The sequence below is a fragment of the Polypterus senegalus genome, chromosome 3 (genome assembly GCF_016835505.1).
Source record: "Polypterus senegalus isolate Bchr_013 chromosome 3, ASM1683550v1, whole genome shotgun sequence".
NCBI classification, from domain to species: Eukaryota; Metazoa; Chordata; class Cladistia; order Polypteriformes; family Polypteridae; genus Polypterus; species Polypterus senegalus.
In genome coordinates this window covers 153,636,215-154,212,930 of record NC_053156.1, presented here as the reverse complement: position 1 = coordinate 154,212,930, position 576,716 = coordinate 153,636,215, and the positions used below count along the sequence as shown (strand labels likewise).

Here is a 576,716-nt window from a genome sequence, read left to right as displayed (position 1 = left end):
ACCTGTTGCACATCTTTCCCAACTCTGCCCCTCTGTCTCGCCAATCGGTGCAGTTCCTTTTCTCCTTCCTTAGTGTGCAGCCTCTCATACTGCTCATCATATGCCTTTTCTTTAGCCTTCGCCACTTCTCTCCTCACCTTGCGCCTTATCTCCTTGTACTCTGGTCTACTTTCTGCATCTCTCTGAATATCCCACTTCTTCATCATCCTCTTCCTCTGTATACACTACTGTACTTTCCCATTCCACCACCAGGTTTCCTTTTCCTTCTTCCTCTGTCCAGATGTAATGCCAAGCACCCTTCTTGATGTCACTCTTACTACTTTTGCTGCAGTTGCCCAGCTGTCTAGCAACTCTTCACTGCCACCCAGTGCCTGTCTTACCTTCTCTCTAAACTCAATCTTGCAGTCTACCTTTTTCAACTTCCACTATTTAATTCTTTGTTTTTCCCTCCCTCTCCTAATCTTCTCCTTGATCTCCAGCATCATCCTACAGACCACCATTCTATGCTACCTAACTACACTTTCCCCTGCAACCACCTTGCAGTCTTAAATCTCCTTCAGATTGACTTTTCTGCATAGGATATAATCTACCTCTGTGCATTTTCCTCCACTCTTGTATGTCACCATATGTTCCTCTCTCTTCTTAAAATACGTATTCACCACAGCCATAACCATCCCTTTTGCAAAATCCACTATCCACTAACCTTCTTCATTCCTCTGCTTGATACCATACCTACCCATCACCTCCTCATCTCTTCTGTTCTGTTCACCAACATGTCCATTGAAATTCGCTCCAATCACCACTTTCTGTCCCTTGGGTACACTGTCCATCACCTCATCCAACTCATTCCAGAAATCTTCTTTCTCATCCATCAAACACTCAATTTGCGGGGCCAATGCACTAACAACATTCATCATCACACCTTCAGTTTCCAGCTTCATAATCATTAATGTCTGACACTCTTTTCACCTCCAAAATACTCTTGACATACTGTTCCTTTAGAATAATCCCTACCCCATTTCTCCTCCCATCCACACCATGATAGAACAATTTGAATCCATCTCTGATCCACCTGGCCTTACTCCTCTTCCATTTAGTCTCTTGTACGCACAATATATCAACCTTCTTTCTCTCCATCATATTGGCTAACTCTCTTCCCTTACCTGTCATACTGCCAACATTAAAAGTTCTCGCCCTCAGTTCCACTCTCTTTACCTTCCTCATGTCCTTCTGCCTCTGGACACATCTCCACCCTCTGCTTCTTCTTCTTTGACCAACAGTAGCCCGATTTCCGCCAGCACCCTGTTGGCTAACAGTACTGGTGTTGTCAACCCGGACCTCAACCGATCTGGTATGGAAATTTGTATCGTTGTCCGCATATTGATCTGGCAAATTTTTGCACCAGATGCCCTTCCTGACGTAATCCTCAACATTTATCCGGGCTTGGGACCAGCATGAAGAAACACACTGGTTTGTGCATCCCCTGTGGCTGGGTTAACAGAAGCACTAAACATTCCATTAAAATACATACTTGCATGTAAGAGGTTACTTTACAATAGCGACATGTGAGCAGTGTGGCTGAAGCTGACACCTTCCTGAGTGGTCTAATCATGTATGAGAATGAGATGTGTGAAAGTTAGCTTGGCAGCAAGGTGCACCGCAGGGGATTTTTTTGTTTGTTTGTATTTTTGTTGAGCCATCCGGGAGCTGGTTGGGAACCTCTGCCTAGACAAGGGGCTAATGTGGAACAGTAAAGGTTGGCAAAGGAGAGCTAGAGACTAACAATTAGTACTTTTGGCCGTGAGGGATCAATAGGAAACTACTCCCATGTTGCAGCCAAATATAGGTGTGCTGGCTTTTAAAGTAAACAGTGGTGTACAGTACTTCCCAAAGGGTTGGGAATAACCCAAACCCATTGGTCAGCCAATTGACCATGACCCAGGAAGTAGTCAAGGGCTATGCTTTAAAAGTCATGTCAAGTCAATTTTATTTATAGAGCACATTTAAAACAACACAGTTGACAAAAGTGCTTTACAGGTTCCATAAATACACCAATAAATAAATACATCTAAATAAATGAATAACAGTACTTTCATATAAGTTTAAAAGCCTAAGGTTTTCAGACTGAATTTAAAACTGACTAGAGATGTTGCTGACCTAATATTAATGAGTAGACCATTCCAAAGCTTAGGAGCAGCTACTGCAAAGGCACAGTAACCCTCTGAGCTTAAGTCTAGATCTTGGTAGGACCAATAACTCTGGTCAGAGGACCTCAATGACCATGGAGAAAAAGAGTGTAAGAGATCAGTAAGATAAATGGGGATTAAACCATTTAGAGACTTAACAATAAAACTTAACTCAATCATGTAATGAAAAGGATGCCAGTGAGGAGAAGCTAAAATTTGTGTGATGTGATTATGTTTCCGTGTGTTGGTTAGAAGCCTGCATTCTAGACTAATTGACAAACAAGGGACAACTGATTAACTCCAGTAGATAATGAGTTGCAAAGGTGAGAAAGGCATGAATTAATTTTTGAAAAATCATCTGCAGAAATAAAAGGCTTGACTGTAGTTAATACCCTGAGCTGAGGCTTGGAGTTAATTTTTTGGTTGAATTTGAGAGCATTATCAAAAATCATGCCAAGATTTTTTGCTAAGCGTTTACAGCAGGTTGTCAGAGGACCAAAGTTATTTGCAGGATCACAGTTAAAATCAGTAGGTCCAAACACACAATTTTTGTTTCTTTGTCATTTACATTAAGAAAATTTAGTGACATCCATAATACAAGATCCAGGCGTTTAATGACCACTTGGGCACAGTCATCAGCAGTGTGTCTGTCTGTGGAGGGAATGTCATCCTTGTTGAGATAAATTCAGTAGACAGATTGGGAGATTGACTCGAGAGTGCCACCCATTATTTACAAATGCCATATTGAATGACTCACTCACATGGCCTCAACAATCTGGGCCTGAACACTATGAAATTGCTGTGGGTTTTAGGAGATACCATCTCCCTACACATCTCTTGCTATAAATAGTGCCTTCCACTATGCATACTTTTTCTCTGCCTGCTTAGAAAGTTTAATCTGTTCCAATCAGTCCAGATTTATAGAACAGTAACTGAAACACCCTCACTTCCTACATTATAGTCTGTTTGGACATGCATTTGTTCACTTAAGACAAAAACTGTAATGTACTGTTCACACAGCAGAAAAAATTATTGACCTGAAATGCTTTGCTATTCAGGATCTATATACTGTAAGTAAGAGAATATAATTGGAAACCATACATACCGCGGGCAACTCACCAGGGTAACCATCTTCTTCAGTTATTACCATCAGGAAAACATTATTAGACACTCAAACCATAAATCACTCACCATATCAATAGTCTGTTATTACTGCAGGTACTCTGGTCAGTCATGATGTTTGATTTATCGTTGTCTCTTATCTCCAACCATCTCCATCCAGCCTAAATTATACAGTATTTACTCTTAAAACTTACAAAATTTACAGATTATGAGGATAGGTCTATACATGGTCATTTTGCTGTATGTATTAATTTGGTAATGTGCATACATTTGTCAAATTATGCTATTATCTTTACTGTAACATTAATGCTTATATTGTATATTGCTATTTCTACTGTATGACTGCAATGTCAAGACAGACTGCCTGCAAATAATTTGCCTACCAATACAATTTCATTCAAAAAACGTTAATTGTAGCTTATGAATCATGAAAAAAGAAGTCAATCTCCTATTCTTTCAGTCCATGCTTCCTAATATATTATGTGGCTGGAATAGCAGAAACTAAACTAATAAAACATAATACAACATAATATTCTTAAACCCAATTAATCCACTTCATAGTGGCAGCATTGTGGTCAGGCAAGAGAAAGCCCATCATAAGGACGTAACCTAAGGTAACCAAAACAAAATAAAAGAAACTATTGTTGGGCGTATTAACGCCTATATATATATATATATATAAAAAAAAAAAATCCACTACCTATAGCTCACTCTGTGCTTTTGGGTTGGGGTGGGACGCTGTGTGATGATTAAGTGGTCGGCAGTGCTCCAACAGTCATCCTCGATTTAAACTCCCTCCCCGCCACCACTAACAATCATCCATGATTCTCCAAGGAGCACCAAAACACCTGCTCTGACAAATGGTGAGGACTCTCCCAGGGTGGTTCTTCTATTTATATATCTTAACATCCACTGAATATGATCATTTAAATCTGTCCTACCCTAAGCAACTCCCTTTAGCATGTTGTCTATCCTTAAAACAACAAAGAACCATTCTGTATGACTTCAATTACAAATTAGTTTACTGTTTCAAATTTAGCTTGAGGGAGGTTATTTCAGCTTGTATCTTTAATTTTTGTATGCAACTTTTTTCTCTTTTACACATCCAATAACTTCCTGTCAGAAAACAGATTCTCAGTAGTAGTCAGTACAGGTGGCATGGAAATTTGAGTCAATCTCTGTCACACGTCATACACACCTCTATGACAAAATAATTAATAATAATGTCTCTTTAATGAAGTAAGCAAAAATGAAAAATGCTCCAAATATCAAAACAGTTAACCCAATCCCTGAATGCAACCAAATGCTGCACGATGCATTATCTAACTTGTTTAAAAAATAACAAAGTGCTTATTTTGCCACAGTTACAATTAGCACACAAACTAAACAAAGCAAGGTTTTAAGTCATTTAAATATCAGTAAATCGGTAATTTCAAAGATTTAAATATATTAATATAAGTAAGACTAGCCATCCCCCTTGGTTTCACCTGCGTATTAATGAAACAGGACAGTGAGGAGGGCCCCACCCAGCTCTCTGCTCCTGACGTCACTCTTTCCCCTCGGCCCACAGTCTCTGTCTCAGATTAGCGTGAATATATCGCTCCTGCAAGTGAACTATGATTCTTAGAACAATGAGAGAAGTTGCAAAATCAACCGGAATGTTGAAGCAAATTATAGAAAAAAAAGATCTAAATTTCATTCGCTAACTAAGCGGAGTTAAGCTTACGCCCCAAGGCAGACGCATGAGTGAGGAGGGCCCTGCAGCCGAATGAGTTTCTCTTGGATTTGCACTAATAAATCTGTACCGCAAGCAAACTATGATACTTAGCGCGATGGGAAAGTCACAAAATCAACTGAATGTTCAAGCAAACTATAGAAAAAGTAGCTCTCTTGTGAAAAGCGTACAGACATACAAATGGGTCTAAAAAACTATAAGAAATTTTGTGCTTGGACCACGAAATTTTTAGAACTATTTCTTAGCGAGCACCTATGGGCCAAGGGTAACTTACATTCCAAATTTCAAGTCTCAAGTCCTCATGGTTCAGGAGATTTTGTGATACATGAGTCAGTGGTATTTGGCTTTTATCTATACTAATAAAAGGCAAAGCCCTCACTGACTCACTCACTCACTGACTCATCACTAATTCTCCAACTTCCCGTGTGGGTGAAAGGCTGACATTTGGAAGGGTCATTCCTTACAGCTTCCTTACAAAAGTTGGGCAGGTTTCATTTCGAAATTCTACGCGTAATGGTCATAACTGGAACGTATTTTTCTCCATATACTGTAATGGAGTTCAGTTTGATAGCTGTGGGGGGCGGAGTTGCGTGTCGGGTCATCACGACTCCTACGTAAGTACGTAGAGAACAAGGAAGACCTCCAAAGACCGCTGAATAAAAAATGCCATTTCACAATTGAGAAGGCAAAAAAAGATTATGAACCGAGTAATGCATACAAGCATATTCATAAGTGCAGCTACTGCGGAAACAAAGCATGGCGTGAACCGTAAGTTTGCATTAAGTTTATAGACACACTCCCGCTGCCGTTTGTCATGCCTACGACGAACGACTGTATTCGCGAGATACAAGTTTACTGAGAAGACACGAGGTATAAACGAGACTTTGGATCACTTTGTAACGGAGTTAAAATTGCTGTAGAAAGAAACTGAACAAAACGTTAATGTTTTACTTTTAATAACTTATAGACTACATTTTATTTTTTTTCCCTTACACTCAGTGAGTGAGGCCAATGCATATTCATAAGTGCAGCTACTGCGGAAACAAAGCACGGCGTGAACTGTAACTTTACATTAAGTTCATAGACGCATTCCCGCTGCCGTTTGTCATGCCTACCACGAATGACGGTATTCGGGAGATACAAGTTTACTCAGAAGACACGAGGTATAAACAAGACTTTGGATCACTTTGTAACGGAGTTAAAATTGCTGTAGCAAGAAACTGAATGAAACGTTAATGTTTTACTTTTAATAACTTATAGACTACATTTTATTTTTTTATATATATTTGTGTATGTATGTATGTATGTATGTATGTATGTGTGTGTGTGTGTGTGTACATATATATATATATATATATATAATCTAGATAGGGGTGTGTGTGTGTATATATATATATACACATACATACATATATATACACATACATATACTTGTGTGTATGTTCGTATGTGTCTGTATGTGTGTGTATAGCTTTGGTCACTGAGTGCAAGGGAAAATAATAAAATATATTAAATTATATTATATTATATATTATTATAATTATAATATATTATATTATATTATTATTATATTATTATACTAGTAGAATACCAAGGCCATGCATGGAGAAGTAGTGTGTTAAAGAAGTTATGAAAAGAAAAGCAAACATTTTAAAAATAACGTAAGATGATTGTTAATGTAATTGTTTTGTCATTGATATGAGTGTTGCTGGTATATATATATATATATATATATATATATATATATATATATACACACACACACAGACACATATATAAACATATATATACATATATATAAATATATATATACACATCTACACACATATATATACATACTGTATATACAACATATACATATCTACATATATACTGTATATACACATATATATACAAATCTACATATATATCTACATATATATATATATTAGCGGTGGGACTCGATTAAAAAAATTAATCCAATTAATTAGAGGCTGTGTAAGAATTAATCTTGATTAATCGTATGTAATCGACATGTAAATTTGCCCCAAATCGCAAATGTTTTTTTTTTTTATTTAAAACGGTTTTAGTGGGCTTACAGAATCAAATAATAGACATGGACATGAATATTGTAAACTGAAGCTGTTTTAATTTCTGAAAAAAAGCCTTTAAACTGCATTTGAATTCAAAACAGAAACAAAAATATCATCCCTGGTTAAAATTGGGCAGACTTAAAAATAAAGTGGTAGTTTAAGTACTTTAAGTACATTTGCAGAATAGTATTGTCTTTAAATAATAATAACCAAAATTTCACCATAAAGTGCAGTTTTTCTTCTTAAAAAAATAAGTCAGAAACATAAAAGGTAATTTGACCAGCTTACTCTTTAAACTCTGAGTAACATTAGCCAAAATTATTTTGTACATTAGGCTAAAACAGTGTGATCATTGAACATTTTGTAATTAGATGTATTTAGAATTACTAACGGTCACGGAAGTCCAATGATCCCCAGTAAGAGCCACAAAGTCCGCTTTCTGTAATGCATCTAATTTTGCTTGCTTTTCAGTGTGCACAAAACCATGCTTTTATCAAGGCTTCGCCGGTAGTCGAAATGATCAGTCGTAGGAACGCGCTTTATTCCGACTCTAACATTTTTGTAGCTGTGATGTGTGCATCAGTGTAATGGATGTACCAGGAAATCATGCATTGACAAAAGTTCCCGCTTGCTTGGAATTGAAAGTGTGATTAAATGCGTATTTTTAACGCTATGGAGTACATGCATCGAAGCTTCTCAGCTGTGCTTGTGCTAAGAAAGGGAAAATTTTAAAAATAACGTAACATGATTCTGCTAACCTAATATTTTTCATACGCCCCAAACCAAGGAGATGCGAAGGTAAAATGAATCGGTAGCGCTGACATAGTCAGTACATCCCTCTCGAATCAACCTCAATGTCGGCGTTAGAGGCTTAAGACTCTACAATTAGCCACAGCGTGTGGCTTGTCTATGCTAAAGTATGTATTGTAGATCGGGTATATATATACATTTATATATATACCCGTATCGCAGTGGAGAAGTAGAAGTTATGAAAAGAAAAGGGAACATTTTAAAAATAACGTAACATGATTGTCAATATACAGTAATTGTTTTGTGAGTGTTATTGAATGTTGCTGTCATCAAGGATTTGATTATCATTATTTCTTTCAATCAGGCTCGTATTTGTAGGATGTGTTCAAGTTACATTCCTGTTTGTCAATCGCTGTAAAGATAAGAGGTTTCATTCATCGATTAGTTCCTTACTGCATCAATAAACAGCTCGTCTTCCTTTTATCTGTGATGTGACAAACTGCATGCACGGGTTTTTTTACACTGTCTTCCTTTAGCAGGACATTCACTTTTTCCACCGTGTGCTTTGTTTCCGCAGTAGCTGCACTTATGAATATGATTCTATGTATAAGACGCTTCATATTTTTTTGCTGCCTTCTCAATTGTGTAATTCGGTTTTGTTCAGCACTCTTTGGAACTGTTGCTTTTGTCTGCGCATTGCGCCAGTTCACGGAGCCGCTTGGTGTTCTTGCATCGAAGGTTCCCAGCTGTACTGGTGCCATCTCGTAATGTCAGCTAAGACCCGGCACTTAAAAGTTTCTCTCGCAGTTTCAATGAGTTTGTGCCAAACACCACCCTGGCCATCTCATCTTCCTCTGCATAAGCACAGTCCTTCACACGTGAATATTTACCGCAGTGTTTGTATTGGATTGCCGCTGATGGACGGCCTTATATGGGCAGGCACTAAATTACAAACGCTAGTGGTAACCTATGAACTTAATTTAATATAAACTTACGGTTCACGCCGTGCTTTGTTTCCGCAGTAGCTGTACTTATGAATATGCTTGCATGCATCATTTGCTTCATAATGTTTTTCTGCCTTCTCAATTGTGAAATGGCGTTTTGTGCTGATCGCTGTTTGGAGTTCTTCCTTGTGCTCTACGTACTTACGTAGGAGGCGTGATGATGTCACACTAAACTCCGCCCCGCGCCATCTCCAACTCAAGACTCCATTACATTATATGGGGAAAAATAGCTTCCAGTTATGACCCTTATGCGTAGAATTTCGAAATGAAACCTGCCCAACTTTTGTAAGTAAGCTGTAAGGAATAAGCCTGCCAAATTTCAGCCTTCTACCTACACGGGAAGTTGGAGAATTAGTGATGAGTCAGTGAGTGAGTGAGTGAGTGAGTAAGTTAATGAGTGAGTGAGGGCTTTGCCTTTTATTAGTATAGATATTAAATTATATTATTAGTTATTAAACAGTAAAACATTAACGTTTTAAGAAGTACAGGTACATTGAAATTACATTTTCTATGTGAACGTTCAAATTTGTGCCTCTGGTAATGTGCCTTACCGGCATTTAAAGAAAATTAGTTTTGTGTCCTCTGCAGTGTTAAGAGAGAAAGGCTTTGGGTTGGGATAAAAGGAAAAAAGGTGTAAAGAAAGGAAAGTTGCCTTTTTCTTTTATATAGTACTAGTAGAATACCAAGGCTTGCAGAGCGAGAAGTAGTGTGTTAAAGAAGGTACGAAAAAGAAAAGGAAAAATTTGAAAAACAACGTAACTTGATTGTTAATGTAATTGTTTTGTCATTGATATGAGTGTTGTTCTAATATCTATCTATCTATATATCTCTATCTATCTATATATATATATGTTGTTTTCATATCTATCTATATATATATATCTATCTATCTATCTATCTATCTATCTATATATATATCTCTATCTCTATATATATATATATATATATATATATATATATATACCCGCTTGGCAGCAGAGAAGTAGTGTGTTAAAGAAGGAAAGAGAAAGAAAAGGAAACATTTTGAAAATAACGTAACATGATTGTCAATGTAATTGTTTTGTCACTGTTATGAGTGTCGCTGTGATATATATATATATATATAGCAAAATACCCGCACTTCGCAGTGATGTCATGTGTTAAAGAAGTTATGAAAAAGAAAAGGAAACATTTTAAAAATAATGTAACATGATTGTCAAAGTAATTGTTTTGTGTATTTGGCGCAGCGCCACAAAGTTTTTTCGCCTAGCTGCATCAGAAAATGTACCACAACGTCTGACATGCCTCCTTTTTAGTGTTTTCTCACAGCTTGGATTGCTGCTGTCATATATATATACACACACACACACACAAACACACACACACACACACATACATACATATATATACACATACATATCTTCATATCTACATATCTATATACATATCTACATATACACATATATATATATATACATATATATATATATATATATATATATATATATATATATACATACCTATCTAGGTGTATAGCTTTGGTCACTGAATGCAAGGGAAAAATAATAAAATATAGTCTATAAGTTATTAAACAGTAAAACATTAACGTTTTAAGAAGTACAGGTACATTGAGCACTACTGGAGTGGTTTCAGGTAAACTACATTTTAAAGACTGTGTAACACAACAGGTAAGTAACTAACAGCAGCTAAAATGTATATGGATCATCTCTCGTAGTTGATCCCTTTTGAAAGGCGCTACACGACGGCTGTGGTATAGAAATTACATTTTCTATGTGAACGTTCAAATTTGTGCCTCTGGTAATGTGCCTTACCGGCATTTAAAGAAAATTAGTTTTGTGTCCTCTGCAGTGTTAAGAGAGAAAGGCTTTGGTTTGGGATAAAAGGAAAAAAGGTGTAAAGAAAGGAAAGTTGCCTTTTTCTTTTATATAGTATAGAGAGATGTGTTCGCTGACGTTATGATCGCCTTGTGTAGACTGGTGAGACGTCCCCGCTATTAATCGGCTGTGATGGCACTGTCAGTCCTCCACTGTGTGCGTGTTTTCATAATCCGAGGTGAGGACCTCATAATCGTATACGTGCAAAAGAAAGTGTGAATCGCCTTAATATTATTTTGCCGTGGTGTAGAAAAGGGGTCCCGTGTTTGCACTTGTCTGGGCTATAGCGCAGGGGAGGATGAAAAATTAAAAGTGCTCACTTTGACTTAAAGCAGAAGCGCAGTCAGTGTCTCAAAGGCCGGCACAGCTATGCGCGCGCGCTGGCTGCTCGACTTTTGCTGGGCAGGAGACCACAGGTTTTGCAGACACGCTCATGATATCAAAAGTCTCAGTGCTCTTTGGAGGTAATTCATATATTATATATATAGCAAAATCCCGCTACCGCAGAGGAGAAGTAGTGTGTTAAAGAAGTAATGAAAAAGAAAAGGAAACATTTTAATAATAACGTAACATGATTGACATTGTCATGAGTGTTGCTGTCATATATATGCCTGCCTAAATAAGTCACCCTCGCTTTGCTCTTACTTTATTTACCGTTCATTTAATCATGGCTAGTGGCGGAAAAATTATAAAATGGAAGGAGGATGGCTTTACCAAAACAATTATTAAATGCATTATTTTTTAACGCGTTATGGAGCACAAGCATCGAAGCTTCTCAGCTTTGCTTGTGCTAAGAAAAGGAAAGATTTTAAAAATAACGTAACACGATTGTCAATGTACCCTTTTGTAAGTAGTGCCTGGAGGATTCAGTGTGGAGAAACTCTAGAGACAGCGTGTGTATTAACTTGTGGATTTTTCTGTGAGTATTTGGTGGCAGTGTGACGAAGTTGCTTCGGAAGACGGCATTAGCCGCGGAGCTCAGCTCAGAGCGAAAATGAGGTAAATGGGAGGGGAGATGATGACGTGACTCCCCAACCCGCCTTAATAGTCAATTCCCCACAAACACAGTCTCTCGGAATTTGCATAAGCACACCCCTTCACCTACAATTTTAACTTAGTTACAAAGTGATCAAAACTCTCGTTTATATCCCAAGGCCCCTCTCATTAAACTTGTATCCCGTGATTACCTGTGGGCATGTGAAACGCCAGCGGTAGCCTGTCTATGAACTTAATTTAAAGTTTAGGTTTACACCTTGCTTTCTTTCCGAGGTAGCAGCACTCATGAATATGGTAGTATATGTCACTCGCTCGCTTCTTATTGTTTCGCTGCCTTCTCAATTATATAATGCATGTTTTCTTAAGCGCTTTTTGGAGGTCTTCCTGGTTTTCTACGTACTGCGTTGACAGTCAGTTCACGTGATTACGTGGGAGGCGTGATGATGTCACACGAAACTCCGCCCCCCCACGTCTTTCCAGCTCAACTCCATTACAGTTAATGGAGAAAAATACCTTCCAGTTATGACCATTAGGCGTAGAATTTCGAAATGAAACCTGCCCAACCTTTGTAAGTAAGCTGTAAGGAATGAGCCTGCCAAATTTCAGCGTTCTACCTACATGGGAAGTTGGAGAATTAGTGATGAGTGAGTGAGTGAGTGAGTGAGGGCTTTGCCTTTTATTAGTATAGATTACACCATAGAATGCACAGTGTAATAGTAAACTAATGTAAAAACATTGAATAACACTGACACAAAACACCCAGGCTCCCTGCTCAGCTACACGAGCAGGCTTGCTTGCGCTCTCTGTCTCTCTCTCTCTCTGTGTAGCGCGCACACACACACACACACCACCCACCCCCTATCCTCCCCACCTCCCTTCCCTGTCAGCTGCCTGCACTCTCTTTCTCTCTCTCTCTCTCTCTCTCTCTCTGCTCTCTAATCTCTCTGTAGCACACCCCCATGTGCAGCATTTTTTTAAAAATGAGTTTTAAGCAAAGTGGAAAAAAAGGAACATTAGAACAAATCCGAAGTGCATGTAAAAACCAACCACAAGCAACCAAAAAAGTAAGATTGCAGGAGTTCATGCTAATAGCCTTAAAACCCGATCGCTGTAAACACTTTTTTTAAAATGAGTTTTAAGCACAGCGGAAAAAAGGAACATTTGAAAAAAGAGAAAAGTAACATTGCAATAATTCATGCTACGAACTGAAAAATTAACTTTTGAAAAATCCGGAATACAAAAACCACCAAAAAAACTAACCTTGCATGAGTCGAGCTCTGGCATGAAGTGTTTTCCTTCAGGCGTTTTCTCTCTTGTGATTTCTTGGGTTTCTGGTGCTTTTAGCTGTTTAGCTGGTGGGAGTGAAAGCCTCATGCAGCCATTCCAAAAACAAAGTTCTTGTGACCCAACCCTTCATGTTTGCCCTCCACATTACTGGCAGTCTGGCTTTGTTTACATTGTGCTGCTTGAAAGCACGAGGGTTCTCAGATTGGTAAATGAGTAAACTGGTAAACAGTTTTTTCACCTCTTGTAATTTCTTTCTTTACTTCGATTTCAATTTTCTTCAAAACTTTCTTCTCACCACTCTTCACTTGCTTAGAAGCCATAGTAAACTGCAAAAGCACACGAAATACTGTAGAGCACAAAGATAGTGCAGGTAACGCATGCACGACTGACTGAGAACAATGAACGGAGCTCTTGCAGGCACGCGGCTCGCTCGCTTGCTTTCTCGCGTTCTCTCTCTCTCTCTCTCTCTCTCTCTCTTTCTCTCTCAGCCTGCCTGTGGTGGGGGATGGTGCGCTAGACGCATACAGCCTGCAAATAGGCAGGCAAACACGTGTAGCAATCTCCTCCTCCCCCTCCCCAGCAGGCACATGGAATTGGGGGGATGGTTTGCCTGCCTATCTGCAGGCAGTAAGTGCAAGCCAACACATGCAGCAATCTCCTCCTCCCCCTCCCCAGCATGCACGTGGCTCGCTCTCTCTCTCTCTCTCTCTCTCTCTCTCTCTCTCTCAGCTCAGCTCAGCTCAGGCAGGCAAGGGAAATTGGCTTGTTTGTATACCGAGTGTGTGGTTGTGAACCGAGGCAAAAGTTTGGTGAGCTTTTTGGTCATGAACCGAGTTGTACGTGAACCGAGACGTTCGTGAACCAAGGTATATATATATAGTATATATCTATATATGTATATATATATGTCTATATATATATATGTATGTGTTTATATGTATATATATATATATATACTGTATGTATATGTATGTTTATGTGTATATGTATATATATATATATATATATATATATATATATATATATATATATATATATACACAATACAGGCCAAAAGTTTGGACACACCTCCTCATTCAATGTGTTTTCTTTATTTTCATGACCATTTATATTGGTAGATTCTCACTGAAGGCATCAAAACTCTAAATAAACACATGTGGAGTTATGTACTTAACAAAAAAAGGTGAAATAACTGAAAACATGTTTTATATTCTAGTTTCTTCAAAATAGCCACCCTTTACTCTGATTACTACTTTGCACACTCTTGGCATTCTCTCGATGAGTTTCAAAACCTGAAATGGTTTTATTCTCCCCAGGTCCTTTGACAGCTCCTCCTGGTGGCACCCATGGCACCCAGCAGGGTTGTGTGTCTGAACTCCATTTCCCATAGTGCCCTGCACTCCAGGAAAGCTGCCATCTAGCATTTTGGGGGAAGCAGTGTCGGCAAGTAGCTGCCTTCCACCATCCTTCTGTTCCAGAGGTGTCCCGGATGGGCTGAGCTGCTGGCCGTCCATCACAGTGCAAATGTCAAATCCCACTTGTGACCTAGACTAAATATGAAATTCCTAAAAGTAAGACTATTGCATTGTTCAGATGTCTGCATAGGATTCCTAAAAATACATCTGTGTTCTCCCACCACCCAAAGGCCTGCAAGTTCATTTCACAAACCTAAATTGTCCTGTCTGAATGTACCCTGAAATCAACTGTCATCTTCTTGATGATTTTTTTTCTTGTGTGTTGACTCCACCAGAATAGGTTCCAGCCCCTTCAAACCTTTGTTAGAAAAGTCTGGTAGGAAAAATTAATCAATGGGTGAATGAACATTCATGTTGATGTAGGATGAAGTGAGCAAGGAGATTAATTTAGTTAATGAATGCCAGATGTACCGTATAACTGATTTGTGAATAAAAGTAAATGAGTTCTCAGGTATTTTCTAGCATAAAGACTACAACCTTTTAATGTTTATAGGACAACATACTTTTCATGTCACTAATGCAGTAAATGAATCAGACCCTTTTAATGAGACATTTGCTGAAAGCAAAAAAATAGAACAAATTAAGAATAGTTTGTAATTCATTGAAATTGATGTATGTTATTGATCATTGGTCCATTTCTTATTAATTTCAATTTGAGGAACATTTCAGTGCTAAATTAATTTAGAATATATTTCAAATGTAAGAGACTCTATGGCTCCTCTCAGCAGAAGGGCTTTTCAATCAATTAAATGCATCAGCCTGCCTTTGTTTCAAGTTGGATCCAAATTACATGTGAGAAAGCTGAATGTTTGTTTCTTGTCTTGCATATTCTAGCAGCGCTCCTGTTTACAAAAAATTGTAAATTTAATTTCATATAACTTGCCCTTTTATAACTGTCAGCAAATATTATGCAAATATTTGATAAATGGGTTAAAATCTTCAGACTGTTTTTTTTTTTTTTGTGAGAAATGCCAGTAAATTTTAAAGGTTGATGATATCAGCACTACCAGCCCAGCAACTCCAATTTCATTACAAATTGAAGCAATTTAATTAATAATGAGTGGGCTTTTTCCCTGTTGCAAAAATTAATCAGCGCTGTGTTAAAATGGAAAATCCATTGACATTAAGTTTATTAATTGGGCTTTAGTTAGAATAACAACATTGCAAAATACTGCAAATATAAAAAGTTATAAACTCTGCTTAAAGCCAAATTAAATAGTTTGCGATTATTCTTTAACCTTTTATAAGTTACCTTGGAAGTTGGAGATACAGGTGTTTTGGTGGTGCAGTGGTCAGCTCTACCGCCACACAGCTCTAATAATCTGCACAACCTGGTTTAAATCTAAGTAGAGTTTCAATGTTCTTCCAGTGTTTGTGTGAGATTTTTTTATAGAGCTCCATTTTCTAACTACTTCCAAAACACATACCTGTTTGGTTAATTGGTGTCTTGGGAATTGTTCTGAATGTATGTGGATCTTTATTTGGACTTTTTTTGGAAAATGAACATTTAAATGGCAAAATTAAGTGTTCTACCTATTAGTAAAGCATTAGTTCAAAAAAAAAAACAGCAACAAATATAACGACTTAATTCTTAAATTTAATCAAGGTTTCCACTTTAACTATTTCACTCTGTAGTTTATAAAATGTTGTAGCGAACCCCCCATAATGTTCAGAAGGAAAACACAGCACAACAAAGAAGTGATTGCAAGAAGAATACACAAATGTAAAATAACAAAGGAGGAAAATGAACAAGAACTATTTACGATTATCTATAAACCTCTCATTGTTGTGTCCATGAGAGCTTCCCTAAAAGAAATTTTGATTCCCTACATAGAATTCTCAGTTTTTTTTTCACTTTGCTCATTCTTCACGCTTATATACCACACTTACTATACCTTCTTGTCATTGCCCTGAACCATCCAGAAACCTACTCCTCCACTTCCAGCTCCTGTATTCAGGGTACCATCCCTTTTCTTTATTCTCACATCAATCATTTCCCTGACGCCAGTCCTCCGCACAGCTTTCCACCCTTCCCTCTAGACTACAATATTATCACAACTCTTTGTTTAAATTCACTTGTCCTTTACAGTATGTCCATGCCAACTGAAAAATATTAACCATTTATGTATATAAATATCAAGAAACTAAAGTCCTAGGTACATAGTATAAAATAGGGCAAACATCAGTAATCCAATTGACAGAATAAAACATTTTTTCTTCCATGTAAAAAGAAGTTTGATGTTGGGGTCAGAAATTTGCTGTAAATTCAAGTTCAGATTCTGATTCTATGATGTTAAAAATATCAATTTAGCATGGTGTATGTATGTATAGCTATGTGATTTTTTATAGAAACCCTGTGTTCAAACAAGTTACATTGTGTTTGTTTTGTTACAGCCTCCAGGCCTGTTGTTTTTGGTCCTATCTGGTCCAATATTTATTTTCATATCTATACTAATAAAAGGCAAAGCCCTCACTGACTGACTAACTGACTGACTCACTGACTCATCACTAATTCTCCAACTTCCCGTGTAGGTAGAAGGCTGAAATTTGGCAGGCTCATTCCTTACAGCTTCCTTACAAACGTTGGACAGGTTTCATTTCGAAATTCTACGCGTAATGGTCATAACTGGAAGCTATTTTTCTGCATATACTGTAATGGAGTTGAGCTCGAAAGCCGTGGGGGGCGGAGTTTCGCGTGACATCATCACGCCTCTCACGTAATCACGCAGTACATAGAAAACCAGGAAGAGCTCCAAAAACCGCTGATGAAAACATACATTATATAATTAAGAAGGCAGCGAAACAATTAGAAGCAAGCGAGTGACATATAAAACCATATTTAGTGGCTCACGTGAACTGACGCAGTGCGCAGACAAAAAGCAACAGTTCCAAAGAGTGCTGAACAAAAACTGAATTACACTGCTATGCTCAGATAGACAAACCACACGCCATGGCGCAATAATAGAAGCTTCACCTCTAGCGCCGGCGACCGAGGTTCAATTCCCGATAGGGGATGCACTGAGTATGTACGTGCGCTTCACGATTCATTTTAGCCTCGCATCCCCTTGGTTTGAGACGTATGAAAAAATATGCGGTTAACGCAGAAAGACAGATCACCAATTGAATGCTTTATGAATAATGGATACTTTATTTGCTATCAATGATTGTTTTGGTAAAGCCATACTCAGTGTATTCATTAGATGAACAGTAAAAAAGTAAGAGCGAGGGGAGGGTAACTTATTGAGGCACGCAGGCAAAACCACAATAGCACGCGGGCTCGATGTACTGTAGTGCGCGTCAACTCGATCTGAATTGCACGATCACATTTGAAAAAATATATCTTTTCAAGTTCTATTTAGTCCATATGTGTCAAACTCAAGGCCCGCAGGCCACATCCGGCCCGGCGTGTAATTATATCCGGCTCGTGAGATATCATTTTATATACTGTATTATTGTTATTAATGGCCCGGGGATATGAAGCACTGGTAACACAATAAACTACAGATCCCATAATGCAGCGCTTCAGCTGCCTTGCCGAACACTAACCGCGTTAATCAATTCTAGCTTATGATGCTGCAAGTTATTGCGAAGCTATCCCACACGATGCCAAAGAGAAAAGGTGATTCTGAACATACACACTGAAGTAAGCAAAGTATGATACTGCACGGCCCGCACAGTTTATTCACTCCATTCCCGCAGAAATGCTTCAGCTCCGTCTACTTGTGGCTCGAACCTTGTGCATGTTTGGTAGCACATATCTGTGTGAGAAGCTCTTCTCAGTCATGAAGACTAACAAAACAGCACACAGGAGTCGCCTCACTGATGAGCACCTGCAGTCCATCCTGAGAATCTCCACAACACAGAACCTCACAGCAAACAGAAACGAACCTGTGGCCAAAAAAAGATGCCAGGCGTCCAGCTCTGAAATGACTTATGAGCAAAGACAACTGAATGATTTGATTTGTTATTGCTGAAAAGAACAAATTTTATTTATATTTCCAGGGTTTGTTATGCACCATGTTCATATTTGAATTTGTATAATTCTGAAAGGATATATTTTTATGGAAAGCAAAATCTTTTGGGATATTTAAAATTTAAGTTTATTTTTTATATAAAATCACATAAGAGTAAAGAAATTTGAATGTTTGTTCTTTTAACGTTTACTTTATTTCTAACTTGTATAATTTAGACAGGATATATTTTTATGGAGAGCAAAATATTATAAGTTATTTAAGGTTTGAGTTGATTTATTCCAGAATAATATTCTGTCAACTAAATAAAAATTCCTTCTATTTAAAATTTAAATAGAACTTGAACAGATATGATAGTTCATAATATTCTGGCACCCCCAGCAATAGTTGCTCGCACCCCAAAGACTGTATATGTATATATATATATATATATATATATATATATATATGTATATGTATATATATATATATATATGTTTATATGTGTGTGTATATATATATATATATATATATATATATATATATATATATATATATATATATATGATAGCAACACTCATCAATCACAACATTGACAAAACAATTACATTAACAATCATGTTACGTTATTTTCAAAATGTTTCCTTTTCTTTTTCATTGCTTCTTTAACACACTACTTCTCCGCTGCAAAGCGCGGGTATTTTGCTAGTCTTTCATAAAATGGTTTGACCTATGTCCATTGATAAGTGACATAGAAATTGTTCAATTTATAAGCAGGATTTTGAAGTCTGCTCAGTTTAGTCATAGGACCAGGCCTATTAATTAGCAGAATTTTTTCACAAATAGTCTTTACGATACTCAAAAATTTGCACGTAAACATACAGAGTGGCACACCCAAGTGCAACCACGTGTGCATGCATGCTCAGTAACCACACACTCAAAGAAATTTATAAGTAAAGATAGATGACAGCTTGTTTGACCTACCAGAGAACATGATGGATAATGACACCTACTGTAGATCGGTGAAAGCAGACATTTTCCAAAGCATTAAGCCACCCCTGTAGCAGTCTCCCTGTCTGTGCAGCTTATTTACTTCATTTGACCTATTGTGTTTAGTTTCAGATTAAATATGCTTTAATTGTTAATTTTACTCTACATGTATTTGTGTACATAATCAATGATAAGTTAATATATTTAATTGTCCAAGTACATTGACACCTTTGTGAAGAAGGCAATGTCTTTACAACCTCATATGTCTCAGAGATTTCAGGCTACCCTCACAATTGCTAAAAAAACTTCTGCACATCCATCATCGAGAGTGTCCTGACAGGAAGTATTACTGTCTGGTCTGGAAACAGCACGTAGCAGCAAGGCTGTACAGAGACCTGTACAGTCAACTGAATGCATCATTGGGTTCTCTAACGTCCAGGACATCTATACCAAGCGATGTTGGACCAGAGAAAAGTAAATGATCAGAGATACCATCCATCCCAACAATGGTCTCTTATCTGTGCTGTACTCAGAAAAATGGCATTGCTGCCAGAAGACGAGATCAGTGAGATTGAGGAGGAACTTCTGTCCAGAGTCAATACATATCTTGAATAAGGAAATGTATCTAGAACTACATGTTTTCCTATTGTTGATTCTCTTATGTTGAATAATTTAAATTATTATTTATTTGTTTGCTTATTACATGTTTTGAAATAATTGTGTAATGTATACTCTACTATTGTATTAATTTAACACAGGGATTGCTTTGATATTTATAAAATTCTGTGTTATTATTTATTGTCCTTTTATATTCTTCTTTAATGCACAATATTGGAGTTTAGCAGTTAATCATTTCACCACATATTGTACTGTGTGTTATAATTTGTGGCCACCAGGAAGTGCTCCATTTCCCCAAACACCCAACACAAGCAGGCTCTGGACACAAGTTACAAGCATAAAGAGTCTTTTATTGTGGGAAACTCTTTCCACATGCGTTTCCCACCACCACAGAGGCAAGTACAGTAAAGCACTGTATAGCACAACTTTTTTCTTCCTTCTCAATGGTCAGTGCCTCCTCCACTCCTCTTTTCAAGTGTTGTCTATCTTTCTCCTGACTCTGGCTTGTTCATGTGAGGCAGGCAGCTCCCTTTACCTAATACTTATGGAGTAGAGACTCCCAAACTCTGCAGCTCCTCCTGGTGACCCTCACAGGACCCAATAAAGTTGCCAGTCTAACCATGACAAACTTGTTTTATTCCGAGTGACCAAAAATTGGATTAAGCAGGTTTGAGAACATATTTTTTGAAGCATTTCTGTCCAACATCCCTTCCACGTTTCCAGGTTGTGATTATACTTATTTCATCCTAAGTAATATTTGGACCATGGCAGACCATACAACGACTTCTGTTTTTCCATTTTCTTTACCATTTCTTCTATCTTTGGCTTTTTACTTCTACTTCTTAACAACCGAAAAAACATCTCTCTTCCTTATTTATCATTTGTATTCGCTGCATGGAGTTGAGCTGTTTATCTGAGCAAGCTGATCAAATTACATCATCATAATCAATCTAAAGAAAAGCTTTGTCCAGTTGAAATATAATATATTGGCTGTCTTAAGTGATAAAAAATTTAAATTTTATGTGTTTCAGGTTTGGAAACAATCCATTATAAAAGATTGAAAAGTAGATATCATACATAATATTCTGATTTAGCTTTGACAAAGTAACATATTATTTATATCATCTAAATAAATTCATGCAGTGTTTTGAGGTAATCTCTAAGGCCTAGAGAAAAGACAGCAGAATTTTCTTAACGCTTCTCTGACTAATACAGAGTGTGAAAATGCTTTAACTGTCTTATGAAATTATTTGTAACCTACAGGTATTAATCACACTTGTGTGAGCAAAGAAATACATTGAAGGTATCTGACTACATGCTTCAGATCATACTGGTAGGGAGCACTTTACTTTTAGTGTCTATAATTTTTCTAAATTCATTATTCTTTGCCAGTTTAAAGCTATAAAGATTTACGTTTTCCATGAATGATGAAACTCATTTTAATTAAATTTCCCTTTGTGAAGTCTTCATTTATAAGCAAAAGTAAGTAGACATAAATACCCCATATCCCTGGCACAGATTTAGCAGGCTTGATAGGGAATGGACACTATATATAAATAATTCTGTTTCACAGCATAAGCTGCAGACTTTAAAAATTCAGACGTATTTTTGTTTAATGTTGTTTAGATGCCTTGCTTGATTGTGGTAGGGAGCTGCTTAAATATAAATGCAGCCCATGGTTTGGGAAAATTATTGTACCATGTTCCCGTGCCGAACAAGGATTAAAAGTCAGGCTGGGAATCTCATACTCACCCTGGCCACACTGTAAATATCTAAAAATAAGCCATGCCTGGTAAAAGACAGTTTTGCCCTAGCCTAGAAAATCAGAGTGCACCAGAGTTTACTGCTCTCTACAGTCTTGTCAATTATACGGTCAGTGTCAAGTCAAACAAGAATCTCCCTCTCAACTGACATGAGCATAAAGGCTACTAGGTGCTCCTGACAGAGGTTCTCAACCTGCCCTTCTTAAGCTTCAACAGGCAAGGTCAGCAAAGCCAATGACATGGTAGCAATCAGCAATCAGTCTCAATTTTGGCATGCATCACCCCTCATGCAACAGGTTGTAATGAGACATAGCAGCATATGGTATAGTTTTTGCAAAGTGAACAATTTCTGCTCACCAACTCCAGGGTCTCATCAAAGTACTCACATAATAAAAGTTTTTATAATTGCACACATGGGTAGGTATGTTAAACCCCATGTTGTCAGACGGATAGCCCTGTTTAAATTATAGTAATAAAAATAATAATAATTTTAGTAATAATAATTTTATTTATATAGTTCATTTCACACTGAAGCCCAGAGTGCTTTCCAGATTACAAATAATTACAAGTTAATAAAATCAGACATCCGTATAATCTCATACAAGACAACCCGTATGATATGAATAAAATCATTAAAGTACAAATTTTAAAGGAATGAACCCAAAATAAATCAGATAAAGTGCATATATATTGCAGCACTGTGCAGATTCATAAAACAGATAAAAGTGATGTGTTAATATAAAAGCTGTAAAACAGTATTATATATAGGCCATCTTCTAAAACTGAGTTTTAGGGAAGCATTGAAAGGCATTGGTGACAATATTATCCTTGGCACCAGGTGGATTTCTTGCTCTCTGTCCCTTCCTCTGGTTAAATGACATGTATTGTCCCTGGCAGTGCATCTTGCTCACTCTTTTTTAGCAAATAACTGGGCCCTGCTTTCCAAGCCTGCAGTCTACTTGTTGCCCAAGCCAAGCTTTACAATAACATACATTGTATGCAGTATATACTGTACATAATTGACAAAATAAAGAAAAATGTGAGTAAATGAGGGTCTCAAATTATATTACAAATGGCTGCTTTTATATCGATGAGAGTTTTAAGATAATTAGGTTATTAACATCATGTCATGTTTAATGCCATGTTTAAAAATACTAGAGATACCCACTTGCATATTGCATTGGCTATAATGAGCTGAAGGAAAATGTTTTGCAACTTTCAGAGAGAAATGGTTCATGGGGTTGTTGGGGCATGTTTGAAATTCCTAAGCACTGGAATCCTTACATAAGAGAGGAGGTTGGGCCTCCAACAATAAGTACATGGTTGTCATTTCAAAAATATATAAATTAATTAAACATATTATAAGACAACAGACTAGGTCATAAAAACATTTTCACATTACAAGTAGAAGCCCATTAATAAATGAGGAATATGAGTTTTGCAAAATAACAGACAAGCAACACTTGCCAAATGACATCTAACATTTTAGCAGTAACAAAAATAATTGCATAATTCATTTTACTTTGTCACAAATGGACAATAGCAATCGAAGACCTCCCTCCAGGAAAATAGTGCAGCTTCAGTGACAAGAGGAACACAAATGCTGGATACTGCAGAACCTGAAAACAAAATGCTGGTCTGGTAAATCCTAGTGTATGTTGATTCATGGCAATATACACCAAAAACCCTATGAATCCATTCTGTCAACTCTTTATTATTAGAATCAGGTTTCAAGACACTATGGGGGTGAGAAGGCAAAGAAACTGTAAAAAACCCTAACTACAGAGGATATTGCTTAGTATCTCATGGCTTTGCAGGAGGAGAATTAGGAAGTACTGATAGGGTATATAGGCATAGGTTTGCATCCCACTCCAGGGGACCCCAACACAATAAAGTATTAACCTACTTGGCGTTGACCCCAGGCATTACTTGAGCTCAGAATTCTATGTAAATACGATTAGCCAAAGTCAGACTTGGGATGATGTTTAATGATCCGCTTTACAGTTTTAAACCCAAATCACTCTTGGGACAGTAAAATTCTGCCATCTAGTGCTTTACTTTAAAACATACAATGAACATAAATAAAATAAGTAGAAATAAAGTACAATAAAATGAAATACAGCCAGCAGTGAGTTAAAGAAAAGAAAGAAAATGACTAAGAGTAGGGCAACCATCAGTTTCAGTGAAGGTCACTCACTGAAAGCAAGACAATAGAAATGAGTCTTCAATCTAGATTTAAACAGTTAAATTGAAGGTGACTCCTGTCACACACGTGCGCATGGGAGGCAGCTAAAGGGCTTGAGTGACGGCAGTTCTGAGACAGGCCGGGCTGTGGCAGAGTGCACTGACTCTTTTTCTCACTTCCCTGTAGACCATCCCTGGGAGACTCCACCTGGCTCTCGTGACATCACTTCCGGGACCGAACCAATGGAGACAGAACTAACCGGCGCCGGCCCCCCTGATGTCACGTCCGGGCCTGATCCAATGAGTGACGAACACGTGCCCGATTCCCATGACCTCACTTCCTGTCTTCCCCTTTAAAAGCCTGCCCTTTTTCTCCTTTCCCTCAGTCTTGTTTTGGACTCATTTGTATGCACATCAGTGCTGTTTATTGTGATAAAAAACGACTTTGCAGCCAGGATACCAGAATATACGGGTGGCTGCCCCAAACCTTTCTTTGAGTATGTCTCAGCTTTGTGACATTGGCGTAGTCAGCAGGATGGAGAAGTCCTGGAAGAGAAGGGGACAGGACCTGCAACACGTCCAGGTGGGATCGTACCGGGGCCGAGTTTTCAGGCGGGGAGGGTAGCCCGTGTTTCTGAGTGGCCCGGTACAGGCTCTGCTCCCGGCATGCTCAACTAGGCAATCTAGACAGGCCAGGGAGTGTTCGGGAGGGGCTCACAGACTTGGGCTGCTTCGGAAGAGGGAGGCGAAGAGGGCTGTTTGTGCTCTCTCGGAGGAGAGTGCCTGCCTCCCTGTGAAACCGGAGCCCCGATTTCCACCTAGGGGTGCCCCAGACTGGCAGGTGAGTAACCTGAAAAACTGGAGGTTTGACCCAGAGCGCCAACCCCACAGCAAGCCTGGTCCCTATGGGTAAAGTAGGGCAGTGGCTGCGGCCACAGACACTTAAGCCCTTTCAAGTCATAGAGCAGGTGGCTTGCTACCTGCTTCTGGACACACTACCCCGTGGCTTCACCCAGCCGGTCTGGGGTAGAGAATTTAAAAACATGGCAGAACTCATAGAGCTCGTAGAGAAACAAAGGACGGTCTCGCAATCTGAGGGAGCTGAACCGTCCTTTAGCCAAACTCAACCGGGGTATGTCCCAACACCTAGCCCCCCCCAGTGCAACCCAGAGCTTGTGCCGGCGTCCCCGGGGCCGCGGGCACTCAAACCGCTTGGGAATGAGGCGGAATACAGGTGGAGGGGGAGGAGGGGTTGGTGTGCTCTGATAAACCCGTTGGCGGTTCCACACACAGGCACGGTGGTCGTCAACGGGTACAAAACGTCTGCTCTGTTAGACACCGGCAGCAACACTACCATTGTTGCTCGCCGTTTTGTGCTACCGCAACAGTGGTTAAAGTATAAGGTCGGTATAACCTGTGTCCACGGGAAACCCGCTGGTACAAGGCCACGTGTGTCATCAGTTACGGGGGATCGGTTCGGAAATTAACTGTGCCAATCCTTCCTGATCCTCTACACCCGGTGATACTGGGGCGGAAGTGGCCTGAAATTAAAAGCGGTGAGACACATACCACTCCCGGGAATACTTTGGGCCTTGTTATAGACGGGCATGAGCCGTCTCAGGCTGCTTCCACGCTGTGTAATCAGCCGGCAGAGAGAGACGAAGTGGCTTCCCTGAGTGAAGTGGTTACCCTCGGGCCGTCGCGTGCTGGTACGTCATCCACTGAAGCCGCGACGGAACGAGAGGAGGCCACACCCCTTGAGGTCGACGCTGACCCTCTCTCTGTATTGCGGTTTCAATTTAAAGAGACGCCGGCTTCTTTCAGAAGGGAGCAATGGAATGACGACTCCCTGAAATTTGCAAAAAATGCAGTGGTCCTTGTAAATGGCCAGCGCACTGATCAGTCTATACCACAGGGCCCTCACTTTGTATTAGACAACGACCTTCTTTATCGTGTAGCAATGCATGATGGGCAGGAGAGAAAGCTGCTGCTAGTTCCGCGTACCTTCCGGCGGCAGGTCTGCGAGCTAGCACACGCCCACCTCCTAGGTGGCCACTTGGGCACCAAAAACTCTGGAGCGGATCAAGCTCCGCTTCTACTGGCCGGGAGTCAATGAGGAGGTTCGCTTTGCGCTTCCTGCCTGGAGTGTCAACTGCGACAAATTCCCAGGAGGGACCGTGCTCCTCTTGTCCCTATTCCCCTGATTGATGTTCCCTTCCAAAGAATCGGGGTCGATTTGGTTGGACCCCTAGAGCCCTCAGCCCGAGGACACAAGTACATTTTAGTCCTCGTGGATTACGCTACACGATACCCGAAGCTGTTCCGTTGCGCCAGCTACATCCAAAGCTATCGCACGGAATTACTAGGGTCTTTTCGCGTGGGTGTTCCCAAGGAAGTCTTGACAGACCAGGGGACACCTTCACCTCGAGACGTTCAAGGAGACTGCCAAGTTGCTGAAAATAAAGCATTTAAAGACCGCGTGTATCATCCTCAAACCGACGGGTTAGTAGAGAGGTTTAATCAGACTCTCAAACAAATGCTACGTAAGGTGGTCAGCGAGGATGGAAGGAACTGGGATCAGCTCCTCCCCCTCGTCCTTTTTGCTTATCGGAAGTCCCACAAGCCTCCACGGGTTCTCCCCTTTTGAATTACTGTATGGGCGACAACCTCGGGCATATTAGACATTCTAAAGAAGGGTGGGAAGAAGAGGCTCTTCCCTCTACAAACATATTAGAGTATATCGCGCAGTTACGCGATAGATTGGGAAAGATTCGCCTCTCCTTAAAAGTCACATGGAAGAAGCACAAGCAGCACAGGCCCGTTATTACAACCGCGGCACGTCTCTTCGGGAGTTCCACCCGGGAGATTGGGTCATGGTCCTAGTGCCTCCCTCCCACTCTAAGCTGCTTGCCCATTGGCAAGGCCCCTACGAAGTTAAGGAGAGGAAGGGGCTGGTCGACTATTTGGTGAGTCAACCCAATCGCCGGCCAAAGGAGCGGGTTTATCATGTGAACTTGCTGAAACCGTGGAAGGACAGGGACCCCGATCCCTCCTCCGCCAGCCCCGCCACTCTTCGCCACACACACGCCTTAACTTCGGTACGGACTTAAGTCCCAGACAACGGCAGGAGCTGGAAACAGTTATCCGGGCCGTCCGGGAGGTAGTCAGTGAACGCCCGGAAGGACCTCTCTGGTTGAGCACAACATTGTGACAGAGCCCGGGTTGTTGTCGAGAACGCCGTATCGCCTTCCCGAGGCAAAAGGGCTGAAGTGGAGCTTGAGATCAAGAGCATGCTGGAGCTAGGTGTGATTGAGGAAAGTTATAGTCCCTGGTCCAGCCCAATTGTGCTCGCCGGTAAGCCTGACGGAGTTGGAGGTTTTGCAATGACTTCCGTCGGCTTAATCAAGTCTCCCAATTTGATGCTTATCCAATGCCTCGTGGGGACGACCTCCTCGAGAGGCTTGGACAGGCTCGGTACTGACCACACTTGACATGACAAAAGGGTACTGGCAGGTTCCTTTAACGGACACCGCAAGGAAAAACGCGCTTTAGTACCCCTAGCGGACACTGGCAGTATCGTGTCCTTCCATTTGGGTTACACGGGCTCCAGCAACCTTCCAGCGTCTGGTGGACAAAGTGCTCGCCTCATAACTCATACAGTGCTGCCTACCTGGATGACGTGGTCATCTATTCCAGCACGTGGACAGAACACCTACAGCAGGTCCGGCGGTATTACGAACACTTGGTGAGGCGGGCTCGGATTAATCCCAAGAAATGCTTCTTTGGGTTAAGTGAAGCCAAATATTTAGGCTACCTGGTGGGTCGGGTACCGTGAGGCCACAGTGCTCCCAAAGTTGATGCCATTTTGAAATGGCCCGTCCATGAACCAAGCGGCAGGTCCAAGCCTTTCGGATTAGCGGGTACTACCCCGGTTTGTACCCGGTTCTCAGAGAGAGGGCGCCTTGACTGATTTAACAAAGAAGAGGGCCCGAACATTGTGGTATGGACTGAGAACACAGGCACTGCATTTAGTGACTTGAAACAGGCCCTTACGTCCGCACCTATTTTGATGGCACCTAACTTCTCTTTGCCTTTTATCCTCCAGACGGACGCTTCGGACACAGGCCTGGGCCGTGCTGAGCCAAAGTGTCGATGGTGTGGAACACCCCATCATGTTCCTAAGCCGGAAACTGTTGGACCGGGAAACCAGGTATGCAGCGGTGGAAAGGGAGGCTTTGGCGATTAAATGGGCGATTACTCAGCTGAGGTACTACCTGTTGGGCCGGAGTTCACTCTTGTCACGGACCATGCGCCTCTACAGTGGATGGCCCTGCACAAGGAGTCGAATCCCCGGGTCACCCGGTGGTTTCTTGACCTGCAGCCGTGCAAGTTTTCACTCGTTCATTGTCGGGGTGCTCTCCATGCCAACGCTGATGCTCTTTCTCGGGTTCACGACCTCTCGGTTAGGGTCGCCCGACCTGACGGGTCCGGGCCAAGGGGGGGGGCCTTGTCACACACGTGCGCATGGGAGGCAGCTAAAGGGCTTGAGTGACGGCAGTTCTGAGACAGGCCGGGCTGTGGCAGAGTGCACTGACTCTTTTTCTCACTTCCCTGTAGACCATCCCTGGGAGACTCCACCTGGCTCTCGTGACATCACTTCCGGGACCGAACCAATGGAGACAGAACTAACCGGCGCCGGCCCCTGATGTCACGTCCGGGCCTGATCCAATGAGTGACGAACACGTGCCCGATTCCCATGACCTCACTTCCTGTCTTCCCCTTTAAAAGCCTGCCCTTTTTCCCCTTTCCCTCAGTCTTGTTTTGGACTCATTTGTATGCACAAATGCTGTTTATTGTGATAAAAAACAACTTTGCAGCCAGGATACCAAAATATACGGGTGGCTGCCCCAAACCTTTCTTTGAGTATGTCTCAGCTTTGTAACACTCCTTAATGTAATGAGGTAAAGAGTTCCACAGACAAGGTGCACCAAGCTATCAAAAATCATAAATATTTCTATAGTATGTGCTCTACCACTTTATGGTAGGGTGGGAGCATGCACTGATACAGCGTGTTGCCACATCCACCACATGACAATTCTATGGTAATTCTTCAGTATACCTGAGTGGGGTGGAACCTTCAGGCAACACAATGGCAAAAACAGCAATAAGGCTGGTTTTAGAACAAACTGAAACTGAACCATTGCTCAAATTGAGAGATAGTGATAACAATGTGACTTGGTCATCAGACATTGACACAGACAGTGAAACTGATATCTGTTCTGTAAATTCCAACCTGCCAAGTTTCAGTGATGTTCATGTTTGGTATTGGCTTCATACTACTGCTGACAATATATTGCATATCCTCATTTTTCAATCGAAAGATGTTATGATGTTGATCATGATTACCTGGGCTGTTTACGATTTGGTGAAAATATTCAGATGCAGAAATTAATTGTTGAAATGATCCGTTATGCTGAGCGGTGTCAGAAAAGTTACAGTAAACCATTTGCTTTTCATAGTCTCTGGCAGTCTGTCCCTGCAAACGACATGTAGATGTTTTTCACTCTCCTGATACTGCAGGGCATAGTGGGTAAACCAGTCCAGAGATGGTACTGGTCCACAAACCAGATAATGGGTATTAGCAATGGGTATGAGTGAGTGTTGCTTTTCACTCATTATGAAATATCTGTATTTCATTAATGATGACTACAATGAAGCCAATCAACTCAGCATCAAAACTGCACAAACTGTGGGATGTGTATCAGATGGTCATCAAAAATATCAAGAAGAATCTAGATGAGATATTAGGACAGCTTAGTTATGGGCTAAACAAACAGGCTTTGATGGAATGAATGGTCTCCTTCCATTTGTCAAATTTATGTTTCTTATATGCAGAAGGTGTATATTCCTGATCATGACATAAGAATTGACAACAGTCTCATAGGTTACAAGAGAAGGCTATCATAGATACAGTACATCACATCCAACTGGGCATAATTTGGCATCAATTTCTACATACTGTTCAAAGCAAGCTCTAGGTACATTTAGAACTCAATACGTTTTTACCAGTTACCAGTAGAGTGTCTAAGAGGGATGGCAGGTACAGACAATAGAGCCTCACTTTATTGTCTGTGCTGTCGCTGGTGGACCTTTGACCAAAGTTATTGAATAACAATTTACATTTTTTATGTTTCACTTTAACTGCTTGAGATTGTACTTCAAAGGAAAACCACCGTGATATGTCTGGTGACTCCAGTGATGTGACCATGTAAATATGTAGTGTAGTGTAGTAGTTGCATGACAAAAGGATTGTAATCAAGAAACATGTATGTCCTCTAAGCACTATGTACAATGCAGCAACTGTAAAAGTTTGTATCAGGGGAGATGTAGACGTCACTATGCTTTACGCTGTGGTAGACTAAATAACACAATAGGCAGTGTCAATCTTGCAGATCAGGCACTGACGGTCTACCCTGTCAAAAATATTACAAAAAAATCATTTCACATCTGCTCAAAGAGTGCCTAAGTGTGTTGATGACTGTTTTAAAGCATATCACATGAAGCACATATACTAAATCTGCATCAGTACAGCAGTGGACACCTTTCCTAATGTGATTATGTTAACATTTTGCTATTTCCAACTTTCCATTATACATAATACCATTTTCTATTGATGAACACTTTTGGCTTGTTGCATTCAGTTGAATTTCCTCTGTTAAAAATGTCCATTCTTAGATGGCTATACTAATACCATGATGGAGTACACCTGGTTTCCAACAGTTTCCCCAAATCATTCGGAACTGTCTAACTTAGAACTGAAGGTTTTGGGAACCTCAAACTTATCCTTGCAGCACTGGACCTAAGGAAGAAGCAAGTTTTGGACATTACTTTATTGCAGCGCCTGCTCACACACTCACAAAAAGCTTTGAGATGAGGAGATGTCTGTGGCAATACACGTTTTTAAATAAGGAAATAAATTGTGAAGCTTGAACTTCATGGCTTTGCATGTGAGAGTATGATTGGTTCCAATTGCCTTATTGACTTCCTACAGATTGTAATTGAGATGTGTGCACAAGGGGGATACAAATGGAGCCTGTGCAAAAGAAGGGAAAAGAAAAAGAAGACAAAAGAGAGATAGAGGTTAAAGGAAAAAGATGATGGAGATGGCAGGATTACAAGATGCCAGTGTGAGGTAGAGAAGAGGCAGAGAACTTTGTAGAGAGCCCTTAGTAAGAGCGTATGGGTAATACTCAAAGGGGCCGAAAGAGGGTTGCTCCAGCTGAGCATCCTCAAGGTAGCAGGGGTGACTTGTTGATCAAGATGGCCAAGTACTGGCAGTGGCTGTGGGAGTCGGAGGAGAGAGACTATCACGGTAATCTGCTGGGAGCCTGTGATGGCAACAGGGACCTGAGCCTGGTGTTTTAAAGTTGGCTGTACCTGTTGGAAGGACATCTCCTCTGGCTGCAGGATTCTATGTAGGGTAAGCAGAGAAAGAAGGAGCACCAATGATTGTGCATTTTTATAGAACTGTTTCCTGCCATGTGTTTTCAACCTCATTTTAAGACATTATTTATTGGATTTTGACTTTCACTTTGCACATCATTTTTTACAGATTATTCCTTTAATTTTAGACTTGAACTTCATTGACACTTTGCACTTTTTGTCTGTTTGTTTTAAATTAAAGCAGTGTAACTCTTTGCACCAGCTCCTGCTAACTGTGTGTGTGTTCTCATTTGCCAGGTTCAAGTGGTTCTCAGAAGCTGCCAAGCCATGTACAGCCAACCTGGACTGTCACAAGCCTATCTAGATTTAACAAAAAATCATGCATGTCTTTGTGGATATATGAGGACAACTACAGTACTCACAGAAAAATCCATGCAAAATATGTAAACTCCCCAATGATATTTGTGAAAGGCAGCAGTGCTAATCACTGTACCTGATGCCAGTATCCTCAAGCATATTCTAGTGTAAATTCTAGCTCTTGACAAAGTAGTGAAGGTGCCAGTGTGGTGTTATGCCAGTGCTGACAACAGTTCTGGAAACCTGAGTCCTGTAGAGTTAACACCTTCTCTCCAATTCTGCTTGTTTTTTCTTTTGATACTTAGATATATTTTTCTTTATCCCAATTTTAGTTGACAAGCCTGAATTTTCTAATATGCATAAATAAATGTGGAAGTGTGTGTGTGCTCTATGATTTATTTCCCTCCATTTACTTTTGGGATAGGCTATTGCTTGGCATGACCCCATAATAGAAAAATGCTTCATTAGAAAGTAAATGATTGAAAGAAAACAAATTCACCAGCCCACACAGGAAAACAAAAACGGCTTGAAAATTAAACTTCAAAACCTAGCTCTGCCACCAGAGTTTTTTCAAGGTAAGTGACTGAATAATTTTGCACTTAGACTGTTTTCCCATTTCAAACTGCAGCAATGCAGCATAGCCACACTGGCATTGTGCTAGAAGTCAAAAGAACTTTCTGACATTTTCAATTTGTTAAGTACAGTCCTGCCAAGCCTTATAGCAGTTACTCAAAAAAATGTCAATTTGGGTTTTTCAGTCTTTTTTTAGTAACACTGTTTTTTAATGTGATTGCCTAAAGTCAACTCAGTTTAAACAGCTGTCACACTATCCATTGTAGGGCACAGTTATGACACTATAAAATTCGGAGAAGCAATACTAATGTGGCAATCTATATACGATACTGAATGTGGGAGTCCTGCCTGATCAACAATGGGCTGACAAACATTCTCAGAGGTCTTTGAAATGTGTAATGTTTGTGATATTAACTTAAATGTTGCTGCCTCAGAGTTTAATATTCAGTTTTAATATTCACATATTTTACCTGTTCTGTAGTCATGCAGCAGTATTTACTTACTCCACATAATAAACATACATACTATCTAACATTCTTTATCTTTCACGTAATTTTCTAAATTGCTAGTTTTTATGAAATTCTCTCCTTTTCCAATGACTGTAAGACTTACCACAGCTCTCTCACAGCTCCAGGAGACTCAGTTTGAATTCTGGTCCATCCTGGTTTGCACCTTTTTCTTGTGTCTAAATTGGATTTCTCCAGGTACTCCAGCTAATTATCAAATATTTATGGCTCTCAAGAGGCCTGGTCAGAATGAGTGTGGGCACATCAGTGAAAGTGCCCTGTGGTGGTTTGGCACTTTTTCATGACCAGATTACTGCTTTTTCATTATAGGAGGGGCAGTATTAGCTCCTTGGAGAATTACATCATCGAATCCTGAGTGAGTTTGGCAAAGATGATCTTAAGTGAGATCTTTTATTTGCAACTTGTCAGCCCAGAGGTGTTTTACAGGAATCAGACTCTGAGTCAGCCAGCCCTAGCATATATATTGTTTGTCTGCCATCTAACATGCTTGGTATAAAAATATACCTCTAAGGCAACACATCGGGTGTTTCTGGATTACTGGAGGACCTCCTTCCAAGTGGCAAAAATGTAAGCATAGTGACTCTCTTACTAAACCTGTTTGATGGATGCACAGGGTAGTTAGTAATGGTGTGGAACAGTTATTCACATGGATTCTTTCTGTAGAATGGTCAAAACTCAAGCCAGATGAGGCCTGGTTTTACTTTTCCTCTGCCTTTGGCTCTGCCCCATGTCATCTGTAAGACATCATTATTTGACCAGCAGACCTTAACAAAGACAAGAAGAAATTCCAGAAGTTTTCATGTAAATTACAACACAGTGATGACAAGGGTGCTACAGCGTCACTTTGACATTTCATTGTTCTTTTTGGCTTGACAACCTGCAAATTAAACAAGGTCTTCAGATGAAATCACAATTTTGTCATATATTTTGACCTTTGTTTACACAAGATACATTGTTTAGTTGCAAGATGTAAGAGCCAACCTTAGAAAGTTAATGCTAATATGAAATTCACATAAGCACCTGCTTAGTTTCAATAGAATACCAGTTTCTCATAGTTACTGTGGAACGGCCCCCGGACACAGACAGGTGGGCAATGGTTTTGCACCCAACACACTTATTTATTTACAAAATATTGACAATTATTTTAGTGCACAACCCAGTGCCTCCAGCACCGATCCCCCAAAGTCAAAGAGAGAAAACAAAGAGAGAAAGTGAGACTGTCAAAAAAAAAGAGAAACTCATTTAGCCGCTAATACACAAGTGATGCGAGCACATCAGCTAAACAAAACCTCAGAGGAGAAAGAAACTCGCATAGCCGCTGATAGACAACAGAGGCGAGCACATCTGCAAGACAAAACCGCAGAGGAAAGAGATCCTCGCTTAGCCATTAATGCACAACCGATGTGACTGATTGATTGAAGTGCCAGAATCCATGGTTTCTTGGAGCCCAGGCTTTTTACAGCATGAACTTTGGGACATCAACCAGGTCATCCCCTTTATTTTTCCAAGGATGAAGACAAAATAATGAAAATATGAACGAAAAAGGAGCATCTTGGTGCTTCGCCCCTGGTCTTTAAAAAAATCAGGTAGGGTTTGGACTCTCTGAGCTCCATCTTGCAGTTAGCTCAGGCCAAAAGTGATCTCCTTCTGAGATGGCAAAAATTTATGGGGATAGGACCAGAAGCGGGGTGGCTAGGTGCCCTCATTGGGCGGTTTCTTGGTGTTGCAAAGGAGAAAAGAGAAGACTGAGCCCGTGACAATATAAGTATGTGAAAAAATTCTATAACACATACCAAGGTCCTTATAGTTAAGGGAAACTAAAACCAAAACTGAAACTATTATTAAAAAAACATTTTCATAAACTGAAATAAAATAACTAACAAAACCAAAATGAAAAACTAAAATTAAATGAAACTATTAAAGTAGCTGGAAAGATTAACTGAAATAAAATAATAATTTACTAAAATATTTTTAGCTTTCAGTTTTGAATGAATATTCTTGCCATTAGTCTTTAACCCTTGTATGTTTTAACTCTAAAACAGAAAGTCATCTACCACAAGCCGTCCGCACATCCAGAGACCAGCGGCTGGTGATGGAGCAAGATGAATGCGGGTGCGTAAAGCGTGTAAAACAGAAAGCGATTTACGTGCCACCTTTTTTTGCGTTTGTTGTATTTCATGATGTATTTCACACAGCTGAAATCAGAATGTGCTGGTCAACAAAATGTTTACCATCTGGACAGAAAAATCACGAGTGAGTAACGTTTCAGTTTATTTCTCAGGTGACTGCTTTTTGTTAACAGCAATTCACCTGCCACTTCACACAGGAGAAATCATTTTACTTTCTCATATACGAAGTATAGAGAAAGTATAGTAATCATGAAAACATTCAACCTCGATATTTTGATAAATCTTGACGTTATAGACATTCCAGAGTCCAAAAATACAGTCTTTTGGAATTGTGTGTGCGCGTGTGTGTGTCTGTGTGTGTGTAAACACGATAACTCAAAAACGCAACTAGATAGATGGATGAAATTCAGCATGCGGTTGTTACACCACAATTGTAGATCTGTGTTAACTTTTGGGCCAAATCCATCACCCAGTAGTGGTACTTTACCTGAACACATGCTCGATTTTTTTTTATTCATGCAGCCAAGTCCGATTTATTCAACTTTACTTTTATAATAATTGTTCAATATATTATTAATTTGATTTGATTTGTTGTGGATGGTTCCTTAACGTTCATAATATAAAAATATAATCATTGTCTTGCAGTTTACTCCTCAAATATCCGTCCTCATATCTGAGTACACAAGAAAGTCTAGGGGAGACCACTCCCGGTTTTTGAAAATAAAGCGGCACCGATTGAGAGACTGACTAGGTCATCATACAAGATCAGCATATTGTTACTGACCAATCATTTTGCTTTAAAAACATCGTTTAACAATGAAGCGATACAAACAAAGGTAGGTAGGCAAAGAGAGTCTGCCAAGATATGAAAAACTAAACATACTAATGGGTTTTTGCATTTATTCTATACTTATTAATTTATCTTTTTTACTTCATATTCACAACTAAAAATACCTGATATTGTGAAAGTAATCCATTAGCAGATTTATATTTTAAAATATGTCTCCCTTTTTTCAATATTTTTCTCTCTGTCTCAAAATAAATAGTTGAAATATCATATTCTTTTTGTTCTTAACATCAGCCTTATCATACATATTGCATACCAGGGACTTTTCCTGCCTTACATCCAAACCTGCTGGGGTAGGCCCCAGGTTTCAAGCGATCCTGCTCTGAATAAACAGGCTTAGATAATGTATATATTGTTCTTAATCACAGATGCTGTCTCTGTTGTTTTATGCCTGTCCGTACTCCTATCACCTGCTCTTGCTCTGCACATTATGGATTTACTGTCCTTTATGTTGGGCTATTTAAGTCTCACTGCCCCTAATCTTGACACTACATGCTTGTTTCCCTCAATACAGCTAGGTGGGGTCTGCACAATGATTCATGTCTAAGAGCCCTGTTCTTCTTAAGCACCCGTGATTTTCATGAGAAAATATTTTAAAAATTATAAAATTGTGTACAATTGTTCATATTCAGTATCTAGTTTTCATTATGCTTGTTTTTATCAGACAAAAACAAAACCAGATAGTAAACCATGTAGTGTAGTAAGCTACCACAAACATTAAACTTGTATCCAAATCTGTTAAGTCTACAGTTCTGTCTGATTGTGACACAAACCTAAACTCCATAGGAACTCCATGCCATAATTACTAAAACTAAAACTGAAACAAATAGATATAAAAATAAAATAGAAATTTCTTTCTGAAATAAAAACTAAACTAAAACTAAAAATACGCGATAAAGGAAAACTGAAACTAAACTGAATTTCCAAGTAAGGTCAGAAAAAATATAGAAATAAAAACTAATATAAAAAGGCAAATCTATAATAACCTTGACACATACACATATATTGTAATGACACTGAATCCTGCCAAACCCTGGGGATGGCCTTAGCACTGAATCAGCAGCAGTATGAGCTGGCATTCCATTATTCAAATGAGCAGATTCAGTGCCAGCCACTGGGCAGCCTATATAAAGAGAGAACCTGCCACAGTTACACCATCGTCATTCTACAGTAGTGTGGCTGAAGCAAGTTGGCTAAAAGAGCAATAAATAATATAATAATGATAAAACTGAATTTGTCTTTCTGTTAGAAAATCACACAAAAAACACCACACCTATTTCTACAAAACCTGGCAATTATTTTCAATATCAATAGTAAAATTTTAGATTTTCTATGTGTAACTATCTAGGAAAATTCAAAAACTACAAGCTATCAAGCTATCATTTTTTCTAATCCTTTGAGCCTTTTAACCTCAGTATCTCCAGAATGCAGCATCATAGCAATGTGATTTTATTTCAAATTAATTAGAAATAATTGCATAGCAAAATAATGCCAATTTCAGATGCTTATATAGACCACAATAATTATTGATGATTTTTAAATATTTAAGTGTGTTAAAAAACTGAGATTTTTATGTTTGCTTTTCAATGACTCTTTAGCAGTTGATCATATCTTTTCTGAATTTTTGTTTTAGGATGAACCCTAAAACAAAAGAGGCCTTATTCATTTTTTGTTTAGGACAAATTCCCCATTAGTTCCAGCTTGAGCTGGAGTAACATAAGTCCTTTGAGACAGTGGGAGTGAGAGGGGTGGACACTTTATGGGGATCTGCCATTAGCATTGCTCAGAGAGGAGGAAGGTGTGGGTGTGTGTGTGCTGTTTCACCCTTTCTTGTCTCTCAGCTATCGAGTTGTATGTTATGACTTCTACACACTCTGTAACATTTCAGTATCATTGTGTAACTATTGAATGAATTACTGTTACTGTTCTACATGTTGTTCTTGGCTGCACAATTACTTCTGTTTTCTTAATATCTTACACTTAATTTCACAGTAAAATTTTGTAGAGGCATAAGGAGCTCAGAAGGACTATATGCTAAATAGTACCAAAAAAACAAAACACATGTCCTTCTGCCACAATGAGGAGGTTATAAGTGTCATATCTGATTTTTATTTAATTTATGTAGTGTATATTTTATTGCTTTCTGGGCAAAGCCAGGTAGAATAGCTTGTAAATCCATATAAATACAATTAAAGTAAAGTAAAGCATAATGTAACATGTAAAATGAAGAAAAAATACACATTCAGTTTTACAACATTTACATGTATTTATACAGTAAGGTAATATAGCACAGGACCTATGTTATGCTTGTAGATAGAGGAAGTATCTGGAATTTTTTCTTTCACAGAAAGTTAAAATATCTCTTGACTCATCAAAGATTACTACAAAACTGCAGCAGGTTTGCAACAACATGACTCTGACTTTCTTCAGGCCCCCCTTTTCCTCAGCCACCCCTGCAATTATGAACTGCACATTACAGAACTAAGTTGGCTAAATAAAGTTAAATGCAAGTGTAATATTCATATTGAAATAAAACATCTTATTTTCTTATTTAATCAATTAAAAATAAGTTTCCAGTATTGTGGAAAAACCTTTGACACTGAACCTCCTTCAGATAAATCCATGACACCTTTCACAAATGATTCACACAAATACTGTGGATGTAATCTTGAAAAGGTCCTGTGCACAAGAATTGCTCGGGTGGAATATAATACAAGTGCTTGTAGATGGATTGAGGGGTACATGGACTCCTGTCATTTTTATAGTTTTAGAAATAGTACTTTCACACACTTTGAAAGCAATACCTATACAACATTTCTGATGTGTGCTGTATCATAATGTCAGCTGAAAAAAACTTTAAACTTTTTTGTGAGAATAAAAGAACGATAAAAACTGTGCTTGGTTATTGTGTACACAATCTAAGGCTTCTGTAATACAGTATAAAAGGCTTTCTGTAAGCCACATTAATATCTACATTTAAAAGATATTCCTGTTTTAATTAATATTATATAATTATACTGTATGTTAAAATATCACAAAGTATAACAGTAATGTAAAAGATATATATGTATATAATATATTGCCTTATAACATCTGTTTTGTATTAGCTTTACTTAATGTTGGTTTAAATCTCAGCACAATGTTCAGGTAAAAAATATTTTGCATTATGTGAAACATCATCTTCCTTTCTAGTTTAGGCAGACATTTTAAGAGCAAGGAAATCTCATGGACATCTGGAATAAAGAGATATTTATAATAAATCTTCTCTACATGACACAAATCATACTTCATGTTTTTGCTTTTGATTTTCTTTTTATAAGAACATTACAACAATTGTAACAAGAACAGGCCGTTCAGTCCAACAAGCTCATTCATCCTAGTCACATACATTGTTGAAAATAACATCAATTTGTGATTTAAAGTTCTCTGAAGTCCTACACTCCACCACACTACTTTGCAATTTATTCTATGTGTCTATGGTTCATTGTGTGGAGAAAACAAAGAACATTCCTTAACATTTATTACAAACTAACATAGCGCAAACAGTTTTAATAGTACAGTGCTGTGTCCATCCGTTTCGATCATGCTAATATTTATGAACCTCAGCTCACCAGATATGCCAACCCTTAACATTCCTCTTTCTTTCTGCTTCTTATTGTCAATCTTTGTCAGTCATTTCAATTCCTGTTCTGCCTCACGGTTTACAATCATACACTGGCTACTTGTCTTTCTTCATTGTACATCCCCCCCTCTTGTGGATGCTGGGTGACATTACACTCAGTAAAGGCACAGATGCTGGCTGGCCAGACATCTTTTCGCTTTATACAGTATATACTGTATAGAGATTTGCATTTGAACAGATTTCCAACTCTGTCCCCATTTTTGTGTTACAGAGTGTATTTTAAAGCTGGGATCGACTATACTAATTTTAGAAGATTTATGTTTGACTTTTAGCTTTTGGTTAAGGTTATTGGTAAAGAAAACTGGAAAAGTGTATTTTTAGATTATATAGTTTAATTAGTACTTTATTCAGTTACAACATATTTTTCAAAATAAATCTTTCTGCAAAAGATCTAAGGCACAAAATGTATATTTTTATTTGTGGTTTTAGACATGACATACTGCACCTCCCTGTACCTGCCAGAGTTTTTAAAATCTCTGACTGCCATAAGCTTAAAGGGAATTTGGCTAAAAATATACAGACTTTCTCAAGGTCATCCACTAACTGGACAACATCAATTTGATAATTACTCCATAATTTATTCTCATACAGTAAAGAAAGAAATGTGAACTTGTTTACTTTTATATTGCAAGTAGCCTAAATACGTTTTGAAAATGTTAGTGTGGCCAGAAATAAAGAAAAGAAGTCTAGAATTATGACATGAAATAATAAAACAGATCTGAAATATGATCACTGAAACCAGGAAACCCTGCCATTGCCATGTCTGTCTGACCATAATACTGTCTACATGAAGCACTTTGGTGCCCAATTGCACTGAAATGTGGCACACTAAGAGGAAATTTGTCAGGAAAGTTTCATTGAGACACATTGAATAAAATGTTCTGTAAATATTTTTGAGATTTCAGAAACTGGTGTGACATCAATTACTAACTAATGCATTTTTAAAAGTAGCTTAAATAGCATTTCAATCAGTATATTTTCCTTTGTTACACATCAGACAGCAAAACAAATCCCTAATATACTGAATACTAATACTGAAATTCCAGAAGAATCCTGTGGGCATGAACTTGCCATTACATCAGAATGTAAGTTGAACACAGATTCTTTCATCGGGGATTTCTTTCACGTATGTTATATTTAAGAAATATTACTTATAATTAACCATAGACCCTCTACAACAAACAAATAACATCACCAGAGTTGGTGTCTATGAAAGCCATTTTAACCAAGCCTGTTTGGGCTTTTTTTTTTTTTTTTACTAATTGATCTTCTTCTTTCTCTTCATCTTTTACCACTTCTGTGTGGAGTCTATGTGCTTGATCAACCTTCTCCATACAGCTCAATCCCGCACCTCCAGAGTCAGAACCTTTTCCTTCAGATTTTCTTTTACTTTACCCATCCACCTCGACTTTGGCATCCTGTGATTTCTCTTCCCCTGTACTTTTATTTCCATCTTTCTTTTGCCCACATATTCACTGCCTCTCCTCATTACATGTCCATACCACTTTCCTATACTTTCTTGCTGCAGTACTTTAAACCATTTTGCTTTTTCATATTTGTATGCCGTCTACTCTTTGCAAGCCTCAAATTGTCCCCTGCAGCCTTTTTAGATGAATTCTAGAAATAAGGAAGATATATGAATAGAGATTTTCACACTCTCATAAAGAAAGGAACTTCATAAGTTCAGTTATGGTCAGCCATAAGTCACTTGAAAATACTGGTAATGGCAGATAAATACTGATGGAAAATGAACAGCTTAACAGAAAGAATAGAAATAAACTCATATTTTAAGAGTTTCCTCAAAAGGAAGTTGTTATTCTAGACCAGCAATGGAATCACATTGTTATTCATTATACTATACATATAAAAGTGAGAATAATAACACCAATGCTACTTACTTATAATAATGTAAACAAAAAGGGAGAGCTCTTGTAGCCTTGGCAAACCAAAAATCACACCAACAAAGTGTAAGTATATAAAATAGTCTTTTATTACAGAAAATATTAACATGAAATGTTGAACAAAGAAGAAAATTCAAAGTACAAATTTAACAGGAAACAACAAAGTTTCTAGCTTTCCTAACTCTTCCTTAGCAGATCTGACTTTCTGTCTATGAGTTGGGGTGGTTTATCCACTAAAACATGATAAAGCACCCCAATTCTGGTCTATCTATTCATGCCAGTCAGGCCCTTGCCCTTATTTACTTCAATACTCCAAGCTTAGACCTCTGGTCAGAAGGAACCTTTAACCTCCATCCTGGGTTCACTTCATGCAAAACCCCAAAATGACATCTGGATTGGGGTGGCTCTATAATGTCATGGAAACACCCTTAATGAGTGCCAACAGGTAGCCTCTCACTACAGTACCTTAAACCTTTCATAGACTTTACATAATTGGGTATCATAAGCAGCTTCATAGCTACCTTACTTCATAGTTTACTTCTGATATCAGGACTTATGCTACCAGCTGAAGATCTGATGGAAACAACTGATCCCGGGTTAGTTGACAACACCCTTGAAACAGCAACATAGTCCCGCTCTCAAGAAGGTTAGAAGGTGTTTTACCCAGATGCCAACCCTTCATGATTTACTATCTCTAATTGTAGAGGTTTAGGAAAGTGTCCAGCATTCTCTGGCATAAAATTTGCATTTGCACAGAAAACATGTCTCCTTCTAATGCTGGTACCTGCATGTTGAGCTTGTAGAATGTACAGAACGCTTAGAGTGGTGCCCTCCTTCCAGTTTTGGCATGGTGACATGTACTTTTACTGCCAGAATATATTTCTCTTTTTTCTGGTCCCTTTGCTCTTCCTTCATTTTTTCTTCTGCAGTCTTCCTGTCTGTCCATGGCACCCAACACAGAATCAGTTAAGTATCATTTAGTGAGGTTAACAGTTATTTAGGGTTAACAACTTCTCCTTACCAGATTCATTCAATAATGCCAAACGTATGCCTTGTGACATACAATGAAATAATTCAATTTTTCTGTGTCATCAAAGTGTCTCATTTTCATGAAATAATTTGACAAGATTGATTATTAAAGCAGACTGTTATGCATGATAGTTTACAGTTACAAAATGTTTTTTTTAGGCCAGAATCTTGTCATTCATTCATTTCAAAAACTGAAGTGCAAACCACCCCGTCTTTTTTTTCTTCTTAATCTTCCAATGACTCTGTGACCTACATGAATTATTCATGACCATTATATGGAGATACATCTTCAATTCTTTATTCTTTATGCAAAGATGTTGTTTGTCTTGGCACAAATGTACACACTCATTATAAAGTCCAGAAAATGAATGTGCAAGCAGAAAGTAAAGAGCCTGCAGCATCATGTAAACGTCTCAACAATGAAAGGAAGCCAGATGTGACTCTTTATAAAAAAGCTGGCACGGTAATGAAACACTAACTAGTACACACTTTTATTAAAAATTGGCAGGAAAGTTTTTGCTGCAGCAATAAAAAAAAAAAAACACAAATCTCTGCTTGAGGCCGTGCCATACAATGTGACACAATACTTAATCAGAGGCTAATTTCCTGCTTTGAACTCTGGCTGTTTCTCTTTTTCTTCAGTCTCTGGACTTGGAATTAATCTCTGGTGAGTAATTTAGAAAATTGGCATTATTGTTGGGACCTAACAATGGAGCCTATTTATTTAATATTGACTTTTTTAAAGGAAAAACTTGGCCTCTGATTAAGAGATTGGTTGCAATGAAATACTGCAGGTGTCACAGTCTGCCAGTACAGAGACCTTCACCACTGTCATAATGAGTGTACTGTGATGAAATAATGAAATACAATGCATTGCTATCTGTACTTGTCCTTAAATTTGGACAATGAATGCAATACTTTAATAGATATGACTTCTTTAGAACATTTAACCTGTTTATATATTTGTAGAGTAGGTTTGACAATGTCCTGATGGTTGACTGGAGGTCAGTGATGGATTTTAAAAGTGCAATTCCTCAGCAACTGTACTGTGCTGCCAACAGCTATAAAGATTAACACTGGATGACAAGAAAATGTACCATAAAGCACAATGTTACTTACATCTGACCATTTTATCACTGCTGCAATAAATGTAAAAAAAGAATTAGCCTTAGGTACCACTTTCTGATGTAAAATAATCTCAGTTTAGGTTGTTTAACGTTAAAGACGTTTCTGGACCTGAATAAAGTAACCTGGTCCAAGCACAAATACCTGGATCAAACAAAAATCTGCACATGCAATAAAGAATTATCTCTATTTTTCTCTAACAAGCATGTTTTATGTGTCTGGAAGCACTAGGACTTCTGCCAACTCATTTGTTTAAAAAGTGCATTGCTATGTTTCAACCAGGATTTATCCAATGGCTGGAGTTTAAGTTCATGTTTTATGGCTCTTTTGTTAATTCTTGCTTCTTTTATTTGTTTTTGATAATGCTCATTATTCTTTATTTTTGATTGGTCCATGTACTGAATATAAGTTGCCATTGTTATGTTCCATGTGTTTTGTGAGTGGTCACCCAAGAGGTGGGACCACCTGCCACTCACCGTTAGGAACTGCCCTCCACCCTGATATGACAGAGGGTCTCCCACAGTTCCTGATGGTTCATTTCAGATGCACTAGGGAGTGATGAGTTTACTGGTGTTTTTTGCTGTGTTTATTGTGATTTTCTGGATTTTTGATCTCCTGCTTTATTTCTTGACTTTTCCTTGGATTACTGTATTGGGATTGTGTTCACCTTGGATTGCCTTTACTCCTTCATTCCTTTTACACTCTTTGGAGCTTCGCAGTATTCTGTGAGAATAAAACCTTAATAAAAAAAATGGTGCCCTTATATCTAGCTGGGGTTTGTTGGGAAATCCCCCCAGTGGACATTTTTGAAAGTGTCGTGGGACTCCTAGTCATAACATGTATAGTACTGTACATCAAACAAGCAACAAATATTTGGCCATTCTATTTTAATAGGACAACTTTTGCTAGCTTCGAGGCTTTAGGAATCTCCCAAGTGTACATTAATTTTTGAAAAATACAGTACATAATAAGTGTTTCTACATTTCCATGTAATGCCTCTCCCTACACAATTTTCAAATATCTGAGTTTCTCCTTAATAGCCCCTGTAATTGCTGTGAGGTTATATACTTCTTCACATTTTAAAAATTCTAACTGGGGCAGACGTCTGGCCAATGAAATTTAATGTAAATAGATTTAAAGGGGAGGTTTAACATTTAATGGGAAGAGTTTGGAGTCATCTGAATATATAATATGGTATCTGAAACTTGAAAATTAACCTTATAAGAAGGAATTTGGAGGTTTTTTGTTACTGCCCATGTTTTGACAGTGTACATAAGCCAATTGAATGTTAAATTATATTGCATGGTATGTGGAATAAAAGACAAGGGAGGTTATGCTTAAATTATATTACACTCTAGTGTGATCTCACCAGGAGTAGTATGTGCAGTTTTATTCTCGATATTATAAAAAAGACATCAGTGGGTCAAAAAGTCCAGAGAAGAGTGACTGTGCTGATACGGGGACTGCGTGGCATGAGCTATCAGGAAAGATTGAAGACTTGAATCTTTTCATCTTTTTAAAAAAACAGAATTAAGAGGTCACTTGATAGAAGTGTATAAGATAATGAAAGGAATTAGTACAGTGCATCTAAGTTGTTAACAAAAACACATGGACACAGATGGAAACTTGTTAACATTAAATTTTGCATAAGCTTTAGAAAGGTTTCTTTCACACAGAGAATATTGGGTACGTGTAATAACTTACCAGTTAGTGTGGTAGTCAGTAATACTTTCAAGAAACTTTAAAAGTCAAACTTCATGGTATTTTATAAGAATTAGGTGAATAGAGATTAACAGGGTATGTTGGGCTAAATAGTGTTGTCATATGTTTCTAGTTCTTTATGGTCATAAGCTTTGGGTAGTTATCGAAGGATTGAAACTTCAAGCGTGTTACTGACTAAACTTGCTGATCTTACTCTATGCTTGGAGCTGAATAATATGGGAGGACATCAGAGGAAAACTGCTACTTCTCCAGATCAGAAGGAGCCATTTGATTTGGTTTATAGTTAGGAGATGTACAAAGCATGACCTACTGGAACCCTAGGGAGAGGGATTATATTACTCAGATGATCTGGAAGCATCTGAAATTTTCTCAGGAAAGATTAAAAAAAATTCTAAGGAAAGGATGCCTGGCCTGTACAGCCCAACATGTTGCAACCAAAACTCTCACTAGGACACATGTACATACTGTACATGCAGTCTAAATTAATAGCATTTTTGTTTGTTGACCTGGAATCTGGGTTTGCTGGTGACCTTGGTCGTATAAAAAGATCTGGAAAATTCATCATGTGGCCAGCTTTGACAAACATTCCCAGTGCTCTATTAAACACATTAAATGCATTAATCAGTCCTCCGCATCCTGTGGCTCTCCACCAGCTCTCCACTCTGCTATGTGCCTTTCTGACATGAAGTTTGTACCCAGTTGCGTTTTTTATGTCACTGCAAGATGATTTGGATCGTGTTCCACAAATTGAGCTAGTGAATAGACTAAATTTTTTATAATAATGATTTTTAATTATTCCCTTCTCATTATATTTTTTATTTGGTAAACACTTTCATTCACAGCAACTTAAAAATTCTGCTACGAAGTAAAAAAAATAATAGACATTAAAGTTTTGAAACATATCACAAGAAGCATAGGTTATAGTTTAAAAAAACAGCTTGTGGAAGGTAAATTATGGACCCCCAGGGAGAATGTGGATAAAAACAAACTGTGTGGAATGATTTACTAATTGAGCCTACTTTTTGATTTGGAAATGAATTATGAACAGCATTGATGCTACTCTTGCCTTGTAGGGTATCATTCTGAGCAGACAGCAGCCACAAAGGTCTCTAATGGCTAATGGGTTTGCTGACAATGCTATACCAAAATCGAAGACGTTATTCACTTTATAGCTGATCAATTGCAAGATGCCAATAGACTGCCTGGCAATCACTGGGTGTACACAAAGTGTATGGTGGCACTTTAGGACCTTCTTTTTTTCTCTACACTTTAGCCTCTAAAGGGTCAACTTGGCCCTGTGCATTAGATCTTTATCGTGTTCAAAAGTCCAAAGGCTCTCCCTTTAAAGTTGCCCCCTGTGCTTCTTTGATAAACCTGCAGCAATCATTTTGCGGCCTGTTCTGACAAAGAAACTCAATTATATTTAATGAGAAAGAAAACCAGCATTTGTAAGCAACAATAAATGCTTAACAGTTGTAATATAAAACAACTGCAAATCAGAGCTCTCAGGTTCAAGAATAGAATGGAACAGGATCAGGAGCAAAACAATACTTTTAAAGAAGATAGACAAGTGTTTAAAATATATCATTAGTAAACTCCTGTTAGCAAAAAATCAGAGGAGTGTCAATAATGATACAAACTAAAAATTAAAAATAACAAAAATGCTGACCATGAAAGTGATGTGCAAAACACATGCAAAACACATGGCAGCTCTGGAGTAATACAAAGCCAAAATCAGAGAGCTGTTCAGTAAGATATTTTTTAGATTGAAAGTGTTCATTCTGACATCCCTAATACTTATTGAAAATGTGACCAGGAAAAGTTACAAAAAAATAAACAAAGACTTCTAACCATAACAATAATGCTGACCTAACAGCTTCATATGCTGTTAGTAGTAGGATCTTGGGATCAGGGTAGCATTGTGAGAGATAATGGACTTGAGTTGTTCAGTAAAAGACAGTAACCACTACTGGAGAGCAGCATGATCACTGCGGACCACAAAAGAGAGGCCACACAGGTAAGTGCTTGAAATGACAAACAGATTCCACCAGGGTGAGGAGCTCCCTCTGAGTAACGCAATAATTCCTCTCAGCTCTTCTGAGAGCACGGCTATAGTAAGCCACCACACACTCTCCTTCTGGGTGCCGCTGTGACAACACAACCCCTAAGCTACAACACTGGCATCGGTGTCAAGGAGGAACGGCAGGTCAATATTGGGTGGAGCCAAGATTGGTGCACCGCAAAGGGTTTCTTTCAATTTACAGACGGCGGCTTGTTGGCCCCCAACACTGGAATGCTTCATCTGGGCTCAATAAACGGTGCAAGGGTGCAGCAATAGTGGCAAATTCAGGTACAAATCGCCTATAGTAAAAGGCTAGTCCAAGAAATTCCCGAATCTGCCTTCGATCCTGTTGCTCTGGCCACTCTTGTAAAACAGACACTTTATCTTTCTCTGTGGTGACCCAGAAATGACACTTCTCTCCGGAGAAGGTGGCACTTATCAGGATGATAAGGTTGGCCACACGAAGCTTCTGCAGAACTTACCTCAAGGACTCCAGAGCCTCCTGGAATGTCTTGCCATGAACCAGTAAATCATCCAAGCAGACAAGGCATTGAGTACCAGACATACCTTCCAATACCTTATCCATTAACAGTTCAAATGTAGCTGGAGCATTGCAAAGACCAAACGGCATAACTCGGAACTGCCAAAGTCCCTTTCCTGTGGAGAATGCAGTCTTAAGTCAAGCTTCAGGTGTTAGCGGCACCTGCCAGTAGCCACTGCACAGGTCTAGTGATGAAAACCAGGTTGATCCTGCCACCAAATCCAGGGTCTCATCAATGCGAGGCACTGGGTAGGAGTCCATTGTTTTTTACACTAATAAACAATATGCAGTTAGTTTCAGTGTATTTATAAAGCCGCGTCAGGAATGTGGATCTAAGAAAGAAAGGATAACCACACAGGAACAGTAGCATTGCTTTGATGCTGGGTGCCGCCAGTCTGCAAAACCTAGTGGAGAACTTGCATACGACAGGGTATGAGGTACCGTGGAAATGTGTGTGGCTTTACGCCAAGTTTAGGTTTTATACATCGCTATTTGAACGTGGAAACGTTCTTACGCAACATTTCTGTGTGTACGCACCATTTATACATGAGGCCAGACACCCCACTTCTGATCACCAATGTGACGTCCCGTCGAATAAACACACTCAAAAGCCGCTTGTCCGGGGCGACTGGCTTTTTATTGAATATGCCGCGATATAAACGGTGCCCTACCGATGCCCGTTGTCTGGGTCACAGGGACACCTTCAAAATAACAAAGACAATTTACCTTCATACTATCTACCTCTTTAACCATTTGATCTCTTTTACCACTGATTTTGTCTTCCTTTCGCTCCATCACTCCAACTACCACTTCCAGCCACCACCTCCCATTTTCTTCACGCACTGTTAATTAACCCAGATCCCTGTCACTCAACTCTCTCTCTCTCTAGCGAGGTGCCCCAAGCCCTTATAAACAGTGTTCCCCCAAGACTCCACCCCAACACTGCTTCCACACCCTACAGCCCATGCAATGGCAAGACACGTCACAATATCTTTGATTGTCTGTACAACAAATAGTTTTGAGCAGGCGTCAGCCACAGCACCAACTGTGGTCATCGCTGCTCTTGCCAAAAGAATGGAGATAAACGGCATCAACTCAGAGAGGGAGGGGCAAGTTCGTTGTACCACGTGAATGTCACTGACAGAATAAAACTGAACAATAAAAAAAAAGTGTTAACTTTTACAAGTAGCCAAAATTTACACCCGGTGTTACAGACTCAAATCAAATGTATGTTTTTATTATATTATAGTAATAATAATAATAGCAGAAGCTCAATACTCAAAGAGCTGAGACTCGATCTTTGTACCTATGTGTTAGAAAGCAGCAGTTCTTACCTCTGAGCCATTCAAGAACATATATCAACCTCCTGTCAATTGACATTTGAGCTTGGGTTTTTAACTCATTGACAGCAGCATGTAAATCAAATGCTTTTTTTTCTTTGGTTATATTATTGAATAAAAGTGCACCTGTTTATTTGATATTTGGATTAAACTCTTCACACATTATACACTTCACGTCATTATTAGTATAACATGGAAAAAGTTTTTGCTTTAGGTATGTGTTTTGTAGAATTTCTTGCCTCACATTTCCTTTCATCCTACACTTACCCAGATCTTTGTAGATATGGAGCACACATGAAATGCATGTATTCCAAATAATGATATACTGTATTATTTATCCAATACAACTCCAGATCTCACATGCAGATCAGGAGCCTTGGCTTGAGCTGAGAGAGTTGAGCTCCATCAAGGTGGGGAATGGGACAGCAGGCTGTTTGCTGCTTGTGCTGATCGACACATTTAAAAAACAAAAGATGCTGATGGAGAGATGTGAAGGGTTTTTTTGTAGGCTTCAGTAATTCTAGTGTTAATCCCTGCAGCACTCATGGAACCCAACCAGAATGCCCCGTGGGATTACAGTTGCCAACATACCCTGGGGTATCTGTAGAGGTACCGTAAATCAGGGATGCTGCCATCTAGCAGTTTGGGGGAGTAAATAACCCAGATAAGTGCACACTCTTTCCCTCCATTGTATTGGCATCCTGGCTGATTAAAATAACATTTATCAAGTCCTCCTGGGATGCCAGCACATATCTATGTATATAGTTTTTTTTCTTCACTTATTGCTAGTTTTGAGTTTTTGTTCCATCTTCGACTTTTATTGTTTGTGAGGAAGCACAGTGGTTAGCAAAATGTCCAGTTCAGAGAGTTCATAAAACACTAAAGGAATTTCATCTGCTCCAGAGCTTTTATAGTTTCTTAAATAAAAAAACTTGCAGGACATCTTCCCAAATGTAGCCATTGCTTTTAGGCTTTATCAACATTGCCTGTCACAAAAGCAAGTGATGAGGGATCTTTATCCAAGCTCAGGTTAGTAAAGAATAGGTATGAATCCACAATGAGACAGGAAACACTGAATTATTTGAATTTGCTATCAGTTGAGAGTAATCTGGTTCTTAAACTCAGTTTTAGTGATCTGATCCAGGACTTTGCTCCAAAGAAATTCAAAAAAGTACGATTTTGAAAGGCTAGCATTAGTATGTTTTAACATACCGCATGGTCTATGCAGTATTTGATAATCCTACTTTTGTAGGCATTTGCAGTAGGGTTATGTAGTTGACTTTTCAAACCTTAGTTTGCATTGGTTACTTGTCATCTGTGCAGCAACAGCTAATTAAAGCTAAAAGCTTTGATACCACATACTCTGTCTCATAATTTTAGAGCCCATATTTTTTTCTGACTCTGTAGCAGTCAATTACTTTACGCTGTGTGTCTCTGAAACGTTGAAGTTGATGTGTACTCATAGTATTTTGTGTAGGTAGGGCATCAAAAATGCCATGGGGCCCCCACCCTCCTTAATCTGGCCCTGCCTGGAACTTAAATATAAAAATAAGAATTAATATTATTTAAAATGCTAAAACACCTAAATTATAATTTTTGTTAATATGATAATATATAGTAACATAATTGGCTTTGTTCTATTTTCAGACTGTCATGTACATTAGAAATGTATAAAAAACTAGTGTAGTGTAAAAGAAAGAAACATGATTCTCAGCTACACCTCAATTTGATTATATAAATAGTAAAACAAATACTGAATCGCCTCCATGAGACATATGAAACTACCAAATTTCATTACCCCTATTATTTAAGATTTAATATGTTTAAAGTGACCCTGATCCTCCCCCGTAAGGATTTATTACCAAGTTAATGTGCACAAGGGTTTTTTCCATTGACAGAATTGATGTTTGTACTAAACCAATTCTTATGGGCATCCTTAATAGTAAAATTCTGCTGATTCTTCTGCAGAGCCCTGAAAAATCAATTTTGAACTGAAGTGATGTACACAACAAAGTAAGATGTTATGTATAGATGAGAAAATATCTACAACCGCTGTCCTCCGGCAATCTGTAATGAACTGATGTTTCTTTCCAAGTACCAGTTGATATAGTTTTAAAGACTTTTTTGGACTTGTTTTAAAATTTTGCTGTTTCTTTCAAACTCTCACAAAATTATTTTAATACCATTATCATTGCATGACTGTAATCAGTGTCTGGTTTCATCATATTAACCTTTATTTCTTATGTCTTCAGATTAGGAAGTGGATTGTAACTCAGTGGCTAGGAAACACAAGTATACCTAGAGATCATGGATTTTGCTCAATTAACATTTACTAATTTAGAAAACATTATTAATATGTCTCATAGTATAATAACATTTGTCACAGACAAATGTTCTAGCAAACAGACAGCAGGGAAGAAGTCTGAAAAGCAAGGCCATTAAAAGTGACATTATTCCAATTCTTAAAGATAAAATTTGATTATTTTCAAATTCCAAAATGCAATGACTTTATGTACGATTATTGTGCATGTATTACATTATGTATGCATATACGTCCATGGAAAGTAGTTGCTGAACTGGTAAGGATTTGCGAGGGCATAACGCTGGCATAACACAGAGGAAATGACTGCCTAGGTATGACCTCTTAAAGGCAACCTAAATGATTGTCAGGTAAATTAGAGCTGCTAGGAAGTGGTATGTCTTGAATACTTTATTAGTGCTTCGATGTTAATTCCATAGCTATTAGGTTGAGAAAGACATCATGAGGGGAACAGGTAGGTCCCTGCTGCATATTAGAAATGGTAGGCAACATTGGAGCTTTTGAGGGTATCTAAGTCTTTTAATGACAAAAAATATTTCAGTGATACTTGTGGCTTTCAAAGGGCATTCAGGTGGGAGAGGACCATGACTTTAAAAGGTAGTGTAAAAGGTTGTTTGCTATCAGTGACACATTGTGGTTGAAGTCAGGTAGTTAGGTGGAGAAAATGGTTGAGTGATCTGAGGTACAGGGAGAGCAGGGGGTGGAAGTAAGAGTGTACTTGGTGCTGCACTGTGTTTTGAAAGCATAAAGGGAATGAGAACATGGGGAGGTTTAGGTCTGACTTCTATTTATTTGTCTGATTTGTGTTTTCTTTATACTGTGCATTTAGAAAGTATTCAGACCCCTTCTTTTGTTTAACATTTTGTTATTTTGTAGCCTTATTCTAAAAGTATTTACATTAATTCATTCCCTACATCAAGCTACACTTAATACTCTAGAATAACAAAGTGAAAGCAGGATTTTAGAAGTATTTGCAAATTTATTAAAGATAAAATTCTCACACTGACACAGATATTTACACCCTTTACTCAATGCGTAGTTGAGACACCTTTGGCAGCTTTCACTGCCTGGAGTCTTCTTGGGTATGACGTGACAACATTCACATACCTCAATGGCAGACAGTCCCCAAATTTTATTCTGCAGATCCTCTCAAGCTCTGTCAGGTTGGATTGAATGTATCAGAAAACAATTATTTTCAAGTCTTTCCAAAGATGTTCAATTGGTTTCAATTCTGGGCTCTGGCTGGATCACTCAAGGACATTCATAGAGATGTCCCCAAGCCATTCCTGTGTTGTCTTTGCTTTGTGCTTTGGGTCATTATTCTGTTCAAAGCTGAACTGATTCTAAGGTAGAGAGTGCCCTGGAACAGGTTTTCACTTGGGATACCTCTGGACTTTGTTCCACTCAGCTTCCCTTGACCCTGTCTAGTCCGCCATTTATTACAGCTGAAGAACTACTGCATAGCATGATGTCATTACAACCATGTTTTACCTTTAGAATGGTATTGTGCAGGTGGCGAGCTGTGCCTGGTTTCCTCCAGACATGACACTTACAATTGAGGCCAAAAAGTTCAGATTTGATGTTTCACTGTCTGAGATTCTTTTAGATGCCCTTTTGCAGTCTCTAACCTGGCTTTCTAACCTTTCTTTTACTGAGGAAAGACTTTTCTCTGATCACTCTGGCATAAAGCCCAGATAGGTAGAGTGTTGCAGTGATGACTATTCTTTTGGAAGTTTCACCCATCTCCACACAGGTTCTCAAGAGCTCAGTCAGAGTAACCATCTTGTTCTTGATCATCTCTCTTATCAAGTCCATTCTCTCAAAGATTCCTCAGTTTGGCTGGGCTGCAAGCTCTGGTTTTTCCAAACTTCTTCAGTTTCAGGATTTTGGAGGCCACTATGCACTTAGTTTTTTTGTAGCCTTTTCCAGATCTGTACCTCTACATAATCTTATCTGTTAGCTTTGCAGGCAATTGTTCTGACTGCATGGCTTGCTTTTTGCCCAGTGGTGGGACTTGATATAGACAGATGTGTGCCTTTCTTAGTGAGGCTGAATTAAATCATTTGGCCCAAGTGATCTTCAAACAAGATGCACAACAACACCAACATTTATTTGTAAAGCATGTTTTAATAAAAATGATGCAGCTCAAAGTGCTTTACAAGATGAAGAAAGAAAAAAGAAAATTTTTTTAAAAATTAAGCAATACTAATTAACAAAGAATAATGTAATGCCCGATAGCCAAGGAAGACAGAATAAAAAAAAAACTCCAGAGGGATGGAGAAAAAATTTAAATCTGCAGGAGTTCTGAGGCCACAAGACAGCCCAGCCCTTTACTAGGCATACTACCTAACATAAATGATCTAAATCAGTCCTCATGGTTTTCATGCTTCACATGGAATAATTAGACGATGATGGTCATGTGGACATCTGACCTTCAATCCATCAATGTAGAGGCTGCACAGTGCTTTGATCAGGTGGTGGTGGCGCAGATCACCTCCACAGAAAACCAAAAAAAAAACAACAGAGAAAGTAGGGGTTAGTACAGATTTTGGAGCCATGAAAAAAATGATAATTAAATGCATATACAGAATATCTGGGTTACACTAAAATGAAGCTATAAAAAAACCATGTTAAAGTAATGGGTTTATAGCAGTTTTTTAAAGTGCTCCACCATATTAGCCTGGAGAATTTCTATAAGTAAGCTATTCCAGATTTTAGGTGCATAACAGCAGAAGACTGCCTAAGAGCAAAGAAACCCTGGAGAGGTGGAGATATGCTCTAGAGAGGAACGGAATGAAGGTCAGTAGGAACAAGACATATTACATGTGTGTGAATGAGAGGGAGGTCAGAGGAATGGTGAGGATGCAGGGAGTAGAGTTGGAGAAGGTAGATGAGTTTAAATACTTGGGATCAGCAGTACAGAATAATGGGGATTGTGGAAGAGAGGTGAAAAAGAGAGTGCAGGCAGGGTGGAATGGGTGGAGAAGAGTGACAGACGGGTATCAGCAAGACTGAAAGGGAAGGTCTACAGGACGGTAGTGAGACCAGCTATGTTATATGGGTTGGAGACTGTGGCACTGACCAGAAAGCAGGAGACAGAGCTGAAGGTAGCAGAGTTAAAAATGCTAAGATATGCATTGGGTGTGACGAGGATGGACAGGATTAGAAACAAGTACATTAGAGGGTCGGCTCAAGTTGGACAGTTGGGAGACAAAGTCAGAGAGGAGAAATTGCGTTGGTTTGAACATGTGCAGAGGAGAGATGCTGAGTATATTGGGAAAAGGGTTTTAAGGATAGAGCTGCCAGGCAATAGGAAACGAGGAAGGCCTAAGCGAAGGTTTATAGATGTGGTAAGAGGGGACCTGCAGGTGATGGGCGTAACAGAACAGGATACAGAGGACAGAAAGATATGGAAGAAGGTGATCCACTGTGGCAACCTCTAACAGGAGTAGCCAAAAGAAGAAGCAGAACAGCAGAAGGCTGCCTCACCACTTCTTTTAAATTTAACTCTTGGAATTATAAGCAGACACTCATTTGAAGATCTAAGGTTACGATATGGAGTGTAAGGTGATAGGCATTCCAAGATATAGGATGGAACAAGATTATTTAAAGCTTTGTAAACCATAAGTAGTATTTTAAAGTTAAATGTAGAAACGTTTCAACAATAATCAATAGAATGGAATGCCCCTGAGCCAAATCTGAAATGTCTCATTAAAGGATCTTAAAGCTTATGTAAAAATGAGATTTAAGGTTTTTATTTTTAATAATTTTGCAAAAAAAATTCTGTGTTATAATTCTGGGTTATTGAGTGGTGCTTGATATGTGAAAAAAAGTCATTTAAACAACTTTAGGATAAGGCTGCAACTTAACAAAATGTAAATAAAGTAAAGCTGTCTGAATACTTTCAGAATTCACTGTAGCTATTACTGTGTTCCCTGTTATGATTAATAATAAACATTATTTTGAAATACATGAAGTTTTTGCCACTTTTTTGTTCAAGGTAAGCAAAAGGAGGCACAGAATGTGGTAGGGCTTACCAAGGCCTTATACGAAAGAGAAGAGAAGGCAGTGCCATTGACACATGCTGTTATTCCAATGCAGAAAGGTAAGTACTGTTTTCATTTCTCAACAAAGAAAGTACATTTTAGCTACTAGTTGTATTGTCTTCTTCAAATAAAATCTCTAATAGGAACAGAGTATTCCAAAAATTCAATGTGCTTTACCAATATTGCACTTTTGTAGCTAATTAGTTCCTATATGTGGATTTATATATGAAAAATGATCAGAAAGATGTAAAGAATTCAAATTCTGGGACTTTTTACCTGGTCAGTCGTGGCAACAAGTGTTTTCTGCTGTATGACATCATGGATAGTAGCCACGTAGTTGAGTCAGGGCAAGCAAAAAAAAAAAAATTAAATGAAAGATAAAATGATGCTTTGAAAATAGTTGTTCTTGCGCTTGGATGAATCTTTACAGAACATTTTTTTCTATTCAATTCAATTCAGATGTACATTTAATAATTATTGAACTACAGTTAACATTTGTTACAACAAAAAGGGTAAGTAATATACAATGGTAGACTAAGAATTATATCAAGCACCTTATATACAATTTTAGGGGGAAAAGAAAAGATATACAGTGGTGTGAAAAACTATTTGCCCCCTTCCTGATTTCTTATTCTTTTGCATGTTTGTCACACAAAATGTTTCTGATCATCAAACACATTTAACCATTAGTCAAATATAACACAAGTAAACACAAAATGCAGTTTTTAAATGATGGTTTTTATTATTTAGGGAGAAAAAAATCCAAACCTACATGGCCCTGTGTGAAAAAGTAATTGCCTCCTTGTTAAAAAATAACCTAAATGTGGTGTATCACAAACTGAGTTCAATTTCCGTAGCCACCCCCAGGCCTGATTACTGCCACAAAATTACCCCAAGAGCGCAGAGACGACTCATCCGAGAGGTCACAAAAGACCCCAGGACAACGTCTAAAGAACTGCAGGCCTCACTTGCCTCAATTAAGGTCAGTGTTCACGACTCCACCATAAGAAAGAGACTGGGCAAAAACGGCGTGCATGGCAGATTTCCAAGACGCAAACCACTGTTAAGCAAAAGAACATTAGGACTCGTCTCAATTTTGCTAAGAAACATCTCAATGATTGCCAAGACTTTTGGGAAAATACCTTGTGGACTGATGAGACAAAAGTTGAACTTTTTGGAAGGCAAATGTCCCGTTACATCTGGCGTAAAAGGAACACAGCATTTCAGAAAAAGAACATCATACCAACAGTAAAATATGGTGGTGGTAGTGTAATGGTCTGGGGTTGTTTTGCTGCTTCAGGACCTGGAAGGCTTGCTGTGATAGATGGAACCATGAATTCTACTGTCTACCAAAAATCCTGAAGGAGAATGTCCGGCCATCTGTTCGTCAACTCAAGCTGAAGCGATCTTGGGTGCTGCAACAGGACAATGACCCAAAACACACCAGCAAATCCACCTCTGAATGGCTGAAGAAAAACAAAATGAAGACTTTGGAGTGGCCTAGTCAAAGTCCTGACCTGAATCCAATTGAGTGCTATGGCATGACCTTAAAAAGGCGGTTCATGCTAGAAAACCCTCAAATAAAGCTGAATTACAACAATTCTGCCAAGATGAGTGGGCCAAAATTCCTCCAGAGCGCTGTAAAAGACTCATTGCAAGTTATCGCAAACGCTTGATTGCAGTTATTGCTGCTAAGGGTGGTCCAACCAGTTATTAGGTTCAGGGGGCAATTACTTTTTCACACAGGGCTCTGTAGGTTTGGATTTTTTTTCTCCCTAAATAATAAAAAACATCATTTAAAAACTGCATTTTGTGTTTACTTGTGTTATATTTGACTAATGGTTAAATGTGTTTGATGATCAGAAACATTCATTTTGTGTGACAAACATGCAAAAGAATAAGAAATCAGGAAGGGGGCAAATAGTTTTTCACACCACTGTAACTGCTCCGATTGAAAGCATTTTCCTTTATTGGCTAAAATCATTTTAATCGGCTCAGAATGTAGTGTATACTTGTTGTGGTTTACATAATTTCATTTCAATACAAAATACCTAAATAATACAGTGTGCAATTTATAAAAGTTGTTGAATGCATTTTTTGCTATTGATATTATTTAAGTGAATGAATTATAAATTGCTTTAAATAAAGAAAAGTCATAGAACACACCCCAACTGAAGTAAAATTAACTTCAGATAATGAATAACTGAATATTCCACACTGTATATTGACTTTGATACTGGGCTCCATCACATAGCAAGTTACATAGAAAGTAATGAAGTCTCAGACTGTGGGAAAAGATTCAATAAAAGGTACATGCAGTAAATAATCTGCAGAATAATATATCAAAGAGGGGCTGAGAATTATTATTAATCCATTCATTAAAATACGTATCTTTTATGCAATGGATTTTTGTCTTTCTTAACTAATTTATCAAATAAAGCATTATATCAATTTCCAATGTAACATTTTTAAAAAATCAAGTACCTTTGGCTTCTGTCATTATTCAGAATATATATATATATATATATTTTTTTTGTGATCAAATTTTTATTTATATATTTTCGACCAATAAAAATAAACACTCAAAAAGATATCAAATGTTATTTGGCTACTTTTATAATTCAGACAATTTCATTCAGCTTTTGGCATAAGCAGAGGACACAGAAATTAAAGGTATGCCAGATTGCCTTTCACAAGCCATTAAAGATGAGAACTTACTGCTGACAAATAAATCTTCTTTGATGTGACAGCTGTAACATGTAGCATGAAAAGGCAAATTGCTTAGACAATAGGTCTTTTACATCCTCATATACATATTGCCACAGTAGCCACTTCTGCATGCTACCATGGCCAGAAGCAATATGGACAAAAAGAAAAAATTCACATAGTATATATGGAAAAACATATTCTTAATATTAAGAACAACGATACAAGGGAAACAATGAATAAAATAGTAAATAAAGACAAAATATTAGCAATGCCAATTGTCATTATATGACTCTAAACATACATTTACATACTTATTCATTATTATCTCTGTGATATGACTTGGCCACCTATCCACTCCAAAAAAAACACCAGTTTTATTTCCTCACCTCTCCCACTCTTAAAGGATGAAGCCAAGAACTTTGCCCTCTTACTGGTTGCCTAGTTTATCAGTCAGCAGGGTCTACTTAATTAGTTTCACTGAAAATGACAATATTCAATAGGCGTTTTCTTGCTGTCCTGATCTGTTTAGTCTCTTTGGATAAAATCAATCAATCAAATAAACGATAATAATAACCCAAAGACTAACATTATAAGTAATGTATTATTTTATAAGTATATTATGTCACATTTTTCTCAGGGGTTTCTCAAGTTTTCATCTTTTTTAGCTTGCTGACACATTCCTTCTATAGCTCCTATACAGAGAAATTCATTGCCAGGGACAGAAGGATCAATAAGATTGCACAAGGCATTATAAAGATCATAGAAGATGAGAACCCATTTCCCTACAAAAAGCAGTGTAGATAAATAGGGGTGGTGTGTGTGTGTAAAAATTACTGAATGTCCAAAGGCTTACTAGAGACTGGTAGGACATCAACTTTATTCTTCACAGCCTGCTAGGAAAAATAATAGTATAAGCCAAAGAGGGATAACTCTCAGCATTTTGACAGCAATATTTTTAAAATGCAAATGACAATGAAATCAACCAAAACAGCAACTGACAAAAAATAGGGACCTGCTTAATTCATGCTTTTGGGCTGAGTCACATATTATAAATTTATGTTCTGGGAAGACATTTGTAGATGAGGGTTAACAGCTTTGTGTTTCCATCATGCTAAATGTCTAACACATATGAGGGCATACCCAAAGATAACAGAAATCTGTACCTGGCACAATCTATACTCAGTTGCGAATTTCTCTGCTAGGTGTAGCATACTTACAGTATTCTATGGCAGTCTGGCAAGTGGCGTTACTCTGTATTGTTTCTTTCGGCATTCTGTATCGGTTTTTGCTTATTAAACATGTTCTGCTATTTTTGTGATGGGTGATTATAAAGAACAGTAAGTCTGCAATAATTTTTTTTTTCTCTTAGGCAAAACAGCTGCTGAAACTGTAGTGATGCTTGAAACCGCTTTTAAAGAGGAAGCTTTAAGTAAAACACAGGTCTACAAGTGGTTTATGCATTTCAAACAAGGGGAAATGTCACTTGAAGACCAATCAATATTTGGCCGACCTTCCACAATTAGGAATGACGAAAACCTTGAAAAAGTTTGCAATGCAATTTATAAAGATCATTGTCAAACTATTGAAGAGATTTCTGAATTGACTTGTGTGTCTTGGAGTTCTTGCCACCTTCCCTCCTCGCCTGATCTTGCTCCATGCGACTTTTACTTGTAAAATGCATATCAAGAAAGAACTCAAGGGAAAACATTTTTGTACCATGGAGAAAGTCAAAGAAAAATCACTGCAGGCATTGGACAATGTTTCTCTTCAGCAAATCCAAAAATGTTTCCACCAGCGAGAAAACCACTGGGACAAATGCATTCATTCACATGGAGAGTGCTTTGAAGTAAGTAAAAATTATTGTAAAAAAATTTTTCAATTCCAGTTATTTTTGGGAACCCTCTCTTATGTCATGTGTAAGGGTTTGAGTTGACTTTTAGAGGTTTCAGGGGTACACTGGGGAAGGATTTGGATGCAGTACAGCTAGTGACATATTTTCCTCTGCCAAGACATGACAACAAGGACCATTAAGAACGATAAGCCCCATTAAGCCCCACCACTACCTCCATCCCTCCAAGTCTTTCTGCTTAAAAAGATGTATTAACAGAAAGCCTAATTTCATTGTGGCACCAAGAGCTGTTGGATGAGACTGAAGAAGACATTTATAACTGGCTTCCTGGACTTTCCAACTTCTTTCCTATATAAATTGCTATTAAACATGTATTCCAGGGGACTGTTTTTATATTGGATTGTATTTTTTCACGCAAGGTATTTTTTACTTGGGCAGCAAATTGAACGAATTACTATGAACAAATGAAATGGTAGTATGAGTTCAGTGTACTCAGTGTCATTATATAACTCTAACAGTATGTTTTCACAGGTTTTCATAGGGAGGTTTTCCCAGTTCACTTTTATGTCTACTTGTGATTGTCACAGTGATTTCTAAAGTTGATTGCCTGGTTGAGTTGATAGGCAACATGTTAACTTGATCTAAATAAATGCATTTTTTAAAAAAAAGGAAATCAATTTTTCAAATGGAGCTTAAATAACTGCCCACTTATGAATAGTAACAACATAAACAAGCAAGTCCAGAAAGCTTGTCCTAATAATTGTAATAATTTTATAATCTTTGCTTCTAATATAACTCACTGTCTCCCATTCATAGGGTCTACTTTCTGTGGGTTGGCATTCACTTCATAATAAATGTCAGCACAGGTTTTAGTTTAGGTTCTTTGGTTTTCTCAGTCATACTTTGATCTTTGGTTAATTTCTGACACTAAACCAAACTTGTTTGTGTAACTTCTTCTTTTTCTTCTTCCTATTCATCCTTTCCCACTTCTGTGTGGGATCGGTGTTTTATAGGTTTTGGCATGATTTTAATGGCGAGATGCCTTTCCTGATGCCAATTTTCTGGGCCTGGGACTGGCTCCAAAATAGAGGATTGGATCTTAATTTAATCAAGACTAGAAGGGAAAATTTAACTTGACCACTCTTTTAGATTTTGTAGACAACAACACGTGTTTACTATGCTAAGCTGAAGCTTATTTAGTTTGTTAATTTACTTTTAACTCCCTCAAAGCCATGCAAGTAACTGGCCAGACATCAATGAGTCTAAAGGCTCTGGGCTACCACTACTTCTTAAAAGCAGGTTCAGTAAATGGATAAATTAACTCAATTTCTGTTTCACAGTGGCTCTGATTTCTTATCAATAATTTTTATGCAATTACTTGTTAGCAAATTACTTTCATCAAAGTTACAAATGAAGTTATTGGTAAGGGCATGACCTTGCCTTTTAAATAAATAAGCTGCCTTGTCATGAACATACGGTACAAGACTAGAAATAGTAAGGCAGAAAATGATAGATTACCAACAGAGTTGAAAGCTGAGAAAGAAAGAAATGAAACAGAAAAACATTTAAGGAATTGGGAGCGTTGTTCCTTCTAACTGGTTTTGCACCTGACTCCTATATAATTGCATATGTGTTTAATTGAGTTTTGTGGGTTGTGTGTCTTTTGTTCCTCCCTATTATTTAAAGAAAACAAATATGACTGCAGAAAATAACGCTGCTGGTGTTTATGTGGTGAGATTTGGACTATGAGGCTACATACAGAATTATTGATCCGGAGCTCAGTCACGCATTAATTGTAGTTAAAGCTAGAACAATGCACAGCATGTACACGTTAAATGTATTTGGGAACACACAGGTACACATTGCTTGATTGTTAATCAACTTAATTAACTGCTATATTTATTTTATTACTAGGCAATTAAATGTTAAGTGTTAGTTTCTGCTTTGTGCTCAGTGCTGCCTGGGTATTCCTGAGGTTCCATGATCCTGAACAGGAATAAGGTGGCTTCATAATAAAGGACAATCAGATAAATAAACAGCTGAACTGAACAATACAGTTTAACTGCTAGTCCTATTTTCATGTAATTACCATTAAACAGGCAGTCTTTTGTTATAGGTATGGAGTGTTTAGAGTAATCTGTTTACACTAACGCAATGCCAATAATGATGTGCCACCTCCTCTTGGTGCATGGCAGCATAATAAATGGGTAGTACCAGAGGGCATCCTTCTTTTAAGATTGACTCTTCAGCAAAATTTTGCCAATTTGAAAGTAAACATTAAACATAGCCATGTTAAAAACTGTCATGTCAAAAATCTCAGACTTTGCAAAGCCTCTTTGTAAAGTAGAAAATGTGTATTTCTGTAACAAAAGAAAATATTTTTGCTATCCAGAATTTTTACATAATCTATTTTCACATTGAGCTTTTTTCAACATGTGAGGTTATTAATGTAGCAAACACAAAAGTGCTAGACTTTTTATTGACTGCATCTAATTTTTAATATTTCATACGTGGATGTGTGTATGTCAAAACCAACAATTTCTCGAATTTTGCACTAAACTTTAAATCTCCTTACACTGAGTGAGGTAATACACAGACATACATTTCCCCACCACTCCACGTGAAATAGCATTAAAGTAAGCTGCAATCATTCAAATCAGCACTTACTTAAAGATCTTTGCACCAAGTGTGAATGAGCTTGCGCATGTGAATCAACGGCAGTATCAACACAAAGGTGGTCATAGGTGGAAACTTTACTGTAGCAGACCATATATTACCCTGAAGATAAGTGGGGATAGATATGTGATTTGCAGTGGTATATTAAACATGTACATTGAGCTTTGCATTCTACGAGCTCCCAGAAATGTTCTTGTTACATTTTACAAGCCTGGGAAGGGTCAAGAAGGCAGGCAGAGTCTACCAGGGCATTGGATAAATATAGCCTCATAGAAGATAATGGTGAAATCATGGACAGGGACATGGCATGGCCCAGTGAAAGACGACTGACATAATGGAGGCATCCATCCATTCTCTAAACCTGCTTTACCGTGAGCAGGGTTACAGAGAACCTGGAGCCTATTGCAGCAAGCATAGCGCACAAGGCAGGAACAATCCCTAAAGCATTCGTTGTTAAATAAATGTGCCCAATTTCGGGCTTTTCTCACATTTGTGTGTGTGTTGGTCTTTATATCTTGGTATTTATTGCAATATTATTCATGTTGTTGCAAAGTGGCAACAATTATGTGCAGCTTAGCGCAATATCCCACCGTATTATGTGTTCTTGCTTCTTCTGCTTTGATTATTACTAATACTATTATTATTAACTTTGTGTTGAAGCCTCAGTGTTAGTATCAGAAAACTACAAAACGTCATGATGACCTCAAATTCAAAGCTCGAGGTATTGTGAAGTCACAATGTCTTCCTTTCTCAGACTTAAATTCCTACTCTTAGCTGGGACTGGGACTGTAATGCTTCATAAACACTTCTTATGTCCTATTCTGAAGAAGGACTAATTCTTATCCTAATGTTGCAATTAGTTCAAGTCCTACGAGTATTTCTGTGGAACTTGATAATTGTGGGCCCTAGAGTCCACCATACTAGTTTTCTTCATAATTTTCAACATTACTAGCATGTCTTCTCTTAACCTACATTTTCTTAAACCAAAAAGATTCAGCTCTTTTAACCTTAGTTCAAACCTCATATTCGTGGAATTAGCCTAGTAAATCTGGCACGTTTTTTCTTGTGCCACTTCATCTTTTTTGTAATTGGAGGTCAAAACAACATACAGTAGCCTAGGTAATACCCCACCAGTGTGTTATAAAGCTTTGGTATACCCGGCATAATAAATGAGTATGCTGGAGAATTAGGAGGAAAGATGTAAGTAGCAGGAAAGCACACTGTGTGATACTTACATTGTCCACACTGGCTTAATGACGTTTTTCTGGGTTTTCACAAACAAGCACTGAATTTTTCTTTTCAAGAATAGCTGTTTAAAAAATATTTGGAAATTCTAAAAAACTAAAATTGTCTGGTTCTACAGACATTTGAGTGTTTTTTGTACATTAGTTCTGGAAATTTTATTTATTATTTTTATTTTTCATATTTTTTAATGGGCTAGCGATCTTACATTGTTCTAGGCATAACTAAATAAAGAAATGATTACATAGTTTACATGTGATATCATGAAGAGTGTTCATGTTACACATTGTGTCTGGTCACATGCTATAAACTTGTTCAATAATGCCATATTATAAAAGTAGACCTGGAAGCAAGGTAAGATCATCAGTTGTTCTGATCGTGTCTTAACTGTTTTGTCTGTTTCTTTTGACTGTATTTTTTTGCATTATTTTTGCCATTTTCATACAGTGCAGCAGTCCATGGCAGCTGGTGGAAAACTTGCCTTTATTTATATAGAGTTTTATTGTGACCCATTCTAGAATTCTATGTTAATGATGTCATTATTTTGCCATTTTGGATTTTGTTTGATATGATGACACACATCCCATACGTGTGATATCAAGGTGGCCACATTATTTAAGACTGATTCACATGACTAGTACTTTTTTATGTTTTCTTTAGTATAGACCTCTCACCCAATCCTTAAGGTGACTATTGGAATGTTGTTAAGATTGTGCTCCATTTTTCAATTTTCCTTGTTAATTGAATACATGTCTATATAGGAAATTATGGTTATCAACAGAACAGCATTAAGACCACACCACCAAAACAAAGATGCAACCTTCCAAAAGTGGATTAAAAGATATGAATACAGAAAATGCTACATATCAAAATATTAATCAAATATTACATTAATCAAAACTGCAAATGTATTGATTACATATGCAACATATGTATGTACAGTATGTACAGTAAAAGCAGTATAAACAGCACAGACTCTTACTGTAACAGGCTAGTTTAATATAATTTAGATAAAAACAAAGTCACTGTCATTAATGGATAAATAATATATATATATATATATACAGGTATATATATATATATAATCTATACTAATAAAAGGCAAAGCCCTCACTCACTCACTCACTCACTCACTCACTCACTGACTCATCACTAATTCTCCAACTTCCCGTGTAGGTAGAAGGCTGAAATTTGGCAGGCTCATTCCTTACAGCTTACTTACAAAAGTTGGGCAGGTTTCATTTCGAAATTCTACGCCTAATGGTCATAACTGGAAGGTATTTTTCTCCATTAACTGTAATGGAGTTGAGCTGGAATGACATGGGGGGGCGGAGTTTCGTGTGACATCATCACGCCTCCCGTAATCACGTGAACTGATTGTCAACGCAGTGCGTAGAAAACCAGGAAGACCTCCAAAAAGCGCTTAAGAAAACATGCATTATATAATTGAGAAGGCAGCGAAAAACAATAAGAAGCGAGCGAGTGACATATACTACCATATTCATGAGTGTTGCTGCCTCGAAAGAAAGCAAGGTGTAAACCTAAACTTTAAATTAAGTTCATAGACAGGCTACCACTGGCGTTTCACATGCCCACAGGTAATGCGGGATACAAGTTTAATGAGAGGACGCAGGATATAAACGAGAGTTTTGATCACTTTGTAACTAAGTTAAAATTGTAGGTGAAGGGGTGTGCTTATGCAAATTCCGAGAGACTGTGTTTGTGGGGGATTGACAGTTAAGGCGGGTTGGGGAGTCACGTCATCATCTCCCCTCCCATTTACCTAATTTCGCTCTGAGCTGAGCTCTGCGGCTAACGCCGTCTTCCGAAGCAACTTCGTCACACTGCCACCAAATACTCACAGAAAAATCCACAAGTTAATACACACGCTGTCTCTATAGAGTTTCTCCACACTGAATCCTCCAGGCACTACTTACAAAAGGTCACATTGACAATCGTGTTACGTTATTTTTAAAATCTTTCCTTTTCTTAGCACAAGCACAGCTGAGAAGCTTCGATGCATGTGCTCCATAACGCGTTAAAAATAATGCATTTAATCACACTTTGCATTACAAGCAAAGGGAGCTTTTGTCAATGCATGATTTCCTGGTACACGATTACATTGATCAGCATCCCGATTCATTTTACCCTCGCACCACCTTAGTTTGAGAAGAAGTCTGAAAAAATATGAGGTTAACACAGAAAAACATCACCAATTCAAGCTTTATGAATAATCGATTCGCCATCAATAATTGTTTTGGTAAAGCCATCCTCCTTCCATTTTATAATTTTTCCGCCAATAGCCATGATTAAATGAACGGTAAATAAAGTAAGAGCAAAGCGAGGGTGACTTATTTAGGCAGGCATATATATGACAGCAACACTCATGACAATGTCAATCATGTTACGTTATTATTAAAATGTTTCCTTTTCTTTTCATTACTTCTTTAACACACTACTTCTCCTGCGAGGGGGATTTTGCTATATATATAATATATGAATGACCTCCAAAGAGCTGAGACTTTTGATATCATGAACGTGTCTGCAAAACTGTGGTCTCCTGCCCAGCAAAAGTCGAGCAGCCAGCGCAGCGCATAGCTGTGCCGGCCTTTGAGACGCTGACTGCGCTTCTGCCTTAAGTCAAAGTGAGCACTTTTAATTTTTTTCATCCTCCCCCTGCGCTATAGCCCAGACAAGTGCAAACACGGGACCCTTTTCTACACCACGGAAAAATAATATTAAGGCGATTCACACTTTCTTTTGCGTATACGATTATGAGGTCCTCACCTCGGATTATGAAACACGCACACGAGTGGAGGACTGACAGTGCCATCACAGCTGATTAATGGCAGGGACGTCTCACCAGTCTACACAAGACCCACGTCGACTGTCCCCAAAAGGCGATCATAACGTCAGCGAACACATCTCTCTATACTATATAAAAGAAAAAGGCAACTTTCCTTTCTTTACACCTTTTTCCTTTTATCCCAAACCAAAGCCTTTCTCTCTTAACACTGCAGAGGACACAAAACTAATTTTCTTTAAATGCCAGTAAGGCACATTACCAGAGGCACAAATTTGAACGTTCACATAGAAAATGTAATTTCTATACCACAGCCGTCGTGTAGCGCCTTTCAAAAGGGATCTACTACCGAGAGATGATCCATATACATTTTAGCTGCTGTTAGTTACTTACCTGTTGTGTTACACAGTCTTTAAAATGTAGTTTACCTGAAACCACTCCAGTAGTGCTCAATGTACCTGTACTTCTTAAAACGTTAATGTTTTACTGTTTAATAACTTATAGACTATATTTTATTATTTTTCCCTTGCACTCAGTGACCAAAGCTATACACACACATATAGACACATACAAACATACACACAAGTATATGTATGTGTATATATATGTATGTATGTGTATATATATATATATATGTATATATATATATAAACACACACACACCCCTATCTACATTATATGTATATATATATATATATATACACACACACACACACACACACACACACACACACATACATACATACATACACACATATATATATTTGTGTGTGTGTATGTATGTATGTATGTGTATATATGATGTAGATAGGTATGTATATATATATATATGTGTATATGTAGATATGTATATAGATATGTAGATATGAAGATATGTATGTGTATATATATGTATGCATGTGTGTGTGTGTGTGTGTGTGTGTGTGTATATATATGACAGCAGCAATCCAAGCTGTGAGAAAACACTAAAAAGGAGGCGTGTCAGACGTTGTGGTACATTTTCTGATGCAGCTAGACGAAAAACTTTGTGACGCTGCCAAATACACAAAACAATTACTTTGACAATCATGTTACATTATTTTTAAAATGTTTCCTTTTCTTTTCATAACTTCTTTAACACATGACATCGCTGGGAAGCGCAGGTATTTTGCTATATATATATATATATCACAGCGACACTCATAACAGTGACAAAACAATTACATTGACAATCATGTTACGTTATTTTCAAAATGTTTCCTTTTCTTTCTCTTTCCTTCTTTAACACACTACTTCTCCTGCCAAGCGGGTATATATATATATATATATATATATATATATATATATATATATATATATATATATATATATATATATATATATATATATATATATATATATATATAAATAACATATATATATATATAGATATATATAAGATAGATAGATAGATATGAGAACAACATATATAGATAGATAGATAGATAGATAGATAGATAGATAGATAGATAGATAGATAGATAGATAGATAGATAGATAGATAGATAGATAGATAGATAGATATGAGAACAACACTCATATCAATGACAAAACAATTACATTAACAATCAAGTTACGTTGTTTTTCAAATTTTTCCTTTTCTTTTTCGTACCTTCTTTAACACACTACTTCTCCGCTGCGAAGCGCGGGTATTCTGCTAGTATATATATATTAGTGACTGGGAGCCCGATTGAATCGGCTACAAATTCTACGTTTGTGAAATCCATACTTTCTCTGCAAAGAATTATTTGTTTTTTTAAGTCCTTGAAATGATTTTGTTATCATGGCACTGATTTGTGCTTAAAATAGACCTTTTCGGCTGATGTAATGAAGAGCTTCCGGTTTAAACGGGGCTGCGAGACGTGAACTCAGCTCTTCGGCACACCTCATTTGATTTTTTCCGGCAAACGAATTTTTAAAACAAACCGTCTTTTACGATTCTAATCGGAGTCGGAGTAATAATTATGTTGGCGTGGTCATTTTAGATCTGAGATCAGCTAAAATTTAAACAATGACCATTGTTAATACCCAGCCGTCATTACTCAGTTTGCCAATAGATGTCAGAAGGACAGATGCCAAAACTGAACTGTCCAAAGACAGATATCGACGTACCAAGCAAATGGCGATACGTTCTAAATTATTTACGGTTCCAGAGCTGCCAAAGGGTTTAAGTCAGTCAACGATGTTAGTCTTGGAAAGTACGCCCCACCAAACCAAAGTTCCAAAAACCAACCGAACTTACTGTTGTCTGCTCGAACCAACACAAACTTACTATACTCGGCCATCCAGTGGCATCACTGAAGCATTCGAACATTCTTAGCCAATCAGGCAATACTGCGTCCGCGTTTGCCACGTTATGTTCTAACTACAGAGGCAGAGTCCCATTGCACGGTTCTAACTTGTATTGAGTCAAGATATTGACGCGAACACCATACATGCGGATTGTATCAAATTATATATAAGAATATATATATATATTGTGGAAAGCATACCCCCAGACACAGACAGACCGACACCAGGATGTCCAAAACACACTCCTTTATTGAGTTTTTAAGCACCACAATGTCCACCAGCACCAACTCTCTTTTCCTTTGTCTTCTTTCTTTCTTTCTTTCTTTCTTTCTTTCTTTCTCTCTCTCTCTCTCTCTCTCTCTCTCTCTCGCTCTCTTTCACTCTCTTTTGACCTCCTCTCTCCTCCTCACAAGCTTCGTCTCCTTCCGCCCAACTCTGGCTCGTCTACTGGAGGGAGGCTTCCCCTTTTATCATGATCCGGATGAGCCCCAGGTGCTCCCCTTGACGTCACTTCCTGGTGTGGCAGAAGTGTCAGAAAAGCACCCGGAAGCCCTCCGGGTGACCTTGGAATTACTTCCGGCAACACTTTCTGGTGTGGCGGAAGTGCTGCCATCCAGGCTGCTCTAACTGTCCGGGCGCCCCCTGGCGGTGGCCACGTCCTCTCATAAAGAGCATCCCAGCTCCGTTCCTGTGGCCCCCAAATAGCCCCAGGCGGCTGCCCTCTCATGGCCAAGGAGTAACATTGTCTAAGTCGGGGACTATCCAGGCATTCCTGGTCATCTGTGACTATATATATATATATATATATAATAGTGTCACAGGAGGCTGGGGTCCTTATCCAGCCGGGATGCCTGGAAGAACCGGGAGGTGGCATTTATATCCTCCGGGCCATGAGGGGGCAACCACGCTGGATCAGGAGAGGACCACGGGAGAGGAGCAAGGAGAGTCCAACCCGTTGGGACCCGTGGCCATCGCCAGGGGGCACCCCAAGCCTCATGGAGCCCAGGAAACATTTACTTCAGCCACACCCAGGAAGATGGAGGAAGATCCTTTCAGGGATTTCCGGAGTGCTTCCGGGTGCAGGGAACAACGTCATCAGGCACCAGGAGCACATCCGGGTGGAAATAAAAGGGGCCGCCTCCCTACAAACAGGGAGCTAGAGTTGGGAGTGAGAGCAGGATGAAGCTCCCATGAGGAAAGGAAAGGTGGCCACAGACATTGAAATAAAATCCTAGAATAGGGGTGATTGGTGCTGGGAGCATTGTGTGCTGTGTGGGACTTGATTTGTGGATTAATAAACGTGTGCTTTTTATATAAAGATGTGGTCTCCGTCTGGTGGTGTCTGGGCATGTCTCACAATATATATGTTATCGTTTGTTCATGTCTGCCATTACAGGTATATATATATATATCAGACATTTATTTATATAGCACATTTTCATACAAACAGTAGCTCAAAGTGCTTTACATAATAAAGAATAGAAAAATAAAAGACACAATAAGAAAAACAAAATAAATCAACATTTATTAACATCGAATAAGAGTAAGGTCCAATGGCCAGTGGGGACAGAAAAAACTAAAAAAAACTCCAGACGGCTGGAGAAAAAAATAAAATCTGTAGGGATTCCAGACCATGAGACCGCCCAGTCCCTCTGGGCATTCTACCTAACATAAATGAAACAGTCCTCTTTGGATTTAGGGTTCTCACGGAAGGACTTGATGATGATGGTCACGTAGACTTCTGCCTTTTAATCCATCCATCATTGTTGGAGCATCATGAAGCTTTTAGTAGGTGGAGGTGGTGCAGGCCACCACCACAAATAAACCGGAAAAAGAAACAGAATAAGGGAGTAGGGGTCAGTACGGATTTTAGAGCCACCATAAGTAATTATTATGAGGAAATTGAACATACAGAGTATCAGTATTAAGTTAAATTGAAGTTATAAAAAGGCCATGTTAAAGTAATGTGTTTTCAGCAGTGTTTTAAACTGCTCTACTGTATTAGCCTGGCGAATTCCTATTGGCAGGCTATTCCAGATTTTAGGTGCATAGCAGCAGAAGGCCGCCTCACAACTTCTTTTAAGTTTTGTTCTTGGAATTCTAAGGAGACACTCATTTGAGGATCTAAGGTTACGATTTGGAATATAAGGTGTCAGACAGTCCGATATATATGATGGGGCAAGATTATTTAAGGCTTTATAAACCATAAGCCAAATTTTAAAGTCAATCCTGAATGACACAGGTAACCAGTGTAGCGACATCAAAACTGGAGTAATGTGTTCAGATTTTCTTTTCCTAGTTAGGATTCTAGCAGCTGCATTCTGCACTAGTTGCAAACGATTTATGTCTTTCTTGGGTAGTCCTGAGTGGAGTGCGTTGCAGTAATCTAGTCGACTGAAAACAAACGCGTGAACTAATTTCTCAGCATTTTCAGAGATATAAGAGGTCTAACTTTACTTATGTTTCTTAAGTGAAAAAATGCTGTCCTGGTGATCTGATTAATATGCGATATATATATATATACAGTATATGTATATATATATATATATATATATATATATATATATATATATATATATATATACAGTATACAGTATATAGATTTTTTATTTTAAATATTACTTATTTACTAACTTCACCTTCTTTCTCTCAAGCAGCTTCTTGATAACTACACTGTTGTTGTTTTGCTCTTTAATATTTGGAAGAAAAGGTACTTGTTATGGTCTGGAGTAGTTCTAAAATTGGTCTCCTTTCAAAGAGTTTTTTTTTTCATGATCTGCTGCTAATTATAATTTGCCTTATTTACATTCTCCTTTGTTAATTACCCATTAGTATAATTATGTATTAGACACATAATAATAATATAGCATTACTTCCCATCTGTAATTTAATTAACACTGTTACACAGTATTGAGTTATCATAACACATTTAGTTAATCTTCCCATACTTACTCATACTGAAGTTGTTCACTGCCCTCTAGTGAAAAAGCTGCAAATTAAAGCTAGTGTTTGATCTGCAACAAAATACTTTGTCGATTGATTATGTTAAACTGAACCAGAAATAAAAACGCCCACAGAATAACCAATGCAACAGCAGCTGACAAGTACTGAAAATGTGTATGGGGCTATATACAGTAGCACAGGTGCATCAAGGGCAGCCAGGAACTCCAGACAGTCTGGCAGTTCATTGCAGGGCCCACTCAGATATAAAGCCACACAGGGTCAATCTAAAATTGTCAGTCAACCTAACATGCATGTCTTTGTGGTGTCTTTAGAATTCACAAAGCTGAATGAACATTTTCCAAAGATTTGAACGATGTGCTCCATATATATATAGTAATGTGGCCTAGTTTGCAATCAACAATGTAGCACAGGGAACTGAAAAGTGTCAATGGAGACTTTTTAAAAAGAGAGAGTGTACCATTACACTCTGATGTGGTAAAAGATGCACCATTATGGGGTAGGAGATCCTTTTCTGACAACTAGTGTACCAGAAATGGAGTCAATAAGGCATTGAAGAAAGAGTGCTCTAAGAAATTGAAAAAAAGTTCCCTAGAAACCTAGAGGGCAGGCAATACACAAAATGCTGGGATGCAAGATGGTATTCTAAAACCATGGTTCCTCTTTAGAAAGTAAGGCAAGAATGACTAGTAGAAAACCGAAATACCTTCATGCCATTAGGTGAAAACACACAGTTTCTGATTAAGATGAGAGAAATCATGTTACTTCTTTAGAGTATGGATTTCTGGATACAGTAAGTGACAAAAGTCACAGTAAAAGGGAGTAGGGGTCAGTATTTTAGTTCCAATGGAAGTAAGATAGTCACCTCATCATAGTTTAAATTTGCAATTTGACAGCTTAGTAGGAAAGCAAGTTTCTTGTTTTGTCTTGTTTTTGTACTTTCAGTAAATAACAAACACACAATTCTGAGAAACAGAGAACAGAGTGCACTTCAGTAACAGCATATACATTGATCAGCTACATAATACATCAATCTGCCACAAACTGTGTAGGTCCCCCCTCGTGCTGCCAAAGCAGCTCTGAGTTTTCAAGACATAAATTCCAGGAGACCTCTGAAGGTGTTCTTTGGTATCTGGCACCAAGGCATTAGCGTTTGATCCTTTAAGTCCTGTAAGTTGTTAGATGGAGCCTCCATGGAGTTGTTTTTCCACCACATCCCACAAATACTCAATCACATTGAGATTTGTGGAATTTGGAGGCTAAGTCAACACCTTAAACTCTTTGTTATCTTCCTCAAACCATTCCTGAACAATTTATGCAATGTAACAGGGTGCATTATCCTGTTGAAAGATTCCACTGCCATCAGGGAAACCGTGGCCATGAGAGGTGTATGTGGTCTGCAACAATCTTTAAGTAGGTAGTTATGTCAAATTAACATCCAAATAAATGCCAGCATTGCCTCCACCAGCTTGCCATAACGCATCTTGGTGCCATTTCTTTTTCCAGGTAAACCATTGTCGGGCAAATTTTCTAGGGGCGCCACAAAAACTTTTGTAAAATATTTAAAATTGCTAGGGTTTTTGAACTTTTGGTTGATTAAAAGATAATGTTTAAAAAATATATTTTATGTTGGAAAAACAGATAACGGAACACTTACGGAAATGAAGTCTAAGAAATGCGAGAGACTTCAAATTATCGACAAAGAAATGTGCATCTGTCTTTCGAAAATTGATACTCGCATCAATCTCATATGTGCTGAAAAACAATCTCAACGTTCACATTAATTAAATTTAAGATTTATCCTTTGATTCCTTTATTAATAAAATGTCTTTCAAACTTGTAAAATTAACTGTTTTTATTGGCGATTGCCCATAGATTGTGTCGTCACGACTTTATTTATGGGCAGTCCCTCAGGTGCGCTGCGAAAGAAAATTTTTGGACAGTGCGCCAAAACTCGAAAAAGGTTGCCTTTCACTGAGATAAACAATGCACACACACCTTGTCATCCACATGATCAAAAAGAAAACATGATTCATCAGACCAGGACACACTTTTCAATTGCTAAATGGTCCAGTCTGATGCTCACGTGACCATTGTAGGCGTCAGAGAAGGGTCAGCATGGGCACTCTAGGTCTATGGCTATGCAGCCTCACATACAGTAAGATGCAATGCACTATGGGTTCTGACATCTTCGTTTCATGGCCAGCATTATGTTTTTCAGAAAATTGTACTACAGTAGCTCTTCTGTGGGATCAGAATAGACTGACTAGCCTCTTCTCAACATGTGCATCAATAAGTCTTGGGCACTCTGAGATTTATGACTATAATGTACACCAAGGCTTTCACTCTTTAAAGTTCTGATATGTAAAGTCATGATTTTTACATAAGTTTATTTTTAATTGTCACATTAATTGCAGTCAGGACTTGAAAATTCACTTCTTTTAAAGATAAAGGGTAATTGCTTTAAAATGAATATGTAATATACCTGTAGGAGGCACCACTGAGCCCCAAACCCAAGACACAGTAATGTTCAGCTCATCTTCAAGTTAAAATAAACACTATTTATTCAAGCAGTCACTGTTCTCCACAATCACATGTCCCAAGATCAGCCAGAATACACAAATTAAACAAACCTGCTCTCTCTACCTTCTGCTGAGAGTTTTTTGCCCGCTGCCTTCCAAGTCTGACTCATTAATGTAAGGCAGCAAGCAAAGGGCCATAAATAAAGTAGGGATGTCCTCCCCCAACAGCACCAACAAATGGTACATAAGGACCCCAACAGGGCTGCATTTCTGGACTTCATATCCCAAGCACCCCTTTAGGTATCCGAACTGGGTTCTCATGCGAGGACCACTGCCACCGGGCGTATGGAGGATGGAATTGCTCCCGATTCTCAGCTATCACTGGTCCATCCATTATTTGATATCAGTCACATACAAAGCTATTTTCTCATCCCACCAGCCAATCCATTTGTCCTTCTGCTCTGGCCTCCTGTCTGGATATGAAACCATTCACTTTCCTGGCTGGGATGCCTGATCTTCACTTACAGTAATTACTGAAGGTATGTAAAATATTTTTCTATTTGTAAAAAAAAAATGATTTTGACAGTAAGCACTTTTCCAAATGAGCCTCTGTCAAGCCAAACTAAGAATGTATACAATTAACAAGTTGTTCTCTCCTTCCCTCCTCCTAGTGAGTTTTTCCCACTGCCTTTGACTTTGACTCCCTGTAGGTATGTGGTGGGCTTCTTTTAAATCAGACCTGGGAATGCTTGTAGTGTTGCAGCAGCAGTTTTCCAGAGTACCTCTGGGTCATATGGAAACCAGGGAAGTCTTTCTCCAGGCAGCTACCTCTTTCAGCACCCACGGGGCCCAACAGGACTGCTCTTCTACATTCCAAACCTCATGTAACCCTGCTGGAATCCTAACTGGGAACAGCCTGCAGGGACACTGTCCCCTAAAGTGTGGGAGAATGAACTGCCTTCTGGCATCCATGTTTGCCCAGTTTCTTCATTATCTTCTCACCCTGACTAGGATAAGGATTGCCACCTATCCTGACCAAGCTGTCCATCCATTATGGCCTCCTGGCCCGGTAAGGAATCATTCTCCATCCCAGGTGGGAAATATGTCCAAATGCATTGGCATCTAACTCTAACAATCTTTAATGTTTACCATCCCTGCTTTTTCTGCCATTTAAGAATCCATAGTTAATAAACAGCTTGGCATTTGAATTCATTCATGGTTTACTAGGCTGCAGAAATAAAACTGACTTCTAAACGTGGAGCAATAACAAACACAATTAGTTTGAATTTTGTGTCTTTTATTTTATTTCATCTTACAAAGCCTTTCATTAGATTACTGCTAGTATACATATTGAAAAAGACAAAGAAACAAGTTTTAAAATTGGACTGGTATTAAGATTGCACAAAGTGCCTGATGATTATTGCAAGTAAGCCATAACCAGGATATGAAATTAAGGCACCAAACCGTAGCATGTGTCAAAAAATGCCAGAAACAAAGCAAGATTGAACAACCAGGATCAGTGGCAAAACAAACTGAGAAGTGGTCAAAACCAAAGTAAAAAAACTTGCGCTAGAACTTACTTGAATTAGAAATTAACTCACTAAAGAGGATAAAAGTATTTTTGTATTCACTGAGGGTTAACCCAGGATGCAAATTCCACCCTGTTTATAGAAACTTCCTGCGATTTCATAAATACGACAAAACCCCAAACAATTCAAAGATGTATGTATATGTTTGTATATTACAGGTGACCAGACATCCTCTTTTCCCCTGGTCATTTCTTTTTCTTGAGGCTTAAAGTCCCCTAAAATTATGAAGAATTTTGCTTTGCTTGTTTCTCAAACTGTGTTAACACCATAAGCCCACATATTTTAGTTTGTTCCATGACATTAATTTTGTACTTACACACATCATAAATTCATACTGTTCATACTGCAGTGCAGTATGGTAAGCCTTTTTGCTATTTAATCACCTATTTTTGGTATTAAAATTAAATTGTCTGGTATTGTACATCTTAAAATTTTAAGAAAATGATATGGTATCAGAATTTTAACATTTCATATAAGCTTTTTAAAATCGGATATCATCATTTTAAATTTAGATAATGACATTTTGAATTTTGATGTCAACATTTTGAAATTTGATTTTGAGCACAATATTTACAACATCAAAGACACATTTTTAACAAGGTGTGGCAAAGGATAATTTATTTTTTCTACAAATAGCACCTTTAATTTTTTTTTTTTTGTACAACTCCTACCAGGAAAAATATTTATTTTGAAATCTTTTTGAGTGTTTTCAGACTCAGGAATTCAATGGTGTACCTCTTTAGTTCTCTAAAAGGTTTATAATTATTTACTGCCTTTTTGATTTGGCCTCAGGTGTTGCTATTTTGCATGGTCATTACCTTACCAACAATTCCCATGATGCTCCAGGTGTGTGCGATGTGTGACGTCATCTTTGTGACGGTTTAAGGGTCACCATGTGCATTCTTAGATTATCCAAGACAATCAATTTTTAGGATTCTTATTTTTGTCACTCCTGGCAGTAGAATCTAGCTCTGTACTTTTCACTTTGATTTTTGGTTAGCAATTTGGCCTTGTATACCCTTTTTTGACCCCGTGCCCATTTTTTGACTATGTCCGTTTCTCCTTGTCATTGCTCATAAAATGTTTTTCCTGACTACTTTTTTAATCAGTACAATTTTATTCTTCTTTTAAAAGTCGGTGGCAATAATTTCTGTATGCAGTGAATTTGTAGTTTAAGTTAATGTCAAACTTTTAGCATAATATCACGTGTCAGGATATTAATATCAAGAATTTAAAACTTGATAAAAACAGGTTTAAAATTTCATACCTACTTTTAAATGTTTTATATCAAGTATGTGGTCCAATACCAGGGTTTTGATATATGTCGCTGCAAGATTGCATAGGAAATGGAGTCCATAAACGAAACCCTGCTTTGAGGTCCACCAGAGGGAGCTGTCGGAGGAGGACTGCCCTGGTATTTGCACAACCCGGAAGTGCTCCATATCACTGGGATGAGAGACCAGAAGCAATTTCCAGGTCAGGCTTAAAGGACTGAGGCAGAGCTGGGAGGCAGTTGGCAACACTCATTGGAGGAGAGAAGGAGAGAGAGAAGTGAAGGAGAGAGAGTTTAAAAGTCTGTATATTTGCTGTATTGGGCTAAGTGAATTAAAAGTCCTTTATTTTAGACACCTTCAAAAAAATGTTTAGAGTTTAAATTAAACCTGTGCTGTGTCTGGCCAAATGTGTTGTAGTACAGAGGAAAACTGCTGTGACATAATATCTAATAATGCAACATTTTAAATGCCTATGATATTATTTAATTATTTCTATTCAAATACTGCATATCCTTAAATCCACTTGGGTCTCAGGCTGTCAGGTGGCTTTGGAAGATGTGGGCAAGGAGGAAGCAGAAGAAGCTGATGTTCATCAGACGTACAGTAAAGTAATCTACTCTACTTATGACAAGGGCAGCATTTTGCAAGTTCCCTTTTCTGCTGATGCTTTAGGTATAGATGTTGTCTTTGGTAGTTTGGCATTCGCCTGTTGTGCTAGGTGTTTGATTTTGGCAGCACTTAGTTTATTTATTTTCCTAATGTCGAATTAAGTAGACACTTATGTGAATTTAACATTAATATTATCTTTCTAAGATTGTCTTTTACATGTATTAAAAGCTGGGACATTTTTTAGGTAAAGTTAAACAAAGGGCATGTGTGAACATCACGCTGGTCTTAACAGCAACTGTCTCGCCTGTTAACCACTAACTCGTCTCCAAAAGTTGTCAAGCTGGGGCCTTCCCCTTGCAAGGAAGTTAAAGCTTCTGAACAGTTGCCTGAAGGATTGGTCTTGCAAAAACCACAAGCAGACACCAGCAGAAGTGAAGGCAGAAGAGAGAGAGAGAGGTCAAAAGTTGAGTGTGACCCAAACCCTTGAGAGAGGTGGGGAGATGGACAGCGACAAGGAAGAAGTAATTACTTTACTGAAAGGGGTGGTCATCTGAGAAGATAAGCTGAAATCACCTATTATGATGGACTGATGCTACTGGAAATTAGGCTGTATAATGTTATTTGTCACATTAATTTACCTGCGCTTTGGCATTATATATGACATGTTAATGGTTATATAAAGTGGGAACACCTGCTTTGCTGTCTTGCTTATTGCTCTAGCCTGATGGCGAGTGGGGTTTGCAGATAGACATCCGCTATAAGCTGTAGGGTCACTTGATCATGGCTGATTTGGTGCAAGCTCAAAGTTCCAGAAGTAGGATGTACTACTGTGGTGCGGTCAAGTGATACCATGCCACAGAGAAGGAATCCAGAAGCAGGAAGAAGTGGATCACAGTAGCAGGACTAGTAGGACTGACTGATGATGAGGCATCAAGCCCGAGAGGTTAGCTGACAGATGCAAGTGGCCCTGTAGACTGTATTCAGGAGGAACAGGAAAGAGCAATAGTCATGTACAATAGTTGGTAATTGGCATTGCGGTGGGGCATCCATAAAAAGAACCCTGTTGTACAGAAAGGGGTTTATGTTTTAGGGGTCAAGGACACCATACACATTCCACTAAAAACATAAGTTTAACTATACAAATAGAAATATTAGCATATTAGGTACATATGTATATACATATAATAATGTTATTACATACTATGTAATAATATTAATGTTCAATAACATTAGCTAATCAGTACAGGTTGTGCAGAATAAATGTTTTAAGTGCTGATGCATGGTATAAACTTGTAGTGAAATGTTTCATTGGACTGAGTCCTTTTGATGAAGCAATGTTTACAAGAACTGCAATCCCTGTATGCGGTGGGCTAGCACCCTGCCCGGGGTTTGTTTCCTGCCTTGCACCTAGTGTTGGCTGGGATTGGCTCCAGCAGACCCCTGTGACCCTGTAGTTAGGATATAGTGGGTTGGATAATGTATGTATGGATGGATGTAATCCCTGTAACAACTATGCATATCCAGTAGCCTATGATCAATGTGGAGGGCAGCTGTACAAATGATTACAGCAGTACAGCAGAATTTTAAACAAATGGTTAAAGTGACCATTCATCTTGCATGGAAAAATAATATAAAGTTCTGAGCGGTATATATTGCTCAGGTGTCCATGGACCATCAGAAGGTTCGGGGCCAATGGGAGAAGCCACCCATAAAAGTGTACAGCATGGAGGGTGGGGGCGGATATGGAGAATATGCCTGCAAACACTTCAAAAATGTGTTCCAGGACCATTAGAATAAATAGACTGACTGAATGGCTACAGACCAGAAATGCTTTCAGAAGATAGTGAACTATCCAGATATTCTGGACCATCTACAGTTTGTATATTGTCACAACCAATCTACAGAGGATGCCATTTTCTTTGCACTCAATAACATCCTGGCACATCTGAATCATAAAAAATACTTGACAGAATCATGTTTATTGACTACAGTTCAGCATTTAAAACTGTTGTAACATTAAAGCTGATCATCATTATTCTTAATTTAGGTCCTGTTACCATAACCATTGCCAAAATCCATTGGCCTGGGTGCACAGCCATTGGTGAAGCTCAGGAAGGATCCTGGCTCATGAATTTGGGGAAAGTGAGTACAGATGGTGTTGCCTTTAATCCCAAATAAGTGGTGCAAGGCAGAGCTGGTAACATGAATGTGCAGGTACTTTTTGAAGCAGATAAGTGCATAAAAGCAATGGGCTGGAAGCCAAAGTTGCACTGGCAGTGGTGGCACACAAGTGCCAGTAACAACTGCAGGCTGTAAAGATTTAGAAACTTGCATTCCCAGTACAAAGAAAAAAAATGGTGTTTCATTAGACAGCTCCCCAGCAATATGACAGCCTGTACTGTGAAACCAGGTAATAAAGAGAAAGTTCTAACCATGGTCCAAAAAGTGTCATTTGCCCTCAACAAGACAAAAGCAATCATTAATGCTGTTGTCATATTACATGCTGCTGACCCAGTTGTAAAAGCACTTGAATATACACCTAATTGTGGCATTGCAAATCATAGCAGCAGTGCAGTCAAAGTACTGAAACTTTAATTAAAGGGCTATATTTCTGTTTTATACTTAAATGCCATAATGAAGGAGAAAGAGCTGTTTAACTGTTTAAAAAGTTTATTAAGAAGATTTAATTCATAAAATAAAAATGTTTTGAATAGAAAAAGTAAGAGGAATGTGTCACATGCTGATTACTCTTCTTTTAGAAAACCAAAATATGTTCCCCCTTTGTAAAATAGTTGAAAACTAGAAAGCATTTTTAAAAAATATTTACAAAGATAGAATAGGCACACCAAAGTGCAGAAGTGAGTAGTACAGTCATATATCCAGTTTAGAAAGATGTATGTTTTGAGCCCTATAACTTTGTTATTGTGGGTCTCTCCATTGTTCATTTACTGAAGAAATTACTTTGATGTTATAATAATTATGTATTGTATTCCTAAAACATAATACCCTAGCATGCACTTAGGCATTTCATCAGTCCTTCAAAACATTTTACTCATAGGAACATGGTTGGAAATTAACTCATCTGTGAACAGAAATTGTAGGAGAAAACCTAGTGTATCCTTTCATCCCACTTAATACATAATCAAGTGACAATGATTCAGAGCAGGAGGCATTCATGCTATAGAAGGGTCTTTTAATCCAGCTAACATTCAGACCTGACAGCAAACTGTTAAAAGTGTCAAAATGAGTTTTCTATTCAGTATGTTGTTGATAAAGATTTCAGGCATTTCCTTTGACCTACATTGTCTCTGTTAGATGCTGTAACCAATCGTGGAGACTGGGCAGCTTAAAGGCTTATTTATATTAATGAAAATGAAAGATGCATACATATGTCACCTGTTCTGAAGACTGTTACCCCAAAACTAATTGTACACTGAAATTCAATTCAATTCATCTGTGCTTACTTAATAAATGCCACAAAGAAATCGTTTTCACCTTTGCTTACAATTGAATTGTCATTTAAACATTGGTGCTCTCATTAAACTCACATTGAAAGCACTGCATAAAGCCTGATATCATCAAACACATAATACATATTAGAGATATGTGTACTGTGCGTGTGTGCACAGGACACCATACCTTGCACAAAAATCTGAGAGCGTCTTTAATAATAATCATTAGTTAATTGAAACAAATGACCTGCAAACAACTAAAAGGACTGCATTAAGTTTGAATATATACATCAGTCGATGACATCTTTCCAAAAGGAAAAGTAAATAGAGAACTAAAAAAACACATGGGTTGAAATACTGAGTATTAAAATCCAAAGCAAAATTGAAGGTTAGAAAACTAAAAAAAGGTCATAGCCAAAATCTTGACAGCTTTTAGACACAAACTAGGCTGACCCGCCTTTTAAGGCGACCGACTTTTAAGTTGACCACTTCTTAAGGCAATTCAATATGTAGATCAATTTGATATTTTATACAAACTCATTCATTTGGTTATATTGCATTTGAGCAGTATTACTTTAATACTCGTAGTTTCTGTTATTTTTGTGATGAAATTTAAACTTTTTTTTCTATATTGAGGTCGCCCTTTTGAACCCCCCTGATATTTACTACGCGGTGAGGCATTTGTACTCCATCAACATTAATTATTTCCAGAAACATAATTTTGTCTATTTTTCCAGCGCATCACGCACAAAAGCAAGGGAATGATGGGAGCACCGCTACGCTTTCCACTCACGGGACGGAAGGACAATCCCGACCACTTTTATATATAGTAAGAAAGAAGAAGAAGATATCGCACAGTCTGGAGTAGAAAATCATCTTTTACCTGGAAAAACGAAACTACAAACCTCATCGTGCATTGCAAAATGGACGGGACGTGTGTGAAACTCCGCGCCTACGTACCACTCACGGGACAGAAGGACAATCCCGACCGCTTTTGTATAGAAGGATGTTAATTTTAGGAAGCAAATCCAAATATAATACACATGGTGCTACATGTTGGCATCTTAAATATTACCTGTGCCATTACAGTACATCTAACAACACTGGAAATCAAATAATCTTGTCAGTAACCACAAACTACATGGCTGTGCCCAGGTAAGAACCAATTACAAAATGTTTTAAACATGCTATGTCCATGTGACAGTAAAGATCCTATAAACCTACAGCATAATAAAATATAGCATTCCAAAATGATTAAACAGCATAATGCCATGTTTTACAACATATTCTTAATGGACATGCTCAGGTACTATCAGCACCCAGTTACAAAAAAACCTCAAAACTGATCACAGGTGGCCAACAACATTGTAACTGTAAACATCTACCTTATTAAATGGACAAGTGCCTGTGTTTGTCCAGTTGCTATTTCTCTGTCATTCCAACAGATGATTTGTTGTAATAAAATGCATAGCATGTGTCATTCCAACAGATGATACATCACAAACATTAACACTGCTTTTAAGAATCAAATACCAAATGGTGTATAACAGAGACATATACATTGCATGGTGCAAAATAAACGTTAATGCTGAGGTCTACATTGATTTAAACCCATCTTATATGAATAGCTCAGGAAGTTATATTTATTTAAGTAGATAAGCACATTTAGTTTAAAGAGTGTTAAATGCATAGCAGAGATATCTTACCAGGTATACCTACTTGACAGTCCCTTTCCCCTATCATATGTCAGATTTTGGGGCTGCAATTTGTAAAATGATTGAGTGCAACAGAGCAAAATGTGGACCAAGCAAAATCAAAAATACAACTCAACATGGTTATGATTAGCATTACTGGGATGTGGCAAACAAAATGCACAAAACATCATGACCTACTTTTAAACTTTAAATACTCTGCCTAAAGACCTGACCTGGAATGGTTATATGTGTGGGTTTGGCCTGTACTCTGAATATGTAGCTGTTGTGTAACATGCCCAAAGAATTTATAAGACCTTTTCTTGAACAGAACCACCAAAGATGTTTTCAGTACTATTAACTGCCAAGACAACGCCACGTGGCTTCTGAATCATTTTGTTCCCACTACTGGCCCATCAGCTCAGAATCCTGACAGCACATCCCCCAAAAGCTACAGATAGCCTAATACAGCTCGAGCAAATGTAAAAATAAATAATTTATTGGCATACAACATGTATTTTTGAATATATTTTCACTGGAAATGTTGGCATATGTTTCCAAAACATATTCCAGAAATACATTTCTGTGGAAAAAAAAATGCTTCAGTATTTATTAGTGAAAAGCAAAACAACATATTTTAATTAGCTGGGCACATACAATAATACATGTAGTAGAAACTATACTTTTATGGTGACAATTTATATAGTTTTTGTCTTTGTTTTTTTTTTTTGTGTGTGTGAGATTTAAGCAGTTTTGCACTGCATTATTCTACCTGGAACAAGAACAACCCCGAAGGTATGCTATGACATTGGCGGCTTTCCAAAGTTGCTGTATGACTCAACAAAAAACCTCTTCAGTATTTAATTATAAAAAGGAAAATGGCACTTTTCATTCAGCTAGAAGGATAACATGTTATATTAAGCCAAAATTATATTTTTCTATATACAGTAGCTTATAAAATTACAACATTACTTACAGTACATATGTCACAGATTATGTAGGTAAATGGCAGGCAGCATGATGAGCTGACTAGAATTGTTCACATCACCAGTCCACTATTATTTTTAAAGCCTAAGCGGCTCACATATCAGAAAGAGGTGCACTGTAATAGCTTTTGTTTTGCTTCATGTGTATTTTCTCACTGCCTCTGTACTTATCAATGTCTCTCTCCCTAACCATTTTTGTGTCCTTTCACAATGGGCTGGCAGTTCCCGTCTCATTTTTTTCACAGTACAGTATGGGGAAGACTTTTCTCACATTTCTTGTGAAAAGCTCATGAGTCACATCACCAGTCTTCACCTGGCAATCAAGTGTGATATTTCTCCAAATAGGGAATAGTGTATATTATACTGTACACTGTAAATACATATATAGTAGTTGAACGAGAGTAAGGGTCAGCTCCAAAAGAAATGTTGGGACACCAGCTGGGTCATCCCATTTCAAATTGAAAATGAAACAAACACGTGATGGCATTAAACAAATGAAATACAGTCTATAGCCTTTTCTCTTAGTCTGCAAATGCTGCTTGGTTAAGTGGGTCTGGCACTGGGGAGCTCTGTCCTCCAGTATGGTTTAAACCAAAGTGTGATGCCTCCTTCTAGGAATGCACAACTTTATGGGATTTGACTTGGAAAGGGCAGAGTCAGTTGCCCTCACTGGGTGTCTTCTCAGAGCTGAAGGCAGAAGGAGGTGATAATGTTAGTGACAGCACCCCGTTTTGTCCTGGAGTGGTATTACATTCATCTGATGAGCCCAGAGGGTGATCCTCTGCCATTCATGCATGACTATATATTTATGAGGGACATTCAAAAAGTTTCTGCACTTTTTTTAACTCTATTTATTAAGAGTTTCGAAAACAAATTGCACAACTTTTCTAGTCACCTTCATTTGCGATGCAATTTTCCTAGCGTCGTACCAACTTTTTAATGCTCAATTACTACTCCTCCTGCCGTCACTGTTTCCAAAGAAAATATAAAAGTGTGGAAACTTTTTGAACGTCCCTTGTATGAAATAATAATACAATAATATATAATAATAATGATAATAAAAACAGAGTATACAAACTAGGTAAGTTGTTAATATAATAGAATTATCACAAAGATTATATAGTATAGGACAGGAAAGCAGAAGAAAAGGCAGACTTAGGAAACAGAATCCAGGGCAAAATCTATACAAAACAATAACTGCTGTCAGGAATTTGATGAAATTATTTACTTTATTTCTTCTTATGTATTTATTTTATTGCTTCATTTTTCAATATCACCAGGCACCGCTTTGATACTAAGTGACATGGCTACATATATACGTATTGGGTGTCATGGTAGCCATATTTATAATTTAGAGCCACTGTTCCTCCTTGGAAGTTTTTTTTTTTTTCATTTTGTTTTCAATCTTAGCTTTGCCCCAGTTTAGAAGTTTGTCTTTTCTCTTGTTTTTGGTAACATTTCTTATTCTGATAACAGCTCCTGCTTGTTATGACTATTCTCTTTCTCTTAAAATTTAAATTTTCTCTGCCTCGCTTGTTAAATTTTTCTCTTGTCCAGTTATTCCATTTTATAGAATGTTCATTTTAAGCATGGCACATGGTCCAACCCATACATTCTAATACTGGTGTCACTGATAATCCTAAAGGGAATAGAGTATTCACTGTTTTATACACAGTAATTCACAAAATCTTTACTCAGCTACAAAACTTCTTGCAGCTGCCATATGACTGCTGAAATTAAACACGGAAAGCATTTTGCATAAATGTGTGGACAGCCTGCTGAAAATGTATCTTTAGGAGTGTCAACCTAACAATCATGAAGCTCATCCTTGAGATGAGGAAACAAAAAAAGTCTAGGGAGAAATGTCTGAAAAGTATGCTTGATGTGGCAGTACTGTTATTTTGTATTTTGTTGGCTTCTGCTGAGGGGTGCATGAAGGGGAACTGCCATGCAAAGTGCCAGGTGAACACATCCATGTACTGTAGTTAACAACAACAACAATTTATTTATATAGCACATTTTCATACAAATAGTAGCTCAAAGTGCTTTACATAATAAAGAATAGAAAAATAAAAGACACAATAAGAAAACAAAATAAATCAACATTAATTAACATCGAATATGAGTAAGGCCAGGGGGGACAGAAAAAACAAAAAAACAAACAAAAACTCCAGACTCCAGACGGTTGGAGAAAAAAATAAAATCTGTAGTTAAGTGTTTGGCCACCGTGCTCCAGCTGTAAAATCTTGAGTATTCCAGTTGCCAGTTTACCAAGAAGCTGTAAAATCTAAATCTGGCTGGTCAAAAGTGAAAATTTTTGGTTTCTCCCATGTGCTATAAATTACAGGTTTAATACATTCATGTTTTTTCAATACACCTGAGAGTAGCAATGTGTTGCATGTAAATTAGACATGGCAGTAAAAAAATTACACTCTGTTATGCACATTTGACAACACTGCTATTATGACTACTAGAATTATTACTAGTTTTGCTTCTTTCTTTCAACCTCATTAAATATTTTGCACAAGTGTAAACAGCCAAATGTTCAGCAATGTTCAGATAGAGTTTTTTACCTGTACTTTTTTACCTGTAATAACCATGTGCCAAGTTTACAGGCATTGTTAATTTTAGAATGAATTTCCTCTGCCACTTATGGGTTTTTCTGTAGTGAATGTTTAACATAGATAGATAGATAGACAGATAGACAGATAGACAGATAGATAGATAGATAGATAGATAGATAGATAGATAGATAGATAGATAGATAGATAGATAGATAGATAGATAGATAGATAGATAGATAGACGGGCAGGGGGCATTCTCCATAGAGATGGAAAGGATGGAAATACACTGTCAGACTTTCTGGTGGCACACTGTAGAGCTATTGCTTGACAAAGCACCATTTGATTCTGGGAAGGGTTTTCTCTGCATATAAAGTTGGTTCAATATACTTTAAAATGTTTTCCTAATATATAGGAACAAAACTAAAATGTTTATTGTATGGTATGCTACTTACAGATTAAGAAAATCTGGATTTAGACTATGTGGTTCCATGCAGCAAGAGTCCTTTCAAAATCATGAAATATTGGTATTTCACAAATCTGTTACCATCTATTTATGGAGCCTGTTACAAATCTAAATAAATAAAGATTCTTTCTAGAACATTCATGTGGATGGGTATTTTGAGAACTAAAAAAGGGTTCCCCTATGGCATCACTATGAAAAAACCACTCTGGCACCTTTATATTTAATAGTGAATAATCATTCATCTTATTTCATCTCTCCGTTCACTTGCTTGCCTGCCTGACTGCCTGTCCGACTGCCTGCCCAAATTCCTGTCTTGCTGTTTTTTCCTCAAGGAGTGCCCCTAACCAAGCTAGGGTTTGAATATACAATCCAAGGTCTGATAAATAAACTATACCTTATGAGAAGGATTTAGGAATTGCAGTGGACTCAGAAAGTGTTCAGAAGCCATTAAGAAGACTAACAGAATGTTAGGTTATATAGCACGATGTGTGCAGTGCAAGTCCAGGGTGGTTATGCTGAAGCTGTATTAAGCACTGGTGAGATCTCATCTGGAGTACTGTGTGGAGTTTTGGTTTCCAGAATACAAAAATGACATAGCAGTGCTAGAAAAGATCCAGAGAAGAACGACTAGACTGATTCAGGGATGAAAAGATTAAAAGAACTGAGCCTTTTCAGTTTAACCAAAAGGGACTAAGAAGTGACATGATAGAAGTGTTTACAATTATGAAGGGAATTAGTACAGTGGAACAAGACTGTCATTTTAAAATTAGTTTATCAGTTCACAGTTGGAAACTTGTTAAGGGTAAATTTCACACATACATTAGGACGTTTTTCTTTACACAGAGAACCATAGATAAGCTACCGAGTAGTGAGGTAGACAGTAAGACTTTATAGATTTTCAGACTTGACTTGAGGTTATTTTGGAGAAAATAAGTGGATAGGACCGGCAAAGTTTGTTGGGCTAAATGGTCTGTCTTTGTCTAAACAGTTATAATGTTCTAATGTTCTCATAAACATTCCCCTTTAGCCTCTTATTATTATCATCACTGTTATTGTTATATTATAATTGATAAAGATATATCAAAAATAAATGTGCATCTTATTTCATGTACTGTATATGATAAAACTAAAGGTTTGACTGATGGTTTTTATTTGGTGTTATGACTAACTATACTAGCGATCAGTGTTTTTGCTTTATTAAACTCTTGTTTGTCACATGGAACATTCTGCTTGTCGGCATTAGTTATACTTTTTAAGACATTAGACATTAGAAGTTGCTGATGAATCCTTCTCATTGTTGCCAGTCCTTAGCAGCAAAAAGTAAAAGTGTAACAGAAGTGTCACAGAACGTCATTAAACTTTCTAGACAGTTTCTGTACTGTTAACACAAATGACCAGATGATGTCACTGGAAAGGAGAGTGTCAAATGCTTTGAAGACTCATAGTTTTCAACACAGTTGCTTCAAAAGTTTTGGTGTTTCACAAGGCTTTATTCTGTTCATCACTAGCTGTCACAACAGGGAAGGTGAAAACAGAAATTCAAAAAGGGTGGCCCAGCTATCTGGAGCAACAGCAGACAATTCCAGTACCTCCCTCAGCAGATTTAAATAAGGGTGCCACAGGCAGAAAAGGAATGTTCTATATGATTTTATAATCTTCTATTCATCCTTCCATCCATTATCTAATCTAGTTAAAGCAACTCTGGGCACAAGCACTGCACGCAAGTCAGGACTCAAACCTGAATGGATAGGTTGAACTTCCAATACAATCAATTTCATCCGAAGTACACATTTGATGATCTCTTTACTTTATTCTTTGCATATCGATGAGATAACAACTTTCACATTTTGACATTTTTCACAAATATGTTTACTTATAGAGCATTAGGCATCGTTTTCATTTGTGCTTTGCCTTTCGGAGCCACCGTATGAAACCACTATTTAAGCCCTGAAGAGAGCGAGACCGTTAGAGGCAAACTCCGGCTAAAGGGGCGCACTAACAGCGACGCAATCAATTTGGATAAAAGCAAAATGCATAATGTTATGAATCTGTATTTCTGCTATATACCTACTACGAGTTGACTGTTACAGACGTTATTTGTCACACAGAAATGTTTAAGCCTATTGGCCAGTGAAATACTCGTTATTATCTTTCACCTGATTACCGAATACAAGTGAATAGGGAAGCATCACGCTCTAGCCAGTAAAGAAACGGGCGCTAACGAAACAGCTACTACGGTGGCCGAGAAGTATCAACCGAACACGTGATTGAGAGAACTGCATGTGTGAAGCACAGCTTGTCTACAGAGGCAGGTTGATGCCGTTTTCAGCAGGTTTTAAAGCATTACTTCCACTGAACTTTTAAGTGAACTTTTTACGAAACGGTCATGGAACAGGATGTCGCGCGAATCATAGCGGAATTAACTGCAAAAGAAAAAGAAGTCGCGGATCTGAAGGCAAAGCTTGAAAGTCTTCAGAAGGTATTTCTAATTGATTTCTGTACAAATGTCTTCTGTACACCTAAATCGTACAGGACAGTGGTGTATCATATTAGCTTTTTAAATGAGGCGAGGCTTAAGTTAACTGCATTTTCACTCAGAGCCAGCTACTTATTCGCATATTTTTTGCGAACCAGAAACGTATTCTTTGATATAAGAGGATAGTGTGTTTTGAAAGGTAAACATTAATATCCTAATAAAATCGATCAGTAATTCAGAAAACTGGCATTCCACATTTTGACTTTATTTGATGTTAATGAACGTTGTAAATACTAAATTTTACAGCATTGTGAAACAGAGATTCCAAGTGCTACGCTCCTTCTCGCCCAGTCAGGTCTGCCAGTGAACAGCGCATGGTGTTGCCGTCCATGCGTGGTATCAACTCTCAATTGGTCCCAGTTGGTGGAACAGGCTACCCACCCTCCATCCGTACTGTTGACATCCACAATGTATTTAAAACATAAAAAGTAATTGAAAACCCTTCTGTTCTGTGAATATCTAATTGATTGAAGAAAAAAAATGCTCTGTAATTTTTAATATTGTTGAAGTGTAATTGCCTTTTCGATTATAAGATGTGATTGTAAATTATTAGTTATTACCTCTTTTCACTTGTAGCCATAAACGTTTGTTACTTGTCCAATTACACTTGCTGAACAAACAGACCCTAGCCTAATGCTACTCAAATATGTTTACCTCTGTTGTAAGTCGCTTTTAATATGCATTTTAAACTTCTTAGGGCCAACATGAGCATGCCAGTCAGATTCACTGGCACCCATGGAACATTCCCGCATAAACGGCACTGGACTAAGTGTGTTATTTAATTGGCACTGTAAACACTTTGGGTCACTTAATCCAATGCAGATACGCTTATCTAAATTTACAGGCAAATGTGGCATAATATGTAATGGGCACTAACAGTTTTGTGACATGAATTAGATATGAGAGTGTGCCACTTTGGCCAATAAATTTGACTAGTGCACCCTCATTGAGCTGGAAAAAAATGCAGTGCAATTTAATAAATGACTCTCTCTTGTCAAAAATCTATAAACCCTGAAGTGACCCAACATGATTTAACCCTTTACAGTGCCCATTAACTAAATTAAGCCCTGATTAAATGAAAGTGTAAGCCATGTTCATGATCAGCTAAGACAGAGTAATTAAAGAAGTTATGCTAAATCTAAAACGGTACTTGTGTACTAAACAGACGGCAGTGAAACCTCCCTGACGGAGCCCAACACTAGAATGGGTGGGGGGAAACCTTATGCAACCTCCCTTCTTCAGTTTGGTGCCACGACCTTGTGCCTTTGTCATGCCGTCCGTTCGTTTAGTACACAAGTACCACTAAAACTTATAAAATGGGTAATCAGAAATGCCTTTGGTTTTATTTTTGTGTAAACAGTGGAGGTTTTGCTCCATATATCGGTTAGTGTTTTACAGGAAAGCCTGGTATCCAGTTGATAAAAATATGAAGTGAACAACTTGTTGAAACTGATGTAGGTCAGCTGGAACTAATGTTGCTTTATCTTAACAGGATTCACACACCACAGCCTCTTTGCATCCCATGAAGGATATTTCATCAACACTAGATCATCTTCGTAAAAAGGCTTCACTTAACAATGACGAGATTATGAGATATAGTAGACAGCTTCTTCTCCCAGAGTTTGGAGTCAAAGGTATCAAGACTGTCAGATAAGTCTGTGTTCACCTTTTTCTTTTGTTTTCTTCATAGTTCCTATACATAATATTAAATGATCCATTATATTTTATAGATATAAGCCTGTTCAGTACATGCTTATGTACTGTAGGATACTGTTAGTTTTTCTGATATTTTATTAAGCTATTTTTTAAAATGTTATGGAATCCAGTTTAATTTAATGACTATGTAGAATGTTCCATTTTCCCACAAACGTATGTTGGCACAGTAGTGGATTGAGTAGCACTGCTGCCTCACAAAATAAATGTCATTGAATCCTATTGCTGGACATTGTCTGTGTAGTGTGTGCACAGTGTCTCCTTATTTGTGTGTGTCTTCTTCTGGGTTTGCTAGTTTTATTTGTGCCTCATTTTAGGTTAAATTATACTTCTAAATTGGTCTTTTGTGCGTATAAGTATTAGTGTGGGGGTGAGTGGGCTCTGCAGTGGACTGGTAGTCTTTCCAGTGCTGTTTTCTGCCTTATTCCCAGTTTTGTAATTTGTGCTGGATTTATGCTGGTTCTTTACAACATGAATTGGATTAAATAGGTTTGTTATATTGATGTAGTTCTGCAAAAATATAAACAAAGTTCCTGTATGTAGCTGTGTTATTTTTTTGTTATTTAAACCATAATTGAGATTAAAAATGAAAAGAGTATTTTGCTCATTTCTTTTAACTTGGGAGACTACTTTTAAATCTTTGTTCATCTGTCATTGTTACCTGGTAATAACTAGAAAAGTCTCATTAACTGTACTGAAAATATTACTTTGTCCAAGTTAAACAAGTCTTCATACATAGGTCTGAATTCCACTACAGTAAAATAAGTTAAATTTAATATTTTAAAAGTATTATTGGTATAAGTATGGCATTGTATGTAGCTTTTGAAAACAAGAATTAAGGCACATCACATGGCATGAAGAACAACTGTAGTGTGTTATTCTAAGTATTTGAAAGCAAAAGTAAAATTATTGAAGATCAATTAAATGCAGTAAACTGCTTTTGATTAATAATTTGATTAAAAAGAAAAAAAAGAAAACCATTGCCCTTTAAGACTAATGTTGAAAAACACAGCATCAACTAAGGAATGCCCTCAAAAGAATAATTTTAATATTTTATGAAACATGTTGCAAGGCATTTTTCCCCTGCTCTTGTCTGACTTTCATTTCTTCTTCATTTTTTAGTAGACAATCAGCCAGACAGCTAACAAAAGACATCAGAGCTTTATTTCAATACCAGTAAGACAGCTCCGATGCAGGTGGTTTCATTGTAACAGTGGCTCATAGATGTGAAACACCACTAGAAATGACTTTCAGGACCTGTTTGATTGTCAATCTCTTATATGTAGATGTAGCAAATTCTGATTAACATATATCTTTAAACTGGATCTCACAGTGACTGCTTCTTGGAAGAAACTGACAGAAGTCACCATCATGTTCTACTTACTGTTTACACTTATGTCAGCCGCAAAACAATTCTCTCATATATTCATTTATAATCTGCATTCCTTAAAAGTGTTACTGTGAGTGTAACACACTAACATGAATGTAGTAGTCAGGTGGAGGATGAACTGGTGTCATTTGGTTGCAGCAATTTCAAGTTTATCTGAGAAGAATTGATATCGTGTCCAATAGTACTCACTCTCTTACCTCATCAAAAAATGTGGGGTTTTTGTTTAGAATTTTGCACAGCTCCAAAGGCAGACTAGTAGCAGTCTGGAGAACACTTAAACCTTAACAAGTGTTTCTTGTGTTTTAAATCTAAAAGCTATGCAGATAAGCAGTCAAAGCCTGTAACTCTGTTTACATGGTGTAAATGACACTACCTGGATTTGTTCACCTGGCACTTTGGATCATCTCAAGTTGATGATGTGAAAAGTACTATTAGAAACTTAGTAATATTACACATATTTTTTGTGACTTTCAGAGCTAATTCATCTTAAATACTTGAATAGTTGTACTGCATACATCTAAAGTATGATTTAGTGTTATCGTGCCAGTAGTGACTCTCTTACTGTAAATAATAAATAACCTCCCATGTCTAGCAGTGGTTGTTAGGTGTCTATTTTAAACATCATTTTTCCATTCATCTATTCAAACATATCCATTTATGTAATTCAGGGATATAGAGGGCCAGAGTAATCATTGGAGTTGTCAAGCACATGTAAAGAATCAGTCTTGGATAGGATGCCAGTACACTACAGGGCACATATAATTCCTGTAGTCACTCACATCAGACCAATTTTCAACTACCAATTAATGTAATATGTACATCTTTGGCACATTGGATTAAAGCTTGAGTACCCAGGAAATGCCCATGCAGACACATGGTGAACATGCAAAGAAACCAGAATGTAAATATGGGGTTCTGGTGCTGTACCATCATGTGACCCCAGTTCATACTGTATATACCATGTATGTGGCTTATAGTGAGAAATAAAAACACCATTCCAACTAGGTAATTGATTTGAAAAAGACAAGAATATCAATAGCCGCAGCCATGTAATTTCATGGGTTATGCTTACTTTTTCATATGACTGTATCGACCGACTTCAACCCAGCAATACCTCAAATTAACTGATGAATCTTGAGGATGTGGTTCAAAGGTCTAAATCAGGCATGTCAAACACGCAGCCTGTGGGCCGCATGCGGCCCTCAACAGAAATCTGTGCGGCCCGCATGACAGATCCTAGTTAGCACTAAACTTGTACAAAATTATTACTATCGTTTGTGATTGAATCATTCTGCATCTTCGGCGTTACTTATTGATTTTTCTTTCTTCTGCCTTCTGACAAAAGTGCATTTTCCCATGGCATTACGGTACTGGAAATGTCATCAGCTGTGGTGTCAGCTCCTCGATATCCTAGGCATGACACTGCCCCCCCTTGACCAAAGTTAATTTAGCTGCGATGTCACAACTGAAGTGCTAGGCTGCAGCAGCCTGACGGGCTACACTACTGGCTTGGCTGCTGAGACTGGCCACTCGGCAGAACTGACCATCACGAGTAGAAATAGCTTGCATATTTTCATGTAATGGAGCGGGAGATCGTCAGGCGGATCGGTGCGGCGTACGCAGTGATGCAGGCTCTGCATCTGTCTTTCGTGGTGAAAACTGACCTGAGCCATTAGGCAAAGCTCTCAATTTACCGGTCGATCTACGTTCCTACCCACACCTATGGTCATGAGCTGTGGGAAGTGACCGAAAGAACGAGATTGCGAATACAAGCAGCTGAAATGAGTTTCCTCCGCAGAGTGTCTGGGCTTTCCCATTGTAAAGGACACGTGATGCTTCAGCAGGGCTTGAATCACAGCGTTTGGGTGACTTTTATTTTGACAAGTTATTGGGTGTCTTTAGTTTGCATAATTAATCCTGCAATTTTGCCGGGAATAGGAAAGGAAAATGGCGACATATGGGGTTACCAATCAAGCACCTCGCTGAAAAGTGAACAAGGTATTAATTTATCTGTGTTATATGTAAAACAAAGGTTACGAATGTTTATGTTAAGTTATTTACATGCTTTTTATTTTGTACTTTGTCTTTTATAGCTCTTGCGGTGTGTTTATGAAACAAGGTCACGGAAACGATAATAAAATTCATAAACCATCAGTCTGAGAGTTGACCATCACTCAGCCAGGGTCGCTACACCCTTAAAGATAGGGTGAGAAGCTCAGTCATCCGAGAGGAACTGCTCCTCCGCATCGAGAGGATTCAGATGAGGTGGCTCAGGCATCGGATCAGGATGCCTCCTGGACGCCTCCCTGGTGAGGGGAAGACCCAGGACACGCTGGAGGGTCTCTCGGCTGCCCTGGGAACACCTCGGGATTCCCCCAGGAGAGCTAGTAGAAGTGGCTGGGGAGAGGGAAGTCTGAGCATCTCTGCTCAAGCTGTTGCCCTCGCAACCCAATCTCGGATAAACGGAAGAGGATGGATGTTTTTTTGCTCTAGTTTTATTTAATTTTGTGCTACTATTGTAACAAACAGTTAGTGCAGACTACAGCTGAAGATCTTAAGTGGATGTGAGAAGTTGGTGAGTTGCTTATTAACAAAATTTTGTGATTTTGAGTTGTAAAATTAGTGTAGGTCAGGGGGCTTTTTGCATATCAGCATATTTTACAATATAAACTTTGACGTAAACTTAGTAAAGTAAAGTTAATTTTTGGAGGATTTGCTTTCCAACTTGAATTATTGAGTAATGAATTCAGTGAGTATTTTCGTGATTTCAGTTCACATGAACAGGACTTTGCGCTGTTTACATCACCATACTTTTACAACGTTGAGAATGCGCCTGAGAATATCCAAATGGAATTGATTGAACTGCAGTCAGATTCTATTCTGAAGGCAAAATATAATGAAGTTGGTGTGCCAGGCTTGTATGCTTACCTGCCACCCTCGTATGTGCAGATCTGTAAGTTGGCATCGAGAGTACTGTCTATAGGCGCTTTTCCACTGCATAGTACGGCACGACACGGTTCAGTTCAGCTCACTTTTGGGGGGTTTTCCACTGGGAACAGTACCTGGTACCTGGTCCTTTTTTTAGTACCACCTCAGCCGAGGTTCCAAGCGCCAACCGTTACCAAAGCGTGACGTAAACTCTGCTGGTCACTGGTTGGCCGGAGAAAATCGTCATTACTGCGTCACTGAATTTGCGACACGAGACACAACAGACCCGCTAGATTTTTAGCACAGCCAGCGAAGGTTCGAACGCACCATTTTGTTTTAACCAAAAATGGCTGTTTCGTGGTCTATTGAGGAAGTACAGACGTTCCTCTCGTTGGTAGCCGAGGAGCGGATCCAGCGAGAGCTGGATGGGGCGACGCGGAATGAAAAAGTTTTTCAGGAGGTTGCTAAGCTCTTGGGCGCACACGGCTCCTTTGTTATGTTTGTTTGTGGCGCGTTTACGATGATGTCACGGCAGTAGAGCCGGCGCCACTATAACGACACGCGTGAATAATCCCGCCCACTCTAAAGCGGTACTAAACTGCAGTCGAAACGCCAAACCGAGCCGAACTGAGCCGAACCAAGGTGAGCTGTACTGAACCGTGCTGTGCCGTACTATGCAGTGGAAAAGCGCCATATGTTCAGAAGCACTTTCCTTTGTGATAATTGTTTTCGTTAATGAAAGCTACCAAAGTCCCACATCGCTCAAGACTTACTGTCGAGCACCTTTCATCCCTCATAAAAGTTGCAGTTGCACAAGATTTCAAGCCTGATATTGACGAACTGGGTACTAATAAGAGATGCCAAGTGTCGGGACAAAAGAAATACATCTCAGACTGTAAGGCTCCTATATAAGGATCTAGCTAAGAGGCTAAAACTCTAATTGTACACTATTGTACGGAGATTGTATGGAAATAAATTGCTTTTCTTTAAACTTTAAGTGATAATTTTTTTAAAGTTTTCAGTGTTGGAAAGAAATCTACAGTAACTTTGTATAACAGTATTTGTTACAGTGCGGCCTGCTGACGCACATATAGCAGTCAAAGCGGCCCACCAATGGTAGTGAGTTTGACATGCCTGGTCTAAATGGTCTATACAAAAATAAAAATTGCAAGTATAAGATAGAAAATAAAAGTTGCAGTATAAGAAAAACATCATCTAGGGAACTTTTTTGATCCTTTCATCCTTTAAATCAGAAGGGTTTGAACGAGAGGGCAGAGAGTTTCTTAAGAAACTAATAAACTATAACCAGATACAAGCGTAAATGCGTGTCTGTGTGATCCATCATCTCCGTGATGATGAACCAAGTAATGCCAGTTGCTGATACTATGTGAATTGACTGAGTTCAGCCTGGGAACAGTATAATCCAGCAACATTTTGTTCTCAGTTCATGTCAGTTTATAGATTAACTGAGACCCATAAAATTGGGAAAATGAAATCATCAGTTATTTAGGCCTTTATAGTACAGTGCTGCCATATATTATTGTTTAATAAACAGGCCTGTGAGTGAGATTAATCTATGTAAGTGTTACTGAGAGGGCTTCAGCTCCTAGCAGTCAGCAAGGGTACACTAAGGCCAATGGGAGATTGGTGAGCACTTTAAAACGAGTGGGTGTTCAGTGGAAAATATTCTGAACAGGAATACATGATGATGGAATGGTTTTTGCTTTAGACTGCATATTTGTGTATATTGTGATTAATCTAATTAAGGTATACACATCCTAACTGATGAAATGCATAATGCATTGTATGTTCCATAGTACCAGAGTATGATTTCAGTGGTTAGTCAACTAGACTCTGATTACTATTGAAATCTAACATACTACTGTCATGTATATATAGTACAATGACATTTCTTAATTTCTCTCTCAGATTAGTGACAGTAGTATAATTCCAACAGTGGACAAAAGAAACAGTGAATGAAATATACATTGAATGCAACAATAATGCATGTGGAAACCTGTTTTAATGGCATAGACAGCTTTAAGCACAAATAATACTTGGGACAGTATTCTGCTGCCATCTAGTGGATGAAATGACATCATTCTGCCAAAAATATAATATATTATTTTGTCATTTCTGCCTTTCTGTGGTAACTCATCAATATTCATGAATGTAGTGGCACCTTTAATCAAAAAACATAATGGCATGTGAACGAAAATCTATAAAGCAAGTTTTAAAATAAATAGAAATTGGTCCATTAGTTGAATCAAGAGGTAGTAATGACAATGTGAATTGGTCATCAAATATTGAAACAGTTAGTGAAACTGATGCATGTGACACTGTAAAACCAAACTTTCAGGGGAAATGTGTAAGTCATAAAGTTTTGTGCTGTGGGAGCCTACAATGACACACTTCGGTGTATCGGTCACTGACATTCTACCCTGTCATCTGCAATCAACAGACATAATGTGAGTAAAAATAATATAAGAAAAGTACACAGAGAAACACATTTCTACTATACCAGTTGCAACATCAGGCTGTGCCTTGATGACTGTTTCAAAACATGTCACACGAAGGATGTGTACTAAATCAGTACAGCAGTGAACAGTAGACATACCTTTCTTACAATAATTATGTTGACATTTTTATATTAACACGCTTCTGTTACACATGGCAACTTAATTCTGTTTATCTTTCTGAGTCAGTGTCTGTTATTTGATAGACTTGAGGGAGGTATATATCAATAACAATCTGTTCTGCCTTCACCCCATCTGTACTGCTTTGTGGTCCTGAGCTGGGCAGGTGGGTTACCAGCGTATATTAGAGGACAAACCTCTTTTCTGTAAATTGCTTTGTCAGTGTTGATGATTAGGCCTATGAAAGTGGTGTTGTCAGCAAATTTAATGATGGAGTTGAGTCTGACCACACATTAATAGGTGAACAAGAAGTATTGTAGGGTACCCAGTATGATACCTATGTTGTGGATCAATGTGGAAGAAGTATGGCTGCCATTCTCCACATGGTCTGGTCTGGTCTGGTCTGCTACTTAGTAAGTTGGGAGTCTTTGAAGAAAGCCCATGTAAAAATATATACATTTATTCAGATTACTCACAGTAGAGAAATAAACCACTGTAGCACTGTTGGTTTGTGTATAAGAATGTTAGTTGCTCCTTTGCATTCTACCACCTCATGATCCCAACCAGTAGTAATAACATCATGTATATATCAATACTATATAACATGTATAACTGTTGGGATGTTACCAATCTGTTCTTCATGTCAGGAAAGTGGTGATTTTACAAATCACAAGTTTGAAGGATTTTAATGCATATATTTCACTGATTTAACAAATTTTACAAAGTTTAAAATTAATATAGATTCACTGTAGTGCTAATTGAATTCATGGCCAGCTTTTTGCCATTGTGTAGTTTTCCAAATTAAGGTTATATATGGTGCAACTCCACATCTACTTGAGCCTTTACTTTGTGCTACAGATCTTCTTACCTGAGGTGTATTTTATGACACAGATTAACTCTGCTTATCAAATTAACCATGCTGGGTTTCCAGATGAATTGCTTACGTCATACAATAGGATCTAAATGAGCTATTTCGGCACATTCTTTTACCCTCCTCATTATTCTTCTTTTGTTTTGTCTTTGCAGGCCAGGTAAATCTGTTGAAGACATCTGTCCTTATTGTTGGTTGTGGGGGTCTAGGTTGCCCAGTGGCACAATACCTCGCCTCAGCAGGCATTGGTAAGAAATTCTACATTAATCATTTTATATGCCATGGTTGATATAGATATAGATATGCAGATAGGCAAATTTTGAAATGTAGAAATAAAAGCATGATAGCCATTGTCACTAAAGTCATTAATGTTATATATGGCAGTCTTTTTTTTTTTTGCAATTACAGGCCGTTTGGGACTCCTTGACTATGACACAGTGGAACTCAGTAACCTGCATCGACAGGTCCTACATGGGGAAAATAGGATAGGCTGGCCAAAGGCTTTTTCTGCTGCAGAATCTCTCAAAAGGTACAGGTATATGTAATGTATCAGAAATTAGTGTGTAATCCTAAAGCTATACATGTTTAATGCAAAGTTGACTCCATTACTCACTCATCAAGAGACACACTATTTGCTATTTACTTAAAAAGCTGAAATTTGGTTGAGTGGTACACCTTGGTCAGTAGGTATCTACAAAGAAAAGATACTCCCCTCACCCCAACAGAAAAACTAAATATCCCACAATCTCAAAAATAGTAAATAATAAAATGTAATTTTATTAACTTAACTTGTTCTATGCCAAGAGTGTGCTTTATGCAAATGAAGGACACAGCAAAAGTGAATAGCACCAATAACCAACAGTGTGGACAGATGACTAAATACAAGGTGGGAACCTGGACAGTTGGGATCACATTGTAAATGGAAGAATGGAAATAGAAAGTTCTGCGAAGCTTGAGGAAGTTACAAAGCTCAATGGTCTAATCTTGGATATTTGTTCCCCAGTCATGGTGCTGAAAACTGACCCCACTCTCATCCCTGATCTTCGATTGCAGTTCTGCAAACTCCAAGAGAGAAACATCAGTCTTAGATAGTGGCACTTGAATTTCTAATGGGAAAATCCTCCTTAATCTTCACGTTACTACATCAGTGTAATACATAGGGATACCAGCACCTCTGTATATCCACGTCATGCACTACTTTGCATGTACATTTACATTTGCAGGCTTTAAAGGGGGGCTACTTGTAACTGACAAAACACATGAAATTTCCAATAGAAATATTGTTAATAAAAACCTCATTACAGCGTAGCCCCTTTTATCTGTAAAATTCATTACAACAAAGTCATTTTCCATGAGAAAATCTACAAAGTGCACATATTTCTTCTTGCTTTGGCCCAAAAATTTTAATTGTGGAGCTCCACTGAACAGCCAATTGAACTGGAATTTATGTCACTTAGTTTACTGAATATTTTGTTACATATTTTGTGGACAATGAAGGACAAAAGATTAATGAAGAAAACGCTTCTGTTTTTTTTAAATGTTTTCATTAATATCAATTTATACATTGTCCCATAGTTCACAACCCTTTTATTATAGCTTGCTTTATTTTTATTTTACATTTTCTGTAAATTTAATTTGAAAATCTATACTAATAAAAGGCAAAGCCCTCACTGATTCACTCACTGACTCATCACTAATTCTCCAACTTCCCGTGTAGGTAGAAGGCTGAAATTTGGCAGGCTTATTCCTTACAGCTTACTTACAAAAGTTAAACAGGTTTCATTTTGAAATTCTACACGTAACTGTCATAACGGTCGACAACGTCCGCCATGTTGAACTTTCTTTTTTATGGCCCCATCTTCACGAAATTTGGTAGGTGGCTTCCCTGCGCTAACCGAAACCGATGTACGTACTTATTTCGACGGTATGACGTCACTGTCGGCCGCCATATTGAACTTTCCAACGTCAGTAATTCTCCAACTTCCCATGTAGGTAGAAGGCTGAAATTTGGCAGGCTCATTCCTTACAGCTTACTTACAAAAGTTAAGCAGGTTTCATTTAAAAATTCTAAGCGTAACGGTCATAACGGTTGACAACGTTTGCCATGTTGAACTTTCTTATTTATGGCCCCATCTTCACGAAATTTGGTAGGTGGCTTCCCTGCGCTAACCAAAACTGATGTATGTACTTATTTCAGTGGTAAGATGCCACTGTTGGCCGCCATATTGAAGTTTCCAATGTCACTAATTCTCCAACATCACGTGTAGGTAGAAGGCTGAAATTTGGTACTTATTTCGGTGGTATGATGCCACTGTCAGCCGCCATATTGAACTTTTCAACGGTCTTTGTTACTTATGGGCCCATCTTCAAGAAATTTGGTTTGCGGGTTCCTAACGCTAACTGAATCCTACTTACGTACATATATACGTCCATAGCCTGCAGCTTGGTCACCGTGTGAGGCGGCATTGGGTCCCCAATCCCAACACCTCCCACGTTGTTGGCTGCCTACCTATATAAGGCCATCTGTCGCTCCAGTCTCTACATTCCCTTCCTTCCTACGCCACGGGATTCACGTCTCCCTGCTGATAACTACAGCCTTTTAATTTAATCCACGGCTTCTCCGCTGTTTTATTGTTCATTTATTATGATTATAGTTATTGTGTAGGTATTTTAGACTTACTTTACATTGTTCAGGTACCCATTTCCTTTATCATTCCAACCGTACCCCCATTAACATGCCTATCGAGGTGATCACCATCGATCAAAGAACTGTCACTTACCGAGTTGTTTCAATGCCCGGAGATGGCACCTACCTTTTCCATTCTCTTTGTTACATATTGCACGGCCATATCAGGCTCACTCTTGAATGACTGGGACAGGTTCAAGGTGTGGACTGATGATGGTACAGGAGATAATTATACTACACAGGAGCAATATAAGAGTGAAATACTTAAGCCCTTCACCTATGGTTCCTCATGTGAGTTGATGGCTGCCGCTGAATTGCTCGGTTGTCGCTTTCAAGTGTACCGAAATGGCCAAATATTTTACACCTTTCGACAACCGCCAATGCCTCTTAAACATCTTAGATTCACAGGTGACGATTTCAGTAGTGGACACTTTGATGTTTATGAATGTTTAAACTCTTAATAGCTGGATGTGAAGTTATCGATGAAACCGGTTGTATACTTACAACGCTTGACAGATGCCGAATGTCTCTTCAACACAAGTCCTACAAATACTGTCGTAATTGAAACAAACCATGAAACTCAAACCGACAGCAGCAATCCAAGCTGTGAGATTTGAAACAAGATTACTGTTCACATGGCCAACTGTACGTTGCATGCTCAAGAGTAAGCTCAGCGCACAGCTTGGTCATATTACAACTGGAGGGCCAAACTCAGAATGTGGTATACAAAGAGATACTTAACAAATAATTATTGGTATATTTTCCCTCAGTTTAAAAAGGTTTAATTTTCTTCTTAATAAAAATTTTAAGGCAGTACTGCGCCGCTGTGAAGTGCGGGTATTTTGCTAGTGTATAATAATATTCATAGTAGTTTACATAAAACAGTGGCATATATTACAGAATTATTATTTAAGAGCCCATATTGTCTCAATCTTGTTTACATAAAAGTTTTCTAAAGAAAGCTGAATTTAAGCTTTTGTTTAATTCAAGCTAAATAAAGAAAAGCATCATATGCTATGTTTCAATTTTGGCATTTGGAATAAAAGATGTCTTTTATCTTAAGTACATGGTGATATGCTGCCCAACAAATTATGGTTGTGCTGTTTCTTTTTTGTGATGTAAGAGACATTATTACAAAAAAATAGGCTTTAGCACATTGTTTACAACATACCCAATGGTCTGGATTTTAATTCTCACCAAGGTTCTATTTATGTTAGGTTTGCAAGTTATCAAATTTTGGTCCAGGTGCTGACTGTGTAGAGAACCATACATCTTCTCCCTGGATCCTTTTGGGTTGCCAAAAACTTGCAGGTTGGGTTAGGTGAAAATTATAAATTGTTCATATACACAAGATTTTAGTTGTGGTTGTGCACGATACCTTGTGATGTTATTGTACTAGTACTAACTTCTTCACTGGAACTTATATTGCTGGGTGAGCTTTGTTACTCTACTACAAATTAGATATATGTTATTATAGTGCAAAGTTTTGCCATAACCTCTATTGAATTTAACTGTCAAAATCATTTAATGATAATGGTTTCAATACAACCTAAACATTGAAGATTTTATTAGTATAAGTGGAAAACCGAGTTTTTTGTAGTTTTGCTACCTCAAACTCTAATATATAATACTGTCTCCTGAATAAGCGTGATAGTATCAAGAATAGATGGAAGAAAATCAATGAGTAGTATTTGGGGAAGGAGTCCCAGATGGAGGGCTAGTACTAAGTATAAACAAGGAGGAAGTAAAGGAAAAGAACGAAAAATGGAAATACCACAGGACTAGATGAAGTACCAGCTCAAGTGTGAAAGACTTCAGGAGAAAGGGGAGTAGATGTGTTGTGGAATCAAATGCAGAAGATCTATGCAAAGGAGAGAATAACAGAGGAGTGCAGGAACATAACCCATACAGTACAGTGAATGATGGAACAATTGAAAGGAGGTTTCAGGATACCTGTGTAATCAAAAACTTAAGACAGAGATTAAAGGTAAAGTTTTTAAGACCATTGGAAGGCCAGCAGTGATGTATGGAGCTGAGTAAAGGGGGTTCAGGAGAAGAGGTTAAATGTGGAAGAAATAAGAATGTTGAGATAGATTTGTGGAGTTATAAAATAGAAAATGAGACTAGCAGAGGTACAGCAAAAGAAGGAGAGATATCTAAGAACGTCCTGGAAAGCAGATTAAAGTAGTATAGAAATGTGATAAGGAGCGACAGTGAATTTGTGAGCAGAAGATTGATGGAAGTAAGTAGGAAGAGAAAGTGAGGGAGGCCAAAGCAGAGATGGTAGGATTAAATAAAAGAAGATTTTGACTGAGGAGGTGGTGCAGGACCAAGCTATATGAAGAAAGGTTGATTAAACACATCAAATGCACACAGAAGTGGGAAAAGATGAAGAGGAGAAAGAAGAAGACGGTCTTTGTGTGCAGCTCAATGTAATATCCTACAAATAAGTATTTTAATCTGCAAAATTAATTTTTATAAAATTGCAAAATTCACTGACTTAGTTGGTACCTGACACAAAATCCCAAATACACTACTTTGTCTAATGTGTGAATCTCAGTTTACATTTTTAAAGTTAATATTTTGAAGGATGCTTTAGTAAAAAGTCTTACTTAAAACATTCATGTATTCGTTTACTAATTATTTTAACTCAGTCCACCAGTTCACTTAGAAAATTGTATAGTATGTGCATTAAAAAAGGTAATACAACAAAGTTTATGATGAACGGGCATCCCATGCAGTGCTTCATTCTCCTGTGAGCCAGCTTTTGTCAGGAGAAGCTACAATTCCCATTTATTTATGGAAGAAACAAGCTTCACTCTTTGTTTTGGTGACAGAAAGCTAAACATTTTTTATTAGAAATAGGATGCTTTGAACATACAAATCCTGTTTTGTGAATTTCACAATATGTTTTTATAACCCAGCCTAAGGTGGTTCACAATGTGTCCTGCACATAGAACCCTTAGACCAGGAGTCTCCAACCTTTTTTTTCTTTTGAGAGCTACTTTTACAAAATGATATGGCATAGAGCTACTCATGTTTTCTAATGTTTATTCTCGTAGCTTATTTCAACCCAGACAAACTGAATAAGCTTGTTTTGCCTGAACATTTACAAAATGTTGGTGTCCACAACTCACATTTTGCATTAAAACATCACAAAAAAATATTTAGTTCACCTGCTAGTGGATTTTGTATGTCTGTATGCATTTTCTAGTGTATCTCACACTATTGAATTAAAACATGAATCCTGTCAAAACAGAAAAATGCAATTACAAATACACAGATATTACTTATTCATTTGTCATTTTGTTACATGTCACTGTTTCACTTCACAAGAGTTTTCACATGTCCAGTTGCATGTGTGATGTGTTTTTTAGTTAGTTAGATGACTGGCACTACATGAAGTCAACAAGAGAGATTTATGGTGGAGTGTAGCCATTAACTCACCAGCTTTGGGGCGAGTTCCTTTACTTGCTTAGCTAGCAAAAGAGAGAACAATTGAATTCAACTTTGTTTGATAAAGTGCTACTTAGGTCTTGATGAGTTTGAGTCCGGATATTCTCTTAAGTGTATGACACATTGAAAACATAGATTGTGGATTGTGATATGATTTTTTGGAAAGATCGCCCACCCCTAATTAGACTACTCAAGTCTTCAATTTTATGTAGGATTCATTAACCCTTTGGCAAGCTACTTGGAAAGGGGTTGCGAGCTACCGGTAGCGAGCGAGTGATGTGTTGGAGACCCATGCCTTAGACTAAACAGCAATATTGTACTTTGATAAATTGAACTACTAAAGATATTCCATATCAATAAAAAGTGGATTGGCATAAAGCTTACAGTATGTGTCTTTGAGAAGGACAGTTAAATGATCTGATCAATTAAACCTGATAACATCAATGCTTGTCCAAGCAACTAGATCAAAGAGTTTTGAAAGAGTCACAAAATGCAACCAGACTTGTTTCTTAGACTTTGGGTAGGCTTCCTTTCTCGAATTTGATTTTCTTGACCTCAAGTGTTAACAAAGATAGTATGATAAAAATGGATGAATAAGGATAGAATAATAAAATAATAAAGTGTTGTCATTAAATATCAACCAAGAAAATGCATACCGTTATTCATATACTTCAGTCACTTACACGTTCAAATTTGATGTCTGAGTAAAATACACATTTTTGTCAGAGGAAACCCATTTTAGATCAAGGTATAATAGCAAAGAAGCATAACCTTTAATTTTAGTTTTTTTTTTTTTTAGAGTTGGTTTAGTAGATAGTTTGTGTTCTTAAGAGATAAAGGCTATTAATTTTGTTGAATCAGTAAGTTATTCATATTCATTTGCAATTGGTTTACTGTATTTTCCCACTTATTTCCCACATATGAATATACTCTGTGTAACCCACCCATTTTGTCTCTTTCATTAAAAATTGAATTGTAAAACCCACACATTTTGTGTCTTTCAATTAAAAAAACTGTAAAACCTGCATGTTTAAACTTTTATTAAAAGGAATATAAATACTGAGGATATAACAATAAAAGAACTGAGTGCAATATTTTTAAGTGAGTAAATTCACTGACAATCAATCCGTAAATACATGTGGAGAACATGTAGACTTTATGTAGAACCTAGCTCTATGAGGCAGGAATGACAGCTAGATGACCGCTGTCATGCAGTGCTAACACGCTGCCTATACTAGAAAGTTTCTAAACTTCAATCTGATTAAACTTGGGTGAATTGGTATTGCTAAAGTAGTCATAGTGTGTTGTTTGTTTGTGTGTGTGAGTGTTCTCCCTGTGATTGAGTGGCACCCTTGTCAGGTTGTTGTTCTTGTCTTGTACCCTATGATTGCTGGGTTAGGCTCCAGCTGACCCATGACCCTTTCCTACATAAGCAGGTTAGGAAGATGGATAAACTGATTATTATCATAACCTTTTTGGGCTGGCACACACATTTAATGCTGTCTCTTAGTGAAGGAGAATAGAGTTTGCGCAGCAGGTGTACCCTGCATGAAGTTTGCATGCCAGTTTTCTCCCATAGTTTAAACACACAGGTTAGATAGATTGGTGTTGCTAAACAAGCCTGTGTATGTGTGTGTGTTTGCCCTGCGATGAACTAACAACCTGCCTGGGCATTGTTTGTGCTTGTGGCCAATGCTTGCTGGATGAATGAATGCCTATGACGTCTGTTCAGTCCTTATCACTTCTCTCTCATTAAAGCACATATGGAATCCTCCATATAGTGAACAAATATGTTTGTGTGACTTTTTTCAGTTATTATTGTCTAAATTTCTGCAGAACTAAGACAACAATCTACATATTGTAACATATTGGGACTGGGCGGTCTCACGGTCTGGAATCCCTACAGATTTTATTTTTTTCTCCAGCTGCCTGGAGTTTTTTTTTTTTCTGTCCCCCCTGGCCATTGGACCTTACTCTTATTTGATGTTAATTAATGTTGATTTATTTTGTTTTCTTATTGTGTCTTTTATTTTTCTATTCTTTATTATGTAAAGCACTTTGAGCTACTGTTTGTATGAAAATGTGCCATATAAATAAATGTTGTTGATATTGGCATAGACATTCAATAATATCAATAAAGGCACTTGTCAGTGACTTAACGAGGTGAATCCACAACCCTGAGTCCAAGCACCTCCATCCTGTTCTGCAGGCTGCAACAAGGACAGTAACACAATGAGGCTGAAATGAAGCTGTGGAGGAAGACAAACTTGGCAAAGTGGGGTGCACAGCCAGTCTTTTAAGATGGCTTAATCTAACAGCAGTGGTTTTCTTTTTTGCTTTTTTTTCCTTCTTACATCAAAATGCACAACTTGTTTGTAATTACAAGACATGGGTCATTACTCAGTAACATTTTTGGCTTGAAACATAGACATATTCTAAAAGTTTTAAGGTTTTTATTTATAATGGGAACCCAATATCCATAAACTCCATTATAAAACACAAGTGAGTTAGTTGTTTTTTTACAATTTATAAAATACTCTTCACTTCTGAACGCAGTTTCATGTGGCAAACTAATGTATATTGTGATTGTGAAGAAATAACTCTGACTTGAAAAATGCTGAATTATCTAAGAGATTAAGAAAAAGTCAAATTAAAGAGGTTGATTTAAAAGTAGAACCACATACCACACTTGTTGATTGGTACAAGAGCGAATGGAAGGCAGTCTCCAGTTTATTGCAGTTAAAGTCAGTCCAAGCCTATGTGCAGTACACAAACATAAGCAGTAACGAAGCCTAAGCACTTACTTTAAATGAGACACCTTGAAAACAACAGATCAAAGGCAATTGAAATTAATTTGAAAAAATGAATTAATCTGAAGTTGATAAGTTTGATTTCATAAAGATAGCTTTAAAGTTGGAAGCAATATAAGAAGAGAAGTTAAATACTTAAAAAAATAATAATAATAATTAAAGCATCTGTAGTTTGTGACACTTGATATTTGAATATAAATTGTTTATTAAATAGACAGTGATATTAATTGGGCAATGTCTCCTCCATACTATGATACAAAGTAAAATCTCACAACAGCAAATGTCACAAATCTGACAAAGCAAAAAAATATCCAGTGTGATCTTGGTATTCACCAATTCATGAAGCACCATTGTTATAATGCTTCAATTTTTATTTAATATTGATTTTAAGTAGAATTTATTTTTCAGTTACTGATCAGTAAATGTTAGTTATATGCACGTGGTAAGATAAATCAGTCCATGATGATTATTTCATTATCGTAAATCTTATGCTGAAATCCCTCTCCAAGCCTATATATCCTCACAAGCCATAAACCAACCATTTGTTGTTACATTAAGGGAAAAAAAACTCTGTCTGCCACAAATTAAATTCCAGCTCTGACTAACAATCTGAGTTGATGAATTAACATTCGGGTCACTTACTCCTTGACAATAACATGAGTACTGATATTTCAAAATGTAATAGGTCAAGTACTGCATGAACTTGTTTAAAAATGGTAGTGTGAAGCCATAATGTAAAGACTGGTCTTATAATCCCTACCATGTCCACAATGAACTTTAGAATTTCCTGTTAGATTTTATCTGTAACTTGAAACCATAATGATTAAATGTCAAACTGCTCAGTCTGCTTCTTGAATGTGTGAATTTCGTCAGCAGATCATTTGTTAAAGGGCACACACGTCAATAATTTTTATTTATATGAAGTGTTTTTTGGTAAGTTCTTGCTCATCACAACCTGTAATTTCAGAAATTATCATATATTAAATACATTAAATTTCTGGGTTTTATAGTGCAGCTAGAAAGTAACACCATTTTAAAAGTTTGATATCTTTTATGATCTGTGCACATATGGCAGTCTAATCTTCATTTTAATCATGACTATATTTTGTGGTGGTCAAAGTTAGCTGTTTTCTGGGACAGTAAAAATTAGCACACCTCTGGTATAATCCTCTTCTAAACCAATTACAATTTACATTTTGTGTCCCAATCCAGGTGCAGAGTAAAAACAGATCATTAAAATGTCTCTTGAATGATATATCAATTCAAAGATAAGCCACTGACCTAGTTTGATATCCAGATGAGGGCTAAAACTGAATACCAATATAAAAGTAGCTTCTGGGGCCCATGGCAGTAAGATTGCTGACACCCATTTGCCTAATTAGGGTTTCAAGGCAGTGTGTAAGGGAGGACTTCTTCCCAGTAAATGGATTATCTATAAATGGAGAAAATTCAGCATTGATAGCAGTTTTTAAGGCATCCTGCTTCACTATCTCAGTCTGGGAATTCATTCTGTGGTGTCAAGGCCAAGTGCTACATGCCAGTCGTGAACCGGAGTCCTTAAAGTTGCAAAGAACCTTTTCCATTTCATTGAGCATGAGAGGGATAGAGACTCCTATTACTTTGTGGATAGAGCAGCGTTTAAGTTAACAGTTGTTTGTCTCTGTGTTTTCAACTGCCTATCTCCAAGCAACAACAACAACAACATTTATTTATATAGCACATTTTCATACAAACAGTAGCTCAAAATGCTTTACATATTAAAGAATAGAAAAATGAAAGACACAATTATAAAACAAAATAAATTAACATTAACATCGAATAAGAGTAAGGTTCAATGGCCAGGGGGGACAGAAAAAACAAAAACTCCAGACGGCTGGAGAAAAAATAAAATCTGTAGGGATTCCAGACCATGAGACCGCCCAGTCCCCTCTGTTGTCCCTCTGTAGGCATTCTACCTAACATAAATGAAACAGTCCTCTTTGGATTTAGGATTCTCACGGAAGGGCTTGATGATGATGATGGTCACGTAGACCTCTGCCTTTTAATCCGTCCATCATTGTTAGAGCATCATGAAGCTTTGAGTAGGTGGTGGTGGCGCTGGCCACCACCACAAAGAAACCGGAAAAAGAAACAGAAAAGAGAGTAGGGGTCAGTACCGATTTTAGAGCCACCATGAATAGTTATTTATATATCATATAATATATATATTATAATATATATATTTATTTATATATAGCCTCCCAGCCCTTAGTGCCTAGATCTCTACACTGACAGAATTCACCAAATGATCATAATGGAAGATTCTTCATAATTTTCTCGAAGAACTGTAGGTTAACATTAAAAGGTCTTAAGCAATATTTTGTCATAATCACTGCCAAGGTGCATGAGCCATTTGTCAGAAATTTAGAAATTCCATCAAAACAGTAGGTGGGAAGGAAAGAAACTTAGGCTCCAAGAAAAGAGCATGAATTATGTGAAGTTAGTAGAAATATCATCTGTGTGGATTAAAGGTTCTGGGGCAGTGTGTTCTAGACAGACAAATTTTATTTTGCTGGAAAGTATAGAGGATGAAATATTACATGATTTGTGACTATTTTTCATTTTAAGGGCCTGAGCACCTTGTTGCTATTAAAACAGGTTCTACCATATAATTGTGAATACTTCAGCAGAATTTGTGGGCATTTTTTGAGAATCTAAAACTAGCCTAAAAATTATTCCTGCAGCATGACAGTTAGGGTTGTGTGGTACACTGATAGAGATTTTTTTGTGTATAATTTTAACCATGGTTGATTAAGAAGCCGCCTCTGTTAATTATCGTCCTGCAAATCATTTGCCAGTACAACTGTGAAGATGAAAGCCCACACAGGCTTTAACTTGCCGTAGCTAAATATGACTGTTCACATGCAAATATATAATTGAACAGCCCTACATGTCATAAAACTGAAAGTGTGTTTGTTTCAGGGATTAAATTTATATATAAATGCATGGTACAATAATAATTTTGGTCAGTAGAATTGAATGGTAGTAGGGAACAGGCACTTTTGTTTGATTAATGTTAAAAATTGTATTTTGCGTTGTTACAGTAGCAACGTAACCTGTGAGAGAAGGGCAAGGTGACTATACAGGTGGGAGGGTGGAGCCATGCATGCTGGAAGAGCTTAGAAGGAGATGCAATGAACAGTGCAGCAGGCCATATGGTCTAACTCATACCCAAAAAAGGAAGGAAGGAGTCCAGTGCACCGTGAAGGCCTGTGAGGACAGTTATCTCTTATTAAGAGGAAGAGCTCTCTTAACTCTCCCAAGAGTTACCCAGAGTCCTTTCTTAAAGGGCCAATAAAGCATCCTTTCAAAAACTATTAAAATGCTGCTTGTGTCTGTGTGTCAGTTCTTCATCTGCTGTAACTCAGGTTTTTATATCATGTTTTGTATGCTGTATGATATGATGACACAACATTGCATTTTTTCTTGTTAAAACTTATATCTATCGATTTTTAAAGGAGTTAAAACTTGTGCAGTTATCAGTTTACATAGTTTCTGCAGAATGTTCATGTATGAATTTTACAAATGTTAAATGCTTATGCAAGTAAAAATTATGCAGACGTGTAAAAATTAGGAAAATAAAGTAATATATAATCAGTGAGTTATTCAGTGCTACCAGCAGAAAATAAATCTGTGTTATGATTTAATCCAGGTACATTCCACAATCTATAATTATAATAACGTAGGCCTGCATTAACCATCGAGCAAATTTAGCACTTGCTTATGACACCAAGGGAAATTTTTGGGCATTACAGAGGTTTTTCAAAAATAGTAGAAAAGTTTAAGCACAAATAAATAAATTTATAAGTAAGCAATAAGATGCGTTATTTTTACATGTTTTGATCCATGGAAAGCAATGGAATGGAAGAAATTTTGTTTAGTATAAATAAGGGTATTTGTTCACTAGTACAGTATATCTTTTAAAAATTTGTCCACCAACATTGATTTCTGTAGAAAGAGGATTTTAAAAATTGAAATGTTTGCACTCAAGTTCATATAATCTCTGTAGTGTGAAAGCTTTCTTTAGTAACCTGTATTGTATGGCTTGTTTTGATAACCTCGGCCGAGGTAGTATTTAGTAAATGTATAGTAAATGTACATTTTACATGTTTTGGCTTTATATATTTTTTCTCTATATGTTTACAAAGATGTTTTGAAAGGCACTGTTAAAGTTTAGTTAGGGTTGCTTGTTTTTGGCCAATGGGAAACCAGAGAAAGTGGGAAGAATAGTTCTTTGCAATTATTTTATATTGTCAATACAGTACACATTTTCCAATATTCTGTATGTTAAAAGGTGTGTAATATGTTTTTTTCTAGTTCAGTTCTTCTTATTTTGAACAATATTTTGGAATTCAATTGACTAGCAATAGGATAGTAGAGCAACTCACTGTTAACCTGCAAAACTAGGCCAACAGAAACACCTACACTGGATTAAATCTGAAAAGTATATGCCTATAGATTATACCGTAATATATATAGCAACCATGATAATTTTTATTTATATGTATCATGATGCAAATTTTTGGCCATTCTATACACCCCAAAGAACAAAGATTTTAACCTTTTGAGGTGATCCTTAACTTATATACATTTACTAATGCTGTCTTTAGTGAATCCTTGTAATGTCTATTAATATTTGCCAGGAAGTGATTTTGTCAAATGGACCACAAATAGAAGAAATATTAAAGGGTGGAAAAGGCAGAATCAAATATGTGACATAAACCTTATTCAAATGCTCAGGTATGGAGAGTTAAAGCAGTTCCATGTAAAAAAGGGGTTGGAGATTCCCCCCTGTCAATGCAAGTGACTAGTGGAAGGCTATAAATGATTACATAAAGTTTTTTTTTTTCTGTAAAACGAGGCAAGAATTGGTATTTAAGCAAAAGACACTTATGCAGAATTTTATTTTTTAAGTAATAATTGCAAAATGGTATTTATGAAGACAGAGTTACCTTAATAAATTGACAGAACTGAAGTTGGGATTAAATTTCTGTATGGTCACCTATGGTTAAGGAGACCATTTGTAGTGTACTTTTATGTTTACGACATTTGATGCAATAGTTAAACCATTAAAATGTATTGTTTATATTTTCTTTTCTAATTTGTAAATAGGCTGAACTCAACAGTAGAATGTATACCATATCATGTGCAGCTTACACCTGAAAATGCCATGCAGCTTATTCAGCAGTATCCTTTTTTCAATTCATCTGGTTGTCTGAGAATGTGCTCATGTGATATCAGAATTTTGTATGTTTGTTTAGAATTTTCTTTTGCGGTGCCATACTGCCAAGCTTTTCCCATTCTACTTCCCCTTCTATTTTTCAATACAAAGTTATTTTTATAGATATACTGTATCTGCTTCACACCGAGATGGTTATCCATTGTCTTTATATAGACATAACAACATGTTTTAAGTACACCACAAGGAAGCTGGTCCGTACTGATTTAAATCCAATAATATATTTTTTTCAGAACTCTGAATACCTTTATCAATTTCCTCATGCAGATACTTTATTGGGACTGAAAGTTTTCACCTATAATCCATTGTCCTTTGCCTGGAACCTCTCTAGGACAAATTTGAGGCATGAAACATTACCCAGATCAAAATGTTAGATAGTACAAGAGCAAAGGAAGGGGCACAACTAATCAGTTAAAAAAAATCTCACTCTGCTGTATTATAATTCTGGTATTCATAGATACTTTAATAATCCCAAGGGGAAATTCACATGAAGAGACCTAATGTTTTTCCATTTCCACTAGCCTTTATATTTGACAATGACATTGTGGGACCATGAGTTCATCTCATTTATGCTTGTATCCCAGTCACTGTGAATCGGATGTATTTGTAACCATGCACTGTTCAATGCATTTCAAACTGGCATATTCTCCACTCTGAGCAGTTAGTTGATGACAATGAACAATCTGTTTTCTTTTCTTTGTGTGTGTGTGCATGTGTGTAAGTGGTATGCATGACATATTGATATAGCCAAGATATTGTTGGCTGTGAAAATCAGAGGATGGTCTATAATACATTGAAACCAGAGTGCATGGTGTCAGGCAGAGCCACTGAACACTTTAGTCTTACCCATTCTCTTACTGAATTAAGCACATTCACACCTTTGTGTCCCTATATGTTCTTTAAATAATATTTTCCACATATAAATTGTTGCTGATCAAGTAGGAAATTACTTGCAAGGAATAATTGTTGATAATATACACTTAATGTATAATTACTGTATTTTTGTCTTACATAATGAGATTGAAATGATTAAGAACTAAATTAAAGTTCGATTATGTCTGTATTTTGTTCAGCATAATAAACAAAATATGTCTGTGTTATGAGTTGGTAAGCAGTATATGAACATTAGCAAAGTGTATTAATATATTATTAATACTGTATTTGTAGTTGGCTTTTAAATTAGCCATGTTAAAACTGAGTTTTTTTTCTTAATGACCATCCTTCCATGTATGACATTGTGGCTGACTGCTCAGACAATGTCCCAACCCGATACCTTGTAAATGATGCTTGTGTCCTTTCTGGTAAACCTTTGGTTTCTGCCAGTGCTCTGAGGTTAGAGGGCCAGGTAAAAAAAATTGAAATATTAATTTGCTATAAAACTGCATCAAATTAATGTTCCAGTGAGAAACATTTTAGAAAATGTTATGATTTGAAACTATTGTTCATATCATTAAAGTTTAATTTGCTTTCTTTCTGTATATTTTGCCTAAACTTTACACAATTTATTTAATATTCTGAGGTTTACTTAATCTTCCTGCGTAAGTTTTAATAACCAGCAGATGGCAATAACATTAACTAATTGCTTTAACTTTTCTTCTTCGGTAAAGGCTGGTATTAATCATTATACAGTTGTTTGGCTAATGGTAGCAAACCACAGAAATTGACTTATGCTATTGGTGAGTTAAACAATTTGAACTGAATCTGCCTTAATTTATTGTACTGTAGTTGAATATTTGCTTGACTATTTATCATTTTCATTTAGAACAGTATTGTACTTTAAAAAAATGTATTAGTTAATGTTTTAGATTACTTTATGTGATTTACTGCTTACTATATATTTGTATGTAGCTTACTGTATACAACTACAAAGGGGGTCCATGTTATAGATGTCTATATGCAAAACCACCTCCACCAGAAACTGTCACTAGTTGCTCCGATGGAGGAGTTCTTGGTGTTGGTAAGTGTTTTTTTTTTTTTTATTAAATTATAGCCGTAAATATATTTTTTTACACAATATATATTTTCTTTTTAAAGACACTTTAATATGGCGAGGAGGTATTTCTAAACCAATAACGATTTGTTATTGATTTTCTGAAACTTTGATACACAGTGTTTGTTCTTTCTTTACAGACATTATGAACTAAATGTTGTTAACTGAGCTCAAAATATTTAAGGCTATGCACAAGTACAGCTTAATGAAAAATTTTGTCTGTCCTAAGTATAACTGTCATATTAAGACCAAAATGTGTCTAGTTATAATACTGTACTTGAAGATTTGCCTTGCATTGCTAAATGGTACCTTATACCTATTTTCTTCTTTTTTTTATTATTGAGGCCTAAATCCTAAGTACATTAGTTTAAATACAATAGGCCACATGTATAACTCTACTGTACACCAGTTTTGTGTTATTTATTTATTTATTTATATATTTTTAAGAACTTAATAGAATATATTAGTGTATGAAACTTTGTAATAGCAAGTTTTGTATCTATTTTCCTCCTTTTTTTAAAGACAGGCTGCAAACATACTCAAAATAATTAGTTAATTATATTATTGCATGGATAATTATCATATTGCACCATGTGTTATCAAATTACTTTAGAAAATATACAATTACTGTGGGAAACAACATTTTATCATTCTGTTAGTTCACATGTTAAATGGGCCTATACAGTATATATGTTTTGAGAAATATAACCTGCATGCTTTGTTAAATAAAATTATTACAAAAGTATTTGTTAATGGTATACATGTGTTATGTTACAGGCCACCTGTAATTCTGCTTTCTGCTCCAGAAAAAAAAAACATTTACTAATTAAAGTTATTGGCAGCTGCCGTAAGATATAATAAATGGTCCTTTTTATTTAGTGTACTTTACCATTTTTATGTTTAGAATGAATGCTGTTTATATACCTTTAACTTAACTGTCCATAATAAATAGTATACAAAGAGAAATATCAAAAGTGAAGCAATTTATTGTGTAAAAAAGTAAAGCTACGTGACAAAAAACTGCTTTATGAAACTTGTATTTGTTTGCTACACCTGACCTTCAGTGCTTCAATTGACAACTGCTTTGTGATTGCATGTAAATAATCAAATAATAATAAAAATGTACCTGCTGCAAAGTTATGTCAGAACTGTTTCGACACAAAACTGTAGTGATATGCATGTTACCGGTAATTCACATCATTCAAATACATGCACCGATGTTAAATAATTCACTATAAATTGTTGGACTGTTTTCGGAATCAAAATGTAGGAACAATAATTTGCAAACTGGATTTGAATTGTGTGCATAGTATATTGGAATTTTATATGAAAGATACAGTATGGTTCTAGTATCATAGTGTCATTATTGCCATTTGTGCTCATTACAATGAAATTGTCACTTACATGTGATAACCAACACATAGCAGGTTTTATATGCAACATCAGGTTTGCTTTAGAGAATCTGGAATATCTAAATCTTGCATGAGTGAGCTTTTATGCATGACTGCATACTGTGATAAACTTTTTGTTTAGGCTCAGCATCTGTATTTTGTATGAATTTGCTGTCACTATAGGATCTGTATATTGGCAACTCTGTAATTATGAATTGGTTTAGAAGGAGGTGGACTCATTTAGAACTTTAGGACAATGCACAAGTGCAAATTTTAACATCTAACAATTCAGCATTAACTAATTTTATATAAATAAAGTTCCAGGAATTATGGGATGCTTTCAAGCCCTGGAAATCCTCAAGATCGCTTCAGGAAAAGATTGTATCCTTACGGTAGTACATTTTATGGTTTTTGAAAGTCATAATTATATTAGATTTGTTCCTGGTTTTCTGTTATGCTGACTAGATAGCTGTTCTTCAAAATAAATGGCTTGGTGGTTTTAACATATTAAATCCTTTATTTATATGTTCAGAATATCTTTTTAAATCTAAATTGTCCCTAGTGTGTGCTTGGTGTGTGTGTGCGCGCCTTGTGGTGGGCTGGTGCCCTGCCCAGGGTTTGTTTCCTGCCTTGCACCCTGTGTTAGCTGGGATTGGCTCCAGCAGACCCCGTGACCCTGTAGTTAGGATATAGCGGGTTGGATAATGGATGGATGGATGGAATATCTTTTTTCATTCTCTCGGGTATATAATATTATGGGTGATTTTTTCTTTACAGTGATTAAGTATTCAATTATATCTATACAATTTTTGAATTTTTTGTGGCAGTAACATTGTACAGCGCAAATCAGTGTGTTCTTGCAAACAGTAACTCTGCTAATATGACATCTAAAAACTTCATAATAATGTATATAAATAAATCATTTTATGTTTTAGGAGCCTAGTATTTTATCATTTTTGTTGCATTATAAAAAACAATTAATTATCGGATGCAGTATTTTCATTTTTTAGTGTTTCCAAGTGGCACTTTTAAAATGACAACTTTTAGCCACAAGAGGGGGCACTATTTTTACATGGGAAGCAGACTGTAGAAGTCAGCCTTAAGCCCTGACTCAGTAGTGGAATGCAATAGAAATGTCATGCTTATTCTGGTGAACTGTTTTACTCAGTGACTTGCATTTAATCATTGTACAGAAACAGTGTGTTGTTTGAGTTAACTTAATGAGAAATGATTTAGGGAGTTTTGTTTTCTTTTTGTTTTTTTAAGTAATTGATTACTGTGCCTGCTTATAAATCGTAGAACTGTTTTATTGGCTTATGTTGTTTCCTGTCACATGACAATATGTGGATTCTAGTTACTTAACTGACAACCATTCAGTATTTTTAAATATTGCTTTGACCTAGATAAAATTAAATATATTCTTTAGAGGTTCCGAGTTATGTTTGATGCTAAACAGTAAATTTTAAAATGTGAGATTTCTTAATGTGTGGTACCCCACAATGCTAAATTGGGCTTTGTTGGTTTGAAAATTAATGAATGGATGGATTGATATTGTAACCTGTAGTATACATTTCTTACCCACTTTTCAGGAATATTAGTCATACCAATTTATCAGTATCTTAACAGACCTCTGTGGAAAATGTTATTAGGGTAAAAAAAGTGTGTTTCAGCACAACTAAATTTTACACCAACATGTTAATGTACTGAGAAAAAGTGATGAATGATTTTGAATCATTTTGAAGAGCAGCTACTTACTTTTTACAGTTTACAGTTTTTAAAGTGTTGTACCATCTGTTCAGGGCACCCCACTATCATAAACCCAATGCTTTAGGAGAAGCATTATGTTGATTACTGCTAATAGTAGTTACATGACATGATATTGAATTATAGTAGACCTGTTTACCAAAGCCAATGCTATAGAAGACTATTGCGTGATAGTTGTAGGTCAGGGATTCTTAACCATTTTTCCTTGGCATACTTCTAGGAATTGAAATTTTTTTTAATGTAAGAACAGTGGTGTGGTTAGATATGAAATAAAAAATTACATTAAATGCAAAAATGATAATACAATTCTTTATTAACTATACAGTTCTATATTAAGGAGAAAGATAACTCACAATTGGAGAACAACAGAGGTGGAGAACCTTTTGCTCTAGGCCATAGGTTCCCAGGTTCAGTCCTGGGGTACCAGTGTAGTTGCAGATTTTAATGCTAACTAGTTTTACAAATTAACTGTTCAATCTTACTTCTACATGATCTCATTTTTTGTTCAGTCTTTTCCTTCTTATTTTATTATTTTGCATGTATAAAAATACAGAAATGTGTATTTTTTGCCATAGCTTTAGATGCTTAACTTTCTTTTACCATATTCTTTTAATTCACCTTTCCAGTGAGGTTTACTGCCTTAGTTTTATAGCAATACTGACAATTAGAGGTGAGCAGTACTGACAAAGGTGTAAATTACACTGAATGCTAAAGGTGAGTAGCTATTTTAGTATAAAATTCACTTGTGAGGGAATTAGTAAGAAAGTGCTTAACCTATAGTTAAGGTGGTCGACAAGCAAAAATTGTGGAACACTTAATTAAGCCTTTTATTATTAATTACCACACAAATGAATATAACACTGAAGTAGCGGCTAGGCTTTAACATTCAGTGTCGTTTGAGCCTTTGTCTGCACCAATCATTACTAATTGTTTCTGGATACAATTAAGGGAGTAAACTCCACATGAAAAGGTGAATTTTAAACAGTATAGTAAAAGAAGGTTAACATTTAGAGATACAGCGAAAAATACAAATTTCAGAATTTTCTTTAAATGTAAATACACTTGCAAATATTTCTGAATGCAAAATAAGAATGAAAAACACTAAACAACTAGAACATTTAGAAGTAAGACTGGACCATTTATTTGTGAAATTTGTTGGAATGAAAACCAGCAGCCACAGTGGTACCTCAGGAGTGACCTTGGGGAAAATTTGCTCAAGGCTATAACTGCATTGATATAGGCCTACTTTAATCCAGCATTCGGAGAGCATTTAGTTTCATTTTTAATTAAAAACTATATGAGGTCATTTAAGATAATCTATAAAAATTGGAATTTTTTAATGAACTTCAACCTCCCAAGTTCCTCCTAGCAACCTCCAGTTTGAAAACTATTGACCCATGATAATAAATAGTATTTAAACCCTGTGAAGTTTTTGCACCAGTACGCATTAGCATCTCAGGATAATCTGATCCCTTAAACCTAAATCATTATTTCTTTGAGAAAAATATAAGAGACAATTTACATTTACCAAGTGATGCTTTGGAAAGACTAAAAAATGTTAAGTGAGTGTGCATAAATGCCAAAAAGATTCTACTGTGGCTTGCACCAGTTTATCTAATTGCTTTGTGTTACATCCTCCTTACTTTGTATTTTTCTGGCTGCAGGTCATAAGATATTTTATTATCTGTTTGAGGTAGTGAGCAAGCCACAAGCAATGTACACCATGAAAACGATTCAAGATAAAACTCTTATATGTACAAGCATCACCAGAAGCCCTAATTGTAAAATGTATTTTTTATCTTGAATAAAGCAAACATTACACTTTTAGACACTATTCTCCAGTGTCTAAAGAAGAGCACATTAAGTTATTTTATGGCTCTAAACTGACCCTTTGTGTGTGAGTGTAGTGTTAGCATGGGTTTGCCTTACAACAGGCCCTTTTAAATCCAAAATTGTTTTATGACTTGTACCAGATGCTTTCCAGGAAGGCCCCGAATTCCTAGAAACCCTGTAATGTAAAAAAAGACTGTCACTTACACATCTGTACATTTTTCTCACCACTTTCACTTTTCTTTCAGTTCTGCTTGCAGCTTTGGACTTTGGTCAGTACTGAACATGAAGATAACTGTACCGTCACTTTAAGAGAGAGCTTAGTTATTCCATCAGTTCATATTATATAGTTACTTGCATGGGAAACCTCCCCACATTATAAATAGCAAGATACTTAATGAAGGTGAAATTTTAAAAGTTTGTAATCTTACAGAGCTGCCTTGTGCTATAATGAAACCAGATACTGTAATGGAACAAATGTTGTTTGTGTAACCAGGTGTCTATATTTAAACTTATCTTGAGTAAAATATACAAATTAATTTCTCAGGACACATGCTATTCTTTTATTATTTAATACTGGCCCTTACTAAATCTGCTCTGTTATGCTCAGAAAAATTGTTTTAGGATTTATTAAGCTGGAAAGGAATGTTTACTGCATATGTATCAATCCTGACGTTCATTTTTAACTAAAGCATCATTCTACCTTGAACCTAAAGTGTTTTATTAGTCAGTGTGGCAATACTTGTTATAAAATTAGCTAAACATTAAATGCTTTATTTTATAAGTCGTTCTGTGACTTTTCCTTAACTGTAGCATTTTTCAGCCTCATACCACCAACAGATGCTACTGTTTGATGCTCTAGAAGGCCGATTCCGCACAATCCGACTGAGACCAAAGCAAAATGGATGTGTAGTATGCGGAGAAGAACCAACAGTCCAAAGTCTTGTTAATTATGAACAATTCTGTGGCTCAACAGCTACTGACAAGGTCAGCAGGCAATGTTTTATGGTAATGGCTAAAACTATGTATACATTGATGTGTAATGTTTATATTTTCCTGCTTGGCAGTCAGTACTCCAACCATACTTAGCCGAGCAACAGAACTCTTTCAAAGGGAGGGTGCCTGGAATGTAATGATATTTTTGTTTACTTTTTTATTTTCAAATAAATGCATCTAGTCAGTACCACTCTGTTTAGTCAGGAGATCCCATAGAGAGAATGTCCCTGAAGGCCACCTTCTTCAGTCTGGCAGCATCCCACACCTCTGGGGTCCACCATCAGGTCCTAGAGTTGCTGCCTTGAGATTGCCAGAATGCTTTAAGATGACAGCTTTTAGCAGCTGCTTCTTCAACTAAGATTTGGAACAGGTTCCATTCAGTCTTTATGTTTCCAGTCTCCCTCTGCACATGGGAGAAGTTCTTTCAGAGGTAGGAGATGGGAACTAATCATGAACAAAAAACCATAGCCACGCTTCCTCACAAAACCCTAACAGCTTGTGTAGGCTTCATTGGCCTACGCTTCTCACTTCAAATTCAGTTCACTTTTAAGTGATGACAAGTCGACAGCTCCTCCCCTTCCTTCACCCGAGTGTCCAAAACATAAGTCTATCAGCAAACTTCAGCCAAAGGTCTTCTTTTCCCAGGTACACTTATAAGAATTTTTGTTCAAATGTGGTGTTTGTTATGGACAATCCTTGACTAACACAAAAATACAATATCATCTCATCATTATGGTTCTGTTCCAGCAAGCATTTCCTCACAGTCACACCTCTCCAGGTGACATGAGCATTGAAGTTATTCAGTAAGACTACCTGAGACAGTGGGCAGCACCCCTTTGAACACCTCACCCACATTTTCTAAGAAGGCTAAATACTCTGAACAGCTGTTTGTTGCACAGGCACAAGCAAAACTCAGAGGTTTTCCTTCTGCAACTTGTAGGCAACCCTCACATCCAGCAGAAAAAATTTAATTGCACCATTCTTAGTTGGAGGCTTGTCTGTATCCCCACACGCATTTGAGGTCTTTCACACATTGGAATTCTGGAGTAGTAGACTGACCACCCCCAATTAAGAAGTTTGGTTCCAGGACACATATGTGGAGGTGATAGCAACTATATAGAGCTGGTACTTTTCCACCTCCCACAGCAGGTCAGGCTCCGTAATGTACTAAGTCAGTCTCCATTGCCAGAATCTAGTCCCTCTAGTGTTTCCTGTCTTTGCCCGCCACTAATCTGGCATCACACCCGACCCTCACTCTTCATCTTGCAGGTGAGCCCACAAGAAAAGAAAGCTTCACATCGCTGAATAAATCTCAGAAGGTATATTGTAATCTATGGAGACAAATACAATGATAACACAATTATTGATTTTTTTGGCGTCTATATTGACTCGGTAAAAAACTAAAAAAACATAAACTATAATCCACACATGCTATACTTTTTGCGGGGAAGGGTACAGACGTTAAAAGTAATGATTAGAAAACTGACTGAGCCGGGAGGAGGAATGTTGTGGGCTTGGAATCGAGAAGACCCATTGTGCAGGTAGATCTCTGTCATTGTACTGGTTTGTACAGAATAAGCAATATAATCACATTTTCAGTAGGGTTAACTTTCAGAGCTATGCACATGAGTAGCAGGGTCTTTAAGATGAGACTCTGAGGTAAATGTGAATGGACTAGCAGCAGTATTTTGTTTCAGTTGTAGTTTGCTAATGCATCCTGCAGTTGATGAGAGAGCTGCAGTAATCCAACAGTGAGGTAATGAAGGCATGGAAAAATACTTAGGCTTCCAAGGTGGAAGCATGCCAGTACAGTACTTAAGAAAAATGTCACAGAGCATGAGCTACAGTGTCCCTAAGTGAGTAACTTAGACACAGGCTTTAAAGTAAAAAATGTCTTAAGAAAAATAATCACAGAATTATTTCTTTGAATACCACCCCATACACACACACACAAAAATTGTTAAATAATTAAACAGTACAGCAATCTGAAATTAGAAGGCAGCTCATCTACATGTCTCCAGTTATTATAAAGTGATAAATATTGCATGGAAGCCAATTTACCATTGGTCCTTGCCTTGAACTCTATGCTTCCAGAATAAGCTTGACTTTTCTATAACCCTAAACTGAGTGAGAGGATTTGAATAGGTAGGGAGGGGTGGATGAAAATCTACAACTCCAGATTTTGTCATCAAGATAAGCAACCCCAAACCTAACCATACTGCGTTCCAGTAAGAGAACTTTTGTTCTTTGCCTCCCAGCTCCAAGCTTCATAAACCCTAGAAGAAAGTGTTCTAAACAGACAGAAGAGTAGAGAAAATTTTGTTGTACTGGAAAAATGTCAAAATTCTGCAAAGCCTTGTAGCATCTCCTAAAGAGAGTGCAACACATATTTATATAGTTTTAAGATTCAAGGGTTTCTTTTGAGCAGTGTGCTTATTGTACAGGCCTACAACACTGTGCATTGATCAACTCCACAACTGCCAGTTTGGGTTGGGGAGTCTGTAGTGACCTGTGACAAGATCAAGTATGTGCTGTTTGAGGTAGGAGTGGTCTGTCACACAAAAAAGTGCCTTGCTTAATGTGCAGCTCTTTTTTAGTGTTGTTTCTCTTTTTTAATAAAAGGCACCATTACAGCAAGACATACATGTCTATTTTTGTGTATTGAGTAAATCTGTGAGAGTTGAGAAGAGTATGATTCATACAACGGTAACATCTCTCTATGTATTACTTTGCATCCAGCAACAGTATGTAGAGAAACATGGAGTGAAATGAATTTTCCCAAAATATGTATGAAAAACACAGTAATAAGCATACTGCTTATTCAATAATTTAATAATTACTGAAAAGCACACACATTGTTTTTTTGGTTATGACTAATTTTGAGTTGATTTGCCAAATATTTGAACATTAGAATACAGTAATTGTGATGAGAACAGGCCATTAGCCCAACAAGCTTTCCTATACAGCTTCTGTGAGAGGACCCAGAATTGTCAATATAAATGCAGTTAATATTACTTGTAAAGCATTTATCACTTAATGTTTCTGATTTGCTGTGGAATTATTTGTCTTTTATATTGCATGACTACTTGGCCTGCTGGTAGTGTTGTGCCAGGAGGAAAGCAGGCACCATACAGCTTCTGTGAGAGGACCCAGAATTGTCCATATAAATGCAGATCCTAAATTGTTAAGGAAAATGTGCTAGATGATAATATGAGGGATAAAGTATTGTTGGTTGATGGAGACTTGTTGCGTCTGCAGCCAGCACAGTTTTGCAATAGCTTCTGCTAATGCCTCACACAGCTAGAAGAATGGTGTAAAGAAAGTTGTAAACTTGAGTATATCCCTATTTAAACAACAGCAACACTGTGTTACAGACTGATTAATCTAGTACATTTCTGTCTAAGCTAGATAAAATATGCAACATATAGTTAGTTGCATGAATTAACTTGTTTGTGTATTGTTTTACACTTTTATTCTACTGTCTCTTTGTGGCCACAATCATGATAACAACGCAGCTTTAGGGTATGATGTAGCTGTATATTGTGGTTTTGGACTTTATTGATTTTGCTCAGATTTGTTTTTTACGCCTGTGAAAGTTTATCATTATATCTTGTCTCAAATGAAAATAGCTCTGCCGTACAAAAAAAAAAAAAATCCTGAACCTCCTTAAAATTGAATGTTATCCTATTTACTCTCTTTATATATGATATATTGAAATTGAGCTTAAAGACCATTTAAAACAACACTTCAAGTGGACATTCCACATAACTTTACAGATAGGATTCAGGTTGTCAAATAGAGATGAACAAAATTTAATAATTTTTGAAAAGCATTCACATTGTTGTTTTGGTTATGCCTAATTTTGAGTTGATTTGCCAAATATATGAACATTAGAATACAGTAATTGTGATGAGAACAGGCCATCAGCCGAACAAGTATTCCTATAATATTCACCTAGATTCTCCTAAATAACATCAGTTTTAGATTTGATGGTCCCTAACGTGCCTCTCTACACAGCACTACATGGTACTGCATGTATCCATGGTTCTCTGCATGCTGAAATACTATGTAAAATTTATGAAAAATTTGGCCTTAATAAGTTTCCGACCTAGTCCGTGTTCTTGTTGAAAATTTTATTTTAAAGTAACAGCTGGGATCCACTGTAATAACACCCTTTATAATTGTAAATAATTCAATCATGTCACTTCTTAATCTCTGTTCCCTCAAAATGAAATTCACTCTCTCCACATCAACACCTTGAGCATGAGAAAGGTGCTGTATAAATGTATTATTATTATCATTATAGCTCATACATCTCAGTTCTGGAATCAGCCTAATTGCTCACCTGTGAACTTTCTCCAATGTTGCTGTGTCTTTTTGTGTAATGTGGAGAGCAAAACCGTACACCGTGCTCCAGGTGGGACCTCACTAGGGTGTTACGTAACTTTAGCATAACATTCCATGACTATGCTGCTATTATATATAACCTAACAACCTAATGGTGTACCCACTGTGACTCCTAGATCCTTCTCATGTGTTGTACTTGGAAGTTTCAGACCTCCCATGTTCAAATCTAACATTTCTACTCCCTAATTATATTAGTTTACATTTACTTACGCTACATCACATCTTCCACCAATCTGCCCAAGCCTGTATGCTGCCCAGGTGCCTCTTCAGCAGTTTGGCTGATTCTACATTATTTGTCTTTCCACCTAGTTTGGTATCATTCCAAATTTCAACTTGCTTGTTTATATTCTTACCTAGATCACTTATGTTCTCTACTTTTAGCACCACATAATTCTAAAAAAAGTTTCTCTCACCATAACCCTTTGCTTCCTGTGTTTGAACCAATTTTGTACCCACCTACACACTGTACCTTGAACTTCCTCAGTTTTCAGGTTGATCACTAACTTGTCATGTAGCATCAATGTTGTTCTGAAAATTCAGATAATAGCACATGCCCCTCTCTTATTTTAGGCTTTTGTTGCTTCCTCATAAAATTTTACTGTTAGTAAAATATGACTTTCCCTGTCTGAAACCATACTGACTAATACCACTTTGCTGTTTTAATATTTTCCTTAATAATCGCTTCCATTAATTTACCTGTGATTCATGTTAAGCATACTGGCCTATACTGTATTTACTTGGATCATTCTGATCCTCATTTTTATGCAACTTTTTTTAGAAGTGCTACAGGAAGATTTACTGTCCTATTCAAAGCAATGGGCTGCCAATTTTTTATTGCACAGTTTTTACACTGAATGTTTTAAGGCCTTCAAACAAAATTTAATATTAGATGAATGATGCTTGAGCGAACGATTCAAACACTTGATTTTAACCTTTGCAATATATTGAATGAATATAGTTATGCAATTCAGTGCCCACTATTTTAAAAAGAAACCACTTCCCTTACACTTAATTATTGGTTGCAAACCCTTTAGCTGCAATAACTGTAACTAGCACTACATCACCATGGAGGAATTTTGGCCCACTTTTGCAGAACTGCTTTAATTCAGAAGCATTAGTAGGTGTTTTATCTTGTTGGTCACCTAACATAAAAAGGTACCTACTAACCATTCTTAATGAAGGATAAGAAAAAATGTCAAAATCAGCTATATTGCTGTTACCCTTAACAACAGCATTTATTTTTGTAGCACTTTTTCAGACATAAAAGTAACACAAAGAGTTTTACCATGATAATCGCTAAACACAGTTACAAAAAGAAACTGTCTCACTGTCAAGATTGTACCTTTGCATGTTTAACCCTAGAGATCTCTAATGAAATGTTGGTTGTTGACTGGGGCTTTCTTCACTCTAAACATTCAGTCCATTTTTACCACCAATAGAGGGCTTCACAAGAGCATCCTCAAGTGCCAGTAAGAGACTGCAGCTAGACAATGAATGGACAATCTAGCTTCTCCACTCACTGATAATAATCAGACAATTGCTCTTTAAGTTCTACTTTTTACTATGTTTATTTGCATCAAAACCTTTAACAGCAGATATACAGTGATACAAATAATCATACATCCTGGTTGTGTGTAACTATTCATTCAGTCCATGTGTTAGAAATAAGATGATGTTGACTATTCCATTCCCAGGTGACTCTTTTCTTGTAGATATTCAGAGACTTGCAGTTTTATGAAGCAGCTCCATTTTTACCCTTTTTGTCTTCTTACATCATCATTAGCTTCAACCTATTTGTCAAAAAAACACATTCTGGCAACATGCTGATTGTGTGAACATGTTTTCTCACAGCACAAGAAAATGTTTTGGACATTATTATCAAAACCCCAGGTTAATTCTCTAAGATTCAAAGTTTAGTTAGTCAAAAGTTAAAAATAAATGCCTAGTTCATATTCCGGCTGCAAGCATTGCTCTCCTGTTCAGCTTTATGAGACTTCAGAATAGGCCTATTACCTGAACAGTTTAAAGTATCTCCTGCCAGTAGGTTTTAAAGTGTAAACTGTGTGTTTTAAGACATTCTCAGAGCATCTCTATTGAGTTTAGATGTGGACTTTGACTAGGCCAGTCCAAAACTTATTTTTTGTTTTTATCCATTTTAATGTGGCTTTGCTTTAGTTTTTGATCATTGTCAAGGATGGATGGATAGATATTCTCCTTAAGAATTTATTGATATATGATTCCTTAATTTTTTTCTGTCTTACTGCTCTCCAATGATGTCCTATTTTGCCCCAGTGCCCATGATATAAGAAAGACATTAGGATCACTGTGACATTGTGATGCCATGAGCATTAACCTTGCTGAGATAAGAGAATTCTTTTTAGCTTTCTGGTAGATTTTATATGGTGCACATGTAGTAATTTTAGCAGGTCAGCTACTTCTAGGAAAATTCATTACTGTACTTGTTGTTTTCAGTTTAGAGTTTATGGCTCTCACTGTGGTTTAATTGCCTTCATGAGCCTGAGTTTTTTAGCCCGTTTTAATACTAATAGGCATCAAAAAAAAAAAATTTCTGGTCCTTTCAGGAATTTCCCTTTGATACTGGCATTGTGTTCATGTTGAAAGTTTGTGTTGGCAATTTGCACTATGATGGTAAGGGTCAATATAATTTGGTTTTTATTGAGCAGTTTGGCTGGGAGGTTATTGATATCTGAAAAACGTTAATTTAGAGTGTTCAGTATTTTAGTGTCTAATATTTTAGTTTACCTATTCCATTCCCAATAAACCTTTTGCCTTTAGATTATTAGCAATGAGATCATATACATCTTAGTTCATGTATATCATAGTGAGTTCATATATATTTTGAACACATTTATTCAAAAATAATACCACACTGGACAAATTCCTAATGACAAGAAGTTAGCAAATTTTACCCTGTCTTATAAAAAGGGTGATCAAGCTGATCTATACTGTAGGCCAGCACTTATTAATCATGGAGAGCGTCAACATATTGGATGATGCTTAGCATATGCAAGTAAGAATTTCACTGTACTATGTGAAAGTAACTACCCTATTATTTATCTCTTTATTGGTTTGATTTAACTTGAGGGCAGTTCCTTTTTGAAAAAGTGGCAGATAGTGTTTGATAACTTTGTTCATTAAATACATAATTTAAAAATGTGCTATTTTTTCACACATGCTATTTGCTTATTGCATAGTATAATTACATATACTATTAGGTAACAGAGGAAATCAAGAATGGGGCAAATACTTTTACCATTGTAAGTATTGTATTTGAAGATAAAGTTGGCATGGTCCGGATATGAATTCATATCTTTCCCTGGACATGCTCTTTGTGCTGTTCATATAATATTTTCTCAGTGTGTCTTTGTGGGTTTTTCTCTGGGTACCCTGGCCTCCTTTCATATTTCAATAAATTCCAAGACAGATAGATAGATTGGTGACTCTAATTCGATCTTTTAAGTCAGTGTGCCCTGTGTTAGACCAGTGATCTGCCCATGGTTGCATCTTCTCTTGCACCAAATGCTGACAAAATAGGCTTCACTCTGGCCATCCTCAACTGGATTTAGCAAGTTTGGGAAATGGAAGAATGGATAGTTTTGTTAAACAGATGAAAGGATTGGAAAATGCTGGCTTTACATTATTATTATTACTTACCAACATTTCCTGCCTTAATTGTGAAGCCTATGCTACCAATCTGCCACAATTGCAAGCAGTCAACAGTGAAGCAATGATTATGCAAGATGCACTTTCACCCTGTACTTCAACATTACCTTTTGTTGACTTACAAGGAAACCACTAAATTAAAAATGCAAATTGATTCAAGCACTACATGTCATGCTACATCGTGCAAAGTGTTTAACTATTCAGCCAGGGTTGTGGATTATGTTTAACATAACAATCTCTTTGTTGTTGCCCATTTTATGCAGTTTGGCACATTATATCATGAAATGCTAATGGTCATCCAAATCTGGCTAAGGGATGCATACAGTCGGTGAAGCTGTTATCTAGAAAAAGTAGTGACTGCTGGTGAAAATGAAAACAATGTTCGTGACAGCACTCCCTCTAGTTGTTGGGTGATACCTCTTACCTCCATAGAGCCAGGAAGGAGATCCCCAGGTGCACATGTGTCACAGTCTTCATAGAATGTAAAATAAAGGAAATTGTTCAATTATCACGAGGTTACGGACACCATGAACCCATAAAATAAATGACTTATTATAAATAATATTTATGCAAAGGTTATATCTAGGAATCAAAACTAGGCAGATGTTTCTTTGTAGTTAATGTTTACTTCCATTTGAGTCCACCAGATCCTTGTACAGTCATGGCCAAAAGTTTTGAGAATGAGAGCAACTTCTCCCAAACATCCAAGAATAGTTTTGTGGTGAACAATGGCTTTTCCAGCATGACGGAGCACTGTGCCATAAGGCAAAAGTGATAACTAAGTGGCTCGGGGAACAGAACATTGACTTTTTGGGTCCATGGCCAGGAAGCTCACCAGACCTTAATTCCATTGAGAACTTGTGGTCAATCCTCAAGAGGCGGGTGGACAAACAAAAATCTACAAATTCTGACAAACTTCAGGCATTGTTTATGCAAGAATGGGCTGCCATCAGTCAGGATTTGGCCCAGAAGTTGATTGACAGCCGGCCAGGGCCAACACTGCAAATGTTGACTCTTTGCATAAACTTAATGTCAATAAAAGCCTTTGATACTTATGAAATGCTTGTAATTATACTTCAGTATATCATAAAAGCATCTGACAAAAAGATCTAAAACACTGAAGCAGTAAACTTTGTGAAAACCAATACTTATGTCATTCTCAAAACCTTTGGCCACGACTATAGTGTGCATAACACTTAAACCAATCTATAGTGTCTCCATGATTGTGTGAATCTTTATTGCCAGGAGTCTGATCAGATACTAGGCACTAATGTACAGCAGCATCATTACTGTTATTAAGTTAGAGATGCTGGATATTTCATGGCATCTTAAAACATCAACATGACATAAGGCTCACATGACTACCGAAACAAACAGACTATTATGAGTACATCAAGTGTGTATTCCCAAGTATAACTAACCCTAAGGCTCTCTTTTGGACATGACAGGATTCTTTTCTACATAACCATCTAAACCAACTGTAAATGCTGCACTGGACATTTTACCATACACAACATAGCTCCTACCTACCCTTAAGAAGTTAAATTTGAACAGCTGAAAATTTATCCTGGTACTATTTCCAGTGAGACTTTTTTTTATTCTCATTTGTCATATATTTATGCTGCAAAGTGGTTTTACAGCAATGCATTATCCTAAATAAGATGTATACACACACACACACACATTTAATTTTAATGACCTTAGAGTTAGAAGGTTCTGTTAGTCATGGTTTTAGAATATTGAGCTTTAAAAATTGTGACCTTGCATTAATTAGACTTCCACAATCCCTTTTCTGTTAAATTTGTTCCCATACTTTTAAAATTTATTTTCAATACAAAAATATTTTGTCCCAAGTAATTTTTGTTGAGAATATGACCCCACAACAATAAGATTCTAACATCTATATATATAATTCACTAAGGCAAGACAACCATGGAAAGCACGCCGGAAGGGGCGTGGATTCACTAAGCTGCCGACAAGTGAGACACCTATGGCGCACGCAGGAAGGAGCCATGCCCACCAACTCCAAGACCATTGGATACGACGACAACTCACAGAGCCACGCCCACCAACTCGGATGCCACGACACAGAAAAACCAGCGTCTTTTATATTCGTCTGTCGTAGAGGTCACATGCAGCTCTGACCCACGTTGACTGTTAATAGAGGCATGTTTCTCGCGGAGGTGAATCGCCATAAGCGGCGTGTAAAACTGTTTGCGAGGGGTATCCCATGGGATGCTTAAAACGTTCCTTTACAACTGAGGTTAAAACACAATGAATTGAGCAGTCTTTAAAAAACGAGTTTTCGGTTACAACGCACGACCGCATGCACTATAGCAAACTGTTTTACACGCTACATACAGCAATTCGCATCCGTGACAAACATGCGTCTTCTTAGATACTCCTGCACTTTGTACACACCCCCCTCCCACCTGGTCGGGTGTCTTGGTGGATTATATATAGAAAGGCAGCCAAAACCGCACAGAGCAATGAAAAGTCTACGTGAGTCACAGGTGCATCTGGACTGTACAAAGACGACAACGACTCGAGTGACGAGTTGGAGGGTGGGCACATGAGCAGGCAGTGTATACTAAACGAGAAATCAGCAGACTAGTATGACGGAGGGAGCGGAGTGGATGTCCTTCTCCTCTCCTCCCGCTCCACCCTGAGCGCCGCACGGACGATTGTGTGTTTGTTCATTCCGTGCATTGGTTAAAACCCAATGAAGGAAGCAGTCTTTAAAAACCAATAAGCCCTGTGCCTCTGTTTCATTATCATCTCACCTGCTTCACCAATGCAGGCCCCGCAACAGGCGATCCGGCGGCGTCATTCCCATGACCCGTCGGGCAGCCAACCCGGTAACCAAAGTCTTTGGGTTCAGGGGCAGTATGGTTACAAAGCTGAAACTTTTAAAGGAATTGACGGAAGGTCACCACCAGGTGTGGGGCCTTTCGCTTCATTTGACTCAACACAGGAAACCTCACCCGGCCCAGACACGGACAGGATTGACAGATTGATAGCTCTTTCTCGATTCTGTGGGTGGTGGTGCATGGCAGTTCTTAGTTGGTGGAGCAATTTGGCTGGTTATTTCCGAAAACGAATGAGACTCCCGCCTGCTAAATAGTTACACGACCCAACAGCGGTCGGCATCCAAATTCTTAGAGGGACAAGTGGCTTTCAGCCACGTGAGATTGAGCATTAACAGGTCTGTGATGCACTTGTATGTCCGGTACTGCACGCGCGCTACACTGAATGGATCAACGTGTGTCTACCCGGCGTGGGTAAGCCGTTGAACCCCATTCGTGATGGAGACCGTGGCTTCCAATTGTTCCCCACGAATGAGAAATTCCCAGTACGCGCAGGTCATACGCTCGCACTGATTACGTCCCTGCCCTTTGTAAAACCCCCCATGGTCGGGTGACTTGGTGGATTATATATAAAAAAAAAAGCAGCCAGAACCGCAAAGAACAATGAAAAATCAACGTGGAAACCGACTGTGGCGGTGTTTGGAAAATTAACAGTCAACGTGACTCACAGGTGCGTGTGGACTGTAAACAGACGAAAGCGACTCAGGTAGTGAGTTGGGGGCGGGCACATAAGCGGGCAGCGGTTTTCAGTCACGGACAGTTGTATGTTGGTTCGTAGCGTGCATTGTTACAATGTTACTTTTCTTGGTGGTTTATTAAATTACGGGTTTTTCAAATGTTTCCTCTGTGCTTAAAAATCATTTAAAAAGCGGCCTGATTATGCGGCGTATGCTACGCCGTGGGTTGGCTAGTATAACATATTTGACTATTTTTGTAAGTGAACAGCAAAACTTTAATCAGGATGTAGACTGTGTTGTTACAATCTTAGACTCTGGTAAAATCTGCTAATTCTGTTAATCCAGTAGTATTCTTCTGTATGTCAGTTGATTCTGTCAGCACTACTTTAAAGGACAAGGAAAACTCAGTGTTGGGACTACCAAAAGCTGACTTCAGTGATAATTATTCAGGATAAAGTGTGCAACCATGTCAAATACAATATTTGCAGTTGACAATAATAAAGATAGCCCAGGAAGTGCACAAAGAAATTCAATTTAATAAACACCCTGATAAGGGAATAAACTACACAAGCTAAAGCATTAAAACTGTGGCATGTCCACTCCTATATTACACAGTATATATAAATTAAAGTCAAATGTAATGTGGATGAACATGTTTGTTTATATAGCACAAAAAGAATAACATTGTACAATGCAGTTATGAAATTTTTACAGAAAAATAAGAAAATATGGAGTGGAGATTGAAGTAGAGTCCCAAGTTTCAAATGTTTCACACATGCTGCCCTTGTGCTTCCATCTGTTGTGACACAATACAAAAATTTGTATCTCTCACAATTAAAAAAAAAAAACACACACACACAAACAAATCAACACTCAAGGCTAAAAGCAAAATTTCTGATCATATCAGACATAAAAAACCTGTGCATTAGTCAATTGAAAGTACAACTCTTGGCCTTGTAATGTATAGAATAAATACATCCTACTTATGACATTCTGAAATTGGATTTTAGCAATACTTCAGGTGTTGTACTAATGCTTACTTAAAATTTCAAGTTAAATAAATAATATGTACTTACATTAACATATTCTGTTTATATTCTTTTCTAAATTCTGTACAATTAAATGGCATTTCGTTTAACAGAATAATAGTACTGAAAAGAAAAAAGAACTTGTTTGTTTCACATGACATACCACTCTGTGTATACTGGGCCATCCATAAACATGTCCTCTGCTTCTGCTGGAGAAATCCTCTCAGCCTTTATCAGATCTTTAATAAGATCCTATAACAAACATAGAAAAAGAGAGGACATTGTTCATACATATAATTTATATACTAGAAAAATTAACCTCTGGCATTAGCAAATCCAGAATGATATGGACTTTGTCCATCCTTTCAAAAGTGCATATAGCTCTTGAAAGCACTCCATCCACATAGTTGTGGGGCCATCTATTACTTCATCCTCTATATAGGACATTACCCACTGACCTTTAGGATCTTCATAATTGTCATACCATTTTGATGAAACATTTCTACATACAACACCCTGCTGGACAAGAAAATATAATAGTTTGCTACTTTAAAGTCATCATAGCTCTCTGCTACTAGATGGATTAAAATAACGAAGTTTTTTAGTTGTTACTAGCAAATGATCATCTGCCCCATGGTCCTTCATTATGAAGTCTGTCAGTTTTTAATGTTGAGCCCTCCTGGATGCCCTGCTTGTCTCCACAGCTGCAAAAACCTGAACCACTTGCTTTGGAGTCAGCTGCCCTACTCAAGGCACACAGCTAGCACTCTCTCCTGTACTGTGAACACACACAGATAATACATAAAGTTATCATCACTCTAAGAGTGAAAAATGAGTTGAATAATGTTAATGGTCTGGTGTAACTAAAAGACACATTCGATGTTAAACTAACCACAGTAAAAACATATCAAACTTTATATAGGAGTAACTGGAGTATATTAATCTACAACCATACTTTAATATACACATATTTATGTTCTCTGTACATCCCCCTGTCAGTCAAAAAATAGTAGAAAAAAATCCACTTGATAGTTGTCAATAAGTATCTGCAAGTAACCACTATCCCAAAATAATGGTTAATTTTAAGGAGAATATTATCATTATATCATCATTATATTGTAGTAAACGAACCCTCGCTCTGTCTGGATGCATCTCAGTGACAGCAGTCCCCTCCCTGAAAAAGCGAGTGTAACTAGGCATACTGTATAGCAGGCATGTCAAACACGCGGCCCGCAACACAAATCTGTGCGGCCCGCATGACAGATCCTAGTTAGCACTAAACTTGTACAAAATGATTACTATCATTTGTGATTGAATCATTCTGCATCTTATTGACTTTTCTTACTTCTGCCTTCTGACAAAAAGCACGTTTTCCCATGGGATTACGGTACCGGAAACGTCATCTGCTAGTATAGTTGCAGCTGTGAAGTCGCAACTGAAGTGCTAGGCTGCGGTCTCGGCCCACTACTGAGCCACGCGAGAATTGCCAGCAACGGAGACTCACTCAGTGAAGGGGTACAGCAAAAAGGCTGCCCCCTTCACTGAGGACACTTTTCAGAACGCTAGTCGGGCGGGGCTTTGCAGCGACGCAGAGGGAGAGGAGAGACTGCGGTGAGAGAGTATTACAACAAAGTATTTTTATGTTTCTGACAGTTTTCCCCATATGACACGAGTCCGCAGAAATTTCGTTACTACGAAGTACATTCAGCAACAGATACTTTCCTTACAACGAAGTGACCGTGAAATGCTTGAATGAATCATCCACAGAGCAGTTAGTTCTGTGGTCACAGCTCAGTTGTGGACATTTGCACAATGATCCCAAAACAGAAACATTGTAAAAAAATGTTCTTTCTTCGAATATTCCTCGTACTGTTTTTTTGCTGTTTTTGTTTTGTGTGGTTTTAAGTGATACCTTTTCCTTATTGCTCGTCAACATTTGAAAAACATCCATTGGAATTTAACTCATTGTCACCCTTCTATGCTTGCTATATGCAAAAAATAAGAAAAATCTTGGTTTGCAAACGTATGCGAACTGCTGTATTTGAAGACGCCGAAAATGCTGTTTTTTATGTGGTTGCAGTGATGCTTGTTCAAGAAACATTCCTATTAATGTGGCATCTCATTCAAGAAAATATGAGGTTTTTAAACTCTCTTGGGACCCAGACAGACAATCTCACACGTGGCAATAGCATTTCGGGACGCACTTCAGCGTGTCGTTCCTGTTGGGTGGTGGGCATTCCAGATCCCAGATGAGTTCAGAAACCTCACAATATGAAGAAGAAAAAAAGGATAACTGTGCTGACCACAACATGCTTCTGCATTTAGATAATGTTCACGTTGAATTCATCCCACCCATTTGCATGGCAGTGCTTCAGCCATTGGATTTGAGCATCATTCGTACCCTGAAAATGTATTATCATAAGGAAATGCTGAGAAAAATTCTCGTCAGCATAACTTGTAAACAGGAGGAGATTAAACTAACACAAAAGAAGCTATTGAAGCTGCTTCCATTTCCAACATCCTATCTTTGTGATGCACGTTTTCTGCAGTGACAGCAACCAAAACAAGATTATGGAGTAGACTGAACATAAGCAACACACTTTGCGTGTCACTGTCTTCCATCCTCCCCAGATGGGATCGTCTGGTTGCAGGAAAACAAGCTCAGGGCTTTCACTGATTCATGCATTATGGTAAGCTGTATAATTTCTATTACTATACTGTATTATCAGGGCCGTTTGAAGGAATTTGGGGGCCCCAAGCAAAATGGACATGGAGGCCCCCGCACGCACGCAAAGGAACCACAGCATAGCCATACAGTAATCCTCCTCAATCGCTGGGTTGTTCCAGAACCCCCTGCGATAGACGAAAATCCGCGAAGTAGAAACCATATGTTTGTGTAGTTATTTTTATATATGTTAAGCCCTTATAAACTCTCCCACACTGTTAACATTATTAGAGCCCTCTAGACATGAAATAACACCCTTTAGTCAAAAGTTTAAACTGTCCTCCATGACAAGACAGAGATGACAGTTCTTTCTCACAATTAAAAGAATGCAAATAGATCTTCTTCTCTTCAGGAGCAGAGTTTCAGAGGGAGAGAGAGAGAGCCAAGAAAGAAAAGCAAACAATCAAAAAATCAATACTTGTGCTTTTAAGTTTGCCGCTGCATTTTTTAGAGGAGCGTTAGTATCTTCTAAGCAAACAGCCTCTGTGCAACAGCCCTCTGCTCACATCTCCTACGCCAGGCGAGAGAACGCCAGAGAGAGAGAGCGAGATTAAAGCAACAATCAAAAAATCAATACATGTGCTTTTAAATATGCGAGCACCGCAATAAAGCGCATTTTTTAGAGGAGCGTCAGTATCTTTTAAGCAAACAGCCTCTGTGCAAACAGCCCCTCCATCAGGCCCAGAGAATGTCAGAGAGGGTGAGAGAGAGACAGAGACAAGCAAACAATCAAGCTCCGCGCGGGATGCATATCTTATAGCATTGAGGAGTTTTAGTTAATATGTAATACATGCTCTGATTGGGTAGCTTCTAAGCCATCCGCCAATAGCGTCCCTTGTATGAAATCAACAGGGCAAACAAACTGAGGAAGCGTATAGCATAAATTAAAAGACCCACTGTCTGCAGAAATCCACGAACCAGCGAAAAATCTGTGATATATATATTTAGATGTGCTTACATTTAAAATCTGCGATAGAGTGAAACCACAAAAGTCGAAGCGCGATATAGTGAGGAATTACTGTACATATTTCTGCTAGCCTACCTGCTGCAAAATTGCACCATTTGTACAAGACAAGTAGAGCTATTTTATGTGTGTAATTTATCACTTACCACTGTCTTGTTTTTTCTTATCCTCCTCTTCCTTTCTCTTTTTTCTTTTTTGGCTTTCTGAAGCATAATTCCGCTTCATGACTGCCGAGGAAGTTTTGTATTTTGCAGAGATCTCGTGGTTGGCTGGCTGCTGTCAGCGAGGGGGGCCCCCTTGAGGGGGATCCCGATAACAGTGTCATTGCACTTTACTGCATTCACTATCAATGGGCGCCACACAGTTTGTCGCTGCATTTTATTCTTAACCAGTCGTTGTCTTGGGGCCCCAGGCCAGCTCGGGGCCCCAAGCAATTGCTTGGTTTGCCTGCCTTGTCGCGACGGGCCTGTGTATTATAACTTAACTAGTAAAATACCCACGCTTCGCAGCAGAGAAGTAGTGTGTTAAAGAAGTAATGAAAAAGAAAAGGAAACATTTTAATAATAACGTTACATGATTGACAGTGTTATTGTTTTGTCATTGTCATGAGTGTTGCTGGTATATATATATATATATATATATATATATATATATATATATATATATATATATATATATATATATGTATATATATAGTGATAGATAGGGGGCGCTCTCGCTCCCTTGAACCCCTGTCCACGACTCCAGACACCAGGTAAAAGTCCTTCCCTGACCCGTAAGTGTTCTCAATCCCCAGTCCATGTGATCCTCAATCACTTCCAGGTCAGGTAAAAGTCCTTTCTTTTCACCCCGGAAGCCCGTGGCTCTTCCTATGAAGAACTTCCGGGTCTTAGGGCACAAATAAGTCCTTGGTCCTCCCTGCAGCACCCACTTGTGGCCCCTGAGGTATCCAGCAGGGCTGAGGATAAAAACTTCATCGTCCATGATTACCTGCTGGTCTTCGGGGCACCTCCATACTGCAGGGAGGGCTCCATCTGGCGGCCTGGGGGTATTGGCCGATGATAAGCCGGCCAAATATCACAGTACTCCTCCCCCAGCGGAAAACCGTGGTTTTTCGCGGTGTGTCCCCCGAGGGACATCCTCCCCCCAAGGTGATCCAAAGACCGGGTCCCGTTGATATAGTTGATACTCCCGTACAAACCTAGGAGGAACAGTATAAGTATAATAAAAACCATCATTTAAAAACTGCATTTGGTGTTTACTTGTGTTATATTTGACTAATGGTTAAATGTGTTTGATGATCAGAAACATTTTGTGTGACAAACATGCAAAAGAATAAGAAATCTGGAAGGGGCAAATAGTTCTTCACACCACTGTATATTCCTTCCGGTCAGGGCAATCTCTATCTTCAACCCGAGCACGCCATCTCTCTCCGCGACGCACTCCGGTCATATATATATATATGTGTATATATATATATATATATATATGACGCACTATATATATATATATGTATATATATATAGTCCTCCTGGCTGTTCCCCTGCGGGACCAAAACATATATCCGCCTACCTAGGGAAGTCAAAGCCTTCCTTCCATCCTGTTGGGAGACCCACCATTCCTTTTGGGGATCTCCCGCTAATGTGGGCTTGCGCCAGCCTGAGATGGGAAGTAGTGTGTTGAAGAAGCAATGAAAACTCCTACCATCGAAAAGGAAACATTTTGAAAATAACGTAACATGATTGTCAATGTTATTGTTTTGTCACTGTTGTGAGTGATGAGTGTTGCACCCTGTGCAGGGCTCGAGGTATTTCTCGAGACCCCGTAAGTCCAAACAGTTAGTTACTACGGCCGGCTGCATTTCGCCTCGCTGTGCTTACCTTCCGCCGGAACCAATGAGCACGCCGCCTCCAGGCACGTGTTCCGCTGGGTCGCGAAAGGCTCCTGGGAGTTGGAGTCCTCAGAGGGACGGCTGGCTACTGGCAAGCCGGCTGCGATCTGCCTCTCCTTTACCGCGCAGACTCGCCAGCCACAACCCGCCCCTCTTTGTCGGTGGTTTTTCTTTCGGCGGCGCCGCTCGCCTTCCCTCCCTTCGAGGAGGCTCGACCCGTTAGGGGACGACCGCCTCGCCGGGCGGACTCGGGTTTCTCCACCGCCCGACATCCCCGCTGGTGACCAGTCTGTTGTCGCCACCGCTGCTGTCTCTAGCCGTCCTTTCACCGCGACTTGCCTTCTGGGAGCCGCGCCATTTTGCCGAGGCATGAGGCCGTCGTCCAAGACTCCGCTGCAATCTTCCCGCGGACGCCTGCAAAACATGATAAAACAAAGACGGACGCCGGGCGGTTTACCTGCAGCCGCCCGAACGGAATGTGGCACCCCGACCGCTTAAGGAGTATGGCGCGCCGGCATTTGTCCGTGTCCCGGTCCTTCGCGCCCGGCTTGTTTGGCCCAGATCAGCGCTTTGTCTTCCTCGCCCCGTCAGGAGGGTCCAGGACATCGCGGGCGTCCGTCATGCCCTGCAGGCGGCTGGGCTAGCCTTCTTTTTCCCGCTTTCTTTCCCATGGCCTTGTAGAGCGGGATAGCACGCACTGTTGCCGCTTCTTTGGCAGCGGTGGTGTTGTGCACCTCCGTGTAAAAATGGGGAATCACCGAGGGTTGTCTGCCCACACGAAATTTGTTTGTTATGCAGGTCCTCTGCCAACAGACGGCCAGAGAATCCTGCCGACTACGCCAGTGTGGCAGTAGGCAGTAGTGCACCCTCAACCCTCAGGTACAACTCCCGAGACCAGGTAATAGTACAAGAATCTTTTTATTCTTTTCCACAGTGCACCAAGCACCTTCCACACTCTTCACAAATCTCTTTATCTAATAATAAACACACAATAACCTCTCCTCCTCGCCCAGACACTTTGCTCCTCTCCCAGCCAGCACAGCTCAGTGTCTGGACTGAGGCACCGTCCTTTTATAGGCCCCGACCCGGAGGTATTCCTGTCCCAGCAGTCTGTTATTCCTTCCGGTCAGGGCATATAACCCGGAGCACGCCATACCTTCCTGTCACGTGACCGCGGACGCACTCCCGGTCATAAGGCACAACAGAGCCCATATATAAGGTATCCATGTGTATAAACACCACAGAGTCCATAAGGCCCTGCTGGACCTCGAGCACGATCCCGCTGTCTGGAGAGCTCCTCCTGTCGGCCTGGGGTGCGGACCGCCTCGAAGCCGGCAGTCTTCCACATATATATGTATATATATATATATTTACACACACACACATAAACATATATATATACATATCTATACATATACACATATATACATACTTACATATATATATCTACATATATACACATACATATACATACACACATACATACATACACACACATATATATATATATACATACACACACACATATATAAACATATATATATATACATATACATACATATCTACATATATACACACACAGCTATTTCGTATCAGTGCAATACGCTGCTTGTTAAAACGGATAACTCCCGCTCTTACGCAAGTCTGCGTGGATATTATGAACTATCGTATTTGTTCAAGTTCTATTTAAATTTTAAATAGAAGGAATTTTTATTTAGTCGACAGAAATATCTTTGGTAGGAATGGTAAAACAGACAGGAATATTATTCCTGAATAAATCAACTCAAACCTTAAACAACTTATAATATTTTGCTCTCCATAAAAATATATCCTGTCTAAATTATACAAGTTAGAAATAAAGTAAACATTAAAAGAACAAACATTCAAATTTCTTTACTCTTATGTAAATTTATATAAAAAATAAACTTAGATTTTAAATATCCCAAAAGATTTTGCTCTCCATAAAAATATATCCTTTCAAAATTATACAAATTCAAATATGAACATGCTGCATAACAAAACCTGGAAATATAAATAAAATGTGTTCCTTTCAGCAATAACAAATCAAATCATTCAGTTGTCTTTGCTCATATGTCATTTTAGAGCTGGACGCCTGGCATCTTTTTGGCAACAGGTTCGTTTCTGTTTGGTGTGAGGTTCTGTGTTGTGGAGATTCTCAGGAGTGGATTGCAGGTGCTCATCAGTGAGGCGACTCCTGTGTGCTGTTTTGTTAGTCTTTATCACTGAGAAGAGCTTCTCACACAGATATGTGCTACCAAACATGCACAAGGTTCGAGCCGCATGTAGACGGACTTTTTTTGTTCTTCAAAGTCACCAAAGCGCCGTGCAAACTCAGTGCGCTCGGTTTATCAGCAAAGTGCGTATTTGGGAACACCGTAGTGACGACTTGGTTTAACATTACTTGGCAACAGGGAAAGTTGCACTGGTGCATTTGTGTCTCCCATAAAAGCAACTTCACTTGAAATCACTTTGTGATTGTGCACGGGTAAAAACGTCCGCTGAAGTGTCAGATTCTTATTTAATTCTTCTGCTTTCTGTATCTTCTGCATTGCATTCAGGTCTTTCAGCCTCACTGATGAGCACCTGCAATCCATCCTGAGAATCTCCACAACACAGAACTCCCTGATGTTTTGTCTCATAGTGCCGTCTTAGATTAAATTCTGTAATTACAGCCACATTAGCTCCACAAATGAGACACACGGGTTCAGTAAACATATACTCAGCCTCCCATCGTTTTTTAAAGGCTCTATTTTCAGAATCAACTTTTCTCTTCAGCATCGTGTGAGCTAGCTTCGCAATAACTTGCAGCATCATAAGCTAGACTTGATTAACGCGTAAGTGTTGCAAGGCAGCTGAAGCGCTGCATTATGGGATCTGTAGTTTATTGTGTTACCAGCGCTTCATATACCCGGCCATTAATAACAATAATACAGTATATAAAATGATCTCGCTGGCTGGATATAATTACACGGGCGGATGTGGCCCGGCCCTTGAGTTTGACACATATGGACTAAATAGAACTTGAAAAGATATATTTTTCAAATGTGATCGCGCAATTCAGATAGAGTTGACGCAAGACTACAGCCTGCATGCCTCAATAAGTCATCCTCCCTCGCTCTTACTTTTTACCGCTCATCTAATGAATACACTGAGTATGGCTTTACCAAAACAATCATTGATGGCTAATAAATTATCCATTATTCGAGTATGTAGATCGGGATATATATATATACATATATATATATATATATACCCGCGTATCAGCGAGAAGTAGTGTGTTAAAAAGCTAGAAAAGAAAAGGGAACATTTTAAAAATAACGTAACATGACTGTCAATATACAGTATTTGTTTTGTGAGTGTTACTGAGTGTTGCTGTCATCAATGATTTGATTATCATTATTTCTTTCAATCAGGTTCGTATTTGTAGGATGTGTTGTGTTCAAGTTACATTCCGTGTTTGTCAATCGCTGTAAAGATGACAGGTTTCATTCATCGATTCGTTTCTTACTGCATCAATAAACAGCTCGTCTTCTTCTTTATCTGAGACCTGACACACTGCATGCACGGGTTTTTTACACTGTCTTCCTTTAGCGGACATTGACTTTTTCCACCGTGTGCTTTGTTTCCACAGTAGCAGCATTTATGAATATGCTTGTATGTATCAGACGCTTCATATTTTTGCTGCCTTTTCAATTGTGTAATTCGTTTTGTTCAGCTTTGGAACTGTTGCTTTTATCTGTGCACTCGCCAGTTCACGTGAGCCTCGGTGTACATGCATCGGTTCCCAGTTGTGCTGGTGCCATCTCGCTATGTCCATGGCTGTATTTAATGTTACCTTAGTCCTGGCACTTAAAACTTTCTCTTGCAGTTTCGCTGAGTTTGTGCCAAACACCACGCTGACCATCTCATCTTCCTCTGCATAAGCACAGTCCTTAACCCGTGAATATTTAGTGGGAGTTTGCTATTGGATTGCCGCTGACGGACGGCCTTATATGGGCAGGCACTAAATTACAAACGCCAGCGGCAGCCTGTCTATGAACTTAATTTAAAGTGTAGGTTTACATCGTGCTTTGTTTCCGAAGTAGCAGAACTCATCAATATGGTTGTATATGTCACTCGCTCGCTTCTTATTGTTTCGCTGCCTTCTCAATTATATAATGCATGTTTTCTTCAGCGCTTTTTGGAGGTCTTCCTGATTTTCTATGTACTGCGTGATTACGTGGAGGCGTGATGATGTCACACGAAACTCCCCCCACGGCGTTCAAGCTCATCTCCATTACAGTAAATGGAGAAAACAGCTTCCAGTTATGACCATTACGCGTAGAATTTCGAAATGAAAACTGCCCAACTTTTGTAAGGAAGCTGTAAGGAATGAACCTGCCAAATGTCAGCCTTCCACCCACACGGGAAGTTGGAGAATTAGTGATGAGTGAGTGAGTGAGGGCTTTGCCTTTTATTAGTATAGATATCTATATATCTACTTTGGGGTGCGAGCAGCTGTTGCTGGGGGTGCCAGAATCCATCGAGGAAGAAAAATTAAAAACATTATTTGTACAAAATCTTCATTTATCTATCCATTCCTAAATAATTAAATGGGCAGGCTATTTCATATCAGTGCAATACGCTGCTTGTTAAAACGGATTTAAATTTTAAATATAAGTAATTTTTATTTAGTCAACAGAAATATGTTTAGTAGGAATTTAAGTTAATAGTCATCATTGCATAAATTTTTCTTCACCATAGAAATTTAAAGACTAAATTCAACTTCAATTCCTACCAAAGATATTTCTGGCGACCCTCGCTTCGCTCTTACTTCATTACCGTTCACTTAATCATGGCTAGTCGCGGAAAAATTATAAAATGGAAAAAGGATTACACCGAGTATGGCTTTACCAAAACAATTATTGATGGCAAATAAAGTATCCATTATTCATAAAGCTTCAATTGGAGATCTGTTTTTCTGCGTTAACCTCATATTTTTTCATACTTCTTCTCAAACCAAGGGGCTGGGAGGGTAAAATGAATCAGGAAGTGCTGATCAATGTAATCGGTGTACCAGGAAATCATGCATTGAGAGAAGTTCCCCTTTGCTTGGAATGCAAAGTGTGATTAAATGCGTTATTTTTTAACGCTTTATGGAGCACATGCATCAAAGCTTCTCAGCTGTGCTTGTGCTAAGAAAAGGAAACATTTTAAAAATAACGTCACATGATTGTCAATGTAACCTTTTGTAAGTAGTGCCTGGAGGATTCAGAGTGTGGATAAACTCTAGAGACAGCGTGTGTATTAACTTGTGGATTTTTCTGTGAGTATTTGGTGACAGCGTGACAAAGTTGTTTTGGCAAGACGGCGTTAGCTGTGGAGCTCAGCTCAGAGCGAAATGAGGTGAATGGGAGGGGAGATGATGACGTCACTCTCCCACCCGCCTCAACTGTCGATCCCCCCACAGTCACTCGGAATTTGCATAAGCACAGCCCTTCACCAGCAATTTTAACTTAGTTACAAAGTGATCAAAACTCTCGTTTATACCCTGCATCCTCTCATTAAACTTGTATCCTGCATTAGTCGTGGGCATGACAAACGCCAGCAGCAGCCTGTCTATGAACTTAATTTAAACTTTAGGTTTACACCGTGCTTTGTTTCCGAAGTAGCTGCAGTCATGAATATGCTTGTATGCGTCACTGTGCATGACAAACGGCAGAGGAAGCGTGTCTATAAACTTAATTTAAACTTACGGTTTACACCGTGCTTTGTTTCCGCAGTAGCTGTACTTATGAATATGCTTGTATGTGTCCCTCGCTCACTTCTTATTGTTTCGCTGCCTTCTCAGTTGTATAATGCATATTTTCTTCAGCTCTTTTTGGAGCTCTTCCTTGTTTTCTACGTACTGCGCTCACAGTTCGTTCACGTGATTACGTGGGAGGCGGGATGATGACACACGAAACTCCGCCCCCCACGGCCATCGAGCTGAACTGCATTACAGTATATGGGGAAAAATAGGTTCCAGTTATGTCCATTACGCATAGAAATGAAACCTGCCCAACTTTTGTAAGTAAGCAGTAAGGAATGAGCCTGCCAAACTTCAGCCTTCCACCTACACGGGAAGTTGGAGAATTAGTGATGAGTCAGTGAGTGAGTGAGTGAGGGCTTTGCCTTTTATTAGTATAGATAATAATAGAAATGTAATGTAAATTGTGTATAAAACTGCCTTATGAACCCCCCCATAATCACCCCACAAACTCCAACCTCCAACAACCCACCCGTCCCTGGAAAAATTTGCCTTTAGTTAAACGGTCCTTGGTGTCAAAAAGGTTGCGGACCACTGGGCTACAATACTGGCTGGGCTGCTGAGACTGGCCACTGGGCAGAACTCACCATCACGTGTAGTAATAGCTCGTATAGTTTCACGTTTTTTTTGCTCTAGTTTTATGTAATTTTGTGCTAGTATTTTAACAAACAGTTAGTGCAAACTACAGCTGAAGATCTGAAGTGGACGTGAAAAGTTGGTGAGTTGTTTATTAACAGATTTTTGTGATTTTGAGTTTGTATAGTTAGTGTAGGTCAGGGGGCTTTTTGCATATCAGCTTATTTTACAATATTAACTTTGAAGTAAACTTAGTAAAATTTGATTTTTGGAGGATTTGTTTTCCAACATGCATTACTGAGCAATGAATTCAGTGAGTGTTTTCGCGATATCAGTTCACACAAACAGGACTTTGTGCTGTTTACGTCACCATACTCTTACAACGTTGAGATTGTGCCTAAGAACATCAAAATTGAATTGATTGAACTGCAGTCAGATTCTATTCTGATGGCAAAATACAACAAAGTTGGTGTGCCAGGCTTGTATGCTTACCTGCCACCCTCGTATGTGCAGATCCATAAGTTGGCATCGAGAGTATTGGCTATGTTTGGAAGCACTTACCTTTGTGAGCAATTGTTTTCATTAATGAAAGCTACCAAAACCGCACATCACTCAAGACTTACTGTTGAGCACCTTTCATCCCTCATAAAAGTTGCAGCTACACAAGATTTCAAGCCTGATATTGACAAACTGGTTACTAACAAGAGATGCCAAGTGTTGGGACAAAAGAAATAAATCTCACACTGTAAGACTCCTATATAAGTAATGAATATAATATAATAATATAAACTAAGAGGCTAAGACTCTAATTGTACGCTGTTGTACGGAGATTGTATGGAAATAAATTGATTTTCTTTAAACTTTGAGGGTTACATTTTTAAAAGTTTTCAGTATTGGAAAGAAAGCAACAGTAACTTTGTATAATAGTATTTGTTACAGTGCAGCCCACTGACACAAGTATGGCAGTCGAAGCGGCCCACCAATGGTAGTGAGTTTGACATGCCTGCTGTATAGAAACTTTTATGTTCTCTGTGCATCTCCCTGTCAGTCAAGTAGTCACCCATTCACAAACTCTTAAGCATATACTCACACACCCACACTCCATGCTACAGGCAGGGTGTCATTTGTGTAATGTAGGTCATTTTAGCTTGCCAGTTGCACTAACTGACTACCTGAAAGTTTAGCTCAGTTTATAGTGCTGCTTCCAGCAACCTAGGTTTGAATCCCCTGCCTGGATGTTATCTGTGTGACGTTTGCACATTTTTCCAGTGTCTGCATGGTATTCCAGTTTTCCTCCCAATCACACATATGTATAGGTTAGGTTAATTTGCAATTATAAATTTTGCCCCAGGTTGAGTGAAAGTGTGGCTGTGTGAGTGAGCCTTATGATGGACTAGGGGTGCTGGGATCAGCTCCTGCCCTCTGCAATCCTGATATGGGTTTAGCTGGTATAAGAATACCATGATATGCTATAGGAGTGTCTCCTGATGTCATAACTGCTGTTCTCAAGTAAACGTCTGTAGTTCTGCTGGGAGCATTTTGGGGATTCTTGAAAGAATGATTCTGAAAGTGAAGAGTGATTTTAGACTTTAGAATGCATTTCACGTTAGTTTTTATTTTGGATGGCTTCCCTGAGACTGGAACAAACAACCAATGATTTTAGAAGTCTGTCATTGTAATTAATTCTTTTTCATCTTTAAAATTTTAAATAAATTTGTTATTTCTTTACTCAATACTAAGGGCACTCTGTTGTGGAAAATGAAATGTTAAATAATTTTAACTGCATTTCTTATTAATTTTGAATAAGTAGTCATTTAATCATCCTCTTTAATAAAACCCCTGTGTGCGTCCAGGTGTCCGTGTGTGTCTTCTGGTGAAGTGCGAATGCGCGGGGCCACACGGCACATGTTCAGTCTCTTCCTGTGCATTCCCTGTGTGTGCAGATAAAGAGACACACACAGGTGCATGCGTGAGAGAGACAGACACACACACACAGGTGTGCGCGAGACAGACACACACACACACACACACACACACACACAGGCGTGCGCGAGTCAGACAGACACACACACACAGGCGTGCGCGAGACAGACACACACACACAGGCGCGCGAGACAGACACACACACACACACACAGGCGTGCAGAACAGACACACACACAGGCGTGCGCGAGATAAACACACACACACAGATACACACGAGACACACAGACAGACAGACAGACACACACACACACACACAGACACACATGCACGCACGCACACACACACGTACATGCACACATGTACATGCACGCACACAAGCACGCGAGACACACACACACACAGACGAGACACACACACAGGCGCGCGAGACAGACACACACACAGGCGCGCCAGACAGACACACACACGCAGGCGCGACACCCACGCAGGCGCACGAGACACACACACACACAGGCACACGTGTGCATTGTTGCAATGTTACTTTTCTTGGTTGTTTATTAAATTACGGATTTTTCAAATGTTCATTTTTTTCCCTGTGCTTAAAACTCATTAAAAAAGTGTTTTTAGCAAACGGGTTGTAAGGCTATAGCACGAACTCTTGCAGTGTTAGTTTTCTCTGTTGTTCATGGTTTTCTTAGTGTTATTCAATGTTTTTACATTTAGTTTACTATTACGCTGTGCATTCAATGGTGTAATTAACTATATTTGTGCTTAAAAACTTTAAAAAAATATATATTTACATACAGTTCATACAGTCTGGAATGGATTAATTGTATTTACATACAATCCTATGGGGGAAATTACCATGTAACCCGATTTGGTGTTGAACCGAGGTTCCACTGTATTACTGTCAGACAAAATTACAGGCATTTTACGGAAATGCAAACCAGTATTACTGAGAGAGAAAATTAAAGGCACACAATACAGTGACACATATTACAGCCACATACAAGGTCCCTTGCCATTTAGTATAGACTGTTCCTACTATTGTTTATGCACAACTGTTCTAGCGCCCATTATTGTAATGGGCTTAATGTCTAGTATTAAATAATTGTACATCCCAGCTACAGAGAATTGTTTTCATTTTAAGTATTCCTGATTATCTTGTTTTTTTATGATGATGTTATTAAGATTCATACTTACACCAAAGCTTTGTTTAAACCTAACATTTTTTGTGTCTGAGCTGCCTGATCCAGTCCTGTAGGTCATAGCTAGAAATAAGCCAAAATACATAAAGGGATTACAGTTTTTAAAGTGTGTATGGTTAATGTGCAGCTGGAATTTTTTTTTTTTTTGCAAAAAAAAAAAAAGTCTTTAATATTCTAATACATACTGTAACACATTGTAACTATGTGCATTATAATCAGTCTGCATTCATCACATCCACATGAGGCAAATTTTGAGATGCTGATTGCTTATTTTGAACAATGGCTTTCCTGGTAAAAGCATTTTCAGAAACACAGTACCTAGCATTGTGAACAAAACCTGGATTGTTTTTTTTTTATTTTTCCTCCTTTATCCCAGTGAGACCTCTACTATCACTTTAAGGAAATTCTTAAGAACTATGAATCAATGTCTAATTACTGTACAGACTACAGTATATTAGCTATACACATTTGTCTTTAGCCATGTTACATGCCAACTCTACAACAAGCTGTAGAACATCAACTTTTTATTTGTGTGCAGCAGAGTATCCCTGTCTCAAGTGCCTGTTGTAAAGTAATTGTTAAATTAATCCATTAATCATTTTATTTAGTTGACCCACATTATCAGTTATAAGAATGAGCAGAAATTGCCATGAACAGATTATAATCCATCTCACAAGACACAGTTTTATATAAATCATTATTTGCATTCACTCATACAGGACTAGTTTAAAATCTCAGACTAATAGATGCACATTTGCGGAGTGTGTGATGAAATTAGAGCAACAGGGATGGGATATCATACACATACCAGTACAAGGAGTTAATACTGACAGTGATTACACCATGAATCATGTCCAATTTCCTGAAACTGTAAGAGAACTGGGGAAAGCACTATGTGTGGTCTCTTATGAAATAAAAATTAATAATGTATAACATGTTGGCCAGTCATGAAAGTAACAATTCCCATGTACACTGCACAGTTTACAGTACTACTACTACAACAACATCACTGTCTCGTCCAAAACCTTACTTTTGACCCCAGAGACTTATTTGTTTCTTTATTCAAAATTTGGTTGAAATTACAAGTACTGAAAGAATTTCTAGTGCCTGTTTCCAAATTCAAAAAAGTAAAATGTATGTCTTTTTAAGGTCATTGCCTTTGCAATTCCCTCTTTGTCTGAAAATTAAATTAAAGGGTCTCTCAGGCAGTAAGTCATGCAAAATGTATGCTTGAGGGACTGTTCAGTTTATTATATTACAGTATTACACCACAGTAGATACATTCTGATTAGTTAAACTCTTCTCTAGTGCACTTTTAGAAGCATGAACTACAATTAGTCCCCAGAGCTAGATTTGATTTTCCTTTCTTTTGTTGTTTTAGAGAATGTGTTGTTTAGTTCACGATTTCCAGAACAGGGTATAGTTTCAGGGTTTGAGTTGACCAAAATAAAACATTTTCAACACTCGATACATTACATAAAATCCACAGACATCTTCTAAAATGCTAGTAGTCTGAACAGAAGTAGAGAAGTATTTTCCCCAACACTGAAGGTTGATTTTGAATAGAGGGGATTCTAGTAATGATGCGGGCAGCTGAATTCTGGACCAGTTGAAGCTTATAAAGAGATTTGCGAGAAAGACCAAAGAAAAGGGAACTGCAATAATCCAGATGAGAAGTGACAAGGCTATGAACAAGGATAGCAGTGGTGTGGGGAGTGAGGGAGGGGTGAATACAATTAATGTTACGCAAGTGGAAATATGTAGACTGGGAGATGTTATTGATGTGGGACTGAAAGGATAAAGTACTGTCAAGGAGGACACCCAGACTCTTAACCTGTGGGGAAGGGGAGACAGAGGAATTATCAATAACAAATGAAAAATGATCAGTTTTGGATAATGTTGATTTTGTACCAATGAGGAGAACCTCAGTTTTGTCACTATTTAATTTAAGAAAATTTGAAGAAAACCAGGATTTGATTTCTGCTATGTAATCAGTAAGGGAGGAGGGTGGAAAGGAAGCAGTAGGTTTGCTAGTGAGATAGAGCTGGGCGTCATCAACATAACAGTGGAAGCTAATGTTATATTTACGAAAGATATTACCAAGGGGAAGGAGGTAAATAATGAGAAGGAGGCGCCCCAGGATGTGGTGGGTTGGGATGTGAAAGTTTTAAGCTGAACAAACTGAGTGCGGCCTGAGAGGTATGATCTGAACCAATCTAGTGGAGTGTGGGTAATGCCAATCGAAGATAATCTATTAGGAAGAGTAGTGTGACAAATAGTGTCAAAGGCTGCACTCCGATCAAGGAGGATGAAAATAGTAATTAAACCAGAATCAGCTGCCATAAGGAGGTCATTAGTAATTTTTATAAGTGCCGTTTCTGTACTGTGGAGGGGACAAAAACCAGACTGGAACTGTTCATACAGATTATTTTGTGTAAAGAAAAATTTCCTAATGTTTGCGGGAAATTTACCCTTAACAAGTTTCCAACTGTTTCCACGTGTTTTTGATGAACTTATTGTAAAATTACAGTCTCGATCCACTGTACTAATTCCTTTCATAATTTTAAACACTTCAATCATGTCACGTCTTAATCTTCTTTTGCTTAAACTGTATAGGCTGAGCTCTTTTAATCTTTCCTCATAATTCAACCCCTGTAGCCCTGGAATCAGCCTAGTCGGTCTTCTCTGGACCCTTTCTAGCGCTGCTATGTCCTTTTTGTAGCCTGAAGACCAAGAATGCACATAGTACAGATGAGACCTTATCAGTGAGTTATAAAACTTCAGCATAACCTTCTTGGACTTGTACTCCACACATCGTGCTATATAACCTTACTGAATTATGTTCTGCCTCTTCCCTGTATTCCCTAAAAATTCTGCACTGTAAACAGTGTTGTGCTCACGTCTTTGACAGAATATATATTCATTTGTGCATTTTTTGAAACTCTTAATTCAAATCCGGATCATGGTAAATCAAATATTTTCCCTGCAACATTGAAGGTAAGTCATGATTGACTCCTACAACATGCAACCACTCCTTTACTTACAAACCCCTATCAGCTGCTAAAGGATCATTAAAACAAAAGTAACTGGAGAAAATACATCTAGGCACAGGTAGAATATGCAGATTCCACAGAGACAAGAATGAGTCTGAGATTCCAACTCTATTTTCTAAACACAGTTCACAGTTGTTTTCTTCCTGGAGAAATGGCTGTTGGCAAGAGGAGTCGGCACTTTTCAGCTTAGTTATTTAGTTTAAATTATTTTGTACATTAATCTGAAAGTATCAGCTAGTATTAGTTGCATGCTGTGAACTAGATGGCAAAATCTGCACAAAGCAACTTCAAGGCTACATTCTTCCTCATCATAATAACTCAGGGAATAGAATGCCCTGAATGCCCTGTCATTTTAATTATGATCCTTAAGACAAACAATAGCATTTAAAATGAAAAATGTTAAAAAAAAAATGCTGCAATGACTAGCTTGTACCTATACAGAGCACTTTTTTGATGCTACTTATAGTTTTAGCAGTGTGGTATGAGACTGAATTAAAATGGTGAGCTGGCAACACAGTACTGCTGCTGTTTTAAATATGAGTGTGCTAAAGAGTTAAAATATTCTTACACAGCTCAAAAATAAAATCATTACAGAAAGATGTCCCTATAAGCAAGAAAGTAGTTTTCATGCAGCAGCAAAAAAAAGATACAATACCATAGCTAGTCATTATTCCTCTCTATGCCTGAATAAAACCATTATAATTGGATCTGTTAACTATGTACTAAGTTGTCTGGGCAATGAAGACAGTCAGTCCATCCTTTTTTTTTTTGTGTGCACCCTATTTCGTATGGTTTAAAGCACTTGTAATTACTCTCCACTCCTAAATGCACATGTCAAAAGATAGTGCCACAACATATTGAAAACATTTTAGTTGAATTGTTTTGTTCATAAGACTTAGTTCAGAAATCACTTCAGTTTTTTTGTCTGACGCATCCTGACTCATCAGTATGAGAAAACCTGCACATATGATATATCATTTGACACATCTTGGTGCCTTCTATTTTTGACCATCTAAACCCATTTTAAGCTATTTTGGATCAAATGTTGTACAATAAATTATATCCTTCTGATAAAGAGCAAACCAATAGGTGTCTTCAGCAAAAATGATCAGAGGGATTAGAAATTTGGCAGTGCACATCAACAGACTCCAAGGGTTCACCCCCTAATGGGGTACAAGGGGTCAAAGTTAATCCTTTTTACAAACTTTGAAAAAATGGGGATTGATAATATAGTCATGTGGAGTGTCATTTTGTGATATTTCAAGGTTTCAGATCACAAATATAATATTTTTAATATTATCAGTTGTGCTATCCCTCTAAGTGCCCCTGCCAGAAGGTTAAAAGTGACAAATTGCAAACATAAGTATGTATGGTATTAGTTTACACTATTTCAAGGTTAGGGGTTAAGACTATGATGTTATTTTTGATGTTTTACTTGGAATTTAACCCCATATGGACCTCTATCAAAGGGTAAAAAAGCAAGTTTCTATTACAGTAAAGGAATATTTGGACTTCAAGCATTTAAATTAAAGCACACATTTTAATATTTCAAATACTTGATACAGCTATTCTTGTTTATTATATACTTCTGCCTCATAAAGTAAATTATTACATTTTTTGAACACCCTGAATTAGAGCAGCTTATACTAATTTAGACTTTTTTCAATTTGATGATATGGTAAAACTCTATTCACCACTTTAACTCCTGTTTGCACTCATACCAATAAAGCATAGCAGCAGTAAAACTTTGGTAGCCTAGTATGTTTAGATCTATTTATTCATTATCTAAACCCATTTTTCCTCCAGTGAAGGATTGTGAACAACTAGGGTTTGTCCTGGCATCATCAGATTTAAGATAGAAAGTAATGATTTATCCATTGCAAGGTACTGTCATTAACACGGGGTCTTTTTGAATACACACAGCTCTGTCTTTAGAGTATGGAGAGGGCATTGGATTCTTGTAGAATTCCCCATCAACTAGAAAACATGTAAATGTCCCACCAACCAGGGATAAAATATAGTTTAAACACTATAAGGCAGTAATGGTATGCAAAAGCTAAGAAACAGCAAAGTTATGTATTTGTGCATTCCTGCACTCATCTCATCAGTTCACAGATTATGAGCCAGATATAAACAATATCCAGCAGTGCATTCTAAAAGTCTGATACAACATCACATTAGGTTATTCTAAAATGCTCTTCAGAAGAATCTGTGTATTCACCACTCCAGATAACAGGAGTTGTTAATTTATGCCTGTTCTGTCTCAGAAGTATTTTTAATTCAAAATATATTAGTATATTGTTAAAAAACTTTGCTTTGAACTGTGTGGAACTTGTGCACTGACATCCATTGTAAATATTTGGGAGGGTAATATTGAAAATAATGAAAAACTAACTGGACTAGACATTGCTGGCTACTCTCACTCATGGGTATTTCTCAAGATAAGAAAACAATTTGAAATTTTACATGACTGCTCATATATTTTTCCATCATATACAAATGTTCTCTTTACTGGTTCCACCCAATTAAACAAGAAACAAGCATAGAAAGTGTTCCAGTACAACCACACCAACTAAATTACATAAGAGGTCAGGGCAAACAACAACAACAACATTTATTTATATAGCACATTTTCATACAAAAAATGTAGCTCAAAGTGCTTTACAAAATGAAGAATAGAAAAATAGAAGACACAATAAAAAATAAGTCAACATTAATTAACATAGAATAAGTAAGGTCCGATGGCTAGGGTGGACAGAAAAAAAAAAACTCCAGACGGCTGGAGAAAAAAATAAAATCTGCTGGGATTCCAGACCAAGAGACCACCCAGTCCACTCTGGGCAATCTACCTAACATAAATCAAACAGTCCTCTTTGTATTTAGGGTTCTCATGGAAGGACTTGATGATGATGGTCACGTAGACTTCTGGCTTTCAGTCCATCAATGTTGGAGCATCATGATGCTTTGAGTAGGCAAAGAAACCGGAAAAAGAAACAGAAGAGAGAGTAGGGGTCAGTATGGATTTTAGAGCCACTATGAATAGTTATTATGATGAATTGAACATACAGAGTATCAGTATTAAGTTAAAGTGAAGTTATAAAAGGCCATGTTAAAGTAATGTGTTTTCAGCAGTGTTTTAAAGTGCTCTACTGTATTAGCCTGGCGAATTCCTATTGGCAGGCTATTCCAGATTTTAGGTGCATAACAGCAGAAGGCCGCCTCACCACTTCTTTTAAGTTTAGCTTTTGGAATTCTAAGGAGACACTCATTTGAAGATCTAAGGTTACGATTTGGAATATAATGTGTCAGGCATTCCGATATATAAGATGGAGCAAGATTATTTAAGGCTTTATAAACCATAAGCAGAATTTTAAAGTCAATCCTGAATGACACAGGTAACCAGTGTAGTGACATCAAAACTGGAGAGATGTGCTCGGATTTTCTTTTCAATTCAACGATTTATGTCTTTTTTGGGTAGTCCTGAGAGGCGTGCGTTACAGTAATCTAGTCTACTGAAAACAAAAGCGTGAATTAATTTCTCAGCATCTTTCAATGATATAAGAGGTCTAACTTTTGCTATGTTTCTTAAGTGAAAAAATGCTGTCCTAGTGGTCTGATGAATATGCATTTAAAATTCAGATTACAGTCAACAGTTACCCCTAAGATTTTTACTTCCGTCTTAACTTTTAATCCTAGTGCATCAAGTTTATTTCTGATAACCTCATTGAATCCATTATTGCCAATTACTAAGATTTCAGTTTTCTTTATTTAGTTTGAGAAAATTACTATTCATCCATTCAGAAATACCAGTAAGACATTGTGTTAGTGAATCGAGAGAGTCAGAGTCATCAGGTGCTATTGATAAGTACAGCTGTGTGTCATCAGCATAGCTGTGGTAGCTCACGTTGTAACCTGAGATAATCTGACCTAACGGAAGCATATAGATTGAGAAAGCAGCGACCCAGGATAGAGCCTTGTGGAACACCATATCGGATATCATGTGTCTTTGAGATGTGATTACCACAACTCACAAAGAATTTTCTCCCTGCCAGGTAGGATTCAAACCAATTTAAGACACTGCCAGAGAGGCCCACCCATTGACTAAGGCGATTTCTAAGAATATTGTGATCAATGGTGTCAAATGCGGCACTCAGATCTAAGAGGATGAGAACAGATAAATGGCCTCTGTCTGCATTTACCCACAAGTCATTTACTACTTTAACGAGTGCAGTTTCTGTGCTGTGATTTGTTCTGAACCTGACTGAAATTTATCAAGAATAGCATGTTTATTGAGGTGGTCATTTAACTGCATAATGACTGCCTTCTCTAGAATTTTACTTAAGAAGGGCAGGTTAGAGATGGGTCTAAAATTTTCAAAGCAGAGGGTCAAGATTATTTTTCTTGAGCAGGGGTTTAACTACAGCAGTCTTAAGACAGTCTGGGAAGACCCCGTATCTAATGACAATTAACTATGTCAGAATATTGTCAATTAGCACGCCTGATACTTTCTTTGAAAAACCTTGTTGGTATTGGGTCAAGGACGCAGGTGGAGGGTTTCAGTTGAGAGATTATACTATGTAATTCAGGTAAATCTATCCTGGTGAAAGCATTTAATTTGTTTATAATGGAGTACCGGGGCTTTGGAGGTTCTGCAGTGTTGGGGAGATATACTATGTTATCTCTAATATCATTAATTTTTTGATTGAAAAATACAGCAATGTTCTCACAGGTTTCACTGGAAGTATTCCGGGGCATTCCTTTGTGTTACCTGGGTTTAACAGACGATCAATTGTAGAAACTAGGACTCTGGGATTACTAGCATTGTTATTTATAATATTAGAGAAATAGCAGCCTCTCAAGACGGACTGTGTTATTGTATGCTGTTATTTTAACCTTCAATATCTCATAATGGATAGTTAATTTAGTTTTCCTCCATTTACGCTCAGCTCTACGACATGTTCTTTTAAATCAGACACTCTTTGGGTCTTCCATGGAATAACAATACTAGAAGATTTTTTCACTGTCTTTTCAGGTGCAACTATGTCAACAGCAGTTCTTACTTTAGAATTAAAGTTTTCCACTTTACTATTTACATTATCCTCGCTATTATAGTTGGCATTATAAACGGACTGATTGCTTAGAATAGTTGTAAGTTTTAAAGCTGCTGATGAGTCAAAGAAGCGTTTTTTAACAATATGCTTCTCATGAATGTTTTCTATCATTATTTCTATATTAAATAGTAGAAGGAAATGGTCTGATAGACCAATATCAATGACCTGCTTTATATCAACTTTTAGTCCTTTAGTAATCGCTAAGTCTAACGAGTGACCTGCTTTATGTGTAGGTTGATTAACGAGCTGTCTCATATCAAAAGAGTCCAGGAGGTTCATGAATTCTTTTATTTTTTGGTCACACTGATTGTCGATATGAAAGTTAAAGTCGCCGACTATTAAGAGTGTGTCATAGTTCGTAATTAAAATTGACATTAAGTCAGAGAATTCCTCAAAGAAAGACGCGTTATATTTAGGAGGTCTATACACGGATAATACTAGAACGCGAGAATTTCCATGAATAACAACGGCGAGATACTCAAAGGGCAAAGTAAAAGTATGCCTGACATAGTGAGCGTACTATTGATTTTTTTCCACACAATGTACAGCAGAGGCTGCTGGATGATCTGTTAATTGTGATACAGTATGGAATGTTCACGTGGTCCTGTAATTAGAAAACAGTATACTGTATACTATTTATTTATTTTTATTTATTTATTTTTTTTCTCATACCAGTGCAGAAGATTGTCTCTGCTGACAAGTGATAAAAGAATAGCCGTCCAGGTAATACTAATAAATCTTTTTAAGAATATTGTATATCCATTCAGTCATAGGAAATTCAAATTATTGATATATTGTATTATTCTGTAACATACTGTACCTGATTGTTGAAATGGCTAGTTTATTAAAAAGTGAGACTGGAAAATGATAAGACATTAAGAACAGTTTCCAAAACTAACTTGCTGAATGATTTTGTGTAAACCACTGAAGGTGCTTTCTGAGTTTTCTTTTTTTATGCTGATGAAGATATGTTAATGGATTCTGTAATTGATACTTTTTAAAATTATGTTTGATCTTCATCAAAATGGAAGTACTTATCAAGCACATAACCAAAACTTGTCTTTCTGTAACTTATTTGCTTTACAGACTATTTTACCTTTAACTATTGAACCCTAATGGTTCCTGAAATTAGATTTTGGTGGTTATTCTGAATATGTCTCTGTCAGTGAGGAAATGTTTTTTTTCCATTGGCTACACATTGAACTGTAAAGTGTCTCAAGAATTAATTCTTGTATGAAAAAGGTTCAGATACACTTTGTTAACAGTACTTTCTTGATTACAGTAAGTGTTTAGTGTTTTTGCTTTTTGTGTTTACAGTACCAAGGTGTAGTAGTAGGCTGTTGAACAGTATTCACCATTATGGATGCAATGAGAAGTTAAGCAAATGACACCTTTTATTGGGTAACTGAACATATTACATACAGTATGTAAGCTTTCAAGGCAGCTGAGGCCCTTTGTTCAGTCCTGAGCTGCCTTGGAGAGCTTACATATTGTAATCTAATCTGTTCATTTAGTCAATAAAAGGTGTCATTTTGCTTGACTTCTCAGTACCAAGGTGCAAAAGGACCAGTGCGAATACAAGAATGATCTAAAAAAATGCCATCAAAACTTACTACTCATTTTTTCTTTCTATTAGGAGTATAAACGGATTCTGGATGACAAGATCCCACACTTACTCCTTGATGTTCGTCCATTAGTAGAGTTTAACATCTGCTGTCTGTCATTTTCTATAAGTATCCTTTGATAATCACAACAAGGGTTCTAGATAAGATACCTGAGTGAGGTTAAAATGTGCATTTGACAAAAGCAAACTTGAAAAAGAAAATTATGTGACACAGGCCTGGTTTAAAAATCAGAAGAACTACTCTGATATATAAAAACTGCAAGCAGATAGCCTTTTGTATTTGTGTCTGTAAAGTAGGGAAAGAATTAATCTTGTGATTGTGGATATGCAATACCTTGCTTTTGAACTTGATATGCATATAGGATTTCAGTTTTATCCATGTGAAACGTTATTTGATAAGTAGCTACAAATGTTAAATAATTCAATCCATTTTAAATATTTTATTTGTTTTTATTTGTGCTTGCTTAGACCTATGAAGTTTCACTCTTTTTTTTATTATTACTTTTACTTTGGAAGGGCAATTTATTTTATATTTGTGTTATACATGTTGATATGTTTTTATATCCAAGGCCAGTTTCATTAAATCCACTGATGGTGTTTAAAAGAGCCTTTGTGTTTTAATGCAGGCACAAGTTGAAAGTACCATATAATAAACAAAATACATTTACATGCATAATATGGAAATTAGTTTATTTGTATCTTGTTTTCAGCCTTTCATACTTTACTCTGTCATATAATAAATGATTTATATTTTCACACAAAAATAAATAAATTAAAAGTAATAGTGAACAGGTACTGCAAAGTCAAAACAACAGTGCATGTGAGAGGTAAGTTAATACAAATGAGAAGATCTTTCTTACATATTGTTTTCTTAATCTAAGTAAGTATGGAATTGATGTAGGTAATAAAGTAGGACGCTTTTTAGAAAGACTTATTTTGTCCTTTAATCTCTGACCAAACCCAGAATGCATCTCTTTTAGACATTAGGTTCCAGTCCACAGACACCATTTTATTAAAAACAGTAGTTTCAGATTACAGTCCAAAACACACCAGAAGATACTGATAGCTCTAAACATTATACATTGTGAAAGATCGGGGGTGACAGAGAACCCCAAAGCCCAATATTAACACACCAAGACAGTCCTGGTTGTTATATAAATACCTCACAAAAAAACAACAAACACCTCTCATCTATTCACCACACTGCCCTCCATCATTTGAATGTTGGTGGTCCTCCTCCCAGCTCTGACTCGTCTGAACAATGGCGTGTGGTCCCTTTTATTGAAGACCAGGAAGTACTTCCGGTGCCAGGACTGTTGCCCATTGGAAGCACTTCTGGAGCACACGGAACCTCCACATAATGGGTAGTACCTCTCCCTGTGGCGCCCTCTGGCAGAAACCACAAACCCCAGGAGGACAATGCTCTCGGACTGAAACTCTCGGCATTCCCTGCTAGTTCCCAAATGGGCACCGATGTTGAGGGCCACTGCCATCTAGCAGCTGGGAGGAATAAACAGAGAAGATTCTGCACACATGTCCTGTCAGGAAGCTTGGCAATTTGTCTTGGGCTGCCTGCCCGGGTAAGGAACCATCCTCTTATCTGGCTGGGATGTCCATCCATCCATTAGGGAAACCTTTTCCGGGTGCAACATCCTTCCCCATCTGGCCAGGATACATTTCTGTCCACTCGGGTCTTCCTGTCCGGGTTAAGGTAGCTGCCCGACTCCTTGCCAGGATGCCCATCCATCCCATTTGCCACCTACAACATGTAGGTGTTCACTTTTCTGCTGTTCCTCCTCACCAGTTGAGTGCTGTTCCTGATTCAGTCCCTCCTGAGGAGAAGCTCCTTTTCAAGCCAGAGTTAGAAGTACATCTTATATATCAGTATTACAAATAGGAAATACTTCATGGTCAGGCAGAACTTCAAAATGATAGGGTAGCCTCCTCCAGTAGCTCTGTCCAAGGACTCCAGCGGACCCTATCAGGAATGACTGTCCATACAGGTGACCAGTACTGCCTATCGGATACTCCAAACGAATCTACTAGGTAAATACCAGGTCTCAGGAGGCAGCACCTGCCCCCTGCCCATCTCGATACCCTTCCACTATTTTGGCCTTGCAACCAGAAAATGTACCATCAAGCCAGGTCAAGATGCCAACTTATCCATGTCCCTGGCTACAGTTCAATTTGCTTGCTCACATTATTGACTCCCAAAGTTCTGTTTGATTTCATTAAGATGAAGTAATGCATACTTTAGTCTGAGCAGTTTCTGAAAGTCTATAGTTGCAGCACAAATATTGTTATCTCATGGGTGTACAGTAATTATACAATTGGCATTTACAAATAAAGCTACATGTAATGCTTCATGCAGTCACATCATACTCAGAAGATAAGAGAAAAGAAGCCATCAGACAGCTGTTCGACAGGTGTAACTATATTAGTCCTGCATGTTTAAAAATGCCTTAGTATACTAATGGTGTTAAAACAGTAACATCTTAATCATACCATGAAAACCCGTAATCACCATTTACCATTTAAAAACCATTTGTTAGTGTTTACCACATCATGTGCATATCCATATGGATGCCATTTAGTTGTTTTTTTTGTTTTTGTGTTCACACATTTAACCCCAACAGCACAAATAAGCAGAGTTATTATACAGGTGGATTTGGATAAATTGTATTTTTCAGTACAATAGATAAGTCATCTCATTAAACAAAATTTAGTGGGCTTTTTCTATTTTTCTCGAACAAGCAACAGCCTATTTAAATGTTTTCGTTAATTCACTGTGTTTTCTTGCATAAATGTAGGGTACCTTTTTGTGTCTTTCTGAAAAAATATTTTTTCTATACACTATATTCAGATATTCCTCTTTCAAATCTGGAGCATTGTAAACCTGAGGATATTGCTCTGTTGAAAGAAAAAATGAGGGAATATAAAAGAAACCTACAGTCTCCTGTGCAAGGTACAGCACTGCTTACCTTTATCATGAAAAATATTTTAATATTGCTTTATTACTATTCTTTCTAATAATACCATGCAGTATTAGTTTTTCATTATTAGCTGTACTGAGTGCTTTAAAATCTTTCATGAAGCTTTCTGCAGTTGTAATATTGACACAACTATGTACATTTTAATTACAAGGAATTTTATTGTTCTGATAGACTGAAAAAATATGCCTGTTTTAATAATATTATGCATGAACCTGAAATATCTCACATGGAAAATTTATGCATATTGTTTCACATTTTCATAATTCAGTGCCTTTGTCGGATTTTTTTTAACAAAGGCAACAACAACATTTATTTATATAGTATGTTTTGATACAAACAATGTAGCTCAAAGTGCTTTACAAAATGAAATTAAAAGATGTTAATATAAAACATAAACAAGATTAGGCAATAATATTATGCAGTATGTAACAAAGAAAATGGTAAGGTTGAATGGCCAGGAGGACAGAAAAAAACTCCAGTTAGGTTGGAGAGAAAAAAAAAACAAAATCTGCAGGGGTTCCAAGGCCAAAGGACCGCCCAGCCCCAACTGGGCATTCTACCTATCAGAGATGTTCTAAATCGGGCCTCATGGTTTTCTGGCTTCACATGGAAGAAACTGCAGATGATGGTGGTAATGTGGACATCTGGAACACCCGCCATTCAATCCATAAGCACTGGTGGCAGCATGGTACCTTGATCTGGTGCCACAGAAAAAACAGAAAAGACATTAAAGAATAGTACAAATTAGTAGGGAATTGCAGAACCCAGAGGAAAATGATAATTCAGTGCCATATAGAGTAACAGGGATACAACTAAAATGTAGCTATGAAAAGCCATTTCAAAATAATGGGTATTTAACAGTATTTTAAATTTTAGCCTGGTGAATTTATATTGGTAAATTTCTCTAAATTTTAGGTGCATAACAGCAAAAAGCCATCTTACCACTTCTTTTCAGGTTGGCTCTTAGAATTATAAGCAGATCTGCATTTGAAAATCTGACTTTATGATTTGGAGTGTAATGGGACAGACATTGCAAAATATACGATGGGGCGAGATTATTTAAGACTTTGTAAACCATTTTAAAATCAATTCTAAATTATTTTCTTATTCTAGTTAAGATTCTTGGTGCTGCTTTCTAGACTAACTAACTCATGTTTTAAAGTCACAGATTTTAGCCACTTTACAACACTGCTTGGACAAAAGTGAGCTTACCTAATGTAAGTTAGAGCAGGTTTTCACATGGAAACTTCAGAATAAAAGTGTTACACCAGTATTTGGTATTCAGGAGTAAGGTACACGAAGGCAGGGCTTTGGTAATAAGGTGCGCTTAAGCTGTTTTATTTTGTGTGTTGTATATGTGCAATATCTGTGGCAGTATATTAAGAATATTATGGTGTACACAAAACAAGCAGCTGTTCAAGCACAGATGGTATATAAGCTTTCTGTGGTGATGTTCAGGTAAAAACACTTCTTTATTTTAGTTATTCTTCCATTCCAGAGTATATAATAAACTTAGGAAGTGCAAAAGCGTCAGATTAAGTGGAACAGCATATATGTTTCTCATTCATTAAAATATTCCATGCACACACAATATAATATTTATATATATTATATTATATATAATATAATTACAGTACTCAAGCTTTTAATTCATTGCGATCACATGCTTGGATTCACCACTAATAACGACTCACCAAAGAACTTGCACGTATTTACACAATACCACTGATTATAAAAACAGCACTGATAACAACAAACATTTTAGATTCTTCTGCCTGCCTGATGAAGGTAAGTAAAAAAAAACTCCAAAAGTGCATAACTTTTTTATAGTAGCAGTAAAAGGTTCCACTGATGCAGGAGACACTGTAACAAATTGGCCCCACTACGCCGAAATGGGTCTATCGTTACCGCTGACCTGACATACTTTAAGGCAGCTGGTAAAACGGATAGGCCAATATTGCACCCAGCAGTGCACCACCGTACACACCCTTTTAAATTTTTCAGTTCAAACCGACGACAGACCATATAAATATCCATAAGCACTGAAAAATGTATTATACACAAGGAAAGGCCGGAGGAGATTAAAAACAACAGTAATCCCTTTCATCCACACCCTACAACCCAAAAATAACCCTTATATGTTTCGATACAAATATATATATACACAGTAGGAATATAACTCCCCTAGATCCCCTTCCGAGGTTCACATGCAAGTTCAAAGTTCCAGCCCCTGATGGCAGCAGGTGAAATAAACAGTATAATTGGATGTTGACCCCAAACAGTGAAAGTCTTAACTGTAAAATGCTCTACAGTCAGTCTGCGCCATGATAAAGAAAAATAAGGTCGTGAGCTCACCCATGATAAATAACGGAATGCCAAATTCACAGCTCAGGAGTGAATCAGTGACTTCCATCTCCTTAGGGACAAGCTGACTGAGATGGGAGTAGACTCACACCTGGTGGCATGGATCGTGGACTATCTTACAGACAGACCTCAATATGTGCGTCTCGGGAACTGCAGGTCTGACATTGTGGTCTGCAACACAGGAGCGCTGCAGGGGACTGTACTTTCTCCAGTCCTGTTCAGCCTATATACATCAGACTTCCAATATGAGTCAGAGTCCTGCCACGTGCAAAAGTTCGCTGATGACACTGCTGTTGTGGGCTGCATCAGGAGTGGGCAGGAGGAGGAGTACAGGAAGTTTGTTAAATGGTGTGACTCAAACCACTTACACCTGAACACCAGCAAGGCCAAGGAACTAGTGGTGGATTTTAGGAGGCCCAGGCCCCTCATGGACCCCGTGATCATCAGAGGTGACTGTGCAGAGGGTACAGACCTATAAATACCTGGGAGTGCAGCTGAATGACAAATTGGACTGGACTGCCAATACTGATGCTCTGTGTAAGAAAGGTCAGAGCTGACTATACCTTCTCAGAAGGTTGGCGTCCTTCAATATCTGCAATAAGATGCTGCAGATGTTCTACCAGACGGTTGTGGCGAGTGCCCTCTTCTACGCGGTGGTGTGCTGGGGAGGCAGCATAAAGATGAAAGACGCCTCACGCCTGGACAAACTTGTTAAGAAGGCAGGCTCTATTGTAGGAGTAAAGTTGGACAGTTTAACGTCTGTAGCAGAGCGACGGGCGCTGAGCAGGCTCCTGTCAATCATGAAGAATCCACCGCATCCACTGAACAGTGTCATCTCCAGTTAGAGGAGTAGCTTCAGCGACAGACTTTTGTCACCGTCCTGCTCCACTGACAGACTGAGGAGATCGTTCCACCCCCACACGATGCGACTCTTCAATTCCACCCGGGGGAGTAAATGCTAACATTATTCAAAGTTATTGTCTGTTTTTACATGCATTTTTATTACTCTTTAATACTGTTTTTTGTATCAGTATACTGCTGCTGGATTATGTGAATTTCCCCTTGGGATTAATATCTATCTATCTATCTATCTATCTATCTATCTATCTATCTATCTATCTATCTATCTATCTATCTATCTATCTATCTATCTATCTATCTATCTATCTATCTATCTATCTATCTATCTATCTATCTATCTATCTATCTATCAATCATTGTCTTTAGGAGCTACAGGACCTCTTCTCATTGCCCTGGCAGATGCTGATCTGTTTGGTCCAATTTTTCCTGTCCTGTTCTTGGCTGTTATTCTCTCCTTTTAAAATGGCACAATTTATGCAAATTGCTCCCAGAAAAAATAAGGAAAACCAGATGTCCCACTGTCACTCACAGTCTGTACGTACTATCCACACAAGCAAACCTGATCGACAGTAGAAAGACTCATTACTTCTATTTATGTGGCAGTGCTACAACAGCTGTAGTGCTTGACAAAAACTTGATATTTTGTACTTGCTACACACAAACAAGATTTGTAGCAACACAAACATAATAGTTCAATATAAATGTTATATTTTCTGAGATTGTCTGTGGCCATTCCAGAGGTTGTTTCACTATAAACCACAAGATTACCTCTCACTGTCCCTCCTCTAATTCTTAAAAGAAAATGTTAAATAATTTACACAATATTAACTATGTATAGTGAAAATATGTGTGTGTCCAATTGGTATTATTTTTTATTAGTCATTTGTAATATAAAAATTACTCTATATATTATAAGATTGATTGTCATATCATCCCTGTTACTATATACAGTACTTGGGAATGGTGTTCACTATTGAAGAATTGAAAAGGTTTGCATGAAATGTGCAATGAAGTAATATAAAAAGGGCCATAAAACCATTGCTTTGGACTATTAGCTAGCACCATTGCTTTGGGTTTTTTATATTCAAATGTTCGTGTTTGAATCTGTTTTGGATAAAGATGTCATACTAATTTATGTTGTTGTAGCACACAAGTTCAAATCTTTGATGCTTGCCTACAGAGTTATCCATGAATCAGCACCTTTGCAAATGGGAACACTTTTATGAGGTCCTTACGCTCCTTCTCACTCAGTCAGGTCTGCAAGTGAATGGCCTGTGTGTGACATGTAATCAAAATCCAGACACTTCATGTGTAGCTCCTACCTGAAGGAATGAGCTGAGACTCCCTTAGTGTGTCTAAAAAGACTCTTTCTTGTTCTGAAAATATCTTTCTAATTGATAGTGGTGTTGATGTGGGGTTCTTTGTAATTAAGAAAACGTGTTTAGTCTTGAGTTGTTCTGTTTGGTTTAGAGCACTTCACTTGTGATGATCAATTTTGTAACACTTGTTCTAAAACAGTCCCCCACATTGGTGCTTACTTGATTATGTTAACCTTTTTTGTAAGTATTGGATACAAGTGCCTGCTAAGAGCCTAAATGTAGAAGTACTTCAGACATTTAAGTATGTATTGCACAAGTGATCTTTAAAGTTTAAACTTTCATTTTAAATGAATTTACTTTAAGAATCATCTTTCAGATAATCAATCCATTCATTTGCTCTGAGAAGAATACATTATGGTCATACATGTAAAGACAGCATTCATTTTCATTCTTTAATCTGAGCCACAGAATGTAATGTCATTTTCTAACACACTTAATCTAGGCCATGGATGCCAAGGAGGCCTGAGCCTATTGTATCTATCATAGTGGACAAGGCAGGAGCAAACGCTGCACAGGGCTAACACACAAACACCTAACGCAATACAGTGTTGGCAATTCACCTAACCTGTGTGTCTTAAGACAAGTGGGAGGAAATGTAAACTTCACGCAGGGTGGACCCTGGATGCCTTACTGCGAGGCAGAAGCACCACCACTGCGCCACCGTGCTGCTCTATAAAGAGAATGTCATTCAGTATTTTTTTTCCACTACCCTATACTATCCCATTAGATAATTTTAACAGCTGGATGGGATTCCAGTTCATCACAAAACTCAGACACATACACTGAAGTAATAATGTATAAGAACGTACCTTTACAGCCAGAAATCTGGAGAACGTGGTAAGCCCCCATAAAGAACAGAGAAAGACTGCCATACAAAACACAAGACTGTACTTGGAGCTATCCAAGATTGTTTCCTGTTCCAAAAAGAAATTTCTAAATGGATATGGGGTGAGGAGTGTTTGTCATTTTTTTTCTAAGCTTGTATTCTCTTCATGTCTGCTGTCCACACTTAATATTGTCTTTCTCTTTTTCTTTCTTAGTGTATGTTGTTTGCAAGAATGGAAATGATTCACAGAAGGCAGTATGCGTTTTACAGAAAATGTCAGGCTCTGAACTAGATTCCTTAGAGGCCAAAGATATCCAAGGAGGACTAATGGCTTGGGCAGAGAAGATTGATACAAAGTTTCCACAATATTAACGATTAATTGTTGGAAAGGGAAAAAAATAAATAGTAAAGTATACATATGTATGTCTAACTGGTATGAATTTTTTTATTAGTCATTTGTAATTTTAAACATTTTCTGTTGATAATAAGATTCCTTTTTTGCCATTATGCTTGTTTTTAATGTAACTTCAATGACACAAAAAATGTTCCTTAGCAACTGTCAATATTTGCACACTCTTATCTCCAGCTGGACATATTATGTATTGATTAGAGAGGTTTTTACTGGTATTGTTTAAAATTTGATCTACTAGACTATTTTTTTTGCACTGACTTCAAACCTTAAAAAGAAAATTTGTTATTTACAATCATGTAAGGTTAATTATACTTCAGTACAGCTCTTAGTGTATCATATTTAGCAGGCTCTGACATTATTTTTAATATAGCCATATTTTATACTGATATTTTGGTTTCCTATCTTTCTCCAAAGATTTTTTGTCTCTATTTTCTGAAATGAGCTCATGTTCACTGCATAAAAGAATTGAAACATCTATATCATGAACGTTCTGCATGATCCTCTAGTCTAAAATAAAGATATGTGCAGAAGAAATTGTTCAGAAAATATAATTATTTAATTCAGATATTAGGTTAATCAATAAAAGTCTTTCACTGAGCTGGTGTATCAAGTATATTAAGTAAATGAGTGGAGTCCATTGCCCTTAGGTTTGGCATTTTTATATAACCCTGTCGACCTCAACAGTCAAGATCATTTTTTAAGTAGTTATCAATGTGTACCATTTGTTCATATAAAACACCCACAAAGCATCACATGCAGGCCAGAAGAAACATTGTTTGACTCGAGAAACAAGACCTTATGAAGGTGTTCTCCTTTCAGTCTTCAGAAAGCTAAACAAATAGTAATAATAACACCCTGTTTGTCACGTATCACTCTGAAACTTGTGGCAGGATCCTTTCATAGCAGTACTGGGTGCAGGGATTTACCAGCCATGGACAGGCAGGGCCTACTCAAGCCCCTACTAAATTTAAGAGAAAACTACCAGATAACCTAAAATGTATGTCTTTAGGGATAGAGGGGGAACATGCAGACTTGACATAGACATAACCACTCCTAGGATTCAAGCCCAGGATGTTCCATCCATAATTCAGCAGCACTAACCATTGTGTCGCCCATATATTTTTCGTTCTTGAAAAATAAAAAAAAATATCAAGACTGGTTGATGTAAAAAAAGCAATTATAATAACAATTATAATAAAAAGCCAACATCATCAAAAGTGAAAAATATTCCAATGTATACAAGACTTGTTGATGTCAAATGAAAGCTGAGCTGTTTTACGACTGTTTGGAAATTGAATGGAGAAGTACACTGCAATAAAACAACAGAACAGCATTGTTTATATTATACTCTGCAAAGAGGAATAAGTGAAATATTAGTCATCATCTAATATAAAATTTACTCAGAGTGAAAGTAAGGAGTGTTTAGTAAATACATAAAACTAAAACATTTGGCATTACAGTAAGCAAGACACAACCCTTAGGCCCTCAACTGTATATACAGTATACTCTACATGCATCAGTTACATGTTAATCTCTTTTTCTGTGATGACATCCCATGGTGATTTCCTGCACTCACGTCACATGAATCAGACTTAATGACAAGCATGGACCCCAATGCCTCTTACAATAACTTGTCATAGCCAAACCTAAAACGTGCATATGATTAAGATTGCCACAATTTCTCAGATATCTGTGCAAAGACCAAATGTTGGTCTGTACTTCCAAGCTTGAGCTCATTGATTCCTCTTCATCTGAGGTTTTACTGTTGGCTAGTCTTTTTTATTCTTGCACCCCTATTTTAAGCCTTCTTCAGTAGCTAAAGAATGCAATCCCTTTCTATCCAAAACATTTTGTTGTTACCATTTATTAAAAATGGAGACCACTATCCTTATCTGCAGGTTTTGCAGTGGTGTGCCCATCTATCTTGCAGTAATGCAGAGGAAACTGAACAAGGTGCCGCTTTTAACATTAATTAATTTAATAATTTTCAGGAGTGTATGATCCATTCTTGCAGATTTACCACTAAAAGGTTTTTCATGCGCCACATTGATCTTAGCCACATAAGTAAATGCAGTCTCTGTTCTGAACTGGATTCTGTCTAAAATGTTAAAGAATTCCTTTCATTGCTAAGTGATATTTCTTTTTCAAGACTATGTTTCTCCCCCATGCTGGATGGTGTTGTTAAAAGTTTGACAGAATCTCACCCAAAAGTCATTTTCCTTGCATTCACCAAATCTTCCCATTTGTAAACCTTTACCTCAGTCAACCTTATTAGCTAACTAGTACTTGTTAGTCAAATTTAGAGATCTTTCTGTCAACTTGGTGCAGAAAGCCATTCTAACTTGGCGGCTACCCTCACCTTTGTTGCCCCTCCAGCAAGTCCTAGTGTTGCCATAATTACTGCCTTTTAGCATTAGCTCCTCATAGCTGAAATTATTACAGAGGTCTTCAGCTGGAACCACTCAGAATCTGTGTCCCTCATCCCCCAAAGATGTCACAGAAACTGTTCCAGTCAGTGAAGGTTTAATTTATATCAGACAGAAGCATGAGCATTGGACATTTAGGCTTCTAAAACAGCTCACTACAAAGTGCTAATGGGATGACTGTTCAGCATCTCACATTATTCCGATGTGCAGAACATATGGCTCCAGTTCAAATGAGATGAATACAAACTAATGATTGACATTTAGCTCAACATACATTGTTATCAGGAATAAGTATTAGCAGTTTTACATTTGAAAATGATGTTTGACATTGAATAAAATCTAAGCGCATTTCACCACTGTAGTTGAGATCAGGCAGACCACTCACATTACTTCACCATGCTAATGTTGAAGCCAGTTGTACTACAATATTAGTAGGCCATGAAACTGAATTTTGAAATGGCTAACTTAATAAAAGGCACTATGCTCTTGAGGCATTGCTTGTCACAAATGGCAGTCAAAGTCACTTTCACTTGACCCACCTATACAATACATAACTTTGAGCTTGTGGATATCTGTACACCTGTCAGGAAGCTCTGCTTTGGGATATCTCCAGAGGAGGAAGGAGAACATTTCTGAACAAGATGCGCAGTTTCATGGATAATGCTACGGCTAGAATGAAGTCTTTCTTGCCAGTATTCTGTTATGGCCACGTTATCACCAGGAAAGTAATATTTCTTGTTCCAATAGTAAACTATTGTTGGCAAGATCTAGTGTGTTTGTATGTATCCTATGTATGTCTCTGACCCATTTTCATCTTGTAGAGTGTGAGCCCATTTGGCAACAGGGATCTCCTGCCCACCAAATTCTCAACAGAGAGCAGTGTCTTCAGGCCTTTTTACCTGTTCCTGCCGACTCACTCCTAATTTTCATATGAGCGATCCTGAGAATTGGTTTGAGGCAGACTAATTAATAGCATGTATTGATAAATATTTTGTATGTCTTTATTTGTAAACTAGACAAAGCAAACGTAATTATTAAATAGTGTTTCAGGAGCCATGTTTTACTTCATTGATGAGGACAGAGGTGCTTTGATGTCTACCTAAGCAAGCCCCAAGTGTTTAGGACTGTTTTAGGATGAGGAATTTATGGTGAAGGGGATGAAGCATCAGTCCAGCTTGGCAAGGGTCACTGTATTTGGACGTAGGGCTTGTAAGTCATCACCTGCCTTGTCTTTACCTCTCTCTCTCTCTCTCTCTCTCTCTCTCACCATCTGGCCATGCAGAATAGACCATGATGAAGACAGCTCTATCGCAGCAGCCATATTCAGACAGGCATGCAGCCTGTTTCAGTACCCCATTTGATCGCAATGTGGTAGCATAGCAAGCAAAATAGAGCTGCCTATGGATGCAAAATGCACTGCTACTTTGGCTGTATGGGTATGGTTTGCCAATATGTATATAGTATTCTGTTTCCTCAATTTTTTTATGGGCATTTTTACCTATAATACATAATTAAATGTGTAACTTAACTCCAGCCTATTTCTTTACTCCGTCTAATTGCCAGAGGTTACAGATGTAGAAGAGAAGGGGGTCATGGGTGGAGGCGGGGTGCTAAAGTGCCTGATCACAGAGTGGTAAGTGTTTGGGATTGAAGACATTTTATTAAGGTCTACACAATAAAGAATATAAAGGGGAAAATAGGGTCACCATAGAACCTCACATGATAGAACAGGGTTTTTGCTTTGTTCTGTGTCTGGAATTTTTCCTCAATCCAGTGTCCTAAGGAGTTCTAGTGATCCTTACAGCCAAGTTTGTGGAAGCCTTGTGTTCCTGGTGTTGTTTCTGGGTAAGTCAGATCATTTGTTAATATTTCTATGATGTTTTCTAGTGAGCGAAAGCACTTAACCTATGACTTCACCATGATTATAAGCCTTGTGTTGAAACATTACCTGAATGTCTCTGTCTACCACAGAAGTAAAGGCCTATAAGAAACTCGAGACTGTGCTCCTTTCTGGACTGTGCCTTAACCGTCTTTCACTTTACATCTCTTTTTTCCCTTTAGGGATTATGGGACATTTAATAATTTCAGAGTTATAGGGTTATCCTTCTTCATAGTAGCAGTGGTATTGTTACATGTACAAAGTAGAATGAAAGTCATATTTGCAAATCCAGCCATCGTGTAACATAGTAGCACTCACCAGGGCCATGATAAACAAGAATTACTTTAATGGGCTCTGGTTTCTGGTCCTGACTTTAGATGGCACTTCACAATGAGAAACACTGCAATACACCCCACTGTTATCGATTTGCTAAGGTTTATGTCATTTTATTGTGAGCAGCTATGACTTTACAAAGAATAATTCCAGGCCAAACACCAAATTCCAGCCCACCTTCCTCCCCAATAAAGTTATAAGCACATAAAAATATTTTGTTTTTTTATATATATTTTTTTCTGCTTTAATCTCCTCCACATTAGAAAAAATGGAGAAAGGAAACCCACTTTTTTTAAAAAAAGAAAGAGTGTAACATTTGCTTGGTCAGTGCCAGAGCAGCACTCTTGATCTTTCCAAAATGGTGTGAGTATCTATCCGTCTGTGTTAATGGCATCTTGAGTTTCTAAGAGCTCTGAAGAGAAGCATATCAGTAGACACTTGAATCACAATTAGCAAAGTTTGTGCAGATTCCTATACAGTATGTAAAATGACCAGGACAGAATGCAGATCTACTGTCCTGTATTAGTGAACTGCTAGCTCTAATTACTGTGCTATGATAGTGCCATGTTTTTATATTCTTTCCATAGTTACCTAGCAGCAGGTTCCCTGAATTATCTACTTACTTGATTTTCTTCCTTTTCTTTGTATTTTAGGGCATTATGTAAGTGAGCCTGTTGGATTCAGTTATGGATTCAAATATTTATTTTTTCAACTACTTTGCCTGTTCACTAGCCATAACTTATTTACCTTTGATTTTCTGCCTGCCTGTTTTGTATACAAATACTGTAAACATTTTGTTGCAGTTTCTCTGCCTGTTCAGTCTGTGCATCAGTCTGATGGAATCTGATGAGCAGACGTGGGTGACTCAAGTCACATGACACAAGTCTTAAATGTAATGACTTGTGACTTGCTTAGCAATATTTTAAGACAGCTTTATTTTATACATTTTGCATATGGCTTTTTGGCTCTATTTTCCATTATTGAGCTCCTATCTTGACTTGACTTAGACTTACTTGTGACTTGACTCAGATTTATAGTAAATGACTTCCCAATTCTTAACATTTTGTTTTTTGTTGCCAGTATTATTATTTTTCAAGTTACATTCCTTTTAGAAAGATGGATAGCTAAGTAATCTTTATTGGTATTGTAATTAAAACAAGAAAAAATCTGATTTGGCACCTTGTTGAAGAAAGCTATATGAGTGCCGACCCAACACAGACTGACCATGAGGCACCCATAAAATAAATAAACTTTTTATCTTTCTTCACCTGGGGGCTTAATCTTCTCCATGTCCCTCAGGCACAACATACTCCCAACACTAAACACAAAGCGCAAACACAAATAAAACTCCCCTTCTTTCTTCTCCATCACTTCTCCCGGCAAGCTTTGTCTTCCTCCTCCCAACTCTGGCTCACCGAGTGGTGGTTGTTGGCTCCCTTTATAGCCCACCCGGAAGCACTTCAGGTGTTTGATGACCTGCATTTGGCTGCACTTCCGGGTGTGGCGGAAGAACCACCCATATGGGCTCAGGAGACCGTGCAGCTACCCCTGGTGGTGGCCATGGAGCCCAACAGGGCTGAATCCTCAAATTCCATGTCCGTGGCCCCAATGCAACCTGGGAGGCTGTCACCAAGCGTTTTAGGGAAGATGTCGTGCTGCCCATGGTTGTTCCCCCAGAAGGGGCATCCATATACATACACATATATATATACACTGTAGAAGTAGGGGGCAGTATCGCTCCCTTGAACCCTCAGGTACCACACCAAACACCAGGTAAAAGTGCTACAATTAATATTTTTATTATAATAATGTGCACTAAGCACCCTCCACTCCCCACTGTTCCTTAATAAACCAATCACAAATACAATAACCAATCCTCCGACTCCCAGATGCGTTGCCCTCCTTCTACCCAGCTCAGCTCTCCGACTGGGAGCTCCCACAGTCCTTTTATATATCCTGACCCGGAAGTGTTCCCAATCCCCAGTCCATGTGATTCTTTATCACTTCCGGGTTAGGTACAAGTCCTTCTTCTTACCCTGGAAGCACGTCGCTCTTCCTATGACATACTTCTGGGTTATAGGGCACAAAGAAGTCTTCAGTCCTCCCTGCAGCTCCGTCTTGCGGCCCCTGTGGTATCCAGCAGGGCTGAGGATAAAAACTACAAAGTCCATGACTCCCTGCTGGTCTTTGCGGTACCTCCATACTGCAGGGAGGGCTCCATCTGGCGGCTTGGGGGACTTGGCCGGGATAAACTGTCGGGCATAGTCCACAACACACATATATGTGTATGTGTGTATATATATATATATATATATATATATATATATATATATATATATATGCAGTGAGAGTAAAAGGGAGAGTCCAAATTATGTTTACATTTGAATGGCGGAAACAGTTTATTCACAAAACATACTTCATATGTGCAAGATGATTTACAGGAATGTCTCAACCTGTTTGCCATCATGTTCAACACATGTACCATATGTGGCACATAAATTGTCCACAAAAATTGTATATAAGTATATACTGTCACACACGTGCACATGGGAGGCAGCTAAAAGGCTTGAGTAAGGGCAGTTTCAAAGCATGCCGGGATGTGGCAGAGTGCACTGACTCTTGTTCTCCCTTTCCTGTAGACCACGGGAGATCCCACCTGGCTCTTTTGACGTCACTTCCGGGACTAAGCCTATGGGAGAAGACCTTGCCGGCCCCTGTGATGTTACGTCCGGACTCGAACCAATGGCTGAAGACCATGAGCCCGATCCATATGATCTCATTTCCTGTCTTTCCCTTTAATAGCCTCCACCTTTTCCCTATTCCCTCTGTTCTGTTTTGGACTCGGTTTTGTGCACATCAGTGCTGTATTTGCTGATCATTACTTTTGCAGCCAGGATACCAGATTATACGGGTGGCTACCCTAACCCTTTATATGACTCTGTGTCGTATTTGTGACAATACATAACAGTACCATTAGTGTTAACATTATTTTGACTCACCCTGTGTGAGTGTGTGTGTGTGTGTGTGTGTGTGTGTGTATATACAGTATATATGTATATATATATATATATATATATATATATATATATAATAAAATAAATAGATACAATATGAAAAAATAGAGCTAAAATACAAAAGTATAAAACATAATGCACTGCGGTCAATCTCTTTTATTAATCTAGAGTAGTGAAGAAGTTACAGAGATAACAGGTCTTGGATAGAAACTGTTCCTGAATCTATTTATTTTAGTTTGGATTAACTTACTGTAAATCTTTTTCCACAGGGAAGAGGGAAGCACATAATGTCCAGGATGTGTTGAATCTTTAATACCACCACTGGCTTTCTTTAGAAGTTGGCCAGTGTAAATATCCTCTAGGGCTGAGAGTGTAGTCCCAATGTCTGGCTGAGCTGTTTTCACCACGTGATGTAGTTCTTTCTTGTCTGCCACAGTGCAGCTGGCATTTCACACTGTACAGCAGCAGCACAGGATGCTCTCAGTGTTGCCATAATAGAAATTTATCGTTAACTGCTGAGGGATGAGATTTTTTTTTTTTTTTTATCTTTCTAAGGAAATCTCTACTGGGCCTTCTTTATTTCTGAGCGACATTCAACAATGACTTAAGGTCCTCTACGATGTAAACACCTAGGAATTTAAAGTTTTCTACCCGTGTGACAGTGTTCAGGGAGCCTCTTGAACCCACCACAGTTGATAATATAAATGATATGAGCCACATACCTCCCCTGTCACCTATTCTTTCACATCTGCAGGGTATGTATGTGGCTTATTTCAGTTACATTACTAACGCTGGCAGGTTCGAGAGGCTCCTTGAAGGCAACAGGAGCATCGAGCCAACCCACACTGTCACATTTAGTGTCAGTGGTGAGATGAGCTGAGGTAGTGAGACACGGAAAATTGAGAAGAAATCAGCAAATGGGGTGGGTGCGTGACTTTTTAAAAGAATCCACGAGATTCATGCCAGAAGGGGACGATTTTAGAATGTTGAACTTTTTAATGGACATTTATATATTGCTGTTTTAATTGTCATTGAAAAGCTCTTATTCTTTTAATGTCCTGTTTTTGCAAAGGAGGCTTGGTTTTTGTTTTAAGGAGTATTTGTTTTAGTGCTTTTATTATTGGGTTTTAGTGCCTTCCCGTGCAACTGGCAGCATAAGGGAGAAGGTGTGTGATATGGGGGCTCCGCAGCATAGCAATCAGGGCTCATTTTTTAAAATAAATAAATATCCATCTCAATCTCCGTGGGTATGCGTGCTTGCTCTGCTGTGGGAGGTTGGTAGAGTAATTGAGACGGGATGCACCTGTACATGAGGGTGTGGTCTGTCTTGATTACTTCATTGACTTTCTGCGGTTCACAAATGAAGCACTGTGCCCACGGAGGCATATAGGGAGAGCCAGTATGGGAGGAAGGGGGATAAAAAATGGACTGGCCAGTGAGAGAAAGGTAGTCAAAGGAGAGAGACAGAGATGCTTAGAGCAACAGAAAGAATGAGAGCACCGAGGCAGGTGGTCAGGAGTGAGTTTCAGGGCTGCAGGAGCCTGAGGTTGAAGAAAGGACACTCCTACTGAGTGATTGCCAGAGAGAAGGAGTGGCCAGACATGCAGTGTCTCCTGCAGATGTTGAGGGATAGGCAGTAGGGGACATTTATGGTTCAGTATGGCGCCCCAGGATTGCCAAAGGCCAGGCAATGGGGACCTGAACCAGGGTATGAAGGTTGACTGCACCTGTCCGTGGGTGTCTACTCCAGCTACGAGGTCCGAACAAGATAAAGGGAGGAGGTGCCAGGTTTTAAAGGGCAGTATTTTGGTGCTCTAAGTTTTGTGGATAGTCTCTGGCTTTTAACCTCTGCGTTTTTAATGGAATTTGTTTTCTGCAACTGTTTTTAACTTCCACCATCACTTGTGTTTATGGATTATTTATTTATTATGTACTTTTTGGACACTGTTTTCAGATTCTGTTAATAAAAGCACTAATCACTTTATGCACCTACCCCTTGCTATGTGTGAGTATTCTCATCTGCCCAGCTCATTTCAGTTACGTTATCGACGGTGGCAGGTTCAAGAGGCTCCCTGAAGGCAACAGGAGTATGGAGCCAACCCACACTGTCACAACCGTTTCTACTTCCTCCTAGCCTCGCTGGGCTATACGTGATTCTCAAACGAGAACACACATCTGGGAACACCCTATCAAACAGTATGTAGTGATTAGCATTGAATTGCTGCGCTGCAAAGGCTTTGCCCACAGAGCTTCTTCCCAAAGCCACCAATATTTCCAGTATACGCATTTTAAACCATCGTCAGGGTTTCAGGAAGAGAGCAAAAGACAATGAACAAAAGACCTGACACAGAGAAAGTAAAAAGCTAAAACTGCTGTTATCCGTTCAGGAGCTCAATAGCACAAGGTAACTGAAGCTAAATGATTAATTTACATATTGTAATGATTGCTGTGTCAGTGGAGACAGACAGACACACGCACATACAACCGCAGCTACTGGGCTCAACACATCTGTCTGTTACGATATCTTTGTCTTTTTAACTATTGCATCACTATATGATATAACGACAGCAAGTAGAATTTGGATAAGCTTTGTTATCTATGGATGTACAGTAGAGTGTGTGTTGTCATGGCATGATCGCATTTCCAGTTCGACAGTAATGCTAAATTTCTTTAGTTATTCGTTTAGATGTGCAGTCAGAAGGTGGATGTTGTGTAGCCTCATCTGTGCATCTACTGGTGTTGTTAGGCAGATTTGTTGATTCGGGTTTTGAGTACTAAAACCTGCATCTCCTGTGGCTCTTTGTTATCAACTCTCTTAATGGCAGTCCTTTTGATGGAGGGTGACACACTGTTTACTTCAAATGTATGCTTTGCATTTCATATTTTCATAAATATAGCTGCCAATTTTTTCACGCAATAACACATTGCTATGTTTACCATTCGTCCATTGATGCTGTCAAATGCCAGTGTATAACCTGATGTTAAAGAAATTTTTTTTCCCTTTACTTTTAAATTTTGCACATGCAACACAAGTGTAAATGTCTAATTGGGTTTATTCAGGAGACTTTTCAACTGTAGACGGTTCATCCTAAAGTGAAGCTTGTTCTAGGTCTCTGTCTGACAAGGTTAATGGGAGCACCTCTGATCTTTGCAGTTCAAAATCACTGCTTTCATGAGGCGATGGATTGGTTTAGAAATGTGACACTCGGTGAGCCATCTAATTGTTCCTACCCAGTTTTAAGCAAAGTTCACTCATGGTTGCCTCCAGATGTATATATTAAATTCCTGAATTCCATTAAACTAATCTCCTCCCAACATGTGTGAAAGACAGAGTGTTTATTTGTTGTAGATCTTGGAAGTCCGTAACGGTTTTCTTGGTTTTGTAGTGTTAAGGTCCAGGTTATTAGAAGAACACCACTCTGCAAGATGTTACATCTCCTCCCTGTAGGCCGTCTGATATCAGTTCTACTATGCTTTGTGTCACCTGCAAATTTTACAGTCGTGTTGGAGAAGTGGATGTGGGAGCAGTCATTTGCAAAAAGGGAATAGAATAATGGGCTGAGTACACAACCCTGTGGTGCCTCTGGGTTTGAGATCTGAGTTGAGAAGTGGTGACTCCCTGTCCTGACATTCTGGGGCTTGTTGCTTAAACAGTGCAAGATCTAAACAAATAGTGAACTTCCCAAGACTAAATTGCTCAGTTTTTGACTAGTTTTTGATGGATTATCGTATTAAATGCAGAACTAAAATCAACAAACAGCATCCTTATATGTGTGCTCTGCTTTTCCAGATGTGTGAAGTACAGTTATGACTGCATCATCCATTGAGCTTTTTGTCCGATTTCTATACTGATGTTGATCAAGATCAGCAGCAATAGCAGCCTTAATATAAGAAAGATCAAATCTTTCAAAACACTTATGTTAGATTAGGGAGACTTTATTATCCCAGAGCGAAATATGTTGGCAGTAGAAAGGTACAAAAACAAAAGGCATTGTTACACAAATCCAATAAAATAAACAATGACACAACAACTGATAACCAGAGTTATTATATATACCCACACTCAATATTAGTACAAAGAAGACTAATTAATTTCAACAGTACACAAAATAATTGAGAGTTTAGCATTTACCAGCATCAATACAAGTAACTTAATTCAAAATGCTTATAACTCTGTGAATAAGAGAGTTCTGAAATCTGAATAGGCAACAGCTGAAATTTAGGAAAAAGATGAATGCTGCTGTCTGACAGAATTGAGTCGGCCTTCTTTCTAACCTGTTTGTAATACAGTTTAGTGATAGGGATCTGCTGTGAACCAGTAATTTTACTGCTGATTTTTGCAATATTGTTAGGATGGTTTATATTCTTAAGGCCACGGTTGCCGAACCAACATATAAAAGCAAATGTAATAATAGACTCAGTAAAGGACTGTTAAAACAGTGTCATTAATGTTTTGTCCACTTTAAAACAGTTGAGTTTCTTAAGAAAGAAGAGTCGTGACTGCCCCTTCCTATTAATTTCTTTTGAGTTCAAAGTTTAGTTTGTTATCAATGATCGTCCCTAAATATTTGTACATATTTCTCTCCGTTAATTAAAGTTGAGACAGTGGAAGCAGGCGAGCACCTGAGATCTACAGCCGTATCTTTTGTCTAAGAAAATTTAACTGTAAAACAGAACAATTACACCATTGTACGACAGGTCCATGGCTGTCTTCTTTATCTTGTCAAAGACTCACAATGACAGAGTTGTCTGCAAATTTCAAGATATTTCTGGCCTTGTGTGAACTCCAGCAGTCATTTGTATGTAAGATAAAAGAGGTAATAAACAGCAGCCTGATATATATATATACTTAAGCTATCACAAAAACAGCCATTGACACTTACTCTTTGTGTTCTGTTTTGTTAACAAGTCCAGAATCCAGCCCACATAAGTTAGGATTCAAACAGAAATTATCGATCATTTTATTAACTAAAATGTGGGCCTGGATTCTATTAAAAGCTGACAAGAAATCTAGGAACAGCAATCTTGCGTGGCATTTTTTGAGCATTCCAAGTGCTCATACAGTAAATTCAGAAGAGTTGCATCCTCCATCCCTCACTTTGCTCCCTATGAAAAGTGGCAAGGGTCCAGATACTTGGTTAAGTACTGAGCTCTTAATTAACTTCTCAAAGGATTTCATGATATGGTGATAATGGGGATTAGAGCAATTGACAGGCGTTTAGACCAGTCACTGCTGATTTTTTGGGATGGGAACAAAACTTAAGGCACATGAGGACCACAGCTTTTTCTAGTGAGTGGTTAAAATGTGAATAAATATCTCTGCTAGTTGGTATGCACAAGCCTTCAACACTCATCCTGATACTCCATCTGGTCCAGCTGCTTTACTGACGTAGATGCTACCCAGAAAGGATTTGACCTGGTTCTGACGTAATCTTCTGAGGCCTCATGTATAAACGGTGCGTATTCACGAAAATGTTGTGTAAACCCTTTTACACACTCACATCGCAATGTATAAAACATAAACTTGCCTAAAGCCATGCACATTTCCACGGCAGTTAAATGCTTGGCGTATGCAAGTTCTCTGCACAGTTTTGGAAACTGGTGGCACCCAGCGTCAAAGCAGTGCTTTTGTTCCACTGTGGTTTCCCTTTCTTTTTTAGATCCAAATCCCTGATGCAGCTTTATGAAATACACTGAAATTAACCACATATTGTTTATTAGTTCTGCGGTGGGCTGGCGCCCTGCCCAGGATTTGTTTCCTGCCTTGCGCCCTGTGTTGGCTGGGATTGGCTCCAGCAGACCAAAGATAGCGGGTTGGTTAATGGATGGATGGATGGATGTTTATTAGTTTAAGGCATCTGATTGTAATTAACCAGTAACAATATAATGGTCCACAGAATGGCCAAAATATTCCAAATCCCATAGCTGCTTTAGCGTTGTTTCTGTCAGTGCACCACTTATCCCACTGTATCTGAGTGTGGAATCACACCTCTACAGCAGCTGATTGGAAAGAGAATTATCGGTATACAGCGTCAAGCACCTGCTGCCTCAGCCATGCGCACTGTCTATTAAACTGCTCGCATACAGCAAACGCTTCTGAGCCTTTCCTGTACAGACCTCGTGGCTCAGAAACAGTTTCATCCCAAGAACTATAAACGCACTCAATCAGTCCATCAAGTGCTCCTTGTAGAACTGTTTGTGCTTATAAGTACAATCACCCCACTGTAAACTTACACTACAGTTATAATATTGCACAACCTGAGCCACTTTATAAAGCGTATATTTACATATGATGACGATATCATTTTTAAGAAGCAATGAAGCAAAATATGTTAATTACATTATACAGATAAAATGTTAACATCATTTAAATAATCTATATTGTTAATAATTAAACATGTGAGGACACGGTGGCGCAGCACTAGTGATCTGGTGCCCTATTCAGGGAGTGTTCCTGCCTTGCGCTGTATGCTTGCTGGGACTGACGTGACCCTGGATGGATAGAGTAAATAAACATACAGTACAGGCCAAAAAGTTTGGACACACCTCCTCATTCAATGTGTTTTCTTTATTTTCATGACCATTTACAGCACTCTATCACTCTCCTTCTTGGTCAAATAGCCCTTACACAGCCAGGCGGTGTGTTTGGTGTCATTGTCCTGTTGAAAAATAAATGATCGTCCAACTAACCTGACTTTTGCACAACACAACTGCTGGTCCCAATCCCATTGATAAAGCAAGAAATTCTACTAAATAACCCCAATAAGGCACACCTGTGAAGTGAAAACCATTTCAGGTGACTACCTGTTGAAGCTCATCGAGAGAATGCCAAGAGTGTGCAAAGCAGTAATCAGAGCAAATATATAAAACATGTTTTCAGTTATTTCACCTTTTTTTGTTAAGTACATAACTCCACATGTGTTCATTCATAGTTTTGATGCCTTCAGTGAGAATCTACCAATGTAAATGGTCATGAAAATAAAGAAAACACATTGAATGAGGAGGTGTGTCCAAACTTTTGGCCTGTACTGTATACTATGAAAATATTTCAATGTTCCTTAAAAGTTTTGAAGAATCGGCGCTGTAAACTTACAGATGACTTAACATCTATAATTACAGAGCTGATTGTGTGATGATTGGTTACTTGGAGAAAGAAAAGGAAGGACAGGAATTGGAGGTTAGTATGTTTGAAAGAGACAATACTGCTGCAATAAATTATTTCATCGAAGGTCGCGCATGGCACAGCAAGCACATTCCGGGAGGCAGGAACAATCTCTGGATGGGGCGCCAGCTCGTCACTATCACTGCACCACCGTGTCCCCATGTTTAATACATGCTTTAATTCCTATCATCATGAAAGTGATACAAAGTATACATCTCAGTATTTCAATTATTCAGAGAGATGTAATATCACAAATGTAATGGATTCTGTGTCCTGTCGGAGGAAGAGAAAGCCCATTTAAGAAGCATGTAGTGATTCACACACATAGAAGAACACATACAAAACAAAGCATTTAACATGATGCTATAGTTATAGTATTTGAGAAACTAGTAAATTAAACAATTTAAAGATGAAGTTTATGATATTGTACTTTAATGACAAAATAAACTACATGATTAAAGTGGCAATTTCGAGATTAAAGTTGACATTTTGAGCTGTTTTCCCCACTGTGTGCCTATTTTTTTTTCTTTTCTCTGTACCCTAATAAGCTTTCATGTGACACTCAGACAGTGGGCTATGACTTGCCTTTTCATGGCGACTTTGATATGTGACAACTTCTTTTTTATTTCGGGCACTGTGCGACTTTGTGAACTTGAGCTTTCGAGTTTCTCCGACACTCAATGTCACTCGATAAACTTCTTTTTGTTGTTTATACCACTGTTTAAACCAACAAATAGTATGTTTTTCCTTGCCTCCACTTGGTATTCTCTGAAATTCTTCTATTTTCCCCTGTGCTTTTGCCATTGCCTTTTCACAGAACGCTGAGCTTAAGGGCTAAGTATATTGATTTGCATATTCAAAGAGGCGTAATTCTGGGAGGAGTTTGGGGAGTGATAGCAGGCGCGTGCACATGCATTACTTTTCACGCTGACCGGGATTTATGTAGCGGAAGAATGTGGAAGTTGGTGTTTTCACAGATTTATGCATCTGGATTTTTTTGTTCGGATGAACATTTCCGCTTTTGTCCGTATGCCATGTTTTAGTGTGAATTCTACGCACGGCGTTATGCATGCGGCCCCTGGTCAGAACCATCTCTAACGGTGCATCATAGATGTTAACCTCTCTGTTCTGACAGTCAGAACAAGCAAAGAACTGGTTTTGAGTGCCAGGGAGAGTGTTATTCCTGCTGGTGTGTTAAAAATGGAACCATCCTCACTGCCGCTGAATGTCTTTGTCCCCTTCCACATATCCTGGGAGTTGTTATTAAAATGCTCCTCGATGTGCTGTTTGTACTTGCTCTTTGCATCTATAACATCCTCCTTCAACTTCCCTCATACCTCCTTGTAGGTATGTGTGCCTCCACATTTAAATGCTTTATTCCATGTTTTGAGTGCATACCTCATTTATTCAGCCACATTTTCTGACCGGGAAACACTTTTACCGTATTTTTTATGGTCACATTTGCAACACCAAAATTATTATATGAGAGAAATGTAAGTGTGTGTTCCTCTAGCTGTACATCCTGAGCAAATGTTCCAATTAGTGACATCCAAATAATCCAGCAGAACTGCGGTGGCCTCTCTTAGTGAACATCTGAAATATTTTTTTATACTTGGTTTCTGTCTATAGATCAGAGCTCTGTAGGATGGAGTTAAAAACAGGGACATGTGATGTGAAAATGCGAGATCTGGCAGTACAGCAGCTTTACTGAAATCTTAGTTCAAACTTAGTCTAGTGGTTAAAGTCCCCTGCCACTGTAGCAATGTTGTCTGGTTGTGGCATCAGCTGATGATTGATAGTATGTTGTAGATGATCTAAAGCTAACATGACAGTAATGTTACTCCAAGAAAAGGAAAACTTCTCAGTCTCTCTGCAGCATCCCATCCAACGAATATGTCTTTGTGGTCTACCTTGTGTTTTCTGAAGTCTATGATCATCTCCTTGGTTTTGCTGACATTAAGGGTGAGGTTGTTGTCCTGGCACCACTAAGTCGGCAGGTAGATCTCTTCTCTGTAAGAGACCTTGTTATTGTTGGTAATCAGGTCTATGAAGATGCTGCCATCAGCAGACTTAATGATGAACTTGGAGCTGTACCTGACCACACAGTCAGAGATGAACAAGGAGTACAGAAGGGGGCTCAGCACACTGCCCTTAAGACAGCCTTATTAAACAGTATTTAATCAAAGGAAAATGTCTTACTAGGGTTTGTTTTGATGACTAATGTTATTATTAAACATTATTAATATATAATTATTATGAATTCTGTGTCTTTCTTGCATGGTATGTTATTTGAAAAAAAATTGGATAATTTCAAGGGTTAGAGAATGCTTAGAAATGTGTTCCATTTAAATTAAAGAGTGGATTAGCTTCATAGCGTGGGAGAACCCTGTATAGGAAATTGTTTTCTTTATTTATTTGGACTTTCTGCTTAGCTTTGTTAAATAGAAATCGCTATCTGGTAGGAGGCAGAGATACAGAAAACATAATGTTAGCACTCCTCTTTTGATGCTGATGACCATTTAAAAAACAAGGTAGTCTGGATACAGGACAACAATGACCCAATGAACTTGTGGCAAGAATAAGAAACAGTTGTGGCGAAGGGTCGGGTGTCAACCGGATACACCATTTAATGCCAGGTGTAATCAATCAAATAATAACTGAAAATGTTAAAAAAATAAAAGAAGGTTCCATCCTCACAAAAAGCTGTTTCCAAAAGGAATGCTAACTTCCTGCCTTTTATCAGGCTGCTTATATCTTGAGAGGACTGGAAGGGGTGGGATTTATGGTCTTATCCTCTTAGATCTGAGTGCTGCATTTGACACCATTGATCACAATATTCTTAGAAATCGCCTTAGTCAATGGGTGGGCCTCTCTGGCAGTGTCTTAAATTGGTTTGAATCCTACCTGGCAGGTAGAAAATTCTTTGTGAGTTGTGGTAATCACATTTCAAAGACACATGATATCCGATATGGTGTTCCACAAGGCTCTATCCTGGGTCCGCTGTTATTCTCAATCTACATGCTTCCGTTAGGTCAGATTATCTCAGGTTACAACGTGAGTTACCACAGCTATGCTGATGACACACAGCTGTACTTATCAATAGCACCTGATGACTCTGACTCTCTCGATTCACTAACACAATGTCTTACTGGTATTTCTGAATGGATGAATAGTAATTTTCTCAAACTAAATAAAGAGAAAACTGAAATTTTAGTAATTGGCAATAATGGATTCAATGAGGTTATCAGAAATAAACTTGATGCACTAGGATTAAAAGTTAAGACGGAAGTAAAAATTTAGGGGTAACCGTTGACTGTAATCTGAATTTTAAATTGCATATTCATCAGACCACTAGGACAGCATTTTTTCACTTAAGAAACATAGCAAAAGTTAGACCTCTTATATCATTGAAAGATGCTGAGAAATTAATTCATGCTTTTGTTTTCAGTAGACTAGATTACTGTAACGCACTCCTCTCAGGACTACCCAAAAAAGACATCAATCACTTGCAACGAGTGCAGAATGCAGCTGCTAGAATCCTAAATGGGAAATGAAAATCCGAACACATTTCTCCAGTTTTGATGTCACTACACTGGTTGCCTGTGTCATTCAGGATTGACTTTAAAATACTGCTTATGGTTTATAAAGCCTTAAATAATCTCGCTCCATCTTACATATCGGAATGCCTGACACGTTATATTCCAAATCGTAACCTTAGATCTTCAAATGAGTGTCTCCTTATAATTCCAAAAGCTAAACTTAAAAGAAGTGGTGAGGCGGCCTTCTGCTGTTATGCACCCAAAATCTGGAATAGCCTGCCAATAGGAATTCGCCAGGCAAATACAGTGGAGCACTTTAAAACACTGCTGAAAACACATTACTTTAACATGGCCTTTTTATAACTTCACTTTAACTTAATACTGATACTCTGTATGTTCAATTCTTCATAATAACTATTCATGGTGGCTCTAAAATCCGTACTGACCCCTACTCTCTCTTCTGTTTCTTTTTCCGGTTTCTTTGTGGTGGCGGCCTGCGCCACCACCACCTACTCAAAGCATCATGATGCACCAACATTGATGGACTGAAAGCCAGAAGTCTACGTGACCATCATCATCAGGTCCTTCCATGAAAACGCTAAATACAAAGAGGACTGTTTGATTTATGTTAGGTAGAATGCCCAGAGGGGACTGGGCGGTCTCTTGGTCTGGAACCCCTACAGATTTTATTTTTTCTCCAGCCTTTGGAGTTTTTTTTTGTTTTTCTGTCCACCCTGGCCATCGGACCTTACTCTTATTCTGTTAATTAATGTTGACTTATGTTTATCTTTTATTGTGTCTTCTATTTCTCTATTCATTTTGTAAAGCACTTTGAGCTACATTTTTTTGTATGAATATGTGCTATATAAATAAATGTTGATTGATTGATTGATTGACTGATTGATTGATTGATGGTAATTAGGTGGAAGTGATGTCATTAGTCTGCTGGACTTTCTTGCTCCACTCTAAAGGAAAACAGAGAAGGGCAGTTACTGATTGTGTCCCATTATCCTTCCCTGTTCTACTTTCCTCATCGGTACCAGGGAGACATCCCCTAGAGCTTATCTGTGTAACAAACTATAAAAGAGAAATACTATGGGCCTTTTATACTATTCTTTTAAAGACAATTTACCACCATAAGAACTTTTTTTTTCAGTAACTAGGGACTTTTGATAAACTATCCCACCACAGGAACTTGGGCATTGTGTAGTTCCTGGCACTTTTTTAGCTCCAGCTCCAGGGCTTGCACTTTTTGTTCAACCAGGAACTATTGTAGGTGGGGCTTGGGCAATGAATTGTGCGGACTGGTTGACCACAAGCACTGGTGCCATTTTACAGTCCTGTTAGTAGTTTGGAGTGTTATCAGTGAAGATGTTATGCCGTACTTTGCACACCGCATCATTCTGCATAGCTGCCTCCCTGTGGTGCCGCTCCATGCACCACATCAAAACAACAATGGGGTCCCCTGTGAAGTCACGATTGCGCCACACTTTTCACTGCATCACTCTTCATAGCCACCTCCCTGTTACATTTCACAAGCCACATCTGTTAGAGTGGAAATTGTTGCCATTATGTAGAAGAACAAATTGTGTTCTCATTTGATGGACATTAAGTTAAGCTCCAAGATGGAGGCATTGCTTAACATTATTTATATAAAAAGTATTTTCAGCAAGCACCAGTCAGCCACAACATTAAAAACGCTGACAGGTGAAGTGAAAACATTGATCATCTTGTTACAATGGCACCTGTCAAGGGGAGGAATATACATGACAGCAAGTGAACACTCACTTGTTGAGGTTGATATGATGGAAGCAGGACAAAATGGGCAAGCATAAAGATTTGAGCAGCTTTGACAAGGACCAGATGATGATGACTAGACGACTGGGTCAGAGTATCTTCATAATGGCAGGTCTTGTGGGGTGTTCCCAGTATACAGCGGTATACCTACCAAGCGTGGTCCAAGGAAGGACAACCCGGTGAACCAGTGTCAGGATAATGGGCACTCACTGAAGTGTGTGGGGAATGAATTCTATTCTATCTGGTCCCACAGAAGACCTACTGTACTGTAGTACAACTAATGCTGTCCATGAGAGAAAAGTGTCAGAACACACTGTGAATCACACCCTGCTACGTATAGGACTGCATAGCTGTGGTCTGGTTAGAGGACCTATGATGACGCTGTCCACCACTGAAAGCACCAACAATGCACACTTGAGTACTGGATAGTGAAGCAATGGAAGAAGATGGCCTGGGGCCTCATGTATAACGCCGTGCGTAGAACTCGCACTATAACATGGCGTAAGCACAAAAGCCGAAATGTGCTTACGCACAGAAAAATCCAGATGCAGGAATCTGTGCGTACTCCAACTTCCACGTTCTTTCGTTACATAAATCCCGATCAGCATGAAAACTAACGCTCGTGCACGCACATTTTGTAACGCCCCAAATCCTCCCAGAATTACGCCCATTTGAATATGCAAATCAATATAAATCGCCCTTAAGCGCAGCCTTCTGTGAAAAGACAATGGGAAAAGCACGGGGAAAATATAAGAATTTCAGCGAATACCAAGTGGAGGCAAAGGAAAAACATACTATTTGTTCAAATAAACCATGGTATAATCAACAAAAGGAAGTTGATCGAGTGACATAGCGTGTTGGAGAAACTTGAAAGCTCACATTCACAAAATCGCACAGTGCGGAAATAAAAAGAAGTCACATATCAAAGTCGCCGTGAAAAGCCGAGTTGTAAGCCCACTGTCTGAGTGTCATATGAAAGCTTATTAGGGTACAGAGAAAAAAGGCACACGGTGGGGAAAAAGCACGAAATGTCAACTTTAATCTCGAATTTTCCACTTTAATCACGTAGTTTATTTTGTCATTTAGTAGAACATTATAAACTTCATCTTAAAATCGTTTAATTAACCAGTTTCTCAAAATTACATCGTAATTAAAGTAGCACGTTAAATGCTTTGTTTTGTATTTGATCTTCTACTCATATGTGATCTGTGTGTGTGAATCACTACTTGCTTCTTAAACTGGCTCTCTTCCTCCAACTGGACACAGAGTCCATTACATTCATGATATTACAGCTCTCTGAATAACTAAAATACTGAGATGTATACGTGATGTCATTTTCATGATGATAGGAGCTAAAGCACATTATTAAACATGTGTTTCATGAGCCTCGTGCTCATGACAAGCATTTATCTTTTGTCGAAATTTGTCGCTGCGTTTTAGCTGTGTTGTTATTTTCTCTTTCTGTTTTATATTCAATATATATTGGCGTGCGCCCAAGAGTCCTTGCTTTTCTTTCCCCAAGTAACCGATCGCCACACAATCAGCTCTGTAATAGAAGTTAAGCCATCTGTAAGCTTAGCGCCGATTCTTCAAAACGTTTAAAGAACATTGAAATATCTTCGTAGTACATGTTTAATTATTCTGTCCTTCAAGACACTCCCAGTGAAGAATATAGATTATTTAAATGAAGTTAAAGTTTTATGTGTATAATTTAACAAACATATTTTGCTGCATTTCACCTTAAAAATGATATCGTCATCATATGTAAATACACGCTTTATAAAGTGGCCCAGGTTGTGAGATATTATAACTGTAGTGCAAGTTTACAGTGGGGTGATTGTACTTATAAGTACAAACCGTTCTACAAGGAGCAATTGATTGAGTGCATTTAAAGTTCTTGGGATTAAACTGTTTCTGAACCGCGAGGTCCGTACAGGAAAGGCTTTAAAACATTTTGCAGTGGCTGAGGTAGCGTGTCCTTAAAGCTGTATACCGATAATTCTCTTTCCGATCAGCTGCTGCTGTGATTCACACTCAGATACAGTGATATAAATACTCCGAGTCGTGCAGTGAGAGTAATATGGAAAAGATGATCCGCTGTGGCAACTCCTAACGGGAGGAGCTGAAAGAAGAAGAAGAAGAAGAAGAAGAAGGAGAAGTGAGAGTAACAACGCTAAAGCAGTTATGGTATTTGGAATACTATGGCTGTTCCCTGGACCATTATATTGTTACGAGTTAATTACAATCAGATGCATTACACTAATAAACAATATGCGGTTAGTTTCTGTGTATTTATAAAGCTGTGTCATGAAAATAATGAGTAATCACACAAGAACAGTACCATTGCTTTGACGCCGGGTGCCGCCAGTTTGCAAAACCGAGCGGAGAACTTGCGTACGACAAGGCATGAGGTACCGTGGAAAAGTGCGTGGCTTTACGCCAAGTGTAGGTTTTATACATCTCGATTTGAACGTGGAAAAGTTCTTACGCAACATTTCTGTGCGTACGCACCGTTTATACATGAGGCCCCTGGTCTGGTGGACCATATTTTCTTTTGAATCATATGGATAGCCAGAAATCGGTGCGTCTTTTACCTGGGGAAGAGATGGCAGCAGAACGAACTATGGAAATAAAGTAAGCCTGCTTAGGCAGTTTGATGTTCTGGGCAATGCTTAGCTGGGAGACTTTGGGTCCTGGCATTCGTGTGGATGTTAATTTGACATGTACCACCTACCTGAAGATTGTTGCTGATCATTTACACCCCTTCATGCCAACAGTATTCCCTGATGGCAGTGTGTCTTTCAGCAGCATAATACTTCATGCCACACTGAAAAAATTGCTCATGAATGGTTTGAGAAACATGACAAAGAGTTCAATTTGTTGATTTGGCTTCCAAATTCCTCATTTCTCAACTACATCAAGAATCACTGGGATGTGCTAGAAAAACAAATCCAGGCCCCAACTTGCAATTTAAAGGATCTGCTGCTGACGTCTTGGTGCTAGATACAACAGGACACCTTCAGGGGTCTTGTGGAGTCCATGACTCAATGGGTCAAAGTTGTTTTGGCAGTACAATGGAGACCTACACAACATTAAGTTGATGGCTTTAATGTTGTGGCGGATCAGTGTAAGATTCAGATCTCAAATGTATGATTAGCACAGGAAGTGTGTGTCCATCTAATTTCTAAATTAACATTTGGGATGACACTCTGCAAAGCAATACAGTAAGCTCTACTGGAGCGAGGGGAGTAGTTCTTCAGTACTTGGCTGCATTTTACACCAACGTCTTTTAGTGTACATAATAATTAATCTGATGAAAGCCTATTACAATCATACAGATATTTTTGCACGATAATTCAAAAACTAAATAACATTCTGAGCTCTACTTTATTGAGTTCAGTATCACGGGTGTCTGAATCTTATCTCAACAGCATCAGGCACAAGGCAGGAACACACCCCACACAAGATGCCAGTCCATTGCAGGGCCCACACAAATATATAGCCACATGGTTTCAGTTTAGATTTGCCACTTAATATGTACTGTGTACATCTGAGACATGTGGGAGGAAAGGAAGAGTATGTGTGGAAAAAAAAATCACATACATGGGGTTGTTCAAGTAGTAACCCGATGATGATTAAATCACTCTATTTTGTTCTGATGAGAAGACATCATTTACTTTTGATTTCTACTTCACCAAATGTTTCCAAAGGTCCATCTAGCTACTCATCTCTGGTGTTTCCCTAGCCTGTTATGTACTTTATATAAGGGGGGAAAATCAAAACTGAACTTCATATTCCCCATTAGGCCTCACTAATGTGTTACACATCTAAAATATAACCTCCCTGGTTCTGTACCTGGCCTGTCATGCAACCCAACATCCTCGCAGGTGCCTTGGTCACTTCTGTACATTGTCTGGTAGTGGAAAGTGACAAATCTGTTATGGTACTTCTTAGAAGATTTACTTTCTACACACAGTACAGTGGTGTGAAAAACTATTTGCCCCCTTCCTGATTTCTTATTCTTTTGCATGTTTGTCACACAAAATGTTTCTGATCATCAAACAATTTAACCATTAGTCAAATATAACACAAGTAAACACAAAATGCAGTTTTTAAATGATGGTTTTTATTATTTAGGGAGAAAAAAAATCCAAACCTACATCCTGACTTCATTAAGCATTCCTACAGGAACACAAAGTGATCTGTGCATGCGTGTTAATGGTAATGTGATTGTAACCACCATAAAGGCAGGAAAAAGAAGACGAGCAGTGACCACCAAATCACAGAAAGCAGGATAGTGAGTCATGTAATCTTCTTTATGCTCAGAGGATGTTGCTGGTCTTCTTTTTCTTTTCGCCATGTCACTTGGTTTGCAGATCAGTTTGCTGTACTAAACACATGAAGCAGGGGTCATTTTGCTGAGTTTACCATTTCCTAAAATGTTCTGAATTTCCATACCATATCAAGTCATAAGGTTTTGATCAAGACCAAGGCCATCGTTCTAGCTCCAGTAGTTTGCAAGTAATCGAGTGACAAATGGATAGACCTTAGCATTTTTATATGTAAAGATTACATCTTCCTGTGTGAGATTGAACATTTGCTTAAATGAAATGTACTTTTCCTCATTTCTACCCACATCTAAATTTTGTTGCAATTCTTCTATAGGCATCCTGTTTAAATCAGTTTGGTTAGGATGCAAGCCAGGAACACCTAAGCCTCAAGGTCATTTCTAGAGAGCTACAGTGGTTAAAGGTTTCTGTTCCATCTCTATTGAAAAATATGATAAATTTGAAGCCATTTCTTGTCAATAATGGAACTTGTTATTTAATTCCATGCTTTGCTAGGGTTTTCATTCTTCTATATCCCACGTTAATTTGTAGATTTGATGTTTACGAGGATTATTACCTAAATGATTTGTAGGCTGAAGTGGATTAATAATTCCTCAGTCCTTAACTCTTTTTTCTCTTTCACTACTTTCCAATTATTTTAGTAGAATAAAAATTTCCTGATAAAGAAACACCGGTGTAAACTGGAGCAGGTTACAGTGATGATTCAATTTGCATGTCATTGTTATTTGGCAGTTAATTAAGAGAACAAGGAACAATGAACAGCTTTGAATGCAGCAGTTTAAGACTAAAATAGACAATTAAGGACTGGGAAGCTTATCAAGAGAGGTAACGAAAATAAAGTACAAAAATGTTGCAAATAAAGAAGCTGGGCTGAAACAAAGAATGTGCAGCAAATGCAGCCTTCCAGGACCAAACCTGAGCACCCCTGTGTTTGGCACATCACCAGCCACTGACTTCTCTATGATCACGTCTACAGTTCCTCATTTGAGTTGCAAGAAACTGGTAGCATGTGGTGTAAGTCTAGAAGTCTGGGCCAGGTTGTCAGCCAGCTGCATAATCCCACACTCATGTGAAAAGAGTTGACAATAAATCATATTAGCACATTTTGTAGCTGTGGAAGGAAAATTGGAGGTCCCATGGAGTATACCAACACAAGGAACCTTTGGGAAAACCCATGTAGATAGTCACCCAGCTGGGACTCAAACCTGGCATTAGGGAAGAGCCATGACCCTGTTAGGGCAGACACTTACTAAACTACCATGGTTAACTGATTGATTGATCCCAATGTTCTCAGTTAAGGAATTTTCCCTTACAGTTGACCTACAGTATTTTGTACACTTTTCCACTGAAAAAGCAGAATGTGTTTTTGGCTTGTTTTCAAAAATAATTTTGGTTTATTATTAACAGCAATATACGTCAATTAACCTAAAGAAGAGCATGTTAAAAAAAAAACTGTCCATAGTTCTATAAATTAAATGTGATTTTATATGAGAATGGGAAAAAAATAAAAACACAACAAGCCAAAAAAAATGTCTTTTGAAGTGTTGTTTTAAAAACAGCAGATTTTTAAAAGGAGCTAAAACTTCAAACCACTTAGAGCAGGGGTCCTCAATCACAGTCCTGGAGGGCCGCAGGTTTAGTTTTAACCTGGTTGCTTAATTAGAAAGCAATTCTTGCCAATAATTTAATTTCATGGCTTGTTAGTGCTTTAACTCTGCTATGTCAGGTAATTCTCATATCCTAGATTTTCTTCCCCTTTCTAAGGATATCATCCAAATGACTTGAAGGCTAAAATGGAGGAGTAGTTCTCAGTCCTTCACTTTTTTATTTTCACTTTCCTTCCGAGTATTTAATTAAACCCAATAGTGCATGATGAATACACTTAGGTGTAAATAGTAACAAGCTAAATGGAGAAATGCTGGTCTCTTTTGTCATTTGCATGCTAATGCTAATTAGGAGCAATTAAAAACCAAGAATACAGCTGTTTAAAACTAAAATAAGCAATAAGGGTTCAAAATCTTAACGAGCGAGACAACTAAAGTGAAGCAGAAGTGTTACTTGAGCAAGAAGTGCTTCTTATTAAGCAATTGGGTTAGAGCAAAAACCTGCAGCCACTGTGTCCATCCAGGACTGTGATTGAGGACCCCTGACTTAGAGTATATCTATCTATCTATCTATCTATCTATCTATCTATCTATCTATCTATCAAACAGAATTTATTGAATGGAAAAACACAATATGATAAGCATTGTGCAAGAACAAAGTTGTTTGTAATGTTGTATTTCTGTGGTGGCACTTATAGATTGGATATGTTGCTCTGTGAATAGGATTACTTGTGTTCTGTTTTGTGTGTTGTAGTAACCCCACTTTTTGGCACCCATTGCACGCCCAATCTACATGGAAGGGGTCTGTCTCTGAATTGACTTTTTTCAAGATTTCTTCCATCTCTTTTTTCTACAAGATATTTGTTGTGAGTTTTTCTCTTAGGGAGTCAAGGTTGGAGGGTTGTCAAAAAAGAGCCCTGTTAAAGACCATTGCACCACTCCTAGTTTTGTACTATACAATAAATAAATTGCTGTTATTGAATAATCAGCTATCGTACTCTGCCAGCAGCCATACTACATGCACTTTGGAAGAGGTCATCCACCTGAGGCTAAGCGTGTTCAGGCCTAGCCAGTACCTGGATGGGAGACCATCTAGTAAAAAGCTTGGGTTGCTACTGGAAGAGGTGTTGGTGAGGCCTGCAGGGGGCACTTACCCTGTGGTCTGTGTGAAGATCCCAAAGCCCCGGTGAAGTGAAGTGAACATTGTGCTATAAAAATGGCCCCAGCCTTTGGATGAGAAGTAAATACGCTGTCCTTCAATCAGATGTGAAACTGAGGTCCTGATTCTTTGTGGTCATAAAAGATCCCTGGCCATCCTTCATAAAGAGTAGGGTGTATCCTGATTTTCAGGTTAAATTGCCCCCCACGGCCTGATCATTCTGACCCAATAATCACCCCCTGTCTCTAATTGGCTATCTCTGCCTCACCACTTTACCACCTGTATAGCTCATGTGTGGTTAGCGTACTGGCACAAAATGGCTGCCATTGCATCATCCAGGTGGATGCTGCACATTAGTGGTATTGATTCCCCCCCACTATGTAAAGTGTTACGAGTAGTGAGAAAAGCACTATATAAATGTAAAGAATTATTAGTAGTAGAACAAGAGACTATAATGACCCTATAACTCTAATATAGGTGTTTGTAAACTTTTTTCTTCACCAAATCAAACGTAGGAAGTTGAATTCTGTTTTGTTGGGTTTTATTTCCTGCTTTCTTTTTTTAACTTTTAATGTTTCTTTTCTTTTCTTTCCCTTTGACTATGAAGTCTTTTTTATATACATTTGACTTGATTGTATGCCAAATAAAATAGAATAATTAGAAAAAAAAACAACTGGGTATTATGTTTACTCAGGTTGTCTTTTCTTATATATAAACATATGTCTGTCTGGCCTGAAAGTGAGAAGTGGAGTCTGGGTAAGGGCTCCACCTCCAAGGAAACAGAAAACTCACTTAGCCGTTAATAACACAAGCGAGGCCAGCACGTCATCAAAATTAAACCTCAGAAGAAAGTCGCTTAGCTGCTAACATCGGCAAAATGGTATCCCTTTTACTTTTCCTCTTGCCACTAATAGACAAGTGAGACGAGCAAGTTGGCAAAACTAAACCTCCTAGGAGAGAGATGCCCAGAATAGTTCCTTTCAATTACCTGACATCTCCACATTTCAGTTTTTTTTCTGATGATTTCAATAGTCTCTTGTACCCCGGGCTTTTTGCAGCATAGGCTTACAAAGCTAGTGCTTTACATTATAGTTGTTTGGACATTCAAAACAATTAAGTGTTATGAATAAGCAAAAATAGAGAAAACTGGAAGGATGCAAATACTTTTTAACTACAATTTATATATACAGTTCATCTCAATATATAATGTATTCCAAAAAAAAAACTTATTCCAAAATTCATCTCAAAAAATAAATAAAAATTTTAAATGTCTGTAATTTAGCATACATTTAACATTTTATATTTGTAACATAAGGAACAAACTACAAAATGCAATTTAAGATTCATACTAGACATGATATGTGGAGGTAGGAAATAACAAGTACCCTGATGCTTTCGTTTACAGAAAATAATTTATATATTTTCAAAGTTCACAGATAAAGGTTTCCGGAGTTTATAACTGCGATGATCAGTACTGTTCCCCAGTTGTGTGCATATATGCACATATTTTTTAAACTGTTTCTTTAATTCTGGATTAATAAATTTACAGATGACATTTTACTGTTTGCCTTTATTTGCAGTCATAACAGCATGCACTGTAATTACACACTTCATGGGAATCTGTATTTGGCAAAATATTCTACATTTCTGAAGTTACTTGTATTCAAAGCCTACAAATATCAGTCCATCTATTTGCTTACTTTACTTAGAACTTTAAAACATATTGAGAAAAAAACACTTTGAGTTCAATTAGAGCATCCTGAACATTTTATCTGTGAAAGCTGTAAACACCTTGTTTCCTTGTCATAAAAAAGAACAATTTGTTGCTGCACTTTTAAAGCAGAACTAAAAAGTCGGTATTATAAAGAATACATTTTTAAACGTCACTCAGTCCATTTTCGGTACTTGTACTTGGAATAAGACTATAGAACACAAACAGTACCAAAGGTTACTAAATCCATTTACACCTAGTGTGACATTTTAAAATCAGGTTGCTAGGCTGAGAAAAATTTCTTTTCCTCAACTGGCTGTGATAAAAGTGATGTTGACTAACAGTCCAAGCTCACAAAGGACACAAGATTTAGCTCATTTCATTCACTTAGGCATATGATATGGAAAAAAATCTGCACATTATGTTGTGTTTTCTGAAAACCTCAAAATTGATAAAAAAAACTGAATGTGTTCTTGACACCAGATTCTTTTTATACATATTTTTAAAATTCTTATAACAAAAGCAACAATAAAAAGGGCATATGAGGCAGAATAACATTTATTGAATTGCATTAAGCAAAATATTCCACTGAAAACATTTGTACATATAGCCCTTGAGTGTTTTGGCCCCAAAAGATCCCTACTGCACAATGCAAGCGTGGTAGGAGCCTCCTTTGGAGGACTTCATCAACACTTCAGCCACTGCCTCCATCCATTCCTGCTGTTCCACTTCACTTCCAGCTTTGAGGAAGAAGGTCCTTTTGCTGTCTAATGGTGTAACTGTCCATATGTACTCCTGATTGCTGGAATCAGCTTCTTTTACGTGGGCACCAATAAGGTTGATTTTCTTTAGTGGTGCCTGGGTTTAAATAAATTACTTAATTATTAGTTTTCAAATATAAATGGTAACAATTAAAAGCTCATAAAAATGTGTCCTAAGAGATCATCTGCTTTGCTTACTCCTCACTGAAAATGCAGCACTCCTAATTATCATCTGCAACCTTCATGCACTTAGAAGGAATAACACAGATTAAGAAAATACTCAAATATGCTAAACTGACAAGAAACTATCTGTACATATAGGTCAAGTGAGTAAAAGAAAAATGTTATCACACGCACAAAGGTAATGGGATGTGTGAAGCTTTGAGAACCTTGGGTGGCAAACCAGTGAGGGGTTGAAGAAGCTGATCTTGTAGGAAGTGAGAAATTGCTTGCAGTCAGGTTGTGTCACTAGCTAAACATAAATGTCAGAAAAACTGGCAGATGAAGCTAGCATAATCCTGCAGTGCTTTATCAAATTTAAAGCAGCATTTCACTGATGATGAACATTAAAACAAAAGCAAACATTTTCATTTTCAATATTTAAAGAATCAACAGTTAATTGTTGCTATATTGCATTTTATGTCTGCACATTATTGTAGCTCATTGGATCTGAAAAGATGAACAAATCTGTTTCTGATGTATTAAGAGAAATATAAAGCATAACATGTCAAACAGCATTGGGTCCTTAAAAAAAAAAAAAAACATACTGTGGAAAGGCTGCAAGAAATTTTTAGCATCTTTGAATGTCCCTAGAGATGAAGTCATCCCTCTATATATATCCACCTTCACAAACACTGTCTGTGTGTCAATCTGTGTGTCCATCTGGTCGCTCTGACTCTTTCATTCTAATAGACGGTGCATCACAAACATTTTTAGTAATAAAATGCACTGTATTTGTCATTCCAACAGATGGTGTATCACAAACATTAACACTGCTTTAAAGAGTCCCAAATGGCATGTAACAGAGGTATGTGTATTGCATGGTGCACTGCAAATGTTAACACTGAGGTCTAAATTGATTACAGTAATCCCTCCTCGATCGCGGGGGTTGCGTTCCAGAACCCCCCGATAGGTGAAAATCCGCGAAGTAGAAACCATATGTTTGTGTGGTTATTTTTATATATTTTAAGCCCTTATAAACTCTCCCACACTGTTAACATTATTAGAGCCCTCTAGACATGAAATAACACCCTTTAGTCAAAAGTTTAAACTGTGCTCCATGACAAGACAGAGATGACAGTTCTTTCTCACAATTAAAAGAATGCAAACATATCTTCTCTTCAAAGGAGCGCCGTCAGGAGCAGAGAATGTCAGAGAGAGAGAGCGAGATAAAAGCAAACAATCAAAAAATCAATACGTGCTTTTAAGTATGCAGAAGCAATGCGATAAAGCTGCATTTTGTAGAGGAGTGTCTGTATCCTCTAGGCAAACAGCCTCTGTGCAAACAGCCCCTCTGCTCACACCCCCTCTGTCAGGCGCAGAGAATGTCAGAGAGTGAGAGAGAGAGAAAAGCAAACAATCAAGCACTGCGCAGGAAGCATATCTTATATCATTGAGGAGTTTTAGTTAATATGTAATACATGCTCTGATTGGGTAGCTTCTAAGCTATCCGCCAATAGCATCCATTGTATGAAATCAACAGGGCAAACAAACTGAGGAAGCATGTAACCTAAATGAAAAGACCCATTGTCCGCAGAAATCCGCAAACCAGCGAAAAATCCGTGATATATATTTAGATATGCTTACATTTAAAATCCGCGATAGAGTGAAGCCGCAAACATCGAAGCGTGATATAGCGAGGGATTACTGTACTTATATTTCAACCCATCTTAGAAGGGTAGTTCATCTAGTAAAGCAAAAAAATGTCCCGCGTTCACAAGAGGGTGGGAATGTCCAATGAACAAAGAAAAAATAGGGGATGTATGGCATATTCAGTGTACAGAGGTTCATACAAGCACAATGCAATTGAATCAGACGGACTTAGCATTGTATCATTACTCTATGCTAGTTCCTAATAAACACATACGTCATTATCAAGGCAATAACTAGATCCATCTAAATACGTTAGGCGAATTAAGTGCGATCACTATGAAACTGCGGGGAAATATTCATGGACTGATTATTCCACAATTACAGCTTGTGTACAAATGTAATGAAGAGTACGCTGATGCCGAACAAAGCTGCAGATACTCTCACAGATCTTGTGTAAAGAGGGCATGTCATGGAACACTTTAATTTTAATGCCAAGCATTCTCAATGTTCTTCTAAACCAATCATGGCACATTTCACTGCTAACAGTATTCCTTATGCATAGCAGGGTTGATAGCAACTTGATATTTTAAAGATGTTCTACAGCAGCTGGGATAAGGAAAACTGAGAGAAAGATGTGTGATTCACAGGCAGATCCTTAAACATACAAACTAAAGAAGTTTGACAAATGACAGGAGACCAATTTGTCCCTCAAGCTCATCTGATTAGCTTATAGTGAAGTCGGCCTAACTTTCCTATACTGATATTTCTTTATGGTTGCCAATCACATGAATCTGTAGTATGTTCTAGATTCCTACAAACCTTTGTGTAAAGAAATGTGTCTTAGCTTTGGTCTTAAAAAGCACTCACCCTTAATTTTCACTAGTTCCCTTGAATATGTGATTCACTACCTAACTGCAATCAAACATATGCTGCTGGATCAACCTAAAGGGTTGTCTTTGAAAATTGTAAAGACCTGATATAGGTGTCCATGCACCCATCTCTGCTCAAGACTAAAGAGGTTTAATTCACTTAATCTATTACAGAAGATTTCAAGATGTGCACTTTGATGCTCTTCTCTGCAAGGTAAGTGTTGCTAGGTATTTTTTGTTTTATGGTGACCAGACATGTACACGGTACTCTAGATGTGGTCTCACTGCCACATAATACAATCTGAATATTAACGTCTCTTTATTTACTGCATATTGAAGTTTATAGAAAATTGCCTATTTTTCTTTGCTGTTTTAATTGCTTCTGCAAATTGCCTAGAAAATATAAACATTGCATCAATATAAACCATTAAAATCTTTTCAGTGGTTGTGAGATATAAGGAGGCATTTACACAACCAAGTCTCAATGTCTGAAACAGAACTTGGAAACAAAATCTGACCTAATGTGTATGGTGACTACATTATATGGTGTAGATGTGACCGGAGCATTTACAGTGTGAACCACTAGGAGGCACTGCAGCACCCAAAACCCCAGACACAACACCACAGACAAAGTTCTAGATGCCAATAAATACATTTATTGCAGCAAATACCTTATACACACTCTAAAACTCCAATCATATTCCTGTGCCTAAAAACTCCTGATTCTAACTCGCCTGGGTAAAGTGGAGCAGCTTCCTGTATGCTAGACTCGGCAATACTTCTGGTGCTATTGTATTGCATCCATGAAGCACTTCTATTACAACAGATTCACAGAAACAATGGGTTGGCTGTCGTTTCAGGTGGGATCAATGACTCCTTACATGGCCGAGATACCTTTATAAAAGGAAGGACATGGGTAGTTGGACATCCCAACTAGTTTGGTTGCTGATGTCTTTTCTGGCCAGGAGGCCATGAGAGTGGATGTACAAAGGGACACTACTTCACGGGGCTATATATTTCCCCAGGACTTGTGTGACAGTATTCCCCTCATGGAGCTCCCAGCTGTACACCCACAGGGCAACATGAGAGCTGTACTCCTGATGTGAAGCCCAGCGGGAGTACATGACTACCATCAGGGGAGCTGCTAAGAAATAACTTCACACAATTAAGAAAGTTCCATCTGACCCAAACGTTATTCCTGGTTTGTTATGTTGTCACACTGGAAGTACTCCCAGGTCTGCCATAAAAGGAGCTGGACAACACTTGCCTGGGAGGAGTGAAGGATAAAAGGGAAATAGAAAAAGAAAGAAAGAATTGGATTGCTGTGTTGAGTTTGTGGAAATGAGGCCTGTTAAAGGTAATTCGTTTAATAAAAGTACTTCTTTTGAACTGGGGAGTTGTTTCTGGGGCTTGGTGGAGCTTCCTAGTGGTCTCAACATACACACGTAGCTTATGTGAAATGTATGTGCTGTGCATATATTGTGACTTAGGATGCTGTTAAAGCATAAACATTTATTCCAAGGTTGTATTCTGCTGATGGGCTTAAGTTTTTCTGCTTGTTTTCTAAATAGGCTGAGTCAGCACAGAAGAACTATGGCATTATATTCCTTAACTTTTTCTGCCGTGATTTCCTCCATTTCCATTCAGAGAACAATGTGTACTATACGAAAGGAGTCCAAAGTGGTGGGACTGTACTGCTACACGATTTAATGACTCCCAATGACTGGAACTTTTGAATGAGACACCTTGTGTTTCCTTGTCATACTACTAACCATTTGCATCATTCACCATGACTGGTTCATCGTGTGACACAAAGCACAAAAATGATGTAATCAAGCCACTTGCATGAAAACTGGATATGACTGTGTAAGCTCAGGCCAGATATGGACTTCAGTACTATATTTGAAAAAAGCCTGTATCCATCCGTCCATCCAACCCGCTATATCCTAACTACAGGGTCATGGGGGTCTGCTGGAGCCAATCCCAGCCAACACAGGGCACAAGGCAGGAAACAAACCCCAGGCAGGGTGCACACACACACGCCCAGCACACACTAGAGACAAATTAGAATCACCAATGCACCTAACCTACATGTCTTTGGACTGTGGGAGGAAACCGGAGTACCCGGAGGAAACCCACGCAAACACGGGGAGAACATGCAAACTTCATGCAGGGAGGACCTGAGAAGCGAACCCACTGCGCCACCGTGCTGCCCAAGCCTGTATCCAATCTCCTAAAATAAAATACCACTTGGGTTTTGGGTGTTTACTCCAAAATTCAGTCTGTGTCAGAAATTTCAAAAATTCTTAATCAGGTCACATCTGAGTAGTAGTGTAAATGCGGCCTAAGTTTGCATCGCCAGTCTTGCATTTATATGTAATGTTTAATTTTGCCTGCATGTTGCACCTTACAGTTTTCTACATTAAACAGCATGAAATTACTTTTTGCCACCCCCTTGGGCATGGCACTTCTAGACTGATGCCTGCTCGACCTATGCTTAGTGCCATCCCTGGCTTGAAGTACATCTGCCTCTTCTGTTTTGAAACATGTAAATCCAAAACTTGCCCAATCCCTGCTGTTGTGTGAAATATTTTTTCAGCTGTCTTTTTTTTTTTGCCACAGTTGAAAATCTGTCCCATTTTGCTAAAAGCCAGGCACCAGGGACACTCGACCTAAATATATATATACAGTAGTACCAGTCAAAAGTTTGGATACACCCAGAAATGTTCATGTTTTTGATAGAAACTGATACCTTTGTATCAAGATACCATTAAATTGATTTAAAAATATAGACAAGATATTATTAGTGTTGGTAATGGCTGTTACTGCTTGAAATGCCCGATTGACTTTAATTGATTATTCACATATGACTGCAAAGCCCATTTTTAGCTGTGGGAAAACTGAATCTAACCAGGATAGGTTACAAAGAGGAAGGCCCAGATGAACAACTGCACAAGACGATAAGGACATAACAGAGTGTATGGTTTGAGAAACAAATGCTTTACAGGTCCTCAATTGGCTTGTTCCTTACATAAATGCCAAATTCCAATGTCATCTGAACAGAGACAAAGTGACTCCATCATGCTGGCCTAAGATTTGGAGCTTCAAAGAAAAAAAACATATCTGAAACTGACAAATAACAAGAAAAGGTTAAAATGTTCAAAAGAACACAAGATATTGGACAGAATATGATTGGAAAAATATATTATGGACAGCATCCTAGAGTTTCTTATTCTGTGTTGACATGGGTATTTGGTGTGCATTTAAGGAAGAAGCCAACTGAGGATCTGCAAGGTGCTTACAGTGGTGTGAAAAACTATTTGCCCCCTTCCTGATTTCTTATTCTTTTGCATGTTTGTCACACAAAATGTTTCTGATCATCAAACACATTTAACCATTAGTCAAATATAACACAAGTAAACACAAAGTGCAGTTTTTAAATGATGTTTTTTATTATTTAGGGAGAAAAAATCCAAACCTACATGGCCCTGTGTGAAAAAGTAATTGCCCCCTGAACCTAATAACTGGTTGGGCCACCCTTAGCAGCAATAACTGCAATCAAGCGTTTGCGATAACTTGCAATGAGTCTTTTACAGCGCTCTGGAGGAATTTTGGCCCACTCACCTTTGCAGAATTGTTGTAATTCAGCTTTATTTGAGGGTTTTCTAGCATGAACCGCCTTTTTAAGGTCATGCCATAGCATCTCAATTGGATTCAGGTCAGGACTTTGACTAGGCCACTCCAAAGTCTTCATTTTGTTTTTCTTCAGCCATTCAGAGGTGGATTTGCTGGTGTGTTTTGGGTCATTGTCCTGTTGCAGCACCCAAGATCGCTTCAGCTTGAGTTGACGAACAGATGGCCGGACATTCTCTTTCAGGATTTTTTGGTAGACAGTAGAATTCATGGTTCCATCTATCACAGCAAGCCTTCCAGGTCCTGAAGCAGCAAAACAACCCCAGACCATCACACTACCACCACCATATTTTACTGTTGGTATGATGTTCTTTTTCTGAAATGCTGTGTTCCTTTTACGCCAGATGTAACGGACATTTGCCTTCCAAAAGTTCAACTTTTGTCTCATCAGTCCACAAGGTATTTTCCCAAAAGTCTTGGCAATCATTGAGATGTTTCTTAGCAAAATTGAGACGAGCCCTAATGTTCTTTTGCTTAACAGTGGTTTGTGTCTTGGAAATCTGCCATGCAGGCCGTTTTGCCCAGTCTCTTTCTTATGGTGGAGTCGTGAACACTGACCTTAATTGAGGCAAGTGAGGCCTGCAGTTCTTTAGACGCTTGTCCTGGGGTCTTTGTGACCTCTCGGATGAGTCGTCTCTGCGCTCTTGGGGTAATTTTGGTCGGCCGGCCACTCCTGGGAAGGTTCACCACTGTTCCATGTTTTTGCCATTTGTGGATAATGGCTCTCACTGTGGTTCACTGGAGTCCCAAAGCTTTAGAAATGGCTTTATAACCTTTACCAGACTGATAGATCTCAATTACTTCTGTTCTCATTTGTTCCTGAATTTCTTTGGATCTTGGCATGATGTCTAGCTTTTGAGGTGCTTTTGGTCTACTTCTCTGTGTCAGGCAGCTCCTATTTAAGTGATTTTTTGATTGAAACAGGTGTGGCAGTAATCAGGCCTGGGGGTGGCTACGGAAATTGAACTCAGGTGTGATACACCACAGTTAGGTTATTTTTTAACAAGGGGGCAATTACTTTTTCACACAGGGCCATGTAGGTTTGGATTTTTTTTCTCCCTAAATAATAAAAACCATCATTTAAAAACTGCATTTTGTGTTTACTAGTGTTATATTTGACTCATGGTTAAATGTGTTTGATGATCAGAAACATTTTGTGTGACAAACATGCAAAAGAATAAGAAATCAGGAAGGGGGCAAATAGTTTTTCACACCACTGTATGTCTCATACTACACACTCTGATGTTGTTCTCCTTTTATGCGGTTGTACATCTTGGCCTTCTCTTTTTCTATCCTGGTTAGATCTAATTTGCCCTCTTTTCTCAAGACAGTAATTGACACTTTTGTAGAAAATCTTAAATTCATTGGCAATCTGTTGCATGGAATAACCTTCGTTCAGCAAAACAATAATAGGAATTAGGCATTAGGAATGTCAGTACCATGCAACCCAATTAAACGAAACAACAGATTTCAGCTCTGCTAATGCAATTACAAAGGTTTCTTTAAAAACAATGTATTTCTTTTATAGCCCAAAATCACACAAGGAATGCCTCAATGGGCTTTAACAGGTCGTTTCTGACAGGCCCTCAGCCTTGACTACCTAACAGAACAGACAGAACAAACTCTCGGCATAACCCTTGTTGGGAAACAAATTTTAAAGAAATCTCTGATAACAAAATTGACCATTAGGACACTGAAGGAATTTACTGTTGAAAATGGGGGTTTGCAGTCATCTTTATATATATATACGCTACTGTGGCTGTTCATTTATCTGTCCAGGATTTTAAATCACCTGTAGCTCGCAAACCATTTGACCTATTGACCTAAAATTTGGTATACATATATTACGTGACGTCTACTATCTGCTTTCGGGATGATGATTGACCTCCAGTTTTATTCCCCTTTTAATTTTATTGTAGAATCAACTATCGGCAGCGGCCAGCAGGGCGGTCGTGAGGCGCACGCGTACAGGCACCGTTCTCATTCCTACCACCTTCGCCGTCACTTCCCCTACCTCTTCATATCTTAAATCATTCCTGAGGCAGAATGAAGACTTAAATGCCAGCTTAAGTGAAAAGTTAAGGAAAACATACTAAGTAATTGGAACACAAACACTGACTTAATCAGTTTTAACACGAAAAGTAGCCAACGAAAGAAGAGAAGAAGCGGGATGCTAGGGTGGAGAAATGAAGAGCTGCTCAGGAAGCAGCAAGCACATCAACCTCTGAGCAAATGAATGCTAAACATACAGAGAAAGAGTAGGAAAACTAGGAATGCTCAAGTCAAGGCAGTACATCATTACTGTATGTGAATAATCAATCAAAAATTAGTAATTTAAAGTAGTAATAGCCATTAACAATACTATGTCTTGGAAGTATTTTAATTTAGTAGTATCTTGATTAAAATGGTATCATTTTATATCAAAAACATTAAAATTTCTGGGTGCATCCTAACCTTTGACTAGCAGTGTATGCTGGTATTACCCACAAACCAAAGGCAACAATGAAAAGGCTCAGCAAACCGAAAGTATAAGCTGTTAAATAAATCTTTGGCAGAACTTGAAAAACTGAAGATGCTCAGTTCACTTGAAAGGGTCTGAGGTGTTATGCACTGACACAATGCAGTTCATAGTTGTGGTGACTGCTGCAAAAGGGGACTTTCACTATGGATTAATCCACGTGGTGTGAAAATATAGGAAATGAGGACTGCAAGTGTGTGTGAGTTGTTTTTTTTTTAAATCTTAATTACTTTTTCCACTTTGCAAACCTCTTTTAGTGCACCACAAGCCCCAATCATAGACACCTTTTTTTAAACTATTGAAGGAAAATGAAAGGGTCTGACAAACTGAATACAGATATAAGGGAATACATGCAAACTTCATACAAAAAGGTAACCCAGCCAAGAACTGAATCAAGCCGGAAGAATTGTGAAGTGACAATAGTATCTACTTTGACACTGTGCTGCCCTATTTTTTAAATATTATAATAGCTCTTCCATTATATTTCAGTATACTGTAAATGTTTAGAATACTACTGAACACATATTGAACTGTATTCTATAGGGAAAAGAATGTTAAACATGACAAAAATATGAAGTGTTTAACAGATTTAACAGTTTAACAGGGCACTACTGGTGTGGTGTTTGTTTAGAATGGAACAGCTCAGTGCTACTTTTAAAGCATCAGTTTAAATGTAATTGCAGCAAAGAGATAAACCTAGCATCACTTGTTTCTGGAAAGTTCTTACACGGTCATTTGGAGTTGTTAGAATATTTATCAAGCTTCTCCTCTGCTGAATAAGGACAAGAAGTACCTGACCAGCACACCTTTAAAAATATTAACTATAGAAGGGCATTGTATTTTAAAGAATGCAACATGCAGGTAGCACTTGATCATATGAATCATCATGGAAGGGGGTTCCTCTTAAATACTCAGTATTGCAGATAGCACGTTCATACACAGTGCCTTTTAAAATGAATTAACTAGCCAGAAGTGACCACTAAGGCATTTTTAAAAGGAAGTTGTCGATTATTATTTCAAATTGGAAGTGGTTCACCTTTGATTCATCAATAAAAGAGACTCTCTCCCAGGCAGTGTAGTGTAATAGTTTTATAATATAATAATTTATAATGGTATGTTATGCGGCAAGGTTACCAGTCTAATTCCTGCATCTGACTCTACCTGAGCTAGTCGCTTAACCTTACTGTGCAGTTTTTGGACAACCGATATGATGAGTTAATCATTTCGTTCATATCTGGAAACCTCGGGTTAGCAGAACAACCCGGATAAGAAGACATTTGCTCAGATTCTTCACCCAGCACGTCTGAAATCGGCAGCTATCTGTAAACTCTGCGGTGTGTGACTGCATTTAACATAAAACAAGATACATATATCAAATATATGCATATATCGTAATGTTGTAATAGGGAAAAACTAAGGTCCTGCTGATTTTTAAAATACGACGCAGGCAAATTCTTCATATGCAAGCTATAGCTATAGGCGGATTACGCAACTGTGCAGTTTAAGACTTTATTTTGCGTATCTAGTTACAAAAATGTTTGCACAAACTCCATTCGAATGAAACTTTTCTACAATTTCTGTAAACGTGACTGTTAAACTACCATTTTGTATAAAACGTGATAACTTTATATTTTAAATGTTAATTACGGCGGCGTGAAAGTAAACTAGTGAAGGAGAGCTAAATATTCCTGGAAACGCTGCACTTAAATATCTAAGAAGAAAAGGCGCGATTGCTTCGCAGAGCTGAATAGATTAAGCTAACGTGAAAACGAGTACACGACTGAATTAAGTAAAATGTTTGACTGTAAGTGAAGAGATAATGTTGTAAGAAATAACATATTAGTTTACTCGCGTTGCTATGGAGACCGAATTGGTGACCAAGCTGTCACACTGTGGCCTATGACGCGCCGCTCCAACTTAACACAACAACGCACCAGCTCTTACCGTTTCATTCTTGCCATACATGAGCTGAGTTTCGTGTAACACAAACCACGCAGGTTTCCATCGGTGAGTGAAGTGCGAGCGCTTGAATAACCATCCTCTTTTACTTGTACTTTCGTGAGTCGTGAAATTTCGTAATGAGCCATTAGAGGTCGCAGATTCCTCAGCCATTTCTACCCTTACACATAACGGAACTGGGATTGTAACCGCGCATGTCCTTAAAATAAAAAGAACGAAAGAAACGCGCGATGGTTTATGGGAGATGTAGTTATTATAGCCGTAAAGCGCCAATAATTACCTACTAACGACATAACTTCTCAACTACATTAACCGAAACGCTCCGCTATTCCTGCTTTCGGGGAGGGGGGACATAGGCACAGCTGGAGAAAGGGATAATTAGACGCGCATGAGTGTCCAACGATCTGTGGAGAAAAGTTTTAAAAGCATCTAAGAAAGATCTGTAAGTATTTATTTTATTCGGCGCACGTTGTGATACTGCAATGAAATAAAACTCCGTTCTAAAATTAGGAGGGAAAACACTATTATGAAATGCGTGGTGTTTCGCATTGAAAGTTCTATAGGAAGAAAATGTTAATGAAAGGAAGGCTGCAATCCGCAAAGAAACACTGCAATATTTAGTAATGATTACTGGGGATAAGTTGTATTTTAACAAGGACATTACTTTTTTTAAGCAAAAGAACAAGTTAGCAGCTACTTCCCAACTGCGCTGAACTCCAAACCTCAGGACTACCCCCTCCCTCTTTTTTTTCCTAAACTTTCTTCTGGAAACACTGCGATCTGGTCTGTCAGATATCCCGTTGGAAGTGGGAGGGTCCAGATGTTGTCGAGCCAGGTCTCCAGATGTGAAGAAAACAACGACAGTCTTTCTTGTAAATAATAAGCGCGACAACGATGTCGAGGCGTGTGTGAAATCGAGTAACTGCCAAGTTTCATAGTGAAAGAAAAGCAACGGTATGTGATTCTGTGATTGAGGGAAATGTATGAGTGTGAATCAAGTCATACTTTTGATTGAAATTAGCCAAATCTGCCTTGTTCGAGATTTGAACTCGTGCAGTTGGAAGCTGTAGAGCTAGAAGCCCAACTCTAAAGCCAATACTGTATATGCGATGTTTGCGTTTAACGTATGTATTAAAATGGCACCGTGGCAGTTATACAAATGCAACGGGCAATTATGACATAGATAAAAAAAAATTTTCAAAGTTTTTTTTAGGTCGTGTAGATTAGTAAATTATGCATTTCATTAGCTTTGATATTTAAGGTTAAATGGCTTCTCAATTTCTAAGTGGCTGCTTTTCATATTACACAACATGAAACCAGTGTTGGTGGCTCCTGATCATCATGGACTTACCATTCATGCATAGCCACTGCTGATCTCACATATCACGTACAGCAGAAAATGAATGTGCATTCGATAGCTATAGGAGTAATAGCCAAAAGACTGAAAATGTAGTTTGTGTGACACTCTGATGCCTTGCGTCAATCCCATTTCGTAGACAAAAGAGCATACAGTGAAGGGACATACTAAGTAAGATAAATGATCGAATCCTGACATTTCATACTCGGGTACGTCAAGGTTTGTCTGTAATTGCTCACTTACATTGTAGTCTATACACTTGCCATAACGATCATCTTTTCAATTGTACCACTAAATAACATATATAAATGGACTTTTAGCTTGCTTACTAAGGCCACGTATATGTTAAAGTAATTTATTTCGGATAGGCCATAGGGTTGCAAAATATTATGTCAGCTTAACGTTAATTCGAATCTTAGTTTCTAATTTCCTAATGTAATACTTTCAGGATTGGTTACTGCTTCGAACCCGATGCAAACTGAGTTAAAAGAATGAACGTTTGTCTTAAAATGTAAACAAGGAATGGCTGGTAAAAAAAAACCAAAAAAAAAAACAAGCTAAACATTAACTACATGGCGCAATAATTAGCCATTCCACGCTGCTCTAGAGCCTGTATTGTGAGTCTCGGTATCTATGAGGGGTTTGCATATTCTATTCATGTCTATTTGAGTTTTTTTCTTTTTTTTTTGCACGAATGCCTTTGAGAATTCTGTAAATTCCACTAGATGGACGATCATAAACTGGACACTGCTAGGATAGCCTCCTGCTTCGATTACTTGGAACATGGATAGAGGGTGTGAGTGTGTGCAGTTATACTATTACTCCTTAGCTTCATACTTATTTCAAAAGTAAAACTGTAATTTATATACACATCTAATGGAGTTAACTTTAAAATTTCCTTAAACCAGCACCTCAAAATGCTAATCCTGTAAAGAGGATCTATGGATGGCCAGCGTACTCGTCTTACTGTTCAGTCTTGGTGAGCATTCATTTAAATATGCTAAGAACTGTTTAGTCGCATGAGCCCCAGTCAAACTGTACGTTATATCAAAAACAAAACACCTAGTTTTTTTTCTCTCCCGTGTTAAGTTGTGCATCCGCTTGTCTTTCCGCTTTCGCAGAACAGGCGTTTCTGTTATTTATGTTTAAATCATCGCCTATTGCTCTTTTTACTCACCCATCAATTTCATAAAGCTCATGTCCAGTTTAAAGTCGCGGGGAGATGGTGATGGCAGTACAGAGCGCCAGTCAACCGTGGACAAGGGCATCCCAAGACGGACTCATTAAACCACGAACTCATGATAGACACACACACACACACTATATATATATATATGGGTGATGTGCGCGATCACTGGAACAGCGACCCACTGCTATTATAAACAACAGCGGTCACTATCCAGTGGTTGAGAAATATTGGAACAGGTTTCCACTTGCTAGATCATGGCCACCCAAGCTCATCGCTTTCTGCTGTATTACTTTCAGGTCCATTTTATTATGTGATGAAAAATTTAAAACGGATCCATCAGTGATATAAAGTAATTATCGGGTCCTTATTTTAGCCTATGTGTAACTGTCGGACTTCCATCTGTGTAAAAATATAAAGTGAAATCGATACAATGAGTACAAAGCAAGAGCATATTACCACAAACTATCAATTTTATGTTAAGAGATAACGGCGAGTGTATCGTTCTCCTAGTTTCACCCAATTCAAGTTTTTTTAGTGTAGTGTTTAACTTGTGACGGAGCGCTTAACCGTTATTTGGGTTGATGCGCGCAAAAAGAGGAAACAAAAGATTCGGCGTGTGTTACCCGATCCACAGCCATGAGCGCTGCTATCACGCGCCTTCTGCGTGAATAATTACTTGGGTAATGTAAATTTTATAATGTAACGCATTATTCCAAAGCTTTTCGCGCCATCATTAATGAGCAGAGACTTAGAACAACACGAAAAAAAACAAAACGTGGAGACAGCATCAAGAATAGAGTTGGTACACCTTTGTTAGTGTTCTCCGTGAAAACTCAACCAGCTCTAAAGCGACAGTTAAGCTTAGAGAGTGCGGCGGGGATAGCACTGCCGAATCGCTTGCGCTGTGCTCATCAGGCGGCATTGCCCTATAGCAGTGCACCCAAGTGTGCTTTTTGGCACTGTTTCCTTGCACACTTTTTAATCAAATCGTGTCATTTTTTTCCCCAACTCGCAGCCTTTTGTTGCTAAGTTTCCGGTGGCACAGGGAGGACGTCTGGCGTCGGCAGATCGACACTGCAAGTTCAGGATCTCCAGGCTCGGCTAAAGAAACGGAGGCTACGGTGGACAAGTCGAGAGAAGCGGATGGGTCAAGAGCACTCCCCGGGCTTCTTCTGATCTTTAGTTTTATTACTGATGGGGGGAAAGGCGGAGCTGCTTTACCGTCAAGAAGTCTTCTCCAACGAGCTACGGATTTGTTAAATAAAACCAATCCGGGGGAAGCAAAAGAATGGGAGTGGAATCAACAGGCTGCCTCTGACCCGCACACTCACCCCGCTACCGAAACGTTCAGGAGGATATGAGCAACTTTCGTTTATTTTCTTCTTCTTTTACTCCCACGTGAGATTTTCCGCACGATCTGGATGTACATTCTGGTTTCAAAGCAGAACCGGCATTTTAGCTTAGAAAACTCAATGCCGTGGATGGTGTCTCGTGTGGTTTCATTTTAAACTTGTCTAACAAGTAACGCGGCGCTGGATGGTTTGCTGGTTTTATATGTGGTTACTTTTTAACATTCCAACTTTTAAAAATACAATTTGTGGAACATTATATATTTTTATTTATTTATTTTTTAATCAAACAACAACAATCCAGCAAAAAAGGAAATCCAATGTCAGCCTGCAGCAATTCCTCTCCGCCATCCTTTCAAAAATCCTATCCCCAATCTCAGAATCCTGCAGCCCCACCGACTCCCTCTCCATCCCCCAGTCCCCCGGCTGCTTTACACAGCCGCCTGTCCAACGGGAGTCTCAGTGCACCGAGTCCAACCAATTCCCGGGGTTCCTTCCATGGAGTCTCGTTCCTGCTTCAGATTGGACTCACTAGGGAGACAGTAACCATCGAGGCTCAGGATCTGTCTCTTTCAGCGGTCAAAGATCTCGTCTGCTCCATCGTGGACCAGAAGGTACCTTGTGTATTTTTTTTTTAAGTCCGATCAGTTGAATGGGTTTGCAGAGTTCCTTTTGCTTTAAAGACAAAAGTTTTTAAAAGTGCTGAATTTTAGCCAGGCTTGATTGTGATAATATTTCAAATTAATGTTGAATATTGTGAATTGACAGTTATAAAGTACAATACATCATGATCCTCAGTTAATTTATATGCAGGGATCGGCAATCATATTCTTTTAAGCAACTGATTAATATTTCATTTGTTTAATGCATCAGGCTTTAAAGCACGCTGGGCTGCAAGCAGCAGGTAGTGGATGGTTAAGGTCTTGCTTGAGTTAGTTTATTTACATATTTATGCTGTTGGCTTAACTTTACTGTTTACAGTTTGCATCCTGCTGTGTTGACTAAACAAAATGCTAACGAAGAGGCGGACTTCAGATGTTGAGAGGGGGTATTTGGTATTCCACTTGGCATGCGATTTACGTCACTTACGTTAAAATGAGTCGTTTATCATGCAAACAGGCGCACTTGTTATTTCCATTTAATTCGCTTCATTTATTTGTTGGGGGCAGAATCCCCGATGGACACGTTAGGTCCGTGATCACCAGTTTGAGATGGTGACCTAGGTTCGAGCTGCATATTTAGAAAGTCAAATCTCGAACATGTGAGTTTGGCTTTTGTCATATCTTCAGAAATTATCATTCTGAAGAAGATACACCTGATTTTTTCAGCTTGTTCCGTTTTGTGATTTCTTTTATCAGCAGCAAGTGATGCTCCTGTGCGATCTCGTTTGAATTTTCAGAGATATCCTGTTTGATTGAACTCTTACTTTGATCTTGTTTGCATAAGAAATCCAGCTGAAATAAGTGAAGTTCCATTCGTCCATCCCAGATTATTTTCTGTTTATATCAGATGAGAGGGATTTGTGTTAAGAAAAAGAGAGACTTCATTTTTGTTTTGTTTTGCCTTTTTTCCCCCAACAGGTTAAAAATTCTTCTTGACCTTCTCTCTATCCTTTTCACATGACAGGTGAAGGTTTCAAAAGTGAGTTGTTTTTGGTGTAGTGTGCTGCCATCAATTAACAAACTAACACTTGAATCCGATTCTGTTTATTTCTGGAATTGCAAATACGGACTTTGTGTTGGTGCATTTGGTATTAAGTCTAATGGTACTGGCAACGCACAGCAACTGGCAGACTTTAGGTAGAGCAGGATGTCGATTTTGAAAGAAGGAGGAACTTTTAATAAAGCACAGATTTGAAATTATAATTTGCATCCAACAAAGTGACAGAATGTGCCCAACACATTTTACTAATATTGCTGAACTGCAGATGTGCTGAGCTTTAATAGGTGTAAGAAATTAAAAGTGGCTTTGCAGGAGTTTTCTGCTTTATCATGTAATTCAGATTAATATGTGGTTTTTAACTTGATTATGTTGGTTAAATTTTTTTTAGTATAATGATAATAGTAATAATGCTTTTTAGTTTTATAGCACCATGCTCGAAGTGCTTCACTGAAATTCAGAATGAACAACAGGGCATATACAGCATTGGATACAAATACTATCTGCATAAATACCAAATAAAGTTATAAATACACAGAGCTTTGAAATACAATAAGTGACAATAAACCAGAATAAAATACAATAGTATGAGTACTTAACAAAAAAAAAAAAACAAACCCTGAACAAATAACATAATTTGTGGTAGAATCACAAATTTTTTCTGGGTATCTGGACAGAGTAGCTAAACCGTAGAAATGGTTAGAATATTTGTATTTGTCAGCAATATAATGTTCTCAAAGCTTAATTCTTCTCTAAGTATGCTGATTACCATTTGGAATCTGATTTTCATTATTTACTTAATAATTGTATCTGTGTGCAAAGTAATGCAACTAGTGGGCATTCTTATTTTCAAAACAGAATAAAATATGAGGTGGTGCTCACTCTCGGAGGTTAATCTATTAAGCAGAGCTTTGTGCAACTAAAGGGTCTGTCAGGTGGCTGTTCTTTTGCAGTTACTTTAAGAAGATAGCTCATATGTGGTATAGGGGTGGTGTGGTAGTGTTGCTGCCTTGCAATAAGGAGGCCCAGGTCCAACATCCCAGGTCTCCCTGTATGTGGTTTGTATATTCTTCCCATTTGGGTTCATGTCCACAGTCTAAAGATATGCAGGTTGATGGATTAGCAATACTAAATTTTTCCGTGCGTGCGTGCATGCATGTGTGTGTGTGTGTGGTGTGTTCATTCTGTGGTGGACTGCTGCCCTCTCTAGGGATTGTTCCTGCCTTGTTCCTGGTGCTTGCTGGGATAGGCTCTGGCTTCCCCATGAATTTGCTCAGGATGACTGGATGGATGTATTATATAGCACTTTAGTGAGTGTTTGCAAGGCATTCCAAATCAACACAGCAAGATTATTTTGTCCAGCAGACTGTTGACTTATAACGCTAGATAGAAGAGCGGACAGACGCTTGCAAGAAGGTGGTGCGTCAGGAAATAAAACTTCATGAAACCAACTTCAAACTCTGGTATAGGCCTTGAACATCAAGTAGGAACAGAAGGCTGAAAGTATGCCTTTGTCTCTGCTTGATGGCAATGAGAGGTCCTATCTTTTTCCATAGTAACTTTGTAAGTTCAGTCTTTAACACTGTGTAACTCTTTGTGAGTGTGTGTGTTGGTGCCTGCCTTCAAGCATGCTTGCATGTGCTCACCGCATTGATTTGCTTTCCCCATTGCTCCTTTGTTTTCATTCTTCATTCTTTTAATCTGTACGAAGTGGATGCGTTAAGGGCTGAACAGCTTTACACAAATGAATACCTCACTGCTATATTTTCTTGGAATGCTCCGGACTGGCACTTTTTTCTATCTATATCTGATTGTTAAAATCTTAATGTTTTATAGTTTGTGCATTGTATCAAGTGTTCCAGCTTAGCTCTTCCTTGTTTATGTGGGTTTACTTTCATATCTGTGACTTAAATTTTATTTAAGGAGTGCTGCCATCTCCTGTTGTGCTGCTGCTACTGCTGCTAACGTGAACAGAATTATACAAGGTATTGGTGTTGGCAGGCTCACCTGTCTCCCAGCATGGTCAAGACGTACTGCCAAGAGGATCATCCATGCTTGCAGCACATTCACCTTGTGATTGCTTGCTGTTTAATGATCAAAAGAAGTATATTGGAGTGTGATCTCCAAGTTGGAGAGCCATACCAGAGGCATTTGTGTGACAATACACTGTGAATTTGAGTGTCAGTGTAGGCAGCCATGGAAGAAAAAGGTAGAAAATAGAAAATAAATGCCAGATTGACATGCCCGTCTGCCTTTTTAAACACATGAAAAAGTACAAAAAACTGGCAAAAGGATGAGGAGATGGAACAGAATTTAAACAATACTAAGATCAACACTATAATGACAGAGAATCAGGAACCAAAGCTAGAACACTAGGCATACAAGTAGTAGTGATCAGAAGCACAAATTAACTTCATTCCAACAATCTTGGATGTCACCCTGGTTAATAAAGAGCTGAACTGAACAACTTTTAGGACCACACCCTTTAACAACCAGGATCCACTATGGTGTTGTGGTAACGCAAAACGGATTAGTAACAAAACATACTTTATTCCAGAAGTTATATAAAATCCAACGCACATCCAGAAATGAGCTCTGATATCAAAACTCCCAAATGGAAGAAAGTAAATTCACAGAAAACATTTATTAAACAAGAAAAACAGTCGTGGCCAAAAGTTTTGAGAATGACCACAAGTATTGCTTTTCATAAAGTTTGCTGCTGCAGTGTTTTTAGATCTTTTTGTCTGATGTTTCTATGGTATATACCTTTTGGCCACGACTGTACATTTTTTTTAAAGTTATCTACTTTGTAACAGTGGGCTTGTAAGGTCAAGTAAACAGACAATTAGTCAAAATTGGGTTGTGCTGTTGTAAGTGAAAAAGTTTTTCCCAGCACTTTTTAAATCTCTGCTTACTACTGGTTCTAAAATCTGTGCCTACCTCAATACTGCCTTTTAAGTTGTAGCATCTTAGTTCGCACTTAGTTACAGACAAACAGACAGAGGAAAAAATGTGTGTGCGTATATGTGTGTGTGTATATATATATATATATATATATATATATATATATATATATATATATATATATATATATATTTTTTGCAGCTGGAGCTCCACAAAGGAGAAAATGAATCACGTATCAAAAGTAGTTTTTATTCCTGAGCTTTCAACCCCTGCCAGGGGTCTTCATCAGAGGATAATGCTTAGACTTACAAGAATCAAAGGCAATATATAGCAAAAATTACGTGGGGGTTTATTGGCTAAGTCAGTGTGGTCGGGGGTATTGGGTGTAACGTCTTGTTTAGTAAAATTTAAAGCCAATACGAATCCCGGTTATCAAATGAGAACGCCATCAACAGACACTTGGACATAAATCCAGCATATGCAAACTGAAGAACATATTCATAATAAACAAGACGTTACTCCAAATATCCCCCGACCACATTGACTTAGCCACTCCCCTCCCCCATAATTTTTTGGTATACATTGCCTTTGATTCTTGTAAGTCTAAGCATTATCCTCTGATGAAGACCCCTGGTAGGGGTTAAAAGCTCAGGAATAAAAACTACTTTATGATACGTGATTCGTTTTCTCCCTTTGTGGATCTCCAGCTGCAAATATGCAAACCGTATCATAGACCTTCTCTTCCATTATTTATATATATAATATATACTGTATATATATATATATATGTAATATGTTTTTTCTTCCTTTCTTGTTGATTTTGATAATTAAGTCTCTACTTTTTGTTCCTAATATTTCCTGTAATATCATTCATACTACACATATAGTACTGATAGTGGAGAAGTTTTTTGCTGGCATCAGTAGTAATCGTATTTTAATAACATTTTGTTACATTAGATTAGTGTAATGATGCTTGTTTAAAACATTTTAAATATAAATATATAAAGCATGAATGTGAATTTGAATATCATTCATAACTAGAATGGACAAATGGAAAACACCCCAAGAATTCAGCCTGACCTTCTCCTTTAAGCTTTACTGGTAACATTTACAATTTTCCATGAAAATGTACACTTTGTACAGTATTTGCATATTTGCAATAAACTTGCTTAATTTGTTATTCCATTGGTGCTGACTGTAGAGCAGATTAGCAAGTAAAATCTTTTGGTTCATTGAAACTCTGGGCACATTGTGGAACAACAATATTTGGAAAATTTTCATATTGCCGAATAGAACGATCACTTCTGTGTGGTGTTTTGTTTTCATCTCAGCCATGTATCCTTTTTAAAATATTGTTTAGAATGTTTCAAGCTTTTAGTATAAAAAACTGAAGTAATTAGTCTTTTGAAATTTCCTCTTTTATAGTATACTGAATCAAAAAGCACTTCACGTACAGTAGTGTGATTAACAAAGCAGTGCGTTGAAAATTTTATTGACGTAGAACTGGTAACACCCAGCCGTCACATTTTTTTTGATCCTGCAATACAAAGCATGGAGGAAATGTGCACTTGGTGGACATTAGGTTAAAGTAGTAATAATTCAGTAGGTAAAGAAGAGCATAATTTAGTACTGTAAAATTCAGATTTTTAAATTTTATTTCACATTTCCAATATAATTAGAAGTATAATGCTGTACCACTCCAGTCTACCTTTAATATTTTGTATTTATTTGTATTATAGTCTCATTTTCTTTTAAAAGCTTTGTGATGTTATCTGAAACAAAAGTATATAAACAAAAAAAATTAGTATAATTAATGGATTAAAGACAGCAGCGGGCAATTCCATTTTCTGAATTTGATACGTAACATGTGAAGTCTTCAGTTTGGACACTGGGGTCCAGACTGAAAGAACCTTGCAAACATGTTTAGAGTTGCAGGGAGCAGTGGAACATCAAGGCTATGAGAGTTTTCACCAAGACAAGTAACTTGACCCCATGGGATTTGGAATCTGAACTTGAACCAGACATTATTCAAGCTTTAACACTTCTCCTAATTTTCATGTTGTCTCGTGTCTTCAGTAGATTTGTAGTGTCGACTAGTACTGCATGTACAAATAATGTGGTCAACATTTCCCTGTCATGATCTATTGTTTTGATTAAATAATCTCTATAGGATGACTTTTATTTAATGTTGAGTGATTTCAACTTTCTGAAAGGTTTTCAAGGGATCCTTTTGGTGTCTGTTTGGTAAACCATGCATGCTAGCATGAAATGGACAGACTCAATGATTTATAGTCATTTGAGCTCTAGAGCTTGGGGAATTACTTGCTAAGTCTTCATATAGCTTTGCTTTGTTTTTAATCTCACACAGCTGACTCTTCAATACAAATGCGTTTTCAGTTTATAGTGCCGCCACTATAAAAAAAAAAAAAAATCCCTGGGTGGATGCCATTTGGCCCGTGCGTTGAATTTTAGCAAAGAATCTGTAAGACTCCAGCTTGCCTCAGAAAAGCTTTTAATAAACCATGGTTTTGATTTCATTAATGCTGAAGAATGTAACTTTATGAGTTTTCTTGAATTTTACTTTCTTTGTTCCTTTCAGAATCAGATGGTAGAAAATGTAGCTGTGGCGGTGAGATGTGAGGGGTATTTTATATATATATTTTTTTCATCTGTTCCCCAAAGTTGAGGTTTATATGGCAAGCACGAATTTGAAGTGGGTTTAGTTGTCAGAGATTAAATAACTTAACAAGTTTCTGTTATTCCATCCAAACTTCCATGTACATTTTTCAATTTGCTTTTCCTATGATGGGGCCCTATAGGTTGTTGTCTGATTTGTAACCAGTGCAGCCAGAATAACCCTAACCCTAAGCCTAACCCTACCAATAAAATAGTCTTATAGATAGTGTTGGCAGTTGGTGAATTTGGGCAGCTAAATAACTAAAAATAAAGAAATCTATTTTTGAAAAATTCCTTTAACCAGTGGGCAGGCTAGTGACTTAACTGTAAATACAAACTAGTAGATCAAATAAAATCTACACACAGTTACCCCTGTAATGCTTCTCCTAGCTAGTAAGGTTGCCAGGAACAAGTGTCCAAAGTCCCTGATAAGTACTTAGAGGGAGTAGCAGATGTCTTGCACATTCAAGTGTGGCAAAATAAGGGCAGCTAGAGCATGACAAGCTCTGTACACATATTTGGTGACCCTGAAGGACAACTGATAGGGTTACCAGTACAAGAGAGAGTAAGCAGTAAAACTAGAAGTATTGCCAAATATACAGAGTGCAGTATGGTAAAATACTTGCAAAGTCCAACCAATATGTCACATTGTGGAACATGTAATGCTACAGGGCATGCCACTCGGCAGGCGCTAGGATAACTAGACCTACTTTTCAGAGATTGATTGGAGGTACAATTATCTAGTAGGTATCCCTAAGAAATATTGATCAACTGGTTCAAGCACATGGTTACCAGCTGGAAAAAGCGGAGTTTAAGTTACCCATTTTTTGAGCAGCTTAGGGAGGATTGACAGGATTAAAGTACTCTTTCATGTAAATGATAGGGGACAACATATAATATTATTATTATTATTAATAACAACAATAATAATAATAATAATAATAATACATTTTATTTCAAGGTGCCTTTCTAAACACCTAAGGACACCATACAGATAAAACCAACAACAAAAACATGAATGTACACATACATAATATACTAGCCATCCCCAGCGGCCGGCTTCGCCCGCATATTGGTGAAACAGGACAGTGAGGAGGGCCCCGCCCGGCTCCCCACTCCTGACATCACTTTTCCCCCCTCCCCTCTGCCCCCTCAGATTAGCGCAAATATATTGCTTCTGCAAGCGAACTATAATTCTTAGCGCAATGAGAGAAATCACAAAATCAACCGGAATGTTCAAGCAAATTATAGAAAAAAAAATGTAAAACCGTTAAGTAGTTCTCTCATTCGCTAACTAAGCAGAGTTAAGGTTACACCCCGAGACAAACGGGTGAGTGAAGAGAGCCCCTTCCCCCTCCCCGCAGCCCGATGAATCTGTCTCGGATTCGCGCTACTAAATCTGTACTGCAAGCAAACTATGATACTTAGCGCAATGAGAAAGTTGCAAAATCAACGGAGTGTTCAAGCAAATTATAGAAAAAAACCCGATCTATATCCGTTAAGTAGTTCTCTCATGAAAAGCGGACAGACATACAAACGGGTCTAAAAAAACTATAAGAAATTTTGCGCTTGGACCACGAAATTTTTTAAACCGTTTCGTAGTGAGCACCTATGTGCCGAGGGTAACCTATATTCCAAATTTCAAGTCCCAAGTCCTCATGGTTCAGGAAATTTCCTGATGAGTGAGTCAGTGGTACTTGGCTTTAATATATATAGATATTTATATCTATGGAACTGTAAATACAGCAATAAGAATACATCCTAAGGTCATGTAGTGTAAGCTGATCTAAATAGATAAGTCTTAAGATGAGATTTGAAAATAGCCCCTTAAGTTACCTGTGACGGAGTGAGTGTGCAGTCTGCGCAGCTGGAATTGCAGTTTTGCAGCTCAGCAAACACTGACCTGCGGGTGGAGAGCTCTCTGTGTTTATCTGCCACAAATTTTCCTTTCAGTTTCAATGAAATACAGCAGATTTAAAATACATCTTCCCAAGTCAGTCGTATTGTTTATTGAATGTCATTTATGTAGTGTTTATTTATTGATTGACTTGGCAACTGGCAAGTTCATTTAGCAGACAATTTTATTTGTTCTATCTGGACAAATGCTGTGGTGCAGACTTTTGTCCCAGCGCTACTCACTGGCATGAGTTAATCTACATCACATTGCTGTAAAAACAATTGTTGGACAGCTAGGCGAGTGCAAATGAGTTTCTTATTCTACTAATGTATTGGATCGTGTTATACCAAAGCGCTTCCTCCTTAGATTTTGGTGCATGGAACTAGTGCTGTCATGGAGGGCCATCCGTATTTGGACATAGTAAACAACAAAATCTTTCAACAATTATTCTAGTGAATTCTTCCTTTTGGGCCAAGATTAGTTGATTAAGAAAGTACAATTAAATTCATTTTTGAGCTGGTTATCTACCTTGATAAAAAGATAAGTGTTTGTGTGTCTTTGTGTCTACACAGTTGCGATAGCTCTGTCATTCTTAAAGATGGCACTTCACAAACATTTTTAGTTATATAAAAAACACTGCATTTGTCATTCCCACAGATGGCGCAACTCAACCATTAACACTGCTTTTATGACTTCCATACCAAACGGCATATAACAGAGGCATATGCATTGCATGGTGCACTTCAAACGTTAATGCTGAGACCTACGTTGATTACTTATGTTTTAGACCGGTAGCACAGGCTAGTTTGATTATAATCGAACAATCATGGTGGCCCTATTCACGTGAGTTGAGGACATGATTCTGAAAGCTCAACTTCAATGGACTGTCCATGTCATTCACATGGACAGCTTGGGTATCCTACAGCAACTTCGTTATACAGTTCTTGCACAGGCCCGCAGAAAGACAGGATGTCCAAAGAAAGACTACAAAGTCTGTATCAAAAACAGCTGGAAATATTGTGAAATCCCTGCAAAAGAGCTTAAGCTTCATGCTGAGAACATATTTCCATGGCAAGCTATGATACAGAAAGCCTGTATATTCCTTCAAAAACAGCCAGAGGGAACAAATCACTGGTTCCAGGGAACACAGAAAGGCCTTATCACTTGCAACCATTACAGCGTCTTTAAAGTGCCTTCATTGACCTACCCGAGCCCACCAACAAAAAATGTACAATCTATGACTTCTTCGAAATCGAAAGTCTGTTTGCGAAGATGATATACTTTTTACCTGAGAAACAACAGGTCTGCTTGTCTTCTTGTGAACCCAAGAATGCTTATGTTGTCTTTTGGAATACTGTACAGTGTTGCTTATTCCTAGTTAAAAATATGTTCTTGGTAATTCTAAATTGGCCAAGTGCGAGTCTGGATGTTTGTAGGCCCAGCGATGGAGTGGTGCCCTGGTTCTGGCCCTGGGTGCTCTATTTCTGTGACTGGCAGTGGCTGGCGTGATCCTGAATGTATTACATGGGTTTGAGAAGTTATGTTCAGATGTTTCAAGTTGATCATTTAGGTCTAAGCTGTGATCCTTTTAAGAGCCCTTAAATCCTCCTTCATGAAGAACATGAGTTTTCATATAAACAGTTTAGACTAAGTGCAGCTGACATAAAAGCTCAGGCAGCAACAAATGACATTTTGAAAGTTAAATATATACCCAGGAGCGTTGGTGTTATTATACCAGACTTTCCAGACAGGAGATTTCCTTCTTACCTGCAAGCCTCAGGATTATGAGACACTGGAGTTATGCCATAACACATGCACTGCTGGTACTACTGGGTGTTTTCTAAAGGAGGTCACTAAAAACATACAGCATACTAGTAGACAGTTTGAGATTATTTTCCTCATTTTTTAAAAAAGGTTTTATGATTAAAACTCAGATAATAGGAATTCAAGTTGTGGTTTGTTGAATTGTCTGAAACAGATGGTTATGGTATAAGGATTTTTTTTTATTTAAGTGATGTTAAACATGGGTGTCAGTGCTGAAGTCACTGCTCTTTTTAGATTTGTCACTGTCCAGGTCCTTCTGTGACGATTTTGTTGACATTGGATGAATTTCAGATTTGTGTAGATATGTAAAATAATATTCTCAAACCTACCTAATTCAATTTAGGATTGCAGGAGGGCCAAAGTTTGCCTTGGCAGCACTTGGTGCAAGGCAGAAAACAGCCCTGGTAATGACATCAGCCCATTTCAGGACCCATTCTCTCGCACTCACATAGGGCCAGTTTTGAACTTCTAGTTACCCTACTTACAGGTATGTGCAGACTCCTAATGGATGATGAATGGGTGTAGAGTTCAATCCTTGGGCACTGGATGTATAAAACAGCCACCAAACTGCCCTGTGTGGATATGTGATTAATAAAAAGTATTTGGAAGATTTAAAAACAGGATGTTGAATATTGCAAATCATTACACGTGTGGAGGATCTTGGACATTTAACATAAGCAAAAAATAGTGAGCTCTTAATTTTCCACAATCAGCTATCCACTTTAAAAGCAGGACATAACCATGCTGGGCATAGTTCAGAGAGGAGTGTGTCATCTTATTCCAGGACTGTGATATGAAATATGCAGAGAGATTAAAGGAAGTGAACCTTTTCATCGCGATCAAACAAAGGTTAGGAGTTGACATAATAGCAGTGTTTAAAATGATAAAGGGAATAAGTAATGTTAAATTACAGTAAGATCTTAAACACGCAGATAGGAGATGTTTAAGAGTAAATTTCACACCAAACCTACGCATACAAAGCAATAAGCTACAAAGTACTAGAGTTAAATAGCATGGTGACATTCAAGCTTGTTGTCACAAAGTCTCGGCTTAGCTGATGCCTTTCTTAGATGGAAATTGGTTAGGTATGCTTTCAGTGCTTGCAACTGGGTGTCCTGGTCTATTTTTTGAATTTTTTTTTTTTTTTGTTCATTTTTTGAAGAGCGGCACAGTGAAGCATTGATAGCAGTCTGGTTTCAAATCCTGTATCTGGGGGAGTTTGCTTAATCACTCCTTGTCTGCAAGGGCTTTTTTTCACAGGTACGCTGCTCTTCCTCCCAAATCCCAAAGATGTGTGTGATGGATTCACTGGTGTGTGTTCCCTAGTCCTGTGTGTGCCTGAGTGAATATGTTAAGTTGATGAATTGTCCTCTACAAGTGCTTTTGGAAAGCAGTTTTTGGTGTACCACTGCATGCCCCTTACTGGCCCTTTTGCTAGTGAGGCTTATCTGGGCTTGTTTGCCTCACGTTTTGAGCACAGTGTCGGAGCTGTCAGTTGCTGAGCTACTTGTAACCTGTGATGAATTTCACATTTTTATTTATTTATTTATTTACCCTCCTGTGTATTCCTTGCTTTGTATTATACACCACGTGCTGACCACAGTATTGTCTGTTGTTTTCATTCTTTTTTTAATCTGGTTGGTTTATTGACTTTTTTCCCTTCATCTGACCATGTTCTAATGTCCTCTGGTTATCAGCCTCCAGCTAACAAATGTTTCTTTAAACAACGTTGCCAGCTGCTCTGGTGACACACAACATGTCATAGGCTGAATCTGCAGCGGTGGCCGCTTTTACCTGGGAAGTTTATATTATAATTTGAGCCCTGCTTGCTTCGCTCGCCCGTCCCCATGCAGGTCCTACACGCCAGTCATTGCCTGGATCTGCTGCTTGTGACGAATCGTGTTTGACGAATCGTGTTGAGCTTTTGGATAAACACGATTATCAGCTCTGTCTTTCAAAACTATTATGACTTACAATTCGTCACATGTTGGTTTATTATATCCACGAGCCTGATCTTTTGGATTCATATAGAAATCCAAGAAAACTTCTTTGTCTGTGTTTTTCAGATAAATTTTGTGTAAGTGTGATACTTTTGGATGTGTGGATTTGTATCCATTATTGGCTGTAGAATTTATTAATACGTCTGATCATTTAACTCTTTCGATTCTATGTTGTATTATTTCTCTGTGATCATAAATATAAACATAACCGAATTGTGGTTTCTTTGCCATTAAACTTGCAATAGCTCTGTCATATCACCTATGTCCATATATTCAATCTCTTTTCCCTGTTCTGTTATTTCACTGAGTAATAATTTCCATCTGTTAGCGCTAATGCAATCTTTACTATCAGTTTTTTGAGACTTTCGAAATTTTAGTACTTTCATAACCTCTAACCTGCTGTGCATGTGTATCGCACCAACATTTTTCAATCTCTTTACGATGTTCTACTTTATCTTCTACTCTTTGTCTTTTCTTCTTCTACTGTTTGTCTTTTATTTCCACCCCCGCTTGGACCTTTTAGGTTTTCAGTTCATCTCTTGGCACAAAGTCTCATCTCGTGGGACGTGAAATTATCTCTCTGAAAATGTCTCCTCTCGTCTCTCTGAAAAAGTCTTGTCTCATCCGAAGATTTTTTTTATATAATAGAGAGATGTTACTTTGATGCCTGTAGAACCATGCAGACCAATCTGCTAGGTGTGACATGCTGTGTTAAAGGTAACTTGTGATTTCTGAAACAAATCATGGAATAAAGGACCACAGATCAGATACAACAGAAGCTGTATTTTCTAGAGAATCTGGGCCAAATTGTCATTCAACTGCATGGCACATTCCTATGCTTGTCATTCAATCAAGAGTGTAATTTTTTATTTTACATAGTGCCATTAACAGTATTGTGACCTTGATAATGCAGTAATTACAAAGGATATATATTTTATTCGAATCACCTTTTTGGCAGCAGCACTGGGTTTTTTAATTTAATATAATACTTTATTGATTTGCACTGCAAGATGTCCCTTTCATTTCAACGAATGTATTATTGAATTATATGAATTATATGTGTTCATAAGAATTACTTCCGAATGCTTTGATATCACTTCAGTTTCTTGTGTCTGGCGCCTTCAGTACAAGAAAACCCTCAGTTATGACATACCGTTTGTCTTGTCTTGATATCTGGTTATTCATGACGACATGCTTTTTGGGGTTCTTCTATATTTTTGGCCTCCCTGAAAAACACAATTTTTGGTTCATATTTTGTGCCAGTTATGATAAAGAGGAAACCAATATTTGTGCACAGCAAAAATGATCAGAAGGACTAATGGGATACGAGGGGTCAGAGTTCAGAGCACGAAAATGCCATCTGTTAAGAATGACACCTTTTTATGGTTTTTGTAATAGATACCATTTTCTTTATTTTGGCGTCTTAAATCCAAAGAAGCAATACATCACAGTTACAGTGGAGAGTGTATATACAGTACTCCATGATTAACATGCAGTCATGTGTGATGGAATTTTTTTGTTTGTTTTGCAATGTTTTGAGAGTATTGTTAAATTTTCAAAAGCAACTTCAGTTATAAATATAAGATGGGAGACGCTGTCCTAGAGGAAGCAACCTCTGAAAAGGATTTAGGTGTTTGTGTTGGTGTAATAGTCCCAACAGCAAAGCAATGCTAAGAAGCAATTAAAAAGTCACATAAAACGTTGTTATACTGTAAATCAATGGATGTTATGCTCAGACTATATAACGCACTAATGACACTACATCTGGAGTATTGTGTGCAGTCAATGAGATGAGTGTGTGTACGTATGTTCCAGCATCATGTCCAAATGGCTTGAAAGAATTTCATGAAACTTGGTACACCTGTTTCTCAATGGTCGACTAAAAATAGTGTAGGGTGAAATCAGCCCTAACCCACCGCCTTCTGGGTAGGGTGGGGGGTGATCTTGCGATCTTGTATGCATGTTATCATCCAGTTGACACTCGGAACGACCACCTGAAGGTGAACTGGAGGTGCCAGCATTCTTTATGTTTGAGTGCCACCGCGCCCCTGTTGCTTTTGAAATTAAATAGAGTAGGCTGGGTTGGCATCCCAACTATTTTTGGGACTCATTCTGTCTTTGTGACTCAAATAGCCATATATATTTCTTATATATAAATATCTACGCGTGGAAGTGTGTGTGTCTGTCCAGCCCGGAAGTGAGACACAGAGTCGGTGTGAGGGCTCCAGCTCCGAGGATATGCAAGCAAGGCCAGCACACCGGCAAAAGGAAACCTCCTAAGAAAGACAGTCGCTTAGCTGCTAATGTACAAACGATGCGAGCACGTCAGGAACATGAATCCTTCTAGCAGAGAGATGCCCAGAGTACTTCTGACAATTTCAATACTTTCTGCTTACGCAGTTAGCATATAGCTGGCGACTGCCAGTATTCTTTATGTTTAAGCAGCACTGCACCCCTGTTGCTTTTCAAATTAAATAGAGTTAACCGGTTCCGAGCGTCAACTGGATGATAACATACATACAAGACCACAAGACAAGCACATTAGTGAGTCTTTATTATTTGTTAATTTATTTTTATTTTTAAAGTTGTGTTTTTTTTTTTAATTACATTTTTCTCAAAGAATTAAAAAAAAAACACTTTAATTTTCTCCCAGGCAATGCTGGGTATTTCAGCTAGTAAAATATAAATGTAGCATATATAAAGCTCAAAAAGGAGTGTTTTTATGTCAAGGCTAGAGCAATAGTATTGAAGCTCTAGGGCATTGTTAGGTGATGTGAATGCCTAAATGATGATTTTAAAAAGGCTGTGACACTACATGGGCTTTGCATTAAATTTGCCACACATTTGTAGCATCGAGCAGTAATATTTTGGCTAAAATATTTTGGGCAGCTAAGCTACTGGTTGTATCTGTTTACAGCAAGGTATTATGTGAGATTCTCCATTTCTGCAATTTTCACTGCTTTTACCTGAACTTCTTACAATATGTACATCACGCAGGCATTAAGGTTGAGTGCGGAGAGCCTAATGCTTTGTTGGAGATTTGACTGATGCTGTTTCTCAAAAGGGATAACAAAGGCAGCACTGAAATTCAAAATCACTGACAGTTACCACCTGTAACATTTCTTCCAATTTGAATCAATGAATTTGAAATTAAAGCGGAGTACAGAAGAATACTCTTTCTGAAAGTTTTTAGATTCTGCGCAGTGTGATGGCAGTTCAGCAGAAATTGCTTGAATTGCCTGTTTTGACTCATCCATTTATATGTCTGTCCATTATATCGATGGATTTTTGCTTGTGATGTCCTTGTTGGATCCTTAAAAGATATATTTAGAATTTCCTGTAGAACTTGGGAAGTACACTGTGGGTATGTTGCCATTATCACATACTGAGATTCAAATATTTTATATTGCAAATGAAATGAACTTGATTATACTGAAATGTGGTTTACAAATTGTGTTGGCTACGTGGACTTTGTCATAACTAGGCTGCTAATGTGCTATTTTCAATTTATTCATTAAATATTCTTACAAATTGAGTAAGGCTTAATCCTTAATAATGATAAACGTTCCATGTTAATTACTCATTGAAAATGTATTTTTTTATTATTTGCACATGGTGCTATATTCGTGCCCTGGATAAATCTATAGTTCTTGAATGAGTGAACACGGTGGAGTCAAAGCATTGATAGCTAATAGCTGTCAAAGTTTCGTATGAAAGATGTGAGTGAATGCTATTGCTCGGGATGATATAATAAGTTTGCAAAGCATCTTGGGACTGCTGAGGATTCCTCTTGGAAATGCCCTGCACTGACCCTGTCAATTGTTAATCGTTGCATCCGGCTGCTAGTTTTTATCAATCCTTCGTAGTTAATGTAGTAGAAAGGTTTTTGTGCTGCACTTTAAAATTTTGTACTTCATCATTTATTAACTTGGCATTTGCCTGATAGTCATTAAAATATGTTTTATGTCTGCGCTATTTTTTAAATTAGTCTCTATGGATACTTCTTGGACAAAGATGTTGGCTAACCACTCACTGTCTTTGCAATGCCCCAGAACCTCCAGTTGTTCAATTTGTGAAATACATGAAGGTTCATTGTGCTTTAATTTATATAAAAGGGAGAGGCAGTCCCAGCATGGCCACGACAGGTCCCATTGCTCCCTGACCCTGAATTAGATTAAGCAAGTCTGATAATGGATGGATGGACTGGCGGTGGCATTGTTGTAGCTCTTGGCAGCACAAAGAGTTCTGTATGGAACATAATTGCCTGATCACAAGTGATTTGCAATCCCCCACTCCCCAATTCCCACAACTCCACTGTGCGTGACAGGCAGAATGAGACACATAGTGCAAAGTAATTCACCAACTCATATGTGATATCCTGTTTGCTTTGGATAGCAAGAGGCTGCTGGAAAAGTTGGCATAAATAGTGTTTCTGCTCCATATCAACCGTAAATTTGGCATGAATTAGGGTATTTTTTGGGTTATGTAGTAGAAGAAAGGAGTTGGATAACCTTAAATGTCTAAAGTGAAAGCTGTTTTGTCATGACCAAAATTGGAAACCAAGAAGTATGTTGCTTAAAGTAGTTTTACCTTTACATCGCATTTAGTGGAAATGTGGTGAGAAATACTTCCAAAGGTGATGTTGTTTTAAATAAAACCCAATATTAGTGCATCATATTGCACTCTGGGGTTGTCTTTTTCTTCTCCACTTGAATATCCATTAAATTAGCTTTAGCCCAAATATACAGGAGTGTTAGCAAATGTTCTTGGGGCCAAATGAACTGTAGTTTTATTGCAACTTACATATGTGCAGATTTAATGTTGAAGACTGGGTTGACAGTATTTGCTGTGTCCTTGAGATTTCAAGCCAATCTCAGCTTGACAGAGTAGATGCTGTCATTATTTTGCAAGTGACACTGATATCATTATTCTTGTGATTAGGACACTGGGTTTGAGGCCTTCACAAAAGAACGTAAATCAGGCCAGTACTCTCACAGGCCAACCCAGAAGAGACTCCCTCAGACCAGCTTATTCCCAACTACCAGGTGGAAGCTTTTGGCTGAACCAGGCCCAAAATAGGTTGTCTGACCAGATTTTCATAGTTTCAAAACAGGACACAACTCATTTATCCAGCGAGTGCAGAAGACGCAGATTAATTTAAAAAGAGGGAGGAGCATCCCCCTGTTTGTTTTGTTCATGTTATAAACCTGTATAGTAAATAAAACAGCAAATCGAGGAGGGGGTCCTCCTTGAGGTTTTGTGCAGATTTATTAAAAATGGGACTCAATGCTTAAAAATGAGACATCTGGTGAAAGCTGGTTTTACCACTCAAAATAAATTGAAACAGTTCCAAAATGCATCAGTGGAGGAGAAACTGTAGAACCTCTAGCTTGGCCAAAAAGCAAAAAGGATTAGTTGTAAGAAATGAATATTTTAATTAAATAGTAAAAATGATCAGAAAAGGAGCTCAAATGACCAATTAAAAGTTGATTATAAGGCAGTCCTCAAAGGAAGGGACAGGGATCAATGACATGAGCTGTCCTGTAATGCCGGTGAATGATCAAAAGGTGGTCAAACTTGATCAAAATACAAAAATCAAATTAACAGTCAAAAACGGTTATAAAAAGAACAAAATCCAAATATAGATAACAGCATATTTTAACTCTTTTCAGCAACTTTTTTGAGAAGCTGCTTGAGCTCCTGTTTCCCTGCCTTACATAGCCAGAGAGAAAGCTCAGGAGTGGTGACATCAAGTTGGCCCCACCTCTTGGGGAACCACCCCCAAATAACAAGGACCCTAGACAAACTTTAAAGGGTCCATACACAGTTAACCAATTATAAACAAATTACATAAAAATCAGAAAATGAATAATTCAGAACTATCAAATACAATAATAAATCATAAGTAGATATGAATTAAGGTCATAATACAACAGCTATGAGCCCTACTGTTACCTTTTTTCTGTTTGCTTTTGAAATACCAGAAGTAATACAGATATGATTTACAGAGTACATAAGCAATTGGCATAGCCATGTCTGATATGAATAGGTTTTATTGGAAATCAAATTCTTTGGATTGATTAACATTTTAGAGTCGTTGTTCCGTGGTGCATTGATTTGCACTGTTGCTGTTGCCTTACAAGTGTATTCTCCTCTTATTGCAATGGGTACTCTGTTTCTGTTTAATCCAAATGATATCCATGTTAGGCTAGTTGGACACTCTAAACTGTCAAGTGTACACTGTGATGGACTGCCTGCCTCCTGTTGGACTTTGTGCCCAGTGCTGCTAGAAGAGCTCCTTTAATGCGATAAAGGAATTTACAAATGTATGAATGAATGATCCACTTTAATGCTTCTTTATCAACATGGCACACTAAGAGCACTGAGCAGCAGTAGACTGAAATCACACAGCCCCCTCATCTTAAGTGTCAAGCTTTGCCAGTAGCTGAAAGCAACAGTAGTCTCTGTGCTGTCATTAAATGCTGGAAGTGGTGCAGAGGAATGTAACCCAGATTATAGCAAGACTGATGTTATGTTACAGCAAGGATTTTTTTTTTGTATTTTCTGTTAAATTCTGTTAACATTTTTATGTAATTTCTGTTGTTTGCTTATTATGTATGTACTGTTTCTTTAAATGTCCACCTATTCCTTGTAGTTTGTGGTTGAAACTGCAGGAGACGGGGCCACCCTGATGTCTCTGTTGCTGATTCCACTGGATTTATTTTGAAATCTGAGAGGGGGTTCCAGCAGGGGGTCATTGAGTTTTTAGGAATTTTATGGTGCATTCAGAAAGTATTCAGACCACTTTACTTTTTTCACATTTTGTTATGTTGCAGCCTTATGGTAAAATTGTTCAAATTCATTTTTTCCACATCAGGCTGCACTCGGCAGCCCAGAATGACAAAGCAAAAACAAGACTTTCGAAATTGTTTGAAATTTCTTCAAAATAAAAAACTCAAATATCACATAGACACAAGCACTAAAACACTTTTCTCTGAAACTTGAAATCTGGCATTGTGTGCATCCCATTCTATGAATCATCTTTGAGATGTTTGTACACCTTGTTTGAGGTCCACCTGTGGCCAATTTCATTGATCGGACATGCTTAGAAAATAGACAAACCTGTCTATGTAAAGTTCCACAGTCTAGCAAAAACCAAGTCATATGGTCAAAGGAATTGCTCACAGAGCTAAAAGATGGCATTTTGTCAAGGCAAAGATCGATGGAAGGCTACAAAAAATTCTGCAACTCTGAACATTCTCAAGAGCACAGTGGCCTCCATAATTCTTAAGTGGAAGAATTTTGGAACACCCCAATTCTTCTTATAGCTGACTTCCTGGTCAAAACGCAGCAATTAAAGGAAAACGTTCTTGATAAGAGAGATAAAAAAAGAACTTGATGGTCACTCTGGCTGAGCTCCAGACTAACGTCCTGAAGGACAACCATCACAGCAACACTCCACTGATCTGGGCTTATGGTAGAGTGGCCATGCAGAAACCTGTCTTCCGTAAAAGACACATGAAAGCCTGCTTGGAGTTTCCAGAATGACACCTTAAGAACTCTCAAATAGGGAAATATCGATTTTATTCGTCTGATGAAATAAATATTGAACTTTTTGGCCTCAATTCTAAGCATCCTGCTTGGAGGAAATCGGGCTCTGCTCATCTCTTGTATGATACAATTTCAACCGTGAAGTATTAGGGGCAGCATCCAGGGACTGAGAGGCTAGTCAGTGTTGAAGGAAAGCCAAACTGTGCTCAGTACAGAGATATCCTTAATAAAAATTTTCTCCAGAGTGTGCTAGACCTTAGACTGAGTAAAAAGTTCGCCTTCTAACAGCTTTAAAGCCAGCTAATCGTTTTTGAGCCTTTTTGGCCAAGGCAGTAGTAGTAGGTAGTAGTTGTGGACTGGCTGTCTAGAGGTGTGGCTACATTAGAACAGGCCTACTTTGTAGAACATTTTGGAGGCCTCACATACCATTTTCCCCACCTTTTCAGAATGTTTTGGCCATCTGTATAAATGCATTGATTTTGCAGTCCTTCAGAAAGACAGCAATGGTTATTTGAAAAAAAGACCTATTAATCATGGAATAATATGTAATACGTAATGCATACATACATACTTTGTCAAACCTGCTTAATCTAATTCAGAGTGGCAGATGACAAATACCTGTCCTGGCATCACAAACCAGGAAACAGCTTTGGATAGGCATCAGTTCATTTTCGGATACATTCAAGCACACATCCCACCTCGTACAAGGCTAGTTTGGCATCACAAGTCTTTGGGGATGTTGCAGGAGACTGCTTCTTAGCTGAAGTGGTGTGGGGATTTGTATGCTGAATGGTTGGTAATGATTGCTTCAACTTTATCCTTTATTTGGCCTGCTGTTTGTTCGCTGGTGGTGGATTTCTCTTTATTTCATTCTGAGCAAATTACACACAATTAGCTTATTCTGGGTATAAGCCAGAAGTCGTTGTTAGGGGTGATGCCTGAGTGACCATAACAGCCTTTTGAATCTAAAAAAGAGGGAGATGTAATTTTGTAGTAATGACTACTTAATTCAGCACAGCAGATTGTGTTGTATTTGTGCTAAAATGAATTCTTATTCTCAGGTATGCCTGTATGCAATACACTATTAGCTGCAGGGAGTTCTGCTTTACTAAATTATATTCATTTGCAAATTGTGGAAGTTTTTCGGAGCAAAATCCGTGCCTTTTACTTTTTTGGCTTAATTACCTAAGAATTAGCGGGACTGGATTAATAATTTCAAGTTCTTATTTTGTTAGCTACGCTTTGAGTTCATTTGAGGTCAGATTCACATTCCAGCAGATGGATGTAATGTTGTTTTACTTCATGTGGTCTGCTGATGTTCACCAAGTAAGTTATCTTGAGTTCTGGTTCATAGAGCAGAAAATCGGGTTGCCATTCATATTGCTGGCTGTTCGTAAAAAATTGAGTGGAAGCCTAAATAAAGAATTCATAACAAGATGTACCATTTTGTTAATGAAATACAGGTACCTGGAATCTGTCACAGTTCTTGTATCCTCTTTTGTGTAGTGATTTCTGTTAAAAACATGAAAGTTTCACATCTAATTCTTTATCCGTGTCAATAAATCAAAGATCATTAGCTTTGTTATTGCCATTGGTTTTCAGCATTTCTGGCTAAAAAAACATAAAAACAATCTCCCTAAACTTTTTAGGAGTTTATTAAGCACAACTTGTTCAGGTTTTGTCATTTATTATTGTCAAACTTTTAATTCATTCACAGTTAGAAGGTGGTGTTGATGAATTATTAATAGAGTAAAGTAAAGAATGCAGATTTGATTAAATAGTGCACTCAGTTTACATGATTCATGTTTTTATTTTATTTACTCTTTAAATACTGTCACTACACTCCACACATCCACATAGGGAAATCTAACATTAGGAAGGTCTGTGTTTTGTTTTTATTTGTCTGTCAATAGATTGTGGACACACAGTGACTGTTTTTAGGCATTTACTTACGGAATCACAAAGATCATCTATCCATTCTCAGTTCATCTATCCATCCATTACCACCACTGTCTATGTCCGCTTAATCCTGAACAGGGTCATGGGAAGCTGGAGCCTGTTCAGGCAAGCATAGGGTGCAAGGCAGGAACAATCCCTGAACAGGGTTCCAGTCCATTGTATGGTGAACACACACAGACACACACAAATGTGCACAAACCACACACACACACTCAAGGGCCAATTTACTGTTGCCATTCCACCTAACCTATATGTCTTTAAACTGTGGGAGGATAACAGAGCTCATCTATCCATCAGGTTTTTTCAGTACACTTCTAGCTCAGTGGAACCTTCATTTTTAATCTGTCAACCATTGAAAAGCTTACAATTTGAGCAAGCTGAGTTTTGATAAGCACAAAAAAATTAATCAATTTATTCAAATTTTGTGCATTAGCCTCATCACAGGCAGAGCAGACCAGACTCCCTATCTCTAATAAAAATATTTTAAGTAATCAAGTCTGTTATGTACATTTTTATTGACAAAATTTGTGAAAGCTGCTCTAGTGGATCATTTTCAAGCGTGTCTGCTGTCTGTGTGGAGTTTGCACATTCACTCCTTGTTTGCATGCTCTGATTTTTATTTCTCCCTACCACATTCCAAAGATCTGAGTGTTAAATGAACTGATGCATCTCAGTCAGCCTTTGGGGAGTGTGGGTGCCATTGTATGTTTACCCTGCTATGGACTGGCAGCCTGCCCATGGTTAGTTCTCATATTTTCTGAATACTTAAGGTGTAAGGTCTGGCTCACCGTGGCCCTGTACTTGAAATGCTTGAATGTCAAAACATGGACAAAACAGACTTGAAAAAATTATTTTGCAATTAAGCATGATTTGCTACAAGGAGCCACACATGTAATACCTATACTTTTTGATACTTTATAAAAAATAATGTTTTGATGGGCTGCTGCCTCATAACAAAGAGACCAAGGTTCGCGTCCTGGTTGCTCCATGCATGGCGTTTACATGTTCTTTGTGTGTCCATATGGGTTTCCTCTGGGTGCTCTGTGTTCCTCCCAAAGTCCAAAGGTTAGGTTGATTGGCAATGTAAAGTTAGGCCTAGTCTGTATTTGTGTTTGTGTGTGTGTGTGTGTGTTCATACTGCTGTGGACTGGCCCCCTGTTCAGGAATTTTTACAGCCTAGTGCCCAATGCTTGCTGGGATAGGCACTACCTTCCCCATGACCCTGTTCTGGATAAGCAGGTTTGGATGGGTGGATGATATTTTAATTCATTTCTTAATAATTACCACTTTATGGTATATCAAAATGCAATGAGAAGAGATACTGTGCATGCGAAACCTGTTTACTGGGCACAATAAATATTTTGGACTTTTACTGCTGCTTTAAGTATTTCTTTTCCAGAGGTTGCTGAAAGGCAGGCAATGCGACCCATTGTAAGATTAACTTAGCACATTTGTATAGACACTACAGCTTAAAACTCGAAAAAAAAACTCATATCTAAAGACTTGAATGATGCACTTGAAGTTCATGCAGCACAGAGATTCAAAGTATTGCTTGTTCACATTGTCCCGAAGTGCTAAATAAATAACTACATTACAGTTGTTTTCATATATTTTATATAGTTGGATCAGTAACAAGTTAGGCACCTTTGTCGTGGTGTTAAAGAGTATTATCTATGATTTAAGGGACATTTTTTAGGTTTAACCACGTTGGCTGTTTATCCCTGAATCTTTTTTCCCTTGGCTGTCTGTGATCCAGACCATAAATTGGGGTGAGATCCATTCTTCTTATGTCATCAGCCACTATGTGCAACCACATCTTTTGCATGCTCCTTCTTACAGTGTGTAGGAGATGGAAACTTTACATATAGTCTTGTGGTCAAAATCCAGCCTTTTATCCATTAAGCTGAATTTAAGCTGTAAACCTGTAGGGTCAGATAAGATGACCAAAATCAGTGCTTTGCTGTGTTTGATGGTCACTTGTCATATGATTTGTTCTTTTCTTGAATATTATATTCTGTTTGTATTTATCATTTAGGCCAGGGGGTGCCCAATGCGTTGATCACGATCGACCAGTAGATCAGGAAGGTAGTGCAGGTAGATCCCGTTGCATTAAAAAAAAACATTTTTTAAATGTTAGTCTATCATATATCCTCCCTATGGCATTTGCCACTTGATTGACATACAAGGCGGCCAGTCTGAGATCTCTTTTCTTCTAACACACTGGTCATCCCGCATGCACGATCAAACGCGCGAGCTACTGCAAAACTCCGGCTATCAAAGTGATCTAGTTAGCCTTCCAATTTATATCGACTAAAGAAGGGATTTAAAAAAAAATTGTTGTTTATAGGCTGGATGTGAAATTGGAAGAGGATTTTTTTCTCTCACAATGTCACAATTGACGTGCATTTGTCTGATCTGTTAATCTATCATTGCCATTCCAAAGAAGAAAAATGTGGAAAGGCACTTTTGAACTGTTCATAAAAACAACGAAACTGACTTCCTTCCGAAAAGTGATCTGAGAAAGAGAAAGGAGAGGGAACTAAAATCGCAGTTAATCGGACAACCGTCATTTTTCACTCGGCTGAATTCAAAAGCAAAAGCAGACACACCGAAGCATCGTTCCGGGTGAGTCACTCAATCATTAAGCATAAGACGTCCTTCCAAGATGGAGAGATGATAAAAGATGCCTTCGTTGAGGCAGATAGCTAGGGAGAAATTCCTGCTAAAATTTCAAGACCCCTGGCCGAAGAAAAAAGAGTTTCTTCTTGTCGTTATACATGCAGAATACAAGCAACTTAATAACGATCAATGGCTGCTAGACTTGGCATTTTTTTCCGATCTGACCAACATGTTGAATGAGCTTAATTTACAGCTGCAAGGAAAAGAGAAAACCATGGTCAATATGATTAGCTCAGTTAATGCTTTCAAATGAAAAATGCAACATCTGTCCTCAAAGCTACAGCGCCTTCATTTGGGGAACATCCAAAACCTCATGTCAAAGCTGGAGACGCAATGGAAGGCGTGTGCACAACTTGACAGCATTCACTACACAGAGCAGATTGAAAATTGCCTGTCAGACTTTATCTAATGGGAAATAAGTAACGATTCAAATGTTGGCCAATGTAGCTGAGTAAGAGTAGCGTTTCTTCTTCACAAATGTACTCAAGTAAAAGTAAAAATTATGGTTCAGTAAAACTACTCTAAGAAGCACAATTGTTTTAAAAAGTTACTCAAGTAAATGTAACTTGTTACTACCCACCTCTGATACTCTCTCTCTCTCTATATATATGTGTATATATGTATATATATATATATGTGTGTGTGTGTATATATATATATATATATATATATATATATATATATATATATATATATATATATATATATGTATGTATGTATGTATGTATGTATGTATACCTGTATATAATTTTTAATGTAGGTAGATAATTTTGACCTGGTCATTTTAAAAGTAGCTTGCAAGCCAAAAAAGTGTGAGCACCCCTGATTTAGACCCACTGCCATTTCTGTTAGAGAAAGGAAAAAGAAAGGAGTGTGACATTACTTCTGCAATCAATGTGTTTTTCTAGCTATCATACATACTGGAAATGCTTTAATATGGTTTTAGACTTTACTCCTCTACTTTAAATGCTATAGTTTGACATCATGGAGAATGACTTTTGGGTAGCCTTAGAGAAGTTCTGTCAAACCATTTGATGACTCAGGAAAGGTTGGCAGAAGGTTCTCCTCTTTGTGCTCAGTGAGGGTGGTGAAACGTTGACATGAAGTGGGAATATCTTCAAGAGGTGGAAGAAGCATTCTGAGGAATTCTTAAGCCCAGTGAATATGCCCTCGGTGGAGGAGGCAGTGCTGTAAGCATTGGTTAGGGTCAGTTCCATCTACATGGCTAAGGTCCTTGAGTTGATTAAAAACTTCAAACCTGTAAAGCCTTAGGGGAAGACCAACTTCAAAGCTAGCCATAGGGTAACCATCCATATGAAATTTCCACAAAGAACCTTTATTTATTTAGATCTGTAACAGGCTCTATACTGTAAATAACCATTGTGAGACTTGGACGTTGGAAACCACATCTTTATCCAAAGACACACATTTATTTTCCATCAAATAATCTCAGGAATAAAGTCCCTAACAACACACTATGCACACAGCTATCAAATCACCACTATAATCCTTTTCCTCCTCAGTCCTTGGCCACCAATCTCCTCCTGGGAGCTTCGTCCTGCTCCCTCTCCCAACTCTAGCTCCCAACTGTTAGGATGCAGCGCCTTTTATTCCCGCCGGGATGTGCTACAGGTGGCTGGTGATGATCTTCCGACAGCACTTCCTGGTGTGGCGGAAGTGCTGCCCTTTGCACCGGAAGCACTCCAGGCGTTCCTGGCAGGTTCATCCGCCATCTTGCCTGGTGTGGCGGATGTGACAGTTGCTTAGGTCCCATGAGGCTTAAGGCGCCCCCTGGCGGTGGTCACGGTTCCCAACAGGGAAGAACCTCTTTGTCCCTTTCCCGTGGTCCTCTTTTTGTCCAGGGCGGTTGCCCCTTCGTGACCCGGAAGCAATAAATGTCCCTTTCCAGTCCCACCAGGCATATGGTCAGGTACTGACACACCAAAAAGCGATGATAACAGATTTGTGAAATACGATTGAGTTTCTGATTTTAAAAGGACTCTTGCTGTGTATAATAACGCTGCCAAAGTCTAGGTTTTCTTGATCTATTAGTATCCCTCTAGGTAGCCTATCATATATTTAATATTTCTGTTTTGTCCACATATTAGGAACCTTTTGACAGCACAAAGAACCAATTCTTATATGCAAAGAACCCTTACAGAATCCAGTGGTTCTTTGTGAAAAAGTCGTGAAATGGTGCCTTAGCCAGGAAACTAGAAATTAAAGCAATAACTAAAAAAGCATTGCGTAAATCTGTTATATTTTGATGATATTATTACTGTAATATCTTGTTATACAATAAATTCACTGAAAATTTAAACAAATCCAAAGTACATTGGTGAAAAGAAGCCTAATTAGACCAGTGTGAGAGAAAGGCGGAGGTTGCAGAAAATAGTTTACAAAAATAGTAAGATAATAAACAGAGAAAACCCATAGCACATTGCAGTTAGCAAAAAAGCATTTAAAATATTGAATACAGTGTATGTTTCAGTTGTTTAATTTTATTTCTGTTTTGTATACTCTACATAAATAAAAAGAGTAATTCTGAAATAAATAGTGGACGCATTAAAACTGCCTGTCGAAAGAGGCCCACTGTTAAGAAAAATAGTGTTTGCAAATAAGGCTAATTCGAAATAAGGCTTGCAATAATTAGCATAAATATATTATTAAAATGAAGTGCAATGATGAAACTGAATTTCATTGTAACTGGCTTGAATGTTGTGATTATGAATTGCTACTATAACACTTTTCAAATTCTGTTATAACTCAAGTAAGTAGGCATTCCTTCAAAGCACAGGAACTGTAGGTATATCTTATTCATTTATATGTAATTTGTTTCCTTAATCTGCTAAAATATGCATTACTTAACAATATATATTTTTAAAGAAAGTCTCCTTAGATTTTGTTCCCTGGTATACGTGGAGTTTACTTGGATAAATCAACCAAAGAATCTAAATATTATTTATTATTATCACAGGTTTTCTTTTTTCCTTGATAACTGGAGCTTGAATGTAGCATTTTTGTTTATAATTTAATGCATTTATTATAGTTTGAATATTTTAAGTTTTGTTCTGCAAAAGTTTTTACTCAAAGAGTACATGAATAAGGAGGATATGCTCAAGCTTTGTAATGCACTGGTGAGGCCTCATCTTGAGTACTGTGTGCAGATTTGGTCTCCAAGCTACAAAAAAGACATAGCAGTGCTAGAAAAGGTCCAGAGAAGAGTGACTAGACTAACTCCAGAGCTACAGGGGATGAATTACGAAGAAAGATTAAAGGAGCTGAGACTTTTCAGTTTAAGCAAAAGAAGATTAAGAGGAGATATGATTGAAGTGTTTAAAATTATGAAGGGAATTAATACAGTAGATCGAGACTATTATTTTAAAATAAATTCATCAAGAACACGGGGACACAGTTGGAAACGATAAGGGAAACATTAGGAAGTTTTTCTTTACAAAGAGAACCATAGACACTTGGAATAAGCTACCAAGTAGCACAGTAGACAGTAAGACTTTAGGGACTTTTAAAACTAGACTTGATGTTTTTTAAAAGAATTAACTGTTTAGGACTGGCGAGCGTTGTTGGGCTATAATAATAATAAATTTTATTTATATTGCACTTCATATTTTAGAAATCTCAAAGTGCTACAGAGTAAAAACAAAAATAATAAAACAAGAAAATCTATGTATACTTTAACAAAAATCTTTCTAAAAGATGAGTTTTAGATTCCGTTTAAAAACATCAGTCGACTGTGGGGCTCTCAGGTAGTCAGGGAGGGCGTTCCACAGTCTCGGCGCCACAGATGAAAAAGCCCTATCACCCATACTGTGAAGCTTGGCTCTAGGGACTTGGAGAGTGTTAGTGTGTACAGAGCGGAGAGTGCGTGAGGAGGTATGAGGGGTAAGGAGTTCCTGTAAGTAAAGGGGGGCATGTCCATAGATGCACTGATGGGTGAGGAGAACGACCTTGAACTCAGTTCTGAGTGGAACAGGGAGCCAGTGAAGGGTTTTCAGGATTGGGGTGATATGGTCAAGCTTTCGCACCCTCATCAGGATCCTGGCAGCGCAATTCTGAATATACTGGAGTCTCTGAATACTCTTGCCAGGAATCCCGATGAGGAGCGCATTACAGTAATCCAACCTGGAGGAGACAAAGGCATGGACGAGCTTCTCTGCATCTTCCAGGGTGAGAGTTGGTTGGAGTTTAGCAATATTCTTGAGGTGGTAGAAGGAAGACTTACAGAGGTGTTTGATGTGGGGGTCAAAGGTGAGTTGAGGGTCCATTTTAACACCCAGATTGGTGACAGATGTGGAAAGGGGAATGTTTTGGCCAGCGAAAGTGATACTGGTGATGGTAGAAGAGCGGAGATGGTGTGATGTGCCAACTAAGATGGCTTCTGTTTTGGATCTGTTTAGCTGAAGAAAATTGAGCCTCATCCACGCCTCTATCTCCTCCAGGCAGGTAGTCAATATAGATATTGGCAGAGGAGCAGTAGAGGAGGTGGGTGTAGTCCTGAGGTAAAGCTGAGTGTCATCAGCATAGCAGTGAAAAGATAAACCATGTCTGCTAATAACATTTCCAAGGGGGAGCATGTAGATGGTGCCTAGCACAGAGCCCTGTGGGACACCACAAGTGACGTTGTGGGTATGAGATTTTGGGCTGCCCAGAGCGACATGCTCAGTTCTGCCGGTCAGGTAAGATGTGAACCAATTGTGAACATTTCCTGAGAGTCCAATGGTGTATTTCAGGCGGTGAAGGAGAATGTTGTGGTCTATTGTGTCAAAAGCAGCTGTCAGGTCAAGGAGGATGAGTAAAGGAGGGGAACCAGTATCTGCTGTTATCAGAAGATCATTGGTGACCCTGACCAGGGCTGTTTCGGTGCTATGGCCAGGGCGGAAACCAGACTGAAACTTTTCAAACAGATTATTCTAGGGCTGAATGGCTTGTTCTCGTCTAGATTGTTCAAATGCTGAATTATGTGTGCCCTTTGCCACATTATTTTTAATAAACCTAATTAAATCCTTGCTGCAATTTTCACCATATAGTGTTCTCTATTGAAGGGTGCTTTTGAAAAGTATTTTCAGACAGTGTAACAATTTGAATAAAACTGTATTCAATAACGCATGATAGCGCAGTGGGTAGCACTGCTGCCTCGCAGTTAGGAGACCCGGGTGGAGTTTGCATGTTCTCCCCATGTCCTCAGGGTACTCTGGTTTCCTCTCACAGTCCACAGACATGCTGTTTAGGTGCATTGGCGATCCTAAATTGTCCCTAGTATGTGCTTGGTGTTTGGGTGTGTGTGTGCACCCTGCAATGGGTTGGCGCCCTGCCTTGCGCCCTGTGTTGGCTGGGATTGGCTCCAGCAGACCCCTGTAATCCTGTAGTTAGGATATAGCGGGTTGGATAATGGATGGATATATTCAATAAAATGATATCACCGTGAAGTTTAAGAAAAAACAATGCAACAGTTGAATTGAAAAGCTAAGCAAGAGCTTTTTTAATTTCATGATGGAAGCAGACGGTATAAGCAGTCAAAGTCAATTTAGAAAAGAAAAAGAGATTAAGTTTGTCAGTTGCAACACAAGATGTAGCAATTGAAATAGTTGTAGCTGTAGACTGTCTTTCCCAGGTACAACTTTCTTGCCAAACTCAGTATTTTTTTTTTGTTTTTGTAGTTTTAGATAAACAGACAGCTGAAGACCAAGTTGTAACAGGAAGGCTCAGAGGAAACAAGTCCTAATTCTAATGGCATGTCACTTTAAGCTGTTAAAAGCTTATAAAAGGCTTATGTGAGTTTTTATGAAGCTGGGAAACTCTTCCAGTATTGTACTGCCATGATCAGTGAAGACACATTTTTAAAAATGGAGACCACCACTTTGGTTGACCAGGCTTAAGGTACTGCCCCTACATTTCAATGCAATATTGAAACATTAGCAAAAACACCCCCACAATACATAGTGCTTTCAGCATTAGCCAGGAACACTCCCACAGTATCCAGTGCTTTCGGCATTTCTTGTCAGCTCTCATCCACCCCTGCTGCCTTGCAACTTTGAAGTTTTTAATCAACTCAGTGACCTTAGCCACGCAGATGGACCCAACCCAATCAATGCTTACAGCACTGCTTCCTCCTCCCAGGGCATACCCACTGGGCTTAAGAATTCCTCAAAACGCCCCTTCCACCTCTTGAAGATATTCTCAATTTATGTCAATGTTTCACCTCCTCTCATTGAGCACAAAGTGAGTAATCCCCCTGCCAGACCTTCCTGAGTCATCAAATGGTTTGATAGAACTTCTCTGGAGACATCCAAAAGTCATTCACTATAACGTCATACAGTATGTAAAGAAAATTAAAGCATGTCCATTATCTTTATATATAATACACTACCGTGGCTGTTCGTTTGTGTGTCCAGGATTTTAAATTACCTGTAGCTCGTAAACCGTTTGACCTACTGACCTGAAATTTGGTACACATATACTACGTGACGTCTACTATCCACTTTCGGGGTGATGATTGACCTCCAAGGCTATTCCTCTTTTTATTTTGATTTTGTTGTAGAATCAACTTTTGGCAGCGGCCAGCAGGGCGACCATGTGGCACATGCATACGGACGCCGTTCTCATCCCTACCATCTTCGCTGCCACTTCCCTTACATCTTCATATCTAAAATCATTCTTGAGGTAGATTGAACAGTTAATTGCCAGCTTCAGTGAAAAATGTAAGAAAATGTACTAAGTAATTGCAACAGAAACACTGACTTAATCAGTTTTAATGCAAAAAGATGCCGACAAAAGAAAGAGAGGAAGTGGGCCACTAGGGTGGAGAAAAGAAGAGTTGCTCAGGAAGCAGCAAGCGCATCAGCCTCAGAGCAAACGAATGGTAAACGTAAAGAGGATGAAAACTATGAATGCTCAAGTCAAGTGTATTCACGGCACGTTATCATGCAGTGCGCCATTACTGGTATATTAGAACTGGGAAAAACAAATTTGTTTCACAATAAATTTTGAATGATTGTCCCTTTCTTGCAGAGTAGTGATAGTGAGCCTAACTATTAAATAAAAACAGACTATAACATTCAAGAAAAGAACAAATCATATGACAAGTGATCATGAAACACAGTGGCAAAGCTTTGATTTTGGTCATCTTATTTGGTCCCACAGACTTATAACATATCCTTAGGCCCTGTTCACACTACATTTTTATTTAAAAATAGATATTAGTCTCCATTTTCACCTTTCATCCATACTAACCTGTTTGTTTTCAAACCTGAAAATGAAGACTTCTGAAAATGCTCTCCAGAACCAGATACTTTCGTTAATGTGGTGAGTTTTCCAAAAATGATGCTCTAATTACACAACGGTTGGTTCTTGCTTATTTCGTGGCCCTTTCCTGAATGGATTCTGCTCATTTCAATATCTCATGCCCTGATTGGTCAACCATCACAGATGGAAAAACAATCCAACATAGTGGGCATATTAGAATTGCTTTCCATTGTGCTTGCTGTGCTGCTTACCAGTATGTATCTACGTTGCATTTTCTACAGTTTGAATGCTGCATGCATATGCAAAAGGTAAATTAATTGCTGGTTGCTACAGTTCTCTGATGAATGGTGAGTGTTACCGCTATTGTGAAAAATTCAGAGCTGTTTGAAAATCAGATAGTTATTAACTCAGTTGACAGCCTCTTATCAATGTTTATTACTTTAGCTTAATTTATTGAGTATGGAGGAGCGCTTTCCACAGCAAAATTAATAACAAGGCGCTTAATGAAGTGGAAGTGTGCAGAATGTAGCCAAGCTCACAATAATACGGGACAGAGAGGGATATGACAGCACAGTGCAGAAAACCGAAGATGTATACACACAAAGGCATGCACATATTTATTTATTTTCTCTTATTAAGTTTGTTTTACAATTGTTGTTTTGGTACAAGATGCTGTCTGACTGAATGTAATCAATGCTCTCGCGAATGTACGGTACATGGAGCTAAACAGTTTTTTTAAGTGTCTCTATAACATTATAATGTAATTATTTCATGAAAAGATGACTGTTGCCACTTCTTACAACTGTTACTTTCAACGTAATCAATGCATTAACGTGACACAGGGGGCAAGTAACTACAGCTCCTTGAAGAATTTCTTTCTTTCTCAGTTATGTAAATGTGCTAGCAGTGACCTACTGGTACTTTTAAAAGTACATAAAGCACAGTGAAATCTGATTTTCACGGGGCTCTGAGGTTTTTGTCACACAATCCCTTCATGGAGTTTATTCGCATGCCCAGTCTAGGCGAATATCTATGTTATATGTGGTTTTTTTGCATTTCAGGATGGACAAGGATCCTTTCATAAATGATGCAAATTTTACAGAATTTTAGCAAAATACAAATTTTATTTCTTATTGCTTGATATAGCTATAAGAAACACGTGTAATTCAAAGTTTATCTAATCTAATCCAATACAAAGTTTATTTTAGTAATATTTTGTGCTTTTGAGTGTTATAGTAAATCCCTGTATGCAAACCAAAACATGTGCTTGGGCTTAACTTTGTTATAAGGTAACTGAAAATTTGGGATGATATTCAAAAATGTCTTAAAATATTATGAATCCAGTTGGGTGCAGGCCTAAGATGTAGCATAATATAAATTGTGATAGCGCCCTGCAAATAATCATTGCTAAAGTCTATTTTGAATAATTTGAAGACTTTTCAATGTCAGTTTTAGCACCTAGGGCAGTCACTATATTCTATGATAAGTTCGTAAGAAATTTCAATTATTTTTCATCGCTTTTACTCAGTTTTTTATAATACTAATATTAGAAACCATAATGAAGCTCTTTATGAAGATATTTATACCTGAGTTATTCTATTAAGGTTATTTTTAATAAAAAGGTCTAATAGGATCATAATCAAGGAAGCTCTCACATACAAAATACAGAGTTTCATGAAGATTCCTCGGGCGTTCATTGTTCCCAAATAACTGTTTTAAAATTCTGTATCTATTATCATTCCACAGAAAATGCAGATAATAACTCAACACACAGCCCACAGGCAAAGGGAGAGAATCACTAAGGATGCTTTTGATTTTTTGTGTCCTGCATAATGCAGATTATCATCTCTAACCACCATGTATGCAGCAGGTGAACACATTTTTTGCAGGGGTTATTTGTATCAGCCAACATAAGCAAAGTGTGGTAATGTGCTATTATAAAAGAACTGTAGAGTTTTAAAAAAGACATGAAAGTGATGTTGTAACTCTGGCTTTCATCACGCCTTGTAAGGTTTGCAAACTTTTCTAAAGGCAGTAAAAAAATAAGCAACAACGTTCTGTAAACACCATTATCATGGAAGCCCCCTGTTTTCTGTCCAGTCTTTGTGAATCATTCTTGTAAAATCCACCCAGCAAAGCCATCGGTGCAATTTTCCCCTAATCTGATTTAACTGGAGAATGTTTTTAATTGATGAAATTTATTGTTCAACATATACAAAAAGTTGTTTGCATTGCTGTTAATGCTTTCTCATTCCAAAGCTCTTTTTATAAGCTAGTTTTAGACCAATTTTAAAATATAGTTTTTTTTTGCTATTCAATTTTTAATATTATAATCATACATAACATTTTATTTTTTCATTTTGGGGATAGCAAAGTATTCACACAAAATATAGAGCTGGAAAGGAGTTTTTTTAAAACAGTATGAGAACCATTTCTATGCAACAAGCCAGTAAAAGTCATAATCCCTCCCACAATAAGTTCAAACTTTTTTAGTTTAAATCCCCCGTAATATTGACCCAAGACACATGCAATTTCAATTTCATGGGTCACTCATATGCCCAAATCAGCATGCCAGGTTTCATTAAAATCTGTGTCGAAGAGGTCCAAAAGTGTAAAGATTTGGCATGGAATTGCCCAATGTTTTATCAAGTGGTGCCCACAGACAACTGCTCTCTGACTGACTATTCTCTAGTTTTGAATTTTGCTGGTGTCTTTGTCACTACTGGAAGCATGAGGCAGTACCTGCAGGTAATTGAGTTTGCACAGGTGGTCCAGCTCCTTCAGAATACCACATCCATATGTGCCATCACAATAAGGTTTGCTGTCTCTCCCAACACAGTCCAAGGGGCAGAGAGGAGATACCAGGAAGGAATCAACCAAGCAGCTGGACCAGTATGTGCTCCATTCTGCAAAGAGGAATAGGAGGAGCACTGCCAGAGCCCTCCCAAATGACCTTTAGGTGGCTTCTGGTGTGCATGTTTCTGACCAAACTGTTAGTAACAGACTCCATGAGGGTGGCATAAGGACCAGACATCCTCTAGTAGAACCTATGCTTACGACCCATCACCATGCAGCCTGATTTGCATTCACCCGATAATACCACAATTGGCAGCTCCTCCAAAGGCACCCCGCTCTCTCCACAGAAGAGAGCAGTTTGACACTGAGCACATATGACAAATGCAAAAGAACCTGGAGACTCCATGGTGAATGTTATGCAGCCTTGCAACATCATCTAGTGTGACTGGTTTGTTGGTGGGTCAGTGATGGTCTGGGGAGGCATATTACTGGAGGGTCGCATAGACCTCCGTGCTAGGCAATGGTATCCTGACTACTGTTAGGTACTGGGATGAAATACTCTGAGCCATTGTCAGAATTTACACTCACAATATATATTACATTGCACTGGGCACAGGGCTTTATTTGGTGTGAAACTCTTCACAGCAGCAAGAGTTTCCATCACCACAACCACAGCATACAGCAATACTTCTTCTTCTTCTCTTTGGTCTACTTCTCCTACTTTGGTCCTACTTCTCTTACTGTTGCAGGCTTTGTCCTCCTCCTGACTCTGGCTCTCAGATTCAAGCAGGGCTGCTTCTTTTATGTCACACCCAGAAGCTCTCTGGTGATGTCCACAGAACCCAATCAATGCTAATTACCTCAAATTCACCAGATCCCCTGCTGGAATCTGTGGCAATGTCGTAACCCAGTGGGCTGCCATCCAGCATTTCAGAGGCAATGTCTGGCCGGGTTGCCAATTCCCCACATAGTGTTCCTCACAATATATAATATATGTATTACCAAACTGTATGCTTGTGTGGCACGATGGCACTGTGTCTCACAATGAGAAGACTGGGGTTCAAGTCCCAGCTGCTCCCTATGTGGAGTTTGCATATTCTCCCCATTTATGTCTGGTTTCCTCCCAAAGACTTGTAGGTTAACTGGGCTGCTGATGCTAAATTGGTCTCTAATACCCATGTGAGTGTGTACGTATGTGTGTTCACCCTGAAATGGCCAGTGCCCTCTCTATGGATTGTTCCTGCTTTGTGCCTGGTGCTTGCTGAGATAGGCTCAGGCTTCTTCACAAACCCTCTGGATAAGCAGGTTTAGAATGTGGAGGGATTGATTAGTTTATTACATTTATTGCTGGTTTTCTTTCTGGTGCAAAAAAAAATCTCAAATGTCAATAAATAGCACTGGAAACAATGAAACCTGCGGTGGGCTGGTGCCCTGCCCAGGGTTTGTTTCCTGCCTTGCGTCCTGTATTGGCTGAGATTGGCTCCAGCAGACCCCTGTGACCCTGTAGTTAGGATATAGCGGGTTGGATGATGGATGGAAGGACAATGAAACCATATCAGGGTGGCTTGGAACCATTAAAAAGATAGTGAGGGAAATGCTTGATTGAAGAAAAACTGAAATGCAGTGAACAGAAATCAAATCCAGCTTTCATGGTTGACAAATGTGCACTGACCATCATGCCACAATCACAGCCTGAATGAAGCCGCTTCTTAATCAGTAGATCACACGCTGTAGCATTGTGGCCCAACCAGCAAAGTATTTCAAAGATCTAATTTATGGTATCTGTATATTTAATAAAACTATGCATAAGAAAAAGAAACAGAGGATGTGTTTTTATTAAGAAATACCTTAAACAAAGTCACCAGTAGTATACCATAGCTTGGGGAGACATATACTACACCGAAGGTCAATCCATACTTTCTGCATGCACAGATCCTTGTTGCATGTGCACAGATGAAGCAATGTCATTTAGGTGTTAATCCAGAATATCCCACTTGTACAGAGAGTTCACTGTTCACCTCTATATTTTGTGTGTGTGTTGTATTGTAAGTGACTCACGTACACATGTGAAATATGTGTGTCTGCAGACTGAAATGTACCATGAGATGATAAGTATCTGCTTTGTGCCTGTGTGTCTAAGTGCACGTTTCACATCCTCTCAAGCTGAATATGTCAGAGCCCTTTACACAGCATTAAACAATCTTGTTGTGCCCCACACTAATCTACACTCCATGGGTGACAGGGCCCTAAGCTTTATAGCGCCCAGACTCTGGAATGACCTACTGAAATTAATTAGATCAGCTGACTCCATGAATTCTTCTAAAAATCAACTCAAAACTCATCTGTTCAGGAGGGCTTTTAGCGCGACCTGACTTTATTACCCTTCTCTCAGTTTACCTCTCTGTCGAGATGCTCATGTAACCTGTATGTGTGTGTGTGATAGACCGTTAATTATGTTGTCTGGTTAGGCTTTTCTCTGAATTTACTATCTTACTCTTTTTTATTTATTTATCTGGTTAAGTACAATGCTATATACTGTATACCCTGCCGTTCTTTCTTAAACTCTTTGAAGTGCCTTGAGCATGGGAAAGGCGCTATATAAATAAAATTTATTATTATTATTATTATTATTATTAGAAAGCCACAAGTCACAATCTTGAATGCCATGAAAGAGTACCAGCATAGTGCAGATCAGAGTAGGTCAAAAGGCATATATTTCGCTACTCTAGATAATTGTTATATATAATTTAGTATGGTTGCTATTTAGAAGTACTGTATTATAAAAGACAAGACCTGCTCTGAAGTTTGCTTTATGAGAAAATGTTGTATGTGCTTGATGTTTCTAATAAAAATGTGGAACTATTATGCATAAAATGAAAGCAATATTTGTTAATCAAAGCAATCTCCTGTTGGCCTTTTTCTCTTTGATAAAAACACTTAATTTCTGTGTCTTTTCCTTGGCACATCAGACAAAACAGTTCTTTAGAAGAGACATTGCTTGGAAGAATTGTAGCAGTTTTCCAAGGTAAATGCTTATAATAAACTACATAACTTTGTCTAAGGTTATGTAGTGGACAGACCTGTCTTAATACCAAACTTTGATACAATAGTGAAAAAAGTATTGAAATGTGATACTTTTTATGATACCCTATACTGTAAACACCAATCAGCCACAACATTAAACCTCTTGTCAGGTTAAGTTAATAACATTGATTATCTCATTACGATAGCAATAGTCATAGGGTAGGATATAACAGGCAGCAAGGTAACAGTCATTTCTTTAAGGTGATGTGTTGAAAGCAGGAAAAATGAGGAAATGTAAGGATCTGAGTTACCTTGACAAGGGACAAAATGTGATTGCTGGACGACTGGGTCTCCAAATCAGCAGGTTGTGAGGGGTGTTCGCGGTATGCAGTGGTTAGAACCTACAAAAAGTAGTTAAAGGAAGAACAACCAGTGAACAGGTGACATGGTAATGGGTACCTGAACGTCATTGATGCATGTTGGGAGAAAAGACTAGCCCGTCTTGTCTGACCACACAGAAGAGCTAATGTAGCACAAATTGCTGAAAAACTTAATGCAGGCCATGACAGAAAGGTGTCAGAACGTAAAGTGCATTACAGCTTGCTGTGTATGGGTCTGCCCAACCACATACTGGAGCCCATGCAGACTCCTGTCCACTGCTGAAAGTGCCTACAATGGGTATGTGAGCATCCAAGCTGGACCATGGAGCAATAGAAGAAGGCAGCCTGGTCTAATGAATCACATTTTCTTTTTGATAGTGTGGACAGCTAGGTATATGTGCCAGTAGAGGCAGTAGGACAGACTGGGCAATGTTCTGTTGGGAAACCTTGGGTCCTGGCATTCATGTGGATGTGATTTTGAAATGTACCAACTACCTAAAGATTATTGCTGATGACATACAACCCTTAATGGAAACGTGGCCACTTTCAGTGGCTTCTTTCATCAAGATAATGCTCCCTGCCACACTGCAAAAATTATTCAGGAATGGTTTGAGGAACATGACAAAGACTTCAAGGTGTTAACCTAGCCACCAAATTCTCCAGATCTAAAACCGATCAGTATCAATGGGATATGCTGGGAAAACTGTTCCTATCCATGGAAACCCCACCTTGCAACTTAACGGACTTAAAGGATTTGCTGCTTATGTCTTCATGCCAAATACCATGGAACACTTTCAGAGGTTTTCCACAGTCTATGCCTTGATGGATCAGAGCTGTTTTATGTTGGCATAATATTATACAATATTAGGCAGGTGGTTTTTATTAATGTGGCTGATCTGTGTGTAATGTAACTAAATAAAAAATATATTTAAATAATTTGAAATTGTATATGCTTTAAAAACTTTAAATGAGCACAAATAATGGAGATTGTAAAGCATAAGAATAATAAATTAAAATAAAACCTTGGTGTTAACCTTATTGTGTATTGCAGCCATCCCAAAAACTACAGTTCCCATCCACCCGCAGTCGTAATCTTAAATAGGCAGATGTGAATTTTGAACTTGTTTCTTCAAAAGTATGAGGAAACTGCAACAAAACAGGGCTATCATCAAATTTATAAAAAAAAAATCATCTTATCACAATCATTTCCGGGTTGAGCAATACTTTTTGTGATACAGCTCCAAGGAAAATGCACCTTACTATGCTTCATTCACACACACACACACATACACACACACTATCCATAAAGTGGCCACCACAGCCAGCTAAATCCAGTCCACTTTTACTTTAGTCACCATCCCACAATTCAATTTCTATTATAATATGCTGAGTATCTGAACACACGGTAGAGCAGCGCAACTGTTTAAACACTTTAAAGGTCTAGGCCCTACATTATATAGTAAATGTGGTGAAATTTAATTTTTTAAATCGGATTTAGTAAAATTAAAGAAAGTAATATAATGCAGCAGCACGCTTCCCAGTGAGGCTTTAAAAATCGAGGCAGTGATGGAGGCCCAGTGCTAAGGAGTGTGGCCACTGAATGGAGAGCACAGAATAAAACTGATCCGCAGGTAAAAACAATTGCAGACTCCTGTCTAAATGCGTTAAACTTTATAACTGACTACATATAATCATTTTAACCTGTAGGAAAACAACAAACATGACATCCTTTCTTCAAAAGCAACATTTTATGGGCTCATACTGATTAATGTTTCTGTAATTTAGAAATAAGAAACGTGTCTAGTTATGCCCTTTGGTAGCCAATCAGGCTCAACTGTCAAAAGCCAGAATGAACCAGAAGTGCATTTGTAATGCAGGGTGTAGAATCAATACCATGAAAAATGAGTATTTAAACATTTTTTAAAATGATACAATCGATGCTTATTGATATTTTGATACTTTTCTCAACAGAAGATAATGGAATTAAACAAAAGAAAGTACTGTATGTGAGAAATACAAGAATCAGTACTATACTAATAGTAGCCATGAACATACATACCTTGTATTCTTGGACAAAATTTTGGTCCAGGTGATAGGCAGAGATAAAGTTTTCTTTTAATTCCATGCACGTGTTCCTCACATAAAAGAGGAAACTTTGGAACTGAGGGCAGAAAATCCATTAGGCTATTTATATTTCACATTGACTATATATTGAAACAAGTGTTAATTGTTAAAGGTGAATTGTGCAGTACATGTGGCCTATTCATTTAATCGACCTTCCTGCTGTTCCTCAAATTAATTTGTGTAGGAAAAATGATTTCTCCAATGTGCGTTCTGAAGCCTGGAGGTGGTTTCAATCCTTTATGAAGGTAGCTAAAGTTCAATAGTGTTAACTATTAAATATTTTAAACTTAGCTATATCACTTGACTTTGTTCAGTCCATTTTTATTTATGTAATGTAATATCCTCAAACCTATTTAATCCATTTTGTGGTATTAAAGGGCCTATTCTTTCAGCACTGGGCACAAGGAGGGATGCAGCCTTAGATAGAGTGCTAGTCCATCATAGAAGCAACTAATGCACAACTGACTCACACAGGGCCAATTTGGAATCGCCTGTGCTTAGCTATAGGCTTCCTTACTTACAGTGTACATAGAAATTAGAAATATTCTGATTTTTTATTTTTTGTAATTACCACACAGTGTAACAGCACAGCAAACACTGCAGTCATGTGTGGAATAGATATAACCTGACGATTATCTTATCACTAGTATCAGTTGAATGTCCCTTTACTATTAGCCAGTTCACTTCATAATAGTAATGGCAATTACAGCAATGTATGGGATCGGGGGGATAAAAATTCTAATCTTTCTTTTCTTAGAGGTGGGAATCACTAAGCACCTTACAATTCAATGCGATTATAATTTAGAGTGCCACAAAGTGATTATAAAGCAATTCTTGATGCAACTTAATACATCATGATTTTTGACATACAGTACTTTTTTTTCTTACTGTGGGACCACTTGCTGGTTCTGAAAACAATCTTTATTATTAATTATGAAAAATATTATGCTGCATTTAATTCTGTAATGTTTTTAACACTGTACAATATGAAAAGGAAGTGTCAGCCTTCAATGCATCATGTCTTAGCACATACTTCAGAGAACGGTATGCCTATGTTGTAGCATTGCTTGTTTTAAAATAACATGAACTTCCAAAGGCCAAAATCACTTAACATAGTGTGCAGTGAAACATGGGCAATGAGGAGCCTGCTTCAAAGACTTTTATTCTATATTTACACCAGGCATTTTCATATATTTTCTATCTGGATTGTAATTTAGTCAAAATTGAAATAAAATTGAAAATGAACCTTTAGTGTCTGCACTGTTGCTGGTGAGAGGTCATATTGAGAGGACGTCCCTACATGTTAGCATTACTCTGGCACTGTACTCTGGCATTTATTAGTGCAGCACAGGGCACTGCTATCTTTTTTTTTGCTATATCTGTATGTGGTCTGATTGACACAAGTAAATTTACATTTTTTTTAATGTGGTCAACTGTTACCCAGTTATGAGAGAAAGAGAGGTTGCGTGCTTAAGTTAGAATTGCTCTGACTAGTAAGATGTGCTGTACAAAATATGTTACGTTTATTTGCATGTGTATTTATTTATATGTATGTATGGTTTTTAATTCTTACTTTGTGTGTTCTTTTGTTTTATGCTATTTTTTTTTAACTTTTCACTATTTACAAAAATGTTTTTTCTTTGTTGTTCCAGTGTCTACTGCTCTGAGGATGTATTATTTGTTTGTCATTTTGTTCACATGGTACCCTTTTTTAGTATGAAATGTTTTGTACTGTGCATATGTTCCAATTCCTTCTTAAGTCCAATGTTGGAGTTTTGTGTATGCATACAGAATCGTTAAAGAGAACTGTGATGCATCAGAGAATCTGTTTTGTCCTACCTTACAGTCAAACTTTTTTCTTTACTGGTAAATTGTATGCTTCTCGTTCTCAATACCTACAAGTTCCTTCTGCTTTTTTATTGAAATGACACTTTATGGTTTTGTGGCCTGACCATGTGAACACCATTATATTTAACCCACGCATTTCATAATTCCTTTTTCAGATGTTCCCATAATCCATCCATCCATTATCCAACCCGCTATATCCTAACTACAGGGTCCTAGAGGTCTGCTGGAGCCAATCCCAGCCAACACAGGGCGCAAGGCAGGAAACAAACCCCAGGCAGGGCACCAGCCCACTGCAGGGCACGCATGCACCCACACACACCCACACACCAAGCACACACTAGGGACAATTTAGGATCGCCAGTGCACCCAACCTGCATGTCTTTGGACTGTGGGAGGAAACCAAAGCACCCGGAGGAAACCCATGCAGACACGGGGAGAACATGCAAACTCCGCACAGGCAGGACCAGGGAAGTGAACCCAGGTGTCCTAACTACGAGACAGCAGCGCTGCCCACTGCGCCACTGTGCCTCCCTGTTCCCATAATATTCATACCATATTCACCGTTAAACCAGTTCAAGGCTTTTCCCAATGTAAATGACTAGAGTGCTATCATTTTGCTTTGATCAACCTGAAAGAGGGGCAGCAGTAGACATTTAGATAACAGCTTCACAAAAAAGCAGTTTAATTAGCATCTTATTTTATACGATTTCCTTTTTGTTCTGTATGCCACTTCTTGATTTACTCCTGTGTGAGAAGATGCCAAGTTTAGTTTATCAGTTTACAATTTCCATAAAGCGCTTTTGATAAAGGAAGGTCAGTTCTGCTATTCTGAAGACATGACTTCACTAGTGGTTATGAACACTTCATTTTTCATTTATTAACATCCCAGTATTGCACTGTCCGTCTCTTTGAGTGGTTACCAGACTCTATATCCGTGCATTATTGATGAGGCTGATCTTATGACAACTTGGGTGCCATGCAAGGAAATGCACAATCGACCTTTGTTTTCAGATGTGATTGTGGAACAACCAACTGGTGCTGATGAGATGATGGCAGTGAACTGCATGGACAATACGATATAATCAAACCAGCAATATGTGAAGGGGCCAATCCAGCTACTGCATTACTAACGAACAATAATATCTTAAAATGAATATGATTAGAAACAGGAAGTCAGTGAAGAGAAGCAAGAACTGGAGAAATATGCTGATTTTTCTTGGTGCCAGTGAGCATTCTGAACCAATATAAACAAGCAATAGAAGACAGACTCAAACTGAATATAACGAATTAGGAGGAGACACAGGCTTTGATAACCATTTCTAGTGAGGGAAAAGTGAGAAAAGGCTTAATTTTAGAGATCATCCTAAGTTGGAAAATAAGTCAAAGCTAAGATCATAATCAAAACACATTTAACATTTGGCATAGCATATTGTGAGGTCCAACCAAGATTAACTGATGACAGAAAGAGAGATTTATTTGGACGACACAACACACTCTTTTTTTATCATTTAATTGTAGAAAGCTATCGACCATCCAGGGCCCTATCTTCTCGAAACACAAACTAAGTATAGAACACTGATAAAGATTATTAAGATTTAAGCACTGATATACTTGACAATCATTACCATAGCAATGAAAAGCAGGAGGAGGAGGTGGGGAGCATGCACTGATACAGTGACCCCAAGTAGAAGTAAATATAATGAAAAATGAGTTGACCCAAGGACTTAGCCTTGAGGAACACCATGGCAAACAGTTTCAGTTGTTGAGTTCTTACTTCCAATATTAAGCGACATGGTTAAATATGAAGTGAACCATTTTAAGCCAGTACTACGAAGGCCTATGTCGTTCTCAAGGCAATTCAAAAGTACTTTGTGGTTAACTATATCAAAAGACCGATCCAACAGTACCAAAAGCAATACAATCCCCACAGTCAGTAGCAATCAATAAATCATTTGCAACCTTCAGTAGGGCTGACTCAGTATTATGTCATGATCTGAACCCCGACTGAAACTTGTCCATGATGTTATTGGTGTTAAGAAATGATAATAACTATGATAAAACCACTTTCTCAAGTATTTTTCAAAATAAGGAACTTGCATTAATAATGGTAGTATATTAGGCCAATGATACCAAGTTCTTCCTTAAAGGGGCAGATGGGAACAACTTCAAGAGGTGATGAAGTGGGTTTCATGGCTGAGACAATCTCCCCTAGAGTAATAAGGGAGATTGAATCAAACTCATCAAGCAAATGAGAACATGAAGTAAAAGAAAAGCAGTCAGATATTGTAGTATTAATAGAATGCCTGGAATTTTTTAAATTTTGTTTCTCAAAAAAGGAGAAAGCTCACACAGGAGAGTGATGTTATAAGAGTGTCAGGCATGGGTAAAACAGATTCAACACTCTAGGCCTGTTCGAGTTTTTTAAATCAGTAAAATATTCACCCTACCAGCTTTAACTGAAACTTGAATACAATTTCAAGGGACTTTGTAGAAAATCAAGTTTAAAATTTGTTTTGCTTTCCTACACTCCGTTGTGAGCACTCGAAAGGTTGACTTTTAAATTTAGATTGTTGGGCCTTTAGAGAAGCAACAGATTTGAAATATGGATGGAATTAAAAGAATTGATAAGTTGTTCAGAATGAACGTATTGTAAATCAGTGGCACCACTACTAATCTGTAGACTATTGCTAAAAGATTTAGAAAACAGGCTAGCAATATCTGGAGCTATATGTCTAGAAATGTGGCATGGAAGTTTTGTATATAAAAAAGCAGATGGTAAAGGTATAAGGCATATCAAAGGTAATAAGCTTATGGTCAGAAAAAACATATAACTTCAACATATACAAGCATCCTTGAGGAAAACATAATGTAGTAGTTAAAACAGTGATGATGATTTTTGTTTTCTACTATGGTTGTCCTACAATAAATTATTTATAGAAACATTCAAAGAAAATCAAGCCATTTACAAAATGTCAAACATAAGAAACTTTTAGAGGGAATGTTTTCCATTATTTATGCTAGTTGTCACACAGCTTATTTAAAACAGCCTCTATAGAGGCTCTATAGACTTTATCTACACAATACTAAACTATCAGTTTTGGTATGATATAGGTATTTTTTTATATAACAGTATCCCTTTAGGTTTCATGAATAGCTGTGAAGTTATTTTACATATACTGGATGCACCGAAGAAATAATATATAATCTTTTAGTGCCTATGAATTTCCCACGAGAAGCTGGAGACTGTTACTGAAGATAGTGTCCTGGTCTATTGAGAATGGCACGATGCCACCAAGTTGTTACCAGTTTCAGCAGATGGAAAGTGAAATAAAGTGAAAATGCTTCTTAATAACTGCAACTCCTTATGTTCTTTACACTCTGAATATGCTTTTCCGCATCAATGATTCTTACTTGGTCATCTTCAGGACTTATACACACTGTGAACTGAAACGTCAATAATTGTTGGAACAGTACCTGTAGTTTGGCAAGATCTTTAACGAGTGTTTCTTTATGATAAGATTACATACAGTATTGTTCATGACTGGAATATTGAGCCACAGGAGCACACAGCTTCTTTGCATCTGGATTATACTGAAATCCAGATGCAAAGAAGCTTGTGTTTATTTTTGTATTATAGCATTATTCCTCATGTTGACATCCATGTTCAAACAATCTTGATTGAACTGCATATGCTGTGTTACTTAAACTCAGCATTGCATTGCTTAAAATATCTTTTAGGTCTGCAATAACTCTTATTCATTAAATTTACTAGCTCTAGAATAACACATTATATACTTCCCATGATTAGTTGATCAATGGGTGAGGTAGGATCTGCCTTTTATAGTATAATTAATCTTTATTCATATTTCAATGTAACTGTGGCAAACCCAGTACAAATTATAATACGAGTCAATATTTCCTGTATACACATTCAGTAGCGGCTAACAAAATTGAATTTTGGCAAGAGAGCCAATGCAGTATTTCCTTCATTAAGAAACCTGACATGATGTAATCTGAGCAATTTTATTCTGTCAAAATAACAGTATACCTCTATTGATAACAAGCCCAATTAACACAGAAGCAAAATATTTCTACATCGAACAAACATCCTGCTTTATTGGGTGTTTTTCTTTTTTGAACCACACAATTTACAGATAACAGTGGGTCTTACTCAGTACTTTTTTATTGAGAAAGGAAAGAGTGTAGGAAAAAAATTAACAGAGGAGTGAGGAAAGCATAATCAGAGAAGAGGACCGCCATCAATTTAAAATATGAAGAGGCCAGCAGAGCTCTAACGGAAAGAACACAAATCCTGTCTTTCAAGTATGTCTTCTCAATAAAGCTATTTCTAAAAACACAGTTTTATTTTACTGTTAAACATTCAGCTAATTATGTGTAGTTTTCCCTTTTAAAACAGCTATAGCATCATTGCTGTTGGTGGATTGTACTGTAGGTGCATTATGTTCTCTATGCTTGTCTTCAAAAACAACTCAATTACTTTCGTAGGATAAGTGCAATTTTAATTATGTGTACTTTCTTTAATTTTAATAGTTGATCATTATGATCTTATAATTACTCTTATAGGTGAATTTCTTTGGTATAGTCTGCTTCTACTCTACACCTCTCCCTCACCACGGTTCAGTTTTTTGTTTTTTTTTATCAAATTAAATTTCTTACCTCATGATTTAATGTTAACTTTATTTTCAAAGGAAAGTTGTAGGTTTTAGGAAGTAAGGAGGTATTTAGCTAGCATCCTGTTTCCAGGTGACAGAGACATTACTTGGAATGCACTGAGCAGGGTAAAAAGTTCTACAGAGAATGTGGTGAGAGCAACTCACCATGGCAATATGGGAATGCAGGGTGTTGGAGTGAGAGAGCAGCTGTCTAGAAGGTAACCTGCAATGAAGATTGGCAACCTAGCAGATGTCAAAGGGTGCTAGGCCTTGTAGGTCTAGCAAGTGTTTGCCACATCTGAACCTAGAGAGGTGTGAGAGAGGTTTGGCAAGAGGCCTGAAGATCTAATGGCAGCTTGAGGGCACCCACTTCTGACTGGTAACAGACTGTACTATGATGTCCCTTGTAATAGACAGCCGGGATTCTTACCCAGGTGGGTTACCTCCATAACAGAAGGACTGGCAAAAGGAGTTTACACAGGCCAATACCTCCCTTGGGACAACAGAGGGCAGCCCCCTATGGCATGCTATACAGTGCCATGGCTTTGAAGCATGGAAGCTAAACCCTGCTAGGGTCCTTGGCCGCCACCAGGGGGTGCATAGATAATGGCTGAACCCTCTTCTGCAGGGTTGCTGACACACCTGGAAGAGCAGCCGAAAAAAGATTCTGGAACACGTGAAGCACTTATGGTTGCTCCATAAAAGGGGCTGCATCACTCCATTTGGGGCCAGAGTCGGGAGGAGGTGTGGAGAATTGAGAGAGAGAGAGAGAGAGGGGAAGAAAATGGATTGAGTATTTAATATTTGGTGCTTTGTACTGTGTGCTGCTATGGGGAGCGAGACATGAGCGTTTCCCACAGCTGAATAAAGGTGTGCTGTGTGCTGAACTTGGCCTCAGTGTCTGTTGTGTCCAGGGTTTGGGGAACTGTGCACCCCCTGGTTACCACACCATTTACTAAAATGTGCGCAACGAAGAAGCTGCCTGAGGCTATGGCCACACTACTACGTTTTCATTTTAAAACAGCAACTTTAAGCGAAAAAGATCTCCATCCTACCCGCACTAACATTTGCACGTCATTTATGAAAAGATCTCCATCAACACTGAAATGACCAAAAACACATTTTAAGTAGACGCTTGCCTACACTGTGCATGCATGCTTGGGTGGAAAAATCCTTAAAGGGGTGATAATGCTGCTGGCCACGGGATTTATTGTAAAACTGTAGCAACTGGTAAATTATTTGCCTCTTGCACATGTGTGCAGCATTTAACCTGTACAAAAATAAAACTTACTGTATACAGATAAGTAAGACAAGTACTGTGGAAAGCAACTCCTGTATGCCACCGGGTTCGTGTAATAACGTTCATAAAAGAACTGCTACATCAATGGTGGTCCATGTACTTTTTGGTATTTGAAATTTCATTTTAGAAGCAAAAACGAAAAATGTAAATGAAAGGAATTTTCAGATTTTGATTTTTGATCAAAGAATAAAATGATGGAAAATAAGGCATTTTTTAATTCAATGGTAACAAATAGCAGTCATAAACTTAAAATTACACATACTTTTCTGGATTTGTTTGTGATTCAAATAATGAAAGTTTAATAGCTGAAAAACAACAAAACAGACGCATTTTCGTTGTCTGAAACCAGAAGTACTTCTTCTTCTGTGCGATTTTTGACGACACGTGTGAACAGTCCTCCTCACAACACATTGATCGACTGCCTTGCAGTTACACTGGCATCAGCAGAGGATGGACCATTATGTTGTTTTTCGGAACAGTAAAAGAGTGACACTCTGGGACGAGGACACGACTGCAGAAAAACTGGTAAAAATACAAGCTTTGCAAACTTTGCTTCATTGACGTAGCAGTTCTTTTATGAACGTTATTGTTGTTACTTACTGTAAAATAAATAAAGAGCGTTTTCTTGTTCTCGTTTCTTGCATTTTCCTTTTCTGATTTGCGGAAGAACAAAACGAAAAAAGTAATTGTTTTGCGTTTTTCATGTTTCCCTTTTAAGTTGAAAATGAAATAAGTGTCTCATTTTCTTTTTTAAATAATATTTTCTGAAATGAAATTTCAAATACCAAAAAGCACATGGCCCGGGCTCACTATGTTGGAATATGGTTTTCTTCCGCAGTCAGAAAATGAGATGTTGTTATGAGCAGGATCCTGCCAGGAAAGGGCTACAAGTAGCACAAACAAATCAGAATGTGTTGATGAGTCTGCACTTTCAAATGTCTGCGTTTTCACCTATCCACATTGCGGTGGCACGCTGGTGTTTTCAGAAGTATATGGCTCTGGAGATCATTTTCAAAAGTCTGTTTTTGTGGGTTAAAAACACTGAGGTAGTGTGGACAGACACTAATGCCTGCATTTTATGTAAAAACATAGTAATGTCGATGTAGTCTCAGAGTCCTGAACATTATAAGGGAGTTTTCTGGAGATAAGACGGGGCCTCATCTGACTCCTAAAGTGACCTAGGAAGGGGGATTAGATGCAGCTTCAGAGTCATGAAAAATGTTTTAGGCAAACTTTGCCCTCATAAGTTTCTAGCATTTGAATTGCATACAGTACTAACCTCTGGATTGCAGATATGTGCCTTAATATCAGATTTTTTTCTGGAGACATACCACGGTAGGATTCATTAAACGTCTTAAGTGCACATGCTTTGTAGACACTATGTTTCATATTAGACAAGCCGTCCTAGACATACTTTAAGGCTGGAGAGGAAACAAATGCAGGAACCTCTATAATAAGTGCGCAAAGGCGTTTCTTAGTCACCTATAATTGTTGTGCGTAGCAAGGACAGGAAGCAAAAGCAATGAGCTATTTATATGTGATGAGATCACAGACTTACTTTTTAAAGAAATTCATTTAGTAATTTAGAAGGTATAGCATAATACATCAGCCACAGCAGAGGCTTTGTACCTTTTTTTTCCAGTTGTTGAAATGAGTTGTTGCATGAATTTTGTGCAGTGCCTTCGTTTATTTATTTCTAAGTGCAGCTGAACATCAGGCCATGTTTCTTCATAACCTTCTAAATTAGACTGACTGTCACTGCAAGCACATACATTGCTAATTAATAATATAAAATCAAAAGGTAATGGTGCTGGTGTGGTTAGCATAGTACACGTTTGCCTGTTGCTGTTTGTGTAAATTATTCATAACTCTTAGTAGATTTTTCTGCCTCATCCCGAATATCGTGTGTTTAGGTTAATTTGTGACCAGAGTTTCTAGGTCCTTAAAAAATGCATAACCCAAGGACAGCTTAAAAATAGCAAATTTGCCCAAAGAAATTGCCCCATACCTGAGGTAGACAAAGTGGCACACACCAGAACGTGGGGGGCAGTATCAGAGTGAGAGAGTTAGGTACATACCAACAAAGGCTTTTGGGTAGGGGATGTCATCTTCTCATCATTGCCAGATGGATCAAAAACATCATACAATTGCAGTGGAAGGGGTTTGAAAAAATAGCCCTTAAAAAACACATTGTTTTTAAAAATGTGGCTCAAAAAACTGCACCCCACAATGTCCTTTTTTCCACAAAAGAAAATCAAAAATAGCCCAACTGGACGAGAAACTGGCAGACCTGGCAACATTGTTTGTGACTGTAAATCGAACCGCAGCAGGGTGTCCAGGTGGTTTTTGCTCTGCACTAGCAGTGAAAACATCACGTCCCTGAACAGGATTAAGCGGGTTTGATGATGGATGGATGGGTTAATATAAAAAAGCCTATCATACTGAAAAGAATCAAATCTTTGCAGTGTTGTCTACTTTAACATCACATTTTTTTTTTTTTTAAATATGGTCGCTTATATTAGCGGTAGGCTACTGCCTTGCAGTAAGGAGATCATGGGTTTGCACCCCGGGTCCTCCCTTCATGGAACACTTTGAGTAGTGAGAAAAAGCACTATATAAATGAAAAGAATTATTATTAGTAGTAGTCATTTTGCAGGAAGAAGAATTAACTGATTATGCTGACATAACTTCATAAAGTAGACATTATTACCATTTGTTTTATTCTAAATTGTTTTCAAGAGCTGGCAACTGTACTTGCATGCTAAACTCAGAATACCCTGTGTGTTGCTTATTATTTATAAAGTAATGAGGTAATTGAGCCATTGGTAACTGATACATATTATTTAATAAATTCACAGATATTACCTTTGCTTAGTTGCTTGGGTTGATAACGTTGACAAATTGCTCCGTTTATATGTAAACGTCTCACACAGACTGTTCATTTTATTCAGTTATTCACTTGATTTAAACAGCACCACCAATGCAGCAGAACTGTTATTTGAACCAAATAGTGTAAATGATTGAAACAAGCGTTAAAAAAATAGATATACATAGAATACATTCTCAAAACAGCTTAAATCCAATGCAAGATTCCTTCCTCAGAGAACTAACTGGTGCTGTATCAACGAAATGCACATAGGAACAACACTTAGTACTTTCAAAGCACTGAGGCAAATGTAAGTTTGTTTTCCTGTTTTATTTCCTTTTTGCAATATGTTTAATATTTTATTTGTCTGTTTTTACAGTACCAGTTAAGTTTCCTATAAAGAAATGTAACTGGTACTATTTAGATGAACAGTAGAGTTGTGGTATTGATATATTTGTTGTTTGCTGCTCTTTATTAATGTTGATTCAGCAAATAAGTTTTTATTCAGTACAATCCTTGCCACTAATCTTCATTAATGGAAAGAACTCTCTCATCGGCTGTGGGATCTTTCCCTGTCATTGACAGAAAGACCACACAGGCTGAGAGTGGAAACTCTGTTTACTTCTACAGCATGTTGGAGTGTGCAGATTAGACTTGTGCTTGAACTTGGAAGTAAATTAGCCGTACTCTTGCACTTTTCATTCTGTTTGGGAAACTTTACTAGTAACACTCCCCTGCATGCTAGTATTGGTCTCGAATACAGAGGAAATTGCAAAGCCAGATATCTGGTCTTAAAGGTGTACTCTTCCTAGAATCTATAGCTAAAGTTGCTTAAGGGCACACCATGGTATCCATTTTTCTGTCATGTGGAAAACATATAGCCACCATTTTTATTTGTCATGAGAGGGGACCCGCTAATGGGTTATCCCAGTATTTTGCAGGTGGGTTCTAGTCATTGGATATTCTTGGGAACCTGTTTCTTTATTAGTAATTCAAGATCAAATTGTAATGTCTTCAATTATGGGTGGCCTTTACCATAAAGTGAGTAATAATAAATGCTTTCTACCATGGGTCATCTCCAGAAGGAGGAATTATTGTCTCAGGGGTAATGGAAAGTGACTGTGTGGAAAAACACAGTAAGCTGAACTTACTGTGCATACAGTATGCAAAGGCTGATGAATGATGCAAAATATTTATTTTTTGCTTCTTTTTTTCTGTGATCCTTACTTTTCTGTTTCTTTAATATAAAGTCTTTATTATATTCACATTTGTGTTTAGTGTTTGAAACCTCACCTCTGCCCTGTTTAGCTCTGTTATGCTGTAAGTCTCAAATAACATTCAATTAATAACATGAGAACCTTTATTTGCTTGTACAGTGCACTCTGTTTTATCTTGGAGAAATATCTTAGCTTATTCATTTCTGAAAGTAGGTGATCTTTTTAAGTGTTAGTAAACAAAAGTATTTGGAAAGGCATTTTTATTCAGGAGACATTCACATGACTGAACCACAGTCATATTTTGTAGTGAGACTTGTTTATTTGAGTGAATTAAACACAATCAGTGAAATACCTGAAAGTGTTCTTCAAATCCTGATGTATTCAATTGATTTTTGGAATGGTTTTCACAGGATTCAGTATTAAGTAAGGTGCACTGCTAATGCAGATACAGTATATTGTAGTGATGTGTGCCATTTCATTAATTAACTAAACAAATGAAAAAGCTGTCTTAGATAAAGAATTGGTGCATGAGAGTATATATGCTATCCTGAAAGTCTTGTGGCAATAAGCAGGAACAGCACGGTTATTTATTGCAGCGGGATCTCCTATACACAGACACAGCAATCAGGCAGGGTCATGGCCAGGTTAGTAGCCAAGAAATACTGTTCCCTGCAGTTATAATGTTCCTTGCATCACCCATCGACAGTCGCAGGTACTCATATAGTGACCACGATCTTTTCGGATTTGTTTTTGCGGCAAACTGCCACAGCAGTGGGAGCCCACTGTTACCTTGGAAACCGAAAGCCTATCTTCCATAGATGCAGCAATCACACTTTGGGAAGCTCTTTGGCATGTCGTCTCATTGGGGTGAACCCCAAAAGAGTCTAGAAACCTACATCTCCCCCCTCAGCTTTGTCCACACTGGTGTGGGCAAAGCGACTGTCCAAGCGAGGTGGCAAACATCAAAATGAAATGTCTTTATACTAACAGACCAGCGAGTGAGCCGGATGTTCGTATCCTTCTGTTTGTACAGCCATTGTAGTGGGGCATGGTCAGTCAACAGGGTAAACTGTCGTTCCCAGAGATGATAACTGAGGGCGGCGATCGCACTTTAGGATGCTCTTCTGCGTGGTGTCCCATTGGGAGGAGCCCCAAAAGAGTTTAGAAACCTTCAATCTCCTTTATCAATTAGGACAACAGCAACTGCATACACAATAGAAAATGCTCTGCTGTTAACTACAGTTAAAGCAGATCCACTTAGAGGCATTCTATGCTTTTTTTTTTGCTGTTAATATTCTGTGAAATGTAATTACGTGTAGGTGAGAAAATTAATGTGGTCGGGCTTTTAAGTAGTGTACAGCCAGGGGCCTCAGGCATAACGCCATGCGTAGAATTTGCACTATAACATGACATAAGCACAAAAGCCGGAATGTGCTTACGCACAGAAAAATCCAGATGCAGGAATCTGTGTGTACTCCAACTTCCGCGTTCTACCGCTACATAAATCCCGGTCAGCGTGAAAAGTAACTCTCGTGGAACAAAATGAAGTTAATCGAGTGACATAGTGTGTTGAAGAAACTTGAAAGCTCAAGTTCACAAAGTTGCACAGTGACGGAAATAAAAAAGAAGTTGTCACATATCAAAGTCACTGTGAAAAGGCGAGTCGTAGCCCACCATCTGAGTGTCATATGAAAGCTTATTAGGGTACAGAGAAATAAAAGGCACACAGTGGGGAAAAAGCACGAAATGCCAACTTCAATCTCGAAATTTCCACTTTAATCATGTAGTTTATTTTGTCATTTAAGTAGAACATCATAAACTTCATCTTACAATCGTTTAATTAAGCAGTTTCTCAAATCAAATCGTAATTAAAGTAGCACGTTAAATGCTTTGTTTTGTATGTGATCTTCTATGCGTTCTATGTGTGTGAATCACTAGTGCTTCTTAAACTGGCTCTCTCCCTCCGACTGGACACAGAGTCCATTACATTCGTGATATTACAGCTCTCTGAATAACTAAAATACTGAGATGTATACCTGATATCATTTTCATGATGATAGGAGTTGAAGCACGTTATTAAACATGGGTTTCACGGCACAGTGATTGTGCATGACCTTTGATTAAATCATTTATTGCAGCAGTACTCATGGGTGGCTCTAGGCTCGTGGCGGCCCTGGGCAGAGAAAGAATCGGTGGCCCCTTTGCCCGCCAATGTCAATATGGTATCTTATGCATGGTGGATGGCTCCGTCCTTTGCAGACACTGCATAGCGGCCTCGTGCTCATGACACAAGCATTTAACTTTTGTCGAAATTTGCCGCTGTGTTTTTAGCTGTGTCGTTATTTTCTCTTATTGTTTTATATTCAATATATATTGGCGTGGCCGCCCCTGCAGTCCTTGCTTTTCTTTCTCCAAGTAACCGATCACCACACAATCAGCTCTGTAATAGACGTTAAGCCATCTGTAAGCTTAGAGCGCCGATTCTTCAAAACGTTTAAGGAACACTGAAATATCTTCGTAGTACATGTTTAATTATTCTACCCTTCATGCCAGTCCCAGTGAAGAATATAGATTATTTAAATGAAGTTAAAGTTTTATCTGTATAATATAATAAACATATTTTGCTGCATTTCGTCTTAAAAATGATATTGTCATTATATGCAAATACGCGCTTTATAAAGTGGCACAGGTTGTGCAATATTATAACTGTAGTGCAAGTTTACAGTGGGGTAATTCTACTTATAAGTACAGATAGTTCTACAAGGAACAATTGATTGAGTGCGTTTATAGTTTTTGGGATGAAACTGTTTCTGAACCGCAAGGTACATACAGGAAAGGCTTTGAAATGTTTTGCCGTGGCTGAGACAGCGTGTGCTTGATGTTCTATACCGATAATTCTCTTTCCGATCAGCTGCTGCTGTGATTCACACTCAGATACAGTGATATAAATAATCCAAGTGGTGCAGTGACAGTAATATGGAAAAAGATGATCCGCTGTGGCAACCCTCATGGGAGCAGCTGAAAGAAGAAGAAAAAAAAGATGCAGTGAGAGTAACAACGCTAAAGCAGTTATGGTACTTGGAATACTATGGCTATTCCCTGGACCATTATATTGTTACAGGTAATTTACAATCAGATGCATTACACTAATAAACAATATGCGATTAATTTCAGTGTATTTATAAAGCCACGTCAGGAATGGGAAGGATAACCACACAGTAACAGTAGCACTGCTTTGACGCTGGGTGCCGCCAGTCTGCAAAACCGATCGGAGAACTTGCGTACGACAGAGTATGAGGTACCGTGGAAATGTGAGTGGCTTTATGCCAAGTTTAGGTTTTATACATCGCAATTTGAACGTGGAAACGTTCTTACACAACATTTCTGTGCGTACGCACCGTTTATACATGAGGGCCCAGGTCTTTTCCTCCTATGTGGATTCAGGAAAGGACTGGATTGAATGATTGAATGATGGTGTTCCTTTTGAAAAATTAATGTATGTACCCAAAAAAAATATGCAGGATGTTTCAAAAAGATTTGAACAAATTGATTGCTTAGTACTTAATTATCATATGATCATGTATTCTAAACCAATTTGTAAAGGAAGGATTTTTTCTCTGTCAAAATGCTTTCCTTATGTCACACAGGACATGTCAATCCAGACTATTTGTAACATATCACCATTGAGTTTTGACTGCAGCTGTGACATGTTCTTTCACATTTAACTTTATAGTTCAGTGCATACTACAGTAAGTGTTCGTATGATACTTAGTGACTGAGGAATACATTTTTGAAAATGTTTAGTTGTTTTTGACTCAACCTGCGTGACCAGTTTCATGTCATCTCTCTTTGCTTACTTTGTTCATTCAAATGGATACCCAATTCCTTTTCTTGTGAATATGTCAAATAAAATGAAATGCTAAATAGATGTGCAAACCTAGTAAAGAACAGCTTCTCAGTTGTTCTGATAAAAGTTATTATACTGTAGCTGCTTTTTAGATGGCAATTCTTACTAGATCGGACCCAAATTTAGTAGATCAAAACAAGCTGGTATGTCTCAGGTTATTTCCGCATTTTCTTTGACCTTTTAACTGTTCTTAAAGTCAGCACCAGTGGCTTTGTGGAAAACATTGTGACAATGGGGGAAACGCCTGAAGACATGCTTTCTATTTGTATTTGGAAACTGGGTGTTTGGTTTTTCACTACATCTTCACAAACTGTCCTTGTTAAAAGTGAAGAACTAGGATCAGAGTTTTAAAAAGTGAAAGTTTCTGCATTCTTTCCTTGCATTACATTTTATAAGTAGCCTAGATTTCTGATGCTCAGTGTTACTATTTTTTCTTCTCCTGAAATGATAAATAAGTAGAGAAAAGTTTTTTTTTTGCCTTATCACTATTGTTATTTTGATTATAAACCAATCATAAACCAATTGTCTTCTTATTTTTAAAGCTTTGCACAGAAGTGTAAAAGTACAATTATTAAATGAATCATTCCCTATAACATCCTATAAGTTTTTTTTGCTTACATTACCATATAATATTTTGATTTTGACAGAATTTGGTATGAAATGTTTAACCTGAGGCCATTAGTAATTTAGAACTTGTGATATTGCGAATATCGTCAGAGTTTCTTTGCAGCCTTTGTCAATTTTCGTAAAGTGTTTGACTCAGTTGATTAAGCTGCCCTGTGGGATATCCTGAGGGTTCGCAGGATCCCCTCGAGGTTGATGGATATCACGGCTAGTCTGTACACTGGTACTGTGAGTGCTGTGCAGAGTGGAAGCAAAACCTCTGCATTTTTCCCAGTTGATTCTGGGGTTCATCAGGAGTGTGTTCTTGCTCCTACTCTGTTCATTGCTTGCATGGACTGGGTGTTGGACAGGGTTGTGGGGTCCAGCTGCTGTGGGACATCTGTTGGTGAAGAAAAATTCAGTGATCTTGACTTTGCCAACGATGCTGTGATCTTCACAGAGTCAATGGAGGCTCTGATTGGATCTCTTGAGAGACTGAGTGAGGGATCTGAGTGTTTGGGCTTGTGAATGTCCTGGTTAAAAACCAAGATCCAGGCCTTTAATGACCTCTTAGGCACAGCCATCAGCAGTGTGTCTGTTTGCAGAGAGAGTGTCAACCTCATCGACAGGTTTACTTACCTCAGCAGTGACATTCATGTCTCTGGTGACTCTTCCTATGAAGTCAGTAGACGGATTGGGAGCGCATGGGGGGTCATGAGGTCGTTAGAAAGTGGTGTGTGGCACTCCCGATATCTATGCAAAAGGATGAAGGTCCAAGTCTTTAGAGTCCTGATGCTTCCTGTTTTGCTGCATGGTTGCGAGACATGGACACTATCCAGTGAGCTGAGACAAAGAGTGAAATCCTTTGGTACTGTGTCTCTTCAGGGAATCCTTTGGTACCGCTGGTTTGACTTTGTGTTGAACGAGCGGTTGTTCCCTGGAGTCCCAAATGAGGCAAATGACCTGCACTGAGAGGTAGCATCAGTTACGGCACTACGGCTATGTGACACGATTCCCTGAGAGTGATCCAGCTCACAATATCCTCATTGCTGAGGAGTCAAGCTGTTGGATCAGGCTAAGGGGACACCCTCGTAACACCTGGCTGAGGCAGATATATGAGCATTTCTTGAGGGTGTGCCTGGACCTTGTGTCTGCCTGGGGGGTTGTCAGCCGGGATTCCAAGCTGCTTCATTGCGTGGTGGGTGCGGCAACATGCTGTACCAGCGCATGCTTCCCAACCTGATCTGATACTGTTGTGAAAATGAGTGCTGCGCAAAGAATCACAACCAGTTTCTAAATAGCTAAGAACATATTGTTAGTGGAAACAAGCATTTCAAGCTTTTCTAATTATCTGTGTCATGGCCATTCTGGAACACACTAGCAGCCAGTTTTTGGCTTATGCCTTGGAAAAACTGTCAATGTTTCCTCAAAAGTCAGCTTTGCTTCACCTCAAGTACCAGGATTTGCCTGTCTTTCTGCTGTAGATTAAGCTCTTGCTTCTTGCCAAAATGTAACAACTGCTCTTAAAGTAAGGATGTTGCTACGTATGCATTCATCTTTCCATTTGGATTTATCTGCTTGTAAAAGTATGACAGAATGGGAAAGTTTCAAGCAGACATTATAAACTTTCTTTCTTGGCAAAGCCGTCTGATTAGAATCTGGCAGCCTAGGGCTCTACTTTCCTGTGCGACCCTGATCAGATTATGTGATCCATTTTAGAGCTTTCATCGAAGAATGTTTCCTTATGTACAAATTTTTGTTTTATTTATCTGTACCTTCAGTGAGCTATAATGCTGCAATCCCTCACAATGTGCCATGTCAGGGTTTTAGTAAGCAGAAGCAGAAGTGTATTTATGTTCCAACTTGGACAAAAAAGTGCCCCATATTTAATAGATATCTATGTGATGACTTGTTAACTTTGGAATTCAGTCAGACAATTGCCCTTCAGAATAATATGAACTAATACTTACAAAAATTGCATGTAGTAAACATAAATTTTCATAATTCATACAAACACTATTTCTTTTCAGTTTGTTCCCAAGCTGGTATACATGGCAGTGTTTGCTTTTTATTAGTTTTGCTAGTCTTACTCATTTTTAAAGAAAGACTTCATTTATTTTATTTTCCCCAAAAATGTATATATTTATATTAAAAGTACTATATAGCAAAACCAATTAAAAGTGAAACCGTGAGGTACAGGTACAGTATATTAAATTGATGCAATTCCTTTGTGGCTTTTTTCTTCATCTAAGTAGTGTAGTTCTCCCGTTACAATTTGACATATTTATTGTATTAAAAGTGGAAGCACTACTGCTTCTAGTTTTACTATGGCTCTGTTTTTGAAGTCTTAAGTCTTGAAATTATCCATCAGTCGCTCCACTTTCTGAGTCTATTTAGTTAACTTCAGGATCAAAGGCAGAAGAAGGATGTCCTTTCAGCATCACTGGGTTTGGGCTGAACTAGCCTGAGGTGGGACTGCAAGAAAATCATTCAGGTTCTTGCCCATCACTAACTTCATGTCGTCACACAGAGAAGCTGACCACTAACCCAGAGCCTCCAAGAAGAAATGGAAGGTCAACTAGCTGAGGTAGAGATGATTTCCCTTCCTCAGGTGAGCAAGCAAGCCCTTTCACTTCTGCTACAATGGGCAAGGCATCATATTACAAAATGGCGGGGACAGCAGGCTGTCTCTCTCTTTCTCCCTCTCTCAGCTTCGCTGCCACCTCCCAGCAAGGGGGCACATTTGCACACAGTCACAGTTCAATGCCGCTTCATGTACCTATCTGTAAACTAGAATATCACCCTACAGAATTGAGATGATTTGAATGTTAAATGGTGGTGTATTTTTTCTACAACATTTCCATCTGTGTGAGCTTGTCCTCTGTGAACAGTGCTATATAAAACTAAATCAAATGAAATGGAGTCGGAAATTGCAAAATCACTGTTGAGCTATATCAGACTTAGATGAGAAGTCAGTACAATTGTGCAGTATCATCTTGATCTGCATAATGTCATCAGCATGGGCTTCAGAAGGTGGTTTGTTGTGTTCCGGCCTCATTTTTAATACATTCAGATTATGTTTTCAAAAATTACTCAACCTAAAGTTTTTATTAAGTAAAGAAAAAACAACACATATAAAAATCCTTTGAAAGATCTTATTTACTTATATTACTTACAGTATGTCTACCTTCTTTTATTGTTAAAGATGTTTCATTTTTGGTATTTCTGCATGAGCCTTCCCAGACTGAATTTGGGAGTTTTTGCTCCTTTTTTGTTTGCTCAGCTTTTCTTAAGTTAAAGATGCTAAGATTTGCATTGGGGTGACAAGGATGGATAAGATTAGAAATGAGTAAATTAGAGGGTCAGCTCAAGTTGGACGATTGGTAGACAACGTCAGAAAGACGAGATTGTGTTGGTTTGGACATGTGCAGAGGAGAGATGCTGAGTATATTGGGAGAAGGATGCTAAGGATAGAGCTGCCAGGGAAGAGGAAAAGAAGAAGGCCTAAGTGAAGGTTTATGGATGTGGTGAGAGAGGACATGCAGGTGGTGGGTGTAACAGAAATAGATACAGGGGACAGAAAGGTATGCAGAAAGATGATCCGCTGTGGCAACCCATAACGGGAGCAGCCGAAAGAAGAAGAAGAGCTTTTCTTAAGTTGGTGTGGAGTGCATCAATGATCTGTAATCTTAATATTTTCAGGAAATGTCCACACCAGTGCAATTTTGCATTTACATTTGGGGCGACTGGATGACTTGACATGTGGAATATGCAACACAGCATACTTTGAGAATTTTTGATATTATTTCCTGTTGCCCCGCATCGATTGGTCTTCCATTCCAATTTTTTCTCGGTCATCACTACAAATTGCATGGGGTTAGTAAAAAAAAAAATAATAATAATTTTTATGCAGAGTATGCTCTTAAAAATGGTAAACTCAGATCATCTATAGTGACATCATTTTATTTTTGAGTTTAAGTGGCTTTTGTAGCACTGTCTACGATCTGTTTTAATGAAGGATTATTGTAATTCTAATACAGTACATACATTTACATTAGTGACTTTCTGTTTTCCTTAACATGTTCCTGTTAGAAGAGCACCTACCAAAAAAAAAAAGACAAAAGATTATTTTATTTTTTCATTTGAATTGTTACATTGCATGCATACTGTCGCATGTATGTATTGGTGCTTTGTTTCAGGTAACTGAACAGTGTCAAGCTACTCAGCTGTTGAGAAACTCCTATTTATTTGCATACTAGATAGGCGCTCTGATCTTAGCCTTGAATTCTGTACTCATATTAACATACTCACTGGGTTTTTGGTGGTTTAGTGCTTCCGGCTGAGTTTCTGAAAACAACCTGTATTTTGAATGTTCTTAATATTCCTTGATTCTAGTTTTCACAGTGCTAATGGGATTTGTTTGGACCCTTAGAAATATATCATATAGGTGTTGTCAGTATATTATGCCTTCCCACACATTTGTCATAGAATTGTAAAACCTGATTTTTGGTTTTCTCTGTGAGTTTTTTTGTTATTTTTACGGTAGCAAGTATGATGAACTTTAGATCCTTTATTTATATTGAAGTAAATTCATTCAGTTAAAGAGATGGCAGGTGTATTGCCATTACATTCAGAATTTATAAAAGCCCATCAAAAAACCTCAGTTTGTAGTATTATAACAAAAGGATAACTATATTCTATTTATTCATTTATTTTTAAGCAATTTTAATCTTTTAAAGGTTTTTTCATTCTACTTTGACAAATGAGTACAAAATAGTAATTCTTATTTATTCTGAGTTTATAGCCTAGTAAATTCTGAAAGTTTAAGAAAGGGCGATATTAAATCATTTTTTGGTGCAGATATTTGAAATTGCTACGTAATTTATTGGTGATTTGTTTAGCCTTAATTAAACAAAGCCTATTTCTAATTTGCTGGTCTTATACTTGCTTATATTTAGAGCTGCAAAATCCTTCTCTCGTTTATTCATCATAATATGAATACCAGGCTATTTTTCAGTCTTGCAATGGCTTCAATTAGTTGCACAGCATATAAATCCCTTTCTTTATATCTCTTTATTAATGAGGGCATACAAGCTTTTTGGGACTTCCTTAAGAACAAGATTTTGGCATTCTTCAAAAGCTCAGAGCTACTTGTTTGCGATTTTCAAAATTACACTGATGTTTCTTATTAATGTCTTGTCTTTTCCACTGGTCAGTGTTCTTTTTACCACTATGATGCTATTGTTATACTTACAGGCTTTCTTTTGCACCTGATGGATATAGGGAATCTGCCCATTTATACCTAAAATTGGAGTTTAATAGATGTAAACGTTGCTCCAAAAGGCCTTTTTTTAGTTCATGTGTTTAGTTCAGGTTTATTTTTATGTGTGCATAGTACTGTGAAGTTCTTACTTGCATGTTTTCTTATAGCAATTGGCAGTGATAGATAAATAAAATAAACTAACAAATGAATGAACTTCAATTGGCCTCAGAGGGAAATTTGGCTTTTTACAGAAACTCTTTAAATAAATAAATACATACCTAGTAAATAAGATCAACAACAACAAAAACATTTATTTATATAGCACATTTTCATACAAAAAAATGTAGCTCAAAGGGCTTTACAAAATGAAGAATAGAATAATAAAAGACACAGTAAGAAAACAAAATAAGTCAACATTAATTAACATAGAATAAGTAAGGTCCGATGGCCAGGGTGGACAGAAAAAATAAAAAAAAAACTCCAGACAGATGGAGAAAAAAAAAAAATCTGCAGGGATTCCAGACCATGAGACCGCCCAGTCCCCTCTGGGCAATCTACCTAACATAAATGAAACAGTCCTCTTTGTATTTAGGGTTCTCACGGAAGGATTTGATGATGATGGTCACGTAGACTTAAGGCTTTTAGTCCATCAATGTTGGAGCATCATGATGCTTTGAGTAGGTGGTGGTGGCGCAGGCCGCCACCACAAAGAAACTGGAAAAAGAAACAGAAGAAAGAGTAGGATAATACATACCTAGTAAGTAAGATCAGATAAAGAAAAGAAAAATGGTGAGAAATACTAAGCTTCTGTAAAAAGGCTTCTGTTTCCACAGCGCCTGGAAGTATACAGTACCAACAATAGACACACACCCACACACACAAACAAATTTGGACCAGATTTTTCATAGTTACTCTTTAGAACCATCCAGACAAAATAAACTACTTTGAGCCCCAAAATGTTAACCCTGTAGGTCCCAGTGGGTTTTTTATCCCGTGTTCTACATTTTGTACACCAGTGCCACCTTTTGGCTCAGAGCAATGAAACATCTGAATAGCAAGAAGACAGAGTAGCAGACAAAATGACCAGAGATTGACATTACTTACCCGGACATATGATATTGAGACAGTACTGCGTCATTGATAGAGAGGTAGTTTGGATGACGAATGGGACAGCCAGCAATAACAACAGGTTCACCATTTAAAACACATAAACCTTTCCTTACCCATTCTGCAAATATGCCCAGGGAATGCCGAGTACATCAATTAGTGTGTATGTGTGTGTATATATACAAGGGACATTCAAAAAGTTTCCAAGCTTTTTTGAACTCTATTTATTAAGAATTATAAAAACAAATGACATCACTTTTCTACATAATTACCTTTGTTTGCGATGCAATTTTCCCAGTGTCGTAGCAACTTTTTAATGCCCAATTACTACTACTCCCACCTTCACCGTTTCTAATGAAAATATAAAAGTCCAGAAACCTTTTGAATGTCCCTCGTTTATATATAATATAACTAGCAAAATACCCGCGCTTCGCAGCGGAGAAGTAGTGTGTTAACGAAGTTATGAAAAAGAAAAGGAAACATTTTAAAAATAATGTAACATGATTGTCAATGTAGTTGTTTTGTGACTGTTATGAGTGTTGCTGTCATCAAGGATTTAATTATCATTATTTCTTTTCAATCAGGTTTGTATTTGGATGTGTTGTGTTCAAGTTGCATTCCATGTTTGTCTAGTCTATCCCTGACCATCTCATCTTCGTTGTAAACCGTTGTAAAGATAACAGGTTTCATTCATCGAAGTGTTCACTACCCAAATCGGTACTCGTTAATCTAAGATGTTTAACAGGCATTCCCGGTATTAAGTTGTGGATTTGCCTGCAAATATTTAGCGGCAGCGTGTCTATGAACGTAATTTAAACTTAAGCTTTACACCTTGCTTTGCTATTAATATGTCTACAAAGGCTTGTTCAGCATCAGAGGGTTGTTCCTTTCCTACTGCATCAATAAACAGCTCGTCTTCCTCTTTATCTGAGACATCACACACTGCATGCATGGTTTTACCTTTCCCAGTCCTGCAAAGTCAGTTCACGTGAGCCGCTCGGAGTACATACATCGAAGGTTCTCAGCTGTGCTTGTGCTATCTTGCGATGTCCACAGCTTTTATTGTTAGCTCAGACCTGGCACTTAAAAGTTTCTCTTGCACTTTTACTGAGTTTGTGCCAAACACTATTCTGTCCCTGACCATCTCATCTTCGTTTGCATAAGCGCAGTCCTTCACCAGCAATTTTAACTCCGTTACAAACTGATGAAAAGTCTCGTTTATACCTTGCGTCCTTTCATTAAACTTGTATCTCGCGAATATCATGTTCGTCTTAGGCATGACAAACGCCAGTGGCAGCGTGTCTGTGAACTTAATTTAAACTTAAGGTTTACACCTTGCTTTGTTTCCGCAGTAGCTGCATTTATGAATATGCTTGTATGCGTCACTCGCTTCATATTCTTTTGCTGTCTTCTCAATTGTGTAATGCGTTTTTTGTTCGGCGCCCTTTGGAGCTCTTGCTTGTTCTCTGCGTACTGCTTTCACAGTCAGTTCACATGAGCCGCTCGGAGTACATGCATCGAAGGTTCTCAGCTGTGCTTGTGCGATCTTGTGATGTCCATGGCTTTATTTAATGTTAGCCAAGACCCGGCATTTAAAAGTTTCTCTCGCACTTTCGGCTGAGTTTGTGCCGGACACTAGTCTATCCCTGACCATCTCATCTTCGTTTGCATAAGCACAGTCCTTCACCGCGAATATTTAGCGGCAGCGTGTCTATTGGATTTCTGCTGACGAACGGCTTTATATGGGCAGGCACTCAATTATGTGGGAGGTGTGATGATGGGGGACGCAACTCTGCCTCTCACGGCGACCGAGCTGCAGGCTATGGCCGTATATATGTACGTAAGTAGGTTCCAGTTATGACCATTGCACGTAAAATTTAGAAACGAAACCTCCTTAACTTTTGTAAGTAAGCTGTAAGGAATGAGCCTGCCAAATTTCAGCCTTCTACCTACACGGGAAGTTGGAGAATTAGTGATGAGTCAGTGAGGGCTTTGCCTTTTATTAGTATAGATAAATAATTGTATATAAATAATGGTATATAATATATACCTTTAACCATACTGTGTCTATGGATGCTGCTGAGCTGTTTGTATCAAGGAAAGTCTAACTGAGTTCTAGGGCATTACACTGAGCTTCCTTGATTCACCTCCTTAGAGATTAAGTTTGTGTATGCCATAGTCAGCCTTCCCTTCCCATCCACCTCATACTTTATTTTCAGAAATCAGATTTTCACCTTTGCATATTATTTCATTCTCTGTGTTTCTGAAATTTGAGGGTTTCTGTTTTCGAATGCTGTTTTAGCTTTTTTTTTTCTTAGTCTCATCTGCAATCAGGTATTTTTGCATGTGTATTGATGCAATTGAAATAGTAAAGTCTCCAAAGCATTAAAGGTCAGAGCAGCCTACATGTGAGTTCAAAGGTCGGAGGGCCATGGTTTGTAAAACAGCATACTTATGAAGTGTTTTACTCTGTGATGCAACATCATCCTTGTGAATGGTTTCTTATAATTTTTTTAGCCTTAACAATTTCTGTAATACAAATAACCTAAATGATATAGTTCATTGATGCAGACTTTCTTCAATTTTAGTGTTATCTCTTTTTAGAGATTTCATTTATTCATTCATTCATGCATTCATCTTCCACAGCTTATCTGAAACCGGGTCGTAGTGGCAACAGTCTTAGCAGTGTGGCCCCATACATCCCTTTCCCTAACCACACTTGCCAGCTCATAATTTGGGATCCCAAGGCATTTTCAGGCCATCTGGGTCATATAATCCTCCCAGTGAGCCCTGGGTCCTCCCTCAAAGCCTCTCCCAGATGTCTGTGCTTCTCACCCTTTCTCTAAGGATTTCAGTGTTACCATTTACCCTTTATTGACATTTCTGGGTGCTTTATTTGAAGGAAATGGCAGATTTATGCAGTGACTTAGTAGTCTATTATGGCCTTGATTTCGTATTATTTTACTTAATCCATATTTACTGTTATTGAAATTAATTTGATTCTGTTCCTTTATCTGTGACTTTAATATGTTTTTTGTTGTTTTTAGAGCTTCTTCATGATTACTTTAAATTCATTATTTACCTGACAGATCTTGCAAAGACCATTAACATATAACAAATAAACCACACGTTCACATATCACTGGCGGCTAATTGTGTGGCTGAATAACTCCTTATAGGGACCCTCTGTCGAAGCAAAGATAATAATGTTTGAGGTCATGGAATGCAAAACTATCTCTCCTTTTATTTTAGTTTTTATCTGACATTTTGTTAAAAGAATTGTAACGTCTTTTGTACTTCATTTAAGCTTTCAGTTTTAAATATGAATAGTTTGTCTCAAAAAACTGTGTGCTTTACTTCTGTTTAAACAAAATGTTTACAAATTAATTTTATAATAGCGATTTTAATAACTTTTTTAAACCATGCAATTGCAATAGGGATTGAATGTAAAATCAATAATTTTTTAAAAATACATTTAATTGTTTGCATGGTAGTTTTCAACAGTTAAGAGCGACCTTAAGCAGGACCTCTGCTAAAATGATTTTTAGTTGTATTTCACTTCCATTCATCTAATCATAATGGAAGAATGGAATTATTGGAAGATTGCATGCTTTATTTTCATTGATGTAGTAATAAACCTGCCTTTCAAGTCTGCCTGAAAGGGCCTTATTCATTTTTCTAGAGGCACACTTGACAAATTCTCATGTTGTTGTGGAAGGTTTCAAAGCATTCCTTGATCAAATCTAATAGCATTGCAGAATGGCACATACCAGATTGATGGATCATATCTCTTATTTTTCCACCCAATAAAGCAGCCCTTAACTAATGTTAGTGGTGCTCTGTTTAATCGTCTGAAGCATTTGACTTGCACCAGGATTGTGTTATTGCTCTTATTAAGTTATATTATAGGAAGAAAGCTTTCAGAGTGTAATTGTAACTAAAGTTAAATAGGACTGTTTTCCATTATAGCCGAATTTAAAACATCTATTTTCCACCAAGACAGACAATTAACAATTCCAGTAATATATTTTAATGGTACTATTTATTGTTTTAGTCTGTGCCTTGCCAAAGACATTTTTTTTTCAAATTACTCTGACATATCACGCAATACACTGCCCTTAAAGAATTTTCTATTTTTCCTAAAAAAATAATTTTTTGTTTTAATATGTAGCTGAAATGTCAAACATAATTAAAAGTATTGTTTTATATTTGGCTGAAGGATTTTTAATGTACAGCTGTTATCAGAGTTGAGAAGCATTATATTCTTCTTTATTTGTGCACCTTACTGTACATCAATTTTCCACTAAAGCAGTATTTATTAAACAGTGAGTCACGGACATGTTTGTGATGGGTTGCCACATAACTGTGTGGTAAAATTAACCCACTTTATCCAAGCAAGAATTATGTATTGAGTGATAAACAACCCGCCATGTAGTGTACAGTTTATGGCAATGCAGTATTTGAAACAATGCTGCTGACACATCAAGTTTTCCCACCTTTAATCTCGCAACCAGTGAAACAATCAGTCAGAAAAGACTGACAACAAAGACGTGTATAACAAAGGGAGAGAGGGGAGGACATGACAGATGAGCTTGTGAGGTGAAGTGATTGCGGTGCTACTTTGAAATTTCGACATGAAAATGGCAGTTGTGGGACAAGTATGAGACAATTTTCTGGTTTTGGTGAGGGGTGAGTCAATTAAATGAGGATATATATATTTAGTGATGTGTTTAAATGCTTCCTATATCCAATATCTGCTTGACATGAATGTTGCTCAGGAACAAAGGACAAAGCGTGCAACAAAAACATCTGTTTCTATAAATAGGCAACCCAATGTAAGCATTTTCGTGTCTTTATGCTGCAAATCCTTTGACAGCACTGAGACTCCAGTCCATTGCTGGACATGCATGCACACACAACACAGAATGTAAATTGGCAATTCATCTAACCTTTACATATTTTGGGTGATGGAGAAAACCAACCACAGCTAATGCAGAGATCAGAAAAATGGGAAATCTCACACAAACACTGCAAGGGTGACAGATCTGATTCGGGTGTATGAAGCTATAATGACATACCCTCTTTTATGTTGTTTTTAAAGATTTACTCTTACTGTTGGCTGTTTTGTTAAGTTTGACTTGATTGAATGCACTGTCATCATCTTCTTTGTATAAGTGAGTCTTGATTATATGGAATGTCATTTTCTTCAAATAAAATAAAAAAAATGAAAAAAAAAGAATCTTTGAGGATGCTATACTTGCCCCTAAACTACTGTGCTTTCCCGTTATACTTCCAAATGTATCTATTTCTGTATTAGTGACTTGATTGTGTTTGCTTGGAAGTTATCCTTCAAAATTAAATTAAATAAGTCACTTGTTCCAGCTCTTCCAAGCTGTTCTCCCTTATCAATCTATGTTCATATTGATGTAAATGTACAAATTAATTAGTCTGTGTTTGTGGTCCATACAGACTGAAAAGTAGATGCTCACAAGAGTTTTAAAAATATGATATGGGAATCCTCGGAGTATCAGAATCAAATAACGACACGTATGTATGGATAACAAGTCTGAACCAGAGATCTGTTTACACGAATGGGCAAAAATTGACATGTGTTGGATATAAACACAGGAAAATTACCTCTGCCAATGTAAATGAACTATCCATCCATCCATTTTCTAACCCGCTGAATCCGAATACAGGGTCACGGGGGTCTGCTGGAGCCAATCCCAGCCAACACAGGGCACAAGGCAGGAACCAATCCTGGGCAGGGTGCCAACCCACCGCAGGACACACACAAACACACCCACACACCAAGCACACACTAGGGCCAATTCAGAATCGCCAATCCACCTAACCTGCATGTCTTTGGATTGTGGGAGGAAACCGGCGCCGGAGGAAACCCACGCAGACACGGGAGAACATGCAAACTCCACGAGGGAGGACCCGGGAAGTGAACCCGGGTCTCCTAACTGCGAGGCAGCAGCGCTACCACTGCGCCACCGTGCCGCCCTAAATGAACTATAAAAGATTAATTAATACAAAACCATAAAAAAATTACATGATTCAAATGTTTACTGCTAAAATATACTAGAAGAATGTATATTTTGATCAATTATAGTAGAAAAAAATGGTTTCTTATTTTAAAAGAAGAAAGTGATATCTCCCAATTGTCTAAATTGTTTAATAATATACCCTCTGTGGCCACTTTATTGGTTTCTCCTATCAAGTACCAGGTAGGGCCTCATTTTACCTCCAACTCGGCCTAAATTGTTCAAGACCTGGATCCCACCAGGTATAGTAAACATTCTGTACAGATCTGGTCTATGCTGACTTGATAATCACACATAGTTCCTGCAGATGTTTCAGCTAAACATTCAATCTGAATAGGGAAACATGATTTGGCAGGCTAGAAAAGTTTTTGTACTTCAGGTAATTTTTTTTTTTGGTTGATGAGTTTTTTATATTTTGAAAGCTTAATTTTTGAGCTGTGTTGTTATATATATATATATATATATATATATATATATATATATATATATATATATATATATATATATATATATATATATATGTATATATATGTATATGTATATATATATATGTATATATATATGTATATTATATATATATATATATATATATATATATATATATATATATATATATATATATATATATATATATATACACAGTGGGTGGTACCTTGCTATACATCCGCTTTGGAATAATTCCAACTTGGTATATGTTCTGTTTGGACGGGGAAAATTTTGTTTGGAATACGATTTGCGTGCTAGAACACCGTGTGCTTCCCTTGTTTACCTCAATCGAGACAAAGCCACGACTGCCCACGAGCTTCAGTACTCCAGTTGCTAGCATTCATTGAACAACCCGCGCACTACCCTTGCTTATCTGTCTCGAGACAAAGCCACGACTGCCCAAGAGTGTCAGTACGCGCTATAACTCTCTGTAAATTTTCACGTGATTTTGTGTTTTTTCGCGTAAATTTGAATTGATTGTTGGAAAGTATTAAAGTGGTATGCGTATCCGGGACTTGGCTGCTGCATACCGTATGCCGAGAGCAACGGCATCTACGATTGTGAAAAACAAAGACGTTATTAAAAAGTAAAGTGAGGTTAAATTTTAATTTATCTCATTTATTGCTTTTGTATTTATGTATTTTAGTATTAAGCAGTGTTTAAATTATTTTATATAACCCCATCAATGTATAATATGCCAATAACAATAGGATTTTTTTTCATTGGAACGGATTAATCATTTTCCCTTTATTTCTTATGGGAAAAATTTGTTTGGTATACGTCCTGTTTGGTATACGTCAAAGGATCTGGAATGGATTAAGGACGTATACCGAGGTACCACTGTATATAAATATATATATATTCATTGCATTCCAAGTCTGAGTCCCGACCTGATTGTATGGGTGGTTGCCTACCAGGTAATGCATGTGGTTGGTCTGCCACTCGGGAAACAACCGCCATGGGGCCCTCTTTCAGTTGCGAGAAGCAGATCATGGAATGTTGCATAATTTACTGTTAAATAATGCAAAGAGTATGCGACACGTGTTTCGCCCTTATTTGGGCAATTCAGGCGTACACACTCCACTGCTCCCTTTGCGGGGACCGAACCTTAGACGTCAGCGTCAGAGACGAAGTTCCTTTACGCTGCACCACGACGTGTAGTTCGTTTATTTGACAGCCTGTAGATCGGAGTAATTCTATTCATTGCATTTGTAGTCTGAGTCCCGACCTGATTGTATGGGGAGCAGTGGAGTGTATATGCCTGATGAGCCAAAATAAGGGCGAAACACGTGTCATGTACTCTTTGCATTATTTGACAGTAAACTATGCTATATATATATATATATATATATATATATATATATATATATATATATATATTATTATATATATATATATATATATTATATAATATATATATATATATATATATATATATATATATATATAGTGATATATGGCCGGCCATTCATCCCGGCCAATACCCCCAGCCGCCAGATGGAGACTTCCCTGCAGCTTGGAGCTGCCCCAAAGGCCAGCAGGGAATCCTGGACAATGGAGTTTTTATCCACAGCCCTGCTGGATACCATGGGGGCCACTAGAGGACGCTGCATTGAGGAACAAAGAGTATTTGCCCTACACCCCGGAAGTACGTCCGAGTCACATGGACAAGAGGAATGACGTGCTTCCAGGTTGAAGAAAAAGGAGTTTTTATCTCACCTGGAAGTGTTCCTAGTCACATGGACAGAGAGAGCGAAACACTTCCGGGTCAAGGACTATAAAGGACCATGGGAAATCCTAGATGGCGAGTTGAGCTGGGTGGAAGGGTGGCAACACGTCTGGGAGTGGAGGATTGGTTTATTGATTATTGAGAATTGTGAATTTGTATGAGTATTGTGGAGAGGAGGGTGCTTTGTACACTTTATTATTGTAATAAAATGAATTATTGGACTTTTACCTGTCTGAGGGTTCAAGAGGACGATAGCGCCCTCTGCCTGTCACAATATATATATATAAATTTGAATTTTATTCCTTTATTTGAGAATTTTTTCATTTAAATTGTTAGTGCGTCATATTTCCATTTTTATAAGCCACTATGGATGTACAATACATTGCTAAGGAAACTTGTCTGTTTGAATTGGAGCTCTTCCCTGACTCATGTCATGTAGACTCACTTATAAATTATGATTCTATTGTCTCAGATGCAACTTTGATTAGTAAACCATTGTGATTAGTTAGTCTTGATGCAGCTCTTCTGTCTCAACTTGGTTTTTGGTATAGTTTTCTGTCTATTTTGGATGCAATGAGAAATCAAGCTAAATGGCAACTTTTATTGGCTAACTGAACCAATTACAATATGTAAGCTTTCAAGGCAACTGAGGCCCCTTCTTTAGGCAGGTTATAATCTACTACTTACTACTACTACCATACTACTGACTATTTTGGTAAAATAGTAGAATATTGATAGATAGATAGATAGTTAGTTGAATGACTCTTTGTATTTCTTGTTTCTCTGTCTGGCTTAAAAATCAACTCACTTCACTTAAAAAAAGCCTTCTTTCTGTTCTTTACCTTATTTTCAGTCTTTGAGAAATACTTCTTTTTGTTTTTTATTTATTCCTGTAAGAAACACTTATCTTCAGGTTAGCCGATTTAAACATCATAGCAGTTGGTGCTAAACACTCACTGTCAGAAGATTACCTGGGTCGATCAGTTTGGGAAAAAGAAAGATGGTAGGTGCCCGAGCTGTGGTGCTGTCGCGCTGCTTCAAGTGTTTATAACTGACATAACAAAAAATCTGTTCTACCTTATCTCAAAGGTGGTCTGTTGGTTTGAGATACATGGACTGTGCAGGCTATTGGAATAAACTAAAGGTATTGCCTTGTTCTTGGAACCAGCCTGAAATGATGTGTGCTACATGTGGTCAAAAGGAACCTCAATTATAAATACAAGATTGGATCAACCTATGAAAAGGATTGACACGTTTACTGTGACACAACATTTTCTGCATCTAAGCAATGCACAGAAGATATTAAATAAGGCAGATAAAATGTTAAGTTATATTGTAAAAACTGTTGAATATAAATCAAGGGACGTTATGCTTAGACTATATAATGCACTAGTGAGAATGCATCTGGACTTACAACCTTATACAAAAGACGGCAGCGCTTGAAGCTGTGCAGGGGAGAGCAACCTATGGACTTGTCCTACTCTGACAGACTTAGAGTATTAAATTTGTTTTGTCTTGAGCAGAGGAGACTGCGTGGGGACCTAATCCACATCTTCAGTATTCGCAAAGGCATTGATAAAGCAGATCCAGCAGAATGACTTCAGCTTAACTGTGGTACACATACTTAAGGACAACAGTGGAAGTGTATTTAGGATTAAAACCAGGAAGTGCATCTTTACTCAAAGAGTTGTGGGAATCTCAAACAAACTACTGAGCTACATAGAAAGATACATGTGGTCAAAATCATGTCTAGTTATGCTACAGCATTAAAATTACGCTTAGCTGATATTAAGAGATGAAATGAATGGAAAGAAATCATTCCCTGCACTGTAATACCACCACCAATAGCATGTACAGTACTTTTAACTCAAAATAGGATGGATCAATAACGTAATGCCTTTAATGGCATATTTTCACACCATCGTCTGCTTGTTACAGCAGAAATTGAGACTGATGGGACCAGGCAACATTTTTCCAGTTTTCAGTTATTCAGTTTTGATGATCACTTGCCCACTGTGGCCTTATTGCTCTGTTTGTAACTGACAGGACTGCCCATCTACTTCAGGTTAATCATATTATGCATCCCGAGATGCCGTTATACAAACTAAAGTAATAAACAGCTGTTAGTATTTTAGTATTATATTAGCTTGCATGTGTCTGAATGTTGTCCTCTGACATATTGTATTAACAAAGAGTTTTGCCCATTGAACTGCTGCCTTTTAGGTGTTTTTTGTTTATTTTGCTGTTCTTTGCAAGCTCTAGAGACAGTAGTGATGTTAAAATTCCTATGAAGGAAGCTGTTTCTGGGAGGCTGGAAACATCACAATTGACTTCAACAATCATGCTTAATTGTGTGCCTTACACATTTTAATAATTAATTGAAGAACAACTACTCTACACTTGACCATGCTTGCATACTGACGAGATGCAGCCATATGATTGGCTGTTTTTGATTATATACGTTAATGAGAAGGTTACTATACTGCCATGGGATCAAAAATTGGAGACAGTTGGAACAGGAGATAAACCATTAGTCAAAAATCAATGCAGAGGGTTGATACCAGAAAGACAAATGATCATGCGTGAAAACCAAAACGAGGAACAAAAATCATACCCAAAAAGTTTGTAACTGGAATATCTACACTAAAACACTCAAAGGACTTATTTAGGGGAATATTCACAATCTTGAACAATGAGAGACGGGTGGTATCAATTTCAATGTCACATAGTGAATCTTCTGGGACTGTTTAACACCAAGCCACTGCATTGTGGCACCAGATCACTAAAAAAGCACTGCAGTGTAGCATTTAAAATAAATAAATACATACATAAATAAATAAATGACAAAATAACAGTTCCTAAATCAAAATACAAGTAGAAAATTAAAGTGAAACTGAATTATACATGTTTCAGAATCAGAGGGAAAACAAAAGCAAATCTAATATATTTTTTTTATTTTTAAAAGGAATACATTTATAAAATGCAAGCTATCACAACAATTGCATAGGAAGTGGCCAATAAAGAGTAACGTAAAAGCTGCCATTAGGCCATTATGATGAAGTGGGTAGGTAATTAACAATTCCACCGGGGCATTGCTTAATAATTAATAAAATACAAAAGATCTGTACAGCTTAAATACATAATTAAGTCTGTCCGAATGCTAATCTGCCTAGACAATAGAACAAGAAAAAAAGAGAGGAGGCAGCAACGAAGCTGGCAAGTTTTGGGCAGTTCTGCCATTGTTTTCTACAACAAAACAAACAAAAAATTAAAACTGTATGGAATTAAACTGGAAGTGTAAACATATTTTGCCTATCAAAGCTGGCTTTTAGGTCTATTTGAAACTTTAAAATATTCTGTCTCTCACATGTAAATCTGTTTTTGGCATTCATAACAGTTCCACAAGATCATTGTGCATTTGCAAAAGTTGGTTGTTAATTCAAATTTAAAAATAAAAAAAATGTTAGAAATACATTGATTAGATGTTGAACCTTTGCTATTTTCTTGAGTGAAGTACTAGAAAAGTTCACATATTTTATAGAGAATGGGGTAGGGAATGGGAAGGATAAAACATCATGGAAGATGGATGAAAAAGTTAAAATGAAAAAGTGCGTGTGAATGGTGGCCTTCAGAAGATAAAGAAAGAAATTACAAGATTAGTCAGTCACGCCATGATGAATAGAGTGTGGTGTAATGGCAGCGACTGGAATAAATAAAAAAGAGTAGGAAAACATTCAAATTCCAAAGAAAAGGCTCCACAGCCCCAAATCATGCTTGGGGAAACTCTGGGAGATTATTTGGCACACTGCTGATAATGAAACAAATGTCTCAGATATTAATGGCCAGTTTTTTTAAATGCATTTTTATGTATTTCAAATGTGCGCAGCAAGTGCATTTTGGAACTTGCACTTGCACTTTAGATTTGATTTTTTTCCCAGACTTAGGAAGGCTTCGTAACAAACAAACAAACTACAGCTGTGCTGACAGAAAAAAAAAAAAAACATGGGAAGAGCTGGGAAATGTAAAAAAAAACAAAAGACTCTAAGGGTGTGAATAAATCTTAGCTAAAAGTTTACTTTTGTAATTACTCTAGGTACTTCAAAGGTCATTCATTTTTCTTTTTGACATTTATTATTATTTCCTATTTGTATTTGTGAAACATGTTTGCGATTCTTGCTTCAGTGAAGAATTCCTCTTTTCTGTACATCTGTGGAATTCCAGATGATCTAAGCATTCATTATCAATACCCCTTCATTTTCAAATTTAGGATTGCTGCATGCCAGCCTGCTTGAATTTTAGCCAGCTTAGAAGCATACTGTTAGACTGTGGAAACAAAAAAAAAGAACAAAACAAAACAAGAAAGACTCAAGAAAACAAGGGAAGAGGATGCATGGTGTACCCTGACGGCCCTGAACTCAAAGCCCAAGGGACAGCAGCACTCCATTCATTGCAAATGCTAATAAACTCGTTCCCTTTTGTCTTATGAAGCTTTAGGCTTGCAGACAGGTTTATTGTTAAATAATTGACCTATTCTCAGTAACTTCTGGCCTGCGATTATGAAAGTAAGAACTGGTTTAATTGAATGGCTTTCCCTCAACATATGGCTGGATTTGCACACAGTGTCTGAATGCAGCCAGTGGGCAAATCAGTGTCACCCTGTTACTAATTCACAGGAGACTTTTTGTCAGCTAATCCCAACATAGTAGCTGTCATTCTGAAACCTTGTCTCTGCGTGGCATTTCTCAGAGAAGAGTGCTATACAAAAATAAACTAAATTGAACTGAATTTCCTCTGGGTTGTCGTAAGGCCTTATCTGAGTTTTGAGTATGAATGTTAAGAGTGTCCTGCAATAGGTTGGCACCGTGTCCACGGTTAGCTTGTACCTTGTAACTCAATTATATCAGCTCCTGATAGTTTGAATTACAACAAGTGGGCTCAGAACCTGACAGAAATGGCTTGCTCAAGTTATGAAATGGATGGTGTCGAGGAAGGTAGGGGCCACGACCCGGCCGGGACGCCTTGGAGGACCGGAAGTGGGCGTGCGCCCATCTGGGATTACGTGGGGGCCGCCTCCCTGGTTGCTTTAGGGGCCATGGGTGTAGGGCATGGAAGCCCCACCCTGTAGGGGCCCGTGGTCACCGCCAGGAGGCACCCCAATGCCTTGGGAACCCTGGACCCCAGTACTTCCGCCACACCAGGAAGTGCTGGGGGGAAGAGAAGCAGGGACACCCGGAGAGCTTCCAGGAGAACAGCCGGCACTTCAGCCAAACTGGGGCGTGTCAGCGGAAGATTGTCGAGGAGCACCTGGAGCTCATCCGGGTGCGGATAAAAGGGGCCGCCTCCCTCCAGTCGACAGCAAGAGTCGGGTGGAAGAGGACGGAGCTCGGACGAGAGGAGTGGAGGCGGTCAGAAGGACTGAGCAAGGCATTGTTGTGCGGCCAGGACTTTAAGGGGTGATTGGTGCTGCGGCACTGGGTTGTGCACTTTATTTGGATTATAGTGGTGTAAATAAACATGTGTGTGGAGAAAGAACATGTCTACCAGGCTGTACCCCACAAAGGATAGATAAGTGAGCTGCACATAATATGCTCACATTTAATAATCCCTTGTACAGAAATATTTTAGGAAATGTATTTTTATATTTAGATGTAACATCATAAAGAGGAGTGGATGCTATGAGGCTAAGGGTCTGCACTGGTATCTGGAAGGTTGCTGGTTCACATCATGTTACTGTCAGAAGGGATCCTACTCCATTGGGCCCTTAAGCAAAGCCCTTAACATGAAAATTGCTCCTGGGGCTGACCCTGCACTCTGACCCCTAAAGATCATGCAAAAAGACAATTTCCCTTAGAGGATTACTAAAGTATCAAATATCAAATCAAAAATAAAAAAAATGAAATTCTGCCTCTCTGTTCCTTTATGGGCACGTACTGTAGCCACCATAATTCTCATGATGAAATATTAATTGAAAACACACACATGCACATATACACTATATGTAAAAATTGTAAAAAGACTAGGCAAAACACAGTTAAAAAGTTGGAGAACTGGATGGTAATCTACATATAGTATGAAGTAAATGCACACTTAAAAAATGAGCAGAGCAATAAGACTTCTTTCCAGATGCGAGTCCATTAATGAGACTGAGCTTCAGTTGTGGTACCTCCCCCGGCCTGGGAGGAGCTTCTTACAAAAATGGGTGTGCCTTCTCAGGTCATCTACTCTCCGATCCTATGAGTTGCAGATAAAAGAGGAGCAGTTAAAAACAGCACCCTCTCATATACTGGGCAACAATCGGTGCCTAAGCTCCAAGAATACCTCCTATTCATGCATGTGTGACAATATATATGCCGTAGTACCTCAGTTAATAAATCCTCTTGAGAGCGAACCTCCTTTATAATGAATTTGACATCAAATTTTTAAATTTAATTGTTTCTGCCCAAATTCAAGTAGTAGTCTGCTTGAGTGCTGTGGTAGTCTTTTTGTATTGTTGATACTGTGTGTGCTGTAGAACACAAAATTCTTATATTTGAATGCTTAGTTGTTTTATACATACTGTAGTTATTCATATTTTTTATAAAGTAGAAAATATAATTTGATCACATGTGGCATTAAAATGTGAAACAATATATTTAACACGAAAATGCAGATTATAAAGAGGGTAAAAGTGGGTGAAAAGAAATTCCATGTAGCAGAGTGTAGAAGAGGGGGTACGGATAGATAGAACTTATTGTAGCTGCATGCACTTCACAGATGATTCTCTGCTGCTAAAGTCCAATAGTTTGGTTGCATGGCCTCTGAAAAGTTCTGTTAAGGATCCTGGATCATCTCATAAAGTTGGGGAAAGTGAGGTACTGTAGATGTTGTTGCCTCTGATCCCGAGTGAGGTACGAGGTGGAGCTGGCAATGTGAAGGAGGCACATGACAGCTTGTGGAACTGCATAAAAGGATCTGCCAGTGGCTACATAAAGCAACAGAGTTACAGAGAGGACAAAGAAAGAGATGACAAATGGCACAAGCCCTGGAGCCCACCCCAAACCAATATGTATCCATATTCCTCCTTTTTTAAATCTACCTTTGATAACCCAGTTTCTTCTAATGAAATAAGATCCTAGAATGCATCAACTTCATTAATTGTGAGGTACTAATTTGTGTATATGCGGTATCTATCTGTCTGTCTGTCTGTCGTGTATATATAATCTGCGTATATATGTGTGTGTGTGTGTGTGTATGAACACACTGCCTCATAAAGCTTAACAGTATTATTAAAGAGTTCAACCATCCTGCACCATTGCTTTTGTAGCTACTTACTTTTTGGCAGATAATTGAGGACCAATTATTAGTAACAGTAGTAGATTCAAAAACAAAAAACACATAATGAGGTTACTTAACAGCCAGTCATACAGAAGTAACAAGTACTGTATGTGTTTGCATGCATATATTATCTGTATCATATAAGCTGATTTCTGTCTTTTTGGCAGTTACACTGTGTTGTCTTGTATTTAGCCGTGTCCTGTACAATGTACCACCTTGTGAAATGTATTTTGTAAAATATTCAGTAATAAAATGCATTGCACTTTTCATTCCAACAGACAGGGAATCAAAAACATTAGCATTGCTATACCAAAAACCATATAGCTCTGGCCAAAGACAAACTGACTGTCTAACTTAATAAAGGAGAATTTAAATTGTGCATAATATATAGAATTTGTGTTTTCTATGCATAAAATTCCCATTTATTTGTGTTAGAAACGAATGAATGTATTTAGACATAGACATAAGTTACTAAAATGGGATGGATAGTGGTGTAGTGATAGTGCTGCTGCTTAGCAGTAAGGAGACCAGGGTTTGCTTCCCAGGTCCTCCATGGTGCCCTGTCCAGCCTTTGTCCCTGCCTTGTGCCCTATGCTAGGTGGGTCAGGCTCCAGCACCTCTCTGTGATCCTGGTGTGGAATAAGCAGGTTAGAAAATCACATGACATAAGTTACTAGAATAAAAATAAGAACTTATTTTACAAAGAAGAAAACTGTTTTTTTTTTTGTTTTTTTTTTTTTAACATAACTTTAAATCAAAATCAAACACTGGTCTGTGCCTTTCACATTTTCACGTGTTGCAGTATGGAATCTTAATGTGTTGTAGGTGATTCTTGATTCATCTCTTAAGACCCTTTGGATGGATTAGGTGGTTTGCTGATTAACTATGGTTAAAAAAAGTATTCTCTTTATTTCTGCCTCGTGTATTTTGAATGTAAGAGTTACCTTCTTGCCAACCCCTTGTTTACATGGAATTCTGCAAATTGTTGCTACACGCATGCTGAATTCCATTCAGTAGTAGGACATTGATGGGCCTTTTTCCCTTGTCTTATGAAATCCCAGATAGATCATCAATAACCAAACCGTCTCTGACGGGAGTCATTACGTTTGGGTGTGTAGTTGAGCCTGCACTGTTATTCACTGGTATCTTGTTCAGTGATAGGCACTGCTACCCATACAGTTCTGAGAAGGAAATCTAAAAAAATTGAAGGATGCTCAACATTAATGTTCACTAGCTTCCTAATTTTATGTGTTTCTTTTCTTCCTCATATCAGAAGTATACTGAAGCTGATTACGCTGGGTTAAACAAGGGTGCATTTTTATTGTATTCTGTAAATTTGTGGATTTCACCTGTTTGTTATTTCTGTTTCTAATACTGCTGTCAATTGAAACAAATACTTTAAAATTAACATTAAAGATCCATAACTTGGAATGTTACTTTTAAATAGTTGACCATTTGTCTACTAAAATTATACAAACACTCCTTATATCGGGGATCAAAAACATTACATGTACAATAATTCAAGAATATCACAAGGGCTTTTTAACTTGCTTATGAGAATATTTTTTTATGATTCTGGGACTGAACCCAAAAGATGTTCCATTTAACATCCGCTTTCTGCTTCACACACTAGTTCAGTAGCCAAGATGTGTTCCAAGTGGGTTGTTCAGTGTGACTTTTAGCGTTAAGACCTAGAGAAAAACAAGTGTCACTGGCAGAATTTGAAGCGTGGAGCTCTAGGATAATCCTGCCGAAAGCAAATGTGCGATTATACAAATCCCCATTAATGGTGCCTGAATTGCTCTACTGGTTTTAGAAGATTACATTAAATCTGCAGCAGGAGCAGTTATGTTTTTAGTATCTATAATTTCTAAATGGAGTAGTCTTCATTTGCCAGACTCTAGAAATTCCTGTGACAGAACAATCACAAAGCTATAAATGAATTCTAAACATTTTAAAAAGTATAATGGATTGTTTAATTTGATCATTTATATTCCAGGATTTTGAACTTTAAAAAGAACATCACACAGTAGCATCTGCTTTGTTTCAATGTTTCAGCTCAAGTACCTCTTTTTACAGTGCATGAATTAAAAAAAAAAGATACAAAGAATGGGCCATAATTGAATAACGCATTTGAAAGCAAAGCACACACGCAGACCATGATGTAACTGTTTTATAAAATAAGCAGTAAGAAGATTAATATATTTCATTTTTTTATTTGCTTTAGTTGACACTAAAAAAACTAAAATGTTGCCTTAATCAGCAAGTTCAGTTCAAAATGACTAAGACAATGGTAACTTGACATTTGCAGATATTTCCTAAAGCCGGGTTAATCCATGTTTGTATAGTCAAGTTAATTATGCTTAGGAACTGCTCATGCTTAGTGTGATTTGCTGTTTAGAAGCTAATTTCATTTTTAAATAAAAACATGAACTGTCATTTTTATAACTGGATAAGTAGTTGTAGGAAACAGTGAACTTTCTCAAATTATCAGTGTTCTTGCTTGCAGTTTGACCAAAAATGTGATCAAGGCTCTGATATTTCTCCAAGTCAAAATACTACATAAAGAGTCTAAATAAGTAAATCATTATTTTGCATGTGCTTATTGAACACATAGATACCATAAAGTAAACATTTTATTTACTAGCTTGTCACACTTCCTTCAAGCAGTAATTACTTCATGCACATATTAAACTAGAGAACAGATTTGAAAAATAGTTCTTGGTTATGATAGACAGCTTCAAGTTGAGCACAAATATAATTTCAGATTGACTGCATTTCATAGGAATTTGGAGAAATTGAATTTACCACCTTTAATCATTTAATTATGCTGACATATTACATTAGTTTATTTAAGCTAAAAATATTTTGGTGTCGATTCTCACTTGGACTCCTCAGCTATAGTTTCCATTTGCCCTGGTGCCACTTTTCCATTGTTTCACTGCCCTGGTGAAACCTTTCACCATGTTTGCCAGTGACTACAGTACACCAAAATTATCAGGGAAGAAGTCCACATGTGAATGCAGAAAATTAATCTTTATCGGCACTTCATGGTTTTGTACTCCTGAAGCATATTGTCAACCAGCTGAACTTAGTTTGATTCTGCACAGTTGCCAGTAAAATTCTCAACAACATCTTTGCCTACCTTCCATGCGAATTCCTCAGGCCCTATGGGTAGATCTATGAACCGTTTTTCCTTGATGACATCACTGATTTGTGGACCAACAAAACTACCTTCCCTAATCTTGGCATCAGTTATGATGGAACATCTGTCTCAAATATTGAAATCCTTCACTCTCCTTGTTTTTTGTTTTCACAAAATGTTTAATTAGTCCAAGTTTTACATGAAGTGGAAGCAAAATTCTCTTTGTTGGGTCAACAATTGATTTATGTGCCACAAGTTTCCGTCTTGCAGTGCCACTTCTTTTAGATAACCGACAGATAGTTCCGGTTGTAGTTGCTGCACCATATATGTATACTTAGGAAATCACAAAAAAATTCAGACCTGAGCATCAGTAGAGTTTGCGCCCTAGGAACCAAGTTACCTGATCTATTCTATACTGTAACATTTCAGTAATTATCTATCACTCTGATGGTGATCTTTCTGATCATAAAATAGGTCAGTACGATAGCAATTACCGAGAAGAGTTCATAATTAATTGCAGGATTATTGTATTTGAGATTTCCTCTACAGTGCCTCTTTCTTTTGCATGATTTGGCCCAAAAACTAACCAGCAAATTATCATCTCATAACAGGCTTAGTTTTCGAGTTATTTTTCCGTCCAGCCATTTTAGCTCTAAACCATCTTCAAGTAGCAGAGACACACAGACACACACACATACACACACACACACATCATCAAGATATCAATGTTTTCGCTATCAGGGGATCCTAAAATGTTGGGATCTGTTGAAAACCGGAAATTCAAATGCTTGAAGAATCTAAAGCTTTTGCTCCTCCCCCATAGACAATAGGTTATGGTGGGGGTGACAAAAAGGTGATTGCAATAAAATGGTAAGTGAAAAAATTTCAAGGTGATTTTTGTGACCACCAAGTCATAAGATATACTGTTAAACCATTCTTTTATGTCGACTAATTCTTTTGGACTTCAATTCATGCCACACAATTCTAGTTGGGTTTTTTAGTTCTAAAATACTCACAATCCTGAAGTGAATTATCAGGAGGGGTCATTATATCTGTTGTACACTTCCTCTTCTGATAGCCTTTTTCTTCCTTAGATTTCCCCAACAAACAGTCCATTCACTTTCTCTTTAGTCATCATTTTCTTCTCCATCCCAACACCTGCATATTAATGATTCTTCTCCCCACATTGTTAACTTCACTTCTAATTACATGTATATATGTACCTTTCCTGTATTTTCCTAGAGATTTTCCTAACTTTAACTATATCTCTGATTCTCTCATTCCTCCTTATCATTATCAGGCTTTGTCTATCCCAACATCCTTTCCAGCACAAAGCTGGCCTGATTCCTGAGCACTGTTTGTATATACTTTACCCTTCACTATCACACCAATTCTTCAATCACATAACACCATAAATCCTTTTCCAGTTTTTCCTGCCTGATTGCATTCTATGGCTTTATTAGTTAATCTAGCTCTCTATCCAATGTTATTTCCTCTGATATTTGAACTTTTCCACCCTTTTAAACCTTTCTGACAAGAGTTTAACTTCTCCATCTTGTTCTTGTATCTTATATTTTAGATGTTCTGCCTGTTTCCTGTTAATCTTAAGGACTATATCCTCCATAGCTCTTCTCCACTCCTTCAGTTTCTTTTCTACAGTATTCTTGGAATGTGTTGTTGCACACGTGGCGATGTATAGTTTTTAGAAATTTAAACAATGCATATCAGGCTCTGTAGGTGCCCGTGGCTACGGTGTAGTGCGGCCACAGGATGTTTGTTGAGGATGCTAACTGATTACTTTTTACTGTCCAGGGCAATTGGCTCAACTGTTCCACATCGGCACTCCATGGATTGTAATTAGAGTACTGCATCCATGTAAGTAAAAAAGAAGTCTGGATAAATGAGTAAGAATGATGGGTGAGAAACCAGGAATGTCAGGATGGTGAAGAGAAAAAACAAAATTGGGTTAGAAGTGAGTGAAAAAAGAATGTGGTGAAGTGGTCATGGGAAACCTTACAGTGGAGCTGCGTTAGATGCACTCCAGAAGTGGACTAGGTCACTTGTGCTGCTCAGAGGATCCTGAAAATGCTGATAGATGTGATAGGGAAGATGAAGCCAGGCTTCCTGTGTCCAGCTGGACGCTAAGGGATGGTGACTGAGATAGGAGTCGAGGAGGGGCTCCTAGGGATCCAGGAGATCACGAGACATAAAGAAGATAGAGCATGGCTCAGCGTGTCCTAGTGAACACCAAGGCAAGGTGGCTGAGACGAGGTTCAGAGGATTGCTTCTGCCAGGGTCTCAGCCCCATAGTACATACCAGGGAGAAGGGTGAACATGGCAAGACAAAAGTAAAAGAGAGATAAAGATTTTAACGCCAAACTTGACTTTTGACCTTACCCTTGGTTTTACTGTTTATTTATTGGTTTTTAATATCCTCACTGATCACTTGATTTTATGGGTTATTTGTTTGTGAAGAAGCACTGCACTTTGTTTTGGACACTTTTTTGTCAAATAAAGTGGCGTGACGCACTTTTCACTGACCCTGTTCTTTCTGTGTCCTCATTTGTCACATCCATCTTGATCTATGACTGTCAACGTCCCGGGTTCAAGGAGAAAACGCCAGCTGCAGGTAACCTGGGCATCACATAGAGGCACCACATTGTGCAATATAATCTGCAAATAGCATGTATCAAGGGGCCTGGTCTACTATTCCCCTGGCAATAGCATCCATAATATGAATTATAGGGGCTTGATAATTGGAACATAAGCACATAAGAAGTATTATAGCCCAGAGGTAACAATTCTGTTTTTCAAACTTAGGTATTAGATATGTTATCAGATAAGGTAATAAATAATGTGTCAGACCTTTTCTGGGGGAAGATCACTGTCATGCGGAATATCTATGTTTTTATAGTTTCAAGTTATTCATATAATAATCATTGATTATTTGTGACTCTGTCTGTTCTTTGTATCCAAATAATGATAAGCGATAAATGATTAAAACTTCTATATACAGTAAACTCCTTGTGGCATTATCTTTGCCCATCCCATTTGTAATCAGAAAGACACAGCCTTGTGTTCATTTGTTATATATATATTTTTTAGTTTTTTTTTTCTTAAAGACATTTTAAATACCAACAATTAACAAAGAATAAACAATAAAAACATCTTGTGTGTGGTTAAATACCCATGATATTTTAAAAATACTTACAAGAGTAGAATTGCAACATCTGGAATTTAGACTTTCCAATTCCTTTAAAAAGTGAATTGGATGTAACAGAATGTTTTATTGGGAGAGAAGACCAAGTAATAGAAGTAGTCAGTTTGAATGAAAATTTGCTGTCAGGATATAAATACTAATGTGAATTAAAGTGTACTTTTGTACTCAAATGAAGCCATTTATATATGCAGATAGTACAATGTGCTTGTCACGATTGCACTTTAAGTGACAATGGTGTCAGTTTAGTTCTTGACTCACTGCTTGGCACTGATCATTAGAGCATTGGAACAATCTAGACAAGAACAGGCCATTCAGCCCAGCAATTCAAGTCACTTATCTGTCTAAGTTTTAGTTGTAAAACATGTATGTAAACAGTGGTAGTGTAAATCATCTTGGATAAAGGCATCTGCCATATGTACAATATAAAATCTTCTTTTACTTGAAACTGCCACCCAACTGTTAGGGGTCAGCCATCCAGATACCTTCTTTCGATTTATCCCTGTCTGTGACATACTCTGTCTTTTAGACCCAGCACTCTCCAAATACTAAGTCTGTCTACTTAAGCCTCTGTCTTCCTCTTGATATTCTTCCTTCCACTGAGAGATGCCATGCTCTTCCAGTCAGGTTGCTACATACAATCTGCCCAAATCACCTCATCCTAATTTTCTTGACTTTTGTCACTGCCTTTTGGTGGACTTCCTCATTTTTTTTCGCCTTTTCTTTCTATTAAAGAGACCCCCAGGAGCCATCTCTGCATATACGTCTGTACTGATAAGCAGCTCTTTCATCTTAATCTTTCTTATGGTCTTAAGTTTCGCAGCCATCGGATAGGACTTGTTGAACTAGTGCCTTATACAATTTACACTTTGGTTTTCTTGGCAATCTTGGTTCATGTGTAACTCCTCCCACTTCCTTCCATTTTTATCTTTTCTCTCAAACTGTTTCCTTTATTGCTGTTTCGCAACCACATTTTACTCTAAACACTCATCTCAGATTTATCACGTTGTTCACTTGTTTAAGCCCTTTCATACTCTCCTTTAGTGCGCCCCATAACTTCTGTGTTTCTCTTGTTTACTCTTAATCCTTTGTGTACAGGACTTTTTCCTTGTAGTTCATCTTCCAAATTTGCCAGTATGGTTAAGTCATTTAGACAAGAGTGTACTTTACACTTTAACATTAATATAATGCTGTTCACAAAGGCAGTCAAACTTCAAGGTTTCAAATGAAGATCATTGGAATAATCTAATTTTGGACACCAGTTTAAAACAAATGTGAAATTTACTTTAAATAAACAAAAGTTTATAAACATTGCAGGCTATTAGGAAATGTTTTAAACTGGGCAGACTGGGAGGCTTAACTAGGAGATTTCCTCAGGCAACAAGAAAAACATAAGGAACGTGAGAAATTTCACAAACTAGAGAAGACCTTTCAGTCCATCAAGCCCATTTGTTTAGCTATTAGCTAAGTTGTCCCAATATCTCATCCAGATTTTTCTTAAAAGTTGTCAATGTTTCTGCTTTAACTACATGTCTCGATAATTTGTTCCAGAGTTGTGTAAAGAAGTGCTTCCTGGCTTCGGTTTTAAATGCACTTCCCCTTAATTTCAAAGGGTGTCCTTGGGTATGTGATTCACCTTTAAGCTGAAAGAATTTTGCTGGGAGTGTCACTTAAATTCAGACAGTGCTGGAAGGTCTTTGATGGCAACTGAGAGTCAGCATTTCAATTCTAACATTTCATTTGAAAGCAGTTCCAGCTGCACATTGCATACTGGTGCTGCTTTAGGGCAGTGATTTTCCGTGAAATTCTAATTTTGATGTAAGAAATTTACAATGGGATGCATATTTAGGATTAGTAACTTAATTAAAGAACTAAAAAAAGATAGCTAGTCTTGTATTATTGAAATGATTTTTTAATGAATTTTGTTATGGTGTGTTAGTAATGGTAGTGACAGTGAAAGTTATTATATACATTAAAGGGTGATTGATTCATTTTTCATTTGTTTGCCATTAATGTCCTTGTGACATGTGAAAATATAAAAATGTAGAATGGTAATTGTTTTGTGTTTTGCTCATGTGGCTCTTGTTAAGAGACCTTTAAATGCTAAAGATCAAAGGAAACAGACCTAATATTCTATTTGCAAATTATATCTCGCCATGAATATTTATTTTATATTGCCTTGTCTATCATAAAGTACCTTCAAAAATCACTTAATAAAACTCACAGTGCGCCTCTCCCTTCTGTCTGTCCGATAGATCCGTGATATCTGAGGCATGGCTTTGACTCCACACATTGCAGTCAGACTGCTGAATGGAAATGCAAAGCGTGGGAGGCTCAACATCATCAATGTACTGCTGGCAGGACCTAAGAAATATGTTGAAATATGACACTGGCATCTCCTTACGTAAGATGAAAGAAGGCCACCTCCAGCACCTGGTTTAGGCTTTACCAGTTCCCTCCTAATAGCATAATCCATGTGCTTCTGTAGAGGTCAGTAGTCACAGCTGCCATGGAAATAAACACAAAAGAGTTACTGTTACTGCGTAACAAGGAGTGATTTCCTACCATTATGTTAATGGCTGCAGGTTCATACAATGAAAACCATATGCAGACCATTCCATTTGTTTAAACGTTTCAGCTGTAGAATTGCTGGGAATGACAGAAGGTGTATTCAGCATATGGAGGAAGGGCCTGACTGAAACTTGTTTTTCCCTTCTATTATAAGGAACTAAAGTTGTATTTTTGTGAAACTAATAATCTAACAAAAAGGTTGTTTCAACTTATTTAAGGGTAGTGTTGCTGGGATTCCAAAAGTAATTTGAATTGTTTTTCAATATCGTGCTGTACATGGCTTTCCAAGTAAATCAGTTTGTCATTCCAGCATAAATATCTGCATTAATAAACCAGTTTTATCAGCCGCAACAGAGCAAAAATAAAACTGTAGTGCTTACAGGGATCAGAAAACAAATAACACTTAAAGATGTTTTTTCTGTTGGCATGTTCTCCCCATGTCTGTGTAGATTTCCTCCAGGTACTTCAGTGTCCTCCCACAGTCCTAAGACATGTAGGTTAGGTGTATTGCCAGTGCTAAATTTGCCTTAGTGTGTATTTGATATGTATGTGTGTGTGTGTGTATGTTCACCCTGTCATGTACTGGCATCCCGTCCAGTGTTTGTTCCTGCTTTGCACCCTAAACTAGCTGGTTTAGGCTCCACCATCCCCCACGACCCTGGTCTAGATTAAGCAAGTAAGGAAATGAGATGAGATTAGACTTTCTTGTCTATGGTTTCATTAACCACTGTTGTCAATACACAGTTGCACTTATAAACATGGTCTAATTTGGTTGATAATTAGCAACAGAGGTCAACCTGGTGGAAATGGTTAAGATGGAACAGACAGAGATAATCATGAAACAGATCCTGGTGAAATTATGATGCTTGTACTATCCTCTATAGTGCAACAGTAATACATTAGTCAGCTTTACGTACATTTCAAAGAATTTGATAGAGGCCAAGTCAATTATTTTCATAAATGCCCAGTGGACAGCTCAGCATATCACAGCACATGTTGTCTGTATGGCTATCATAGTGAGCAGCTCTGATTTTGGCAAGAAGGATCTCTTGTGACGTGCCATCACAACATCTGTAGTAAAGATTTTCACAATTTCTTGAAGTGCGGCATTCTCCAAGGTTTGCTGGGAAATAATTTGGACCTTGAGTTGGGGGAGCGTGTTACATCATTTATAGCATCCCTGTCCACCACTCACTGCTCAACATTAGCAACTCTGCCTGTATTTCGGAGAAAGCCAAGATTACTGTGAGGTCTTCTTCAGCAAAGTGTCCATCACATTTCCCCATGGAGACAGTCCAGACAGTATCATGGCCCATCATGTCATGTTGTAGGGTGTTTTTTTTCTGTTTCTTCTGCTCTTTGTAAAAAATAGTGTGGTTGTGCAAATATCCAAATCGCAGCAACATATTATCTTGTATCACTCTCTTCTCTACAGAGCCTGTGAGTTTTGTGCCATTCTAGGCCATTAACTGCAGTCTGCTTCATAGCCTGCCTACTACTAACCATTACCTTTCAGGAGGAGCAGTTGCATGTGGTTAGATGTGCTAAACTACACTGCTTGCTCAGTGTTTGTGATGCATTGCTGTTTGCATTGCTTACCATGGTGGGTTTAAAGAATACTAGCATCTGCCTTATTCTGAATCAATCAGTTATGTGTTTGCCCTGATTTTAGTATAATTGCATACTGTCATGTCTTCTGTTCTATTGACCTAGGCTTATGTAGCCTTTAAAATGTTTTATTCACATTATGTCAAAATTTGCAGCTGTGGTTAAGTTTGTTTCTTCCGAACAGACCAGTGCATTCTGGTGTTTCTGACTAGCAGAAGTTAGGTTGTGCTTGTTGTAAAGTAATTTTCCTCAGATTAAATCCATGTGAATTTTCATCAAGACATCTGCAGTCAGATGCCCTTAAAGAAGTATTGCATGAATGGGCATTTGCCATCACCATACCTTACTTGTGTCTATACTGTATGAATATTTTAGAGAGTGAAATTTGAGGACTGTGAAAAGAGTTAAGAGTCCTTTTATCACAGACTAGATATGCTACCTGTCTAAAAAGGGTTAAAATCTAAATAATCAATGTAGATTTTCCTTTTTTTTATTTGACACTTGGGTTGTCCATTTAGTCTAGTATAATATAATAATACACACCTAATTCTTTTTCCTCTTTAGATAGAGCTGCCCCTTTTCTCCACTTCCTCTCGGCATCACTTGTCGAACTGACTGCTCTTATAGTCAAAACATTTTGCTGAGAAACTGTGGCGCTGGTCACTGTTGCTGTGCCTTGGTTTAGTGACTCTAGCCAATGTTAAGGCTTTTGTTTCCCAATTTGCGCTTTGATATATCATTATTTTAACTCATCCATTGTCCACCACACAAAGTTATCAGTCATTAGCATTGCAGCTATAAACCTTGTTCATGTGGCCTGAGTGGGTGCAAGAAAGTCTCTGCCATGCTGCTGTTGATGGTGTATAATATTGGACAAAAGAAAAGGCCAAAAAGACCAACGTTCTTATTTTTAAAACATTATTTGACATTGTTATTATAATTTTTTATTTTTTTTAGCCTTATTTCACATTTTGCCTATTTTTTTAATTTTCTTCCTAACCCTAGCAACCACATGGACACACACATACACTTTTACACACACAGATACTTGTTCTTATATTAAGGTGGGTGAGACTCCAAAGCTTAAACCAGAGATCTATTCAGTCTTGGCAAGAAAGACAAAAATCAAACCTATTTGCAGATTGGCTGTGTTTACACTGCTTTTTATACTGTGATGTGACTTCTGATTTTTTTTTCCACATATCTGACAGATCAGACACCTAAAACCAATATTTTTGAAAAATAAATGACAGTCTTGCACCTGAAAGCTTCTTCAGGCTCTGCAGAGGTAGAGACTATTTGGTCAGAGAATAGGACAGAGTGGTTGTCTCTTTCTCCCCATATTTCCATAGAATGGAAGATGAAGACACGTGATGTCATTTCCATAATAATGTAAAAACACAATTTTGTGAAAGTATACATAGCCGGTTTTGAGTAATATAAGATTTTTGTGTTGGTCTCCCATCACACCACAGTCACCCCCTCATTCACCTTCATTTCCATTGAATCACTAATGTGGAAGGTAGGTAGCCTTCAGTGTAAATAGAGCCAAACCTAACCAAAAATTGAATACCTTTAGGTTAACCGTTTTAGCATGGTTTTGGTTTTACATTTCTGTTTCTCAATGGAAGTCTTGAAAGAGCCATCTAAATTTTAGGTTGTATTATACCCATGCAAAATTTCATAATCGTCAGCTAAGACATTTTAAAATGATGCATTTTTTTGCCTCGACTACAACAACCCTTCCTGATGAATTTTTTTTTTTAGAAATAATAACCTGGATTTTAAGTTAATTCTGCTTTTATCAAAATCAACTCGGTCATTTTGGAATAATGGAAGTTTTTGGGTTGCCTTCCCATTACAACTCTCTCCCTGCTTACATTTTTTAAACACCATACAGCCTGCATTTTAAGATGTATGAACGATAACCTACATCTAAAATTTTGTGAAAATTGGTTCTGCATTTTCTGTGTGAGTGGCGAACAAATATACAAACAGACAAGATGTGATCTGAAGGTAGAAATGAGGTCCTTAGTTTGCAAAATGGATAAATACCATCAAGTTAATCTAAAGTATTCAAAATATAGACAAGAGGATGTTACGATTTTATTTGTATAGATAAGAACACACTCCAGGTCTACTCATGCGGCATGAGTAACTACTGAGTAGAACAACATAAAAAATAACATGTAGGCTAACAGACATGGGAAACTAAGGAAACAATAGACACACATTTTTTTATCTTAATCATCTTACAAGCACATTCAATAAAAGAGTTTTTTTAAGAGCAACTTCCACTTTTGGTTATTACCCCGCATTTTCTTAGCAATCTGCAAATCAAAGAAGCAAAGCCTGCAAATTGAGGCTGCTGATTAAGCATACTGTCTTCATTCATTTATCTATGAAAGTGAAAAAAGGCAAATATGAGTAAACCAAATCATTTGTATTCAATGGGAATGTAAAACTGTTTTTTTTTTCTCCAGCAGAACTGAAAACTAGATTATATTTGAACAGTAAGACTGAAACTGCTATACACAAACCTGCACTAATTTTTAAATAAGTAAAACAGGATTAAGTTAATGCTATAGAGCACTTTTGGGGTTGAGCAAAAACCACAAGTTTGTCACAATTTTCCAGGCATCTCTTTATTTCAATAACCTCAAGTAAGTAAGTAATTTCAGTAACCTTCAAGTTAATGTTACTAAAGTTTTTCATCGGCTATTGAAAATCATTAGTAATATGCATGCTATGAAAATTTAATTCCTAACCTTTTAGTAAAGATGTCCTTCTTAAAGAGATGTTTACTTTTACAAGAAATGTTTTATTAATTTCTGTAATTGTGTGGTACCAACCCCTTCTAGGGTTAATTCCTGCCAATTTTGCAATGTCTCTGGGAAAAGTTTTGGCATTCTTTACCCCAACATTAAATAATGAGGGACAGTAAATAGATGGCTATTAATATTTTGTTTAAGTTTACCTGTTTCATTTTTAAATTCTGATCCATTAGTAAATTATTTTCTTTTATTAAGTTTCTAACTCCGTCTCACAGTTCTATATTTCTAGTTTTAATTCCAACTCGTGTGGAGTTTGCTTGTTTGCTCTCCCTCTCTCCCTCTCTCTCTCTCCCTCTCTCTCTCTGTGTTGTAAGGGACAGCTGGTAGCCCAAACCAGCCAGGACGCCCAAGAAATGGATGGATGGGAGATGGCAGCTTCTTTAGGGTACTGCCTCCCCCAGAATGCTAGATGGCAACCCCCCTGGTTGGAGTTTGACGCAGCCCTGTTGGGTTCTGTGGGCGCTGCCAGGGGGTGCTGCAGGAACGGCTAAGCCCATTGGTGTAGCACTTCCACTACACTTGGAAATGCTGCTTTAAGAAGATCACCAGACACCTAGAGCACTTCTGGGTGCCCTATAAAAGGAGCCAGCTGACACTACTCTTGGAGCCAGAGTCGGGTGGAAGAGGACGAAGCTTGCCGGAGGAGAAGTGGAGGTGAAAGAGAGAGAGAAAAGGAAGAAGAAAAAAAGGAAAAGAAAGTATTGTGTGCTGTAGACTGTACTTGGGGCTTTGTACTGTGCTGTTGTGGGGAGCGAGAGAAAAGCACTTCCCCACGAGAATAAAACATGTGAGAATTTGTGCTGGAACTTGTGTCCTGGTGTCTGCTTATGTCGGGTTTGGGTGGCTGGAGCACCTCCGTCAGGCAACAGTGTAAGTGCTGTTTTCTCTCTCTCTCTCTCTCTAAGGTCTAATATTTAAAAATATTAATATCCATAGATATTAATTCTCAAACCTCCTTAGTCCAGTTTAGGGTCACGGGTAGCCTGCGCTTATTCTAGTAAGATCAGAAACCAACCCTGGGCAGGATAGTAGCCCATCACAGGGTCCATACATGCACACACATCCACTCTCACCCTCATATAGGGTTGATCTTGAATCACCAGTTAATCTAACATGCACATCTCTGTTTAAAACTGCAGAATAGTGGAAAAGCCATGCAGACATGAAATGAAGATGCAAAATTCCATTTGAGCATTGCCCGGGTGTGGGATTTCAATGCCCAACACTCAAGATATGTGATATAGCAGTGCTAGTCACAGTACCAAAGTGACACTCTATGCATAGAAATGCATATAACTTTGTATAAAACAATGTATTTTGGTTCAAATGTGTTTTTCGTTAGTTTTGTTTATGTTTTGCATGATTAAGATGTTCCACTAAGTATATTTCTTATAAAAGTATTACCCTGTTAAGTGTGAGCAAACACTGATCCACACAAAATTACATGATTTTGCTGATGAAAAATATGCACAATTTTAGACTTTCTAGCCCACTGAAATGATAAACGATATATTTTTGTAAGGAAATGATAAACAAGTTAATTACTGGAACTGCAATACCTTAAAATAACATTAAGAGAGAAGAGAGAGCACAGGCAAACCTTTAAGGAGATAATTAGTATCCTTTAATTAGCATCTTCATGTGTTTTTAGTTTATTGAAGTACAGAGCAGTACGTCTCAGCCCACTTGTGTTTACTCTATTAGTTGTTGCGGTTCAAGTGGCTTATAGTTTACTCTTGATGTACCAGATGAATTTTACTTTTTTGGTTAACAGTGATATACATTTAATTATATTTTCCTTTACAAGTGGCCTTTAATTCATTGGCCAATATGCAGAGTGTTGCCAAGGTAGGTCCCAGTCCTAAAATAACCCTGATTACATAAAGAGGGTTTTCAAAATATTATGTTATTAAAGAAGAAACCAAAGATAGGTAGAGTTGTTTTGTCTTTTTTATTCCAGCAGAAATGATAAGTAGGTTATATTTGGAGAGCAAAAAAAGAAACTGCTGTACACAGAATGCTGCTGATTATGAAATTATGCAGAAAAGAGGGTTAAGTCAATATTCCATCCATTATCCAACTCGGTATATCCTACCTGCAGGGTCACGGGGGTCTGCTTGAGACAATCCCAGCCAATACAGGGTGCAAGGCAGGAAACAAACCCCGAGCAGGGCGCAAGCCCACCGCAGGGCACACACACACCCACACACCAAGCACACACTAGGGACAATTTAGGATCGCCAATGCACCTAACCTGCATGTCTTTGGACTGTGGGAGGAAACCCACGCAGACACGGGGAGAACATGCAAACTCCACGCAGGGAGGACCTGGGAAGTGAACCCGGGTCTAAGTCAATATTGTAAAAAAAAAAAAAAAAATGTAAAAAATTAACATTTCCTTAAGGCCAGGATCATTCAACAGTAAGCTCATGTTTAATTTCATTCAACCTGCAAGAATTTCTGCTGTGTGTCACACTACGCAGCTTAAAGTCAGAGAGCATGTCACACTTGACAGCTGCAGTTGCTGGATCTAAAGGTGTCAGATAACATGGTTTTTATTCAAATGGGATGAAGGATTGCACGACTCCCTCATGACTTTTCAGCACAGTTCCATATGTCCAGTGTATCGAGAACTTGCTGCATTTTGACAGCCAAGTAATGTGCTACTCGGCAGTGCTTGTGACTGAACAAATGGTTTCCAGGAGTGGTGAGTTCAGCCGCAGGCTCAGCATGTCTTTTCCTTTTTCCATTCTGATGTAGTGCAGCAAATATGTAGCATCATACAGACAAGCCTTCTGTTTGCATGATCCTTTTTTTTGAAGCTGCATTGTATGCATTGTAAACTGTCACATACACAGAAACCTACCCCTCTGACTGAAAATAAAATAAATTATATACTTAAGAAAAATGTTATATGAGATTTTTAAATAATTGATTTTTTATGTCTGTTACCAATGCATTTCAGACCATTTCCAGGTATCAGAAATTGGGAAAAAAATGATATAGCTATATTTAATTTATTAATTAACTAGCAGAATACCCGCACTTCAGCGAGAAGTAGTGTGTTAAAGAAGTTATGAAAAGAAAAGCAAACATTTTAAAAATAACATAAGATGATTATTAATGTAATTGTTTTGTCATTGATATGAGTGTTGTTGTCATATCTATCTATTTATATATATATATATATATATATATATATATATATATATAAATACCTGCGATTGGCAGCGGAGAAGTAAAAAGAAAAGGAAACATTTTAATAATAACGTAACATGATTGACAATGTAATTGTTTTGTCATTGTCATGAATGTTGCTGGCATATATATATATATATATATATATTGTGGAGGAGGACATGAGGAGGGCTTGTGCTTCCTCCAGACCGCGAGGCGCCCGTCCTGGTTCTATTGGGAGCCACGGTCGAGGGCATGGAAGCCCTACCCTGTAGGGGCCGTGGTTGCCGCCAGGCGGCGCCGATGCCGTTGATCCCATGCAGTCGCGCCGGAGCTGGAGCCCGGCCGGGACGCTTGGAGGACGAGAGGAGGCTTGTGCCTCCACACCGCGAGGGGCGCCCGCCCTGGTTCTGTTGGGGCCACGGGTTGAGGCATGGAAGCCCTTCCCTGTAGGGGCCCGTGGTCACCGCCAGGCGGCGCCCGATGCCGGTTTATCCCGCGGCGGTTGCCGATCGGGCAGGAGCCTGGCGGGACGCTTGAGGACCGGAGGAGGGCGAGTGCCTCCTCCAGACAGAGTGGGGGCGCCCGTCCTGGTTAGGCAGGGGCCTCGGGTACAGGGCTTTGAAGCCCAGCCCTGTAGGGACCCGTGGCCACCGCCAGGCGGCGCCGGTGCCTAATTATCCCGGAGCCCGCACTTCCGCCACACCAGGAAGTGCCGGGGAAGACTTTGTGTGGCGCGGAGAGCTGCCAGGAAGGCAGCCGACACTTCCGCCACGCTGGGCGCGCTAAGGAACAGATGGCGAAGCACCTGGGGCTCATCCGGGGCATTATTTAGGGCGCCTCCCTCCAGTCATTGGTGGAAGTCGGGAGGCAGAAGGACTGAGCAAGAGGAAGGACTGGAGGCGGCCAGGAAGGCACAAGAGACTGTGGGCCTGGACTTGGGGAAATCGGTGCAAGAAGGCACTGGGGTGCACGTGAGCCATTTTGTAGATAATATTAGTGACAATAAATAGTGTGTGGTGAAACAATGTTGTCCGCCTGTCTGTGCCGGGCCAGGTTTCACAATGGCGCTTAACGTAGCCATCCGTCTGGTGCAAGACGGGGCCCCATAACGATAAATATTTTGTGAACGGCCCGGCGCAGCAGCGACCCTACACACTGGCGCGGGAGCGCCCGCACGGCCCGCGGAGCGCTTTACCGAAACCGCCGCCGACTGAAGAGAGGCCATCCCCGGTGCGGAGGAGGAGCGGGCCTCGCTGGGCGCAGCGGGCTCCGAGACGCGCTGTTGAGATGGACAGCCAGGCCGGCGTTGTTTCGCTGAAGGCCAAACCGAGGCAGGGGCCTCGCACGACGGGATTCGGGAGGTGAGTACCCTGCCCCGCGGGTTGGATGTACCTTGTTCTCCGCAGGGAGGGACGAACCGATCCGCGCCTGTGGCAGGAGCACGCCCGGCCACGGGCTGTCGACAGCGCGCCGGGCGGCCGCTGAGGAGGCCGCGAAATCGAAGCGCAGCTGCGGTGCGGCGAAGAGGCACGTCTTCGCAGCCAGAACAGGGGAGACAAGATGGCCGTGGGCCGGAGGTCCCGCCCGCTGACAGGCACGGGATTGGCCGGTGTGTCTTGTGTGCCCGCCGATGATTGGATAGAGGCGGGCCCAAGGAATGCCAGTCTCGCGGTCAGAGAAGAACCCTCTCTCTCTCTCCCTCTCTCTCTCTGTGTTGTAAGGGACAGCTGGTAGCCCAAACCAGCCAGGACGCCCAAGAAATGGATGGATGGGAGATGGCAGCTTCTTTAGGGTACTGCCTCCCCCAGAATGCTAGATGGCAACCCCTGGTTGGAGTTTGACGCAGCCCTGTTGGGTTCTGTAGCTGCCAGGGTGCTGCAGGAACGCTAAGCCCATTGGTGTAGCACTTCCACTACACTTGGAAATGCTGCTTTAAGAAGATCACCAGACACCTAGAGCACTTCTGGGTGCCCTATAAAAGGAGCCAGCTGACACTACTCTTGGAGCCAGAGTCGGGTGGAAGAGGACGAAGCTTGCCGGAGGAGAAGTGGAGGTGAAAGAGAGAGAGAAAAGGAAGAAGAAAAAAAGGAAAAGAAAGTATTGTGTGCTGTAGACTGTACTTGGGGCTTTGTACTGTGCTGTTGTGGGGAGCGAGAGAAAAGCACTTCCCCACGAGAATAAAACATGTGAGAATTTGTGCTGGAACTTGTGTCCTGGTGTCTGCTTATGTCGGGTTTGGGTGGCTGGAGCACCTCCGTCAGGCAACAGTGTAAGTGCTGTTTTCTCTCTCTCTCTCTCTCTAAGGTCTAATATTTAAAAATATTAATATCCATAGATATTAATTCTCAAACCTCCTTAGTCCAGTTTAGGGTCACGGGTAGCCTGCGCTTATTCTAGTAAGATCAGAAACCAACCCTGGGCAGGATAGTAGCCCATCACAGGGTCCATACATGCACACACATCCACTCTCACCCTCATATAGGGTTGATCTTGAATCACCAGTTAATCTAACATGCACATCTCTGTTTAAAACTGCAGAATAGTGGAAAAGCCATGCAGACATGAAATGAAAATGCAAAATTCCATTTGAGCATTGCCCGGGTGTGGGATTTCAATGCCCAACACTCAAGATATGTGATATAGCAGTGCTAGTCACAGTACCAAAGTGACACTCTATGCATAGAAATGCATATAACTTTGTATAAAACAATGTATTTTGGTTCAAATGTGTTTTTCGTTAGTTTTTGTTTATGTTTTGCATGATTAAGATGTTCCACTAAGTATATTTCTTATAAAAGTATTACCCTGTTAAGTGTGAGCAAACACTGATCCACACAAAATTACATGATTTTGCTGATGAAAAATATGCACAATTTTAGACTTTCTAGCCCACTGAAATGATAAACGATATATTTTTGTAAGGAAATGATAAACAAGTTAATTACTGGAACTGCAATACCTTAAAATAACATTAAGAGAAGAAGAGAGAGCACAGGCAAACCTTTAAGGAGATAATTAGTATCCTTTAATTAGCATCTTCATGTGTTTTTAGTTTATTGAAGTACAGAGCAGTACGTCTCAGCCCACTTGTGTTTACTCTATTAGTTGTTGCGGGTTCAAGTGGCTTATAGTTTACTCTTGATGTACCAGATGAATTTTACTTTTTTGGTTAACAGTGATATACATTTAATTATATTTTCCTTTACAAGTGGCCTTTAATTCATTGGCCAATATGCAGAGTGTTGCCAAGGTAGGTCCCAGTCCTAAAATAACCCTGATTACATAAAGAGGGTTTTCAAAATATTATGTTATTAAAGAAGAAACCAAAGATAGGTAGAGTTGTTTTGTCTTTTTTATTCCAGCAGAAATGATAAGTAGGTTATATTTGGAGAGCAAAAAAAGAAACTGCTGTACACAGAATGCTGCTGATTATGAAATTATGCAGAAAAGAGGGTTAAGTCAATATTCCATCCATTATCCAACTCGGTATATCCTACCTGCAGGGTCACGGGGGTCTGCTTGAGACAATCCCAGCCAATACAGGGTGCAAGGCAGGAAACAAACCCCGAGCAGGGCGCAAGCCCACCGCAGGGCACACACACACCCACACACCAAGCACACACTAGGGACAATTTAGGATCGCCAATGCACCTAACCTGCATGTCTTTGGACTGTGGGAGGAAACCCACGCAGACACGGGGAGAACATGCAAACTCCACGCAGGGAGGACCTGGGAAGTGAACCCGGGTCTAAGTCAATATTGTAAAAAAAAAAAAAAAAATGTAAAAAATTAACATTTCCTTAAGGCCAGGATCATTCAACAGTAAGCTCATGTTTAATTTCATTCAACCTGCAAGAATTTCTGCTGTGTGTCACACTACGCAGCTTAAAGTCAGAGAGCATGTCACACTTGACAGCTGCAGTTGCTGGATCTAAAGGTGTCAGATAACATGGTTTTTATTCAAATGGGATGAAGGATTGCACGACTCCTCATGACTTTTCAGCACAGTTCCATATGTCCAGTGTATCGAGAACTTGCTGCATTTTGACAGCCAAGTAATGTGCTACTCGGCAGTGCTTGTGACTGAACAAATGGTTTCCAGGAGTGGTGAGTTCAGCCGCAGGCTCAGCATGTCTTTTTCCTTTTTTCCATTCTGATGTAGTGCAGCAAATATGTAGCATCATACAGACAAGCCTTCTGTTTGCATGATCCTTTTTTTTGAAGCTGCATTGTATGCATTGTAAACTGTCACATACACAGAAACCTACCCCTCTGACTGAAAATAAAATAAATTATATACTTAAGAAAAATGTTATATGAGATTTTTAAATAATTGATTTTTTATGTCTGTTACCAATGCATTTCAGACCATTTCCAGGTATCAGAAATTGGGAAAAAAATGATATAGCTATATTTAATTTATTAATTAACTAGCAGAATACCCGCACTTCGCAGCGGAGAAGTAGTGTGTTAAAGAAGTTATGAAAAAGAAAAGCAAACATTTTAAAAATAACATAAGATGATTATTAATGTAATTGTTTTGTCATTGATATGAGTGTTGTTGTCATATCTATCTATTTATATTATATATATATATATATATATATATATATATAGCAAAATACCTACATTGGCAGCGGAGAAGTAAAAAGAAAAGGAAACATTTTAATAATAACGTAACATGATTGACAATGTAATTGTTTTGTCATTGTCATGAATGTTGCTGGCATATATATATATATATATACACACACACACATCTATACACATACATATATACAGTTATATATATATACATATACACACATACATATATACATATACATATATACACATACTGTATATATACACACACACATATATACATACTGTATATACAACATATACATATCTACATATATACTGTATATACACATATATATATACAAATCTACATATATATATCTACATATATATATATTAGGTGGGACTCGATTAAAAAATTAATCCAATTAATTAGAGGCTGTGTAAGAATTAATCTTGATTAATCGTATGTAATCGCACACGAATTTGCCCCAAATCGCAAATGTTTTTTTTTTAATTTAAAACGGTTTTAGTGGGCACAGAATCAAATAATAGACATGGACATGAATATTGTAAACTGAAGCTGTTTTAATTTCTGAAAAAAAGCTTTTAAACTGCATTTGAATTCAAAACAGAAACAAAAATATCATCCCTGGTTAAAATTGGGCAGACTTAAAAATAAAGTGGTAGTTTAAGTACTTTAAGTACATTTTCAGAATAGTATTGTCTTTAAATAATAATAACCAAAATTTCAACATAAAGTGCAGTTTTCTTCTTAAAAAAATAAGTCAGAAACATAAAAGGTAATTTGACCAGCTTACTCTTTAAACTCTGAGTAACATTAGCCAAAATTATTTTGTACATTAGGCTAAAACAGTGTGATCATTGAACATTTTGTAATTAGATGTATTTAGAATTACTAACGGTCACGGAAGTCCAATGATCCCCAGTAAGAGCCACAAAGTCCGCTTTCTGTAATGCATCTAATTTTGCTTGCTTTTCAGTGTGCACAAAACCATGCTTTTATCAAGGCTTCGGGTAGTCGAAATGATCAGTCGTAGGAACGCGCTTTATTCCGACTCTAACATTTTTGTAGCTGTGATGTGTGCATCAGTGTAATGGATGTACCAGGAAATCATGCATTGACAAAAGTTCCGTTTGCTTGGAATTGAAAGTGTGATTAAATGCGTTATTTTTTAACGCGTTATGGAGTACATGCATCGAAGCTTCTCAGCTGTGCTTGTGCTAAGAAAGGGAAAATTTTTAAAATAACGTAACATGATTCTGCGTTAACCTAATATTTTTTCATACGTCCCAAACCAAGGAGATGCGAAGGTAAAATGAATCGGTAGCGCATACATAGTCAGTACATCCCTCTCGGAATCGAACCTCAAATGTGGCTTAGAGGCTTAAGACTCTACAATTGCGCCACAGTGTGTGGCTTGTCTATGCTAAAGTATGTATTGTAGATCGGGATATATATATATACATTTATATATATACCCGTGTACAGTGGAGAAGTAGAAGTTATGAAAAGAAAAGGGAACATTTTAAAAATAACGTAACATGATTGTCAATATACAGTAATTGTTTTGTGAGTGTTATTGAATGTTGCTGTCATCAAGGATTTGATTATCATTATTTCTTTCAATCAGGCTCGTATTTGTAGGATGTGTTCAAGTTACATTCCGTGTTTGTCAATCGTTGTAAAGATAAGAGGTTTCATTCATCGATTAGTTCCTTACTGCATCAATAAACAGCTCGTCTTCCTTTTATCTGTGATGTGACAAACTGCATGCACGGTTTTTTTTTACACTGTCTTCCTTTAGCAGGACATTCACTTTTTCCACCGTGTGCTTTGTTTCCGCAGTAGCTGCACTTATGAATATGATTGTATGTATAAGGCGCTTCATATTTTTTGCTGCCTTCTCAATTGTGTAATTCGGTTTTTGTTCAGCACTCTTTGGAACTGTTGCTTTTTGTCTGTGCATTGCGTCAGTTCACGTGAGCCGCTTGGTGTTCTTGCATCGAAGGTTCCCAGCTGTACTGGTGCCATCTCGTGTAATGTCAGCTAAGACCCGGCACTTAAAAGTTTCTCTCGCAGTTTCAATGAGTTTGTGCCAAACACCACCCTGACCATCTCATCTTCCTCTGCATAAGCACAGTCCTTCACCGTGAATATTTACCGGCAGTGTTTGTATTGGATTGCCGCTGATGGACGGCCTTATATGGGCAGGCACTAAATTACAAACGCTAGTGGCAGCCTGTCTATGAACTTAATTTAATATAAACTTACGGTTCACGCCGTGCTTTGTTTCCGCAGTAGCTGTACTTATGAATATGCTTGTATGCATCATTTGCTTCATAATGTTTTTCTGCCTTCTCAATTGTGAAATGGCGTTTTGTGCTGATCGCTGTTTGGAGTTCTTCCTTGTTCTCTACGTACTTACGTAGGAGGCGTGATGATGTCACACGAAACTCCGCCCCCCACGGCCATCTCCAACTCAAGACTCCATTACATTATATGGGGAAAAATAGCTTCCAGTTATGACCCTTATGCATAGAATTTCGAAATGAAACCTGCCCAACTTTTGTAAGTAAGCTGTAAGGAATAAGCCTGCCAAATTTCAGCCTTCTACCTACACGGGAAGTTGGAGAATTAGTGATGAGTCAGTGAGTGAGTGAGTGAGTGAGGGCTTTGCCTTTTATTAGTATAGATTGTACAGTGAATTTACTGAAAAATTGCTTAATATTGAATTACAGACTGGTGTCCTTAAAAGTAGTCTGAACACGCTCTCTAATTAAGTAGGTTTCTTTTATTTTATGTTAAAATTAAAATTTAAAGTAGAAGTTTATTTTTATTGTCTTCTGTTATTTGAGTGTGCAGGATAAACAGTTTTCATGCTGCATATATTAAGGATAATTATAAATGAATGTAAAGTCAGTGCATTAGCAGAATGCCCAACCAGCCAGTTCGAGCCAGGTTGTTGAAAGGAAAAACCACTGAAGGCAAAATTGCTGTAATTTGACTGAGTGGCAGTAAAAGCCTGGCATGTGGCATTTCTTTGAGATGCATACAGTAAGGTTAGGAGAACTAAAATGACTATTTAATTGTAATTAAATCATGCCAGTTTAAGGATGCTCAGTGAAGCACAGAAATCTAGTTTAAAGGGTTAAGAAGTAAAAGCAGGATGAGTTAAAATGTCTGTCGTGCAGGAAATCATATATATAGGCATGTCTGTTAAATTCTACATTAGTTAAGAATAGCAAAAACTGGAAGTCACTGTGACTTTGCCCATATTTTAACTGCGTGTGCATCTTTTAATTTTTTTTTTTCACATAATAGATTATAGTCCTGCTTGTAATTATTAAGTTGGGTTGGTGCACCAGTTAACTGGGAGGCTGCATGTACAGAGGCGGATGCTGAAAAAAATGACAGTGCACAGTGAATGAACAAAGAAAAAAACTTAAAAACATCTACTATAAGTGTACTTGGTGTAAGATGCAGAATGGGGGTGCTTCTTTCAGTGTAACACAATTCTGCAGTTCTTAAAATACTAAAGTTGGAAGTTGTGGCATGCAATGAAAGAGCAGAGAAATCAAGCAGAACCACCAAGGAGGCTTTAGCGCAGAGGTTAATGACAAATTGTTCCATATCATTAACCCGCTTAATTGGTAATAATAAAATATTTGTAAACACCCAAAGGACTATAGGCAGTTTTACTAGTGAAGCGGAACTGGTAGATCACTAACAGCCAAGAACGTTCAAATAGTACTGAATATATGGTAAAATGACAGCATCACTGTATGTGTGTATATATATATGTATATATATATTGTGGGAAATAGCCCGGACACAGACAGACGGACATCATTATGTCACCCAACACACGTTTATTATACTAATACAAGTTCAAAGTGCACAACCCAGTGCCTCTGCACCAATCACCCTACAAGTCCAGGCCAATACACAATGCCTTTCCTCTCTTCAGGCTGCCTCTTTCCTATCCCAGACCTCGTCCTCTTCCACCCGACTCCACCCCTGAATGAAGGGAGGTGGCCCCTTTTATTGTCCCCCGGATGTGCTCCAGGTGTGCTCTGGCAATCTTCCACTGACATGCCCCAGTGTGGCGGAAGTGCAGGCTGCATCCCCGGAAACACTCTGGGTGTCCCTGCTCCTCTTCCCCCCCAGCACTTCCTGGTGTGGCGGAAGTCCTGATGTCCAGGGCTCTCCAGACATTGGGGTGCCCCCTGGCAGTGACCACGAGCCCCTACAGGGTTGAGCTTCAAAGCTCTGTACCCATGGTCCCCATAGCAACCAGGGCTGCCGCCCCCTCGTGGTCTGGAGGAGGCGTGAGCCCTCCTCCGGTCCTCTTGGGCGTCCCGGCTGGGTACCACCCCCAGCCGTGTGCCACAATATATATATGTATATATGTATATGTGTAGTATTAGTATTATTAGTATTATTATTGTATATTTTTCGGACACCAATGCAATGTACAAGACCAAGATACAATACATTTCCTTAAAAATGGGAATCTCACTCTATCTTTTGAGCAACGCTGGGAGGATGATCTTCAATTAATATTTGCAATTTGTGGTATATTTTTTATACCATTTATATACCATATATATGTATAAGAATTAATATAATTTCAAATCAAACGTTGTACTGTACACATTTAAATTTAGTCTTCCTAATGTCATCCCAGATTTGAATTTTAAATTGTTGCTACAATTGACTAGTCTCTTTTTAACAACACGTTTTGTCATTTTCTTTATATATATATTGTATTTTGAAGTTATGGTCACTCACCAAAAATACTTTACACCCTGGTAATGTGACTTCTGTATGTGAGGTACGTTGTCTTCAATTGTGGTTGCCATCATGTTTTCTATCTGTCATGTGCTTTTTTTGTATTTAATACAAAGTAAACTGATGTATCTGGTATGTTATTTTTTGCTTGATTAGTAGAAGTTTATAATAATTTTCAGGGTTTTGAAAATAAAATATTAAAATTAAGAAGTGTGACAGTGATTCCAAGCACAGCACCTTTCCAAATGATGTGTGCTAGTTATGCCCCCTGGACTTTTCCACAGTAAGTCTAAAAAGGCACCTGCAATGAGAACCTCAATGAGTATGCAGCTGGTGATTAGTATCATTTTAAGGACCATATACCCTGGCAAAGAGGACTTCAGCCATATGTCTAATCCTCAGACTTAGAGCAAGAGAGAATTGTGAGAATTTAAGAAGATAGATTATACTTCTGAGGACATTACCGCTCATACTGCAAGGTACATGAGAGCAGTGATGAAAGTATGGTGTCAGTAGGTAGAGGATGGTTGGGCCAACCAAAGTGAGGGGTCTGGATACACAAAGGAACGGGAAGACAGACCTGTGCATGGCAGTGATGGACGAAACAGTTATATCACATACTGTGCACTAGCCCAATAAGGTCTGTCACACATCAATGTGTCTGAACTTGCTGTTTAATGTTGTTTAGAGGCTTCTTGCATGCCTCTTATTTATATCTCATTATATACATTTTACTGCCTACCTACTTAATGCTAAAATCAGCAGCCTGGATGGAGTCTTTGTTCGCCTTTAATATATGCAATATTTTCTTCATATAAAATTTTAAAAAAATGAATAAATAAATAACATAGACCAGTCTATATGAGAAATCTGATCAGAGAACAGGACAGCGAAAAGAATTGCACCTTGTAAATAAAGACAGATTACAGGATGATGGAGTGGAAGAAGGTTAGCAAGTGAAATGATGAAAGTCTAATTGCAATTTAATAATGATATTTTACAGATGTCCAGTTTATATCTAGAGTGCTTGAGTTAAAATAGAATAAGCAGATATTTTTTGATGTTCTCTGATCCTACTACAATGTGTGTGAGTGTGAAATGTGTATGTGTGCGTGCATGTTGTGACAGATAGGGGGCGCTGTCATCCCCTTGAACCCTCAGATCAGACGCCAGAGACCAGATAAAAGTCTAAATCTTGACTTTATTCGTACAATAATGTGCACAAAGCACCCTCCACTCCACAATACTCATAAACTATAATAGTAATAATAACAGTAATCAGTCCTCCACTCCCAGATGCATTGTTCCCTTCCTCCCAACTCAGCTCCCAGTCTGGGATCTCCCACAGTCCTTTATAGTCCTTGACCCGGAAGTGCTTCTGATCCCCCATGTGATTATCCAGCACTTCCAGATCAGGTGAAAACTCCTTTTCTTCAACCCGGAAGTATGTTGTTTCTTCTGTCCCCGTGACTGTGATATACTTCCAGGCTGTATTGAAAATATAAGTCTCTGGGCCTCCGTGCAGTGTCCCCTGGCAGCCCGGACATTATCCAGCAGGGCTGTGCATTAAAACTCCATATACCATGATGCCCTGCTGGAATTCGGGGCATCTCCACGTCGCAGGGAGGGCTCCATCTGGCGGCTTGGGGGTATTGGTCGGGATGGACTGCCGGCCATATATCACTGTGTGTTTCTGCATTCCCTGACTTTCCCTGACAGAGCTGCTTTTGCCTCAATTAGTCTGATGAGGTCTGTTTTTTGCTTATAGGGACTTATCAGCTGTACCTACAGCACTGTTGTGTTATACTTATTAAAAAAGGGTTGTGCTGAGTTTGGCTCAGATTATCTGCTTTTTGCCATTCCTGCCTGTAGTTTTTATGACTAAATTGTTTTTTATTATTCATTGTTTTCTTCTTGGTTTCAGTGTTTCTTTTGTGGTTTTCAATTAAGAATTTATATATTAATTTTAGTACCAGTTTTTATGTTGCTATGACTGGTGTTATGCACTGTGCATAAATGTCGCTGATAACTTGAGTAACAAATGTGAAAATAAAGGTGTGTTATAAAGTGATGGAGATTATTTAATTCCTCTTTGATGTCTGGAATCTTTAAATAACAATAATAATAATATAGTACAATTAATTAATTGCCATGAAGTATTAATATTTTTGAAGCAGTGTGCGTATGTGAGTACAGTATATGATTAAAAGGGCCAGTCATTAGTTATAACTGAATTTGCCATTTAGAAGCATTATCACACACCCAATCTATCATGGGTACATATGATAAATAGCCGCATAAAATTAAAAATATATACAAATATAAATGTTGGGAAGAGCCACAATATGAACTGAATTCAGATTTTGTTCCCTTGCATATTAAAATACTAAATACTAAAATACCAGTGTTTTGCTTCTATATTTGCATGGTTTTGAAGCATGTATGCGTTACATATGGCAAAATAGTACTTTATTATTAAAATGATCTACACAAAGCAAGTCCTTAGTAATCAACCTTTAACATGGTAATTGTGCATGGAAGTACTTTATTTTTATTTGTAGATCACATAACTGAGGGGTTACCTCTCTTACCCCTATTTAACCCACACAATGGTAACCCGCCTGGGAATATAGATATCCTGGCACTAACAACTACATTATACGTGTTTATTATTCAGTTTTGTATTCTGCACTTTTTTTTTTTTTTTTGCTATTGTCTTACTGAATGATGTATGGGAACTCTTTCCTCTTATAATGTAGATTATATCACTTTGTCTGTGTTACAACCCATTTATAAAACACTTACCGTATTTGTTAAATCAGTATTTATTTCTTATAGATTAACAGAGAATAATTTCCAAAAGGTTCTTCACAAAACATTGGAAGAAAAATGTGACAAAGTAAAAAATAAATACAAAAATGCATTGTCTGTCTGTAGAATTAAGATAGGTTAAACAACAGATTGTCCAAAAAGAGAGAAGACCAATAAGTAAAGTATCCAATGAATAGAATTTACCGTGCATACTTCCTGGAGATTCAAAGGTTGGTCGCCTGGGTGTTTAATGTGTAATCTCAAACTATCAAACACAGCAGACTGTCATTTTAATTGTCTCCATGTAGAAAGCTCATTGAATAAACATATGGAAAGGGTTGAGAAACACTTTAAAAAAACTCTCATGACATAGTTTTCATATAGCATCTGGGTATGGACAGATATACCTAAAATCAACAAATACAAATCATAATTTATTAGAATTGCAAACTTACTCTGTAACAGTTTTTTTTTGTTGTTGTTTCTTCTGTATGTTGCCTCACACTTTGTATTAATGTATTGTGAAGTAGGTTTTTTCTTTCATCCACTCATTTTCATTATGGCATTTTTTGGGGATGGTGCCCTTCCTGGCATTTATTTGATGTAAAGCACAATATTTAATTTCAGTTTATTTTAATATTGTGCTCTTCTTGGAATTCAAGTTCAAATAATTTGTACTTGTATGTCGATTAAAATGAAAAAAAGTGTTGATAATGGAGGAGAATGGGGAAAAAAAAGTCCAGTGGACCACCATGTGGAGGCCCATGGCGCTTTAGAAGAGGTTAGGTCCAAGTATACAGGAACCAACCAGACAGCCTAAACTGAATGTTATTGTGTGCTGACTTCTCTCAGTGATATAAATTTTGTAATGTTCTTATATAACCAAAGAACCCAACATTTTTGCCTGATGTTCACATTTGATAGGTATTTTAATGCTTTACTCATTCTGCTTTATTTGTAATTTTTTTTCAGATAAGTGGAAAATTTATTTTTTATCTGGTTAATGGAGGTGAACCGCAGCAGTCGTGTTTATATGTTTACTTTTTAACAGTGTGCTTTCCCAGCTATGCAAAAGATTTATGTTTTTGCTGTTAATGTGTTATATAAGGCCACAGGAAAATTGTATAGAAATGTAACTTAAAATAACATGAGCATAAAAACAAGGAGACAAAATTCCATTTAGCAATTACCCTGTCATGTAAAAAGGAGGATAGAATGGTGCATTAAGTTGTCTGGCTTAGCAAAGTGAAATGTTTGATGGTACTGTACACAGTCTGTACTAAACCCTAAAGGTGTTGTCAGGTTGAAATACTTTGCAGTGAACATCCTTGCAAATATCACATATTTTACTAAAATAAAAGTTGCTACTAAATATTCTAAGAGCAGTAATTTTTTGGGTTACAATGATAAAATCGGGCGGCACGGTGGCGCAGTAGTAGCGCTGCTGCCTCGCAGTTAGGAGACCCGGGTTCGCTTCCCGGGTCCTCCCTGCGTGGAGTTTGCATGTTCTCCCCGTGTCTGCGTGGGTTTCCTCCGGGTGCTCCGGTTTCCTCCCACAGTCCAAAGACATGCAGGTTAGGTGGATTGGCGGTTCTAAATTGGCCCTAGTGTGTGCTTGGTGTGTGGGTGTGTTTGTGTGTGTCCTGCGGTGGGTTGGCACCCTGCCCAGGATTGGTTCCTGTCTTGTGCCCTGTGTTGGCTGGGATTGGCTCCAGCAGACCCCCGTGACCCTGTATTCGGATTCAGCGGGTTAGACAATGGATGGATGGATGATAAAATCAGTGATTGGTGATCTTAGAATGTCAGGTTGATGATCTATCTGTTACATCTGTATTAGAAGACCACTAGTTGCTCTCACTCACACCTTCAGGTTTTTCACAATCAGTGATTTTATTTCTGACTAATCTCTTTTAATTAACTTTTTTCTCTTAGCCTGCATTTCGAAAAGCACAACATTTGATTTTTACATTTATAAGACATTTAGAAATATTTTGTATTTTTGTTATAGGTTTAAAGGAATACTACACGCACAAGTGACAAGTTTTTAATGTTATTATTACCATGTGGTTTGTGGTGATGGTGGAGAAAAACTATTAATCTCATGTTTTCATGGAGAATAGAGGCAACAGTGTTTCTGATAGAATGGGAGCCTATAGTGCCCAATGTTGGAGAACAACAAGCATTATTGAAAACTTTAATTAATAAAAAAAACTCATGTTACCCATGTCGCATATTCCACATGTCAGTTCCTTCAGTCATATGCTCAAAATCTGCAAAAATGTAGTGCTATTTGTTGCTAAAATATTGCTAAATAAATACTTCTGCAAAAGTAAAGTAGTGCATAAACAGGAAGTCTGTTTACATAGGGTCGTGGTTTTGAATTGAACACTCACATCCCCACCTCATTCATTGGCCAAGATTCCTATCTTCAATTCAAAAGTGCGATCCTGTGTAAACAGGCTTCCTGTTTGTGGACTACTTTCTTTTTCTGCTGGAAATATCTAACAATATTGTAGCAAAAAATACCTGTGTTTTACACATTATGAGCATATAACTGAATGACTTGACATGAGCATTGTGGCATGAGTAATGTAAGATTTTTTTTTTTTTAATTCAAATTATTGTTATGCAGCGTTGGCTGCCATACGTGTCCGTTTCATCAGAAAATGTGTTATCTCAATTCTCTTGGCAATCACTACAAACCAAATCGATAAGTAAAGGCCCTTTCACATTTGACAACTTTTTCAGTGATTTTCAGTCATAGCTTTCGTTTAAAAACTCTTAGTGAGTTGGAAGTAATTTCCCGTGTGCTCCCATTTTAGGGAATTTGTGTATTCTGATATACCCAGTGGCTCACTCCAACTAGTCCACAACTTACAGGTTTGATTTTGTTATTAGTTTTAGGGATGGGCTCTGTGTGTATGAGATCAGACAACTAATGAGTGCTCATCCAGAAGTTCAATGCATATAATGCACCAACGATAGACCTCACAAACAGAAAAGAGGCTCGTCCATCTGAAGTCTTGAGTCTTCCATACCACGGCAGAATGGAAAAAAGAGAAAGGAGATTAGACTGCAGCTAAACCTGCCATGACTGTTAACCCTGCATACATCTTTGGCTCTGTAAGGTAGCACGTTGGTGGCTGTCAAGAGAAAAAGGTGGTAGCAAGAATGTGCGGGAAAGTCAACATGCAGCAACTAAATTTGGCATGCTCTGTGAATTTCAGTTATGTTATGCTCAAGCTTTATAAGACACTGGTGAGGCCTCATCTGGAGTACTGTGTGCAGTTTTGGTCTCCAGGCTACAAAAAGGACATAGCAGCACTAGAAAAAGTCCAGAGATGGGTGACTAGGCTGATTCTAGGGCTGCAGTGGTTGAATTATGAAGAAAGATTAAAAGATCTAAACCTTTTCAGTTTACGGTGGATTGAGACTTTCTTCAAAATGAGTTCATCAAGAACACGTACACCCAGGTAAACGTAAAGGTAAATTTCATACAAACATTAGAAAGTTTTTCTTTACACAGAAATTCATAAACACTTGGAATAAGCTACCAAGTAATGTGGTAGACAGTAGGACTTTCAACTGAACTTTCAAAACTAGACTTGATGTTTTTTTAGAAGAATTAAGTGGATAGGACTGGCGAGCTTTGTTGAGCTGAATGGTTTGTTCTCATCTAGATTGTTCTAATGTGTAAATGCATTTGCTCCAGTGATGAGATCGACAGTTGCAGTTGGTCAAATCTGACATACCCAATGACCAGAATTTCACAATGTGATATTGCCTTAACATTTTAAAAAAAGATATAGAATTGTTGAGTTGCGTATTCCTTTAAGAGCTTAACACTCTTTTGTTGTTTGCCTGTTAATTTGCTATTTTTCTATGTAGTTTGTTTCCTTAATTGTATCTTAATAATGATAATTAACAACAAGCAGCACAGCCACCAGGGCAAATGACATTGAAACATGAAATGGTGAAAGGCTGTAACTACTTCAGGGTCAGAGCCACTAATGTGCCTACTAGAAAATAATGGATTGAATATCCAGAAACATCAGGAAAATCAGAATGAAAATCTTAAAAAATTAATTATTCTCATGTTACATACTGCAAGTAAATGGATGCTTGGTGGCACTAGTATCCACCTTTTCTCCAACAAACAGATGCCCTGGACACAAGTTAAAAGCACCAAGAACCAGTTTAATTGTCGTCTTCTTTTTTAACCGTGCCTCCAAAGCAATACAGCCACAATAAACGTAATATATCACCACAATAATCACAATAATCTCTCCTCCACACCTCCCAGCAAGCTCTGTCACACTCCTCCCAACTCCAGCTCGCCTGCAGGGTCTCTCTCAGTCCTTTATATAGTCCTTGACCCGGAAGTGTTTCTGTTCCTCCTCCCACATAACTTGCCAGCACTTCTGGGTCAGCTGGCGAATTCAGGTTTTAATCAGCCTGGAAGTACTTTGGAGCTTCCGTTGTCATAGTCCATTAGTACTTCCGGGGCTAGGTGAGAATTTGTTCTCCCATCAACTTCCCACAGTGTCCCCTGGTGGTACCCACAGTACCCAGTAGGGCTGTGCTGCCAAACTCCAAGTCCCATAGTGCCCTGTGGGCATCCGGGGCACCGCTGCAGTCCAGGGTAGCTGCCATCTATTTCTTGGGGGAGGCAGTGTCCTTGATAAGCTGCCTTCCCCCATCCTTCCATTACTGGGGTGACCTGGCCGGGATAAACTGTCGGCTGTCCCTTACAATACTTAAATGCTTGGTACACTTAAATAATCAAAAGAAAATGACCAAACTTACTTTAATAGTTTCTACATTGACCCAAAAACACAGAAACTGAAATAACGGCTTGCTTAATTAGACCAAAAGTCTGGTTAAAAAACAGAAGTTGATTAGATCAAAAATCACATGAGAGTCTTCAGCCCTGAGTTTGAGAACCACTGCTCTATAAGATCAAGACTCATGCTGTAGTACCTGTACTTTTGTCTCTTTTATTTCTTTCCCTTGAAGAGCACTGTCCTACTCTACAGTTTTATACGACGACTTCATAACATTTGGACTAAAAATCTTTCCAAGTCAAATAAAATTTTGACAAGAAATTTATTTACAATTTATTAAAGACCCCATCTTCTGTATACATCCCTTAATTTTTGCTCTTTTAAAATAATTACCACAAATTGTTCTACTTTACATTTTTTTTGGTACTTACGACTCATAGAACTGTTTGATGTCACACTGACCTCTCATTTCTTTTTGGAGAGAGCTTTTCATTTGCTTTTTATTTTCATTCGTTCACAACAAAGGCTCCTATGAAGACTTGGTCTTCAGCTAGAATAAACCTAGTGATTATTCATGTGACAGGTTGGATAAAATTGATCACAGAGACTTTTTACTGGATATCTGTTTTTGCTCAGTCTTGAAATCTGAACAGACACAGATTACACCATTGTATTCTTGGGATTTATCATGGATCCTTTAGTGCTCAGTCCAGTTGAGCTTCCTTTATAATATACTCAGCAAAAAAAGAAATCCTTTTTCAGGACTGTGTATTTCAACAATAATGTTTTAAAAATCCAAATAACTTTACAGATCTTCATTGTAAAGGGTTTAAACAATGTTTTCCATGCATGTTCAATTAACCATAATCAATTAATTAACATGCACCTGTGGAATGGTCGTTAAGACCTTAACAGCTTACAGAAAGTAGGCATTTAAGGTCACAGTTCTAAAAACGCAGGACACTAAAGAGACTTGTCTACCGACTGTGAAAAACACCCAAAGAAAGATGCCCAGGGTCCCTGCTCATCTGTGTGAACGTGCATTAGGCATGCTGCAGGGAGGCATGAGGACTGCTGATGTGGCTAGGGCAATAAATTGCCATGTCCGCACTGTGAGACGCCTAAGACAGCGCTACAGGGAGACAGGAAGGACAGCTGATCATCCTCGCAGTGGAAGACCACATGTAACAACACCTGCACAGGATCGGTACATCCGAATATCACACCTGCGTGACAGGTACAGGATGGCCACAACAACTGCCCGAGTCACACCAGGAACACACAATCCCTCCATCAGTGCTCAGACTGTCCGCAATAGGCTGAGAGAGGCTGGACTGAGGGCTTGTAGGCCTGTTGTAAGGCAGGTCCTTACCAGACATCACCAGCAACAACGCCACCTATGGGCACAAACCCACCTTCGCTGGACCAGACAGGAGTGGCAAAAAGTGCTCTTCACTGATGAGTCACGGTTTTGTCTCACCAGGGGTGATGGACGGATTCGTGTTTATCGTCGAAGGAATGAGCGTTACACCGAGGCCTGTACCCTAAAGCGGGATCGATTTGGATCGATGGCTAGGGCCATTCCCCCCAGAAATGTCCAGAAACTTGCAGGTGCCTTGGTGGAAGAGTGGGGTAACATCTCACAGCAAGAACTGACAAATCTGGTCCAGTCCATGAGGAGGAGATGCACTGCAGTACTTCAAGCAGCTGGTGGCCACACCAGATACTGACTGGTGCTTTTGATTTTGAGCCTCCCTTCATTCAGGGACACATTGTGAAACATTTTTAGTTTATGTCTTATGGTGTTGACTCTTTTAGTGTTCATACAAATATTTACACATTAAGTTTACTGAAAGTAAAAACAGTTGAAAGTCAGAGGACGTTTCTTTTTTTGCTGAGTATATTAGCAGTTCACCACATAATGTTTACGTGGGAATGTGCTGTATTATCTGAAACATATCTCAGTGGCGCTGTGGTTAGCACTGATGGCTAACACATCCAGCTTCCTGGTTGTAAATCCCACATCTGTGTGGAGTTTGCATGTTCTCCGTGTATTTGCCCAGTTGTTCTACAAAATATCTAAACCTTTTTGGATTTAAAACTTTGTTTTCAAGTCTTAGAGGAATATAAGATGTCTGAACTTTTTATTCTTGTGTTTACTTCCTATCCTGTCACTTATTGAGGAGAAATGACTCAGATTATGATTACTGGAGAAAAATATAAATGGATAATATCATATAAAGAAAATTGGAATTTTTTGTTGTTGAGGAGTAGCAATATGAAGTATTAGATGCTGTTGTTGACGCACTACATAAAGCTCAGCCACCAAAAAAACGTAAATAAATAAATAAAATGGGCAGCAGATGAGCACTCACCCAGCATGAAAACAGCTGCTGTGGTATTGTGTTTGCAGAAAGCCTTTGGAGTTTTGAAGTACACTTAACTGAAATGTCTGCTTGCATTTCTATCATGCAGTTGCATCAATAAGAAAAACACCTGGTTGCAGTATATGTGTGGTGTTTCTCTAAACGTTAAACGTTTACCTGTTGTGCACTCTCCTCTCAGACACTGCTGTGTCTCTGTAATGCTCTGACATTTTTTTTTAATATAAAAATGAACTGCCATGGGAAATTTTTAAAGGGAACAAACCACATTTTAAAGCATTTTCCAGAGTGGAAATAAAAGAGAATCAGTATCTCAGAGTTGTGTCTGTATGTGAAAACACTTGCTGACATGCACAAATGTGTACTGTCATGCAAATTATGTTTATGAAAATTCTGTCATAGTAACTTATTTACTAATATTCTTCATAATTTAAAAGTGAAACATATCAATAAGAAATTATATTTGTCTTAGCTCTTAACTGCGCTGGCAAGCCCTGGGATTGCTTTCATTAATATACTTTTATTTATGACACTCAATATTTCTTCTCTGTGGATCCTTTCAGTGTTAAATTAGTTTTAACAACTAAGAAAGTACACTCATCACTTCAGTATGGTTGCTAATGACAGAAATATAAACTTTTTGCAAGTGCTTCCTGTCAAGCATCCAACCGCTATATATTTTACAGCTCCAGGAAAACTTACTGTGCATCAAAAATGCTGCTTTTTATTTTAATTTCTTAATGGCACCGTGGCTAACGCTGCTGGCTTACAAGCCCACAATCATAAACTGGAATCCTGAAATGGGTACTTTCTGTATGTTTGCACATTTTCCTTGCCTGTGTGGGATTTGCTGCAGTTTTGCTTCAGCTTCTCACAGATTTTAATGTCAGGATAATTGACAGATTGAGACTGGCTTTTTGTGGGTATGTGTGGGTCTATCCCAGGGGTTCTCAAAGTCGGTACTTGGGGCCCACAGTGGCTTCAGGTTTTTATTCCAACCAGATTCATAATCAGTGACAACACCTGATAACACTGATCTCATTTAATGAGCTGGTATTTTTTTTCTCTTCTCTTATTCTACACTAGCCATTCCCCTCAGCCTTACCCGTGTATTAGTGAAACAGGACAGTGAGGTGGGCCCTACCCAGCTCTCTGCTCCTGATGTCAATCTTCCCCCTCCCCTCAGCCCACATCCTCTCGGATTAGTGCAAATATATTGCTCCAGCAAGCAAATTATGATTCTTAGTGCAATTAGAGAAGTCGCAAAATCAACTGGAATGTTCAACCAAATTATAGAAAAAAAAAGATTTAAATCTGTTAAGTAGTTCTCTCGTTCACTAACTAAGTGGAGTTTAGGTTGCACCCCGAGGCAGACGGGTGAGTGAGGACGGCCCTGCCCACCTCCCAGCAGCCTGATGAGTCTCGGATTTGCGCTAATCAAATGGTACCGCAAGCAAACTATGATACTTAGCACCATGAGAAAGTCGCAAAATCAATGGAATGTTTAATTAAATTACAGAAAAAAACGATCTAAATCCGTTAAGTAGTTCTGTCATAAAAAGCGGATAGACATACAAATGGGTCCAAAAATCTATAAGAAATTTTGCACTTGGACCATGAAATTTTTAAAACCATTTCTTAGCGAGCACCTATGGGCCAAGGGTAACCTACATTCCAAATTTCAAGCCCTAAGTCCTCATGGTTTGGGAGATTTCGTGATGTGTGTTGTGAGTCAATGGTATTTGGCTTTTATATATATACTAGCAGAATACCCGCGCTTTGCAGCGGAGAAGTAGTATGTTAAAGAAGTTATGAAAAAGAAAAGGAAAAATTTTAAAAATAACGTAACATGATTGTTAATGTAATTGTTTTGTCTTTGATATGAGTGTTGTTGTCATATCTATATATCTATATATATATATATACTGCTTAAAAGAATTAAAGGAATAAGGAATAAAGGAATAAAGTCAATGAAACTTATGGGATATTAATCTGGTCAGTTAAGTAGCAGAGGGGGTTGTTAATCAGTTTCAGCTGCTGTGGTGTTAATGAAATTAACAACAGATGCACTAGAGGGGCAACAATGAGATGACCCCCAAAACAGGAATGGTTTAACAGGTGGAGGCCACTGACATTTTCCCCTCCTCATCTTTTCTGATTGTTTCTTCACTGGTTTTGCATTTGGCTACAGTCAGTGTCACTACTGGTAGCATGAGGCGATACCTGGACCCTACAGAGGTTGCACAGGTAGTCCAACTTCTCCAGGATGGCACATCAATATGTGTCATTGCCAGAAGGTTTGCTGTATCTCCCTGCACAATCTCAAGGGCATGGAGGAGATTCTAGGAGACAAGCAGTTACTCTAGGAGAGCTGGAGAGGGCCATAGAAGGTCCATAACCCATCAGCAGGACCAGTATCTGCTCCTTTGAGCAAGGAGGAACAGGATGAGCACTGCCAGAGCCCTACAAAATGACCTCCAGCAGGCCACTGGTGTGAATGTCTCTGACCAAACAACCAGAAAGACTTCATGAGGGTGACCCAAGGGCCCCATGTCCTCTAATGGGCCCTGAGCTCACTGCCCAGCAGCATGCAGCTCGATTGGCATTCGCCATAGAATACCAGAATTGGCAGATGCACCACTGGTGCCCTGTGCTTTTTACAGATGAGAGAAGGATCACCCTGAGCACGTGACAGAAGTGAAAGGGTCTGGAGAAGCCATGGAGAACATTATGCTGCCTGTAACATCATTCAGCATGAGCAGTTTGGTGGTGGGTTAATGATTGTCTGGGGAGGCATATCCATGTAGGGTCACACAGACCGCTACAGGCTTGACAAAGGCACCTTGGCTGCCATTAGGTATCAGGATGAAATCCTTGGACCCATTGTCAGACCCTATGCTGGTGGTACAGTGGCTCCTGGTGCACGACAATTCCTGGCCTCATGTGGTGAGAGTATGCAGGCAGTTCCTGGAGGATGAAGGAATTGATACCATTGACTGGCCACCACACTTTCCTGACCTAAATCCAATAGAACACCTCTGGGACATTATGTTTTGGTCCATCCAATACCACCAGGTTGCACCACAGACTGTCCAGGAGCTCAGTGATGCCCTGGTCCAGATCTGGGAGGAGATCTCCCACAACACCATCTGTCATCTCATTAGAAGCATGCACTGATGTTGTCAGGCATGTATACAAGAACACAGGGGCCATACAAAGTGCTGCGTACAATTTTGAGCTGCTGCAATTAAATTTTGGCAAAATGGACTAGCCTGCCACATAATTTTTTCACTCTGATTTTTGGGCGTCTTTGAATTCAGGGCTCTGTAGGTTGATCATTTTCATTTCCATCAAGCGATGTGGCATCCTTTCGTTCCTAACACATTACCCAGTCTATATCAGTATAGATATCCAGGAGGATTTCTTTTCCCATTGAGATCTGATGTGTTTTCAAAGTGTTCCTTTAATTTTTTGAGCAGTTTATATATATATATATATATATATATATATATATATATATATATATATATATATATATATATATATATATATATATATACATGTGTACATATATACACACACACATATACTATGGGGTGCCAAACAGGCAAATAAATTGATTTTGTGAATATATAAAGTCAGCGTTAGAATATATAAAGTCAAAACTTGAATATTTAAAGTCAGCGCTGGAATATATAAAGTCAGCATCGGAGTATATAAACTCACTCCTGAATATATAAAGTGAAAGTCAAAATCTACTGATTGAAACGACTCTGAACTGAACTAAGTTAACAAAAGCGTATTCAAAAAAATAAATTAAAAACACTGTTCGGTTAATGTTTTGAAAATGATGCATGTGCCCTGCCCAGGATTGGTTCCTGCCTTGCGCCCAGTGTTGGCTGGGTTTGGCTCCCGCAGACCCCGCTGACCCTGTGGTCGGATTCAACGGGTTGGGAAATGGATGGATATTCCAGCGCTGACTTTATATATTAAAGTTTTGACTTTATTTATTCTGACAGTGACTTTATATAATCAAGTTTTGACTTTATATATTCGCGAATGACTTTATATATACAAGTTTTGACTTTATATAGTTAAATTTAGTCATCATTGCATAACTTTTTCTTTACCATAGAAATTTAAAGACTAAATTCAACTTCCATTCCTAACAAAGATATTTCTGGCGACTAAATAGAACCTACTTATATCCAAATTCTAGCTATTGAGCTTTCGCCTGCCTGCCTGAATAAGTCACCCTTGCTTCGCTCTTACTTTTTTACCGTTCATTTAATCATGCCTAGTGGCGGAAAAATTATAAAATGGAAGGAGGATTACACTGAATATGGCTTTACCAAAACAATTATTGATGGCAAATCGATTATTCATAAAGCTTCAATTGGTGATCTGTTTTTCTGTGTTAACCTCATATTTTTCATACTTCTTCTCAAACCAAGGGGTGCGAGGCTAAAATGAATCGGGAAGCGCTGATCAATGTAATCGGTGTACCAGGAAATCATGCATTGACAGAAGTCCCCCTTTGCTTGTGATTAAATGCGTGAGTTTTTAACGCGTTATGGAGCACATGCATCGAAGCTTCTCAGCTGTGCTTGTGCTAAGAAAAGGAAACATTTTAAAAATAACATGATTGTCAATGTAACCTTTTGTAAGTAGTGCATGGAGGATTCAGTGTGGATAAACTCTAGACACAGCGTGTGTATTAACTTGTAGATTTTTCTGTGTATTTTGGTGGCAGCGTCACAAAGTCGTAACACTGCGTTAGCTGCGGAGCGCAGCTCAGAGCGAAATGAGGTGAATGGGAGGGAGATTATGACGTGACTCCCCACCCCTTAACTGTCAATCCCCACAAACACAGTCTCGGAATTTGCATAAGCACAGCCCCTCACCTGCAATTTTAACTTAGTTACAAAGTGATCAAAACTCTCGTTTATATCCTGCGTCCTCTCATTAAACTTGTATCCCGCATTAGCCGTGGGCATGACAAACGCCAGCGGCAGCCTGTCTATGAACTTAATTTAAACTTTAGGTTTACACCGTGCTTTGTTTCCGAAGTAGAAGCACTCATGAATATGGTTGTTTCGCTGCCTTCTGAATTATATAATGCATGTTTTCTTCAGCGCTTTTTGGAGCTCTTCCTGGTTTTCTGCGTACTGCGTTGACAGTCAGTTCACGTGATTACGTGGGAGGCATAATGATGTCACACGAAACTCCGCCCCCCACGGCTTTCGAGCTCAACTCCATTACAGTATATGTAGAAAAATAGCTTCCAGTTATGACCATTACGCGTAGAATTTCGAAATGAAACCTGCCCAACTTTTGTATCTAAGCTATTAGGAATGAGCCTGCCAAATTTCAGCCTTCTACCTACACGGGAAGTTGGAGAATTAGTGACGAGTCAGTGAGTGAGTCAGTCAGTCAGTCAGTCAGTCAGTGAGGGCTTTGCCTTTTATTAGTATAGATTTATATATATATATATATATATATATATATATATATATATATATATATATATATACTAGCAAAATACCCGTGCTTCACAGCGGAGAAGTCGTGTGTTAAAGAAATAATGAAAAAGAACAGGAAACATTTTGAAAATAACGTAACATGATTGTTAATGTAATTGTTTTGTCAGTGATATGAGTGATGAGTGTTGCTGTCATATATATATATATATATATATATATATACACACACACATATAAACATATGTATATATACATATCCATACATATACACACATACATATACACACACACACACTCATATAAACATATACAGTATATACATACATATCTACATATATACACACACACACACACACACACACATATATATATATATATTGCTGGGGGTGCCAGAATCCATGAAGGAAGAAAAATGAAAAACATTATTTGTACAAAATCTTAATTTATTTATCCATTCCTAAATAATTAAATGGGCAGGCTATTTCAGTATCAGTGCAATACGCTGTTTGTTAAAACGGATGACTCCCGCTCTTACGTGCAAGTCTGCGTGGATATTATGAACTATCGTTTCTGTTCAAGTTCTATTTAAATTTTAAATAGAAGGAATTTTTATTTAGTCGACAGAATATTATTCCGGAATAAATCAACTCAAACCTTAAATAACTTATAATATTTTGCTCTCCATAAAAATATATCCTGTCAAAATTATACAAATTCAAATATGAACATGGTGCATAACAAAACCTGGAAATATAAATAAAATTTGTTCTTTTCAGCAATAACAAATCAAATCATTCAGTTGTCTTTGCTCATATGTCATTTTATCAGAGCTGGAAGCCTGGCATCTTTTTTTGGCAACAAGTTCGTTTATGTTTGGTGTGAGGTTCTGTGTTGTGAGATTCTCAGGATGGACTGCAGGTGCTCATCAGTGAGGCGACTCCTGTGTGCTGTTTTGTTAGTCTTCATGACTGAGAAGAGCTTCTCACACAGATATGTGCTACCAAACATGCACAAGGATCGAGCCGCATGTAGACGGAGCTGGAGCATTTTTGCGGGAATGGAGTGAATAAACTGTGCGGGCCGTGCAGTATCGCACTTTGCCTTCAGTGTGCCATTACACTGCAGCTCAATCACCTCCATCTGAATCTGCACAGGTGCAGTTGCCACATTGACAGCAAATGGGTTTCGAAACAACTCAAAATTCTTTTTTTGTTCTTCAAAGTCACCAAAGCGCCGTGCGAACTCAGTACGCAGTGCGCTCAGTTTATCAGCAAAGTGCGTATTTGGGAACACCGTAGTGCCGACTTGGTTCAACATTACTTGGCAACAGGGAAAGTGGGGCAAGTTGCACTGGTGCATTTGTGTCTCCCATAAAAGTAGCTTCACTTGAAATCACTTTATGATTTTGCACGGGTAAAAACGTCTGCTGAAGTGTCAGATTCTTCTTTAACTCTTCTGCTTTCTGTATCTTATGCACTGCATTCAGGTCTTTCTGGTTCTCCTGATGTTTAGTCTCATACTGCCGTCTTAGATTAAATTCTGTAATTACAGCCACATTAGCTCCACAAATGAGACACACAGGTTTACCGGCAATGTCAGTAAACATATACTCAGCCTCCCATCGGTTTTTAAAGGCTCTATATTCAGAATCACCTTTTCTCTTCAGCATCGTGTGAGCTAGCTTCGCAATAACTTGCAGCATCATAAGCTAGACTTGATTAACGCAGTAAGTGTTGCAAGGCAGCTGAAGCGCTGCATTATGGGATCTGTTGTTTATTGTGTTACCAGCGCTTCATATCCCCGGGCCATTAATAACAATAATACAGTATATAAAATGATCTCGCGGGCCGGATTTAATTACACGCTGGGCCGGATGTGGCCCGTGGGCCTTGAGTTTGACACATATGGACTAAATAGAACTTGAAAAGATATATTTTTTCGAATTTGATCGCGCAATTCAGATCGAGTTGACGTGCACTACAGTACATCGAGCCCGCGTGCTATTGTGGTTTTGCCTGCGTGCCTCAATAAGTTACCCTCCCCTCGCTCTTACTTTTTTACCGTTCATCTAATGAATACACTGAGTATGGCTTTACCAAAACAATCATTGATCGTGAATAAAGTATCCATTATTCATAAAGCTTCAATTGGTGATCTGTCTTTCTGCATTAACCACATATTTTTTCATACGTCTCAAACCAAGGGGATGCGAAGGTAAAATGAATAAAAATGCGTGCATCCCCACTCGGGAATCGAACCTCGGACGTCAGCGCTAGAGGCAAAGCCTCTACTATTGTGCCACGGCGTGTGGTTTATCTATTTGAGCGTAGCAATATAATTCGGTTTTTGTTCAGCACTCTTTGGAACTGTTGCTTTTTGTCTGCGCACTGCGTCAGTTCACGTGAGCCGCTGAATATGGTTTTATATGTCACTCGCTTGCTTCTAATTGTTTCGCTGCCTTCTTAATTATATAATGCATGTTTTCTTAAGCGCTTTTTGGAGCTCTTCCTGGTTTTCTACGTGCTGCGTAATTACGTGGGGCGTGATGATGTCACACCTAAACTCCCCCAGCTTTCGAGCTCAACTCCATTACAGTAAATGGAGAAAATAGCTTCTAGTTATGACCATTATGCGTAGAATTTCGAAATGAAACCTGCCCAACTTTTGTAAGGAAGCTGTAAGGAATGAGCCTGCCAAATTTCAGCCTTCTACCTACACGGCAAGTTGGAGAATTAGTGATGAGTCAGTGAGTGAGTCAGTGAGTGAGTCAGTCAGTCAGTCAGTCAGTCAGTGAGGGCTTTGCCTTTTATTAGTATAGATAAACTAGACGTTAAGCCCATTAAAATAACGGGCGCTAGAACAGTAGTGCATAAACATTAGTAGGAACAGTCTATATTAAATGGCAAGGGACCTTTTATGTGGCTGTAATATGTGTCACTGTATTGTGTGCCTTTAATTTTCTCTTGCAGTAATACAGTGGAACCTCGGTTCACGACCATAATTTGTTTCAAAACTCTGGTCGAAACCCGATTTGGTCGTGAACCGAAGTAATTTCCCCCATAGGATTGTATGTAAATACAATTAATCCGTTTCAGACCGTACAAACTGTATGTAAATATATATTTTTTAAATTTTTAAACACAAATATAGTTAATTATACCATAGAATGCACAGCTTAATAGTAAACTAAATGTAACATTGAAAAAAAACATTGAATAACACTGAGAAAACCTTGAACAACAGAGAAAACTAACAAGCTATAGCGCTACGAACCGCTCACTAAAAACACTTTTTTTTAATGAGTTTTAAGCACAGGGAAAAAAATGAACATTTGAAAAATCTGTAATGTAATAAACAACCAAGAAAAGTAACATTGCAACAATGCACGCGCACGCCTGTTTGTCATATGCCTGTGTGTGTCTCTCTCGCGCACCTGTGTAAACTTTTTTCACGTTGTCATTTAGGGGGTGTTGTGTGTAGAATTCTGAGGAAAAAATTAACTTAATCCATTTTGGAATAAGGCTGTAACATAACAAAATGTGGATAAAGTGATGCGCTGTGAATACTTTCCAGATGCACTGTATGCTTTGGGGACCACGGGTTGGGAGCTTGGAAGCTCAACTCTGAAGGGGCCCATGGCCAGGGGGCACCCCAATGCCTACAGAGCACTGGACCTCAGCACTTCCGCCACACCCGGAAGTGCTGGGGGGAAGAGGACTGGGGACACCCGGAGTGCTTCTGGGTGCATAGCTGGCACTTCCGCCACACTGGGGAGTCTTTATTTAAAAAATTCCCCCAAGAAACACTTTGAAAGCACTCTGCACTGTCTTTAAATTCTATAGGTAACATTCACTCCTCTGCAGCAGTCTTTTTCGCTTGTCTAAAGCATTGTAGTATTCTGTGGGGTTAAAAATTATTTTTCCTGTTACCTACTTGCTTCTTCCACTCATCCATTTTCAAATCATCATTATTAAAGGTTCTGCAGAGTCTATGAGGTAAAAAATAAGAGAAATTCAGAAGCCAGCCCTTATTGGAATTGTCTCCCATCTGACAACACATGCCCAATTTTGATTTGCATGTCCATAAAACAACATACTGTATCTTTAGGCCAGCGGAGGAGTTCTGTTTGTTGCAAGTAGACGGCATTAAAGCACCACAATGAAACCACCCCATCCACATTTTAATCATGTGATCAAATGCTAAGGCGCACAAAGTACTACTGCTCAGGCACAATGTATATTGAAAAAAATGGAAGAAGTTTCGAAAGTGCTCACAGGCTCCTAAATTATATGTTCAGAATAACCACAAGGGATAGTCATGTCTCTTTGTCTCTTCACTCTGTACACCTTAGATTATAAAAATAATACCAGGTCTTGTCATTTTCAAAAATACTCAGATGATTCTGCACTTATGGGGTGTGTTGATAAAGGGGATGAGACAGAGTATAGGAGTCAGGTGGAGAACTTTGTTTCTTGGTGCAGAAAGAATTGTCTGCAACTTAACATTAGCAAAACAAAGGAACTGCTGTTGACTTTTGCTACACCAAGGAGCCTCTCACTGTCCAGAATGTTAAATGTACAGATGGTGCACTTCTACAACACAAAGGAACCATATAATAAAACGGCACAGCAGTTTTTTCTTAGTAGTCTGCGTTCCTTTAATATGGAAGTGACATTCTTCACATCTTCTATAACTTGATGATGGCCAGTGTGATTTTCTATACTGTGGTGTGCTGGGCTGGTAACATTACTTCGAGAGAGGCCCACCATGTCAACAAGCTAATTACAGGGCAGGTTCAGTTATAGGATACATTATGGACCCTCTGGAGAAAGTAGTGAAGGAGAGAATTACAACAAAACTAAGTGCTATTATGCACAACGCTGTACATCCTCTTTCTGACATACTAACACCGAGGACTTTCAGCGATCAAATAATTCAGCAGCAATGTGCATATATTTACTTATTAGCCTATTTATGTATTTATTTATTTAAAGAGCTGCTGTTAAAATCCAAATTTCCCCCTGGGTACAAATAATGTAATTTAATCTAATCCAACTACATACTTTTGTAATATAATTCTTTCCGTATTTGTGTCACCTGGTATAGATGGATTTTGGTTTAGATAATCATATTTTTGTACGTTCACTTTTATTCATGGGGGCAAACCTGTAATGAGTGTAAATGAACAAAATCACCTTCCATCATTTTTGATTATAATGTGTAAATTTTGAATTGCTCTGAATTATATGATAAAGCCTGCATTTTACTACTTGCATAGATATTTACTTTGTAATTTTACTTTTGTGTGGTTAGACTTGTAGTAGAAGAAAATTTTGCTTTTATAATCAAAATGTGTATGTGTTAGAATCTATGTCTGTTTGTTCAGACAAAGGAAAGCTGTGAATTAACGCAAATATTTTTTTGTCCATCCATTTATTGATTTTTATTGGCCATTTAACCCAGACAACTGGGGACAGCATCAGGAACAAAATAGCAACCATAGAAGGAACTTCACAGGGTATACACATACTCACTCTCGCTCCTCTGCAGATATCCTTATGTACTTTTAAACTGAGACCATTTAGCAGGAGGAGAAAATAAAGATATGCCATTGCAAGGAAGTCTGTGAGTCAGCCTGGGCACTGGTGTGCATATATCCTGTTACTTAAGTTCAGCTCCTTTTAAACAAGTGGAAGAAGACCTCATATTCTCAAAGACAATTTATTTACTTCAAGGTCATAGGAGGCTGGAGCCTCTCCCTGCAACACCAGGTTCAAGAAAGGTACCAGAGCTGGACATGATGCCAGGCCACTACAAGGCCAAGTGGCACACATAACCCACCACCACAGCTCCAGACTCAGTGTTTTGGGGACTGCCAAGACTCAACAATTAAACGAACATGCATTTGAGAGTAATATGGGTGTACTCAGAGAAGACCCCACACAGATATGCACCAGTTGTGCAGATTCCAGAGAGACAGTGACCAGGACTCAGATTTGTAAAACTTGTGAATGCATGAAAAAGAGGTATGCAACTTTCCACACTAAAGTCGGGATTTATACAAGAAGAGTTGATGGAGGATCTTGTGTATATTTACAGCAACTCCGACCTATCTGTATGCAAAATTTCAGGGAAACTGGAACATGAAGACACCATTGATTAATTAGGGAAATGCAGCCAAAAAAGCTAAATGACAACTCAAGTGTATAATAATTCATATTCCTGAGCCATTATTGTAATGTGTGTTGACAGAACAAACATATTAAACCTCCAAAGTAAGAAGTATGATGTATAGACTGTGTTTGGGTTCCCTTTTAAGAGGGTCAATCCTGCATATTTGCGCTGAAAAACGTTTTTGTTTTTTTGTCAGTTTGTATTATCTACATGTTGTCATTACACTGGGAACTGGCCTACAGGTCAGGAATAACACAGCCAAGCTTTACTCCACTGTGCTGGAAGCTAATAGCCAACTGACAATGGCACTGCATTCCATTTGGTATGCTGTGTGTGTGGAGAGACATAAAACCTGACATGTTTTTTGCCAGCATGAAAAGTTAGTTTACAGAAGTGTCCAGTTTTCCTAATAAAATCAAAGCACTTTACTAGAATCCAATTGCAATAAGGGCACCTAGCGAGAATGAAGCTGCTTTTGTTAACCGTAAAGACTTTCATTCCATGCCAAGACCGACAAACATTGTGGCTCCGGTGGTCTGGGTCAACCTGTGATTTATTTATTTTGAGGCAAAATAACTTTGGCCGGCAACTTGCTGATGGTTCTGTATGTGATAACTGACTTGCTGGTAAGGCAACTGACTAAACCCACAATTTTTCATATGGCCTATTCACTTTAACAGCAATCATGCCATTATATCCACCATTTGGTACTCGCTTAGATGCTTGCTACTTACACCTTTCCCTGACCCCCAGAATGGATAAGAAAGGTGCTAAAATGCTGTGCATGTTCTTGGAGTGCTCAGTCTGTGGAGCGCGGCATATGAGTTTGATTAGCATGTTCCTCATATGGTTGTTTGAGGGTGGGAACAAGGTGGGGGTTCAAGGCACAGTCACGTACATACATTTACAGGATGATTGCATAGAAATGTGTGAATTCTGGTTTTATGAATATCTATCTATCTATCTATCTATCTATCTATCTATCTATCTATCTATCTATCTATCTATCTATCTATCTATCTATCTATCTATCTAATGTACTATGATTACTTAATTGTTCTATTTGAGCCAGTTGGAGTATTTTGTTTTTATCCCTTCATCTTTTTTTATTTGGGATAGGCCTTGGTCCATGAAACAATGTGGCCCCTACTATTTTTGTATACAGTTCTTTGTATGGTTGACTGAATGTCATGAACATTGTAGATTCTTGTGTAAAATGGTTAATTATTCACAAATTAGTGTAGAATTAACCTATAGCTGAAAGGTCATATCTTGTGATCTTTTACTGGAAAAAAATGTGAAATTTTAATACAGACATAATGCAGTTAACTACTGTGTTTAAGTTACGATACAAGCCAGGAGTTAAAAGTAAGTTTGGAAGGACTTACCGAAAGTATTCCTTGAATGTCAGAGAAGTTTGATTAATCAATTACTGGAACCTACGCCAGTGTAATTTTTAAGAACCACTGATTTAGAAAGTGAGTAACACAATAATGTGCCCACTCAAATTAGAAGCAGATGGCACAATCCAACCCAGACAGTCCGATAAGGTGTAACCTAACATTTAAAACGTTTTAGAGTAAGTGTGGGCTTAAGTGAGAGGTAGTACAAAGTAGCAAATTCTGTAAAAATTAATGTAATGCCTATCCATGGAGGTGGCTAACCTGGTGTGCCGTGCTAGAAACAACCACAAAGTTTAATTTTCTCCTCCACACTTAACTTCTTCTTTTTACTGATACATTTTGTAGAGACTTTTTCCTTGTTCAACCATCAATAATGTTGGACTGATTTACAGGGCGTTCCTCTTTGAGGTGGCAGGGAGATATTTCTGCTTGAAATATCTACAAAGACATTAAAATGCTCATATATTGCACCTGCTTCTTGCCGACATACTGGTACTAACACTCTTTAAAGGAGTATTTGAGTTGAAGTATATAAGTGCAAAAACCTGGGCATAATCCATCACAGAATGAGTTATTTGACTGATTGAAAGTGTAGTACAACTCAAGAAATCATCCATTATCCAATGAGACAAGCCTTAGTGCTATCTTTCTCAATAGTCTCATTTTCAGAAAGTCTGCTACATTGATAGTCGCCAGTTTACTTAAATGTTCCTGTTCTTCATTTTCTTTATTTTTGCTACATATCATACCCTGTCTGCTCTGGTGCTTCTTTAGCTGCCTATGTAGACAGCAACATAACAACCACTGGTAGTGATTCTGGTGTATGGGCCCAGCACAAACAGTACATTTTCATTTTGCCACTTGAGACAATGTAAAGAAAAATATTTGTTTATAGCTATAAGTTATAACTAAAGCTATAACCTATAACTAAACAGATGTTTTTCATTTAAATATATTGTTACGTTTTGAGGTTTTGTGGTTGTTAGTTTGTGCAGTGCCCATATTGTTAATGTTGAAGTATGTTGCCATATACAGGTTGTAGCTGTCTTGTGCTTTTTTAAATATCCTGTGTATAATGTATTACAGACCTCAATATACATATACTGAAATAAGGTAAAAGGTAAAAACATGAATAATAACAACACAAATGATAATTAGCCATTTGGAACCCCCCAATAACAAATTCAAGATAATGTGCTATTATTTTACTCTGTTTCCTTTGTACTGTACCTTAATATGACCACCTGTTACAAGGCACCTCTGTTGATGGCATGGTGGCGTAGCAGTTAGAGCTGTTGTGGCACAGTGCCCGAGTGCTGATTTTAAATTCTTGGATTGGTTCTTAAGTCATTTCAGTTGTCTTTCAGGATGTTAAAATAATTGGTGGAATCAGTGTGGGTGAATATGTGTCCCCTGCATTGTACTGGTGTTTCGTTCAGGCTTGGTTTCTGTCTCCATTAGATGGTGTCAAGATAGGCTCCTACCTCAAGAAATATGGACTGGAGTAATTGGATTTGTAAATAGATGGATGCTTGAGGATCCTTCCTGTTAGTTAGACAGTCTATTTGTGAATCCAAAATAAAAACTGAATCAATGTAAACTTGAATTTCTGATTTTAGTTCTACCCTCAATAGGATTATATTGCATGTGCTGGAATGTTTTCATTAAAAGTAAGAAAAAAAATATTTTTTATGTCACAGAGTAAAGTTTAAATTTTATGTAAAATCACATCTCAGAGCTACTAATGAAAATACCAAGTTTAAGTAAAATTAAACATCAAATAAAATGTGTTGACCCATGTACTGTTGTCTGCAGGTGACGGACTTATTAAATACTGTAGAAAAGGCACAATCTGTAGATTTAGTTCTCACCACAGGGGCTTCTTTTCTGTCTTGATGAAGATGCTCTATGAGACTGCTATCACATTGTCGCAGCCCATAAACCTGTAGGGTTATGGTTAAGGATGAGCAGTTTCCCTGTGTTACAGTTCTTGGACACACACACAATACTTCCTAGCAACCCCGGTAGTGGACAACACCATAATATGCTTTTAACATTTTATTTCTGGATCCCTCTTCCTCAACCCAACCTCCATTTTAATTTTCAAGAGGGTTAATTAAGGGGGTCCCAGAGATTGTTTTCAGTGTGTTCTAATATGCAGTGCAGAGTTGTTTCTTAGAAAGCTTCATGCTGTAAATGTCCAGAAAAGTCAGATGTTCAGAAGGAATTGGAATTAACTTATTGCAGTCTTCTGTACATCCTTGCAATGTCAGATTTTATAAATGAATTGTGGATTTGACCGTTCCCAACATACTATGGTACCAAGGATCAATTACCATTCTGCAGTTTGTTACCCTCTTACTTTTCTCCAATGTCTTTAATAAGGTTGAATATTGCTTTAATATATTTTATATGGCGTATGGGAAGCTAGGTGTAAACCGGAACGGAATTCCTATTAGTGCCAGTATAGCTGAAGGGGATTTTCTGCACCACTGAAATTCAGGCAGGGTCACACTTATTGAAGCTAATGTAGAGCTGGGGCAGTGCCAGCACAACACTGGGCCTCAAGTTTTCTGCAGACTTTCCCAGTGAAGACTGAGTAGTTTTTACATCATATGTGCGGCTGTCAGCCCTGTCTGGTCTTAGCAGAGTTCAGATTATTAAGATAAAACTGTTCCAACTGCAGCAAAACTCGGTGATTCCGTTTTTGTCACTCAGCACTCGTTTGCAAAACAGTTGGCTTCATGCTTTTGAGAGCATGCATCACCTTTTAGATTGTGCAGATAGTGCACCACATAACGTTTTAGTTTTTTTATTATTTTTTTTTTTGTATGAATGTCAATTTGTGGCATCTGAGTAGGGCAAGTGTTCCTTTAAAGCTAGTGTGATTCTCCAGTATTTCTCATTCTGTCTCCTTCTTTGAGTAAATATTTTTTAGTGTTTAGACCGTAAAGCATGTTTTCTTTTCACTGCTAAGTTAGATGAAAATCACACTGTTGTTTACTTTGAGGAGCTGAATTAAGCATGGGAATTTGAAACAACTTGTTTAGGTCTGCCATGTTGGTTCAGTCACATTCACTTAAACATCTTTATTGGGGGGCTCTTTTTCTTTATTACCCTCAATGAGTATACTGTGCCTAAAATACTGCATATATCAACAAGACAGTTGCACAGATGTCTACTTTCTCTGCAGCTGTTAAGAAGTCTAGTTATTAACTTTTACGTTGTACTAAATAAATACACTTTTTTAGTGTTCTAAGTCAAAGTTTACGTAATGTGGAATGGCAAAGCTGATTGCTTTTCCATAGCAGTAAACATACATTGCTTTTAAAAATGTCTTAAATATATTGTATATATGTTTGTACATATTAATGTATATATATATATATATATATATATATATATATATATATATATACTCTATATAAATAAAATTCTAAGTCTAAAAGTGCAATGAATTTATGTGACGTTTTTATGTCACGCTTTAAATAGGGCTTATTTTAAAAACCTACGTATTTATGTTTGGTATCGTTCTTTTCAGAATTTATCAAACTTTAATATGTTGTTGTTAGATTTTCAGATTCTTATTCCATTTTTAAATTATAAACTAAAAAATGTCAAGAACTCATGTCCCGCGAGATGAGACTTTGTGCCAAAAGATTTAACCATGCCCAGGACCGGAAATAAAAAACAAAGAATAGATGACAAAGACAGCTGGTGTACAGGTTTTTAAATGTTTAAAGCAATGTGCGAGATGCACATGGCACGGCAGCAGCAGCAAGCCAGCAGTTGATCGAGCAAAGAGGAGGTAAAAAAAACTACATTTGATTCCCATTATATCACCGTTTAAGAGGGGGTTTTGGAGGAGCAAGTGCGCCTCCTTGGAGTGCATTCAGCCCCCCTCTTCACAATGCGAGCGGCAGAAATGTGAAGTTGCTGGCGCATAGCGCAGGCGGGGGGCGGGGGAGGGTTGGGGGTGTTCTGGGTTGGTGAGCGAAGCTTAGCTAGCCTAGTTATAATATATTAGATATATATTAGCAGGGTTATACACTGCATTGCCCAGGCAGTAGGCACTAATTAAATTCGAATGAAGCATATCTTATAGTCCTCCCCTGTTCAAACCGGGAACACACTCATCTTTATTATATACAGTGTAATGTGTATATGTATGTTTCTATGTGCATGAATTTAATTAATCAAGATTATGTTTTTTATTTGTTACAAGGGTTGTTCAGTTGGTCTGACATAATAATATGAAAGTATGGATAGACTCAAGTGTTTTTGAAGCTTCTTCACTGCATTGATCATCAAACTGACCACTCTAATATTAAAAGTGTTTTCTTGCAAAAGTGCAGTGGTGACCTTGTTTAGTGAGATTAGCTTAGTCGTGTCAGGGCTTTGGTTTCCTGACATGCTCATCAATTTATTGTTATATGCCCACCACACAAAGTTATCAGTTATTAGCATTACAACTATAATCCTCATTCATGTGGCCTGCTGCTTCCATGCTTTTGGTGCTGGTGCATAACATCAGACAACTGAATAGGCCAATAAGACCAATGTTCTTGTTTTTAGACCTTTATTTGGTATTGTATTATCATTTTTGATTTTTTGACCTTTCTTCCACATTTTTTGAATATTTAATTTTTTTTCTTCCAAACCTGGGTGGACACACAAATGTGCAGATACACCCACACACACACACTTGCCTTCTTATTAAGGTGAATATATACTTTGAAACAGTGTGATCAGCCGGCACAGTGGCCTATGTTCATATTGCAAATCTTCAGGGGCTTTTGTTGAGGATGGAAAAAAAGGATGGATGTTATTTACTTCACAGCCCAAGAAGGACTGAACACATTTATAAAACACTATAAAATTATTAAATCATCATTTTTATTTTTTTACCCTTGTTGTGCATTTTTTTAATATATTGTTTTTATTCTAACCCTAGCAACCAGACAGACAAACAGGAATTTGTTCTTTTATGAAGATGGATATATATACACTGGCCACTTTATTAAGTATGATAGAGAGATTTCAGTTTTCAATTTTTTAATACCTTTGCAAATCTTTCTGGAAACATGTTTGCAGTTTTCATTATGGGGTATTGAGTGTAGATAGATGGGCAAAAATGGCCAGTTTATTTATTTAAAATTAAATCTACAATACAATAATGTGTAAAGTATCTGAATGCTTTCTTAATCTACTGCATATATAGTGTGTGTGTGTGAATATATATATATATATATATATATATATATATATATATATATATATATATATATATAAAATACAATGTATGTGTGAGTTTGTGTGTATTTACTGTTCATAGTACAACATTCTCAATCTGGTTTTATTCAGTTCAGGGCTTAGGGGAGGTGGGGCTGCAGCCTATATCTGCAACCTCAGATGCTCAAAAGGAGTCTGCCCCAAACAGAGTGCCACATCCCACCACCACTCATACTTTGGCAAATCTGAAATTGTTATTTAACCTAATATACATATGTTTGATGATGTATCTAGGGGAGCTCCTACACAAACACAGGAAGAACATGAAAACTCCACAATTTCCAGTAGTGGGATTCTAATCCAGAATTCTGAATCCATAAAGCAGCAGTGCTAATGTTTTAATGTGAATACTGGGTGATTCCAGTTGCAAAAATAATGTGTTTAAAGTTACTGGACTTAATGCTGCAGCTTTACTAATAGAAATGAAATGCTTCCCTAATCATAAAATACCTGTTTTTTGTGTTCCTGACAGATGTCTTATCTAGAAATCTTACAACAATTTACAAGATAGTTATTGTCAAACATCAGAATGATGCTGTGAGAAAAATCAAGTTAGAATCTCAATCTTCAGTAAAGTACAAAGTCATACAGATTAGCCCATAATTTTAATACCTAAAATAGTATGTAAGCACTTTTAAATGCTTAGAGATGAATATAACTGGATTACCGTGATCATTGCCAGATTATGTAGCTTTAGTAAAGATTAGGGTGATTAAAGCACTTTGTCTTGTGGTTCTAAATTTGTGTTATTTTCTGCAGAAACACATTATAATGAATATTTCATGTTATATCTGGATGGTAATGCTTTGGTTTGTTTCAGTTAATTTCTGCCTTTGAATGTTGAGCCTTAGAGTATATGGTACAGCATGCTTGTGTTTGTTTTTGTTTGTAAGTCTCCTAAAACTAACTGGATTAACTTGTGCAGGTTTAAACTAAATGAGACACCTTTCCATTGATGGTGCAGAAGGGATTTAAGTACACAAGTTACCTGATGGCTTAGTTTGCAGTCCTAATGCAATGTCGCTTAGGCTAATGTCTCATGTCAGAAACTATATCATCAAATTGGAGCATACTGTTATAAAAATTGTTTTTTCCTTTTTTCAACTATTGTTCTTTTTTATTGCACATATGAGTTCATACCAGCATGAAGCTGATGTGGGAAATTCAGAAAAAAATTTGGTGTTAGAGTAAGCATCCGCTTATTGCTTATGGTTATTGAATGACTTTTGTGCAACTTTGGCCAAGGGCAGCATATAAACATCGATTCCTTTGAATATAGATATTTTGAAGGCTTTCTTATAATAATGGCAGAATATTGCTTTGGGGCGGCACGGTGGCGCAGTGGTAGCGCTGCTGCCTCGCAGTTAGTAGACCCGGGTTCGCTTCCCAGGTCCTCCCTGCGTGGAGTTTGCATGTTCTCCCCGTGTCTGCGTGGGTTTCCTCCGGGCGCTCCGGTTTCCTCCCACAATCCAAAGACATGCAGGTTAGGTGGATTGGCGATTCTAATTTGGCCCTAGTGTGTGCTTGGTGTGTGGGTGTGTTTGTGTGTGTCCTGCGGTGGGTTGGCACCCTGCCCAGGATTGGTTCCTGCCTTGTGCCCTGTGTTGGCTGAGATTGGTTCCGGCAGACCCCCGTGACCCTGTATTCGGATTCAGCGGGTTAGAAAATGGATGGATGGAATATTGCTTTGTTTGGGGATTCTGGTTTCTGTTAGACAACATTGGTTACTGTTTTCAGAATATTATATAAGACAAAAGCTACAATAATTGTTTTGCAAGACAGTTGACTTGCCTGAAAACAAAAAACTAGCCTTGGCTTAAAATTTTGTCCATCCATCAACCAATGTATTAATACAGTGTTACAGAAATGTTTTAAGTTTATGACTTCCTTACACTTTAACATTGGAAAAAAAAAAAAATTAAAAGTGGATTATCCAGCGTGTTGGATTTTAGGAAAAAGGTATGTTTGTGTTTACATCTGTGTGTGTGTTCAGAAGTGACAAATTACAGTACTACCATCCATTAGATTTTTAGCCACAATAAGTCGAAGACATATAAAGATGTGTCAAGAACAGCTACAGTTCAACAACTTGGACTTATTTGGTCATAGCTCTTGTGATTGCTTGTTAGAGTCTGTTCTCACTTGTTTAAAACATGCTACTGAGTAATGACCTTGAGGCTGGTAGGGTGGCACAAGGGACTTAATCAGAGCAAGCTTTTGATGCATAGTTATGGGATTTCCTTGTTCATGAATAAAAATTGCAGTCCCCATTCTCATCATGAATGGAATTCAATGGTTGGTAGACACTCGTTGATCCATCCAGTGTACTGTAGCTCTGTTCATCAAAGGACATCGCAGACTTGATATTACTGTATGTCAAGTAGCTTCCTTAATGGCTAATGTAAGATTTACAATACTTGAGAAGAAAGGCAGCTCTCGCCTATCCCCTAGAGTAAAAGATTGTCTGTAGGAGGAGAAAAAGAAAAAAAAAATATGATCAGACAGAAAACAAAAAATTTCTAATAACTGCAGGAATTTTCTATGGAGAATTTCTGCTTTTTAATTTCTAATTTCTAGTGGCGTAACTAGATTTTAGGCTTATAGAAGTGCCTTTTGTAATTGTGCAGTTGACTTAAAGGCTGTGTTAAAGGTGTGTCATCCATTCATCCATCCATCATCCAAACCAGCTTACCCAGAGCAGAGAATCCAGAGTCTATCTATCCCAGCAAGCATTGGGCGCCAGGCAAGAATAATCCCTGCACAGCATGCCAGGCCACTGCAGGATGAATGCATTCCCTAAGCCCAGTGTAGCTTTGCCAATTTTGTGTATTCAATTGTGAATGCGATAACCTGAGACTTATACCCTCTTTTTAATTTGTGTTAATTTTAAATAATGTTAATTACTTTATTAAAATGCTTGTCAACAAATCATTTAAGAATAGTTAACTGTTAAGTTAGCACAGTTTAGCTTCCAGCTAGTTATTGTACATGGGAAAGTGCTACTCTCCTCATTACCAGCTGCTTGAGTGTTTTGGTGTTCTTTAGTTCCATGTTATTTTGTTTTGTGTAGTATTTGAGGATCTCTTTATGTAACTTCCTTATTCCAGAAAGCCTTTTAAGTTATGTAGTGCTCTCTGTGTAAGTTCACTACTTGTGCTGTGTTACTGCTTTATTCTCTGCTCTTCTGTTATCTCACATAACTACGGTAGGTGTTTTTGGAATTTTGCATATACAGTGGCATAATGGAGCCAAATGAGGATCCAGTTATTTTTTATAATATCTTCAAGTACCTAATCTTAATTTGTAACTGGGGTTCTACCTCAGTGGAATTTGCACATCCAGATTGTCTTCATATGGATTTTCTCTAGTGACCACTGTTTCTTTCTAAAATCTGACGACATGAAACCCCAAACTGGTCTTGTATGTTGAAAAGTGTGAGGAGTATGAGTGAATGTGCTCTAAGATGGACTGGTATCCCTTCTGAGGTTTGTCATTACCAGGAGGAGCCCTAGCTTGGCACAACACTGCATTTGGAAAAGTGAATGGGAGGATGGTGCATACAATTGTTCAATACTAGATTTTTCTGTGGCACTATGGGGACAACAATCATAACAGTCCTGCAGGATTTATTCTTCATGACAGGTTTATTTAATATGATTTTAAGCTTCTGAATTTTTTTTCCTTTTTTGTATCTATCCATTATTGAACCACCATAATCTGAAGTATATGTTCACCGTTCTTTATCCAAGGAGAATCAGGTGCTAGGAGGTGAGCAGCTCAGAATGGGAACCCAGTTCATTGCTGGGCCCACTTGTTGACACACTCACACTCGCTCATACAGGGCCAATTTGGAGTCACGTACCATACATACGTGCGTTTCTGATGTGTGAGAACATCTAAACGGAGACAAATCTGTACAGATACAAGGAAGGGCAGAGAGTGACACTGCAGTGCTTCCGCCTCATAAATGTATTATCCTTGCTTCATGCCTGCATGTTGTCTGTGTGGAGTTGACTTGTTAGGCTAACTGATGCTTTAAATTGTCCTCAGAGTTTGTAAGTGGGTGGGTAGGACCAGTGTTGGACTGACATCATGTCCAGGACTAATTCTTTCCATACACTGGATGCTGTGCTTGATGATTGGCTCCTGCTACCTTGAATGAGATTAAGTAGGTAAGAATCTTATCGCACTGTGTAATCTATTACAAAGCATAAACAAAACAATATTATCACTTTGTGACCCAAGTTGTGTGACATCATATCACTGGACCCTTGGCGAATCCCACCCTTGTTGCGACTTGTTTTCTTTTTCCGTATTGTTTCAGTTTCCTGCACAGTTTTCGTCTTGGTCTTTGCCTCTACATGTTTCTGATTAAAGGGCTGATGTGTTTTGGTGTGGCACTGTGCAAAGTATCTTAGTGTTGTACTCAACTTCAGCCTTTTCATAATCTTTCTTCTCCTAATACAGAACTAAACTGTGCAGAGTGGAATATCTGCCAGTCTGCATGCCTCCTCTGTTTACTTTTGTTGAGAGGTGACCATGTAACTGAAAGCTGAACCAAGACATTCAAATCAGCCTTTGCTTTGGCATTCCACAAAAGCCTCAGTAAATGCACATTGAGACAAAACATTTTACCTTCCATTGAACCCAAGGCGAGCTTCTTCAACGTTTGATTTGGCTCCCATTAAAGAGTTTTAACAGGCATAGTGACTTTCATATTCAAACAGTCTATTAGATTTCTCGACCGTCTTCTTCACAAATGGGCAGCTTTATTGTAACAATGTGAATTCAGACTGTGTCTCCTTAGTACTCGAATACTCACAGCACTACTGAAGAAATTAAAAAGAAAAAGAAAGTATGAAAAAGCAGTACAGTATAAACAAAAAATATTTATATGCCCTGTGCAAGCCTGTCTCAACTGCAGGAATGGATAGCTGCCCTGTTTTCCTTCTGTGCTGCTTGCAGACTATTCCCTCCATGCTCATTTTTTTTTCTGTAGTCTGTGTCTGACCTGTCTACCACCCCACCACTGAGGCACTTTTTTTAAATTCATGTCTACTCCAAGATCACTGAGAGAGGCAGCTTTGTAAAACCTAATAAAGGATAACTTTTGCATTTAAGGATCACAGCATTACATAGAGAGCATGGATTCAGGAAACTGTTTTTCTGAGTTATCTGACATTCTCTTCACATGTGTGCAGGACCATTAGATTACCTTACTGTTTACCACTGCTCGCTAATGCTGGGCAAGAAGGATAATGGCCAGCAGTATCACCGAAAAGTGCCAGCTCCCTCAAGCCAGTAGATCTAATCCTTCAGACAAAGAGCAAATATGAGGACTTTGTACCTGACACCTTTGATTAACATATTCTTCCTGGCTTTGTAGCAACTTGTATCTGGCACAGCAACCTAGGATTGAAGTTTATTTCACATTTGGGCTTTTAGTGGAAACTATTGTATTGTTAGGGAAAATACTCTGTAAATTAAAAGCAGTTATTAGTCACAGTTAACCATGAATTCAAGATAAACGTCCTCTATTATGCCCAGGCTGTTGGAGCCTGCCATATGTACTGCTCAGTCCACTGTGGCCAGACTGACTAATCCTAACAAAGCAGCATCTTAAACAAGTTACTATCATTTACGCAGCAGAGTCCGGATACATTTCAGTTTACACCAATCAACATACAGATAAATGGTGTAACACACTGCCTTAATAGTATCTGAAGGTACCAAAATACTTCACATATTAGAAGTCTTTGGCACATGCACACGTGCCTCTAAAGAGTATCTTCTTAGTTATAAGTTCTTAAAAATCTAATGTTTTTAATTATGATCATCTCATTGTTCCCTTGGTCTCTTGTTCAGGGCAAGATGGGTACAGAAAATCTTAATTACACACAAAAGGCACACTCAGAGTTCTCATAAATTCTCACAGAAATAATAAAGCACACAAGGATGTACAGAACTTTTGGGTTTTTCTTCTGCCGTATCCTATTGCTGTGTTTGCGTGCCATTACAAGGTTCCTAGTGGGAAATTTCACGAGGATGTCTTTGAAACACTCAGTGGGACAATTTCATAACCATTAGCCGAGTTGTAATGTACTGTAACATTGGCCTTTCACCTCATTCAATAATATAAACAACTAGCCAACCCACATAATCAGGCCGGTTTTTAATGATTTTTAAGCAGAGGGAGAAATTTAACATTTGAAAAATCGGTAATGTAATAAATCAGCAAAAAAAGCAACATTCTAACAATGCACGGAACGAACCAACACAGTAAAACAGTTTCCTATGGTGCACACGGTTGTGCGTCATAACCGAAAACTCGGTTTTTAAAGAGTGCTTCCTTCATTGTGTTTTAACCTCAGTTGTTTTGAGGATCCCATGGGATACCCCTCGCAAACCGTTTAACACGCTGCATATGGCGATTCACCTCCGCGAGGAACACGCCTCTATAAACAGTCAATGTGGCTCGGAGGTGCCAGGAGTTGGTGGGCGTGGCTCCTTCTGCGTGCGCCATAGGTGTCTTACTTGTCGGCGGCTCAGTAAGTCCACGCCCCTTCCGGCGTGCTTTCCATGGTTGTCTTGCCTTAGTGAATTATATATATAGATGATAATCAGATTATCTAGGAATGACATTTTTTTTAAATTGTATTTGAAGCAATGCAGTGCTCACTTAAAGTGTTTATGAAAAATAAGAGTTTATCTGTAGTTGATTTTTATGTGAACTGAGTAAAAAGTCAGCAATGACTTCATGCTTCTCATAAAACACTGACCAGAAATTTAAAGTCAAAAGGGGAGAGGTGGAAACTCAGAAAACTCCAAAATATAGCCATAGTTTTTACAGTTTTCTTCTGTACTACAATCTTGTATGGTTTGTTCCTTTTAAACAATAAACTCTTCAGAAAACTCTCAATTAAAAAAGTAGATTTTTGATTAGTATTGTCTTGTGCTAACTAATGTATGATTGTAAATAAGCAAGCTGATACTTACTCACAGTTAAGTCATTAGAAGGGCACTGTAAATGTTCAATGAGAGTTGAGATAAACTGTCTGCTAGTGTATAATACATTATTAAATGTGATAGGTCTGACTTAAGGATGATTCTTGTCTTGTCCTGACTTCTTAAAGCCCCCAAGTGTAATAGAAATTTTGATGTAGTTTCCTATGCCAATTTGTATTTTAGAGATTAGCAGATATACCTTCTGTGCTACAAAGAGAAAATGGTTTGGATGACACGAAATATTAAATTTATGCCAGCTATGTGATTCTTTATGCATTTGAAAATATTTCACTTAACAGACAGTTCACAGAAGACATTTCAGAAATCTTTGGTCCTATTTGGTGTTGTTCTGTCTTACATGGATAGTTTTGCAGTGCAGGGCTCCTGTTGAGCAAAGATGTGGTGCAGGAGTTTGGTACTGAGAAATGTTTCATTTGTAGAGCCCACATAAATCTGTGGCCGTCATTTTGTAGGAAGACACCACACTTCAGCTGCAGTCTCCTGAGAGGATGAGGAATTAGGAGCTCCTTGAATTAAAGCAGTTGCTTCATGTAGTAATTCTGGCCTAGTTTTCCTTGTACTCATGTCTAACCCAGAGCGCACTGCGACAACTCTGAGCATGCACTTTGTTTTCCTTGGAAATCCTGTGGCACTTAGACACGTACAAAATTGAGTGTCCTCTCTACTGGCGATTCACTAATCAAAGAAAAGTACTTGCAAGAGCCCACCCTCTCAACTTACCTGAAGGGGAAAAATAAGTATTCGTTTTAAGGCATGTTTCATTAAATAAATAAATGAAGAAGTAATTAAATAAATATATAAAGAAATAAGCAATAAAACACACATTTTATGACACATTTAATTACTTACTTATTACTGTTCATACATCTTTCTTTCTTTCTTTCTCACATTTCACTGTACATTTTTTTATTTGTGTATTTATATTTTAGTTTTGTCTAAAATGCTCCTTAACAGTTTGGCATTATTTTGATCTTATCATAATAAAAAATAATGGCACACTCTCAGATCCATCATTTGCAAGTTGACTTAATGGTGGACCAAAGCCCATCTCAGCAGCATTAGGTACAAAGAAGGAAACCTCCCTGAAAATGAAGCTAGTCTATCAGAGTTTGTTATAAATGCCATACAAATTAAAAATAGAAATGTAACATACTGTGCAGTAGTCAACAAAATCTTTAAAGCATGTCATACTGTTTGCTTTATTTGTTGCATTAAGATGGTTTCAGGAAAATGAAAAACGGTGAAAAGGTTACTGGATTGAATACTGCTGTACTGTACCACTGTATTACAGCATAACGTTTGAGAATAAAACCATACTGTCAAAGCGTGTATGGGGCTGGCATATTGAAAGTAAAAATATTCAACCCGCTATATCCTAACACAGGGTCACAGGGGTCTTCCGGAGCCAATCCCAGCCAACACAGAGCACAAGGCAGGAACAAACCCCGGGCAGGGCACCAGCCCACCACAGGGCACACACACACACCCACGGGACAATATAGGATCGCCAATGCACTTAACCTGCATGTCTTTGGACTGTGGGAGGAAACCGAAGTACCGGGAGGAAACCCACACAGACACAGGGAGAACACGCAAACACCACGCAGAGAGGACCCGGGAAGCGAACCCAGGTCTCCTAACTGCGAGGCAGCATCGTTACCACTGCGCCACAGTGCCACCCCTCCACTGAAAGTTTCTTTGTAATTTTTAATTCATCTTTGCAGCAGTATTTACTGTAATCTACCTAACCTTAATATTCAACTCAAGTCATGAAGCCTTTATAATTGTTTATGAAAGGAAGATTTTAATTCCACAAGCCTTGTTATTCTTTTCTCTTTTTCATTTTTTTCACATTACTATTTTTACTTTGTCTCAATAGATTGCTGCCTCCATTATAGCGTATTAGTGAAACTGGTTCTGAGACTTTTTTCTTTTCTATTTCAAATTGAAGAATCTGCTCTCAATTTTTTTAAATCATTAGAAAATATCATTATAAAAGACTTTTCCTTGTGACACCCTATTGCTATACTTTGTGCGTTGCACCCAACGTGATGTGGAGGTCTTAGAACCTTTGCCCTGGAGAGTCCACACTTGAGAAGTGTCAGAAGCATAAGTTTTATATGTGTTTTTTTTTTTTTAAATGCACACTTTTAGACAATATTTTGGAGGTTATGGCAACTTTTTATGCTAAATAAGTGCTTGTCAGATGCATAGTGTGGGGACAGTGAGATTAAGAATTTACTAATATTAATCCGTGACAAAGCACCACAATATATCTTGATTCACTGATTTTTATCACCAACCTCATGCATTCTGTGCGACTCGTCAAGTCCTCAAGAGTGATAAGATGGAGAGATTGCTTCATGTTAATGATAGAGTATCATAAAGAAAAAAATAATCAGCTGAAAATTGTATATGGTATTGGCAAAAGTTTAAAAGATTTGAGTGCTGAAGTAGAAGCAACAGGTACTATGCAGCATAAAATACAGACATTTGAATTACCTGATTCACATAATTTAGACAACACACTCATCCATCCATACATCCCTCCAGTGTCAAGTCTTCTCATCCTTGGTTTGGACCCTACCCTGGCAGCATCAGCCAACCCTGCATGTTCAGTTTATATAATATATACTGCTCAAAAGAATTAAAGGAACACTTTTTAATTAGAGTATAGCATAAAGTCAATGAAACTTATGGGATATTAATCTGGTCAGTTAAGTAGCAGAGGGGGTTGTTAATCAGTTTCAGCTGCTGTGGTGTTAATGAAATCAACAACAGATGCACTAGAGGGGCAACAATGAGATGACCCCCAAAACAGGAATGGTTTAACAGGTGGAGGCCACTGACATTTTTCCCTCCTCATCTTTTCTGACTGTTTCTTCACTAGTTTTGCATTTGGCTACAGTCAGTGTCACTACTGGTAGCATGAGGCGATACCTGGACCCTACAGAGGTTGCACAGGTAGTCCAACTTCTCCAGGATGGCACATCAATACGTGTCATTACCAGAAGGTTTGCTGTGTCTCCCTGCACAGTCTCAAGGGCATGGAGGAGATTCTAGGAGACAAGCAGTTACTCTAGGAGAGCTGGAGAGGGCCATAGAAGGTCCATAACCCATCAGCAGGACCAGTATCTGCTCCTTTGGGCAAGGAGGAACAGGATGAGCACTGCCAGAGCCCTACAAAATGACCTCCAGCAGGCCACTGGTGTGAATGTCTCTGACCAAACAACCAGAAAGACTTCATGAGGGTGACCCAAGGGCCCCATGTCCTCTAATGGGCCCTGAGCTCACTGCCCAGCAGCATGCAGCTCGATTGGCATTCGCCATAGAATACCAGAATTGGCAGATGCACCACTGGTGCCCTGTGCTTTTTACAGATGAGAGCAGGTTCACCTTGAGCACGTGACAGAAGTGAAAGGGTCTGGAGAAGCCATGGAGAACATTATGCTGCCTGTAACATCATTCAGCATGAGCAGTTTGGTGGTGGGTTAATGATTGTCTGGGGAGGCATGTCAATGGAGGGTCACACAGACCACTACAGGCTTGACAAAGGCACCTTGGCTGCCATTAGGTATCAGGATGAAATCCTTGGACCCATTGTCAGACCCTATGCTGGTGGTACAGTGGCTCCTGGTGCACGATAATTCCTGGCCTCATGTGGTGAGAGTATGCAGGCAGTTCCTGGAGGATGAAGGAATTGATACCATTGACTGGCCACCACACTTTCCTGACCTAAATCCAATAGAACACCTCTGGGACATTATGTTTTGGTCCATCCAATGCCACCAGGTTGCACCTCAGACTGTCCAGGAGCTCAGTGATGCCCTGGTCCAGATCTGGGAGGAGATCCCCACAACACCATCTGTCATCTCATTAGAAGCATGCACCGATCTTGTCAGGCATGTATACAAGAACACAGGGGCCATACAAAGTGCTGCGTACAATTTTGAGTTGCTGCAATTAAATTTTGGCAAAATGGACTAGCCTGCCACATAATTTTTTCACTCTGATTTTTGGGCGTCTTTGAATTCAGGGCTCTGTAGGTTGATCATTTTCATTTCCATCAAACGATGTGGCATCCTTTCGTTCCTAACACATTACCCAGTCTATATCAGTATAGATATCCAGGAGGATTTCTTTTTCCCATTGAGATCTGATGTGTTTTCAAAGTGTTCCTTTAATTTTTTGAGCAGTTTATATAACAAGCTCCATCTCTTTTACATGCCATGTGGTATGTGTGACGAATAAAAATTCATCTGCATGACTTCAGTGTTTGATAAACCAGAATCATAGTGAGCAAGTTCCAAAAACACATGTGTTTGAATAATAATATAGCATGAGTTATCGTGAATGATTTTTTGATGTGTTTGTGGCTAAGTAATCAGCAGATGCCATACAACATCAAGATATAGGTTGAAATGTGATTAAACAGTAAAGCTACCTTTGTAGTAGTATGTAGCAAATGTGTTCTCTTATTTCAATATTGTGTAGAAAGATAAAATCGATAATAGTTTGAGATATTCAATTCTTCTGACAGTTTTAGCTTATTTTCACTCATTACTGTTTATACAGAGAATGCAGTTACTCCCTGTTGTCTTCCTTCTGCAGTAGATTGTGGTTTGGCTGAAGCTTCGGTTGCCAGATCCAAATCCTTGGCGGTGAAGTTTGCCTTATGATACATCATCATAGAGAATAACAGTTTGTGGTGATCAGTAAAAGTATGTTTACTCATCTTTTTTATATGAATGTCCAGCTCAGTGTAGTGTTTACTTCACTTGATTAATGCATTTATGCATTGAAAAAAATCATCCCACTATTTCTGGAACATACTTTATTTATCATCAGGCATTGATGATGATAGCAGGAGCAGGAGCCAACTCCAACTACAGTGGGTACAGGAAAAAACAAACATGTACAGTATGTCATTCCACTGTATGGCAAACACACATTTATCCACCCTCTTCCATGTCGGGTAAATTCACCATCAACAATTAACCTAATGATATGTCCTTGGACAATGAGAGGAAACTCCCACAAACATGGGGAAAAAACATGCAAACTTCTTTTTTATTTAACAGTTTTATATTATCAATTTCATGAAATTCCACATTTCTTTCTCAATCCATCCATTCATTTCCTGCCACTTATCTTGGTCTAGGTCATGGGAGCAACATTCTGAGTAAAGATGTACAGATGACCCTTTTCCCCTTCATCTCCCCCAACACCTCTGTGGTGATACTGAGGCATGTCCATACAGACAAGACATAAAATCTCTCTAGTGTGTCCTATGTTTGCCCTGAGGTCTCCTCCCGGTTGGACATGTCCAAAACACTTCCCAAGGGAGAAATCCAGGAGCTGTTCTAATCAGATGCCTGAATGACCTCGTCTGGCTCTGTTTGATGCAGAGGAGCAATGGCTCTGCTTTGAGATCCTGAACATCTGCACACCTCACCCTATCTCTAAGGTTGAGCCCAGATCATTTCTGCCACTTGTATCCATGATCTAGTTCTTGTGGTCTCTACCCAAAGCTCATAATCAAACGTGTAGGCAGGAATGTAGATCGACCAGTAAATCGAGAGCTTTGCCTTTCAGCTCAGCTCTCTCTTCACCACGATTGACCAGTACAACATCTGCATGAATGTAAATGCTGTTCTGATCCTCCTGTCAATCTCCTGCTCCCTTCTTCCGTTGCTCAAAAACAAGATCCTGAGATACTTAAAAGTCTCCGATTGAGGCAGTACCTCATCCCAACCTGGAAGAGGGTATTTCACCTTTTTCTTGCTGAGAACCACGATTACTCAGACCTGATCCAGTGGGTCTGCCACCTGCAGGAGGAGTCATAAGGGTCCGGTACAATGTGGTTTGTGTGACAGTCAAAGGTAAGTGCCTTGGTGCAGCATCCCCAATTTGTTTTACGCCACCTATTTTTCATAAGCAAAATATCCATTTCTATTTTCTGAACTTGATTTGTTTAATATAGAGTTATGGAAAAATAGCTGCCACTGTTACCTTACTTTATCTGCAGAATTTTAAGAATTATTAACCACTGAAAGGCTGTATCTTCTCAGAGTTTAGATAGATAGATAGATAGATAGATAGATAGATAGATAGATAGATAGATAGATAGATAGATAGATAGATAGATAGATAGATAGATACTTTATTAATCCCAAGGGGAAATTCACATAATCCAGTAGCAGTATACTGATACAAAAAACAATATTAAATTAAAGAGTAATAAAAAAGCATGTAAAAACAGACAATAACTTTGAATAATGTTAGCATTTACCCCACATGTGGAATTGAAGAGTCGCATAGTGTGGAGGAGGAACGATCTCCTCAGTCTGTCAGTGGAGCAGGACAGTGACAAAAGTCTGTCACTGAAGCTACTCCTCTGCCTGGAGATGTTGTGACCCCACTTGTGTGTATAGTTTAGAGTAGTTCTCCTTATAGCTATCAAGTACTATTTAGTTAAGAAACTTTTTTGCTTATAAAGTGTGAATATGGACATATAATGACTACTATAATCCTGTGAATTTCCAATTAAGTGCAAACTGCCTGTCTGAATCTATTGATTTTTTTCACAGGATATTTGTAGATTTCAAACCCTTTAACATTAGTTAAAGACAAGTAGCTCTGGCAAATTATGAAACTATGGAACAGGACTAATTGACATTCATTTTTTCTCATGAATGGGAGTTTATATTTACAGATAACAGTTTGGTCATTTAGGTAGTTGGTGTAATCTAATGGCTGGGGATTGGAGTTCAGTTTTAAAGGTCAAAGACTCTTCATCTACCCATATCCTAAATTAAAAATTAGGTAGATAGATAGGAAGCTTGTGTAGTGCTGTATATGTAAAGTGCTTCTGCATAGTGAGTGTTTTGAATATGGATTGTTAAGACATAAAACATTAAATGTTTTTTTAATGCGGCTTCAGTGGTTGCTGAGGCAAAAACTCGGACGTGGGAGGAGTTTGGGGAGGCAATGGAGAACGACTTTCGGACAGCTTCGAGAAGAGAAGATTCCGGTCCACCATCCGGTGTCTTTCGAGGGGGAAGCAATGCAGTGTCAACACTGTATATGGTGGGGATGGTGTGCTGCTGACCTTGACTCGGGACATTGTGGGTCGATCGGGAGAGTACTTCGAAGACCTCTTCAATCTTACTTACATGCATTCCAATGAGAAAGCAGTGCCTGGGGACTTGGCGGTGGGCCCTCCTATCTCTGGGACTGAGGTCACCAAGGTGGTCAAAAATCTCCTTGGTGGCAGGGCCAAGGTGGATGAGATACGCCCGGAGTTCCTCAAGGCTCTGGATGTTGTAGGACTGTCTTGGTTGACATGCCTCTGCAACATCTCATTGACATTAGGAACAGTGGCTCTGGATTGCCAGACCATGGTGGTCCCCCTCTTTAAGAAGGGGGACTAGAGGGATTACACTCCTCAGCCTCCCTGGAAAAGTCTATTCGGGGGTCCTGGAGAGGAGGGTCCATCAGATTGTCGAACCTCAGATTGAGGAGGAACAGTGTGGTTTTCGTCCTGGTCGTGGAACAGTGGACCAGCTCTACACCCTTAGCAGGGTCATGGAGGGTGCATGGGAATTTGCCCAACCAGTCTACATATGTTTTGTTGACTTGGAAAAGGCTTTCGACCGTGCCCCTTGGGGAATCCTGTGGGGGGTACTCTGAGAGTATGGGGTACCGGACCCCCTGATAAGGGCTGTTCGGTCCCTGTACAACCAGTGTCAGAGCTTGGTCCGCATTGCGGCAGTAAGTCGAACCCATTTCCAGTGAGAGTTGGACTCCGCCAGGGCTGCCCTTTGTCACCGATTCTGTTCATAACTTTTATGGACAGAATTTCTAGGCATGGCCAGGGTGTTGAGGGGGTCCAGTTTGGTGGACACAGGATTGGGTCACTGCTTTTTGCAGATGATGTTGTCCTGTTTGCTTCATCAGCTCTCTCTGGATCGGTTCGCAGCTGAGTGTGAAGTGGCTGGGATGAGAATCAGTACCTCCAAATCCGAGACCATGGTCCTCAGCCGGAAAAGGGTGGAGTGCCCTCTCAGGGTTGGGAGCGAGATCCTGCCCCAAGTGGAGGAGTTCAAGTATCTCGGGGTCTTGTTCACAAGTGAGGGAAGAATGGAACGTGAGATCGACAGGTGGATCGGAACGGCATCCGCAGTGATGCAGACTCTGCGTCAGTCTGTCGTGGTGAAAAGGAGCTGAGCCGTAAGGCAAAGCTCTCAGTTTACCAGTTGATCAACGTTCCTACTCTCAGCTATGGTCACGAGCTATGGGTAGTGACTGAAAGAACGAGATCGCGAATACACGCAGCTGAAATTAGTTTCCTCTGCAGGGTGTCTAGGCTTTCCCTTAAAGATAGGGTGAGAAGCTCAGTCAGAGTAGAGCCGCTGAACCTCCACATCAAGAGGAGTCAGATAAGGTGGTTCGGGCATCAGCTCCTGTACGCCTCCCTGGTGAGGTGTTCTGGGCACGTCTAACTGGGAGGAGGCCCCGGTGAAGACCCAGGACACGCTGGAGGTACTATGTCTCTTGGCTGGCCTGGGAACGCCTCAGGATTCCCCCAGAAGAGCTAGAAGAAGTGGGGAGAGGGAAGTCTGGGTATCTCTCTTCAAGCTGCGACCTGATCTCGGATAAACGGAGGAGGATGGATGGATGGATGGATGTTTTTTTAAGTACCTCTTTTATTACATTTATAATAGTATGGCATGACTTGGTCTGTACTTCTAATATCACTAAACTTTACTAGAATTTTTAGTAAAATTAGAACTGGAAGCGTAAACCATTTTTTTAGAGATTTTTTTCACGTTTTCATGAACTGGAAGCGTAAACCATTAGTCTAGTTTATTAAAATTAAGTTTCTTATAGAGCTGAAGAGTGTCAGTTTTTTGCACATTGGTTTAGCATGCAAGTAATAGTTTCACAGCACCACGTATAGTGGTACTGCTACTATTATTACCAGTACTACTATTCTTTTCAGCTGCAGTTCACTCTCTGTGCCAAATACACTTGTGAGGGCAGTGGTTTTATGGTCGGTATTCCCATAATTGTTTTCCCATAATTATTTGCAACTTTGGGGAGACCAACATAATGATGACAAGTTTGGTAGATGTTTAGTTTAATTTAGACACAAAGTGTCTTTTCTATCATCACATTTGACTCCCTGACAAACTCTAGAACAATTCTTCTTATTCAGTATGTGTAGGATATTTACTTACAATTAAAATGAAACCACATCCTAAAGTTACTAGGAATAATCAAATAATGTACAATTGGGATGCAAATTCCAATTGATCCGATAATCGACAGTAGACCCTCTTTGATTGATTAATAGCCAATAATCATTCTAATAGCACAGAAAATAGTGCAAGGACACATTTTCTAGTAGTGATATTATTTATGCATATATACATTAACGTAAGAACATGTTGCAGACTGTCTCACTACATTTTGTGCATTTTTTTTTGGAAATACTAGCATATTGATGTACAATACTTTGAAGTCTGTAGCGTTTGCAGTGTGCTATCAGGTCAATAGTCAAGAATAGCTATCTTCATAGAGCATGTTCTTGGGGTGGATAAATTATCAACTGTAATGTTTTATGCAAGTCCACATGTCTACCTACCAGACTGTCACTTATATGTCTTGCTGAAAAATCTTGCATCAGCAGTATCACTGATTTCATCTATCAGTCTTCATCTACATAGTGGCACATTGCTTTTATGTAGTTTTAGGGTGTTATTGCATTCTAGATGTGACATGTAAATTTCAGCTTATTAGCGCATTCAGGTTTTAGTGGCTTGTTCACTTTCTACTTGGTAAGATGTTTTTCTGTAAGGCTGGAGATGGTGTCTCTAGATGAAATGTGGTCACCTGTTCAAGATAACTGATTAGCTGACAAAGTTCTTTGCTGTCAAGCATGTGTCTTGTGCTATTATTCTGCACACCCTCTGCCTGATTTCCTCTGACCATTTGTCATCAGGTTTCCTTGCTAATGCTGCTGCTATAGTAGGTACCACAGTCTGATCTTTCAAGTAGTTTGTTTGTTTGTGATAAGCTGGTTTTGTATTTTAAACAGCATTAAAATTTGCAGTGACCTTTGTCCAACCAAGCTATGTTTAGCATGCTTAATTTCCACTGAAAACTTATGTTCTGCTTCTGGAGATGTACAGTATTTTCATGTCTATTTAAATATATAGCACATGGCTCAAAACAAGTCTTAGACATTGCCTTGCAGCAAAACAATTACATTTCCCCATCAAAATTTAAATTACCATGTAAATGATAAGATTAGTCATTTTAACATTCTTGATTTAAACTTTTAGAACTATTTATCCTTGCAGACCCACTCATTAATTGTACATACCTTTATCATGATCTCTAGTAATTTTTTATTATTTATAAAATATTCAAATTTTTTTTCATTTTATGATTTTTGTTGAATTTCTTTTTGTAACATCATGATATCAGCATCATACTGGCTGTTGTGCCACCCTAGAGTAAACCTGGTGAGGCACATTTCATAACAGTAAAAAACTATTTTAGCTTCTAGCCTGAAAAATAAAAGAAACAATAACCCCTTTGAGAATTTTTTGCTTAGGCAAACATATCGGGTCCCTGTGGTTTTTGTTCTGCCCCATCATGAAAGTTCAGTTGATGAATAAATGCTCTCTACGTTTTAAGATTATTGTTTCTGACTGGTGTGTTCAACCTTTTATCACTTAAGAAAATGAACAGAGGACATTTTTTTAAGTGAAATTCATTGTTATTTATTTATTTAGTCACACAATGTTTTTGATGTGTAAGATCACTGTTGAATAATGTCCAGACTTGGCAATAACCAGGAGCTGTGCTGCCAGGCTGCTCACAATAAACTTTCAATTTTCAAATATCTGTTTTATATTTATGTTTTTATTTTCAGTTTATTTTACTGTGAAGGTGGTTTCTGGATGTTTGGAGGGGGTGCCCACACTGATACCTTTGAATTCTTTCCTAACAAAATAAAAATAAAAGACAAGAAATGAGATGCAGTACTGTGTGCCTCAGTTGAGAAGCTGTAATAAATATAAACCCATATATACCGTTTTTTTTATAGATCTAACCATGCCATTTTCTAAACTCACTTTACTTATTGCAGGAAACCAGTAGCAACAGGTGCAAGCTAAGAAAAGGCACAACGTAGTATCCCCGGCTTGTTGCATGGCACACTTGCATACTCATCCACATTCACTTATACCTGGCAAGCTGTGAGGTACCAGTTGACCTTACATTCACATTTTGGAGACTGTGGGAACCATTCGTATCACTGAAAACAGAAAAGTTGCATATAAATAAGTGTAAACTCAGGATAATGTCGAGGCAATATTGTCTGTTCTGGCTGCTGATCAGTTAGCTTTGTATAAGTAACCTCTTTTCAGTGGCTGCATTTGATTTGGCTCCATTGATTCAGGCTTTTTGCTAATTTTTTTTATTTCATTTTCAATTTCTGTTTATTCCTGCTAAGTACAATTCCAATTATGAACCAAGCATGCCATATGACAATTAAAAATATAGTATGAACATGAAATGCAATATAACCCATGCAAAATAATGTTATAAAAAATCATGCAATATACATATTCTTATACCAGTAGCAGCACACTGCACGAAAACGCTTGACTTGAGCATTCGTAATTTTCATACTCTTTCTCTGTACATTTAGCATTTGTTTCCTCAGAGGTTGATATGCTTGCTGCTTCCTGAGCATCTCTTCTTTTCTCCACCCTAGCGGCCCACTTCTCTTCTTTTGTCTGCATCTTTTCACGTTAAAACTGTTTAAGTCAGTGTTTGTGTTGCAATTACTTAGTACGTTTTCTTTAATTTTTCATTTAAGCTGGGACTTAAGTCTTCATATGCCTTAAGAATGGTTTAAGATATGATGAGAACAGCACCTGTACGCATACTGCCCTGCTGGCCGCTGCTGAGAGTTGATTCTACAATAAAATAAAAATAAAAAGAGGAATAACCTTGGAGGCCAATCATCACCCCGAAATGATTAGTAGACGTCACGTAGTATATGTGTACCAAATTTCAGGTCAATAGTTCAAACAGTTTGCGAGCTACAGGTGATTTAAATATCCTGGACAAACAAACAAATAGCCATGGTAGAGTATTATATATAAAGATATGCTAGATAGTTTTAAATCCAAATTCTAATTATCCTAAGTCAGACTGATTCTGAAAAGGATATTTTTTTAGGCAGATATCAACTTTTTTTTTCAGGCATCATTATTTTTTGATGTTGTTGGGATTTTGATTTGAATGTTTAAAAGAGCAGGGATAAAATGAGCCCTGTCACATTGTATGCCTAAAAACACTAACACAATGAAAGCGGAAATGCATTGGGTGAGCATAATATACACTTAATTCTTATTGTCAGAGAAAAATAAAACGGTGACAGGTTGGAATCCACCATGGATGTCTTTCGGTCACTTTAACCCAATATGATCAAGATCGAGAAGCCCTAATTTTGATACATTACTGTGTATAATATTATAAATGATGCTGAGTCTGTCAACCTGAACATCCCATTTCCTTATTAGAAGTATAATTTTTAAAAGTAACTAGTGTTATGTAACTGTAATGTATAGTGCCATGCAAACATTTACTTTTAAGTATTGTTATTTATTAATAATGATGCATTGCACTTGTAGAAATTATGATATGCTGTAATGCAGTTGACATAGTGGCACAGTGGCTAGTGCTGCATGAATCTATCATCTATGAATTTCTGTGTCGCCTTTTTACCAGCTATTCCCACAATGATATGTATGTTAAGTTATTTAGGGGTCCTAAAATTGGAAAGTTTTGAACGAATGGGCACTCTAATAGACTGAGGGCACACTGAAGGATGTTTCCTACCTTATATCCAATGCTGTTGGGTTAGCCTCCAGTCCCTCACAACTCTGAAACCATCTGAAAACAAATCCATCATGTAATGCTCTTCTCAACTGTCATCTACTGAGAGTTCTTTCATCTTAACAGTGAATCACATACTTGAGGACAGCAATGGAAATTAAGGGGAAGTACATTTAGGACTGAAGCCAAGAAGCACTTGTTTTTGCAAAGAGTAGTGCGAATCTGAAACAAACTACTGCACCATCTAGTTGAAGCAGATACCTTGACAACCTTAAAGAAGTATCTGGGTGAGATATTGGGATAGCATAGCTATTAGTTAAGCAAATGAGACTAATTGTTTGAATGGTGTCTTCTTGTTTGTCAAATTACTTATGTTCTTATGGTAAAAACAGAATAAGTTAGAAGAGGTATGCATGGTGTAGCATACAAGTGTGTTCAAGAGCTGTGCAGACACTGTAGCCTTCAATTAACTGAGGTCAGTGGGCAGATTCTACTGCACTCTTAATTTTGTTTCAAGGTTGCGGGGGCCAAAGTTTATTTCACCAGGATCAGGTAAAAGGCTGAAAACAGGCCTGCACAGTGCTCTAGTCAATCACAAGAACGACTGTCACACACATAAACACATACACCATATTAATACACAGTGATCACTAACAGTTGGCAATTAACATAGCCTAAATAAAAGAAAAATAATAATAGAAAACCTTTATTTAATTAATTAATTCCCTATTTTCTCTTGAGTATGTCTGGCCGTATTAATTTTTATGAAAATGGGACTTGCAAAGCTATTCAGTTATGACAAATGTTATTGAATAACAGAAATGAAAGGCAAACTTTATTACAGTGACCGATCATTTTGGATATCCTGATAGTAAACTAATAGGGTGATCAGATTTTTAAAGTCCCAAAGCAGGACACTTGTGTGGCATGTATGCTCACACATTAAACCCAGCGCCTTACTTGGTTAATGCCTACAGGTGGGTTTTTTTTTAAGAACCACTTTCATAAATGAACATATTTGATTCCATACAGTGCTTGAAGTGGAAGCAAATAAATAATGTCTGTTTTTGTCCGCTTCTTTGTCGTTTGTTTTGCAATGCAGTTCTAATTTAACACAAGTTCTTTATGAAGCTGAGTTTTGACCATGCTGGTATATGTATATTGTATGAAACTGGGATCTCTTGTACGGCCCCCACTTGCTGTTCTAAATATATTGTGGGGATGTTTGTTTCGGTACAGCAATGTTCAGCCTGGTAAGTCTGGGGCATTTTGATATTCTTGAGTTACTTTTTGGGACACATCACCTGAAAATCGGAAGTGTCCCTGTCACCTGGATGTCTGGCAGCCCTAGTACATTATAGTGACAGTGAAATACTGAATCTCTATAATCTTTAGATAATGGAGCTGTGAGTCTGATTTAGCGTAAGGTAAATAGTACTGGCTAAATGTTTATTTTCTCTGTGAACAACAGCTTGCACGTAACAGGGTACTTCTTTCATATGTAGAAAACACTTTGTTGTTCTTGCTTGCATTTTATACTTTCTCGATTAGTAAAATAATTTAACTTGCCTGTTATTAATTAAAGCTTCGGAAGGAGAAAGGTGCATGCACCTTGCTGGAACTCCTGATAAAACGATTGCCTTCCTACAAGCAGCCAGCAGTGAAAGCAACTTCCTACCCTGCATACACAGTCTGCTGGTTTTTAAATACCTTGTGTCGAGTACCTGTTTGCCGTCAGCAGTGTTTTTTGGAGGTAAAAAAGAAGAAAATAAACATGTTGGTGTAACGTCTTTTGAAATGAAACGGCTATTTTGTAGATGAAGTTGCATAGAACATTTTCTCTGTTATGACAGATGAGCTGACAAATTGACAATGCTGTTCAATGGAAGATTTAGAAATTTTAAAACTGCATACAGCACAATCTGTCTAGATGAAAATTGAACTGTCTTGACAATTGACAAATTCCTTGAAGAATAGGTGTGCCACATTTCAATCAAAATCGTCCATGGGGGTGTGAAGTTGAATCATGTGAACAGACAGGCAAACAGACATGGCTATCGCAATAGGTGCTTTGTGCATTATATGCAAACAAGACTAAAAATGATTTTAGTACACAGTCTGTGTTTTGCTGAGATCCATGTATACGTCTGTTTGTAGTAGTTCTACACTCTGAAAGTCTAAAGTGTACCTGGGTAACAGTGCTGTAAGCAAAGCATGTACAGTATTTCCTAACTCTGTAGTTATGGATTGTGTCCCAGGTTTCCTAAGTAATTTATCTGTCAAATTCTTCATGATATTGAAAAGTTCACCTATATTTATGCATTCTTATATAGTAATTGCCTGGATTTATCTAACTAATGATTTTATCCAAGCCAGCTTACAAATGCATGGTACTGCACTTTAAGCACAGACCAATAAAATGACTGTCACACAGATTCCTTGGTGAGAGTTTAAAACTGGAAGCCTTGTACTTTATAGCATTTAAGTCACTAGGCTGCTCAGCTTTTTCGAGAGTGGTTTGATGTGTCACAAAGCACCACTAAGGATTTTACTTCATTGGTTAAGTATATTGATAATCTTTTTAAAAATCTTGTCCAGGAAAACAACTTTAAGGTATGCTTTTAAGATGTGTCTGTCTAAGATTAGAATCAGTTCTGTTTTCTTTGTGGTATATATTTTATCTGTGGCCTCCAGGTTAAAGAATTTACTATAAACTCACAACACAATAGACCTAATTCTTTGATAGTCTTAAAGCTTCTGAAAACAGTTGTGCATGCCAAGCACTGATCTAGAATCCTGCCCATTTGAGGGAAGTGCCCCTTCTTTCTTTGGAATGTTATCTTTATGCTTTCGACTGTATGTTTTGCCGCTTATCTGACTGACTAATATTAAAGAAACACAATGTTGAACTATATATTTATTATATTCACCATTTTTTGCATTGAGCATTAAGCACATTCCTTAAAGCTTTCACGCACATGGCTGCGCCTGGGATGCATTGCTTACCTTGTAAGATATGAGTATTCATCTCTCATGAATCATGCCTGAGCCATTGCGATTACAGAGAGATAGCAAAGCTGTTATTGCAGAGTTATATAAATGCGCAACAGACAGAGTCTTTCATAAATCTTTTGCACAGAGGATAAATAGAGCTTTTATGCATCTGAATATTGGTCTGTTTATCTGAGCCATATCTTTTTATTATTTTAAAGTTATGCAAAGCTCTCCTATGAGCGGAAACCACAGAGATTTCCTTCAGGATACTAGATTCAGTGTAAATGTTTTGTTCCGCTTCAGCAGATCCTAAGCATCCCTTTTAGTTATATTATTATGCAGATTGGATATGTGTCATTTTCTGATCAACTTCAATATATATTCACTGTGAGGTTTTGTTTGTAGTTCAAGAATATAGTCCTCATCTTAGAAAAGAAACTAGAAAAGCACCTCTTATTTTAGAGCTTTCGGGAAGGAGTCGTGAAAAACAGAATATTATGGCTGCTTCTGTTAAATACCTATATATTATGTGATCTCATATTTTTGTAAAAGTTTGTTTTACTTCTTAAGCTAATCATTTATTAAAATAAATACACCTATACCTTAGGAAGTTGTTGCATTGTCCATTCTACTACACCCATGTCTTCTTTCAAAATGTTTTTCTGCGTGTTTTTTCACAAGAAGAAACAAAATGATATCAGGATTTTGGGGCAGGTGGCAGTTCCTAGCTTTGAAACTGTCGATTCTTACTGGTGGTTTTAGCCCTACAAGAGTCACTCCAAAAAGGTTAAAGATGTCAAATTTCAAACAGACACATGTTGGGGATTATATCGTGTTTATAAATATATTATTTTTAATTTTTAAACATGTATTAGATATCTAGCCCTTTATGAAACTCTATTAGAGGGTAAAAAATTACAAATGTTTATTACAATGAGAACAATTTGACTTTAAACATTTAGATTGAAGCACACATTTTAATATTTCAAGTATCTGATGTAATTATTCTTGTTTATGTACTTTCACCACATGAAGTAAATTATTGCATTTCTTAAGATCACCCCAAGCAACTTATAGTAATTTAGACTTTTTCCATGATAGTTTAAAGAATAATAATATGGAGATATTTATATACTTTATAATATTTTTAAAATTATTGTATACTTGCCAAAATAAATTTGGCGTAATTATTTTTTAAACCCATTAATAATGATCATGAATTATCCATTAAAAGGATACAGAGAGATGGAGCCTATTTTGGTAACATCAGCTGTAAGTCAAGAAACCATTCTGGGTAAAATGTCATGATTGTTATTCAATTTATTTCTGTGTAGCGTTTGTTATTGTATCATACTTACTTTATACTGTATCGTATTATATTATACTCTGTTAAGGGTGGCATGTCGTGCAGTGGCTATGGCTGCTGCCACATACAGTACGTAGATTCAGCACTTCCTGGATTTGAATCCTGTGCCTGTGTTTTGCAGGAACATACTCTCTCTGAAAGGTAGGCAGTTACTAAGCCTAACGTTATCCCCAAAACACACCCAATCATATCATTTAACAGATGGAAAATGCAAAATACTTGAACTTTCCAGAATAAAAGCACTTAGCTTGATTCGCTGATGTAACATCTTGAAACAAGCAGATGTCAAAGCACAAGAAGGCAGCACATCAGTAGAATAAGAGACGATACTGTATTTCAAGAAGTACATGAACAAGATTCTTGTCTTTGGCTGAGATCTTGATTGTTCGACTATGTCCATGTGGCTTGCTTGGGAGTAAAGGTCAAAAATCTAACTGTATGGATGATTTTGTTTTTTTTGTTTTTTTTTGGTGAGAACAGAACACTTAATCAAACAACATAATACTCAGTAGTAAAACTATTATGAAAGACAGATGCACACACTTCTGGCTTTTGACTAAGTACAAATAGATGACATACTTATACTGTATACTGGATGAAAATGTCATGTTGCTTGAATTTAAAGAAAATGTTTTTCAGTGTGCGAAAATTAATTGAAATCTTGCAAGCACGTATACCCATGAATGCAAAAGAAAACAGGAAATTTTATGTCAGTGTCATAGTGTGTTAAAGATAATATGTTTGCATATGGACTTGTTTGTGAACTGTGCGTTATACATGTTTCTGCCCCTTTAAGTATCTTGTCTACAGCAGTGTTTTCCAATTTCAGTCTCTGGAACACCACTGTGGCTGCAGGTTTTCATCCCAACCAACTTTACTTTTAATTTGATTCCAAACTAAATTAAATAAGCTGTTTCTTTGTTTACAAAGAGGCAAATCTGGATTCCTAAATCTGTATTAGTAAGAATATATATTAGATGGAGATACTTTAATGTTTTTATTTTTAATACTTTCATCATCCTTATCTTGATTTTCATTACAATTTTCCATTTAGTAATGAGCACACTAGTGAGTCTGATACTCAAGTAGCTACAACCTTTCACCTCTTTGTGTTATGTCTGTCCTTGTTTCTGCTTCATTCATTGATAATTGCCATTATTTAAAGGCAATTAAGGTAGTAAAGAGCATTAATAGGAAAATGACAAAAGAGAGCTACGGCCAAAATTTCAGATGTTTCTAAATCTATACTAATAAAAGGCAAAGCCCTCACTCACTCACTCACTCACTCACTCACTCATCACTAATTCTCAAACTTCCCGTGTAGGTAGAAGGCTGAAATTTGGCAGGTTCATTCCTTACAGCTTCCTTACAAAAGTTGGGCAGGTTTTATATCGAAATTCTACGCGTAATGGTCATAACTGGAAGCTGTTTTTCTCCATTTACTGTAATGGAGATGAGCTTGAACGCCGTGGGGGCGGAGTTTCGTGTGACATCATCACGCCTTCCACGTAATCACGCAGTACATAGAAAACCAGGAAGACATGCATTATATAATTGAGAAGGCAGCGAAACAATAAGAAGCGAGCGAGTGACATATACAGCCATATTCATGATTTCTGCTACTTTGGAAACAAAGCACGATGTAAACCTACACTTTAAATTAAGTTCATAGACAGGCTGCCGCTGGCGTTTGTAATTTAGTGCCTGCCCATATAAGGCCGTCCATCAGCGGCAATCCAATAGCAAACTCCACTAAATATTCACGGGTCGAAGGACTGTGCTTATGGAGAGGAAGATGAGATGGTCAGGGTGGTGTTTGACACAAACTCAGCGAAACTGCGAGAGAAAGTTTTAAGTTCCAGGACTAAGGTAACATTAAATACAGCCATGGACATAGCACGAGATGGCACCAGCACAGCTGGGAACCTTCGATGCATGTACACCGAGCGGCTCACGTGAACTGACGCAGTGCACAGATAAAAGCAACAGTTCCAAAGAGCTGAACAAAACCAATTACACAATTGAAAAGGCAGCAAAAATATGAAGCGCCTGATACAAGCATATTCATAAATCCAGCTACTGCGGAAACAAAGCACACGGTGGAAAAAGTCAATGTCCCGCTAAAGGAAGACAGTGTAAAAAACCCGTGCATGCAGTGTGTCAGGTCTCAGATAAAGAAGAAGACGAGCTGTTTATTGATGCAGTAAGAAACGAATCGATGAAAGAAACCTGTCATCTTTACAACGATTGACAAACACGGAATGTAACTTGAACACAACACATCCTACAAATACGAACCTGATTGAAAGAAATAATGATAATCAAATCCTTGATGACAGCAACACTCAGTAACACTCACAAAACAAATACTGTATATTGACAGTCATGTTACGTTATTTTTAAAATGTTCCCTTTTCTTTTCTAGCTTTTTAACACACTACTTCTCGCTGCGATACGCGGGTATATATATATGTATATATATATCCCGATCTACATACTCGAATAATGGATACTTTATTCGCCATCAATGATTGTTTTGGTAAAGCCATACTCAGTGTATTCATTAGATGAACGGTAAAAAGTAAGAGCGAGGGAGGATGACTTATTGAGGCATGCAGGCTGTAGTTCGTCAACTCTATCTGAATTGCGCGATCACATTTGAAAAATATATCTTTTCAAGTTCTATTTAGTCCATATGTGTCAAACTCAAGGGCATCACATCCGCCCGGCGTAATTATATCCGCCCGAGATCATTTTATATACTGTATTATTGTTATTAATGGCCCGGTATATGAAGCGCTGGTAACACAATAAACTACAGATCCCATAATGCAGCGCTTCAGCTGCCTTGCCAACACTTACCACGTTAATCAAGTCTAGCTTATGATGCTGCAAGTTATTGCGAAGCTAGCTCACACGATGCTGAAGAGAAAAGTTGATTCTGAAAATAGAGCCTTTAAAAACCGATGGGAGGCTGAGTATATGTTTACTGAACCCGTGTGTCTCATTTGTGGAGCTAATGTGGCTGTAATTACAGAATTTAATCTAAGACGGCACTATGAGACAAAACATCAGGGTAACCTGAATGCAATGCAGAAGATACAGAAAGCAGAAGAATTAAATAAGAATCTGACACTTCAGCGGACGTTTTACCCGTGCACAATCACAAAGTGATTTCAAGTGAAGCTGCTTTTATGGGAGACACAAATGCACCAGTGCAACCCTGTTGCCAAGTAATGTTAAACCAAGTCTTCACTACGGTGTTCCCAAATCGCACTTTGCTGATAAACTGAGCGCACTGCACTGAGTTTGCACGGCGCTTTGGTGACTTTGAAGAACAAAAAGTCCGTCTACATGCGGCTCGAACCTTGTGCATGTTTGGTAGCACATATCTGTGTGAGAAGCTCTTCTCAGTGATAAAGACTAACAAAACAGCACACAGGAGTCGCCTCACTGATGAGCACCTGCAATCCATCCTGAGAATCTCCACAACACAGAACCTCACACCAAACAGAAACGAACTTGTGCCAAAAAGATGCCAGGCGTCCAGCTCTAAAATGACATATGAGCAAAGACAACTGAATGATTTGATTTGTTATTGCTGAAAGGAACACATTTTATTTATATTTCCAGGTTTTGTTATGCAGCATGTTCATATTTGAATTTGTATAATTTTGACAGGATATATTTTTATGGAGAGCAAAATCTTTTGGGATATTTAAAATCTAAGTTTATTTTTATATAAAATTACATAAGAGTAAAGAAATTTGAATGTTTGTTCTTTTAACGTTTACTTTATTTCTAACTTGTATAATTTAGACAGGATATATTTTTATGGAGAGCAAAATATTATAAGTTGTTTAAGGTTTGAGTTGATTTATTCAGGAATAATATTCCTGTCTGTTTTACCATTCCTACCAAAGATATTTCTGTCGACTAAATAAAAATTCCTTCTATTTAAAATTTAAATAGAACTTGAACAAATACGATAGTTCATAATATCCACGCAGACTTGCACGTAAGAGCGGGAGTTATCCGTTTTAACAAGCAGCGTATTGCACTGATACGAAATAGCTGTGTGTGTATATATGTAGATATGTATGTATATGTATATATATGTTTATATATGTGTGTGTATGTATGTATATATATATGTATTTGTGTGTATATATGTGTGTGTATGTATGTATGTGTGTATGTATAGATATGTATACATTTATGTGTGTGTCTGTAAATAAGTAAATATATATATGTATATATGTGTATATATATATATATATATATATATATATATATATATATATATGACAACAACACTCATCACTCACAACAGTGACAAAACAATTACATTGACAATCATGTTACGTTATTTTCAAAATGTTTCCTTTTCTTTTCATTGCTTCTTTAACACACTACTTCTCCGCTGCGAAGCGCGGGTATTTTGCTAGTTTATTATAAATGTAAGTCTTACATTATTGTGCTGTTTTGAATGAAGAATTATATAAGAAAAAAATAAAAGACTAGTTAATTAATTAAGCAATGTAACCAGTTTAACATATAAATACTGACTGAATGTAAAACAGGTGGGGATGAAAACTGCAGCCCCAGTGGTCTTCCAGGACTGACCTTGGGAACCACTAATGTTGAGTTATGTGCTTTTCAGCCTGATTGGCAAGTCGATTCTGGCTGTTGCCAAGTGTAATGCAGCAGTGGGTTAAGCTGGTTTGATAATGGATATATGTTTAAAGCCAGCAGTTTGAATGTAGAGGGAGAATGGGAAAAACCAATGTCTTGTCCTGCTTTTCTGGTACCAGAGTTAATCGGTTAGCAAGTTAGCAGTGTCACCTTAATTAGCTCAAACCGAAGAGGTGAACACCTGCTATTGTATCCATTTCAGTATCAGAGCATTAACATGTCTTCTGACAGATAAAAGGTGTTGTTAATACATTTGGTATTTGTTAAAACAATAGGTTTTTAATCTGAAAAGTATATACGGTACAAATGCATTAGACTGGTATGTTCTGTAAACTGTCACAGTTTTTATTAATTCTACAGTGATATGGATTTTGGCCATACTGCCCACTCCTTTGTGTTATCTGATCTTTCTTTTTTTCATCTTCTCAAATATTATTTACAAAATGAGTCCAATAAATTATACAATTCCATGTATATCCCTCCTTCTCTATCTTTCTCTGTTCTGTAATCAAAATATTCTAACAAGTTCACGGCTATATGAAAGATTATGTTCCACACGTTCAGCTCTGATTTTGGTTTGTACATTGTCCCATTGTGTGCTAATATGTTAATTCAGTTAAAAAAACAACCATATTCATCTAAAGCATATTTTTCAGTCATGTCTACTATTTGTTGATGACATATGGGCATACTAGAGTTCCTGGTAGCTTTCTGTATGAAATTTCAACATCCTCCTTGTGTCTGTTAGGGTTTTTCCCTGAGCACTTTTGATTTCCTCCCACATCCCAAAGACATGCAGATTAGGCTTATTGGTGAGTCTAAATTGGCCCCATGTGGGAACAAGTGTCGGCATGTGCATGAGTGGGCTTTGCAGTGAGCTGCAGCTCCTTCCAGGGTTAGTTTTTGCATTTGAATAGAGTTTGACTCAGGTGATGAATGTTTGAGAAGTGTGGTTGTCATTATATCATATTATATTATGCTAAATAATATAATATAATTGTATTATTATAATTCAGAATCCAATATTGAATTGGATTAAGTATCTTTGATATTGGAAGTTTTTAGCAGATTTATTTTTGTGCTTACTGATATATTTTCTGTACACACTTTTAGTCAGATCACTCACTAACTCAGGTTAGGTCAGGTCAGGTTGGGGAGCATGCACTGGTACAGCACGCTGCCACACCCACCACACAATTAAAGATTTCGGGATTGCAGTTGGCAACCCTCCAGGCAGAGATGCAGTCCAGTCCCGCCCTCTGGAAATCACTATCTATCTGCCGTAGCCAGGTCTTATGTGGGTGTCCCTTTGGCCTCGTCCAGCTGCTCAGGTCCTGAGCAATTAGGATCCTGCGAGGCGGATCACCCTCAAGGAATTGTGCTACATGACCATAGTGCCATAGCTGACGTTCCATCACAATGCCTAATTTGGGACTCCATGAGGAACCGCTCATTCAATACAAAATCAAACCAACGCCATCCAGGTATTCCTCGAAGAGGCACAGTACTGAAGGAGGCCAGTTTTCGTCTCAGGTCACTGAATAGCGTCCATGTCTCACATTCATATAGCAAAACGGGTAGCACCAGGACTCTGAACACTTGGACCTTCGTCCTTTTGCATAGATATCAAGAGCAAAACATACGCAACTTTCCATCAACCTCATGACCCCCATGCTCTCCCAATCCATCTACTGATTTCATAGGAAGAGTCACCAGAGACATGAATGTCACTGCCGAGGTAAGTAAGGTCAACACTCTCTCCGCAGACAGACACAATGCTGATGGTTGTGCCTAAGAGGTCATTAACGGCCTGGATCTTTGTTTTCATCCAGGACACTCGCAAGCCCAGACACTCAGACTCCTTGCTCAATCTCTAAAGGAAACTAATTTGTAATGAGCACACTTTGGTGTGGATGGTGTGTACTATTTATATAATTCACAGTGGTGCCTGCTTATCAAAAGTTGTCTACCTCATGGAGTTGGAATAATTTAGAAATAAAATACTAACAAAAAAGAGGAATTAAACATTTCTTTAAAAAATCACCTAAAAAAACACACACACATAATAAGGTGATCAGTTGAGCAGGAGCTAATTTACAGATACTGTATAATGTCCTGCTGCTTATGATTAATCCTCTAGATCAGTATTTGCTCACACCTGACATAGGATGTGTAGGGCATACGTAGTAAGGCTGTTTGATATAAGAAATGTACAAATGGTCAAGGTCAAGATCACACATGGAATAGGATTTGTCGAAACTCATAAATAAAACGTGAATACAAATATGCATAGTGACATCCGGAGTGATAGAGTTGCAACAGCCCACAAACAAACAGTTTAACACAGTTACAATTAGATATACTCAATCCATGTTATTAACAGGTTTATTTTTGTATATTGAATGTCAAACAATGAATTTATTATAATTACTCTTTCGTATTCAGTTGTAAATTGCATTTGTGCAATTCTAACTTTTAAAGATTTTAGCTGGAACACATTTATATAACTATAAAGAAATACATGACTTTAATTTTGAAGAAATAAAGAAGCCTGAAAAAACAATTGAAAGACTATTTTCTTTACATTAAAATAACACACAAGGAAATTACAGCGCTCTAAGAATATCTTAAAAAAGACAAACAAAGGTAAAAATGATTTGCTTTCAATTTTGTTTTTTTTTTTTTAGCTTCAGTGGCTCCAATGTAACTGTGGCTCCCAATTCGAAAAAACCTTTAGTTACACCAATGAACAAATGACTGGGTCACATTCAGTATGTTCTTCATGTCCCAAGTGATATAAAAGATCTCTCTCTAAAATCATAGTGACTTTAACAAGTAGCAAAGGAGAGAATAAAAAGAAAATGTAGTAACATTATGAACAATGCTGCACATCCTTTCTCTAACATACTAACACAGGATTTTCAGGTAAAAAATTAGTATTCAGTAAAAGTGTGTCTGTCAAGAAACACTGCTGGGGCTCCTTTATACAAACAGCAAGGCACCTGTATAATGTCTCACTTGGACTGGGACTGGGACTGTGACTGCCAAGTCAGAAGTTTTACTCTGTCTATCTGTCTAATATATATTTATCATTAGTTATTCATATCAATTGTACAGTGTAACTGACCGTAAAAATGAATGGATTCTAAGTCTATGTATGTAATGTATCCAAAAATGCCCAAATCTTTTTAGTAATATACGTGTTAATGCTTCTGTTTAAAAATGGTCTGTTATAGTGAATACATTTTAATTGAATTTTAAAAAAGCAGAAAAAGTGCTGTTAATTTGTTATTTAGCTTCTGCAAACAGTTTCATATTTTTCCACACTTCCTAAACTGTTAGCAAATGCATTCAGGGCCTTTAGAGTAATATTAATCATTAAAACGCCCAGTATCTAGATGCTTTAAAAATATATAACATTCTATATAGATTTTTAGTTTTAGGTATTGCTAAACTTTGCTCACATGGTGATCCTTCTAGCATTGTTCTACTATAGTAAGAAGTGGTTTGGTTATTTAAATGTGCAGTGGCCACTCCCACGAGTCCTAATAAACTGAATGACCGCCCTGATTCACATATCAGGTCATTATTTTTGCACCATCGTGCTCAACCCCTTGAAGCTTTCTGTTCTTTAGTGTACTAATGAGGTTTCCTTGAATTGTTTTCTTCTTTAAGAATTTCACCAGTTATGGTAGGCATCACATATATTAGAGTTTTTTTCTCTGTTTCTGTATTTACTCGTTCACATGTTTGTTTACATTAGAGCATTTAGGTTACAGCACATTTTCTGTATGTTACTTGCAAAAATATATGAGATTTCTGTTTTTGTTTACATATTAATTGCAGTCCTACTTTTATAATTTTTTTTTATTCATTTTATTTTTTTCTTAACCACTTCTTACATTACGTATAGTTTCTGATTGAAACAAAATGCAGGAACAAAATGATTCTGTTTTACTGTTTTAAAAATGACATATGGCAAACAAATTCCATATCAGAAGCTAGTTTAGTCATACTAAGACAGACTTATGTGTATTTGAGCTAGATTTATAGTTATTGTATTTCTTTGTTTTGGAAAAATGATAGTATTGTAAGCTTTTCTGTGTACATTGGTTGCTGTTATTTAATTGAAGGGATTTTCCCCAAAATTCGATATACATGATAAAATACTTACTGTCATTTCCTGTTTTTGTTGGCAGAGTTATAGTGATCTGCCTTTAATACTACTAAGTCATATTTATTTAATAATTTTAGTAATTTGAAGTTTGTTTTTCCACAATAAACATGAATCAGTGCTTGAGAGGAACTCGCTCTGGATGAAATGGCTGCCCACCACGTGATACACAATGACACCTCCACACTTTTTTTTTTTAACGGATTATGTACAAAATGAGCAAGGAAACTTATCACTGGGTTTTGTGAGGTTTCTTTTGTAAGACGATACACTTCATCTTGTTTTTGATCTAGCTGTTTTTTTTGATCATCTGAAAGTCACTTTATTTTTTGTTTTCCATTTTTTATCATATGATTGGACATAAAAAATGTTGTGGCAGAATAAGTCATTTATTGATTATGGGCTTATAGAATAAAATATCCCACAGGTACAGCATTACAGCCTAAAGCATTGCTAGGAGTAATTTATCAGCACAGTCACATCAGTACAAATGTTGCATATGAACTTTTAGGATGAGCCAGGTGCTTATGTCAATTATTTTCGAAAATCAACAGGTCAAAATTGTATGCTTGTACTGAAGAAATATTTTAATTGAGAATGATCAGTTAAAAATTGTTGCCTTAAGTAGTTCCATCTATGCATTTATCTGAACCTGCTTTTTACATTACAGTGTCTATTTCAGCAGCATTGGGTGTGGTTGAGGAACCAGTAAAGATGGAGGGTAGATATTAACACATTTAACATGTCAACAGTGACAATAGGTACATTTGTTCACAAAACTTTAAAATGAGGGTGTTATTTTAATATACTAATTCAATGCAATTTGCTAATTAACAAAACTTGCAATATAAATGTTTTTCCCTAAAATTTGAGTTAACTTGAATTTTGCACATGGAACAGAAAATTCTCCCAATTTGTAGTTGGCAATCAGCTTGTTAATGTTGTTACTTAATCAAATTACTAGTAGACAAATAGGTTAAGAATACGTTATTTTTGAAATCATCCTTTTATTGAACTGATTAGCTAAGTCAGGTTCCAGGAAGCTGAGTCTGTCTCTGCAGCATCAAGTGTAAGAATGAAAACTAGACGAGAGTATCAGTCCATCATGGGGCACATGGACTTGCACTTACAGACTGGCAATTCAGAGCCACCAATTAATCTAACAATCATGAATGTTGGGGGAAGACAGTTTACCTTTCAGATATGAGAAGAGCAGTAACTGAGACACCATTTGAGCTCATGCCACTAAACACTATCCCACTAAGTCGCCTTTTAAATATTTTGTGTAGTTTTAATAATGCATTTTTATAGTACGTGATGCCAAAAAAAGCCTTGTTTTTTCATAGCTGTTAAAATTTATTATGACACTTGGGTGCCTTGAGGAGAGTTTTGAACATGGCTAACACTTTTCAACAGACACGCAAAATCACAGTTTGGTTGACTATAGTTAGTGCAAATAGCACACCAAAGCAGATTTTCACGGTGTGGTGCTCAAGCTGGCATAAAGAAATTCGAAGACTTAAGACTTTTTTTTACAGTTCTATATATCATAGTTTAAAAGTTTTGTTTGTTTGTAGAAGACAAAAACAACAATGTAGTGTGGTTTCTATAACTTGAAGATGGAAGACCTACAAACCTATCGAATAACTGTTGAACTACACTTAAAGGTCACTTTCTTAAGAAATAGAATGAAATCCAGTGAAATGCTTACTCAGCTTCTGGGAGAGCTGTCTGCTAACAATGTACACAACTTGATAATATGAAAAACTCTTAAAAGGATTGGTCTTGTGTGTGTGTTGCAGTTAAGAGTCCATTCCTATAGAAATTGAATAGGCAGAAGAACTGGAAGCATATGAAATCCCCGAAGCATATGCCAGTGGTGGAAATTTTATGAATCCATGAGTCTGTGGTGAAACTCTTTGGGGTCTACGAAGATGTGCATTTTTAAGAATAAACACTTTGCAGCAGCTCAGTTTTGTTGGGTGTGGGTGTGAATGTAGGAAAGCAGAGGGGCCTGGGGTGCTGGATGTTTGTGTAGTCATGTGCAGATGTGCTTAGTTCAGCCAGCTTTCTCATTTAGTGCTCTACGGGTTGTTGTCAAAGCACCTCAATCCACACAATACAAAGTGCCTGGGAAAGAGCAAGGGAAGGGGAGAAAAAATGAAAAGAAAGACTGGAAGTTAGATCAAGGAAAGTCAAGATCATGATGGAGCTGATGGGATAGGGATGGCTGTCGGGACACAAGCCAGTGAAGGTTGACTGCACTTGCCAGAGGCCGTCTCCTGCTGCTAAGCAGTGTGAGCAGAGAAGATGTAGAGATGGAGGAGGCACTGAGGCTCCTTTCATCTCAACATTTTTTTAATGAATGGTTCTGACTGTGTCTTAATTCTTGAGTTTTATTTATGGATATTATTTTTCAATGGACTCCATCAGAACACTGGAACATATTAGTTTATTTATTTATAATTGTACCACACTTTGTTTTAAACACTGTCTGGATTAAAAAGCACAAAGCACATTTACTATAGCCTGTGCTTGTTTGTGTCCACATTGCACTAGTCCATCTTTGTTCATGACTATCAGTGTTACAAGTTCAAGTATATTATGCCAGTTTGCAGGCGACACTGTTATATCTTGGTAGAGTAATATATATATTGCTGTGCTTTCCCCTATTGTATTATTAATATGTAGCCTTAGAATGCCTAATCTCACAGACTTACTTCTGTTTATAAGGTATTATTGTATATAACTTATCCCCACCTTACCTTCTATATCCATAACCTCAGGCAATTAGATGTAGTAAAAAGACAAGCAGGAGTTAAGTTACACATTAAATAATGTAATCATGATAATATTCATAAATAATAACAATATGCAAAGTTACATTTGAATATTGGCAACCATACAACCTGATTAAATGGCAATGTGTAGTTCAGGTGGCACACAGACTTGTAGTTACTTAATGTCTCTAATTAAAGCATCATTGGTGCTCAGCTTTCTTCAGAACAGGCCTCAAGCCTGTTCAATATGGCTGAAGCTGTGCTCTTCATTATGTTGTCTTCAACATCAGATGTTAGTAAGAGAGAGAGAGTGAGATAAAGCAAGCAAATTTATGGGTTTTCTGTCCAACCCATACAGCCAATAGGACATCATGGTACTTAAAGGCCTCTGAGACAAGCCAATTCCAAACAGCCATACCTCAGACCAATGGGGGGATAGAACATCTTAACACCTGCCACCCCCCCAAGCCATATGTTAAGGTAACCTGGCTTTGTGTGGGGGATGAGAGAAAGACTTTAGCAAAGAAACACTCGCCAAACTGGTTTAAGGCACATCCTCTGCCAACTCTGTCGTAAAATTCAAAGAGACTCATTCGTAAAGGGGTGGGGGGGAAGTACACTGATGCCTTCTGTGAAGCACAGTGGTTCTGGCATGATTTGGCTGTGTGCTTTAGCCAACAGAAATGAAGAGGTACCCAAAGTTGATGGAATGATCACTGAGGAAGATGTACAAATTTCACTTCTTCACGAAGTACCTACAGCATAAGAGACTGACTTCTTATTGGTGAATTGTTGCAGTTTTGCATCTATTACACAAAATATTGAACTCAGTTGAAAAACACACGGTATTTGTGGTACTTTCTCTTTTGTTTATTCTAATTTTAGAGTTTTTTTTTGAGGAAATAATTGCTTAACCCCTCATATAACTTGCTTTTGAAATAATTATCTTGTGTGGCCTAAGACATCTGCACAGCACCATATAACTCTATCTAAAAGCCATGTTCAGGTCCGTTTGACTGTTTGTAGAGCCTGAGGATAATAATTCATTGCGATTTCTGTTACTTTGGAAAATTCTGTGTGGATTTTTTTTAACCAATTGTTAAATCTTTGGTTCTGTGTACATCAGTATTAACTAAAAATGTCTGAGTATTGCTGCAGTGGAAAAGCAGCTGCATGTAGTTATGTATTGTAAAGAGCTATAGACAGAAGACGGTGATTCATTTTTAATGAAAGGGTCCTTCTCGTAATGGTGCATAATAAGAGAAAATTAATGGAGCTGGCAGAGCATGATAATGGATGTACCTTTAGTTGTTCCACAGAAGATAATAATGAATAGCAGTGTGCTATGCTGTACTTAACTTTGCCTCTAAGATCTTTTTTTACTTTTGTTTCGTCACATATTATAGCAACAAGAGGTGATTTGAATCAAATTTGTCATTATTCCTCCTTTTGTTGTGTGAAATTAGCTTTGACTTTGGAGTTAACTGGATGTATAGTTCCCCATGAATGCAGTGATTTGATCTCCACATTTTGTTTTGTTCCTCTCTTGAGCTTTCCCAGTAAACTGTGGCACACTTCTTAACCGACTGACTGCATTAGGAGAAGTCCTTGCTTGTGCTTGCATTGAATGATTCACACATATAATTGTATGAATCATTTAAACAAGTAATAGCTAGGGACATTTTTGTTGCGAGGATTGTGGGAGGGGACTTTTTGTTGTTACTATCTCCAAAAATGTTCATCCAATAATAAGAACTAAAGCAAAACTCTTTTATGATTTTATCCCAGGTCACTGCTTTCCAAATAGGCAAATTTGGCTAAAATATGTACGACTAAGCTAAGGTAACAGCACATAGAGAAAAGGTGGACAGTGTGACTAGGTAAATAAAATACTGGACTTTAATCCTCAAAGTTGCCTGTTCAGTCCCCACTTCTGACTCATTGCATGACCTCCTATTAGTCACTTAATCTTGCTTTCTCATCATGTCACTTTTTTAAAATGAACACTGTGCCTTCTTTCATCTACTATACACTACATGACCAATAGTGTTTTTTTTTTTACATTTACGCAAGTGTGGACCTTCCCTTACATTCCATTTCCTCTGGGTTTTGTGAAGTTATTTAAATGCCTTTTAAATATGTTTTTCTTCATCATTTTGCATTTTTTTAACATAAATGAAGGATTTCATTAATTTGTTTTCCTGGATCTGTGCTATTTTTAAAAATCTTTACTGCTTTCCAAACCTGAGGATTGGAAATACACTGTTTACAAAAATGACTTTAAATTAAACAATTATATTATTAAAAATACTATTAATAATGATTTTCAGTAACATATAAATATACAACCGACTTTACTTTGGTAGTGGTGATCCAGACCTTTGATATCCACAAGACTTAGGGCTCGTTTATACTTCACGTTCAGTACACATACGTGCCCGCATCGTCGATGTCATGTATTTCCAGCGTTCATTTGATGCGTCCTCTGAGGAGGTCCTCAGAAATTAACGCAACATGTGTGCGAGTTGCAGTACCAGCAAAATGTCGGGGGGGTGCAGTATGCTTAAAGTTGGAATGTGTCGTTAGAGTCTCTGGTTACTATCCACATGTGACAGAAAGCCGCTTCGCGGATCCTACGAGATTGGTGTGTGCGCTTCGATGTTTGATGAATGGTTCAAAGTGGTGAAGCAAAATGCCGACATACAGATAGATGCATTCGTGGTGCTTTTATGTTCAAGCGTCGCATATTCCCGATTGTAATGACAGAATACATTTTAAAAGTCTCGCATACTATCTTCTGCGCCGTCTTTTTTTCTTGGGCTTCCTCCGGTATTGACAGCAGCAGCAAACAGCAATAGATTGCCACATTAAATGTATGATATTCCAACTCTCATTTAGAATCCTTAGATTTATACTTGATATCACTTTAATGATGAAATGCATTGAAGTATGTATGTTACATTTTACAGATAAATCAGTAATTCCGTTTAAATTATGAATACTGTTAATCATTACACACACATGAGGGTGACACGGTGGCAGAGCGTTAGCGCTGCTGTCTTGCAGAGAGTCACGTTGCTGATATTCCCTGCCTGGAGTGTACATGTTTTTCTGCTGGGTTTCCACAGTGTGCTCCGGTTTCCTTCCAAAGATATGCAGATTGGTTACACTAAAATGACGCCAGCGTTTATATGTGTGCTTGTATTCACCTTGGATGAGCTGATGCCTCATCCAGGGATTGTTTCTGCCTTGTGCCCAATGTTAGCTGAAATGGACTAATCCCTGGACTGATGGATTTAATCATTAAACATCCTTTTCAGAGATATTGCGGTAAGATGTCATTGGAATTTAATGGGTGTTCCAGAAAATTCACAACACAGCGAAGCTGAACCTGTTCTCACCATGATAATATCTCGCACTGCCACCTGGTGGATCCTCCAGATTTACGTAAAGTATGCGCTCAAGTATAAACAGTACAACGCTTGCGTAGCAGGAACGTCCGCTGCAGCATGCGTCACGTCGCATGAAGTATAACCCTGGCCTAAGTCAGATTGTGTTGTGTTCTGAAAGTAACTTCTTCATAATTGCTACAACGATTGAAAAACAATCAGAGAGAAGATGGATGGATAAATGAGTTCAGTCCATCTATTTTACTGCCGAAAGAACCTTTCTGCCTCAAGTCTGACAGGAACAGAAGAAAGTAGTGCATGAGGATGATACTAGAACTACTATACATTATTACTAGTTTGACAGTGAATTGTGAATTTAATGAATAAGGTACAGTATATGTGAAATCTGGTGCACTCCTATGCTAATTTATTTTTATACTTTTCTTTTCTCTCTGAGATGCGAACAGGTTTCAGAAATTCCATGTAACCGCTTATTCTGCTTAGAGGACATTGGTTTCTGAGAAACCAGGTTAACACACAGATTTCTCTGTGAGTAACATGGTTATTTGCCCATGCAGACTTTTAACCACATTACACTAAAGGATTTTGTAGTCTGTGCATGTCCACTGCACTGTGTTTGCCATTGCATGTGTTTGCTTTGCATACTATTTCAGCAGCCACTGGTAGGAGTGTTCACAGGATAAATTTGTTGAGGCAGATGTTTAGGTGATTACATTATTCCTTCACCTGATTAAAATAATCCGGCTCAATATTTCAGAAATCACTAAATTTATGTTTATGATCTGAATATACAGTTTAAGCTCAGCAGGACACTCTTGAGAGCAGTGTTGTAGTAATGCATTAAAAGTATTGTGCATTATGTACAGGTACTGTAGTTCAGTTACTTTTTAAAGTGACAAGTAACTTGACAGAAAACTTATTTTATTGAATTAAAATACCTGCGTTTTTATCCTAGTAGCACTGGGTTTAAGACAAGAAGCATACGTACTGCTATGCCGCTCCTATTGCAGGGTTCAATCACAAAGCAATCACATGCAAACGAGTGTGCTGCATGCAATCCAGTAACAGAAACATATTAATAAAGTTTTAGTTTAGTTTTAATATAACTATTTGGTATAGGTATGTTGAAAGAGTTTAGCTTTAATCTATTTGCTATAGATATGTTGAAATTGTGTGATCAGATGACACAGTAGTCAGTGTTCATACCATGAATCTTCAGTGGCTCATGGTGATAATGTAAAAAGCGGGTGGACGTTATTTACTTCACAGCACATGAAGAATTAAATGTATTTAGAAAACACAAGAAAATTATAACAGGCATCATACTTTATTTTGGATCCCCGGTGGTTGATGATGATGTTTAATTCTTATTATCTCTCAATGCTGACAAGACAAAAGAGATAATCGTGGACTTCAGAAAATCACATCCTGCCCACATCCCACTCAACATCAACGGTTTAGATGTGGAGACTGTTAGGAGTACCAAGTTCCTCGGTCTGCACATAACTGAGGAACTTACGTGGACACATAACACCTCATCAGTAATCAAGAAAGCCCAGCAGAGACTACACTTCCTGAGGCGGTTGAAGCGAGCAAGTCTTCCCCCTTCCATCGTCACCATGTTCTACAGAAGCACCATTAAGAGTGTTCTGACCAGCTGCATCACTGTCTGGTATGGCAACTGCAACATATCAGACCGCAAGTGCCTGCAAAGGATAGTGAAGACAACAGAGAACATTATTGGGGTGCCTCTCCCTTCACTACAGGACATATTTAACAAACGAAGTGTCCGCAAGGCCTGCAGCATTGTGCAGGACCCCTTACATTCAGTAGTTTATTGCTGATAAATTTTCCACAAGGCTTCATTAACTGGGAAACATAGCTGAACACCAGGCAAGCTGATTTGTTTTCTCTATTTTCTAAAATGTGGTATATCATGGCACCGGCAGGTGACAGCATGTTACTTGCATGTTCAACCAACATGTAAGAATTTTACTGTATTCTGTTTACATGACAATACTACTTCTACTTAAACTCCTGCATAATGGTTACAATATTAATCCAATTGGAAGTGACTTCACCAAAGTAAAGAATGATTGGTTCCCTTTTATCTTCATACATCTAATGAGATTTCTTTTTTTTTCACCTTGAATGCCAGCTAGAGAAAGTATTTTTAATATTTTTCCATTTATATAGAAGACTAACCTACATAAGAGGTCATATCTAAGCCTGTAAATAGTTTGATGCCATTTTTTTCCAGTTTGTAGTATATAGTAGATTTTCTTTCTATCCATCCCTTTTCATACACTCATATTGGCATATTGTGAAACCTAACCTGACTCATGTTGACATGTAGTGTCTCAAGACTATTTGAAGTTGGCTGTCCATTGGCTTCTGAGCTGTGTTTTAATTCCATTTGCTTTTATGTTTAGGATTCCATATTCACACATGCTCTTTATGCCAAAAACATGAATATATTTGCAAATAATGCTGCCATGCTGCAAAAAGATTATCACAATTGCTTATATTGTCTTTGTTTAGCTTTAAGTATATACTGTATAGTTGGTTAACGTTTCTTTCAGTATTGCATTTTTAGGCCACAATAGTTTAACATACCTTTTCATTGCATGCAGAAGTACTTGCCAGCTTTCAGTTGTTTGTTTGGCATGGGAGGATGTGTCCACCCAGTTTTTCCTTTAGCTTGTGTGTCCTTTGCTCTCGGAGAGCGCATGGCACTTTGACACATGAGGCGTATTGTGAACTTGCAGGTGCATTTTTCTGCTGAGGCTCCCATTACGCTCTGCATCTTTTCCTTCTCAAGGGTTTAATTGTCCTATTGTCGTTGCATTTTATTGTTCATTCTTGCTTTATACAAGGCCCTTGGGAGAACAGCTGTACTTGATGGACTTTCCATTTACATTGGGCCAACTGATAAAAACAAATTATCAAAACAAAAATGAGAACAGATTACATAGCCAATGGTGGGACACTGAGAATAACACAAATTGTTTGAGAGGTTAGAGGCATAGTATTTGGGAACACATAATGTTTTAAGATGATAGTTAATATTGTTAGACTCAAAGTGTTTGGAAGTGTTTTTACATGTTAATAGTAACAACAGTGCGTTGTATTACTAATTTTTTAAACTGTCAAGGCTGTTTTTACTGTATTTTTCTAGACCTTAACGCTGTTTTTTCCCATGAATAATATGGCTTATATATAACATTTCTGATAAACATGAAAAGGAATTCCTTTTTAATAACTATCTTTATTCAGTGGTTACTGTTTTCATTTTTGTGGATTTAAGACACATCTTTAATAGTTTATTTTTTTATTTTTGTTATTTTTTTTAATCACCTCAGCAATGGAAGAAAGGAAAAAACCCACTAACATTCTTTGGGAGTCTAAGACTGCTGAATGAAAACTCCCCTGATGTAGACGTTCACCATTAGACCAATGTCTTCTTTAGGTTAATCAGCATGCCTGTTTAGACCACCTCTTCCTTTGAGACCAGTATTATGTGCCTCCTTTTCTTTTGCTGTTTACAGAATAGAGCCTTCTTTAGTTCTAGTTTATTAAAATGTACTTATTTATGAGTTTATTTCTTGAGTTGAGAAAATATCTGTTGGGTTGACTTCAGCAACTCTTATGTTAGGTCCCCCGGTACAATTTTAAATACAAGCAAGGAAAGGAAAAAGTCACTTACCTTATACAGAAATGAACAGAAGACTTAAGGAGCTTCTTAAACGTGGCTCTGTAAACCATTTACATTACACTGAAAGCAACCTCACATCTTCTTTATTTGCATATTTATAATGATTCAAAATTAGGGCTTTGGTAAATACCTGTAAAATGTATTTCTAGATTTTTTTAGGAGTTATATGTATTTCAGTAATTATTCATTTTTCATGCAGGTGTGCCTTTTATCCTTTAAAATGCTTGTTAACGGTCTGCTATTTAAGTGGATTCAATAACAGGTATTCACCACTTCTGACCTGAACCAATTAAAGAGCTGATTCTTTCCCACTCATTCACTCACTCACTCATGGTGTCATCAGAAAAACACAGGACAAGGCACAGATTTATTGCATCCTGTTTTCCTGCTTTAAATAATCAGCAGTCTTTAAGGGAGAATTGGAGCCATCATTAACTCAAAAATCAGACTGAGGCACACATGGAACTCTTGGCAGTACTGGCCCTGGTGTGTGCTCCCATATTTCACAAAGTTCACATACTAGTCCACAAAGTCATTACGTATGAAACACTAATACACCAACATAAAACCAGATTTTTCATTTCTTTTTGGAAGTACTCATTTTCACATTTTGAGACAGAACTTGTTTTATGTGTAAATGTGTGTGCGAGTTTTCCACTAGTGTTTACCGTTCGAGTCATTTTTTTTTTTTTTTTTACCAAATTCAGTGTGTAAATCCATTTTAATCCTGTTAACCACATCAACCAATAGACACAAAAATTTATTGGCAAAGCAAGAGTTACCTATTATCAAGTTCAACATTGTTATAGCCATCAACTTTAGCTTGCGACTTCAAGTTATTTTTAATATCCATTGGGCAGTTCTTTTTTTTTTTTTGTTGTTGTGAACTACAATTGGCCATGAACCCTCTAAAACTAATAAGTAACAATAATCCAATACTCGATTGAAGTTTTATATCACTTAAGTTGGAATCTGCTATCTGTGAAGCTACCACATGCCTACTTGAAATTGGTTTTTAACTACCTGTAAAAATCCATTGAAAACATGCACTTAATTTTCTCTACTAATTCTTGTAACTCTTCTACAAAAATACTTAATAAACAAAAGTATGATATTTGTCTCTTTGATCTAGTAAATAAACAAAAATTAAAAATACTCAGTTACGTAAGTCCCCAAATGCATCCACATGTTACAGCTTCTGTATGTTTTCTAATTTGTTTATTTTGACACATTCTTTGGCACTCTTGAAAATGTGAACTGCATTCACAGTTTAAGAAGTGGACTCACCGGCACACTTCACAGATACAATGTAAATGGGGAATAAATTATTCTGATATGATCTGAAATTATTCTGATTTGAATGATGGAGATAGTTCTGTACAATCGTGAAAGACCTGGTGGGTTTATTGTCTCAATTAAAGTTATTAAGACAGAAAGCAAGCTCCCGAACAAATGAAAGGACAAAAACTTTTTTGTAGACCTGGGAAAATACTCTGCTTTGCGTATTACCTTTTATGTATGCCTTGCACTATGAGTCTATGTAGTATGTGAATATGACCAAACAGCCTATTTATGTTTAATCAGTCTTTAGCCAACCAAATATCTCCTGGTGATTCTGTAGGGAGAGGAATTAACTTAAATGTACTCTGTGAAGTTTGTCCATCTGTGTTTAAAACAGCTTTAAAGTAATAAGCTTATGAGCAAAGACAGACAGGCTTGGTTATGACTTGGTTGTGCTGCAGCAGTTTGTAGGTATTTTTTGAATTACTGTATTTAAGTGTGGTTGTGTCCACATGAGTGTGCCCTGATGTTGACTGGCACCCCATTCAGGGTTTATTACCTGCCTGGAGCCAAATATTGTCAGGTTTCTCCATTGGCACCACATCACTGAATGAAATTTAAGCAGATTTAAGAATGTTATCTTCTTCTGTGTTTAAGTGTTTATTTTGTTGGTGTCTAAAGAGCGACATCTGGTGACTTTGTGTTTTTTCTTTTGACAACTTCCTGTTACATTCCACTGACAAAATATAATCAAGTGAATGCATTATTTATGCAGATGCATCAGAGCAAATGTACAGCTTATATTTGGATATGCTTTTAAATGATGTTTTGATGCAAGTCCCTGAACTTGGTTCTGCTTGGTTATGAAACCATTAACCTATGCTTAATTTCTTAATTATATATAAAAAAACAAACTAACAAAATTTAATACTGTATTTTGGAATGAGCTGGATGTAGAGTTTGTGATTTGTTTCTCAGAAAGTTAGCCTGGTAAACATAGAGATATTTGTCTCAACAAAAGGAAACATTTTAATTTTATTTTTAATTGCATGCAGAAAGATTATACACCTGCTGCAATTGTTAGCCATTTCCTAAGTTTCAGCTGCCTTTTGGAAATAAAGGTATAGATTTATAGGCTAAATATAAGGCACTCATTTAAAAATAGTATTCCATCTTTATCTTTTTTAGATGAAATATTCTTGGAATTAGCTGTAAAAATACATGCATATGTATCTGATGATGTCTCTTCCAGCTGCTGAATTTCAAAGCAGTTACAAAATGTATGGAAGATTATTACATAAGGTCTTTTTACCAAGAGCAGGGCAGGGAGGAATAGGGTGAAGTTCAGAAGATACCATGGCAAGAAAATTTACAGAAAGCTGTTGACCACTGGAATTTACTCACCTACAATAGGTGTAGATCCTCAGAGTACTTTAAAAGTCTTTGCTAGTCACCTCAGTGTAACCAGTAGCAGGGGTGTTCATTAAGCAGCATGTTTGTGTTTTCACTTAAAAATGTGAGGAGGGTTTTGTTGCCCTTCTTTGTTTTTTTAATTGATGTATGACAAGCAGATCAGAGCATAACCTGGACAATACTCTTCTTCATTTCTTACATTCTTAGTGTTTCCAGTGTTAATATTTTTATGCTGTACTGAACTATTAAATCTTCTTTTTTTAGACAGGATGTTGCAAAATCAATAACACTGCTGGTTTGTTATATACAGGGAGTGCAGAATTATTAGGCAAGTTGTATTTTTGAGGATTAATTTTAATATGGAACAAACACAGTGCTATCAGTCAATCCAAAATGTTAATAAACCTGAAACCTGAATGTTTCACAACGGAAATGTGAGTGTGAACATCATCAGGGGAATACATATGTGCACACAATTATAAGGCAACTATTAGTGTGCAGATTTATTATGCAACTAAAGGAAAAATGAAAATTTTCCCATCTCACTTGTTTATTTTCATCTGTTATAGTGAGAATAATAAACAAACACCTCAAAATTTACAAATAAACATCTCTGACATTTCAAAAAAAATAAATCAATCAATCAATGACCAATATAGCCACCCTTCTTTCCAATAACAGTCATAAGCCTTTCCATTCATGGAGTCTGTCAGTTTCTTGATCTGTTGACGATCAGCTTTTGTGGAGCAGTGACTACAGCCTCCCAGACACTCTTCAGAGAGTTGTATTGTTTTTCTCCCCCGTAAATCTAGCGTTTAAGAAGTGCCCACAAGTTCTCGATAGGGTTTAGGTCAGATGAGGAAGGGGGGCCATGTCATTATTCCTTTATCTTTAAGGCCTTTACTGGCTGGCCACGCAGTGGAGAACTTCGATGCAAGTGATGGAGCATTGGCCTGCATAAAAATCATGGTCTTTTTCTGTATCACTGTTTGAAGAAAGTGTCTTCGAAAAACTGGCAGTAGGTTTGGGAGTTGATTTTGAGTTCATCTTTAATGCAAAAAGGTCCAACTAGCTCATCTTTAAAAATATCAGCTCATACCAGTACCCCACCTCCACGTTGGAGTGGAGCTCTGTGCCCATTACTGATCCACAGTTCCATCCATCTGGTCCATCAAGAGTCACTCTCATCTCATCGGTCCATAAAACCTTTGAAAAAAATCTGTCTTCAGATATTTCTTGGCCCAGTTTTGACGTTTCAACTTATGTTTCTTGTTCAGTGGTGGTTGGGTTTCAGCCCTCCTTACCTTGGCCATGTCTTTGAGCACTGAACACCTTGTACTTCTGGGCACTCCAGGTAGGTTGCAGCTCTGGAATATGAAAGTACTGGAGGATAATGGGTTCCTGGTAGCTTCACGTTTGATTCTTCTCAAATCTTTGGCAGCTAATTTGCGTCTTTTGTTCTCAACACGTTTCTTGCGACCCTGTTGACTATTTGCAACAAAATGTTTGATGGTTCTGTGATCACACACCAATATCTTAGCAATTCCAAAAGTGCTGCATCCCTCTGAAAGACTTTTTACAATTTTTGACTTTTCAGAGTCAGTTAAATCTCTTTTTAGCCCATTTTGCCTGAGGAAAACTAGCTGCCTAATAATTCTGCACACCTTGATATAGGGTGTTGATCTCCTTAGGCCACACCCTCCCTCATTACACAAATACACATCACCTGACGTGCTTAAATCCAATAAGTATTCAAGTTAATACAGCTTGGAGCTGGAATATATACGCATTAAAAATGATATGGTCAAAATACCCACTTGCCTAATAATTGTGCACACAGTGTAATGGGTATATTACAAACTGTAGTCCATTGTGCTATAGGCCATAGTGCTGTTTTTCCTTTGCCATGGGACCATAACTGCAATTTGTTTTAGTGACAGTACAGATTGTTTTAGTCAAAAGAGTTTAGTTCTTTGCATTTGTAAATCATTTCATTTTTACTAGTGTGGGATATGGCCGGCCGTTCATCCCGCCCAATACCCCCAGGCCGCCAGGTAGAGCCCTTCTTGCAATATAGAGGTCCCCCAAGTTCCAGCAGGGCATCATGGACAGTGGAGTTTTTCATCACAGCCCTGCTGGATACCATGGGAACCTCCAGTGGACGCTGCAGGGAGGAGCAGGGACTGCTATTTTCCCTATAACCCAAAAGTATGTCTTAGGCACAGCGACAGAGGAAATGACGTACTTAAAGGGATGAAAAAGAAGAGTTTTGATCTGACCCGGAAGTGCTAGGAAATCACATGGACTGAGAGTTCAGAAGCACTTTCGGGTCATGGACTATAAAAGACTATGGGAAATCCCAGACGGACGAGCTGAGTCGGGTGGCAGGGGACAACACATCTGGGAGAGTGGAGAATTGTTGATTATTGATTTACTGTTGGAGTATTGTATGAGTATTGTGGTGTGGAGGGTGCTTTGTGCACATTATAGTTCAAATAAATATTATTATTGGACTTTTCTCTGGTGTCTGGCATCTGATCCGAAGGTTCAAGAGGACAACAGCACCCCGTATCAGTCACACTAGTTACATGAAGAAAGGCATGGTGTACTACAGGATCAAAACATGTTTCTGTAGAAAATGCAATGCAGCCACATATATCTACATCTACATATCTATATCTATCTATCTATCTATCTATCTATCTATCTATCTATCTAATAACTTTGTATAATGTTAACGTTTACCCCCCCGGGTGGAACTGAAGAGTCGCATAGTGTGGGGGAGGAACAATCTCCTCAGTCTGTCAGTGGAGCAGGACAGTGACAGCAGTCTGTCACTGAAGCTGCTTCTCTGTCTGATGATACTGTTCAGTGGAGGCAGTGGATTCTCCATGACTGACAGGAGCCTGCTCAGTGCCTATCGCTCGCCACAGATGTCAAACTGTCTAGCTCCATGCCTACAATAGAGCCTGCCTTCTTCACCAGTTTGTCTAGGCGTGAATCATCCTTCTTCTTTTTGCTGCCTCCCCAGCACACCACCGCGTAGAAGAGGGCACTTGTCACAACCGTCTGATAGAACATCTGCAGCATCTTATTGCAGATGTTGAAGGACGCCAGTCTTCTAAGGAAGTATAGTCGGCTCTGTCCTCTCTTGCACAGAGCATCAGTATTGGCAGTCCAGTCCAATTTATCATCCAGCTGCACTCCCAGGTATTTATAGGTCTGCACCCTCTACACACAGTCACCTCTGATAATCACAGGGTCCAGGAGGGGCCTGGGTCTCCTAAAATCCACCACCAGCTCCTTGGTTTTGCTGGTGTTCAGGTGTAAGTGGTTTGAATTGCACCATTTTAGTGCATTATACATTATAGTGTCGTCAGTGAACTTTTGCACGTGGCAGGATTTGTATTGGAAGTCCAATGTATATAGGCTGAATAGGACTGGAGAAATTACAGTCCCCTGCGGCGCTCCTGTGTTGCTGACCACAATGTCAGTCCTGCAGTTCCCGAGACGCACATACTGAGGTCTGTCTGTAAGATAGTCCACAATCCATGCCACCAGGTATGAATCTACTCCCATCTCTGTCAGCTTGTCCCTAAGGAGCAGAGGTTGGATGGTGTTGTAGGCGCTTGAGAAGTCCAGAAACATAATTCTTACAGCACCACAGCCTCAGTCTAAGTGGGAGAGGGATTGGTGTAGCATATAGATGATGGCATCCTCTGCTCCCACCTTCTCCTGGTATATGAACTGCAGAGGGTCAAGGGCATGGTGGACCTGTGGCCTCAGGTGGTGAAGCATCAGCCGCTCCATGGTCTTCATCACATGTGACGTCAGAGCGACAGGCCGGAAGTCATTTAGCACACTAGGGTGTAATACCTTTGGGACTGGGGTGATGCAAGATGTTTTCCAAAGCCTCTGGACTCTCCCCTGTTCCAGGCTCAGGTTGAAGATGCGCTGTAGACGACTCCCCAGCTGCAACGCACAAGCCTTCAATAGTTGTGGCAATTCTCTGGACCTACTGCTTTGCTGGCACGAAGTCTCCTCAGCTCTCTGCTTACCTGGGCTGCTGTAATTGTGGGTGGGGGGAAACTCTCTCCTATGCTGGTATCAGCAGAAGGATGGGTGAAGGATGCAGCACTCTGAGGTGAGAGTGAGAGTGGGTTAGGGTGGTCAAAGCTGCTAAAAAAGTTGTTCACCAGGTTTGCTTTTTCCCTTTCTCTGTCGATGGTGGCACCCCACTTCGAGCTGCAGCCAGTGATGATCTTCATCCCATCCCACACTTCCTACATGCTGTTATTCTGCAACTTCTGCTCCAGCTTTCTCCTGTATTGCTCCTTCACCACCCTGAGCTGGACTCGGAGTTCCTTCTGCACGCACTTGAGCTCATGCTGATCACCGCCTTTTACTGTCACTTGTAATCCATGTCTTGTTGTTAACATAACAGCGTACTGTTCTTACTGGAACTACAATGTCCATACAGAAGTTGATATAGTCAGTAGTGCAGTCAACAACCTCCTCAATGTTCTCACTATATGATCCCTGCAGGGTATCCCAGTCCGTAGTTCCAAAGCAGTCTCTCAGGGCCTGCCATACCTCAGGGGACCACTTCCTGAATGCTTGTAGTTGTAGGTAGTTCCCTCACTCTTGGTTTATAGTGAGGCTGAAGCAGAACCAGGTTATGATTTGTTTTTCCAAGTGTAGGCAACGGGGTTGCGCTGTATGCATCTTTAACGTTTCCATACAGTAGGTCAATAGTCCTATTTCCCCAGTTCTTACAATCCACATACTGGGAGAAGGCAGGTAATGTTTTGTCCAGCGTCACATGGTTAAAATCTCCAGCAATTAGCACAAGTGCCTTGGGGTGCTGCGATTGTAGTTTAGCAACAGCGGAATGGATGATGTCGCCCACTATCTCCATGTCTGCCCAAGGAGGGATATAAACAATAACAACATGTGTTGACGTGTTCAAACTCTCTGGGCAAGTAGTAGGGACGCAGACTTACGGCCAACAGTTCGATGTCCCTGCAACAAGTGGAGATTTTCACGTTTACATATCCAGAGTTGCACCACCTTGTGTTCACATAGAGAGCGAGTCCTCCTCCTTTCCACTTACCGCAGGTATTTGTATCTCTGTCCGCTCTAACAGTGCTAAACCCGGGTAGCTCCACGTTAGAGAATCCATTCCCGGACATTTTTCATTCCCTAATTCCCGGGAAACCGGGAATGGCCAAGCTCGCATATATAGTGTGTAAATGTGTACAAAGTGTACAATACTCTACTCAAAGTGTAGAAATAACAGAGTTATAGTTGAAAATAATTAAGTGGCATGGTTTTTTGGCCCATGGTGTTGTGTGTTGCCGATTTAATTCAGTCAACAATAGACCAGCAGCAGTCAGTCTCCCGGCTCCCACTAAGACTGAGCACAGTGGACTGGGAGGAGTCTGCACTCTGCACTTTATTGAAGTCTGTCAGACAATAGCTTTGAACAGTAACTTGAAATTGCAATGCGTCGGTCTGTTGCATCCACATTATCTGTGCCAAGAAACTTGCCATCACAGAATGATGACAAGAAACTGGATGCATCAGTAAAAGCTAAAATGACGGTGTTTCAGAGCAGCAGCAAGCACAGATGTGGCTTAGAACAAGTATATCCGTATCTGATGACTGTGCCGCCTACTTCAGTGGAGGCAGAGCGTGCTTTCTCAGCAGCTGGCGTACTCTGCACTCTGGACGACCGCACGCTGGACACGTTGTGCTTTCTACTGTACACTCTTATTACCGCAACTAACTAGGTACATGTACTTATATGACAGCATGAACTGCTTGTAGATAAGGTTAGTCTTTTATTGATGTCAACATATTGCAGTAGTTTTATTAAAAATAAGTGTCGGTTGTTCTAAAACCGTTCAAATGTGAGATGCCTGTGCACTGTGTCATCCCCGGGAGCCCAGGATTCCCGGGAATGACATGTGGGATTCTTGAATTCCCGGGAATGTATAAACCCGTCTGGGAATGGATTCCCTACTCCACGTTTCACAAAAACACAACAAACTGCATTCTCTGTAGGTCCTGACATTTTTCACCAGCACGGCCAGTTCATCGATCTTATTTGGTAGTGAGTTCACATTTCCCAGGATTACAGAAGGCACCGAAGGCTTGTAATGGCACTTCCTTGCAAGCTGCTTCACTTTTTGCTTAGCTCCAGCTCTGCTGCCATGATACCACCTTCTTACCTTGTCAGGTAAATAGGGAACCACACCGGTGCGGGCATTTGTTCTCAGCGCTTGAAGTTGACTACCTGAATAGATGAGTCTCAGCATGTAAAAATCCATGTCCAAGTAGTAAAAAGTGTCCAGGGAACGAGTCCACATAAAATAAAGTGGTAGGAGTGATCAGTGAAATAGAGAAAAATGTAGAAAGATAAAGTCATACACTGAGCTGCTGGAAAGGCTGCCACTCGCGGCAGCACCTAAGTCATCAACACAATACGCAATAACATTACGACACATCCTTCTTTCAACAGTAATTCGGATAGTGTTAACGGTTGTAGATATTCTACAGGATATTGTAAGTTGATGTTTTCATCTTCCGCAACATCAGCATAGTCTGTTGTTACGCATTTAACCAATTTGCCGTGTAACCAATCAACAATTTTCGCATTAATTCTTTTGATTTCATTGTTTCTCTGTGCTAGGATTGCTCGTGTACTCATTTCTTCTGTTGATTACTATTCGGGATGAAATTCTTCAATAAGATTTGGACATAATAAGTCTTCTTTTATTGGGAACTTAGAGTGAGGAAAACTTAAAAATTTATAAGAGCTGAGAGCGCAGGAACTATGTCTGAAAAAAGCATTCACACGAATGAGAGGTGAAAGGACTGTGGACCGTTAATCAGAAATGGTTGAGAGGAGGGCGGGACTTGAAAAAATCTCTTGGTACTAACCTTGTCTTGCGGGACTTGCAAAAATTTCTTGGCAATAGTCTCGTCACAAGATTTTCTTTTATAATAGAGAGACATGTTTTGTCATCCTGCTCAGGATAATTTACATTTACTTGTAGGGCTTTATTTTGTTTTTTTTTACTGTGTTGAAAAAAACTATTTGTACACTTTAAGTTAAGCTTCATGCATCTGTAACAGGCTTTGAATCTATCTGTCGATCAATTGATTGATCAATCATTGAGTTTTTCCGTACTGGACCAGCTCAGTGTTACAAACAAACCACCAGACGTACAACTATCAGTCTTGATTTGTATACTCTCATGACTATAAGACAGGTTGAGGATAAAATAAATGAAGATGATCAATTACCATCTATTTTTCTGTGTTCTTTGTGTATTCAGGTTTGATGACTTCTAATTGCTACATTAATCACTGTATTCGCCATGAAGCCAGGTGGGGGACATTACTATAAGGTGATGTTATGTGATGTTGTGTATGATTTAATGTTGTTTATAAAGGGAGAAATTCTGTATCCAGTGCCAGAAGACTTTCTTTAAGAACTGGGTTTAGTAAAGAAGTCAACTAAAACCTTGTCAAATTTTGCAAGAAGACAAAATTCTAGGGATCCACCATTCTGTCAAAAAAGCAAGAGTAGGGCAGACTTTGTTGCTCTTTGTTGATCTATCCTATGTATTCAAAGTGTACACTTTCTGTCTAACCAAGTTTCAAGAAAGAATGAGTTGCAAGAAAACATGCAACAAACAGTGAGTTGTTAAACACTTTTCGAAGCAGAGTTCTTCAGTATTTAGCTTTATAAAATTGCGTGAGTAGAGCAGGTTTTATGTTATTTTCACAAAACACTTAACTGTTTTAGTAGTAATGTTTGGACAGCTCACCTCTTCTGTTTTAGATATTTAAAATGTACTACTTTACAATACGTAGTATGCTCATGAAGCATAGTGCTTATTTAGTACACAGAGCACTTTGCTACTTCTCCCATTGACACTTTAATTGCTTACTTACGTATGGTTTTCCTGAGAGAGGAATTAATTTGACAATGTATACTGTACTTTGTTATGTACTTTCTTTCTTTCTTGAGGACACAGTCTAGTATAACTGTTGCCAAGATTCCTAATTCTTTTAAATCCCATTAATACTCCTCAGCATCAGATGTTTTCCATTTAGCCTTACATCCTTATTCAATCTTTCCAGAAAGCACTATCACAGATCACGTTGCAAAAAATAATTCACCATGTAGTCTTAGTGAAACAAAAAGACTTTATGTGAAATGAAGTGTCATAGAATTAAGAGATGTCAGTATTTGGGAGGCAGTAAACAAAAGGTAAATCTTCTGCCGAAATTTAAATGATGTGACTAAAAAGGATTGCATTGAAGTATGTGAAGATAGATTCTGTACAGGGTTGTGGCTTGTCTGAGTGAATCTTACTGAAAAATAGTGGTAGTTGTAATATTGTCATAAGTACAGCATCTAACCAAGATGCAGCATGTCACCATGATGTTAGGTTGATGCATTGGAGGCAACTGACACTAATCAGTGTTGTTGGTTGTTTGAGTATAATTATTGTGAATGCCATGCACTAGCTGAGCGCCCAACAGTGATCCAAAATTGTATGAAAAGAACAAATAATCTGACGTCATTTCAGGTATTTTATGGTCACACTATCTGAAAATACATATATTATGACGGAATTTTCATTCTCCACCTCCACCTTATGCCAATCAGATTTCAAATTAACTTCAGTGTGTTACTCAGACTGTCATTTTTATGACAGACGTTTTTCACTTTTTTTTGTGTGTTTTCTGCATACTGCTTAAAGTATACATCTTTTTTCCCCTTCAGGGAATCCGTTTCTGATGTTAGTTTTTTCATAAAAGCCTTTTCTCAAAGGTACTTGGGCACCACCATTTTGGAGCTATGGTGTTCTGGTTGCTAAAGCGATATTTCCCATAAGACACCAGGAGTGTGCAGCAGCTGATTTCATTAGCCTCACCTTGTAAATGTACACTTTTGGATCCAATCATCTGAGATCTGTATATTGAGTGTTTTCTATGTACTATTCTTTTGGTGCATTTTTGGTTTAAAAAAAAGACGGTTTTGGTAAAAGATTGATTTTACTTTCCAGGTAATGACCATGGCACATTTTTATGACCATGTCTTTTCTCTCTGTTCTTTCTCATTATAAACACCCTCTGTCTCTCATCCATCCATCCATTATCCAACCCGCTGAATCCGAACACTGGGTCACAGGGGGTGTGCTGGAGCCAATCCCAGCCAACACAGGGCACAAGGCAGGAACCAATCCCGGGCAGGGTGCCAACCCACACACCAAGCACCCACTAGGACCAATTTAGAATTGCCAATCCACCTAACCTGCATGTCTTTGGACTGTGGGAGGAAACTGGAGCGCCCGGAGGAAACCCACGTAGACACGGGGAGAACATGCAAACTCCACGCAGGGAGGACCCAGGAAGTGAACCCGGGTCTCCTAACTGCAAGGCTGCGCCACCATGCCCCTCTGTCTCTCTGTAAAGCAAAACAGTCATTATATTCTTTTTATATAAAGTATTGAATGAAGTATAACACAGTAGATAAGAGTTGTGCTTTGAAAGGAACATGTCATTTCTATGCAAGTTATGATGGAAGACTGAATTTTCTTAGAGGAACAGTAACAATGTTGTAAAATGAAAAGTGATAACTTAATATTCAAATTTTTAGATTATACTGACATTTTTTGTTGCATATTGTAAAGGTCTGAGTTGTATTGCATTTATTATTAATATCTTACTGGTGTTTTCTGAAGCTGCCTGATCACTGTTTGGAACTGCTTACTGCTCTCTAGCTTATTTATTTATTATAAGAGAGTACATTTCCAGTTTATTGAGAATTTTAACAAAAATGTGCAGACCCATAAAGCACATCAACATGTGAAACATCTGATTTTTCATTTAATATTAAATAACAACCATTCATAATTTGTACTTCATAAACTTTCTCAGAGTGGGCATGTGAACTCTGTTTGGTAAAAAAACATTAGGTTGGGAATTTATGAGTAACTGTAAAATAACCTCCTACAATTTTTTATACAATACAAGCCACGTTAGCTGTAATAGAATAAATTTTAATACATTTTATATCTCTTGCCCTTTGTGTACCATCAGTGCATTTCCTCTGTATCCTCCCCTGCCTGAACCTCTCTTGATTGATGCTTCCTCTTTTGAGCGCATTCTTGTATAGCCTGCACCTGAGGCTCTGTCATTTCAAGATCTCCTTGCTCTCCTCCTCTCTACTTTTATTCTTCCCGCCTTTGAAAACCATCTACTCCTGTACTCCTACTTTAGTGTCTCACACTCACATTTCCTATCTCAGTTGCATCACCAAAGCCAAAGTAACAAATCATACCACAGCCAAACTGAACAAATCAGATTGCTCTTAGGGACTGGACACACACACAGAGACTTTAGCATTTTATTATATAGTACACTAGGGTTCTTTGCCCCCTCTGCCACCCGCCTGCGCTATGCACCGTTGTGAAGAGGGGGGCGGAACCAAGGAAACGCAGTCGCTCCTCCAAAACCCCTCTTAAACGGTTATACAATGGGAAACAAATACAGTTGTTTTTTTTACCTCCTCTTTGCTGTCCTTTTGTCTCACTGCCTTGTCTTTCTTCTCTCTCAGACATCCTCAAACACTATTTGATCTCTTTTTGCTGTTCCGTTATTTCACCGAATATATTTTCCGTTATTTCACCGAATATATTTTCCGTTATTTTCCTAACCCTAATACGATTTTTACTGTAATTTTTTTGAGACTTTCAGATTTTCCTACTTCCATTATCTCTATGCTGCTCTGCATGTGTATCATGCCATCGTTTTTGAATTCTTTACGACGTTCTACTTTGTCATGTATTCTGTCTTTTTCCGGCCCCGGGTGTGGTTAAATCTCTTGGCACAAATTCTAGTCTCACGGGACGTGAAAGTATCTTTCTGAGAAGGTCATGTCTCGTCCCAAGTTTTTTTTTATATATAATAGAGATATATGGGAAAGGATGGGCTATAGGTGATTCATATTCATATTTCATTAAGATTCATATTTAATGCTATTTGTTATGATATGAGAAAAGACAGCCAAAATGTGTATTTCACAAAATCATTCATACTCATATGTACCCATTTACTGAAGGCTATTATTCCAGGCTTTCCAGAGCCCACCTCAGATACCTGCAAAACAATGATACACAAATGAATGTCAAATAAAAAGTTTTTCCTAAAGATACTGTGGACTCAAGCAACAAAAAACCTAACCTTTCAGGACGTACATTCCACTGTTTACTTACAGTATACATTGGTTTTGAGCTATTCTACAATGAAGTGTGTTTTTTAGAACCACCAGTCCATTTTCAAATCTGTTTAATCCAATTTGGGGTTATGGGGACACAGAGTCTCTACAGACAACCATGGCAGAAACCAACCCTGTCCATAACACAAACGCACACAATCGTACTCTTTCATGTTACCAATTTAGGTTTGTCCAGTATGTTTGAAATGGGAAGGAATTCAGAGTCTGCGAAGAAGAAAAAGAATAAGAATCCATGTGAACATGAGAAGGATGTACAGATTCTTCACAAATATTTTCCAAACTAGGGTTCTGCTGGATACCAGTTTTGAAAAAGTACAGAAATTTAAAAACTGTATGGTACCAGCATTTAGTTAGTTTTGGTAGAGGAAGTAAATGGTAGTTTTTAAGTATCTTGTGCTCAGTCAAATGTATAATATTACTATAAGCACACTGTGGGACTCCAAAAGGAGCCCAGACCCTTAGGTTAATTTACGAAGCACGGCTAGGCAGGGAGGAGTGTGTTTGTGTTGGGGAGCAGGGAGACCACTCTGAGTTATAGAGTTATTTGTTTCTATACTGCTTTGGTATTGGTATTGAGGTCCAAAAGCTGGTATCGATACCAAAGTCAAAATTTTAGTACCTAGTCTAGACCAAAATTAAATAAAAGCCCTCTAGAGCTTTGGGGTAACAGCATTAACCACTACACCAATATGCCCTTTCACTAAAAATCAAAGAGATTTAACGCATGAGGAACCTCTAAAGCACCTGCAAAGAAAATCTGACAGATCTTCCTGTACACTATAATTACATCAATTCAAAAAGTCAATGAAAAGAGACTTGAGCACAAGCAGATTGTTATACGTTTCTCATCTTTGTTGAATTACGTTACCCGGCTTCACCCCCTTCCCTTGAGAAGCTAAATGTTGGCTCCAGTTTTCAGAAACAAAAACAATTTTATGGATTTCTATGTTGTGTTGGTTTAAACAGAAGGAAATATTTTTGCTTTGCTGAACTTTTACTTTTTTAAAATAGTGTTGCTTGTAAACTTATTCCTTTTCTAGTTTTGTTGTAATCAAACTGAAGAGTCGTTGGAATTAGTCAATTAGTCCTGCTTTATTTGGATGAAATCTGTGCAATGTGAGCAGAAAGGAACTCAGTCTTCTTTGAACTTGCAGTGTGCAATCAGAGAGGTTTATATTCTCCTCTGTTTCTTTTATGCCAGAACTCATTTACAAGTCAACCAAGTTTCGATGAGGAAAAGCTATAGTTGCAGGTTATTGAGCCCTTGTCATTTAATACCCTTCTTATTTGAAATTACCAAAAATGATGCTATTTCCTTCCACTCTTTACCTATGGATCATTGCAGTTTGTTTCAGCTCTATGATTTTTGCAAGCTATTCCCTCCATGTGGTGCTGCATTTGTTAGTGAGTCACTCCATCTGCCTGTGGCTGTTTTCCATTCCACAGCTCATAGGTACACATGCCAAAATCCACAGGGGCTGCTGTTGGCTTTTTTTTTTTGGTCTTCTCTGCAATTGCTGTAGAGCTTCTATGCCTTTAAAGTCAGGGAGAATGATTGAAGTAGAGGTTTGAAATGGAATTGCACTGCGGCCTAATCTAGTCAGTGTGCTGTGTGGGCTACTCAAGAAGCACCATATGGTATTTTTTCATTAGATTTCCTTTACTATGTTTCTCATATTTTCTTTGCGGGAGAATATGATCAGAAAATTACTTGTCAAGACAGCTCTCTTTTGATCACTTGTCCAATGAAAGGAAAACCACGTTATTCTAAATGCAGTACTGTTTTTGAAAGAAAGCTTAAAGCTCAAAAACAGTTTCCTAAACCACTGGGCATAGACGTGCGGTGACTAATTTGGATTTATAGCTTTCTCAAATGTATCCACAGCATGTCTGGACGACAAATGATCAGGACCTGGTATGTTTTGATGCAATCACAGCTCGTGTAAATCTGTTGTAAAAACATTAAATCATATTAAACTTTAAAGCTAACATTTGATTATGTCATAGTAAGATCAATGATGCCTTTGTGCCTACTTAATGATGCTGCCTTAGCTTTATAATTTAAAATGTATTTTATAACCTGTATTTGAGTATTGTGAATTTCTTTGCACTGCTGTCTTCATCAGTTGAATAAATCAATTGTTTTACACTAAACTCTTCACATTAATTGACTCTTCGGAGTGATGCACATGATCATATGTGAGCAAGTTTCTGTTTCTTTGTGAATTGCAGGTTCAGATATAAAAAATATAGATAATGGAAAAATAGTCAGATACAATACAATATAATTTATTTCTGTATAGCCCAAAATCGCACAAGAAGTGCCGCAATGGGCTTTAACAGGCCCTGCCTCTTGACAGCCCCCCAGCTGTCTTGACTCTCCAAGAAGACAAGGAAAAACTCCCAAAAAACTCTTGTATAGCTATGGGAAAGGCAGTTCAAAGAGAGAACCTTTTCCAGGTATGTTGGATATGCAGTGGGTGTCAAATAAAGGGGGTAAATACAATACAATGCACAGAACAGAACACAACTAATGCTCAATACAATATAATAGTGCAGTACAAATCTTACAAGTACAGAGCAGAATTCAACAGTAGATGATATTCCATAATATGATTTGGATTTGTTTAGCGTCCTGGAGAACTCGGCCATCAAGCTACCTCTCCCAGTTGGCCATTCCACAGCTGGGATATCCAATGAAAGGACTCCTGTACCCAACAATTCCTCCGACCCTCCATCAGGGAAGACTTTACTTTAGGCAGGCAAAACAACTTGGCAGGTGGGCCGTGGCACCAAGTACCACATTTGAGTACTGAGAAGAGAAACAGAATAGGTGAGGGTTAGTAACAAATTATAACTATGTTACTTATGTTGACCAGATACAGATGACCAAGGTGGGCAACAAACAGGGCAAATAAAAGTTTAAAAAAATGTTCAACCTGAATGGCCAAACTATAACCAGGAAAAAAGCTAGATGAAATCAAAATGCAAACTAAACTTTGTTTTTCTTTTCTGAAAGGAAATGTGACATTCAGAAAAGCTGAAAAATGCAAAGCAGAAGGTACATGAGGAATTAGAAAAACCCATCCTTTCATCCCTTTTTTGAAATCATTCTTTCATTTAAATCCACTGAATATAGTTCTGGGTGACAGAGGGCTCAGGCTGAACTCTTTTCCGGCAGCATCAGGCTTACAGAAGGAACCATCTCTAGTCCGTCTTAGGGCTAATGCATGCATGTTCCCAAACTTAACCCTGAAAGGGCCATTAGAATTGGCCAATGAGTGTAACTGCATGTTTTTGGATATAGGAAAAAAACTGGGGATGGCCTTTAAAATCACTTTAGTGATGCTATAAGGTAGCACAGCTATCCACTCCATCGATGCCTTTAAAATACATTAAAAAAATAGTTCATTTTTTAAAATTTGAAATATGTGTTTTGTTTTGGATACTTAGTGGCTGTTTTAATTATCCACCGAAAGTATCTGTGCTTCAGTTTCTTCACTAGATAATTTCTTTAGCCTGTCATATTCAACTCTGTTATAAAAATGATAAAGTTTCTCTATTTAAACAAGTACAAGCCTTATCATAAATTATTTTCGTAGAAACTTTTTAGTGTCACATAAAATCTGTGACAAGCACAGGAAGAACAGTTGTTGCTTGGCAGTGAAAACAGCTCTACTAAGCTTCCTGAAAAAGTGACGGTGAATGCAGTTTCTTCGGAAAAGACCTTGATGAATCTGATGGAGCAAGTTTAAAATCAGCTTAACCTGCAAAATGTTTTCTTTTAAGAATGTCATAGCATTTACCCCGTTTGGTGGCTCAGTGTCTATTTTTAAATTCTTTTCTTATTTTTCTCGCAACTTTCATCCACCAGATATTTCTAAGAGCTGCCAATTTGCTGGATGAAACCGTGTTTTTAAAAAAGGGAGTTTTTTTTTTCATCCAGCATATATCACTTTAACAAAATAAGGTTATTCACGAGGAAGTGCAACTGTCTCATTAATAAGATTTTGAAGTATTTGCTTATGAGGTACCTTTTTGTCATTTTGCCACTATTTTCTCTTAGCACTCTACATTTCTCTGTTGCAGTAGGCAATATTTCGTGACATCTTTTTTTTTTTTTTACCACTTCTACCTCCTGACCTCATTCTAAATTTGGTGGTTTGAGTGGCTTTATCAGACGGATGTACCAACTCAGCCTGGCTGTCTGCCTTAGCACCTCAATACTTGACTGTTTACCTGTTTCTACTGGCTCCACTGGTCTAGCACGTAGCATCTTTAAGGTTTTTTTCCTTTTCAGCCCGGACAGGATGTTGCCCGGCTGCCTGTGGTCCCCCTCCTGGCAGTTGTTCCTTATGCTTAACAGTTTTCTTTAGTCACAGCCTGACCAAAGATGGTGTGCATCCTGGTATTTTCTGCTGCCCCTGTCCTTGCTTGTTCTCTTGCAGTCAATACTCTCCAGTTTGCCCAGCATACCTCTTTCTTGTCAATGAATCTTTCCCTTGTTTCTTGGCTTGTGTTTTGGATAAGATCAGTTCAGATTTATTCAAATAGTAGCACTTTCTATTAAATTTAAATCATTTTGCATGTTGTTGCTTTTGTATCAGTTACATTATATGTAACTCTGCTGTATTGGGAGTCTACACAATTCAGTATCTCCAAAGTTGTGCAAACATGGTTATTCTTAATCCTACAGGGCTGTTTTATAAAGACCAAAGTTTTTGGTATTCCTCTGTTTACTTGAGATTACACTATAGCTCCGGTCTGTTGATAAGCTAAACCAAGTTAGTACCTTTTTTGAAACAAACCTGGATTTAGACTCTTCTCATATGTGTCATGTGCTGAAAATGAAACATGACACTAATCAGTTTGGATGCTGCTTCATGTATATAGGGCCAATGCACCGTGCTGTATATAGACTTGACATACTTTTTGATGCAACCTGAGCGTTCAGCTGGGCTTAGACACGGCAAGTTTTTGTGGTAATAATTCAGAATACAAGACCCCCTTTATCATGGTTTATGGTATGAATCTCCTATCGTCACCAATGCCAGCTGGGTTGTAACCTAGATTTCTTCAGTTCAGGTAGTAATCTGGTTAGATGCTTCACACAAAATTTTGCGGAATTTGGTACGCACGCTGTAAAACATATGTTAGCCAAGTGAATAGACTGTTGATTTTACAATGAACACTTGTCGAATGTTTTTAGCAAGTTTATACTTCATATGCTGGTAGTGTGGCAAGTCAGAGTAACTTGTTGGAGATAACTCAAAAGTGATTTTAAGGTATCTTGAAATTTTAAGATATTTTAAAATAATTTATGCAAGTGGTTCCCAAACTTGGTCCTGGAGACCCCCTATGGCTACAAGACTGCAAGTTTTTATTCCAGCCAACACTCGTGTTTCATTTGATTCCAGGCCTAATTAAGTGAGTCATTATTTCTTAGTCTATGTAGAATTTACAAAATTAAGTTTGGTAGATTTTTCTTAAAATGTGCTAAGTAGTTATATGGGGAATACGTGTTTTGTTTTTAAGTAAAAACTAGGGGGCTTTGCCACCTGCTTGCTTTGCTCGCCACATCCCCGGCCTATGCTACGCGCCAGCCACTTTGCGTCTCTGCCACTCTCGTATGTGGATTTCACCTTCACCAAGGTGACAACAATTCTTTTAATTCTCGCGGATACACCGCTTTATTGGGAAGAAACACTACTTTTCCCTGATGGCAACATGAATTAGACGATCTACAAGTCTCCAACTTAAAGTTTAAATCTGAACAATATATACAATCTCTTTTTGCTGTTTTTCACCAAGTAATAATTTCCATTTTGTTTGCACTAATGTGATTTTTACTATCATTTTTTGAGACTTTCAGATTTTACTGCTTTCATTATCTTTAACCTGCTCTACATGTGTATTGTGCCAACATTTTGAAACCTCTTTACGGCATTCTACTTTGTCATTTACTCTTTGCCTTTTATTTCCGGCCCCATCCATGGTTAAATCTCTTGGCACAAAGTCTTGTCTCGCGGGACTTGAAAGTATCTCTCTGAAAAAGTCACGTCTTGTCCCAGGCTAAAAAGTCTTGTCTTGTCCCAGGTTTTTTTATATATACTGTATAATAGAGAGATATTTTCATCCTAAACTTTTCCAGGTGTTCTGGTTATTTAATTGATTATTTTCTAATTAGCAGGTCTGACTCTGAAGTAGTTGCAGCTTCTATCATCCTGCGTGTCTGCTCTGCTTGTTGCTAATTGTCACTATTAGGGTAAAATGAAGGGAGCAAACTTCACAGGAAAATGGGAAAATAATAGGAAAACAACAAAAGAAAGTTAAGATTTTATAGCTTTAGAAAAAATAGAAATATTTCTAAATGTTTTATAAATGTAAAAACCATAGTGTTGTGCTTTTCTGAAGGCAGAATAAGAGAAGAAAAAAAGACCAGCTAATTCAATGAGATCAGTTGTTATCGATTATTATCACTGATTGTGAATCTGGTAGGAACATAAACCTTCAGCCCCTGGGGATCCCCAGGACTGAGTTTGGGAACCAATGGTTTAGATATTGGCTAGTACTGTACACCTATTTCATAATAGCTTAAATTTGTTTTATAGCTTAAATGTATTTTAAAAGTCATTAAATACACGTCAGAATAGCTTGAAATGATGTCCTGTTCACTTTGAAATATCTCAAGATATCTCATAAACATTCTGCAATATATTAAACATAACTTTGTGTAAAGGGTTTTTATAGGGTTTGTTGTCATTTTAAGATATCTAAAAATTAATTTCTCTCAAAATGACCTGGAAAGTATGTCAAGATAATTTAAACTATAATCAAGATATCTTTAGAGGCACTTGAGACATTGTCACATTAATTTAACATTTGAGATATCTAAAATTAATTATTTAATTTGTCAGATTAATTTTCTCTTATCTTAATATGGGCTCTTCACAATTTCAGAAATTTCAAAATCTATCTGAAGTTATTAAGATCTCAGCTTGAGACAACTAAAGTACAGTTAAACCATTTTAAATTAGTTTCTTAATTTATGGGATGCAAAATGCATTTTGACTTATAAAATGTACAATTAGATTATCTGAAAAATAGGAAATATTACAGGATGTGATTTTAAAATATGAATATTGAACTGCATTTCCACTGTGTCATAATGTTTGCCTTTTTTGGAACTTCAGACTCCTAAAAACGGGAATTCTTAGTCTTTTAGGTGAGCATGATCTCTCTTGAAAGTTTTTACCAAAATGCAGGCTTTCTATACTCTTTGCATGGTATTAATGGTATGTCCAAAAATCAGACAAGCAGTACATTAATTAAACCTTGTGTGACGCTGCAGGTTTGCTCCACGCTCCCACCATCCCTATGGGAGCCCTGAACCCAACACTGTCGATAATGTCACCGAGATGAGCTGACAAGTGAGGACAAATCTTGCATTAAGCCAGGGGAGTTTTCCAAAAGTGCTAAAGTGCTTTTATTAAAATCAATCAAACCGTGTCCAAACAAAAGTCAATAGTGCAGTGCATCAGTTTTCAATAAATTCATATAACAAGTGTCCAGTGAGGATAAAATCATCAATAAATAAATTCTTTAAAACTTGAGATTAGAAATGCAGAAGTTAAAAGGCAGTCTCTCTCTCTCCCTTTACTCTCCGGCCCACCTCTGTCTCTCTCCCCGGCTCACCCATTCCTCTCACAGCCAACAACCACGAGCTCCTTCAGCTAACCTCCATCTTGGCCTCCTTCCAGACGTCATTGCCAGACCGACGAGGTTAGCTCTCCTCCCTTCATCCTTCGCGTACCCGTAGTTGCTCCTCGGATCCCTCAGGAGGACACCTGCTCTGCTCACCCCACTCATTCAAAGTTTCAGTGGGGCGAATTAGTCCCTAGAGCGCCACAAACAAACGCTCCTCCGCGGGGCCCCAGCTCGTGGTGTCTCCTGCTAGAGGTGTCCAGTTCATCCTCCTTGGACTGCTCTTTCCCACCCTTTAACCTCCTTTCTCTTTTCCTCAATCCTTCCATTTTATTTCTTTATATCTCCATATCTCCCCCTCTTTCCTGGTGTCGACCCGTATATAAACACAGTACATATCTCTGCACACCTCCGTGGGCGCAGCGCCTTAATCACACACCGCAGGAAGCCAATGAGGCAATCAAGAATGACCACACCCACACGTGCAGGTATGACTCGCTCCCGTTACCTCATTAACTCCCCGTGGTCATGCAATCGCGCCCACAGAGAACGGCACAGCTGTATGGATTTAAAACCCGTGCTTTTTATTGGAAGCTGTGGACCCGCTATACCACACCTTGCTATTTCTCGTAAGATATGTGATCTATACTAATAAAAGGCAAAGCCCTGACTGACTGACTGACTCACTCACTCACTCACTCACTCATCACTAATTTTCCAACTTCCCGTGTAGGTAGAAGGCTGAAATTTGGCAGGCTTATTCCTTACAGGTTACTTACAAAAGTTAAGCAGGTTTCATTCTCAGGAAATTCTACACGTAATGGTCATAACGGTCGACAACGTCCGCCATGTTGAATTTTCTTATTTATGGCTCCATCTTCACGAAATTTGGTAGGCAGTATAAGCCCGTCCGTCGCTCCAGTCTCTACATTCCCTTCCTTGCTTCGCCACGGGATTCACGTCTCCCTGCTGATAACTGCAGCCTTTTTATTTAATCCACGGCTTCTCCGCTGTTTTATTGTTCGTTTATTATGATTGTAGTTATTGTGTAGGTATTTTAGACTTACTTTACATTGTTCAGGTACCCATTTCCTTTATCGTTCCAACCGTAACCCCATTAACATGTCTATCGAGGTGATCACCATCGATCAAAGAACTGTCACTTACAGAGTGGTTTCCATGCCCGGAGATGGCACCTACCTTTTCCATTCTCTTTGTTACATATTGCACGGCCATATCAGGCTCACTCTTGATATCCGGAGGAACATTGTGTCTTATGTATTGAATGACTGGGACAGGTTCAAGGTGTGGACTGATGATAGTACAGGAGATAATTATACTACACAGGAGCAATATAAGAGTGAAATGCTTAAGCCCTTCACCTATGGTTCCTCATGTGAGTTGATGGCTGCCGCTGAATTGCTCGGTTGTCGTTTTCAAGTGTACCGAAATGGCCAAATATTTTACACCTTTCGACAACCGCCAATGCCTCTTAAACATCTTAGATTCACAGGTGATGATTTCAGTAGTGGACACTTTGATGTTTATGAATGTTTAAACTCTCAAAAGCTGGATGTGAAGTTATCGATGAAACCGGTTGTGTGCTTACAATGCTTGACAGATGCCGAATGTCACTTCAACATAAGTCCTGCAAATACTGTCGTAATTGAAACAAACCATGAAACTCAAACCGATTATGACAGCAGCAATCCAAGCTGTGAGATTTGAGACAAGATTACTTTTCACATGGCCAACTGTACGTTGCATGCTCAAGAGTAAGCTCAGCGCACAGCTCGGTCATATTACAACCGGAGGGCCAAAATGACAATGTGGTATACAAAGAGATCCTTAACAAATAATTATTGGTATATTTTCCCTCAGTTTAAAAAGGTTTAATTTTCTTCTTAATAAAAATTTTAAGGCAGTACTTCTGTGTACTACTGTGAAGCATGGGTATTTTGCTAGTATTAAATAAAGTCAAGTCAAGTCAAGTTGGGGAGCATGCACTGGTACAGTGTGTTGCCTTACCCAATACACGATGAAACAATTTGGGGTTCTGGGTTTTAACCCCCAGGCAGACACGAAGTCCAGTTCCACCCTCCGGAAAAGACGCTCTATCTGCCGCAGCCAGGTGTTATGTGGGCGGCCCCTTGGTCCGTGAGAACCCTAAATCCAAAGATGACTTTCATTTATGTTAGGTAGAATGCCCAGAGGGGACTGGGCAGTCTTAATGGTCTGGAATCTCTCCAGCCTTCTGGAGTTTTTTTTATTAATTAATGTTGACTTATTTTATTTTCTTACTGTGTCTTTTATTTTTCTATTCTTCATTATGTAAAGCACATAGAGCTACTTTTTGTATGAAAATGTGCTATATAAATAAATGTTGTTGTTGTTGTTGGCCTGGTCCAGCCACTCGGGTCTCCAACAATGAGGATCTTACGAGCCGGATCACCCTCGGGGAAATGCGCCACATGGCCGTAGTGCCGTAACTGATGCTCCCTCACAATGCAGGTAATGTGCCTCATTCAAGACTCCATGAGGAACCGCTCATTCGACACAAAGTTAAACCAACAGTACCCAAGAATTTTCCGGAGAGACACAATACCAAAAGAGTCCAGTCTTCATCTCAAGTCAGTGGATGGCATCCATGTCTCGCAACCATATAGCAAGACAGGAAGCACCAGAACTCTAAAGACTTGGACCTTCGTCCTTTTTGTATAGATATCGGGAGCGCCACACACCCCTTTCCAGCAACCTCATGATGCCCCATGCTCTCCCAATCCGTCTACTGACTTCATAGGAAGAGTCACCAGAGACATGAATGTCACTGCCAAGGTAAGTAAACCTCTCGACAAGGTTGACACTGTCTCTGCAGACAGACACACTGCTACTGGCTGTGCCCAAGAGGTCATTAAAGGCCTGGATCTTGGTTTTTAATCCAGGACACTTGCAAGCCCAGACACTCGGCCTCCTCGCTCGGTCTCTCGAGTGCCCTGATCAGAGCCTCCATTGACTCAGTGAAGATCACAACATCATCAGCAAAGTCAAGGTCCGTGAATCTTTCTTCACCAACAGATGCCCCAAAGCCGCTGTACTCAACGACCTTGCCCAACACCCAATCCATACAAGCATTGAACAGAGTATGAGTAAGAACACACCCCTGACGAACTCCAGAATCAACTGGGAAAAATGCAGAGGCCCTGCCTCAATTCTGCACAGCACTTACAGTACCAGTATACAGGCCGGCCATGATATCCAGCAACCTCGAGAGGATCCCGCAAACTCTTAGGATGTCCCACAGGGCAGCTCGATCAACTGAGTCGAACGCTTTGCGAAAATCAACAAAGGCTGCAAGGAAACTCTGACGATATTCGAGTTTGTGTTCCATGAGAACCTTCAGTGCCAGGATGCGGTTGATGGTAGACCTCTTAGGCGTAAAACCAGACTGTTCCAGTCGCTGGTAGGTAAGCAAGTGATCACGGATCCTATTAAGGATGACCCTAGCAAGGGCCTTACCAGGCACCGAGAGCAGTGTTATCCCCCTGTAGTTGCTTCAATCCAGGCGATCACCCTTCTCTTTTCTAATAGGGACAACAAGTTCCGTTTTCCAGTCAGTTGGGATGATGCCAGTCTCCCAAATGGAGGCAAAAATTGCTTGCAATGCCAGGAGGACAGCCTTACCACCAGTCTGAAGTAGTTCACCCCGGATACCACAGATCCCTGCAGCCTTTTCCTCCTCAGCTGGTTCACCACCTGTGCAATCTCAGTGAGATTGGGTGGTTCACAGCTAATTGGAGGATCATCCTCAAGGACCGTGGACCCAGAGATATCCAATGTCCTAGCTGGAGGATCAGCTTTGAACAACTGCTCAAAGTAGCCAGCCCAGTGAGTCACAACTGCAGTGTCATCCAGAAGGACCATTCCATCAGCTGCCCTGACTGCGGCTCTCTGAGAAACAGATTCAGATGTGTGTAATGTTATTCTACATTCTATGCACACACATTAAATAAATAAATTTAAAAATAGATAAATAAAACGAAGCATTGGCCGCAGCTCACCTATTCCACAAAGACACATGCTGTCAAGGATTCACACATCCAATTACTTCTATATCCTTCATTTTCCAAGACAGTCACTGCCTTTTTTGAGTAGTACAGTATGCTGCAAGTTGTATAAGGGTGATGGTTTACAAATGGGCATTTAACTACTCATTTACTGAGGTGCACCCCACTACCCTACAGATAACAAAATGAAAACCTGGAGATGCCAAGGAAAGGTTTTCTGGTAACATAATTGAACTGGCTTAACAACAGTGTTGAAATCTTACTACGGTATGTATGCATTTGTGATGTTCTAAAGACATTTATTATAACAACACTATCAAACCTTCACAATCCAGTTCAGGGTCAAGAGAGACTGAAGCCTATCTTAGTAGTATTCAGCCTGAACAGAGAATCCATTCATCAGTGGAGATGCACTGCATTAATAAGATGGTGAATGATGTCAATTAAAATATTTATATTCCTCCTTCATTGCAAAATGTAACTAAACCAAATAATGTCAAGGCCATTTGATGTTAATAGCCTTCTGCTAATACTGTTCATAATTAAAATGTAACATAACATTTTCAAACCTGTTTAATTTAGTTCAGAGTACAGGTGGCCTGTGCCTATTCTAAAAATACTAGGCACAGGGCTGAAACCTAAGCTGGACTTGGCCCCTTCACACACACACACACACACACACACATACACACACACGCTTACAATTACATAAAATCCTCCATTCACATTTCAATGAAGTAAAAAGAAACTGCTGTATACAGTAATTAATAGAGCAAACAATAAAAAAATAGCAGGCAATACACAGACTTTCAGACAATTTTCTTTTTCTTCTATTTGTCATGTTGCTGTCTTGCATGCTTATGATAAAGCTCTAAAATCCAAAATCATGCAGCTATCATCTTGCTGCTGATCAAAACTGAATACAGTAAATACCTAATTATCTCAAATAAGCTCCCACTAATTACTTAGTCTACCATTATTCATTCAGACTTTTAAGATCAAAACATTCCTTAGACCAGCATATTCTTTACATTATTGAATGAAGCATAACACAGTATTTAAGAGTTTTATTTTTGAAGGAACCTATCATTTCTGTTCAAAGTTATGATCTAAGAATAACTTTTGGATAATCAGTTTTGTTGTTTAAACTTTATTTTATATACCATAGCACAAATAATAATATTCCAAAATAAAAAATGCTAGTTCAAAACCAAAATGTAAATATTGCTTTTACCTCCTGCGATATCCCAACATTTATACAAATATAACACTTTTTCAGTAGTAGCAGGATTTCACCTTTCTGTGCAAATGTTGCATGTTCATCTGTACAGAACCTTTGCCATACTTCATAGAAAGCTAAAGATATAATGGATATGTTACAGCCAAAACCCGAAATCGGCCAAAGCGGGAAGTGGCCAATATCGCTGTAAATTGATATAATATTCTAGTCTGGAGCACAGACAGTTAGAGAAGAGTTACTAGCAATAACAAGTTGTATATTGGTTAGTTAAGAGCTTCGTGGTGAAGCCTTTTCCGAGTTATAAAAATATTGCTCATTAATCGTGCCCCTCAGGTCAGCCTTCACACTAACCTAGTCCTCGATCATCTAAGGGAAGTTGCATGCATCCCATCGCGTCCAGAGCAGCATAGCCGCCTAGGTATGGCTAGGGGGAAGTAATCATTACAAGAGTCCCGTAGATGTTTGGAACGCAGCCAGGGAGGCATTCACAGGTATGCGGCCAGGGAGGCACTCAGAGGTATGCGGCCGGCCAGGGAGGCACTCAGGAGCAAAACCCAGTCAGGGAGGTGCTCAACAGTCAGTGGTCAAAAAGACCCATAATCAGGATACCTTAACATGGTACTGTTCATGTCCCAATCCTCTAGTATGAAGAGGCATTTAAAGCTAGAAGAGTGGAGAGATGTCAAGGAAGGAAGAAGAGAAGAAATGAAAGATCAATAATGGTATTCTGCTCATACCGACGTTTAATGTTTGTTACGAGAAATGATATTATGTCTTCTGGAGCACAGACAGTTAGAGAAGAGATACTAGCAATAACAAGTTGTATATTGGTTACCATAAGTATTTGAGGAGTCATATATTTTGGCTGCTAAACAGGTCTAATTTGAAATGAACTAATTTTTGTGTTTAATTTTTATTCTTTTGCTCATCTTTGTTCAGCAAACCTGCAGTTGATGCTGTTGATAAGTATACATGTCCAGGAACTGTAGCATAATCCATGTAACACAAACAGTTCATTTAACATTTTTGGTTTTATGTATTTTGTACATAAAGCAGCACAGTTGTCAAATCAACAAATATTTTATCATTTGTACTCATACAATTAATGTCGTAATTGGTGTTTTTTTTATAGTTGTACACATACACCCCATAGTTAAAATAAACACAAAATTAAATTCATTAAAAAAAAAACATGTTTTAAGTTTGTATATGTAAACATACAGTATCTCTATACTGTACATGTTTATGCCAATAAAGGCATTTTCACAGGAATAATAAGGAAACACGTAGTGTTTATGATTTTGGCAGTTGCAGCATTGATAATGCTCCCTGTCATTCTAAAGTTTTCATTCATCCAAGTGACACAATGTTAAGCTTCACCACAGGGCACCAGGAAGTAAGGCAATTTGAGAGACTTCGTGGGAGCCAATTACAATGAATACCACAGAAATTAACAAGCAGCATTATGCCATGATAAATAACATTTTTTCACTCTTGATTATAAAGCTGAAATTAACACGTCATTTTAAATATTGTCAAAAAAAACTCTTACAGAATGTGAGAGCCCCATACATAAAGACTTGGTTTCTTATATTAGTTCTGTGTGCTTTGGAGTGTGAACATTAACTGGTTCTTTGTGGTAAAGGATGAGGCAAAGATATTTATGTTAATATACTGTATATCAAAAGTAGGAGTTTAATGTCTCTTAACTAGAAGCCAATCTAGACAGTAAAAAACTTGAATTATATGGTGATAATTTCCTAGTTTTATTATGACCTATGCTGAATTTTGTTGAATCTGCTCTAAAGCATTACAGTAGGGACATATACTTGATTAAGATGAATTAACGAGTTTTGCTCATATCCTTCATTTTAGGAAACCATTTTCATTTTGCTCTGTTTTCTAAGCTTGAGAAAGTCTTGCATTGTATGGAAATCTGAGTAGGAGCAAAGTTATTTTTTTCCAGAATTTAAGGATCATCTTCATTCCTCCTGTTGATGACATAACAAGTCTCATTCACTTTTTAAAACAAAGACAGATGAGTTTTATCAGGATACAAATAATGTACTGTATTTCTGAATGACCTAATAGCAGCAAACACTCTTAGCACTGAACCCACTGGACACAAAGGGAAGCCATATATAGCTACAGACTGGAATGAGGTGAACTTGTCTTTAGACTTTTTCCTTCACTGAAAATGATTTTGTAAGTAAATGCATAAAACTATCTACTATCAGAAAAGTCTTCGACGTCCAGCTATATTTTCAAGCCATATTACTATAGTATTGATTTCACATGCTCTCTGTCATTAATTCTGTGTGTCCTACCTCAGACACTCATCTGTGGGGGACATGCAAGTAAGAATTTCATTATACCATGTGGACATATGTATTACCGTGAAGTTTGTGACACTTACCAGGAACATGTATTTGTTTCATCTACTTCAGTCTTTGAAGATTAACACCCACACAGATAAACACACGCATACACATAGCAGGAAAAGTTTTGAGTGGTGCCAGTCACTCCACAGTATTAGGCATAGGATTCTCTACCTAAGGACTCACTATCACCAGCACTAACAAACATGTGAGTACACTCATGACACACACTAAAAGTGCCACTGTTTTGGTTATATGCCACTAACTAACCAAACTATGTCTTGCATTTACCGCAATTGTTCTAATTGTTGAGGAGCAACCTCAATGGTCATGATTAAAGCGTGTGGGGTAGAAAGCAGTGATCTTCTCCACACTAGGCACCCTCTTATTATTTCAATCAATCTAGATAAAACACAAAATATAGGAAATATAAAAATAAAATGGAATAACAAAAAAATCCAAAATAAAAGTGATAGTAAAATCTGCATATAAACAGCTTACTGAAAATCAGAAATGTCAAAGAGTGGTTACTGTCCTGGGTGGCTTTTGATTTAATGATCGGTGTTATTCATAGGTCACATTTTCAAATGTCCAGATTAAATGGTCACACGTGTCTTGATCTCTGTTGCTTCCTGTATTGCCTTTCTGTTGTGTTTTTTTTTTTCTTTTTGGTGCCTCGGATGAGGCATTTTTATGTTACAATGCACATATGAGGTTTTGGGACATATCACCTTGCACAAATTTAATTGGAAGTCTTGTTCTGATGACACTGACTCTGATCAAAGCGTTTGATCTTTAATGAACCTCTGCACTTTTTTCTTTCTCAAGCTGTAAAGTAATTTTGCAATTTCTGGTAATGTGGCATCCATCCGTTCCCTGGTTATAAATTATTTAAAGCAGGTTCTGTGACATCTGTACTTATTTCTCATTCACGAGTCATAAACTAATTGAAAAAGAAACTGACTGAAACAGATATATGTAAATTACTAGTACAGGAAGAATGGACAAGAAAGGATGCTTGCAATGCTTGTAATTAAAGTCTTGTAAACTTAGTTCATCTTGGTTCATTTGAGCAAAGTAATGAAAATTTAATACAAAAGTCTGCAGTTCAAAAATTGTAGATATTCCACTCCAGGACAACAAGAACATACTTTTGAACTTGGGTGGGCCTTGGAAGGTGTGTTCTACTATGATTTGATACTTAAAATTTGCAGCTTGTGCTGTTTACCATTTATTCTCTAATTTTCATGTAGCATGTTGTATCAGTAAACCAGCCATAGTGAACTTCATTTATTTTGATGAACGCTTCTCTACTGAAAGCCTTTTTCACGTACTGACTGGTTTTCATTGTAGAACAATCTGCAGTTCATATGCATAATTAGTTTAGATTTAAAATTCTGTGAATATTAACAAATGTTGAAATTATGTTTTTGTTTAACTGTCTTATACAGTATGAATTTTTTATTGTTGGTGCAGTTCTTCACAACAGCAGGGGCAGATCAGAAAAGTGTTTCATTTATGGTGGAAACAATTATTTTTCGGGGGCGGCACAGTGGTGCAGTGGTAGCGCTGCTGCCTCACAGTAAGGAGACCTGGGTTCGCTTCCCAGGTTCTCCCTGCATGGAGTTTGCATGTTCTCCCTGTGTCTGCGTGGGTTTCCTCTAGGTTCTCCAGTTCCCTCCCACAGTCCAAAGACATGCAGGTTAGGTGCATTGCCGATCCTAAATTGTCCCTAGTGTGTGCTTGGTGTGTTTGTGTGTGTGTGTGTGTGTGTGCCCTGTGGTGGGCTGGCGCCCTGCCCGAGGTTTGTTCCTGCCTTGCGCCCTGTGTTGGGCTCCAGCAGACCCCCGTGACCCTGTGTTAGGATATAGCGGGTTGGAAAATGACTGACAATTATTTTATCATAATTATGGTAATTAACTAATTCAATTAGGGGTTTGCTAAACTGAAAATCTTGACTCTTTGGAGATATTTGAAGTCCATCTTTAAAAACTGTTTTATACCCCAATAATGCAAGATATATATATATATATATAACAAGGTAAAACCAAATGAATTGTGCATTTATCGTCAATCTGTTTGTCAGCAGAAAACCAAATATCATACTTTGAGACTACAGAGATGTCATTAATCATTAGTGTCACTTTACTTACTAATAAGTAACATTTTGTGCACTTGCTCAGTGTGAGGCAACTTCTTCTTGTGGCAATTATGCACTGGATATCCTTATCATTTGTTTTATTTGTAAAAGAGATGTCATTGTTTTTAACATATTTTGGGATAAATCGAAAGGAGCCCTTCAGACAGGACTATTTTTCTTAAAAATTCTGAGTCATTCCTAAAAACCATTTTGAATATTTGCATTCTCTTATTCCAGGTCAATAAACAGCAGTTGAAAATGCATACCGTGTTCTAAAGACACATTTCTAACACAATTCTGAAATTCACAAATGTAAAAGAAAAATTTGGGGATAAAGGTCATGTTTAATACTTGCTATTGTTAAAAACAATTGTTATTAGTTTTCATGTTCTAAATTTAGATAAGACACTTGGCAGTTAGTAGGTTTGTTAAATGTAGCTGAAATGTTGTCTTCAGATCATGTAAAACATTTTAGATACAGCAGACCATGAATAAAATGAAAACATTTTAAATGAAACCATCATTGCTTGTTTTCATTAGAATTTATAATCAGTGCCACACTGATAATAGGCGATTCATTTTTCTGATCTCAAAATTATGGTTTGCCTACTCAGATGCTATCCAGGCCCACCTCCTTTGCAGATTTAATTGCTTATGAGGAAAATATATTTAATTCTTCATTTGTTTTAGATCATTTTGCTCTTTAAATACTTGAATTATAAAACATGCTGTTTTGGTAAATTATTTCTGAGTAAGTTGCTGAGGTACTGGAATCCTTATTTGCTACATCTGGAGGACTTTCATAAATACTTGTAAACATCATACAGAGCAGCCAAAAAACTAAGATTGTTAAATAAATATATTAATTATTTTTCTGAAATACACACTAACATATTTTTATTGTATTTGGTATTGTTTTAGATAATCCAGTTTTCCTCCCAAATTCTCACCACATGCATGTTCAAAAATAATCTGGCCCAATCTGTGCGTTTGCTGGTTTGTATACGTGTATGCCCAACACTGCTTTGTGTTTAAACCCCAGAAGTGCCAAATTAGATTAAGTTGGTTAACAAATAGATAACTCAAGTCTTGAAAGAATTGTTTTTTGGGACGGGGCTCAGATTTCCTCCCAGAAATATTTGATTCCCATCAGATTATTTAATGTGTCTTAATATGTATTTACTACTAAATTAACGTTTTGTTTTCAGGAAATGAAAGATAAGTGTTTAATTAGTACAATCAAATTTCAAACAGCAAGATAATTTTGGATACTTTCCTTTAAAACATTTTGAGTTTGCTTTTATAATACAACATAACATTAGTCACTTTTTTCAGGTATATGGCATTTTGCTTTGCCGGATTACATTTGCCTTGTACATTCAGGAAGCGTTAGCTCATTAATAACACTTAAAGAGAAATAGTGTGCATTCCCATTCAAAATTTCAGAGATCTTTTAAAAAAACAGAAACATTCTTATTTTTGTTTGTTTGTTTTCATGTTATATGTCATTACTTGGGTCTGTAGACTCATCCAGAAACAGGACTGACATGAATCTCAGTAGCTTTATCATCCATCAATGTACCTGCAATTGAAGACTGCAGCTCAGTGTCTCCCATACTATTTAAATGTGTGTCATATGTGCTTTTACACCACTGTAAACTTTTTTTCTTAGTTTAGCGATAATCATTAGTCTTCAAAAATCTGAGTGCCACAAATAAAATGTTTGCTGCTTAGTATAACAGCTTTACTAAGTGTACATTTCTGTGAGACTGCTTTGCTTAGACAATACACAATATTTGGTATCATCAAAGCATTTTGTTTCAATGCAGTATCATCCACTGTGTATCTGGACAATGTCTAACTTTTGAGACTTATTATTTCAAAACACTGTTGTAGTACAGTAGTTTAATACCTTTTTTGGTTTTTACTTGACAACCGTGTAATCCATTACTTTCAGAGATTTACTGCAAAGGTTCTGTTCCCTTACCAGTACTGTGTAAAAGTTTTTATTTATAATTTAATTTACCCATTTATCCTCAGTTTTGCTAAAAGTTAAAACAGCTTTCACTCTATGCTAATTGGTTCAAACAATACAATACAATACAATTTATTTTTGTATAGCCCAAAATCACACAGGAAGTGGCGCAATGGGCTTTAACCGGCCCTGCCTTTTGACAGCCCCGCAGCCTTGACTCTCTGAGAAGACAAGGAAAAACTCCCAAAAAACCTTGTAGGGAAAATGGAAGAAACCTCAGGAAAGGCAGTTCAAAGAGAGACCCCTTTCCAGGTAGGTTGGGCGTGCAGTGGGTGTCAAAAAGAAGGGGGTCAATACAATACAATACACAGAACAGAACAAATCCTTAATACAGTATAAAAATAAAAATTTTAGAAGTACAGAGCAGAATTTAACAGTAGATGATATCACATAATAAGATTTGGATATTTTAGAGTTCTGGAGACCTCATCCATCGAGCTGCCTCCCCCATTTGGCCATTCCACGGCTAAAACAGTGCTGGGCCAGCCAATCCAATGAAAGGACCCCTCTTTCCCATGATTCCTGCGATCCTCCATCAGGGATGACTTTTCCATAGGCAGGCAAACAACTTGGCAGGTGGGCCGTGGCACCAATTGCCACATTTGAGTACCAAGAACAGAAACAGAATAGGTGAGGGTTAGTATTTAATTATAACTATCATGTTACTTATGTTTTAGTGCTAATGACTAACAACAGAGATGCAGTATGTACAGTTAATCAGCAGCTCTAGTCAGGATATGCTAAACTGAAGTAGTGAGTCTTCAGCCGAGATTTAAAGGCTGGGACCGAAGGGGCATCTCTTATAAAAGCAGGCAGACCATTCCACAGTTTAGGGGCCCTGTAACTAAAAGCTCGACCTCCCACTGTTATTTTATAAATCCTTGGACTCATAAGCAGACCGGCATCTTGAGATCTTAATGTGCGCTCAGGTTTGTAAGTCATGATAAGTTCAGACAAGTAAGTCGGGCCATTTAATGCTTTATATGTTAAAAGGAGATTTTGAAATCTGCCCTAAACTTAACTGGGAGACACCATATTGAACTTCTGTGTATAATGATGGAGTACTGTCAGCACATTTCTGTACTTATTGGAATCGATTTGATAAATAAGAACTAAACCAAGCAAGCACAGAGCCTGTAAGCCCAACATCGTTTTCTAGCCTGTGCAGTAAAATAGAATGGTCAATGGTGTCAAATGCTGCACTTAAGTCTAACAACATAATTACAGTGGGGTTTCCTTCATCAGAGGATATCAGAATGTAATTTACAACCCGTGTTAGTGCAGTTTCTGTACTATGACCAGTGCGAAAACCAGACTGGAATTTCTCAAATAAATTGTAATGCGTAAGGTGTGACTGAAGTTGACTGGCGACTACTTTTTGTAGTATTTTAGAGAGAAACAGTAAATTTGAAATAGGCCTATAATTATTTTGTGTGTGTGGGTCTAGGTCTGACTTTTTAAGTAATGGTTTAATGATGGTTCATCACATCATTACTCTCACAAAGCATGAACAGACCATTTATATTTATTTAATACTACAATTGGATAAATTATTACAATTATGTGAATTACAGCAATCATAGTAGCTTCTGTAGCTGAAGTTTTTTCAAGGGACGACTGCAAAAAATGCAAGTGGGGAGAGTGGGCCTGAGTAACAGCGCATTAGGCAACCCTTATTTCTGAGATCAAAAAAGTTAATTATGCATTGTAGATCTATTATTAAAGCACATTATCCATATGGTATATCATAATTTGTCACTTGTCATGCAAACAAACAACATATGTTTGCCACGGTCGTGTAAAATTTAAAGAAAATGGAAAGGCAAAACAGTTACATTTAAAATATTTTCAGTAATTACAGGTTTTTACGAGGAAAATTAACTTCAACATACTGACAGAATGTTAGACTGCATCTAGGGTAATAAGGGCAAAAGCTCAAATATTGTCTGCATATAATATAAAAGCTGCATATCACACAATTCATAACAGCAAATAGCCACACACTTTGTGCAGTGTAAAGAAGACAGTTATGAGTATAATATATATTAAATAACGTTAAGCAACATCATCAATAGCCTACTACTACTACTACTACTAATAATAATAATAATAATAACAGTAATAAATAAACAAGTAGATGGTTAGATAAGGGTGGCATGGTGGCGCAGTGGGTAGTGATGCTGCCTCACAGTAAGGAGACATGGCTTCGCTTCCCGGGTCCTCCCTGCGTGGAGTTTGCATGTTCTCCCCGTGTCTTCACGGATTTCCTCCCACAGTCCAAAGACATGCAGCTTAGGTGCATTGGCGATTCTAAATTGTCCCTGGTGTGTGTGTGTGAGTGTGCCCTGTGATTGGCTGGTGCCCTGCCCGGGGTTTGTTTCCTGCCTTGTGCCCTGTGTTGGCTGGGATCGGCTCCAGCAGACCCCCATGACCCTGTTGTTAGGATATAGCAGATTGGATAATGGATGGATGGATGGATGGTTAAATAATTATATAACATCAAAATTCAAGCACAATACAAAGCACAACACTACAGATGTGTGAGATTAATCAATTAAAGAACAGTATCTCTTGCTATATGACCTTTAAATCAGTTACTCTCTGCATATTAGTGCAAGTACAATGCTTGTTTTTCCCTGAATATTGTAATTATTGCAACTTGCATCAGTTTAATTTGGTGGTTTACCCATCTACAATGGATAGACCTAAGGTAGGACTAGTTTTTCTCACTATTCTGATGTTTGCCTCAGTAGGTGGTGAATACAAATGATTATCATATGACGTGAGCTTGTTACAGGCTTGAGCTGTAAAGAGCTGTACTTCACCATCCCTTTCCACGAATGGCTATACAAGAAGCAAAGATAACAACTGTGGAATTGAGCTTGAACAATTTTAGCAAGAGGGACAGAGCAAAAAAATTAACTAGTTGGGTAGAGTTTCATGGCAGTTTTCAAAATTACTGACCTGTGGGCTTTCAGGATTCCCATAATTTTGATAGCAGCATCCAATATTATAAGAAAATGAAAAACGATCCATCATGATGGAACACCCATAACTTTGCTCCTGATTTTTCCCTTTTAAAAACATTGCATGATTCTTGCATTTCCAAATAATACTTGAAACTGAGAATGGCTGAATGAGATGAAGTAGCTGCATTGTGTTACAAAGGCATTCAGAATTCTTTTTAAAGGTTACTGCTGAGAGGGTGAGTTAAATTGCATATTCGAACTTCTTCTTTCGGCTGCTCCCGTTTGGGGTTGCCAAAACGGAGCATCTTTTTCCATATCTACCTGACCTCTGCATCTTGCTCTGTTATTCAAAACTTGTGCCAACCGTTGTTAACCCAGGCCTCAACTCATCCGTTATGGAACTTTGTATTAATGCCTGCATATTGATCTGGAAAAATTTTACACCAGATTCCCTTCCTGGGCTTTTATTCGGGCTTTGGAACGGCATGAAGAAACACACTGGATTGTGCATCCCCTGTGGCTGGGTTTAAATTGTACATTCAAACACTAAACCTAAAAACCAAGGAGTTGTTATTTGTCACCTTCTTGAAAAACTATTAAATACAACAATTTATGGGTTGATCCTGAAACTACTATCTCTGCTACTTTGGAAGTGTGTGACTTCATGAAATATGTGTGCAGTGCAGCAGAAGATCTTGGGTGAAATTTCTTCATGTGCATCTCTAAATACTGCCTCAATTTGCTATCTTTTATGAGTACTCTGAGTATCCTGTGAGTACTGAAATCATAAATTGGTTATCTGTCAACTTGGCTTCAATTCATTATTTTTCTGTGAACTGTTAAATATTTCTGATTGTGTTGTCCATGCAAACTACCAAAATAATCCGCCCATTGTTGTTGCTTCTTTTATGCATTTTGGATACAGCTGCTTTTGTCCTTTGTAAAATTAGTAGTGTAGTAGGGTAAAGTTGGATTCATAAATACATACAGAACTGCTTTTTAAAAGTCCTCAGCTGTCTGTTAAAACCTGGCTTAAGAGTTACTCTTGCACTTTTTGCCTTTTTAATAGAATTGTGTAAGCTGTTTTGCCAGATAAAAGTTAGATGTTTAGCCCTGGCATTTAACATCCTTACATTTCAGACAAAAATACTGGACCACTTACTTACTTCAATTCCTATTCAATTTTAAGATGCTGAGAATAAAGTAAGCAGTTAGAACCAAATATTTAGTAGCATTGTTGATAATCATTTTTATCTTCTTATCCACCTGATGATCATTAAGAAGATTTAAAAGATTAGTTGGCATATAACCCATTTCTTGTCAACAGGACTTTTGAGGGAAAAAAAACTTTTCAGAATTTCAAGTGAACAGCGTACTTCACAGAATAAATACTCCATCAAGAATTTCTTGGCTGTGGTTACAGTGCTGTTTTTCATAGTTGCTATGGTAATATTCATAATAGTTTGTATAATACAATAACAGCAACTATAACACTTATTTATATAGCTCATTTTGACACACAAGTATAGCTCAAGGTGTTTTACAAAGAGTGATGCAAAAATTACAATAAGACTTGATGTGGCTTCACCCCTTTAGAAAGCTCTCATGTTACTGATCATAGAAATGTTCCAAGTAATGAATATACCAGACTATTGGAACAGTTGTGATGAGAAGAGGCCATTCAGCCCAACAAACTCACCGATCCTATTCATCTCGACTCTCCAAAACAACTTCATGCTAAAATTTTTAAAATTTGGTAATTTCTTCCATGTGTCTGTCTGTGGTTCTTTGTGTGAAGAAAAACTTTCTAATGTTTGGTCCAAATCTGCCCTTAATACGTTTCCAACTGTATTCCCATGTTTTTGCTCTAGAATTTATTCTAAAGTAAAATACAGTTGGATCCACTGCACTAATTCACTTCATAATTTAAACACTTCAGTTATGTCACCTCATAACTGACCTTTACTTAAACTGAAAGGGTTCCAGTCCTTCATTCGCACCTTATACTTCTCTGTTCCAGAATCAGCCTAGTTGCTCTCCTCTGGACTTTTTCTAGCACTGCTACATCTTTTTAAATATCTCAAAATTGCAGGGATTCAGAAAAAATAGGCCTGCATTAAAAATTAAGTAAAATGTTTTCTAATAATGGATTATACCTCTCAAAATATGTATTACATATTGTTTATTCCTTTTGTATTCAGCTATTAATTTTACATAAATAGTCTTATATTTTTATGTGTGCATGTATACAGTGCATGATCCAAAGCCACTTAATCTGGTTGGATCCTACCCCGAACTGGACAGGACACAATTCTATAGCAGGGCACACTCACACACATTTCCATGCTCAGTCATACTATTCAAAATCAGATTTAAAAGAAAACATAATATATACATTTATAGGATATAGAAGGAAAACCAAAGTGTGGATATGTATTTGTATATTCATAAACACAGGGTATATGATAATAACATAGTTTTAAGTGCCTTATTAATTATGAATGTTTGAAAACTACAGTTGGAGACTGATGGCTATAAGGAAAGCTAAAAATTGAAATGGTTTAGTCATGGTTTATAATCATTAGGTTGTTTGTAATTAATCATCAGCAACTCTTGTGTCCACAGTAGTCAATGAGCTATCATAATTTGCAGTAGCACAACTTTACCTCAGAGTGCTATGATTATAATCAAACAAATTTCTTAGACCTTAGAAGGCAGACCCAGTTATTTAGATTTTCATTTACAGTTATGTTAGAGAGGCATACAGAAAAATGTCTCATGCAATATTTTTGGTAAACCCCTTAACTTAAAGCTGCAAGTCTACACTTTAATCAAAAATTGCTTTATTTCATATCTATTGAGGTGGTGTACAGAGCCAAAATTTTGAAAAATGTGTCACTGTCCAAATACTGTGTGGACCTAACTGTCTGTCTGTTTTATGTTACTTGACAGGCTGCCAAGATGTTTTCACCTAATAATCTGTCTCTTGATGCTAAAATTTCATAGTCCAAAATGTCCACATTTCTAGTTATGGAAACTTAGCACTGCCATTAAAAAGATACACTTCTGATATCTTATTGGACAATACTATGCTTTTGAGCAGAACAATTCCATTATGTGCTTGACTGTTAAAAAGTAAACAATGCATTTATTGAAAACACAATACCAGTAGAATTTTAATTGAGTTTTGTTTTTTTTTGTACTGAATTTTTAGCTAATTTTCAAAAACAGTGTTGTTATATTGGGGCATACCTTTTTCATTCATTCAAAGAATTAATACAGGCAAATGTCACAACTCCACGTGTACGTAAGAGAAAGAAATAAATAATTCATTAGCCACAAATACAACCGGTCTTCAAGGGTTTTAATGAATAACAGAGACAATTTGTGCTAAAAAAACCCTGCTAGGTCTTAAATGATTGTGTGTAAGGAGCTTAAAAAGAGGACCTTAGCATCACTTCACTCATCTAATTCAATATGACCATAAGAAAGTATATGCCTCAGCCAACTAGTAACTAGGGAGCACAAAAATGACGCAAAATACAATGCAAAATGCACAAGATAATACGCAAATTGCTATAGCTGGAGAGAGTGCAAAAATGACAGTTATTCTATTCTAACAAGAGTAAGAATAGCTCACAAACTTACTGTGTCTAAGGCCCCCTTTAAAAGGGAGAATGGCCAAACACTGTTAAAAGTGGCAATAGCCACTGCATAGAAATCATGACACCTCTACCATTCTGGAAACAAATTGACATAAAAATTGAAAGAAATTCAAAAATTACACAAATCATAACACTATGTTTAAATTGCTTTACAACATGACAGCAGGATATTTTAGTCCTGTCAGTAGAGGTTAACTTATGAATATAATATTTTAACATATTTAAAATGACAATATTTTTGTAATGTGTTGGTTATAACTGAGAGATCAAAGCACAATAAGAGTCGTAATAAGTTCCAAAAGCATATCCAAAAGTGCCCATCAGAATAAGGAAATCACATTAAAAAACCCCTGGGTACACAAAAAAGGCCTTACAGAATTAAAAGATGTATTTCCACAGATTGCTTGGAGGCACAAATGCAAGCTCTTTGGAATAAAAATGGCAAAATGGAATTGCCTGTAAAACAAGCAAACAAGTCCCAATACAGATATTTAGAGGCAAACTCACAAAACAGAGCAAAATGGTCAAAATCCTGAAAATTCACAACTAAAGCACAACAAAAGGAACTAGAACTCACCAACTCCAGAGCACAGTCACAGTGAACCGCCAGGAACTGTGGGAGACCCACCGGATTTATAGGGTGGAGGGCAGTTCCTCTTGATGATTGGCAGGTGGCCCAGCCTCTTTGGGGACCACCCATAAAACACATAGGACATAACGGAGACAATGAAAATACAGCAGATAATTAACAAAATTAACAATAACATAAATAAATTCTCAACAAAGATCAGGAAGGACATAAAACAAGACTGGACTCCTGCCCGGGGATGAGCTTTGACTGAGAAAAAATGTCTGTTTGTTTTATGGTTTTGTACATGATTTATTTTATTTTCATTTATCTCAGAGATATTCCTTTATCTTAAGATGATCTCCATTTTTGTTAATTGCTTATGTTTTTTGTAACAAAATAAAGATTCTCTTAACTTCTAGCAGCTGTAGTAAAAATATCAAAGACAGGATTAAGGGATTAGGTACATCCTTGATAAGCCCTGTACAATGAAATAAAGGAAAAACAATTGTAGTAACAATAATAGAATATGACCATTCCAGTCTTCAAGACTAGTTTTCTTTATCCAACAAGTTGCATTTGGTGTGCAGGTGTGTAGTCTAGACATAGATGTCACATTGAACACTGTATTCCAGTTTTGGGTAGCTTTATATGTTGTTCAGTGTGAAAGGGCAGAACTTCCAGTCCAGCAGTAGAGGAAGGGATGCTAGTAAACCACCTTTGAATCCATTCTGGAGCCAAAAGAGGAGAAGATGTTACCAACAGCGCCCTCACGTGCTCAAGAGTGGAAGTGCAGCCAATATCAGAGCCCCCACTCATGTGTGTCAGACATAGCTTTGACATTGCTGTTCAAATAGAAATAGAAATTTCAGATAGAAATTTTATTTTTACTTATCTAACCTTGTGAATTTCCAGAAAAACAAAATAAGCTGTTTTCTAAATATAAATTCATTTGTGTCAACATATATTTTATTGGGACTGACTTTTTTAAATGGTTTCTATTTTGAAACCTTTTAAATTGTATCCCAAGCAGAATTATTAAATATTATAATTCTGTTGTAACTGGTTGCTACTTATTATTCCCTTGAACGTCCATCTTTTCACCAGAATACCATTTCATGTTTGACATCACATGGATGCGCAGTATTTCATTTATAGGTCTGGAGGTGATGTGTTTTGCTGTCAAGAGACTTGCTTGAATGAGGGTTGCTTGGACAGCTGTTTTGCTTCCTGCCTATTTGATATGAGCATGTGAGGGTCAGCGTTTACTTTCAGTGGCATATACGATTTGAGGGAAGCCTCCAGTGTCTCTCAGTAGAAGGAAATGACTCACTTTTTTCAACACTAGTCACTTCCTGAAAAAGTACTTTTTTTCCTCATTTGAAGGATGTTTGTCGTATTGTCTTGCAAACCAGAATGTATATATCTTAAAAAAAAAAAAAAAGTTGTTACCTTTTACGGTGTGTATGTTGTCTCCCATACATGTATATATCCCACTAAATTCTTATTTGATTACATAGCCAAACTGTCACATAGATGAAAAATTATTAATGGGCAGATCACTAAAACTATGTAATCCAGTTTTCTTGTTTCTAAGTAAAAATAAGTAAGAAAGAAGTAATAATAATGGACATGAAATGCTTTTGCAATCTAAAACGTTATCACTGTTTTGGAGAGTGCTATTCAGAAGGTTTGAAGGGAGGGAGGGTATTGTTTAAACTGTTTCATTGTATTCTCAGTGTTCAGTTTTTAAAAGTGGGAGTCTAATTAATTATTAATGATACTGAGAGTCAATCTTCATTCTGCCTTGGTGTTTGGTTCATTCTCTTTCATCTCTTTTGTCTTTGAGCAGCAGATTAGGGAAATGTATGGACTTGGATTTTTAGTTTAAATAGCTTGCTAAAGAAATTGAATCTCAAGGAAAAAAATACTATCCAGTTATAAATGAAGACTTTTTAGTCTGAGGTATAATTTTCAAAAAATGTTCTTTAAGTCCATTAGCTCTCTAAGCCATCTGTTTTCTCTTCCAACTTTTCCTTTTACAATGTTATGTAGGTCCAAAATTTATCCTTGAAAAATCAGGGAAGGCCAGGACAAGATTCTAGCACACTTGAACCAATACCCCTACTCATTCATTCATCCTATCTGTCTGTCAATCCGTTCATATACTAAACCCGATCAACCCAAATTCAGAATTAATTTGAAAATGGAGCTGGAATCTGCAACTTCTGGTGTTAATCAGAAGTTGAATGGGCGTACACATACACACAGCAGCAATAATCTGTCATTCTGGCACAAGGGGTCTAACATATTTTTGGGATATGAAAGGAAAATGGTGAAAACCCCAATAAACTTGAAGAATCCCTGCATACACCACACAGCAAAAAGGCTAGTAATGCTAACCTCCTCACCACATGACCATCCTTGCATCACTACTGATTTTAATTAAAGGTTAATAACAGGACATAACACCTCGCCACATGATTGTTTATACTTACACACCTACTTCTTAAAATACCAAAGTCCTTTAGACACTACCTATGCCATTACGGCAATTCTAAATTCTCTTGTATAGAAAATATACATTTTATCATTTTTCTTGCAGATTTGTATTTTTCTTTATCATTGGTTAAAATAGATTCAATTTTGTTCTTGAATACCTTGAATAGGGTTTTTGCTGCATTCTGAATCATCTGTTTTGCAGCTTTTTAGACATGAATGGTAAATTGAGCAACTTGAACTGGGCTATGTCAGTGTGTAACTGCAAAAGAAAAAATACATACATACATGTATAAATAAATAAATAAATAAGAAGATTAGAAACAGTATTTCAGCTGTGAAATGGAATGGCATCACTTCATAGCAGCTGGGTTAGGTGTTTGGCAAGAGGACAACCTTTGGTTACAGTAATTATCTGAGAAATATGCAATATACTGTATATACTGTATATACTGTAGATGCAATGCAATACTATATTTTTATAGCATCTACACTCCACTCTGCATTTCAGCAAAATACAAACATGTGCAATATTTATGCCAAATAACATTACCTGCAAGCAAAAGAATGAGAGTCAGCACAGGAATATTGTGCATGGAGCAAAACAGTTCACCTCAGTTTTGGGAAAACTACATTATGCTTCTGCTGAACTGCTGAATCTTAAATGCAGTAGTCATGTCAGACATTGTAAGATAGGCGATGATGTTACTTTTGTGTGTACATCATTTAAAAAATAAATTGTATTTTTTTTCCTTCATATTTCTTAGAGTTTTTTATCAAAGCAGTCATCAAATTAGTTCAATTCAATTTTATTATTTGAATAGGGGTCACATTAAAATCACAGTAAAGAAGATCTCAGCCATCAAACATAACTTTGTACGAATAAATACAATACAGAAGTGAACATAATACTTTGTGGTCCATGGCCGGCCAATGCTTTTCATCCCGGCCAATACCCCCAGGCCGCCAGATGGAGCTCTCCCTGCAGCATGGAGGTGCCCCGGATACCAGCAGAGAATCATGGACAATGGTGTTTTCCTCTACAGTCCTGCTGGATACCACAGGGGCCAACAGAGGACGCTGCAGGGAGGCCCAGAGAGTTGTTTGTGCCCTATAACCCGGAAGTACGTCTTAGTCACAGCGACAGGAGAGATGAATTACTTCCGGGGTGAAGAAAAGGACTTTTTATCTGACTTGGAAGTGATAAGGAATCACAGGCTGAAGGATGGGAAACACTTCCGGGTCAGGGACTATAAAAGGACTCTGGGAACTCCCAGATGATGAGCTGAGCTGGGTGGAAGGGTGGCAACGCGTCTGGGAGTGGAGGATTGTTTATTAGTGAGATTTGTATTGTGGTTTATGAGTATTGTGGAGAGGAGGGTGCTTTGTGCACTGTGCGTTATTAATAAAGTCAATATTTGGACTTTTACTTGGTGTCTGACATCTTGGACAAGGGTTCAAGGGAGCAATAGCGCCCCCTATCTGTCACAACTTGTAATATCAAATCATAGATATTACGTATACAAATTAAACCAGCATTAGCACAAGTTAAATATGTGGATGTTTATTAAAGTAAAACATGTTTCGAAGGTTAATTGCAGTTGGAATGAAGGAGTGTTTGAACTTTTGCTTATTATCCTCTGAAACCTGAATCCGTTGATGGCAACACATGTAATTGTGAATGTAGTTTGTAAGTTCACTCTCTGCTTTTTCTTATGAAATAGCTGGCCATTTCAGTCTTTCATTTTACAATTTGATTGGCTGACATTAAGATATTGGCATTGTTGTGCTTGAATGAGGTTTACATCCTTTCGGTGGAGGGTGAAAAGTGTATAGAACACCAACTATAGCTTTTGTTTTCGCAAAAAAAAATATTTAATTTGTTCCTACTATAAGGCAAGTTTGAAAACAGAGCAAATATGAAATAAATCAAGTGTAAGTAGAGCACTCCATCCATCCATTATCCAACCCACTATATCCCAACTACAGGGTCACGGGGGTCTGCTGGAGCCAGTCCCAGCCAACATAGGGCACAAGGCAGGAAACAAACCCCAGGCAGGTCACCAGTCTACCGTAGAAATAAGTACTTTCTAACTCTAATTATCCTTGTGTACTTTTTGCAGAATTATTTTTTTTTTGGCTTTCAATTTAATGTTCATTATACTGTTGTCTGTATTTGCCAGCATTTTTGTCTCTAACAGCAAGAAATATACCCGTTGGAGTGATTCTCTGATACAATATTAGACTTTTACTTGGTCTGGAAATGCTATTGAGAGAGCAAGGATTGTTTTCTTTATTTTTCTCATAAATAAGACCTAGAAGAATTATTGCCTAGAAAGTGACTAAATATCACCCAACCAAAAAATATAACAATGTATTTAATATGGCAGAAAAGTAAGCCCTGAACAGTAAACAGGCCCCTTCTTTACATTTTCTGTATCAGACTCGACCTATATGAAATAACCCTTTTGGGTGGGAGTGGGGGGTGTTGGCGTGGCACTGTGGCAGATTGGATTCCTGTGGCTTTTTCTAAATGTGTCTAAACCCATGTGCACCAAAAATGGTGAAATATATCTCCATTTTCTGAAACCACATGGGTTTTTGGCAGGCTTTGAGTAAATCTGTGCAAAGCATTTTTCTTCCTTCCTTTCTTTCTTTCAGTGTTTGTTTACTGGGGACACAATTCTCCATCCAAAAAGATATTTTTTGTGTTAATTTTTCCACCCATATAGAAAGCTAAATCAAACTAAACAAATTGTTTTATCACCTGATTAGATATACTGTATACCCATTCAAAAGTAGCTGTGACTTTATTTTTTAAAATCTGATGCACAGCACATACATTGCATTATACCTCAGGCATAACACATTAAAACATGGGAAGACCCATTAATTTCATTACAGATCACTGTTGTCATTTTTAGTGTTTGAAACAGGTTCAAGAAGGAATTAATGACGCAGTAGTTAGGCTGTAGGTCCTTTACGAGAGTTGACATTGAAAAATCTATGTGATCATCATATCTTTATGCCTTGGAAACGAAGTCTGTTAGGTCATCCATTTGAGGATGTTTCCAATATGGCATTTGGAATGAAATAGTCAGTTTGTTTAAGCTGGATGAATGTCCTTTAAGCATTGTGTGTTGAGTATATGTTTTATTTCTAGCTGGCACTATAACCAATCCTTTGAATAAAGATAAATTGATGTATTATCAGGTGGTAAAAATGACTAGAGGTAAAATGACTTTGTGCCGTGTATTATCAAAATGTAAACAGACTTGTCAAACACAGGTTCAAAATTGGGGGTACCGACCAAGTAATCCAATTTAGATATCTCCAACAAAACAACAAAAGATAACAAAGAAGAAATCGGCATTCCCCGGTAACAATAAGCTCTTTTGCTTTAAATGATCAAGAGAAGATCCCATCTTAGCCTTCTCTTGCTCACTTGAGGGCCAAATTAAAAAACCCTGACCCCTGTTGGTTTGGGGGTATATATATATATATATATATATGTATATATATATATATATATATGTATTGTGGGCGCTGGCCCGGACACAGACAGACGGACATCTCTTTTGCACCCAACACACGTTTATTTTGCAAATATTTACAATGCACAAACCCCAGTGCCTCCAGCACCGATTCCCCCAATGTCCAGGCCTCACAGTCTCTGTGCCTCTCTCTCCTGGCCGCCTCCAGTCCTCACTCTAGCTCCGTCCTCTTCCACCCGACATCCGCCAATGACTGGAAAGAGGCGGCCCCTTAAATGGGAACCCGGATGGGCTCCAGCTGCTTCCCGGCTTTTCTCCGAAGCCACGCCCCAGTGTGGCGGAAGTGCCGGCTGCGCACCCGGAACCTGTCCGGGTGTCCACCATCGTCCTCCCCCCAGCACTTCCTGGTGTGGCGGAAGTGCTGGGCTCCCGGGATATTCAGGCACTGGGGCACCGCCTGGCGGTGGCCACGGGTCCCTACAGGGCTGGGCTTCCAAGCCCTTCACCCGCGGCCCCCAACATAACCAGGCGGACGTTCCCTCTCGGTCTGGAGGAGGCGCAAGCCCTCCTCCGGTCCTCCTGGGCGTCCCGGCCGGGCTCCAGCCCCAGCCGGGGACCACAGTATATATATACAGCAATCCCTTGCTATATCGCGCTTCGACTTTCGCTGCTTCACTCTATCGCGGATTTTAAATGTAAGCATATCTAAATATATATCACGGATTTTTCGCTGGTTCACAGATTTCTGCGGACAATGGATCTTTTAATTTATGGTACATGCTTCCTCAGTTTGTTTGCCCAGTTGATTTTATACAAGAGACGCTATTGGCAGATAGCTTAGAAGCTGCCCAATCAGAGCATGTATTACATATTAACTAAAACTCCTCAATGCTATAAGATATGCTTGATTATTCTTTTGACTGCTTGATTGTTTGCTTGTCTCTGCCTCTCTCTCACCCTCTCTGACATTCTCTGCGCCTGACGGAGGGGCTGTGAGCAGAGGTGCTGTTTGCACAGAAGCTGTTTGCCTAGTGGATACGGACGCACCTCTAAGAAATGCCACTTTATCGTGGTGCTTCCAAAAGCACACATTGATTTTTTGATGGTTTGCTTTAATCTCGCTCTCTCTCTCTGATGTTCTCTGCGCCTGACGGAGGAGATGTGAGCAGAGGGGCTGTTTGCTTAGAAGATACTGACACTCCTCTAAAAAATGCCGCGGCAAACTTAAAAGCACATGTATTGATATTTTGATTGTTTGCTTTTCTTTGCGAGCGCTCTCTCTCTCTCTCTCTCTGAAATTCTCTGCTCCTGAAGAGAAGATCTATTTGCATTCTTTTAATTGTGAGAAAGAACTGTCATCTCTGTCTTGTCAGGGAGCACAGTTTAAACTTTTGACTAAAGGGTGTTATTTCATGTCTAGAGGGTTCTAATAATGTTAAAAGTGTGGGAGAGTTTATAAGGGCTTAAAATATATAAAAATAACTACTCAAACATATGGTTTCTACTTCACGGATTTTCATCTATCGCGGGGGGTTCTGGAATGCAACCCCCGCGATCGAGGGATGGATATATATATATATATATATATATATATATATATATATATATACAGTGTATATGTATATATATATATGTGTGTGTGTGTGCGCGTGTCTCCAAGCCCAGCAACAATATGGCTTGTGAAGTCTGCAGGGACGTGATCAGGTGTCGACTGGCTGTGGTACTTCAGAGCTGCAAACGGAAAGATGAGGTTGTGAGTGGCAGCGCCCCCTCTCTTCCCAGGGCGATACTACTTATCTTGAGCCCTTTTATGTGCAGGTTGGTCACACAAACAAAATACACTATTTATAGATAATGTTCCGACACACATGACCCTATACTGGATTAGGTGATTCCAATAAGATCATAAAACCTACAGTGTAGATGAAGGGTGCACCAACAACTGATTCATTTCACCTTGCCAGTATACTGTAGAACTCCAATAAACCCCATAAGCATATTGGATACAGTTAAACAGTGGCTTTGGCACATAGAAAAGTGCTAAACCTGGTAAATTACACTCGGCTTTCAAAATAAAGAAGTCCTAGTTTTGTGCTCAACCAGGTCTTGAAATAACAGGCAATTGATAAAATGTAAGAAACTTGAAATAAACAGTGTCATGTTATCATATCTGAAATTTAATACAATAGGTGTTTCACGTTTCCATGAAAATATGTGATTTCTGATCATCTGTTACCTTTTGAGTGTATGAAATGTACTTTTACTGTGTACAGCTTTGCAACATGCTCATAAGAGCTTTATAATAAAAAAATAAAATGAAAAACAAGAAAACTAAAAGGCTACTTATATTCACAATCCAGACGAACACCTTTCATTCGATACTATTTTTCATTATTTTATGTCTAATCTTCATGGAAACCGGGCAACACTGATGTCCTTGTTTTTAATGTCACAATAATTTTAACTTATGTAATACTGTAGAGTTGATTAATAAATCAATGAAACCCTTTTTTTTATCAATTTTCAAAAACAGCAAATGCTCAGGTCTGTTACTAGTTTTACATGTGCCTCTTTTGCACACTCCTATTACTTCGACACCAGTACAGTTGTAAACGCTCCTTGGCACCTTTTTCTAACACCATTAAGTTATTAGTTTCATGTAGCATAAATTGCAAAGTCTTATAAGGAGAAAATTGTCATTTTTCAAAGCTTATGATGATAAATATTTTTCACTAGTGAATATAAGTGTGTAGTATCTATGTGGTTCCATTCTTTGCACAGGACACGTGCTTTTTTATATACTATTTAAAATTGAATTACAAATATGAAGTTATTTTAACATTTGGTTATTGGGCTAAAACATGGCCTATGCAGGTTTTTTATTTGTAGACATGTCAATCTCTTGCCTTTGCCCTCGGGCACCAATATAACATTTACATATTTTAAACAGTTGAAATATAGATAAATCGTTAAATATAAATTTTGTATCAAAAAAAAAATGGTAGTGCAATGCTTTCCAGTAAACTACATTTTTAGTTGCATACAAAGTACAGAAATAAACAGATGTCTGCTGCCAACCACCAGCATACAAGATATAAATGGCCTTAAGGAGAAATTGATAGGTAATATCAGATGGTGTTATGGGAATTTCTGAATGAATGCTTGCATCCCTTTGAAACCACCATTTTGGTGGATTTTAACTTGAGGTAATGTTTTATTGCTATTCTATTTTCTATTGCTATATGTATTAATTGCTCAGCTATTAATTTTTAGCATTATGCAAGGTACTCTCATTAATTCATATTCTTTAAGGAGGTAAACCAAAATCAATCAGGTGAATTTTACCTAATGCAATGTCAAACACGCTGATAGACAGAAAAACACACAATTTTAATTGTATCTATGTTGGTAACACACTTGATAAAGAATAATGTATGTTGGTTATGTGTTAACTGTCACAACCCATATCCACAAAGCGGGTAGGTATAACAAAATCATTCACAGATTAAAATCATATACTTAGAATATATTCTATTTTATCATTTGGTAAAGTGTATTTCCTTGTCTTTATCCTACTGTAATTCATCACATTAGCTATATAAGGTAAAATGATAGATAAAGTAGCTCAGAGGTTCTAAATGTCTGTTTGGGATAATTATCTCCTAGTGTTGCGTTCTGAGAATTCAGTATCTATTCCCATGCACAAATGTTAAAAGCCATGGTGGCTTGCAGAAGACTTACAGTGTCTGAATCTGTGTCAGGTACTTCTTGAATGTCTGTGCTATGGCTAGCCACATGCAATGCTGACAGTGCAACACTATCCTAAACAATCTTGTTAAACTGGGCTTTTACAATACTGTTTATGAAAGTACCATTAAAGGTACAGAGTGTCAATGGTGGCATGTGAAATGCATATCGATTACAATATCCACCAATCCAATTATTTTGTTGAAGCCGGTCTTGAAAATATTTAAATGCATTTTTGAATACATTGTTAATAAGAATACCTCTTTAATTTTTTTTTTTCCTTTTTTTTCGAAACTGATTTGTTTTCAAAGAATAATGATGGTCATATAGTAAAAACACTGAGTTATGTTCTTTTGAGATGTTTTAGAAGTTACACAAGGGCCTTCTAAGCCCCCAGAGGTTTTTTTGTTTTCACTGCTTTATACTGTTAGATGCACATTATTGTCTTATCTATTTTTGGTGAGTGGATACAAAATTTGGCTCAGGTTTGAAACTGTGGAAACAAGTATGGTCTTTTCTGACCAAGCTGTTCATTTGATCAGCATTTTTGTGGGTTAAGGTTTTTGTGAACTGTGTGCTTTTCAGATGATTTGATTTTTACTGTGGCTTCAGTCCTTACAAGAATGCTATGTTGTAAATCTGTATTGATAAAAAAGAACAAAACACAAAAGAAAACCTTATGAAAAAATATTTTATAATCCATTGCTACACCCATGTATTCAATGTCAGTTTTTTTTTAAATACAATAGATTACTAGGAGTAAAAAGAGTATCTACTTATGCAAAATTCATTATTATCAGAAATTATCTGCAGCTTCTCATTCAGTTCTTTTTCATTTGTCATGTATGTTACAGTATAAATTGTAGTAGTAGTTGAAAACATAACAGTGAACTTTGGTTCACTGGTTTCCACATTCCCAGGGTTTGGACCTGTTATCCATTAATGAAAATCAGACCACTTATGTCTCCTCTGCTCAAACATTACAGCATAAACATCACTGAAGTCTTCCAGGAGGACTGAAGCAGGCTCTTGGTTCCTAAATATTGGTTTTCCTACTTGCCATACAACTTGAACTGAGAGCAAACTCTCTTGTAGCTTAACCAAGTTAACCTGGAAACACTGCTCGCAGAGACTGTTTCCCTCAGGATCCTTCCAGTTCCCAGTGGACTCTCTTGGTTATTTGCTATACAGTGTGTGAATGTGTCTGTGTATACTGTATATGTATAGAACTGTATATGTACAGTATATGTACATACACACATACATATTTACACTTTTAAGGGATACCTCTGCACCTTGTTCTGGGTATGTTGTTAATCTGCATCCAGCCATTCATGTAGGCCTTCCAACCTGCAGGGAAAAACTTGGGGGCTGGTGGCAGAATTGGCACTCCAGCCACCATAAAAAAACCTCACACTGGTTCCACTCCATCTGAACTAGTGTGGTGCTGAAGTGTCATCCGTTGCATAGCTGCACTCGGGTCCTAATCTGGATCCTGAGTTGGTTTGTCATGTGGTTGGTGTGGCAATGTGCTGTATCAGCGCATGTTCCTAACCTCTCTCTCTCTCCTTTGCATTAATGCAAACTGCTTAATCCTCCAAATAGCCAATCATGTGGCTGCAGTTCATTATACAGTATATACCTGTATAGTATGGAGATATGGTCATAACATTTAGTTGTTGTTCAGCTTAGCATTAATAGGTACAAGACATATGACTTAAGTGACTTTGACTGTTGTTTGACTGTTAGCGTCAGATGTGGAGGTTCCAGCATCTCAAAAATAGTGACTCTTCTAGGAGTTTTCACTCACTAGAGTGTCCAGAGTTTGTAAACAATGGTGCAATGGATAAAAGAACCTCCAGTGAGTGGCAGCGCAGTGGGTGGAAACACATTGCTAATGACAGAGATCAAGGGGAGAAACCAGATTAATTTAAACAGAAAGGTCATGCAAAGCATTATGTGACCTGAAGTGTAATGGTTATAGTATCAGAGGAGTATAAATACATGTTGTTGTTGTTGTTGTTGTATCCTGGGTTCAACGGTCAAGTGAGAAGTGGTAGATGAGGTTGCAGTGGGATTGTGAGCACTATATTTGGATGATTGATCTGAAAAATATCCAATTTCTGATGCAACTTGCTGATTACAGGGAAGAAGACTGGTGTAAACATCATGAATCCATGAACCTGTTTCACATTGCTGCAATGATAGTTTTTTGATAGTGAAGTGATGTGAAGAACTTATTTTGGTACACGTTTTGCCATCTTAACGCTAACTGAGTTTAATGTGCATGACACGACGTATGTAAGTATTGTTATTGACTTCATACATCCCTTGAAGATAGATAGATAGATAGATAGATAGATAGATAGATAGATAATTTATTAATCCCAAGGGGAAATTCACATAATCCAGCAGCAGTATACTGATACAAAGAAACAATATTAAATTAAATAGTAATAAAAATGAAAAAAAAAAAAAACAGACAATAACTTTGAATAATGTTAGAATTTACTCCCCCGGGTGGAATTGAAGAGTCGCATAGTGTGGGGGAGGAACGATCTCCTCAGTCTGTCAGTGGAGCAAGACAGTGACAGCAGTCTGTCACTGAAGCTATTCCTCTGCCTGGAGATGACACTGTTCAGTGGATGCAGTGGATTCTCCATGATTGACAGGAGTTTGCTTAGCGCCCGTCGCTCTGTCACAGATGTTAAACTGTCCAACTTTACTCCTTTAATAACTTTAATAGAGCCTGCCTTCTTAACAAGTTTGTCCAGGCGTGAGGTGTCTTTCATCTTTATGCTGCCTCCCCAGCACACCACCGCGTAGAAGAGGGCACTTGCCACAACTGTCTATAATTTATTTATAGTCACAGTCTACTCTTTTTCAAGTGGGCATTTTTAACAGAATAATGCACCAATTCACAAAACATACGTACAGTTTCTCAAACTGAACGAGATGGATACTTTAGTTCACTCTATAGGTGTCAATCCATGAGGTGGAATGGGAGGTTTGTAGCACAAATGTATAGCTAAAACATTCCAGGAGGTGTGTGATGTTACCAGTTCAGCATGAATCCAAATCAGGAAGGATACTCACATTCTTAATGTTAACTTCTTGGGTGATAATTAAATCTAAAATATGATTATGAGAGTGTGTACAACCTTTTACAATTTGGAGAAACCTTACTGAATCAGTTAGGTAAAGAAACTTCTTGATGATAGTCTCTCTTCCTTATCTCTGTGAATATTTGTGTGACACTGCTTAACTCACTTAAGGAATGAACCAGGATGTCTCCAAATTAGTGATATAATTATGAACATTATGTGTATGTAATCTTTCTTACAAGACACGTGACTGCATCATGATGATTTTTAGAGATTATCAAAATGTCTTTTCCATTAAGGGATGTGAATGTTCTTATGGAAGAAATAATCTGTGATGACAAATAGACAAGGATACAAGCCGCCCTTGAAAACTAGGGTGAAGTCAGAAGCTTTTACTGTATTTAAGGGCATTTTCTGATTTAATGTGCTGGTGTGTGTGATTTTTCTATTTCATTTATTTACTCAGTGCTCCTTCCTAAAACCCACTAACTGATTTCATTAGTGTTTAGTTATTAATTTTTCCAGGGATGCTAGAAGAAGATGGTAATCATGCAGTGATCAAGCATAGATAGATTTTTCATATAATCTTTGTTTAACTGTTTAAGATTCATAAGAAAATAAATAGATTTGATTTGCTTAAAGTTAGTGTTCTATAAGATCAACGATGAACAGAATAAAAAAGGCCTATCAGATATAAAATATCTCATCTTACTATATTTCTTTGTTATACCGATTCTATCATTTTAAATCTGCAGTTGTGTATGGTCACGCAACATATATTCTGTAGGTGTCTGTTTCCTTTAGAAGCAAAAGCTCCCTTGTTGGAATAAGTTCTTTTAAATTGTGGCATTTTAAGTAACCAAAAATATAGAGATATGATATTAAAAGGCACAGAGACAGTGACATTAACCTTAATATTATAGCAAAATGTATTATAACAGTGTCTTAATCCTTAATGTGACTGAATGTAATTTTAATATAATTAGAACCAAGAAAAATAATACCCTTGCATATTTTAATTGCCCCATATCTTTTTAGAAAGTAGAGACTTGAGGAAACTGTTCTGCTGTTACATTTTCATATATGGGCAAGTGACAGAATACATGAGATTTTTAAACTAATGCATTAAATTACAAAAGAGAAAAGCGGTTCAGTGGAGTGTGGATGAAGTATTATGCAGAACAAAAGTTTGTTAGTCATCAGAAAGAAATGCTGTTTATGAGATTATTAAAATGGGGCATGCGCTAATTTTCCATCTGTTTTTATTTTAGTTCCCGGAGTGTGGTTTCTTTGGCATGTACGACAAAATCTTACTCTTTCGTCATGACCTGAACTCTGAAAACATACTGCAGAGGCTAACTGCAGCAGAAGATATTCATGAGGGGGACCTGATTGAAGTTGTTCTCTCTGGTAGGTAACAGTGAATGCTTTTTAGGTCACAGTGCTATGCAGTTCATTATTTCTGTAATATTTTTCTGAAGCAAATTCCTTCTGTCCGTAGTATAACATTGGATAAAGATTTGAAGCCAGGAATCTGTTTGGAAGCTGTTTTCTGTATATATGCCGAGTCAACTATCATAGCTACAGTATTCATCAACTTTGACGTTTTTATCTTTGTTACTGTAATCATTCTTGTTTATCACCTAAAAGGAGTTTAATAAAACACTAAAAGTGCAGTGGCTTACACAATTTATGTACCTGAAATTGCCATACAATATCTGTCCTGTTCTGCACAAATATGGTAACACTGTTTCTGTGGAGAAAGCAGCATTAAATTCTCAAAATTGAAGGCAGGATCTTGTGTTGCTGTTGAAAATTCTAATTAAATTGAATGTATGTTAATAACTGATATTGCCTACAGTAATTTCCTTGTGAATAGGTACTAGATCTAGTTTGTTTTCTTCTTATAATATTGAAAATCATTTTGGTTTCTCACTATTTATTATCATCTCATCACGCTTGTAGTGTGATGTTCCTTATGTATTAATACAAGAACTAAATAGTGTGTGCCACCCCTGTAAAATTTGGAGGTTTCTCGTTACCTCAAACCTCTAGCTGTGGTTTTCCTTTTGAAAACAGGTGTTTAGCTCTCAAACAGAAGCAAATTTGTTATTTTTTCTCCTTCACCAAACAGCTCTGTAAATCTAGCAACCGCATGAAGCATTTAGTTGGCCACTTCCGTAAGTTGACACAGTCGTAGATTCTGCACTTGTTTTGTGCAAATGTCTTGGCAGAAAACTTGACTGCATAAAGATTTATACATTTTGTCTGCTGCCATGACTCTTGCAGTCATTGCTTTAATTATTTGTGCCTAATCTCTCATAATGTGTCAGTAATGCTGTTGCGCAACAAAATGTACATTATTAAGATGCCAAGTCTGAATAGCTGGTGGAGAATTTGTAGTGTTGTATGCTTTCCCATTTGAAATATTTTCTTTTTTATTATTGTACTGCTTTTACACATGACTCTTTCTGTTTTGTTTTGTTTTCTTCTATTTATGTAAATTCTCTGTGCCATTGAAGTTAAATGTGTCATATATTATACTGTATGCGGAAGAGCAATTTACAATAAACATGGTGAAATTGGTGGCTTGGTTTTGCCGCAGTTTCATTTTCAAACCCATGCTTTTTTGCTAGTTTTTATCACTGCTATGTTACTGTCCTATTTAATGCATTGATCTTTAGTAGTATAAGCATGTGACAGCTTTGCCTGACTTCAAATCAGAACCTTGGTGATGACTGTCAGTATAAAAGTGCATTGTTTTGGACATTCTTGTTTGACTTGAGCAAGACATGAGAATAATGAAGAATTAATCTGCTGCAGTGGTCTGTTAGCTCAACTACCTTACATGCATAAATAGTTACATATACATGTGTAGGCACATTAAATGAATGTAATACAATTTTCATTTTGAATCCTATAGAATATGATTTAAAGACAGGCTCTTTATACTCGAAGGGCATGGCTGAGACTAATCTTGAAGAGATGACAAGTTTTCAGAAGCTGATGCAGATGTAAAGTTCTAGCAGGGAAGGGAGAACCTGTGAATGCGTAAAGATAATATAGCTGTCTGTCTGTAACCAGCCAGAAAAACAAGACATTGAAAAGTCTTGTTAGGCATACATGAACACAAATTTAATAAAAATGTGTATTTTAACATTTAAAGATATAAAAGTTAATGCCAGAAGCCCGTCTTCAGATAACACATTCCTACTCATTTACTAGATTGTGCAGAAATTAACAAAGACTCTCGCTCTGACTTGGTGCTGTTCTATAAGATTCCTTCTGTTATTGTTTGGGACTCTCAGTCTGTATAACAAAGTTTAGTGTATCTTTTAATTTCTTTATTCCTTTCTCTTCTGGTATTCTGGGTAAAGTTTTAAGCAATAATTCTTGAAGAGATTTTATCCCATGGATTCTAAATTAGCTGAGTGTGAGCATGTCATAGACTTACACCCACACTGGCTGGGGTTAGTTCCTGTGTTGTGCAGGAGGAAGGCCTGAGGCTTCCTGCCCTTGTGCCTTGTGCCGATAGGATAGGCTGTTGCTCTTGAACTGGATCGGGTTTGCATGTGTTCTGCTGAATGTAAGGGAATGAATAGTCCCAGCTGTGTATTATGATCCATGTAACTCTAGAGACAACTTGCAGCTCACACAGTATCATTTATAAGCTTGCATTTAAGTCTTCCGCAGATATGTGGTAATTGTTCAAGAGACCTTTATATTAACATTTTAAAGGAGTTAAGTGTAAATCTAGAGTCACTTATACTGGGACCGATGAGCTGTTTCTTGTACACCATTTCCATGCCTTAACTGGAAGCATTGCATTCTGTATTTCCAAATAAACTATAGTAGTGATATTTATGGAAAATCATTATGCACACAATTTAATATTCAGTTCCATATATAACATCAATTCCTCACTTGATAATCTTTGGAAAACTGAGTCTTTATTTTTTAAATTTAATTTTAAGTGATGTACTTACACCACCAGAGGGCACCTGATAGTACATATTGTTTGAACACACCATAACAACTTGCCATCATTTTAGAACAGGCATGCATGCTTACAAGAAACTCACAGTTTATTCTGCAGTCCATGCACTACTGGAGAACATTATTTAATTAGTGAGAATGCTTATTTACGCGTACCATATGCAGCATAGAATGTATTGATTTTTTAAAAAGGCATTTTAGACACTGCAATATGCTACTTCAGCAATGAGCCTTCATGTCTCTGCTAATTTAACAGTTCATTCTTAATACATAACTACTGTAATTTTGTACAGAGGAGGAAGCAATTAGAACTCATTGAAATGTAATCTTCTTTATATAAAGCTATACTGTACAGGAATTTTGTTATATGTTTGAAGCCATCAACAAGCATACAGTATGCATTTCAATGCTGAAGTGTATTTTTGATTTGGAGAACCTACAATTAATGGTAAAAGCAAGTTCAGCTCTCAATTGTAGAAAGGCAGAATGCTGGGGATATTCTGGACTAGGCACCAGGTAAAAAGAAAAAGAAAAAAACATACCATACAGTTTGCTTTTTTCATTCTTAATTTAATGATAATTTCTCTTTCTTCAAGTCAAGTCAAGTTGGGGAGCTTGCACTGGTACAGTGCGTTGCTGCACCCACTACACAACGAAACAACTCGGGATCCCGGTTGGCAACCCCCCAGGCAGACACGCGGTCCAGTCCCACCCTGCGGAAATGACTCTCTATCTGCCGCAGCCAGGTGTTATGTGGGTGACCCCTTGGCCTGGTCCAGCCACTCGGGTCCCCAACAATGAGGATCTTACGAGCTGGGGAACGCACCACATGGCCATAGTGCCTTAACTGACGCTCCCTCACAATGTGCTTCATTAAGGACTCCATGAGCAACTGCTCATTCAACACAAAGTCAAACCAACCAACCAACTTTTCTTTCTTGTAGTCAGCAATATTTTAAGTTGTTGTCTTCCTTCCCATTGCGTTCTTATTTACTTACATAGTAAAAAGGTATGTTTAAAGGATGATTCAGCAGTTTAATTTTATAAGTAACAGTGACTCTTTGGACAATGTGCGGCCATGGATTAAACTGGTTATGTAGAAATTGTTCCACATCAACAGCTTTCAGTACCGTGCATTTACAAGGTTTTCATTTAACAGTGGTAGTGCTGCTGCTTTGCAGTAATGAGGTTGGGGGTTTGCTTCCTGGGTCCTTCCTGCGTGGAGAGTGCTTTGAGTAGTGAGAAAAGCGCTATATGAATGTAAATAATTAATATTATTACTAGTTGCAAATTCAGTTAAATTGTCAGCATTTTAAATAATGAATTGTGTTTGTAGTTATTGGTTGATTATTTTCAGACAGTCACCCAAACACCATCTATTACAGCATCAGGGGGGTCTGTAGCTTATTCCTGCAACCTTTGTTACCAGTAAGAATGAACCCAGGATGGAATTCCTGTCCAGTGAAGATCCACCTCCACCCTCATACTCTGTTTCTGAGGTAATTCAGAGTCTTCCATTAGCCCAACATGCTTGTTATGTCAGTCATTGAGTGTAGAAAGTCTATCCATAATATGCATTGTCCTAACTGAAAATAGTAGCATTATACAGTTTAAGTGGCATGTTGATAAAATTGAACAAGTCCACTAAAAAGAGAACATTTATTCCCTTGATATATTTCTCCTTTAATATCAAGCTGAAAAAGAGTCAACCTCTTCACTCATAATACCAGTGTGACTTTTTGTACCCTGGAGCTTTTCTGAGATTTCTTAATTGTGGAAAACTTAGTGGTGGCTCAAGGAAGGGTCAGTAACATACATTTATTGGCGAAAAACATTAATAATTCACCAATAAGATGATTTGATGGAGATGAGCTTTAAGTTAACAAGCTCTGTTGGAAATAAAAAGATTTCAGTTAAAAGATTTCAGATTATGTCTGTGCTAGTTTGGGAATAATGTTAAAGAAGCAATTTCAAATTGCATTCCAAATGCAGATTTTAGAAGTCCACACACTGATATGCATTAGTTGTGTCTAGTTTTCTATGTCAAAAATTCACAAATCAGTTAAAAAAAAACAAATATATTGACATGTAACAGTACAGGACTACAAATCTAATCAGATAAGATTAGGGTGAGGTCTAGTTCTATATTATAAACTTGTCTCTCACAGGACTCACTCAGTTCCCCACATTTACTTTTACATTGTGCAAATTTGAAATGTTATTTAAGTTAAACTGAATATGTTTGGGATTGTGGAAGGAGAACAGAGAAGAATGTGTAGGCTTCCCCACACTCAGCGACCTGTGGGACCTGAACCCAGGACATCTCAAATTTTGACAAAACGGTGCTAACCACTGCTCCACCATGATGTTTTATATAGATCTATACTAATAAAAGGCAAAGCCCTCACTGACTGACTGACTCACTCACTCACTCACTGACTCACTGACTCATCACTAATTCTCCAACTTTCCGTGTAGGTAGAAGGCTGAAATTTGGCAGGCTCATTCCTTACAGCTTACTTACAAAAGTTGGGCAGGTTTCATTTCGAAATTCTACACGTAATGGTCATAACTGGAACCTATTTTTTCGTCCATATACTATAATAGACTTCTGCTCGATGCCTGTGGGAGGCGTAACTTAGTGCCTGCCCATATAAGGCCTTCTGTCAGCGGTAATCCAATAGAAACACTGCCGCTAAATATTCACGGGTGAAGGACTGTGCTTATGCAGAGGAAGATGAGATGGTCAGGGTGGTGTTTGGCACAAACTCAGCGAAACTGCGAGAGAAACTGCGAAGAGTGCTGGGTCTTAGCTAACATTAAATACAGCCGTGGACATCGATTGATTTTGTGAATATGTAAAGTCGGCGTCAAAATATATAAAGTCAAAACTTGAATATATAAAGTCATTCCCGAATATATAAAGTCAAAACTTCAATATATAAAGTCAGCGCTGGAATATATAAAGTCAAAACTTAAATATATGAAGTCATTCCCGAATATATAAAGTCAAAACTTCAATATATAAAGTCAGCGTCAGAATATATAAAGTCAGCGCTGGAATATATAAAGTCAAAACCTGAATATATAAAGTCAGCGTCGGAATTTAAAAAGTCATTCCTGATTATATAAAGTCAACATCGGAGTATATAAACTTACTCCTGAATATATAAAGTGAAAGTCAAAATCTATTGATTGAAACGACTCTGAACTGAACTAAGTTAACAAAAACGTATTCAGAAAAATAAATTAAAAAAACACTGTTCAGTTAATGTTTTGAAAATGATGCATGTGCCCTGCCCAGGATTGGTTCCTGCCTTGTGCCCAGTGTGGGCTGGGATTGGCAAGCGCTGACTTTATATATTCTGATGCTGACTTTATATATTCCAAAATATTCCAACGCCGTCTTTATATACTCAGGTTTTGACTTTATATATTTTGGAATGACTTTATATATTCAAGTTTTGATTTTATATATTCCAGCGCTGACTTTATATAATCAAGTTTTGACTTTATATATTCGGGAATGACTTTATATATACACAAGTTTTGACTTTATATAGTTAAATTTAGTCATCATTGCATGACTTTTTCTTTACCATAGAAATTTAAAGACTAAATTCAACTTCCATTCCTAACAAAGATATTTCTGGCGACTAAATAGAACCTACTTATATCCAAATTCGAGCTATTGAGCTGTCGACTGCCTGCCTGAATAAGTCACCCTCGCTTCGCTCTTACTTTTTTACCGTTCATTTAATCATGGCTAGTGGCGGAAAAATTCTAAAATGGAAGGAGGATTACACTGAGTATGGCTTTACCAAAACAATTATTGATGGCGAATCCATTATTCATAAAGCTTCAATTGATGATCTGTTTTTCTGTGTTAACCTCATATTTTTTCATACTTCTTCTCAAACCAAGGGGGTGTGAGGGTAAAATGAATCGGAAAGCGCTGATCAATGTAATCGGTGTACCAGGAAATCATGCATTGACAGAAGTTACCCTTTGCTTGGAATGCAAAGTGTGATTAAATGCGTGATTTTTTAACGCATTATGGAGCACATGCATCAAAGCTTCTCAGCTGTGCTTGTGCTAAAAAAAGGAAACATTTTAAAAATAACATAACACGATTGTTAATGTAACCTTTTGTAAGTAGTGCCTGGAGGATTTAGTGTGGAGAAACTGTAGAGACAGCGTGTGTATTAACTTGTGGATTATTCTGTGAGTATTTGGTGGCAGTGTCACAAAGTCACTTCCATAACACTGCGTTAGCTACGGAGCTAAGCTCAGAGCGAAATGAGGTGAATGGGAGGGGAGATGATGACGTAACTCCCCCACCCGCCTTAACTGTCAATCCCCCACAAACATAGTCTCTCAGAATTTGCATAAGCACAGCCCCTTCACCTGCAATTTTAACTTAGGTATAAAGTGATCAAAACTCTCGTTTATATCCTGCATCCTCTCATTAAACTTGTATCCTGCATTACCCGTGGGCATGACAAATGCCAGCAGCAGCCTGTCTATGAACTTAATTTAAACTTTAGGTTTACACCGTGCTTTGTTTCCGAAGTAGAAGCACTCATAATTATGGTTGTATATGTCACTCGCTCGCTTCTTATTGTTTCGCTGCCTGCTCAATTATATAAGGCATGTTTTCTTCGACGCTTTTTGAAGCCCTTCCTGGTTTTCTACGTACTGCGTTGACAGTCAGTTCACGTGATTACGTGGGAGGCGTGATGATGTCACATGAAACTCCGCCCCCCACGGCTTTCGAGCTCAACTCCATTACAGTATATGGAGAAAAATAGCTTCCAGTTATGACCATTATGCGTAGAATTTCGAAATGAAACCTTTTGTAAGGAAGCTGTAAGGAATGAGCCTGCCAAATTTCAGCCTTCTACCTACACGGGAACTTGGAGAATTAGTGATGAGTCAGTGAGTCAGTGAGTTAGTGAGTGAGTGAGTGAGTGAGGGCTTTGCCTTTTATTAGTATAGATATGTATATATGTATGTATATGTGTGTATATATATATATATAAATATATTTATATGTGTGTGTGTGTATATGTATATATATATATATATATATATATATATATATATATATATATGCCAACAACACAATTACGTTGTCAATCATGTTACGTTATTATTAAAATGTTTCCTTTTCTTTTTCATTACTTCTTTAACACACTACTTCTCGGTATTTTGCTAGTTTGTCTATATTTTGCATCTGAACATTTTTGTACTTTCAGTTGATTGTGCAACTGTATTTCATTATTTTTCGATGCAAGTCACTTCATTGTTCAGAGAAGAGACAGCAGTTGTTGTAGTAACTTTTCACATATTAGTAAACCTGGTTGATTCCTAGAAATTATTCCTGATCTTGACCTTGGCAACAGGCAAATTGAGTTTCCCAGGATTCCCAACTTCAACTTTGTTTACACGTGCACTTATTTCACAGATTCATGTGGAAAACTTGTAATAGTCCCCAGGTTCAAAGTAACAGATTGAATAAATGGCTAGCTGATTGTGTTTGTAGGCTGGCAGATGAATAAAGAAATTTGCTTAGTAGAAGACATTATGTGCAAGTTGGAATCTGAGAATTATCTTGGAATTAAATACTGGTCCATTGATTTTATAGAGCAGTACAGTTTGATGTTTTTTATTATTTATTTGTTTTTAAATCCCTTTTCTTTAAACATGTCAGGTTGAAATACATTTTATATACAGTATTAAGTAGAATTGTATGAATCAAATTTATTCATGAATTAATGAAACAATTTAATTTTATGTAACAATTTTTTCACATTGAAGATGAAGACAATCTCATATGCAGAAACACTGCAGCACTTTATATTTGTAAAAAAACAAATTGCAAGGTAATACATACAGTAATTAGGTAACCAGAGCACATACTCATGCATTTATCAAACACTGATTTACAGTGGGATGCAAAAGTTTGGGCAACCTTGTTAATAGTCATTATTTTTCTGTATAAATCGTTGGTTGTTACGATAAAAAATGTCAGTTAAATATATCATATAGGAGACACACACAGTGATATTTGAGAAGTGAAATGAAGTTTATTGGATTTACAGAAAGTGTGCAATAATTGTTCAAACAAAATCAGGCAGGTGCATAAATTTGGGCACCGTTGTCATTTTATTGATTCCAAAACTTTTAGAACTAATTATTGGAACTCAAATTGGCTTGGTAAGCTCAGTGACCCCTGACCTACATACACAGGTGAATCCTATAATGAGAAAGAGTATTTAAGGGGGTCAATTGTAAGTTTCCCTCCTCCTTTAATTTTCTCTGAAGAGTAGCAACATGGGGGTCACAAAACAACTCTTAAATGACCTGAAGACAAAGATTGTTCACCATCATGGTTTAGGGGAAGGATACAGAAAGCTGTCCCAGAGATTTAAGCTCTCTGTTTCCACAGTTAGAACATATTGAGGAAATGGAAGACCACAGGCTCAGTTCAAGTTAAGGCTCGAGTGGCAGACCAAGAAAGATTTGGATAGACAGAAGCGGCGAATGGTGAGAACAGTCAGAGTCAACCCACAGACCAGCACCAAAGACCTACAACATCATCTTGCAGCAGATGGAGTCACTGTGCATCGTTCAACCATTCGCGCACTTTACACAAGGAGATGCTGTATGCGAGAGTGATGCAGAGGAAGCCTTTTCTCCGCCCACAGCACAAACAGAGCCGCTTGAGGTATGCTCAAGCACATTTGGACAAGCCAGCTTCATTTTGGAATAAGGTGCTGTGGACTGATGAAACTAAAATTGAGTTATTTGGGCATAACAAGGGCGTTATGCATGGAGGAAAAAGAACACAGCATTCCAAGAAAAACACCTGCTACCTACAGTAAAATATGGTGGTGGTTCCATCATGCTGTGGGGCTGTGTGGCCAGTGCAGGGACTGGGAATCTTGTCAAAGTTGAGGGCGCATGGATTCCACTCAGTATCAGCAGATTCTGGAGACCAATGTCCAGGAATCAGTGACAAAGCTGAAGCTGCGCCGGGCTGGATCTTTCAACAAGACAACGACCGAAACACTGCTCAAAATCCACTAAGGCATTCATGCAGAGGAACAAGTACAACGTTCTGGAATGGCCATCTCAGTCCCCAGACCTGAATATAATTGAAAATCTGTGGTGTGAGTTAAAGAGAGCTGTCCATGCTCGGAAGCCATCAAACCTGAATGAACTAGAGATGTTTTGTAAAGAGGAATGGTCCAAAATACCTTCAACCACAATCCAGACTCTCATTGGAACCTACAGGAAGCGTTTAGAGGCTGTAATTTCTGCAAAAGGCGGATCTACTAAATATTGATTTCATTTCTTTTTGTGGTGCCCAAATTTATGCACCTGCCTGATTTTGTTTGAACAATTATTGCACACTTTCTGTAAATCCAATAAACTTCATTTCACTTCTCAAATATCACTGTGTGTGTCTCCTATATGATATATTTAACTGACATTTTTTATCGTAACAATCAATGATTTATACAGAAAAATAATGACTATTAACAAGGTTGCCCAAACTTTTGCATCCCACTGTATCTAATACTAGTTTACAGTTATAAGTTAGCTTAAGGCCTTGTTCACACGGGCGTTAAAATCGAGCGTTTTTTGCGTTCGTAGCGTCCGGTGGCGCGGATCAAGCGCCGAGTGTTTTCTACGTAGGAGTCAATGAGAGTGTTCACACGGGCTTTGGTGACGTCGTTTGTCCGCTGCGTTTATACGGCATCAAAAACGTTGCATGCAGCTTTTCTTGGCGTTCAAAACCCAACGAACGCAAGGAAACCGCTTCTAGTTCGTTTTCTGCGCATTTATTTTACGCCGGAGGACCGGATATATATAAGTTTACATGTTGTATATGAAAAATATTAATATTTTTATGTTTTCATATACAACATATATATTTCATATTGCTTATTTTATTTTATTGTCTCGTAATTTGTAAACCATGAACCTATTAATTTATGTTCTAATATAATATTTGATAACGATTATGTAGGGGGGGCATTTCAGTGCATAACACCGGTGTAAGCGCACACTCGACTACTGTTTCCTTACCTCAAAGTGACAAGTAGTCTCTCTTTGGGGCTAACACCAAGTCGCATATTGGTTGATCGTGCAATGTGGCATTGCACCAGCTGCAGCAGACAATCAAAAGTGGAAACCGACATCCGACAGTAATTAAAAAACTTGCGCGGAAATTTTCGCATTTCTTCATAAAGCACAAAAAAACTTCCTTTAACCCAGTGTTTCTCAAATAGTGGGGCGCGCCCCCGTGGCTCCGTCAAGGTCGGTCGCGTTTAACCTCGGGGAACATGCTTTTTTATTTTTCTTTTAAATTTTTTTTGAATTTAGAATGCACTTTAAATCTTTTCCGTTACATTTAATAAAGCTATTCTTTGTTGGAAATTGGTCCATATTTCTTTCTTTTTTTATTCTCTTATACGTTAATAAGGATACAGTGTTATGCAGAGGTGTACTTATAACAATTTTATAGACAAATGATACTATTTATAGTCGCGCGGGGGGCGCAAGATGTTTTCTTCTTCCTAGGGGGGAATGACAGAAAATAATTGAGAAGCACTGCTTTAACCCGACGTTGTGCATTCAGAGGATTAACCCAGTAGCGGCGGCGGGTTTTTCTCTCCCTACGTCAGTATTACGAGTATTTTAAAACAAGAAGATTAATATCTAACATAGCAAAATGGTCCATATTGAAAAGAGGCACCTCAAATAAAACGACAAGGGCTTTCATATCCAGTTCCCGACACTGCCTCCACAGGTTAACACACAAACTACAATTTGGGCGGCAGGCTGGCGTTAGACTGAGACAAACGAACGCCGGTGTAGAAGTCAATCGATCGCCACCACAAAATGCAACATAAACGTCTAGGACGTTCAGAGCAAGTTCGTTTATCCAAAAACTTAACGCCCGTGTGAACAAGGCCTAAGAGGCATGTCTTTGAAATTGCCTCTGGAGATTTTTTTTTGGCCATCTGACCATAGCATTGAACTTACAGTATCATTAAAGACATAAACAAATCTCTTTATGATTCTACTTTATTTATTACTTGTACTGTATTTATGTGTCATGTAAGTGCATATATCAATTCAGTCTTATCTACTATTTTTGTTTGTCACTTTTTCATTCTTATTCTTATCTATTAGCTGTATTACCTGGCTATGTCTGGAAAACGTCATAAGATAAGAACAACAGGTATAGTGCTGTTAATAAGAAATACTGTCTAACTAGCCAAGTACTTTTCTGTATACAGTATTTGTTTTTTTTTTAACCAGGTGTTAATTTTATTAGTTCATTGATGTTCCATTCTCTTGAACATGCTACATACAATTGCACATGAGCAAAACATTTGTGCTGGAGATCAGTTCTTGCTTTTTCTTGTGACTGACCTTGGCCTTTGCTGATGGTCATTGGGAAAACACTATTTTCTAGGAAACTGTATTAATTTGAGTTCAAACGGGTAATTTAGTAGGAGTAATATGAATTTGAGGTAGAAATATAATCTCAGCCTGTAGCTATCCTTTAAGAAAGGCAACTTAAATCAGAATTGAACGTTGTATTGCTTTGATCTGTAATCTTGTACTGTCACAGACTTTTGGAGGGTATTGAAGCTTACTTACTTAAACTTATCACACACAGCATTGACATTTACAGGATGTGCATTTATGTGGGATGTGCAATGAACGGAACATTTTAAGGACTGTACAAAAAGAAATAGGTGAAAATAAATAATATCACTGTGGTGGGCTGGCGCCCAGCCCGGGGTTTGTTTCCTGCCTTGCACCCTGTGTTGGCTGGGATTGGCTCCAGCAGACCCCCATGACCCTGTAGTTAGCATATAGAAGGTTGGATAATGGATGGATGGATAAATAATATCATGAGCTATTTATTATGTTGCAGTGCTTGAAGTGGAACCCAATTACTGGCAGTACTCTGTTTAGTTGACATCTTGCTCCTTTTTTCTTTTTGTAATTACTTTTACACGTCAGCATTTTAGTAGAACGGGGGTTTAGAGTGTTGATTGGGGGAGGCTGTGGTACACCAGTAGTGGACCAATAAAATACACAGCAGTGTCCACCTCATGTACGTTCTGTCAATGGTTACTCCTTTACTGAGCTGACCAATCATTTACAACATACCAAGGTATGCCATCACTCCTGGCTTGTGCTATACCTATTACTTGGAAGTGAGCTCCTACACTCTACTGGCTCTTTACTGTTTCTGCTTTGTGAAGTGGAGCGCGGCAACATATCGCAGTCTGACTTCCAAGGAGACACCCCAATTCTTTGCAATATTGCGTGTATTTCACCACTAAGGGCTCATTGTCTCCCACCCTGTTGTTTGAGAGTATATATACTGTATACAAGTGCAATTAACATTACACACTGCGAGGAGTAAGAAGAAGCCAAAAGAATAGGTAGTACTTCATGTACCCAGGGGCAACTGCCTAGGCATTTCTACTGTGAACTTTGAGGACCTTCTGTCCTTTCCCTTCGCTTCTGATCATTTTCATAAAGTGACAGCCCCACTTCTTTGTGTGATTCCTTCCCCTTCTTTACAGCGATCAGCAGAAAAAAGGCTCAGAGCCTAAGAATAGCCCACTCGTAAAGTATTATTACCAACAAATATGGACAAATAAAAACACGTTGGCTATTTTTTTACCTTTAATTTTATGTAAATTTCAGTCAAATCCATTAAAGAATTTTAAAGATTTTGGGGTACTGTATTTATGTGTTTCTGCTGTGTGGATGTGTTTACCCCTAAATATTGATGTATCACATGTCCTTTCTTAGCAGATACCTACTGGACTATAAATAGTGATTTTGTTGATGAGTGAGTGAGTGAGTGAGTCAACTTTTCATTATATTTATATAAATTTAGATTTCTAATTTGTTTTGTTTTTTCCTGCAGTTTGTTTTTTAAGAGTTTGTAGATCAATTTGAACCACATTCCTTGCATGGAAATGTGTTGTACAAATAAATGTTATTGGTGTAGTTATAGAAAAGTACCCACAGAAAGTGTACATGGGGAGAAAATGTCCAGTTCAAAAAAAATATATCTAGGTCAGGACATGTTAAAGCACACAAACCACTACCTCACCATTTTGTATTCTAGTAGTTCCGCCGTTCAGCATGAGCCAGAGGTTTGCAACATCATCTTCTTTCCGCAGAAGAACCACAGTGGTCATTTGGGTTTGAATGATGAGGAAACTTCAAGATTAGTTTATCCTGGTAGTACATTTTCTGGCACATGGACTTTAATTTTTTTTTCTCCAGCACATGTTTACAAATTTATTTGACTCTTTTATTTATAGGAGAAGAATTGTTTTTTTTTAATATTCAAACAGATTGTTTCTGCTCAGTGTACAGTTTACTTACTTGGAGTGAAGTAAGCATTAAAACCATTGACTCTTTCAAAATAAATTCATAGTTGTAGCAGTATGTTCAGGTAGCACAATCCCAAAAGTGGAGTCTTCTGGCATAACTGGAGGCTTAAGGGGGGATATATGTGATATAGCGGCTCCTGTGGCTCAGAAAAAGACAGTTGTTTTTAATAAATCAAAAATTAATTGGCCAGCTTGTTCTCCATGGGTGTGAGCGCTCACGCAGCTGCAGGGTGTTGGTGGAGTAATTGGGGCGAGACACATCTGCACATGAGGGTGCGGTCTGTCTCAATTACTTCATCGGCTTCCTGCAGCATGTGATTGAGACACTGCAGCTAAGGAGGCATATAAGAAAGAGCCAGCAAAAGGAAAGAGAGGAGAAAGAAGATGGATGTTAAAGAATGAAGAGTACAGCAGGCAGGAATGAGAGAGAGGGACAGGGAGCCAGTACAAGTGCAAGAGGAAGCAGACAGCCGTGAGGTGTCCAGCTGCTTCCCGGCAATCAGTCCTAGCCACACCCCAGTGTCAATGTAATTGTTTTGTCACTGTTATGAGTGTTGCTGTCATCAAGGATTTGATTATCATTATTTCTTTCAATCAGGTTCGTATTTGGAGGACGTGCTGTGTTCAAGTTACATTCCATGTTTGTCAACCTTTGTAAAGATAACAGGTTTCATTCATCGAAGTGTTCATTACCCAAATCGGTACTCGTGAATCTAATATGTTTAACAGGCATTGCCAGTATTAGCTTGTGGATTTGCCTGGCGGAAGTGCCGGCTGCACACCCGAAGCCGGTGTAAAATATTTGGCCATTTCGATCCTGGTGTCCCCTGTCCTGTACAATTCCCCCAGCACTTCCTGGTGTGGCGGAAGTGCTGGGCTCAGTTAGTGCAGGGTTCCTCAGGCACCTGGGCGCGTGTATAATTTCGCTTGGCGTTGGCCATGGGCCCCTACAGGGTTGGGCTTCCAAGCCCTCTACCCGTGGCCCCCAACATAACCAGGACGGACACCCCCTCGCGGTCTGGAGGAGGCACAAGCCCTCCTCTGGTCCTCCTATATATAGCTGATTACCCATTGGCTTTGGTCACTGAGTGCAAGGGAAAAAAAATAAAATGTAGTCTATAAGTTATTAAACAATAAAACATTAAACGGGCCGGACACCCCTTTTATGAAGTAAAGATACATTGAGCACTACTGGAGTGGTTTAATTTAAACTACATTTTAAAGACGGTATAACACAACGGGTAAGTAGTACTAACAGCAGCTAAAATGTATATGGATCATCTCTTGGTAGTAGATCCCTTTTGAAAGGCGCTACACGACAGCTGTGGTATAGAAATCACATTTTCTTTGTGAACGTCCAAATTTCTGCCTGTGGTAATGTGCCTTACCGGCATTACCAGCAATTAAAGAAAATTAGTTTTGTGTCCTCTGCAGTGTTAAGAGAGAAAGGCTTTGGTTTGAGATAAAAGGTGTAAAGAAAGGAAACTTGCCTTTTTCTTTTATATAGTGTAGAGAGACATCTTCGCTGATGATATGAGTGTCACGGCGGGTCTTGTGTAGACTGGAGAGACAGCCCTGCCATTAACTGGCTGGGATGGCACTGTCGGTCCTCCACTCTTGTGGGTGTCTTCATAATCCGACCTGACGACCTCATAATCGTATACGTGCAAAAGAAAGTGCGCAGCGCCTTAATATTTGTTTGCCACGGTCTAGAAATGGGATCCAGTGTTTGCAGTTGTCTGGGCTATAGCTCAGGGGAAGTAGGAAAAAATTTAAAGTGTTTACTTTCACTTAAGGCAGAAGCGCAGTCAGCGTCTCAATGGCCGGCACAGCTACACGCGCACGTGCCGGCTGCCCGACTTTTATAATAGTATTTTTGCAGTGCTGGAAACGCCACTTTTTGCAGACACGTTCACATGATCAAAAGTCTCTGCACTATTTAGAGGTCTTGCATGTTCTCTGCGTACTGCGTTCATAGTCAGTTCACGTGAGCCGCTCGGAGGACATGCATCAAAGCTTCTGAGCTGTGCCTGTGCTATCTCGTGCAATCTTGCAATGTCCACGTCTTTATTTAATGTTAGCTAAGACCCGGCACTTAAAAGTTTCTCTTGCAGTTTCACTGAGTTTGTGTCAAACACCACCCTGCCCATCTCATCTTCGTCTGAATATTTAGTGGTAGAGTGTTTGTTTCTATTGGATTGCCGCTGAGGGACAGCCTTATATGGGCAGGCTCATATAACTCCGCTTCACACGGCGACCGAGCTGCCCATTATGGTCATATACAGTATACGAAAGTAGGTTCCAGTTATGACCATTACGCGTAGAATTTTGAAATGAAACCTGCTTAACTTTTGTAAGTAAGCTGTAAGGAATGAGCCTGCCAAATTTCAGCCTTCTACCTACACGGGAAGTTGGGGAATTAGTGATGAGTGAGTGAGTGAGTCAGTCAGTCAGTCAGTGAGGGCTTTGCCTTTTATTAGTATAGATAAAAAAACTGAGAAATCACATGTACATAAGTATTCACAGCCTTTGCTCAATACTTTGTCGATGCACCTTTGGCAGCAATTACAGCCTCAAGTCTTTTTGAATATGATGCCACAAGCTTGGCACACCTATCCTTGGCCAGTTTCGCCCATTCCTCTTTTCAGCACCTCTCAAGCTCTGTCAGGTTGGATGAGAAGCGTCGGTGCACAGCTATGCACAGCTATTTTAAGATCTTTCCAGAGATGTTCAGTCGGATTCAAGTTTGGGCTCTGGCTAGGCCACTCAAGAACATTCACAGAGTTGTCCTGAAACCACTCTTTTGATATCTTGGCTTTGTGCTTAGGGTCATTGTCCTGTTGAAAGATGAACTGTCACCCCAGTCTGAGGTCAAGAGCACTTTGGAGCAGGTTTTCATTCAGGATGTCTCTGTACATTGCTGCAGTCATCTTTCCCTTTATCCTGACTAGTCTACCAGTTCCTGCCGCTGAAAAACATCCCTACAGCATGATGCTGCCACCACCATGCTTCACTGTAGGGATGGTATTGGCCTGGTGATGAGCAGTGCCTGGTTTCCTTCAAACCAGCGTGACCCAGTGTTGAGCTGCAACATGCAAGATTGAGTCTCCACGTTTGAACAGGGAGGACCTGGGATTGTTTTACTGATTTTATCTTCCACGAACCCTGGTCTCTTTACTGCTAGGCAACAGCACTACCACTGCACCACCGTGCCACCAATGCAGAGAAGTAATGGTGATTATTCTTAAGTCAGTATCTGAGAGGTATGCATTCTTGACCACTTCATAAACCACAGTGTCGTCCTTTGCCACAGTTTATCATGAGCTTTATTTTATTTATTTGACAAGAGGCTTTTATTAATAATATAACAGTACTGAGAAACACCCTGATACATTTGGTTTGCCTGGTAAGGCTCTAAATTTTTATTTCAGAATCTAAACTCTATACTGTTTCATGGAATGATGCCTGACCAATCTAAGTAAATATTTCATATTTCATTTTTTGATTCTGCTAGGAGCTCTGCCAGCAGCCTTGTCAACAATTTTAATAATTTCATAGTATATTTGCAGCATAATGCTGACACATTCCTCTTAACTTGTTTTCTCCTACATAGCTCCATGTACATAAATAAAAAAAGTTTGAAGATAATTTGTGTCTGCAGTGTGAAGTAAGTTAAGACTGGGACAGAGGTGAATAACTCGCTTCTACGCAGATGGTAAATGGCATAACACAAATAAAAAATTGACAAAAGAGAAATTTAAATATTTTTATAACAATGTGAATAGTAAAACATTAATGGTAGGTTAATGACCAAGCAGCACACTGGTGATTTTAGAATTAACTAAAAATTAAATTGAATCACTACACGCTGGTATCTTTAGATGCAATTTTTTTTTGTGTATACATAACTGCAACTGCATATACTTAAGTAATGACAATATAGAGTACAAGTATATTGGCTTTGGTATGTCAGTGTTTTTTCTGGTTTGGACACCTATATCTGTGAAGTTACTTTTTATCCTACCAGCCAGATGTATGTCATACATTTTCTGTGGTTTTGCAAATATTAGTTTGGTTCAGTTGCATGACTTTTTATAATTTCTTATTAGTTTCCCACAAGTCTGTTTGTCTTTAACTGGCAGGGGCAAAATGAGATGTGTCTCATTTCCACAGCACTTTTTTGGGGGTAGAAAATGTTTAGAATAGCATGAGTTACAGTTCCCTTGAGGATAGTGGAGGGAACAAGCAAGAGATGAGAAAGAAACAAAAGAAAGGATGTGTAGCTTGACAGGTTGAGAAAGCTTTAGTCTTTTTCAAATCATGTATGGGGGGAAAAGTGTATTGTTTTTGTCTCCCCCTTTATTCAATACATTGTTTTTACTTTATATCTCATTAGTTTTAGAAAGTTATTTACAAAGCATTTTTAATCATAAACTTTATTAGGTATGGCTACATAATTTTGATAACTAAAGATTAAATTAATAGATTAAATTTGTCAATTTTTATTATAACTTTTATCAGTTATATGTTACAGTTCCAGATCAGAACTTATAATTTGCCACCAGCTCTGGTTGTTTCAGATAAAGCATCTTAATGACTATGACATCTGTATTAATTGTACATGTCTCCTCAGGCAGGGTATGGTGACTCGATGGTTAGTTCCAGAAGACGTCTTTTGAAGACTGGACCAGTCACAGTCTATGTGAAGTTTTACAATTTTCACTGTGGTTTTCTCTGGGTACTCAAATCCCAAAGTCATGTGTTTTAGAATAATTAACGAATGTAAATTTTCTCTAATACATATGTGGGCGTCTGCCTGAGTATACTCTTTATTGGATAGGGGTCTCATCCAAGTTTATGCCTTACTTTGTGCTCGATGCAGTTGCTCTGAAGATAAAACATTGAAAAGAGACCATTGCCTTATAGGTCCTTAAATACACACATTTTGTTTTTGTTTTTTTTTTGTTTTTTTTTTAGTGGCCGAAGGGCACTTCTCTGACTCACTTGCCTTAACTTATTAAATTAAACTTGTGACTGCTGGGGAGAGGGGTTCATTGGAAGCAGGCTTTCTGTAAGATGACATTATGGGAATCAACAACCTTATTAGAGAAACAGAAAAAAAGTTAAAGCGTGTAGAGTGACTTTTATTTGAGTTTTCTAATTTTTTTCCAGTTAGATACAGTTAGATTTATGACTGTTCATGGGAAGAAATATTACATTGAACACTGTAGGGATCCAGCTGGGCTATCCCATTTAATTTTATGATAAACAAAAGTAAGTGCATGGTTTCATCACATAAACCAAAAGAATTCAAGCTCGCTGGCCTTGTATAATATCTTAACTGGCTTCTTTCTTAGCAATGCTTGTATTGAGCAGGTCAGTTTGGTAGCTCCATTCCTTTGAAACTTCAGGTCCGAATGAGACTGCACTGTTATAGAGTTGTAACCAGAAAGGACGGGGCCTTCCTTGGGCTTTGGCGGCAGGTCTAACACTCTCATTGGACATTTTCTCAGAGCTGTGAAGGTAAGAGACAAGACAGTTAGTGACAGCGCCCCCTCTTGCCCTGGGGTAGTATTGCATACCTTGGAAAAGCTATGAAGATGATCCTCATATATGATAACATATAAATACATGAAGAGGACAAGAAAAGGTCTTTTTTTAAATACATTAAGATAAGCATTTTTCCATGATTGTCGCTGCAAGCAAAATTAATGTGAATTTACTATCCATCCACCCATTATCCAACCCGCTATATCCTAACTATAGGGTCACGGGGGTCTGCTGGAGCCAGCCAACACAGGGCACAAGGCAGAAAACAAACCCTGGGCAGGGCACCAGCCCACCGCAGGTGCCTTTAATAGTAAAATATTAAAAGCTCAGCTGTGCATTTTACATTTTTGCCCACTGTGACAGTGAAGGGACTAAAAGTAGACATAGTTGCAAACTGCATGAAAAAAAATAGTTTCTTTAAACAATAAAATATTTATCCTTGACCACAGAGTTGTTCTTTGCATCTTTTTGGTATATTTGTAGCTGACTTCTTCACTTTCTCTTCTTTTATTGAAAGTCCAGTATCTGCTCTTTTTTGCATTTAAGAAACACATTTTTCAAATACAGTCAAATACTTTATTCCATATTAAGCAAATAACAGCATTGTACTGTAAAAAAATTAGTTTTAACTGCTGTATCATCATGGGTACTGCATTCTGTATCATTATATGCTGTATGCAGATGCAGACCCCTCATTTTTTTAACTTACTGTTCTTTTCCTGCAAAAAATAAACCCTTTTAAATGCATTCTGATGGAATAATATATGTTGCAACAGAATAAGAATAAGTAGAAAATAACTTTTTCCTTCACAAAACGGCCTGGATCCAGGACTTTAATGACCTCTTGGGCACAGCCATCCGCAGTGTGTCTGTTTGCGGAGAGAGTGTTGACCTTGTTGAGAGGTTTACTTACCTTGGCAGTGACATTCATGCCTCTGGTGACTCTTCCTATGAAGTCAGTAGACGGATTGGGAGAGCATGGGGGGTCATGAGGTCGCTGGAAAGGGGTGTTTGGTGCTTCCGATATCTATGCAATAGGACGAAGGTCCAAGTTTTTAGAGTCTTGGTGCTTCCTGTCTTGCTATATGGTTGCTAGACATGGACGCTATCCAGTGACCTGAGACGAAGACTTGACTCCTTTGGTACTGTGTCTCTCTGGAAAATCCTCTGGTACCGCTGGCTTGATTTTGTGTCAAATGAGCGGTTGCTCATGGAGTCCCGAATTAGGCACATTACCTGCATTGTAAGGGAGCGTCTATTACAGCACTACAGACATGTGGCCCATTTCCCCAAGGGTGATCCAGCTCGTAAGATGCTCATTGTTGGGAACCCGAGTGGCTGGACCAGCCCAAGGGGTCACCCATGTAACACCTGGTTGCGGCAGATAGAGGGTCGTTTCCGGAGGGTGGGACTGGACTGGTGGGGTTACAAACCGGGATCCCGAGTTGTTTTGTTGTGTAGTGGGTGTGGCAACGCACTGTACCAGTGCATGCTCCCCAACTTAACTTGACTTCGCAAAAATCATAATAAGTATGATGAAAGTAGACTTTCTTATTAATTTTTGTTCTTGCTGCTGACAGGCGTCAAAATACCAGTTTGGTAGGTTAAATAAACAGAATATTCTACACATTTTCTTGTATAAGATGGATACATTCTTTCCTTTATATTATTTCAGTAAAAAATCTTGTTTGTTGCATATGCTAATGCCTTAAAAATGTTTAACATTTCAGTCTGGAAGTCATGTATTATCAGCCTCAATGAATATCAAATGTTTAAACTTTAGTTCTTTTAAAACCATTTGGACCCAGAGTGAGTATAAATCAGCCATTCTCAAGACTGTTAGCCAATGGCAAGGTGATGATGTCATTTCTAGGCTTACTGTGGCCTCCATATCATTCCTGGCAGGTGATGCATTGTGCTTATGCTGAATTTTTACTTCCTCTTGTCTGCCATTGCGCCATAAATCAGACGGCCGCCTTCCTGTGGACCATGTAATTGATGAGAACTGCTACATCTCGTGAGAGCTGAATCTGGCGAGTTGTATATAACCTGTAATTTGAGCTAAATGGTTGTCTTGTTGAGAATGGGGGCTGTTTCCAAAGAACTGCAGAGCAGACAGGATGTGGAGCCAAACTCATCAATGGAATGTGTGGTCCCCAAGAGGGAAGATCTTACGAACATGCAAAAAGACGCTTAATTCCCACAAGATGATAACTTTAGAATCTAAGAAGTAGCTTGCTCCCCAGCGACTGCTTGAGTTAAGAATTTTGCCATTCATCTCGGAGTTAATCACCTTTCCTCAGTGGAAAAACATTTTATTATCCACCCCAGTAGGTGGATCAAAATCTAGACAGTATGTTTAGCTGGTTGTACCACAGAAGAGGTGACTAAAGTTGGCTGAAATCAGAATGACACTGCAGGCTGGTAGTTTGCTCTGTGAAATTATGACTGCTTGAACTAAAGCAGAAGATACTATTTTGCTCATTGTGTAATATTAATTGTAATCTCCAATCTGATCTCTACTAATGTTTCAGTTTGAAAACTTGCTTAGCTTAAAGCTTTTTTCCTTACCTTGGGGCTTGTTATTTTCAATCATTTTATTCAGCAGTAAGAAGAGGAGCTTTATTGCAGCTGAGTTGTCCCTGCTTTTCCGCTACTCATATTGAGTTTTGAGCCACTATATCCTGATGATGTATTGGGTGTTAGCTAAAACAGTACAATAGTGTAAAATATTCTCCCAGGGGCACTGATAAGTCTGACCATTTCTTTTGGATTCATTACATTTATTTTCCAGAAATACTATGTGTGCATAACCTGATTGCCATCTTTTAGTCATTTAGGCAGTTGTAAGACAGTAAAGCCTAAAGTGCATTGAATGTTTCATTGGTAGAAGTAAATCTGCATTATGAATTTTCTTCAAATGACACCTGGAAATAAAAGTATTTTGTTAAAATTTCTAGCCATAAGTAATATGCTTCTGTTAATGTTAAGGTAGATAGATACTTGACAAGAAAGCGGTTTTGGTTTTCTTATACAGTAGTTCATAAATAGGCTTGGAATAACAACAGAAGTGCACCCAGACTGGAAAAACAAAAGCACACTTGGAGCACAAATAAAAATGTATGGCCATTTGAACACACAACTAAAAAAATAGCTTTTCACTATTCGTTTTCCTATTATCCTTAAGGACAAATCATTTTAGATCTTTTTCAGTTCTGTAATTTGACTTTATGCCCCAGTGCAATACTTGATTCGCTTTAAGAGTCAAAAAAGTCAAATCTTGTATATGAGTTATGGATAAGATTTTATTCTTATTTTAGTCCCTGCTATAGTATAGTTTTGAAAATAGAGCAGAATTCAACTGATATCAAAATTTAAAGTAACAAATAATACAGTTCAGAGTTGTGGAATCCCAACTGGACTGGGATTAAAAAGGCAGGAAATAGCTCAGGACAAGGCACCAGCTGATTACAGGCTCCACTCACATACACACCCACGCTCACACACTCATACTGGGGAAATACAAGGGAAATGCAGTTTAGGCTAACTAGTACCTGATCATTGTCTGTGCAGAATTTGCAAGTTGCTCCCAAGTTTGCTTGAGCTTTCTCCAAAGGTGTGAAGGCTAGTTTCATTGCCAATTCCATCCATCCATCCATTATCCAAACAGTTATATCCTAACTACAGTGTCACGGGGGTCTGCTGGAGCCAATCCCAAGCCAACACAGGGTGCAAGGCAGGAAACAAACCCCGGGCAGGGCACCAGCCCACTGCAGGGTGCACACACACACCAAGTACAAACTAGGGACAATTGAGGATCGCCAATGCACCTAACCTGCATGTCTTTGGACTGTGGGAGGAAACCGGAGTACCCGGAGGAAACCCACACAGACACGGGGAGAACATGCGAACCCAGGTCTCCTAACTGCGAGGCAGTAGCGCTACCCACTGCGCCACTATGCCGCCCATTGCCAATTCCAAATGAACCATATGTGATTGAGATTGTGGGAGTGTTAGTAGCCTCACTTTTCTGCTTTTGGTGCCCAGCACTGCTGCCCATGCCACCCTAAATTGGATTAAATAGGTATTAGCATATTATGATATGTTATGCATATTTCTGCTGTTTATTTTAAATTTCAGATTAATGTGTCCCAAAAAATTTGGAGAAGGAAAAAATATGAAGGAAGCATATTGGCCCAATGTCCATATATCTTGGGTAAACAACTACATGATTCATTTTTTATGAGTCAAATTAATTCACAAGTAGCGATTCTTCCAATGGATGATGTATTAATATCCAACCATACATTTTCCAACCCACTGAATCCTAACTACAGGGTCACGGGGGTCTGCTGGAGCCAATCCCAGCCAACACAGGGCACAAGGCAGGAACCAATCCTGGGCAGGGTGCCAACCCACCGCAGTGCATTAATATTGTTTTTCTAAAATAAAGTGACAAATAATATATATATATAAAAAATACTTTTTAAAAACCACGCTTATAGTAAGTTAAAAAGTGTACTAAAAAGTAAAAAATAAGTCTCTCATACATCATGTGGGCGCTTTTGCTAAGATTTTATTGATTGATGAAAAGCGCCCACGCTTTTATTTTACGAGTGACTTATTTTTTACTTTTTAGTACACTATTTAACTTAATATAAGCATGGTTTTTAAAAAGTATTCTTTATATATATTTTTTTTCTACTTTTTAGTCTTGGGTTTGTTTTAGTATAATTTTGTAATCAATATTTTAACACTTCCTTTAATATTTCTGTCTGTTACTAGAGCCATCTATTGGTGAAATCTTTAACTATTCTTCATATGAAAATTTATTTTCTAATTAACATGGATTAATTGATCAATTAGTGAAACTGATTATTGATTCATGTATTGTCATCGGAAGTGAGTAACTGTGGAAAATCTCAAGTCATTTGGACAATAGGAAGTGGGTTACAAGATTTGTACCAGACAACAAACAGGTGAAATTAATATAAAGCATGGTAATAAAATAAAAAAAATAACTCCTGGTGGATTTTAATGACTTTTATTAACTGAACTTTTTAATTGGACTTTAGATTTTAAATTGTTATTAGAAATATTTTCTGATTGCTCCTAATTTTTGTTGTTTGAAGTCCCCTTTTCTGTGATTATTCATTTCATAGCAGGTGGGATTTTTTTTTAGGTATTTTTCAAAGTCATTTTATTGGGACACATTATTCTATTTTGCTTCAAATCAAAGGTTGGCTGAATTCAAATCGACCAGTACAGGGTATTATTTTTGTTACTTTCTTATCTGCTTTAGCAGAGCTATAGTTTTGGATTATAAATCTAATTTTTGAAAGTGAATTTGACTCTACAAGTACAAATACCTTATTTTTGAGATTAAAGAGAAAGCAGAAATGTTGTGCATTTAATTGTATTATTTAAAGCTTTTATTTTTATAGACTGCAAATCTTTTATTGAATTAAAACAATCTATAATGCCTGCATAATAGATTAAACCAATATTTTGTGCATTACATTAGGTAGAGCACATGTTGGTGATTTTGAATGACTAAAGTAATAAACATTTCTAAATTCTTTTGTATTGCACATCTTTTAAGTTTGTGGACTGTACTGTATTTCTCATACATTATTTATTGTTTTTTTCATGATGCATGGCCTCTAGATTTCCTTACCAATGTCCTTTGTGTTGTAAGTTATTACTAAAAGCTGGAATATTAGGTATTGTGCATAATATATTAAGATATTTATATTCCCAATTCCACATGAAGTTTTGCTTCCTCTGCTTTTTTATGACTCACAAAACACATGCTGAATTAATGTCTTCACATCTCATTTTCCTTTAGTGGGACTTAGTTTCTCTGTGGCAGTAGGCAAAGGAGGGATGACCAGGCTTGGTTTATGCCCCGAAATGATCTCTAGTTCATCCTGGTCCTTTTGATTGATTTAATCTGTCTGTCTTTTTCTGAGTCAGATCTCAAAATTTTCACTTAACTCCCAGACTGTCTTAAAAGATCAATGTAAATTGCAGCAGCAGTGGCCCATCTCTCATATTGACAAGCTCATCTTTTCAGAAAGAGTCACTAAACACCCTGCACACAGCTCAATTCTGGATTTGAACAAATAATTCATATTTAAAGGTGCTTGGTCACATTGTCATATTGGTTAGCCCTACTGCTGCATTTCTTTAGAGACGTGGAGTTTGAATCCTGGTTATAGTGCTGTCTATGTAGAACCCCCTCATTATCTCCAAGTGTGCGTTAGTTTTCCCTTTGGGATACTAAGGTTTTCCACAAACGTTCCAAAAATGTGAGTATTAGGTAAATTGGTGACTGTGAATTGGTCCAGTGTGACTGTGTGTGTATGTGAGTGTGCCCTGCAGAAGACTGATGTCCTATTCTGAGTTCTGTCTTGCTTCATGGCCAGTGATGATGGGATAGCTGCACGTCCCTGGAAACCCAGAAATGGATGTACAAATTAATACTGGGTAGATGATGATTCACATTCTAGCCATTTTACACCTTACAGATAAAAAACGCCAGTGCCCAGTGAAGATAACAGCTGAATGTTTCTAACCATGCATGGTATTAAAGGTACCCAATACTGCAAAGATTTTATTTGGAGTTTTTAAATGTTATTTTTCTCAAGCAACCTTATTTGATTTTATTTGATCCCCTCAAAGTTGCGGGATATAATGGTTGGCCTGTACTGTACATTGGTACTGTGAGTGCTGTGCAGAGTTGAGGCAGAACCTCTGTGTTTTACCCAGTTGATTCTAGGGTTCATCAGTGGTGTGTTCTTGCTCCTACTCTGTTCAATGCTGGCATGGACTGGGTGTTGGACAGGGTCATGGTGTCCAGCAGCTATGGGGCATCTGTTGGCAAAGAAAGATCACTGATCTTGACTTTGCGAACGATGCTGTGATCTTTGCAGAGTCAATGGAGGCTCTGATTGAGGCTCCCAAGAGACTGGCGAGGAGTCTGAGCGTCTGGGCTTGACATTGTCCTGGATAAAAACCAAGATCCAGGCCTTAATGACCTCTTGGGCACAGACATCAACAGTGTGTCTGTCTGTGGAGGGAATGTCAACCTCGTCAACAGGTTTACTTACATCAGCAGTGACATTCATGTCTCTGGTGACTCTTCCTATGAAGTATATGGTTGCAAAACATGGATTCTATGCAGTGAGCTGAGATGAAGACTGAACTCTTCAGCTATCGCTGGTTTGACTTTGTGTCAAATGACTGGTTGCTTGTGGACTCCCAAAAGAGACATATCTGCATCGTGAAGGAGCGTCAGTTACGGGACTATGGCCATGTTGCGTGATTCCTCGAGGGTGATCAGGCTCACAGGATCCTCATTGTTGAGAACCTGAGCGTCAGGACCAGGCTAAAGGGATGCCCACGTTGGCTGCGACAGATAGATGGTCATTTCCAGAGGGTGGGACTGGACTGCATGTCTTCCTTGGGGGTTGCCAACCAGGATCCCTAGTTGTTTCGTCATTTGGTGGGTGCAGCGACGCGCTGTACCAGTGCATGCTCCCCAACCTGACCTGACCTGAACCTACAGCAGGAGAGTCAAACTCTGAACGAACACAACACCTGCAGGCTTTCATTCCTGTCACTTTTTTAACTGGTAGAAAATCACTGTTGCTAATGGAATATACTAATTTGCCTTAAGGTTGATTAAACTACTTTTTAAGATTTGTTCATGCAGCAGCCAAACAATATTGAGATTCAAACTGAGCCAACAGATGACCAGCTGACTTGATCCCATTTGCACCTGTGTCATTTATACAATATCTTTTCTTTATAAAATATTTGAGAAGAAAAATGTGAAGGTCTGCTATGGTCCAGAAAAAACTATGAATCATGCTCTTTGAATAAATAAAATGAACATCCTGGGAAATGTCTGGAATGAAAGAGTTAGAGAATAGAACATAAAAAATAGACAAGTGAGAGGAGATTATTCGGTCCATTAAGCTTGTTTGATTAGTTAATAGCTAAGCTGTTCCAGTACCTCATTCAGATACTTCCTAAAGGTTGTCAAGATGTCCGCTTCAGCTATGGGTTTTATTAACAGCTGGCTTCAAGACTTGGCTTCTGATTAAGAAAATTGTTGGGGAGAAAGTGCATGGTTTGATATTGAGAATCCTGAGGTATCTGATCATCTATTAGCAAACTTTTAATGTCAATTTTTCCTTGGTTACTGGCTACTGAAGGGTTCCAAATCTTGTAAAACAAGTCACTTAAAATGAAAACATAAGGTGTCAGTTTCATTAACAGCAGTGCTTAGATACTAATTAAGGATGTGTTTGGAATAAAATCTTAACAGCCATTTTGTCCCTCCAGGATCCAAGTTTGACACCCCGAGCTACAGCATATGCGGCACATATAAAAAATGACAATTTTAATGAGTCACTATTTACTTTAATGCCAAAAAAAATACAAATTTGCAGTATATGGCTAAATGTTACAAATATAGGACAGTGGTAGACCCCTCTAGTACTCCATCCATCCAACCATCCATCCATTTTCCAGAACCAGTTATCCAGAAGCAGGGTCATGGAGAAACTGGAGTCTATTCCAGTAAGCATCAGGTGCAAAGTAGGAACATTCCCTGGATTGGATGGCAGTTATTGCAGGATGAACGTACACACCCACCAATTTAGCATTGACAATCCATGTTAACCACGTTAAAATGTGTGAGGAAATCTATACAGACACAGAGAAAATATGAAAACCTCATGCTGGGTGCACCCAGAACTTGGACCTTGATCTCTAAGTTGTGAGCACTGCCAAATTTTGCATATGATTAATATCAGGCTACTCAAATTGAAAGAGCTTTAGACTTTAAAATTGTATAAACATTTTAATTATCCTAATACATGGATTACCTGAGGGGGATTAGTGTAGAGCTAAAAACTGAGCAGCTTGTCACTATGTATTGCAGGTAGAAACATGGTGGGGGGTGGGTATGGGGCTGCAGTTCTGTACATTGGGTTTTTCTTCTTTGAGCATAAAATATGAAATGAGTAAGTCTAATGGAACATAAATTCAGAGAGTCTGTCTGCTAAGTAATATGAATTTATCTGTTTGTTTATCTGTCTGTCTTCTAGCATGAATGCATATTTCCTTCCTGCCTTTCTGTTAGAGCACTCGAAAAGATCAATAACGGATGAGAGCAATATTCATGAGTGAATAGCACTTGGAAGCTCCTAACTTAACACAAGTTTGTTTATTTTATTAATTATTCAAGTGCATGTTACAAAGCCAGCGTTTGAGTTATAGCTTTTTATACTTACTTATATTCCTTGTAATGTTTCCCTTTGATTTTTAAAAAGTGACAGCTGGGTAAGGAAGCTTTACAGTAGAGCGTCTGTGTAGTGAAATTAATTGTCGATTAATTGTTTTCTCCTCAGCTTTGGCCACAGTTGAAGATTTCCAGATTCGCCCTCATACCCTTTATGTCCACTCCTACAAAGCACCCACCTTTTGTGACTACTGCGGGGAGATGCTGTGGGGTCTAGTCCGACAAGGCCTGAAATGTGAAGGTAGGAAATGGAAGTGGCTTACTCTATGTTTTTCCTCCTGCTGTCAGTCAAATAGCTAAGAACAAATGTTAGATGTCAGGCCAAAAAGAACAAGAAGTGCACATTTCTAAAATCCTGTTCATGAGAGTGGGACAAAAAAAGGCTATGTAGTTGCAAAGTTTCTCACAAGGATGTCATGATTAAGTTGGTAACTTCCTGCAATTTAATAAAGGATTGTTTGAAGCTTGCATTTTGCTTTTTTTACTGGGGTTGACTGCATTTCTGGAATGGGTGGAGAATGGTCTCCACAAAGTATGGCTAATCATTGTTCAAGTCTACTTTGTCATGTTTTGAAGAACTGGCACATGTAAAATCAGAAGATAAATCATATTTTCAATAAAAAAAAAAATTCATGGAATGTTTTTAATACAGAATAAACAATGCCCCTGCCCTCTTTTGAGAAATAATGCTCTGGTATTAATTCTGATATAACTGTTGTATGACAGAAAAAAACAAGGTCAGATACATAATAAAAGTTGCATTCAGCATAACACATTTATAAATTCGTGTAGAGGTATAAAATCCTCAGAAAAAAAATAATTTCATTCAATTGGTTCTGGAGTCTGACCTTCACAGGGATTTTGTTTTTTTCATCCAAAATGGCCTTTTTAAACAATTAACTAGTATAAGAGAATGCTGGCATTTTGTAATTAGTGTTGCCCTTGATGCTTTGAGGTGATTCCTCATAAGCAAGGAGATGGTGGGGCAAATGTATTATGGACAAGAACAGCAGTAAGAATGGAGTGATTAATAGGCCTCTTGACAAGACGTTCTGTCAAGCTCAAGATTTGTGTACTTTTTGGACCAATGGATTAGCTAACATTTTATTGTTATAATTCATTAATTGTTCTCATTTTCCTGTGAGTAGGTCTGAGATTCTTTGCCCGCTATTTTGTGTGTCTAGATGGCACCAGTGACTGTATAAAATGCAGGAAAGGTATTGTTTATGCATGTATGTGTATATATTACACATGAAGTGGCCACTTTTTTAGGTTCACCCCATAGTATAGACGACCCCCGAAATTCATAGAGGTTATGTTCCTAGAGCACCTAGAGTTTGTGAAAAACTTTGCGAATTTTGGATATGGTCAAAAAAATGCCTATAAATGCCTATTTTTATAGTTTCAAACCTAAATATGCCCCAAGACACTTTAATTTCATTTCAAACTCAGCTTAATACATTACCCTAAAAAAAAGAAAGTAAAGGTAAACCCGTATACTGTACAGTACTGTACTGCTATATCTCTTGCAGTGCTAGAATGTTAAATACCGATGTTACCCCTGTATGTACTGTAATTCATGGAAGCGCATTTTCTTTGGTATGCGCTGTCATTTTCTTTGGTATAAGTAGGGTAATAATTAGGGTAAGTAGGGTAATAACATAATAATTTAATTTAATAAAAATACAGTAAAATGTATGGGTACTCACCAATAATGAATGATATTGATTGAAGATGATGATGAATTAGCTGTGCAGTATAATGAAGGTATGTAATGAAATAATGACTACACAGCAAAGCAGAGGATTTACAGCTCCTTGGGTGGCTACTGCGGCATAAGGTTTTAGTTCCCGAAGTAAATCCAGTAGTTCAACCTTCTCCTGGAGTGTCTTAAACTTCTTCTGGCGCTTAGGTTCATTGCCAGAAGCCTTAGAAGGTGCAGGGCAGGGCTGCATCTTGGGGCTTTAAGAACAACAAAACGAAAGACACGGGAACACTCAGCGAAACACTCGAGATATCTACACACGGTAAACTGTTATGATGCGGGAATGCTGGGCTGCATCTGCCGGAGATGTGTCACAGGGCAGCAGCAAGGAGAAATGAATAGTGCTCTCGGATTGGCTACTTTCACCATCCCAAGCCGTGTTTTCCTCTATGGTTGCTTTGTGTTCTCTCTACAGTACAGTATTGCTACGAAAAAAGCCATAAAAAAATTGCAGAGGATATTTGCAGTTTCCGCTAACAGTTATTAGTTAGGCTCTAAGGAAAAATCCACAAAGTACTGAGGCTGCGAACTCTGAACCACGACTTCGTGGGGGTCTACTGTATTCAGTAGGACCACCATTTTTTTATCCACACTGGCATGATTTCAGAATGGTGCCGGAAATATTCCTTAGAGGTTTTGGTCCACGATGACTCAATAGCTTCACAGGGTTCCAGCAGATGTTTCATCAACACATTTATGTTGTGAAACTTTCATTCCACTTTAACCATTTGGAGCCTAATTTGATTAGGATGTGGGAACTGTGTAGGCTGTGGGAGTAATCTGAAATCACTGTCTTGTGGTCTTTGTGAAATGTCCCATTATTCTGCTTGAAATGTCCATTTGCAAGGGTACACTCTGGCCATTAAAGGATGCACATGGGCAGCAGTGATGCTTAGGTACACTGTGGGATTTAATTAATACCCATGTGGCATTAAGATGTTTGATGTATGGCAAGAAAACAACTGCATTATAACTCTGCCACCACCAGCCTTTGTCATTGATTTAAGGCAGGACAGAGCCATGGATCCTAGTGTATTTTTTTTTTTCCAACAAGAACAATTTTTATTGTGTTTAAAATAAAAATGTAAATACCAAAATGTCAACATAAATACAGTATAAAAGATATGTCTAGTGTTCACCACTGTACTAATGCAGATTTAATACACATCTTTTTGTGTGATAAAATAATATTATGAGACAGTTACTAACACATAGCCTAAATCACAATCAGGACAGTAGAAGTATGTTTCTTTGTGCAGCTTTCTTATAATATTTTTTATGTTGCTTGCACATGAGATGGTAGAATGTCAGTGCCTGCTTCACACAATGGACATGCCCACTGTATTACTACCAGCTTAGTGACTCCCATATTTCCCCTGAAACAAACATTGACAATTACTGCGCTAATGTCTTTCTTGTCCTTCCACCTTATTGTAATTATTTTGCCTTTTTGCTACGTAGCAATGCTACACCCTGCAGCAGTGTTACGTAATGGAAGTTATCAGTCATATCATGGCAGTTCGTAAAACAGTGCCTAATACACCAGTTATTGTATCCTTGTCAACCTCTGATGACCAGTTGACTTTGACATTACTATCGCTTGAATCAACTATTGTTTGAGTTTAGGCTTGTTCTGAAACTGGCTTTACAGCTTCTCACTTACATGCCATTGTGTGATTTGGTTGAAGACTCCATCCCATTCATGAATGTCAATTACCTTTAAAGCATAAAAATATTCATGATTTTTTTGCAACATGATATGACTTTATCCACCAGATGTAAACTGAATTATTTTGGCTGAACATTTACAATACAATCACAACAGCCTAGCTGGAGAGATGCTCAGGCCTAACCATATTTACATAGAATTCAAGGTTGAGAGGTGCTCAGGGTTAATGCAGAGGGTTAATATTGTTTATGCCAAATTTTGACCCTACCATTTGAATCTTGCAATGGAAATCAAGATTCATTATTTGAGGAACTATTTCTACTCACATTTTCCAGTTTTGGTGTTAACCTGTCTACAGCAGGCTAATTTCACTGTCTTTATTCATGGTCTTCTACTACTACAGTATAGCCCATCTGCTTCAGGTTCCAATACACTCTGCATTCACAGATGCTGTTCTCAACAAAACTGTGGTAAATGTGTGTTATTTGAGGTTATAGAAAGAAGAGACTTGAGGCATGGCAAGGTTTGGGGCAGCCACCCGTTTAATCCGGTTTCCTGGCTGTAAACGTAATTGATTCATTCAGAGTCAAGTTTACTCAACAGAGTCCAAAACAGAACTGCCTGCCAGAGCAAAGGCAGGAGGCTTTATAGGACGGAGGGCAGAAGTGATGTCGTCCTCTGTGCCGGAACCGGAAGTGATGTGTCCCACTTCGAGGTGTCGGCTCCTGGTGGGATTTCCCGGGACAGACCTGTAGAGAACTCAGAAAGAGCGTTAGCGTACCCCACCCCCCCTGGGCTGATGTATCATCAGTCCTCTCTAAGCCCTTCAGCTGCCTCCCATGCACACGTGTGTGACAAGGTATTTCTGTTTTCAAGTTATTTGAGGTATTTCTGTTAGCTTCATTGAATCTGGTCACTATCCTCTGACTGTTCTCATCAATAAGGTGTTTCTATTAAACTCACTGGATGCTTTTCTGTTTATTGTCTTCTTCTGTATTAACTTGAGTGACAGTAGTGTGTGGTGTTAACAGAATATCAGCTGTAAAAGGTGCTGGGCCCACTACATGTGACACCATCAATCAGATTCAACGTCTTGTCCATTCTGTTTGGTCAAATAACACTTAAGCTTGTTTGTATGCTAGATACTTTGAGTTTAGCCACATGATTGGTTACATGGAGGAATGGCCTATTTTTGTTAACGAGTAGGTGTGCCTAATAAATTGGTCACTGAATGTATATGTTTATGTATTTCCAGAGACACTGGCAAAATTAAAATAATTGTCAGGACACATACACATACAGCAAGACCAAGGAGCTGGTGGTGGATTTTAGGAGGCCTAGGCCCCTCATGGACCCTGTGATCATCAGAGGTGACTGTGTGCAGAGGGTGCAGACCTATAAATATCTGGGAGTGCAGCTGGATGACAAATTGGACTGGACTGCCAATACTGATGCTCTGTGTAAGAAAGGTCAGAGCTGACTATACCTTCTTAGAAGGTTGGTGTCCTTCAACATCTGCAATAAGATGCTGCAGATGTTCTACCAGACGGTTGTGGAGAGTGCCCTCTTCTACGCGGTAGTGTGCTGGGGAGGCAGCATAAAGACGAAAGACGCCTCACGCCTGGACAAACTTGTTAAGAAGGCAGGCTCCATTGTAGGAGTAAAGTTGGACAGTTTAACATCTGTGGCAGAGCGACAGGCATTAAGCAAACTCCTGACAATCACGAAGAATCCACTGCATTTATTACTTTTTAATTTAATATTGTTTTTTGTATCAGTATACTGCTGCTGGATTATGTGAATACTATCTATCTATCTATCTATCTATCTATCTATCTATCTATCTATCTACTTGAGTGAAACAAAGTTTTGAAATAATAGCATATCTATTTTAGTAGGAGGTGGCATTGGACTGAGGTCTGGGCCAGGATGGATGGCATTCCTGTTCACAAATGGGACTATAAAATGTGTGAATCAGGTCCACCCAAGACTCTATACTCCACCCAATACTCTAGGTTGCTGTGCTGTTGGTCTGGTGAACACAGGCATCTACTCACTGGCTATGTTGGGAACTGTACTTCATTTGGGCAGCCCTGCTGGCTGCCATGGGTGCCACTGGGGGTAGCTGTAGGGGAAAACAATCCCTGCTTTAAAGCATCTACGTTTTACCTGGAGGTGCTTTCTCTATGCAATTCTGTAGCACTGGAAGTACTCCGAGGTCCTGCCTAAAAAGAGCCACCTCACATTGTTCATTGAGCTGGAGTTGAGTGGAAGTGGACAAGGCATACCTTCGAGGTGCGGAAGGAGAGGAAAAATAACATTAAATATTGTCTTGTTCAGTGTTATACTCGTCTTACACAAGAATCCTCTTAAGGTGTTTAAAATTAACTTTATTTGAACCTATGACTGTGGTTCAGTAGTTGTGTCTGGAATTTGGGTCTTGGATATGTCCCCTGTTTGTCACAATAGTATGCTCTTGGTTGCTTTATCAGTAAGCATTTTTCTTATAAAAATGTATAAGTTGGGGGCAGGGCCAAGCCCCCCACCCAAAATGTTGTATCATCACACCCCAATTCTGCTAAGTGGAGGAAGATCTTGGATCTCGGTTACTGCTTAACAGTAGTCACAATGAATGAATATGGATAATAGTAAAACAGAAGACTATTGACACATATGTTATCAAATGTTTTGTGATATCTCCAAGCCAGGTGTTTTCAACCTTTTTTCTTAGTGTGTCAAGAATTAAAATGTTTTGGAATAATACAATTTTTTTGTTTAGTTTTTTGGTGGGCGGCATGGTGGCGCAGTGGTAGCGCTGCTGCCTCGCAGTTAGGAGACCCGGGTTCGCTTCCCGGGTCCTCCCTGCGTGGAGTTTGCATGTTCTCCCGTGTCTGCGTGGGTTTCCTCCGGCGCCGGTTTCCTCCCACAATCCAAAGACATGCAGGTTAGGTGGATTGTCGATTCTAAATTGGCTCTAGTGTGTGCTTGGTGTGTGGGTGTGTTTGTGTGTGTCCTGTGGTGGGTTGGCACCCTGCCCAGGATTGGTTCCTGCCTTGTGCCCTGTGTTGGCTGGGATTGGCTCCAGCAGACCCCCGTGACCTTGTATTCAGATTCAGCGGGTTAGAAAATGGATGGATGGATAGTTTTTTGGTCTTACATTTTTAGGTACTGATCTTGTACTTTGCAAAACTAAAGATGACATTTCTCTAAATCCCCCACTCCCAGTATTGCGTTTGGGGATTTATTTTTTGGTCAGTCTGTGTCTTAATTTTTCACATGTATATCAAATGCCCTTTTTAGTAATTATTTTTTTTAATACAAGAACAGCATTCTGGCTTGATATGGAATAAAAAAATAAAAATCCTTAATATCCATGCCAATAATTTATAAAAAATATAAAATTACATATGAATTAAGATCAAAGTAAGTTAAAAAGAAACTCACAATTTACATGCAACATATCGTTTACAGAAAGCTAAAAATACAGTGGTGTGAAAAACTATTTGCCCCTTCCTGATTTCTTATTCTTTTGCATGTTTGTCACACAAAATGTTTCTGATCATCAAACACATTTAACCATTAGTCAAATATAACACAAGTAAACACATTTTTAAATGATGGTTTTTATTACTTAGGGAGAAAAAAAATCCAAACCTACATGGCCCTGTGTGAAAAAGTAATTGCCCCCTTGTTAAAAATACCCTAACTGTGGTGTATCACACCTGAGTTCAATTTCCGTAGCCACCCCAGGCCTGATTACAGCCACACCTGTTTCAATCAAGAAATCACTTAAATAGGAGCTGCCTGACACAGAGAAGTAGACCAAAAGCACCTCAAAAGCTAGACATCATGCCAAGATCCAAAGAAATTCAGGAACAAATGAGAACAGAAGTAATTGAGATCTATCAGTCTGGTAAAGGTTATAATGCCATTTCTAAAGCTTTGGGACTCCAGCGAACCACAGTGAGAGCCATTATCCACAAATAGCAAAAACATGGAACAGTGGTGAACCTTCCCAGGAGTGGCCGGCCGACCAAAATTACCCCAAGAGCGCAGAGAAGACTCATCTGAGAGGTCACAAAAGACCCCAGGACAACGTCTAAAGAACTGCAGGCCTCACTTGCCTCAATTAAGGTCAGTGTTCACGACTCCACCATAAGAAAGAGACTGGGCAAAAACGGCCTGCATGGCAGATTTCCAAGACACAAACCACTGTTAAGCAAAAAGAACATTAGGGCCCGTCTCAATTTTGCTAAGAAACATCTCAATGATTGCCAAGACTTTTGGGAAAATACCTTGTGGACTGATGAGACAAAAGTTGAACTTTTTGGAAGGCAAATGTCCCGTTACATCTGGTGTAAAAGGAACACAGCGTTTCAGAAAAAGAACATCATACCAACAGTAAAATATGGTGGTGGTAGTGTGATGGTCTGGGGTTGTTTTGCTGCTTCAGGACCTGGAAGGCTTGCTGTGATAGATGGAACTATGAATTCTACTGTCTACCAAAAAAATCCTGAAGGAGAATGTCCGGCCATCTGTTCGTCAACTCAAGCTGAAGCGATCTTGGGTGCTGCAACAGGACAATGACCCAAAACACACCAGCAAATCCACCTCTGAATGGCTGAAGAAAAACAAAATGAAGACTTTGGAGTTGCCTAGTCATGAGATGCTATGGCATGACCTTAAGAAGGCGGTTCATGCTAGAAAACCCTCAAATAAAGCTGAATTACAACAATTCTGCAAAGATGAGTGGGCCAAAATTCCTCCAGAGCGCTGTAAAAGACTTATTGCAAGTTATCGCAAACGCTTGATTGCAGTTATTGCTGCTAAGGGTGGCCCAACCAGTTATTAGGTTCAGGGGGCAATTACTTTTTCACACAGGGCCATGTAGGTTTGGATTTTTTTTTCTCCCTAAATAATAAAAACCATCATTTAAAAACTGCATTTTGTGTTTACTTGTGTTATATTTGACTAATGGTTAAATGTGTTTGATGATCAGAAACATTTTGTGTGACAAACATGCAAAAGAATAAGAAATCAGGAAGGGGGCAAATAGTTTTTCACACCACTGTATATTAACCTTGGCATGCCGGAACTAAGACAGAGAGAGAGAGAGACTGTAACGAGGGGGTGAGAAAGACGGCACCCACTCATTAAGATGTTCTCGGTCTTAATGCACGATTTCCAGTCCAGTATTGATCCTGGGATGGATCAGCTCAAAGATGTTAACTTGAAAAGCATGTGAACAGTGACGTCTCACAACATGACTGCACTGTGAGATGGAGCAGTGGAACTGAAGTGCAGCCAAGTATGGAAATGCGGGTTCGGCTCCTGTGTAACCAACATGGCTTTTAAAGACACTTTTGCTTTTTTTTTTTTATATGTTCCCTCATATATCAATGGACAGCTGCTTGTGTACCACGCAGGTTGAGCGTAGTAGCTCTGTTCAACAATTGTATTGATATAGGACTAGATTTAATCAGCAGTTGTGTACATTTTATTTGCTATGCTAATATACAAACTATGTGATGCAATTCCATAAAATGTAATTTTTAAGTTGCCATGGCTCCCAGTTTGAAAACCATTAGTCTGAGGTACATCTTTTATGAAGATTTAGTTGCTTTTTGAATATTTTGTTAATATTAACTGTGCATTTACAGTTGAAGTCAGAAGTTTACATACACTTAAGGTGAGTTCCTCAACACTCGCTTTATAACTCCTCCACATACTGTATTCTATACTAACAACTATAAATTTGGCATTTTCGTTTAAGACGTCTGCTTTGTGCGGGGTAAAAGTATTTTTTTCCAACAATATTTACAGACAGAGTATTTCATTTTTTATTGACTATATCACAATTCAGGCATGACAGCAACGAAAGGTGTCAAATGCATTTGTTTATTTGTAACAAAGCAGAGCCAACAGTAAATGGCAGTTTTGCTTGGGCATGTCTTCAGTAAAGTGAAGAAGTGCAACTTTTGCATTTGGTAGAAAGGTAAAATATTATGGTCTGTCCTCCCAGTTTTGTTTTATCAAAATATTTTATCTATTATTTATTAAAATAAAAAGTGACTTAGAAAGGCATATTTTAGGACAAATCCCCACTCTAGATTTAGTATCAAAACATCTTTCAGTAAAGTAAAATAATGCAGTAAATTGAAAGTGTTTTGCATAATAATCACCAATGGTATTCCAATTTTTTTTCCTATAGAGATCAGAGCAGCATTGTTATTAATATCAGTGAATCACTTGTGGGGGAATACCCAAAATGTCTTAGACCAGTGATGGCAAACCTGTTCAAGACACAGTGCCCAAACTGCAACCCAAAACCCACTTATTTATCACAAAGTGCCAATACGGCAATTTAACATGAATACTGAGGTTAATTTAACAACTCATACATTAATATCTTTTGTCTTAAAAGAAAAACACAATAACAGAGCTTTCAGTGATACAAACAACATTTTTATTGAAAGGTAAAAGTTTGTATTTGGCATGCTTTTGAACAATTAATGTGATTTTTTGCTGTTGTATGCATACTGATAAATTGTCTAACCTTGGCTCATACTTTGTAAAGTCTGAGAGCAACACATGCAGCACTCTGGTCATCTGTTAGTCTGTTTCTGGTGTCAGATTTGATTTAATTCAAAGCTGAAAACAGCTGCTCACAAGCATAAGATGATCCAAACAAAGTAAGGAAAGCAATCCTAAGTGCTTTCATTGACTTAAAATTATTTGGCAGAAAATTCCACACTTTAAAGATTTCATTTTCGGAACTAACTGTGCTGTCCTTTGTCGTCCCTTCTATCTTCTCAAGTGTTTCATGCAGGTCTCCCCCATTAACCTCCGTTCCCGTTTTCTCTTTCTTTTTTCCCCTTTCCATCTGCCTTGCGCTTCTATTATACTGTATATTATGGGGACGTGCATCAGGTGTGGCGATTAGCAGCTCCCGGCAATAATTACAGATGCCGACGACTCCTCATCTGTGCAATTAAGCAAGGACCGCATCACGAAGCTCCCGGGAACCGCTCTGGCCACACTACCACACCACGAGTGCGACGATTATCTATTAAAACTGGCCTTTTCAATTTTGAGCTGTGGACCCGCTATACCACATCACACTCCACCCTAGCTCCTCTCCAACCCCACCACAGGAATCACCTTCGCCACAGACTCAACAGGCTGCCATCTGTGCCGTACCCTCACGCCGCATGTGAGCCGCCCGCCTTACCCCAGACACGAGAGGGAGGAAGCATTCCCATTGGGCTGGTGGGCAGAGGATTGGGTGATGTGAGAAATGTCCTCAGGCGCGCATGGAGAGGGGGAGGGGAGCAGTCCGGCCCCATGTCCCACTGGCTTCTAGTAACAAACTCTGTGCTGGGGCGATGGTGCTTGTGCCCACAGAGAGGACTCTGAGTGTCCCCTCAGGCACGTGTGCCATAGGTTCGCCACCACTGTCTTAGACTATCAATTTCTTGTGTTTTGTTTTTAATGCTTATTTGAGTAATACTAGAGTGGCTGTTAACTATATAAGATTGAGTTATTTTTGAATATATGTAATGGCACCACAAGTTACGCTGCATTTGCTTAGTTCAGTTGGTGCCATGCTGCCGTCATTGGGCACTTTGCTTGTTCTGCGAGGTTTAGATGGGCATCATTCTGCACCACCGCTTCAAAACCAGTGGGTTACCTGTAAAGAGAGAGGATATAAAAATTTAGGCTATTGTCAGTAATTTTTATTTAATCTAATGAAGATCTGTCATTGACAACAATACATCAATACTAAGGATATTAAAGTCCAAGAAATGTAATGAACGTTTAATATAAAGAATTAACAGTGTGTAAATGTTTCCACAGAAATGGGAACTTAGTGTTAAATTACAGCACATCACAATTGACAGATTTAATTTTCATCTTCTTTTTTGTGTTTTCTGCTGAGCCTTGGTATGTCAGAAGGACTGTTCTGTTCTTCTAGAATGTCTGCTAACATGACAGAAAGGTTCAGGAATTTATTCCATGTTTTATGTTTATGTAAATAGTTGGCGTTTAGACGTTGAGAGGTATAGCTTCAAATTGCAGCGTGCATTCTCCTTTTTGCTGCTAGGATTTCTTTCTGTTTCTCCCATTATTGCCCTCTCACTGTGCCTGTTTCTGTCTGCGTTTTTTTAATGCCATTTTAATTCCACTTGTGAAAAAGGAAATAAATTAAAGGAGGAATTTGAACAGTGGATGGGGTGATTCAACTAGGTAAGACCGATATGCAGAGTATATGACAATTATAATTTAACAGGCATGTGGGTTCACCTCCCATACAGCAAGTGCCAAGTAAGTGTCATTGTCAAGAAGGACTACACTTGCAAATATTGATCATTGATTTGCTGAGGAATTCAACATCCTGTAAAATGGAGGGACACTCCTGCATGCAACTAAAACGCGTTTAGAGCAGCAGTGACTATGAATATGAAAGTGTGGATTCAAATTACTCGATAGAAAAAAAAAGATTAAAAAAAAATACTAAACACAAAAAGCATCTATGGGCTCCTGAATGATTACATTTGGAAAGCCAGACTCCATAGGAACAAAGAGAGAAAACTTTAAGAGCACAAACCCTTTGGTTTTAAATGCAATGTTTTAAACACTTAACCTAATGTTCTTTTACAAAAGCTAAAATATTGAATAACAGAACAGTCTGAATACCTGTAAGCTGATAAAAAAAAAGCCCAGCTAGACACTCCAGTATCTCAATATCTTTCTGCTTTGTTTACTGCCTGCTTGACTATAACCTCACTGTTACTTCTGTACCTGAGTTATAAAACGTGCAACTGCTAGCGTGGGAACACTTACTGTATATATTAGTTCTGATTATGCATGTTATTAGAGCTTGCAAAATGAGGAAGATCACCGAAGGTCAGTGTGATGGTCAGTGGGTGGCTTTTTGATTTTGATTCAGGTGCTGAAATTTTATTTTATAGAAGCAACTTGCAGTTTGTCAAGGATACTATGTTGAAATCTTGTTTTATCTGTAAAGGGCAATATGTTTAGAGATAGGGGGTAATGGGAGTTGATGGGTTTTATCTGTCAATGGTTTTTTTTAATTTCCTGACCAGTTTTCAACAAATCAGCTAATTGTTTAAACAGTTTTTATTCACATTCCTAATCAATACTAAGCTTCCCTCCAAAGTTGATACATAACTTAAAAAACAGAAGTAATTCCAAGAAGCACAATAAGACACTGAAAGCATTAATTGATAGAACTGATAAAAACAATCTTACTATCCTTGACAATTATCTATACACTCTGGTAAAACAACTTTGACGTCAGTAGGCACTGAGACTTCAGTTATGAAAAGCAGTCAAAATTTCACCCGTAGTTTTTTTTTTATTTTCACTTTTCATGTCTGTCTTCCTAGATATCTATATCCTCAATCACTTTTGAACCACACAATGTAGCTGAAATCTGTATTGGCAAGGTTATTTCTTATGCACATGTGCAGAGCAGTTTAGATTTTAAGCACGTTAAGATACTTCCTTCTGGTAGCCAGCATGTAAACAGAACAGACGTTGATACAGATTTTTTTTTTTTTTTTAAAAAAGCACATAACACATAATAACGACCGTGAAGACAAATCTGAATGAAGATGATACTTTACCAAGTTTAACTTGTTTCAGCCAGCAACTGAGGGCTTTACTCCCAGCATCTCCTTTTATCTTAGATTCCCAGGTCACCAGAGCAGAAGTGGTTGGGCTCATATAGCTGAACTTCCAGTGGGTATTCCATTCCTATGGCTTCTTCTATTCCTCTCATGTGAAAAAACATGCCTTAAAGTATCTGTAGATGCATTATTAGGCCCGCTAGTGTGCCCTGAGCTCTCAGCTTGGACATAACAAGGAGGAGAAGTGATCTGTGACAGTGTATAAGTATATAGAAAACATATATATGCATGGGGGAACGTGAGAGACCGGTGATTTTTAATTTGTATTAATTTCTTGTTGTGTCCGTAGATGGCACTGGAAGCAAGACCAAAGTGCTCACTGTTTCAGAGGCATTTAGTGTCACTGTAGGCAGTTCTTCAGCAGTAGATTGTGTGTAAACATGGAGTAGTGGATTTTGGTAGGTGTTTTTTAGGTTGAATATTATGTTAAATCTGAATCTGTGACCCAGGTTTAGTGCAATTTTTGGAGTAAGCTGGGATTGACTCAGAATCATATAGCACAGACGAAATACCTTAAATACAGTCAGTTAGTCATTGTCCAACCCGCTGTATCCTAACACAGGGTTACAGGGCTCTGCTGGAGCTAATCCCAGCCAACACAGGGCGCAAGGCAGGAATAAACCCCGGGCAGGGCGCCAGCCCGCCGAAGACCTTAAATACAATGATATGCAAACAAACACGGTCCTAGCTTCTTTTTGTTGGACCAGTTCAAGATTTGCAGAAACAAATGTCTAACGTTTGCTAACTGAAGGATAGAATCATAGATGAGTTGTCACAATACCAACATTTCAAACTTCGATACGATAACAAGAAAAGTATTGAAATTCAATACCATTTTTGATACTTAACATAGTACAGTATAATGTAACTCAAAAGTATTTTTATTGCAAAATAAGCCTTGTACAACCTTTTGTAACTCTTTCAGAGGTAGAAAATATACACAATAAATACACAAATCCACACTCAATTTATATAAAATGAACAGTAGTGTGAGACAGTCTATTGAACAATAAATAGCTAAATTAACAGTATATGCAATTCTTATGAAATACAACAACTTAAAAAGGACAAATCAATAGCACACTTTATTACTATACAATACAAATCCAAACAGTACAAATAGCAATCTCTTTAATGCTTCCAAATTTTTTGCAAGGAAGACTAACATGTCTTGTGCTGCAAGTGAGCCCAGACGTACTAAAACACACTGTGAAGCACAGCTAGAAGCAGCAATTGCACACTTTCTTGCAAATTGAGCAAGATGAGGTAAGTTTTTCTCGTTTGTTTTCCGCCATGCCAGTGGGTCTGCCTCTGCATTAAGTTCAGGCATCTTCTCCTAAACTGTGAACTCATTTGTGAGATGCACAGTTTCAGATGATGCAGACTTTGGCTCTTCTTTTGCCTCGTTTATATTTGTTAACAGTCCTTTCAGATCGGTTTTGCTTTTCTTTGATGGTTGTTTGGTGGTTGAAGAGAGTGTTTGCTGAATTTGGGTTTCCACTTCAAGCAAATAAACACTGTTGTTTTGCATTTGCTTGACTTCCTCTTTTAAGACAACAAAACTGTCTTTAAACCTTGGATCAAGAAATGTTGACATGTTGAGAACCAAGTGCAGAAGGTGGGTCTCATACCTCTGTCTTAGGTCATTTTTGATATTTTCTTTAAGTAGCTGTCTCAAGATGCTATCACCCTGATCAGTTATCAAATGAGAAATAATCTTTCATAGTAACAGTAGAACAGAGGAGAGGGTGGTGTGTTTTTCACCACTGAAGGCATCAGTGAAAGAGCTTAATGGACTTAAAACATCTCTTACAACCACAAGAAATGATAAGAAGTTAATCAAAATGACACCTTTTATTGGCTAACTAGAAAGATTACAATAGGCAGGCTTTTTGGTCCTGAGTTGCCTCGAAAGCTTGCCTATTGTAATCATTCTAGTTAGTAAATAAAAGGTGTCATTTTGCTTAACTTCTTACCACATCCATAATATAATGGCTAACATGGTACAACGCCCTAGTACTACAGCCTCAAGAACTGTAATATCAGAGTCTTTTGGCATGAGGTGCCACTTTTTCCTGTTGTCTGCCTTGCTGCTGTTCTAAAAATCTCTCCACCATTTCATATGCTGAATTCCAGCGTATGGGCTCATCATGTTTGTGTTTGGCTATCTGTAAGTCCTATTGTTTTCATTTTCAACTATCTGTACATAGCAGGCACCGTTTATCTTATTCTTGAGAGGGCTGCAGACACAGAAGGTATGTCTTAGCCCTTGTGAATTGCAAAGTGCACATTGTGTCCAAAGCAGGGGTCCAGGTAAGATCTTCTTGAAGTGCTTTTTTGTTCAGTGAGGTATTATCAGTTGTGATCCCCGCCATTTTGTCATGTCCAGCAGCCTTTCACTTCCTCTAAGGCATTCCCTTAAGCTTTCTCCTGTGTGCTCAGAGTTAATTAAACCTGACACATGCCAAACACCAGCTTTAAATAATTAAAACTCTTTTAAAATATTAGACATTATAAATCAATACATAACATTGTATTTTGAACAAAATTATTTGTTACTCATCAACTGGTCAACATTGAGGTAGCCATTTTTGTAACAATGTGATGAAATGCGAACGATATCAGAGCATACTGAAAGTGGGGTATGTAAAATCGATACCATGAAAAATGAATACTGAAACCATTTTATATTTGATGGCATCGATACCATCGATACGTTCAATGTTTCTGACAACACTAGTTTGAAGTGATTGACAATGCCTAGAGATTCCATTTTTTATAGAAGTGTAATGCAGGAATATTTTATTTTGAAAAGTATGGAGAATTCTTAAATCTTACCATTTTTAACTAAATAAACCTTGCACTTAAGTAAAGTGTATTAAATTGCTTGATGTGAAAATGATCAGTATTCCTTGCTGCAGTTGTCGAGTCCTGCTTTAGAATTTACAGGTGTTCCCGGGCCTGCCCGCAAATATGTAATTGATCTAATCATAGGCTTCCTCCAAGTGGGCTGCTCCCATGGGTCTTTTTTACTTAATGCCTTAACCACAACAGCCTTGTTTTCTAGATTTAGTGGAGTAGAATATTTACAGTGATTAGAGCAAACATTTCATCTGAGAACTTGAATCCCTCTTTATCACTGCTGTTCAATACAGCATCTACAGTAGGGCTCAACAAATAGTTTTGACAAGGGTGCAAGTTTTTGCAGAATATTATCTTTTCGGCCAGCACAAGTAACTCCCACCTTGTGCATAAACATATTTGTAAACAGGTAGTCCCCCTTATTCATTCCTGGACACTCGTATCCAATCCCTTACTCATCCACATCACACACATATTGCTTCAATACAGACCTGTCAGATTTGTATTTGACATTTATAGTTATGAAGCATATTGTTAATTGCGTGAGGAAGGACAATTTATTAACTTGTAGGATGGTAATCCATACTAACTCATGACATGGGCCTTGAGAGATGTTCTGTAAAGCATTTAAATCTCTTCTGTGGAAACACTGTCTTCAGAAGCTCTCTGTGGCATCTGTATTTTCCATTGTTTTCCTGTCCAACCTACCATGCAGTTTTCTTCACAGATCACAGTTGCTGGAGTTTTTATAAATGTTAATGCAAAAGAAATGTGCTAGATGTGGAATATCCACACCTATTGAAAAATGAAACTGAATTCACTCACTAAACATATTGCAGACTTAAAATTAAAATAAAGAAAAGTAAACAATGATAAACAAATTTTGATAAATTACCATAAAAGACTACAGAATTTCTTGATATCATTCCTGCCCTTTGTGTTGAATGGAATTGAGTTAGTGTGAATTGGGTAGATGAGCACTTATGCTACACTGTATTTACATAGTGTAGTGTAGGTAAGCGAAAGTCCAAAAATCCTTTTCTAAAACTGATTGAGAATCACAGTTTAGCTGAGTCGATGATTACACTTTTTGTGGCACTTAGCTCAGCTTGGGGTCAGAGAAAACCTGTACCTGACAGGCTGCCAGTTGATGACCACATATCTACAGTATAGAAGTCTATTCATCAGTCTCATGATTGACTTTATTCTGAAAATGTTAAAATGCTTTAAATTCCCCACCTGGGGCAACTACCCTTTCTTCTTTATTATTCTTCATTCTCAACCTTGAAGAATCTTTCCTATTTAAAGAAGAGAAGAGGAAAAGTGACAAGATAACTGGCACATCTTACATCCCCTTTAAATAAATTTGATTTATTGCCAAATAAATGAAAGCAAAATGTGCTTATTAAATACGGCGATTGAAAGGTGCACACCACTGGTTCTGGACGTCCATGCTCTTGACGTATCTCCTTCAAAATACCTTGAAGTAAGCTTATAATACTTCTCCAGGAACACAGATCATACACATTTACACAACCTCTCGAGTAAACAAGATCAAAGTTCAAAATACAATCAAGTTTAATGTATCTGAAGCTGAGGTTAAACTATTGGCCGTAGTCTCAATTTCAACACAACCCTAGCATTTACCAAGAAGGCCAATGCCAAGGAGCTTTTTACACTTTACACTTATTATTGAAGACCTCTACTATATCTTTTGCTTCATAAGAAGTTAAGATGAATCTCCACTTCTTTTGTTATGGAGAGTCTGAAGTAACGAAAATGTACCAAATGTTTACCGAGAACATGGGAGCATGCACATAAAGTTTGGGAATTCATCTGATTTCTTTTATCACCCTTTGATGATGTCTCCAGTCAACATCAAAAATTTTCTACTCTTCTTGAGAACAAAGTGGATCCAGTACTGCAACTTTGACCTTCTTAGTCTTCTGATACCTGACTTAGTACAAGAGATCCTTCATCCAGTTTTACACAGAAGTGCTTTTTCTATATCCAGAAAGCTTCTTTCAATATTAGTATACATAAATGGGTCTTAGGGCTGCATTGGCAAATACTAACCTCCTTTTTGGCCACCTTTCCTTGCAGATACCCTCACAAGAACCTAGAACATCGTCCATTTAGACATTTCATATCCTGCCTCTTTTGGATGTTTTAAAGGGTCTTCTTGAATTCATAACATCTTTACTATTCTTTTACATTTCTTAAGTCTACCCTGTTCACAGTCTTGCTGACTGGGTCAGGATATCATCAGCCTAACAGTGAACACTTCCAAATCTCTATTAATTACATGATCATAAAAAATGGCCATAGATTAAGTTATACAACCACAAATTCAGTCACTGGTCTGGTGTATTTTTGAGTTACTTTGTCAAAGTGGGCTTTTTAATTACACATAGAATTCCAGTAACAGTTCATGTCTGGTATTCCATTTTTCCCAGATACGTGTCTCTAAGTATCTCAATAAATTCCTGAAACACTGAGGTCTGTCAATAATTTTAGAGTCCGTATATGATACCATGCTGTCTCAAAGAGGTACTAATACCCTGAATAAGTTTTATGTGCATGGATGCACATAACAAAATTTTTTGTCTATAACTAGAAGTTACATAAAAGAGATTTGGTCATTCATGAGAGCAAATTCCTCATTTATGCAATCATCTAGGGTCTTATGAGTATCTCCTTTCTCTATGGGAGACTCCCAAATGAGAAACATTGCTCCACAGCCAATTGTATGCATAAAAGTGTGGCCTTATATATTTATACACTCACTGAACACTATACTAATACTGGGAATGGCCTCTTTTTGCTCTCATAACAGCCTTAATTCCTCATGGCACAAGATGTTGGGAACATTCCTTTGACATTCTATTCCATGTAGACATGATTGCATCACTCAGATCCTGTTGACATGTCAATTGCACAACTGCGAATCTCATTATTATTTTTGGTTTGTTTGATTGAATGGATTTTCGAAAGTCAAACATTCGTTTAAGAGGCTTTTGTGGCTCCTAATTATGATTATGATGTTTATTTTTGGAAATTCAAACTGTGTAAAAAGTTACCTAATTCATTGCACCATTTAGTGCGCCATTTTGCATCTTATATTATTGCTGCTATGATTTGTTCCCATCATTAGGACTGCTTCACGCAGTGCTATGGGTGTGTCCTCTGAGGCTATGACCTTCAGGTATTGACACGATGGGATAAAAGATTATCTAAGAAATTACTTCCTTACCCAAGATGCAGATACAAATTTTTTTTGTAGTCTTCTTTCTAAAAAGGTTTGTTATTGTTTTCTGGTTCTGAGCACAACTTTTGTCCCTTATTATGGCTTTGTCGATTGTGCCATTGATTTCCTGGTTTTGACACTTTCCTGTTGCTTGTCTTTTCTCCCAATCATGTCTCATGTTCTACCACATCCCAAAGGTGTTCTAGTGAATTCAGATCCGGTGGTCTAGGACACTGATGAACCCTGAATTCATTGTTATGTTCTTGAAAGTAGTCTGAAATGGCTTGTGCTTTTTGACATAGTGCATTATCATGCTAATGTAGCAATTAGAAGATGGGTAAATTATGGCTGTGAAGGAATGCTCATGGTCAGCAATAATACTCAAATAGGCCGTGACATTCAAGCTAGGATTGATTGGAGTTAACAGACCCAAAGTGTGCCAAGAAAACATTTTTTCTCAGTCCTCATCTCTCCAGTTTTTGTGAGCCTGAGTTCTGTAAAGTCTGAGTACTAAGTTGTACACAAAGAGGAATTTCCTGATGTTTTGCCATCATGCTTTTGTACGTCTGTTGATCATTACCAAGCAAAGGATAGTCAAGCATGTGAAGTTAGTGTTAAAAAGAGGACATGAAAAGCTTAACTGATTTGTACTGTCCTTATATAACCAATGTAACTTTACAATATATCCTTTGTTTGAGCTACTATAATTTGTGGATAGCAAGGAATTTGGAAGAACATTCTCCCGTGTGCCTCCCCAAAACACATTCACATAATTTTATAATCATGTTCTTTTTCTTATGTTTTATTATATTCAGAATAAATAATGTCATAAGTTCAACACATGTGTCAGGAATGACACATCTGCACAAATTACTTAAGTAACATGTTTATTATTTTCACCAGCATTGTTGTATAATGGGTAGTACTGTTGCCTCACAGATCTAATGTCCACAGTTTGAATGCCATGCCTGGATGTGGTCCTTGTTGGGTTTGCACGTTTGCCCTGATCATTGAGGGTTTTCTTCCAGATACTCCAATTTTCCTTGCACATCCTCAAAGATGTGTTTATTTAGCAGTTCCAAATTGGTCTGTGTGAGTCTGAGTGTTGTGTGTGTGTATGTCAGTGAGTCTGCCTGTCCAGGTTGTTTCCTGCCCTTTTCTCAGTGTAGCCCCTGACCAAATGCAACTCCAGTTTAATTAAGTGGGTATGAGGATATTTTTTTATATTCATTTAAAAACATTTTGAAGATGTAAGTTTTTTTCAGTTTTGTATCCCTAGCACCTTTGATATTTGAAATCAATTACAGTATTGTACTCCATGTTAGAGAAAGTTCTTTCACTTTATGACACCAGAGCCACCTAGAGGTTATGCTTAGAATGACAGTGTATTTGGGTTTACGCATAGTAAGTAATGAAAATAATGAGCAGAACTCCAAAGAGACCGGTTTTCATTTTCTTTTGTTTTTCGATTTTATTGATTTTATTGAAATCAAATAACATTCCATACAAATAACTCAAGTTTTACAAAAAAAAAGGTTTGAAACAAATCAACCCCCACCCCTGAGAAAGAGAGTTAGGCCAGCAGAGTAAAACTTTATGCTAGTATAGATAAGTGAATAGATAAATTAATAAATGAATAAATCTAAATGGGGTAAAAGATGAGAGAGAACCTGCTTCCTCAATTTAAATGCTTATTCTAAAATGTTATTGATTAGATCCTGCCAGGTTTTTAAAAAGTTTTGCACAGATCCTCTAAGTGCAAATTTTATTTTTTTCCAGTTTCAAATATAACATCAGTTACCCACTGACTTAGAATAGGGGAGTTAGGATTTTCCAGTTGAGCAAGATAAGTCTATGTACCGGTTTTCATTTTCTTCTTTTCATTAGAATTAAATTGAGGAACTACAAATGCAAACAAATAAACAATGGTTTATGTAATCTTTTATTTTATTACTCTTATTTTTTTTCAGGGTGTGGTTTGAATTATCACAAAAGATGTGCTTTTAAAATACCTAACAACTGCAGTGGAGTGAGAAAAAGAAGATTGTCCAATGTCTCATTGCCAGGACCTGGGCTATCTGTGCCAAGACCAGCACCTATTGAACATGCACCCGTGTCCACTGAAGAGGTATTAAATATGGCTCATAGTTGTTTTATAAGGCCACAACCCTTTTCTGCATTTATCTATGAAGCAATTCCATCAACGAAAATGTGCTATTTTCATCTCAAATGATCATTTTAATAAGCCCCCACTCTTTGCGAGATTGCATGATCTGCTTTAAGAGAAAATCTACTTTGTAAAATCTCAAAACCCTTTGAGTCCTTGCAGTGACTGAAAATATCCATGTGTTACAAACGTTATTTATTGACACAGCTAAAAAGTCTTGCTTAATCCACCGTTGTCAAGCTGATATTTTGTTTCTGCCACAAGCATTGGGTGTGGATTTTATAGACTTGTCCCAGGCATATAGCCCAAGCCCTCAATTGCAAAAGCAGAGCTCACATACGTATGATTAAGTGATTGTGACAGTCAACTGTGTCTTGATTGTTACTGTTAAATAAAAGGGGCTACAGGAAAGTTGGAGTGGATTATTTTATTTATATTTTATACTTTACTTTGTAGAGCAAATGAGAAGAAAAAAGTCAATTTAAAATATATAGTATGTGATGCTTTAAAGCTATACTTTCATTATTTAACTTTCTGCCCTGTAGTTGGCCATCTCACTTGTGTAAATAGTACTGTGCTGTATTCGCTGATACATTTTCTAAAGTATTGCCAGAGCAGACAAAAGCGGCGTAATATTAAATGTTCGCAGTGTCTGCAGGCAGCATATCTACTCCAATTAAAATGATCTGGTGCTGTTTTAAAGGTTGTGCTGCATGTGATTTTTCTGTAAAGGAAAAAAGTTGGCTTTAAAAATAATGTACACCAATTTTGTTTTCTCAAAAATTGCTCCCAGATCTTACAGATAGTGTAATCTTTAATATTCCCTCTTTGATATGTGTGGACAGAGACCAGAATATCACATGTAGTATTTCTAAGCAGTTCTCATTCAGCATAATACTAGTTGGATGCTTGTCCAGTATAAGATAATTTGAACCTTCAAATGGAAATGCTCTCACATAGTACACTTACATCTGTAGAATTGATAGCCTCAAGTATCCTGCCCTAGGGTAGACACCTAGGAAAAACTGACCGATAACGGTCAGCATCAAGCAATAATAAACAATTCAATTTGCTCATGATGGTATTACAGTTCCTTCAATAGAGAGGTAAATGTTTTCTCCTGCCTCTTATGAGCTGATAATTTACCAAATAGTCTTAGTAATGGTATATTCCATTGTGTACCCCTCCTTTGCCAGTAGTGCTAGCTACTGCCAAAGATGTTGAAGTGTAAAAATGACACCCCGGATGCCAGCAGCAACAACGTCTTCCTTTTCCTTGGGACATTTATAGTCATGAATGACCTGGACTAGGATGAATGAAGACACTGAGCAAGTAATGTGTAAAGTGCACAATACGTTTTATTAAAGCAACTAGCAAAATACCCGCGAAGTAGTGTGTTAAAGAAGTAATGAAAAAGAAAAGGAAACATTTTAATAATAACATAACATGATTGACAATGTAATTGTTTTGTCATTGTCATGAGTGTTGCTGGCATATATATATATATATATATACATATCTACATATATACACACACACACATATACATACACATCTATCTATCTATCTATCTATCTATCTATCTATCTATCTATCTATCTATCTATTTATATATCTATATCTATCTATCTATATATGTATATATGTGTATATATATATATATATATATATCTCCTTTGGGGTGTGAGCTACTGTTGCTGGGGGTGCCAGAATCCATCGAGGTAGAAAAATTAAAAACATTATTTGTACAAAATCTTAATTTATCTATCCATTCCTAAATAATTAAATGGGCAGGCTATTTCGTATCAATGCAATATGCTGCTTGTTAAAACAGATGACTCCTGCTCTTACGTGCACTTAGTGCTGCATGGGTATTATGAACTATCGTATCTGTTCAAGTTCTATTTAAATTTTAAAAATAAGTAATTTTTATTTAGTCGACAGAAATATGTTTAGTACGAATGTTATTTAAATTTAGTCATCATTGCATAAATTTTTCTTCACCATAAAATTGTAAAGACTAAATTCAACTTCCATTACTACCAAAGATATTTCTGGTGACTAAATAGAACCTACTTATATCCAAATTCGAGCTATTGAGCTGTCGCCTGCCTGTCTGAATAAGTCACCCTCGCTTCGCTCTTACTTTTTTACCGTTCATTTAATCATGGCTAGTCACGGAAAAAATATAAAATGGAAGGAGGATTACACTGAGTATGGCTTTACCAAAACAATTATTGATGAGGAATAAAGTATCCATTATTCATAAAGCTTCAATTGGTGATCTGTTTTTATGTGTTAACCTCATATTTTTTCATACTTCTTCTCAAACCAAGGGGGTGTGAGGGTAAAATGAATGGGAAGCGCTGATATATATATATATATATATATATATATATATATATATATATATATATATATAGAATATACTGAAATTGTTTTACTGTCAAATAATGCAAACAGTACACGGCACGTGTTTCGCCCTAATTCTGGGCTCATCAAGCGTACACTCTCACTGCACCCCCTCTCGGGAATCGAACCTCGGACGTCAGCGCTAGAGGTGAAGCCTCTTATGTTGTGCCACGGCGTGCGGTTCGTTTATTTGACAGTATGTAGATACTGTATATATATAAATATAAAAGATAACTCCTGTAGCCACAATAAAGGTCTTTATTGAACAGGCAAACCAGGGATGAACAAGTTCCTTTCTACTGCAGCCACAGCCGCGACACACATAAAAAACATCAATAATAACTCATAAACTTGCAATATTATTTAGGAAAATCGCATTTTACTCACCAAAAATTCAGATTATTTGTAAATAAAATCCATCGTCCTCTCTTTCCTCAAAAACAGTTCAATTACTCTGTCGTACAGATTATCTGTGCGCTTCAGTTCCAACAAAACCTAAATTTCTATCGCCATCGAAGCAAATGTTGAAAGGCGAACTCGCCCTATGGTATTTTTGGCATAAGTTTCAATTCGCTTTATGGCTGAAAATGTCCGCTCGACAGAGGCAGTGTACACAGGAATGCTCACCGCCAAATATACCAATGTGAACAGCTGCCCCATGCTCTCATTCAGATTTTTCTGATGAAGGAAGTCAAGGAGATCAGTGGGAGATTTTCCTGCAAAATCATCCATGGCATACATTACAGTCAGTTCTATTTTTAGCCGAGACAGATCAAAAAGCGCTCCGTGGCTCTTGTGTTAAACTGGAGAAGGCTGCATGCGAGAAATTTTTCTTGTATTCTCGAAACTTCTGGGGCTCGAGGAGCGTGACAAACATCAGGTTTTCGTGGTCTTGAAATCTGGTCTGTGTCTGGCAAATAATATTGTCCAGAATCTGCCATGGAGTTGCACGCGACGATCTTTCGCTCGGAGCGTTTGCGGTGCGTTCAGTGGCCTCGGCGAGTTCCTCATATCGGCTTCTATCCAATCAGTGGGTCTGAATACGGTGACGTTGCCGTACGCCTGCTAGAGGGCCCTACTGACACCAACTCAAAATCTGATTGGTTGAAGCAACAGGTTAATCGACATTTATTCTGTGTTAGAGTGCCTCCACAACAGATTGTGAAAGCCTCTCTGCCTTGCAACAAATGACGGCTGAAATGTGATTGGTTAAATATTTTAATATGAAACTCCGCCTCCCACGGCTATCGAGCTGCATTCTATTACAGTATATGGACAAAAATATGTTCCAGTTATGACCATTACGCGTAGAATTTCGAAATGAAACCTGCCCAGCTTTTGTAAGTAAGCTGTAAGGAATGAGCCTGCCAAATTTCAGCCTTCTACCTACACGGGAAGTTGGAGAATTAGTGATGAGTGAGTGAGTGAGTCTGTGAGGGCTTTGCCTTTTATTAGTATAGACTAGCAGAATACCCGCGCTTCGCAGCGGAGAAGTAGTGTGTTAAAGAAGTTATGAAAAAGAAAAGGAAAAATTTTAAAAATAACGTAACATGATTGTTAATGTAATTGTTTTGTCATTGATATGAGTGTTCTTGTCATATCTATATATATATATCTATATATATCTATATATATATATATATATATCTATATCTATATCTATATATATATATCTATATATATGGGATTAATAATTCTATCTATCTAGATATATATCAAAATACCCGCGCTTGGCAGCGGAGAAGTAAAAAGAAAAGGAAACATTTTAATAATAACGTAACATGATTGACAATGTAAATGTTTTGTCATTGTCATGAGTGTTGCTGGCATATATATATATATATATACATACATACATGTGTACATATATACACACACATATACTATGGGGTGCCAAACAGGCAAATACAGTACATTGATTTTGTGAATATATAAAGTCGGAGTCAGAATATATAAAGTCAAAACTTGAATATATAAAGTCATTTCTGAATTTATAAAGTGAAAACTTGAATATATAAAGTCAGCGCTGGAATATATAAAGTGAAAACTTGAATGTATAAAGTCATTCCCGAATATATAAAGTGAAAACTTGAATATATAAAGTCAGCGTCGGTATATATAAAGTCAAACTTGTTTCTGAATATATAAAGTCAAAAGTTGAATATATAAAGTCATCGCTGGAATATATAAAGTCATTCCAGATTATATAAAGTCAATATCGGAGTATATAAACTCACTCCTGAATATATAAAGTGAAAGTCAAAATTTATTGATTGAAACGACTCTGAACTGAAAAAAGTTAACAAAAACATATTCAGAAAAATAAATTAAAAAAACACTGTTCAGTTAATGTTTTGAAAATGATGCATGTGCCCTGCCCAGGATTGTTTCCTGCCTTGCGCCCAGTGTTGGCTGGGATTGGCTCCAGCAGACCCCCATGACCCTGTGGTCGGATTCAACGGGTTGGGAAATGGATGGATATTCCAGCGCTTACTTTGTATATTCCGACGCTGACTTTATATATTGAAGTTTTGACTTTATATATTGCAGCGCTGACTTTATATATTCCGAAATATTCCAACGCCGTCTTTATATACTCAGGTTTTGACTTTATATATTTGGGAATGACTTTATATATTCAAGTTTTGACTTTATATATTCAGAAACAAGTTTTGACTTTATATATTCGGGAATGACTTTATATATACAAGTTTTGACTTTATATAGTTAAATTTAGTTATCATTGCATAACTTTTTCTTTACCATAGAAATTTAAAGACTAAATTCAACTTCCATTCCTAACAAATATATTTCTGGCGACTAAATAGAACCTACTTATATCCAAATTCTAGCTATTGAGCTTTCGCCTGCCTGCCTGAATAAGTCACCCTTGCTTCGCTCTTACTTTTTTACCGTTCATTTAATCATGCCTAGTGGCGGAAAAATTATAAAATGGAAGGAGGATTACACTGAATATGGCTTTACCAAAACAATTATTGATGGCAAATCGATTATTCATAAAGCTTCAATTGGTGATCTGTTTTTCTGTGTTAACCTCATATTTTTTCATACTTCTTCTCAAACCAAGCGGGTGCGAGGGTAAAATGAATTGGGAAGTGCTGATCAATGTAATCGGTGTACCAGGAAATCATGCATTGACAGAAGTTACCCTTTGCTTGGAATGCAAAGTGTGATTAAATGCGTGATTTCTTAATGCGTTATGGAGCACATACATCGAAGCTTCTCAACTGTGCTTGTGCTAAGGAAAGGAAACATTTTAAAAATAACGTAACACGATTGTCAATGTAACCTTTTGTAAGTAGTGCCTGGTGGATTCAGTGTGGAGAAACTGTAGAGACAGCGTGTGTTTTAACTTGTGGATTTTTCTGTGAGTATTTGGTGGCAGCATCACAAAGTCGCTTCCGTAACTCTGCGTTAGTTGTGGAGCTCAGCTCAGAGCGAAATGAGGAGAATGGGAGGGGAGATGATGACGTTACTCCCCCACCCGTCTTAACTGTCAATCCCCCACAAACACAGTCTCTCGGAATTTACATAAGCACAGCCCCTTCACCTGCAATTTTAACTGAGTTATAAAGTGATCAAAACTCTCGTTTATGTCTTGCGTCCTCTCATTAAACTTGTATCCCGCATTACCCGTGGGCATGACAAACGCCAGCGGCAGCCTGTCTATGAACTTAATTTAAAGTTTAGGTTTACACCGTGCTTTGTTTCCGAAGTAGCAGCACTCATGAATATGGTTGTACATGTCACTCGCTCGCTTCTTATTGTTTCACTGCCTTCTCAATTATATAATGCATGTTTTCTTCAGCGCTTTTTGGAGCTCTTCCTGGTTTTCTACGTACTGCATTGACAGTCAGTTCACGTGATTACATGGGAGGCGTGATGATGTCACACGAAACTCCGCCCCCCACGGCTTTCGAGCTCAACTCCATTACAGTATATGGAGAAAAATAGCTTCCAGTTATGACCAATACGCATAGAATTTCGAAATGAAACCTGCCCAACTTTTGTAAGGAAGCTGTAAGGAATGAGCCTGCCAAATTTCAGCCTTCCACCTACATGGGAACTTGGAGAATTAGTGATGAGTCAGTGAGTGAGTGATTGAGTGAGTCAGTCAGTCAGTGAGGGCTTTGCCTTTTATTAGTATAGATTAAAAGAGTGTTCGAAACAATAGTGTGATCTTCAATAAATAATCCCTAAAAAGAGTTCTTGAGAAGAAATTAAAATCAATTAATAAAGTCACATCCCCATGGCTATTCTCTCGATTTCTTCTTTTTTTAACCTTTCGTCCCACACACCTCTACACTGACAAAGTGTGAACTGCACTATTTTATTCTTTTAAAATATCTGCACCTAGTCAGATTCACCATGGACCCCGGATACGCTTCACCACAGTAAAAAAAACAAACAAACAAACAAAAAAAACGTGTGCTGGTACAGTCACCACCTCTGATCAACTCTTCAGTTTTAAAGATGACCAAATGTTGGACACTACATCCTACTGTTCTGTGGTATCCTGTATGCAGTATATAACAACTGAATCTTTAGGCAGCATCTATAGGCATAACGTTAAAACGTAAATATTTTAGGTTCCTTCATCCCTCAAGACCACACTTTTATTTTATAAAGGCAACCTTGACCATTTGATTAGACATGCAGGCCTTTATTCTGCCTATAATTGCATAAAAAAGCAATTTCTGTAAAGAATAGAGAGATGTTCAGTACATCTTCCTTTATATGTTTAATGGTTTGCTTTATGATGGATTGCAGAAAACCAAATAATGGAGAATTACTTCTGCAAGCACAAGGATGAGGCAAAATCCAGTTGTTTTTGGGAAAATAAATGGGCAGGATGCACATGTTAGATAAGTTTTTTAGTCTCGACATTCAGATAAAAGTCAAGGAACCAGTCTAACTAGATTTAATTTTATTCTTGTTCTAATGTATTTATTTAGATTTTTTGAGATGATATATTCCAGCCTTAATATATTAAGAACAAATGCTGCTTTGTCAACATTTGAACGAGAACATCTTTAAATTGTACTTCATCAAACATTGTGCACACACACACAGACATCAACATACATTCATGCATATAACTGTGTATATGGTCTGTATTTATATGCTTGTATTATCTACTGTATATGAACTTGCTTTTATTTGCACAGTCATTTAAAGCATATTTATGTTATCTGTAAGTTGATATTTCTGTACTCAATCTTCTAGGACTGTTGATGGTAGTTAACAGTTTACCCTGTAGCCATTGTGTGCTCTCTAAGTGATGTTTATCTCTTAAATCCTTTATTTCCTTACATCATATTGTTTTAAGTGGTGACAGCAAATCAGTTTAGTATGTCTGTCATTTCTTAAATGGTATTGTGGCTCACTGGCTAAGGAGATGAAATAGAAACCTCAGGCGAGCAGGTTCATTCCCAGAAAATCCACCAGAATATTTGATCCCTTATGGTATCTTTTTGTCTTCAGGGTATTTTAATTTAGTGAGGCCACAAAACAGATTTTATCTTTCTGTGTTTGCTTATTTCAAAACATCTAAGATCATCTTAGTTTTTTTTTTAAACAATTTAAAATGGAATGACAGTTGAAGAAAAACAATCTATTGTAAACACTTGTGCTTTATCAAATATAAGTTTTAACCACCAAACTATATCTAGGTTTTGTGTATAATACAGCATTTCTAATTTGCACATTTTTACTTCCAGCGCTCTCACCAGGAACCTGGCAAACGCATCCCCTCCTGGAGTGGCCGTCCTATCTGGATGGAAAAAATGGTCCTGGGGCGTGTTAAAGTTCCTCACACATTTGTTGTGCACTCCTACACACGACCCACAATCTGTCAGTATTGCAAGCGTTTGCTCAAAGGGCTCTTCCGACAAGGAATGCAATGCAAAGGTACATTCAAGGTCTTTTGTTGCTTGTTTTTTTTTTTTCATATTGCATTTAATGGTCGTTGCTTAGGAAGCACCATGTTGCTAAGCATTAATAAGAACCCTCTTTTGCTGAATGCCAGTTGGCTTTGGTGTAGTGTCTTGTAAATGGAAGAGGACTGCATCCTGTCATGCTTTTTATATTCTGTTCAGTTTCAGTGTCTTTTTATATAGTACACTTCCCTTTACAGTCTAAAGCAAAATACATATTTCTACACATAGTTAAATAAAACAAATGAAATTCAATAAGAACACAACCACCGTGCAGCAAAAGATTGTAAAAAAACATGTAGTAAACATGAAAAACCCAATGAGGTATACACATAGACACAAACATATATATGTTCATATTATATATTGCACACATATATATTTATATTATATATACTGTATATACAAAGATATATACACACACACAATATGAACATATGTGTGTGTGTGTGTGTGTGTGAGTGTATGTTGCATATTGACTAGCACATGAAGTAAGAATTTCTCTGTACTTTCTCCCTATAAACAGTATATAAAACACATACATATTATAAATAAGGTTCTAAAGCACAGTATAGAAAATTTGGTTAATTATGATGCCAGTCTTTAATAATTTCTGCTGTTGTTCATGTGAGTATCTCCCTTTCACTCAGATCCTATTCTAAAGTCTGGAGGTCTATCTTGATTAAAGTGGCACTAGATACAAGCTGCTGTGCAATATGTTTATGGAGTGAATTAGAATGAAAAAGAGTTATTAATTAGAAATACATTATTAGTAATAGAAGCAAACTCCCTGATATTCTCATTTTTGTTGAGCTTATTCTGTGGGTTTAAGTATTTGCCCCCATAGATTTTATCTTGAGAATTTTGGGAAGACCTGCATCTTCAGGTCATAGGAGTAAAGGAATATTGTTAGTTAAGCTAAAACAATTGTTAAGTAGCTAAACCAATTTTAACTTTATGTGCTAAATTAGAATTTAAATATTGATTCTAATTTAACATTTATTATTTAAACTAAGCTAAGCATACTTGGTTGTTCTTAGTTAAGGTATTGTGTGGAGTAGTAGAAGAAGATCAAAAATAATCAAAAGATCAATTAAGCTATTTCATTAACAGGTATATAATTGTATTAAATACAAGATTAAAAGTACTGGTAATTTGTATTGACTTTGTTAGTGTTTACAAACTTTCAGTTCGAAACACCCTACAGAAATAAGTAGGGATAGAAATCTTAAGATGAGGGTGTCCATTTCTATGTCTATGTGAAGAATGAAGTCTTTTATCAAGACTACTTTATCATGAATTTATGGATAATCCAGATAGAAGATTGCTCAACCACAATTTGAATACGAAATGCTCCAAACCCCAAGATTTTTGAGTGCAGATATGACACCATTTTTTTCCCTGTAATTTTTATTTTTATTTTTTACTATTGAGAGGATGTGAACAACATATGTGTAGATTTCAAATGGATTTATTTATTCTGAGCACGTCTGTTCCACTGTGAAGAATTAAAGACCACAAAACTATGACATATGCTTGACAACCAGAAACGGGGGGTGGGATTGTCCTCCATAAGAAGCCACAAAGTTAGGACACCCAATCGATGACCAGGGTTGGGGTCTAATATGAAGCAGCAAGTGCAACAAAGCGATTTACTTTTTTGGGTGTTCTGTTTTCCATGAAATGGTGGTATGCAATATTACACAGATGTTTCAATATTCTGCATGGAGGGGGAGGTGTTTGCAAGGTTTAGGCAAGGTGCAGGGCACCCATTAAAAAAAAAATTGGAAATGGTCTGCCCTAGACTTTCTCGTATACTCAGATATGGGGATGAATATTTGAGGACTAAACCGTAAGACAATGATTATATTTTTATATTATGTACATTAAGGAACCTTCAATAATAAATCAAATTACTAATATAATAAACAATTATTATAAAAATAAAGTTGAATAAATCAGACTCTGCAGCTGCATGAGCAAAAAAGTACCACTTCCGGTTAGTGAAAGTAGCTCAAAAGTTTATAGAAATCAACGTTTTGTACTTAATATTTGTATGCAAACTTGGTTGACCTAAGTGAAAGTGTACTCAAGTTATTGTGTTTACATACACACACACACACACACGCAGAGAGACAGACACACACACACATAATTCCAAAAATGGTATTTTCGGACATAGGAAAGTCTAAAACGTCGAGTTTCATCAAAATCTCGAGGTCAAATTTTTGGACAATTACAATACTTTCCCTACACTTCGTATGCAAGAAAGTGAAAAAAAGATGCCACAAGTGGAAAATTAAATACTTTGCAGTCAAATATATAAAACTGAAAGTATTGTGGAAAGTTGCATATGCATACTTTGGTTCTTTAGTTCAAATATGCAGAATTGACCCCCTTTAAAAGGAACTCAAAAACAGTCTGCACATCATATTCATCACTTTTAAAGTTTAATATTTTTGTCATGTTACCACACTTCCTGACAATAGCTCATTGATATGAATTATTTAAGTGAGTCATCATTTAGCTGGTTTGTCTGCATTTCCCACCTTGATCAGGAGTGTCCCCAAGATATATGCATATTATGTATATGCAAATATTCCAAAATCCAAAAATATGCAAAATCAGAAATACCTCTGGTCCCAGGCATTTCAAATTGATTTGATTTTATCTGCTAATAACAAATGGACTTTTTGGAAATACTTCAGGTTCATTATAACATTCTTCAATAAATAATAGTACTTATTATTAAATACTTTTTTTTTTGCCTCTGTAATATTTCAGAGTATACTTAACAACTTGTGAAAGCATCAATGGAAGACAAACGAACATATTTTACAAGTCAAAGATTCATTTTAGTTTTTCTAATTCTTCTGGAGTCTAGAGTTAGATATCTGTTTATAGAGAAAATATACTAAACAATTTAAAAGTCTTTGAAGACCCCCCAGTGTTAAGTGCAATATGCTTTAAAGAAGTGGAAACAACCTTAAACCGCTGCCATTTTGTCCAGGTTAAAGTAATAAACTTATTGCCAATTTAAGGTCCATGCAACAAGGGCCCTTTTTATGAAAGCTAACACATCGTTTTTGAGGAAGTGACTTGTATACAGTAAGTCAGTAGATGTAATTAATGATGATGTTTATAGATTACTCATCTTTAGGAGAAGGAATTTAAGGAAAAGTTGTAAGAAAGAAGATTGAGCTTAAAAACAATCTCGTAATTATTGCTAGTAAAATGTTTGCAGAAGCTGATTTGAAGCTAAATGCTGAGTTAAGAGAAAGACTTGGTGTGGAAGCAATAGATGTTGGTTTGGGAAGAAACAGACTAAGGTGGTTTGGGAATTTGTAGCATAAGGCAGCAGACGATTGGGTGAAGAGCAGCACCCTGGTCGAGGAGGAGGGGATGTGGTCAAGAGGTGGTTGGTGGTGGTGTTGGATGATATTAAAAGAATGGTTCTGACCTCAAAGGTTGCACAGGAACATGAAGAGCAGAGGAAAAAGATTTTGGGGGGGGGGCAATCATCTAGCTTGGTTTAATGATGATGATTGATGGATTCTTTGCGATTAAATAAAATAATGGCGTTTTTGGTAAAACAGGGTAAAATATTAATTATTTTAAAATTTAAGGATTGTTTTGGAAATCTTTTCTCCATAGTTAATTAAGTAGAGTCAAGTATGTGTTTGATACTTTAAGGACTGTGTTTTCTATATGCTATTCATGCTCATATATATTGTTCTTTAATTTCTAGATTGTAAGTTTAATTGCCACAAACGATGTGCATCCAAAGTGCCGAGAGACTGCCTTGGTGAAGTTGTTTTTAATGGAGGCAAGTAAAATAAAGTGCATCAAGCCATGAGACATACAACAGCTGCTGCCCAGTAATATGGAAGGACTGATGAGAAATAAGATTAAATAAATGCTGGACTAAAATGTTATGAATCAGCAACTGATTGTTGCATTGCCACTATCATACTATTGTTTCCTTTGCTTGACTTTTGTTTTTTCTTCTGCCAGTGCATAACAACTGCCATATGGGCAGTAGTAGAAGTTTTATAAACATATTGGATTCATTGTACACATTTACTGTTTTATAGTTCTGGGATTACGTTAGAATGCATCTTGGGATTGCTTGTTAAACCTAAGGTCTATGATTGCATCATCTATATATTTTCCTTGTCTGCAGAGCCTGCAAGTCCAGGTCCAGATTCAGATATGCCAATGGAAGTAGACAGCAGTGACATGAATAGTGACGGTAGTAGGGGTCTTGATGACTCGGAGGAAGCCTCTACTCCAGAAGACAAAATATTTTTCATGGATTCTCCTGATCTTGATGGAGATAAAGATGAAGAACCAGTGAAAACCATTAGGTAACAAGATATATAAAGATCCCTTTTTGAAGTCTAAAGGGAAGAAAGTCTAAGCCGTCTTCTCTTGTGAGCTCCTGCAATTTTCTAGGCCATAGTAGACTCCCAATTTTCAGTGCCTCCTTTTAAATAATAAAGAAAGGGTTGGTAATAAGTAATACATATTCAGAACTGTATGAAGAAAGTAACATACTACATAGCATAAAGATGTTTAAAATAACATACTTGATACTGTATAGATGTTTTGTAATAAAATTAAAAAAGGTTGCCAGATAATTTACTACATATCTTGATTAGTACAGCGCAGAAGTTCAATTTAAGCAACTGTATGTAGTTAAATGTTCTGTAGCCACAATTTTTTCTGATCGGGATTGGGAGATACAGAACTAGGGCTGTCCAAGTGGAAAGCAAAAAGTAACGCTAACTAGGACACCAGTTCATTGCTGTGTTAAATGCATAACACATACCTTATGACACATCATGAATTTTGGTGTCTATTACCAAAGAAGTAACACTGACCATTTAAAAAAGTCTGAAGCTAGTTAATTTTATTTAGTTAAAAATAAAAGTTCTTAGCCCAGAATTGTTGACAAAATGTGTACCTGGTAGCAGCATCAAAGTAAAAACCATCAGAGTCAGATACATTTAAAAGTTAGAGGTTTACATACACTTAAGGTGAATTCTTTAACACGCACTTTATGACTCCTCCACAGATTTTATACTAACAAACTACAATTTTGGCATATAATTTAAGACATCTACTTTGTGCAAGGCAAAAGTCATTTTTTCCAACAATGATCCTAGACAAGAGTATTTCACTTTTTATTGACTATATCACAATTCCAGTGGGTCACAAGTTTATGTACATTTTGTTAACTGAGCCTTTAAATGGCTTGGAAAATTCCATAAAATCCTGTCTAGACTTTAGACAATCAGAGTATTTTACTTTTTTGACTGTGTCAATATTCTAGTGGCTCACAAGTTTACATACACTTTATTAACATTTGGTTGCATTGCTTTTAAATTTTTTAACTCGAGCCAGACATTTTGGGTCACCTTCCATAAGCTTCTTACAATAAGTTGCTGGTGTTTTGGCCCATACCTCCAGACTGGGACAGATTTGTAGGCCTCCTTACTCGCACATGCTTTTTCAGTTCTGCCCACAAAGTTTCCTTCAGATCGACGTCAGGGCTTTGTGATGGTCACTCCATATACCTTGACCTCATTGTTCTTAGTCTATTTTGACACAACTTTGGAAGTATGCTTGTCATAATTGTCCATTTGGAAGACTCATTTGCGACTGACCTTCACTTTCCTTGCTGAGCTCTTCAGATGTTGCTGCAGTATATCTACATGATTTCTCTTTCTCATGATACCATCTGTTTTATGATGTGCAGCTGTCTGTCCTGCAGCAAATCTCCCCCACAACATGACGCTCCCACCCCCATGCTTGACAGGTGGGATGGTGTTCTTTGGCTTGCAAGCCTCACCATTTTTCCTCCAAACATAATGATGATCATTACTGCCAAACAGTTTGATCTTGGATTCATCAGAACAGATGATATTTCTCCAGACAGTAAGGGTTGTTAATAAGTATTCAGAACTGTATGAAGAAAAGTAACCCACTAGATAGCTTTGGAGGACTGGCTTCTTCCTCGCTGAGCAGCCTTTCAAGTAATGTTGATATAGGACTCATTTTACTGTGGCTATAGATACTTGCCTACCTGTTTCCTCCAGCATCTTGATGGAGATAAAAATGAAGAACCAGTGAAAACCATTAGGTAAAAAGATATATAAAGAACTGTTTCCTCCAGCATCTTCACAATGTCCTTTGCTGTTGTTCTGACATTGATTTGCACTTTTTGTGCCAAACGTTCTTGTCTTGAAAACAGAATATGTCTCCTTTCTGAGTGGTATGACATCTGCATGGTCCCATGGTGTTTATACTTGTGTATTATTGTTTATACAGATGACATGGAACCTTCAGGTGTTTGGAAGTTTTTCTCAAAGATGAACCAGATTTGTGGAGGTCCACTAATTTTTTTTTTTGAGGTCTTGGCTGATTTCTTTTCATTTTCCCACTATATCAAGCAAAGAGGCAGTGACATTGATAGTGGGAATTAACATACATCCACACATTTCTCCCATTAGGCTATTTGGCTATCAGAAGCTAATTGTCTAATTGCCTAAAGTCTTGACATCATTTTCTGGAATTTTCCAAGCTGTTTAAAGGCACAGTTAACAAAGTGTATGTATGTAAACTTGTGACCCACTGGAATTGTAATATAGACAATAAAAAGTTAAATACTCTGTCTATGAACATGGAAAAAAATACTTTTGTCCTGCACAAAGTAGATGTTTTAAACAATATGCCAAATGTATTGCTTGTTAGTATATAATCTTTGGAGGAGTTATATAAAGTGAGTTTTAAACAATTCACCCTAAGTGTATGTAAATTTCTGAATTCAACTGTAGATTTGTTTGTTTGGCCTTCTTTTATTGCAGGCATTGTTATCAAAAAGTAAGAGTTTATCTGACCATCTGAGAATTTCATATTTCTGCAATTTGAGAACCTTTTGTCGTAGTCCAAGGTGGCTGCTTGGGAAGCAGATTTGGCAGCTCCCAAACTATGAATAGTGAGATTCTGAAGCTGGAGAATCCTCTTTTACCATATTTATATTTTAGTACCGTGACTCAGAGTAAGAAATATGTTATGGGAAGTTTTTACATGATTGCTAAACTCAAACATTCTAGATATGGGAATCAAATACCCTCATATTTGTAATTGAATCATTTGAGCCATCCTAATTTTCTTCCTTTTTAGCCCATCTACAAGTAGCTATATTCCTTTGATGAGAGTTGTTCAATCTGTAAAGCACACAAAAAGGAAGAGTAGCACCATGGTACGAGAAGGATGGATGGTCCACTATACTAGTCGAGATAATTTGGTAAGACTCTCTAAAATTCTGCTGTTTTTTAATGCAAATTGAATGCTTGCAGCATAAATTTATGGTAGATATATTACATACTGTAAATGTAGACTATTTTTTGAAAATATTCTAGCGACTAGAAACAGATTACAGTATTGTTATACTTCATTTTTACTCTAAGTGAAGCAGGAAGCAAGACGCACACTGAGTGTGAAAATATTACTCACTCGATGATAACATACAGTTTCTGATGATGAAAATTTTAATGGTCAATGAAGAAAATAAACCAATCACCTTGCTATGTTTAAACTGGCAATTTAGCTCATGTGCTTTTCTCTATGCAGTTCTTATTAAACCTCATTTAAAACATATATACTACATTCATATGTTACTACTGAGTTTATTATATTAAAAGTAACATATACTGTATTTTGTTTTGTCTACCAGTGCCATTTCATTTTATAGGTCCATATATAATTTCAAATAGAGCTGCACTAAAAAGTTATTCCAAAGTTTATTACTGCCATATGTAGTAATTCACTACCTCGATCACTTGAGGTTAAGTAAATAGTACTATTTTTTTTTGTTTTTAGCATGAACAACTTGGTCATTCTCATCTCTATAGAGTGTTTAGTGGTCTCCATTTTGAGAGTTAACATTTCAAAAACATTCAAGAATGGATTTATTGTCAAACAGTTTATGGTTACCTTTCAGTATTACATATTTTTGTTACTAAATAAATGGTGTTCTGAAAATATATGACTCTTTTTGTGTATCTGAAGTGCTCACAGGCAATTCCAATGACTAAATAATTTATAGAATAAATGTTTGTGTATTTATTATACACTCAGTGATTATTATTATTATGTATCCTGGAACTATGCAGCATATACTTTTGACTACAGTCTGAATTCTTTGAGGTATGAATTCAAAACCTCAAAAAATCTCATTGTTTTATGATATTTTATCTTTGCTTATTATGCATTCAGAAATGAAGTAGAGTTGTGTGAGACTTACATGTATAACAAATTTAGAAATATTTATTTTTCCGCAGGTGTTTTAAATATATATCTTTTGTTATTTTCTTATTAGTTTCTCTGGAATCTTCTCATTTCATTAACCCTTAACAATGACAGTTAACACTGAGCAGAGCATACAGGGGCAAAAACACATTAAAGGCTGCAGCTACTTCCGTTTCATACATGCTAATGTGCTGATTAATAAATAACATGTTAAATAACACCTGAAATGAAAGTCCTAATGATAATGAGGATGAAATATCTTAAAAACTGAGATTAAAAAGCTAAAATGAATACCTGCTACTTTCTAATTAAAATTAGTGAACCCAGTTTTGTAATTTCCAGATGGACACAAAAATATAGAAGCTGGAAAATAACAGCATGTTTAATTAAGGAAGTAAAAGCAGAGGTTGGTTGATGTGAAAACTTGCAGCCATAGTGGACTCCTAGAATTAAACTTTAGAACTACTAAAATAGAGATTGTTCTGAATAAAAATCCCAATAGGGCTGCTGTTTCTGAGATAGTGGAACCACGTCATCTAACGCCAACAATCATACCATAGCCAAAGCTGCTTTGATCACATGTCTTTCTTGTTCTAATGGATTGGACTAAATCTTCTGACAAACTTTAAATGCTATACAGTTAGGTCTCTAAATATTTGGAAAGAGACAACTCTTTTCTAATTTTGGTTCTGTACATTACCACAGTGAATTTTAAATGAAACAACTCAGATGCAGTTGAAGTGCAGAACTTCAACTGCATCTGAGTTGTTTCATTTAAAATTCACTGTGGTAATGTACAGAACCAAAATTAGAAAAAGGTGGTCTCTGTTCAAATATTTATGGACCTAACTGTATATATTGAGTTGTTATTTGAAGGAGTAGGCTAACTGTGTTAGAGAGAACATTTCTAATAAAGTGACCACTGAATGTATCTATGTATGTATGTATGCCTCTTTTCTCTCTCTCTCTTTATATTTATATATATATATATTATATATATTTTATATATATATATACTGTATGTGTATGTATATATATATATATATATATATATATATATATATACTGTATATATATATATATATATATATATACACAGTAATCATTCTACCACACTGTGTTTTCTAATAAAACAACAGCAAATATGCTAGATGTAGACAGGTTACAGAATTGTTATGGCCTAGTGGTTTAATGGTTAGGATCTTGAATCTGAAACCGATTGTCTACTGGGTTCAGATCCTGTCTAGGGCTCATTGTCAGTACAATTTCCTTAAAATCTGTGCTTCACTGTTATTATGTGTATCTGTTTTTTGTCTTTCAAGAGTGGGCTCCTTTTTGTTCCCTTATCACATTTCTAAACAGCAACATTTATTTAAAAAAAACGGGAAATTGTACAGCTTATGTTTGGTAAAAAGAAAGACATTCATTAGAATATTAACTTGTGATTTATTTGTTTTTATTTCTTTGAATTTCAGAGGAAGAGACATTACTGGAGGTTGGATAGCAAGTCTCTAACCCTTTTTCAAAATGAAACTGGCACTAAATATTATAAGGTAATGAAATCCTTGTATACCCATTTTGTTTTACTGCTCATCTTATATACCACAAAATATATCAGAGGGTGTTAACTTTTATTCTGGCAATTTTTCCTCCTTACATATAACTTTTGTCATTCTCCATGAATTTTATCAACATTTAATCTGAAACAATTGATGTCAATACATCAGTTCATTTTATTAAAAAATCTGAGTATAATACTTGATAAGTGTGTCTGTCTTTTTAAAGCAGCAGTATTACAGTTTTTAAAATATAAAGTATTTCTGGAAACTTACATCAAAAGATTAAAAAAAAAAATGTTCAAGGCTATTAAAACAGCACTTAAACCTTAGAAAAAGGCACTCAACTAGCTATTGGGAATTATTGGTTATATAGCAAGCATTAAATATACTGAAGTGTTACTTAAATAACATACAGGATTTTTGAAACGTATTTCTTCAGAAGTAAAAACCTCAGGTACAGTACATCTATAGGGAGAAATGATAGGGAACAGCATGAAAAGGACAGGTAATAGTTAGAATACTGTTTAAAAGTATTTTCTTCTGGCTCTCCACTTAAACTTGATATATCTAAATTGCCCACATAGTTTTCAAGCTTTCGTTTGGGACAGCATTCACAATGGGCTGTTGACTAAACACATGTTTGATCTCCCCATGATTTCTTACCTCCTAGCCCAATGAACATTATGTAAATCCTGCCCTCAGTTCCTGAGAAAGAGGTCTCTAATCTCTATTTTGGGAAGGATCAGCGATTAGATTATCAGTTGTTATCGTACAGTAATTTAAGTCCTGCGGATTGCTCCTTCCACTTCTCTCATTTTTGCCCAAGTACAGAGGAATGATTGTTTTTGTAAATGATATAAATGGATTGTGCGAGCTGATTTAATGCTAATGAGCCTCACCTTTCATAGAGTTTAATCAAATTCCTTTTTGGACATATTTGGCAGTAAAGGGGATTTGTAAAGAGGTGATTGTTATGAGAGCTATAAATATTTTCCTCTTACTTGTATTAAAGAACTATTCATACTTAAAAAATACCACTCAAAAAGTATGCTAAAATGACAGTCTTCACCTTTGACAGTGGTCTGGGGAAGCCGTATATGCTTAATTGGTAGGACAATAGCCATTGACAGAATTGATGAAGTGCTCTGTATTGAGGCAAAGGAGAGTACTGTATGTAAGATAGCCTTATCATGAAGTTAGACGCATGATTCCAGCATTTGCCTCCTAGTTTTATCCTTTCCTTAGAGTTTTGGACCAGACCTGTAGGGTCAATTTATTCTTGCAGGTTGCTCAACAAGGTGATTAAGTTCACGGTAACTCACTCCAGGTAACTTTCATTGTACTAAATATCATTTTAGAATTGAATTCACTTGCTGAGTTTTGTATTGAAGTAGAGTTCAGGGTAAGCTCTGAACAAAGAGGCCACCAAAAAACAAATATCCTGCATGGCCATATTATGATCGCTTCCAGATCTTATACTTGGCTTCTAATTAAAACAGTTAGAACAGTATGGATGGGAACAGGGCATTCAGCCCAGCAATTATGAAGTGCCATGTTCCTCTCTATTTAGAGGTATCCATATGACAGAGTAGTTACTCTTTTTTCCGAGATTAATGTACAACAATGAATTACAATAGGAGTAATTGTACAAATAGCCATGACCTGTTCATTTAGGGAATTGTGAGCTGAGTGAATGAAAGGAAATGCAGGAAGGCAAGAAAGAACTGGAGATGAGAGAATGAATTACAGTAACTGGTGCATTGTTCAAATATTTTTTGTGAAAGAATCTACCACAATGATGACAGTGTATGGTTTATTGCCTTACTGGGAGAAACCAAAAGGGGAATATGGATTTCAACAAAAAAGCAAGTTCATATTTGGCTATTTTTGTAAATGTAGATTGAGACATCAAGACAAGTATATATAAAATGTGGTTTATTTTATGAGAACTTTTACTTTCTGTCAGTAGCTGAATGGTGCTGGAAAGGAAGAGGAAGTTAATTAAAGGCTGGATTTCTGTAAACTTTGTCAACCTTTAATTCTCATTATTTTTTACTTGCTTCTGCACTTTGTGAAACTGTGGCGTTCATGACTTTTAGAGTTTTGCTTTGTTTAAAATTGAGACGCTTCATCATTTCTTTTGTTAATAGATTGAACTGAGCATTATAAAATCAATGATTCTTTTCTTCTATTAATAAAATAATTTATTTAACTAATCTTTATAGGCAATGTAACGTATTAACATAGAGATAGTAGCTTAATTAAATAACACAGAATTGTATAAGGTTGGCATGCTGGTGAAGAACCTCTGAGTTCTCGGTTTAGATCCATGTGGTGTTCCTGTGTCCCTGTAGGTGCTTCACTTTATGCTCATAGACAGGACCAGGTGATTTTGCATGAATGAATAAATGCATCGTATGACAGACTAATGCCATTTTATTGGTAGTATTTACTTTTTTGCCAACTGCTGCTCTGCCCTGTGCAATCCTTAAGTTAGAATAAGTTGATCTGGAAAATAAATGAATATTGAACATACTGAAGCAACAATTGTTTTGGTAATTATAATTTTAACATTCTTTGTATCATAGCTAACAAGTGAATGAATAAATACTATTTGTAGTGAGATGGTGGAGTCGTGACACAATGCTTTAATAACAGTTTTTTTTTTAATTACTGTTGCCAACTTATTCATTTCTTAGAATATAATACATTCATTCATTCATTTTCTGAGCCCACTCATTCCAATGCAGAGATGTGGGCAGCTCAAATTTATCAAGGAAGGTTAGGGTGCAATGCAGGAGTTAGCCACACTTTCACACTCCCACAGCGTAATCTGTTGACATCAACCAGCTTCGTTTTAATACACGGTAAAGATACTGAATCATTCTTCACAACTACTTGGCCACATTACTCAATGCAATTTATGAAAGGTCAAAGCCGTGTGTAATTTTTTTTTTTTTTTTTTGCAATATAGGTGTACTTTTGAAGGAATGCCAAGAAACCTTTGTTGTTTCCCACTTGGGGAAATACCATATAATTCATATGTATAAGACAGTGATAGTGGGCTTGTATGCAGTATTGTAAACTTTAGAGATCCTTTACAGAATTTCATTGTCACTATATGGCTTTGTAAAGACAATTCATTATCCACAAAATAAGCTGCCATCACAGTGTTTTGGCTGGCATATGATGATGGAATTTTACTCTTCATAACTCTGGATGGAAGTAATTCACCATTAGTCCTTCTTGATTGCTAAGAATTGGTGTGTATTTATTTTAACTTATCTTGCCCTAATAGTCTCAGCTGACCAAAACATTATGGGAAAATGCACCCCACACCAGAACAGAACCACCAACACCTTTTACTTTGTGAGGCAGACTGCTAGGCCTGTTGATGTCTTTTGTGTACATCAGAACTATACTCATCTCCTTACTGTGAATGAGTTGAAGGATGACTCCTCTGGGTGGAGGACTTTTTTTCTGGTGCTCAGTGGTCCACTGCTTTTGTTCTTTATGCTGCCTTTTAGGTGTAATGCACAACCTAACTATAGTATACCCATCTCTGTAAATTGTTCAGTGACTGTTTTTTAAGAAATTTCATTCATCTGCCTCAGGCTGATATTTACTCTAGGTGAGCCAGAGTTGCTTTTTTTTGCATCGAGAAGCAATGCATGAGGTCATGTTGAAAGAACTTTATGATTTTGTTCTCAGTTGCTTCTAATTGATGAAGCTCTTTCCCTCTGAATTCCTTGCAAGCATCATTTCAGTCACATTTTCTCAGTAATTTGAACAGTCCTCATCGCTGTGAACCTTACAAATGTATCCACACATCAGCCCTCTGTCAAGGACATTGTAATATCTTCTTCAAGTTGTGCTAGCTAACATATTGAGCGACTGAGTTTTCCAAGTTTTTCTACATGGCTTTAAACTTTAGGATATAGTGTTTCTTAAAATATCTCAATAATGATACCTGCTGTCTATATAATTTGTATCCCTCATTCATTTAAGTGTTTCCTTCTAAATCACCTATATAGACATTAAATGTAGAAAAGTATAATGTTAAAAATATACATTTTTATTTCCAAATTAATTAATTTTGCGCTCATTTTATATAACAGCAACAACAACAACATTTATTTATATAGTACATTTTCATACAAACAGTAGCTCAAAGTGCTTTACATAATAAAGAATAGAAAAATAAAAGACACAATAAGAAAACAAAATAAATCAACATTAATTAACATCGAATAAGAGTAAGGTTCAATGGCCAGGGGGGACAGAAAAACAAAAAAACTCCAGACGGCTGGAGAAAAAATAAAATCTGTAGGGATTCCAGACCATGAGAACACCCAGTCCCCTCTGGGCATTCTACCTAACATAAATATACTATACTTTCTTACTGTACTTGTGTCTAATACAGCACTTGCAAGCAGTGTGGCATACTGGTTAAGGACCTGAACTCTAAACCATAACATTGTATGTTGAATGCCATTTTGTGACCATGAGGAAGTCGTCCAACTTGACTTTGCTCAAACCTAAGTAAAAAAACAGATAAACAATTTTACTGTGGATCTGTACTTGTAAGGTGACTTGGAATGGCATTCTCTATTAAAAACTGCTGTTTTCAATAAAGGCTATTTGTTATACATTAGCTACAGTACAAACCTTTATAACAAAAAAACAAAAACAGATATTTGTGACTAACCCTGATGTTTATCACTATACTGGTACTTAAGGAAGCTCACCTTTGTAATTCTTTTATAGAAGGCAGCACAGCATCCTGGGTGTATAATGAACAGATATTCCCTTTTAGGGCATGCATCAATGCTGTCACTGTAGCTATCCCAATACAACATCATCTGAGAGAGGATTTTTCCTTTGGGATTTATCATCCATGTATTGATCTCATACACAAATATCACAGTATTCTTTCTGAACACTGCTTATGTTCAAGATGTATTTGAAATTATGAAATGCTGTATGTGTCCCAAACTGTGTTTCAAAGAGCAAGACCATCTTTCAGGTCTGGCAAACTCACTGACACCAGCACCACTTTGAGTTCTAATTAACACAGCAGGCACATTTTTTGTTCAGGCTCCCCTCGAATCCACATTTAGATTAAGCTGGTTCAGAAAATGGATGACTAGATGGATAAAAAAACAAAACTGTCCGTGCTTGTACTATTTTAAAGCAAATGAAGGTGTTGCACATAGAGACCTCTGAAATTTTTATGTGTTCAAAATTTGTTGACAGTGACTAGTATCACTTTCTCGCCTGCTTTAATTTTAAGTTCTTTGCTGAGTTCTTATACATCCCACTGTCTTACCTATAAATTATATGGATGTTCTGCTTTGTTTAAACAATTAAAAGTGTCAAGTTGTTTTATGGTAATAGTAGTAATAAGATAGTTTTCAAAGTTGGAAGAAGCAGTTATGGATGGTGGGTTGAAGTTTCCTAAACAATAAGGTATAAAACAAAAAGGAACCGTGAAGCACTACGGTACTGTTTATCCACTTCTGATTTGTCGGCGTCTTTTTTTAGCCATGGCCTGCGTTTTATACAGAACAAAGTAGAATGACCTTGAGATGTTAGTGTTTCTTGGTGTGAGATGTAATTTTGTGGTGAAATATTCAGCTTTACGATTCCTTGCAGAAATCTGGAGAGAGAGAGAAACTGGCACAGTCATACATTTTGTTTCTTTATAGTGCTGTGTTGCTGATGTAGTGCTGATCGAAGTTGTTTTTTTGGCATTACATTAGTAGCTTGGTGGTTTCTTCAATGTCATTTGCAGCACATAGTTTACTGGGAATAGGGCCCAGTGGACTCAAGTCTTAAAAACATGTCACCAAACAGCATTCAGCTATAAAAATTAAAGCACATGAATTATGTATCTGTTTGCTTTGCTGCATTACAGTGAGGGGGCTACAGAATTACACTGGTTGCGTGAATGGGTGTATATAGTTTAAATAAGCTATGAGTAGAAAAGCCTACATAATATTTACCACAGAAAGTACAGTAATTACAAAAACATTGAAAAAGACAATGTAAGAGTATCTTAAAACAAAATCACCCCATCTGTCAATTTGAAGTTTACTGCCAGAGTACAGTTAAACGCCTAATTGCACTAAATGTCTTCCCAACATGCAACACATTTATCAGATGACCGTCCTTAAACAGGGCACTGAATACTATCTGAGGTGGAATAACTACAGTAAAAGTTTTTGCAGCATTCCAAGGCTTATGTGAAAATACCTAAATAGTTTCCTAAGATTCTAGAATAGATTTTAACAATGGATGATATGTGTACTTAACTTTAAAGGTTGGCTTGTGCATCAGTTCCCATTAAGATAATGCAATAGGAGTGTGGACCCACTGAAAAGTTCCTCAAAATTTAGGATTGTAGGTTTATTGTTTTTGCTGCATGCCTTAGTGATGTATGTTTTTCAATTAATATAAGCATCAAAGTCTAGAAACTATGCAAGTATCTAGCACCAAACCATCACCGGCACCATTTGCCACAAGGCAGAATGCCATTCTGCAGTAGGGCACATTCACACATACTATACACCGACAGCTACTCACACTGGGCAAAGTTAGAGACAAAAGTCATAGATGTTAGAGGGTCAAACACCAGTTCTGACTCAGGTAGAAAGTCCCTGCTCTTCACTCAGCAACCACACAAGGAAATCAAACCCAGGAGCTTTGAGACAGAAGATCTGTGGAGTTAACAGGTCATGTACACGCTTAACATTAGTGCTATTAATTTTTACTTATTAATTTTCTGAAACCTTTATCCAAAGTGTCTTAAAACATTTGAGATACAAATGGTTAATTTTCTTTTGCTTTTTTTTTTTCCACTTTTGGTGCATAGGCATGTGAAGTAACTTCCTCACAGTCACACAGTGTTAGTAGTGAGATTTGAACTCACAACCTGAGGGCTTGAAGTACAAAGGCTCAAACACTATGCCACACAAAGCAGAATCCAACACTGCAATGTTGTACCAACTCATCACAGGGAACACTTTCGCGCGTGCGCACACACACACACACAGCGTCAGTTTAGAGCCATCATTTAACCTGACACACCTGCCTTTAAGTTGTGTAAGAAAAACTGGAGTACTCATGTAAACATAGGGAGACCATGCAGACTTCACATAAGCAGTTTCAAGGCCTAGGAATCGAACCACAGCCTTTTCAACTGAAAGGCATCAGTGCTTGCCTATGTGCACCTCTTAATTTACAAACTTCAATTCTCAAGAAGGCTATCGATCTACTCTTTTATTTTGGGCCTTTTGTTTGGTGCTTCTTTTTCCTCTGGGCATCCTTCTTTATTACTATAATCTGTCTCATGCTGTCACTTAAATTATGCCAATGTGTGAGAGTGACAATGTGTGATGTACAAGTCTTGGTGAATGCTCATTTATCTTTGAGACTCCTTCGCAGGACTCTCTCCTTGTACCTGTCCTTGAATGTGTGTACCTCCTTAATTTACCATATAGGTGCCTCTAAGTTATCTTCTTTCCGGTTTATCAAGTATTGAATAACTGTGTATTTCATCTTGTTCCTTTGAATTATAGTCTTGTTTGTGTTGTTAAATGTCTTGCTGACAAAGGTGCTATATAAACTCAAGCCTGAATGATCTGTGTAGGCAAGGTTCTGTGTTATGGCTTCTACTTACAGAATAAACTGTCTGTCGCCTCATGAGTCTATCTGAAATGAACCAGGAGCAAAATGTGGATGGTTTGTTGTGATCAGATTTTGTTAAAGGTTGCACAGTTGACGCCATTTACAAAGGTTCTGAGCGTATGGTCCATGGTGGTTTGTAAACTGGACCTGCTCACTGTGCAAAGTCCTACTGGCATTTCTGGTGATACAAGCGTACAGTGTTAAAAGGTCAAAAAACTAAAATCTAATAGCATGAAATTAGCAGGAACTATAAATTATGCTTGTTTCTTTTGTTTTAAGTATGGAAACAATCCAGAGTTCAAAGCAAACCTTATACAGGCATTTCTACTTTCTGGAGAATGAGTATATGACTGCAGATGTGCTATTAAATGAGGATTGTGTGAGCGCTCTGCTTTGGAAATTCAAGCTAGCGTCCAGCTGGCAAAGAATAAAAGTTGTTTTCTTTTATTTCCTCATTGAACGAAAAAAAAAATGGAATTCCACCAGTGGCTTCTTGATTACAAGTGCAAAATGAGGCAGAGTCACTGAGCTTTTAAAACCACTATGCTTTCTTGCTTTCTTTAATTTGAGAAAAAATAAAAGTGTCATTACACTTAATAGGTCCAATGAATAATATAATTTAGATACGGTAGGTTGTAAAAGTGTAACAGTAGAAAACAGATGTTTCTTTCCATTCTGAGTAACATTTTAAACTGATAAAAACACACACATGCTGTAGAGCAAAACTATGTGGCTGATGAAGAAAAAAAGTTACAAAATAACCTTAAGGTGGTAAATCAGTGCTCAAATAGCAAATAGTAAAGTGATTATTTTCAAACCATTTTCAAAAGTTAAAAATAAATACAAACAAACTTGTTCATTTAAAAATATCTGAATAGTTTTGGTAAGGTAAAATTGCTGTTGTGGTGGATCCCAATATGTTGCAGCATTTTACAGATTGTAAAAGCAGCATAGGCCTTCATATGGGAATCTTAACATTTGAGATTCTTTATTTGTACTACTGTTGATTCTCATCTCATACTGATCATAATAAAAGAAAACATAATGATTTTAGCATTTACAGCTTTTTCATGCTTCTGTTACCTAGCAGTGTTTACATCTACAGGAAACTTGTTGGCTCGATAGTTTCCATGTTCCCCTTTCCCAATGCCTATAAAAGTATTCACCCTTTGGATGTTTTTTTTTTTTGCATTTTATTGTTATACAGCACTAAATCGCAGTTAATTTAATCTGGCTGTTTGACAGAAAAAAAAGACTCTTTAATATCAAAGTTAAAACAGATCTCTACAAAGGGTTCTAAATTAATTACCGTTATAAACATAAAATAGTTGATTGCATAGGTATTTGCCTCCTTTAATTTAACATACCTGAATCACTAGTGTAGCCAATTGCTTTTAAAAGTCACAGAATTAGTTCAATTAAGATCTCTTGTCTGTAGTCAAGGTGTTTTAGTTGATTGTAATCTAAATTCACCTCATCTGGAAGGTCCTGTTTGTGGTGGGTCAGTATGGTGGCCTAAACTACACAATGAAGACAAAAGAGCACTCCTAGCAACTCAGTGAAAAGGGGATTGCAAAGCACAAGCTAGGAGATGGATACAAAAAAATATCAAGTCACTGAATATCCCTTGGAACATGGTGCTTCACTACCCACAACTTTATTAATGGCTTTCTCTTTGCCACTCTTGATTTAAAAAATGCCTATTCTGATAATGATCAATATCTTCATCATTACATCTTGCCTGAAGAAGGGGCCTGAGTTGCCTCGAAAACTTGCATATTGTAATCCTTTTAGTTAGCCAATAAAAGGTGTCATTTTGCTTGTCTTTTCTCTACATTAATCAAAGAAAGAAACTTATCCTCTAACAGGACAAATCAGTAATCATGCAGGAGAAAAGGTTTTCCATCTGTGTCATGTATTACTTTTCAGCTAATGCTTGAACAGGGAGCATTATTTTACAGCATGATCAGAAAGGTCAAATATTAAAGGTGTAGGTCTATTTTATATATAACTGAATTTACATAACTGTGTCAATCAATGAACACATTTACTCTGGTTGGTTTGTTGGTTTACACCCAAATGACTTGCATAAAATAAAACACTATTTTGATACATTCCCATTCTTCTTATACCCTTTGTGTTGAACCAACACCCTTGAAATTTCTGTGTATATAACAGACAACTTGGTGAATATAGGTCACCTGATCTCTTAGTCATCTTTCAGTACATTTTGTGTATTACATCTTTGTCTCTGTTGTTAACTTGATGTTTATCTGGTTTCCTGATAAACTGGTTCAGTCTGCAAGATACCTGTGCCTTGGTGTAGATTTGTTTTCCAACAAGACAATAACCACAAGCATAAAGCCAAAGCTACACACGAATGACAAGAAGAAACAACAATGAGTCCAGATCACAACTGAATTGAGAATTTGTGTGTAGACTTGGAAAAGTCTGTTCATTCACCTCCACGTTGTTCCACAAAGCTAATGATATGGGCCATGAACAAATGATCTAGGTCTCTTTCTCCAGAGGAGTTTAATTTAAAAACTACTAAACACTGGGTTCTCCCTTTGTTGCTGTGTAGAATCCTGATCGGCACATTACAGGTTTTGAGATGAATGCTGGGTGTACGATTTTTATTTTATGTACAATTCTTTTTTTTGTTTCTCCAGGATGTTGATCTTCTTGTGCTTTTCAATAAAGACTTGATAAAAAATACTAAACACTGAACAAGAAAACTACATCTTCACCATTTCCACTATTCTATGTTTAGGACTAAGAGCAGATTGACAGCAGTTGAAAGAGAAGGAACATATCGATACAAGAGCAGAAGAAATAAGGAACAGTTTGCAGCAGGTTGCAAAACATCCTGAAAACAGTTTGCTTTTAGATCGGCAGTGCCTGCAGTTAATTGCTTTGCTGCTGGCTGAAACACCGAGAATTGAAAGACATTAAGTAAAGCTGCTAACAGCCAGACCACTGCTTGAAGTAAGATCTGATACTATGTGTTTTTAAATAACACAGTTATTTAAGATCTTATCTATAGTGGTAAAAGGGAGACTGAAAAAATGTTAAACTGAGATTATTGGGTGGCATTTCATGAAAGTCAAGTAGAGATTTCAGTCTTACGCATAGACAAGCAGTCTGTGATGACTAGTGTAAGAAATAACCTTGTATAAAAACTGTAACCACTTTGGTATTCTTAAAGTCCTTCCTTCACTAATACACAAATGCAAGGTCATAAACCCCTCAACAGTTACTCACTTGATTTTGCTCAATAACTGATGATACTAAGCATATTAAGAGGTTTCTGGAAGGTTAATGTTAGACTTCTCATGTATTCTTATTTTAAACTATTTTCTACATCACAGCAACACACATACAAATCCTTTTTTCCTCAAAAGGTTTGTAGTTTAGTTGGCTTTTGTTTATAATTATGCATTTGCATTGATTTGTTTTGAAGCTCTGACTTTGTAGGTGTAATTTTGTAACATTATGTAGCAATGTGTATATTGTCATTTTTTTTCTTATATTTTATTATGTAAATTTTAAAGTATATCACATACCCATATACCTATCAATCTAGAGAAAAATAAAAAGATTTAATCATGTGGATCAAAGGGAGAAGGTTTTGGTGAACCCCTACCTCTGCTCACATCAGTTTTAAATGCTTTTGAAGAAACTCCCTACTTGTACGTCTGACTATATGTCATGATCAAGTGGAGGACATATGAGAAAATCAGGACAAACATTTTAACATAAATCTTTCCACTTCAAAGCATGCTGATACCCTGATTCATGTTCTGCAGCGTTTTCTGCTGTGAAAAGATCAGACTTGACACACTTAAAAAGGTTTGGGGCAGCCACCCATATATTATCCCTGGCTGCAATGGGTTGATTTTTAAGACAAGTGTCTTGGTTGGAGTCCAGACATGAACTGCCGAAGGCTTGAAAAGATGGCAGTTTTAAGTGACTAAACCGGAAGTGACATAGGGGAACCAGAAGTAGCCTTCTTCTGACATTAGTCTATGCGCCAGAACCGGAAGTGCCGTCCTCCTAGGCACCGGAAGTGCCATCATCCTAGGGTCAGGAAGCCAGAAGTGATGTCATCCTGGCCACTGGAACTGGATGTGACGTCATCCTGGCCACCGGAACCGGAATTCATGTCTTCAATGTTGTGTCAGACAGGTTTTCCCCGCAGCTGGTCTGCAGAGATAACAGGAGAAGGTTTAGTGCACCCCGCCACCCCCTGGCCTGGCGTAGAATTACCTTCATTTGTTCCATACAATGTCCTCCTACTTGCACATGTGTGACACTACATAACATGATTGATCTTCTTTGTACCAAACCAAACCTCCTTCTAATTTGGCATACTTCTCAGTCTTGTCTTTTTATTTACACTGTAGTACATGTTGCCAATTTTCTGGGGAACGATACCTTCTTGTTCTATTATGCTGTCCTCTGGGGTAGCCAAGTTCATTCAAGCAGCCCAGCTGGAAGTGTACTGCCTATTTCTGGACCTTTCTACCTTTTTAACCAGTCATGGGACCATGTGACTGTATGTCATATCCTGTCTGTTTTAGCCCTCGTGGATGTGGTTTCTCTTGGTCTGCATCCTATGACTTTTCTTACCCAAATGAAACAGAACATGCTGTGAAGTATCTGGAGTATCACAGACTCAATACATACTTTTAGTGAATTTCACATTTATCGTGGTTTTTTGACAGAGTGATCCATAGTCGGGTTGTAAGTGTGATTTTAGCATTCAGGTAAATGTCTTTCTTTTAACACTTGTTCCAATTATTGTTTCCCGGCAGTGTATGTTTTCTGTGGTTACCCTGCCCCAAAGCTGTAACTAGAACTACATTTCTAGTCAGGGGGAAGAGAAAATAGTAGTATATCAAGGAGGAGAGAAAGTGAGAAATTAAGACGAAAACAGACCATGTAAGGGCCACCTCCAGAAACTAACTTTAATAAAAAGTCCAGGCCAGTCAGTAGTGTAGTGTTGTGGGAAGAGTTAAGAGGTACTGTACCATGATGGAAGCTTTGGGGGTCTCGTGGGAGCCTAGATTACATTCCCCCAAGCCAAGAGTTAGAAGTCCAGCACCTCAGGGTGACAGTCACGGAATTGTTCTGTGTTGGCAAGAGCAGATAGCCTAGAGTCAGCCTTGATAACTTATTACTACTGATTGATTAGAAAGTTTAAGAAGATGTACAGTGGCACAACAAGAGTTATGGGCTCTTGTGAGCTGTTTTTGTTAGGATTAATATTATAAAAAAGAAACATGAAGGAATATTTGATGGAGAACCTGGCTAGTATAATTTGCAGAGATTTATGAACATATGAAATATTTTGGCAGGAGCCAATAAAACACGTTCTCCTAAACAAGTCCTGTGAGGCATTAAAACACACTTTTACATGTAACTTTGCATTTCTATTGCATAGTGAATACTAGGTTATGAATTAATTTTGGTACTCATGTATTTAAAATGTTTTGACATTTTGTTATTAAATATACTTTCATGATGGATTGAAATTCTTCTAAACTTAAGTTAGTGCCTCTTATATTCTTTTAAATGCTATGAATGTCGAGTTTCTGGCACTGTTATGTAACAAAAACAGTGTCTGTGAACAGTTGATTGATTGTAGATTGTTTTAGAGTGTATTATAAAGCTCCTTCTTAAACAAGGACACCATGAGCAGTTCTTATGGAAAATAAACGTGTCTCTTGTGGGGGCTCTGTAGGAAAAGCATAGTAAGGCTAACAACATTAAAATGCCAAAAAAATTCTTTGCATTCTTTTAGTCTATTCATGCCCTGCTTTACATGAGATAGTAACCTTTAAATCATCTGCTTCTTGCTCTTTAATAATGTTTTAAATCACATGATGGGGATATTTTTTATATTATCTTTACTTTATTGTTGCAATAAATACATAGATTGATAAATAACATTTTATTGATCCAATAGAGAAATTCACAAGAGCATTCAGATGTATTGATTGAAGCTCCTTATTCTTTAAAGGAGTGTTTGTAAAAGAGACACAAGTATTGAAAAGTCTTTCAGTGGTTGGCTTCTTAAACAAACATAAAGCTCATGGACTTAATCTTGGCTGTCAATGAGACTCATGCCACCTATGAGCAGCATGAAAAACCTTTTGTAACTCTTATAAACCTTTTTCTCAAGCAGACATACTTTAGGATGTGTGTAATGGACTCTGAATTGACAAAAGGGCATGCAAGCAGCTAACACAAAGAACCATTTATGTTGAAGATGACCTGTGTGCAAATGACAGGCCTATGCATGCTTGAAGCAATTACATATGCTTATTACAAATGTTTCCTGTAGTAGCACGTTTTACATTCAGATTATTGAGGCTTGCCTACACTGTGGTCAATATATATAAATATCTGTCCAGACTCTTTTCTTTTTTTAAACTTGTAGCTACTTGCTGGTGGAATGAGTGGCCCACCTCCATGTGAAATTCTGACTCCCTCAATGTGTTTGAGAAGCACTTGAGGACTCTCGTTTGGTGAATTTATGTTTGATATTAGCTGTTATGTTAAAATAACCAAAGATATGTTAAACCTAACTTATACTAACTATCTTAAAGGTTTTATTACCTAGGTATTGTACTAACTTGTATTTTGTTCTGAGCTCTTCACTTTTGTACCCTTGTCCTGTAACACTTGTTCCCAATCTGTCCACCAGACTGATGTTTACTTGATTATGTTGACATCTTTTGTAAGTCGCTTTGGATAAAAACACCTGCTAAGCAAATAAATGTAAAACGTATAAAATGTGTGAGTCATTGCGGCTGGTTGTGAGCCACTTGGTTGTTTTTGAGAGAGTAGATGATAAGACAAGACATTAGAAAGCTTTCATTTTATAAACTGTCTGATAAGTCAAAGACCTATCAGAGCATATTACTATGATAATATAATATAAAGTAAATAATAAAGTAAAGTAAATAATATAATATAAAGTAAAAAGAATATATATTTTTTTAATTTGTGGAGACCACTTTGAAATCTAAAACATTACGTTCTCCAGATTGTGTTGTGTTATTTTAACTTTTAATACTTTAAAGCAGAAGTGTATATTTTACATGAGGACTGAACATTAAAAAGCATTAGATTCTTTATGGAATAAATATTACAAGATAAAAAGCTATCAAACCTTCTGATAACATCAATGACAGCTATAACAGCTGTCATCTGTTTTACTGTATCTGAAACTTGTAATTCACAGGAGGCCTTGTGGTTTTGCATATGACTTTTTGTTAATTAGGAAAAGTAATATTTTCAAACATAATACAGAAATAGCCAAATGTATACTTGACTACCAGTCTCAGTTTACCAAAGCTACTTTTCTAAGCAAAATAGTGTGTGAAAAGGTACTTTTAACAACTATAAAAGAGGAATTGTTTATTATATGAGGCAGCAATAATAAACCAGACGTGGGCAGAGCCTAAATACCCAATGAACTGTTGTTTCCTTCTCAGGCCACGTGGCTTTTGTCACCGATCTCAGTTTCAAGCAGGGATTTCCCCAGAATATTTCTGGTGAGATGCCGGTTTCTTATCAAATGGTCACTCCTTCACACTGTGTGTAGATTTGCACTGATCATGACTTGAAATGGCATATCCCACACCCTGGGTTTTGCACTGTTTCATTTGAGGTTTGCCATTTACTTACACTTAATGAACTGTTTTGTAACCTTCACATTTTATTTTGACCACAGTAGTGTCACTCTAATTTATGCAACACACGTGATCAGGAAGTTAGAAAAAGAAAAAAAAAAAGGGTCTTTATTTTTTTTAACTTTGATATGCGAGCCTTGCTTTAGCAGTACGCACTAAAGACTTCTTGTTTACTAGTTATATGCTTAAAACATAAGACAAGCTCTTCATTGCTTTCCATCCCACAGGAAATACCACTGTCTGAAATCCTCCAAGTGGACCCAGCTCGAGACTTTGCTAATCTGGCACAAGGCAGCAATCCTCATTGCTTTGAGATCATTACAGACACCATGGTATATTATGTTGGTGAAAATAATGGCGGGAACTACCAGAATCCTGTGTTGGCTGCCTCTGGAGTGGGATTGGAGGTGGCCCAGAGTTGGGAGAAGGCCATTCGACAAGCTCTGATGCCCGTGACCCCTCAAGCTAGTGTGTGCACAGTTGCGGGACAAGGAAAAGATCACAGTAAGCAACATGATTTTTATTATGAATTAAATGGACTTCATTGCTAAGAGTTTCACATTGTTGATTTGTTTTAGACTAGACATTTAACAGATGGGTTTGGATTAATAATCTACTAATCTATTTAATCTAATAATAATTTCTTCAGTTATAAAATTAATTTATTTAACATGTTTTGGGGGCACTTAAAGTGACAGAATTCACCGATTTGGGTCTACAGTATTGCCTTAATATTTAAACTGTGTACAGCATACAGTTTTGAGGTTCTTGTTTAATTGATTTTTTTGCTTGGTTTAGTTACCAGCCTGTTTAAGTGAATGATAGCTACTTTCAGCCTGAACATTATCTCTGTGTTCATGTGGCTTTTTCTCCCAACTCTCAAGGCAGTTAATGTCGATTGTCATGCGTCTTCTCAGGTTTGCTCCCAAATGAGTAACTGTGACTGTAGCCTACCACCTTGTTGAAGGTTTGTTCCTGCCTTGTGCCCACAACTCTTGGTTTAGGCTCCAGCCCCATTCTTTTATTGAAGGAATTCAGTAAATGAATGAATGGATCTTGTATGAAATAAAATAAAACCACGCATGTCAATTGAACTTTATTGCACTTGAGATGTACAGAATCAAATGATTATGCTCTGCCTATTGTTTTTTGTAAATTCTCTTAGTCATTTTGAATAACAAATAGAGCATGATCATAATTAAATGGTGTCGCTTAGTCACAGTTCACGGGATTCAGGGTTGATTCCCAAGTTCAAGAACTATGTGGAGTTTTCATGTTCCAGCTACCTTTTCCTTCCACATATTAAAGATGTGGGGACTATAAACTGACCAACTGTCTGTGTGTGTCAGCGTGCCTCTTAATGGGCTGACAATCCATTTCTTGTTAACTGCTTCTTGCTTGAATAGACTCAGGTCAACAAACATTAACAGTTAAAGAATTTGTAAGAAGACACATTTGTTAGATTCTCTGCCATGTGTCAGTTACTGATTTAAATATTTTGGTGATCACTTTTTTCTGGCTCCTCTGTTTTCAATGACTTCTGACACCAAGCGTAGCTATTTGATTTATAAGATTTTGCCACAACTGCATAGATTAAAAAATAGTTTTTATTTTGTAATAACAATAGTATTTTGTGATTGTGTTGTTATCCTTTTAAATATTTTTTTTCCAGTTACGTCGCTCTGATTTAACTCCTTGCATGTTACTTTCTGCTGTGCTTCCCCTTTCTTTAGGTAAGAAGTAAAACAAGATTAAGGGCACTTCTAGTTTACCACATAATGGAAACGTGCTTTTCAATCTCTTTCTCTCTCTCTGTTGTGGTTTCTATATTTCTGTGGTTTCTTTGGAATTTTATTATTCTCTCTATATTTGCTGGTTGATTCTATACTTTTCAGGACTGTCCATTGATATTGTGTGATTCCCCTTTAATTATTTATACTTAGTTTGTTGGTAATGTTGTCCCTAAACCGAAGAAAGCATGAAATGAAAATGAGATAAGAATAGGAGGATGTTATTTTTTTTCTAATTTCTACTTGTTTTACTTGAATGGCTAGATTTACACCTTAAAACTCCATAGTCACAGGTTCAAGCCACTGTTCTGTCACTGTCTAGTTTTAATTTGCTCTAAGCAGATTACTTGTATGGACCCAATTTTTTATGCTAATCCAAAAGATGTTAGATTGATTAAGGTATGTAAGTTAGCTGGCACTGTGTAATGAAGTAGGAGTATTGCATGAATATGCCCTGCAATAGAATGGAGTCTTGTCCAAATGTTGTTCATGTCTTGCACCTTGAATAAGCGCCAGCTCTTCTCATTCCTAAAGCAGAGTGTGAGGTCTTAACATTAGTGAATGAGTGACTTATTTCACTTTGATTTCCTTTCTTCATATGCCAGGTCTAATTTGATCCATGCAGTATTGCATTCAGTACAGATACAAATGACTATACAAAGCAAAAACCTTTCCAATGAATTGCCTGTGTGCTCCACATCTTCCAGTGAAAATCTACTTTTGTCCATTTGTACACTTACAAAAAGTTGAAACAATGGTCATTGTACTGTGTGACTTGTGTATCAACAATATTTGCTAAAATTGTGTTATTTGCAGCTGATCCAAATATGTGTTCACAACACAGGAAATTCTGGAATGTAACACATGTAAATCATTCTTGATTTAGCCAGTAAGTTTTGCCTTGAGTAAGCTCTGTAAAAGTAAAAATAAAAAACGTTTCTACCCTATTGACACTTTCATTTTAAAGCAACTTACATTTGGTTACAATTAAGATGATAGCATAAATCATTTCCAAAGTCACTTGGGATAAAGCAAGTACAAAATATGTACAAATATACATTTGAAATATTTCAAATGGTACTAAAAATCTAAATGGGCTGTTTTACTATAATACATATGTATGCCAGAGAGAACACAGTTCATGTCATGGAGCCAACATTAACTAGGAGTTTAATATGAAAATAAAATAGTAAATTTCTTGTTTTATTGAACATCTCTGAATTATTCATTCAAGTGTGTTGTTCAATTATTGAGCCAACAGTGGTTTGCTTTCCTCTAGAATTAACATGCTTCTGGAAACTGTTGTCCACTTCCTTATTCCTGTCAGCCCTTATTAAAGTGTTTTATGCTTCTAAACCAGGGGCTCTCAGTCACAGTCCTGGAGGGCCGTAGTGCCTGCAGGTTTTTGTTCCAACCCAGTTGCTTAATTAGGAAATAATTCTTGCCAATAATTTAATTTCATGGCTTGTTAGTGCTTTAACTCTGCTATGTCAGGTAATGCTCATATCCTAGATTTTCTTCCAAATGACATGAAGGCTAAAATGGATGAGTAATTCTCAGTCCTTCACTTTTTTCTCTTCACTTTCCTTCCAAGTATTTATTTAAGCACAAGAGTGCATGATAAATACACACAGGTGTAAACGGTAACATACTAAATTGGGAAATGCTGGTCTCTTTTGTCATTTGCATGTTATTGCTAATTAGGAGTAATTAAAAACCAGGAATACAGCTGTTTAAGACTAAAATAAGCAATAAGGGTTCAAAACCTTAACGAGTGAGACAACTAAAGTGAAACAAAAGTGTTACTTAAGCAATAAGTGCTTCTTATGAAGAATTTGTTTGGAGCAAAAAACTGCAGCCACTGCGACCCTCCATGACTGTGTTTAAGGACCCCTATTCTAAACGTTATTATGCATTTTTTTACTCATTGGTTTGGTGATTAATTTTTTTTTTAGTTGTCCAGCCAGTCAGCTTCCCACCAGCTAAGTGTCAGACACCCATTTCATAATATTTGTGCTGTATGATCTGTTAATATGAGATGCAGAAAGCTCTAGAAATGTCAAGTTTTAATAAAATTTCCAGATTTATTTTATTTATTATATGGCAATAACACATGGTACAGCATAATTTCACAAGAAATATAAGTATGTCAAAGTCAATATAACTGTATACAGATTATGTACGAGCGATGTTCAAAAAGGTTTAGCACTTTTTTTAAACTCTATTTATAAAGAAATTCTAAAACAAGTTACATCACTTATCTACATAGTCACCTTCATTTGCAATGCAATTTTCTCAGCGTCGTACCAGCTTTTTAATGCCCAATTACTACTCCTCCCGCCTTCACCGTTCCCAATGAAAATATAAAAGTGCGGAAACTTTTTGAATGTCCCTCGTATAAGTATATTAATAAAACAACAGTTAAATTTACTCTGAAATCACAATAAACGGCCAGTGAAAATGTATAGTTCAGCATTTTTTGTCCATTCAATCACAGATTAGGGTACTAGGGAAGGGTTCTCTACAATAGAAAAGCGTGTTTGGTTAAGTTCACCTCAGATCCATTCTGGACTAGGAGTTACTCCCTACGTAGAAAGAAGTACGCCACATCTACCATGTCCTATACGGATTTTGTTAGGGTTTTTCCAAACTTGGGGGAACATTTCAAATCCAGGAGGTCTCTCTGTTGGTTATTTGGCTATAAATATCATTGGCAGTTGCCTGAATCCAGGATTCTTCCCTCTGTACATAAAAATTTTCTTCTCACAGCTGATCGTATAAACAGTTGTCTAGGTTTTAAAAAGGCCATTGGGATATTGTGATGTATAGGTAGCTGTGCTTTACCAATGATTTTCCTGCATTCTAGCTGTAAGGTCTTCTGCCTTCATAAGGTTGGGGGTGAAATGTGTCTGGATGTAGGAAGCCAAAAAAAATACCTTGTCTTGATGCAACCACTAATAATATACATAGTCATGTTAAGTTGCACATCCAGCTGTTTAGCCACATTGGTTCCCCATATTCTGCTGTGATGTACACAAGCCCTAGAGCCGAGCATGTCAGTGTTATAGCTATAGTACCTCAAGATATTGTGCTCAGTCTCTGTAAGATATTATTTATATTATATATATATTATTTTATTTATTATAAGATATTACGCAAGGAATAGATCTTCTGTTTTATGGAAGTAAGAGAAAAAGAACAAAGGTCAGGGAAATAAAGTATATGGGTTAAGAAAGAAAAGTCAGCAAAGATGATTGAAGGAAAAGCATTAGAAGCAAATTGAATCTTTTGCCATTAAAAAAAACACAATATCTTTTGTTCACATTATCATCATAGAGAAAAGTCCAATAAGAATTTAGCGTAATTACTATGAACATTAACAGTATTGTGGGAAATAAAATCAAAGGAAACAAAGAAATAACTTGCATACTTAAGAAATATCATAAGCCCTTATATTCCGTATATATAGTTTACAGATGATGAGGCTCAAACCAATGATTTCTGTCATAAAATATTAGTACCACAACTTAATACTCCCATTTGTAGAAGCTTTTGAGGTTCAAATTAAATTCATATACTCTAAACTACATTAGGCCTAGGCGAGTATCCAGTAGAATTTTATATAAAAAAGAAAAAAAACTGCCAAAAATATTATAGCAAGTGTCAGTTGCTGTACGAAAAAAAGGTAAAATGCGTACTTACTAGAATATAAATTATATAGACCACTTTCACTTCTAAATAAAAATAATAAAATCCTGGTAAATGTTTTAGCTAAAAAACAGAGAAAGTGCTCCCCTCATTAGCATCGAAAGGTCAAGCTGGATTTACTAAAGACAAATACTTAGTATCCAGTTTTCAGTGAAAGTTTCAGTTGATATAGTTTTCTACAGAATCCAAATTTCCAAAGTTTTTACTATCCTTCAGTGCAGAAAAATAGTATGATAGTGTACAATGGGGATGTCAAATTACCTTACCTAATTGGTAACTTGGGTTTTGTCCCAATATATTTACTGGGATTAAACTGATGTGTACTAGTCCAAAAGCCTCAGTCTTTATAATGAATATAAATTGGTATATTTCAAATAAGAATGTGGAACTAGACAAGGCAGTCTATTATCATGAATAATTTTTGAAGTTGCTTTGAACCCCTAGTTATCCATCTCTAAATGCAGTCAAAGATAAAAGGGACCATGGGGAAAAGGGCCGAGTCAAAAATATTTTTTATGCCAATGAATATGCTGCATATCTGAGAGCCATATTTTGTTTTCCATTACTATTATATTTCCTGGGAGAATCTTATACAATCTGTAGATTCAAAATTGATTTTAATTTGAATGTTTTATGCAGTGTATTCTTTTGCATGCTACACCAAAATAGTTATTATTATTATCCATCCATCCATTATCCAACCCGCTACATATTATCATTATTATTATTACTGATTGTATCAGAATAATTTAAATTCCTGTAAATTATTATTGCAAGAAAACAAAAGTATCTTTAAAAATAATTTTGGTAATACAATAGAATCATTAAACAGGATGTTAAGAGATGGTCCTTCCTCTATTTCACTTTAGACGGGAGAATCAGTCGTGTTAAAATTAAACTCCTATATTTGTTTCACAACATTCCTACATATATTTACAAATCCTTCTGTAAGACATTAAATTCAATTGTAACCTCATTTATCTGGAATTTAAAATAAGTAAGCAAATTAAAAAGATCTAAAGTTGAAGGACATTAGGCGTCGCCGTGAGTGGCAGCCTTTCCAGCAGCTCCGTTACGACTTTATATTTCTACCTTTTTCTCTATATCTCTTATCACTCCTACCACTTTCTTTTGCTCTTCTATCTATCTATCTATCTATCTATCTATCTATCTATCTATCTATCTATCTATCTGTCTGTCTGTCTGTCTGTCTGTCTGTCTGTCTGTCTATATAAAACTGGAGGCAGCATGGCACTGCCTTACATTCAGATCTACTGGGCTACAAATATATGTATAATAAGACATTACAAATTGGCAGAAATCTATGTTTCCACATCTGCTCAGTTAGATATGGAAAGAGCATCTTGTGCAGAATCCTCTCTGAATACTTTGCTCTGTACTCCAATAAAAACTAATTGTCATTCATTTACCAGTAACCCAGTGGCTCACCATTTATTAAAGATATGGAACCAATGCAGGACACATTATATGTTGTTTTTATACTGTATATTCTTTCAGCCTTCGTTAACCTAATTTAAGAAAGTCATTAGGAATCGTAGGTATCATGACACACAGAGTTAATATTGATAACATATTAGTATAATTTGAATAGAGTGTATTGATTACATATTAGTGTCCTTTGAACTATTATGCTTTAAATGTAATTTTCCAGTGGCTCACTTTCTCTTCTATATACAAATAAGAAACTTTTTTTTAAAAGCAACCTACACAACATCCCTCGAAACCTAATTCACCTAAAAATTGCTTGTTCACATATAGCACCTACAGCATTCAGACCCCTTCTTTCTTTTTACACAGTTTACGTTGCAGCCTTATGTTAAAATCATTTACCTTTATTTTTTCCCTCATCAAAAACACTTAATACCCCAATTTGACAAAGAAAACACTGGATTTTTAGGAGTTTTTGCAAATATATTAAAAGTAAAAAAAATGTGTATATATATATATATATAAAACCTGAAATACCACATAACAAAAGTTGTATGTTGGGACTGATTGAGTTAGAGTAAATGTGTGGTTAACAGATTGTAAATATGGGACAAGAATTTTTTCCAGCACTTTGTAATCAGAGTTTATCAAATAAATCAGGCAAGGGCTTGGAACACTCAAATAACTCTTTCCTTGATTTAAAATAATTGTGGTAATGGCCTTTTAACTGAGAGATTCTTTTCTGTGCAGATAATGACAGCAATAAACATCTGAAATGTGGGGTAAATGACTAATTGCAAAGTGTGACTAAAAGCTCAGGTACAGTCAATCTACCTTTAAATTCAGTCATTAAGAAAAAGTAATCTAGAAGAAAGATTCTTCCCCAGTGATATTAGGGAGACTTTGACTTTCCAAGAAAGAATTACCAAAAGAAGGAGAAGGGTTTGAAATTTTAGGACAAAAATCAAAGAAACATTTGTTAAGCTTGGCACCTTTATTGGTTATGATTTGACCACCTTAATGGCTGCAACTGAAGTGCATAAATCACATCTTTTAAGCCTAACAGCTAACTGGGTTTTGGCCCAGCCACCTAGTATTGCACCCATTGTGTGATGGACCGTACAATGGAGAAGCAGAGAATTTAATTACGTCCAATTTAAAGAAGTGTGGAATTACTGTACTTTCCAATGAGCCAATCAACTAGCAAACACAATCTTGGAATCACAGGTGAAGCCTTTTATAGGACTGTCCACAGACCTGGAAGTGAGAGCAATGAATTTGGATGGTTTGGAGGTGGTTTCTTGGCCAAAGTCTGTATTTTAGAGTAGAGAAAGATTAATCTTCATGTGGGCATCATGAGGTGTAAACAACAGAAAATGACACATTACAAGACTGCATCTCTGTTTCGAGGGGAAGTAGGGTTTTTTTTTTTTTAAATTGACTGTTCTTTTGCTTAGTGGTCTATTAGATTAATAGTACAACATACTAATTTGTACTTCTTATTCTTGATCAAGGATCTGCAAAATCAGTCACAAAGGAGCCTAGTGGCTACAGGTTTATGTTCTGACCTATTTCTTAATGAGAAGTCACATATTGCTGTTGAAGCACTTATTGCCCAAATTACATTTTTCTGCCTCATTTTAGTTGTCTCACTTGTTAAGATTCCCCACCTATAACTGCTTATTTTAGTCTTAAACAGCTACATTCACTGTTTGTTAATTACTCCTCATCAGCAATAAGATGTAAATGATAAAGGTGCCATTAGTTCTCATTTAACTTGTTTCCTTTTACACCTCTGTGTATTAATCAATAAATTGGGAGGAAGCTGAAGAGAGAAAGTGAAGAACTGAAAGTTAGTAATCAGTTTCAGGCTACAATTCACTGGGATGATAGACTTGGAAAGGAAAAAAATCTGCGATATAAAATGACCTGAAATGGCAAAATGAAAACACTAACAAAGCGTAAAATTAAATAACGTCTATCACTGCTAAGATTGGTTTCTAATAAAGGAAATAGGTTGGAACAAAAACCTATACCTACTATGACCCTTCAGGACCGACTTTGCAGACCCGTGTTCTAGATGATTAGACATTTAGTCAGTGCTTTAGGATTATAAAATAAAGAATCAGATATGAACTCCAAATTCATATACAGTATGTAAATGTTCAGACCATTTGCTTTTTTACATTCAGCTGCCTAGAAGTAAAATTCACATACTTATCTCACTAATTTGTACATGTATGCTGTCTGCTTATAACTTTAGGTAACATTCATTTTGAGCAGCTACAGCTGGTAATTGTCTTCCAGTTTTGTGGGTGGAGTGGTGGACCTGAGGCTAGGGATTTGCACTGACAATCGGAAGGTTGCCGGTTTGAATCCCGTAAAATGCCAAAAGTAACTCTACTTCGTTGGGCCCTTGAGCAAGGCGCTTAACCTGCAATTGCTCTGCCCTGGGTATGATGTTAATCTGCATCCAGCCCCACCAGCATGTCTTCTGACTTACAGAGAAAAAACCTGGGGGTTGGTGGCAGAATTGGCACTCTGGCCACCAGTGGCGTAACGTAGTGGGGGTGGCAAAATTTCACAATAAATAATAATAATATCTTGTAAAAAATTTGAACCATTTCATTTCAGATTTTTGTCGCTCCTACGATTCGGACCGATTGAAATGAGCACGGAATTTTTCATTACTTATTCTGTGACAAAACTGGGGAATCCCCTTTCTTTAAATGAATGTATAATAATGACATCTTGCTCATTGTAGCGACTGGCAAAACCGTCTGTACTCAGTACAGTAAAACATATATACATTACTTTTTTATTTGTAACCTGTACAATACACAATAATGATGATTGTTCTTGCCGAAAAATTATTTAGAATTACTGTATATTTTAGTCTTTTAAATTGAAATACCTAAATAAGGGGGCGGCAAAATTTTCCTCCGCCCCAGCAGCTGACACCCACGCTACGCCACTGCTGGCCACCATAAAAAAATTCACACTGGTTCCATTCCATCTGAACTAGTGTGGTGCTGAGGAGTCACTTGTCACATGACTGCACTCGGGTCCTAATATGGAATCCTGAGTTGGTTCATCATGTGGTGGGTGCAGCAATGCGCTGTATCAGCGTGTGCTCCTAACCTCTCTCCTTCCAATCTTGCACAGTAATGTGGTACAGTTTCTCACAATTCTTAACAGAGAATCTCAATTTCTTTTCATGATCATCTTGAAATGCTTCCATCCATTTCCAATGGACTGAGTCCTGGCCTTTGATGAGGTCACTTGGGAGCATTCTAATTCTTTTTGCTTGTACCATCCATGTTCATCTTATTTCCTATATAGCAATTTTCCCTCATCCTACTCTTTAAGCTATTTTTCATGTCATCCTAGGAATATTTTGGAAAAAAGCATAGATAGAACAAACTTCTTGTACAAATAACAGTAAGGACAAAACATTAGAATTGTTCAGCCTTCAAACAGTAAAGTGTAAGCCTGCAAAATATAAAGCAAGTATAACATGTATATAGGTTAGGAAGTGACTGGGCGGGAGAGATGAAAGGGAAGACAAACCAGAGTTGGCGTGAAAAGCAATCATTAAAGGAGGTGAAGCTAGAGATTAAAAGGTTAGTTGGTCATTCATTGCTGTGTAATCTCAGTTTCCATTATGTTTGTTTGAATGTATTTTTGAAACACTGTGCAAGTCCACATAGACAAAGATCAGTGTGGGGACTGACAAAGGACAAGACATGACCCACAGTAGACTCAGTGCGTTCTTTCATCTTGACAGCTCCAACATGTTCTCTGAAATGAACTGAATGCCATCTCTCTGTTTCATCTACATGGAATTTCAGACACTTTCAACAAGAAATGCAGGAACAAACTGGATATCTTTTTGTAACATTACAAAATAGTGGGTCCAAATTTGACTCATTTAATTTTGATCCAGTGGCTCATGATATTACAACAAATTCCCAGATAGGCATATGAGTTTGCAGACAAGAAATTAGCATAGTTCAGGAGGTTAGTGTTGGAAATCATAGGTAGATTAGGAAAAATGCCTTCACTGGAAGCTCTCATCTATAAAATATGGAAATAATGTTTAATAATCTGAGGAGAAGGAAAAAAAAATAGGACAATTAGGTGGATTGAAGGGGATACACCTTCCAGTTGTATTGTACATAATACAGAGAAAGTAAAAGGTTGATATCCCAGGCTATATTTCCATAGTTGTTTTTCTTCAAAATCATCTGCTGTCAAATGATTTATTTTTTATTTACTTAAATAAGAGGCAGTATTTGAAAATATGTCCACAACATTTTGCTGTCAAAGAATTAAGATAAACATTCTACTTACTGTACATGTGGACCTTTTTCTGAATGTTGTTTGCTGTAACTCATATTTGTCTAGGACATGAGAGGCCACTGTATCTTCTCTTATATCAGGTAAAGCAGCAATTGTGTGCAATAATGTTTTGGAAAAATAATTTCCTTAATTCTATTATTGAAGACAAGCTAAATACTCTTTCAAATTTTTGTTTTTATTGCAAAATTGTGATGTATTGATTAAATACAAGATTGGTTAAACGTAAATGTGCTTAATAGTATTAATTTATTGCTGCTTATTGTTTTAAAAAAACGTATTTAAAAATGTATGCTTTGTTTTCTGTTTTGCAGAGGAACTCTCAATCAGCATATCTGTTTCAAACTACCAGATTCAGGAGAATGTGGTAAGTCTGATGACATTCTTATTTTTGCCATGCCATTTACAGCTTACTTGTTTGATAGAGGTACCCTTATGGGGAGGCATTCAACATCACCATTGAGGAAGTCACATATAATGTATCTGTACTGCTTTGCTGAGGTAAATGGTAGACTTACAGTATATATGCTCTTTATGTACCGTATGTATGTATGTATGTATGTATGTATGATATATATATGTATGCAGGAAGCCAGTGGTGCAGCTGTCAATTGTGGTATTCTCATCTGAATACCAGTTGGGCTGCACGGTGATGGGCTGTGAGTACAGGTCTCATTGGAGGACATTCAGACCTCATGCCAACCTCATTTAGTCTGTTTCTGACATGCACAACAGTAACCAGCTGGAGGTCATTCTGTAGGGCTCTGGCAGTGTTCTTCCTGTTCCTCCACATACAAAGGATACTGGTCCTGTTGTTAGGATGATGCCCTTCTATAGCCCTGTCCCTGTCCCTGGCTCCTCATGTAAAGTCCTGTCTCCTGGTATGTCCTTTATGCTCTTGAGACTGTGCTGGGAGACACAGCAAACCTTCTAGTGATGGCACGTAGGAGGAAGAGATGGACTACCTGTGCAACCTTAATCGGCTTCAGCTACCGCCTCATGCTAGCAGTAGTGACAAGGACACTAGCAAAATGCAAAACTAGAAAAGAATCAGTCAGGAAGGATAAGGAGAGAGCAATGGTCTATGGCCACCACCTGCAAAACCATTCCCTTTTTGGGAGTTTTCTTGCTGTTGCCTCTCCAGTGAACCTGTTGTCACTTTCATTTGCAACAAAGCAGGTGAAGTTGATTCTCAATCGGTTAACTGGACAGATCAATATCTGTGAAGCTTAAGTAACTTGGTGTTAGACTGTGATGATTAAGTGTTTCCTTAGTGTATTTGAGCTTTGCATGCATCTCTCTCTCTCTCTACATATATATATACAGTAATCCCTCGCTATATCGCGCTTCGACTTTCGCGGCTTCACTCTATCGCGGATTTTAAATGTAAGCACATCTAAATATATATCATGGATTTTTCGCTGGTTCGCGGATTTCTGCGGACAATGGGTCTTTTAATTTATGGTACATGCTTCCTCAGTTTGTTTGCCCAGTTGATTGCATACAAGGGACGCTATTGGCGGATGGCTTAGAAGCTACCCAATCAGAGCATGTATTACATATTAACTAAAACTCCTCAATGATATAAGATATGCTTCCCGTGTGGTGCTTGATTGTTTGCTTGTCTCTCTCTATCTCACCCTCTCTGACATTCACTGCACCTGACGGAGGGGGTGTGAGCAGAGGTGCTGTTTGCGCTGTTTGCCTAGTGGATATGGACGCTCCTCTAAGAAATGCCGCTTTATCGAGGTGGTTCCGCATACTTAAAAGCACAAAAGCACACTTATTGATTTTTTGATTTTTTGCTTTAATCTCACGCGTTCTTTCTCTCTCTCTGACGTTCTCTGCGCCTGACGGAGGAGATGTGAGTAGAGGGGCTGTTTGCACAGAGGCTGTTTGCTTAGAAGATACTGACGCTCCTCTAAAAAATGCCGCTTTATTGCTTCGGCAAACTTAAAAGCACACGTATTGATTTTTTGATTGTTTGCTTTTCTTTGCGAGCGATCTCTCGATCTCTCTCTCTCTGAAATTCTCTGCTCCTGATGCAGACACTCCATTGAAGAGAAGATATGTTTGCATTCTTTCAATTGCGAGAAAGAACTGTCATCTCTGTCTTGTAATGAAGCACAGTTTAAACTTTTGACTAAAGGGTGTTTTTTCATGTCTGGAGGGCTCTAATAATATTAACAGTGTGGGAGAGTTTATAAGGGCTTAAAATATATAAAAATAACCATACAAACATATGGTTTCTACTTCGCGGATTTTCACCTATCACGGGGGTCTGGAGCAACCCCAGCGATCGAGGAGGATTACTGTATATATATATATATATATATATATATATATAAAAATATAATCCAATCTATCCGCTTTTCACGAGAGAACTACTTAATGGAGTTAGATTTTTTTTTTCTATAATTTGCTTGAACTTTCCAGTTGATTTTCCAACCTCTTTCATCTCGCTGAGTATCATAGTTCACTTGGCTACCATTTTATTTTTGTGAATTCGAGAGAGACATAGCGGGCCAAGGGGAGGGAGGACCCAAGAGGAGGGGGCGGGGCCCTCCTCACTCACGCACCAGCCTCAGGGCGTATCTTACATCCGCTTAGCTAGTGAATGAGAGAACTATTTAATGGATTTAGATCAGGTTTTTTTCTAAAATTTGCTTGAACATTCTGGTTGATTTTGCGACTTCTGTCATCGCGCTAAGAATCATAGTTCACTTGCAGGAGCGATACATTTGCGCTAATCCGAGACAGAGGCTGTGGGCCAGGGGTAGGGGGAAGTGTGACGTCAGGAGTGGGGAGTCAATCTTCCTCTCTGTTTTGGAGCGTAACTTGCCTCCACTTAGCTAGCAATACCTTATTTGTTTATTGATTTTTAAAGTTTGTCCTGTTTCACTACTACGCAGGCAGAGCTGTGGGGAATGGCTACTGTGTGTATGTGTGTGTATATATATATATATATATATATATATATATATAAAAGGAACTTACTGAAATGAATGCAGGTTGCATAGTTGCAAAAACAACCAAAAATAACATAAATTGGGCTTTCATTGTGATTAAATTTTGACACATTAATGATTCATGTCAAAAATAATACAGATCTTCTTGATGCTGTTAAATTAACATTATGACAGCCTGACAGGGCAAAGTCATTTACTTAACCCAAATGCCTATTCAATAACATGGTAATGTAATTACGAAATGAGAATAATTTTATTTATTGCTTAGAATTTTTGATAATACATATTTTTATTAAAATTAAACATGATTATATGAACATCTTTGTCTGCCACTCTCCTTGGATGTAGTTAAGTTAATTCTGATTGTAAAAGCATGCATTATTTTAATGTTATACTTTTGGGTAACATTTGTTTAGAAATGAAGTACATAAAAAATTACAAATCATAAAGAAGTGAAATGATAAAGCCTATATAAGGAAAATTCACTTAAATCAATCTATCCATCCATCCATTTTTGAACCTCCTCATTCCTATTCATGGTCTTATGAGGGTGGGGCCTGTTATGGCAGCATTGATCATGAGCTAAGAACCATCTGTAGCCTGTAACACACTTACACAGATCCATACTCTTTTGGGGTCAGTATACCTAACAGGCACATCTCTAGGTTATGTAAAGAAGACAAGAGTGTCTAGAGTAACTTTCCTGCAGAAACAAGGATATTGTGCATGTACTATGTGTGCAGTGACCAGGCTAGAATCTAATCCTAATCTCCCAAAATTGTGAAACAGAAGAACTAATCACAATTTTACGACATTTAAAAATAATCTGGGTAGTTTACACAGAAGGAAAGTACAGGTTATTTTATTAAAGTAATACAGAAAACCACTGTTTTATCTATTGCAAAAAACTATGAAGTACAATGTTTCAAAACAAGCTTTTTTAAGTTTAAAAATGTATTTGAAATTGTTATTTTTTTCACAGGATATAAGCTCTGTATATCAGATATTTGCAGATGAGGTTTTGGGATCTGGACAGTTTGGAATTGTATATGGAGGTAAAAAGAATTCTTGTTCTTTTGTTATCTAGCTTAATTTTATTCTTTGTTACACTATATTCAAACCAGAGAGACAAACTCTTTTAATTATAAGTCTCATGTTTCTGTTGTAGTTTTTTATAATGACAGATCTAAACCTCCATCACGTCAATATCTTGCTATTTAGCTGTAAGTGCCATTATCTGTATTTTATAACAATGTTTGCCACATCATCATTCCAACTGGGCCACCTTTTGTTATGTTCAATTAGTTGCAAATACAAAGAAATTGAGTTTCTTTCCTTGTTTTCAGTTTTTCCTACTTCTGATGCAATGCCAGGTTGTAGTAGTTTATGGTAGTCACATTAACACAAGTTTGCTAAAGTCTCTTATTCTCATTTGTAAACCCTAATATTATTATCTCAATATTAGGAATGGTGAGTTTTGTTTTTCAGTTTTGGTTTTATATAACTGACTTTCTAAGAAAGCTAGGCTATGATGACCCTACTAAAAAACCTGAGATGATGAAAGAGCTAAGCTTTCAAAAGCACTGGTACATTACATTTAATTATACCGTATGTTCCAAATACACAAAGGAGACAAGTGCATCCTGAGAGAAATATTACACAAAAAAAATACAATATAAGTTTCAGGTTGGTAGTTGCAAGATCAGTATATAATTTTTTGTATTGTTGCAGATCTCTGACACAGAATGTTTGCTGGTCTTCAACCCAAATCCAATAATGCATAAATGGCACCTGAGTGAACCATTTAAACATTTTTTGACTTATGTCATTTATTGAATTAGCAAAGACTGCAAAGCCTTTGTAATTTTAGAATCTTTATCCCTAAATTTCTGTTGTGTAAACCCATTCTACAAAAAAAACAAAACAAAACTGTATTCATGATTCTGAGGTTTCAGCACATATGCTGTAAGTAACTAGACATTGATTTATTTAGATATTTGACTTTGATACATATTTTTTTAATTTTTAAAAAATGTAAGAAATGTCCTTGTCTCTGTAAAAATGTGTAAAATGATTAATTTGGTGACAAATATCTATTGACCTTACCAGTGCCAACATTGTTGTCTTTTAAACAAAAAGCAGCATGTGTATACAGTTTGTGTCCTCAATATATTGCCACGGTTTATAGTACTAGGGTGTTGTACCGTGTTAGCCATTATGAACGTAGAGAAAAGCCAGCAAAATGACACCTTTTATTGGCTAACTAAAAAGATTACAATATGCAAGCTTTCGAGGCAACTCAGGCCCCTTCTTCAGGAAAGATGTAATCTGAAAGATGTAATCAGGCAAGATTACATCTTGCCTGAAGAAGGGGCCTGAGTTGCCTCGAAAGCTTGCATATTGTAATCTTTTTAGTTAGCCAATAAAATGTGTCATTTTGCTTGCCAAGATTTAGAAAGTGATTTTCAAATGTGTTGCAAGTGGCTTTATTCAATGATATGGACTTGGTTACATTGCTGTAGGCTTTCATCTTTATCTTTTTATTATCTACTGCATAAATGCAACATCCACATGTGTTATTCAAGCAAACAGAGATGTTAAAGATCAAAATTTAGAATTGCAGTGGTGGGCACATACCCCAAGAATTACTGACCTGTTTGTTCATGACAGACGTCAAGGTACCTGACTTGGAGAGGTGGGAAAAACTGAATTAATTAGTGGCAGAAAAACAGTTAAATGTCATGCTACCCCCATGTTTTTGATGGGACATTTGATATTATGGTTTATTTATTTCTGAATTGCTGTGATATTTGGTAATTTTGTGGAGGAAAAGTTTGGGGGCAGAAGATTCAGAGCTGGGGGCTGACAGTGGGAGTCATTATATGGGAACTGCTTTATCATTTTTAATCTATGTAACATTCTATTACAGTAGCAACCAAGGGTCTATGAGCTACATGACCATTGGCACAAAATTGTATCTACAAAAGCTTTACTTAAAAAAAATGCATTTTTGATGTCATGGTTTTCAGACTTGTTGAAATATACTATTGTACAGGAGTGATATTTGCTCCTGTTTCAGGTAAAAGATAAAAAGAACTATTGCCATTGAGAATTATAATGCTTTTAAATGTAATCAAAGTGACAAAAGTCTTTTATGGAGAAGTACAAGTATAATTTGTCAAATCCTTACACATTAAAAATGAACAGGGGCTAATTGAGTTTGTAAAGTATTCACCGCCAAAAGCCTATAATTGATTGAAACACTTTTTTTGCAGAATTTACAACAGAGAGTTTTTGTGGCTTTGCATGTCTGGACACAGCAGTGTTTTTTATTATTGTATGCAAAATTTCTGAAGCTCCCTCAAATGTTTTCTGAACACTAATTTTCAAGTATGTGGGAACCAACACACAGTTAGTACCATTTACTGTGTACATATGACAGTAAGCTTGAACTTGAATAGTATTGATTTCATTCATCGATTCCCTGACTTGAACTTCACCTTTATTTACATTTCAATTTTAATTTATAAACCACTTCTGCTTGGGAGGAGAATCTTCTTTAAATCCCATGTCTGTGCAGACTACAGCAGATTATCTGACAGGGTATTGTTTTGTACTTTTCTTAATCCGTTTTTCCTTTTAGGTTCATAGGTGATCTGTGTGCTGATGTAAATAATTAGCTATTATTCTTCTATCACTATGTGTTTTACAGGGCTGATCACTACCATTTCTAAGTCACTAGTGATTTACCTCATAAAACTGTGTGAACTGAAGGTTGGTTTCAACCCTGAAGGCTTAATTTAGGTATTTGGTAATGGTTTGATATGCTTTTTTATTTTTGGGGTTAGCAACTTTGTTAGCATCACAAAAAGTTAAGTGTCACTAGCAAACTGATTGGTTAGAGTCAAAATGAAAATCTTTCCAATCTAGTCAGTTTAAAAAAAAAAAAAAATTGCCTTTTTTAAAAGGCATTTTACCTTTGACAGATCTTCCAAGTGTCACATGACAAATTTATAATTGGTCGATAGCCTTGTTCTACCAACACTCCCTGTGCAAAAATATTTTAAACTTTGAATCAACATAGGCATAAATATATTTGCATTCTTGTTAACATTACATTGTGCTTTTTTCCCCCAGCAATATTACATTGCAATGTACCATCAAGAGCAAGCTAGATAGTGCCAGCTTAGTATAAAAACAAATGACTGCTAAAAGTTCAATCAGTGTTTACTCCTTTTCAAAAATTTAGACTAAGGAATTTGAATTCATACTGACCAAGCTGTGTGTGTTGTGCTGCAAGTGTCATCTGTCGTACATCAACTGTAAAGAAAAATCTGGAAATGAAGCGACAAAGCGCCTTTAAGGCTAATGCTGCTAATGTTGAGGAAAATTAAGACAAGAATTCTCCAAGTGTAATTTTGCACATGAAAAGCCTTTAACATAACAAGCTTCAACGCCTGTTTAATGTAATATACTCACAAAAAAGTCAAACTACTTTATACCAATCCAGAAGCTTCAGTTTCCATTAACATTTGTTCAGACTACTTTAAACTAGAATGTGGTACTAGACAAGGATGCCCCTTGTCACCACTGCTGTTTGCAATCGCCATTGAACCACTGGCGGTTCACTGTCGAAATGCTAATCAGATAAAGAGGATTATCAGATTATCAGAGAAGGACTGGAACAGAAAATTTCTCTATATGCAGATGATATGGTACTGTACATATCAGACCCAGAAAATTCTGTGCCTGCAGTCTTAGCAGCACTCACAGAATTTCAAAAGATCTCTGGTCTCAGAATTAATCTGAATAAAGTGTACTCTTTCCAGTGAATTCTCAAGCATATAATATTAGATTAGACCCCCTACCTTTTATCATTGCAGATCAGTTTAAATACCTAGGGGTAAACATCACAAGTAAACCCAAAGCTCTTTATCAACAAAATTTTGCTGTCTGCATGGAAAAAATTAAGCAAGACTTGCATAGATGGTCAACCCTTCATCTCACTCTAGCTGGAAGAATTAACGTTGTTAAGATGAATATTCTTCCTAAGCTTCTTTTTTTATTTCAAAACATTCCAATATACATCAATAAATAATTTTTTAAGCAATTAGATTCAACTGTAACCTCATTTATTTGGAACTCAAAACATCCTCGTATCCAAAAAGCGACCCTACAAATACCTAAGGCAGAAGGTGGCATGGCTCTACCTAACTTCCAGTTTTATTACTGGACAGCAAACATACAAGTTATAAAAACCTGGACACAAATAGATGAACATACACAGGTCTGGGGCCTCATGCATAACGCTGTGCGTAGAATTTGCACTATAACATGACGTAAGCACAAAAGCCGAAATGTGCTTACGCACAGAAAAATCCAGATGCAGGATTCTGTGCGTACTCCAACTTCCCCGTTCTTCCACTCCATAAATCCCGGTCAGTGTGAAAAGAAATGCTCGTGCACGCGTGTGCTGTCCCGCCCAAACTCCTCCCAGAATTACGCCTCTTTGAATATGCAAATCAATATAAATAGCCCTTAAGCTCAGCATTCTGTGAAAAGACAATGGGAAAAGCACAGCGGAAAATATAAGAATTTCCACGAATACCAAGTGGAGGCAAAGGAAAAACATACTATTTGTTGATTTAAACAGCAGAATAAACAACAAAAGGAAGTTGATCAAGTGACATAGCGTGTCGGAGAAACTCGAAAGCTCAAGTTCACAAAGTCACATAGTGCTCAAAATAAAAAAGAAGTCACATATCAAAGTCACCGTCAAAAGGCGAGTTGTAGCCCACCGTGTGAGCTTATTAGGGTACAGACAAAAAAAATAGGCACACAGTGGGAAAAAAGCACGAAATGTCAACTTTAATCCTGAAATTTTCACTTTAATGACGTATTTTATTTTGTTATTAAAGTAGAACATCATAAACTTCATCTTAAATTCATTTAATTTACTAGTTTCTCAAATCCCATCATAACTAAAGTAGCATGTATTTGATCGTCAATGTGCTCTAAGTGTGTGAATCACTACGTGCTTCCGTTCTTTCTCTTTCTCCGACAGGACACAGAATCCATTACATTCGTGATATTACAGCTCTCTGAATAATTAAAATACTGAGATGTATACGTAATATAATTTTCATGATGACTGTAATGAAAGCATGTTATTAAACATGGAAACACGAAACGGTGATTGTTCATGTCTCACACAAGATGCTGCTGCGCCATGCGCAACCTTCGATGAAAGAATTTATTGTACAAGTACTGTCTCTTTCAAATGTACTAACCTCCAATTCCTGTCATTACTTTTCTTTCCCCAAATACCCAATCACCACACAATCAGCTCTGTAATAAATGTTAAGCCATCTTTAAGCTTACAACGACGATTCTTCAAAACTTTTAAGGAACATTGAAATATCTTCATAGTACGTGTTTAATTATTCTATCCATTTATCCTTCCAGTGTCACACCAGCCTCAGCAAATATACAGCACGCAAGGCTGGAAGAATACGTGAACTTGCTAGTGCTGCGGCACCGTGTCCTCACATGTTTAATTATTAACAATACATATTATTTAAATGAAGTAAAGTTTTATCAGTATAATATAATCAACATATTTTGCTGCATTTCATCTTAAAAATGATATCGTCATCATATGTAAATACACGCTTTATAAAGTGGCACAGGTTGTGTAATATTATAACTGTAGTGCAAGTTTACAGTGGGGTAATTGTACTTATAAGTACAAACAGTTCTACAAGGAGCAATTGATTGAGTGCGTTTATAGTTCTTGGGATGAAACTGTTTCTGAACCGCGAGGCTTCGGAAAGGCTTTGAAACGTTTTGCCGTGGCTTTGGCAGCATGTGCTTGATGCTGTATACCGATAATTCTCTTTCCGATCAGCTGCTGCTGTGATTCCCCAGTCAGATACAGTGATATAAATACTCCGAGTGGTGCAGTGAGAGTAATATGGAAAAAGATGATCCGTTGTGGCAGCCCTTAAAGGGAGCAGCTAAAAGAAGAAGAAGAAGATGATGCAGTGAGAGTAACAACGCTAAAGCAGTTATGGTATTTGGAATACTATGGCTATTACCTGGGCCATTATATTGTTACAGATAATCTACAATCAGATGCATTACACTAATAAACAATATGTGGTTAGTTTCAGTGTATTTATAAAGCCGCGTCAGAAATGTGGTTCTAAGAAATAAAGGGTAACCACACAGGAACAGTAGCACTGCTTTGACGCTGAGTGCCGCCAGTCTGTAAAACTGAGCGGAGCACTTGCGTACGACAGGGTATGAGGTACCGTGGAAAAGTGTGTGGCTTTATGCCAAGTGTAGGTTTTATACATCACGATTTGAAAGTGAAAACGTTCTTATGCAATTCTGTGTGTATGCACCATTTATGCATGAGGCCCCTGATCCGCAGTAGAAGTAAAATCCTGCAGTACTTCTTTATAGTATATTCCCTGCTTTGTGCCCCAATAAATGCAAGTTATCGGCAATATACTAATAACCCAATTGTGCTTCACTCACTCAGAATATGGAACCAATGTAGAAAGCATTTTAAGATGGAGAAGCTTTTATCTGTGACACCTCTGCAAGAGAACCACCTCTGTTAACCTCTCGCAAACATATGCAGTTTTTAATATCTGGAAAAGATTTGGGATTAGATTGCTTAGAGATCTTTATATAGACAACATCTTTGCATCCTATGAACAATTACAATCCAAATTTAACTTTCTTTCACTATCTTCAAATTAGGAACTTTGTTAAACAGAACCTGCCCGATTTTCCTCATCTTGCACCCTCGTCCATGCTGGAAAAAATATTGCTCAATTTCAAGGACTTAGACACCATCTCTGCAATATATAAAATTATTTTACAGTCCCTCCTTTTCAAAGATACAAGAGAACAATGGGAAAATGATCTTTTAATCAATATATCAGAAAAGAAGTGAAAAGTAGCAATGGAGAGACTTCACTCAAGCTCCATATGCGCAAAGCATACAATTATTCAACTCAAAATTATATATTAAGCACATCTGTCTCGCCTAAAACTGTTCAAAATGTTTCCAGGGCAAGATCCAATCTGGGAACGCTGCAATCAAGTCCCAGCCTCACTGGGTCACATGTTTTGGGCCTGCACCAAATTAACATCATTTTGGACCAAAATTTTTAAGTGCCTTTCAGACAGCCTTGGTGTCACAATCCCTCCTAACCCATTAACAGCTGTGTTTGGTGTTCTTCCAGATGGGCTTAAAGTGAAGAAGGACAAACAAACTGTGATTGCATTCACTACACTTTTGGCACGCAGACTTATTTTGCTAAACTGGAAGAATCTTAACTCTCCTCTTTTAAGTCAGTGGGAAAAGGATGTTTTATACTATTTGAAATTGGAAAAAATCAAATATTCAGTTAGAGGATCTGCACAGAATTTTTTCAGAACCTGGCAGGATCTAATCAATAATATTTTAGAATAAGCGCTTAAGGCACAGAGGAAGCAATTATCTCTGCATTTCTTTTACTTCTCCATTCATCTCTATTGGCCTATTAAACTCATCAGTTTAGGTATGTTTACAAGCCTTAAGTTTTAACCTGTTGGCCATGTTCTCTCTCTCAGGGATGGGGGTTGACTTGTTTTCAATCCTATTTTTTGTACAAATTGATTGATTTTTATGGAATGATTACAATAAAATTAATAAAATAAAAAAAAGAATTCTCCAAGTGTAATATTGCACATGGAAAGCCTTTAACATAAAGAGATGTTTAGTAATAAGGAGGTCTTCTGTGCAGCAAGTAAATAGTTTATACTAATTTACAAAAGAGTTGATGCCAGGATTATAGAGATGATCTATGAGACTGGTTGTTTGGTAGGTCTTGTGAAATTTTGTAAGAGTGTTCCAATACAAGAGGAACTTTGCTGCTTAAATCTATAGTATACTTGAATTTGCATGTTTATATGCTCTTCAATAACCCGATTTCTAAAATTCCATGTACAGTAAATCATTATTCTGATTAGAGAAATAGGGTTATTGACCTCTAAGAAACCTGATTAACAGAGTTAGATTTCTCTGCCAATATTCCGATTATGTGGACATGTAAACCCTTAACTGGGTGACTGTTAAGGATTTTCTAGTCTGTACATGTCCACTGCACACTGTCACCCTGTACATGTATTTGCTTCACACACACTTTCAGTAGACAAGGGTGGAAGCATCCACAAAATACATTTTTAGAAGCAAATGGATGCAATTGAATTATTCTTCTCCTGGCTGAAATAATCTGTTTCAGTATTTCAGAAATCCCTAAACTTGTGTTGATGAGCTGACCGTACATTTCTAAACTCAGCAACATAATCTTGAGAGCAGTAAGGCAACATGTAAAAAGTGACACAGGTTACGTAGTCTAATTACTTTTTACAGAAACAAGTAATTTAAAGCAATATGTACATTACTCAAGTAAAAATACCTCTGTTATTGTTATTCCAAAAGCACTGGATGAAAGGCAAGAAGCACACATACTGGGACCTTTGCAGCTCAGTTGAACAACCAACCAGAAAAGAGTTTACTGTGTGCAATCTACAGTAGTAACAGAAACCTATTGTGTCCAGCAGAAAATGCTAGCTCCCTGGGAATGAGTTCTTTTGTGACTGCATTGTGTTACGTAACTCGAATCTCTCTCTCTATATATATAAAATCCTAAGCCTAAAAGTGCAACGCTTTTATGTGACGTTTTTATGTGACGTTTTTTGTCATGCTTTAAATCAGGCTTATTTTAAAACCTACATATGTTTGGTTGGTATCATTTTTTTCAGAATTTATCAAACTTTAATGTTATGTTGTTAAATTTTCAGATTCTTATTCCATTTTTAAATTATAAGCTAAAAAATATCAAGAACTCACGTCCCACGAGATTGTGCCAAAAGATTTGATCACACCCAGGGTTTTAAATAAAAGACACAGAATAGGACAGCTGCTGTTCAAGCTTTTAAATATTCGAAGCGCAGTGCTAGGTGCCGATCAGGTGGCACAACAGCAGCAGCAATCAAGCAGCTGATCGAGCAAAAAGGAGGTAATAAAAAACTGGACTTGTTTCCCATTGTATCACCATTTAAGAGGGGGTTTCAGAGGAGCGACCGTGTCTCCTTGGGTGAGTTTTCATCCCCCTTCTTCACAACGCGAGCAGCAACAACGTGAAGTGGTTGGCACATGGCGCATGCCGGGGGTGGGAGTTGGAGAGCAAAGCGAGCATAGTATAGATATAAAATAAAAGGCAATACCCCTCCTTAGTGATACATCAGTAAGAAATCATGCAAGAGAAATAACTTAGCTTTGTTTAATGTTGGCTTACACTGCATAACAGAGAAGGGAAGCAAATGACAAAACCCAGTTCGGGAGTTGGGGCCCGAGATGTAGAGTCCGTCCGTCAATGCAGTGGAAGGATTTTCATGATCGGATGAGGATATCTCCCTTCTGCCCATCGACTTCAAAGGTGTGCTGGGCAGTTCCAAGGCTTTATACTGTTTTCTCCATGTGCAGTCCCCCACTTAGGTGAAAGGCAACGAGGATACAATTTCATGCTGACTTTGACATATATAAATAGTACACGGCAGCTGTCAGTCTGACTGCACATTTTCCAGTTGTTTCAGTCTGTCTTATTTGAACTGCTTGCCTGGCAGTTTTATGTGAGCCCCTGTGCTTAATCTGACTCTGTGTCAGTTGTGCATGTGAGTAGAATTATAATATATATATTTGCACAGGGGGTGGCACGGTGGTGCAGTGGTAGCGCTGCTGCCTCGCAGTTATGAGACCCAGGTTCGCTTCTCGGGTCCTCCCCGCATGGAGTTTGCATGTTCTCCCTGTGTCTGCGTGGGTTTCCTCTGGGCACTCCGGTTTCCTTCCACAGTCCACAGACATGCAGGTTAGGTGGATTGATGATTCTAAATTGGCCTTGGTGTGTGGGTGTGTTTGTGTGTATCCTGCAGTGGGTTGGCACCCTGCCCTGTGTTGGCTGGGATTGGCTCCAGCAGACCCCTGTGACCCTGTGTTTGGATTCAGCAGGTTGGAAAATGGATGGATGAATATTTGCATTAACTGCGGTGGGCTGGCGCCCTGCCCGGGGTTTGTTTCCTGCCTTGCGCCATGTGTTAGCCGGGATTGGCTCCAGCAGACCCCCATGACCCGGTAGTTAGTATATAGCGGGTTGGATTATGGATGGATGGATATATTTGCACAGAGCACAGTGACTTATTAAACTTATGCTTATTACACTTATAAATAAAGCATCAGTTAGACTATACATATTTATAAAATAAGAGAATTATCACAGTGGCCAATGAAAACTTTTAACTCTTGTTTTTGCACAGGTTAATGTCGTTGAAGCTTTATGACAAAGGAGAACTCCATTATTAAGAAACTAGGTTTCTCCTTTAACTGGGTTATTTGCCTAAACCCCAATATGTGGGTTCATGTAACTGAACTAAATGAAACTTACTATTTCTTGAAAAACTGATTTGTGTGATGTCACCTTTGGTGAAATTTGTCATTTTTCTGCTTGCTCTCTCTGACAGATAGACAGTTCTATAGTAGCAACAGTTAGTCATGGTAACACTAGAAACTGAACCCTGAACCCTAAAAACAAAGAGGACTGTTTCATTTAGGTTAGGTAGAATGCCCAGAGGGGACTGGGCAGTCTCGTGGTCTGGAATTCCTACAGATTTTATTTTTTTCTCCAGCCGTCTTGAGTTTTTTTTTTTTTGTTTTTTCTGTCCACCCTGGCCATCGGACCTTACTCTTATTCTGTGTTAATTAATGTTGACTTATTTTATTTTCTTACTGTGTCTTTTATTCTTCTCTTCATTATGTAAAGCACTTTGAGCTACATTTTTTGCATGAAAATGTGCTATATAAATAAATGTTGTTGTTGTTATAGAAATGGGTGTCGAAATGATCCAACACAATTAACAGTTTGTGGACAATGGTTATTAATATAGATCAGAATTACAGGAAAGGCTGTCATTCCTTTCACATAATATATGTTGGTTTTATTTTTTTAAGGAAAACACAGAAAAACTGGTAGAGATGTTGCAATTAAAGTGATTGATAAAATGAGGTTCCCAACGAAACAGGAAAGTCAGCTGAGAAATGAAGTTGCTATTTTACAGGTAATTTTTTTTCAAAGTCATGGTTTTATAAGGTGTATTCTGTAATTTCTGTAATTAATGTGTAAACTGGAAAAATGTGTCTTCTATTCTAAAACACATCTCCTTTGTTGCTATAGAATCTTCACCATCCTGGAATTGTGAACCTTGAGTGCATGTTTGAAACACCAGAGAGAGTCTTTGTTGTCATGGAAAAGCTGCATGGAGATATGCTTGAGATGATACTCTCCAGTGAAAAAAGCCGTCTGCCTGAAAGAATCACTAAGTTTTTAGTCACACAGGTGATTTCATTTTGTTTTGTTCATAATGTGTTTTCGTATTGTTGTTCGGTGACACTTCTCAGTGTATTATTAATGTAATGATTCAATAATATTTTCAGATTACCTTTTACATTGAATATATTCTGCTGTAAATTGAAAATTTCAGCAGTTTAGTTGTATGAGAATGATTAAGAAAATGGTCACATTTATTAAGATATATGCATTTCAGTAAATGTATTTATTCATTCATTCATTTTCTAATCATGTTTATTCTAGTTTTGGGTTGTGGGAGTCCCAGTGCTTACTGTTAGTTTAGCAACATCAGGTTCAAGGCAGGTACCAAACATGGATAAGGTCCACAATCACTCTCACTGTGTCCTTTTAGAGTTAATACTTAACCTAAATTTCACGTATTTTGGTGTCAGAGACCTTTGTTGTTCATCTTGTCAGAAAGTCCAAAATATAAATAAGTAAATGGTAATGTATGAAGCTAAGTCCAGGAGCCTCATGCATAAACGGTGCGTACGCACAGAAATGTTGCATAAGAACGTTTCCACGTTCAAATTGCAATGTATAAAACCTACACTTGGCATAAAGCCACGCACTTTTCCACGGTTCCTCATACCCTGTCGTACGCAAGTTCTCCGCTCGGTTTTGCAGACTGGCGGCACCCAGCGTCAAAGCAGTGCTACTGTTTCTGTGTGGTTACCCTTTATTTCTTAGAACCACATTTCTGACACGACTTTATAAATACACTGAAACTAACTGCATATTGTTTATTAGTGTAATGCATATGATTGTAGATTACCTGTAACAATATAATGGTCCAGGAAATAGCCATAGTATTCCAAATACCATAACTGCTTTAGCGTTGTTACTCTCACTGCACCATCTTCTTCTTCTTCTTCTTTTTCTTCTTTCAGCTGCTTCCTTTAAGGGTTGCCACAGCGGATCATCTTTTTCCATATTAGTATTTATATCACTGTATCTGAGTGGGGAATCACAGCAGCAGCTGATCGGAAAGAGAATTATCGGTATACAGCATTGAGCACACGCTGCCAAAGCCACAGCAAAACGTTTCAAAGCCTTTCCTGTACGGACCTCGCGGTTCAGAAACAATTTCATCCCAAGAACTATAAACGCACTCAATCAAGTGCTCCTTGTAGAACTGTTTGTACTTATAAGTACAATTACCCCACTGTAAAATTGCACTACAGTTATAATATTGCACAACCTGCGCCACTTTATAAAGCGCATATTTACATATGATGACGATATCATTTTTAAGATGAAATGCAGCAAAATATGTTGATTATATTATACAGATAAAACTTTAACTTCATTTAAATAATCTATATTGTTAAGAATTAAACATATGAGGACACGGTGCCGCAGCGCTAGCAAGTTCACGTATTGTTCCTACCTTGCGTGCTGTATATTTGCTGAGGCTGGCGTGACACTGGAAGGATAGCTGGATAGAATAATTAAATAAGCACTATGAAGATATTTCAATGTTCCTTAAAAGTTTTGAAGAATTGTCGTTGTAAGCTTACAGATGGCTTAACGTCTATTACAGAGCTGACTGTGTGGCAATTGGGTATTTGGGGAAAGAAAAGTAAGGGCAGGAATTGCAGGTTAGTACGTTTGAAAGAGACAGTACTGCTAAAATAAATTATTTCAACGAAGGTCACGCATGGTCCAGCAGCATCTTGTGTGAGACATGAACAATCACTGCGCCATCGTGTTTCCATGTTTAATAACATGCTTTAATTCCAATCATCATGAAAATGATATCACGTATACATCTCAGTATTTTAGTTATTCAGAGAGCTGTAATATCACAAATGTAATGGATTCTGTGTCCTGTTGGAGGAAGAGAAAGAACAGAAGCACGTAGTGATTCACACACTTAGAGCACATTGAAGATCAAATACAACACAAAGCATTTAACATGCTACTTTAGTTACGATGGGATTTGAGAAACTAGTAAATTAAATGAATTTAAGATGAAGTTTATGATGTTCTACTGTAATGACAAAATAAAGTACGTGATTAAAGTGGAAATTTCGAGATTAAAGTTGACATTTCGTGCTTTTTTACCACTGTGTGCCTATTTTTTTTGTCTGTACCCTAATAAACAACAGGCTACAACTTGCCTTTTCACGGCGACTTTGATATGTGACTTCTTTTTTATTTTGGCACTGTGTGAGTTTGTGAACTTGTGCTTTTGAGTTTCTCCGACACGCTGTGTCACCGGATCAACTTCCTTTTGTTGTTTATACCACTGTTTAAATCAACAAATAGTATGTTTTTCGTTTGCCTCTACTTGGTATTCACTGAAATTCTTATATTTTCCCCCGTGCTTTTGCCATTGCCTTTTCACAAAACGCTGAACTTAAGGGCTATTTATATTGATTTGCATATTCGAAGAGGCGTAATTCTGGGAGGAATTGGGGCAGGACAGCACATGCGTGCACAAGCATTACTTTTCACTCTGACTGGGATTTATGGAGTGGAAGAACACAGAAATTGGAGTACGCACAGATTCCTGCATCTGGATTTTTCTGTGCGTAAGCACATTTTGGTTTTTGTGCTTACGTCATGTTATAGTGCGAATTCTACGCACGGCGTTATGCATGAGGCCCCAGGTGACTAGTAGTACTAGTACAAAGTACAGTGAAATTCTCACTTGCACGTCCAACCAGTATGCAACATGTCACCAGTCTCTAGTGTTCCGATAAACAAGAATGGAGTGAAATGTATATATAATATCCAATCTGGAGTCAATAAGTAAAAGAAGTGAGGTGAAAATCTTCTGCTAGTATCCATTTTATTATTCAAGATCTCCCTCCACTATTGGATGCTGTCAAAGGCAAGGTAAGTGAACTCTGTGGAGTACACTTCAGGTCTGACACACATTTCAGAGTTTAGTGCTACAGCTGATTCTTCTGCCTCCTACATGTAATTTTGTTCATCTTGGGAATTTTTAAAACTGATATTTTGTGATTGTAGTGAACACTTTGTTGCCCAGGTATTACTATGGTTTGGGGCTAACCTATTTACAGCTTTAAATTATAACGCTTTCACATTAGTAATCCAATCTAGGTTGTCACACACTTTACAATATAAAAGAAGAAGTCACCTTGCTTTTAATGGTGGTGAGATTTAATGTTTAAACATCCCCTTAACATTCTTCTTGATGATTTCCGAAATCCATATTGACACTCCTACTAGTAAAATGAGAAATGAATTCCTATCCTTAATGGACTTTTTTGACTTGGTGCAACATGTTGATTTTCCTACTCACTGTGGTGGTTATATATTGGACCTGATCTGCACATTCGGCTTATCTGTTGGCAACACAGCAGTGATTTGGGGCTCACTCATCATAAAGCAGTAGTTTTCACGGTCTCATTGCCTCTCACTCCTCTTACCGGTACACGTCAAATTTCTTTCAGAAACCTTAAAAATATCTGACCTTCTATCCTTGCTATCTTTTTCGGTCTTCCCATGCTCCATCAAAGCTAGTCTTGTTAACTACTATAACACAGCCCTTCTTTCAGCACTGGATGATACAGTTCCTTTAAAGCATAAGCAGGTTTCCTTTAAGCGTTCAGCTCCATGGTACAATTCAGAGTTATAGTCTATGAAAGCAGCTGGCCGATGCCTTCAGAGAATATCACGTAAGACTGACCTCACTGTGTACATCCATGCTTTCTCTGATCATCAAAGGGCTTACAGGGATGCAATGACTGTAGCCAAGAACACATATTATGGTATCTCTGGCACTGCTCTCCAGTGGTTTAAGCCCTATCTGACTGACAGGCAAGAGTATGTTAGTCTTGGCAACAGCAGATCCAGCTCAATGCCATTCACACAAGGGGTTCCTCAGGGGTCTGCACTCAGCCTTTTGCTCTTGTGTGTTTATATGCTTCCCCTTAGCCATATCATCATTCATAGCTATAGAGTGGGTTATCATTTTTAGGCAGATGACACTAAACTCTACTTCAATGTTAAAAGTGAAACATCATCAGAGTTTTCTTAGCTCACAACTTACCTCAGTGAAATTAAAACCTGGATGGAGAAGAATTCTTTAAAATAAAATTGCAACAAAACTGAACTGCAAATTGGCACTAAAGCGCAACTTAAGAAAAAGCGGTCCTTTTCAGTCACTCTTGACGGTGATCTCATCATACCGTTTTATGATGAAAGGAATCTTGGTGTAATTTTTGATTCCTCCTTTTCTTATTCCACCCACATAAACCACATTAAGAACCTTTCTTACTTTCACCTCCGTAACATATCCCGTGTTCGCTCATTCCTCTCCTTTTCTAATGTTGAGAAACTTCTCCATGCTTTTATCATATCCCACATTGATAATTGTAACTCCCTACTGGCAGGTGCCATTTCTAATTGTATATCACAGCTCCAGTTGATTCAAAACTCTACTGCAAGAGTCCTGATACAGACCAGCAACAGTGAGCACATCACATCTATCATGCTTTGCCTCCACTGGCTCCCTGTGTCTTACAAGATTGAATATAAAATTTTATTATTAATCTGCAAAGCTTTAAATGGCCTTGCACCGGACTACATAAGTGAACTGATGTGCCCCACAGTAATCTGCACTCTATGGGTGACAGGGCCTTCAGCTGTATAACGCCCAGACTCTGGAATGACCTCCCGAAATTAATTAGATCAACTGACTCCAGTCATTCTTTTAAAAAACAACTTAAAACTCATCAGTTCAGGAATGGCTTTTAGCTTAACCAGACATTGTGTCCCATCTTTCAGTTCACCTCTCTGTCCAGATGCTCAGGATAATCTGTGTGTGTGTGTACTATCAGAGATGATGTTATTTCTTTCAGGCATTTCTTTTAGTATTGAATTTAGTATTTTACTCTGGTTCCGGTTTTCTCCCACAGTCCAAAGAAGTGCAGGATAGGTGCATTGGCAATTCTAAATTGTCCCTAGTGTGTGCTTGGTGTGTGTGTGTATGTGTGTGCACACACCCTCCGGTGGGCTGGCGCCCTGCACAGGGTTTATTTCCTGCCTTGTGCCCTGTGTTGGCTGGGATTGCTCCAGCAGACCCCCGTGACCCTGTAAGTTAGGATATAGTGGGTTGGATAATGGATGGATTTTTTTCTTTTTATTCTGTTTAATGCTTTGTGTATCCTGTATTTACCTGTTTAGTGTTCTATGTAGAAAATATTTGTATCCAAACATATACCCTGCTGTTTAAATAAGCACCTTGAGCATGGGAAAGGCGCTATATAAATAAAATGTATTATTATTATTATTACATATCTTAAGATTAAAAATTTTTTTAAAATTTATTAACATCAGTTCGGTAATGGCCATTTTAGTATACCCTCCCTATTTTAGTATAGCATGAAGTCTTTAGATAGCTACGTGTTTTTTGGAGGGTGCGTATGTATTATTCTTGTTTAATCAAGAAAGTCAGCCAGCTTTGATGAAATATTGTGTGACATCTAGCTTCGAACCTTGACCCTTGACTAGGAAATGGTGCAGTACTGGTGTGAAAGCAGCTTTTTCAGTCTTTCCCTGAAACTGCCTCACCTCTTTTCATTAAGAAAGACTTATATTCTGTTTGCTGCTCTTCGTTTGACATCTTCTTGACATCTAGTATGTTCTGTTATTCGGCAGAAATCCTATGTTTGCTCAACATTTTTCCATATACAGTTTGCTCCTGCCACTTATCACCCTATCCGCAGGATACCAAGATCACCAAATCTATGCATTTAAATGTACATATCTTCATAATTGGTTTGAAACTCTAAAGAAAATGTAATAGGAACCAAATTATAAGTTAGTGATGGATTTTTGAAAATGTTAAATATTTCTTATATACAGAAAATAAGTGTTGGTTGTCTAATTAACAGTTCATTTTGCATGTTTCTTTTAGATTCTAGTGGCATTGAGGCACTTGCATTTCAAGAATATAGTGCACTGTGACTTGAAACCAGAAAATGTACTACTTGCATCTGCTGAGCCATTTCCACAGGTAAGCCTTACCTTGTGAAGCATACGCTGAAGTCAATTCGCATTACGGTGACTTTACTGCAGGCACAGCCACGGCGACAGGGCAGATCAGAAAAGGGAAACTCCACAAAGAGGTTTTAGCGGCTTTCCGGGGGTGGCCAGTTTTCCTTTTGAGTCATTGATGAGAATGAGCGGCCCTGCATTTGTCGAATACCGTGGGTGTATCAAAATGACACATTATACCAAAGTCCTGAGTGTCTGTGGCCTTTAAAGAGCATTATACTGTTTCATTTTTTTTTCTTTACATTAAATAAATGTGGGTGTTTACGGTAGTATTATCTCTCGTTTCTAATGCTGTGTAGACTTTTACACTGAAGTTATGATACTACTTATGGTTTTTCACATCAGACACTTTCCTGCCTCATTTACTCCATAGCAAAGATAATCAGATATGGATTTATTTCCAGTTACAACGTGAGGGTCAAATTAGTCCAGTAACAATTAAGAGATGAGTCAGTGACTTCCTGCTAACATCACTTTTTCTCCTTCTCCAAAACGTTTCTCTCTTCTAAATGTATACTTTCATACATTATAATTATTACTAACTGTTGTTTAAACAATAATTAATGTACAAGTGACTCCACATGTGTGTTGCTAAATCTCAGACACATCTAACATACTGTGATCTTTTCATAAATACTTAAAAATTAATAAAAGTTGTTATTTGTTTGAGGTATGACAGTCTTACAAAATTTTCTTCCCCTTCCCCAAAGGTAAAGCTGTGTGATTTTGGCTTTGCACGCATCATTGGAGAAAAGTCTTTCAGGCGCTCCGTTGTGGGCACGCCAGCTTATCTCGCTCCAGAGGTCCTGAGAAGTAAAGGTTACAACCGCTCCTTAGACATGTGGTCTGTGGGCGTCATCATATACGTCAGCCTCAGTGGCACGTTTCCTTTCAATGAGGATGAGGACATTAATGACCAGATTCAAAATGCAGCATTTATGTACCCACCAAATCCATGGAAAGAAATATCCAGTGAAGGTAATTGTGTTTTCCCAAATGTTCTAAGGGACTTCTTGCAAACTGTACTGGGTTTTTACCATCATTTTAATAAGACTTCACATTTTATATTCGCATGTGGAAACCTTATCTGTTTTTATATTTTCTGAGAATGTTTGCTAAACTATTTATTACTTTGCAATTCAGTAGTCCTGGCTCTGCAAAAACATGTCTCCAACATCCATTCATTGGATGGCCATACACAGTATAGAGTTTGCACATTTTCTGGAGACTTCTGGTAATTGCAGGCCCAGTCAAAGTCTCTGTGGAGTTTTCCTATTTTTCTGAGTCTTTATGGATTTTCCAGTTTTTCTCACACATCCTGAAGACACATTTGTTAGAGATCAATGTGTGCAAGTGAGTCATGTCATGTCCTTGCTGGTTCCTACCTTGTGCTTGGTGCCAAGCGTCAGCCCCTTGTTACCCCGAATGGCCTAAATGGGTTAGAAAACATCATGCAGAATTATTTATACAACTTGAACCAATTTGGGCATATTTTTCTTTTTAATATACACTGTGTTGTACTTATAATTCTATTTCTGATCACAAGAAGACACTGTGCATCTATTCACAGAAAACAGATGTATAAAGAAAGCCAAAACAATCTGCAAGGTTGATAGGATGTTTTTATCAAACTAAGTGCTTTGTGCATAACTAAACTACAATTTCAAATTTTAAAAACTTGCTTTTATCTGCAGTCATAGCCAGAATACAAAATGCACAAACTGGAAAGTACCTTAGAAGTTGGTTTAAATGTGGGTGGTTCCATTAATGAAGAAAAAAAATATATGAAAATTTCAAATCTGTATTTTTTTTACAGGTTAGGTAGGTTTTAGGGATTCCTCGTAGCTTTATATACATATTATTGCAAGCTCACTCTTAGAGCAAGTCACACACATAAAAAAAGCATGTACACACATTGCTTCAAAATGAAGCAGCATAGTCTTTCTTGGTGCCCCATGTCACACTTCTAACACGTGCAAGACGATCACGTGGAGAACAGATATCTTGTCCAGGATGTGGTGTTTCTTTGAGCTGATTTTAACCAGATATGCTTTGATACTGTACCCCCAATTATGATAAAAAGAAAAAAAATACACTACTCTCTATTATCAGGCACTAAGAAGAATGTATCATCATTAATCAGCCTTCATTCATGTTGTCCACAATTTTGTCATTTCTATGAACATCATTTATAAAATGACTTACTGTCTTGTGGAATGAAGCTTTGTCAGGCCTTCATAAATCTCCAGTTATCCAAAACTCTGAGTGTGTGGAAGACATAGTTTGGTCAGCTGCTATCTTTAAAGTATTCCTCTTGAACTGTGAAAAAAAGCCTCTGGCTTGGCTAGTGAACTGTATTATTTGTCCTTGTCCATTGTTGGGAGTGGACTGTGCCAGATGTAGTGGTTCAGTTTACATGAAGACCATTGTGCAGAACAGGCAGAATGCAAAAAAAAAGAAACGTTTCCAATACCAAAAGGAGAAAATGCATTATTTTATAGTTTAGGGGGAGCTTTGTCAAGAGTTTACTTCCCTCAGTAGTGACATTCAGGCTTCTGATGACTTTTTCTTGGGAGAGAATGGGAGTCATGAAATTGCCAGAAAGGGGTGTGTGGTGCTCCCAATATCTGTGCAAAAGGAAAAAGGTCCAAGTCTTTAGAGTTCTAGTGCTTCCTGTTTTGCTATATGTTTGCGAGACATGGACACTATCCAGTGACCTGAGATGAAGACTGGACTTATTCAGTACAGTGTTTGACTTCGTATTGAATGAGCGGTTGCTCACAGAGTCCCAAATGAGGTACATTACCTGCATTGTGAGGGAGCGTCAGTTACGCCACTATGGCCGTGTGGAGCATTTCCTCAAGGGTGATCCAGCTTGCAGGATCCTTACTGCTGAGGACCCGAGCGGCTGGACCAGGCCAAGAGGATATCCAGGTAACTCCTGGTGGTCATTTCCAGAGGGTGGGACTGGACCGTGTGTCTGCCTAGGGGGTTTTCCAATCAGGATCCCAAACTATTTTGTTATGTGATGGGTGTGGCAACACATTATATCAGTGCAAGCTCCCCAACCTGACCTGACCTGGTAAGCATTACATGGCCATCATTGGCTAACAAAAATAAAAATGTTTTGGGAAGAGCTTCTCATGCTTGGTGATTTAAGTGGCTGTGGTTGTAATGTCCTGTGGTACAGCCACTTAGTGAGTCAATCGTCCATAAGTGATTTTGAGTTGATTATAGCTAGCATGCTAGAATGTTCTAATCATGCTCTGACTGAGAGGAATTTGGGAAAATGTCTAGCCAGGAAGAGGTCCAGATATTAAGAGTTTACTACAGAGAGATGACCGTCATGTGTGTCTGGCATTCTCCTGTTGGAAAATGGTACAAGGCAGATCTGCTGCAAACATTTGTAGGTGGAGTGAAAAGATTTCCACAAAGAGACAGTGCCAATGTAAGCAGCAGCAGTAATTGGCTATCAGAGATAATCTGTTCTGGTCATGTGCTGTTCATGTATGTTTTATAGATTGCACTGATAATCAAAGAGGAAGAAGAATCAATGGATATTGCTTATGCCCTTCACCAATCTAGACATACTGTAGCTAGCAATGTTAAGGAGTCAATTGAAGACATTGTAGTGATCACTATGGATGGACTCCCCTCTTTAGGAGTTGCTCCACCATCACTGTATACCCTGAGGAAGACCAAAGATTCTGGCCCAGTCAGATTCACTCCGCCGTTGGTTTAATTATTGATCATCTTGTCAAAGTGTTCAGAGGTATTAGTATCCCCAGGTCACAACGATTAGTACTTATCCATTAATCAGCTTTTTATCACAAGCTTTGATGGGTGGATCTCTTATGGTGGTGAGGAGCACATCGTACATGGAAGCTAATGATATGTATACCTGACCAAGTGATCACCAGTGAATGGTTTTAAGAAAATTAGATCAATGCTTCTGGGTCCAAATAATTTTGGTACTGAATACACAAGTTGTAAAAAAACAGATTAATTCAGGAAAGCAGACATGATCCTTTTTGACATCCATTATAATAATGTTATGTTATATTCAAAGTACAAATTAACTGAAAACTTTTTGGTTTGGTGTATAAATGTTGTTTTTCTTTTCACAGCAACCGATTTAATAAATAATCTACTCCAAGTTAAAATGAGGAAGAGGTACAGTGTGGACAAGTCTCTCAGTCACCCATGGTTACAGGTATTGCATATTTCTAAAATGCATTAGCTTTTAAAGTTCCATTACCATTTTTATCGCTCTTGTCCAGCTTATTGATGGGGATGTACCAGCTTTCCGTACAAAGTAGCTACCTGTATTTAACCTTTCACACATTGTTTAGTGCTACTGCCTTTCAGATTCTTGGGTTTAAATCATGGCCCAAGCACTGCCAATGTGGAGTTTGCATGTTCTCCTTGTGTTTGCCTAAACCACCGCATCACACCCACTCCCTCCACATTCCTCACACGTCCCAAAGATGTGCATCTTAGGTTCACTTATGACTCTGAAGAAGCTCATAAGGAGAAGTGTGTGTGTGTGACTGACTGACACACCATCCAGGGTTGGTGCGTACCTTGTGCCTCATGTTGCTCGGATATGATGTGGTCCTCCCTTACCCCAAAATGTATTAAGTGGGTTTGTGGCTGTTATGTTACAATTTGAATACTAATAAATGGAATTTCGCAGGTAATCTGTTGCAGTTTCCTCATAACATGCATACAGGACTTGTAGCAACACACAGGTAACAGATAAGTGGATAGATTTCCAGCACATGGTTTTGTGTCATTCATGTGGAACTTCTTTTTCAGCTTTATTATTGGGAAATAGAGTTCTTTTTTGTATTTAATAATATGGCACAGAGTTTAGTTCTGATGACCTACAGCTCTGTAGCTAGCGGTTACTGTGCTCCTTGAGAGTGGAGCTGGGCATACAGGAGAGAATGGCAGAGGAAAAGTCATCCAAAAATGAAGCACAACTTTATGCAACACTTCATCCATCCATTATCCAACCTGTTATATCCTAACTACACAGTCATGGGGGTCTGCTGCAGCCAATCCCAGCCAACACAGGGCACAAGGCAGGAAACAAACCCTGGGCAGAGCACCAGCCCACCACAGGGCACGCACACACCCACAAACACTAGATACAATTTAGGATCGCCAATGCACATAACCTGCATGTATTTGGACTGTGGGAGGAAACCCACACAGACATGGGGAGAACATGCAAACCCGGGTCTCCTAACTGCGAGGCAGCAGTGCTACCCACTGCGCCACCGTGCTACCCTGAAACACTTCAGATGAGCATTTATTTAATACGTGTGCAGCCTTCCGATATGTAAGAACATGACCTGCTTCAAATAATGCATATTCTGCAACGATTGAGGCTTTTGTGCAATATCTGTACTGATGCCCTTATTGACGTCTAATGCCAGCCTTGTGTGGAGAACTAGTGTCATATAAAATTACTACAAAAAAAGATCTAGCCAAATATAAAAGTAAGTTAGATAAGTGACAGAATAACACTATTGTGATAAAATAACCACATATATCTTTTATAGTTCAATTTTTTCAGAGAGATAAGACACACTAAGCAACAAATTAGTGGACTAGGCTGAAGACTCTCAAAATCACAATCGCATTGTGCGTTCATTCCCAGAAATACTGTGTTTACATGGCACTCGTGCTGACAAACTAGATTATGTAACAGCCTGTCCTATTGGAGGGCCCCATGTTTGTTGTAGTCATTTCAGAATTTATTAAATTCTATTTGCCAATGAATTTCCAGATGTTATTATGTTTTTGTTTTGTTTTTACTCCATCCTAGGATTACCAGACCTGGTTGGATCTCAGGGAGTTTGAGACTCGAATTGGCGAGCGATATATAACTCATGAGAGTGACGATGCCCGGTGGGAGGAATATGCAGACCAGCACAACCTTGCATACCCCAAGCATTTCATTATGGCTCCTAACCTAGACGACATGGAGGAAGACCCATAACGTTTGCAGAAGGAGCAGCTTAAGAATACAATACTGATTCCAAGGCTATGCTTTAAGAATGGGGATTCTTATTCTCATATACAGTACTGCTAAACGACTGGGGTTCCTCTTCTCAACAGTTTTCTAAAGCAAGATGAATGTGATTTTTTTTTTTTGAAAAGAAAAAAACAAAAAAACTAAGAAACAGAGGATTTTTTACTCTTTTCAGACATCTGGAGAACATGCTCAATGATGAAGCTGGGAACCACGGGTGAAAAGCGAACAGTTCACGTGGCCTTTCCGTTGGAGGACAGTATCTGGACTTAGCTGTCCACAGCAGAAGGAATAAAGGGGATGACTGCAGGAAGACCCCTCAGTGAGCTGGGTGTGTTGGTTGACTGAAGGATATCGGTGTCAAGAGTTTCATATTTTTTATGATTAAATGATTTTAAACACCAGGTATAAGACATCATAACCCTTATAAGTACCTCTTTTAACTTGCCTTTAGAAAAGCCTTGAATTGCCAGTGTGGTGAACTGTGAATTAAAAAAATAGGAGTTTTTAGCTTGTATGATTTTTTTTTTTTTATTATTATTATTATTATTATTTTCTTCAAGAAATAAATCAAGAACTTGAATGGAGAAAAAAAGAGGTGAGGACTATGATCAAGCATACAATATTAACTAAAAAAAAAGTTGCCTTTAACTTTTCAGTACAAAATCCAGAAAGAAGAATCCAATGATGGTTTAAAAAAAAAAAAAAAGAGAGAGAAAGAGAAAAAACTTGATTTATATCATTGTATTTTTTTAGGATTCATTTTTCATTCCTTATTACTGCGAGGAACTTTTAACATATTTAGACAATCAAATAAATGTATTTTGCCCCAAATTGTTTCTTGTGAAGCAATTGAACTGGAACTCATGTTATGCTATTATTTTGCATACAATTTGATTATGTTATCGGACTTGTGTTTGTCAGTTTATTGTTTTGCACTATAGGTATGCTTAACCAGTGGTTTTATTTTATTATTTTTGGGAGTGGGTTGGGATGAAGATAACTGCAAGATAAAGTTCTAACAGCTGCTACTTATATTGTGTAACAGTTCCTTTAAAGGCAGATAATGCTAAAACGATATCACGAAAAAAGGGACTGTTGTTATGATTTGTGGTGCGATAAACTCAATTCAGACCATACAGTATTTATTATAAAGGGCAGTCTCCTGAACAGGCAGGGCTTTGGGAAAAGCAAAGAATGCTTTTTGTTTTTTTGTTTTTTGTTGTTAGGTGGTCTCTCTTTTGCAGTCCACCCTGGGTAAACTGATGAGCATTCGATGATTGAAACAAGGTTAGGGAGCAAATATGCCTTCCTCATTCATTTGATGCCTTTGTAATACTTTATGACTGAAATCATGAATGACAAGTTAAACCATTAGTACATTTCTTCTTAAACGGAAAAAGAAGTGACTTGGTTCACTAGGAGTGATTCTACAAAGTAGAACGTTACAGCTTTAATAATTGCCATTTTTTTGTGATTGATCCAGTTCATGCTCATCATTTAAAATGAATTATCTCGGCTACTTCAACAAATTCATGCTGAAAACATGGCTTATCCTTTTTTATTTAAAACCGTTTTATAAAACTGTTATAACTTCAGTGAATAGACAGAAACATGTCTTAAAATTACTTGATGGCACAACACATGAACCAAAAATCAAAATGTCAGGGTGTTTGATGTTTGCTTTTTGTCTGTTTTCTTCTAGAACACATACACCAGTCTGGTAGATGCCATTTGTTTTCGTGTATCATGGTGTTAACATTTAGTACAGCTACAGCACTTCAGATATAAGTTTTAGATAATTTAATGATATAAAATGCTGTATCTTCTTAAAGAAGATATTTTAGGGAAAAAAGGCACAGCATGAAAAAAAACAGAACAACATGGATGAAAAACACTACCAGGAACGTAGGAAACGTAATCCTTCGTCTTTTAGCTCAAATTTTCTCGACTTGGTTTTTTAAAGTGTTCTATATGAATTTAATCTAGGTAGTGGCCTCTGAAGTATCTTATAATGCGAAAAATCGCCAGGATTACCAGGATTAGAATATGAACATTTCATTGTTTATGTCCATAGGTCACAACGCGAGTACCAATTTTTTAGCTTTACATTTTATTTCCATGCCATATTGTCGAGCATGACAGCGCGATCATGATTTTTCTCTCCCAGCCAATCGTAGATTAAATTTTTGCTTTTCAATAAACATGTCTCTAATACACTTCACATTCAAAAATTCTAGTCACGATACACCAGCAACTTTCGGAAACCCCTCATTCCAAACACAGCCAATAAGCTGAAGCGTCGTCGGTTTAGAAAATAACAGTGGCTCTCATTTCTGTCGCAGTGAATTTTTGTTTTTGTGGTGTTGTCGCACACCAACTTCCAAAAAGGCAAAGCCTGGCCTTCTTCCTACTTCATAATGCACGAATGTCTGAAGAGATTCCCATTCTCTTCTGATGTTTGTTTAGGTCCTTTTGGGGAAAGGCTTGTGACATGGTACGTATGCATCAGCAATAATGGCAACGCTCAAGTCGGGCACAACTTGCAGTACAAAAACGCAAATTTACCAATAAATTAGTAGTAGGGGTACCCATTATGGATGGAATGAGAAGTTGAGCAAAACAACACCTTTTATTGACTAACTGAACAGATTACAATATGCAAGCTTTCGAGGCAACTCCAGCCCCCTTTTCAGGCAGTTTGTAATGAATAATACATAAATTAAGCATCGAAATCCTGGAGTTCTTTTGAAATGACCTGGTATCTGAAATTCTTTTCATTTGTTTTACGTTCTGCATGTCCTCGATACACAAAAAAGATTTGTGATGATTATGCAGAAAGATGTTATTAAACCATAAATGATGATTTCAAACAACAAATCTTGGAAGTTGTGTTGTTTAAAAAAAATCAGTGTCTGTAGAAACAATTTCCTACCGGGTTGATATAAAAACGCCTGTGCTAAAGTTCTACAGCTACTAAGATGGAAATGTAGCATGAAGCTTCTCTTCATAAAAATGAGTGACCTCCTAATAATACAAATAAAAATCAGTCTGAACATTAGGATTTTGAAAAGAAGTAAATATTGTTTGATTACGATTGTCTAGTGGATTCCACTAGGGGAAAAACCAGTAAGCCATACTCAGCAAGTCAGAGTGAATAAAGGTTTCCTCTAATTTTGATAACTCTCTCTCGGTACTCTGTTACAGCTTCTCTCCCCATTTCATTTACGAGATTCCGCCAGCTTCACTTTAAAACAGCGTTCTGCAACTACCATTTGTCAGACATTCCGTTGCGTTTAATTACTTTGGTGTTATAATTTGTTTTTGCAGCCCCACTATATGCTGCAAGTCCTTACTGAACACTGTGCTTTGCTCTTCCATTTTGTTTGTTAGCTTCTCATCTCATTTTCTACATAGCATCTGTTGGTTTTTTTTCTTTGATTAGTGTCCATGTAAACTAAAATGAAAAGTGCCTTATGTGTGTGTTGGGTAACTAAAAAAATGTGCTGCAATGACATTTTTAAAACAAGAGGAAGTAAATGACTCGGATGTGAGTGCAATTTTTATTTTTTTATAGAGTGGTTACAGGATTTGGGGCTGTGCTTTAATAATCATACTATGTAAGTCCCATTTTGATTCTCCACTAGAGTTCTAGGTTAAAACTAGCAGCACTCTGGATATGACATCAGAGTATTTTCTCATAAATGGCTGCATTTGTGGATTATGTGTATGACTGAATTCAAGCTCAAAGCCATCCTCTTTCCATTCCGTTGTAGGTTTTAAAAAAGTGCAATTACTGCAAGATGACTTTTCTGTTTTGTAAGTTATACGGCTTGACATAGTCTGCCATTGTGGTGATTTTGTCAAGGGGTTGCACTATGTGTGGCCAAACATAAAATGATGATACTGATGACATAAAACATAAGAAAGAAACCCCAACTCAGGTTCACTGTGTGCTGGAATCCATCAGGTTGCACATTTTTGTATCCTTTCTCTATAAACATATTTAAGTACTATGTGTGCCTAGCTGTCCATTTTATAGCTAGCTGTCCATTTTATAGCTTTCTACAATTAAAAATATCAAAAATACCAAGAAATGCAACAGAGTTTTAGGAATTTTCTAAAGCTTGCATCATGCATAAATGTCATGTAGTTTTAAAGTGATTTTACTTTGCGGATAATTTGTGTGTGAAACAGTCACCATGTCAATTGTAATAATTGTGCTGTAACTGAGTTCTGTAAATTATACAATTGATAAAAAGATTTTGATAAAAACAAGCAGATAACATGCAGCAGATGATGTCTTAATGCCAGCAATGCCGATAACTGTTTAAAAATTACCCTTCAACAGGCTTACTTTGCTTGCAGTTGCTTGAATCGAGGTTACAAAAATGAAGCGTTTCATTAAATACGCTGTTAGTTGTCAGTCTGGAAGAGGTAGCAGAATCAAGAGACTAACGTGTAAAGCTTATATGACTGTGTACCTGTTAATTTAATAAAACTCAAGAAAAAGGAGAACTGTTATCAACCTGTGTTTATAGTTAATTACTGAATGTGTATTCCATCATGTTAATTACTTTATTTTGCATTTTGTGTCTGTTGGACTATTTGCAATATTATAAGGGCTCTTTAATCCCTTCTGTCTGGTTAGCTCATTTGAATTACAAAAAAGTGTCTTAAAAATTGTTGTTAAGTTTTTAATGGTGTAAATGACCAAACTTTATGAAACTGGTAATGAGCAATCAGTTACTTTTTTTTTTTTTTCCCCCAAGAAGCATTTCAAAATCAGTGTTGCCACTGGCCTGGCGGGTGTCTTATAAAGTGTTTTGTATATTTTAGTACCAACTGATTAATAAAACTCTAAATATCATTATATTTTATGTTGTGTATTTATTTTTTTATCGCTCTATTATAAAAGAAAATCTTGGGATGAGACTTTCTCAGAGATAATTTCAAGTCCCGCGAGAGATAATTTCCCAGCCCAGACCAAGTGGAATTAAAAAACGTAGCAGGTCCAAGCAGGGTTGGAAATAAAAGACAAAGAGTAGAAGCCAAAGTAGAATGTCGTAAAGAGGCTCACAAATGTTGCTTCGATACACATGCGGAGCAGGTTAGAGATTATGAAGGTACTAAAATTCAAAAGTCTCAAAAAACCGATAGTAAAGATCGCATTAGCGCTAACAAACAGAAATTATAACTCGGTTAAATAACGGAACATCGAAAAGAGATATGGAGAGAGAGAATATATGGACACAGATTATATGACAGAAGTATGTAGATCTTGTTTGGTTTTAAAGTTTAAGTTGAAGACTTGTAGATCGTCTAATTCATGTTGCCATCAGGGAAAAGTAGTGTCTATTCCCAATGAAGAGGCGTATCCACGAGAATTAAAAGAAGTGTTATATGGTGAAAGTGAAGTCCACACACACTACATCCAAATCTACAATATTTTGTTCGTGTTCACATCATTCAATGCTCAAAACATAGATTTACACGATTCAGGACCATATGCTACGAGAGTCTGCGGTTGCGCAACAATTAAAGCTGAAATGAAACCACAGGTTTATATTTATGATCACAGAGAAGCAATGCCACATAGAATCGAATAAATGATCGGACGTATTAGAAATTGTACAGCCAAAAATGGAAACAAATCCATACGTACAAAAGTATCGCACTTTACACAGAATTTATAGTTAGTTCTATTATGCATATGTAACAATTCCCATGAAAATAACAAGCTGTTTAAATTTTACATACGCTTCCCCATTGGCAAGTGGCAGTTCTGCAAGGTGACTATCACATAGGGCCCGCACGGGGGTTGGCGAGTGAAGCAAGCAGGGGGCAGAGTCCCCCAGTATAAATAAAAATGTACATTATCTGTCAAATGTTTTGAAACACTTGAGTTTTTCCAGCTTTTCTTCAAATTTAACCAGATGAAATGTAATGAATGACCTAAAATGATGAAAAGGTGAGTAGTAAACTGTCAGAGGCTTAAATTTAAAGTTTAGGTTAGCAGAAACTGAAAACAAAAACTATCACAATATTACAAGTAGGCCTTCTTCAGGGAAAAACAAACAGATTACAACCTACAGATGTTCTGAAACAATTAAAGTAAATTAAGCCTTTCAAGTTGAAGCAAACAATTTGCACAACTGTCCCAATTTCTGTCGATTACTTAAAACCCTCTGTCTTAAAGCAGAATTGGAACAGACTGTGTTACTTCAACCTCTCAAGTACTACTTGGACAATATTACACTATAGAAAGCTGTAAATTCAAATGATAATAGCAAGAAAATGGAAATTAACAAATTAAATCAGAGAGAACATTATTACCTTTAGAAGTGTTGGCCTTTCATTTAGAGAAATCACAAAAAAAAATAAAAATCAAAGTGTCAGTGAGTACCGTTTTAACTAAAACAAAAGAAAATGACATTTGAGCAAGATGTCATCAATAATCTGCCTATTTTGCAGCTGTCATACAGAAGCACTTTTCTGCACTCTTTGAAAAGCAGATAATGCCACAATGTGGGCTTTCTCTTTTAAGAACAATAACAAAGTGTTCCTGCACATTCAGTTTACCTCAAGGAGGATGTTATTTAAATTCCACCGTAGCTGACTTTGCTGTCACCACATCAGGTATTCTGTTTTGACATTGTGTATTTCTGAACATCAAGCAGCCGAGTGGCTTTCCACTTAGAGAATAAGGAGAAGGACATTACTGTCCCTGTCTACCTAGTAAGTGTTTTAGAAGCTTATTTTACAACTTTAAACACATTTGCTTCTTGTTGGTCAGAGAAATAATTTGACAATAAAAAAAATTGTTTTATATATATAGTCACACGCACACAGGAAACAGATTAGCAGTTCAGGTAATGGTAATTCTCTGCCTCTCCTGGGGTTGAAACTCTATGATAATACCTTCTCTTTCTCTCCCTTTGCAGAATGGAAGATTGACGGCTGTTCGACGACTGACATCATTTCTGGTGTCCGTCAACCTGGTCCCACCTCTTCCTGCTAGAAGTGGTCTTAACCGGAAGAACCGCCATCTTTGATAGTCGTATCCAGACTCCGGTTTGAAAAGATGCTACATAACCCTTTAACTCTCAGTTAGATGAGGTTTGCTTAAGGGTGCCCAAAAACAGTTTTTGCTTTGTTATTATACTTTATGTGTATATAATGAGTTCTTGGCATAAAACAAAAATAATAACCAACACAAGATTCTACCCAGAGAATCCCAGGAATAACAAGTCCTGATATTCCGAGTTTAGCCCATTTTCTAAGGGTCACCAATGGGTGTCAATGCTGGACTGTGACACACAGTATCAGGTCCAGCATACCTACCTAATAATAAGATAGTCAAAGATTGATTTTCTTGCATCATGGCCTGACTTCATTGCAACGTGAATGTGAACATTAATTAATAACGAATATATTAATATTACTAATATGAATAGTTTGGAAAAAATGCTTGTAGTTGATCTTTACTCACAATAGCTTGTTCTTTGTCATTTTGCAGATCATTGACTCGGAAAACCATTACATTAAGCAGGATAGGAAGACGGTTTATTTTTATTATTACTATTATTGTTACTGTGCCAAAAGCTGAAAAAAATATTTTGGTAGATTATTGGATTAATGGATGGATGGTATTAGTAATAATGATAATAACATCGCGCAGCAATGTGGCATAGCGCCAGCACACCTTTCTCACAGTGAAGGACACTTTTGTGCACATATGCATGTAATTTGCATGCTCTCCCCAGTGCTTTGGTTTCCTCCGAAAGTCCAAAACCAGGCAGGTTAGGTGGATTGGCATTGCTAAAGTGACCCAAGGGTCAGTGAGTGTGTGTTCTCCCTGTAATGGACTGGTGCCCCATTCAGGTGTTTCTGTTTTGCATCCAATGTTTGCTGAGTTGGGCTCCACGTGCCCCTCTCCAGGATAAGCGGGTTAAAAAAGATTGAACAATAGATGTCTGTAATGTCTGTTTAGTTCTTGTCACTTGATTTCATGCCACATGTGTGCTCTCTAGTTGAAGTACACATGTGCATTACCAATGTAGCAACAGCAGCTATTTTTGTGAAATTAAATAAGCTGCTGTATACTGCAGTAAAAGAATATAAGTGATCGTGTGACTTTTTCAGTTATTATTGTTGAGTTGTATGTAATGTTAAGATACAAGTAAAATATTAAAGCTTTTCTTTATATTGTACTTCTCGTACCCATGAGCACCATTATAAAAGACAAGAAAGGGACAGTTATTTTATAAAATGTATAAATTATGCATCACTTTAGAATGCAATTTCTTGTGGAAAACTAACATAACATAACATAACAAAATACCAAACTTATTCTTTAATGCTACTCAGCCTACTATAACCACAGCTTCTTGTTTTTTGCTAAAAAGAGCAGAATTCATTTAGGTAATTTAGTTGCCATGCTCCTTTACACAGAGTATCATGGTCATTGTTGAGGTGCACACGTGCATTTGTTGCCAGAACTTCCTGTAAACAGAAAGCATTAAGGCAGACTTTAGAACAATAAGAAAAGAGTAGAATGTTGGGGATAGTAAACGGAGTAAAAAGAAATTTAAAAAATCGTCCTACACCTTGAGAGGAATGGCAGATGTAGATGTTGTACAGCTGATAAAAAGAGGCACATCTTCAAAAGAAATGAGTTCAGACGTTTTCATTTTGTTTAATTCGAATGGACACTCTTTGTCTTAGTGCGGACGGGGAGCAAGCTTGTGTATAGTACAACGGCGCACATTTTTAAGTCATAAATAGAATAGAAAAATAAGAATTTGGCCTCATTGCTTAGTGAACAAATGGCTTATCAGCTTGAGAGCAAACGTGTCTTATTTGACATGTAAACTTGTTAAGCATGTTAACCAAATTTATTTTAGTATTTTTATAGTCACTGAAAAGTACATCTGCAGAATTTCATTTTAATAATAATTCATAATTACATCTTGCCTGAAGAAGGGGCCTGAGTTGCCTCGAAAGCTTGCATATTGTAATCTTTTGAGTTGGACAATAAAAAGTGTCACTTTGCTTGGCTTTTCTCTACATTCACAATGGCTAACACGGTACAACACCCCAGTACTATTTTCATAATAAAAAATAATAGATAAAACCTGTGATCTGCAATTTAATTGTAAAATTGCCAAGATTAACTCTTTAATATAGAAAACGAGCCATAGTACCTTAACAGAACAATTAAAAAAATATTTGCTATCTCTTGCCCTACCTACGTGTACCTTCAGCTCCTTTCCTCTGTATTTGCATGTGTGTGAATCTTACTGGCGCTTCCTCTCTCAAGCACGTTCCCATAAAGCTTGCTTCCTGGACTCTTTTTATTATTTTTGAGGTACATTTCCCTCCTCCTGTCGGGTTTTAAATTTAAATTTGCTTAGTGGGACTGGACCCAAAGACATTAGTGTTTTATTATATACTAGATAGATAAGGCTTTTACCCATCTGGTTATGTTGGTGCTTACTGTATAAAAAATGTATAAAAAATTAACAAAGGGGTTGGGGGGGCGGAATTGGCCAATTGTAATAACATGAGATCGGTATCGATCCTCAAAATACCTCACAGTAGCAATTCAAAATCTGGATGGAGTGAAATTAAAGAGCCATGTTAGCTGAAATGCTTATGTGTAAGTTAAACAAAAGTAAAAATTGTACCACTGAAAAGCAACTATTAACATGTGGACAATTATGTAAAGTGACAGACTACAAGATAAATAAAAAAAGAAGATACTAATGATAATAACAAACCATTAAGTATTCAGAACATTTCCACACACAGTGTACCATTTTAGCCGCATGTATTTCCATAAAAATGTTGTCATTCATTTCCTTTAAACTGACTGTTTTGAAAAGTACTTACGAAGAAAATGAGGATGCTTTCAATTACCAGAACTGAAGTTCTATCTATCTATCTATCTATCTATCTATCTATCTATCTATCTATCTATCTAT

The 576,716-nt window shown here is 37.8% G+C and overlaps 3 protein-coding genes across 4 annotated transcripts; 2 read left to right on the top strand and 1 right to left on the bottom strand.

Moving 5' to 3' along the window:
* The first annotated feature begins 89,566 nt into the window (after window positions 1–89,566).
* Window positions 89,567–168,544, top strand: mocs3 (molybdenum cofactor synthesis 3). The gene is made up of 13 exons (XM_039748102.1): window positions 89,567–89,829; window positions 91,379–91,520; window positions 99,580–99,672; window positions 99,833–99,953; window positions 113,528–113,602; window positions 114,882–114,999; window positions 115,503–115,611; window positions 117,354–117,416; window positions 121,453–121,616; window positions 158,227–158,274; window positions 159,188–159,284; window positions 162,039–162,140; window positions 167,813–168,544. Exons 1-13 carry the CDS (start codon window positions 89,737–89,739, stop codon window positions 167,968–167,970), a joined length of 1,383 nt encoding a protein of 460 aa, XP_039604036.1. The 5' UTR covers window positions 89,567–89,736; the 3' UTR covers window positions 167,971–168,544.
* Window positions 168,545–197,525: 28,981 nt separating this feature from the next.
* On the bottom strand, window positions 197,526–208,761 carry si:ch73-111k22.3 (pleckstrin homology-like domain-containing protein). Its single transcript, XM_039748103.1, has 2 exons — window positions 208,581–208,761; window positions 197,526–197,841 (listed from the first exon to the last, which is right to left on the bottom strand). The coding sequence occupies exons 1-2, from the start codon at window positions 208,746–208,748 to the stop codon at window positions 197,623–197,625; spliced, it is 387 nt and encodes a 128-aa protein (XP_039604037.1). The 5' UTR covers window positions 208,749–208,761; the 3' UTR covers window positions 197,526–197,622.
* A 187-nt stretch (window positions 208,762–208,948) lies between these two features.
* On the top strand, window positions 208,949–567,284 carry prkd3 (protein kinase D3). 2 transcript variants are annotated; one of them, XM_039748100.1, is made up of 19 exons: window positions 208,949–209,037; window positions 212,157–213,104; window positions 443,825–443,963; window positions 472,969–473,100; window positions 494,086–494,243; window positions 502,436–502,625; window positions 506,400–506,477; window positions 506,835–507,018; window positions 509,840–509,963; window positions 512,443–512,520; window positions 528,146–528,422; window positions 539,539–539,591; window positions 543,176–543,248; window positions 554,258–554,364; window positions 554,481–554,642; window positions 560,548–560,646; window positions 561,398–561,665; window positions 564,815–564,900; window positions 566,524–567,284. In XM_039748100.1, exons 2-19 carry the CDS (start codon window positions 212,811–212,813, stop codon window positions 566,695–566,697), a joined length of 2,676 nt encoding a protein of 891 aa, XP_039604034.1. In that variant the 5' UTR covers window positions 208,949–209,037; window positions 212,157–212,810; the 3' UTR covers window positions 566,698–567,284. The 2 variants fall into 2 exon arrangements, with proteins under 2 accessions (XP_039604034.1, XP_039604035.1); XM_039748101.1 differs by lacking the exon at window positions 208,949–209,037 and adding an exon at window positions 209,461–209,549.
* The last annotated feature ends 9,432 nt before the right edge of the window (window positions 567,285–576,716 follow it).

What these genes read in the sequence shown, in the direction of transcription:
- si:ch73-111k22.3 (XM_039748103.1), bottom strand. Translation starts at nt 208,748, where the DNA reads ATGGCTGAGGAATCTGCGACCTCTAATGGCTCATTACGAAATTTCACG. An exon ending in TGTATGGCAAGAATGAAACG is followed by an intron (nt 197,842 to 208,580) that starts GTAAGAGCTGGT and finishes ATTTAAACCCAG; the next exon opens with GCACCACTAAAGAAAATCAA.
- mocs3 (XM_039748102.1), top strand. Translation starts at nt 89,737, where the DNA reads ATGGAACAGGATGTCGCGCGAATCATAGCGGAATTAACTGCAAAAGAA. An exon ending in AGCTTGAAAGTCTTCAGAAG is followed by an intron (nt 89,830 to 91,378) that starts GTATTTCTAATT and finishes TTATCTTAACAG; the next exon opens with GATTCACACACCACAGCCTC. An exon ending in CCTCGCCTCAGCAGGCATTG is followed by an intron (nt 99,673 to 99,832) that starts GTAAGAAATTCT and finishes TTGCAATTACAG; the next exon opens with GCCGTTTGGGACTCCTTGAC.
- prkd3 (XM_039748100.1), top strand. Translation starts at nt 212,811, where the DNA reads ATGTCAGCCTGCAGCAATTCCTCTCCGCCATCCTTTCAAAAATCCTAT. An exon ending in GATTGAAGTTGTTCTCTCTG is followed by an intron (nt 443,964 to 472,968) that starts GTAGGTAACAGT and finishes TTTTCTCCTCAG; the next exon opens with CTTTGGCCACAGTTGAAGAT. An exon ending in GAACCAGTGAAAACCATTAG is followed by an intron (nt 507,019 to 509,839) that starts GTAACAAGATAT and finishes CTTCCTTTTTAG; the next exon opens with CCCATCTACAAGTAGCTATA.